We start from the raw sequence: 576,716 nt of genomic DNA, 5'->3' as shown, positions 1-576,716 counted from the left end.
TCAGTGAATCTTTCCCCGTGGAGAAAACTGACCATTTTCTTAACGAACTGTGAAACATCTATTCTACGGCAGTTAGAATAGATATAATGAAGGTAATGCATTATTAAGAAGAAGTGAGGAAGATCTATTAATTAAAATATAGTTCATTAATGAGAATATATATATTATCTTCGTCTTCATCTTTAAAATAAAACTCATCAGAAACAAAATTATTCTAGCATTCCACTGCATCTGGAAGCTTAAGAGTTTGTTGAGGCATGATGTTTCCGTCTGCTTCCTTTGGAGCATTGGAGCTTAGGCCAAGCTATTAAGACTCGATGCAAAAGGGATGGTACATTCCCAAAAATAAGTAAGGAAAGTCTGTTTTGTAAAATACAAGTCAATTATGAAACTATGTCAACAATCTTCATCTTCGTCTTTTAAATGAAGACTTTAAGAAACCTATTTATTCCAGAATTGTCAATTTCTACTACTTTGGGGGCCTTATTACTGAAACTGTATAAAGTGTTATTATTATCGACGCAGAGTTGCATAATATATTGTCGCCATATTAGATGACCGTGTTACTGCTAAAGTAGCGTTGACATACACATCGGCTGTATTTATTAAAAGCGTGTTATGTGACATTTTTTCGCAGTATTTGTGGCTCATTTTTGCGGTGTAGAAGCTTGTGTTTTACTCGGAAGGTTTGAATCTTATACTCTGATTTCAATGTCATTAACTACTAAAGTGCTGAAATATTTTCCTTACCACATAAAACTGAAACATGTCCCTTTGACTATCTAAAAGCTTTGTGCATTTATTAAGCCATACCACTAGGAAGTGTGAGGCACACAACGAGGGGACATTGACAAAGCCGCCTGATTGGTTAAATTTGCAATTTTGCACAAAGATCCCTTGACTGTAGAACTTGATGCCAATTAACGTCCAGTTTAAGATCAGTACTGATGAGCCAGTTTCACCCAGTTTTACTAGATTTCAGGCATTAGAAAGTGCGATCATGAATGCTTAGATATCATGTTCTGATAAAGAATACGCCGAAGGGTTAACTTAAAAAGAATTGCTTTGAAACTGTGCTGATTTGAAGAATTCAGGGTGATATCATCTGAAAAAGCACCGTGGTGCCCAATATGGCAAAACTAGTTCCATCCTTCTAAGAACAACACAGCTTTGAATCAAGAAATCGCTTTCACTCCTAATTCCTATTGTGATGGATGTACTGATGATCTATCTTGTGAGAGAAGAATATATACACATTATCTTTATTAGCTCCGTCTCCAGAATCATATCAGAAGTAAGGAGTATCGAGGGATCTAAGAATAAACCTGGCTGAATAGAAGCAATATCCCTTGACACCAATGTGTCTTTAACAAAGACATATTGACCATATATTAATTTTCACATAGTTCGTGGTAACAAAGTGTAGTAAGGTGTGGGTTCAATAGTAACCAGAACTCTAAAAAACGGAATTTTGATACCAGCAGTTACATCAAAAGAATTACATTTTAATTCTGATTTTAAATATTTAAGTTTCCTCAAGTTTGGTCTTACCCATCAAAAGTTATGAGCCTGTAAAATTTGCCTTATCTTAACAAATAGGGGGACACATCCCATAAGAGTCACAGAAGAGAACCCTACTGTAGAAGTTTCAAGCTCCTATCTACAAAAATGTTGAATTTTTTATTTTGTATTTTAATTTTGACAGATCACGGATGCGTGTTTATATGTTTTGTTGTTGTTTTTTCCCCAGGGGTCAATCGTATTGACCCAGTGGTCCTAGAATGTGGTGAGAGGGCTCATTCTAACGGAAATAAAAGTTCTAGTGCCATTTTAAGTGACCAAAAAATTGGAGAGCACACAGGCCCCATCCGACGCTCACTTTTTTCCCGAAGTCACCAGATAAAAATTTTGAGATAGCCATGTTGTACAACATAGTCGAAAACCCTAATAATTATGTCCTTGGGGACGACTTAATACCCCGCAGTCCCCTGGGGAGGGGCTGCAAGTTACAAACTTTGACCATTGTTTACACTTAGTAATGGTTATTAGGAAATCTATAGACGTTTTCAGGGGGACTCTTTTGCGTTGGGGTGGGTCGGAGGGAGTGGTTACATGGAAGGATATTTCCATGGAGGAATTTATCATGAGGGAAGAGAATTTCCATGAAGGGGCGCAGAATTTCCTAGCATTATTTAAAAAAAAAACAATGCGAAAATAAATAAAAAAGTTTTTCAACTGGAAGCTGGAAGCAGCATTAAAACTTAAAACGAACAGAAAATATTACATATATAAGGGGGTTCGTATCGTCCACAATAATTTGCTCTTTACGCTAAAATATTTTTGATAATTTCAACTATTAATTCTACAGCCTTTGTGATTCAGGGGTTATTCTTCAAGAATTGGGACAAAATTCAAGCTTTAGTGTAAAGAGCGAGGTATTGAACAGGGGGAGAACCCCTTCATATTATACGTAATAAAAATGTACAAATATAGAAGTTCGCTACGTAATTTAATTCGTAAGTTACGTATATTTATCACTAATGAAAACGTTCATCAAAAAAGTTCTAGTTGCATTTCTAAGTAACCAAAAATGGAAGGCCAACTAGGCCTCCTCCCCCGCCTCTTTTTTTCAAAAATGTCCTATCATAACTATGAGTAAGCCATTAAGCCCCCAAAAAATTGATATACAAATTTCGTTTTAGTTATTCATGTGCGGTGAGCCAAAGTAAAAACATGCATTAATTCAAAAACATTCAGAAATTAAATTAAAAAAACCAGTTTTTTAACTGTAAGTAAGGAGCGACATCAAAACTTAGAACGGGCAGAAATTATTCCGTATGTGAAAGGAGTTGTCCCTTCCTCAACACCTCACTCTTTACGCTAAAGCTTGACTCTGTCACAGTTCTACTTTTTAATACAATAAAAAACCTTGTTAGTATTTAAGGTTAAAAAAAAATGACTCTCTAACTATACTACCTAAGCGTGGATATCTGTTCAAACACGATTCTCAGGCATGGAAAACATAATAATTAGGAAATTAAATAACAATTTTAAAATACTGCATCCCAAAAAATGTCTTCTTACTCGCTTACTCACGCAAGAATCAATCAGGTTTGTAAAAGGCAGAATTATTTATCTCTCCAGAAATTGTCACATATTAAATGTCACAGTTAAGATTTGTCATTTAGAATTAGTTTTTAATGCACGGGCATCAAAAGCCTAGGCTATTTGGCTTCCCTTTTAGAAATAAGACTTTGGGATTATCTGACTGGCTTGTGCTTTCATCATGATAGCATAGGAAAGTCGTTACCTCTCCTTACATTTTAAACTTCATTCTGTGTTTGAAAGTACCAAGGACACGAAAAAATAAAAACCTGTTTTTTTTTAAATTCGTTCAGTGGAAACTTAAACAACCATATACGCCCTAACAAATTAGTAAAACCCAGGAATTCAAATTTTTTTTAAGATAAAAAAAATCACATTTACTTATTTATCATTTACGCTGCTATTTAAATTTAGCGGGCGCCATTTTGAAAATAAGGGAAATGTCTCAAAAATCAGCAAAAAATGAGCAAAAATATATATATAATCACACCTGGACATCGTAAATTTCTTGATACTGCCATAAAACAAACACTGCTATAAATCTAAGCTATGCATTAATATGAATGTTATCAAAATTACTCAAAATTTAAACACTCCAAATTGTTAGCTATATGACTTACCTAAAAAAGTATCTTTGTAAAAAGAACAATTAGGCTATTCTAGTGAGTTGTATGTGTACATAAAAGGGCACATTATTGTGTCCTTTTATATACCTATCAACATATTACTAGTGTCCTTATATTTTTCTGATTCAGACAATGTCACTTTTATAACATAGTGTGGCAACAACAGAAATTAACGCAATGATAAATCTTGACAGCTGTATAACAGGTAAAATGAAAATGGTAGAAAACCCAGGTTTTCAAGTATTAACAATGGAACCAGGAGATGAATCCAGGGGCAAAAATTTTCATTTTAATGCCCTTGGTTCTTTAAGGCTTATACTCCCTGTGCAACTTTAATATGTTATTTTTCTGCAGTCATACGTTATTATTTTTAACTTACTGCAAATTTTGGAAATTTTTTTAAGAGACATTGCTCCTCTGGGGATTATCCATAATATGGTTAAAAGAGCGTTGACTGATATTAGCCCGAGAGCATCAGTAAGGTATTATTACCATGAACTTCATATACTAGCTCCTGCGAGGATAAGTAAATTGTATATTGCTTTGCTTATGTTTATGTATATGTGCATATCAAAGCTGGTAAAGCCATATACAAAACTGATACAAATAAGCATAATAATTAAGCAGATAGTTCTAACTTCACCATTTTTCACTATAATCATCATCACTGATCATTGCGTACGTTCTCTTTGCTTTTAACTTGTTCATCTTTCTTGACTTGTTTGTCTTGCTTGACTTGTTCATCGTACAAAAAATGAACTGTGCATCTATTCAATATTTTGCGGATGCAGCACTACCAAAGCATTCCACGAACAAAGGATTATGGCCCAGAAGTTTCTGGCGATATGAAACAGTTCATCGACAGTCGCTTAAGTGTTACTGAATCCTGAAAGCTCAGAACCACGCGGTCAAGATAATAACAAGGAAGAAACCCCAGGTAAAACCAAGAATCATTTCCTTAGAAAAGAAGAATCCCTCCACCCCAAGGGAGAGCAGCACTGCTGCTTCAGAAATTCTGCAACTTAAAAATGCCGTACAGTGCAGACAACCAGGATCTTGTAAAAAACCAAGAGGATTGTGCACATAGTGCAACATTTTTCGTACCTTGACACGAGACAGTAATCGCTTTTAAAAATTTCACGAAGAGTGAAGCTTTATTTAACAAAATCTTTTGATATGTGATTTTTTTTTTCTAAGTTGGGATGGACAGGGACCAAGTGTCAACACCTGTGAACTTTTCTAAAGAGGAGGGAGTTAAGAGGGGAGATTTTTTAAAACCTTAGTAGTGTTGATAAGGACTTTTTTAACTCGTTTCAAAGGATAAAAAACAGGAGAACTGTTTCTATGTTCAGGTCGGTGACGAATAAAAATCCGTGACAAAAATAGACCAACGTAATGGAATTTTTAGCAAATGAAATATAATTTTTCAACAAAGATAAATAAGACAGCAATATTTATTTTAATCTTCGACCTTATTCTAGGGTTTAAACTCAGGAGCTTACTGTTTCCGCAAGATGGCTCGGAGAACTGCATCAGGGGCCTTTTTCAAGAGTATCGAAATAGCATCGTCTTTCCGTGTTTCAGCCTCACGTATTTCTTCTCTGGACGGCAAGGGAACTTCATCAGAAAAATCATCCAAGTACGAATCTTGGGTAAATTTGTAGAGCACTCCACGATCTTGAAATTGAACTGCGTCTGAAGTTACTAAAAATAAATAATTGGGTCTCAAAGTAGGACATAAATTAAAACTTAAAAGTTTGTGCAGGGAAATGAGATAAATTAAGAAACTTTTCTGCTTGATATAATTTATCAAAAACTTCAAAGAGACATGGGATAATTGAATAGCTTTTAATTTGTAGGTTTCAAAGTAAGACTTTAATAACGCGGCACAAGGATTTCCAAGGCGTGTCTTGTCTTGGGCAAAAGTCTTGTCACCACGCACAAGTCTTGTCAAGAGCTTTAAAGCAACATGGGATAATTGAAGTTTTTAATTTATAGGTTTCAAAGTAAAACCTCGGTAACGCGGCATAAGTGTCACCCTTCTTAAAGGGGCTATCGTTTTGAGAATTGGATTGAACAGGTATTCAATAAGGGCAAATTTATGCATTAAAAACTCACTCAATGCATTTCTGGTGTGCATGTAGTGGAAAATTATAGCTCAATTGTTTCTTAAAACTTTACAACTAGAAAATTTTCTTTGGGATCACTAGTGCCTTATCAGCATGTACCATAAATATTTATGAATTTACACAGACTAAAATTATTGGAGCGAATCATTTGGGTGGGGAAGGGGTGTAAATTATATTCAGAATAATTTGAATTATAACTTATATTTTTTCCGGTTTTGTCACCCAAAACTTTTAATATCATGCACACACTTGACAGTTTAGTACAAAATTTTGTTTCGGTTTTAATGAATGTAATAACCAAAAAAACCCAATTCAAACAAAATTCATTTTGACAATTGCCGTCAAATTTGAGATGGCACTGCTCATGTAAAGAGAATTTTTACCCAAAATCCTTGTAGTTATTTTTCTTTATCAAAAGTTTAATAGAAATATGTAAATTTAGCATCAAATTGCAACTTATTATAATAAAAACCCAAAATACCTCAGGCGATTGTTTAAGCCTTATTTAACCTATTTTCATTTCTATCATCACTACCCGCGACAGTAATTGGCATGTCAATAGCACTAAAAATATTTTTTTTGAATCATTTCAAATAAATTGTAATACCAGCAAGGTCGGATTTGAAGCTTTGACGCCTCTACGCCCAAGCGTTTTGATGCTCCATTTTCGGAAGATTTTTGGGGATAACGGAAGCAATGAACAGAACACAACTGATCAGCCAAAAGTAATGAAAGAGAGTAGCGATACCGAACTCTCTGCTACCATTTTAGGGAGACATCTGACAGTTTATAAGTGACAACGGAATTCCTTTTTTTTTAATCACTTTTATGTGAATAGGTAGCGCGGCGGCTGAGTACACATGGCACTTTGACGGTAAGTCACATCATTCCAGTTTTGGGTAATAAGAAAATCACTGAGTGATAATTTATTGCATCCCCCTGGAATTGTGCGCCTCTAAATCTGGTACTTGTGGGCCTATTAGTAAATCCTAACCTGAATAACAGAGCTCAAATATCTCAGTTTGTTTTGTAGAAGTTAATTTAAATCTTAAAACGAAAGGAAATTAGTTATTGAAAGATACCGAACATAAGAGAGCAAAAAAGATAATCTATGAAAAAACAGAACCTGAAATAAAAAACAATTACAATGAACAATGAGCTCCAGCTTTAAATGACATTGACTTTTAGAAATTACCATAAATAGGGTTGGTGCTGCCCCCTAAACTCTATTAAAGGCTAAAATGTCGCTTGCTCTTTACTAAAGATTTACTGAAATATATAAAATGACCAAAAGTTTTGTTCAGCCGATTTAGTTAAGGGCTGAATAATTGAAAATTAATAACTCACTTTAAGGAGCAATGAATTTAAACTTGCACTTTCCAGTTTACTAAAAAACAAAAGAAAAAAACAAACAAAAAGAAAACAGGAAAATTAATGATCGTGGATGGTCAGTTTGATATACATATACTGATATTCATTCCTTGAAGTTGTAATAATTTTTTATTTGTTAAAATCAAAAAAGTAAAAACACATAAAATATAGTTTGTTTTCAGAAAAGTGCAAATTATGTTCTAGTCTTTAGAAGGCATGGGGTTTGTCAGCTCTACTCATGATAATGTTTGCTTGTTTTGAGTTTGACTCAATTTATTGTAACTTGCATTGGTTTAGGGTTTCGTGTATTTGTTGATAGATATTTGCTGCAATTTTATGCTTTGAAGAATTTTTTACTTTATTTCTGCTCATTTTTGGGTTAATCAAGCTTTAACTTTTCTTTGAAAAATTTGTTTTGCTGAAAATTTTTTTAGATTATTTCGAATTTCTAGTAATTTCTAATCAATGTCTAATAATTTTTTTAAATTATTTCTTTTATATTTGTTATTGACATGTCTTTTTTGTGAAAAAAAAGTAACATATTATATCGTTTGTTTTTTCTATAAGAATCCGCTAGTTTGGTTTGCTATTTGTATGTCTGAGATTCTTTTTCACAGATGTTTAATCCTGACACAAATAGTATTGTTTAGTTCGATTTTATACCTACTGAAGTTGACCTGAAAAATGAAACTTAATATAATTCCCAAAAGATTCTATCTATGCTCTTTGACAACCTGGATACATTTACACTCTTTTGAATTAATTTAATTGTAAGAGCAGAAGTAGGAAAAGCAGTAGCCCCAAAAGTTTCAACTTAATACCCCCATAATTCTTGATATATTGCTGAGGTGTCTTATTGGCAACTATACACATAGTGTCTTTTGATTAAGTTTTAAAGCGTAATGGACCAAATAAATAATTCTGGGGAGTTGACATGCCTATCATCCCTAGAGTACAGTATCCCTATTGTACTCTACTAGAGTGCTGTATCCCTGGATACAGCTTAGTAGCTGTATCCACGCATCACCATTGTTTTCTTCAAAATCCCCTTCAGCACACGCTGAAAATTTAAACTTAATGCAACCAACTGCTCCTGAAGCACTTCTGATATGCCTTTTTGACAACCTGTGTGGGTATAATTGTTTCGGTTTAGTTCCGTGCAGTTTCCCAAATTTTCACCTTAAAACACTCAGTTTTGGTAGCAGGAGTAGTAGCGGTACCAGTAGACTTAATATTAGTAGCCTTAGCTTTAGTGGCAGCAGTAAGAGTAGAAGTAGTAATAATAGCAGCAGTTGTAGCAGTATGAGCAGAAGCAGTAGTATTAGGATTGAGATATTTCCTTTTGGTTATTGCAATGCACCCCCCCCCAACAATTCCTGTTAGTTTCAACTTCAAGCATCAAACTATTCCTAAGACGCTGCTGTTGCACTTTTTTGACAACCTGTACACAGACGGTTTGTTGTGAGTGAGTTCACCAAAAAAAAAAAAAAATTCTTGAAAATTTCACCTTCATATCTTTAGGTATAGTTAGAATAATAGTTACAGTAGTAGTATTGGTATTAATATCAGTAGTATTAATATTAATAGCGACAATACTAGTAGCAGCAGTAGTATTAATGTATTACTTTTACGAGTAGTTGCAACAGAAGTAGTAGTTGAAGTAGTTGCAGTAGTGGTAGTAAATGTATGAGTGATAGAAGTAGCCTATTAGTAGTTGAGTGAACATATTGGATTTTGGTCAGATAATCTTTCCCTTCTAGCATTCTCTAAAAGTTCCTACTTAATACCCAGATCAATTCTTGAGATATGTCCTTTTGACAATTTACATGCATATAGCTCCTTTTGCAGAGGCAGACTTGTCCGAGGGGGGGGGGCAAGTGGGCAATCACCCCCTGAGCCGGGCCATTTTTGGGCCAGTCATTTATTTTTCTACGTACAAGAGTGCACTTGACATAATTTTCAACAAAAGATTCTGCTTGACAATTTTTTAACTGTCTTATTATAGGCCTACGTACAGATTTAGCGTAGATACCAGCATCCTGCCCTAGGAAGAGACGAATACCGCTGTCAAACAGGTTCATTCATGGGCTGAAATTTGACACACATAACCCGAAGGTTGTCACTTGACTCAGGGGTTGTATTTTTGTGTGTCATTTTGTATCCGATTTCTCTACAAGCTAGTAGGAGAGTCAGTACTCAGTACATAATGGAGCGTCAAGGTGTTCTTTTGGAAATCGTTAAATGATAATTTTGCCTTGTTTTCCTATGTAAAAGGATTTCAGCTTAGAAAAAGTATAACATTTCGGCTATCGCGTTCATCACATTTTTTTTTACTTTTGAGAAGATTGACGAGGAAACTAATGGAAAAGTTAAGGAATGAGTGAAAAAACTTATAATGAAGCAAAGAAAAGAACTTTGCAAGGCTGGAAAAGACCTAGAACAGAGAAAGCACTCATTTATACGGAGAGCTAAGGTCAGTAAAACTTTTTGCCACTTTTTTTCAACTAGTGGGTCAGGATTAAAAGTTTTTGGATCTTGGATCAAAAAGCTTGTCAGTCTATTGAGGCTGCGTCCATTATACCATTTCTATTGGCAAGATTCAAGATTCAAGGTCAAACTAGGGGCTTCGGTAACCTTAGCTCGAACAGAGCCCCACTCATTTGAGGTCTGTCGAGTCGACCCTGTGAGTTACTGTTGCATCGGTTTAACTTTTCTTATGGCGTTTTTTTTTTTTTTTTCAGTCTCGGGAGATGAGGCCTGAACATACGACACCTAAAAAGGAAGCTTTTTTTCGTCTGTCATTTTTCACGTTTCGCTTTCATAAAGCCATAAGTCAATGACCGGATTGCGATTTTTTCACAATCCTTGGGTTGTGGACAAATCCTATCAAATCATTGAATATTGATAAAACATAAATTTTGTTTGCTCATGGTATAAAAGTGAGTTCAAATAAAGGTTTAGCTTCATGGCAGCAATTTCTGTGACATTTTACAGAAGTCCTGAGAATTCCAACCTACTTCGGCTGCTTGTGCACCTGGTGTGATACTATGCTTATACAAGCATTCTATTTTGAAGAATAATTTTCCAAAACCGCACGACATTGACTCAGGTTCAACATAGGGTAAGCCAACATCGTCAAATAGTGTGACGCCTTCCAGACCAGTAAAACCAGTAGCGAAGGAATCCACACCATATCGGAACCAAACTGGAAGTGCTAACTCAGACGCAAAGTAAGGTTTTGGTGAGCCACCTTTCCCAGTAAGTGTGTCTATTTCCTACTCTTTATCGCGGAATACGACTCATGCTCAGAAATTAAATTTCGTGAAGTTACATCTGTTCTGCCGGGACCACCTCAAATAGAAAAGCCTAGCTTTGACTTGGCTTCGATTTACTACCGGGATCTTACGACTGGTTCCGTTTAACGATTTTGGGTTACTCTTGAAACTAGAAAAATGGCAGTAAAATAATTTTTCAGCATATACATTGGGTTTCCGACAGAAAGTCGCAGTTCGCTTCTGGGTTCATTAACTTCAGGAATACCCAGGAGAAAGTCCAGGCACATGAAAAGTCGAAAATTTTTATCGCTGAGGCTCGAGCATACACTCAAGCTGAAGACTGCCGAGACTTTAGATGCCTCATTAAAAGCGCTTTGCCCAGAAAACAAAAATAAGAGATGTTGCAAAACATTCATATACGGAACGGCGTTTCCAAGGTCTTGAAAATGTTGGGGAAACACGGATTACCTTTCAAAGCATACGGCAGCCAGGAGAGACTTGAGCTTCAAACAAAGCCGAGAATAAACAAAGGAAACCTCTTTGAGGTCATACTTTTTGCTTTTGAAATATGACGTCCCACTTAAGGAACATCAGGAAAAAGCAATAGAGAATAACAGAAAAAGGAAATCGAACATGGATGTGAGCGAAAAATTAAGAGACGCATGTATAGCTTTTTTTCTGAGACGATGGTCCAGAAAGGGATAAGGAGCATTAGAAACACATGCGGAGAGCTATAGTGATCAAAATCGGTGAAAAAAGGTACATCATCCAAATTGACACGGCTCAGGACGACGGGGTTGTGGATAAGGCTTCTATTGTGTTAAGATATGTGAAAGATTAAGAAATTCAAGAACCGATATTTGCTGTCATACCTGTCCAAGATCCTAATGGCAAGGGTGAGGGGCGAATTTAACGAACTTCATTCTCATATTAAAAACCATATTCCAGATTTGGTTTGCATCTGGTGCTACAGTCGCGTTGTAAACCTTTACATTGTTAATTGCTTCATTACAACAGAAGCGAGGAATATCTTCGGCACAATGAACAGAATTTCATATTTCTTTGCTGAGTTCCGCAAACGAATGGGCCTGAGACTACAACAAGTAGAGAACACAAAAGAAGGACAGTCAAAGTTGAAAAGTTGACAGAAAATCAGGGAAACTCGTTAGAGAGCAAAAAATGTCGCCTATTTGGAGGCTTTCTGGCGACGAATGCCATTGCTTAGATGCAGTGCCCGTTTTGTCCTTTGTTGAAAACAGCAGTTCTTTCGACTCAGAAATTTCATGTGAAGCAGACTCAGTGCTGAGTTATCCTACAGGGTACAAGCAATCCTAACCACTCAGTTGTTTCTTGCTTTATTTGGAGTTATTGGTCCTATTTCAGTTTATCTCCAGACAAAAGGACTAGACTTTTTGATGCCCTGGAAAATGGTTGATAGGGCAAGAAGGGATCTAGACAGCATTTACTTAAAGAAAACACCTCTAAGTTCGTGTCAAAAATCCAGGGTCTTCTAGAGACCACTTCATTGAACCTTGAAATTAACTCAGAGCTACCAGCTTGTTGCGTTGCCAAAAAAAATTTCATACCAGGAGAACCGGCATAAGCTCCTTGACCCGAAGATTCGAAAACTCGATATCGAGTCAATCTGTTCAGTTTAGCATTTGACCAAATAAGAACCAGCCCAAAAAAGATCTTCAGAGAACAAATAGCTCATTTTCGAAGTATATTTCTTACAGTCCAGCAAGTTAAGCCTTGTGCATCGAGGTGAAATTCCATTGGCAGCCCTTCAAAACGGTTGCAGAGATGGCTAAGCTTTTTCATGACGATGGCAGCTCAGAGCTACCAGCTTGTCACAATGCCAAGAAAAAGTGCATACCAGCAGAAACGGCATAAGTTCCTCGACCTGAAGATTCTAAACCTCGATATCGATTCAATGCGTTCAAGTTAGTTTTTGACCAAATAAGAACCAGCCAAAAAAAAAGATCTTCAGAGGACAAATAGCTTATTTTCGACGTATATTTCGTGCAACCCACTAAGTTCAGCCTTGTGCGTCGAGGTAGAATTCCATAGTCTTTCCTTCAAAACGTTGCAGAGATGGCAGAGGTTTCTCACGACGATCTGAGGTCAAAACTGAAAAGCTTTACCTCAGTTTACGACAAAATAATTAGCGTGGGTCGTAAAAATAGCCGGGATAGACCTGGTGCTGAGTATGACGATGAACTTAAACTTGGAGCTGAATGTGGAGGGGCTAATTTGCCAGACACAACTTCCAGAAGTTCATGCAACAACTATATAATTCGCGCGTATCGGCTGCTATTAAGGCAAAATGTGTGCTAAGTCAGTTGTGAAAGATCCTTCAACAAACTGAAGCTGATTAAGACAAGAATTATAACTACAATATCAGATGATATCCTGGAAACATTCAGTTGATGTCATTTGAGTGGGAGCTGCTTGATTCAGTGAAGTCTGAAGATGTTTTTGAAGACGTGAAAAGAGATTCGAAAACTTAATAATCATTTTTTTCAGTGCAGTATTTTTTGCCTTTTTTAGTCCAGTTATTTTGTTTTGCATTTGATCAAAGTAGACATTTTGTGTTCTGATGGAAAGTCAAAAAGCTCTGAGCGGCATTAAACATCCTTCTAAAGACGAAAAATACCGCAAATGTTCTTCGGCCCAGATTTCCATGATGCAGGACAAAAGTTGAAAATATTATACAGCTGAAAATACAATACCGCTCTCCCTTTATGTGGAAACCGGAACAATACCGAGCACTACCGAATATCAGGGAGATCTGGCCAATAAAATTAGAGGTATCTGTCTTCTTCCTACTGTAGGCTTACTTCTTCGCTTACCGGGTAGTACCGATTTGCCTTGGGGGGTAAATTTTGGCGCCAATGACGCGGAGTGCAATTTCTACTCCTTCTTCAAGGCTTTTTCTGATTAAACACAAAACAACAATACAAATTCTTTCTATAAGGAGGGTCATAGCTAGGGCCGCATAACCCAAATGCCCCCTTATATTTTTCTCCCAGTTCGCCTCTGGTCTTCTGATTTAGATCAAATTTCCCCTCAATATATTGAAAGGAGTAGTGTCATAGTAGTAGTAACAATAATAGTGGTAGCTGTAGCAACGGTGGTAGTTGTAGTAGTAGCGGATGCATGCAAATATTACCTTTTTGATCATATCCTTATCATTTCCAGAAACTTTCAAATTAGTATACCCAGTCACTCCTGAGTTACACCCTTTTGGCTATCAGTATAGACATAACGTATTTCGAGTTATTTCAGGAGCTCTCCTCAGTATTCTCCGAAAGAGTCTCCTGAATGCCCTTCCACGTCTTGGAAATTAAAGTTTAAACATGCTTATATTCGTCAACAACATATACCATACTTTATCTAAACGATTAAAAAATTGCCTAACGTACAAACTTTGTCCTGAGGATATTAGGAGAGGTTGACATACTCATAGAAATAATTACTGGACCTTTCAACAAAGCTGAAAAACAGCTCTCTTGTTTTGGGGAATGATAGGCTTGTGAGGGGGGGGGCGTATGGTTGCCATCTATTTACTTTTGATTCTTAAAAAAGACACTAGGACTTGCAACTTTCAATCAAATTCGCCCCGTCTGATCCGAAGTTTAAATAACCACTCGTTCCATAGAAAGGTTATGCCCTGGAGCATAGCTTAAAGTCCTTTTCCTTGAGCTTTGGGTGGTTGTGTTGACTCTTAAAAGGGAACTAGAACATTACATTTCCAATAGAATGAATCTCTTTAAAGTTCACACAACCACCTCTTACAAAGTTGACTCTTAAAAGGGAACTAGAACATTACATTTCCAATAGAATGAATCTCTTTAAAGTTCACACAACCACCTCTTTAATAAAACCTTATACACCCTTCGATCACTTTGAAAAAAGCGAATTCGATCTCTTAAAAAGCGAACTAGAACTTCTGATTTTCAATCCAAAGAGCCCCCTTCGAAGTTTGTATGACCTCCTTTTCCACAAGAACCTTGGAATCCCCCAGGGCAAAACTAGCGACCCTTGCCCTGATGGTCTGGGGGGGGGGTATCATCTTCAATGACAAATTTTCTGGACCTTTTAACTACACTGAACAAATAGCTTTCTCAAAATTTTGTTGGATATGTTTGGGGAAAGGATGGGCATGGGCTGGTACTCCAATCAGTTTTGACTATTAAAAAGAACGCTAAAACTTTCAATTTCCAATCGATTGAGGCCCTTTCGAACTTTCTACAACTACCCCTCTGAAGTGCACTGGTCTAAAAGAAAATATATATTGTGCCCATGTCGCTCTTTACTTAGGAAGTGCTGCTGCGCTGCCTAGGATTAACTTCTACTACTCCTAATAACTCTCTGCAGCACCAAACCGCCTGAGGCCAAAATAGCTACAAAAGCTCCTCCTCCAACCTAATCTATTGAAGCCCTCCGTCTTTTCACCCTCCCAGGAAGTTCCCACTTCCTTTAAGTCTTTATTTATAACATCCTCCCAACCCAGACGAGGACGACCTGCTTTCCCTGTAGTCCCACACGGTTGGCCAAAAAAGACAATCTTTGAAAATCTGTCATCCTTCATCCGCAGAACGTGCCTAGTCATCTCAACCTTTCTTTCATTATAGCCCTAAAAAGCGGGATTGAACCACATTTTTCGTACAAACTACTGTTTGAAATACTGTCAGTCAGCCGGGAACCCAGAACAATCCGTAGGCAATTTCTCTGGAAAATATCCAGTAAATTGTCATCTGCTTTTCGGAGCGCCCATGCTTCAGAGCCATATTTGACCACTGTCATCACTGTAGATTCCAATATTCTAATCTTGGTTTGCAGACTTATCTTTCTATTCTTTCAAACTTTTCTTAACTGCGAAAAGACACCCTGAGCCTTAGCTATTCTACTTTTAACATCTTCATTGCTCCCACCGTCATTACTAATAATACTACCAAGGTAAGTGAAGCTTCCAACCTGATCAATCTTTTCGTTACCCAATGTAACCTTTTCATCTTCACTTATTCCTAGCCTTAGTGACTTAGTCTTTTTAACATTAATTTTCAAGCCTATTCTAGCACCATGAATTCGCAAAACCTCTAAAAATTCGTTCAATTTGCTCATACTTTCATCTATTAAATCCTAAAATAAATCATAACACCTTCAACTGGGGAGAGCAGGGGCCATAAGACAGTTACAACGAAATCGGATTGTTTGAATCGGTTATTTAGAAACTTAGACGACGAGATGTATGCAGTTTTGATTACCAGTGGGCGAAAAGCTAAAAAATAATAAACGCGGGGAAAATTTTATAAAAATAAGCTAAAACCAAACAGCTTAAGAAACTATAGCTTTCCTTTGAAGGTGAATTTGTCTTAGGGACTCGAAAGATTGTTAATGCACGAACATTTACGAATGAAAACTTTATCAGATTTAGGCTAACATTTTTGCTTATTTACCTTCATGGTTCATCATGACAACACTGACAAAAATGTAGTGCTTCCGTAAAAACTTTATAATTACATAGTAGCTGAAAGAAAGCCATTGTAAATTGAAATGTTTAGAAATAAATAGACCAAATGTGGATCAATGGGATTGGGGGAAGATACTTCTTTTTTCTTTGCCCTTAGTACTTAAAAAGAAACTGGGGTGTTTATGAGAGGGAGCATAGAGTGATGCTAAGAACAGGAGGAGCCTTCATAGTTTTGCCTTAGGCAGATTTGTCCTGTGGCAGGCAGCTTTTTCTCGCTTCTCTTTAGTACTACAGACTGTTTCTGTGCCACCCTTCTGCGCAGTGCTACATCTTTCTTGTGGTCATCGTCCTGTATAATGCTGCTTCTGTAGAGTTTCTGAGGATTTACACTCAGAGATTTAGAGAAGGAAATAGCTTCAGCATCAATATTAGCTAAATTAATATCCCACTAGGATCACAAACAATCGATACTTTTTCCCTTCTATCTTTTCTCATCTAATGCAAACAGCGCATCCATATCGTCGGTAAAGATCCCCTTGCATCTGTCTCTCATTGTTATAATTAGGGATACAGTATTTATCAGGATAAATCCCTGAGATTTACTGTTGGAGACTCTTAGCCTTCAGACTAGCGTATGGATAAGGTTGTCATGGAATCAGCTTCCTTGCAGAAACGTATTATACACTCATTTGATTCTACTGGGACAACGAACTCATCTTAATCTCATAAATGAAGCTCAAATCTCCATGGCAAGATATAAACAAAATTTTAAATTAGTCGCAGTCGGTGACTGCGCAGTCGGTAAACACTTATTGAAGAGGATTCTCTCTTATATTGGGTCTCCAGTGGCCTTAGCAATTAAAAATCCGGTGGCAGTTTGCTAATTTCAGTAGGGAAAGGCATCCAAAGAAGGAACAGTGGCTTGCTAAAGAACAAGAGCTGGGGCGAGTTCCAAGTATTGGGGCCTCTGTCAAATTTTATCTTGCTATTTTCCTCGTTTAAAACAACCATATAGCAAAAGTTTTAAATTTTCTGACGTTAGGTTTTCAGCTTTTGGGGGAAAGAAGTAGAGGCACAACATCAACAAAGAATTTTACCCTTTTCATTCTTTCATCAATACAATCTTAGCACTGCCTGGAACTGAGCAATATTTCAAAGTGGCACTGCTAAATAATAGGAGGTAGGGTAACCTGAAAGCTAATCTTCAGTAGTAAAATCTTATATTTGTGCAATATTTCGAGTAAGATCAGATACGATTATTTTTCTAAAATAACCCTCACAAGGAAATACTTCCAAACTTGGACAACAAGGGGAAGAATTATAAGCAATTCCAAAAAAATGAGAAATTTATATAGAATTTGGATCTGTCCTGATAATACAAATAAATTAAAATGTCAGTCGGTCAATAAAAAATGCAAAAAAAAGATGAAGACAAAAATAAATGTTAAGCCCACAAAAACAGAACGCGAGAGGTAATAAAAGAAAAAAATATAGTAGTACATAACAAACCTACTATATAGTCTATAATAAGTTTTTAATAATACGCCTACTAATAAGCCTATAGTAAACCTACTAACAGGTTTCAATCAAACAGTTCGTGGTAATCAAACAGTTCGTGGTAACGAACTGTAGTAAGGAGCGACCCGGCGCAATAGTAACTAAAGCTCTAAAAAAAGGAGTTTTTATGCCAATAGTTACATGAAAAGAATCGCATTTTAATGCTGATTTTAAATATATAAGTTTCATCAAGATTAGTCTTACCCGTCAAAAGTTACGAGCCTGAGAAGATTTGCCTCACTTTAAAAAATAGGGGGAAATACCCCCCTAAAAGTCATACGATCTTAACAAAAATCACACCATCAAATATCTACAAAAACGTGGAATTTAGCGCTTTTTGCCAGAAGACAAATCATGGATGCGTGTTTATTTATTTATTTTTTTTTCCAGGGGTGATTGTATCGACTGAGTGGTCCTAGAATGTCACAAAAGGGCTCATTCTAACGGAAATTAAAAGTTCTAGTGCCCTTTTTAAGTAACCAAAAAAATTGGAGGGCACCTAGGCCCCCTCCACGCTCATTTTTTCCCCAAAGTCACCGGATCAAAATTCTGAGATAGCCATTTAATTCACCATAGTCGAATAACCTAATAACTATGTCTTTGGGGACGACTTACTCCCCCGCAGTCGCCGTGGGAGGGGCCGCAAGATACAAATTTTTACCTGTGTTTACACATAGTAATGGTTACTGGAAAGTGTACAGACGTTTTCAGGGGGATTTTTTGGTTTGGGGGAGAGTTGAAGGGGGGTTACGTGGGAGGGTCTTTCAATGGAGGAATATTTTATTGGGAAAGAGACTTTCGATGGAGGGGGCGCAGGATTTTCAGTTTTCATTCAGAGTTCAAGGAGTTAACAACAAAACCAGAGTTCATTTCTTTCGGATAACATCCATGCTTACATTTAGACAAATTGTGTAACTAACTAGTTTAAACCAAGATTGAAATAACGTTTCTCTCCCGCGTGGCTTTGAGCCAATATTGTGATTTTTTTCGAATGGTGAAAAAAAGTCTTATTGCTAACCAACGCTACTGGATCAAATCAAGGAGTAATAAAGGTTTTACATTCTGCACTTTGATAAGTTTATAAGGGTGTAAATGGCAGTCCAAGCACGAGAGGCCGAGAAAATGCAAAGTGCCCAGTTCTTGCAAGAAATTAATTTTAAACTGGATTTATTACCGGTGCTTTCGCAGAAAGTTAATACGATTCCTGAACTTTCGGATAGCATTGATGCCATACAAGTACAGTTAAGTAACATTATTACGCAGTTATCTAACAATGCTAAGACAAATGATGAAATTGAAAAAGAGCTGGAATATGTGAAATCTAACCTAGCAGTCTCTTATGAACGAGCCAACAAGCTCGAAGCAGAGCAGAAAAGAACGAATTTAATCTTCTATAATTACACCCCTCAACAACTCGGCGATTATACTCTGAAGCAAGAAATAACGGGGCTATTCAATCGTACCATGCCGTCTCCCGGAATAAATCGAAGTGATATACGTGACATTTATAGATTGAAATCAGGGCCGATAGTAGTAAAGCTAAACTCGGTTGAAATCAGAGACTATATTTTAAGAAACAGCTCCGTATTAAGAAGGTTTGGCTTATCGGTGGCCCCGAATTTCACAGCTATACAAAGGGAGGCCCGTAAACATTTAAAGGAAATGTTGACTACTGCGCAAAATGATGGCCGTGATGCAAAATTACGAGCTGACAAACTATTCATCGAAGGCCGAATATTCAGGTATGATGGAAATTCAATAGTCGAGATTAAGCATAATTTGAAGCCAGTACAAAATTCTGGTCCACCCTTTAGTGCTAGGCTCCCAAATGATCCCAATAATATTCCGATGAGGCTAGTTATTGATGCCAGTGATAGTGATACTCAGACATTAGTACCATCGACCAGCACTCCTCAGGCAGTTTCGACAGCTAAAAGACCTGCTAGTGCTATTGTCAGCCCAAATGACTTGTTTCGACCAGGTACTCGTAATGTAGCACCCAAAGGAAGCCATTCGCCAAGAAAGAAGTTTAATGAAAGACATCGTGGTGGTTTTTATCGTGATTTTTATGACAATAAACACCGAAGTGAGTTAGCGGATATAAATAACCGCACTCGTGAGTATTATCATGTTGCCTTTCCCCCGACTAAGACTAGTAACGAGCAATCTCAACCAAAGGCTAGTGATGTTAACGTGCTAACAGAAGGCGTAGAAACATAGGATATAGAGGGCCATATACTGAGTCTAGTGTCATGGAACATACAAGGATTACGTGATAAGTTGACCTATTTATATGACGATTTATTTTCGTTTGATGTGATTTCGCTTATTGAAACATGGAACGATTGTTCTCCTATATCATCTCTCCCCGGGTATTTCGTTGAACAGACCGTGCGTAATGTAGCAAGAAATAATAGACATTATGGAGGCATTTTGGTTTTGGTTAAAGCATATGCTATTGACGGCTATGAGAGAATTAGTAGTAGATCTGAAAACTTGCTTTGGCTGTCTATTTATTTGAAATGTGGGAAGCAATTAATTTTGGGTGTAGTGTATATACCTCCACAGAATAGTTCGTACAATCGAGAAAATACTTGGGAAATTTTAGGAGAAGAATTTTCGTTAATACAAGAAAGTTATAAAGATCTGGATTGTGTGTTAATGGGATATTTCAATGCTTATACCGGCCTGGAGGCTGAGATCCCAGATGTGTTGATCCCAGATTTAGGTGATTTTGTCCCAATTTGTTGTAGAATACCACGAAGCAACGAGGATGAAAAAAGAAAAATAAATGTATGGGGAAGAAAGCTCCTGGCGTTTTGTGGGGAACATGGTCTCATGATTGCGAATGGTAGGTTTGGGAATGATAAGGGTAGGGGAGAGTTCACTTGCCTTTCGGGTCCAACTCCAAGTGTTGTAGATTATGTGCTAATTAATGCGCAATTTGTACCTGAATCAATAAATATGGGAGTATTAGATTTAGTTGGATCTGATCATAGAGCTATTATGCTTGAGGTGAAGATTGGGCAGTTTGTGAACCACGGTTCACGAGTAAGAAATTTCTATAATGCGGATTATAGAAAAATAGGTTTAGAAAAACGAATTAGAAATGATTTAACAGATAAAGTTATTGAGGCATTTAGAAGGGAGCTCTTGGACTCGCATGTAAAAAATAAGTTGAAAGCGTTAGAAGACAATGAAAAAGATGCACATAGTGCAATTATGCTGTTAAATGAAATAATGGGCAGTTGTGCAGAATCATGTGGCCTGACTAAAAAATTAAAAAAGAATGAGGGATATTTTGACTTGGATTGCAAGTTAATGAAAGAAAAAGCAAAATATTTATTAAATCGTTTGAATGAATTTGATAGCGCGGAAGATCAAAGTCTAAAATTGGCTAAATATAAAGATAAAAGAAGAGAATATAAAAGTTTAATAAAAAGAAAAAAAAAGAGTACGAGAATAAGAAGAAACTGGATATAGCTGATGATTTTAGAAATAAAGATTTTAAAAAGTTTTGGGGCTATATAAGGAATGATAGTGGAAGGAGAAATGTTAATACCCAGGCTGTTCCGGAAGCTGATTCATGGCCTGATTACCTAAATAATTTAGAAGGTGTTTGTGCAGATCTTCAGGAGGTAGCGTATACCCCAGAGATGGTTATTTATCCCATGAGAGAACATGATTACGATTTAGTGGGTGATGTAAATGGCCAAGAGATTAAGTCAATATTTAAGAATTTAAAAGGTGGTACTGCTGCGGGTGTTGATGGTATACCGATATTGTTATTTAAGAATTTTCTTTCCATTTTGATGCCGATAATTGTTCTTCTTTGTAATAAGGTGTTAAGGTCAGCGGAATGGCCAAGCGCTTGGAAGACATCATTGTTTATACCACTTTTTAAGAGAGGAAACCCGAAGGCTCATGAAAATTATCGTTTAATAGCACTTGTCCCTGCTTTTAGTAAGGTTTTGGAGAAAATATTAGATACCAGGCTTTCCAATTGGTTAAATAAAAATAATTTAATACATGAGGAACAAGGAGGTTTCAGGACAGGGTATGGGACGATAGATACTGTGTTTATTTTAAAGGCATTAATAGATAAATATGGAAAGGGTAAAACTTGTCTTTATGTGGGATTTCTGGATCTCCATAAGGCTTTTGATAGTGTCGACAGAGAGTTATTGAAGGATGCCATGCTAAATATTGGCCTTCCCCATTCATTTGTTAGATTGATAGTGAGCATGTATACTTGTGTGAGTGGAATCATTCAAGTTGGTAATAGGTTTTCGAAGCTTTTTGATATTAAGCGGGGAGTAAAACAGTGCAGCACCCTTTCACCTAAGTTGTTTAATATTTTTATTAATGATGTTGTTAATTTTCTAGAGAATAGATGGACTCCGAAAGTTAGCCTAGGGGCTCAAAAACTATCTCTCTTATTATTTGCAGATGATATCGCTTTGGTGGCTAATAAACCGCAAGATCTACAGACTCTTTTGAATCTCATAGAAGAATATTTGCATATAAAAAAGTTAAGGCTGAATACTGAAAAGAGCGAAGTTGTTTTTTTTAAAAAAAGGAAGGTTGGGGACGATGAAAAATATACATTTAAATTTAATAATAAGGAACTATTTATAAGTAAAAGAATAAAATATTTAGGCTTTATCTTATCGGAAAATGGAAGCCTAAGGAGTCATGTTGATGAAATAATTAAGAGAGGTAGGGTGGCCATGTCAGCTATATTTAGAAACCCGACGATAATGGGGATCAAAAACCTAAAAATGCATAAAAGAATATTTAACACAAAAATTTTACCCGTGATAGAATATGGAGCAGAGATATGGGGTGAAGAAACGGTGCAGCAACTGGAGTCCCTTCAGCTCCAGTATTATAAAAGAGTGTTTGGCCTACATCAGAGAACTCATTCACAGATTCTGAAATGTGATATGGGCCTGTTTTCTTTAAAGCTACGTAGATATATTTTAATGCTTAGATTCTGGTTGAAGTTAACTAAGAGTAATGAAGATAGACTAGTAAGAGTGGCATATGAAGAGATGTTGAAATGTGGCTTAAAAACCTCGTGGCCATCCCAAATTAAATCATTACTAGAAAAAGTAGGAATGCCTTATTTATGGAATAATGGTCTTTGCTCTCATGATGTACCAACAAATTTAGAAAGCCAGGTACGATTTATATTAGAGAGTCAGGAAATTCAGCACTGTCAGGCCTTGGTTTTAGATTCTACAACTCTACAAAATTATAATCAGGCAAAATCTAGTTTAGGAGAGGAGGTTTATTTTAAGTTTAATTTACCGGCTATGACTCTACGTCATTGTGTTCAGCTTAGGGCGAACTGTCTTCCAATCCAGAACAGGCAAAAACGTTCGACAAGAAAAAATTATGGTCCTGATAGGCGGTATGTTTGTCCCCTTTGCAAAGATGAGGATAAAGACTTGGATCATTTTCTCCGAAAATGCCCGGTGCTCTTGGATTTACGGGAAATTTATTTGCATGGAATTTATTTGATGCTTCCGGGTATTCTACAAAATAGTAACCCGACCACAATATTTCGAGTGGGAGTATATATAGATAAATCTTTAATAAGAAGAAAAAGTTTTATATGATTAATTTCTTTTGTAGTTGGATTAGGTACTTTTTGCGTTGAATTCTGTTTTTTTGTGCGTGTTCGTACTGTTGTTAATTTCCTTGGTTGTTTGTTATTTATTTATATTTTTGTGTGTATATGGCCCACGGGTTTTTGAAATACACTATCTATCTATCTATTAGGGGTTTACCTCCTCGCAATACCTCGCTCTTTACACTAAAGTATTTTTAGTAGTTTCAACTATTTATTCTATGGCCTTTGTGATTCATGGGTCATTCTTAAGCAATTGGGACAAAATTTAAGCTTTAGTGCAAAGAACGAGGTATCAACGAGGGGTGAGCCCCCTCATATAAGCAATAAAAACATACGAATATAGAAGTTCGCAACGTAAGTTAGTTCGTAAGTTACGTATATTTTTTACTTATGAATACGTTCGTAAGAAATTAAAAGTTATAGTTGCCTTTTTAAGTAATCAAAAAATTGGAGGGCAACTAGGCCTCTTCTCTCGCTCCTTTTTTTTCAAAATCTTCCGATTAACCTATGAAAAATTCATTTAGCCCAAAACAAAATTAATATGAAAATTTCGTTTTAATTATTTATGCGTGGAGAGCCAAGATAAAAAATGCATTAATTAAAAGACGTCCAGAAATTAAACAAAAAAAAGTTTTTTTTAAATGAGAGTAAGGAGCGACATCAACAATTACTCCGTATATAGGGGCTGCTTCCTCATCAACGTCTCGCTCTTTACGCTAAAGTTTTTTACTGTTTTAAAAAGTAGAGTTGAGAGAAAGAGCCAAACTTTAGCGTAAAGAGCGGGACGTTGATGAGGAAGCAGCCCCTTTCATATACGAAGTAATTTTTGTTCGTTTTAAGTTTTAATGTCACTCCTTACTTTCATTTAAAAAAAACGTTTTTTGTTTTGTTTTCACATTATTAAATCAAGAAATACAAATTGCCTTTGTTCATATCCCTCTGTGAGGCTCATTTTGTCAGACTCATCTCAAGTCACTGTCAGACTCATTTTGGATATTTTTATCGGTAATCTGGGTCTAATCAGGGATTGCGGAAAGAAAAAAATAGAAAACAAAAGATGAGTCAGGGCCGTAACCAGGATTTTTTTTGGGGGGAGAAGGGTTTACAAAAGCATTTTTAGGGGGGTTACAAAAACTTTAAAAAACACATAAAAAAATTTGCTTATATTCATTTTAATTTCGTTTTTACGAATCGGACATTTTTTGAGGGTGGGGGTGGGGGGAACCCCTCTAACCCTCTGTATGGATACGGCTTTGGAATTAGTGCATACTTGCATCTTTAAATTAATATTTAAACATGAATCTCAAACAGTTCGTGGTAACGAACTGTAGTAAGGAGCGACCCGGCTCAATAGTAACCAAAACTCAAAAAAATGGAATTTTGATACCAATAGCTACATCAAAAAGAACCGCATTTTAATGTTGATTTTAAATGTATAAGTTTCATCAAGTTTAGTCATACCCATCAAAAGTTACGAGCCTGAGAAAATTTGCTTTATTTAGAAAATAGAGGGAAACACCCCCTAAAAGTCATAGAATCTTAACGAAAATCACACCATCAGATTCAGCGTATCAGAGAACCCTATTGTAGAAGTTTCAAGCTCCTATCTACGAAAATGAGGAATTTTGTATTTTTTGCTAAAAGGCAGATCACGGATGCGTGTTTATTTGTTTGTTTGTTTCTTTTGTTTTGTTTTTTTTCCAGGGGTGATCGTATCGACCTAGTGGTTCTAGAATGTGTCGATTGGGTTCATTCTAACGGAAATGAAAAGTTCTAGTGCCCTTTCTAAGTGACCAAAAAATTGGAGGGCACCTAGGCCCCCTCCCACGCTAATTATTTTCCTAAAGTCAACGGATCAAAATTATGAGATAGCCATTTTATTCAGCGTAGTCGAAAAACCTTATAATTATGTCTTTGGGGACAAGTTACTCCCCTACAGTCCCCGTGGGAGGGGCTAAAATTTACAAACTTTGACCAGTGCTTACATATAGTAATGGTTATTGGGAAGTGTACAGACGTTTTCAGGGGGATTCTTTGGTTGGGGGAGGGGTTGCCAAGAGGGGATACATTGGGGGAACTTTCCATCGAGGAATTTGTCATGGGTGAAGAAAATTTCCATGAAGGGAGCGCAGGATTTTCTAGCATTATTAAAAAAACAATGAAAAAATAAATATGAACAGTTTTTTCAACTGGAAGTAAGGAGCAGCATTAAAACTTAAAACAAACAGAAATTATTACGCATATGAGGGGCTCACCTCCTCCTAATACCTCGCTGTTTACGCTAAAATATTTTAGTGATTTCAACTATTTATTCTACGGCTTTTGTGATTCAGGGGTCATTCTTAATGAATTGGGACAAAATTTAATCTTTAGCGTAAAGAGCGAGGTACTGACGAGGGGGTGAACCCTTCATATATGTAATAAAAACATGAGATTACAAAAGTTCGTTACGTAAGCTAATTTATAAATTACATTTATCTTTTACTAATAAAAACATTCGTAAAAAATCAAAAGTTCTAGTTACCTTTCTAAGTAACCAAAAAATTGCAGGGCAACTAGGCTTCCTCCACCGTTCCCTTTTTTCTCAAAATCATTCGATCAAAACTACGAGAAAGCCATTTAGCCAAAAAACAAGAGCTAAGAGCTCATATGGCACTTGTGATGAGGCGAGAAGAGCTAAGAGCCAAGAGATCATATGGTATGAGCTCTAACAAAATTATATGAATCAATAGATTGATTTAAAAAGGAAAATAAGAGGCTTAATGCCGGTCAGGATTTCAAATAAGAGCTCTGACTCACGATGTCCTTCTAAATATCAAAATTCATTAAGATCCGATCACCCTCGTAAGTTATAAATGCCTCATTTTTTCTAATTTTTCCTCTCCATTTAGCCCCTCAGATGGTCGAATCTGGGAAACGACTTTATCAAGTCAAATTGTGCACCTCCCTGACACGCCTACCGATTTTCATCGTCCTAGCACGTCCAGAAGCACCAAACTCGCCAAATCACTGAACCCCTCCCCCCAACTCCTCCAAAGAGAGCGAATTCACTACGATTCTGTCAATCACGTATCAAGGACATTTGTTTATTCTATCCACCAAGCTTCATCCCGATTCCTCCACTCCAAGTGTTTTTCCAAGATATTCCCCTCCAACTCCCCCCGATGTCAAAAGATCTGGTCGGGATTTGAAATAAGAGCTCTGAGACATGAATTCCTTCTAAAAATCAAATTTCATTAAGATCCGATCATCTATTCGTAAGATAAAAATACCCCAATTTTCACATTTTCCAAGAATTCTGGTTTCCCCCTCCAACTCCCCCCAATGTCACAGGATCTGGTCGGAACTTAAAATTAGAACTTTAAAGCAAACGATCCTTCTAAATATCAAATTTCATTAAGATCTGGTCACCCTTTCATAAGTTACAAATACCTCAATTTTCAAAATTACCCTTCCCCCCAGTTCCACCAAAGAGAGCAGATCCGGTCCGGTTATGTCAGTCAAGTATCTTAGACAGGTTTCCATTCTTCCCATCCAGTTTCATCCAGATCTCACCACTTTAAGTATTTTCTAACATTTCCGGTCTCCCCAACTGCCCCCCCCCAATTACGCTTGATCCGGTTGAGATTTATAATAAGCGATCTGAGTTACGAGGTCCTTTTAAATATGAAGTTTCATGAAGATCCGATCACTCCTTCGCAAGTTAAAAATACGTATTTTTTTCTTATTTTTCAGAATTACCCCCCCCCCCCAATAGAGCGGATCCGTTCCAATTATTTAAATCACGCGTGTAAGACTTCTGCTTATTTTTCCCACCAAATTTCATCCCGATCCCTCCAATCTAAGCGTTTTCCATGATTTTAGGTTCCCCCACCCCAAACTTCTCCCAATGTCACCAGATCCGGTCAGAATTAAAAATAAGAGCTATGAGACACGATATCCTTCTAAATGTCAAATTTCATTGAGATCCGATCACCCGTTCGTAAGTTACAAATACCTCATTTTTTCTGATTTTTCAGAATTAACCCCTCCCCCAACTACCCCAAAGAGAGCGGATCCGTTCCGGTTATGTCAATCATGTATCTAGGACTTGTGCTCACTTTTCCCACCAAGTTTGATCCCGATCCCTCCACTCTATGTGTTTTCCAAGTTTTAGGTTTCCCCCACCCAAATCCCCCCAAATGTCACCAGATCCGGTCGGGATAGAGCTCTAAGACACGATATCCTTCTAAAAATCAAATTTCATTGAGATCCCATCACCCGTTCGTAAGTTAAAAATACCTCATTTTTTTCTAATTTTTAAGAATTACTCCCCCCCCCCAACTACCCCATAGAGAGCGAATCAGTTCCGATTATGTCAATCATGTTTCTGGGACTTGGTTTTATTTTTCCCATTAAGTTTCATCCCGATCCTCCACTCTAAGTGTTTTCCAAGATTTTAGGTTTCCCCCTCCAACTCCCCCCAATGTCATCCGGGATTTAAAATCCCTCCGCAATCCCTCCCTCTTTACGCTAAAGTTCGATTGTTTGCCACAATTCTACTTTTTAAAACAATTAAAAACTTTAGCGTAAAGAGTGAGGGATTGCGGAGGGGACAACCCATTTCATATACGGAGTAATTTCTGTTGGTTTTAAGTTTTAATGTCGCTTCTTACTTTCAGTTAAAAACTAGTTTTCTATTTAATATTTAACAAGTACCAAATAAACTAAAACCAATGCAACTGAAGTAAATACAGATATTCGAGAACAGAGATCACTAGCTTTCAGAATCCACGTACCTGTTCACTATGTAGAGCCCACCAAGCGTGGCGACAATGTTCCAAACGTGACAGAACTATGCCACAGGTGGTGGAAGTGTGCGATATGCACAGCAGTCCAAGATGTTCTCAAGGAGACAAAAAGTAAGACAACTCTTGTCTATGAAGAATCCTTTGAGTCAACCAATCTCTTTCTTTCCATAAACCAATCTTTACCAATAAAAACAAAATTCTCTCGAGACTATCTACCTTTAACATGATATACAAAACAAAGCTATTAAAGGAAATAGACATTCATCTCCCATGTCCCATAAGGTCTATCAACAATGCATCTTTCTTAATAGGTTTTGGAACTGGAAGCAATTTCCTTAGTCAAAGCTGTTCTGTTTGTATAAGGGAGTAATCTACCGTCTTAAATAGTGTAGTAGTGGTCATACGTTTTCTAAACTTTAGGAAGCTTGGGCACAAATCGGGGAGAATAGATTTCGTCTTTTCGTACTCGCATATGCGACGATTAAAAGATTCCTAGACCGCCTCTCGATTATTATTTTCTTTTTTAGTAGACATTCTCTTTTTTAGTAGACGATCAGAAAAGACCACGCCTTATTGTCCTTTCGAACCAATAAGTGATTCAGAAATAGTAACCGGGTATTGCTTGAATACTAGCCCATAGTTCCCACTACTGCGATTCCGCGCAAAATCCTGCGACATGCGACAAATGACACAAACCGTGCGACAAACGACGCAAAACCATCGGTTTCGCTGCAATGTCGGATGCATTAAATAATTTCAACTCATACGACAAATCGCATGTGTTTTTCTGATTAAAAAAAAAGTCATAACCAAAGTCAAGGAGCTGATTGAACAGCTAGTTAGGTGTTTCTAGAGTTTGTTGCAGCGACGCAAAAGTCTGCATTTCTTTGTGAACCTCAATCCGATTCTGTCGTACGTCTGTTCCGTCAGAAAAAAAATCGTATCGGGATTGACGCAGCAGTGGGAACCAGGGGTAGGTTGAATTGAAAAAAAAAGTGACTTTCAAAATTAGCACAACTAACGCGATTCACTTTTACATGTTATTGTCCAAAAAGTTAAGACTCTTAATAAGGCTATTTGTCAATTAATACGAACCACTATACCAAGTGACAGGCTTTATAAAAGCTCAGTTTGTTGATGATAAGATAAAATGATTTTAAAAATGCATCAGGTGAAATTGAAAAAATAAACCGTATCGTTGTATCGTAAAATTGTATTGCTACGTTGATTTCCGAATTTGAATGTTTAAATGTGAGTTGCCCTTTTTTTGTGTCTAGTGTTGAGGTGTTTTATCGTCATTTTCTTCCTTTTTGTTTTTTTCTCGTATTTTTATGTTTTAACCAAGTTTTCCTTTTTCTCCTTTCTTTCATTTTGTTACCGTTGATAGAGAGCTCCAAATCTGAAGCCAAAATTTTTAGACTTTATTATTATTATTATTTCTACAAGTTAATCTCTTTTTCATAGACCTTCTCTGTCTTATTAGAAGTTTCAACTGTTTTTCAAAATTTTCATTTCTTTTTAATTAATGTATGGAATTATTCAATTGTAAATTCAAGTTCTTCTTGTTAGCCTACTTTTTCGAATTCTAAGACCCAAAGTTTAAACCGTAAAATTTATAAAAGATGTAATTTCTTAGAATCTCTTTTGTCATTTCAGACTTCTCAGTCCAACAACTCTGTTTGCCAAATGCATTGACCCAAACCATCATTCAACAATGCCACACAAACTGAGTGTTACCTGTGCAATCAGTTCGGCAGGTTGTTTGTCTTTTCTCCGTTGAACTACCTTGCCCAACAGCAGCCTCGAATTAATAATCGTTGTTATTTTGACTTTTCCACCCTTTCTTTTCATTTATTATGGATCTGTTCGTTATTAACCTAACCTGAATCCCCAGAGGCTATTGAAACAAAAAAACAATTTTAAAGTTCTTTTTCTTCGAGAATACATTTCTTTTGGTCATGTAGGCTTTCGAGGGCCTACTGGCTATTAAAATGCTCAGCTTTTTGGTGCCTTTTCTTGCAGCATAAGCTTCTTTTGGTCATGCTGGGTCTTGAGTACATAGTGGCTATTAAAATTATAAAAAAATTACATCTTTTTTTTAAGAACGATATTTCTCTTTCACGTAGGCTCTTGATGGCATAATGACTATCAGAATTCTGGGTTTTTTCTGTCCTTCTTTTTTTTAAATAAACTTCTTTCGACCAAAGAGACTCTTAAGGGTCTACTGGCTATTAAAAGAAATCATTTTTATAGTTTGTTTTCTTTCCAAATAAGTTTGTTTTAGCCGGTTAGGCTCTCGAGGATCTAACGGCTATCGATATGCAAAATCTTTGGTTCCCATTTCTTTTAATATAAATTTCTCTGGGTCATGTAGGATCTCTTTATTAACTGTCCTAGCCAAGAAGTTAGCATGCTAGACTTGAGAACACTTGTCCGTAAGGATAAGGGCTCAAATCCTGGTGTCTCTGGTTATTTGGTTTGGACGGGAGTCAGTGCACCGACTTCATAATCTCAGCCGAATTTGGCCTATATCTAAATGGGTACCTGGAAGAATCTGGGGAAGCTAAAAAGGTAAGGTGTGCGAAAACACAGGATGGCTAGCTCCCCCTCATTACACTTCCTGGCTGAAGGTCCATGAAACGGAGATCAGCACGGTTAGTAGGGGTTGTAAAAATAAAATATCTGTAATCTTTAGATATAGGCCATTGAGGGCCCAAAGAACCAAAAAAATGGATTTTATTTGGATCCCTTTACTTTTGGAAAACTAGTATATAAAAGTCTTAAATATAAAGTACATAAATGATATCGCCAGTGACACTTTTTCTTTACCAGCTAAAAACATACATTTAAACAGATTAGTTTTCTTTTTTTCACGTTTTGCCAACCGACAGCAGTCAGAGATAGAGAGGGGTATATTAAGGCCCGTTTACATATAATTTAAGAACTCTTACGATTTACTTCAACTTCTTGTATAATATGTGTCTTTTACTTAGCATTTGCCTCCCCCACTTTCCCTTTAGAAAAAAATTGTGTGTACTTGAATGGAACTCACTAAAATTACCAATTTTCAGTAAATATTTCCAGGGTACTTACTATTTTCTAGCACCCCCTCCTCCAGTAGTACTTGTAATAAGCTGCATGCATGCGACCTGTTTTGAAAAGCACTAGATATTGATAGCAGCCAATCGACCAGATCCGATCCAATCAGAGTTCGTTTCACAATTCGTCCTTGAACGTTCCTGTCTCTGACAATCGAATTCCCACTTTCAAGCAATAGCATATGCAATATAGAGCTAGCAAAAGCTTGGTCATTCGTCACCTAGAAGAATACCATCTGTAATGATTTGGTGGGAAAAACACCAAATGATTGTCAAAGTATTATATACTTGGAGTTCGTAAATTAGTAGCGGGGCAAATTCAAGAATGTAAACATGTGGCTTTCAGAGTCTAGCAAGGGAAATTATGATGAGCAAGACAAAAATTGATTGAAAAAACACACTGAAAAAATAATCACAACCTTGGCTGTTCATTTGATTTACCTAATATTAAATGAAATCTGAAATAAAGTTAAACCAGATTCAAATACAAATATAAAAATACATTTTATAAATTAACATCAGCATAAAAACAATTTTTATGCATAATTAAACTCGATTGCTAATAAAAGCTATGTAAAAAATAAATTCACTAAACACCTAAACCAAACACCCATAATTACCTATTCAGCAAATTTATTTAATAATTCTTTTAATAATGTTACAATTATAAATACAAAATGATAACATATGGGCAAATTTGCTTTTATCTGAAGTTAGACCGAATTAAGATAAAAGTGTGCAAAATCAAAAAAAGCTTCAGATTATATAAATATTTCTCAAAATATAAAAACATGTATTATATAGGCAATTATATACACAAAAAAGGTAAAATAACGAGGAATCATTTTAAAACAGTGAAGTTTAGACGAAACTAAACGAATATTTGGGCTCTATATCTAAGAGCTATCTTCTCCAAAACAAATAAATACAAATGAAATTAGAATTATAACCAAATAAATTAAAATTAAAACAAAAACCAACCATTCATTTAGTTCTTTCTAGATTTCACTGTCTTAAAATAATTCCTCATTGTTCAAACTTTTGCTATTTGCATGTTGGAAAATCACTGTGGTCTTTGTCATTATTTATACACTTTTAGGAATATGTATTTTTGTATATTATTTATATATCACTGTAAGTATTTTATTATATTTTAAATAAAATATGTGAAACACAAATTGGTACATAATATAGAAATGACAACCAGCACACCGGTACTCCAGATTCAGTTACAGTCATTCTTTTTCACTTCTTATATGATGTTTTAGGCTACAGCCTAATTGTTCAACACAAGGGAAATATGTGTTTTTACCCAAAGAGAAACAGAAAATTTACATGTAAAAAAAAGTTGTGAGCTAAAAACTTTTATTATTTCACGTGCATAAAATTTCATATAAAAAAATTAATCAGGTCAGCATTTCTTGTGCTAGTTCAAAATTAGGTATAGAAACAAACACAATAGGTAATAAATGCGGAAGTATTTGGTCTGACATACACTCGAAGTGCCAAAGACAGTGGAAATATAGTCTGATTGTTTGAATTGGGTATGTGGAAACATACCCAATAGGTAATCAACGCGGAGGTATTTGGTCTCTCCATCTGACATACACTCAAGGTGCCAAAGACAGTGGAAATAAAGTCTGATTGTTTGAACTGGGTATGTGGAAACATACCAAATAGGTAATCAATGTGGAGGTATTTGGTCTCTCCATCTGACATACACTCAAGGTGCCAAAGACAGTGGAAATAAAGTCTGATTGTTTGAATTGGGTATGTGGAAACATACCCAATAGGTAATCAATGCGGAGGTATTTTGTCTCTCCATCTGACATACCCTCAAGGCGCCAAAGATAGTGGAAATAAAGTCTGATTGTTTGAATTGGGTATGTGGAAACATACCCAATAGGTAATCAATGCGGAGGTATTTGGTCTCTCCATCTGACATACACTCAAGGTGACAAAGACAGTGGAAATAAAATCTGATTGTTTGATTAGGGTATGTAGAAATATACACAACCATATAGGCTATATCTTAGAAAATTTGGGAAAATCAGTAATTCGATTTTATATTGAAAAAAAAAACGTACTTTCGCACACTCTTCTTGTTTACCCAATATTCCTCCAGGTGCACATCTAGCGCTGGGCCGACCCTGGCTGACCTTACAGAGTCAAATCACAGACCTCCCAAAAACAAAATAGCCAGAACTCAAACCCTGCCCTCGTGGACAATGGATTTCATCCGCTAATCACTCCTCTAGGAAGGCTTAGATAATGGACCAATAAATCAATAATGGACCAATAGTAATGTGTTAAAAGTACCAAAGACTGTGAAAAATGAGTTCTGGTTGTTTGAATCGGTTAGGTAGAAACATACACAATTTAAAACAAGGATTACTTGCAAATACCTTGCTATCTATCCACATTAGAAGCTTCAGAAAGGGTAAAAAGCACATACAATAAGCTCTGAAGTTGAACATTTTTCTCAAAAATATTATGATATTTCCATTTATACTAGTTTTTAAATCTATTGTTTTATATTTATAAGACTAAAACTATATTTTTTCATTTAATTTACATGATTCTTATCATCTTTACGATATATAAATAATGGACCCTTAATAATGGGCTAAAAGTACCAAGGGCACTGGAAATGAATTTCGATTTTTTTTTTTATATATGTTAAGTGGAACCTGCGAATCTACAAAAATAAATTTATAATTAAGATTAATTGGGATATTAATTTTAATGAAAACAACTTCCATATGCATTTACGCTGCTTCTCTATGCAGTGGGTGCAAAAAAGTGGCTGAAAAAACCAGCCGAAATTAAGCTAAATCCTATGGCAGCAGGCAGCTTAAGAAAATAGAGCTTTATTTTGAAGATTTAGTTGTCTTTGGGGATCAACAGAATGTTGAATTTTCACAGATGAAAAGTATTCTCGAACTTAACTTATTTGTTTTTCTTAGCTATTTTAACCAGTTGAACATGACGACACTTACTAAAATATGATATTGCTCAAAAAACATCATAATTTTGGATCGACGAAAAAAAAATCGGTACTTCCGTACTATATAGTACACACTAAAGAAGTGAAGTTTGGTGAAGTTTGGTTATTGCCTCATCTTCAATTCTCGATGAAATTCTCGAGTGTGTACCATATAACTCGGAAGTGCGGAAAATCTTAGAAGATCCAGCTTTTCAGGCATAAGGATAAACATTTCTGGTCTAGGCAGGGATGAAAAATGTTTTTAGTTTGATGTCCTGAGTATTTCAAGAACAAGGTCTATCTCCGCGTAGTAGTAAATCTTTTGGGTCCATTAGATTCTTGCAAGATTTTTTTGGTCAAGGCATAGCTATCTCATTATTTTCCGCTAATTATATATTGGCCCCTTAATCAATCGTATGCAGAATTTTAGCGTTTAAACGCAATAAAACTAAAACTAGATCAAAATTCCAAACGAAGCAAAACCAAAAATGTGCTAGCGTAACAAGTCTCTTAAGATTAAAATAGCTTGTTTTCCGTCGATCAATATATTTTTCATTTCATCTATCAACAAGCAATTGCTCTTAGCCAGTTATCGCCGAAACAACAGTAGAATTTATATTAGCAGACAAAAAAGGTTAGTTTTTATTTTGAGCTTTGTATAGTGCATAATTTAGCCCTATAATTACTCTCCTTTAATAAAGGTCTACTCGCATATACCTATGTGACTTACAACCCCATACGCTCCAAACCTCAATAGCTCAGTGTGCTTGTTTTGATCTCATCCCTCTCTCTCCCTCAGTGGTGGTTCTAGTCTCTCTTGCGTCTGCGGTGAAATCTTGACTACCGTCCCCCTTGTCCCCCAAAAACCTTCAGGACAAATTTGAAAAAAAATTTTATTTATCAATAAAATACTTCATATCTATTCATTAATTGATAATTCATGTTTTAATTATTAATTTCCTAATTTAGTTATTATTACTATCTAATTATTTTAATTTATCTATATTTATTTATTAATCAATAATTTAACAATTATTTTCATTTATTAACTACGCTTCCTACTTTGTCTATATAAAAGTAAAATTTCAAAAATTAAAAAATGATTATAACCATTAGATTATTTATGTAAAGTATGAGGTAATTCTCTTAGGAAATGCCGTTTTATCTGCCCCCACTGGGGGCTGATTTAGGTCTCCAACGGCAGTTGATATGGAGGTTATTGGTAGACTCTTCCAGCTCATTGTACATGATAGAAAAGTGGAGGTTACTCGAACTCTCCAATGGTGTTCCTCTAACCACTCTAGTTACAGTCGGTTTCAAAGCTGAACTATCTACGAGTTGTGTCTTTTACCCCATCGTCTCTTCCAAGTTCCAAGTATAGGCATTCCAGTTCCACGACTCCCAAAGTAGGCTTTCATTGGCTGGCAGGTCTTGGTCAGGGTAAACCTCTACCTTGAAGAAAAGGGAAGGCAGCAGCAGGCACTAAATCACTACATACAAAGAGTGCAACCTTAAAGTAATAAAAGACTGCCATTTATATGAAATTATGCGTCCCTAAAATTTCTACGCCCCATCTGTCCCCCTAAAACAGCCACTGATTCTCCTCTTAGTATAGAAATCACATAGGGGTTAGGGGCCACTGAGTCTCCAACACCTGGTGCACATCTCAGAGCACGACATGCTCAACCACGCGTGGTACACTTTGCAGCATGTGTAGGCGCACTTCTGCCACTTCATTCTTATTCACGCCACACAATGCAAACTTCCACCGTGTGTGGCACGTGCAACATGGCACATACGATGTTTGAAAATGGGTATTTCTAGCATTTTCTTTTCTTGGTCTTTAGAGATAACTTTGAAAAGAGAAAATAGTTTATAGTCTGTGAAAAAGAAGGAGAATATGTATTTTTCACTTTCCAATCTACTTGATTTTTCCTTCCTTAGCGTAAGATTCAAGACATTTTTGTGTTCCTCATATGGCAATATCTCTTTGGGTTACCACCAAATTAAATTGAGGTTCGTGTCTTCGCTTGTTCCTTTTACAGGAGATAAGGTAATTCACGAAAATCCTCCAAGGTTTTTAGAAGAAAAGATAGATTTATCTGCAACACGAAACGAAGAGACTTTTTGAAGTTATATGAATCGGCAACGATAAGCCAAATGATGGCAAGTCACTAATCCTAGACTTAACAAGCTATAGCTGAAGGGCCTAGATTTGAAGAGCATCAGTTTTGAACATCCCCAAATTAAATTTCAGCTTATAGCTTCACTTGTTATTTTTGCTGGAGGAAATGGTAATCTAAGCTTGTATTTAAATGGTATTTAAATGGTAATTAAATGGTAATATTAAAGGGTAATTAAATGGTAATTTAATTAATGGTTAACGGTTTAATGGCTAATGGTAATCAAATGGTAATGGTAATATTAATGGTAATATAAATGATAATTAAATGGTAAATGGTAAAATAAAGCTTGTATTGTTGTTGTTTGGCAATTGATGCGTTCGCCCAAAGGTGATATGTGCTCGTATCACTTGATTTTTCAATGCATTATGCAATAACTAACTTGCTTGGGTGACACTTTGGTCAATATTCACGGAATTCGTATATACGTTACCGTGAACGTCTGAAATACTTTTTTTTCCTGGGATTTACTCAGCGTTGCCAGTCAACTTTTTCAGTTTAGTGCAAGGTTTGATGACGACAGGTTAAGTTAGATTGGGTTAGCTTAGGCTATTAACCCATTTCTGATATTTATAACCAAGTTTAACCTAAACTAACAATCTAACCTAACTTTAACTTTTACCGTCATAGCTTGGATAAGACTGAAAAAGCTGATTCGCAAAGCTAATTGAATCGAAGCAGAGAAAAAGGTATTTCGAACATTCGTAAGTGAATGTCGACATTAACCAGATTTCGGACATTCACGGTAACATATATACACGGTTATTCACGGTTATTAACGTTCAGCAATGGGCTGCATTGAAAAACGAGAATCAAAATAATACATTTCCGCTTTATCATACCGCAATTATGATAGATATACAATACATTTAGAATAAATAATAGTTCATAATGAATAATAATATATTCGGTACTTATCTGTTAGCCAGTACACACTCGAGACTTTGGATCTATAAAATCATTGTAGCTATATGTTAATAAATATTTAGTAGATATTTTGGTTAAGCTAGGTTACACTTTGCATGCAGCCCCGCTGTACTTAACCCCCCATCCCCCCAACCCTAATGTGCTAATATACAGTCCAAATTATACGTATCCTATCTTCCCAAGCGTCTCAGTTTTTCAGCCCCGTACCTATAGATCCAAATTCTCGAGTGTGTGCTGGCTAACAGATAATTACCATAATGTTCCATTACAATTTGTCGCATAATTGCAGATAAAAAAACGTCAACAGATAAAATACAAATAAATAAAATAATTCTAAAACGATTTTTAGAAATAAAAATAGATATGCTTGTGATGGGAAAACGAGAGAGTTGTGGAAGTTTTGTAGATTAGTTACGATAATTCAAAAGATGGCATGTCGTATAACATAATTTTCCAGAATTCTTCTACGAACTATTGATACTTTCGTCTTATAGCCACCGCACTCAAGATCTTGTATCGCGAACATGAAACAATAACCGGTTTTCATTGTCTTTACACCAGACAATATTAGCTTTGGCACGGTTGGAAATTACATAGTTAGAAATAATAGGCTGAAATACATAATTTCAATGCATTTAATAATAATTAAATGCATGCTATTGGGAGGCACTAATACCGTTGGATTGAAGCCAACAAATATTTCACTCATCTTGAACTAAACTATTGGTGCCTAAGAGATTACGTTTAGATGCTTACTTCATACCAATCCAATTCTTGATATAAAATAGGCGGTTTTGAATAAGATAAACCAAGTGTCCGAGTTGGCGCCAACCGCGCCAAATAATGGCGCGGTTGGATATAACATAATTTTGCAGCCTGTACTTGAAGGCTTGTCCAAGTTTGGAATAAAATAAAAATAAAACAAGTTTTTCAACTGAAAGTAAGGAGTAACATTAAAACTTAAAACAAACAGAAATTATTACACATACGAGTGGGTTCGTCCCCTCGCCAATACCTCGCTCTTTACACTTAAGTCCAAATTTTGTTCCAATTATTTAAGCATGACCCCCTAAATCACAAAGGCCGTTTAATTAGAATAAATCTGAAAGTACTAAAAACACTTTAGCGTTAAGAGTGAGGTTTTGACGAGAGGCGAACCCTCTCATATACCTAATAATATCTGTTCGCTTTTAAATTTTAATGTTGCTCCTTATTTTCAGTTGAAAAAAGCTTGTTTTTTTCATTTAATTTCTGATCGTTCTTTTTAAATAATGCTGGGAAATCTAGGACCCCCTTCATGGAAAAATTTTCTTTTTTAATCCTTCATAGAGAGATACTCCCATGTAACTCCCTCCCCCGATCCCCCACACTAAGAAATTTTCCTGAAAACTTCTGTATACTTCCCAAAAACCAATGCTATAGGTAAACAATGGGCAAAACTCATAACTTGCAGCCGTTCCCCCGGGGACTGTGAGGGATTAAGACATCCTTAAAGACATAGTTATTAGATTTTTCGACTATGCTGAACAAAATGGCTCTCTCAAAATTTTGATCCGGAGATTTTGGGGAAAAATAGGCGTGGGAAGGGGCCTAGTTGCCCGCCAATTTTTTTTTGTTACTTAAAAAGGGCCATAGAACTTTCAATTCCCATTTAAATGAGCCCTCTCGCGATATTCTTGAACCACTGGGTCGATACAATCAGCCCTGGAAAAAAAACACGCATCCGTGATCATTTGTTTTGGTAAAAGATACAAAATTCCACTTTTCAGATAGGAGCTTGAAACCTCTACTGTAGGGTTCTCTTATACGCTGAATCTGAAGGTGTGGTTTTCACTCAGATTGTATGACTTTTAGAGGGTGTCTTCCTCTTTTTTCGAGCATAAGGCAAATTTTCTCAGGATCTTGACTTAGGATGGGTAAGACTAAAATTGATGAAAGTTATATATTTAAAATCAGGATAAAGATCCAATTCTTTTGATGTATCTTTTGGTATCAAAACTCCTCTTTTCAGAGTTTCGGCTACTATCGAGCCGGGTCTCTCCTTAATTACAGTTCGTTACGACGAACTGTTTGATTACTACCAAAATAAATTGAGGTTCATGTCTTACTTGTCGTTTTTGCGGGAGATAAAATAATTTTAGAATATCTTTAGAGCTTATGGAAGAAATGAAAATAGATGTGCAAGCGATTGGAAATGGAGAGAATTTTCGAAATTGTATGAACCGGCTCAGATAGTCCAAAAGGTGGTATATTACATAACATAATTTTGCACACTGTATTTGAAGGGTCGTCTCAGCATGGATTAAATAAAAAAAATACATTTTTTTCAACTGAAATAAGAAGAAACATCAAAACTTAAAAAGAACAGAAATTATTAAGTATAAGAGGGGAATTACCCCCCGCTAAACACCTCGCTCTTCACGCTAAAGTTTTTCGGCACTTGTTGTTCTAAAAAAAAAGTTACCTATTGTTGTAATTAACGACCCTTGCGTTTCAAGAGCCACCTTTAAAAAATTGGGAGGAAAATCAAAAATTAGGTTAAATAGTGAGGGAATTAGGTCAAAAATTAGGTTGAGGAGGGGCCACCACCCCATATATGTAATAATTTCTGTTCATTCAAAGTTTTAATGTTGCTCCTTACTTTCAGTTGAAAAAACCTGTTTTTTATTTAATTTCTGACGCTTTTTTTTTAAATGATGTCAGGATTTCTGGCTCCGCTTCCACGGAAAAATCCCCCTACCATAAAAATAGGCTCTGGACAATTCAATCCCTGGGAAAAATTACCCCTGATAATTACCCTTAACAGATCCACGCGTAAAATTGCGTCGGTAAAGAGAAAGTAAGACTTAGAAAGAAATTTCGGTACTTGCGTCTTATAGTCACCACACTCAAGTTCTGTCGAGAAGTGAAGTTTGGTGAATTCTAAGTAAATAAAACAAAATATGATGAAAATATATACTTTATCAGCAAAATCATGAAAACTACAAGAAATAACTATGGAAGGGGGCAGCCCAGACCGCATTATATTAAATACGTAGCCTAAACTAACCTAACCTAACTAAAATACCAACTGAATATTTAAATAAAATATAGCTACAATGTAATTTCCAACCACACCGAAGCTAATATTGTCTGGTGCAAAGACAATGAAAACCGGATATTGTTTCATGTTCGCGATACAAGATCTTGAGTGGGGTGGCTATAAGACGAAAGTACCAGTAGTTCGTAGAGGAATTCTGGAAAATTCCCCTAGTATAAAATTTCCCCTGAGTAGTTCAAACCCAGGAAACTTCCGCCTCCGGTTACAATTCTCCCGTTGCATGATCCTCCCAGCCAAAAATTCTTCCTCTCCTCCCCATCCGAAAATGTATGCATACTTCCCAGTAGTAGATACTATAAGTTAACGGTGGACAAATTTTATAACTTAAACACATTTCCCCAGGGGCTGTGGGGGTCATGATATCTCCAAAGGTATAGTTATTGGGCTTTTCAACCATGCTGAACAAAATGGCTATCTTAAAATTTTGATTTGACAATTTTGGAGGAAAACTGGCTTGGTAGGCCCTCCAATTTCGCCCTCCAATTTTGGAGGCATTTTGAATTGCATTTAAAATTCCATTTTAATGGTGATTTTAAATATATAACTTCCATCAAGATTAGTCTTACCTATCAAAAGTTACGAGCCTGAGAAAATTTGCCTCAATTTAGAAATTAGGGGAAAAACCCACTAAAAGTCATACAATTTTAATGAAAATCACACCATCAGATTCAGCGTATCAGAGAACCTTATTGTAGAAGTTCAAGCTCTTATCTACAAAAATGTGGAATTTCACATTTTTTGTCAGAAGACAAATCACGGATGCGTGTTTATTTGTTTGTTTTTTCCCCAGGGGTGATCATATCGACCCAATGGTCCTAGAATGTCGCAATAGGGCTCATTCAAGCGGAAATTGAAAGTTCTAGTGCCCTTTTTAAGTGACCAAAAAATTGGAAGGCGCCTAGGCCCCCTCCCACGCTCATTTTTTCCCCAAAGTCACCGGATCAAAATTCTGAGATAGCCATTTTATTCACCATAGTCGAAAAACCTAATAACTATGTGTTTAGGGACGACTTACTCCCCCGCAGTCCCCGTGGGAGGGATTGCAAGTCACAAACTTTGACCTTTGTTTACATATAGTAATGGTTACTGGGAAGTGTACGGACGTTTTCAGGTTTTTTTTTGGTTTGGGAGGGAGAGTTGAGGTGGGGGGGGGTACGTGGGAAGATCTTTCCATGGAAAAACTTCTCAATTGGGAAGAGACTTTCAATGAAGGGGGTGCAGGATTTTTTTAGTATTATTTAAAAAAAAAACAATGAAAAAACAAATATGAAAATTTTTTTCTACTGAAAGTGAGGAGCAGCATTAAAACTTGAAACAGGCAGAAATTCATTACGCGTATGAGGGGTTTACTTCCTCGTAATACCTCGCTCATTACGCTAAAGTATTTTTGGTAATTTCAACTATTTATTCTGCAGCCTTTGTGATTCAAGGGTCATTCTTAAGGAATTGGGACAGAATTTAAGCTTTAGTGTAAAGAGCGAGGTGTCGACGAAGGGTGAACCCCCTCATTTACGCAATAAGAACATACGAATATAGAAGTTCGTTACGTAAATTAATTCGTTTAATAACGTATATTTCTTACTAATGAAAATGTAAGTATAAAATAAAAAGTTCTATTTGCCATTTTAAATAATAAAAAAAATTGGAGGGCAACTAGACTTCCTCTCTCGCTCTTTTTTTTCTCAAAATCTTCCGATTAAAACTAGGAGAAAGCTGTTTAGCCAAAAAAAATATATGCAAATTACATTTTAATTATTTATGTGCAGAGAGCCAAGATCAAAACATGCATTAACTTAAAAACGTCCAGAAATTGAATAAAAGAAACAAGTTTTTTTAAATGAAAGTAAGGAGCGACATTAAAACTTAAAACGAACAGAAATTACTCCTTATATGAAAAGGGCTTTTCCTCCTCAACGCCCCGCTCTTTACGCTAAAGTTTTTTACTGTTTTAAGAAGTAGAGTTAAGAGGATGAGTCAAACATTAGCGTAAAGAGCGAGACGTTGAGGAGGAAAACCTTTTCATATACGGAGTAATTTCTGTTCGTTTTAAGTTTTAATGTCGCTCCTTACTTTCATTAAAAAAACTTGTTTTTTTATTTAATCGGTGTAAAAATCTAATTCTTTTGATATATCTATTACTATCAAAATTCTGTTTTCTGGAGTTTCAGTTAATATTGAGTCGGGTCGCTCCTTACTTACAGTTCGTTACCACGAACTGTTTGATTACCCCAAAACTAAATTGAGGTTCATATCTTATTTGTTATCTTCGCGGAAGATAAAATAATTTTCGGTGATCTTTAGAGCTTATAGAAGAAAAGAAAATAGAAATCCCAGGGATGGGAAATGGAGAGAATTTTTGAAGTTGTATGAACAGGCTCGGATAATCCAATAGGTGAGATATTACTTAACATGATTTTGCAGGTTACATTAGAAGGATCTTATCAGTTTGGATTACCATCAAATTAAACTCAGGTTCATGTCCTTACTTGTTATTTATACGGGAGAAGAAATAGTTTTCGAAGATCCTCCTTAGAGCTTTATAAAAGAAAGTAGATTTGTTAGAGATGGAAGATGGAGAGCTCTAGGAGTTTATAAATTTATTCCGATGATTCAAAAGGGGATATATTTCACAACAAATTGTGCTGGCTGTATTTGAAAGGTCGTATCAGTTTAGATTACCACCAAAATTAAGTTGAGGCTCTTACTGTTTTGCTCTTCACTTGCTGTTTTCGCGGAAGATAAAATAACATTCGAGGATCTTGAGGGCTTCATAGAAGAAAAATAGTACCAAATAGGTACCAGGTACGGGAAAGAGATTTTTTAGATATGTATGAATTGACTAAGGTAATTGAAAAGGTTTTATGACACATTAAATAAATTTATACGAAAGTGAAAAAAATAAATAAATGTGCTTCAGGGTTTTTAACTGCTATTAATAAGCTTTTTTTTAAGGAAAAAATTTTTTCGTCACTCAAGATGTGAAGAAAACTATTATATTAGAACTTCGAATTCTTTAATAAAACCTTTCTGTAAGCTCCAAAAGAGTGACCAGTGCCTTTTCAAAAGAATCTGCCTCAAAGCAGACCCGAAAATTAGGGGGGGGAAGCTTTTAATATATAAATTTTTGAATGTTTCAGTTGGAAAAAAAAATCGAAAAAAAAATAATTTGCCCCTCTTTGGGTTTGAAAAATATTTGTTTACATCCTCATTTAAAACTTTAGTACTTATCGGTTAAACAGAAACAACTCAATAAGAGAAGTTAGCTTAAGCCTAATGAAAATTAAAAATTAAAATTAAAATTAAAAAATTAAGTCTAACCAAAATATGATGATAATATAACATTTTCGAGACAAAAAAATGTAAACAACGACAAAGGATAGTGGAAAGCAGGCCGCGAAGGACGTATTATATTAAATACCTAACCTAGCCCCTAGCCACCTCTATATATTACATATTTAATAAAAACATGCATCTATCGTAGTTTTCTCCCTCAAAATAAGCAAATCATAACCGATCCAGGAAAAGAAACGGGCTTCTGTTAGATCTTACACAACATATTTCTTGAGTGTTTCCGTTTAACAGGCAAGTAAAAGATATTTTGCCAAATCCTTCTTCTCCCCCCCCTCCTGCATTTTTTGAATTTATACTCCTGTCTAAAAGACCTAGAACTGTTTATTACAGTGACGATTTTGCTCCCAATCAACGAATTTTCACATTCTTTTTAGTTGTCATTTAAAAGCATACGAAAAGATACTTTTTCGCGTTGAAAAAAATAAACTAAAGCGTTCAAATCATTAATTTATCAAAAATAAGGAATTTCCTAAAAATCAAAGCGATTATAAACCAAGTTTAACCTTTTCATATACAATTGAAGAGGGTAGCCATGACAGCTTAATTATATTCCTCTCAATATTCCTCTCAACAACAACATCAAGCCTTAAAACCGTGATCTATAAAAAACGGTTCTCTGACCTTAAAATATTGGTTAAACTTTATATTCACACATCAAACAGTTCGTGGTAACGAACTGTAGTAAGGAGCGACCCGGCTCAATAGAAACCAAAACTCTAAAGAATAGAATTTTGATACCAATAGCTACATCAAAAGAATCGCATTTTAATACTGATTTTAAATATATAAGTTTCATCAAGTTTAGTCTTACGCACCAAAAGTTACGAGCCTGAGAAAATTTGTGTGATTTTAGAAAATAGGGGGAAACACCCCCTACAAGTCATAGAATCTTAACGAATCAGATTCAGCGTAATGTAATCAAATTACACCATCAGATTCAGCGTATCAGAGATCCCTACTGTAAAAGTTTCAAGCTCCTATCTACAAAAATGTGGAATTTTGTATTTTTTGCCAGAAGGCAGATCACGGATGCGTGTTTATTTGTTTTTTTTTTCCCCAGGGGTGATCGTATCGACCCAGTTGTCCTAGAATGTTGCGAGAGGGCTCATTCTAACGGAAATAAAAAGTTCTAGTGCCCTTTTAAAGTGACCAAAAAATTGGAGGGCACCTAGGCCCCCTCCCACGCTAATTATTTTCCCAAAGTCAACGGATCAAAATTCTGAGATAGCCATTTTATTCAAGATAGTCGAAAAACCTTATAACTATGTCTTTGGGGACGACTTACTCCTCCACAGTCCCCGAGGGAGGGGCTACAAGTTACAAACTTTGACGAGTGCTTACATATAGTAATGGTTATTGGGAAGTGTACAGGTGTTTTCAGGAGGTTTTTTGGTTGGGGGGGAGGGCTTGGAAAGAGGGGGATATACTGGGGGAACTTTCCATCGATGAATTTGTCATGGGGGAAGAAAATTTCCATGAAGGGAGCGCAGGATTTACTAGCATTATTAAAAAAAAAAAAAACAATGAAAAAATAAATATGAAAAAGGTTTTTTCAGCTGGAAGTAAGGAGCAGCATTAAAACTTAAAACGAAAAGAAATTATTGCCCATATGAGGGGCTCACCTCCTCCTAATACCTCGCTCTTTAAGCTAAAGTATTTTTAATAATGTCAACTATTTATTCTACGGCTTTTGTGATTCAGGGGTCATTCTTAATGAATTGGGCCAAAATTTAAGATTTAGTGTAAAGAGAGAGGTACTGACGAGGGGGCGAACCCTCTCATATGTGTAATAAAAACATGAGAATAAAAAATTCTTTACGTAAGCTAGTTTATAAGTTACGTATATCTTTTACTAATAAAAAGATTCGTAAAAAATTAAAAGTTCTAGTTGCCTTTTTTATTAACCAAAAAATTGGAAGGCAACTAGGCTTCCTCCCCCGCTCTTTTTTTCTCAAAATCATTCTACCAAAATTATGAGAAAGCCATTTAGCCCCCCCCCCCCAAAAAAAAAAAAAAATATGCAAATTTCGTTATAATTATTTCTCTGCGGAGAGCTAAAATCAAAACATGCATTGATTCAAAAATGTTCAGAAATTAAATAAAAAAAACATGTTTTTTCAACTGAAAGTAAGGAGCGACATTAAAACTTAAAACGAACAGAAATTACTTCGTATATGAAAGGGGCTGCTTCCTCATCAACGCCGCGCTCTTTACGCTAAAGTTTTTTACTGTTTTAAAAAGTAGAGTTGAGAGAAAGAGTCAAACTTTAGCGTAAAGAGCGGGGCGCTGATGAGGAAGCAGCCCCTTTCATATACGAAGTAATTTCTATTCGTTTTAAGTTTTAATGTTACTCCTTACTTTCAGTTGAAAAATCTTGTTTTTTTTATTTAATATGCAAAAGGGATTGGATGGTCTTAGGGCTCAATCCCCAAAATACGATTTTTTACGATTTCTATATTTTCTGCTTGAATCACCTATTTTCAAGGTTTTTAACAAACCCTCCACCGAATTCTGGCCAAAAATAATATAATGCACCATACAAAGCCAAATAAAGGGGGGTATACCAGGTAAGACACCCCTCTCCGAAATTTTTGTCCGGCTACTAAGTAAGTAACAAAACACATTGAAAGATTTTTATGTGTTTTGCAAAGACTTCTTTGTACTACACCCAGAACAAAAATAACCTTTATTGTATTTAGTGTAGAAACGAAAAACAAATAATAAACTTCGCTGCTTGCTAAAGGATTATAACGGAGTAAAAGAGAATTGGAGCAGAGAGCGGTATGAGAATCTGGTATGAGAAAAGTTAGCATTGTGGATCTAATGACCTTCCAGTGGCAGTGAAAAACGGCAGTGGTACTACAGCCATAAACACCGCTCGGGGGATTTCAGGAGTGTGGTTCTCCCATTAAAACTCACTTCCCCTCCATCTTAGAAAATTCCAGAGCTTTAATCCTAAGTATTTGCAAAAGGTAGTAAATTTACAACCCCCTGCCTGGATGGTCCCCCTTCCTTTGTGAAATTCTCTAGCAAGACGTATGGTTGCAACCAAAAAGACAACTTAGAGAAAGAGGGTAGCAGGGGGGTATCTGTCCTCTGATCCTTTATATCAGCTATAACAGCTAAACTATTCAAGTTAGAAGCGTTATAACTATATTTTTCAAGATAATCCTGGAATCATCCTAATGTTGTAAGCAAGAATTTTCCAAAAAGATACGCCAAAAACAAAATCTATAAAAATTGACTTGGATGAGGCCGTACTACGACTAAGCCTCAGTCCGGGCATAACGGAGGCCCCTTACGAAGGTCGAAGCCCAAAAACTACCTGACTGAATCAAGAGCCAACTTCCTAAGCCACAGTCAGGCTCATCGTTGCGCCAAGCAGACGACGAAACGTCTTCTTCCAGAGGTTTCGCTCGACGGTAACAGACTCCACGATCTCCAGCCACTGATGATTTCAACGACGGCCGTGTTTTCTGAGCCCTTCAATTGGCCCCAGATCAAACTTCACCGTCGTGAGCCCCATCTCCTTCTGGCTTCCTGTTCACTTCTTCCAAGCCGGCTAGGTTTAATTGTAAAGGCCAAGATCACGTAACGAGCAAAGAGAGTGGAGTGCAATCATGAAACCACACGACATAGGTTTTTTGGTTGTCGAAGAGCCAGTGAGTCTAGCTCCTTGCCCTTTAGAGCAAAATAGTAGCCGGTGAGTCGGGATCCTCGGCTGTTAGAGTAGAAGTTTTTCAGAAGTGTCTTTCGAGATTCTCAGCGTAAAACGAGACTGATTTTATTCTTGGTAAATCCCTCGAACATATCCTTGTGATTTAGTGGAGTATTATCTTGACTGCATCCGACCACTATCAGTCCATTCTGAGCGTGGAATGAAATGGTTGTTGGTCCATGGCCTTGGTCTTTGAACTTTCTGGTTACAGGTAAATTCAATGACCATACCTCAACTAATTAATTTGCCAGAATAAGCTAATTTACTATTATAAATTACCGCTTACCTCAGGTAAGACTGTTGACTGTGTACTTGACGATTCAGTTGAGTTTGATCTTGATGGCGTACGACTGCTTGAAGCACTCCCCCGTCGCTCTGAGTTTTGAAGATTCTGAAGGATCAAATGTTTACTCGATACTGAACGAGAAAAATTGTGCACTGGTGAGGATACAGGTGTCATTGAGTCAACTAGAAATAAAAATAGTCAGGGGTCGAGATTCCAGTATTGTTTGGAGTAGCCGATCCTGAGGAAGCTGCACCTTTATGAAAGGAAAAACATACAACAAATATAGTGAACCATCCTTGGTACTCTCAGCTAGTGCGTCGTGTGTAGTTGAGAGCTAAGAGTTTGTATCTAACATAAATATAATACTGATTTTATCTGTTATCCCCCCTAAACAAAAAAAAAATAATCAAAATAAATTAAAGTGCGGTGTCAATGTTTAATTAGACAAAAGGAGGCTGACAAATATTTTTTTTTATTATTCTGCTTTTCTTTTGTCATTACTGTTTATAATCAATTGTGTTGTTTTCAAGTCAGCTTATTTTCTTTTCCCTTTTTCTTTTAGTTCTTTGATTTCTGCTATCTACATTCTTTAATGTCTAACAAGTTGTAAAACGTAATAGCGTTTTTGCAAAGGACGAAAAAAGCTGACAAATTTATAACAAGGGCTGTGTTCATGGCCCCTAATGAGTAATAAATGCCCTTTCATAATGTCCCTAAAAAACATACATTGTATAAAATGATAGGAAAACAAACTCAAATGATTACTGTTCTTATAACTCTCACAGGCAAAGAGCCTAATAAGTTATACTGTATACTGTAATGGTAAATAACGGTAGAAAGGAACACCAAAAGTACTTTTGATAAAGACAAGGCTTAAACAATAGCCTGAAGCAAGGCTCCTCGGTTCAGGCTATTGTTTTTTTTAATTGATTTTCTTGAATTTTTTTTTGAATTTCCTGTGATTTTCTTTGAATTCAAAAGAATCCTTATTATTTTTTTAGTTTGAATTTTCTTTTAACATAGCAGCGAAAAAAGATCAAATTGACAATGCATTCACTTTAATTGAGGGTGGAAATTCGCCCCATACATTTTGTACCCCCCCTTAGGTCTGGAAAGTAAAGTTTTTGGGGTTTTTTGATTGACAATAAGTTCTTTTTTGTATTCTCATTAGATAAATTGAAAAACGACAAAATTAACCCTCCCCCTTGATTCTTTAAAAATACTTTTTACCCTCCCCTCCTAAATTTTCGAGAATTAGCATCACCGATTTGGCACCAATATAAGTATTATCGAGAAATATACTTTGTAAATAAGGATACATAAAAATAAAAAAGTAGACACACATGCGATAAAGATCAGACTCAAACTTCAACTATCAATTTCAACTTTTTTTTGTATATAGAGGTAAAAAAAAATATTAGACTTACTAATCCAGGATAGTAGCGTCAATTGGAAATTTTTTTCCCCTCCCTCCTTAGATTTTGAAAAATGTCATTTTGGGGGTATTTTAATTGCAAATGTTTTTTTTTTATATTCCCATTAAAAAACTAAAACCAACAAATTTGTCCCCTCAACTTAGACGTCAGAAAATGCATTCACCCCCACCCCTATTTTCGTGAACTGACACCAATGATCCGGTCAGTGTTGCGATATTGATTTTTTGAATTGTACTAGACATAGGTCTAAAAATGTACTTCCCGGGAAAAAATGTACCAGACGCAAAAAATTTTTTTTCGCGTGTTGCGCTTCGCGCTACTGTACGAATCTATACAATATCGTTCTTTTCGCTTATTTTTCTCTCTCTTCCCGATGGCTCCCATTTTCTTTTCTAACCTTATTTTTCCGCACCTTCGTGTTTTCTGGAATAGAGCTTGGGTCTAGAGCGTGCTCAGTAGCCAAAGAGCCAAAATGTGCCTATTGAGGTAAATTAGTTCTGCCAAATGAAGGTAACTCAGAGCTAGAAAGTCACGCAAAATCTGCCACAAAGGAAAAGCGGTTGAGTCGCGAAGAAATTCCACTGGATCCACGAACCACGGACCCAGAGATGTCTCTTCCAAAAATCCCTTATTCGTCTTATTTAACCAATTTGAACAACGCTTACGGAAAGCGGCAGTAGCCTAACCTAAGTGATAACCAAAAGGATAGCAATTTTAAGCAGAGTGAAGCGGAAGAAACCGCAGATAACCAAAACAAAAACTCCAAATATGCTTTGTCCATGGAGGACATATGTTATGTCTATGGGCCTGGCTCTAATCGAGAAAGGGGTTGTTGAGTTGTGGAGCTCGGAATGAGCTCAAATTAAAATTACGGCCCATTTTACGGCGTTATTTATCTTTCTTTATGTTAGATCATCGGATACAAAAGTAGGAATGAACAGAAAAACAAGATATTCACTTCTTTTAAAAACTAAAACTTCTTAGGAATTATCACGAGATCATCACGTCTTCAATATCTCTTAGCAGAGACTCAATTTCCTCCTGTTGATCATCTTCTACTTCAACAATTGCCTGTTCTTCAGACCCTTTCTTTTTTTCCTGAGGGTTCCAGGAGACACAAGTACCAAGGTCGCGAATATGCTCCCTTGTCCGAATCAAGGAGTAAATGGTGTCAACTGCAAGGCGGTTTCAAGACTTTGTTTTAACCACCGACACTGCACTGAAAATACGTTCGACACAGGCCGATGAGTGTGGAAGGGACATGACAGAAAACATGAATGTACAAAGCTCTGCATACTTTGAAGAGCCAAGACCATTTTTAAGCTCGTTCAGTTTCCCCCAGAACACCTCTGGACTTTTCAAGAATTGGGGTGGCAAATGCTTTAATTCAGCAGGGATTGATCGCCACTGAGAGCTCAATTCTTCTAGAGATTGTCGGTTGACTAAGTTAGGAAACATAACTAGTACTGGTACTAAATCCTCTCGGCCAGAGGCAGCCACAACCGGGTCGATCACTTTCATTTTCTGCAGAACCTTAAAGGTTGAGTTGCAGTAAAAGCGGACATAAAACTCCTTTGCCAACTTCACATAAAACTTCAGACACACTAGTTTGAACGCATGCACTGTTGGGGCAGGAATATTTTTCTCGATAACCTCAGCTTCCACGTTTGCTCCCACATAGATTCGTTCGAGAGGCAAGAAATACTCTCGGTTGGACGGATCATAGGTCCCTAACGGCTTGTTTTCAACTACTTCCGGACGTAGGAAGTTCCTTAGGATAGTCCCAAATACCGTAGAGACCTCGTTGCAAAGGCAGTGCAGCCTAACCCCCTCAGCTTGAAACAATATGTTCAGCTTGTTGACTTGCGGCAAAATGAAGCCCAGGAACTGCAAGTACAGTTTCGTGTACACATTTTCCATCATTTTCAGGACCTTTTCAGCAGAGGCCGACTTGATGGCCTTGAATTCCTCGTAAAAGTACACTTTCAGAGCTCTCCACTGTTCTAAAATTCGCATAACTACGGACTCGAGAGACAGCCAACGGACGTCACAGACTTTCAGCAGTCTATGGTTTTTCGTATCTGTTATCCCCTGAAACTCTGCATATGCTGCAATACGCTTTGGTGAATGCTGTATATAGTTGTATACATCACGGACAAACTCATCAAATTCTAGTGGGATCTCTTTGGAGGCGTTAGACGCGCATGGTGCAAGGCTATGGCACACACAGCCTACAACAATAACATACGGATTGTCAATTTTCACAAGAGCCTTCAGCCCCGTTACCTCCCCCATGTTCACAGAGGCATTATCCCATCCGAAACCTATGCAGTTCTCTTTTGGGATATTTCTGACGCTGAGTAGCTTATCTACTTCTCCCTTCATTATCTGAGCTGTTGCTGATGGCACCTCGACAAGTCCTAATAAGCGATCGCAAACACGTTTTAACTGAGGACACCAGAAGCGAGCAACAACAGCCATAGATTTAACAACAGATTTGTCTGTCGATTCATCCAACAAGATTGAAAACTTGTATTTCTGCAATTTCTCTGAGAGAGCCTGGTCTGCATCAGGTGCCAACTTTTTCACAATGATATTTCGTGTTTTGTCACGGCCGCACGTAATCTTACCTGCGATCACGGAATCAGGGAACACATTTTTTAGGATTCCTGGCAGATGTTCCATAACCCTAAATGGCAGGTTGTGTTCAGCAATAAAGCCGCTGAGCTTCAGCTCTGCATTCTCAACACTCTTCTGCAACATCACACTTTTCTTAAATTCAACGTTACTGGAGCACAAGTTTGCTAGATCAGTTGTATGCTGCTTTGCCTCAAAGTTCTTTACATGGAACTTATTTTTAGAATGTCGAAGAGCATGGGTTTTTCCTCCAATGTAACTTTTGTTGCAAACCAGGCACATAAATCTAGTACTGTCCTTCTCATCCTTCCGAATCCATTTCTGCAGGTCTTTGTCAGAAAGCCAGTCACTGTTAAATTTGTGCTTGTAATGTGTCTTTTTCTTTTTTGGCTTTGCCTTGACATTCATTCTCTCATCAACACATTCGTCATCAGAGTCAGACTCTTCAGATTCACTAGATTCAGTACTGCTGCCGCTTTCTTCACCTAGTGATATCATATCCTGGTTACAGTTTTTGCTGTTCTTATCACTGCCCAAGTTTGCTCGGCTATCAGGGTTTATTCCAGTCTGTACTTCTGTCACCTCGTGCAATTCTTCAGTGGGTTTGTTCGGATTTTCTTGTCTCTTATCTGTCTCATCTGGAGGTCCTGGCTTTTTGAAAAACTGTTGAAGTTTTGATTGCTTCATTTTGTCCTTAAAAACGATATATAGCATATAATTCCATGTATCTACTAGCTACTCTTTACTACGTATGGTAAATCAAAAAAGAGGATTAAAACTAGCTTTTTTCACGGTAAGAATGACAAGCATACTAGGCTAGATAGTAATTTTACTTTGGGATTTTTTTGGTAGCTTTACCCTTGATCAGGTAAACAGATGCTGACAAAAAACCAGAGATTCCCTTCTACAATCACACAACACAGAAGTACGGATTTCCTAAAGAGATTTCCCTGAAAAACTGTGTTATGTGATAGCAGTAAATAATGCATGGGTGATCGAAATATGTACTGATATTCCAATAAACACGGTGACAAAGACAGTGAAAACTCTGATCACAAAGATGTGTGCGCCTGTCATCTCTTTAAGAAGAGTAACCATCTGGTAAGCTACTACAAAATTACCCATGGCCATAATAGATATAAAGGAACGCTTATCCTCCACAGAATTTCAGGCTGTGGGATACTTGTCACTGACTTTGTCAGCCTGACAAAGTCAGGTACTACCCATGTCAGTAATTATCCTGATTTTGGTAGAGTAGCCTACAGGTTAAAAAAAAAATACAATAAAGGTTCCTGCTTTTTTTATTCCAAAACTAGCAATGGTACAGTAGAGGTATGCTTATTTAAACAGTTACCATACTTAAATATAAACAGTGCAGTTTTGGGCTAAATGGTAGAATGAAGATCCAAAATACCTATTCAGGTAGACTATTTTCAGAGGCCCCTAATTGCCTACTTTGGCTAATTGATAGTTAACTTTAGTCACAGCAAGTGCATGAAAATGGCAAAGTTCAAAGTCAATAAACATTCAAATAAGTATACCTCTACCCAAGTATGCTGCACATGAAAGGTTCATGAAGGTAGATTTCACCATGGCATATGTCTAGCCGATATGCTCTCCACTACACTCCTAGTCACTCCTACTCTAAGCCTCTTCTATCTGCTTTTCCACAAGTGATCAGCTTAAGAAACATGGGGGCTAATCGCATACAGGTATGGCTCACATAAAACCTATTGTCATTCATACTATAACTGATAGATATTTTGAACAGTCTGAACTTGTAGGTTTGAATGTGCATTTTGTTAGATCACAAAGTTAGTGATCGAGCCTGTAGCAATGTGGGTTGCAAGAAGGACTTGTTGCACAAATACCGTACATAACAATCATCTGAATAAGCCACTACACTACATACTTAGCGTTGCTGACATGGCAAATCTGAAGAAGACTTCAGCAGGCTTACCTCACAACTGGAGTTAAGATGATAGCATTTTAGTTTTTGAAAATCCGCGGCAACTTTCCGTTTTCCGTAACGACTCCAAATTTACCATAGAGTTAACCTCTAAATAAAAGCAGACAGACAAGTCGCGAGAGTATTTGCCATAGCAATGAATGGTAAAGGTTCCGTTTACAAGTAAAAATCGTTCTTTTTTTAGTTTTGGTGAAAATGTACTGAATTTGTACCAGTTCGACGTAAATGTACTGATTTTCTGACTTTAAAAAAAAGTTGTACACATGTACAGGTCAGAGAAAAAAGTACTGAATCTGGTACAATTGTACCACCCATCGCAACACTGGATCCGGTACAGACATGATAATTATCGAGGAACGCATCTTATAAATAATCGTAAATAATGATTAAAAAATAGACGCACTCGCGATAAAGCGTCAAACAAAAGCCAGAAACGTGGGTTCTTTTGTGATTATCTTTGAATTTTGGCTCTTTTTCCCTATTTTTTATTTTATTCCTATTTTTAGCAGTTTGATCTTTCACACAATGAAACAAACTAACTAAGCCGGCATAAACGCAGGGATCGCAGAGGAATATATATTATAATTTAGCCCGAAGGCCTCAATTTTATACCCACAATTATTGTTGAAATCAAGCCAAAAACGGTACCCTCCTTTAGTCATTTAGAAAGTCCCGAAAATCAAAGCAGTTCAAACAGGATCATAAGCACAACACCACTGCTTAAATAAAAAGCGACGTGGGCTACATAATGGAGCGATGTGGGCTAAATAAATGTATTATTTATTTTTGGTTTGTTTGTTTTAGACCAGGGCACTTCGTATCGAAGGAGTTGTCGTAGAAACTTCGAAAAGGGTTTATTCGATTGGAAATTGAAATTTCTAATGTCCTTAATAGTTGTGCCAACTAGTTGAAAGGGATTGGAGGGCAACTAACCTCCCTCCTGCGCCCACCATTACCCAAAACACATACAATCAAAACTTCAAGATAGCCATTTCGTTCAGCATAGTTTAAAGGTTCGGAAATTAAGTGTTTGTGGATCAAAGCCCCCTTGGGGATTGTAAATTATGCCCTTGAGACATATAAGGTTTCTATAGAAAGGGGGGTCGTATAAGCTTAATAGGGGGTCATTCAATTGGTAAGCAGAATTTATAGTGCATCTTTTAATATTCAGAGTGATTGAAGAGTGGATAGCCCGCCCTCCCACACACACACCTCGTATTTTTTCGAAATATATCCGATAGAAATTTTTATATGACAATTTTTTGTCGTAAAAAAATTTGAAAAAGGCTCGTACGACTGGAAATTGGAAGGGTTAGTGCTAATTTTAATGGTTAAAAGTCATTGCAGGGCAACAAACCTCCCCCACACCAAAAATTCCTAAAAAAATATAATCAAAATTTTGAGATAACCATGTTATTCAGCGTAGTTAAAAGTCTGGAAATTATGTCTTTGAGGATGACAACCCTCTATAGCCCTCAGTGCAAGGGTTATAAGTTATGTTGCCCTGAACAGTGCAAGGGTTCAGGAAATGATCAGGGAGATGATCAAAAAGGCAATATTTGCAAGCTGTCGATACTATTACAACTACCCACACTATTACAATCACACTACTCCATTTAGAATATTGAGGGGAAATATTAGCCAAATCAAAAGACGTTATGTGCATGCACACTGTCAAAATAGCTTATTTCAAGAATTGATTTGGGTATTAAGTTGGAACTTGGAGGAAGATCATCTTCACTTAAGGTAATATGTACACACTACTGCTAATAGGCTACTACTGTTACTGCTACATTTACAACTATTACTACTACTAGTTCTATTACAACTACTTATAAGGTGAAGCGCATTGAAATGAAATTTTCAAGAAGTGTATGAAGCTAAGATTATCAAAAGGGCATATCAGAAATGTCATAACAATGGCTAATTGCATTAAGTTGAAACTTCCAGGACTTGATGAGAGAGATGTTCTGCGGACCAATAGCCAATAGGTGAATCCTAATACTGCTAGTAGTACTACCACTATTCAATACTATTACTAGTAATATCAGTACTACTACTTTGACTACTATTAAAACTAAGGCTATGAAAATGAAATTGTCAAGTAATTTTAAGGGGGAAGGTGAACTGAGTCAAAACTTGCTATCTGTTTGCAGGCTGTCAAAAGGGTGTAACAGCAATACCTCAGGAACAGCTTGGTGTGTAAAGTTGAAACTAACAGGGCTTAAGGGATTTTCAATTAACCAAAAGAAAGTATTTGTATCCTAAAGCTACTGCCTCTACTCATACTACTACTACTGTTACTATTATTACTACTTCTATTATTACTACTGGCACCAAAGCTTAGGCTACTACAATTGGAGGATCCAAAACGATCCTCTACAGCAGCTCAGAGGTCTCCTGTATATCAGTCAATTCTATTATGGAACTCCATCCCTTCGGATGTCCCTCTTTTTCTTTCTGCAAAGGCATTATTTCGTCGGGTCTTTCCAGTTCAATAATTTTTGTCTCTCTTTTTAATTCTATCCCAATTTGTATGTCACTTCTCTTCTTTTAAAATCATTTTCAGCTGTATGTTAAATCTCCTTCTAAATCTTCTATCTGTTAAATGTCCTTGTCTTGTTCCAATGTTTTTTTTTTGTTTAAAAGTGTTTTATTCTTGTTCTCTGTGGCCCATTACAAGCAAAGCTTCTTGGACCTATTAACTGATTTACTTTTGTAATAGTTTTTCTTTTAGTATTAATAAATTGATTGATTGATTGATTAAGGCAAAAATTTTGGGATAGATAGAAACTGTATGAAACTAATTCATAACACACTATTCCCAAACAGTTTGTCGGGTGGACGCATTAGAAATACTTCAGGAACGGTTGATGGTGCCAAGTTGAAACTTTCAGCGTGGGTTGAAGGGGATGTTGAAGAAACCCAAGGTGATATGCGCATACTGCTACTAATGCTGCTACAACTACTGCTACTGCGCAAGCTAAGGGTATTAAAGTGAAGCATTTAAGAAATATTTATGCTGATGACAAATGGATGTGGGCTTTCAAAAAGTTGGAAAAGGCTTTCAAAAAGATGACAAAGCAATATTTGAAGAACAACTTATATTATTAATTTAGACCATTCAAGTTAAGATTTGGGGGATTTTGAACTAGCTAGAAGGCGCTATGTGTAAGCTATTAATACCACCGCTAGGATTATTGTAACTAATGCCGTTAAGGGTATTAAGGTGAAACTTTTAAGGAACGTTTAGGTACACGAAAAAACTGTATGTATGCAGGTTTTCAAAACGGCATATAAGCAATATCATAGGCAGAACCACTCGACAAGAGCTAGAAATATCATTGAAACTTTTAAAAGAGCTAATTCGATTCAAGTTTCAATGCTCTTGTGCCCCTTTTAAGAGTAAAAAAAGATTCCAAGGCAAGCATCCCTTCTCTCAAGCCCATTCATTTTCGGAACGAATCCAGTCAAAATCTTGAGACAGCCATTTTGTTCAGCATAATAGAAAGGTCCAGCAACTATGTCTTTAGGGATATTGGGTATGTTAACCCCCAAAATTATGCAATTGGTCCATTATGCTTTAAAACTTTATGTTGCTTTAATCTAAATCAAAAGGTATTGTGTTTATGGTTACCAATAAGACACCTCAGCAATATATCGAGAACGACTGGGGGTGTTAAGCTGAAACTTTTGGGGCTACTATTAATTTAAATAAGCAAATAGAGTCTAAGTGTGTCAAGGTTGTCAAAAAGCATAGATAGAATCTTGTGGAAATCATATTAAGTTTTATTGTTCATGTCATCTTCAGGAGTTGTAAACTTATATTAAAAAATACTGTTGGTATCAGAATTAAAAATTGTTTAGAAAGTTTTTCTAGCATACAAATAGCAACCTAAACTACGGATTCTAATAGAAAAAACCTGAAAAAATAGAAAAAAAAATCATGGAAAATACTATGTCAATAGGGTCACTACGGAAAGGGTACTTTCATTTTTTTTTCTTAAATAGTGCAAAAGCTTTTTCTGCGTTATTCTTCTTACTCTATTTGGAAGGAGGATAAATTAATATTCTCTTACTTGGCCCTCATACAACCCTTATTTTTCATGGTTGGAAGTAATAATAAAAAGATAGATTGGTCCAATATGTTTGCTTTTCAAAATTTTGTATTCTATATTTTGGCTTGTTATATGAGTGCCATAATTTAGTTTTAATATCTATGAAATCTTTTCATAAATAAAAACAGCCGAATCCAACGCAAATTAAATAATTTTGCCTCCTTTCTAAAAGTGAATTTTCTTGTTGTTAAATAAACTTCTAAATTATAACATCATTCTTAATCATTGTTCAGAAGGTACTGCATCTATCTCAATAACCATGGCTAAGAGAATTAAAAGTTGGAAATAACCCGTCTTTGCCTGGCGTAGAAGCATTTCCACTAATTCGAAGCTAAGACTGGAACATCAAGGTCTAACTAATATTCATTATAATTGTCTCTCCTCCGAAGGCATCTTCACTAAAACCCTTTCATTTTCAATCTAGCACTTATTTCGTAAAACTCTTTTACAGATTGAAGGAGAAGGAATAATTTTTAAATTGATGAGGACTAATTAATTGATGAGAAACTCCTTAATTAAAAATTAATTAATTGATGAGAAACTCCGGCATTGTATTTTACCCTTTTCATGAATTGGCATAAGATAACTAATTGCTAGGAAACATTTGATTGGAAAGGAATAACAGGCATAACAATATAATAACATCAATAGCAACAATCAAACAGTTAGTGGTAACGAACTGTGCTAAGGAGCGACCCGGCTCAATAACCGAAACTCTAAAAAATGGAATTTTTATAGCAATAGTTACATCAAAAGAATGACATTTTTATGCTGATTTTAAGTATATAAGTTTCATTAAGTTTAGACTTACCCATCAAAAGTTACGAGCCTGATAAAATTTGCCTTATTTTAGAAAATAGGGGGAAATACCCCTTAAAAGTCATAGAATCTTAACGATCATACCATCATACAATCATACAAGTCATACATCAGATTCAGCGTATCAGAGAACCCTACTGTAGAAGTTTCAAGCTCATATCTACAAAAATGTGGAATTTTACATTTTTTGCCAGAAGACGGCACGGATGCGTGTTTATTTGTTTTTTTATTGTTTTTTTTTCTATTTTGTTTTTTTCCCAGGGGGATCTTATCGACCCAGTGGTCCTAGAATGTCGTGTGAGGGCTCATTCTAACGGAAATTAAAAGTTTTAGTGCCCTTTTTAAGTGACCAAAAAACTGGAGGGCACCTAGGCTCCCTCCCACGATCATTTTTTCCCAAAGTCACCGGATCAAAATTCTGAGATAGCCATTCGATTCAGCATAGTCGAAAAACCTAATAACTTTGTCTTTGGGGACGACTTACTCCCCCCCCCCCAGTCCCCGTGAGAGGGGCTGCAAGTTACTAACTTTGACCAGTGTCTACACATAGTAATGGTTATTGGGAAGTGTACAGACGCTTTCAGGGGTATTTTTTTGGTTGGGGGGATGGGTTGAGGGGAGGGGTTATACGGGGGGAACTTTCCATTGAGAAATTTGTCATGGGGGAAGAGAATTTCCATGAAGGGGGCGCAGGTTTTTTATAGCATTTTTTTAAAGAACAATGAAAAAATAAATATGAAAAAGTTTCTTCAACTGAAAGTAAGGAGCAGCATTAAAATCTGAAACAAACAGAAATTATTACGCACATGATTATTACGCCAATGATAGGGTTCGCCTCCTCCTACTACTTTACTCTTTACGTTAAAGTAATTTTATTGATTTCAACTTTTTATTCTACAGCCTTTGTGATTCAGGGGTCATTCTTAACGAATTGGGACAAAATTTAAGCTTTAGTGTAAAGAGCGAGGTATTGAAGAAAGGGCGAACCCCCTCATATAAGTAACAAAAACATACGAATTTAGAAGTTCGTTACGTAAGTTAGTTTGTAAGTTACGTGTATTTTTACTAATAAAACGTTCGTAAAATTAAAAGCGCTAGTTGCCTTTTTAAGTAACAAAAAAATTGGAGGGTAACTAGGCATACTCCCCCGCTCCTTTTTTCTGAAAATCGTCCGATCAACACTAAGAGAAACCCATTTAGCCAAAAAAAATAAATTAATCTGAAAATTTCCTTTCAATTATTCATGTGCAGAGAGCCAAAGTCAAAACATGCATTAATTCAAAAACATTCAGAATTAAAATAAAAAAAATATTTTTTTAACTCAAAGTAAGGAGCGACATTAAAACTTAAAACGAACAGAAATTACTCCGTATATGAAAGGGGCTGTTACCTCCTCAACGCCCTGCTCTTTATGCTAAAGTTTTTCACTGTTTTAAAAAATAGAGCTGAAAGAAAGAGTCGAACTTTAGCGTAAAGAACGAGGCGTTGAAGAGGTAACAGCCCCTTTCATATATGGAGTAATTTCCGTTCGTTTTAAGTGTTAATGACCCTCCTAACTTTGAGCTAAAAAAAACTTTTTTTTTATTCAATAACAGCAAAAACAAAAGTGTGCAGCTTCGGGAGCTTTCGTAAAAACAAGTAAATGCTCAACAAAATAACGATCAGTAAAAACTAAACACTCAAAAACAATAAACTCTTAAAATTGAACGTAAATAAATAATTAATAGAATGATGTTGACTAATACACTGGCATTATCATATTTTTCATGAATTGATGTTAGACAAATAATTGATGACTATTTTTTTTTTGAAGGAGTAGCAATAACAAAGATAATAACATAACATCAACAATAGCAACAAAAGTGTGCAGTTCAAAGAGCTTTCTAAAAAAAAGAAACAAAAAAAACCATTGGAGGTGTGAAGGAATAAAAAACAAACTAATAGGACTAATTAATAAATTAAGATACTCTGGTCATTGTTTTTTATCACTTTCATGAATTGACATGAGACAAATAATAGAGACCAAGCTTTTGAAGGAGAAGCAATAGTAACAATAACAACAGCAACAACAACAAAAGTGTGCCGTTCCAGGAGCCCCCCAGGAACGCGATTTTTTTTACAATAACAACAACAAAAGGAGCATATCGAGGAAGTGTTCTTAATATGACGGATGCTACTAGAGAGGCATGAAAAATTGAGTAAAAAACCCATACCAAGATACTGGCAAGGGCTCTACCCAGCATTTTGACTTGGGAATTGAGAGGGTCGCTGCAGGAAGGGTTTTTTCACTTTCTTTAATTAAATAATAAGAACATCTGTATTCCTGCGTTATTTTATATAGTAGGGAGGTGGGAAATAAATTCCAAGCAGCCTGCCATGGCCCCGATATAATGATAATTTTGCATATTTTGAATTAATAATAAAAATAAGATTGTTTCAGCATGTATATGTTTTTAAATGTTTGTGCTTTATGTTTTTGCTTATCACCGATAGATATTGCTCTTTACTTACCTTTAATGATCATGCGCAGTTTTTTAAACAAAAAAATGCAGAAGTAGCTAAATGCTAGTTAAATTATTTATAATCTATTCAGAAATGAGATTTTCGTTATGAATTTTTTTTTATAATTAGAATTCATTTTTCAAAGGATGCTAGAGCTTGGTTTCCCGTGGTGTGGTATGGATTAGCCTTTCTCGTGGCTTGGCTTCAAGTATGTAATTGGAAATTTATTTAATGCATGGGAGACTCCTCTGTCTTTTTTGGTTTTGGGTGTTTTTTAAGGGGATTTTATTCTTCTTTTTTTTCTTTTCTCCTTTTTTGTTTGGGGAGGGGGGGTCTCTTAAGAGTCTCTTAAAGTCTGAGTCTCTTGTGTTTGTTTCTTTATTATGTTGAAAATGTTTTTTTTTTTTTTTTTTTTTTTTAATGTATTTGCTTCCTTTCTGCTCCTCTCCTGTTATTTTCCTGCTCATAGAGCCTTACGGGAAGTCCAAGTTGAGGTGTTTTGTTGAAAATTTATTGGTTTGATTGAATAAACTGACTGATCGATTGATTGATATTCTGACAACCGCCAAAGACTTAAAGCTAGGTAATAGCCTCCTTTACACCGTCTAGACCGTCACACCGTCATTTTCCGCTAATTTGAAGTTCAGGTTAGATTAGAACACATTAATATTCATTGTAAATTTCCTTCTTACAAAGAGAACGAAAACTCTTTCATTTTCAACCTAGAAATAATTTTCTACAATTCCAAATAGTGAAGGTGAATGAATAATCAATGAATTAATAAAGACTAATTAATAAATTAAGATGCTCTGACATTGTCTCTCATCATTTTCAATAAATATTTATTGACAAAACTTTTGAAGGAGTAGCAATAACAACAATAACAACCTAACAAAATTTTATAACAGCAATAATAAGAACAAAAGTGTGCAACAAAACAATACTGCAACAAAACAATAACAACAAAAAGAACAAAACAATAAAAAAAAAAATAAAGTCTGACATTGAAGGTGAAGGAATAATTAGTAAGTTAATACGGATTGTTAACAAATTAAGATAATATGGCGTTGTCTCTCATCATTTTTATGAATTGGCATGAGACAAGTAATTACAGATAAAATTTTTGAAAACTTTTTTTCTTAAAAAAAAAATAAGGAACAACAGTAATAATAATGTATCTTAATGTGATTGATCGCTAGTGGTTCTGGATATGCCCCCAAGCCAATAATTAACGTCTAATAATTAATCGTCTGTAGACAAGGACGTACCGAGGGGTAAGGGTATCTTGGGGCCTCACCTCTCACCCCAGTCTAAAATTTACTTGAGTGTATTGGCGCGTCTTGATCAAGTTATCAAATAAATTTATTTCTTATATTAGACGTCACCCCTACCCCGAAATTTTTTTTATTATCCTCCCCAGAAAAACCTCCTGGGTGTGTAACTGTCCGTGGATGCAGTGAAAATTAGCTAACTCTTGTTGACAAACACTAAAGAATTTTTCATAACAAGAATAAAAACATGAATAATGATATGCTATAGCATAACCATTACTCTTGTTATAATTTTAAAAGTTGCAATATTAGACCTTTGCCCAAATCAGATTATTCAAAGAAAAAAATATGTCAATAATTAACGGAGGAATTGCCCATTCTTTACCACATGGTATAAATCTTGGAGTGCCATTTGCTCCGCCACGCTTGACAATTGCACCATTGCACCACATGAAACCCCATCATACCAGGCATTACATACTTTACATGATATGCATCAAAGTTACACACGCATACCAGCCACCATCTGGTGAAAACGTTTTTTAAGTGTGCAGCTCCTCGTGGTTAACAACCTTGATGAATTGTTGTGCCAAACAAACCACTTTAAAAAGAAACCGATTTTCGATGATGGATTAATAACTAGTTTTCTCTTTCATTCATTTTTAACATTTTAAACAAGTTAGTATTATTAATTATTTTCACTTCTTATAATTAAAGATCAGAAACCCACAGTTTGTCCCTTAAAATAGGCTAGAATTATAGCCTAAAATCCGTTAAAAAGTAGGCTAAAGTCGATTGCTATACATGAACTCGGGCTATGGGCAAAGTTACAATTTTTTTGTCAACTAATTTTTGTCAAATTTTCAATTTTTTGACAATTCTTTTGGTCATGAAGGCGATACGATGTTATTTGTAACACCATGCTATTAAGAAAACATTTACTTAAATGGGCACATAGCAGAGACCCATTGGGACCGCAACAACCTTCCCAATAAATGTAACTTCCGCACCTCCCCCCTGTGTTTATACTCTCAGTTTATTTTAATGATTAACTAATACCCCCTTCCCACCACAAAATATCAAGCACCCCTCCACAGAATAAGTTAGTGGGTGCCTGAAAGTGTTTAGATATGGTTTACGTTCTTTTGGTGTTAAAAAGTATCTCAAGATTAGCTACTTGGTCTCATAAGGATTCATAAGAACAATCTAAAATTCAGAAACATGATATTATAGGGAAAATTAGACAATTTAAGGTGCTTAGAAACTTGGAAACCCTTCTTTAGACCCTTATTTGGAAAGTAGATCCCAATCTCAGAAGTATTATTCCCTTAGAAGATAGTCCGGTGACTAGTTTAATTAGCAAAAATCAATATCACCGTTTTTATCAAAAGCAGCAATTACTTGGAACAAAAATATCTGATGTTGTATCTTAACAAACTTGTCAAATTTGTAAATCGAACTGATTGATCATACCAGAGGGGTACTGACAGGATTAATTAAAAGAGCTTTGTCCACAAAATTAGTTTTTCAAAAAGAGGAAAAGAACTCCATTAAACCAAAAATGAACAAAAGGAGAATCAAACAATCTATCAAGCTTACAACCACAAATCAGAATCAATAAATAAATGAAACCCAAAACAAACAAAAATTACAATAAATAACCAAGTCAAACTTAAAGCGACCAAAAATTTACATGAGTGGGGTTAAGAGGTTAAAGAGGTAAAAGAGGTTAAAGGTTAAAGAGGTAAAAAACTCCATTAAACCAAAATGAACAAAAGGAGAATCAAACAATCTATCAAGCTTACAACCACAAATCAGCATCAATAAATAAATGAAACCCAAAACGAACAAAAATTACAATAAATAACCAAGTCAAACTTAAACCGACCAGAAATTTCCATGAGTAGGGTTCAAAACCCCCTATGCTTTCTAAAAACCAGAATATAATTTGCACTTTAATGAAAAATTCAAATAAATGCGCATTGTCAGTTTAATATATACGTTGATATTTATTCCTTAAAATCTTAATTACTTTATGATTTACTAAAGCTATAAAAGTGAAGACATTTAAAGAATTTTTGGGTTTCATTTATTTATTGATGCTGAGCTGCAGTAGTTGTATGATTTTTCTATTTAATTTTTGCTTTAATAGAATTCTTTACTTCTTTTTGAAAAACTTGTTTTGTGGAAACTTTTTTTTATTAATATCTTTTCGTTTAATATTGACATAGTCTTTTTCAGGGAAAAATAAAATAATAGTTTGAATCTTTCTGGCTTTTCTTTAAGAATTTTCTGATTACCAATCCAATGAGTCCTGTTGAAAGCATATGTTACCACCCTTTCTATATATGACCCCAGGGTATAATTTATAACCCTTTTCCTGAGAGATGTAGGGGGGGGGTTGTCCTATTCACAGACACAATTTTTGAAACCTTCAACTACGATGAAAAAAATTTTTATCTCCAAAATTTTCCTTGGAGGTGTTAAGGGAAATGATGAGCATGGAGGGGGGGGGGCTCTCAAATCACTTTGGCTCTTAAAAGGGGCACTAGAAACTTAAAAAGGCACATATACTACAACAACACCTTCTATAAAAAAAAAACCTTTTTTGCCTCCAGGGCATGACTTACAACCCTATCCCCAGGGCACTGGGGGTTGCGTCAACCCTAAAGGCATTGTTTTACTTCTTTGGGCTATTTTGAGCAAAATCGCTACCACACGATTTTAATTAGCTTCGTTTGGTGAAGAGGGGTTGTCGGAAGGGCTAGCTCCCCTCCATCACTTTTGACTGTTAAAAGGGAACTAGAAATTCCAAGTTTTTACCAAATGTGCCTCCTTTGAAGTTTATACAACCATTCCTTCCATAAAACTTTGACTCTTAAAAAGAGCAATATAACTTCTGATTATCAATCCAATGAGACTCCTCCGAAGTTTACATGACCACGCCTTTTATAAAAACCTTATATACCCCCACGGTTTTAACTTATAACCTTTGCCCTGAGGGCTGGGGGTATATGTTATCCTCAAAGAAATGATTTCCAGACCTTTCAAATACGTTGAACAAAATGGTTATTTCAAAACTGTGATTGGAAGTGTTTGGGGACCGTGGGCGCGGGAGGGGGATTAGTTGCTCTGAAAATCACTTTCAACTATTGAAAAAGCCACTATCGAAAAGTCTCCAACCGAATGAGTCCTTTTTGAAGTTTCTACAACAACACTTTCTATAGAAACATTATATTCCCCAAGGGCATAACTTAAAACCCTTGTCCGGAGGGCTGTGGGGGATGCCATCCTCAAAGACATAGTTTCCAGACCTTTCAACTACGTTAAACAATGTTGATAAGAAAATATCAAAATGTTGATTGGAAGTATTTGGGGAAATGATGGGCGCAGGGGGGAATTCGTCCTCTGATCACCTTCAACTACTAATAAGGGCACTAGCCCCCTTTATTTAGAATCAAATTAGCAGTTTTTGAAGTTTCTAAAACAACACTTCTATAAAAGCCCTATATGCCCCCAGGGCATAAATGACAGCCTCTGCCCTTGAGGACTGTGGGGAGGGGAGTGTCATCCTCAAAGGCATAATCTCCGGACCTTTCAACTACGTTTAACAAAATGACTATCTCAAAATTTTGATTGGATTTATTTGGGGAAAATAGTGGGCGTGGGAGGGGGGGGATAGATCCCTCGAATTACTTTCGACTATTAAAAAGGGCACTAGCCCTTTCAATTTCCAATCGAATGAGCTCTGTTTGAACGTTCTATGACAACTCCTTTGATACGAAGTGCCTGTATGACAAAAAATAAATAATACGTTCTTTACTTAGGCAGAACTATTGCGTTGCCTATGATAGAAGAAGATGGATCAAGTACTCCCCAATGAAGAGCATCAAGGATCCTTAATCCATTTGTCTCTAATAAGGGAAAATAGTTCTTACTGAGCCTAAACAACAAAATTTGTCCAACAAGATTGTATTTTCTTTCTTTTTCTATGTTCCTTGCGTTAAGAAACCGTTTCTAAGCCTCTATCGCTCCCTTAACCTCTAAGACAGGGCCCAGGGAATTTTTTCGCAGTTGAAAAAAGTTTGGAAGAATAGGAAGATAAGTCTACGCCAGGGTTAGAACACTGGAAGCATCAGTGATGAATATGGTCAAGCATTTTTCAAAAGTGTAGGCGCTCCGAAAGACGGAATAGGATTTGCTAAATGTTTTTTCAGAGAAATTGCCTACATATTATTTTGGGTACCCAGATGACTGACCGTATCTCAAACAGCAAGCTATACAAAAAATGTGGTTTAATTCCGCTTTCTACGGCTATAATGAAAGAAAGCTTGAGATGGCTAGGACAAGTTCTACAGATTCAGCGTAACAAATCGCCAAAGATCGTCTTTATCAGCCAACCATCTAGGTCGAAACAAAAAGCAGTTCGCCCCCAATTGGGTGGGAAGATCCAGTAAGATAGGATCTAAGAAAATTTAAAGCTTCTTAGGAAGGTATAAAAAGGGAGGCCTTGAATACACTGGGATGCAAAAGGGGTATGCGTAGCTGTGTTGGCCTCACACGGTTTGTTGCTGTAGTGAGTTGTTAGTAGTAGTAGTATTTCCCCGATATACCCTTTTGAGTATAATTGTGCTAATTCAAATATTTTTCGTGAAGTTTTGTAAAGCACTGATTCATAGGTTACTCATTCAAATCAAGCAGTTTGTTCGTATGGTCTTGGTCAAGTTGGAAATATATTGGTATTAATTATTACCCATGTCACTTCACTCTAGCTTTGTTTTTTGGATGGTAATTGCTAGTTGGAGCCTGTAAGTCATTATTTTTCCTTCTAATAGGCCTATTATTCATTTTTAGCTTATAGTCAATAGTATATTTACCAAATATTTAATACAGTAAGCTAACGCTAAAGTGTACATCTCGAGTCAGAGCCATTTGAAGGGGAGGGGCTGAAACCGGATCAGGTGCCCTGGGTGCCACAACTGGGAGGGCTGCGGCTGAGGGTTACCCATTTTGATCAAATTTTTCACTTTGATTTTACGTTTTTTGCTCATATTTAAGTTGGGAGACGGCATTGTAATTATTTTCCGCTTAGGTATCACCAACCCTAGGAACAGCTATATGTTACCGGTTTACAACAGATAGATCAATGGAAAGAACAAAAAACAAATATATAATCGGGGTTATATATTGTGCCAATAAGGAAGGTGAGTGGGGTATATTGTCGGGTTATTGACAACTATTTTGAAAGTGAGACAACAAGTAATCTAACCGTGGTATTTTATCTATTTAACATATTTCATTTGAAGTGGTCAACCATTAAAGTATTATCTCTCTAATGTCCGTACTAATATACCCTATTATACCGCCAACATTCCAGTTTACACTGTTTAAAATTCGAGAACAAACCGGTTTTATCTGTACATATTAAGAAACAATTAGCTTACGCTCGGTGGAAAACAATTGGCGGGAAACAGAATACATTGGAATTATATAATTCGGAGTATATGTTTAAACATTAGCGGTGGGGAAGGGTGGGGGGTTATGTTATTCCCACCCCCTAATGTGAAAATATATAGCCCAATTTGTTTCTAAAATATTGAATTTTCATCATGTTTTGGTATTTTTCGTTAGGATTAACCTAACTTCACTTCTTGAGTGTTGGCGGTATAATACATAAGTACCCAATTACCAATGTATTTATTTTCACTATTTAATGGGTCACTTCAAATCTTTTTATTAGTTCCTCAGATCTAAAAGAAAACCCCTTACTGCACTCAGCCAGGAACTTGAGTCTCATAGCTAAAGGAAAGGCCAAATGCCTCTACGTAAAATTCTCGGTCGTATCTAGATAAAAATGAGACTTACCACTTTTTGAATGTTGCTGGAAGTGTGCTACATTAGGGTGCACTTGTCCGTTGGCAGTACCAGTCAGATCATTTTTGTTTCTCTGTAACGAATAAACATCCACTGAGAAATCAAAAAGTTTGAAGCTTTTACAAAAATATCCTAAACAAATTTCGAAGTTTTTCTGCTTCGATTTTACATCACTACTGTCACACGAAGAAATACCGCTTTCACTCGACTTTCTATAATTGGGTAAATTACCATTAAGTTCCTCTCTTATCTTTGTGTAAATATCATTCACAACAGAATTAGAAAGCTCATCACAAAGCGCATCTTTTGTCAAAGCTGGGTCTACCACAGATTGTGATTCTTTTATGCAGGTTGACCATAACTGATCCCATTCGTACAAAACAGATGTAAGGCTCAATCTATTATCGGGAAATTCACTATAACCACAGTCTATATCAACCATTTTTTATTGACACTACTTACCTGACTCACGAATAAAATATAGCTACATAGCCAGGTTCTGAACCGAATAACTAGAAATTGCCACTATTCGACAAGAGTGCATAGACTACTATTATTCAAGATCTTTCTTCGGGTGGATTAGAGACCGAAATTGTAATTTGAGTATCGACCATGTGGAAATGTGGAGTCCTACAGCATGTGGGCACACTTTGTAACATCTGTAAAGATTCCGGAAAAGGCAGAAGGATAAGGGGCACTTAGAAAATCACTTAATCTTGTCCCCCTCTTTGTTTTGGGTGCTAGAGTGTTTCCAATGCACATAAAATTGTATGGTATGGAAATTAACTTCCGAATTTAAATGAAGGCTAAATTAAATGGAAACTAAGATATGGCATTGCATGGAATGTGGTATGGCACGGAAAATAGGCATTTCGGATGCATTTCTTGTGTTATTACTACTACTAACAACTCACCATAGCACCAAGCCGCCTGCCGCTTTCTGATTGCTTATTAGGGGGAACGTTCTAATTCATACAAGCAATCTTGCATTAATAATGTCACATGAGATGAACTAATCATACTGAAAGGTACTCGGAACTGCATAAAAATGTAAGTTTTCTTTTAACATAGTGTTTTGGTATTGTGTTTAATAATATCGTGAATGTCAGTCATGGCAACGAAATTAAGTTCCAAATTTAAATGGAAATTCAGTTAAATGGAAATTAAGATATGGCATTGAATATGGTTAGGGCATGGATTATGGTATGGTATGAAAATAGGCATTTCGAATGCATTTCTTGTGTTACTTCTCCTGCTAACAGCTCACCGTAGCACCAAGCCGCGTAAGGCTAACATAGCTGCGTGAGCTCCTCCGTCCTAATTCATTCAAAGTCTCCCTCTTTACCCCCTCCAAGGAAGTTCCCATTCCCTTAAATATTTTTTATGGGACCCCCCTCCCTCAAATACGGAAGATGTTTAAAAGCAACACATTTTTTAGTGAAAAAGATATCTTGTGTGATTTGAGGCCCGTGACAGAGAAGAGAGGCGAAATGTATTTAGAGGACTACAAAAACGTTCCTGAGACAAGTGAAAAAACCAGGAGTGAAGAAGCAATTGCCAATATTTGGCCTCCACGAGACAACACGTCTTTGGCTCGGATGAAAAAAGGACACGAAAATTAGAAACACAAACAAGAAGAGAAGCAAAATTTCAGAAGAAAAATAAATAAAACTCAAAATAAAGACAAAACAAACATAGTCCAGGAATAATCCAGTCCAAGTAGTGAAAAAAAACATACAATTTAGCAACAATTTGTACATACCAAAGATAATCGATATAAAAGTAACATTCTCAAAGAATATAGCCTCTTTCTGCATATTTTTTCTAATAATCAATAAAATATTGCACAGAGGGTTCAGGCAAAGCTCTAATAACATGATCTTTTTTTCCTCATGTAAAATAGATCGTCCTATTTTTATTCCTGTAGCCAATGTATTTTTTTTATAAAAATATGATGGAGGTTTTCTGTTTTTTAGTCAAGGAGGAGAGTCTTGAAAAATTATGGAAGGAGGAATAAGACATTTTTCACATTGGTGGTTTTGTGCATAGCAAATCCATTTAGGTATGGAGACACAGCTGGGGAAGCGAATTGGAACTAAGGAAAATTTGTAAAAGAAGGAGGGCTGATGATGCAACGTGCTGACCACTTGACGAACAAAGTGTAATACCCAAGAGGAAGCCACTTCTGCGGTTTTCTTATCTGGTAATGTCAAATGCAATTGTTAACACTTAGCAAAACAAGAAACAGACGGACGGATGTTCATGTCCAGGAAGATTCCAGATAAGATTTAGCTAAGGGGGGTAGTTATATATTGAAGTGATCTATTTAGGGTTGAGCTGTTTCAGAAGTCCATCAACCCCTAAGAGGTTTTATCATTTCCACAAGCAAACAAAGCTAAAAAACTTTGAAAAATCCCCCTGCCTCACTAACAAGAGCTAAGAGCTCATATGGCACTTGTGACGAGGCCAGAAGAGCTAAGAGCCAAGAGATCATATGGTATGAGCTCTAAAAAATTCTAAGAATCAATAGATTGAATTAAAAGGAAAATCAGAGGCTTAATGACGGTCAGGATTTAAAATAAGAGTTCTGTGTCACGATGTCTTTCTAAATATCAAAATTCATTAAGATCCGATCACCCAATCGTAAGTTATAATTACCTCATTTTTTCTAATTTTTCCTCTCCCTTTAGCCCCCCAGATGGTCGAATCTGGGAAAACGACTTTATCAAGTCAATTTGTGCAGCTCCCTGACACGCCTACCAATTTTCATCGTCCTAGCATGTCCAGAAGCACCAAACTCGCCAAATCACTGAACCCCTCCCCCCAACTCCCCCAAAGAGAGCGAGTCCATTACGGTTACGTCAATTACGTATCAAGGACATTTGCTTATTCTATCCACCAAGCTTCATCCCGATTCCTCCACTCTAAGCATTTTCCAATATTTCCCCTCCAACTCCCCTAATGTCAACAGATCTGGTCGGGATTTGAAATAAAAGCTCTGAGACATGAATTCCTTCTAGATATCAAATTTCATTAAAATCCAGTCACCCATTCTTAAGTTAGAAATACCTCAATTTTTCTAATTTTGCCAAATTAACACCCCCCAGCTCCTCCAAAGAGAACGGATCCATTCCAATTATGTCAATCACGTATCTAAAACTTGTGCTAATTCTTCCCATCAAGTTTCATCCCGATCTCTCCACTCTAAGGGTTTTCCCAGATTTCTGTTTCCCTCCTCAATCCCCCCATGTCCCCAGATCCAATTCGAGTCGAAAATGGAGCATCAGAGACATAAGATCCTTCTATATATATCAAGTTTCATTAAGATCCGATCACCTAATCGTAAGATAAAAATACCCCAATTTTCACGTTTTCCAAGAATTTCGATTTCCCCCTCCAGCTCTCCCCAATGTCGCATGATCTGATCGGAATTTAAAATTAGAGCGTTAAAGCACAAGATCCTTTTAAATATCAAATTTCATTAAGATCTGGTGACCCGTTCGTAAGTTACAAATACCTCATTTTTCCGAATCCCCCCCCCCCAACTCCACCAAAGAGAACAGATCCAGTCCGGTTATGTCAGTCACGTATCTTAGACAAGTTTTTATTCTTCCCATCCAGTTTCATCCTGATCTCTCTTCTTTAAGTATTTTCTAAGATTTTCGGCCCCCCAACTGCCCCCCCCCAATGACGCTGGATCCATTTGAGATTTAAAATAAGAGATCTCAGTTACGAGTTCCTTCTAAATATGAAGTTTCATGAAGATCCGATCACTCCTTCGTAAGTTAAAGATACGTAATTATTTCCAATTTTTCAGATTAAACCCCCCCCCCAATAGACCGGATCCGTTCCAATTATATCAATAACGTATCTAAGACTTCTGTTCATTTCTCCCGCCAAGTTTCATCCCGATCCCTCCAATCTAAGCGTTTTCCATGATTTTAGGTCCCCCCCAAACTTCCCCCAATGTCACCAGATCGGGTCGGGATTTAAAATAAGAGCTTTGAGACACGATATCCTTCTAAATATCACATTTCATTGAAATCCCATTACCCGTTCGTTAGTTAAAAATACCTCATTTTTTCTAATTTTCAGAATTGACCTCCCCCCCCCAACTACCCCAAAGAGAGCGGATCCGTTCTGGTTAGGTCAATCATGTATCTAGGACTTGTGCTTATTATTCCCACCAAGTTTCATCCCGATCCCTTCACTCTAAGTGTTTTCCAAGATTTTAGGTTCCCCCTCCCAACTCCCCCCAATGTCACCAGATCCGGTCGAAATTTAAAATAATAGCTCTGCGACACGATATAATTCCAAACATCAAATTTCATTAAGATCTGATCAACCGTTCGTAAGTTACAAATACTTCACTTTTTCTATCTTTTCCGAATTAACCGGCCCCCCACTCCCCCACCAGATGGTCAAATCGAGAAAACGACTATTTCTAATTTAATCTGGTCCAGTCCCTGATACGCCGGCCAAATTTCATCGTCCTAGCTTACCTGGAAGTGCCTAAAGTATCAAAACCGGGACCGACAGACAGACAGGCCGACAGAATTTGCGATTGCTATATGCCACTTGGTTAATACCAAGTGCCATAAAAAGAAACGAGAAGAAAAAAAAACAAGGTAAACAAAATTCACTTTGCTCCAAGCTTGGCATAATTACACCATGTATGACCAATAAGTGTTGTCACACATGGCACGTGCCACTGGGATTATAGAACCTTTGAGAGTGGGCTACCCTTTGGAATTAGCAGCAACTTTAAGGCTTTTTCTCCTGTCGAATTGTTAACCAATAATGTTTAATAACAATTTTATGTTAACTCATGGAGAGAGAAGTGTTAGCTAAGAAAAGTTCGGTACATGTGTATTACTCAGAACACGCTCAATAAGTGAAATTAGGTTCTTTATTTAAAATAAACTACGATGCAGGTATATTTTAATTAAATATTTGGTACTTGTTCATTCAGTTTATTCAATTCAATTCAGAACACACTCAAGAATTTTGCTGAGAAAATCCGGTTTCATAGCCACAAAGACAAAACTCAATTTGGTTTTCTACGCATAGTGATAGAAGATAGTGTCTGAACACGGATTTTGAAATGAAGAGTAGGGATTTGACAAAGACTGAAAAAGAGGCAATTACATTGTTCTAGGATAAGGGGTTGTTGCCAACAACAAAACAGTACGTCAATGGACACAACATGACTTTATAGTCTTAAGAGAAGGAACATTTTTGGAAGTGTAACAATTGGCCATGTTTGGAAAAAGTAAATTTGTGTGTAAATACGTGGTTTACTGACAGTAGAATACGATTTATTACTGTGTATTATATTTTAATCATATTTTGCTTTATTTCATTAGCTTTACACGAATGAACCTAACTTCACTTATTAAGTGTGTTCTGAAAAATGCACAAGTACCAAAAATTCCTTGGTAATAAGTCTCAGAAACGTGATAACATGGCGGGAAACAAAAAAAAAGAAATAAAAGGTCTGTAAATTGAAGCTTGGAACTGGTTATGGCAAAAAATTGAATAGGGATTTTTTTCTAAATTTGATATATTTGGACCAGCAAGTCAGCATATTTCTGGTTCAATACTAGTCACCTGACTTTGCTGTGCTATCAGTTCTTGAATATTGTGCATCAAAATCTCCCATAACAATTTAATTTGTTTGAAAATTAGTCTAACAATGTTAAAAGACTTTTAACGATTATCGCTAACAATTTGTGCCTGGACAAACAATAAATAGCTATTATAGCTGTAGTTAAATCAAAATATTTTTCATTTATTAAAAACACAAGATAACAGAAAAGCGTATTATGAATATTTTGGATAATTCATTTTACTATCTGAATGAAAAAGGGGATAAAGAATTTCCAAAGGTATTGATAACGGATAGGTGACGAATACGACCATCATAGGCGTTTCAGTCACTGGATATTTTTCAATGATACTGGTTGCAACCCTAAGGCTGGGCCTTGTGGCAGCTGGGATGGACCCTCGGCCCCGTATTTCCAAATAGAGATCAATCCACTGTTCAATCAAAGGATGTCAATCTTTGGGCTGAAGTTTCAGTAGTTTAAAACTATGCACGTCCATATATCATAGTTGGTGTCCGTCTTGAATTTTACTTTGTATTTCCATGTATTTAATTGTTTTCTAACTACCAAATTTAGTTTTCTGTTTCCAGGGAAAATTTCGACGGTTACTTTTCTCCCCTCTGAATCTGTCAGACAGGTTCTCAACAGGTGTCAACTAATGTCTTCATTAGGAGTAGCGGAGAATTATCGCGTGACTGGCACAAGCACATATAGGGTTTCCAGCGGTCCTCCCTTATTTTTTTGCATCTTGACCATAAGAAGGTCTTGACCATGTGAAAGTCCAAAATTTAATCTAACCGGAAATAATTGCAAATTCCACGAGGAAATAAGCGTGAAGTTTGTCTTTCAGTAAGGTAAGCAGGGTTGCCACCTATAGCACGAATGTGCTATTTTAGGATTATTTTATTACGTGTAACACGTGCTCAGGGTTGGTAAAATAGCACTTTCATGCTATTTTAGCACTATTACAGGCATTTTTTAGACAATAGTAGCAAAAATAGTTGTGTAACCCGCAAATTTGAGCAGTCGTAGCACTGACAACCCGGGATGTAAACCTTTGTATAAATTATAAAAGTATTCAAGCCAATACCCTCCTAAAGACCTATTTCCTATAGTTTTAAATCTTTTCTATGTTATTCAACTATTTTTCACGTTTCTTCGGGGGTACCTGCCTCAAGCTAGAGCCCGTTTCCTTGTGGAAAGGTTGTACTTACCAATTTCCTAGGAAACAAGAGCTAAGAGCTCATATGGCACTTGTGACGAGGCCGGACGAGCCAAGTGCCAAGAGTTCATATGGTATGAACTCTAGCAAAATTCTAAGAATCAATAGATTGATTTAAAAGTAAAATCGGAGGCTTAATGCCGGTCGAGATTTAAAATAAGAGCTCTGAGTCACGGGATCCTTCTAAATATCAAAATTTATTAAGATCCGATCACCCACTCGTAAGCTATAAATACCTCATTTTTTCTACTTTTTCCTTTCCCTTCAGCCCCCCAGATGGTCAAATCGGGAAAACGACTTTATCAAGTCAATTTGTGCAGCTCCCGGACACGCCTACCAATTTTCATCGTCCTAGCACGCCCAGAAGCACCAAACTCACCAAAGCACTGAACCCCATCCCCTAACTCCCCCAAAGAAAGTGGATCCAGTACGTTTACGTCGATCAAGTATCTACGACATTTGCTTATTCTACCCACCAAGTTTCCTCCCAATTTCTCTACTCTAAGCGTTTTCCAAGATTTCCGGTTCCCCTTTCAACTCCCCCAATGTCAACAGATCTGGTAGGGATTTCAAATAAGAGCTCTGAGACATGAGTTCCTTCTAAATATCAAATTTCATTAAGATACGGTCACCCGTTCTTAAGTTAAAAATTCCTCAATTTTTTAATTTTTCAAAATCGACACCCCCCAGCTCCTCCAAAGTGAACAGATCCGTTCCAATTATGTCAATCACGTATTTATAACTTGTGCTTATTCTTCCCATCTAGTTTCATCCCGATCTCTCCACTCTAAGCGTTTCCCAAGATTTCTGTTTCCCCCCTCCAGCTCCCTATGTCCCTGGATCCGATTCGAATTGAAAATGGAGCATCTGAGACATAAGATCCTTCTATATATCAAATTTCATTTAGATCCGATCACCCATTCGTAAGATAACGATGCCTCAATTTTCACGTTTTCCAAGAATTCCGGTTTCCCCCTACAACTTCCCCAAATTTCATAGGATTTGGTCATAATTTAAAATAAGGGCTTTAAAGCACAAGATCCTTCTAAATATCAAATTTCATTAAGATCTGATCTCCCGTTCGAAAGTCAAAAATACCTCATTTTTTCTGATTTTTTCGAATTAATCCCTCCCCCCCCCCCAACTCCACATAAGAGGGTGGATCCAGTCCGGTTATGTCAGTCAGGTATCTTCGAAATGTTTTTTTTTTCCTCTCACCAAGTTTCATCCTAATCTCTCCGCTTTAAGTGTTTTCCAAGATTTCCGCCCCCCCCCCTAAATGACGCTGGATCTGGTCGGGATTTAAAATGAGAGATCTGAGTTACGATGTCCATCTAAATATGAAATTTCATTAAGATACAATTAGTCCTCTGTAAGTTAAACATACCTCAATTTTTTTTTATTTTTCAGAATTAACCCTCCCCGTCCCAACTCCCCCAAATAGAGCGGATCCGTTCTGGTTATGTCAATTACGTATCTAGAACTTCTGCTTATTTTTCCCCACCAAGTTTCATCTCGATCCCTCCACTCTAAGTGTTTTCCAAGATTTTAGGTTCCACCCCCTCCCCCCAACTCCCTCATATGTCACCGGATCCAGAGCGGATCCTTTCTGGTTATGTCAGTCAGGTATCTTGGACTTGTTTTTATTCTTCCCACCAAGTTTCATCTGATCTCTCCGCTTTAAGTGTTTTCCAATATTTCCGGTTCCCCCCAACTCCCCGGTCAGGTCAGGATTTAAAGTAAGAGATCTGAGTTACGAGGTACTTTTAAATATAAAATTTCATTAAGATCCGATTACTCCTTCGTAAGTTAAAAATACCTCATTTTTTTCAGAATTAACCCTCCCCCCAACTCTCCCAAACAGAGCAGATCCACTCAGGTTATGTCAATCATGTATCTATGACCTCTGCTTATTTCTTCCACCAAGTTTCATCCCGATCCCTCCACTCTAAGCGTTTTCCTAGATTTTAGGTTCCTCCCTCCAACTCCCCCCAATGTCATCGGATCTGGTCGGGATTTTAAAAACGATTTCTGAGACACGATATCCTTCTAAACATCAAATTTCATTAAGATCCCATCACCCATTCTTAAGTTAAATACTTCATTTTTCTATTTTTCCGAATTAACTGCCCCCCACTCCTCCCCAGATGGTCAAATCGGGAAAAAAAAACTATTTCTAATTTAATTTGGTCCGGTTTCTGGTACGCCTGCCAAGTTTCATCGTACTAGCTTACCTGGAAGTGCCTAAAGTAGCAAAACCGGGACAGACCGACAGACCGACTGACCGACAGATAGACCGACAGAATTTGTGACCGCTATATGTCACTTGGTTAATACCAAGTGCCATAAAAAAAGGTGACACGGCCGCTAATCTTGACAGGTTTGACACTAATCGTCTCTGATTTCTAGCTATCTTTTTTTGCATTTTCTTATTATTATTATTATTATTATGCTTGTTATTATGTGCCATTTTGTGTCTTATTGTTATACCACCCTATTATTTGTGCTATTATGTGTGTTTTTGTTATTGTTATTGTCATATGTTATTGTTATTGTGCCGTGGCCCGAAGAGACTTTTGTCGCAACAAACATCTATCTATCTATCTGTTATCTAACTCTTTTCCAGTTCATTTTTCCGGTTTTCCATTAAAAATAATCTTCCCGCGATTCTTAGAAAGACAAACCAGTAGCTAGGCAGGGGCAAGGGATACCAGCGTCCTTGAGATAAAGTGTTTTATCTCTTTTGAAAAATTGCAAGAAACATGAAATTTCACAACATCGTAACTAGATCAGACTCATATTATTAGGAAATTAAAAAAAAAAAGTTTTTTTCAACTGAAAGTAAGGAGCGACATTAAAACTTAAGACGAACAGAAGTTATTACGCATATAAGGGGTTTTGTCCCCTTCTCAATACCTTGCTCTTCGCGCTAAAGCCTTTTAGTACTTAAAAAAAAGCTTCTTATTGTTCTAATTAAACGACTCATTAAACAAACGACTAATTAAACAAAAGAATTGGAACAAAATTCAAGCCTTAGCGTAAAGAGCAATATATTGAGGAGGGGGAAACCCCCTCATGTGTGTAATAATTTCTGTTCGTTGTAATTTTAGATGTTGCCCGTTGCCCTTTACTTTCAGTTGAAAAACTTGTTTTTTTAGCTGATTTCTGATCGTTTTTTTTAAATAATGCCAGAAAATATAGCTATACCTCCACGGAAAAATCGAAATATCCTAAAGAAAATTCGATCCCCGTGAAAATTTACCCGTGAAAATTGAGTCAGAAAAGAGAAAGCAGGACATATAGAAAAAATTTCCTATAGGAATTCAGGCAAATTCCCCGAGTGAAAATTTCACTCCTGGAAATTTACCTCCAAATGGAAAATACACCCCGTGGAAAATCTCCCTCAGAAGAAAATTGGTCCCCCCGCCTGAAAAATGCATGAATACTTCCCAATTAAAAAACACTATGCGTAAACAATGGGTAAATTTTAAAAACTAAAGGCCTTTTCCCAGGGGCTAGGGAGGGGGGTCATGTTATCTCCAAAATTATAGTTATTTGGTCCTTCAACTATGCTGAACAAAACGGTCATTTAAATACGTTCATCGGATGATCCTGGGAAATAAAGCGGCATGGGAGGGGGCCTAGTTGCCCTCCAATCTCTTTGGTAACTTAAAAGGGCAATAAAACTATTGATTTTTGTCTGAAGAAGCCCTCTGCCGACATTCCAGGACCGCTGGATCTATACAATCATCCCAAAAATGGATCTTACTTCTGGCAAAAAATTCCACATATCCACAAATAGGAGCTTGAAACCTCTACAGTAGGGTTTTCTGATACGCTGGGTCTGACGGTGAGATTTTCCTCAAGATTCTTTAACTTTTAGGCTAGGTATCTCCCTTTTTTCGAAAATCAGGCGAACTTTCTCAGGCTCGTAACCTTTGATGGGTAACCATGGAGGGGAAATGAAACATCTCGTCACCACGAACTGTTTGGTTTGCTTGGACGATCTTAGAGTGTATTAAATAAAAAAACAAGTTTTTTAACTACAAGTAGGGAGCGACATTACAACTTAAAATGAACAGAAATTATACCGTAAATGAAAGAGGTTATCCCCTCCTATTAATTATAATTATACGATTTATTTTCATTTTAAGTTTTAATGTCGCTCCTTACTTGCAGTTAAAAAACTTGTCTGTTGCACTCCAATTTTTGGTTACTTAAAAAGGCAACTAGAACTTATATACGTAATAATTTCTGTTCGTTTTAGGTTCTATTGCTGCTCCTTACTTCCACCTGAAAAAAACTTTTTTTTATTTATTTTCTCATTTTGTTGAAAACAATGCTAGAAAATCATGCAACCCCTTCATGGAAATTTTCTTCCCTCGTGATAAATTCCTCCATGGAAAGATCCTCCCACGTAATTCCCTCCCCCCTTTTAACATGAAAAAGTTCCCGTGAAAACGACTGTACACGTCCCAATAACCATTACTATATGTACAAAATGGTCAAAGTTTGTAACTTACAGCCCCTCCCCCGGGGACTGTGGGGGATTAAGTCGTCCCGAAAGACATAATTATTAGAATTTTTGACAATGCTGAACAAACTAGCTGTCTCAAAATTTTGATCTAGTGACTTTGGGAAAAAATGTGCGTGGGAGGGGGCCTAGGTGACCTCCAATTTTTTAGTAACTTATTAAGGCCACTAGAACTTTTATTTTACGTTAGAATGAGCCCTCTCGTGATATTCTAGGACCACTGGGTCGATACGATCACCCCGTGGGAAAAAACAAAAAACAAAAAACAAAAATACAAATAAACACACATCCGTGATCTGTCTTTTGGGAAAAATACAAAATTCCACATTTATGTAGATTGGAGCTTGAAACTTCTACATTAGGATTCCCTGATGCGTTAAATCTGATGGTTTGATTTCGTTAAGATTCTTTGACTTTTAGGGGGTGTTTTACTAAAATAATTTTCTAATTTTTCTAAAATAAGGCACATTTTCTCAGGCTCCCAACTTGGGTCAAACTAAACTTGAAGAAACATATATTCAGAATCAGTGTAAAAATGCGATTCTTTTGATTTAACTATTGGTGTCAAAATTCCTTTTTGTAGAGTTTTCGGTTACTATTGAGCCGGTTCGCTCCTTACTACAGTTCGTTACCACGAACTGTTTGACAGTTTATTTAGCTATTAAAGAATATTGTTACTCTTTTGATAGCATTTAAAGTGGCCGGCAAAACAGGGTATAATTTCTTCAAAATCGTTTGGGGGGAATTTGAAACCGATTTTCCTTATTTTAGTGAAAATTGCCAGGTGGAAAATGAAAAATGAGCCATCTCAAACAGTTCTTGGTAACGAACTGTAGTAAGGTGAGACCCGGCTCAATAGTAAACGAAACTCTAAAAAACGGAATTTTGATACTAATAAATACACCAAAAGAATCAGATTTTATGCTGATTTTGAATATATAAGTTTCATTAAATTTGGCCTTACTCATCAAAAGTTGCGAACCTGAGAAAATTTGCCTTCTTTTGGAAAATAAAAGAAAACATCCACTAAAAGTTATAGGATCTTAACGAAAATCACACCATCACATTCAGCGTATCAGAGAATCCTACTGTAGGAGTTTCAGGCTCCTATCTAAAAAATGTGGAACATAGTATTTTTTGCCAGAAGACCGGTCACGGGTGCGTGTTTATTTTTTGTTTTTTTTTTCCAGGGGTGATCGTATCGACCAATTGGCCCTAGAATGTTGCGGGAGGGCTCATTCTAACAGAAATTAAGAGTTCTAGTGCCCTTTTTAAGTGACTAAAAAACTGGAGGGTGCCTAGGCCCCCTCCCACGCTCATTTTTTCTTAAAGTCAGCGGATCAAAATTTTGAGATAGCCATTTTGTTCAACATAGTCGAAAAACATAACAACTATGTCTTTGGGGCTGACTTACTCCCCCACAGTCCCCGGGGGAGGAGCTGCAAGTTACAAACTTTGACCTACGTTTGCAGACACTAATGGTTATTTCGTAGTGTTCAGAACTTTTCAGGGGATTTATTTGGTTGGGGATGGGGGTTTAGGGCCGGGGGTCTACGTAGGAGGATCTTACCTTGGAGGAATTTGTCATGGGAGAAGATAAATTCCATTTCTCTTCCCAGAGGGCGCAGGATTTTCTAACACTATTTAAAAAAATACAATGAAAAAATAAATATGAAAAAGTTTTTTTCCACTGAAAGTAAGGACCAGCATTAAAACTTAAAACGAACAGAGATTATTACGCAAACGGGGGGGGGTTCATCTCTTCCTAAATACCTCGCTCTTCATGCTTAGTTAGTTTTAGTAATTTCAGCTATTTATTCTTCAGCCTGTGTGATTCAGGGGTCATTCTTAAAGAACTGGGACAAAATTCAAGCTTTAGTGTAAAGAGCGAGGTATTAGCAAAGGGGAAACCCCCCTCATATACATAAAAAATATATACAAATATAGAAGTTCGTTACGAAAGTTAATTTGTAAGTAATGTATATTTTTATGGCAACTGGTATTAACCAAGTGACATATAGCGATCGTAGCTATCTTATTATTTTCTGCTAATTATATATTGGCCCCTTAATCAATCGTATGCAGAATTTTAGCATCCAAACGCAACAAAACAAAAAATAGATCAAAATTCCAAACGAAGCTACCGCAAATTCTGTCGGTTTTTCTACTTTGGGCACTTCCAGGTAAGCTAGGAAGATGAAATTTGGCAGGCGTATATGAAACCGGACCAGATTAAATTAAAAATAGTCGTTTTCTCGATTTGACCATCTGGAGGAGGCGGAGTGGGGGCCGGTTAATTCGAAAAAATAGAAAAAATGAAGTATTTTTAAATTACGAACGGGTGATGGGATCTTAATGAAATTTGATGTTTCCAATTTTTGGTTACTTAAAAAGGCAACTAGAACTTATATACGTAACAATTTCTGTTCGTTTTAGGTTCTATTGCTGCTCCTTACTTCCATCTGAAAAAAACTTTTTTTTTATTTATTTTCTCATTTTGTTGAAAACAATGCTAGAAAATCATGCGACCCCTTCATGGAAATTTTCTTCCCTCGTGATAAATTCCTCCATGGAAAGATCCTCCCACGTAATTCCCTCCCCCCTTTTAACATGAAAAAGTTCCCGTGAAAACGACTGTACACGTACCAATAACCATTACTATATGTACACAATGGTCAAAGTTTGTAACTTACAGCCCCTCCCCCGGGGACTGTGGGGGATTAAGTCGTCCCGAAAGACATAATTATTAGAATTTTCGACAATGCTGAACAAACTAGCTGCCTCAAAATTTTGATATAGTGACTTTGGGAAAAATGTGCGTGGGAGGGGGCCTAGGTGACCTCCAATTTTTTAGTAACTTATTAAGGCCACTAGAACTTTTATTTTACGTTAGAATGAGCCCTCTCGTGATATTCTAGGACCACTGGGTCGATACGATCACCCCGTGGGAAAAAATAAAAAACAAAAAACAAAAATACAAATAAACACACATCCGTGATCTGTCTTTTGGGAAAAATAATTCCACATTTATGTAGATTGGAGCTTGAAACTTCTACATTAGGATTCCCTGATGCGTTAAATCTGATGGTTTGATTTCGTTAAGATTCTTTGACTTTTAGGGGGTGTTTTACTAAAATAATTTTCTAATTTTTCTAAAATAAGGCACATTTTCTCAGGCTCCCAACTTGGGTCAAACTAAACTTGAAGAAACATATATTCAGAATCAGTGTAAAAATGCGATTCTTTTGATTTAACTATTGGTGTCAAAATTCCTTTTTGTAGAGTTTTCGGTTACTATTGAGCCGGTTCGCTCCTTACTACAGTTCGTTACCACGAACTGTTTGACAGTTTATTTAGCTATTAAAGAATATTGTTACTCTTTTGATAGCATTTAAAGTGGCTGGCAAAACAGGGTATAATTTCTTCAAAATCGTTTGGGGGGAATTTGAAACCGATTTTCCCTATTTTAGTGAAAATTGCCAGGTGGAAAATGAAAAATGAGCCATCTCAAACAGTTCTTGGTAACGAACTGTAGTAAGGTGAGACCCGGCTCAATAGTAAACGAAACTCTAAAAAACGGAATTATGATACTAATAAATACACCAAAAGAATCAGATTTTATGCTGGTTTTGAATATTTAAGTTTCATTAAATTTGGCCTTACTCATCAAAAGTTGCGAACCTGAGAAAATTTGCCTTCTTTTGGAAAATAAAAGAAAACATCCACTAAAAGTTATAGGATCTTAACGAAAATCACACCATCACATTCAGCGTATAAGAGAATCCTACTGTAGGAGTTTCAGGCTCCTATCTAAAAAAATGTGGAACATAGTATTTTTTGCCAGAAGACCGGTCACGGGTGCGTGTTTATTTTTTGTTTTTTTTTTCCAGGGGTGATCGTATCGACCAATTGGCCCTAGAATGTTGCGGGAGGGCTCATTCTAACAGAAATTAAGAGTTCTAGTGCCCTTTTTAAGTGACTAAAAAACTGGAGGGTGCCTAGGCCCCCTCCCACGCTCATTTTTTCTTAAAGTCAGCGGATCAAAATTTTGAGATAGCCATTTTGTTCAACATAGTCGAAAAACATAACAACTATGTCTTTGGGGCTGACTTACTCCCCCGCAGTCCCCGGGGGAGGAGCTGCAAGTTACAAACTTTGACCAACGTTTGCAGACAGTAATGGTTATTTCGTAGTGTTCAGAACTTTTCAGGGGATTTATTTGGTTGGGGATGGGGGTTTAGGGCCGGGGGTCTACGTAGGAGGATCTTACCTTGGAGGAATTTGTCATGGGAGAAGATAAATTCCATTTCTCTTCTCAGAGGGCGCAGGATTTTCTAACACTATTTAAAAAAAATACAATGAAAAAATAAATATGAAAAAGTTTTTTTCCACTGAAAGTAAGGACCAGCATTAAAACTTAAAACGAACAGAGATTATTACGCAAACAGGGGGGGGGGGTTCATCTCTTCCTAAATACCTCGCTCTTCATGCTTAGTTAGTTTTAGTAATTTCAGCTATTTATTCTTCAGCCTGTGTGATTCAGGGGTCATTCTTAAAGAACTGGGACAAAATTCAAGCTTTAGTGTAAAGAGCGAGGTATTAGCAAGGGGGAAAACCCCCTCATATACATAATAAATATATACAAATATAGAAGTTCGTTACGAAAGTTAATTTGTAAGTAATGTATATTTTTATGGCAACTGGTATTAACCAAGTGACATATAGCGATCGTAGCTATCTTATTATTTTCTGCTAATTATATATTGGCCCCTTAATCAATCGTATGCAGAATTTTAGCATCCAAACGCAACAAAACAAAAAATAGATCAAAATTCCAAACGAAGCTACCGCAAATTCTGTCGGTTTTTCTACTTTGGGCACTTCCAGGAAAGCTAGGAAGATGAAATTTGGCAGGCGTATATGAAACCGGACCAGATTAAATTAAAAATAGTCGTTTTCTCGATTTGACCATCTGGAGGAGGGGGAGTGGGGGCCGGTTAATTCGAAAAAATAGAAAAAATGAAGTATTTTTAAATTACAAACGGGTGATGGGATCTTAATGAAATTTGATGTTTGGAAGGATATCGTGTCTTAGAGCTATCATTTAAAATTCTGACCAGATCCGGTGACATTGGGAGGAGTTCGAGCGGGGACCTAAAATCTTGGAAAACGTATAGAGTGGAGGGAACGGAATGAAACTTGGTGGGAAAAATAAACTCACATCCTAGATACGTAATTGACGTAACCGGAACGGATCTGTTCTCTTTGTGGTAGATGGGGGGGGGGGTTAATTTTGAAAAATTAGAAAAAATAATTTATTTTTAACTTACGAACGGGTGATCGGATCTCAATAAAATTTGATATTTAGAAGGACCTCGTAACTCAGATCTCTTATTTTAAATCCAAACCGGATCCAGTGTCAGTGCGGTGGGTGGTTGGGGGGGGACTGGAAGTCTTAGAAAATACTTAAAGCGGAGAAATCACGATGAAACAGGGTGGGAAGAATAAAAACAAGTCCAAGATACGGAACTGACATAACCAGACCGGATCCGCTCTCTTTGGTTGAGTTTGGGGGGGGGGGAATAATTTGGAAAAATTAGAAAAAATGAGGAATTTGTTACTTACGAGCGGGTGATCAGATCTTAATGAAATTTGATACTTAGAAGGATCTTGTGCTTTAGAGCTCTTATTTTAAATTCCGACCAGATCCCCTGACATAGGGGGGGGGGCTGGAGGGGGAAACCGGAATTTTTGGAAAACGTGAAAATTGGGGTATCTTTATCTTACGAATAAGTGATCAGATCTTAATGAAACTTAATATATAGAAGGATTTTATGTCTCAAATGCTCCACTTTCGGCTCGAATTGGATCCGAGGACATAGGGGGCTTGAGGGGAGAAACAGAAATCTTGGAAAACGCTTAGAGTGGAGAGATCTAGATGAAACTTGATGGGAAGAATAAGCAAAAGTTCTAGATACGTGATTGACATAATTGGAACGGATCCGTTCTCTTTGGAGGAGCTGGGTGGTGTTAATTTGGAAAAATTTGAAAAATTGAGGTATTTTAAGTTAAGAACGGGTGACCGGATCTTAATAAAATTTGATATTTAGAAGGAACTCATGTCTCAGAGCTCTTATTTCAAATAACGACCAGATCTGTCGACATTGGGGGAAGTTGGAGGGGGAAATCGGAAATCTTGGAAAACACTTAGAGTGGAGGAATCGGGATGAAGCTTGGTGGGTAGAATAAGCAAATGGCTTAGATACGTGATTGACGTAACCGTACTGGATTCACTCTCTTTGGGGGAGTTAGGGGTGGGGTTCAGTGCTTTGGCAAGTTTGGTGCTTCTGGACGTGCTAGGACGATGAAAACTGGTAGGCATGTCAGAGAGCTGCACAAATTGACTTGATTAATTCGTTTTCCCTATTTCGAGCGGCTGAAGGGAAAGGAAAAATTAGAAAAAATGATGTATTAATAAATTACGAGTGGGTGATCGGATCTTAATGAGTGTTGATATTTAGAAGGACCTCGTGACTCAGAGCTCTTGTTTTAAATCGCATCCGGATTAAAGCCTCTTATTTTTCTTTTAAATCAATCTATTGATTCTTTTAATTCTGCTAGAGCTCATACCATATGAGCTCTTGGCTCTTCCGGCCTCGTCACAAGTGCCACATTAGCTTTTAGCTCTTGTTTACTAATAAAAAACGTTCGTTAAAAATTAAAAATTCTAGTTGCCCTTTTAAGTAGCCGAAAAACTGTGGGACAACTAGGCCTCCTCTTCCACCCTTTTCCTCAAAATCGCGTGATCAAAACAAAGAGAAAGCCATTTAGCAAAAACAAAAATTAATACGCAAATTTCGTTTTAATTATTCATTTGTGGAGAGCCAAAATCAAACATGCATTAACTCAAAAACGTTCAGAAATTAAATTTAAAAAAAACAAGTTTTTTAACTGAAAGAAAGGAGCGACATTCAAACTTAAAACGAACAGAAACTAGACCTACTTTGCCTGAGCAACGTGGAGTGTTGCGGCAACCTTTGTCCGGCTTCGCCGAATAAAGTGTTGCGAGAGCAACACTTTGGTTTTGTTTCTTTGCTATCGGTTAAACACTGAAGTTATCAGCCTATCGAAGCTTTTAAAACGTTATGTTCAAAGAAGAACACGATCAGTAATCACATGATCAGAGGCTATTCCTCAGTGCTGAAAAAACAACAATAACAAAAGAATATCAAAAGAAGGGACTAAATTGACTTTGCAGCCAGTTGAACTCTATTGTTTTCAATCGTAGACATCGGGACGGATCAAGACATGGAATAATATCTTATATAATCTAGTTGGTATTATAAAGCTATCCGTAATTTTTCAGGATTAAAATAGCATAGATGGAACTATTAATTATTACGAAACTGCCATGTTGTTTTACGTTATCGTTTGTACCTGTTGCGTAAACACTTAATTCTATGTTACAGTGAGTATGGGTGGGCTACACCAACTAGCAAGAGTTACAAACCCCTCTTCACTGAAGATGATTGTAGCCCAACAGACGATTATTACTTACAAGTCCCCTGCATGTCTTACTACTGGAACCAACTCGGTCTTACCATCAAATACACTGGAAGCAAATAATAGGTACAACAAATAGCAAAATGTGCAAACCCCTCACTGCCGAAGATGTTAATGAGCTAACAGCCGACCTTTCCTTACAAGTCCCCTACATGTCTCACAATTGGTATCGGCTTATTTTTGGTTTCAGTACGTACCCTACTACTGAAGTTGTCAACCCCTTGAAACTTTCAAACTAGTATATCTCATGTAGGAATTTTTATACCAAAAAATGGATGACATATACTTTGATCAGCTCATCAAGAGCTATGGATTGCCGTCGAAAATGAAATTCTATCTGTCTTAGTTCAAAAGTTGAACTAAGACTTTTTTTTCCCTTAGGCCAACTTTCTAACGTCACCACTTAGAAAGGAGCAAAGGATAAGCTCCAATTTCTTTAGCAATTAAATAAAAGAAACAACTAATTTTTTTAGCTTAAAGTAAGGAGCGACATTAAAACTTAAAACGAACAGAAATTACTCCGTATATAAAACAGGTAGTCCCCTCCGCAATCCCTCGCTCTTTACGCTAAAGCTTTTAATTGTTTTAAAAAGTAGAATTGTGGCAGAGTCAAACTTTAGCGTAAAGAGCGAGGGATTGCGGAGGGGACAACCCGTTTTATATACGGAGTAATTTCTGTTCGTTTTAAGTTTTAATGTCGCTCCTTACTTTCAGCTAAAAAAAATTAGTTTTTTTTATTTAATTTCTGAACGTTTTTGAATTAATGCATGTTTGGTTTTGGCTCTCCTCGCATAAACTATTAAAATGAAATTTGTATATTAATTCTTTTTTTGGCTAAATGGCTTTCTCTTAGTTTTGATCAGACGATTTTGAGAAATAAGGGGTGGAGAAGGAGGCCTAGTTGCCCTCCAATTTTTCGGTTACTGAAAAAGGCCACTAGAACTTGTAATTTTTAACGAACGTTTTTATTAGTAAAAAATATATGTAACTTAAGAATTAACTTGCGTAACAAACTTTCATAATCTTATATTTTTATTATGTATACGAGTGGGTTTGTACCCTCGTTAATACCTCGCTCTTTACACTAATTCTTAAGTTTTGTCCCAATTCTTTAAGAATGACCCCTGAATCAGAAAGGCTGTAGAATAAATAGTTGAAATTACTAAAAATAATTTAGCATAAAGAGCAAGGTATTTATCTCATCCTAAATACCTCGCTCTTTATGCTAAAGTATTTTTAGAACCCCTCATATGCGTAATAATCTCTGTTCATTTTAAGTTTCAATGCTACTCCTTCCTTTCATTTGAAGAAAAACGTTTTCATGTTTATTTTTCATTGTTTTCTTATAGTAATGCTAGAAAATCCTGCGCCCTTTTCATTGAATTTTTCTTCCCCCATGACAGATTCCTCCAAGGAAAGATCCTCCAACATAGCCCCCTCCCCTCAGCCCCACCCCCAAACAAAATAAAATCCCCCTGAAAACATCTGTACACTTCCCAATAACCATTACTATATGTAAACACTGGTCAAAGTTCGTAACTTGCAGCTCCTCCCCCAGGGATTGTGGGGGAGTAATTCATCCCCAAAGACATAGTTATTATGGTTTTCGACTATGCTGAACAAAATGGCTATCTCAAAATTTTGATCCGTTGACTATGGGGAAAAATGAGCGTGGGAGGGGGCCTAGATGCCCTCCAATTTTTTCGGTCACTTAGAAAGGGCACTAGAACTTTTCATTTCCATTAGAATGAGCCCTCTTGTGAAATTCTAGGACCACTTGGTCGATACGATGACCACTGGGAAAAAGAAAAAACAGAAAAACAAACAAATAAACACGCACCCGTGATTTGTCTTCTGGCAAAAAATACAAAATTCCACATTTTTGTAGATAGGAGCTTGAAACCTCTACAGTAGGGTTCTCTGATACACTGAATCTGATGATGTCATTTTCGTTAAGATTCTACGGCTTTTAGGGGGTGTTTCCCCCTATTTTCTAAAATAAGGTAAATTTTCTCAGGCTCTTAACTTTTGATGGGTAAGACTAAACTTGATGAAACTTATATATTTAAAATCACCATTAAAATACGGTTCTTTAGATGTAGCTATTGATATCAAAATTCAATTTTTTAGAGTTTTGGTTACTATTGAGCCGGGTCGCTCCTTACTACAGTTCGTTACCACGAACTGTTTGATGACAGAACTTTTAAAGTTTAAGATATGCATCTGATAACATTTCTCTACCTCAATCCCAAGTCCGAAAAAACAAATGATAAACCCAGCCAAAATCACGGTAGCACTTTTGGACCTGTGAGAAAATGCCGCATTTTTGCTTCTGTAAATTTTTCTATTTATCACTCAAAGAAGATATATTGGCTGTGGGGCCAAGTAACTGCCGCATATATTTAACACTTATAGATTGTAGTCCATCTTCAATTTGAAAGTGGTGCCTGCCTGCTTGCCTTCTAGAACGGAGCTTTCCACTCGAAAGCAGAAACATGGTTTGATGAAAAAAAAATTGGCTGCACATCTTCAGATACTCCTCTCTGACATAGGCTATATAACTCCACTTCACTTCGCACACCATAGGCCCTGGCTCGTGGACAAGCAAAAACCATCGTTTTTTGCCCCAGACAAGAGTTCTGCGGAGCTTTCCAAAATGTAATGTCATATTCATCAATCCGGCCTGAGGTCCACACTTTCCGAAAAAACCGCACAGGTTAGATCCTTACCAGTTTCCAGGAATAAGCCGACATCGGCAGCATAGGAAAAAAAACAGGACAAAACCAAAGTGTTGTTCTCGCAACACAATTACTCCATGTATTAAAGGGGCTGTTCCCTCCTCAACGTCTCTCTCTTTACGTTAAAGTTATTTACTGTTTTATAAAGTAGAATTGAGAGAAACAGTCAAATTTTACCGTGAAGAGCGGGACGTTGAGGAGGGAACAGCCCCTTTAATACACCGAGTAATCAAACAGTTCGCGGTAACGAACTGTAGTAAGGAGCGACCCGGCTCAATAGTAGCCAAAAGTCTAAAAACCAGAATTTTGATACCAATAGCAACATCAAAAGAATAGCATTTTAATGCTGATTTTAAATGTATAGTTTTCATTAAGTTTAGTCTTACTCATCAAAAGTTACGAGCCTGAGAAAATTCGCCTTATTTTAGAAAAAGTCATGGAATCTTAACAGAAATCACACCATCAGATTCAGCGTATCAGAGAACCCTATTGTAGAAGTTTCAAGCTCCTATCTACAAAAATGTGGAATTTTATATTTTTTGCCAGAAGGCAGATCACGCATGCGTGTTTATTTGTTTTTTTTTTTTTTTATCCCAGGGGTGATCGTATCGACCCAGTGCTCCTAGAATGTTGTATGAGGGGTCATTCTAACGGAAATGAAAATTTCTAGTGCCCTTTTTAAGTGACCAAAAAACTGGAAGGCACCTAGGCCCCCTCCCACGCTAATTATTGTCCCAAAGTCATCGGATCAAAATTCTGAGATAGCCATTCTATTCAACATAGTCGAAAAACCTTATAACCATGTCTTTTGGGACGACTTACTCCCCCAGAGTCTCCATGGGAGGGGCTTCAAGTTACAAACTTTGAGTTTGTGCTTACAGTGCTTACATATAGCAATGGTTATTGAGAAGTGTACAGACATTTTCAGAGGGAAGTTTTAGTTGGAGTGGTGGGGTTGAGAAGAGGGTTTTTGTTGGGGGAACACTCTATGGAGGAATTTGCCATGGGTGAAGAAAATTTCCATGAAGGGAGCGCAGGATTTTCTAGCATTATTTAAAAAAAAAAAAAAAACAATGAAAAATAACTACGAAAAAAATGTTTCAACTGAAAGTAAGGAGCAGCATTGAAACTTATAACGAACAGAAATTATAACGCATACGCATTAAAACTTAAATACGATAACGCATTTCGCTAAGGTATTTTTAGTAATTTCAACCATTTATTCTATGGCCTTTGTGATTCAGTGGTCATTCTTAAGGAATTGGGACAAAATTTAAGCTTTAGTGTAAAGAGCGGGGTACTGATGAGGGGTTGAACCCCCTCATATACGTAATAAAAACTTGCCAATACAGAATTTGTTAAGTAAGCTAATTTGTAAGTAGCGTATATCCTTTACTAATAAACATCTTCGTAAAAAATTAAAAGTTCTAGCTACCTTTTTAAGTAACCAAAAACTTGAAGGGCAACTAGGCCCCCCCCGCTCCTTTTTTTCTCAAAATCATTGGATCAAAGCTATGAGAAAGCCATTTAGAAAAAAAAATAAATATGCAAATTTTGTTTTAATTATTCATCTGTGGAGAGCCATAAAATCAAATATGCATTAATTCAAAAACATTCAGAAATTAAATAAAAGTTTTCTAGCTGAAAGTAAGGAGCGACATTAAAACTTAAAACTAACAGAAATTATTTCGTATATGAAAGGGGCTGCTCCCTTCTCAACACCACGCTCTTTACACTAAAGTTTTTTTACTGTTTTAAAAATTAGAGTTGAGAGATAGTAAAAAAAAACTGATCTGTTTCTGTGGATGCTTCAAATATATAGGCCTATCTTAGTTTCGACAAGATTTTTGAAATTGCACCCCCCCCCTCCTGTCCCATAGCACACTACACCCCTATTGGCAAACCCGCCAAAGACATTTCAAACAAACTACTATACATGCCAATCAAATGATAAGATGTGACAGGATGTTTATTTATACTCAAAACTTTTATTGGCTATGGCAATAATATTTGGTTATTGACTATGGCTATTATAAATTGTGGATCAACGTAAAATTCAGCTTTGGTTTTGGGATTTTTTGGTTTGGGGATTTAAAACCCAGCTTTGGGATTTTTTGGTTTAGTTTGGGTTGATCCGAAGTTTGGATCAGCCCAGTCTTGAGTCCAAACCTTGTGAAGTATCCATTCGCCATGCTAATAATATGTTAAAATATACACTAAAAATATATACGTCGAATTTTCTTTGATATTAACTTGAAACATAGGTAAAATTGGTGCAAACAGTTTTACTCGCTTTCATATAAAGTAAATATCCCATTCGATGCCTTTTTTATGCTCTTTAGAAATATAATAATCGCTTCTACCGCAAATTTAGATTTAAGCACTTTTTGACCTCTTAAAACACTTTTTGACCTCTTAAAAATGACCCATATCTGGGGTCATTACAAATCTATAATAGTTTAGAAACAAATTTGGGCTATATATTTGCACATCAGGGGGTGGGGGTAAAGCATAGCATATATTAAATACGTAAACTAACCATCGCTGTTTTTTTTTAATTTTTTTCTTTATGTGTTTGTGCACATCGAATTTTAATGAGAAGAGGGATCACCAGTGCAACAGCACAAACACATAAAAAAAAATTACAGCAATGGTTAGTTTACGTATTTAATATATGCTATGCTTTACCCCCACCCCCCTCACCCCCCTGATGTGCAAAAATAGAGTCCCTACAATACGTTTGAATTTAGGGAATGTATTTTCATTCACAATCAAACAGTTCTTGGTAACGAACTGTAGTAAGGCGCGTTCCGGCTCAACAGTAACCGAAACTCTAAAAAATGGAATTTTGATACCAATACCTACATCAAAAGAATCGCATTTCAATGCTTATTTTAAATATATAAGTTTAATCAAGTTTAGTCTTACCCATCAAAAGTTACGAGCCTGAGAAATTTTGCGTTATTTTAGAAAATAGGAAGAAACACCCCATAAAGTCATAGAATCTTAACGAAAATTACACCCTCAGATTCAACGTATCAGAAAACCCTACTGTAGAAGTTTCAAGCTCCTATCTATAAAAATGTGGAATTTTGTATTTTTTGCCAGAAGGCGGAACACGGATGTGTGTTTATTTGTTTGTTTGTGTTTTTTTTCCCTTGGGGTGATCGTATCGACCCAGTTGTCCTAGAATGTTGCGAGAGGGCTCATTCTAACGAAAATGAAAAGTTCTAGTGCCCTTTTTAAGTGACCAAAAAAATTGGAGGGCACCTAGGCCCCCTCCCACGCTAATTATTTTCCTAAAGTCAACGGATCAAAATTCTGAGATAGCAATTTTATTTAGCGTAGTCGAAAAACCTTATAACTATGTATTTGGGGACGAGTTACTCCCCCACAGTCCCCGTGGGAGGGGCTACAAGTTACAAACTTTGACTAGTTCTTACATATAGTAATGGTTATTGGGAAGTGTACAAGCGTTTTCAGGAGGATTTTTTGGCTGGGGGAGGGGTTGAGAAGAGGGGAATATGCTGGGGGAACTTTCCATTGAGGAACTTTTCATGGGGGAAGAAAATTTCCATGAAGGGAGCGCAGGATTTACTAGTATTATTTAAAAAAAAAAAAAAAACAATGAAAAAATAAATATTAGAAAGTTTTTCAGCTGGAAGTAAGGAGCAGCATTAAAACTTAAAACGAACAGAAATTATTACCCATATAAGGGGCTCACCTCCTCCTAATACATCGCTCTTTACGCTAAAGTATTTTTAGTAATGTCAACTATTTATTCTACGGCTTTTGCGATTCAGAGGTCATTCTTAATGAATTGGGACAAAATTTAAGATTTAGTGTAAAGAGAGAGGTACTGACCAGGGGGCGAACACTCTCATATATGTAATAAAAACATGAGAATAAAAAGTTCTTTACGTAAGCTAATTTATAAGTTACGTATATCTTTTACTAATAAAAAGATTCGTAAAAAATTAAAAGTTCTAGTTTCCTTTTTAATAAACCAAAAAATTGGAGGGCAACTAGGCTTCCTCCCCCGCTCTTTTTTTCTCAAAATCATATGATCAAAATTATGAGAAAGCCATTTAGCCAAAAAAACAATAAATATGCAAATTTCGTTTCAATTATTCCTCTGCGGAGAGCCAAAATAGAAACATGCATTGATTCAAAAACGTTCAGAAATTAAATAAAAAAAAACAAATTTTTTCGACTGAAAGTAAGGAGCGACGTTAGAACTTAAAACAAACAGAAATTACTTCGTTTATGAAAGGGGCTGCTTCCTCATCAACGTCCCGATCTTTACGCTAAAGTTTTTTACTATTTTAAAAAGAAGAGTTGAGAGAAAGAGTCAAACTTTAGCGTCAAACTACAAGCAGTCTATATAGTGAAAAAATTAAAAAAAAAACATATTTTCCTCCAAATAAATGTATAAGTTGACCTAAAACTTGAAACGAGAAATAAGTATCTTAAATCTCAGGGAAGCTCTGATTTCCCTAAGCCATACTCTATGATAAAATCTAGATTATGATTATTTTTTACAGATATTTTTTTAGATTATAAACAGTACCTCTTATACGTTACAGTCTTGGTCAAAATATCTGGGGTTAGGGGGATGGCACCTGTAACGCTTCAAAATTCCGATAGCTCCTGAATAATATCTGATAATAGCCCCTGATAAGTGGAATATTCTCAATTCCAAACTAATTCGAAGGGATTTCATGAAAATGAAGAAAATGGCCAAGAAAATCCATTTTCGAGGTTTCACTTCCCGCCTTATAAAAACATAGATAGGAAACCACTCTCTACTATTTGGTTAGCAACCATTCAATTATACATAGCTGTTAATATTACTTGGTTCCGGTTACTCAAAAGATGATGTGCTACGCAACACAAATTTTACTTAACACTGAAAAAAAATTGTAAAGTGTCTATCGATTTTTAAGATTATGTAATTTATTTTTGTTTGTTTTTTGTAGAAGAATGGTCCCTTTTAGGAATCGAGAAATAATAGCAATGACTTTAATATCAAAAAACTCTGATTCCCACTCGTTTTATTAAGAAGATTCAACAAAAAAAAACACGTTTTATTAAATGAAAGTAAGGAGCGACAACAGAAATTACTCCGTATATGAAAGGGGCTTTCCTCCTCAACTCCCCGCTCTTTACGCTAAAGTTTGACTCTTTCTCTTAACTCTATTTTTAAAACAGTAAGAAACTTTAGCGTAAAGAGCGGAGCGCTGAGGAGGAAAAGCCCCTTTCATATACGTCGCTCCTTACTTTCATTTAAAAAAACTTATTTTTTTTATTTAATTTCTGGACGTTTTTGAATTAATGCATGTTTGGTCTCGGCTCTCCGCACATAAATAATTAAAACGAAATTTACATATTAATTTTTTGGGGCTAAATGGCTTTTTCATAGTTTTAATCGGAAGATTTTGAGAAAAAAGGAGCGAGGGAGGAGGCCTAGTTGCCCTCCGATTTTTTGATTACTAAAAAGGCAACTATAACTTGTAATTTTTACGAACGTTTTCGTAAGTAAAAAATATACGTAAATTACGAGTTAAATTACGTATCGAACTTCTATATTTGTATGTTTTTATTGCGTATATAAGGGGGCTCACCCCTCGTCGATACCTCGTTCTTTACATTAAAGCTTAAATTTTGTCCCAATTCCTTAAGAATAACCCCTGAATCAGAAAGGCCGTAGAATAAATAGTTGAAATTACTAAAAATACTTTAGCGTAAAGAGCGAGGTATTACAAGGAGGTAAACCCCTCATATACGTAATAATTTCTGTTCGTTTTAAGTTTTAATGCTACTTCTCACTTTCAGTAGAAAAAACTTTTCATATTTATTTTTTCATTGTTTTTTAAATAATGCTATAAAATCCTGCGCCCCCTCCATCTAAAGTCTCTTCCCCAATGAGAAGTTCCTCCATGAAGAGATCCTCCAAAGTAACCCCCCTCGTCAACTCCCCCCCCCCCCCAAACCAAAAATATCCACCTGAAAACGTCTGTACACTTCTCAGTAACCATTAGGCTACTATATGTAAACACAGGTCAAAGTTTGTAACTTGCAGCCCCTCCCACGGGGAATGCAGGGGAGTAAGTCGTCCCCAAAGACATAGTTATTATGTTTTTCGACTATGGTGAATAAAATGGCTATCTCAGAATTTCGATCCGGTGACATTCGGGAAAAAATGAGCATGGGAGGGGGCCTAGGTGCCCTCCAATTTTTTTTGGTCACTTACGAAGGGCAGTAGAACTTTTCATTTCCGTTAGAATGAGCCCTTTCGCGACATTCTAGGACCATAGAGTCGATATGATCACCCCGAAAAAAAAAAAAAAAAAAAAAAAAAAACAAATTAACACGCATCTGTGATTTGTCTTCTGACAAAAAATACGTAATTCCACATTTTTGTAGATAGGAGCTTGAAACTTCTACAATAAGGTTCTCTGATACGCTGAATCTGATGGTGTGATTTTCGTTATGGTCGTATGAGTTTTAGGGGGTGTTTCCCCCTATTTTCTGAAATGAGGCAAATTTTCTCAGGCTCTTAACTTTTGATGGGTAAGACTAGTCTTGATGGAAACTTATATATTTAAAATCAGCATTAAAATTCAATTCTTTTGATTTAACTATTGGCATCAGAATTCCATATTTTTGTGTTTCGGTTACAATTGAGCTGGGTCGCTCCTTACTACAGTTCGTTACCACGAACTGTTTGAACAGTTCGTTACCACGATACCACGAACTGTTTGAAAAGAGGATAAAACCCTTAAAACAGTTCGTGGTAACGAACTGTAGTAAGGAGCGATCTGGCTCAATAGTAAACGGAACTTTGAAAAATAGGATTTTGATACTAATAGATACATCAAAAGGATTGGATTTTGATTTAAAATATATAAGCTTCATCAAATTTAGTCTAACTTATCAAAAGTTACGAGCCTGAGAAAATTTGTCTTATTTTGGAAAACAGGGGGAAACATACCCTAAAAGACTTAGAATCTTCACGAAAATCAAACCATCATATTCAGCGTATCAGATAACCCTGCTGTAGAATTTCAAGCTCCTATCTACAAACATTTTGCTCAGCATAGTTGAAAAACCTAATAACTATGTCTTTGGGGACGACTTACTCTCTCACAGTCCCCGGAGGAGGGGCTTCAAGTTACAAACTTTGACCAGTGTTTACTTATAGTAATGGTTCTTGGGAAGTATACAGGGGTTTTCAGGGGAATTTTTTTCTTGGATAGGGAGGGGGCTGAGGGGAGGGGGTTACATGGGAGGATTTTTCCATGGAGGAATTTGTCATGGGAGGAGAGAATTTCCATGAACGGGGTGGAGGATTTTCTAATATTATTTAAAACAAAAACAATGAAAAGATAAATATGAAAAAGTTTTTTAAACTGAAAGTAAGGAGCAGCATTAAAACAAAACGAACGGAAATTATTACGCATATGAGGGGTTCATCTCCTGCTAAATACATGCTTTTTACTCTAAAATATTTTTGGCAATTTCAACTATTTCTTCTACGGCCTTGGTGATTCAGGGGTCATTCTGAAAGAATTGGGACAAAATTTAAGTTTTAGTGTAAAGAGCAAGGTATTAAAGAGGGGGCAAACCCCCTAAAAAATGTAATAAAAATATACGATTATAGAAGTTCGTTACGAAAGTTAATTCGGAAGTTACGTATATTTTTTATTAATAGAAACTTTCGTAAGAAATTAAAAGTTCTAGTTGCCTTTTTAAGTAACCAAAAGATTGAAGGGCAACTAAGCCTCCTTCCCCGCACCTTTTTTCTCAAAATCGTTCGACCAAAACTAAGAAAAAGCCATTTAGCCAAAAAAATATGCGAATTTCGTTCTAAGTATTAATGTGCGAAGAGCCAAAATCAAAACATGCATGAATTCAAAAACGTTCAGAAATTAAATATAAAAAAACAAGTTTTTTTAAACTGAAAATAAAGAGCGACATTAAAACTTAAAAAGAGCAGAAATTGCTTCGTATAATAAAGCGGCTGTTCCCTCCTCACCGCCCCGCTGTTTACGCTAAAGTTTGACTCTTTCTCTTTACTCTATTTTTACCAAAATGTAACCAAATATAGTGACCAAAACTCCAAAAAAAAGAATTTCGATATCATTAACTACATCAAAAGGAATCGCATTTTAAGGCTGATTTTAAATATGTAAGTTTAATCAAGTTTAGTCTTACCCATCAAAAGTTACGAGCCTGAGAAAATTTGCCTTATTTTAGAAAATAGGGGGAAACAACCCCTAAAAGTCATAGAATCTTAACGAAAATCAGACCATCAGATTCAGCGTATCAGAGAACCCTATTGTAGAAGTTTCAACCTCCTACCTACAAAAATGTGGAATTTTTTTATTTTTTGCCAAAAGGCAGATCACGGATGCGTGTTTATTTGTTTGCTTGTTTTTTTTCCCAGGGGTGATCGCATCGACACAGTGGTCCTAGAACCTTGCGAGAGGGCTCATTATAACGGAAATAAAAATTTCTAGTGCCCTTTTTAAGTGACCAAAAAATTGGAGGGCACCTAGGCCCCCTCCCACGCTAATTATTTTCCCAAAGTCACCAAATCAAAATTCAAAGAAAGCCATTTTATTAAGCGTATTATAAAATACCTTATGACTGTGTCTTTTGGGACGACTCACTCCCCAACAGTCCCGTGGGAGGGGCCACAAGTTACAATCTTTGACCAGTGCTTATATATAGTAACAGTTATTTGGAAGTGTACAGACGTTTTCAGGGAAATTTTTAGGTTGTGGGGGGGGGGGGTGTTGATAAGAGAGGATATGTTGGGGAACTTTCCTTGGAGGAATTTGTCATGGGGGAAGAAAATTTTCATGAAGGGAGCGCAGGATTTTCTAGCACTATTAAAAAAAAACAATGAAAAAATAAATATGAAAAAGTTTTTTCAACTGAAAGTAAGGAGAAGCATTAAAACTTAAAACGAACAGAAATTATTACGCATATGATGGGCTCACCTCCTCCTAATACCTCGCTCTTTACGCTAAAGTATTTTTAGTAATTTGAACTATTTATTCTACGGGATTTGTAATTCAGGGGTCATTCTTAAGAAATTGGGACAAAATTTAAGCTTTAATGTAAAGAGCGAGGTACTGACGAGGGGGTGAACCTCTTCATATACGTAATAAAAACATGAGAATACAGAAGTTTGTTACGTAACCTGATTTGTAAGTTACGTTTATCTTTTACCGATAAAAACATTCGTAAAAAATTAAAAGTTCTAGTTGCCTTTTTAAGTAGCCAAAAAATTTGAAGGCAACTAGGCCTCCTCCCCCGCTCCTTTTTTCTCAATATCATTCGATCAAAATTATGAGAAAGCCATTTAGCCAAAAAAAAATGCAAATTTTGTTTTAACTATTCATCTGCGGAGAGCCAAAATCAAAACATTCATTGATTCAAAAATGTTCAGAAATCAAACAGTTCGTGGTAACGAACTGTAGTAAGGAGCGACCCGGCTCAATAGTAACCAAAACTCTAAAAAATTGAATTTTGATATCAATAGCTACATCAAAAGAATCGCATTTTAATGCTGATTTTAAATATATAAGTTTCACCAAGTTTAGTCTTACCGATCAAAAGTTACGAGCCTGAGAAAATTTGCCTTATTTAGGAAAATAGGGGGAAACACCCCCTAAAAGTCGTAGGATCTTAACAAAAATGACACCATCAGATTCAGCGTATCAGAGAACCATACTTTAGAAGTTTCATGCTCCTATCTACAAAAATGTGGAATTTTGTATTTTTTGCCAGAAGACAAATCACGGGTGCGTGTTTATTTGTTTTTTTTTGTTTTTTTTTTTTTTTTTTTTTTTTTTCTTTTCCCCAGGGGTCATCGTATCGACCAAGTGGTCCTATAATGTCGCAAGAGGGCTCATTCTAACGGAAATGAAAAGTTCTAGTGCCCTTTTTAAGTGACCAAAAAAATTGGAGGGCATCTAGGCCCCCTCCCACGCTCATTTTTTTCCCAAAGTCAACGGATCAAAATTTTGAGATAGCCATTGTTCAGCATAGTCGAAAACCATAATAACTATGTCTTTGGGGATGACTCACTCCCCCACAATCCCTGGGGGAGGGGCTGCAAGTTAAAAACTTTGACCATTGTTTACATATAGTAATGGTTATTGGGAAGTGTACAGACGTTTCCAGGGGGATTTTATTTTGTTTGGGGGTGGGGCTGAGGAGAGGGGGCTATGTTGGAGGATCTTTCTTTGGAGGAATCTGTCATGGGGGAAGAAAAATTTAATGACAAGGGCGCAGGATTCTCTAGCATTACTATAAGAAAACAATGAAAAATAAACATGAAAACGTTTTTTCAAATGAAAGGAAGAAGTAGCATTGAAACTTAAAACGAACAGAGATTATTACGCATATGAGGGGTTCTAAAAATACTTTAGCATAAAGAGCGAGGTATTTAGGAGGAGATAAATACCTTGCTCTTTATGCTAAAGTATTTTTAGTAATTTCAACTATTTATTCTACGGCCTTTCTGATTCAGGGGTCATTCTTAAAGAATTGGGACAAAACTTACGATTTAGTGTAAAGAGCGAGGTATTAACGAGGGTACAAACCCCCTCGTATACATAATAAAAATATAAGCTTATGAAAGTTTGTTACGTAAGTTAATTCTTAAGTTACGTATATTTTTTACTAATAAAAACGTTCGTTAAAAATTAAAAGTTCTAGTTGCCTTTTTAAGTAACCGAAAAATTGGAGGGCAACTAGGCCTCCTTCTCCACCCATTATTTCTTAAAATCGTCTGATCAAAACTAAGAGAAAGCCATTTAGCCAAAAAAAGAATTAATATACAAATTTCATTTTAATAATTTATGTGCGGAGAGCCTTAACCAAACATGCATTAATTCAAAAACGTTCAGAAATTAAATAAAAAAAACCAATTTTTTTAGCTGAAAGTAAGGAGCGACATTAAAACTTAAAACGAACAGAAATTACTCCGTATATGAAATGAGTTGTCCCCTCCGCAATCCCTCGCTCTTTACGCTAAAGTTTGGCTCTGCCACAATTCTACTTTTTAAAACAATTTAAAGCTTTAGCGTAAAGAGCGAGGGATTGCGGAGGGGACAACTCATTTCATATACGGAGTAATTTCTGTTCGTTTTAAGTTTTAATGTCGCTCCTTACTTTCAGCTAAAAAAATTGTTTTTTTTTTATTTAATTAAATAAAAAAAACAAGTTTTTTTACGGAAAATAAGGAGCGACATTAAAACTTAAAACGAACAGAAATTACTTCGTATATGAAAGGGGCTGCTTCCTCTTTAACGCCCCGCTCTTTACGCTAAAGTTTTTACTGTTTTAAAAAGTAGAGTTAAGAGAAAGAGTCAAACTTTAGTGCAAAGAGCGGGGCGTAATGAGGAAGCAGCTCCTTTCATATACGAAGTAATTTCTGTTCGTTTTAAGTTTTAATTAAATAAAAAAAAACTAATTTTTTTAGCTGAAAGTAAGGAGCGACATTAAAACTTAAAACGAACAGAAATTACTCCGTATATGAAATGGGTCGTCCCCTCCGCAATCCCTCGCTCTTTACGCTAAAGCTTTTAATTGTTTTAAAAAGTAGAATTGTGGCAAAGAGTCAAACTTTAGCGTAAAGAGCGAGGGATTGCGGAAGGGACAAGCCATTTCACATACGGAGTAATTTCTGTTCGTTTTAAGTTTTAATGTCGCTCCTTACTTTCAGCTAAAAAAATTAGTCTTTTTTTATTTAATTTCTGAATGTTTTTGAATTAATGCATGTTTGGTTTTGGCTCTCCACACATAAATTATTAAAATGAAATTTGTATATTAATTCTTTTTTTGGCTTAATGGCTTTCTCTTAGTTTTGATCAGACGATTTTGAGAAATAAGGGGTGGAGAAGGAGGCCTAGTTGCCCTCCAATTTTTCGGTTACTTAAAAAGGCAACTAGAACTTTTAATTTTTAACGAACGTTTTTATTAGTAAAAAATATACGTAACTTAAGAATTGACTTACGTAACAAACTTTCATAACCTTATATTTTTATTATGTATAAGAGGGGGTTTGTACCCTCGTTAATACCTCGCTCTTTACACTGAATCGTAAGTTTTGTCCCAATTCTTTAAGAATGACCCCTGAATCAGAAAGACCGTAAAATACTTTAGCATAAAGAGCAAGGTATTTATCTCCTCCTAAATACCTCGCTCTTTATGCTAAAGTATTTTTAGAACCCCTCATATGCGTAATAATCTCTGTTCGTTTTAAGTTTCAATGCTACTTCTTCCTTTCATTTGAAAAAAACTTTTTCATGTTTATTTTTCATTGTTTTCTTATTGTAATGCTAGAGAATCCTGCGCCCTTTTCATTGAATTTTTCTTCCCCCATGACAGATTCCTCCAAGGAAAGATCCTCCAACATAGCCCCCTCTCCTCAGCCCCGCCCCCAAACAAAATAAAATCCCCCTCAAAACGTCTGTACACTTCCCAATAACCATTACTATATGTAAACACTGGTCAAAGTTTGTAACTTGCAGCCCCTCCCCCAGGGATTGTGGGGGAGTAAGTCATCCCCAAAGACATAGTTATTATGGTTTTCGACTATGCTGAACAAAATGGCTATCTCAAAATTTTGATCCGTTGACTTTGGGAAAAAAATGAGCGTGGGAGGGGGCCTAGATGCCCTCCAATTTTTTTGGTCACTTAAAAAGGGCACTAGAGCTTTTCATTTCCGTTAGAATGAGCCCTCTTGCAACATTCTAGGACCACTTGGTCGATACGATGACCCCTGGGAAAAAAAAAACAAAAACAAATAAACACGCACCCGTGATTTGTCTTCTGGCAAAAATACAAAATTCCACATTTTTGTAGATCGGAGCTTGAAACTTCTACAGTAGGGTTCTCTGATACGCTGAATCTGATGGTGTCATTTTAGTTAAGATCCTACGACTTTTAGGGGGTGTTCCTTCTATTTTTCCTAAATAAGGCAAATTTTCTCAGGCTCGTAACTTTTGATGGGTAAGACTAAACTTGATGAAACTTATATATTTAAAATCAGCATTAAAATGCGATTTTTATTATGTAGCTATTGATATCAAAATTCAAATGTTTAGAGTTTTGGTTACTATTGAGCCGGGTCGCTCCTTACTACAGTTCGCTACCACGAACTGTTTGATTAATGTTGCTCCTTACTTTCCGTTAAAAAAAACTTGTTTTTTTATTTAATTTGAGAGAAAGAGGCAAACTTTAGCGCAAAGAGCGGGGCGTTGAGGAGGGAACAGCCCTTTTCATATATTGAGTAATTTCTGTTCGTTTTAGGTTTTAATGTCGCTCCTTACTTTTAGTTAAAAAAAAATGTTTTTTTTTATTTAATCTAGAATAAAGATGACTTACTATTTTTTTTAAAGCCAAATACGAAAAGAGAAAACAGATTGAACCAATACAACTGACTTTGTTCGTGTGTGCTTATGCTCCCTTTTTATATTATCTGAATTAGTTTAACTGGCAGTGAAAGGTCTTGAAAGATACCAAAGTTCCCAAAGATCAAGTGGTAGTTTCATTTAAGCAAGGAGTAAAATGTATCTTCTGCCCTTTGATCTTAATCTTGAGACCGTAGAAAAGGCATTAATTAAGAAACAGTACCAAGAGAGAAATTGTGGCCATAGTTCCTGATAGGAAACACGAGGGGCTACCCACTAGTTAATTTCTTTTACACCTTATCGTGGTGGCAGAAACAAAGAACTTAATCGAGAACTGAATATAAACTCCAAGTCAAGGGAGATAGATCAGGAGCAAGACAGAGACAAGACAAAAAGACAAAGTATTAAAGGCAAAATTTCGTAAATGATGAGGCTAGAGCAGTTAAGAACGGGTTTCAGAGAAGTTACAGCATTTGACTAAGTATTGAGGGAGGGTATGCATGATGCTTGAATTACAGGTTTTTGTTAAAGCTTAATTCCCACCATTCCTTATATATTGACGAGTGGACAAAAAGATATACCCTTGAACATCTTTGGGTATCTGCGCCTCTCCCTAAATGTTGCAGTTTTCCTCCTTATTGTCCTATATTTTTTTGAAGATTCGTCCATTTCTTCGGAATCTCGCATTCTCTGAAATTAATACCCCTCCACAAAAAATGTAACATCTGGCCTTATGGTCATAGCCATTATGGGCTTTACACTAATCCCACCATTTGTTCTATGTTAGAAGGTAAAGGGGTGAATGGGAGGGATTGAAGAAATATTTACGTAGGTCTAGTTTTAGCGTTTCATAAATTTCCCCCCTCCCCCAAGGCTGATATAACGGTTCGCTACAGAAAATTAAAATTGGTGTCGTGGCAATAAAGTTATTGATTTTTAGACTTGTCCACAGTTTTGCCGTCGGTGTATACCCCACCCGCAAAGTTTTATGTGAATATAGAAATTAAATTCACATACCGTTAGATAAACATAACCGGAATTTTCAAGATAACGAGCAGACTAGAAAATTCTAAAACAGAAATCGGGGTTGTGATGCTTTCAAAGGGAGTATTTTCAAGTCAGAAACGGTGCGATGAAGGGGCTGTATACCCTAAACATATGTAAAATTTTGTTTTGAGGAGTGAAGGGGTATCATTCCGGGGAGAAGGGTAAAAATGTTAAAAAGATTTTAAAGAAGATGAATTATATGAACAATATAAAAATTGTAGTAAATGATAAAAATCTCAAGTTTCTGGAGGGGGCATCTGGCCCATAGTCCCCTCCTTACACACATGAAGGTCTATTATTATTACATAAGAAATAATCCACCTCTAACTATACCTGATATGCTGTTACTAGTAATGCAAATAATATCTTATATGCCTTAAGATGTATTAAATTTAAAAAAAAAACGAAAAAAACAAGTTTTTTCAGCTGAACGTTAGGAGCAACATTAAAAATTAAAGCAATTAGAAACTGTTACATATATGAAAGGGGTTTCCTCCTTGGCAAGTCTCAATTTCTACGCTAAAATGTTTGAGTACTTTTAAAAACCCTTCTTGTTTTTCCAATTAAACGACCCTTGTGTTTCAGGAGTCGTTCTTAAAAAATTGGGACAAAACTCAAACTTGAGCGTAAAGAGCGAGGAAATTTCTTCCACCCCCACCTGAAAATGTATGCATGCTTTCTAATAACAAATACTATGCCTCCACAATGGGCAAAGTTTATAACTTGAGGACGTTTCTCCTGGGGCTGTGGGGGGTTCTGTTATATTTCAACTATGACGAATAAAATTGTTATTTTAAAATTTTAAATGGACGATTCTGGGGAAAACGGGGGTGGGGGAGGAGGCCCAATTGACCTCCAATCATCTTAGTCACTTAAAAAAGCACTAGAGCTTTTAGTTTCCATTGGAATGAGCCCTCTCCCAATACTATAGGACTGCTGGGTTGGTGTGATTACCCCAGGGAAAGAAAATTAAAAAAAAAATAACACGCATCCGTGATATTTCTTCTGGCAAAAGATATAATATTCAATATTTTTGCATATAGGAGGTTGAAACCTCTACAACAAGGTTCTCTGATATACTTAATTTGATGGTGTGATTTTCATTAAGGTCTCATTAACTTTTAAGAGGTGCATCTTTATCTTTTTCCATCTTTTTCCAAATTGAGGCAAATTTTCTCAGGCTCATAGTCTTTGATGGCTAAAACTAAACTTAACAAAACTTATATATTTTGAACCAGCATAATAAGCCAATGTTTTTTTAAACATCTGTTGGTATCAAAATTCCATATTTTAGAGTTTCAGAAACTATTGAGCCACTTGACTCCTTACTTACAGTTCGTTGCCACGAACTGTTTGACATTGGCTTTTGAGCTTGTCTTCCATTATATTGGCTCATCTCATAGTTGAAAGCCAGTGTAAAGTTTAACTTTTCCATTCGTTGCTAACGAATTCTATCGCTGCATGAGCATTAGGCACATAAACCTTGTATTTCTCAAGGATTTCACAGAAAAAACCCTAGCATCCAAATTTTAATCTTGTTTTATCTTTTTCTTTACTTTTATGCATAAACCAGGATCTCAATGGCGTCAATTGGGGGAAGAAGGGAGAGGGAGAATGTATCCTCTTTATTTCCCCCAAGATCTTGAAGAGTACCTTTACCTGTACTTTAATTGATTTTTTTTTATGTTTTCACTGAACAGATGAAAAAAAGACACTATATTGCTCCCCTAGATTTAAAAAAAGATACATTTTACCCCCTTCCCTCTAATTTCTATGAATTGATACCACTGCATGATCTTAACGCTCATCACAACTTTAATTTACTTAGACTAGTGATTTACTGTTAAAGCGCTATTTGATATGCACCCCTCCTATTGTCCTTAAAACCTACTTCTGGAGGAGGTGGGTGGATATTTTTACTTGCTTTCTACTCATCTTTTTAGGTCTATACCTTTTTTCCGCTTACCATGAGCACTACTTTAGTTTACCTAAGAAAAAAAAATGTGGTGCTCGTTTGCATAAATTAGAACAGTAAGAAACAGTAAATGCAACGGTAAATTTACATAAGCTGGAAACACTCCCTAAAAACAGTAAATGCATGATTTTACAATTAGTCTTGAACCCGATTCCACAAGGTTACTTCCAGTAAAGATAAAGGTCAGGTAAAGCCATCACTTACATCGAAAATCCTTCGTAGTGAATTGATTCTCTTTTTTTCATAAAAGCTTATAACCCGTATCAATAAAAATCCTTCAGTGTCTCTAACTTATTTCCTATATATATATATATATATATATATATATATATATATATATATATATATATATATATATATATATATATATATATATATATATATATATACAATATCTTGTAATCAGTGAATATTTCACCCCATTCTGATTGTTCAATTGAGCCGAAATTTTGTAGTGACGTATTGAAATTTTATGACAATATATTCATTGACATTAATTCTCACAGATTAAGGGGAGGGGCTATATACAGTTTTAAAATTTTTGTTTTTTAAATTTTTTCAATAAAATTACCAAAAAAGCAATTTTCTCTAAAAATACCAAAAAGCTTTTTAATTCAGGTAAAAATAATGGGAGGACAAAATCCCTCCCTCATTTCCTTTTAAGTGATGCTGCTGAATGCATCAACAAGTTATAACCGATTAATATTAGTTCATCAGTTTCAATGGACACTAAAAATAATGGTAACAGCCGTAGCAGCAACCTATTGAAAGGAAAACCATAGTCCATAAAAAAAAAAAAAAAAAAAAAAAAAAAAAAAAAAATGGAATTTCTAATTAGATTCTCAAATCCAGTGTAAAAGCATTAAAATCAAAGATTTTCGCTAAAATATTAAATTAAAATATCATTTGAATCAACTTTAGAATGTGTTTTTATCTACAAACATACAAAAAAGAATCCTGGAACATAAAAAAAGAGCAAAAATAAAAATGAAAGCTTTGAGTAGCTAGGCAGTATTTAGCAACTAACCAAGGAGTTTTGTAACATTTATCCTTCAATTGGTGCATAAGTACTACATCATTTTAGTTCTCATGACATTGCTAACGAGTTATTATTTCATGAACTCGTTAATCTTTCATTTTTAGCCAAAAAAGTTCTTATTTTTGGGTAATAGATTTTTTTTTTCTATTTGGCATATTGTGAGATAAAAATCCCATTTAGAAAAAAATACTTATTACTTAGCATTGCAACAACTCACCTCCCATAATTGAATAAAGTCTTTTTTTTCCACTCTTAGTAACAGGCATGGTCCTCGAGTAACAGCTGTCATTTTCCTGGGAGCGTCGTCAAGAACAGACTCACCGAATGTAGATCCTCGGTCGAGGATTGATACACTTGTTGCATTCTAATAAAGAAAAATTGTGGAAAAAATCGATTACAATGCACTTATATCCCGGCAATGAGAAATGCGGAAAAGCAATAATGGATGGCTATGTTCACTGACGGAAAAGTGAAAAATGATGTTTGATCTAGACACTTTCTCAGCTAGTCCGAAGTGGATACCGGTAATTGTCTGTTACCAGTATAGTTATTTCTTATTACTAACATAGTTATTACCAGTAATTCAGCTTACTAAAAGATTATTCAATGTTTATGTCTCCTGAAAAAAAAATGATATCTTGTTGGATTTAAAAGAAAACTGAAAAAAAATTTAGAGTAGGCCTATACGATTTTTTTTCCGAGGTGAATGGCAATTTAACTTCCTGATCAGAACCGGTGCTGAACTAATAACACTGACCTGTAACAATTTACATTGTACATTAAGGATATAGTTTTCAAGTGATATATTTGATTAAACGATACTTGATCTAGAGACTCTGTCAGCCATTCATAAATAACTTTAAATATAGTTATTGTTTATTGCTAATATAATTTTATTTTTACCAATAATTGGACTTGATACAAAATTATCCAATGTTTATTTCTCTTTCGAACATGATTTTAAAAATATGAAAGATCTAGTTGGATTTAAAAGAAAATTGAAGAAAAGAATGGTGTATATGAATTTTAAACAATATGAACATTTAATGACCTATATGATGAAATTTGATTTGTTGATGATGAGACTCTCAGCTATCCCTAAATTACTACGAATAATTGCTTGCTACCATTATGCTTTAGTTTATTACCAAAATAGTTGTTACAAAAAAATTCAACTTGACACAAAACTATTCACTTTCTATTTCTGTTTGGAAATTAATGTAAAAAAAAAATCAAAGGTCTTCGTGACTTCAGAAGAAAATTGAAAGACAATAAAGATAATAGTGGTATTTTCATAGTTTCTTAAAATAGATAAAAATAGATTTTTTTTTTCTTTTTTCTTTTTTTTCTTTTTTGTAGCAAATACTGGTGTTTGGACCCAAGCAACGATCTATGAGATCAAATGAGACTTTGTCTAGACTTTCTCAGCTGCTACTAAATTAGTTAAAGTTCTAGACGAAAAGCTTTTATTATCTTGGAAAGTTGTTCTTTGGGAAATGAAACTGTCAGGAATAGGTCTACAGCCATGAACTATTGGTATAAAAAGTCTTTTGAAATAACTAATTCTGCCCTGTCTCTCTCCAAACCCCACTGAACTTTGATGACATTGGATAAACTTTGTGATATAAATTGAAACTTTCCAAAATAGATCTACGGCACATATTAGTCACCAAAAAAAAGTGCTTTTAGCATAATTACTCTGTTTAATCCTTATCTCAATATTAAGTGTGTCACAAATTTGGAACAAGGTCCTGATGCGACTTTAAATCTTACGTAAAATGTTTAAATTGGATTTTTGAAATTAGTTTCAAAGAAGAGGCTCAAACCAAAATTATGGAAAAAAATCTTTCCAAGGTTAAGATAGTTATAGACTTGTCTTCTCAAATTTTTTTGCCAAGACCTAAAAAAAGGGAAGTTGAAGACAAAGGGAAAGCTAGAAATCTCATTCTCCCAGCTTAAGAATTCTCCAAGATAGCTGAAAACATCTCAACTAAAACTCTACCCAAAATTACTACCTATAACTATTTATTACGAAAATAGTGAACTGGCAACTAATTCGAAAAAAGAATATTGTAAGTGAGGCTTATAAACCACCAAGTGCTCGTTTGGAGGATTTCACGGAAGGATTCGCCATATTAATGAGAGCTGCGGCATCTAGCCAGTTGGGTTTTATTTGTATGGGAGATTTTAATTTTGATTTATATGATTTACATGTTATTAATTTTGATTTTTTTTTAATTTGATGGTTGTAAATGATTTATTTCCACTTGTTTGGGTCCCGACACGTAAAATTTGTCATTCAGCAACTATAATAGGTACCATTTTTGTTAGTTCGAAGTACCTGAAATCTAGATCTGCTGATGTTCTAGTGTTCCCATGTTTGGATCACCTCCCAGTTGTAGCTTCTGTGCCACTAGTAAATGCCAAAAAGAAAAAGGTAGGAAAAAAGCAAATATGTCAATTAAAGATGAAGAATATTGAAAACCTTGCTGAGGAGCTTAGTAAGGTGTCATGGAAACCAGTCTTTGATGAGACAGACGATGCTTCCCATGCATTTGATATTTTTATGAATATTCTTCAGCCTATATATGATAAAACATGTCCACTGAAATTGTTGAGGAATACAAGGGAATCACCGAGAAAGCCTTGGGTTACACCGAAACTTATTGAGATGATTAAGAAGAGAAATCTATCGTATCAGTCGTCTTAGATTGCCAAAGTGCTGATATTTTTGAAGAGTTCAAAAAAGTAAGAAATCAAGCGAATACTTTACGAAGATTTTGCATTAATAGCTATTATGAATCGAAACTTGAAGCAACAAAAGGGAACTCAAAGGAACATGGAAGGTTTTGAGAGAATTGTCGAGTAGTGACAAATAGAAAAATACACCGACTTCACTAATTGTGGATGGAAAAGTCTACAAAGGCAAACAGAGCATTGTGAATCACTTTGGTACCTACTTCTCGACGATTGGTGAAGTGGTTCAAAAGGAAGACCAGCCACTGAGTCAAGTAACAAGTGAGGAAGCTTTCTTTGATGATAGAGGCCTGAGAATAATATAATAATGGAGACGAAGAAACGAATATGCAGGAGTTGAAAAACTTCAGGTAGTGACGGTATAAACCTTAAGACATTTAAGCTTATTATGGTTTACCTCCTACTAGGCCTTTTTTACTTGATTAATTTATCCATGAAATCAGGAGAATTCCCGCAAACACTTAAAGAGTTGTGAGTGATTCCTCTACACAAAAGTGGCTCTAAGACAGATCATGTAACTGGAGACCGATTTCTCTTCTGTTGGTTTTCTCAAAGTTGTCCGAAAAAGTTATCAGAAAAGGCTTTATGCACGTTTAACAAAACATGGTTTTTTAAGTGATAGTCAGTTCGGATTCAGGAAAGGCCACTCTACTGTTCATGCTATGCAGCATTTTCTTGATTTTCTGAATGCATCAATGGAAAATGGTGAAATGATTTTATCAGTTTTTATAGATTCTAAAAAAGCGTTTGACACAAACGCTTTTTAAAAAAAGCGATTGTTTACAAGGAATTCTTCATACAATAGTTATGAGAGTAGAAATATGGATGATTTGGTATACGAGTATCGCAGCTCTCAGAGGGCAAGTTTTAGTCCAAGGTTTGCTGGACCAGTAGTATGGAATTCTTTACCAATTAGTATAAGGTTATCTGAAAATGTTAGCCAGTTTAAGAGTAGACTGAAGAACCACCTTCTGGGAAGAGATTAGGTAAATCTTTTAAATGGGATGGCTTATTGTCTCTTTTTTTTAAGTAGGAAGATTGTTTTCTCTCTCTTTCTCTCTCTTCTTCTTCTTTATTTTCATTTTGTTTTCTTTTTCCCACTTTTTATCTCATTTTACTCAAATTCTTTTGTTAATGTAGGCGGTATTGTTGTTCATTGAATGTTTATCAGACACTACTAACAAGTCTTTGACATTCTAAAGTGGTTAATGTGGTTCTTTTGTATAGGCATGATATGTATAATAAAAGTGTCTCTCTCTCTCAAAAAAGTGTACGGGCATTACAAAAATAATTATTACCAATAGTTCAAATAAATAAAAGGTTATTAGTTTTCTATTATACAAATTTAAACAATGTCTAATAGTATTTAAATGAGAACAAATCTAAAGATTTGGAAGGTTTTAGTATTTGGTTTAGAAGGTTTGGAAGGTTTAGACCCAAAAGATTTGGTTTTTTTTGCACGTTGTAATAGAAAGCCAATGCTTACGTGACGTTAATACTTTTCGTAACATATATTCAATTCAAGCTGGAACAGTCCTTTGACATTAAAAAAGTTTGCGATTTTGGTAGTTGCAAATCATTAGTTTAGACAACGACGATACTAAATTCTGATTCCAGAATTTTACATAATTTTTCTTATTTAATTTCATTCCAAGGGTGACACTTTTATACTTGTTTTTTTTTTGCAGTACACCTTTTAATTTGTTCATTTTTTTTCACTTTTTATCCTTTTTGTCTTTTTTTCACGTCTCTCCTTTTTTGTTTTTTTGCTATAGTTCTATATATTTTTTACATTTTTTCACAAGTGAAAATTTTCGTATACTTCAGTAAGTACGCAGCAATATATTTCGCGTGTGGGCAGAGGGTAGAAACCCAGGGAAGGATGCAAATTCTAGAAGCACAAAAAAGCAGTTAAACTATATGATATCTAGTAACATAAATCAAAATATTACCACCACCAGGCACCAAAATTCAAAATAAAGGGTGGTGTACAAACGGTGTGAGGGGTTTAAGGAAGGTGAAATCAAGTGGAAGTCAATTATAGAGAGAAAGCAGCCCACTCCATCTCCCATATGGATGGTCTTACTTCCAGTGAGTGTTTCATGAAGGCTAGGATTGCTTGGGGTAATATATTTGGCCTACCACTTTTAGGGTATGCTTCAACAACATAGGGACAACATCAATGGAATTTTATGGTATTTTTCCGAAGATAACCGAAGATTTTACGAAGGTCCACGCAGCTCTGTATAAAAAAGACAACCCTGTGAAAGCTTCCTTATCCCTAAAATTGGATCTACTTGAAATAGCAAAATGATCTGATGCCTGGACGGTCGATTCTAGTGCATCCAAACCGGGAGAGCCCCTAATTACCGGATCAGAGGTCTCGCGGCGGTATCTGACTTTATCATCAAAGGTGAAACTATTAAGAGAACTTATAAACTAGGTCTCTTGGGATTCAGCCCTTTCTTCTTTGTGATCATCTTTATCAGATCCTTCTGTGCAAGAAAGCGCAGTGTAATTTTTTGGTCCAAGAGCCTGTTAATATTCAACTCGATTATCACTCTGTATGCCTACAAGCATATTGTCGAGTATAGATACGAACTTATTACAGGGCCACCTAGAACTTCACGGGCATTACTATGGAGGATTCAAAACAGGGCCTCAAAGACGGGTTGCAGCACTGATCGGGTAACTTTACAACCGCTCAGTTAAAGATCTGACATGATGTCAGTGGCTAATTCCTAAAAGTACATTTACAACCCTCCTTCTGGGAAGTCATTTTTACTTGTGCTGTTTTTTGCCAAGCAAATAAAGCAAAAACATAGAATCGGATTACGGTCAGATTAGCCTTGTTCTCTGTTACACTTTAGCCTTGTTACACTTTGATTTGCCATTGTTCCCTGAGACGTTTTTCCTGAAAACTAATCTGGCGATCCCTTTAAAAAAGAAATTCAACAGACAAAACTTCAGGGTGATATTTTAAGTATATAGTTAACTAGCAGTACTTCGTCCCTAATTCTTAAACACAATAACACATACGAACACAAAAACACACACACGCATATATTTATTATTTTGGAATATTACTCGTATAAAAAGAAAAGGATTTAGGTAGGTCAGAAATCCGAGAAAATTTGTTAAGAGATTTAATTTTGGTTTTTGCTCTTTACGCTAAATTTTTTTACTGTTTTAAAAAGTAGAGTTGAGAGAAAGAGTCAAACTTTAGCGTAAAGAGCGGGGCGTTGAGGAGAGAACAGTCCCTTTCATATACGGAGTAATTTCTGATCGTTTTAAGTTTTAATATCGCTCCTTACTTTCAGTTGAAAAAAAACTTGTTTTTTTATTTAATCAATATCCAAAAACGAATATCTAATTAATGAAGAGCAAAAATACGAGCGGTTTGAAGATATGTGAAAACAACAGTTAGAGGATATCAAAAATGAAATGAAGAGCAAAGGTACACTCGGTTGGAAGAAAAGCGGTGGCCTGTCAAAAATGAAAACGGAAAGCAAAGACACTTGCAGTTAGAAGACATGTGACATCGAACATTTGAGCGAGTCAAACTGAAAATGAAGACTAAATACACACGCGGTTAGAAGAAAAACGGTGGAGTGTCAAGGATGAAAACGAAGAGAAACAACACATGTGGTTAGAAGACATGTTTATGTGCACAAGTCAAAAATAAAAATGAAAGGCAAATACAAACGCGGTTAGAAGACATATGACATCAAATATGCGAGGGAGTCAATAAAAATCCACCTGAACAACGAGAATCAAAACGTGTCAAAATTGATAATGATAGCGATCATGGGTTTGGGATTTTGACATGCATATGCTCATTAATGGCTACCATACCTTTGTTAAGAAACAAAGGTTCAGCGATATGTATGTCATAGTGTCGAAAAACAAGCCGAGTAGAGCGAACCAAACAAATTGATAATGATAGCGATGATTATTAGGTTTTGGATTGTGACATGGATCAGGTCAGGTAAACCGAAACAAACAAATTGAAAATGATAGCGATGATTATTAGGTTTTGGATTGTGACATGGATCAGGTCAGGTAAACCGAAACAACAAATTGAAAATGATAGCGATGATTATTAGGTTTAGGATTTTTACATGGATAAGGTTATTAATGCCTACCATATGTTTGAAAAATCAAAAACCTGGACTAGATAAGTCGCTGGAAGAAAAAGAAGTTTTTTGTCCCACCACCTGAACAAATTAAGAAACAAAGGTTCGGCGACATGTCTTTCGTAATGACAAAAGACCTACTGAGGTAACAGAAGAAGTTTTTGTCCCACCACCTGAACACTTAAAAGTAAAAAAGTTTTGGCGATATGTCTTTTAATTATAGTTATACATAAGCTTTAATATTGTTCCGAAAGTATTTTTATTGTTAGTTCAACCCTTCCTACAGACATATTGAAAAAAAACACGATTTTGGATACAACAGTGTTTAATTCAATATCTAATCCAATGTAGGCAATCTACCGCTAACGATTTGTCAGATACGTCCACAGGCGTAAGAGGGGACTTTCTGTCCCATTTCTCTCACCTTGAGGTTTTATGATTTGTCAGATAGCCGTCCTTTATTTCATATATAATCTGCAACGTTTTTATGTTTTTTGGAAGTTCCATCCCCTCTCAATCCCACGGAAGAAAATTCGGTTTATGGGTATGCAGGGTATATTGTATTTTCTATAAGTAAAGGGATTAAATCAAGTTGAAGAGACAGATTAACTTAACATCATGTAGTTAATCAAACAGTTCGTGGTAACGAACTGTAGTAAGGAGTGACACGGCTCATAAGTTATCGAAACTCTAAAAGACAGAATTTTATACCAATAGTTACACCAAAAGAATTGCATAAATATATAAGTTTCATCAAGTTTAGTCTTACCCATCAAAAGTTACAAGCCTAAGAAAATTTGCCTTATTTTAGAAAATAGGGGGAAACACCCTTAAAAGTCATAGAATCTTAACAAAAATCACACCATCAGATTCAACGTATCCGAGAACACTACAGTAAAAGTTTCAAGCTCCTATCTACAAAAATGTGGAATTTTGTATTTTTTGCCAGAAGACAGATCACGGATGCGTGTTTATTTGTTTTTTTGTTTTTTCCCAGGGGTGATCGTATCGAGAATCGGAATCGTATCGAGAATCGTATCGAGAACGTATCCGAGAACACTACAGTAAAAGTTTCAAGCTCCTCTCTAGAAAAATGTGGAATTTTGTATTTTTTGACACAAGACAGATCACAGATGCGTGTTTATTTGTTTGTTTCTTTTGTTTTGTTTTTTTCCCAGGGGCGATCATATCGACTCAGTGGTCCTAGAATGTCGCAAGAGAACTCATTCTAACAGAAATTAAAAGTTCTATTGTCCTTTTTAGGCGACCAAAAAATTGCCAGCATTAGTAAAGTGCAGCAGCAAAGTAAAGTGCATTAGTAAAGTAAAGAGCATCATTAGGAAATAAAACGAACAAAAATGATTACGTATCTATGGGGGTTCGTCTCCTCCACAATACTTCACTCTTTACGCTAAAATACTTCAGAAATTATAACTTTTTATTTTACGGCTTTTGTCATTCAGGTGTCATTTTTAAAGAATTGGGGCAAAGTTCAAGCTTTAGTGCAAAGAGCAAGGTATTGAAGAGGGGAAAACCCTCCTCAACGCCTCGCTCTTTGCGCTAAAGTTTTTTATTGTTTTAAAATATAGAGTTATGAGACAGAGTCAAACTTTAGCGTAAAGAGCGGTGCGTTGAGGAGGGGACAACCCCTTTCATACATGGAATAATTTCTGTTCTTTTTAAGTTTTAATGTCGCTCCTTACTTGCAGTTAAAAAAGCTTGTTTTTATTTATTTAACACAGATGGCAATGGTTATTGGGAAGTGTACAAACGTTTCCAGGGAGATTTTATTACTCCGTATATGAAAGGGGCTGTTCCCTCCTCAAAACTCGGCTCTTTACGCTAAAGTTTTTAACTGTTTTAAAAAGTAGAGTTGAGACAAAAAGTCAAACCTTAGCGTAACGGGCGTTAAGCAGGGAACAGCCCCTTTCATATACGGAGTGATTTCTGTTCGTTTTAAGTCTTAATGTCGCTCCTTACTTTCAGTTAAAAAAAACTTGTTTTTTTATGTAATACACAAATAAAGTGAAGCTAAAGTTGAAAGTCAACTATAATTAAAATTCAAACAACAGAGCTAAAGGTTAAGTGAGTAACATGAAATTGTGGTTAGATGAGAAATCATACAAAAGGAAGCATCTTTCATTATTTGAAGGCGTGATAAACTGAATAATTGCATAATTATTAGAATAATTAGAATAATTGCATAATCTTCAGAGAAAACAAAATAAGAGAGAAAAGCTACTTTAGAAATACCATTACTTGACTATCACAGTTCAGATTTTGCCTTTCTTAGTCTATTGCAAAAGCCTTTTATATATTTAAGCAATTAAACATATCTTGCCTTACTGCTTTCTGTGGTAATTTATGATTTGCTTTCTATAATACAACACAAAGCGTTTTCAGTAAAAATGCGAATGATTTTCAAGCTGTTTAGAGGCTATGAGAGGGAGGGAACGGAAAGGTAGCACTATATAATTTCCTATGGCGTGCGCCTATGACGAATAAACACAAACTGTTTGAGATAAAAATTATTTTCAATAAGGAAAAAACGACGCTGTGGTCTTATCTTTACCCGAGTTTAAGAAATTGATGATTTTAAAATTACTAGTAAAAACTACGTACAGATTATTTTTTTTGCAAATATTTTTTAATTTTGTTGTGATCTTTGGGATATACGGAAGATAGACAATATTTGAGGGCTTATCAGTAGCCTCACATTGTGAAGTATCTTCTTCGATTTTACAAGAATGTCTTTTAATTCTACGGTTAATTATTTTATTGACAAAAGGAATGGGGTATCCATTACCAAAAAGAATATCTCTGATAAAGTTTATTTCTGCATTTATATATGAATTGGAGCATATATTCAGTAATTTTAAAATCATCAATTTCTTAACCTCGGGTAAAGATAAGACCAAAGTTACTGGCCAAAGAGGGGTCTATCAAATACCATGTGATTGCGGAAAGTACTATGTCGGCAGGACCCATCAGAATCTAGACAAACGGTTACAACAGCATAAAAATGACATAGACAAGGCCTTAATTTCAAATAGTTCCAACAACTCCTTTGATTCTGCTTTAGGTTGGCATATATTTAATAATCCGTCCCACATGATACTTTTTGAAAATTCTTCATTCATTAGTAATGATTTGGGAATAAAACAGGTGGTTCGAGAATCAATCGAAATTAATCTCAAAATAAATAATATTCTCATTTCATTCTTTTCGCCAGTCCTGGTTGAACTTCGTTGAAGTAAGGATGCTAGGGCTATTTTTAAAAAAGTATTTTTAAAAAGTGTTTTTAATTATTCAGTTTTAATCCTCACAATTTGATGTAAGTTCTTTTATATATATATATATATATATATATATATATATATATATATATATATATATATATATATATATATATATATATATATATATATATATATACATATATATATATATATATATATAGTTTCTCTCTTATTCTTGTATTGTGCTGAAGACGGCCCTTGGACATAGGGCCGAAATATCTACAGAAATAATTTCCACTGTCTTGAAATTTTCCCTATTGTCTCTACGTTGTACTTGTTTATTATGGAAAGGCAGTGTGGTCTTCGTCGCTATTTTTTATCTCTCAGAACATTTGAGCCAAAAATTCGGTGCTCTTCTCTTGTGTAAGAGTATTGATTCTTAAAGCACTGAGGAAAAAAAAGGCATTTTAGCACAAACAGCATAAGTTTGAGGGGTTAGCCGTCCCTCTATAGGCTAAATAGAACTATTATTTTTGCTATATGTTTCAATGCTACTCATCGCTTAACTTACTTAAAAAATCTTTCGAATCTTATTGTCATAAATACGCTTTTAATATCCATTTCAGTTAAATTTCAATGTAAATGGATCTTAGTGTGCACATAATGCGCATTAATTTTATTCGACTCCCCTCTCGGTATTTACTGAAAGTATCACCTTAATGCCCTGAACCTTCTCGGAAACTCTGGACTAAATGTATCCCTTTTTTCCAATAAAATCTTTATATATTATAAATGATCAAGTGGCACAGCTTACAGCCCCTTGAGGATGTCGAGGGTCTGCGTCAACCCCAAAGACATGGTTATTTAGTTTTTGGACAATTTTGAATAAAATAGCTATCTCAAAACTTTGATCAGATGTCTCTGGGGAATTTAAAGGACAACAAAGTCTGTTTCTGTTCAATGAATCTTGACTCTTAAAATACAAACTCAAACTTACCATTTTCAATAAAATGAGTCCCCTCATAAGTAAATTTGACCACCCATCGCTGACCTATACTTCAAAATTAAGTTTTGTGAAACAATGCTCCTAAGATAAAAATCGTTCCTTAAAAAGATTAAATAAAAAAAAACAAGTTTTTTTAACTGAAAGTAAGGAGCGACATTAAAACTTAAAAGGCACAGAAATTACTTCGTATATGAAAGAGGCTGCTTCCTCATCAACGCCCCGCTCTTTACGCTAAAGTTTGACTCTTTCTCTCAATTCTTCTTTTTAAAACAGTAAAAAACTTTAGCGTAAAGAGCGGGGCGTTGATGAGGAAGCAGCCTCTTTCATATACGAAGTAATTTCTGTGCGTTTTAAGTTTTAATGTCGCTCCTTACTTTCAGTTAAAAAAACTTGTTCTTTTTATTTAATTTTTGAACGTTTTTGAATCAATGCATGTTTTGATTTTGGCTCTCCGCAGAGGAATAATCAAAACGAAATTTGCATATATTTTTTTTTGGCTCAATGGCTTTCTCATAATTTTGATCGAATGATTTTGAGAAAAAAAGAGCGGGGGACGAAGCCTAGTTGCCCCCCGATTTTTTGGTTAATTAGAAAGGCAACTAGAACTATCTTTTTATTGGTAAAAGATTTACGTAGCTTATAAATTAGCTTACGAAAAGAACTTTCGTATTCTCATGTTTTTATTACATATATGAGGTGATTCGCCCCATCGTCAGTACCTCGCTCTTTACACTAAAGCTTAAATTTTATCCCAATTCATTAAGAATGACCCTCTGAATCACAAAAGCCGTAGAATAAGTAGTTGAAATTACTTAAAATACTTTAGCGTAAAGAGCGAGGTATTAGAAGGAGGTGAGCCCCTTATATGGGTAATAGTTTCTATTTGTTTTAAGTTTTATTGCTGTTCCTTACTTCCAGCTGAAAAAGCTTTTTCACTTTTATTTTTTAATTGTTTTTTTTTTAAATAATGCTAGTAAATCCTGCTCTCCCTTCATGGAAATTTTCTTCTCCCATTACAAATTCTCAAAGGATAGTTCCCCCAGTATATCCCCCTCTTCTCAACCCCTCCTCCAAACCAAAAAAATCCTCCTGAAAACGCCTGTATACTTCCCAATAACCATTACTATATGTAAGCACAGGTCAAAGTTTGTAACTTGTTGCCCCTCCCACGGGGACTGTGGGGGAGTAAGTCGTCCCCAAAGACATAGTTATAAGGTTTATCGACTACGCTGAATAAAATGGCTATCTCAGAATTTGGATCTGTTGACTTTGGGAAAATAATTAGCGTGGGAGGGGATCTAGGTGCCCTCCAATTGTTTTGGTCACTTGAAAAGGGCACTAGAACTTTTCATTGCCGTTAGAATGAGCCCTCTTGCAACATTCTAGGACAACTGGGTCGATACGATCACCCCTGGGAAAAAAAAAAAAAAACAAAAAAAAAAAACAAAAAAACAAATAAACACGCATCCGTGATCTGCCTTCTGGCAAAAAATGCAAAATTCCACATTTTTGTAGATAGGAGCTCGAAACTTCTACAGTAGGGTTCTCTGATACGCTGAATCTGATGGTGTGATTTTCGTTAAGATTCTATGACTTTTAGGGGGCATTTCCTCCTATTTTCTAAAATAGCGCAAATTTTCTCAGGCTCGTAACTTCTGATGGGTAAGACTAAACTTGATGAAACTTATATATTTAAAACCAGCATTAAAATGCGATTCTTTTGATGTAGGTATTGGTATCAAAATTCCATTTTTTAGAGTTTTGGTTACTATTGAGCCGGGTCGCTCCTTACTACAGTTCGTTACCACGAACTGTTTGGTGACCTCCTGAGATTTAATATATATTCCGTACAACAGTCCTTCATTTTTATGAAATATCCATATATTCATGGCTGCATGTTGCCCTATGCTGAAGAATGAGCTGAGAAGGAAGGATATGTATATAGTTTCTTCATAGTTCGAAGTTGATTGGCTATCCCAGAATTGCTATCCCAGAAATTTCAGTTAATCGCAATTTCTATCTTGTCATACCAGCATTTTGTTTTGTGGTGTAAAATGATAGAAGGAGACACTTTTCTGGTGCAAGGTCTGAAACTTGTAAGCTATCTGTATAGTTTTAAACAATTCAAAGTCAATTAGCTATCTTCGCTCAATTGTATTTGGCTCCTACTTGGACTAACTTTTTTCCACCACAAAATGACAAAAATTAGTACTTTCCCTCTGCAAGGCCCACACGTTTCGGAAAAGGAAAGAAAAGGCTTCTCCCCATCCTTCTGTTATATTTCAGTTTAATTTTTAAATAATAAAGTTTTAAAAATTGTTAAATTTCTGAATAAGTTCTTTTAAAAAGTCTCTGAACGGAGGGGGTTGGGCCTAAAATGGCCGAATAAACATTGTTTTAGGGCACCAAGTTGGTAAAACTGTTGCCTCACAGCACCGAATTTGTAGAGTTAGTCCAGAATATTTCACACAATTAAGGGAGGTTGGGAGATAATTTATCCACCCCCTCTTGCATTTCATATTTTAATGAAATATTTGTTAATGGAAAGTTGGATAAATTGGACCCAAATGCTCTTTTTAAGGCTTCTGTTTACTCCACCTAAGGAGCCCCCCTAAAAACTGCTGCTCAACGGTTCACCACCGTACATAAATATTCGCATCCTCAAATGAATTAGCTCAGCTAAATTAAGTAATTGTCTTTACTAACCAATTATTTTACATGCTCAGCATAAATTTTTAGGGACAAATGTGACACTATGGGCATTTGAAAGATCTAAAGCTAAACTTGCCAGTCAGGAGAAAAATAAAGAGAAAGAGAAATCGCAAAATATAAAAAAACAAACAGGACTACGGCAGAAGAAGGAAACGACAAACTAAAACTATACGGATATTTTGCTTGTATAAAAAAAAAGGCATTTTCAGCGCTTCTTCAGAACCACGGAAGCCAAATAGAGTTGCTTCAGTTATAACACTGAAGCGATTGAACACTGAAGTTGCTTCAGTGGTCTCACTGAAGCACCTCTATTTAGCTTCTGTGGATCTCAATCACAGTGGTAACAATTGTATATATAAATATTGTTTTTTTTTAGTTTTAGATCACATTTAGCCCCAATCACAGCAGCAACAATTTTATTTAATTTTAGGATATTTTAGATTGTATCTTTGTTTCTTAGCGTTGAAGACGCCTTGTTTTATAAAGGCTAAATATCCGCATAGTTTTAGTTTGTCTTTTCCTTCTACTGGCCGTAGTCCTGTTTGTTTTTCTTTATCTTGATATTTCTCTTTCACTTTATTTTATCGATGGGACATTATAATATTTGAAATGGGAAGGCTATAAATAGCTCTAAGATAGTCCAACTCAAGCGGCTCTCTCAGAATTTTTGCCCTTTAGCCTCTTGGCCATCTATGAGACCAAACTCATTATTTAAGCTAAAAATGACTCAAAATACCACCTCGCTGTGCCATGATCTCCTTTTTACAAAGAAATTAAAAAACAAAAATTGTTAATTTTCGTGCAAGTTTTCGATTATTTTTTGTTCCTGGAAATTTGAAACCTTGGAAACACTCAGAAACTTCATAGACATTCTGAATACGATGATGTAATTCCCATTAATATACCACTCCTTTTAGAGGACCCCCCCCCCATTCTGTAAAATTATTCAAGTTTTATTCGGCTAAAAATCATAATGTAAACATCATAATGATGTTTACATTTCTGGAATTAAAAATTCTTTTCATGAACATACTTTCATACAGCTTTTTTTAATTTTGGTTAGCATTCACATGAGTCGCTGTTTGGTTATAGTTTGTTAACATAAATTGTTTAAGGTGTTGAGAGAAGGGAAATTGTCATTGCCCTTGATATTTTAGCGATCACTGTTTATTTTATATTTAAAGTTTGCTCTTTATCTTCATAAGAAAAAACATTTTGTTTTTGAATATTCCTGAGAAATATCAATTACGGAAAGAAGTTGACACACAAAACATTAGATTAAAATCTTTCGGCCCCCAACTTAATAGGAAAATATGCAGGAATTTATAGGAGAGGGTCAAAGTTCCACTGGGGATCTCTTAAAACAGTTAGAAAATTATAAGAGTTATAGAAATAAATAAAACACATAGAATTTCCTAGGGACATAAACCCAACCGAAGTCCCTGCGGTCACACGCGTGGAAAATAAAAGAGCATATAGTTTTCTGGGGAAAATAACAGACATGTTAACTGCGTTTCTTTGATTTTTCAAAGTATCTACGAAGTGAGTAGTATTCTATTTTCCGAATAGGGAGCGGCATGAATTTATCCAATCTATATAAATTACCTTTATTCTGCTAGAAAAAAAGTTCCTAAACCAAAATAATTCTAATTTTACTTTAATCTTAGATTTTTGAAGCCAAACAAGAATAAAAAGTATAGAAAATATATATAATTACACATTAACTATAAATAAATGACTAAATATGCTTTAAGAAAAAATTTACATCCAAGAAAACAGTTTCAGCAGTAACATCTTTTTATAGTTGTTAAATAGGAAACAACTAAATAACAACTATTGATCATTATTTTTTTTTTTATTTAAACCGAAAAGGAGCCTATAATTAAATTATTATTGATTTATTATTTTACATAGTTGATACGATTCACAAAAAAACGTAAATAATACAGAGTCACAATTATAAATAATTCAACGGTATAACTACATTTTTTCCATTGCAGAAACGAAATATCCTATAAAAATATAATTTTAAAAATACTTTATGTCTAAATTTTGGGTATAGAAATAGAAGAATTACTTTGCGTCCAAATTTCATAATGAAGACCTAATAGCAATTAAAATATTTAAATCAATAATTTTCTAGCATAATAATTGAGAGGTATATATTAAAATAACCAAGAGGCATAATTACCTTCTTTCCATTACCAAAACAATAGTATCCTCTACCGATATAATTTAAAAACAAAACTTGCATCATTTTACGTCTAAATTCTCCAAGCTATACGACTAAAATAAGAGCCAAAAAAGCGAAATTTCAAATCAGTCAAATTCAAGTCAATTAAAAAGGCTCTTATTAATTACTAGTACAATCGTACTTTCTCCTAAATACAGCCCTCTAGATGCAAAGACTTCTAATTAGACGGCGCAAGAACAATTGTAAAAGATTTTACTTAAGGCTAGGAGAACAAAATTAAAATAAATAATAATTCATCAAGAGACAAAAGATAGATATGTTATTTCAATCTTGTTCTTGTATGAGACACTGGTAAGTATTGATTGAAGAAACTTTAACTGGAACAAGCTTGTTTCACTGAAAGCAATGAGCTAGAGGGGGGAGGGAAATGACTGCCATATCACGGTCTCCCAGGAGCAATAGGGGCCTACCATGACTCATTTTTGTCACCGTCTAGCCACGGACCGTTCTACCCCATGTCTGACCATGAGGTAGGGTGTTTTCTGGAATACGGTCCCGAGATTGGATGGATTGAAGCCATTAATGACCGCCAAATTCAATGCTGGGATGAGGCTTAATCCCCCTGGCATATTAATTGCCAACTGGGACGAATAAAAAATCCTTTGCTGATCCATCAGAGATGGGGAAAGAATTTTCATTGCTAGCACCTATTTCAGGATCAAGTGTCACTTACTGCTGATGGCTGGGGGTGACTCTCTCCTCTCTTTGAGTGACCTGTGCTGCCTACCCAGGTCGAAAGCTGGTGGATGAGGCTTGTGGGCTGAGGGAAATGACTGTGGGTTATTTTTCTTGGGTTAGGGGGAGAAGGAGTAATGATACTTATATAGGCGGATAGATAGGTGGCCGGAACTATGGCTAAGGTGTGTGTGTTGACGTTTAATAGTAATTAAGTAAATAAAACAAGTTTTTTAAATGAAGGTAAGGAGCGACATTAAAACTTAAAACGAACAGAAATTACTCCGTATATGAAAGGGGCTTTTCCTTCTCAACGCCCTGCTCTTTACGCTAAAGTTTGACTCTTTCTCTTAACTCTACATTTTAAAACAGTAAAAAATAGTTGAAATTACTAAAAATACTTTAGAGTAAAGAGCGAGGTATTAGGAGGAGGTGAGCCCCTCATATGGGTAATAATTTCTGTTCGTTTTAAATTTTAATGCTGTTTCTTACTTCCAGCTGAAAAAAACTTTTTCATATTTATTTTTTCATTGTTTTTTTTTTTTCTTAAGTAATGCTAGTAAATCCTGCGCTCCCTTCATGGAAATTCTCTTCCCCCATGACAAATTCCTCGATGGAAAGCTCCCCCAGTATATCCCCCTCTTCTCAACCCCTGCCTCCAACCGAAAAATCCTCCTGAAAACGCCTGTACACTTCCCAATAACCATTACTATATGTAAGCACTGGTCAAAGTTTTGAACTTGCAACCCCTCCCACGGGGACTTCGGGGGAGTAAGTCATCCCCAAAGACATAGTTATAAGGTTTTTCGACTACGCTGAATAAAATGGCTATCTCAGAATTTTGATCCGTTGACCTTGGAAAATTAATTAGCGTGGGAGGGGGCCTAGGTGCCCTCCAATTTTTTTGGTCACTTAAAAAGGGCACTAAAACTTTTCATTTCCGTTAGAATAAGCCCTATTGCAATATTCTAGGACAACTGGGTCGATACGATCACCCCTGGGAAAATAAAACAAACAAAAAAAAAAAACAAATTAACACGCATCCGTGATCTGCCTTCTGGCAAAAAATATAAAATTGAAACTTCTACAGTAGGGTTTTCTGATAAGCTGAATCTGAAGGTGTTATTTTCGTTAAGATTCTATGACTTTTAGGGGGTGTTTCTCCCTATTTTCTAAAATAACGCAAATTTTCTCAGGCTCCTCACTTTTGATGGGTATGACTAAACTTGATGAAACTTATATATTTAAATCAGCATTAAAATGCGATTCTTTTGATGTAGCTATTGGTACCAAAATTCCATTTTTTAGAGTTTTGGTTACTATTGAGCTGGGTCGCTCCTTACTACAGTTCGTTACCACGAACTGTTTGATATAAATGAGAACACTTATACATTATATATTTAATATAGAACAAGAACATTTATACATTTTGTTCTACATGATTGTGCATTTATGGACAACTTTTATAAATTTTTATGGCACTTGGTATTAACCAAGTGACATATAGCAATCGCAAATTCTGTCGGTCTGTCTGTCTGTCGGTCTGTCTGTCGGTCCCGGTTTTGCTACTTTAGGTACTTCCAGGTAAGCTAGGACGATGAAATTTGGCAAGCGTATCAGGGACCGGACCAGATTAAATTAGAAATAGTCTTTTTCCCGATTTGACTATCTGAAGGGGAGTGGGAGTCCGGTTAATTCGCAAAAATAGAAAAAATGAAGTATTTTTAACTTATGAGCGGGTGATTGGATTTTAATGAAATTTGATGTTTGGAATGATATTGTGTCTCAGAGTTCTTATTTTAAATCCCGACTGGATCTGATGACGTTGGGGGGAGTTGAAAATTGGTAGGCGTGTCAGGGAGCTGCACAATTTGACTTGATAAAGTCGCTTTCCCAGAGTCGACCATCTGGGGGGCAAAAGGGAGATGAAAAATTAGAAAAAATTAGGTATTTATAACTTACGAGTGAGAGATCGGATCTTAATGAATTTTGATATTTAGAAGGACTTTGTGACTCAGATCTCTTATTTTAAATCTTGACCGGAATTAAGCCTCTTATTTTCCTTTTTAAATCAATCTATTGATTCATAGAATTTTGTTAGAGCTCATACCATATGATCTCTTGGCTCTTAGCTCCTCTCGCCTCGTCACAAGTGCCATATGAGCTCTTAGCTATTGTTTTTTAAATATTTTTTGTCTAAACGACTTAAATATTTAGGAGTATACAATAGGCTACTCTATTGCCGTTGTTTGAAAGTACTCTTCCTGGGAAATCCACGCAGCTAGTAATAAATTATTTTGTCGTTAACTATAAATTATTAAATTGATGTAAACAAATGGAAGAGGAAAAGTAACTCCAAAATTAAACTTTTTAGAGATAATGTTTCGATATATTAAATTTTGAGTTTTTTACTTGATCGTTTTTGTTTTTCAAAAATCTGTTTGGATGTTTATTTCAAAGAATTTTAGAATCAGAAAGCCATAGATAAGTTAAAGTCATAGATATAGATCACAGCATGATGGTACATCGATTGGCAGGGCTGTATCCAGGATTTTGTACGGAGGGGGGGAGAAGGGTACAAAAAAAGTTTTGAAAAAGAGTTTAACTAATTACTAATTTTACAGAGCCAAAAAAAAAAACTGAAAATTAGCATAAGCAACGCTTTGTAGCTTATTATAAGTATGAAGTTATTCCAAAAAAGTATATAAAATCCCTGCTTTCTATTCATTCCAATGCTTAAATATTAAAGTGTCCTCATACCCATTAAAAGGTGTGTGCCGAACGGTTCCGTTCTTTCCTTTGTTAGTGTGGGTTAGGGCCATAAGCTCATGAAGCGCTGAGTAGGTTTAAAGTTTTATGAACCTGAGTTTCCTTTGCATCAACGTAAATATGACCTTCTTCAGAGCAGCAACGACTCTTAATATTGGTAGTGTTGTTATGCGATCTGGGAAGCTTGTGCAATAAGTTAATTGCCTGCTACATTTACGGCCTAGCGGAAGTCCTAGCATTTTACTCCCTAGTCAATTCTTTTTCAGGAGTGGCAGCTCGGTCAAAGACAATGTTATCAGTTTTCTTCGTCGCTTCAACTAGATAACATGAGAAGGTTGAACTTAAGGGGCTTCTCACTCAAAATAACATAGGTTATCCTTAGCAATTCTTCTTGTAATTATTTATGCAACATAATTTTATATATATATATATATATATATATATATATATATATATATATATATATATATATATATATATATATATATATATATATATATTTATTAACTGGCAGTTTGGTGTCTGCACGCTCCTTATTATCCAGACTTTGTTTAAACCGGTTACAACTAACTAATACTTCATTGAATCCCTCCTGAACAATCCGAGTGGTTAGTCCCTTGGTCTAATTTATGCATTCTCACGCGCTCCGATTACAGCTGCATCTAGTCTTTTGAGGGGAATTTTTGACTTCGAAACACAAATATGTAAAGTATTTGAAGGGACTGCAGCCAGCAAGTATATAGTATAGAAATAAGTTACTGATTGTTGAATGGAATATTTTTTGCTCTAATTTTTGTTACCCCACAACAACAGTGTTAAGTGTAGCGCTCGAGAATGCAAACCCAAACAGTTTTTATAGTTATTTTGGAATTATAATGATTTTTATCTGTCTTAGAGGCACCATAGTTATACTATTTCTTCCATAATTGCCAGAGGAGTTGAAACTATACAAAAACCACAACATATCCCGCCGAAACAAATCTTAGTAATGACATATTGTTTAACTATTCACCCATATATCTAATTATCATCTCATCTTTACATATTATCTTACCATACATATTATCTGCAGCAATTTCGAAAAGACTACAAAACATTCGTGATGTAAATGGAGTACAAGAGAGACGACTTAATACTTAAGACTTAATGACTTAATCTTAAACTGGGACGACTTCCCAGTTTAAACATCTAATAGTTTCTGTTAATTTTGAAATTGAGTTGAAGATGAGTTTTATTTTTGCTACATTATAAATTCATTATTGGTTTCATTTTTTATTAAGTCTAATATCAGTTTCTTGTAACTTTAATGTCTGTTTTTTAATAGCTACTTTTTATAACTATAATTGGGGTGCAAGGGGGATGGATTTCCTTGTTTGTGTATCTAATAATTTCTGTTCGTTTTGAGTTTGAGCTGAATATCAGTTTTATTCTTGGTACATTGTAAGTTCATTATTGGCTTCATTTTTTATGGAGTCTAATATCTGTTTCTTTTGACTTTTAGTTCGTTGTTTGTTATAATTTATTTTTTTATTTTTTGTTCTGCTCGAGAAATAGCTTCTCTCTTTGCTTTCTTTAAGAAATATTGTTTTTTTATCATTTAACGATTTTTAAGAGATTTTATTCGTATGTTTACCAGAACAGGGGTGGAAAAGTGAAGGTGGTACATCATAAACGCCCCCAACAAGTCTCTGGGGACGGGGGTAGAGTTGATACCCAGAGCTTTGTTGTCACCCAGTTTCAGTGAGAATATTTCTCATTTCCTATTTATATACTATGTTCTATGTCTTTGGTTTCCCACGGAGTGGCTCTTCTTTACTGACGTTTAAAGAGAATATTCCTATAAAATAGACAGATATAAAGTTTGAATGACTCGGCTTCCGACAACCAATAAGCGCTCTAAAAATTTAATTTTCTAATCGAATGAAATTCCTCCGAAGTTTCCTATATACAACTATCCCTTCACTACGAAGGGGTTGACAAAAACGATGATCCGTGGGAGCTACTTTAGTCTTTGCCTAGGATTAGTAGCGGAAAGTCAAATTTTCATAAAAAGTTGCGAAAAAAATGATAAGTGAAACCGATAAAATTTCAAAAGAAGGATTTAACTTACTGCCTCATTTTGGTCCCGGTAGGGTATTGCAGCAATTTCCCCAGACAAAATCAAGTACCAGCTTGTGCCTCGGTCACCTTTTCGGTAAACTGGAAAAAAAAATTAATAAAAATGGAATTTTTGCTAAACCGTATCCGAATATATAACAAAATCCTAAACATAATATATTCAGTTTCCGCTTTACATTTTTTTCATTTCTTGTGCAAGCAAAATTGGGGAATTTCAACACGCTCTTATAATAAGTATAACATTGCTTAGTAAAATCTTCTAATTCACCTTCTACGCTAATTTACCAGCGAAATATTGGATGCTTTTTTTCTATTTCTGAAATTTTTGGCGTTCTTTCACAAAATTGTGATCACTGAAATAATGTATTTTTACTCTCCCTGCAAGTGTGAAACTCCCTTAGAGGAGTAAAAATATGTAAGAAATTAAACAAAAATGAACGCTTTATCAAGAAAAAACTCACGAGAAAAATAACACCTCAGTCATTTAGACAACACAATTATGCTACACAAATAGGTGGAAAGTTGACAATATTTTCTCGACATTTACTGAACCTGTCCACAAGCTGGTCCAATATGGAAGGAATATACAACTGCCCTTTAATTTGAGTACGCAGTCTATACGATTTTACAAAGCTTTTCTTTCAATGCTGAGACAACAAGTGTTTTAGTAACTTTAACATATTTCAGAAAAGACAGCTTGGAAATAGTTGCTAGGCCAATATTGGTAGCTACGGCAGTTTGTTGAGGCGACCACAGACAAGAAGCTCAGTTTTAGAGGAGCCGGCTTGAAACCCAATCTCCCTGACACGAGAGCAGACTATATTAACTGCAATTTGAAGAGCTTAGAGATTGTCTGATAGTAGAAGAATGTCGTCTGTATAACAGAGATGGCTGGCATCAATAAAGGGCTTAATCAGGAATGGAGGAATAGTTTTAGCAACGGTTCGGATGGCATTATTGAAAAGTGCTGGACGTAGCACAGAGCCTTTTTCACACCTTCCCTCTCAGTGATGGAGTTGCCAAGTTGGCCTCCTAGCCGCACCAGTATGGACGCACTGCCTTGACAATTTCACAAGAGACCACAAGGAAGAATGTTTATTGCACTTCTCAATAGATAAAGAATAGCCTATGAATGAATAATGGCATCGAACACCTTTATACTGATTGTATACGCATACAGATTCTTTTTTAGCATCCGATAAGGGTCACAAAGGTCTTGTAATCTTTAAACCTTCTTTATGGCCCCTTTTCATCCTATTCGAGGACTTTTTACTTTTATTCTGGCCCCAGTTGAGTTGAGCCAGCTGGCCCCAAGAAACACCTTTGGTGATCATCTTTCATCCATGAAACTCAACTTCACGTACATTGTTTGTACAAAATACCAGTTTGGAGACTTTTGACGAAATTTCAGAGCAAATAGCTTGAAGAATTAATATGGAACATAAGTTTCTCAGTCAAAAATTCGCAAAAGGATAATAAACAACGTTTTTTGTTTTTGCTCAGAAAGTTTATAAAAAAAAATTGTAAAAGAAAAAGACTAAGACAAGAGATGATTGAGTTTCGACCTCCTCCGTTATTAAATAAAAAACAGGTTTTTTAACTGAAAGTAAGGAGCGAAATTAAAACTTAAAACGAACAGAAATTACTCCGTATATGAAAGGGGCTTTTCCTCCTCAATGCCCCGCTCTTTACGCTAAAGTTTGACTCTTTCTCTTAACACTACTTTTTTAAACAGTAAAAAATTTCAGCGTAAAGAGCGGGGTGTTGAGGAGGAAAAGCCCCTTTGATATACGGAGTAACTTCTGTTCGTTTTAAGTTTTAATGTCGCTCCTTAATTTCAGTAAAAAAAAAAAAAGTTAATTTAATTTCTGAACGTTTTGAATTAATGCATGTTTTGATTTTGGCTCTCCGCATATAAATAATTAAAACGAAATTTGTATATTAATTTTTTTTTGGCTAAATGGCTTCCTCATATTTTTAATCGGAAGATTATGAGAAAAAAGGAGTGGGAGAGGAGGCCTAGTTGCCTTCCAATTTTTTGATTATTTAAAAGGGCAACTAGAACTTTTAATTTTTAACGAACGTTTTCATTAGTAAAAAATATACGTAAGTTATGAATATACGTAACTATGTGTGTACGTTTTTATTACGTATATGAGGAGGTTCACCCCCTCGTCAATACCTCGCTCTTTACACTAAAACTTGAATTTCGTCCCCCCTGAATCACAAAGGCCGTAGAATAAATAGTTGAAATTTACTTAAAATGCTTTAGCGTAAAGAGCGAGGTATTATGAGAACGTGAGCCCCTCATATGCGTAATAATTTCTGTTCGTTTTAAATTTTAATTCTCCTCCTTACTTTCAGTTGAAAAAACTTTTCATATTCATTTTTTCATTGTTTTTTTAAATAATGTTAGAAAGTCCTGCGCCCCCTTCATTGGAATTCTCTTCCTCCATGATAAATTCCTCCTAGGAAAGATCCTCCCATGTAACCCCCCCGTCTACTTCTCCCTCCCCCAAAACCGAAAACTCCCCCTGAAAACGTCTGTGCACTTCCCAATAGCCATTAGTATGTGTAAACACAGGTCAAATTTTGTAACTCGCAGCCCCTCCCATGGGGACTGTGGGGGAGTAAGTATTCCCCAAAGACATAGTTATTAGGTTTTTCGACTATAGTGAATAAAATGGCTATCTTATAATTTTGATCCGGTGACTTAGGGGAAAAAATTGGCGTGGAAGGAGACCTAGGTGCCCTCCGATTTTTTTGGTCACTTAAAAAAGGCACTAGGACTTTTAATTTCCGTTATAACGAACCCTCTCGCAACATTCTAGGACCACTGAGTCCATACGATCACCCTTGGAAAAAAAACAAAATACAAATACACACGCATCCATAACCTGTCTTCTGGCAAAAAAAAATGTTAAATTCCACATTTTTGTAGATAGGAGCTTGAAACGTCTACAGTATGGTTCTCTAATACCCTGAATCTGATGGTGCGATTTTTGTTAAGATTGTATTACTTTTAAAGGGTGTTTCTCCCTATTTTCTAAAATAAGGCAAATATTCTCCGGCTCGTAACTTTTGATGGGTAAGACTAAACTTGATGAAACTTACATATTTAAAATCAGCATTAATATGCAATTCTTTTGATGTAATTATTGGCATCAAAATTCCGTTTTTTAGAGTTTCGGTTACTATTGAGCCGGGTCGCTCCAAACCACAGTTCGTTACCACGAACTATTTGACACCACTGCTAAAGACCCATTGTTATATAAATTTTGTTTTGCATATACCACATATTTAAGTTAGTTGCTTTGTTTTTATTCAAAAAGTTTTATCGTTGTTAATTTAATTGAAATTAATAAATTAATTTCTAATTAATTTGTTAATTTATATAACCATTGTTATATAAATTTTGTTTTGCATATACCACATATTTAAGTTAGTTGCTTTGTTTTTATTCAAAAAGATTTATCGTTGTTAATTTAATTGAAATTAACAAATTAATTTCTAATTAATTTGTTAATTTATATAACCATTGTTATATAAATTTTGTTTTGCATATACCACATATTTAAGTTAGTTGCTTTGTTTTTATTCAAAAAGATTTATCGTTGTTAATTTCTTGGACTAAGAGTAGATAAAAAGTAAAATTTTGCGGAAGAGAAGTTTTTGAACCGGCATCGACGTTTCAAACAAACTCACATCGACGGTTCTACATTCAAAATTATCTCGTGGCCACGGGTTAGTGCTTATTACAAAGGCAGAAATAGCGATAGTCTAAACCAGTGTAGACATCCACGAGTAAACGAATAAAAAATACGCTTTAATTTTTGGTGTATGCATCACGAAAAGATCCTTATATTTGTAAACTATTATTATGCAACGTGACATGTGGCTTATAGTTACATTATTATTTGAATAGTTGGAGTTGTTTCTTGATATACAATCAATTCTTTAGCTAGGTATTATAGGACGAATATGAATATCTGTTTAGTTTGATAAAACAATAAAAATAACGAGGGAGATTATATTGCATTTCTCTCTTACAAAACATATAAATTTAGTGAGGAATTTTCTGAAGACAACAATTACAATACAATCTAAGCAAATATCTCGGCTACATAACTACTAGTCGTTAAGGCTGGACGATACCGTTGCTACTATCTAGCCATGGAGAAGAGAACATACTGTAAAGAAGCATAGGAGGTTATCTTTAGGTGACTATCAACATGTTCAGGAATTGGTCCTTAAGTTGACTCTCCGCAACTTGAATAGCAGGGTTTCTAAATGTCACTAGATTCTTGTTATATTTTATTGTATTTTTTTTTCGCTGAAGACGACTATTAGGCATACGGCCTAACTTGTATTTTAATCACTGTTTTCAGATAACTTCCTATCCCTATTAGCTCTATATACGAAAAACGTAGGGAAAGAATAAAGACTTACGAGTGACACCATCTCCTAGCTCTTCAAGGTACGCAAATGCAGATAACCTCCTTAGAAATCCCACAGAAAAACGATCGAGACTTTTCCACTTTCTTAAGCTGTCAAATAAAACTTCACATTCTTTGCTTGATCTATCTCTCGGCCTGGAATAAAAAACAACTTTAGTTTCTTCAGGAACGCTTTAGCTTTAAACTGATGGAACTACATAATTGAAAATATACTTTAGCAAGGTTTCTAAATGCAAATGAACAATACTCGAATATACAGGTTCTAATAATATAAAGTAGTTATTCTGTATGTGTTGTTATTCTTGGATAAAAGGCTTGAGTCATGGGACCCATAGAGGGGGGGGAGGCACCAGCACTTGGCCGAATGACGATACCTTATGTTTTTGTCTTGAGATTTTTATTATACAGCACTGGAAGTGCTGTTGGGCCAGGTGAGCCCCCCCTCCTAAAATTCAGCTTATGGGTCCCCAGGGCTTGAGCTGATAATTGGAATGGTTAAATAGAAACTAAAAGGGCAAAATTAGCTACAGTCAAAAGTGAAAGAGGGGGACAGCGGTGATAACCTTCTCGTGGTACTTTTGTTAGTCTTGCACACAAATAGGACTGACAATTGCTAATTTCAGTCACCGTTTTACCAGTGCCTCTCCTGCTAAGTGTCTGTCTGTTTTGTTAAATAAAATGCCGAGAATGGTTGGAATAAAGTGAGCCGTGGCTGCAAAAATCATACCCGGGCTTAACCCAAATAGACAATGTAAGCATCAACCATGGCAGAAAAAAGATCTTTTGATAGGCAACTTGAGATGGGAGTAAGAGGTTTTCTCCCTAGTACTGGTTCTGAAGATAAAGTGTCGCTTGCTGTAAGTTGCTGAGGAGTCAAGGGTGAATCTCCCTTTCTTTTATGGGACAAATATTACCTGTCCAAGTCCATCTAAATCTGTTGAGGAGGGGGTTCAGGATGAGGGTGAACAATGTCAGACATCTGGATACTACCAAGACTGGCTCTTCCGTAAAAGCGAAAAAAGAATTAGGAAAACCCAGTCTAAAGTACTGCATTCTAGACGGTACCAATAGCCCAATGACCGTTGGTTTTTTTTTTGTGGTGACGGTGGAACTTTGTGGGTAGAGTCTCGACTCGGTTTTGAGAGTCAACCAATAATAATAGTAACAATGCAAGAGGGAGAAAAGAAATGGAGACTCCTTCTTTTTTATGGTTATTCAATGACTATGAGCTTCACCAGCCTGACCAATTAGAATTTCTACAAGCAACTGTTTCTTGTGAGAGGGATGGAGCTTCAAATATTACAATCACTAAGTCCACTTCTTTAACTATTAAGTAGTTTATCAACAACAAAAAATCACTGTTTTACTGGAAATTATTTAAAAGCTATAAGCCATGAGCACTCGAAGCTTTTTTTGTAGTTTCAGAAGAGACAGAGCAAGCTAAAATCTCAATTAAAATGCTCTTTTCCCTAGCTTCTGCATTCAAAATATCTTGTGAGCTGGTGATTACAGCTCATGAGACTAAGCAATATATTTTTGTAACCATTATCCACGGCAATGTTGGTAAAATTTATTTTATCTTCATAAATTGGTATTAAAAATTATATATGGACCCTCCATATTTATATTGACTGTCTTCAAAAAAGTTTTAAGAACGAGTTTGATAAAAAATGAAGATCATGCCATAATCATCTTCTTAATTTTTTTCCTTTTTTTTTATTGGAACAGTCATCTGATTATTTGATATAGCTTTCAAAATGTAAGTAGAAAATTACGATATGGAAGATTTGTAGTAGTTCTTTATTTATGAAGTTAATTCATTTAATTTATTTTATTCTTGGGTGGGCTTTTATACTCTCTATATATTCTTGGGTGGGCTTATTTATTCTTGGGTGGGCTTTTATACTCTCTATAGAGCCTTAGGCCTCAAAAGTCAGCTGCCTTTGCACCATGTGACCACCCAAAAAAAAACATGTGACCACCACCCAAAAACATCTTCTTTAGATGGGCTAAAGAAGGGCTCAAAACTTATCTATTTTCAAGAGGTTTGAAACTTATACCATTAATCTGAACTTTCTGAACTAAAAGGACCCAAATTGGAGAAAGCTAAGTTGGCTGCAGGAATCGTCCTTACTGGAAAGTTCCAAGTATTAAGTTGATCTAAAAGGACTACATATTTTTTTCTGGGAAAGACTTGTTGGAAGGACCTTAAAACCTTTTTTCTGAACTCAGATTTCGAAAATCACAGACAGGTATTTCCAAGTTGGAAATACTAGATTTCGAAAGACAATACAAATAAAAATATCCCCCCCCCTGGACCCATCGTAGGTCTGTTCAAACCTGAAAACTGTGAATTCTAAGATTTTGTTTTGGTTATTTCCAATTATGGAGTTATTTGGGAAGTACCATATTTTTGTCAGTGTTGCCACTTCTAAATGCAAAAATAAATCAGCAAAACGAATTAGTTAAATCTAACAGGAGCTTTCGTCCGCAAAAATGAAAAGGCTGTCCCCTCCTCAACGCCTCACTCTTTACGCTAAAGTTTGACTCTTTGTCACAATTTTACTTTTTAAGACTCACCCCAGGGGCTTTTTTAGGCCTAGGTTCATAGTTCTTTTATTTATTTATTTTTCTTTTCTTTTTTCTCTCTTTTCGTTTTATTATTATGAGATTGGTTATTATTATTCATGAGTTGATTTTCAGGGCCTAATGTGTGATTGATTAATATACTAAATATATGATTTTATACTAAAAGTATAACAATACTCGACTTTTTTTTCGCAAGTTTGACTCTTTTTCTTAACTCTACTTTTTAAAACAGTAAAAAAAACTTTATCATAAAGAGCGGGGCGTTGAGGGTTATTTAGAAATAAATTGAAAAAAAAGCTAGGCAAAGGTTCATAGTTATTTTATTGATTTATTTTTTTCTCTCTTTTCTTTTTATTATTGTGAAATAGGTTACTATTATTGATGAGTTGATGAGAGATTGATTGTTATTAGTTATTGTTTTTTTTTTGTCGTTTTGTTTGTAGTAAAATATTAGTTAGAAAATGAGTTTTATGTGCCCGCCCAGTCGCAACTTTTTTTTTTTTTTTTTTTTTTTTTTTTTTTTTTTTTTTTTTTGGGAGGGTACTTGCATATTAGCTAAATACATTTGATTTAAAAATAAAGTGAACTGAACTGAACTGATTTCCGTTTGAATGCACTGTCTTTCAATCTTTAAGGACCATTATTTTGACAGGGATATACGAACTTCAATAAAGAAAACACTTTTGAATACAATTTCTTTGGTGATTTGTAACGCCCAAATTACACCGGAATCTATTTTTTCTTCAACAAAATCGCATCTTACTGTGAATGCACTTAATCAAGACGAGACACAGGCTATTCAGCCCAACTCGGAATCAAAAATGCTTCCAATGGGTGTTGCCTTCTGTGAGTGGTCGAATATACTTCAGTCATAGTTTGTCTCACGTGTGACCATGCTTTCGAAATTATCCAAATGGTTCCACATCCCTTCTAACGACGGTATGAGAAGATTTTGTCTGGCCACCTAGTTTTTTCTTCCGTGAGGAAGCAGGGGTTGCTAGTAGTACCTGGCGCGTCAGAGTCTCTTCTGGGCGCCTCATTACGTGACCTAGCCACTTGAGACTTCTTTTTTGATCTTGGTGGAAACATCACGCTTTTGTCCGCATACTTTCATCAGCCACTGGTGGCTGATTCTTTGCACCGGCCGTATGTTTCTAATGGCCCTTGTACATTTTTGGCCAAGGGTGTCAATCTGACGCTCTTCCTCCGCTTTGAGGGGTCAGGTCTCACATCCATATAACAAAATTGAACGCACACATGTTGATTAGATCCTGAGCTTCGTCACGAGGTTCATTTCTCTTTTAGTCCAAAGTGGTATGTGGAGCTGGCCAAAGACAGACCAAGCTTTGCTAATCTTGCCTTGAAGCATCTATTAAATACCCTAGGTGTTTGAACTTTTCCACCCTCTCGATTTGTTCTCCACTGAGGTATATAGATCTTTGGTTGAGAGATATCTTGTTTTGGGGATACTGATCGTGAGTCCTGTCTCACTAGTCGTATTCGCTATTAGTTCTGGGTGGAGTACCATCGTCTGCATTTTCAATGGCGGCAATTATATCTTATGCTGAAAAAGTGACACCGTCATCTTCTTTCAATACGTTTTTCATAATCCAATCTATAATATAGTTGAAAAAAATTAGCGATGCCGGACATCCTTGAAGCATGCCATATGCTACTTCAAATAATTCCGTTAGCTCACCACATATTCGTACGTTACTCAGGGATTTCTCATATTATGCTTTTAGCAGGTCGACTACTTATGTCGGAACGCCGTCTTCAAGAATTATTTGCCATAGCAAGGGTCATAATATCGAGTCAAATGCATGGATGAAGCCAAGAAAGACTGCAAAGGCGTCTAATCCGTGAATGAAACATTGGTGAAAAGGAAGTCGCAGGTTAAAGATATGGTCTACACTCTGCATTCCAGGGCAGACACCTGCCTGGTTTTTCCTTGTCCGTTGCTCTCGCTCTTTTCTAACATGTTCACTAAAACTACTGCCAGAATCTTCCCAGCTATGTCTTTTAGTGAGACTCACAAGTAATTTTTAAAGTCTCCATCATCTCCTTTCTTGAATATAGGAATTGGAGTTACACCAGTTCTGGGGAACATATCCTGCGTCCCAGATTTTACTAAATAGGTTCGTTAGGGATTTAGCTTAAACTGGACTTGCTTTGTATATTTTTGCTGGTAAGGAGTCCTTAACCAGTGCTTTATATTTTTTGAAATATTTCATGGCTTTTGTGACTTCCTCTATTGAAAGTGGAGATACATCGCAAGAATACTGCTCAACGAGTGATGGAGCTGCGGGTTGCATGTCTTGGCTGAAGTAGACGGAGGAAATTTGTGGTTTAGCCTCCCCTCTTCTATTTAACAGATCCTTGAAATGTTCTTTCTATCGGTTTATTCTTTCGAGCTGCCCTCTGATGATAGTCCCATCTGGTATTTTTATACTTTATGTCGCGGTATTCCACTTTTTTCAAGTTCAGCTATCTGAGGATCCTATATTGTTTATGGGTCTCATTTCTAGCTGCAGCCTTTTTTGGGTCTGTGGCCAGATTTGAACAGTAACCATTTTCATCTCTACTTCACAATTTATGAGATTTCTTAAGGAGCTCTCTGAATACCGTCTTGTTCCATGTGTTTTTTTTTTGTTTGTTTTTTTTCAAGCAGAACAGTAAGAGTTTCTATGGTGCACCAGTTTTTAGTGTCTTTTGTTCTCTTTCCAAGGACTTGAGCAGCGACATCTTGCGTAATAAGCTTGATCTTCAACCATATCCTCACTATGGCTTCTTCTTTTGGACTCATTTTCTTTTTGTGTTTGCTCCAGTTCTAGAAAGTGGCCTTCCACTCCATATCAGACTCAACCTTGATTTTTGGGACTTTTAGACTCCCAGTATAATTTATAGGGGGTAGTCTGGCTTTCTTACGGTTTGACAGCTTTCAGCTTTAATGTAAACCAGAAGGAAATGGTCTGAGCCGTTCTTTGACCCGGTGTCTCCTCTGCTGAACACTCAACAGTTGACTATTGATTATCTCCATCTCTGGCGGCTGAATATGTAATTGATCTGAGTAAAGTTATGATCGTTTCTGAGTTTCCTTTTAAAGTGTGGGCATTTTTGTGCTGGGAGAACGTGTTCATGATGAATAAGGTATTATGTGTTGCCAGCTGAAACACCCATGTGCGATTATGATATCCAATACCACATGCGTTGGTTCCAATAGTAGCATGTTCGGAAGCGTCCAGTCAGGGTCCTAGCGTTAAAGTCTCCCCGAAGCAGTAGATGATTTCGTTTTGGGCACCTATCAATTATATTCCAAAGCTGGTCGTAAAGAAAATATTTCTTGCAGGTCAGGTGAGCTTCGAATAGGTGCGTAAGCAACTATAATTGTTATATTATTATGCCCAAACTTCCTGATCTGTGTAATGCGGTTTGATATTGGTTCCCATTGGAAAACGGCTGACTCAGCGTTTCCCTTTAGAGTATTTCAACCCCATGTAGGCCAGGTCCGTCACTGGATCCAGAATTGTATAGGTGACACTTCTTGCCTGTGGTCAGGTTGTGAATAATCCTTTTACTCTGGTCATTATCTCTTGTTTTGTTAGGCATAAAACATTCGAGCTATATTGCATAATGATGAAGTATAATGAAGAAATACTGCAGCTGTAAGAGCCTGCGTTACGTTACATTTCACGGGACACAAATGTTCAGTTTTTATTTGAGCAATTTCATTGACTAGGACAGGCTTGCTGACTTCCCACCAAGGTTGTCTGTTTCCTTAGTGCGTCACCTACCGGTAACACCGAAGCACAGTTTGATCTCATTTGGTCTACAAGCCATAGACGACCTTAGTGAGGACAACTAATTTTTGAAAAAAAACTTTGGTTTTATTGATTCTTAGCACGCACCAAAATTGATTTTTTAGTTGATCCACTAGAAAATCTCAGGATATGTAGAAAGGCCAAGGGAACCTCCATTAAGACTCAAGATTAAGAAAGCAATTCTGGTTGTAATTATTATTGGTTTCCATTATTTTTTCTTTTCAAGACAGCAAACTTCTTTTGTAAATGACCTTGTATGCATTTATTTAAACAAAAAAACAGTTGCTAAAAAATCGAAAATGAAAAGACAACTTTCAAAAATGGAAGATTAAGATAAATATTGATTATGAGGTATCCATAGGATGGTTGTAGCTCTATGGAAAACCAAAAATGTGCGGACATTTCCAGCCCATGTAAAGATGTGGAAATAGAATCTGATGGTTTGAATTGGTTTAGGTGAAAACTTACACATCCACGTATATTTTGCAAAAACAGGAAAAATTGTATATCGATTTGAATAAAGAAGACGCCACATGCAGATGTTCATTTTATGGTAGCATTGGGTGCAAAAATAAGTAAAAAAAAAAGTGAAAAGCTATGGCATCAAAAAGTTTAAGGAACGATACCTCTCCCTTGAAGGGTAAACATCTTTGGATATAGCTCAAAAGTGCAGCTGTCTGAAGGTATAGTTGGAAACTCAATAAAATAAACTAAAGGATATTGAATAACTTACAACAGTGGAAACTGGCAGTAGTATAGACAAAAAAACTATTAACGCCATCTATTTTGGAATGACCCTTGGTGTTTTTTCATGCTTTGCAAGTGTTTTTCTGTCAGGAACCGAGATCAGACACAGATCAATACCTTTAACAGTTAAGCTCATTAATTTAATTATTCTTAATATTTCATTAAAAATATGTCAAGTGCCACCCAACGCTAGATGAAGTTGAAACTTTTTTTCGACCCTAGTGCCAGTCCCAAAGTCTTTGAAAAGCTAAAAACATACATATGCCAACAGCTGGTATAGCTTTCCTTTGGAGTTGTAGCTGTCTTTAGGATCCAATAAATTGTTAATGTTCGAATTTCTTGCGAATGAAAGCGTTACCAAATTTAACCAGCAAGTTTTACTCACTGGTTTTCATGGATCAAAGTGGCAATACTAATACACTGCCCTGAAAACTTTGAAATCTTGAAACAAACATAAGAAAATTCTTAGATATTGTATCAAGTCTGGATTGACGTAAAACGGGTCTAGTGGGCAAAAAATGGTTTTTATTTTTAATGTCCTTGATATTTTAAAACTATTTCTCAGCTCATCTTAAGGGCAATTTTTAGGGCAATTAAGAGCAATTTTTGGGCTTTGGCTTCCAAAGCTGAATAGCTGAGACGCTTATTATTTGCGCTCATCAGAAATTCACAAGACTTTGGCAGTAATTACTAGATTTTGCTAGGTAGCCGAGTCACTTCACAAAATAAGCTACGCTCCTTAAAGCTTCACCCCTAACTTCATTAATGTAAGAATATCCAGCAAAGAGTACATACCGGCCTGATATTTTCCATACATTTCATATTAGGCTGGATGATACAGCGAGGGAAGGGAGACTACGGCAGCTGGAAAATTACATGAGCAGGGTGGGAGAATATGGGTGAGTGGTCCCCCAGCTAACTTTTTTTTGTGTAGATGTGGAGGCAACAGGCCTTTGACTTCTAAGGTTCTACTAAAGTGTAAGGGTCTACTCGGCCGTAAAATTAATCAATTAAATTGACTTTATAAATATAGAACTGAGACACTATGGAAGCGGTATCAAATAACCAATAACTGTTCCAATAGAAACAAATAATTTTAAGAAGATAAATCAGACATGATCTTTATTTCCATCAAACTTCTTATTTAAATTTTTCGGAAGTCAGTTATTATATACATGGAGAATAAATCTACAATTTTTTATGCCAATTTAAGAAGTTAGATTAACTGTAGCATCATACCAGTGTGTAATAGTTTTCAAATTTGTTGTTTCTATCAGTTTTAGTATATTTGTATGAACTTGTATGAGCTGGATTGGCTAGCTAACGAGATATTTTGACTAATTTAGCTTCACGGATTTTAGAGATGACTGATTTTAGCTTGAGCTATCTCTTTTGAAACTAATAATAAGAAAAAGAATGGAATCCATTGCTTATAAGTTTTAGATGATTGTCAGTAAAATAGCGATCCTATTTCAGAAATAATTTAACAATGTTTTTCCACAAAATAAGTTTTTCAAAGAAAATTAAAGAGTTCTATTAAACCAAAAATAGCCAAAAAATGAAGTCAAATAATCTTCTAAGCGTAAAAGTACAACAAATGACCATCAATGAATTGAACAGAAATCATAATAACCGAGTCAAATTCAAAACGGCACGAATATGACTCGGGCTGACACCCTTTATGCCTTCTGAAGACCAGAACGCATTTGAATTTTAAATAAGTTTAAATGTTTAAATTTATAAAACTTTAATAAATAAAAACTTGCTGAGATTAAAAAAACAAATATCATTATTTTAAAGTGTCAACCCTCATTCAATTGAATTTTCCAGCAAAGTGCAAATTATGTTCTGGTCTTCAGAACGCATTGGGTGTGTCTGCTCTGCTCACATTCATTTCTGCTTGCTTGACGGCGTTTTAATTCATTGATTGCGACTTGAGGTATTTTTACGTTTGGAAGACTATTCAACTACATATATGCTCATTTTTATTGCATATTAAGTTTCAACTTAATATACAAATCAATTTTTGGAATGCCCCTTTCTGACAATCTGCATGCACGTAGTGCGTTTTGATTTCGCTTAAACTTCCCCTCAATATTCTTTCAAATTTATACCTTCATAGTCTTAGTCTTAATAGTACTATCATAGCAGTAGTTTTAGTATCAGGAGCAGTGGTAGTAGTAATATTGTTGTATTAGTAGTAGTAGAAACAGTAGTAGCAGTAGCATTAATAGCAGTAACAGTATGTACATGTTGACTTTCCGTAAGTTGAACATCCACCTCATGATGCCCCCTAAGTTGTACCTTGAAACATTAAGCCATTCCAAAAATACTGCTGATGCTGCTTCTTGGCAATCATTATAACCACAGTGTTTTGTATAATTAAAATTCTCATGCAACATTTCCTCAGATGTTCATTCAATATCATCTGCCTTGGTAGCACTCGCTACAGGAGCAGTAATTTAAGTGGTAGTAGATGTGGTAGCAGTAGTAATAGAAGCCGTAAGAGTAGTAGTAGGGGTAGTTTTAGCAGTAATAGTAGCATGCAAATATTGCCTTGTTGGTCAATTGATCATCTACCTTACTATTTCCTGAAACTTCAAATTTTTTTTACTCAGTCAATCCTGAGTTACACCCTTTTGACAACCCCAATGTATATAACTTGTTTGGTTTCGTTCAACACTCCTCTCAACATACTCTGGAAAGACTCACCTGAATCCCCTTGGTCTATAGGTCAAACATGCCCCCTTTCTTAATAGCATATACTACATGTAAACAGTAGACGAATTGCCTAGCTTACAGCCCTTGCGCTGAGGGCCGTAGTGAGGGGATCGACATCTCCAAACACACAATTACTGAGCCTTTCTACTCTGCTGAACAAAATTTTTGCTGTCTCAAAATTTTGTTCGGATATGTTTTGGAAAATGATGGTTATGGGGGGGCCCTTCAATCACTTCTAACTGTAAAAAGTTCACTAGAGCTTTCAATTTCCCCAAAAAACCTTATATACTCCCGAGACACAACTTACAACCCTTGCTCCCGGGTTCTGGGGGGTTGTGTCAAAACTGGAAACATTATTATATGATTTTCGGATTATTTTGAACCAAATAGCTATCTCAGAATTTCGATCAGAAGCATTTGTGGGGGCTAGTTGCCCTCTGATCACTTTTGACTCTTAAAAAGAGAACTAGAACTTACAATTTTCAATCAAATAATCCTCCTCCAAAGCTTATACAACCACTCATTCTATAAAAACCTGATATACGCCTAGGTTACAATTTACAACCCTTGTCCCCATCTCGGGGGGTTTGTCTCAAAACTGAGGGGATTGTTATATGATTTCCGAGCTTTTATAACCATTTATGAGCTGAAAATGGCTATCTTTAAATTCCGATCAGATGCATTTTCGGGAAAAGAGGTAGGGGAGGGCTAGTTGCCCTCTGATCAATGTTGACTCTTATAAGGGAACTAGAGTCACAACTTAAAGCCCTTGTCCCAGGCTTGGGGGTTTGTCTCAACACTGGAGGGATTATTACGTCAATTACTGGACTATTTTGAACAAAATGGCTATATCAAAATTTCGATCGGATACATTTAGGGAAAAGTGGGCCTGAAGGGCTTAGTTGCCCTCTAACCAATTTTGACTGTTAAAAAGGGCACTAGAACTTCCAATTTGCAATAAAATGAGCCCCCTCCGATCACCCTTCCACAATAATCTTATATGCTAACAACGGGCAACTAGAATAACTTGCAGCCCTTGCCCTGAAGGCTGTGGACGGTTGTTGACATCCCTTTAAAAATAATAACTTGACTTTTGAACTATGCTGAAAAAATGGCTATTGCAGAATTTTGATTGGATGCATTCGGGGAAATGATGGGTCGATGGAACATCCAGTCACTTTTGCCTCTTAAAAAGGGCGCTAAAACTTTCAACTTCCAGTTAACTGAGCTCCTTTTGAAGTTTATACGACAACTCCATCTCTCCGAAGTGCCTGTGTGAAAAAGAATTAATAAATTATGCCCACATCGCTTTTTACTTAGGCGTGAAAAAAAAAATTCAGCATGCTATTTCTTGAAGTAGACTTAGTGAGCGTAAACTTTCGAGCTCCTCGCCTCAAACTTGAAAAGAATATTTTTTAACCTCTGAATGACAGTTTTGTTGAAATTCACTTATTAAAGAGTCAGTTATGTTAGGTCCCTCTTAGTCCAGGAACTAAGCGTTGTAGGCTTCAAATTGATAAGGGAAAACAAGTTCATCTGGTCCTTTCCCAGACCTCAAATTCCTTTATCCCTTCCAATAAAAGGATTGGCTCCCTTTTCAATTTCCCGTGACAAGAGAACTTGACGAGTTTCAAACCGATGGGAACAATCTTTGGCTCTTTTTTTGACACCCTTTATGTGGGTCCCATGTCTCTAGCCTAGAACTGCTTTGTGTATTATGGTTCCTTGCCCCAAGGACCTTCAGCTTGGGGCTCCAAGTCGTAAGAAAACTAGCATGTTTTTGGACCTCTTTTGGCAGTTTTTCGGGCCCTAGATTTTGGTGTAACTGCTTTATTTTTTTTCTGCATTAGAGCTCTCTTAGCCCAAGGACTTAAGGATATAAATTGAAATCAATCGTAAAAAAAAGTTTTGGTTCTTTTGGGACACCATTTTACGGGGTAGTGACCTGAAACAAATTTATTTGTGCATTTGGCTCCTCTTTGAGATGGTCGTGGAAAAAATAGAACAAGTTGAAGCCACATGCCTCAGTACTAAGGTAGCGCCAGAGTGCTGCCAGACAAGGATGTAGCGTTTTAGAATGTTTGTATATGGTTTCAACAGACTCTCCCACAAATTCTCAAATGCCTTTGAAATTTATGCTAATCTTTAAAAAGAATCGTAATTTATTGGGCTCCAGCCCTTTAAATAGGAGTAGGCTACCTGCAGTTCAATAATAGGGGTGTTGTTTTTTTTTTCAAAAAACGACCAAATTAACTCCAATATAAATCAGAATTCTCCAATTCATTCCTACCTCAATTACTGAACCATTTGTGATTTTTATTGTCTGAGAGATTATTGCTTGTCGATCTGGTTGCAATAATGTTGTAGAGTTTATTGTCTGAGAGGTTATTGCTTGTTGGTCTGGTTGCACTAAAGTTGTAGAGGTTATTGTCTGAGAGGCTATTGTCTGAGAGGTTACTGCTTGTCGATCTGGTTGCACTAATATTATAGAGGCTATTGTCTGAGAGGTTATTGCTTGTCGGTCTGGTTGTATTAATATTGTAGAGGTTTTTGTCTGAGAGGTTATTGTCTGAGAGGTTATTGTCTGAGAAGATACTGCTTATTGATCTGGTTGCACCAATATCGTAGATGTTATTGTCTGAGAGGTTAAGAAGCAATACTTTTCGTTCGTTTTAAGTTTCAGTTGCGCTATTTCGTTAGCGTCGAAAACTGCTTATTAAGCTGCGCTCAAAGATAGGATCAAAAGAATGACGAATGGTTAATCTTATTTCGGTACTCTACATCTGCATTGTCCAGCTGATCCTCCTTTTGAGAACGGCTTAGCAAGCAGTTTTTAGGCATTTATCGCATATGTTTGGAAATACCAGATACGATCTTTAGTCGCGAAAGAGACACCATTGTTTGTTTTTATATTTCTTTTTCTCTCTTGCATTCTACCTTCTTTTCTATCAACCGAAATGACTTTTTCGTAATCAATGAAGCCGCTTTTTGATTGTTTGTTTTTTGAACCCTCCCCCGCCCACTCTTTCATAAATTCCATTTAACTTTCACAGGTTCATTATCCAAAATAATTTGACCAAAGGTATTCCTCCATACCAACAAACATGTTTACATGGATAACAAAAAGACTCCCCCCCTTGTACCAAGCTGTTTTTCTTGTTTTAAATAACCTCTTCCAAGTGTAGATTCGAGAATTCCAAATACATTGTGTGTCACTTTTTATATTTACACATTTTCGGAAGCATTAACATCCAACCCTTTTAGATGGGATGAATTAAATCATTTTGTCTAATCAGAGTATTTATATTTAATTTATATTAGAAGATAATTTGCAATTTCTAACTCGGAGGAAAGCAACCGGAAAAATTACTCAGCCGACTTAAAACACCTATAACAGTGAAATTTGATTGTGTGAATTCAAGTTATAATGGAAAAGGCCAGCAAATTCAGCTATGCAGTTTTAGGTAGTGGCGGTCGTCCGCCTCAAACACTAATTAAGATTCATGATTAGATTGTTTTCGAATTTGACATAAGCATTTGAATAGTAATCTAAACATTTAATTTACAATTTGATTCAATATCATGTAACTTAATTTTATAATTAAAAGGTTAATTTTTGAAAATCAACAATGTGTAGCGTGTCATCTTTTGGATTACTACATTTGATCGGCCCTGGTTGCCACCACACTTTGTCGAAATAATTTAACAACATTCTATTCATTTAAGAATCGTAGCCTACCTAAAATGCTGAAGACAACGAAAATGGAATTTGATAACTTAAATAGGGTATGTGGAATTTGACAACCCAAATACATCTTGAAAATCTAGGAAATATTAGGAGTCCAAATTTTACCAAAACGACGTCCGAATGCAACTATGTACTTTTTAGTGTTAGCGGGCACCAAATATAAAAAACAACGAAACGTGAGTAAATCATCGAAAAAAGAGCTAAAACATACTGCACAAAACAGTTTAAGAATGTGAAGCTTTTTGGCACTTCCCCCAAAATTTTTGTCCGACTCGTCAAAACATAACGGAAATGCATGTAAACATTATTGATTATTGATGTGTTTTTCAAAATTTTTACTGTCATCCCCTCCCCCTCCCCCCGAGTAAAACTGTTTACGGCCCTACTTACATCTTTTGTTCATCTTTTAAATTTCTTGTTTTATCGTTTAATTACGAGTCTAGACATATCGTTAATTCTGAGGCACTCGTTAATTCTCTTAATTTAAACATCTTCTTATTCCAGTGTTTTATTGCAACTTTTGTGGCATTGAGGTTCATTTAGTGTCTCAAGAAGTAGTTTCCCATTTTACTTGTCAGAATTTTAATTGGGTTAAACGAACAAAAATCCAAAGGAACTAAAAAAAAAAAAAAAAACAATAAGAAAAGAAGACAAGCTTTCTCAAATATTAATTAAACTGTTTATCACGAAGCATCGTTTGGTGAAAGGTCAATTTTTGGTTCAAGGAGTGGGATTTGAGCGGTCAGTATCCCTGTTATGTTTAGGATAATTTTGGGAATGGTATTAGAAACGAGTAATAATAAACATTTCCTTCAAGTGAAACTAAAGAATTAATATATGTGAGGGGAGATGATCCTTCCTAGCTCCCCAATCTTTGCATTTAAATTTGAATTTATGTCCCAATACATTAAGACAGAGGCGCCATTTGGACCAAATCTTGGGGTGGGCATAAACTCCATCTTGGCCCCCCCCCCGACTCACTTCGTGTCGCGTAATCATCTAGGAAATGGGCATTTGACAGAACTCGAGAATTTTATTATGTATCTTACCTACTTTAAAAGTTTACAATAATTAATAGCAAATAGCGTAATCACCCTCAAGGGTCGTCAAGTAATTACGCTCTATGGTTAATGGGCGTGCAGTAATTTCAAATCAATTGGACAGAATGGATTATGTTGGACATAATGGTTTATTATGGCCGGCAAAGGGCCCTTTGTGGTGGAAGCTTGGGCCCCCTGGAAAATCTGGGGTGGGCATTTGCCCACCCCTGACCCCCCCCCCCCCCCCAAATGGCGCCTCGTGCATTAAGAATGACTTTACTTGGGCATTTGGCAGAAACATAAGGAGAAATGAAACACAAGGGTGGGGGTGAAGTATTTTTGCAGGCATCGAGAGGAGAAGTGCTTATTGATGAACATTGTGCACAACACAATTGATGTGCAATATTACATACAACACTAGGGCAGTTGATATACAACACCAGGGCAATTGAAATGAGAGATGAAGTATTTTTACAGTGCATTGAGAGGAGAAGAGCTTATAGATGTATATTTACTTTAAAACAATGAAGTTTTCAGTTCAAATGTCTTAAAAAACAATAAGTAAATATACCATTTGCAATTACCCATTAACTACATTTGATGCACTCAAAATGTTTTCAGTAAAGCACTCTAGAAGATTACCGTAATGAACGGTGTCCTATATCTAGAGTATAATTTTGCTCATTTTTAGTTTTAATCTCGCTATTTACGTTTATTTAAAAAAAAGTTTTTTTTATCTGATTTGAATAGTCTTTATTCATTACTGATTTTAATATTATGCTAAAACTATAGACGCGGAAACTCAAAAATGGCATGTACTTGGTTTAAAAACCGTATTTCAATACTAAACTGTTTCCATGTTGTGTGTTCTACAGATTTCTTTTCATCTTCATCAGATTCAGTATGGAGAAGACAACACAACTTTCCCATGATTTTCAAAGCTTGAAAAGCATTTTAGTTCTCTATTTTCAAAAATTTACCCTTTATTCTGATTAATCGATCGTAAAAATTGCGCTAGAAAAATTAACATACTTAACGTTGCCATATTACACGTGGAACATTTTACTAACATATATCATATTGTTATCATCGTTTTGTACATATAGCTAAACTTTGCAAAAAAAAAAAAAAAAAAAAAAAAAATGTTGTGCTCACTTATTATATGACATGGCAATGACGAAACGTCCATTCGCAATGACATGCGAATGGACGTGGGCTTGAAGGTGGGACCTCAGAAATCCTGAAAATTTTTGAACTTTTTATTCAAGTTGTCAAATGTAATTTGTTTTTTGATTATTATTTGGCAACCGAAAATTTGTCGTACCCCCTCCCCCGAAAGATTACCTGTGCACGTTCGAGGTCATACCTCTATTTTAGAAGAAACGTATTTTAATTTTGGATAGTCGGACGGACTTTTTTAATAAGATAAGATCTTTCTAATAAAGAGCCTTAGACCTAAGTTTTAGCTTAATTTTTCTACGAAGAAGTTTGATCTTTCAATTTTTCGTCAATTTTTCTTGAAAGAAGTTTGTGATATTTTCTCAGTATGTTGGAATATTTATCATTTAAGAATTATTGATTGACTAAATAGCTCATCTAATATGCCAACCGGTGACTTAGCCAATCAAACTGTCTTTGTTGAGCGTTCCTGTTTCAGAAATTTTAAATAATGTGCCAAAAATACCCTACTTTTTCTATGAAATAGCCAAAGAAGGTAGGTTTGTGCTGGTCAAACCTCAAGATGGAGTAGAAATTAAACGAACTTTCATACATAAATCTCCTACCCTATTCTTAGAGTGTTGGGAAAAAATGGCAGGGGTTGGGAAGGCAAACTTATTTTAAGCTGCCTTTTGAGGGCAGCTGTCAATAATTGGTAACAAATTAATATCCATGGAACGCTTGATTTCGTAGACATTTGTCTAATACACATCAGTTATGTCAAATATTGTGGAATCAACCGGCAATGTTTCCCCTGGAGGGCTGAATAAAAGTGAAAATAAACTATATACAGCAGGAAGGACCCATAAAAGGAAAGCGAATCTAAAGCTGCTTCCAAATGACAATCATGTTAAAAAAAACACACATCCTAACTCCTAAATATAAATAGAAAGGTTGATTTATTTGCAGCTAGGCGTTTACCGCCCCCCCCCCCCCCCCTCAGAGTATACCCCCGGATTTTACACCTGGATAATATCTTCCCCCGGCAGAAAATCCTCCCGAAAAATACTTCTCAGGAAAATACCCCCCATAAATCTTCTCCCTTCGGAAAATACTCTTCCTGGAAAATGGCTCCCACCCCCTTGGCTGATTTGACTCCTGTCAAATTTTACTTGTGAAAAAGGACAAGACCTCTCAATTTCTGATCAAATGAGCACCCTCCGAAGTTTCTACGACCCTGAGTTAAAGGTAGGGATGAAGAAGGGGAAATCCCACTCGTATACGGAATAAATGCTGCTTATTTTGGGGTTAAGTGTTACTCTTTACATGCATAAGAACAGTGTAGACCAGAAATATTCCCAGATATCAAGAGAGATTAACTATCAATTTCACATTTTAGATGCGTTTTTGAAGTTTATGTCCCTCCCCCCACCCGAAAAAAAGCAGAAACGAAATTCCTGAATGCGGCCCTTAAAATTATGCATCAATTTCTACCTCCAGCCTCTTTTCGTCTCTCCCGTAGAACTATTTCTGTGTTTACCTTGAGGGTCAACGTGAATTGGGACATTCTACCATTGAAATCCACCCTTTGATGTATCTCCTTCCCTCCCTAGCTAGCCAAAATAATTTAAGGTCTGAACAAATTGCCTAGTCTTAGGTAAATTCCCTGTTGTTTTACAATTCCAAAAATTTGCATACAAGAGCTCAAGCCTCTACAATGGGGTTCTCTGATTGTCTTGTAGTTAGTAGGGAGTGAGGGAAATGTCTGATTGGGCCTTCAGATAAATACAGAATTAGCTCTAAGGGGGAGACGAAGAGAGGGTGGAGGTATAAATTGGTATATGATCCCCAGGACGGTATTCAGAGATTTTATTCCGGGGGGAGGGTAAAAACTTTAAAAAAACACATCAAAAGTGTGAAACTGATATTTAATCTCTCTTTGTTTGTGGGAATATTTCTGGTCTACACTGTTATTATGAAAGTAAAAAGTAACATAAGCAGAATTTGTTTCTGTATAGTAGGAGGACTGGCCCTTCCTTGTCCCCACCCTCCACCTTATGGCTTCTAAGACTTTGGAGGGTGAGCATTACGTCATAAATTGAGATTTAGTCCTATTTTATAAGTCGAAAGGTATTGGAGACCAACCAGCCCCGGAAGAGGATTTTCAAGGGGGATTGTATTTTCCACGGGGGGTATTTTTCAGAGGGAGGGTAATTTTCTAGGTGGTTTTCTCAGTGGAAGGTTCTTTTTCGGAGGGTCTTTTTTCGGAATTGGGGGGAATTTCCGCCGGGGATGAATACCAGCTCCTGTTTTATTTAACAAGTTATTCTGACAAAAGTAATGCTTAAAATTGGCAAGTTTCCGAACGAAATGCTTCTGTATTTTTTGCAGAGTAATTCAGTTTATCCTTCAGAGTACTATCAGTTTATCCTTTTAGGGTAATTCAGGAAAACGTAGACAGAGTCCCTAAACAGCATAATATTTTCCTTTTTTGTGTTTTATTTTATGTATTTATTCAATGTGTGTTTGATTACTTCTTCTTTTTGTTGTATACATTTGTTTCTCTCTTTTAAATACAAATACATGAACCTCCTTGATGTTTGTGGAGAATCAAAATTAAAAATGATTTGAGAAATCCTGTTCTGAGACATAATAGTATTTTTCCCAGCATTTATCAAACAAATAGATATTGGAAAAATACCTGAAGAAACCTGATATCGAATTTCCCTAGGTTCCATCATTTGGAGACAATCAGTAAATAGTTTCTGAGCATTTCACAGAATAATGAAGTTTATATTTACACGTTTCCTCCTTGGGGGAACGAAAATATATAATATTGAATCTTCAGACTACTGAGAGAAAACTTGGAAATTAAGAAAGGACTACTAAATGTATATCACGGATGATGAACAGGGAAATAGAGATACTACTTGAACAAAAATCTTTTGACTCGAAAACTTTTCTTTAACTGGCTTTAAATTTCGCACAGGAAACCAGTTAGTTGAATTTATGCTTTCATCCTTTGAAATCATAAATTTCCAATATTGTCCTTTGCGCTTGCTTCAAATTGATTAGCTCATACAGGAGTACAGGAGAACCAATCAAAATTTTATACTCAGCTTACATCAAGTTTTAAACTTTAGTCAATATCTGTCTCTCCAAAAACCGTATATTAATGATTAACTTGCGAACGTTGCACTTGTAACCAAATGAAATTAAAAGACACTTTTTAACTTAGGATTATAAGAAAAGGCTCTCTCTTTTTATCTTTAGTTAAGGTAGCTGTAATTCAAAAGGCTACCTAACAGTGGCATAATTTCTTCAAAATCCGGGGGGGGGGCAAAGTTGGAGCCAGTTTTCTCAAATCAAGTGAAAATGATAGTGAAAACTGTAAAATGAGCCATGTGGTACCATATAGATAAAAATACACTGAAGAAAACTGACCTGTTTCTGTGGATGATTGGGTTATGCGGGCTTATCTTAGTTTTGACAAGATTTTTCAAGAAACAAAATTTCAGTTGAAGGGGGACAAAACGAGGCCTGAGAGGGGCAGTTGGCCCCTCCCAACAAACCACTAAAGAAAACAAACAAACCAATAAAGGAAACCACGTATGTCAAAAAAACACGTTGCTCTAAATGTATTTTTCTTGAAAGAAGTTTGTGATATTTTCTCAGTATGTTGGAATATTTATAATTTAAGAATTATTGATTGACTAAATAGCTCATCTAATATGCCAACCGGTGACTTAGCCAATCAAACTGTCTTTGTTGAGCGTTCCTGTTTCAGAAATTTTAAATAATGTGCCAAAAATACCCTACTTTTTCTATGAAATAGCCAAAGAAGGTAGGTTTGTGCTGGTCAAACCTCAAGATGGAGTAGAAATTAAACGAACTTTCATACATAAATCTCCTACCCTATTCTTAGAGTGTTGGGAAAAAATGGCAGGGGTTGGGAAGGCAAACTTATTTTAAGCTGCCTTTTGAGGGCAGCTGTCAATAATTGGTAACAAATTAATATCCATGGAACGCTTGATTTCGTAGACATTTGTCTAATACACATCAGTTATGTCAAATATTGTGGAATCAACCGGCAATGTCTCCCCTGGAGGGCTGAATAAAAGTGAAAATAAACTATATACAGCAGGAAGGACCCATAAAAGGAAAGCGAATCTAAAGCTGCTTCCAAATGACAATCATGTTAAAAAAAACACACATCCTAACTCCTAAATATAAATAGAAAGGTTGATTTATTTGCAGCTAGGCGTTTACCGCCCCCCCCTCAGAGTATACCCCCGGATTTTACACCTGGATAATATCTTCCCCCGGCAGAAAATCCTCCCGAAAAATACTCCTCAGGAAAATACCCCCCATAAATCTTCTCCCTTCGGAAAATACTCTTCCTGGAAAATGGCTCCCACCCCCTTGGCTGATTTGACTCCTGTCAAATTTTACTTGTGAAAAAGGACAAGACCTCTCAATTTCTGATCAAATGAGCACCCTCCGAAGTTTCTACGACCCTGAGTTAAAGGTAGGGATGAAGAAGGGGAAATCCCACTCGTATACGGAATAAATGCTGCTTATTTTGGGGTTAAGTGTTACTCTTTACATGCATAAGAACAGTGTAGACCAGAAATATTCCCAGATATCAAGAGAGATTAACTATCAATTTCACATTTTAGATGCGTTTTTGAAGTTTATGTCCCTCCCCCCACCCGAAAAAAAGCAGAAACGAAATTCCTGAATGCGGCCCTTAAAATTATGCATCAATTTCTACCTCCAGCCTCTTTTCGTCTCTCCCGTAGAACTATTTCTGTGTTTACCTTGAGGGTCAACGTGAATTGGGACATTCTACCATTGAAATCCACCCTTTGATGTATCTCCTTCCCTCCCTAGCTAGCCAAAATAATTTAAGGTCTGAACAAATTGCCTAGTCTTAGGTAAATTCCCTGTTGTTTTACAATTCCAAAAATTTGCATACAAGAGCTCAAGCCTCTACAATGGGGTTCTCTGATTGTCTTGTAGTTAGTAGGGAGTGAGGGAAATGTCTGATTGGGCCTTCAGATAAATACAGAATTAGCTCTAAGGGGGAGACGAAGAGAGGGTGGAGGTATAAATTGGTATATGATCCCCAGGACGGTATTCAGAGATTTTATTTCGGGGGGGAGGGTAAAAACTTTAAAAAACGCATCAAAAGTGTGAAACTGATATTTAATCTCTCTTTGTTTCTGGGAATATTTCTGGTCTACACTGTTATTATGAAAGTAAAAAGTAACATAAGCAGAATTTGTTTCTGTATAGTAGGAGGACTGGTCCTTCCTTGTCCCCTCCACCTTATGGTTGCTAAAACTTTGGAGGGTGAGCATTACGTCATAAATTGAGATTTAGTCCTATTTTATAAGTCGAAAGTGATTGGAGACCAACCAGCCCCGGAAGAGGATTTTCAGGGGGGATTGTATTTTCCACGGGGGGTATTTTTCAGAGGGAGGGGTATTTTCTAGGTGGTTTTCTCAGTGGAAGGTTCTTTTTCGGAGGGTCTCTTTTTGGAATTGGGGGGAATTTCCGCGGGGGATGAATACCAGCTCCTGTTTTATTTAACAAGTTATTCTGACAAAAGTAATGCTTAAAATTGGCAAGTTTCCGAACGAAATGCTTGTGTATTTTTGCAGATTTTTTGGGTAATTCAGGAAAACGTAGACAGAGTCCCTAAACAGCATAATATTTTCCTTTTTTGTGTTTTATTTTATGTATCTATTCAATGTGTGTTTGATTACTTCTTCTTTTTGTTGTATACATTTGTTTCTCTCTTTTAAATACAAATACATGAACCTCCTTGATGTTTGTGGAAAATCAAAATTAAAAATGATTTGGGAAATCCTGTTCTGAGACATAATAGCATATTTCCCTGCATTTATCAAACAAATAGATATTGGAAAAATACCTGAAGAAACCTGATATCGAATTTCCCTAGGTTCCATCATTTGGAGACAATCAGTAAATAGTTTCTGAGCATTTCACAGAATAATGAAGTTTATATTTACACGTTTCCTCCTTGGGGGAACGAAAATATATAATATTGAATCTTCAGACTACTGAGAGAAAACTTGGAAATTAAGAAAGGACTACTAAATGTATATCACGGATGATGAACAGGGGAATAGAGATACTACTTGAACAAAAATCTTTTGACTCGAAAACTTTTCTTTAACTGGCTTTAAATTTTGCACAGGAAACCAGTTAGTTGACTTTATGCTTTCATTCTTTGAAATCATAAATTTCCCAAATTGTCCTTTGCGCTTGCTTCAAATTGATTAGCTCATACAGGAGTCCAGGAGAACCAATTAAAATTTTAAACTCAGCTTACATCAAGTTTTAAACTTTAGTCAATATCTGTCTCTCCAAAAACCATATATTAATGATTGACTTGCGAACGTTGCACTTGTAACCAAATGAAATTAAAAGACACTTTTTAACTTAGGATTATAGGAAAAGGCTCTCTCTTTTTATCTTTAGTTAAGGTAGCTGTAATTCAAAAGGCTACCTAACAGTGGCATAATTTCGTCAAAATCCGGGGGGGGGGCAAAGTTGGAGCCAGTTTTCTCAAATCAAGTGAAAATGATAGTGAAAACTCTAAAATGAGCCATGTGGTACCATATAGATAAAAATACACTGAAGAAAACTGACCCGTTTCTGTGGATGATTGGTTTATGCGGGCTTATCTTAGTCTTGACAAGATTTTTGAAGAAACAAAATTTCAGTTGAAGGGGGACAAAACGAGGCCTGATAGGGGCAGTTGGTCCCTCTCAACAAACCACTAAAGAAAACAAACAAACCAATAAAGGAAACCACGTATGTCAAAAAAAACACATTGCTCTAAATGTAAGAAAAATCTTGAAAAAAATAAATTTTGAAAAAAGTGAAGGGTCATATTAAAACCTAAAACGAGCAGAAATAAAGTCATATAATAATCCAAAATAAAATAAACAATAATTGCAATGAATAAATAAATCAGACCCAAGACGAAGAGAAATAAAAAATGAATAATTTAGGATTGAATAAAACTAAACGAGCAGAAATTATCACAAATAATAGTATGGCCACCATTCGCGTAAACCCTTTGAAGGCCGCGCTATTTTTTTCTGGCAATAGGCATCCCCTGGCCCAAGAACTCGCAAATATAAATTTGAAGATGTTCAGAAACCCATTTTTTGGTTCTACCCCATTTTTTTTTTTTTTTTAAGGGAAGGTCCCTTTTTTCTCTCTTCTCTTGGACATTGACCCAACAGCATAAGGATATAAGTTATGATCGGACCTAATAATAGCTTAGGACCTTCCGTTCCCATATTGAGGGGGAGACTATTTCCAAAGTTTAGTTCTATTTAATTTTGGCACCCCCTTGACCCTATGGCCAATCTGTCCCCTAATACACATCTTCCTCAAATCTACCTATTAAAATTTAGCAGTTTGCGTAATTTACAGCCCCTTCCCATGAGATTTTGGGAGTATGGCATCCCTAGGACCCTACTCATTAGGCCTTTTGACTGTTTTGAACAACCTCAAAAGCCTGATTTAATCTTTTAGGGGATATGATGGAACGGCTAAAATAAAACAACACGGAAGGAGCTTGTTGCCCTCAAGCCACTTTTGACGCGTAAATTAGACACTAGAACTTTTTATTTTCCAGTTTAAGAAGTATCCTCCTAATCTCTACAACCTTACGACCATACTAAGTGGCTGTAGATTAAAATAAGTAAAAATAATGCGTTTGTTACTTTACTAAGGCAATGATAGAGTGTCCCCTTCGATATCCTCGTCAAGATGAAAAGAGGACCACGGAAAAAGTTGCCCATGGAGAAAACTGCAGAGCAAGAGCAGTAAACCAAAGCAATGCCACTGATTGCCCATATAAATATGCTACCACTAATTGTGAACGGGCTCTAGTAAATGGTTCTGAGAATCTCCATAGCCACCAATTCTGAAAGTGTGGCTTATAATACAGAATAGGTGTGGAAATAGCATATGCAACTCATTGAAATAGTCAGAAATTCTTAAGGTCTATATAATCTCCTAGTTTACCTAAGTAATAGGAATTGGTGGTAATAACTAGTTTTTTTTGTGGCAGCTCTGGCCTCTCTTAAGACCGGGACTAAAATTTGAGCAGCATCCCCTTGCCCGCCAAAATTTTTTCAGTCTAAATTAAAAAAACAAAAAAACATTTAAATCTGACTTTGCACACCTTACATGGGAAAAGGTATTGAAAAAATATGAAAATCTTGGACTCAATTTTCTCATACTTGCTACCAATTCTACCCTCTCCTTTATTTTAATAAGAACAAAATTTCAAAACTTACAAAGAGATTATAAATATTAGATGATTTAATTGAGATTTTGTGCCCCTACATCCTCCCGCTTGGAGCGAGTAACTTCTCTGCATCATCCCCCTAAAACTGCTTCTGAGCTGTTTTTTTTCAAAGGGGTAAATTTGAGCCTTGTTTCAAATGGGCTATTTATTCCTTATGTTTATTTGCGATTATGGATAAAAAACAAAAGTTTTAACAATAATCGTTAGTAGTTAAAATGATTCACATCACTAGATTCCTTCCTCGAGCCACAGATAACCTAAAACTGCGCCCAGAAGCTGGTGGACTTAATTCCATTCAAATATAATAAAAAGTACATAAATTAAAACTTTTTCTGATTCTGCTCTCTTTCTAAAAGTTTCATAAAATCTAAAATCTCATAAAAAAGCATGATTTTCTATTTTTCTAAATAACTCCCTGATTGTGCTGTTCTTTTTTACTCCGATTTTTCACTGGTAGTTTTGGCTCCGAATTCCAGTGAGTAACAAAAATATCAAATTTAATCCAACGTTTCAGGCTAATTCATAACACCAAACAATTGAGTTCCAAGGAAAGTATGTAAAGCTACAGCCCCCATTGTCCGCATATAGTATTTGTTGTTGGGAAATATGCAGGGTTTTTGGGGGGAGGGGTATTTTTAGAGGAAAGGGATTTTAAATAGCGTAGTTCCAGTGGGAGTTTTACACGATGGAGAGGAATGGGATTCCTTGGAATGATTCGAAAAACGGTCGGATATTAAACTTAAAAATTCCAACTGAAATTAAGAAACAACATTAAATCTTAAAATGAGCAGACACTATTCCGAAATGAGGGGGCCTACTCCCTCCTAAACCTTCACAGTTTCTGTTAAAGTTAGACTTTTTGTTACAATACTTAAGAAAGACACGACATAAAACTGAGCGGATGAGTAATTATAAAGAACTTTAATATTTTAGCCTGAGAACAGAGGAATGAAGAAGGGTTAGTCCCTTATACGGACTAATTTCTCCTCATTTTAAGTTTTGATTAAATGAAAAAACCAGGTTTTTTCATCCGAAAGCAAGGAGCAATATTAAAACTTAAAACGGATAGACATTTTCACATATATGTTCCGCTAAAGTTTGGCTAATTGTTTCAAATATTTGAGAACGACTCCTAATATAGAAGGACCGTTTAATTAGAATGATTAGCTTTTTAAAAACTTATAAAACACTTTAGCGTAAAGTGCAAGGCATAGGTCGCTCATTAACAAGGGAACAATCAATCAGAGATAGGTAATCATATCAGTCAGGATTTAGTTTCTAAATTAATGTTCAAACCAAACAAACATTGTAATTCTCTATCATAAATTCGAAAGTGATTACCAATCAGAAGACTCTGAAGAGGACACTGTTTTTTCAACCTTAATTATTTTCAAACCGATTGGACTGAAATTTTGTCTTGACACATTTCTGGACGTAATGGAATACAGATAAATTTTTGTTTCGAATAGCTTCAGACTAAAATACTTCTGTAAGAAAAAACGTGTAGCTAAACCTCAGTATTATCGCACCTTGGATGGAGCACAAAGGGAGAGGGCCCAAATCATGCTTTTATCCGTAGTCCAGTGCCCCTCCCCCTGAAAAGATTCCTGAGTACGTGCCTGCTCACAATGAATGGCATTCTGGGAACGGGTAATACCAGCAACAGTACTCTGAAGGATAAACTGAAGGATACCAGCCTCGACTTTGTCCAGCTTAACTGGAGTGGATTTTGGTTTAATAAAATTTTGAGTGTTGGATAAATTTTGAATGTGAGCGGTTCTAGGCTCATCTGATAAGACAAACAAGAACCAAGAGCTCATATGGAACTCATATGCAACTCATATCGGAACCTAAATTTAGACTCGGTGCTAGAATTATATATTTTGCTGTTCTTTGTTTATTGGCAATTATTACAAATATAAACTTGCGTATTTATGTAAATACGCAATATAAGTAAATATGTAATACGCAATACGCAATATTTTATAAATACGTTCATAAAATATAAACTTTGCGTTTTGTAATTATATTACAAATATAAACTCCACGTTTCATCCCGATCTCTTCATTCTAAGTGTTTTCCAAGAATTCTGGTTTCCCGACCAACTCCCCCCAATGTCACCAGATCCTGTTTGGATTTAAAATAAGAGCTGTGAGACGCGAGGTTCTTCTAAATATAACGTTTACTTAAGATCCGATAACCTGTTAATAAGTTAAAAATACCTCATTTTTTCTAATTTTCCCAAATTAACCGTTCTTCCACTCCACTCCCCCGAGATGAGTGAATTAAGGAAGTAACTATTTCTAATTTAACCTGGCCCGGTCCCTGATACACCTATCAACTTTCAGCAATCGCTATTTTGATCAAGTATCTAGTTTCGGATCTTCCACATGTAAAAATTATGGTGGTCCGGGATTTGAATTTGAGACCTCTCGCACCCTAAGCGTCAATCATACCCCTAGACCCGCAAGCCACACTTAAGAAGAAAATCACGTGTTTATTTGGCAAATAAAATTCTCCTCAACTATCTTGTTCGCTCACTCCCCACCCACATATGGTCAAATCAGGGAAGAGACTATTTCTAATTTAATCTGGTCTGTTCTCTGATACGCCTGCCAACTTTCTGCTAACATACGCCTGCATACGCCAACATGCGCCTGCTAGCTTATAGGAAGTGCCCGAGCTAGCAATAACGGGACCGACACACAGACAGACAGAAATTGCGATCGCTATATGTCACTTGGTAAATACCAAGTGCAATGAAAACTTGTCCAAATATGGGATTCATTTCGCAGCTGGATACATTTAGCGTTCAGATTTACTTCTAAACACTTACCCTCGTGTAAGTCAAGACAAGAGGGCCACTAGACCATGCCCCCAACTTCCCTTGAATATTTAACCCAGATCACGCTGACCGTTCCTAACATGCTGCTGATAACCTATTTGGTGGGTATTCTTATCCAAAGGGCTTTTAGATAAAAGTTTCAAGCCAATCAGAAAAGAGTTCTTGAGAAAACGCATCTTTGGGGACCCATAACTAAAACCAGGGCCATAGCTGGGTTTTTCATTCGGGGTAGGGTGGATTTATTGGCGGAGATACAAAGAAACTTTAAAAATGCAAAGATTCACATGTATTTTTTTCTGTTTTTAAGAGCCAGACAAAAAATTTTGCGGAATTTGAGGTTCAAACCCCTAACCACCCCTCTGGATAAGACCTTGCTTGCAGCTTAAGCTCCTTCTAGAGAATGGTTTCCTTGTCCTAGGAACTTATGGGTGTAAAATACATGCGTTCGCCATAAAAGATTTCCCCCCTTTTTTCTAGGCTCATTTTTAGAAAAAAAATTTGTTCCTTTTACATTATATTCCAAAACGTTTGAATCTAAGTTTCCGGCTGTTGGGAAATATTTGGTGTATTTTGCCCTTTATGGGCCTATAATTTAGGGGGAGCTTATATTTTAGTTGATTTTTTCTCCCTGCATTCGGATCTCCTTAGCCCAAAAATTTGATGATGGGAATTTAAAACAATTGGACGATCAACTCTTTTTTAGGCCCCCTTATTAATGGTTAAGGTCACAAACAATTATTTTGCATCAGGTTCCTCTTTGGTCTAGTGCATACGGCTTTGGATTCTAAAATAATCACACATTTAAAAAAGAAAAGACACCTTTGTGTCCAGCAAGATATGTGTCCTAGGGATCCTATGTATCCTAGGGATCCAAAGAAGCTTCAAGCCAACGTGATACCCACCTCCTTCAACACACCTCCTTGAAACACACCTCCTGTTCCAATACAAAATTAATTTGTAAACGATTGGCAATTAATATAGTTTACGACCCACATGACTAAGGCTGTAGGGGGTCTTGGCAACCCCAGAAGCATAGTCATTGCATCTTGCAACTATTTTAGACACGTTTGGTCTTGACTCTTAACAAGGGCACTAGAACTTTCATTTCTAAATTGAACCTACACAACAACCATTTCATTTCATTTCTATACAACAACCAGTTTGATAAGAAGTGGCCTGGGTTAAAAAAAGACATCAAGCACGGATGGCTCTATTTGAAGAGAATGCTATACTGTCACCTCTTAAATTGGAGTGCTCTGAACATCGAATATGCTTAATACAGCGGTAATCTCACTTCAATTATTATAAATCTTTTAAGTCTTCACTTGAAGGAATCAGCATATAGCTTTAATTAGATTGTTTTGAGGGGATGATTTTAAATAGAATATTCATGCCAAGCAAAGGGGCTTTTACAGTGATTGTATCTAGTTTTGTCTATTTTTTAGATCAATCCTCCAAGGAATAAATTTTAGAAAAATCCAAAATTCAATTATACTTATTGTGTTGCGAGAGCAACACTTTGGTTTTGTCGTGTTTTTTTTTTCCTTGCACACCGATTTCAGCTTATTCCTATAAGTAAGGGACTAACCTCTGCGGTTTTACAGAAAGTGTGGACCTTAGGCCGGATTGATGAATATCACTTTGCATTTTGGAAAGCTTCGTAGAACTCTTGCCTGGGGCCAAAAATTTCTATCCATTTCTCTTTGTGACTTCAGTTGAGTTTATCATTCGGCTTTTTGCACTTGGGATTGCGGTAGAGAAATGGTGTCAGATGTGCCTCTTGAGCTTTAAAAGTTTTCTCATTGCTAAAGAAATTAGTGTTTATTCTTTGCTCCTTTCTAAGTGATGACGCTAGAAACTTCGGCTTCGGCGAAAAAGTCAACTTTTTAACTAAGACAGATAGATTTTTTTCGATGGCATTCGATATCTCTTGATGAGCTGATCAAAGTATATGTCATTCATTTTTTGGTAGAAAAATTCCTTCATGAGATATATCAGTTTCAAAGTTTAAAGGGGCTGACAACTTCAGTAGTAAGGTAAACATTGAAACCAAAAAAAGGCCGATACCAATTGTGAGACAGATAAGCAATAGTCAACTTTTGCCAGTTGGTGTACCTATTATTTGTTCCCGGTGTATTTGATGGTAAGACCAATTTGGTTCCAGTGGTAAGACATGTACGGGACTTGTAAATAATAACCAGCAGTTAGGCTACAATCATCATAAGCGATGAGGGCTTTGCAACTTGTGCTAGTTGCAATGAGGGGTTTGCAACTTTTTAGAGTTTGTGTACCTAGTATTTATTTTAAGATCCTTACAGATTAACAAATCTCAGCGTTTAATTAAAGCGAGGGAACAAAACCAAAATGTTGCTCTCACATCACTTTACTCGGCGAAGCCAAACAAAGGTTGCCGAAACACCTCACGTTGCCCATGCAACGTATATTTAGTTGTATTTATCATACACAAGCAGTTATGGTTTAAAAGCAAGTCATAGAAGCCAGTTATACAAGCAGGTAGTGGTTTTTTGAACTAAAGGTAGACGTAGTCTCTGCACGAAGTTTTACCAGCGAGATTTGCAGGTAGCCAATGAATTATGCACCTCACCCCTCAGAAACAAATATGGGTAAATTTTCTCACGAGTGTGATAGCTACGAAATAGACACACATCTATAATCAGAATTTCACCTTGATTCCAAATATAATATTCAGGTTGCGTCCAAAATCTACTTCAACACCTCCCTCTACTAATTAAAGATATTATAATTAGCCATTAGGGAAAAGGAAAGTAAATTTGCAGTACAAATGAATGTTATATATGGATTCAGAATAAAATTATGATTCTGAATATATGTCTATTTCTTAGCTATCTCATTAGTGAGTTAATCAGAAAATTATCCTAAACATTCTTAAATTTATGTTTCTTTCCTATTAGATTTCATCAAAAAAAAAATATGCTTTATCCTGAAAGACTAAAAAGAGTAGACCGAAAACGTTAATACAACATTGTTTCAAATTGCTTTATTATTCAAATGCACTTAAAAGTAAAATCAATCTATGCATTATTGGCTGGAAAGATTTAGTTTAAAAAATAAAAATAAAAGCGAGAGACAGTTATAGCATATTATAACTATTCATGGACGATTTTCTATATCATGGCTGCCCCACACTCCTTCCTTTTCATTACAGGTATCAGAGCTCAATCAAAAATGATGAAATGCCGCTAGTCTTCGCAATTACCTTGCTTATACTTTTTATTTATTATGCCTTCTCTTGAACCCTCAAGAAATTATTTTCTAGGATTACCTCTGCTGGGAGGCCATTCCATTTGGTGACGGATTGTCGGGTGAAACTCGCAGGGGTTTATCAAGGTAGTCCTGCCAAGCTGTGCATTGGATAGTTGACTGGGCTTTTTTTTGTCTGGAGCGAGTTTTGATACCTCCTCCGATGGAAGGGTATTTATAAGAACCAACGTTAACGCCACGTCAAAACAATGTCGTGTCAACTGCAGGAGTTTGACACCAGAATTGCTATAAATCATTACTCGAACTGCTCGGTTTTGGACACTCTGAAGAGCCAATTTGTCTAATAGGAGCACCAGTAGCTTTACAAGACTTCGGGAATATTCACGCTACAAAATATTTTCAAGACAGACAGATGAAAGCCACAGTGGGCTTAGGGATACATCTCTTTAGGACAAAATTGGATATCGTATCAGTACCTGAAACTTTGGTGGAATACAACTGACAGAACATAAAAAAAATTTACGACTGGCTATATTTACACTTGTGATGTTATAATCTGTTCGTTGTTGAAAGGAGGAGGGGAGACACCTAAGTAATCAAGTAGAAATACCTTTTCAAAAGCTTCTGCATAAGTATCCACTTTTTCATGGCTAGAATGCAGTCAGCACTTCAAAAAGACGTAATGGTATTGAGTAAACGTTTAGATGAGGGTAGGGCTAATTTGACAATCCACCACCATTGCTTTGCAGCGGCACGTTTTAGTTTTTCTTCAAACTATCTTTTGTAGTCAGCCCTAGCTCGGCGTCCGGCTTTAACAGGTTCGTCCCAAGCTCTAATAAATGCATCATGATCCTCACCTGGTTGTGTTGAGTACCATGTCTCATGGCCCTTCTTTGTATCCCTAGTTGCCTTTCTAAAAATGATATTGCACCGTAGCTTGTCTCGAGAACAAACTTGAATAGTCTTCGCCAGGATAAGTTGCTCAATAGCTTCTGTAGTCATTTTTCTGTAGAGTGACACTGCTTTAATTGGGTCTTCTTTGTATATTTATTTCATGGTTTTGCTGATTTTACGAGGGGAGATATTTTCAATTTTTTCTGAGCTAAGACTGCCACACAGTCGTTTGCAACGGGATAGCTTTTGGCAACGAGAGAAATCTAATGATCAGTTAAGAAAAGATCTAGCTGGGATGAAAATTGAGGGCCAATGTAAGTGTCGAATTCAACAAGTTAGTCTAGGCCGTAAGTAAGGCTTACATCTAGCAGAGCTATGCCTTCCACATGTGTTGTATGGCTTTTGAGCCAGTGATAAGGATGAATGTTGAAGTATCATTGGATGATCATTGTTGATTTTGGAAACTTTTCCTTCAGAAATTCTAATGATTTTCACCTTTGGTGGGTTATACAAAACACCAATAGCAAAACATTTATTTGTATGTTTACCTTCACCCAAAGGACCACTTTGTCACGGAATTTGAAGTGGCGCAAACAATATTGTTTCTTAGGTAAACAGAAACTTCACTTCCACCGTAAAGTGAGCTTGTTTTGTTTTCTCGATCCAGTCTTAGCACAGTGTATCAAGGAATATTGATCTCACTGTAATTGACACTAGTGTTTCGATTGATCTCGGATACGTGCACGACTGAAGAAGAGACCTCATTCGTCACATGCGGAAGTTGGTCTAACTTCAATAAGAGAAAACATATATTGAAGTGGACCACAGTAAAATTATTCGAAAGAGAAGTTTTGGGGATTGGTTTTTGGGGTATTTGGTCGTCATCATGAAAGAAGTCCAATCCGAGGCAATTTTTTGGTTTGAAAACTGGAAAATTACCAGCTCATTGGGTAATTCAATTGGTTGGCTCATTGGTTAGATCATCGGCTTGGCTCATTGGTAGCCCAAACAGGGGACAGAAGAACTCTATATATAAACTTTGCGTCATAGGATAAGGAGCAGACACATACCTTATACTTAACCTCAGCAAGGGCACCTACCCCAAGGTTCTCTAGTAATCCAAAACCGGGGTAAGACCTACTTGAATACAGATAAACGTAGATGAAATCCAATAGTTATAAAGATCCTGAATAAAGGCATTTGATACGAGGGCACTCATATCGAAGAGGTCAGAGAATTTCAAATATCTCGTTTGCACAGTGATCCAGGGTAGGAAACGTGACAGAGAAGTCATGATGACCATAACACATGCTGGCACAGCATTTAAAGCTCTATGGACAGGGACGCCAACCCCTGGGAGCGGTTTTCAATTTTAACGGGCAAATTATTTTTCTTTTCAGTGCATTTTGAGATTTTATCATTTCTCTTGATATATTCAAGGCTTAATTTGGAAAGATCTCAATTTTTGGAATCAACTATCTTTGCAATTTCATCACAGAATCAATCTTTTGACATCTGTATCCCACCTACGCATTTTTTTTTTCCAGCAGTATCACGTTTCATTGTCATCAGTAGCTTTGTTTTACTAAATGTTTGTTGATAAGAGGAACTTAATCGCAAAAAAGTAATTAGTAAACAAAGAAATTTGGAGAATTAATGAACTGTAAATATATAGGCTCTATGATAGTCCCGGAACCAATATAATTAGGTGCACAATAGCGTGCTAAACCATGGAACTACGGCGGTTAACTTCAATAAATTTGACAATAATCACTTAAGTGACAGATGATTTGTTTTACTCCAATGTTTTAAGAGCATGCAAGTAGCTTTTTCACAGCGTATTTTTTGAAAATTATTTCAAGCTCTTGAAACATGAAAACTCAATGAAAAAAGTTGGCTTAGCAATGCCATCAAGGAGAAAATTAAGGGAATTAGCGACTCTACAAATTTTATGAGTTTATATTAAAACTTTCCAATGTACTGGAAAGATAAAATGAAGGTGGATAAGAAAGAAGTATTAATAGAAGAAAACACCATCTTGAATCGATGATTTAATCCTATTGAATCGGTGATCCTAGAGGGTCGGAAGAGGGCTCATTTGCTCGGAAATAAAGACCTCTAGTGCCATTTTTAGGTGAACACAAATATTGGAGGGCAACCAGCCACCTTCTCACTCCTCTTTTTTCCCTAAGTCATATACCTATGTCTTTGATGATGACTTGACCCCCACGATCCCTGGGGAAGTGCTGAAATCTATGAACTTTGTCTATTGTTTACATATGGCATTGGTTAGTGGGAAGTATACGAATATTTTTCGGGTGAGGGGTAGGGGTATTTTTGCTGTTTAGGGGATTAAGTGGGAGGATTTTCATGGGGGAAGGGATTTTTCCATAAAGAAGCAGCCAGATTTCCCGGTACTGTTTAAAAACAATCTGAAATTAAATAAAAAAGGAAGTTTTTTGAAAATAAGGAGCAACATTAAAACTTAAAGTGAATGGAAATTATTACCTGTAATAGGGGTTGCAACCTCCTCAATATCTGGCTCTTTACACAAAAATTTTTGGAACTAATTTAAGATTATTATTCTAATATTTATTCTCAAATAATTGGAACAAAAAGTCAAACTTTAGCGTAAAGAGCAAGGTATTGATGAGGGGGCAATCCCCTCATAGTCCCCTCATTTCAAGTTTTATTGTTCCTGCTTACTTTCAGATGAAAATACTTATGTTATTTTAATTTCTTATCGTTTTCAAATAATCCCTGAAAATTCAGCTCCTTGTCCATGGAAAATTCCCCCCTCTAAACGATCTGAAAAGGTCACAACTGTGAAGAAAAATTTGCTTTGTTACCGGGCACCAGTACTCGGCAGTTCGCAGGCCTGTATATATGATATCAAATTGCCGCTTGACCTCTAACCACAGACAATTTGAGGTTTTTAATGGTTATAATCACTTGTTAAAATATATACAAATATTTGGCAATTAGCAGTTGTTTACTCTTTGCGCCATTTCATATAAACTTCTTCATACATGAAAATCTTCAGTTTTTTTACATAAGTGTGACAAATGTCATGACGTCATTACGATTTTTTCCACATGATATCATTTACAAAAACCAAAATTAAAGCTTTTAGCAGAGTTTCTCAAACTTCTGACCTAGATCGTTCTAGACTGTTTTTCAGGTCAGAATATAAGGATGCCATTTTTCCGAAAAAAATCTGGAGCTGTTTTCGAGAAAAAATACATACATATACAATGGTTCCTTCCTCATAAAGATAGTATTATAAGTGAGGAATAATTGTGTATCTATTTATTTATGTATTTATTTATTTATATCTTTTCTAAAACGGCACCATATTTTTTCGGGAACATTGACATCCCGGGATATTCGGGCTTAAAAACGATCTAGATATGTCAGAAGTTTAAGATAAATCGTTAAGAGCTTTAATTTTAGAAGAAAAAATAGGTAAGTGACGTCATTTTATATAAATCAGTATTGTAATTACGTTGTCACACCTGTCAATTTTCATTTAATAGTCCTTGAAAACAAAGGAAATATATTGGCTTGAAAATCAGGAAAAGTGACTGCAGCCACGATATTCTGCATACATATTTTCTTTTTTCTTTCCCTCAGATAACGGGACACTGGAACATCGTAGAGAGCTGTTTAATGGCATATTTTAGCGAAACTCCACTTTTTAAAAGAGTAAAAAAATTTAGCGTAAAGAGCGGGGTGTTTAGGAGGGAACAGCCCCTTCCATATAGCTTACGGAGTAATTTCTGTTCGTCGTAAGTTTTAACATCGCTTCTTACTTTTGAATAAAAAAGACTTGTTTTTTATCTAATTTCTGAACATTTTGAAGTAATGCATGTCTCGATTTTGGCTCTCCGCACATGAAGAATTAAACGAAATTTGCATATATTTTTCTTTTGCCATTTGGCTTTCTCATAGTCTTGATCGGACGATTTTGAGAAAAAAGGAGTGGGGGAGGAGGGCTAGCTGCCCTTTAATTTTTTGGTTACTTAAAAAGGCATCCAGAACTTATAATTTTTCACAAACCTGTTTATTAGTAAAAAAATGTACGTAACCTACGAATTAACTTACGCAACGAACTTCTATATTTGTATGTTCTTATTACCCTTATAAGGGGGTTCGCCTCCTCGTCAATGCCCCGCTCTTTAAACTAAAGGTTAAATTGTATCCCAATCCCTTAAAAATGACCCCTCAATCACAAAGGCTGTAGAATAAATATTTGAAACAACTAAAAATTCTTAAAGTGTGTTAATTAGCGTAAAGAACGAGATATTAGGAGGAGATGAACTCCTCATATGCGTAATAGTTTCTGTTCGTTTTAAGTCTTAATGCTGCTCCTTACTTTCAGTTGAAAAAACTTTTTCATATTTATTTTTTCATTGTTTTTCTAAAAATGATAGAAAATCCTTCGCCCCTTCATGGAAATTCTCTTCCCCCATGACAAATTACTCCATGGAAAGTTCTCCTCTCCTAACCCCCTCCCCCAACCAAAAATCTACCTGAAAACGTCTGTACACTTCCCAATAACCATCACTATATGTAAACACTGGTCAAAGATTGTATCTTGCAGCCCCTCCCACGGGGACTGTGGTGGAGTAAGTCACCCCCAAACACATAGTTAATAGGTTATTCAACTATGCTGAATAAAATGGCTACCTCAGAATTTGGTCTGGTGACTTTGGGAAAGAAACGAGCGTGGGAGCGGGCCAAGATGCCCTCCAATTTTTTTTGTTACTTAAAAAAAGGCTCTCTTTCCGTTAGAATGATTCTAAAGGAAAGAGAGTTTCTCTTTTTCTCTTTCCGTTCCGTCCAATTTCCGTTAGAATGAGCACTTTCGCGATATTCTAGGACCACTGGGTCGATATGATCATCCATGGTAAAAAAAAAAAAACAACAAATAAATACGCATTCGCGATCTGTCTTCTGGCAAAAAACATAAAATTCCACATTTTTGTAGATAAGAGCTTGAAACCTCTATAGTAGGGTTCTCTGATACAGTGAATCTGATGGTGTGATTTTCGTTAAGATTCTATGACTTATGGGGGATGTTCCCCCTATTTTATAAAACAAGGCAAATTTTCTCAGGCTCGTAGCTTGGGATAGATAAGAAAAAACTTGATGAAACTTATATAACAAAAACCAGCATTAAAATGCAATTATTTTGATTAACTATTCGCATCAAAATTCCGTTTTTTTAGAGTTTCGGTTTGACCAAGGAACTGTTTGACAAGGGATTGCAACAATTCAAAAATATTAAAAAGAAAACAAAAAGCTTGAAGTTCAGCAAAAACGGTTGTTAGAAATTGGACTAGCTTCAATAATCGAATATTTTTGAACAGACATCGGTATGAAAAGACATTAAATTGCGTAAAGAGTAAAAAACTGGTAATTGCAAAAAAAAATTATATATTTAACAAGGGATTACAACAATGCAAAAAAATTTAAAAAAAATCCAAAAATTTGAGCCTTAGTAGAAATCGTTGTTAGAAATTGCACTTGCTTTAATAATCAGACATCTTTGAAAAGACTGCTATGTGAAAAAAGAGTAAATTGTCCACGTTTAGAAGACAAGCGACAATAAGAATCCATGTAATAGAAGCCTAACGCGTGCCGAGTGCCGTGGCATATGGACACACACACACATACACACACACACACACACACACACACACACACACACACACACACACACACACACACACACACACACACACACACACACACACACACATACACACACACATCATTTAATTTAATTAGATGATTTTAAACAATGAGATGACTGAAAGTAACGTTAAATACAGCTTTATAGAGATTTTTTGCAAATGTAAAAGGAAAAAATATACAGATCGCAGATATAATCCATAAGCAAATTGATAGCTCTGAGCTTTCAATTTTCCAAGAATGTTAGAAAAAAAAACTGTTCTGGATAATCCTGGGGAGCAAGTTAAAAAAAAATAATAATAAAAAAAAAAATCGTTATACAGCTACGTCAAATAAGTGAAAATAATCCTTGCCTTCCAAGCCGTCTTCAGCTTAAAATTCAGATTTTTTTTGCAATGAAATAAATTGGCGTGAAACAATTAATGCCCAATGAATTTCTCTCATGTAATCATCTAAGGGAAAACTTTTTCAAAGGATTTTACTGATAGACCCTAAGAGGCATGTGAAAGCAAATTAGTCCTATAGAAATTCCAGAAAATGTTATATTCTCTCAAAGAAGAAATAAAATATTATACTTGGGTATATTCATACTGTTCACAGTAATGAGCGGTAAGTAGGCGGTAAGTAAAGCAAGATACATATATATTTGTAATCAAACAGGTCTAATTTTTGTGCTGATTCCATTTATGAACGAATCAAAAGTTAAAAAAAAAATACAAAAAGCTAGTAGCATTGGAAAATTTGTGCAATTTTTGAAAAAAAGGAAAGAGCTCCAATAAGGTGGGCCATCTTGATTAAATAAAACCATTATATTTTATCGGTTTTAGAAACCTCGATGAAAGATCTTATCCCACCCTCGTAAATAATTACAGGATCTTTAATTCGATTAAATAAAAAAACAAGTTTTTTTAACTGAAATGAAGGAGCGACATTAAAACTTAAAACGAAAAGAAATTATTTCGTATATGAAAAGGATGGCTCCCTCCTCAACGCCCCGCTCTTTACGCTAAAGTTTGACTCTTTCTCTCAACACTACTCTTTAAAACAGTAAAAAACCTTAGCGTAAAAAGCGGGGCGTTGAGGAGGGAGCAACCCCTTTCATATACGAAGTAATTTCTGATCAGTTTAAGTTTTAATTTCGCTCCTTACTTTCAGTTAAAAAAAACATTGTTTTTTTATTTAATTTCTGAACGTTTTTGAATTAATGCATGTTTTGGATTTTGGCTCTCCGCAGATGAATAATTAAAGCAAAATCTGCATATTTATTTTGTAGGCTAAATGGCTTTCTCATAGTTTTGATCGAATGATTTTGAGAAAAAAGGAGTGGGGAAGGAGGCATATTTGCCCTCCTATTTTTGGTTACTTAAAAAGGCAACTAGAACTTTTAACTTTTTACGAACATTTTTATTAGTAAAAGATATACGTAACTTACGACTTAGCTTACGTAACGAACTTCTGTATTCGTATGTTTTTATCACGTATATGAGGGAGTTCACCCCCTCGTCAGTACCTCGCTCTTTACACTAAAGCTTGAACTTTGTCCCAATTCCTTAAGAATGACCCCTGAATCACAAAGGCCGTAGAATAAATAGTTGAAATTACTAAAAATACTTTTACTAAAATTACTTTTTTAAAATTACTAAAAATTACTAAAAAAAGAGCAAGGTATTAGGAGGATGTGAACTCCTCATATGCGTAATAATTTCTGTTCGTTTTAAGTTTTGATGCTGCTCCTAACTTTCAGTTAAGAAAGTTTTTTCATATTTATTTTTTCATTGTTTTTTTTTAATAATGCTAGAAAATCCTGCGCTCCGTTAATGGAAATTTTCTTCCCCCATGACAAATTCCTCCATGGAAAGTTCCCCCAACATATCCCCCTCTTCACAATCCCTCCTTCCCAACCAAAAAAATCCCCCGAAAACATCTGTACACTTCCCAGTACCCATTACTATTTGTAAGCACTGGTCAAAGTTTGTAACTTGTAGCCCCTACCACGGGAACTGTGGAGGAGTAAGTCGTCTTTAAAGACATAGGTATAAGGTTTTTCGACTATGCTGAATAAAAGTCATAAAATTATTTTTAAAATTCATATTGCCAATCCATCTTCGGAATGACAGTAAGAATCAAAGTAAGTGTCTTACAAAACCCAGTATTAGGTCACATAAACTTTAGGTCGCTATGAAAATTTACTTGTTCCAGAATCTTGAAGCAGAAATTAGAGCTTAGTATGTAAGAAATACACAGTTTGTTTTTTCAAGCCGTTCTGTAAAGTAATTGTTTTTTCAAACTTTAAGTAAAGAGTAAATTTAGTCAATGTCAACCAAAACTTTAAGAAGAGAAGTTTAATAACAGTATATGCATACAAATTTCGGCTTTTATGTCAATTCCTAGTTCTTTCCAATACATATGGCTGTTACCTGAACATTTAAATATTTCTTGTTCAGATAAATCTTCAAGACAACAAATTTCCTCATAAAGGACTTGCCTTTTTTCAAAAATATTAAGCCATTCGCTATCCATTCAAAAAGACTTTTAATAACATCTCACTACGAGTAACTTCCAAAGACACATTCAATCAGGTGAGTGGTAATCACGGAACTAAATCGGATTTCTCCTGTGAACAACTTGTCTTCCTAAGATCTACTTCTGCGCTTCGTTAGAATAAGGAACATGAGGGTAATGAAAAGTCTTTTTTTTGCGTATGTAGATTTAGTAAAAGAAAAAAAAAATATGATTGTAAGTGCCTGTGTCAAATTAAGTGCGTGTGGTGCATTTGAGTGTATATATATATTCTCCTCTCTCTTCCTCTTTATTTTTTCTTTCATTTGTTCGATCTTTCTGCGCCTCTCTCTGTTCCCCCTCTCTCTATTCCTGACTTTCTTTTCTCTCTCTCTCTCTCTCTCTCTCTCTCTCTCTCTCTCTCTCTCTCTCTCTCTCTCTCTCTCTCTCTCTCTCTCTCTCTCTCTCTCTTTCTTTCTTTCTTTCTACGAACAAAAACGCTAAATATTAAAAAAGATTTAATAAAGACAAACCAAATAAGGCTATTTTTCAGCCAGTGAATAAAACGACAAAACCCGTATTTTGGTTAAAGATAAGCCGAAGATGTTTAATTCGTTTTTTTTTTCGTTTGTTCACTGGCGTTTTCTTTATTCCTCTTTTCTTTTTTTGTCGTATATCATGGACAGTCTGTGTAGTTTTTTAACACGTTCACTTTCTTTCTCTCTTTTTCCTTTTATTTTTGCTCGTTTGTGGAAATTTGTCCTTCTTCCTATTACATTTCTTTCTCAAATTTCAGTTTTATTCTGGATCTCAGAGTTATCTGAGATCTTAATTCTTAATTCTTTATATTATTCCTTATCATTCTAACTTCAAAGAAATTGAAGGCTCCCCTAAGAAGATATGGCAAGTTATTAAAAGCATAGTTGGTTGCCTCCAAGACGCTAAGTCTTACGTTATTAAAGAAGGAAAAGATAGCCTTTTGGTGGATCCTGCAAAAGTTTATGAAGTGTTTTGTAAATATTTTTCAATTATATGGTCAAACCTATCATCAAATTTTCAGTTATCAGAGGATACAAATTTTGAGAGGTTTTTTTCCAGCAGGTATTGATGTTTCACTTCATTTAAGGCCAATGAATTGTACTGAGGTGGATAATATTATTCGTAGTATGAAGTCAAGTTCAGCTGGAGGTGATAATTTAATTTAAAGGTAATAAAATACATTCTACCAACAATTTCGGAAGATATGGTTTGATTGATTAACTCTTGCTTTAATGCTCGCATATTTTCTGATTTTTTTAAGATGCCAGATGCGATTCCATTATCTAAGAGAGGCGAGAAGACTAGTGTGTCAAATTATAGACCCGCTTCAGTTTTTGCCCCTATTAAGCTGTATAATCGAAAAGTTAATTAATGACAGACTTTATTCACATCTTGAAAAATCTAGCATATTATACCCTAATCAGTTTGGTTTAGGAAAGAAATGAATACGGAACAGGCAATACCATATTTAACTAGTTTCAGAGACTAGGGGGGAGTTTACGTAGGAAGCTCTTTCCATGGAGGAATATTTCATGGAGAATGGAATTTTCCATGAAGGGAATGCCAGATTTTCCAGCATTATTTAAAAAACGACCAGAAATCAAACAAAAAACGCTTTTCCAACTGAAAGTAGGGAACAACATTTAAAACCAACCAAAATTATTACGTATATGAGGGGGTCAATACTTCGCTCTTTAAGCTAAAGTTTTTTTTAGTACTTTCGTAAGAGCTGCTAATTTAAAAGTTGCGAAGGTATGGAATTAATGGAAGATTTCTCAACGTGATAGTTAGTTTCCTTTTTGGTCGTTTATAAAGAATAAAAACATCGGGCTCCATTTCTCAACTATTGCTAATTAGATGGGGTCTACACCAAGGGTCTATTCTATGCCCTTTATTATATTTAATTCTTTATTATTATTATTATTGAAGGTCACTGTGAATAAGACTTCAGAATTAACTAATAACGAGATTGATCATTCACTCCCAATGCTTGCTGATGACACAGCTCCAATTGTGTGTGCAAAAACGACTGAATTTTTGGTTACCTCATTGTCTAAAACTATTCAGAAGATATATTCGTGCATTTCTATTAATTATAATAAGTCATATTTTGTAGTTTTTGAACGGTCTGGAAATTGCTACCTATAGATATCTTCTATTTTAGCTGAGGGCCTTGCAATATGGAGGACTTCAAGTGTTATATACCTCAGTATTATTGTTGATGAATCACTCTCACTTAAAAATCATATTGTGATAGTTTTTAATATATTAGGAAAAAATATTGGCATAATTCGTAAATTTAAATTTTGTTCCCCGAAGGAAATACTCCGTAGGTTATATTTTAGTTTATTTTACCCCTATATTTGTTTTTCTATATGGTTGGGAACTGTCTCCTAAATCCTTCGTCCAGTCCCAGTTTAGCAAAATATTGATATTAGAATACTTGCTAATTTAAGCCCTTCTGAATCGTGTCGTGAGGCTTATGTTAGGTTGTAAATAATCTCAGCGGCTGAGTACATACTGATGTTTGTATTTACAATTGCGTCAGAGGTAAGTCCGCTTTTCTCAATGTGTTCACGCAAGTTAATGAAGTTCATTCCCATGGCACAAGGTCAATGAACAAAATCTGTGGGAATAATTTGGTTACGTCTAGGTCAGGGTTGTCTCTTATTTTTAGAGAGGTGATGATATGGAATTCGTTAAGTGAAAATACTAAAAACAGTAATTTTAGTGAATTTAAAATGCTATTGAGGAATGAATTGGCTCCTAAATTATTAAAGAATTAAGGAAGGTGTTGAGTGTGGAGTGTTAAGTGAGCGGTAGCAGGGTATATAATGTTGAGGGTGTGTTATTTTTCGTTTGTTTGATTATCCCTCCTGCATATTATGCTGTGGTATTTGGAGGAATGTGTTTATATTAAGTTTTTTTGTCAATAATTGTTACTAAATAAATAAATATGGAAAGCGGTGTTCAATACCTTCCTACCGCTCTTCTTAGACTCTTTAAGGGAGGGGATACCAACCAAAACTTAGTGTCAGAAAAAAAAATACATTTTCTGAAGTATCTTTAAAATTTTAACATATTCTCAGTTGATATCGATAATACAGTTGGTAAAATAGGGTTTATATTACAATTATATTTGTTTCATATTTTAAAGTTTTCACTGTATCTAAAGAAAAGAGATGATTGCCGATTATCTTGATATTGGGAGCAGGATATATGCTGCTGCTGTTAGTTTTGCTCTAAACCACCTCCACGGTGAAAAATATTTTTTGTGTTGTTTTTCAGGATTTATTTGCCCTTCCCTCCTGCACATAATGGCCATGCACTTGGGAAAGGTGTGGCAATTAATTTGTTTCTCGGTTCAATAAATGACAATGAAATGGATGAAAATAAAAAAAAAAAAATTCGTGTCAATGGAAAATTTTCTCCGATTACTCTTAGATCAATTAACAAAACCAACACATAAGTAGGGATTAAAGGAAATTAGAACTTATTGTGAGAGGGTAGAGGATGTAGCTTTAAATATATTGGATTGGAGGAGGGGCGTGTGCATCTGTCTTGGCCTTGGCTTGGGTTGGCGTTACTGTGAGTTGTTAGTATGAAAAATAGTAGTATATGAAAAAGAGGATTTTCCCTGAAGGTGTGTCTTTGATCTGGAGCTAGTCACTATCTAAATTTAGGAAAATTATATGTCCAAGTTTAAAACCTGAATGCTCAAATAACGCTACGTCTTTGGAATTTTTTTGTTCGACATCTAGCTGCATTTTGGATATATTTTATATGCTAAAAACGGGCCAAGTATGGAGGTTTAATGCCAAATTTTAAGAAAGCAGGCTTTCATAGGGTTTGATAGCTTTAAATCAGAAAGTTATTACATGGTTGAGGAAAGATAAGAGGATTTCAAATGAAAATTTAGGGAATTCTTCTATTATAAAAAATTTGGAAATTCCAAAAATACAATAAATGCTTAACAATTTTGTTCGGAGCAACAGTACTGTTTTTGCAGCTTTTTTTCGGGATCAGCGGTTTGTAGCTCGAGGTGGTAAGAGATGTTTTTTTCTGGGTATGACAATCGTGAAACAGGGCCAAAAAAGCTCCTGTGAAGTTTGTAATATTCCCAGAAGTTTCCAAGAAAAACCTTTTTTTCTCACGTTGTACATATTGTACATTGAAAGTAAACCCTTTCAGAACAATTATATTTCGTATTCCCGTAGAAAAATAAACTACCTCTCTGAGAAGCGAAGAACAAAATTCCCAATTTCTTTGAAATAATTATGTAAAGTTTGATGTTGAATGCCAAATTGCGATTTTTTGGGTTCTTCTCAGAAGATTTTGATTTGATATTCTTTTATAGGATAATATGAACAGAACTAAAATGAAGTAAATTTGGTATTATATTCTGAGTTGTATATACACGCAGAATTTCACATAAGTCACTCTTTTCTTCAAATTATTTTAACAGATTGTTACAACAATGGAAAATTCATAGTATATACATACTATTCAGGGTATATATTTGCACATTAAAAGGAGGTGAAGTCATTTTCAACGCGCATGAGTGTTTTATTTAGTTTGTGGATGAAATTTTGATTCTAAATGTATGTCTATTACTTATCTATGTCGTTCGTGAAATAATTGGGAAATTTATTACCATTATACTACTACTACTACTAGGAACTCATTGAGGCACCAAGCCGTGTGAGACCGATACAGCTTTGCACGCTACTCCTCCATCCACATCTATACAATTTTCCTTCTTTACAATCCCACCCAAGAAGCCCAATGCTGGCCTTTTTTTAATTGACAGTACCAGCGACCTTAAAATGGATTCTTTTTGCTTCTCACTTAAAGTAAAGCTAATTTTTAAAATACCAGCGACTAGGGGAAATGCTTCTCTTGATTTTATTTTGACCAATATGCATAATTTTCATAGACCTCCCTCAGCTTTGCTCCCATTAGGTGGGAGTTAAAATCTTTTGATTCTTTCATCCCCCCTCCTCAAATTTTAAGTATTCTTTCTTGATAACTTATGGCACTTATCCCCCTCTTCAAAATTCTAGTCTTCTTTCTTATGGTTTGTGGTTGAATACCAAAGATTGGTCTGATATTTATAGTTTAAAAAATCTTGACGATATAATGGCTATGTTCTACAAAAAGCTAATTGATGAATATGAAATTTGTTTCCCAGATAAAAAGATTTAAAAGGTGCTCCAGTGGAAAACCTCTTTACTGACCAAACTGTAAAAACACTAATTAGAACCAAATTGAATCTTTTCAAAATTAGTAAACTGGATGAAGCCAATAAACTAAGAAAAATTCGTAAATTGACGCGATCGTACAACAAAAATAAGGCCGAAGAATTGGTGACCAAAACCAAAACGTTTCCGTTTGGTTTTACATATAAAACCATAATAACCGAAAAACCGTTAAATCCTAGTAGTGCACTACCACAGGAGTCTCTCTGAATTCCAGAATATATATATAAAGAATGGGCTAATCCAATTGATCGGACATTTGGCTAAACTAAAAAGGTTTAACCTTTGGCCACTAGGATGAATATGAAATTTGTTTCCCAGAAAAAAGATTTAAAAGGTGCTCCAGTGAAAAAAAATCTTCACTAACCAAACTGTAAAAACAATTGTGTAACTATCCAATTGGCTAAACCAATTACCAGCCGAATTCGCCGGAGTCCAAACATGACGATGGCATCTAACATTAAAAACCTGCAACTATTCACTTACGAAATATGACACCTCCTTACTCTTAAAAGCTACAAATATGCAGGCTATGATTTAACTTTTTTGATCAGGTACAAATACTAAAAAATACCTCAAAAAAGTTGGGAGGTTCTTGGTGTGAAGGTAGAAAACAGGCATATGTAATTTAGGTTTTGAATTTTCACATCTTAGTCAAATAAACCGAAAAATTGGTATTCCAAGGTTAAAAGACTGTGTGGCAGGAGCATTGTCCGACCAATTACCAACAGGCGCCTCATCCCCTTCTTGTCTTACTGTTTTCCAGTCTGAGGTAAAAGAAGAATTGAAAAACTAAGAAAAACAAGTGTTTGTCCTTTGGATATTCCGTTTCCTGTTGTTATTGTCTTCGGTGAATTCCTTTCTAAGCTTTTGTCTTTCCTGTTTAACAAGATTTAGAGTCTGGGCCAATTCCAGCAATTTGGGAAAAGGGTTTCATAACCCTTTTGAAAAAGAAAAACGGAAAACCTGGTTTTGAAGGTGTTCGTCCTTTTACTCTTACTCCTATTTTCTCGAAACTTCATGAAGAATTCCTTGCAAATTGACAAAAGGGAAAAATTCTACCTCTTACTGACCTGAGGCAATTCGAAAACCAAAAATTCACTTCTACCTCCACCTACCTCGCTTCTCTTATTGACCACATCGAGAAAATCCTCGAAAAGCCGAATTGGTAGCTAAATTTAATTTCCAGTGACCATCAGAAAGCATTTGACCTTGTTAACCACAATGTTTATTCGAAAAACTTGTCAGCGTGTTCAATACTGATCCCTAACTGGGGAATTTGGTTGCATCCTTCTTAACTAATAGAACGCAGGTTGTCAAATACCAGAATCATTATTCAAATCCTCTCCCTGGCCACAATGCCATACCCCAAGGTACTCTCCTAGGTCCCCTTCCTTTTTCAGTCATGATTAACAGCATCGTGAATGAACTTCCTGACCGATGGAAATTTGTTGATGACCTTATGGTTGTTGAAACTTCAAAAATTTAGTACGTGACCTTATGAGTATTCTCAATGAAATGGAGATGAGGCTTTGGACTTAGACATGACAGTAAGCCCCTCTAAGTCAATGATAATGCCGATTTGTTTTCTCATTTCCTCGTTCTATTTTCTTGATCGTATCCCTTCTGAAATTTCTGTGTCCTCAATGAAACTACTTGGCGTCGCAATTTCTTCAAATTTAAAGTGGGATATCCACGTTGAAGACATAATCTATAGAGTTAATGTGTCTATCGCCCTCCTTAAGCTCCTAAATAATCCTAGCATTCCCCCTTCCCACTCATTAAAGATTTACACGTCTTTTGTCAGCACACATCTAGAATATGCTTGTCCAGTTTGGCACCCTGGTATCACTCGCAACGAATCGGAAAAGACTGAATCAATCCAAAAAGAGCCTTGCAAAAAATTGTCAAAGAAGGCAAGGTGCCATACTCTCTGCTCCTAAAAAAAAAACTAGTTTTGAAACCCCTGAGCAAAGCAGGGTTTCGCTGTGCCTCTGGTTTGCAAAAAAATGCAACAAAAAACCCTCGAACAGAAAGTGTTTTCCCAAAGGACACTGCCCAACCATATTACGGCCGTCTCTAGCTGTTTCTGAACCCATCCCTATTTTGTCCCCCATCCACTGCGTCACTTCCAGTTAAAGCAGAATCATAAGAAACAGGAGCAATACTAGAATTTAAAGCATTGGGGATATCATCTTTATGCTGATGTTGACGTTTCTCTAAATTCTTGTGAGTTCTATATACATAGTATTTGCCACAGTTGCATGGTATTTGATAGACTCCTCTTTGGTGAGTAACTGGAGTTTTATCTTTACCAGAATTTAAGATTTGTGATTCCGAATTACTGGTAAATACAATATACAGATTATTTTGTGTGCAGACTTTTTAAAGATTTGTAGTGATTTTGGGATGTATAGGAGGTAAATTTTGTTAGAGGGCTTATTGGAATTCTCACATGGTAAAATAACCATTGATTTTACGGGAGTGTCTTTTCAGTCTACAGTTAATTGTATCATCAACACATAAAATAGTAAACCCATTTCCAAAAAGTATGTCCCTGTTAAAGTATACTTCTGCTGTGATGTAGGAATCAGAATTAATGTTTAGGGCACGATCGACGAGAGAGATTACGACAGCTCTTTTAGCTTGTGGGGGGATGAGTTGATTTAAAATGTAAATATATATTGTTTTGTGTTGGTTTTATGTAAATAGTAAAATTGAGTTTATCTAAGCTAAGAATAATTAGCACATCTGCGAATGAGATTTTATTTGCAATTTCAATTTCTAGGGTAAACTGTTAATTTCTACCACACATATTAAGGTGGTGTAAAAAAAAAACCTAAAACTATTTTCCCCATAATTCAAAAGTGGAATTACGTCATCGATGTATCGTCCCCAAAAGTTATATTTCAGAAACTACGAATTTAACACCCAATTTTCAGTACATAAATATTCGCCAGTAACCTGGAGAGGGGCGCGCCCATGGGTAAGTCATAGATTTTCCATTAAAAAGAATTACGGAATCGGAAATACATTGAATACTTGTTACAGAGTTTAACCAAGGTCATTAATACTTGGCAATCTATTCCTGCTGCTAAAACTTCTATTGAGTGATAATTATCGTTTATTTTGTTTTCTAATAATTGCTCAGATACTGCTACATCAATATTTGTGTACACAATGAAGTAAGGATACTGGGACTGTTTAAAAAAGTTCATTTTAGTTATATTGGTCGTATGTTGTTGCAAGTTTTTCTTCTTCTATATATTTATGTTTTGCTGAGGACGGCCCTTGAACATAGGGCTGAAAATCATTCTAATTATATGTCCACTGTTTTGCGAAAAGAATTCTCTATTGTTTTTTTTTTTTTTTTTTTTTTTGACGTTTGTGATGGAAAGCCAGTGTGATCATCGTTGCTATTTACTGAAAGGTTCATATTAACAACCGCAGTCAATTCTGAGATATTGCAGCTACAGCTCTCTAAACAGCCTCGATACAAATAATTTCTTATTTCTAGTTTAACCCCCCCCCCCAAGAAAAAAACAACAAAACTTTGTTTCGACTCAATACACATAGCTATTCCAATAATATTGCACAAACCCTCCTTTTCTATCATAAACATATGTTTAAACAAATGCCAGTGAATATTATTTCCAGTCCCTAGATAAAGATTTTGAGGATCATGTCCTCCGCGGAGGCATTTTTATTGGATATTTTAGTTATTTTGAACAAAATAAAGGTCTTAAATATTTTATTTATTTTTATTAGGGGTATGAGAACGGCAAGAGAGGGGTTTTAGCCCATTAATTAGTTATTACTCTTTAAAAAGAGCCCTAGATGGTCTATTTCCAATCGAATTAGCCTCCTCCAAATTTCCAAGTCTACCTCTTTCATGTGAAGGCACTTTAGATGCACATGTCCTTAGATCAAGTTCCGTATAATATTAATATGATACAGAGACTCTATATATTTAAATGAGCTAGCAAAAATCCTCTATTATCTGTTCATCCATATTCTGACTAACATTAGTCAAACAATTATTCTGGGTAAACTACAATTTTGTAGTTTACCCAGAATAATTGTTTGACTAATGTTAGTCAGAATATGGATGAACAGATAATAGAGGATTTTTACTAGCTCATTTAAATATATAGAGTCTCTGTATCATATTAATATTATACGGAACTTGATCTAAGGACATGTGCATCTAAAGTGCCTTCACATGAAAGAGGTAGACTTGGAAAGTTGGATGAGGCTTATTCGATTGGAAATGGACCATCTAGGGCTCTTTTTAAAGAGTAATAACTAATTAATGGGCTAAAACCCCTCTCTTGCCGTTCTCATATCCCTAATAAAAATAAATAAAAATTTAAGACATTTATTTTGTTCAAAATAACTAAAATATCCAATAAATATGCCTCCGCGGAGGACATGATCCTCAAAATCTTTATCTAGGGACTGGAAATAATATTCACTGGCATTTGTTTAAACATATGTTTATGATAGAAAAGGAGGGTTTGTGCAATATTATTGGAATAGCTATGCATTTCATTAAATCCTCATTTATATATTCTCAGCCTTGGCAGTACTCTCTGCAGAAGCAGAAGCTGCAGTGGCAGCAGTAGAAGTAATGGTAGTAGTAGCAGTAGTAGTTGTTGCTGTAGCATTATCAGTATAAGGATATAAATTTTCCGTCTTGACAGATTAATCTTCCGCTTGAAACACTCCCTAAAACGTCCAACATAATACCCTAATCCTGCTGGAGATACGCCTTTTTGACAATCTGTATACATATAGTGTGTTTTGATTTAGTTCAAATTTCCCTGCTATATTCTCTCCAATTTTCATCTTCATATACTTGGTTTTAATAGTACTAGCATCAAAGCGGTAGTGGTAGCAGTACGAGCAGTAGTAGTGTTGCATTTGTAGTACTAGTAATAGTAATGCTGGCAGAATTAATAGCAGTACTAGGGCGGTCATGCTGCGTTTTGGAGGTTGAACATCCCTATCAAGATGTCCTGGATGTTTCAGCTTGGTATATTTGGCCGTTCCAAAGACATTGCTAATACTCCCTTTTGACAATCTACCGTATGCACATATCGTAGTAGTGGTAGCAGTAGCAGTAGTAGTTGTAGTACTAGTAGTAGCAGTAGTAATAGTAGTATCAGCAGTAGTAGCAGCAGTAGTAGTGGATAAATATTGCCTTTTTGGTCAATTAATCGTCCCTTTGATCATTTCCTTGAAGTTCCAAATTAATACAGTCAGTCATTTCGGTGTTACACCCTTTTGACAACCTTTATACCTGCGAAATGGTTTGATTTAGTTCAGTAGCTGATTTTTCGACAATTAGTACGCTTATATTTAATTTTTGGGGGGGAGGAGAACTTGAAAACAAGATCAGTTCCTAACTTTCTCCGCTAGTACATACAGTATATAGTAAAAGATAGATGCAAATGAAAGGATTTTTTAGGAAAGGATTCAACATGGAGAGGGGGGGGTGAATTCAAGACAAATAAAACAGATAACTTATGTAAAGAGTATCCTTTAGCAAAATATGAATGAAATCGTAAAAATCTTGATATTTATAGAGAGAAATAACAACAACAGGTAAAACAGATATGTAGAAGACGAATAGTTAGGTAAAAAGAACTTGCTATGATTGTCCCAAAGAAGAAATACCATAGAGAAAGTCTTTGAGCAACAGACTAAACTACACATCCATCAATGGTCGTCTCCTCGCGGTGAATTATTCAATAAAATCCAACTGCTGATTCCTTGAAATGGAGGGTCGAAATGTGCATACGAACTAGCAAAGAAAGTTGGGAATATTCTAGTACACCCATCTACACATCCTACACAGTTACTACACATCCATCTTTTGTCGTCTTTTCGTAATTTTTATTCCATCAAATCCAGCAGTTGATTCCTTGCAATAAAGGCTCAACAGTGGCATAAAAACTAATAAATAAACTGGGGAAGAGACTAGTCAAAAATAGGTTATGGAAGACCTCTCTGGTCCCACAAAATCTACTATAAACAAAATAAAAAGCGAAATAATATACTTTATTTACATATTTATGTTCAACTTCCTCTAAAAATGCGTTCAAGGTCCTTCACTGTTGCATATGGTCTGTTTGGAGTTGCTGATGGATCAGTAAAAAACTCTTTTAAAAGCATTTCTGCTGTAATAACTTGTGTCTGGATTAGCGTGATCTGCTGAACATCATCATCATCTCCTGGCAAACGATTATTAAGGTGGACCAACATAGGTGGGGAGTATGATGGGAACAGCTGGTATACGAATGGTTGATGAAGTGACTGTCCCATCTGACAAACCACCCTAAAATTGAAATACAAATGTTAAGGTGCTTCAACATCTTCTTCGTTTATCCAATGTTTCTAACCTCTTTACTTTTTATTAACTTAATACAGCCTACCATTATTATGATTAATTTTTGAAAGCTTTTTCCACCAAAGAAGTTTTTCAAGGAAAAGTAAAGAGCTGAATTAAACGAAAATAAACTCCAATAGCAATTCAACCTTAAAACGAACATAAATCACTATCAACAGATAAAAAAAAACTATAAGAACAGAAATCACGATAAGTAATCATGTCAAACTTAAAACAACCAGAAACGACCACAAATAGTAGATATTTTAAAGACCAGAGTGTCATTTGCCCTTTACTGAAATTTTTGTACTTGAGGTATGTTATTTTATTTGTCGTAACATAAAAAAAAAAGAAAATGACCATATTAAGCAAGATTACAGAAAGTACTAATGGACTTAGATTTTTTTTTTAATCTTTTTCTAAAAGATTTTTTTATGTTAATTCCTGTGAAGCCTCGGGAATCTCAAATTATTAGCAATATAGAGGTAAAAATGTTTAAATTTATTTTCTTTTAGTAAACCGCAAATGACGTTCTGGTCAGAATAGGTTACGTCAATAGCTTACATCACACCCATTAGGTATTTTGAAAGAATGCCTATGTAAAATCTTGATTTGAAGGCTTGGGAAAAGGAAAGCTAAGGAGGCATCGGAAGGGAGCTGATTGCCCTCCCTCCAGTCACTTTTGGCTCTTAAAAAGGGTAATAAAACTTTCTATTTTTGATCAAGTAAGCCCCTTCGAAGTTTTTTTTAACAGTAACTTCCATACGAAGTGGCAGGGTAAAAAAAAAATAAACTGTGGCAGAAATGGCAGGATTTCTATAACTGAAAACAACCAATCCAAATTTTTGTTTGGATTCTGGCTCATTTTCTAGAATGAAAGGGACATCATCGAAAATATTCCAGTGATTTTCCTTGAAAAAAGAAAGAGTCTTTCGAATACCCAACTAAAAAAGAATAAAACAAACAACAAACTTTACTTGACTATGCCAGAATTTTGCTAATCGAAGATACATATTTTCACCCTCTGATCTGAAAGCAAAGCGAGCTAAGCATTTAACCTATCAGCATTCAGCCCTATAAAGTAATTTTTTCAAGAGGTTGTCATAATATCCATCAACAAAAAATTATTCAAATTCTATTATAACGTTGTTTGCAGTTAAAGTCATGTGACTTACGAATGAAAATAGTAAGCGCAGATCAATTAGGCAGCGCAATTAGCAGTTAGCAGTGCAGTTCAATTAGGCAGCGCAATTAGCAGTTAGCAGTGCAGTTCAATTAGGCAGCGCAATTACCAGTTAGCAGTACAGTTCAATTAGGCAGCGCAATTAGCAGTTAGCAGTGCAGTTCAATTAGGCAGCGCAGTTGCACTGCCTAATTGAACAACGGAATGGGCTAAAGGACATTTTGTTCACCAAGGCACTTCGTATAAAACGTATAAAAATGAGTAGCCTTTGGAACTTCGGAATGAGTGCATTCAATCTTAAATTTAAAGTTCTAGTACCCTTTCAAGAGTTAAAAGTAATTGCAGGCTAACAGTCCCCACTAGAATTTCAATCATGTTGCAGTCTTTAAGGGTATCCGGTCTACTCCTCTTAGTTTCTGCTCGTTTTGAGTTTGTCACACCCCGTTTGTGTTTCATTTTTTTATTGATGGAATATTTTGATGGTAGTTTATTCGGTACTTTTGTTGATGGTACTCTTATTGATGGTAGTTTTACATTTTAAAATTATTTAACTTTATTTCGGCTCATCTTTGGTTTAATGCAGCCCTTGAATTTCCCATGAAAAATATCTTTATGAAAATTTTGTCAAAAATTAATAGAGAAAAAAAAGCCGTTCTTTGACTAGCAGGGTTATTGTTAAAATATTTCTGTAATAGCTGAGTAAAGAATATTCACAATAATTATCATTAATTTCATTAACAATAAAATGCATATATTGTTGATGTTTTACTCTAATTATTTTTGTACTTATGCAATAATTTATGTAAAATCGCATTTGTTAAATACCAAATTTGTGTGATTATCAAGTTTATTATCAAGTTTTTCAAACTCTTTAAGCTCAGGTGCATAAAATTCAGCATTCAATTAAAGTTAAGTGCTGTGCAAGACTGTTTTTTTTATTCTTTTTTTTTATTTTTTAGTTTGTGTTTAGTGTTTATTGCTCACAGTTTGCATTTAATGTTGTGAAAAACCAAGCCCTGCTTGGTTTTTCTTTGGTCTTTTAAGCTCGTGTTGTTTATTGTCTATCCACCATGACATTAAACTCGCCACTGCTAGTAATGATAAATATTTTTTATTTAGACTGCCTTTTTTTTTTTTTTTTTTTTTTTGTTTGTTTGTGTTTATTGTTTATTGCTCACAGTTTGTATTTAATGTTGTGAAAGGCTGCCCTGCTTGGTCTTTTCTTTGGTCTTTTAAGCTCGTGTTGTTTATAGTCCATCCACCAAGACATTAAAATCACCATTGCTGGTAATGATGAATATATAAACAACTGTTATGTTCGGATTATATATGAACATTTTAAAAGATTGCTTCGTTATTGCCCCCTGAATCTTGAAGGAAACTTTATTTCCATTTGTAATGTTGAAAAATGTTTAATAAAATGTTTTAATATGTTCTAAGTAATAAAATATTTTTGAATAAGTTTTATTTCGTTTCATATATAATCAATTTATACATCTATATTAAGATAGTCCAGATATTTTAACTTCAAAAATAATCAAATACCTGCAGAATAGGAGGGGAATTAGTTTTTTTTTAATTGTTCGTATATTGATGTGTGTGTAGAATGAAGATTGATTACGAACATTTTCTTCAGCTTAAGTTCTTCAATTATAATCTTTAGATAAAAGCAAGGCACGCAATTTTTTCATGTTAGAATTTTGTTTCCTTTAAAAATTTGATTTTAAGGCATGTGACTTTTATCTTTGACATTCACGACAAGGGTAGAATACTCGTGCCATTATATTCGTTAGTATCAGCTCTATCCATTAATAGAATTCAAAATTATGACATTCCGAAATAAACTTTTACAGAGTGATTTGAACTGTCTTGGGAACAAAATAATCTTTTCGAACTTTTAGACCTTTCTAATGAATTTTTAACGTACTTTTCAGGAAATTAAAAGCAAATTTCATAAATATAGTTCTGCAGATTAATGCAACTAAATCTCATCTATTGAATGATACTAAAATTATCAGTATACTTTGAACTATTTGGATCAAAGAAATATAGCATACGAAAAACTTGCATCGACTTACCATAGGGCTTACCAAAAACTTACCATAGGATTGCAGAAGAGCAACATACTAAAAGTATGCACAAGGAATATAAACACTAAAGAATAGCTGTGGGGAAAATTTGTGGTTTCGTGTTTGATAAAAGAACCAAACCCTTTCTACTGAGAGAAAGGAACAACATTAAAATTTAAAACAAACAAAGAAATAGTGTGTATATGAGGGGGACTACCCCATCTTCAATACCCCGCTCTTCACCCTAAAGTTCTTGAAGTGTTTTCAAAAAAGGTTCTGATTCTAATTATAAGGCCCTTGTGCTTCAGCTCTTGAAGAAAATTAAATTAAAAAAAATTCTTACTGAAAGTAAGGAGCGACATTAAAGCTTAAAACGAACATAAATTGTTTCGTATATGTAAGGGGCTCACCCCTCCTCGACGTCTTTCTCTTTAGGCTTTAAATTTTAAAGTTTTAAAGTTTTTTATATTTAAAAGAAATAAAGCTTTCAGAAAGAGTAAAACTTTAGCGTGAAGAGTGAGGCGTTCAGGAGGGGACAGCCCCTTTCATATATAGAATAATTTCTGTTCGTTTTAAATTTTAATTTTGCTCCTTTCTCTCAGTTAAAAAAAATTGTTTCTTAATTTAACCTCAGAACGTTTTTTAATCAATGTAGGTTTTGATTTTGGCTCACCGTACGTGAATAATTAAAACGAACTTCGCATATTAGTTTTACTTTTTTTGGCTAAATGGCTTTCTAAATGGCTTACGTAACGAACATCTATATTCGTATATTTTATTATGTTTATTAGGAGGTTTGCCTCTTCGTCCATTCCTCGCTCTTTACGCTAAAGTTGGAATTATGTTTCAATTCTTTAAGAACGACCTCTTAATCACAAAGCCCGTTTAATTAGAATAAATAGCTCTTATGAAAATACTAAAAAAAACTTCAGCGTAAAGAGCAAGGTATCGACTAGGGGATGAGCTCTTTCATATACGTAATTTTTCGTTTTAAGTTCTTATGTTGCTCCTTACTTTCAGTTAAAAAAAAATTGTTTCTTGATTTAATTTCTGAACGTTTTTAAATTAATGTAGGTTTTGATTTTGGCTCACCGTGGGTGAATAATTAAAACGAACCTCGCATATTAGTTTTACTGTTTTTTGGCTAAACAGCTTTCTCGAAATTTTAATCGGACGATTTTGACAAAAAAGGGGTGGAGGAGTGGGCCCAGTTGCCTTCCTATTTTTTTGTTACTTAAAAAGTGCACTAGAACTTTTAATTTTATTTATGAACGCTTTTATTAGCTAGTGATATGCGTTACTTACAAATTAACTCACGTAACGAATGTCTATATTTGTATATTTTTATTATTATTTTATTATTAGGGGGTTCGCCTCCTAGTCAATACCTCGCTCTTTGCGCTAAAGTTCGAATTTTGTTCCAATTCTTTAAGAATGACCCCTTAATCACAAAGCTCGTTTAATTAGAATAAACAGGTCTTATGAAAATACCAAACAAAACTTTAGCGTAAAGAGCGAAGTATTGACTAGGGGATGAACCCTGTCATATACGTAATAATTTATTTTCGTTTTAAGTTTTGATGTTGCTCCTTACTTTCAGTTGAAAAAACTTTTCTTTATTTAATTTCTGATCCTTTTTTAAATAGTACTAGGAATTCTGGCACCCCATTCATAGCAATGTTCCTTCCCCATGAAAAATTCCTCCATGGAAAGATCATCCCTCGTAGACCCCTATCCCCTATCCATTCCCGGGAAAACTCCCCTAGAAAACGTCTGTATACTTCCCAATAACCAATAAAATATGTAAACATTGGGAAAAATTCATAACTTGCAGCCCTTCCCCCGGCGAATGTGGGAGATTAAGTCGTCCTCAAAGACGTAGTTGTTATATTTTTTCGACCATGCTGAACAAAATGGCTATCTCAAATTTTGATCAGGCGACTTTAGGAAAACTGAGCGTGGACATTTTTTGGTCACATGTTTTTGGTCACTTACAAAGGATACTAGAGCTTTTAATACCCGTTAAAACAAGCCCTCTAACGATATTCTAGGATAACTGGGTCGATATAATCATCCCTAGGGAAAAACAAATAAACACGCATCCGTGATCTTTCTTCTTGCAAAAAACACGAAATTCCACATTTTTGCAGATAGAAGCTTGAACCTCTACAGCAGGGTTCTCTGACACGCTAAATCTGATGGCGTAATTTTCATCAAACAGTTCGTGGTAACGAACTGTAGTAAGGAGCGACCCGGCTCAATAGTAACCAAAACTCTAAAAAATGGAATTTTGATACCAATACCTACATCAAAAGAATTGCATTTTGATGCTGATTTTAAATATATAAGTTTCATCAAGTTTAGTCTTACCCATCAAAAGTTACGAGCCTGAGAAAATTTGCGTTATTTTAGAAAATAGGGGGAAAACGCCCCCTAGAAGTCATAGAATCTTAACAAAAATCACACCATCAGATTCAGCGTATCAGAGAACCCTACTGTAGAAGTTTCAAGCTCCTATCTACAAAAATGTGGAATTTTGTATTTTTTGCCAGAAAGCAGATCACGGATGCGTGTTTATTTGTTTTTTTTTTTGTTTTTTTTCCCAGGAGTGATCGTATCGACCCAGTTGTCCTAGAATGTTGCAAGAGGGCTCATTCTAACGGAAATGAAAAGTTCTAGTGCCCTTTTTAAGTGACCAAAAAAATTGGAGGGCACCTAGGCCCCCTCCCACGCTAATTATTTTACCAAAGTCAACGGATCAAAATTCTGAGATAGCCATTTTATTCAGCGTAGTCGAAAAACGTTATAACTATGTCTTTGGGGACGAATTACTCCCCCACAGTCCCCATGGGAGGGGCAACAAGTTACAAACTTTGACCAATGCTTACATATAGTAATGGTTATTGGGAAATGTACAGGCGTTTTCAGGAGGATTTTTTTGGTTGGGGAGGGGTTGAGAAGAGAGGGATATGCTGGGGGAACTTTCCATCGATAATTTGTCATGGGGGAAGAAAATCTCCATGAAGGGAGCGCAGGATTTACTAGCATTATTTAAAAACACAATGAAAAAATAAATATGAAAAAGTTCTTTCAGCTGGAAGTATGGAACAGCATTAAAACTTAACACAAACAGAAATTATTACCCATTTGAGGGGCTCACCTGCTCCTAATACCTCGCTCTTTACGTTAAAGTATTTTTAGTAATTTCAACTATTTATTCTACGGCTTTTGTGATTCTGGGGTCATTCTTAATGAATTGGGACAAAATTTAAGCTTTAGTGTAAAGAGCGGGGATCTGACAAGGGGGCGAACCCTCTCATATATGTAATAAAAATATGAGAATACAAAAGTTCTTTACGTAAGCTAATTTTTAAGTTAAGTAAATCTTTTACTAATAAAAATATTCGTAAAAAATTAAAAGTTCTAGTTGCCTTTTTAATTGACCAAAAAATCGGAGGGCAACTAGGCTTCCTCCCCCGCTCTTTTTTCTCAAAATCATTCGATCAAAATTATGAGAAAGCCATTTAGCCAAAAAAAGAAAAATGCAAATTTCGTTTTAATTATTCCTCTGCGGAGAGCCAAAATCAAAACATGCATTGATTCAAAAACGTTCAGAAATTAAATAAAAAGAAACAAGTTTTTTTAACTGAAAGTAAGGAGCGACATTAAAACTTAAAACGAACAGAAATTACTTCGTATATGAAAGAGGCTGCTTCCTCATCAACGCCCCGCTCTTTACGCTAAAGTTTTTACTGTTTTAAAAAGAAGAATTGAGAGACAGAGTCAACCCTCTTTAGCATAAAGAGCGAGGTATTTAGGAGGAGTAAACTTTAGCATAAAGAGCGAGGTATTTAGGTTTAAATAAAAAAAACAAGTTTTTTTAAATGAAAGTAAGGAGCGACCCGGCTCAATAGTAAACGAAACTCTAAAAAACGGAATTTCGATGCTAAAAGATATATCAAAAGAATCGGATTTTTATGCTGATTTCAAATATATAAGTTTCATCAAATTTAGTCTTTGTCATCAAAAGTTACGAGCCTGAGAAAATTTGCCTTATTTTGGAAAATTACTTTTGGAAAATTATTTTGGAAAATTTTTAATTTTAAATTAATTAAAATTAATTTTTCTTTTTTTAAAGTTTTTTATTGTTTTAAAAAGTAGAGTTGCGAGAAAGAATCAAACTTTAGCGCAAGGAGCGGGGTGTCGAGGAGGAAAAGCCCCTTTCATATACGGAGTAATATACGGATATGTTACGTGTAATATACAAAGTTTCATTAAAGTTTCAGGTAAATAAATAAATTAAATATTAAATATTGAATAAATATTAAATTAATTTTTAAATACGTTTATTAATAAATAAAACCTGATATATGGAGAAATTACTCCATATATGAAATGGGTTATCCCCTCCGCAGTCCCTCGCTCTTTACGCTAAAGTTAGACTCTTTGCCACAATTCTACTTTTTAAAACAATTAAAAACTTTAGCGTAAAGAGCGAGGGACTGCGGAGAGGACAACCTATTTCATATATGGAGTAATTTCTGTTCGTTTTAAGTTTTAATGTCGCTCCTTACTTTCAGTTAAAAAAACAATTTTTTTTTTATTTAATTAAGGTAAGGGGTGTTTCCTCCTTTCTCATAAATATGGCCAATTTTCTCAGGCACATAACTTTTAATGAGTAAGAGTAAACTTGATGGAACGTATATATTTGAAATCAGCATAAAAATTTGACTCTTTTGGAGTATGTACTGGTATCGAAATTCCCTTTTTTAGAGTTTCGGTTACTATTGAGCCGGGTTACTCCTTACTTGCCGTTCACTAAAACGAACTGTTTGATTGGAACAAAAGCTGAAACCTTAGCTTAGAGAGCAAAAAGGTGTTAAATCATGACATATTTTACAAGTAAAATCTTTTTCTGTGTTACATAATGGGTAGTATTTTTCATTATGATGGCACCATGGCACAAAGACATAGTTGTTGGACCTTACAACTATCCTGAATCAAAACTATCTCAAGATTTTGATCAATTGACTCTGCAGACAAAGGCTGTATGAGGGGAGGTAGTTCCCTCCAATTTTGATCCCTTAAAAGGGACACTAGAACTTCACAAATCCGTTCTAATGTGTCTTCTCCCAGTCTTCTAGCTCCATTGGATCATTACGATCACCCCTAGGGAGAACAAAGACAAACTATTAAACACGCATCCGTTATCTTTCTTCTGGTATAAATACAAAATTCGACTTCTTTAAAGATGGGAGCTTGAAAACTCTTGATATGTGGAAATTTGAGGGTGGAATCCTCAATAATATTCCTTTATTTTTAGGGGATTTCACACTTCCCTCTCCCTTTTTTTGAAAATCAGGCAAATAGTCATCAGGATCGTAGTTTTGATGGGTACCCTTAAACTTAAGGAATTTTATTGGGTGTTTCTTCCCTTTTACAAAAATCAGCCAAATTTTCTCAGGCTTGTAACGTTTGATAGATAGTATTAAACTTAATGATTATTATTTTATTATATAATTACCAAAAAAAGCAATTGTTTTGATGTGTCTATTATTATCAAAATTCTGTTTTCTAGAGTTTCGGTTATTATTGGGCTGAGTCACTTCTTACTTACAATTCGTCACCATGAATCGTTTTATTATATACTTTCAACGGTATTTAACGGTTTCGACGGTAATAGATTTCAATTAATTTTGTGTTTTTATATTTTATCTATTTCATACTCTACAGTAAAAAAAAAATAATTCAATAAATTGGTGGAAACAACTGTCAGTTAACATTTATGTATCTTTAATCTAATATAAAATTGTCAGTAGCCATTAAGATATGATATTTAAAAAGGGTTGTATGTTTTTTTAAATTCAATTAAATTGAAATTGTTAGCTTAATAAAGCATAAATTTATAAATGAATGAAATATGATGGTAGCAAATAAAATAAAGAAAAAAAACATAAAGGATAATTTTATGCCAGTGAAATACAAAAACAAGCAGATATTTAGAAAAGACCTCTGTTCGGTCGTTTTAACCCAAAAGTCAAAAATAAAATAAAAAATAGCCTTCTGAAGAACTCAAGGAGTCAAAACCACTTGAAAAAAAAAACGAAAGGACTAGAAAGTAGGAAAGTGACTAAATCTTATATCAATGAAACAGCCATCCAAAAGATCTGCTTAGTCACGAGTTCTGTCCATGGCTACTGATGCATCTTTTCCATGGCTCTGTTTTGGATAAACCAAACTAATTGATTCTAACTAATCTAGCTAATTGGTATAATGAGAAATAGCTTGTACTGAATGTCTTTTTATTAGATCATTACGATATGATCAATAAAAATATATCCATATCAATGATTAAACATAGGCCTTTTTTCTATTTACTTTTTTAATTTATTTATTCCAATTATTTTCCCCAAAAAGTGTCAATTACTGGAAGTGAACTGCAAATCTCGACTCGGTCATCTAAAATATAAAACATTTTGCACATATCTTGCACATTTTGCACATTTTGCATATCTGGGAAATGGTTTTACAAGTATCAATTGAAATACAAAAATCTCCACATGAATGGAAAATTTTGGGTTAAATCATGTTTAAAATAATATATTTTTTATGTTGGACCTCCCCCTCCCCTAAAAAAAAACTGCTTAGGCCTCTCTGAAAAGTATATTTTGACATGAACCATTACTTCATGCAGTGTATATCGTCCTTAGATCACGAAGCATTCAGTAGAAGAGTAGAGTTGCAAAGCTTTATTGCAGCTGCTGCAGCGCTATCTATTCTATCACTATATATAACGCTATCTATCCTAGCGCGATCTAATAACATGATTTAACCGTATTCTAGTTCAGGAGGACACGCGAGTAAATTTCTATAGTCTCCGTTTTCTCATAATCATCATCAGTTACACCAAGTTCCGTTGACCAAATACATTTATCAACAAAAACTTAGAAAATGATACTTCCTTGATTAGGAAAGGTTTTCTGTGTCATAATTTGCTCAAAGAGAATAACTTATTCCAAAATTTCGCACTTCGTCATGATAATGAAATGAAAATCCTCATGTGAAATAACTCACTTGTGTTTTTATCCTCGTCTTGGGTCAGTTTAATTTGGATTTGCTTTGGTCCAACCGACCCTGATTACATTTTTACATTCTGGGATATTAAGTGATCAGTAGAAAAGCAAAAAGTCAGAAGAGTTTACAATAGCTACCTGTGCGTCATCTATTTTATTCCTTAAATACTATTCAAGAGAATTTGCCATACTAATTCAGTGGTACCATGTGAATTACTCTCTATTTTTCCTTATTAATACTATCAACTGCTCCTCTTTATTTATTTGCAGAAACAAATTTTATAAATTTAAATATTCAGTTGAAGTAAAAATTCTAGAAAATTATCATCAATGAAAATGACTTCTATAAAGGCTACTTATCTTGGATTTACGACAAACAATTTGTTTTCTATGCTAAATTTTGTATCCCAAGCTTGTCCCAATGGAGCTTTAACCCCTTTCCGGTCCAGTTTTAAGTTGTTGAAGAAAGTCTATTGGTGTTTAGTGGAATACATGCATGTAATAAAACGGATACAAGCAAAAAACCTACCTTGAGGTGTATGTAAGACACACTTTATTCAAGACCACTCAAGTGAGTGGTTTCACTTACCCCTATAGCATAGCCTCTAGGCTAGCCTATAAGGCTGTAATGTATTAATATTTTTGTTGTTGTTTTTTTCCAGAAGCAATTCATATGGAAAGGGTGGTCATATAAACTTTGAAGGAGGCTCATTCAATTGGAAAATGAACTTTTTAGTGCTCTTTTTAAGTCTCAATAGTCATCGGAGGGTAACCAGCCCTCACGTCCTTTTAATGTGCCCCCTCGTCTCAACACTGATCAGAATGCTGAAAAGACTATTTTATTCAAAATAATCAGAAGTTCTAGTAACTATGCTTCCGAGGATGAAATGCCCCCCAGAGGGCAAGGATTATATATTATGTAATTTGCCCTTGATTCCATGCATGATTTATCACTAGGAAAAAGAGAAATGTTTGGTTCTGGATGTGCTCAAAAAGGCTAAGAGTATCAATGTGAAATTTCGGGGAATGTTGAAGGGCAAATCAAACTCAATTAAAAAACCTCAGTGCATCAAGTTTTCAAAAAAGCGTATATCCAATATCTCGAGAACAGCTGATGGTATTAAGTTCAAACATTTAGGGCATGATGATGATGATTTTATTAAGTGATTAAACCTTTACAAGTATTTCACTGCACATTTTGAAATATTTCACATTTAGGGCATGTTGAGAGAGATGTTAAAAAGTGTTCGGAGGGCAACCAGTTCCCCTCCCATTCCCTTTTTAGCTGCCCTCTCCCCAAAGATATTTGATTACAAAAATTAAACGAGAAAAAATGGGGTTTAATTTGAATAAAGCAGCAGAAGAAAACAAATGATAAAAAATAAGCAACACTGAAACTTTAAATAATAAAAAATCCGAATATTTCGACTCCAAGTCCGGGAGCCTTTACCAACGGGAAAAAAATTACAGAAAAAGAAACAATTTTTGAAAATAAACCATCTGAAGAAAATGACAGTTAACTTTTGATTACTCAAACAATTATAGTATTTGCAGTTCTGGAAGTGTTTAAAATGTCAGTTGTATTTATATATTTGGTTTTGTTGTTTGTCTTTTTTTCTCTTGTGATTTATTGTCGTTTTCTTTAGATGATTTTTTTTCTTAATATTTCTTTTTCCTTAAATTTATTTTGTCTTGATAAAAGCTCCCGGACAAGGAGTCTAAATATTCAGATTTTTTTAAGGTTTTATTTATCTTATGTTTGTTCCACTGCTTTATTTAGATTAAACCCATTTTTTCTCTCTCATTTTTTTGTCACTGGAAAAGAAAAGAGGTCTAAGAAATTATTTGACGACATCTGATAACATTTTTGGAATGACAATCTTGTCGAATATTAAATTTAAAAAACAAGTTTATTTCAACTGAAATTAAGGAGAAAACATTAAAACTTGAAACGAACAGAAACTATTCCATATCTGAAGGGGTTACCCCTTTTTCCAATTCCTTATTCTTCTCGCTAAAGTTTTACCACTTTAAAAAGCTTCTTATTCTAAGTAAAACAGACCATGCGTTTCAGGAGTCGTTCTAAAAAATTGCAACAAATTGTCAAACTTTAGCGTAAAGGGAAAGGTATTGAGACAGGGGTAGCCCCTTCATGTACGGAATAATCTTTGTTCGTTTCGAGTTTTAATGTTTCTCCTTCCTTTCAGTTGAAAAAACTTTTTATTTAGTTTCTGGTCATTTTTCAAATAATGCTGGTAATCCTGTCACACCCTTCATGAAACATTTTCCTCCCCTCATGGAGAAACTCCACCGTTGGCAGTTCTTCCCCCGTAAAATACAACCCTCCCCCCCCCCACATAACTCCATCCAAGCAAGTGATCTTTCTTCTGGCAAAAAATGCAAATTCCATTTTTGTACATACGAGCTTGAAACTTCTATAGTATGGTTCTCTAATACGCTACATCTGATGGTGTGATTTTTATTAACATTCCTTAACTTTTAAGGGGTGTTTCCTCCCTTTTTTTCAAAAATGAGGCAAATTTTCTCAGGCTCGTAGCTTTTGATGGGTAGCACTAAACTCGATTAATCTTATATATTTTAAATCAGCATTAGCAAATTCCTTTGATATATCTATTAATATCAAAATTCCGCCATTTAGAGTTTTGGCTACTATTCAGCTGCTAAATCAAGCTGTTAGCTAAATCAAGAGAAACTATCTGCATTCAAGTTATCAAAAGTTTATCTGCAATATATTAGAAACGGGTATGAGGATTAAATTGAAAGTGTCAGAGCAATTACCACTCTTGCGGCAGTAAATATGACTGGTTGTGACTCCAACTGTGACTACTTCTGACTGTTATAACTCTGACTGCTTACAACTGCTGCTACTTTTAGCAGCCTTTCATTACAAATTAAGCAGCCTTTTAGCAGCCATTACAAATGGTCACGCCTTTCATGGATGAGCGAGAATGCTGAACGCAACCAAAACACCCTAGGGTATATCCTGATGGTCAAAAGGGCTCATCAGTCAAAAATGGTCAAAAAGGGATCATCAAAAAGGGCTCAAAAGGGCTAATTTCAGGAACAGCTGAGCACAGTGGTGGATCTGGGTCTAGGCAGGAGGGGGGCCCCTTGCCCTTTATGGGCCCCCTTACCACTAGTCAAAGTTGTGAAATAGCCACTTTATTCAAATTAGTCAAAAGTTTTAATAACTATACCCCTTGGGAACGTCATGCCCCCACAGCCCCTGAAGGCAAGGTTGTAGATTGTGCATAGTGCCCATTGTCTAATTATAGCATTTACCATTGAGAAAGAGGAAAAAAATTTGATCCTGAATGTCTCAGAAAGGGCTAAGAGTATTAAGGTAAAACTTCAGGGAGCGCTGAGAGGGACGTTACATTAAATAAAAAGACTACGTGCATCCAGGTTATCTAAAGAGAATACCTACAATACCTTAGGAGCGGTTCTGGGTAATAACTTCATACTAAAAGGGCTACAATTGCTACTACTACTGTGACTGCAAATGTGCCTACTTACAATTGCAAATACCTGTGACTATGACTAATTGCAAGTGCAACTAATTATGACTACGACTGTGACTACTTATATCTCTTAATATCTGCGACTACTTGTATCTTTCACTATATTTTACTGTAGCTACTTGTGATTGCGTATGCTAGAAAATGCAATTACTCGGGACTTGTGATTGTGACTGTGAATACGACTGCACTATTTGCAGCTGTCATAGCTTGTGACCGTGGTTACTTCTGACTATGACTGCTTGTGACTGCGAGCGCTTAATCCTACGAATACTTTCGACAGAGACTATTTGCAATACCAACAACTTACTACTGGGTCTGTGGCAAATTGTGACTGCGAATGCAACTCAAATACTACTTTGGCTACTTGCAACTCTGACTACTTACAACTGCGATAATTCGCCACTACGAGCCTGACAACTAGTGACTGCAACTGCTTGCGACTGTGAATACTTCAAGTAGTGCTGCTACTGCCACTGCGATTGCAACTAAAACCGTGAATACGACTACAACTTGTACTTTTACAACTAAAACTATCGAACTAATCGAAAATTATTATCATACTGCTTGTCAAAATGGCATAGTGCCAGGTTGGGCAAAAGGTCTTATCTGTAACTTTTCACGAATTGAAAAGGCTATTAAATCGTAAATTCCCTTAAATATTGAAGAAGGTAATGCACTAAATTTAACGGCTCCAGGTGCATCCAATTTATCAAAAGAGTGTATTTGAGTGTACCCATAGTGATCTTAAGAACGGATATGGGTATCAAGTTGAAAATTTTACATAATACTAGGAAAGATGTTAAACAAAATTAAAAGACACTATTTGTAGCGAAGTTGTCAAAACGGCATATCTTTAATACTTCAAGAGCAGTTAGAGAAGGATATCAAATTGAAACATTTAGAAACTGCTGAGGGGGTATTGAACTTCAGGACAATATATGCATCCTTGTTGCTACTGGGAGCAGCTGCAATATCTCTCGAACGGCTAAGAAATTGCGAAGATTAATAAGTTGAAAGTTTCAGGAAATTCTCGAATCAAATACACCATATGCATTCTGGTTGTCAAAGCTAAGTGTCTGCAATATCTAAGGAAAAGTTAAGTGTATTAAGTTGAAAATTTCAACTTAATGGATGTTGAACTTAATCAAAGTACAACAATGTGCATCCCAGAATACTTAACGGTACTAAGTTGAAGCTTTTAGAGCTGACGGGGATGTTGAACATCAGCCAAATGCAGTAATTTGCATCCCTGTTGTCAAAAGTGCGGATTGTTGTCAAAAGTACAATATCTGAAGACTGACTGTCTAGTGGTATTTAGTTGAAACTCTCACAGGATGTGGAAATAAATTAGAAGATACTATGTACAACCAGCTTGTTGAATGAATCCTAAGAGGCCCATTCTAAGAGAAACCAAAACCCGTCATTTTCATTGCTTTTTTTGGACTCTACAAAGTGACTGTACACAGAGCGAGAAAGTGTTGATCTGGAACGTCCAATGCGTTACTATTATAGACTAAAAAATATAAAACAATAGACTTGGTTAGATTGGCCCCTGAGAGGTTCTTCTAAAGGGAAAACAAAAGCCTGTCTTCTGCATTGAGAGTTTATGTATTCGAGACCGGTCATGTAACCGTAAATAGGACAAGGAAATGATGAACTAAAATATTTATTACTAAGAGGTTGTAACATCAAGAAAGCCTAACAAATGGTCTGGATCAAATTGGCATATCAAAGATCAATGTAAAAGGGAACAGGAATTTGTCACCTTCATTTGATGCTTTTTAGTTTAGTAAATAGGATGATAAATTGTTGAACTGAAATGTCAAGTGAATTATTGTTATATTCCCTAAATATATAAAAAATGGACTTGCTCAAATTGGCTTCTGAGGGGCTCGTTTGAAGGGAAAACCAAAATGGTTTTTCTGTATTAAATGGCTTTTAATTCAAGACTTAAGCATGCGATTGTAAATAGGACAAAAAACTGTTGAAATGAAACATTACGCGTTATGAGGGGCCTCCAAAATTGAGAAAATGGCTGAGTCAAATTGACTTCTGAAATGCTCCTCTAAACGCAAAATAGAAATTTTTGGTACTTGTCTGTTAAATGAAACGCAATCAAGAAGTGAAGTAGGTTAATCCTAATGAAATATACCAAAACATGATGATAAAGTGCAGATATGAAAAACATGATAAAGAATTGTGGAAGGCAGGTCGCGCAGAAGGCATTACAAAACCAAACCCCTAGCCACCTCTATGTATTCAATCTATTTATTAAATATTTAATTAAAATACACGTACACCGTTGTTTTTCTCACTCAACATAAGCAAATTATAGCCTATCCTGGATGGGATTAAATAAAAAAAAAGTTTTTTAAACTGAAAGTAAGGAGCGACCTTAAAACTTAAAACGAACAGAAATTATTCCGCGACATGAAATGGGTTATCCCCTCCTCGATGCCTCGCTCTTTACACTAAAGTTTTTTACTGTTTACCCCAGGAGCATTCCAAACAGTGAGGGGGGTTTTCTATGTGGAGGATTTCCACCCTTCCAATTTTTAGGGTACCCATTGGAAAGACTAGGTTGGTAAAGAATAGAAAATGGCAACACCAATAAATTGGAAAAAAATTAAAGATTATGGAAATGGAGAGGCCAAGTCTTAGGAGAGTCCAGTGTATCAGATTAGTAATCCTACTCTGTATAAGGAAACATTAAAAAATTGGGGAAACTACTTTAAAACATGCTAAAACACTTGTTGATATCATTCTTAAGTGTGGACAATTAAACTTCACTACTGAACTTCTGGATATTACCTAGGACCATATTGAAGTAAATAGAGGGAAGGAGCTGAGATTATTGTAAATTGAAAATGGCTGTCAAAGTCGGATAAAATTTATGATGAAATATTATTTTTATTGTAGTGTTATTTCAGAGGAGAGGATAAACGGTCAATGTTCCTATTACCTGAACAATTGTTTTGGGGTCATGAAACTATTGTTAATAGATGCATTTTGACTTTTTGAACATCTCTTCTCTCTTGCAAAATTACCGCAAACTCACCGTTATGGAGTTATTATATATTTGCACATTAGGTGGGGGGTGTAAAGAGTAGCATATATTAAATACAGCAATGGTTAGTTTACGTATTTAATATATGCTATGCTTTACCCCCCCCCCCCCCTGATGTGCAAATATATAGCCCAAATTTGTTTCTAAACTATTACAGATTCGCGATTTCAAATATCCGATCAACGAAAATGGAAATAATTGCATTCTATATGTGTAAATACAGGATATTTGGGCCGGAATAACTCCATAACGGTGAGTTTGCGGTAGTTTTGCAAGAGAGACAAGATGTTCCAAAAGTCAAAATGCATCTGTTTCAAGACCCTGAACAATTATTCAGGTAATAGGAACATTGACCGGATAAACTAGTTTGTTGCAAAAATAATTATCTAATCAATATGCCTTCCTCTTTCCTTAAAGAACTTTGCGTAGTGAAGCCTCCGGGAGATCCTCCTAAAAACTTTACAGATGTAGAAGCATAAATAGGGTCGAAATACTATCGGATCCATTCTTTACATCAAAAGCTCAATTTTTTTTTACAATTTGTCCGATGATTTATATTTTTCAATAATATGATATTTTACGTTTTCAAATTTCGTCCCCCATCTTGCATATCAACGTATCTGCCGATGTTCAGATTCAGGATTTATTTAGCCCAGTGTTTACTTTGAATCAAACAGTTCGTGGTAACGAACTGTAGTAAGGAGCGACCCGGCTCAATAGTAACCGAAACTCTAAAAAATGGAATTTTGATACCAATAGTTACATCAAAAGAACCACATTTTAATGCTGATTTTCAATATACAAGTTTCATCAAGATCAGTTATACTCATCAAAAGTTACGAGCCTGAGAAAATTTGCCTCGTTTTAGAAAATAGGGGGAAACACCCCCTAAAAGTCATACAATCTTAACGTATCACATAAAAATCACACCATCAGATTCAGCGTATCAGAGAACCTTATTGTATAAGTTTCAAGCTCCTATCTACAAAAATGTGGAATTTCGCATTTTTTTTTGCCAGAAGACAGATCACGGATGCGTGTTTATTTGTTTTCTTGTTTTTTTTTTTTGTTTTTTTTTTGTTTTTTTCCCCAGGGGTGATCGTATCAACTGAGTGGTCCTAGAATCTTGCAAGAGGGCTCATTCTAACGGAAATTAAAAGTTCTAGTGCCCTTTTTAAGTAGCCAAAAAAATTGGAGGGCACCTAGGCCCCCTCCCACGCTCATTTTTCTCTAAAGTCACCAGATCAAAATTCTGAGATAGCCATTTTATTCACCATAGTCTAAAAACCTAATAACTATGTCTTTAGGACGACTTAATCCCCCGCAGTCCCCATGGGAGGGGCTGCAAGTCACAAACTTTGACCTGTGTTTATATATAGTAATGGTTACTGGGAAGTGTACAGACGTTTTCAGGGGGATTTTTTTGGTTTAGGGGGGAGAGTTGAGGGGGAGGGGTTACGTGGGAGGATATTTCCATGGAGAGACTTCTCATGGTAACAGAGAATTTCAATGAAGGGGGCGCAGGATTTTCTAGCATTATTTAAAAAAAAATGAAAAACTAAATATGAAAAGTTTTTTTTCTACTGAAAGTAAGGAGCAGCATTAAAAACTTAAAACGAACAAAAATTATTACGCATGTGAGGGGTTTACCTCCTCGTTATACCTCACTCTTTCCGCTAAAGTATTTTTAGTAATTTCAACTACTTATTCTACGGCCTTTGTGATTCAGAGGTCATTCTTAAGGAATTGGGACACAATCTAAGCTTTAGTGTAAAGAGCGAGGTATCTACGGGGGTTGAACCCCCTCATATACGCAATAAAAACATACGAATATAGAAGTTCGTTACGTAAGTTAATTCGTAAGTTACGTATATTTTTTACCAATGAAAACGTTTGTAAAAAATTAAAAGTTCTAGTTGCTTTTTTAAGTAATCAAAAACTTGGAGGGCAACTAGGCCTCCTCCTTCGCTTCTTTTTTCTCAAAATCTTCCGATTAATTGCAATTAATTAATATGCAAATTTCGTTTTAATTATTTATGTGCGGAGAGCCAAGATCAAAACATGCATTAATTCAAAAACGTCCAGAAATTAAATATAAAAACAAGTTTTTGTAGCGGTAAGTAAGGAGCGACATTAAAACTTAAAACGAACAGAAATTACTCCGTATATGAAAGGGTCTTTTCCTCCTCAACGCCCCGCTCTTTCCGCTAAGGTTTCTTACTGTTTTAAAAAGTAGAGTTAAGAGAAAGGGTCAAACTTCAACGTAAAGAGCGAGGCATTGAGGAGGAAAAGCCCCTTTCATATACGGAGTAATTTCTGTTCGTTTTAAGTGTTAATGTCGCTCCTTACTTACCGTTACAAAAACTCGTTTTTTTTTATTTAATAAACTAAAAATCAAGTTCAAAGTCATTTAGACATTTTCGAATTCCTTAGCATTCACTCGGAATCCTATTTGGTAATCTTGATGACTCTGAAAATCTCTAATTGACTTTAAACATGGCTTTTGGTTCATTCAAATAAAGAAATATATTTTTCAGTGGATAGGATAGTATAAAAGATGGAAAACAACCAAGGGTGAAAATAAATTTTTGCGTTCCTCTCTCCATCTATCGTTACACAAAAATGTCAATTGGTATTAAATAGTCATTTATCAACATAATGCATCGTTATTGCAATTAAATAAAGATAGTTCTTACTCAACATCCATTATTAAAAACAGACATAAGCTTAATATTAATGTCCGTGTTAGGTATTTCATTCCATTCAAACTATACATTCAGACTAAGTGAGGTTGGCCTTTGTGAGCTTATATAAGACCACTGCAGAGCTATTTCTGTGATGTCACGTGTACGCATAGACAAAATTCATATCCCCGGTCAGGTGCACCAGTGCACGAAAATGCAAGGGAAGGGGAGATTTTTTTTAAAATTTCCTTTCAAATAAAGATGCATAAACGTGTTGAATTCTATGGAAGGTAATCACCCCCCTTGCACCCCCAATTGGTGCCCAAAACTTTTACAGCTACGAAGACCTGTGTGTATAATCGTTGGTATAGCCAATACGTCCTAAGTGAGGGCTAAAATGTTGCTGAAGACCGCTAAAAATTGTGGAATTTCAAGAAATGGGTGTGAAAGACGTTTTTTTTCTGAATTGCTTGCCCTACTTAGAAGAAATATTAGATTGTTGCTTAACTCTCCATCCCCCATAAAATCATGGGTATGACCCCACAGGGATGCATGCAGGTTTTTTTTCCGGGGTTATGAGAAGATATGTGTTGGAATGTCCCCTCCAGATCTCCCAAAAGCTTGGAGATTGAGGGAGCATAGGGCCCAAAATTTTTGACTTAGTATATACGCCTGGGTACTCATATAAAATAGATAGAGTAATTTATCTAAAAACATAGTCGATATGCTGACTTTGTAAATATCCTCATTGAACTGATAGATGTTTCTTGTAGTAGGCTAATTTGATCAGGATCTTTAAAAAGAGCTAAATGACCATCTCCTATGCCCAGAGAGTTAATTTTCTTCTCCCTTCTCTTTTTCCACTCTCTCTTTCTTTTTTAGTTTGTTCAATCCACTTATTTTGATTGGCATGGTATTTGTGGTTATTTAATTTATATTTTTGTAAGTTCATTATTTTCTCTTTCCTATCTCCTGTATTAATTGGTTTTGCTAATGTATCTTAGTGAATGATTGTTTTTTTATATGATCATGCATGGCCAGGACGTAAAGCTCCTATGCCCTTGACGCTCTTTTTTGACCTTGAAGCTCCTATGCCCTTGACGCTCTTTTTGACCTTGAAGCTCCTATGCCCTTGACGCTCTTTTTTGACCTTGAAGCTCCTAGGCCCAAGAGTTTCTACCGCTCAGTTTTTGTGGGATATTTTCGGGGATAAGTTTCGGGATAGTTTCGAAAGTTTCAGAGATACTGGAAGCACGAAACAGATAGCAATTGATGAGCCAAACTAATGAAAGAACAAAAAATGAAAGAACGGAGTGAACCTGGCGCTTTGACGATAAATCACATCTAGTCTAATTTTTGTAAAAAAAAAAAATCATTCAATAATAATTTATTTTATCCCCTGGCATTTTACCCTCCTAAGCTCAGGCCCAGTGGGAATATTGATAAATCCAGGCCTGTGTTTTGCGTTGTTTTCTTACGTTTTTTCTTTTTTCTCCTCCCCATTTTTTTTTACTTTTCCTATAGTATGATTTTAGTGATATTATTTAATGTAATATTTAGTCTCCCACTCTCAAAGGCCAAAGAGCCTGTTGTGAGGATCTAAAGCTTTGTAATTTTTCTGTGGCTTCTTTAAATAAATTGATAGATTGAATAACTGACGGACTGAAAGCAAAATCGTGTGGCACAAACCTTTTCACCCCACCTCTCCCTTCTCCAGCATCCTGAATAAGGTTGTTATACTGTGTCTTGTCAAATTCAGAATTTGACAAATACGTTATATATGATTCAAAAGATGTGCGTGTAACTGTACCACCGTGAAACTAAACCACAAGCAACTGAACCCCTATAACTGAACAACCGTGTAGCTGAGTCACCGTGTAACTGAAACACCGTACGACTGAACCCCTGTATAACCGAGCCCCCGTGCTACAAACCCTCGTGTAACTGAACCACCAGGCAACTGAACCCTAATTAATTAAACCCTCGTGCAACTAAACACCCGTGCGACTCTACCCCATTTAACTGAATCCCGTGTAACTGAATCACCGTGCAACTGTGCCACCATGCAACTGTACCACTGTGCAACTGAACCACCTTGCAACTGAACCATTGTGTAACTAAACCATCTTTCAACTGTACCACTGAACTCAGTTTTTCAGTATTCTAAAAATGTGAGGCAATATCATTGGGTAAAACACAAGCTAGAATTTTGACATGTTTAGCATTGTTGAAATTGTTTGTTTCTTAAAGTCATGATATAAACGCCTGTCACGATCATTCATAAAAAAGCTTTGTTTTATTTTTGCAAAAAAAGATCTGATGTCTCAAACCATTAAAGCAAATTTATTTTCTTTTTTTTTTCAGATGAATCAGACCATCCTGGACGTAAAAAGTTAAAATTTTTGACCTTTGTGAATCTAGATAACGAACTTTGATCAGATGTATTTAAGGAGATTGTAGCTAAAAAGGATACGGAAGGGGGTTGGGTTGCACTCCAGACTTTTTTTCAACATTCCTTCAACGTGCCCAAAAAGTTTATGCTTCATACCGTCAGGTTTATACCCTCAGTTGTTCTCGGTACATAGTAGATATGTCGTTTTGTAAAACTGGATGCACAATTACCTTTTGATTTAGTTTTTGATCTTGCCTTATTTGACTTTATTTTATTACTCCTTAACGCCTCGCTCTTTACGCTAAAGTTTTCTCACAACTCTAGTTCTTCAAACAATAAAAATAAATTAGCGTAAAGAGCGAAATGTTTAGGAGGGGACAACCCTTTCATATACGGAATAATTTCTGTTCGTTTTAAGTTTCAATGTTCCTTACTTGCAGTTAAAAAACTTGTTCTTTAATTTAGTTTCTGAACGTTTTTAATTAATGCATGTTTTGATTTTGGCTCACCGCACATGAATAATTAAAACGAAATTTGCATGTTAATTTTTTTTTTGGCTAAATTGCTTTCTTATAGTTTTGATTGGATGATTTTGATAAAAAAAAGGGAGGGGGATGCCTAGTTGCACTCCAAATTTTGGTTACTTAAAAGGCAACCAGAACTCTTTTTTTACGAATGTTTTTTTTAGTAATAAATATACGTAACTTATGAATTAACTTACGTAAGAAAATTCTATACTTGTATATTTTCATTACGTATGTGAGGGGGTCCTCCCCCTCGTCAATACCTCACTCTTTACACTAAAGCTTCAATTTGGTCCCTATTCTTCAAGAATGACCCCTGAATCACAAAGGCCGTAGAATAATTAGTAGAAATTACTAAAACTACTTTAGCGTAAAGAGTGAAGTGTTGTGGAGGAGACGAACCCCCTTATATACGTAATAATTGTTGTTCGTTCTAGGTTCTAATGCTGCTCCTTACTTCCCCCTGAAAAAGTTTTTTTTAGCTATTTTTCTCATTGTTTTTTTAAATAATGCTAGAAAATCCTGCGGCCCCTTCATGGAAATTTTCTTCCCTCATGATAAGTTCCTTCATGGAAAGATCTTTCCATGTAACCCCCTCCCCCGACCCCCCTATCACGTGAAAAAGTCTCCCTGAAAACGTCTGTACACGTCCCAATAACCATTACTATATGTAAACAATGGTCAAAGTTTGTAACTTGCAGGCCCTCCTCCAGGGACTGTAGGGGATACAGTGGTCCTGAAAGACATAATTTTTAGGTTTTTCGACTATGCTGAACAAAATGGCTATCTCAAAATTTTGATCCAGTGACTTTGGGAAAAAATTAATGTGGGAGGGGGACTGGGTGCCCTCCAATTTTTTTGTAACTTAAAAAGGTCACTAGAACTTTGAATTTCCGTTAGAATGAGACCTCTCGCGACATTCTGGGACCACTGGGTCGATACGATCACCCCTGGGAAAAAAACAACAAATAAACACGCACCCATGATCTGTCTTCTGGGAAAAAAATACAAAGTTCCACATTTTCGTAGATAGGAGATTGAAGCTTTTGTTAGATTCTTTGACTTTTAGGGGGTGTTTCCCACCATTTTCTAAAATGAGGCAAATTTTCTCAGGCTTGTAACTTTTGATGGATAAAACTAAACTTGATGAAACTTATATATTTAGAATCAGTGTAAAAATGCAATTCTTTTGATGTAAATATCGGTATCAAAATTCCATTGTTTAGAGTTTCGGTTACTATTGAGCCGGGTCCCTCCTTACTACAGTTCGTTACCACGAACTGTGTGATATCCCTCTCTCCCTAGCTACAAAACAATCAGAGAACCCCATTGCAGAAGTTTAAGTGCAGTTTATGTTTTGTAGTTTGTCCATTGCTTACAGATAGTGTTTGTTATTGGGAAACATACGGAAATTTTTCGTTGGGTAGTTATCTGATAGGGGGAGAGGAGAGTTTCTGGGTGTTTATTCATGAGAAGAACATTTTTTCACGGAGAGGGGAGAGGGCAAGACTTACACATAAATTCATCTTTTCCACTTTCCGAACCCAAATAAAATATTCCAATTTGAGAAACCATATTTTCCGCGAGGGGGTATTTTTCAGGAGAGGGTTTTTCATGGAAGTGGGAGAAGTACACGCCTAGACTAGTAAAAATTGATAAGGCGAAGCGAACCCCCATTAACAGACATAAAAAGGTTAAATAAATCTGGCTTTAAGAATTTGTGACGTCCGATTTTTTCTTTTTTTGTGACAATAAAACAGAGCTTTTTTTATTAATCATCTTGACAGTCATTTAGATTGCGACCCTAAAAAGCAAAGAATCCCAACAAGATTGAACTTATAAAGATTTTAACTTGTGTTTTACCCAGTGTAAGTACGGTGATTGAGTTGCACAAGAATTCAGCTATACAAGGGATCAGTTGCACGGTGGTTCAGTTGCATAGTGTTTTAGTTGCATAGTGGTCCAGTTGCACAGATCTTCAGTTGTGCTGGGGTTTAGTTAAGCATAGTTGAGTTGCACGAGGGCTCAGTCAAATGGAGTTCAGTTGCACGAGAGTTCAATTACGCGAAGATTCAGTTACACGGGGTTTCAGTTGCACGGTGGCTCAGTTGTAGGGTGGTTCATCTGCACGTTCGTACAGTTAAAAAAAAAAGGGTAAAAGATACGGCATTAGATTCTGAAGGTTGAACCGGCGGTTCTGATCTCCGTCTCAAGGCCCTTCAGCCAGGAAGTGCAATGGGGGAACGAGGGTCATTCTGTGCTTTTGCACATCCTTCTATAGATACACGTCGTACAATGGTCGTAGCGTGGTCATACAGTTACACAGTGATTTAGTTGCACGATAGTTCAGTTACAGTGGTTAAGGGACTTGGGGTTCAGTTACACAGTGGTTCAGTTGCAATGGAACCGATTCTGACCCTAGCCTTTTCATCCTTTCTTAAACTCTACTTCCCCCAACATTATCAACATGTTGGATATTCTACACCTTGTCGAATACAGAACTGATCAAATAAGTCGGTCAGTTCGTTCTCATAATTGCAAAACTTTATAGCTCAGCCCCCCCCCCCTGGCAAGCACTACCTTTCCTAGATATAGACAGATTGCACTTCTTTCAATATTGTTCAGGAACGACCGAAGGCGGATTTTAAAGGGTCAGATAATGGTAAAAATTAAATAAGGACATTTTATGACATTGTCTTAGATCCTACGAACCCACAGATAGCGCAGAGGGCGTTGACAAAGCCTCGTCACTTGTCCTGAAGCTGTGCCGGAGTAGTGAGTCTAATGACGTCTTCTCATTCTAGTACTACGGATGTCTCAACTGTCTTTAGATCTCGGTCTGACATAGCATGATTTTTGTAAAATTTGGTGTTGGGGTTTTGGAAATCGCTGATACAAAATGCGGGGGAAAACGCAATATTAGCCAGCATTCCGCCGAAAAAGGACCTACAAAATGTGAATAGCCAATTCTAAACCAAAAAATCGTATACACACTTTAGTAGGACACTGCGGGTAATATGATCGTTGAATCAAGACTTTGGACACATTTCTTTCTGCATAATTACAGAATTTCCAATCCCAATTTCATAATTGACAAAAAAAAAGTATATGGACGGCGTACAGGCCTATTAGTCTCTAAACGACTTGTATTTCCTATCAGCGATTCAATATTTACAAGAATAATTATAATTATATGCGTATTACTTTAATCTCTTCCAGATTGAAGTAAAGATGTTCAAAAAGCTTGGCAGGTGAAAAAGTCTATTATTAGGCGCTCCTTTTAGTCCCTTCAAGTCTGCTCGTCGATGGTAAACTTACCAAGGGTGAGCTACATTCTCAAAAAGCATTCACTGAGAACATTGCAAATATAAGTAAAAGGACCACTTCTGATACCAGTTCTTCTCTGTTGCCGTCCATCTTGGGTTTTATCTTCGGCCACCATTCCAATGTTCTTCGAACCAGCATCTGACATAAAAAATACTAGAATCGTCAAAGAATATAAGGATCCCGCGTCATCTGGCCCTGATAATATTCTTGGTAAAATATGTTCATGCTTCCTTCCGTCATTTATCACTTAATACGATATTTCCACCTTTACTTTTATCATCGATAATTTTGACAGACTTTGCCCTAAGGTCGACAAAGGCTATATCAGAAAATGGGAAGGCAAAATTCTCCAAGACTTACTTACAGATGATACGAGTTTCCTAGACAAAAACGACTAGTAAATTAAAAGAATATTTGGAGGGTTTGAGTGTCCCGGGAGCAAGAACGGGTCTAAAAATCAAAGACCAAGTCGCTTAGACAAAGAGTAAATTACGGCAGAAGAGTTATTTTTTAGGTGGCGAGAAAGTCAACCAAGTGGATAGCTCCATTCACCTGAGTTAATAAAGGTGATGAATAGAGTACAGATGTAAGAGGTAGAAGTGAGAAGGTGCAGAGTGTTTTTTCACACCTAAAAAGAGTTTAGAAGAATTGGACGGTAAGTCTGCAGGCTAAGGCTAGAATATTAGAAGCCCAGTTAATGGCTGGGGCCGGCGGTCCCCTCCTTCGGATATTCCCCCTTGAAAACTTCCCCCACGCTCAAAATTAAGCAGCCACAAAAAAGTACAAAATAGATACCTTAAAATGTCGTTCAGATAACCTAAGGGATAACAAAATGACCTGATAAAAAAAGAGGTAGGCCAGGGGCTGGTTGGTCTCAAAACACTTTCGACTTAAAAAAGGACTAGAACCTCCAATTTCCGATCGAATGAGCATCCTCCTATGTCTCTCCAGCCACGAGGGGGATGTTGGGAATGAGGAGGGGGCAGTCCCCTCCTAAACGGAATAAAGACTGTTCCTTCTGGGATTTAATTCTTTATTTACGTAGCAAAGGCATAGAATAGAAATATACCAAGAAATCAAGAGGGATTATACATCAATTTCTACCTCCACCCCCTTCCCTAGAAGTAATTCTGTTTTACCTGAAGGTTCAATGAGTGTTACGATGTTCTGGCATCACAACATCTCCTTTGAGATATTATCCCCCTCCCTTACTACAAACAGTCAGAGAGCACTGTTGTTGAAGCTTCAAACTCTCATCTAGAAAAATTTATAATTTTGTATTTTTTGCCAAAATAAGATTAGGAATTTTTTTGTCTCCCCCAGGGATAATTGTATCGAGTCAAGAGTCCTAAGACTATGAAAAGGGGCTCATTCAAACAAAAAATTTAGAAGTTTTATGCCCTACTAATTCACCAAATGTATTGGAGGGCAACTATCCTCCTCAAAACGCCCCTTTTTTCCCCAAAGACATGCAGTTAAAATTTTGAGATAGGTATTCGGTTAAGCGTAACTGGAAGGGCCAATAAACATACGGGGATGACAAGAACCCATAGCCCCTATGGAAAGGGCTGTAACTTCTGCAATTTGTCAAATTTTTACGTAGTCTTTTTTATTGGGAAACATTCACCAATTTTTTTACGAGGGAGTATTTTGTGGTGGGAGGGATTTCCACGGGATGAATTTCCAGTGGGGAGGAATTTTTTTAGGAGGGATTTCTTTAAAATCATATACAGAATTATTCTTTTTTGTCTTTCTTTTTCTTTGGATGCACAGCTTAACATTTGGAGAGTGTTACGTTGGAATTGTCAGGGGTACATTTTCAGCAGGGAATGATGTACAAGTATGAGGCCTTATTTTTTAAGCCTCATTGAATCTTCAGATAAAATTTTCGAAATTATTTGAAATTAAAGTTATTGAAAATTGTTGTCTTATCCTTCTTGGTTCCAACGTATATTTTGGATCAATGCCTTAAATTTGGGTTGATTTCATTTTAATTTCTGGGTTGTCTTTTTTGTCTTTTTATTTCTATCTGGTTTGTTTCGTTCGCATTTTTGCTCAGAATATGTGACAAACTGATTGACTCCATACATTCTTTTTTTCCGAATTTTGTTGCTGAAATAGGCATGTTAAATTTCATTAAAAGGGCAGACATTTGGTCCTTTCGTTACCCACTAGGATATCTGATCATCATTTTGAGATACCTTGTCTGTAATTTCTCTGAGGCTGTTCAATTTTGCATCTGGGGGAATTATCACTTAACACCGCTAACGACAGTGCTTAAGTGTGGTTTTGAAACATGAGGGCTTCGAAGGGCGGATGAAGATATGTTAAATACTTTCCATGGAAGCTGTCTAAGAATAAGCTGGAGCTTATACTTTGTAAGAATACTTTCTAAGACTAGCATAAGCCAATCATTTGACTGATCATGCGTCAAAAAACGTTGATCCCAAAAACGTTGGACAAAAAACGTTGAGCCCACTTTCCAGAGGTATACTGATAGAAAGATTAAAATCATTAGGCGATTGTTTATGCAAAAAAATTATGCTTTTGGCTACTCATTTGGTGCCAAACGAAAAGCAGATCGTGCCCAAATGGATTGGAAAAAAGTCATGGAGAAGGGTTTACAGCGGGACTTTGTGCGAGAAGGTTAAGGGGAGAAGCTTTGAATAGGTCGTGGTGGAGGAGTGTACAAAGCTATGTTGGCTTTAGGTGGCTTGGTGCAGCGGTCAGTCTTTAGAAATGGTAGGATTAACAGCTAAAATAGTTACTGATTCAAACTAAGTAGCTTACTAATGTGCAGCAGCGATTTTAAACAACATTTTAATCTCAGAAGACTGTAGTAACTATATGCAATAGGGACTTTAAGAAATGTTTTATTTTAAGCTTTCGGATAGATGGTTACGTTCATATTGATACTATATATACTAATATATATTATATTATACTATATATTATATATACTATATACTAATTATATACTAATTATTCATTCTAAGTTTGAGTAAGATTTGTGACAACAGTTGGTTTCTTATAATATTTAAATATAAAATATTAAATATTAAATATACGCTTATGTTTCAGGCGTTTACAGAGAGCGAGTTGCCAGATGTAACTAAAAAAAAGGTTACTAATAATAATTATGCCGCCATAAAAAAGAAGGTCCTAAACCCAAGGAATAGAATTTTTCAGGATTCAAGAAAAATCAAGCTGGCACAAAGAGGTTTATATTTTCGATGCTAAATTTAAGAATACTAAATTTAACTGTGAACATTTATTTAAGCCTTTAAAAAAACATCAAATACTAATATTTATAAAAAAAAATGGATATACGGCCTTAATACCTTCGAATTCCTCGGCACTGCAGCTAAGTATCTAAAAGCCGCAATTCCCATCAAATGAGATAAGGCTCTTAATGTTTATTAAATTAAAAAAAACAAGTTTTTTAAATGAAAGTAAGGAGCAATATTAAAATTTAAAACGAACAGAAATTACTCCGTATCTGAAAGGGGCTTTTACTCCTCAACGCCTCGCTCTTTACGCTAAAGTTTGACTCTTTCTCTTAACTCTATTTTTAAAACAGTAAGAAACTTTAGCGTAAAGAGTGGGGCGTTGAGGAGGAAAAGCCCCTTTCATATACAGAGTAATTTCTGTTCGTTTTAAGTTTTAATATTGCTCCTTACTTTCATTTAAAAAAATAGGTTTTTTTCTATTTAGTTTTTGGACGTTTTTGAATTAATTCATGTTTTGATCTTGGCTCTCCGCATATAAATAATTAAAACGAAATTTGCATATTGATTAATTGCAATTAATCGGAAGAATTTGAAAAAAAGGAGCGAAGGAGGAGGCCTAGTTGCCCTCCAATTTTTGGATTACTTAAAAAACAACTAGAACTTTTATTTTTTTACAAACGTTTTCATTGGTAAAAAATAAACGTATGTACAGTCCATAATATCCATTATTATATGTAAACAGTGGTCAAAGTTTGTAACTTACAGCATTAACTTGCTCAAAATTTTGATCGGGTGACTTTGGGGAAAAAAGTGCGTGGGAGGGGGACTAAGTACCCTCCAATTTTCCAGTTCACTTAAAAAGGGCACTAGAACTTTTAATTTCAGTTAGAATGAGCCATTTCCCAACAGTCTAGGACCACTGGGTCGATACGATCAACCCCGAGGAAAAAAAAACAAATAAACATGCATCCGTGATCTGTCTTCAGGCAAAAAATAGAAAATTCCATATTTCTGTAGATAGGAGCTTGAAACTTATACAGTAGGGTTGTCTAATCCGCTGAATCTGATAGTGTGAATTTCGTTAAGATTCTGTGACTTTTAAAGGGTGTTTTCCCCTATTTTCTAAAATACGACGAATTTGTTCAGGATCGTAACTTCTGATGGGTAAGACTAAACTTGATGAAACTTATATATTTAAAATCACCAGTAAAAAGCGAATTTTTGGTGTAAGTGTTAGTATCGAAACTCTGTTTTTAGAGTTTCGGTTACTATTTGAGCCGGGTCGCTCCTTACTAGAGTTCGTTAACACGAACTCTTCGATAGAGGTAATCCAGTTCATAGTTTGTGACAACATTTTTACTAGATGACTAAATCCATACCAAAACAAATGGCGTAATTTTGTCGAAATCATATGGAAGGGGGGAGTCAAAATTGGAGCCATTTTTCTTAAATCAAGTGAAAATGACAAAGAAAACTGAAAAACGAGCCATATATTAATAAAAAAAGGTAAATATGTACTAAAGAAAACTGACCTGTTTCAGTGGATGCTTGAATTATGTAGGTCTATTTTAGTTTTGACAACATTTTGGAGAAAGACAATTTCAGCAGGTAAGGGAGGGGGAGCTGGGATCTGGGGAAAAAAAGATGGCTAGGTTAGGCAGTTTCCCCCTGTGCCCCATAGTAAATTACACCCTTGACCCCAGCCTCTTGCCATTCAGTGGTCGGAGAGGTGTAGGCATGTGGTTCCGGAACTACGCAAAGTTGTATATTAAAAGAAGGATTACTTATTATTATACTTACTTATTCAAATTATTTACTTGACAATTCCACTGTAATATTCTCTCCATACGTACGATTGTGTATCCAAAGAGGAAGAAAGACAAATGAAAACAGTTCTGTAGGAGAATTCAGGTAATTCTTCTCAAAATTTTTGAAATGAAAACAAACTTAGTTTATAATACCATTTGTCGTACCTACACAAGAAATGACCTTTTTTGAAATTTCGATTCATTCCTAAGTAATGAGTGGCTTTTCTATATAGGGAGAGTTTGAATTGCTCCCTAAGCCTAAAGGCACATTCCTGTTGAGCAAGCAAACTTTTCCGCGAGCATCTCGATATGCAAACCTGTCTGCTTAGTTAACTTTTTTGTCTCGCCTTGAGCAGCTTTCGTAAGTGCTCAATCTAAATATTTTTTGTAAATAGAAGATCTATCTCTTCTTATGTTTTTTACAAAAAGAAACAACACCAAGTTTTGATTTTTGTTTCCACTTTAAACTTATTTTTAAACTTATATTTATACTTTTATTATATTATATATATTTTTATTATTTATTATTTTTATTATTTTTTATTTTATTATATTTTATTTTATTTTTTTTATATTTATTATTTTATTATTTTTGTTATTTATTATTTTTATTATCTTATATTATATTATATTTTTAAACTTATTTTTCCTTCAATTCTTGCGCAGCTTCTTTGTTCAGCTCCTTAATAAGGGTTGAAATGTCTTATCTCTCCTAAATTGGAGGTAATTAGTAATTATAAAAAGAATGAGTTTTGAACTGAAACTAAGGAGCAACATTAAAACTTAAAACGAACAGAAATGATTCAGTATAAATAAAAAAGATCATGGCAGTGTTGTTTCTAAATTAAATTTTAATTAAATTAAATTAAATTTTAATTAAAAGCAAGCAAAGATTAATTTTATAAAACAGAATTTTTCCAAAGGAAGTAAAGAGCGAAGTTGAAACTTAAAACGAAATAAAATATTACTTCCCAGCCTATCTAACATCTATCAATAAAACTAGTGCAAACAGATCAGCTGGTGATACTTCCCAATGTTTGTAAGATTAAAGAAAACTGGCACTTTCCTGGAAAACACGAAACAATACAGGGATTTTTGATACACTAAATGTAAACTATTTAAGAGCACTTTTAACAGTATAAAAGTAAAGCATTTTTAGATTGTTGCTTTTTTTCGTTTAATCTGGCATCACTTCGGTTTTTTTATTTGGATTGACTGTCGTTTTGGATCCAAAAAGACATTTCATGATTTTTTTGCAGACAAGTTCGAAGTGAAGGAATCTTATTAGTATTAAAACTACAGATTCACTTTAGAATTTGTATTAAAACTTGATATCCTTCGTTTTATAGAGAGCGAAAACTGGATTTCTAGAATTCATATTACGGTTACTATGTTCTTCATTTCGAATAATACTAGGTGAAACCAAGATATTACGTGATAAATCAATCCAATATTTTGTATTCTGTTAAATGAATCTAAACGTACAATTTTTATGCCTAACTTTAAATCGCGCTATAGATTAGTTTGTTGTTGTGAAGCTGCGTATTTGATTTTGACTCCTAAGTCAATATTCTTGTTTTCTATGTTGGGCTTTTGCGTTTTTAGTAAACCGCTAGTTTTCTGCAGTCCTAGGAACATAAGGAAATATCACCAATTTATTTATTTGCACTAGTTTTATTGATATATGTTAGATAGGCTGGAAAGTAATAATTTATGTTCGTTTTAAGTTTCAACTTTGCTCTTCAGTTCCCTAGGAAAAACTTTGCTTTTTTTAAATTAAAATACCTTAGTGACTACTATTGACCTCGCACAAAATCTTTTAACGGAAATTTCTCAGGGGTCTTTGAGCAAGCTTGTGTTGGAAAACCCCTTTCACCACTTCTAGTTTCCAATATATAAATAAAGAATCTATACTTTTGAACCTTGACGAACATTTGGTCCTTTTCTTCTTTCTTATCCCAAAATATAGAAAAAAAATTTGAATACAATGATTTTAACACTTTTATAACAATATTGATTTTTCTTTGGTCTAGTGTCTAGAGTACAGGGGAAAAAAGGAAAAAGTGTTTTTTTTTAAACAGACACATCTTGGATTGCACATCTTAGAGCACACCCAGATTGGCGATATTTTGAAATATCGCCAATTGACAATATGGCGGTATCAAAAATATTTAGTATACTTTTAAAGTCAACTAAACAAACAATATATTGTATAGAACAGATACAAGATAAAATTACATCATTAAAAATCCAAACGGCCTGGAGTACCTGATGATTTTTTTTTTCTTTAAAACATGGCTGCCATTTTATTAAACTATTGCCATGCAAGGGCATGTCCTTTTGTCTGATACTGCTGCATTTCTCTGAAAAAAGACTTGCCAAAAGCTTATCTGTCAATTTTGAAAAATGTGGGATGATCAAGACCCTAGGAACATCGGAACAATTCTTCCGATCCATCAGATGGGACCAATTACACCTACTAAGTCCCTCGAAGTCAAATTCAAAGAATTCATTTCTGGAGGAAGAGGAGAAGCGGATTCACGAAAAACAGTGAAAAATAACCCGGAGACCACGACCCATGCCTTTTGAGTGCCTTGCCCTTGGTTCAATAAAACCCGTACTATCAAAAGCCTGTATGCCACCAGCAGACCCACAGACTACCAGCTCTTTTCGACAAAAGGAGACATATGATTTACACCTACCCCAATCTGACATTAACGACATGTGGTCGTCTGACCAATCGTCTCGTACCAGATGTCATTCAGCAGAACTGATCCAACATCATCACAACATCAGGAAAAGAACTAATTTCTTCCCATGTCTTTAAGTTGGTAGAATGGTCTAAGCGAGGAAACGGGGGTCTCATGCACTTTTAATGCCTTCAACCCCAGTGTCGACTGGCAGGTCTACCTTATCACGGCCCATTAAATCGTATACATTTGAGGACCGTCATCACTGACTAGTACTCACTGGATTCGTCTATATTTCTACGAATTGCGATTTAAGGTGATCAATTAATTTAAAAATTAGCAATAACATATTTTATTCATAATTGAAGCTTATTCACGTAACATTACAGTCAGAATAGTAGATTAATCAGTAAAATCTGGAACCTTGTACATTTCATAGGCAAACTTCTCTGTATGACTAGGATCATACTGCAAGGCTATATAATCTATTTCCAGCCTAAATGGGCCAGATACCTTATCAGCACAGACAATAGCTAAACTACTAATCCTGTCAAGGGGGACCGGCCCTTGATGGTCCTGAATTCTTCCTTTTGCTGTGAGCAGAAATTTTGAAAAGGGAATTTTGGCTATTTGCCAATAAGGACCACCCCTTGTAAACAACAAATAGTTCCACTGATCATGCCATGTTACATCAAAGTAACCAACACTGGCAAGATTAACACGGTAAGTTCTGCCGTCACCACGAACTCTCATTATTAAGTGAGTATATAGACTCCAATCATAGTAATCTTCCCGTTGAAAAGACTTTCGTGGCTCCGCGGACTGCATACTACAATACCCAGCTCTTGATGTTTTCCCATCTTTCGGGACGGTGGTATCCAAATTTCCAGTGAAAGCAGCATACCCCAAATTACTTCTTTCTAAAGATGCAGAGCTGAAACCAAGACCCCAATCTGTGTCAGTACTGACTTTCCAAGATGGTAAACAATCATCTTCTTCAAACAACCATAAAGGCTCAACATGTCCAGGGTTGATAAATTCAAACGGATCATGTGTTATTCTTTCTTTAACTTCTTCCTTCCAAGCTTTAACTTCGTGCTTTAGCTGCTTAAGACCGTCTCTGACATTTTTGATAATATTCTCATCCTTTTTTTTACGATAGCCGCTTTTTCTGTCATTTTGGTGAACAAAATACGATCTTGTGGATGCTACTGGAATGCCTTCAGGAAAATGACGCAGAAGACTAGGGAGTCTATTTTTTATCATTCCCTGTAAAAAGTAAATATACGTATATATTAAACAACAATCATAAAATAAAAAATTACAAGCGTTCATCGAAACAAATGGCAGAAAATTTGAAAATAAGAAAACATTGAGGCTCGTGTTTTTCAAATTTTTTAGGGGGATAGGAGGGTTTTCGAACATGGTCATAGAAGAATCATCCTTTGTGTAGGTAATACAATAATCCTCCCTTGCATTTTAAAGTGCCTAAGAAGACAAATATGAAACAGGTCTGGGTCAAACAAAGTCACCAAACGCAAGATGGTATTTGTGATTTTGTAGACACTAGCGCCAGGTCCAAGTTTTCAATATTTGGTTACGCTTAAAGGGTAGCGAACATCTCAGCTGAAATTTCAGGTTTTCTAACGTTAGCAGCAGTGCTATCACTTACTTGAAGTACTTTTACTTGGAGTACTATTTAAGTAAAATTTTCCATTGCTTGTACTTGTGCTTAAGTAAAAACTCTAGGGTGTACTTATTACTTGATACTTAAGTAAGATTACGAAATACTTATAACTTAAGAAACTGATAATGTACTTGTGTTTCAAATACTTTACCTTTGACACAAAATTTTTTTGTCCGTGTGTTTCGGCAATACACAAGAAAACATTGCCTTTGGATTTAGAGTAGATTCAGATATAGCTCCATGTCCTATTTTTGGATGTGAAATAAGATGTTTGTCAATGACGAAAAAAACATTACAGTATGATTATCACTTGGCTTAATTTTGTTTAAAAGTTATATAATAAAAAATTGAAATTATTTCACAGTTCACTGGTCGTTAGTGAGCTAACATTCCTTGTATTGTGCTTAATGTGCTTAAAATACTGTAGTCCATTTGGGCTTATGTTTCTGACATTAGTGTTTAAGTTTTGTCATCTTGTCAACTTAACCAGATTTCTACCATTTCATCATCTTCAGGACCATATTATTGGTAAAACGACTGAAGCTATGAATCTTTACCGATCTAAATGTTGTCTGCAATAAACAAGTCTGGGTAATTCTAGCTGGATCCAATGCAGTGGCATTTTTTCAAATTCATTCCGGCAAATTCAGGTATTCAGACGAATCTGACTTCAGATTTGTCACTCCTTTCATATGTTATAAGCCCTACTAAATTAAAGGAAAACTCGCCTTTACGGAAAAAAAAAGGAAAAAACTTTTTTTACGGAAAAAAGAAGTTTTAAAGGAAAACTTCTATTTGAGATAGGATTTGTGATACCAGAAATTGATATAAGTCCTGATCTTAGGCACCTTTGGTCTAGCTTTCATTCGGATCCGTTGCTCCATCCGCAGGTTATACTAAATTAAACAGAAAACTTATATTTTTTTCAGCAGTTAAAACCCACTCCACCTTGTTATATTTGAGCTAGGGTCTTCATACTAAAACTTGTTATGCGTCATGGTCTTAGGCCTCTTCATTTCAATTTTCATTCGGATACATTACTCCAGTCGCAAGTTACTCCGAATTAAACGAAAAACTTTTCTTTAGCAGGTAAAGCCCCCTCCCTCTTGTTCTATTTGAGCTAGGGTCTTCGAGTTTCAACTTTATGTGTCTCATGGTCCTTAGCACCTATGGTTCAATTTTCATCCAAATCCGGCCGGCGGTTCTCCCACTATACTCGATTGTACAGACGGACAGACAGACAGACAGACGGACGGACAGATTTTGCGACGTCTTAGGTAGCCACGTTGGCTCATTGGATCCCAAAAATGGAAAGAATAGCATATCATCATCACCTGTTTGGATGGTGGAAAAAATCCATCAAGATAGGTTTTTGAGATCCGTCTGTCCGTCCGCCCGTCTGTGCAATCGAGTATAGCGGGAGAATCGCCGGTCGGATTTGGATTAAAATTGAACTTTTCGGATGAAAATTGAACTTAATTAGGGCGATGGGAAGGGGGCTTTAAGTGTTAAAAAATTTTAGTTTTTCATTTTATTCAGTGTAATCGAATGGAGAGATCAATTTCCATGAAAATTGAAAAAGATGCTAAGAGTATGATACGCATTGAGTTCTGGGATGGCGACCCTAGCTTGATTAGGGGGAGGGGGCTTTAAGTACTAAAAAAGTTGAGTTTTTGTTTAACTCTGTTTGACTTGCGAATGAAGCAATGGATCTCAACGAAATTAAGCCAAAGATGCCAAAAACCATAAGACACATGATGTTAGGAGCCGAAGACCCTACCTTAATTAGGGCGAGGGAAGGGGGCTTTAAGTGCTAAAAATAGTCGAGTTTTTCATTTAATTCAGGGTAACTTGCAAGTGGAGTGATGGATTTCAATGAAAATTGAACCAAAGATGCCTAAGACCATGACAGGCATGCAGTTTTGAGATGAAAACCCTAGCTCAAATAGAACGAGGGAGAGTGGATTTAAGTGCTGAAGAAAGTCGAACCTTTGGTTAAATAAAGTATAACTTGCGAATGGAGCGACGGATCAGAATGGAAGCTCGGCCAAAGATGCCTAGGATCAGGGCTCATATCGAGCTTTTATATCACCAATCCTATCTGAAATAGGGCGAGAAGAAGGGAGTCTCAAGTTTTAAGAAATTTATGTTTTCCTTCAATTTAGTAGTTCCACCCACGGCTTGCCCAAAGCCTGTAAATTACCCTTTTCCAAAATGAGCCATACTAAAGCCAACCTTCAACCAAATATTCCATCCCCAGAGAAAAATTACTTCTTTTATTCCTTTTTTCCCGGGAGATTTCCGACTTAGTCTCATGGTTTTTGCCACTTCATGGTGTGAAAACTGCTGCTAGAAATAGATAATTTGCAACTTCTGCAAACTTCTACAGCTTGACCAACCGTATGAATTGCCTCTGAATCAGTGGGCTTGCTTCAGGCCCGTGATTTTATAATATATGTTAGTAGGGAGTTTTACCGACCATCTGAATTGACTACGCAGCATGCAGCTTGCTTGAGTGAAAACCAGCCAATGGATGTAGATGCCATACATTTTCATAGCACCTCTGAAATTTAACTTGAAAACTGGAGGCAGTTTCCTTGTAAAGGCGTCGAGGGCAAGATATGTCATCGAAGTATGAATCAAGACTTCATTTTCATACTCTTCTTTTCTTTCAGCACGCTGAGAGCCAGCGACCTTCAACTCGCTGCCGAAAGTGTGGATTTTTGCAGCTCCTCTTTACTGAGCTTTGATTTCTCTTATTAGAAAATTCTGCAACTGACTCACTTGGCTCCTTACTTTTAAAATTGAGTTTTTTTGTTGCTAAGGTTTTTACTTATTTATAGGAGTGTTTTCACTGCACTTAATTGTTTTGATAGTCTTTCCCTTTTAAGCCGTTGCGTTGAAAATTGGTTCAGTTTATTTTTTGGACTTGGTGTGTACCAGCCAAACGGGGGAAACAGATAAAATGGAAATTCCAGTTCTTGATTAAGATTTCCGGGAGAGGAATAACGGGGAGCATTTTATAGGCAAGGGAAAGGGCTAAGAAGCCTTCAGAATGGCTTTAACAAAAAGGTAGCATGGGCTTGATATCGTAGATATATATATATATATATATATATATATATATATATATATATATATATATATATATATATATATATATATATATATAAGCTGTGTAAAAATACATATAATAAGTACTTGAAGTAGTACTTGATACTTAAGCAAGAATTTGGAAAGTACTTGTTGCAACACTGCTCATGTAAAAGGCATTAAACAAACATTTCTGAGCACATGCAGAAACAGCTATTACAAAAACTATTGCTCATGAAAGATTCTGATTACATTTTAAATTAGAGAAAAATGTTGTATTAGAAATTCAATTAGACCTCAGACCTGTCTGTGCCTCCAAAACACCACAGATCATAGGCAGTGCAATAGCGCTGCCTAAGTAAATAACAATGTGGGCACAATGTATCATTTTTTTCAGACCAGGCCATTTCGTATCCAAGGAGCTGTCGTAGAAACCTCGAAAGGGGCTCATTAGATTGAAAATAAAACTTCGAGTGACCTTTTAAAAGTCAAAAGTAATTGGAGGGCAACCAGCTTCCTCCATCATTTCTCCGAACACATCATATCAAAATTATTAGGTAGCGACTGTATTCAGCATAGTTGAAAGGTCTAATAATGACGTCTTTGGGGGTGTCAACCACCCCAGGTCTTCAGGGCAAGGATTATAAGTTATGCTAGCTGTCCATTGTTAACATAAAAGATTTTATGGACGGGTGGTTGTACAAACTTCGGAGAGGTCTCGTTTGATTGCAAATCAGAAATTCTAGTGCCCTTTCTGAGATTCTAAAATGATCAGAGGGAAACTAGCCTACCTCCTAATCCTATTTTCCCCAAATGAAACCAATCGAAACTTTGAGACATCCATTTTGTTTCAAATAGTCCAAAGAGCATATAAAAATGCCTCCAGAGTTGACAAAAGCCCCTAGAGTCATGAGGCAAGGGTTGTAAATTAAGCCCGGGGGACATTTATGGTTTTATAGGAGGGGAAGGTTTTCATGGAAACTTTAAAGTTGGCTAATTTGATCTGAAATTGATGATCATGTTTTCTTATTTTAGAGTCAAATTTGATCAGACGGCAACTACCTCTCGCAACACGCCCTCTTTTCCCCAAATGCGTCCAATCACAATTTCGAGATAGCCACTTTATTCCATATGGTGGATATGATAGCCATTTTAATTTTATGGGTTGTATAAAATTTGAAGGAGTCTCATTTGCATGAAAATAAAAGTTACAATTTCCATTTTAAGAGTCAAACATGAGGGCAACAAGCACCTACCCCTCCCCCGCCATGTCCCCCTTTCCAAAAATATATCTCATTGAAATTTTGGGATAGCCATTTTGTTAAAAATAGTCCTAAGGTCATATAACACTACCTCCAGGGTTGACACAATCTTCCAGAGCCCAGTAACAAGGTTTATAAGTTATGCCCCAAGGGCATATAAGGTTTTCATCCAAATTTAAAATTCTTGTGCTCTTTTTATGAGTCAAAAATGACTGGAGGGCAACAAGACACACAATACGACCATCGTTTCGCCAAAACGATCTAATCAAAATTTTGAGGTAGCCATTTTGTTCAGCATAGTTGAAAGGCCCAGTAATTATGTCTTTAGAGATTTCTACCCCCTCCCCACACACACACACACAAACAGACACACTCCCCTTGGGAAGAGGCCTGAAAGTTAGGCAATTCATCCACTGTTTACACACAGTATGCTACTGAGAAAAGTGGATATGCTTGACTTTTACTTCACAAAAAGACGAAGAGAATTCGGGTGAGCCTTTCGGATAATGCTGAGGGGAGTGTTGAACTAAATCAAAACACGATATGTGCAAATGGCTTATCAAAAGGGGGTAACTCAAGAATGACTGAGCTTATTAGCTTGGAACTTTTAGGAGATGATAAGGGAAATGATCAATTGACCAAAACGGTACTATTTGCACGCTACTACTTCTACAACTACAATTGCTACCACCACTAGTACTAATACTACCACTAAAACTACTGCTTTTGTAGCAAGTACTGCCAAATCCGATGATATTGGAAAAACATCTGAGGAAATGTTGAGACGAACGAAACTAAATCAAATATTGAGGGGAAAGAACTAAATCATAGAATAGTATATACATACAGATTATATGAATGGCATTCCAGCAATATTTTTTGAACAGCTTACCATGCCAAGACCAAAGTCCCAGACATCATGAAGGGGATGTTCAACTGCTCCAAAGGCAATATATGCGTGCTACTACTGCTATTATTACTGCTGCAACTACTATTACTAGTACTACTAATATGAGATTAATACTGCTACTGCTTTTCCTACTGCTACCACTACTGCTATTACCTTAAATCGAACTTGCTAGCGATATGGACGAATCTAGTGTGTGCCAGTCAGTGATGAGAGGGCTACAGAACACCTGCTGCATCCCATTGTGTGAGCCATGGTTTAGTCACCAAAGCCAGGGTTTAGTCAACCAAGTTCTGAAAGTTTTGGGGCATAATAAGTGAGATGTTCACCCGACTAAAAGGCAACATTTACCTGCTACAGCTGCTATTAATACTGCTGCTACTATTGTCACTGCTACTACTAATAACACAACCCTTTTACTGCTACAACTGCTCATACTGCTAACACTACTGCTATGATACTAGAACTATTATGGCTAAGCGTATGAAAGTGAAAATCTGACAGAAAATTGAGAGAATATTTGAACTAAACCAAAACACAATATGCGCAGGCAGATTGTCAAAAGGCTGTGGCTCCAAAATATTTTTGGGTATTAAGTTGGAACTGTTAGAGAGTGCTTAAGCAGGAAGATCACAAGACCAAAAAGTAATATGTGCATGCTACTACTAATACTACTTTCACTGCTACTATTACTACTACTACTACTACTGCAACTTAACAAATCAAACTAATACTTTAATTGCAACTACTTGTAAGGCTAAGAGAACTAAGATGAAAAAGACATAAAAAAAAGGGTTAAAAGGGTGCATCGGCAATATGTTTGGAACAGCTTACCGAATCAAGGTGATACTTCAGGGGTATCATAAGTGGAATGTTCAACTGATCAAAAGGCGATATGAACATGCTACTGCTGCTACAACTGCTACTACTGCTACTAATACAACTGCTACTTTTACAGCAACTACTTGTAAGGTTTAAGGTATTAAGATGATAATTTCAAGAAGTGTATGAATATGCGGGTTATCGAAGGGTATATTGGTAATGTCATTGCATTGTATAATTGTATTAAGTTGAAACTTCAAGCATTTCATGAAGAGGATGTTCAACTGATCAAAACTTTTAACACTATGTTTTAATATAGTGTTAGAATTTTAACACTTCTGATAATATTTTAACACTACTGGTAATTTTAACACTAGGCAACATTTTAACACTACTGGTACAAGTGCTATACTGATGTTTATTCCTTAAAGTCTTAATAGTTTTTGACTTATTAAAGTTAAGAAAGTACAAACATTTAATATGTATTTTTTTTCACTAAAGTGCAAATTATGTTCTGGTCTTCAGAAGGCACGGGGATTGTCAGTCCTACTCATGTTAGTTCCAGCTTCTTTTGAATTTGCCCTGATTATTTATTAGAATTTCTATTCGTTTTGAATTTCATTTGTTTATTGATTGTGATTTGTGGTAGTTTTACGCTTGGAAGATTATTTGACTTTATTGCTGCTCATTTTTGGCTTACTGGAGCCTTTTAGTTTTCTTTGAAAAACTTATTTCGAGGAATTTTTTTTTAAAGTAACATTGAGAAGTAGCCCCCGATCTTCCCATTGGGTTCCTAGTGCCTGTATGTTCTACCGAGGAGGTTAGATTGACGTGTGCAGGTTACATACATCTGTCTGGTACTTTCATCGCAAGGCATTCCTGGGTCTGCCTCTGTGGCTTAAACCCCTTGATTGCCAATGGAGCGCACTATTCGGTAGCCCGAAATTGCACATACGTAATACACAGACAAGGTTTTTTCATTAGCGATCTTTTATGACATTAAATAAAAGAGAGAAGTTGTTTCAACTGAAATTATGGAGCAAAATTAAAACTTAAAACGAACAGGAATTATTAGGAATATGAGGGGAGTTGCCCCCTCCTCAATACCTGACTTATCACGCTAAAGTTTTTTGGCACTTTCAAAACAGTTACTTATTGTTCTAATTAAACGATCCTTGTGTTTCAGGAGTAGTTTTAAAAGATTTGGAAGAAAATTTTAACTTTAGCGTAAAGAATGAGGTGTTGAGGAGGGAGCAACCCCCCTCATATTCATAATAATTTCTGTTTGCTTTAAATTTTAATGTTGGTCTTTGCTTTCAGTTGAAAAAAACTTGTCTTTTTTATTCAATTTCTGTTTTTTAAATAGCGCCAGGATATCTGTTTTTCAATTTCTGTTTTTTAAATAGCGCCAGGATATCTGGCTCCGCCTCCATGGAAGAAATCCCCACCCCACAGAAATATCCTGTGGAAAATTCAATCCTGAAAAAAATTTACCCGGGACATTTATCCTTAACATCTCACATCTTATGAGATCTTCTAGGACCACTGGTTCGATACTATCATCCCGTTTCGATCCCATTTTAAAGTAACATTGAGAAGGAGCCCCCGATCTTCCCATTGAGTTCCTAGTGCCTGTATGTTCTACCGAGGAGGTTAGATTGACGTGTGCAGGTTACATACATCTGTCTGGTACTTTCATCGCAAGGCATTTCTGGGTCTGCCTCTGTGGCTTAAACCCCTTGATTGCCAATGGAGCGCAATATTCGGTAGCCCGAAATTGCACATACGTAATACACAGACAAGGTTTTTTCATTAGCGATCTTTTATGACATTAAATAAAAGAGACAAGTTGTTTCTGAAATTATGGAGCAAAATTAAAACTTAAAACGAACAGGAATTATTACGAATATGAGGGGAGTTGCCCCCTCCTCAATACCTGACTTATCACGCTAAAGTTTTTTGGCACTTTCAAAACAGTTACTTATTGTTCTAATTAAACGATCCTTGTGTTTCAGGAGTAGTTTTAAAAGATTTGGAAGAAAATTTTAACTTTAGCGTAAAGAATGAGGTGTTGAGGAGGGAGCAACCCCCCTCATATTCATAATAATTTCTGTTTGCTTTAAATTTTAATGTTGGTCTTTGCTTTCAGTTGAAAAAAACTTGTCTTTTTTATTCAATTTCTGTTTTTTAAATAGCGCCAGGATATCTGTTTTTCAATTTCTGTTTTTTAAATAGCGCCAGGATATCTGGCTCCGCCTCCATGGAAGAAATCCCCACCCCACAGAAATATCCTGTGGAAAATTCAATCCTGACAAAAATTTACCCGGGACATTTATGGCTCCGCCTCCATGGAAGAAATCCCCACCCCACAGAAATATCCTGTGGAAAATTCAATCCTGACAAAAATTTACCGGGGACATTTATCCTTAACATCTCCATGAGTTAAATTGGATCGGTAAAGAGAAAGCAAGACATAAAGAAATTTCGTGTAGGAATTCTGACAAATTCACTCAGTGTAAAATTTCCCCAGAAAAGATCACCCCTCCCCCTGGAAACTTCACTCTCCATGGAAAATTCTCCCCGTACAAAATTCCCCCAGCAGATAACTCGTCCTCCTCTCCCTACTCGAAAAATGTATGCATACTTCCCAATAACAAATGATACACGTAAACAATGGGCAAATTTTATAACTTAAAAGCCTTTCCCCATGGGGCTGTAGGGGGTTATGTTATTTCCAGACATAGTTATTGGGCCTTTCAACTGCGATGAACAAAACAGCTATCTCAAAATTTTGAGTGGACGATATTGGAGAAAAAATTGGCGCGGGCCTAGTTGCCCTCCATTTTTTGTGACTGAAAAAGGGCACTGGAACTTTTAATCTCCATTAGAATGAGCCCTCTCTCAGCGTTCTCGGCCCACTGGGTCGATACGATTACCCCAGGGGAAAAACAATAAGAAATAAACCCGCATACATAGTCTTTCTTCTGTCAAAAATTACAAAATTCCACATTTTTGCAGATAGGATTTTGATACCTCAACAGTAGGGTTCTTTGATATGCTGAACCTGATGGTTTGATTTTCACTAAAACTCAATTTCTTCTAGGGGGTCTTCCCCCTTTTTTCGATAATCAGAGAAATTTTCTCAGGCTTGTAGCTTTTGATCGCTAAGATGATATTGAAAGTTGCATATTTGAAATCAGTATACTAGGCCAATTCTTTTGATATATCTATTGGTATCAAAATTCTGTTTTTAGACTCTCGGTTACTATTGAGCCGGGTCGCTATTTACTTACAGTTCGTTACCACGCACTGTTTGATCTATCAAAAGAGGCTAGCACATCTTATGGCAGATGAATTGGTCAACTCCTGCCAATGGATGTTGAGGATTTTTCTGAGACGTCAGTTTTGGAAAGCGAGCTTTCTTTTCTTTTTTTTCCTGGTGCAGGTGCCAGGTCTCGACAGCGTGAAGTGGAACTGTTATAACATTTTGCTGTTGAAAAGTTGTAGTTTTGGTTGTAGAGAAGGTTTGGGACTGTCAAACCTTCCACGTTCTACTAGAGGTTCTATTAGTTTGACCAAATCTTGCGAACAATCCTTTTGTGGTCAATCCACAATTGACTATAGGTTTGGTCAATTGACAGGTTTGGGACTGTCAAACTTTCCACGTTCTACTAGGTTCTATTAGTTTGACCAAACCTTGTGAACAATCCTTTTGTGGTCAATCCACAATTAATCACAGGTTTGGTCAATGGACAGGCTAGGGACCGTCAAACTTTCCATGTTCTACTGGAGGTTCTATTAGTTTGACCAAATCTTGTGAACAATCCTTTTGTGGTCAAGCCAGTGTATTCAGTTGATAATTTTTTAAAATGAAGTAATTTAAAAAATAATAAGAATTGAACTAAAAAAAAAATCAAAGAAAGTAAAGATTGTGTTGAACCAAAGACAAGCAGAAATAAATTCATATAATAATTCAGATCCAAAACTAACAAAAATTAATATGAAGAAATACATGAGACCAAAAGCGAACAGAAATTACAATATATAATCGTATCGGAGAGGGAGGGAGCAAAACAGTTGACACAACTCTCACATATCAAGACTAATCTTGATATATGAGAGTTGTATGCTTGCTGACAATTTAGTCCTCCCTCCTCCTCCCCCCCCCTGATGCATAAACATACAGCATGCCTTAATTTATACCCGTCATATTTTAAAATAGCGCCACTCTTCTTCACCGCTTGAGCAGCCTTCCTTGATATTAAATTTTTAGCATTTGCCGTTTGCTATTGTAAATATAATATGGGCTTTTGAAAATGACCAAGCTTTCATCCAAAAATGTATGGAATTTTACATTCCATAGAAATAACACATCACAAATGACGGCCTATTTGTTTTTGTTATTTTTCCACCAGGGATGATCGTATCGAACCGGTGGTCCTAGAAGATCTCACAAGATGTGAGATGTTAAGGATAAATGTCCCGGGTAAATTTTTGTCAGGATTGAATTTTCCACAGGATATTTCTGTGGGGTGGGGATTTCTTCCATGGAGGCGGAGCCAGATATCCTGGCGCTATTTAAAAAACAGAAATTGAATAAAAAAGACAAGTTTTTTTCAACTGAAAGCAAAGACCAACATTAAAATTTAAAGCAAACAGAAATTATTATGAATATGAGGGGGGTTGCTCCCTCCTCAACACCTCATTCTTTACGCTAAAGTTAGAATTTTCTTCCAATTCTTTTAAAACTACTCCTGAAACACAAGGATCGTTTAATTAGAACTATAAGTAACTGTTTTGAAAGTGCCAAAAAACTTTAGCGTGATAAGTCAGGTATTGAGGAGGGGGCAACTCCCCTCATATTCGTAATAATTCCTGTTCGTTTTAAGTTTTAATTTTGCTCCATAATTTCAGTTGAAACAACTTCTCTCTTTTATTTAATGTCATAAAAGATCGCTAATGAAAAACCTTGTCTGTATATTACGTATTTGCAATTTCGGGCTACCGAATATTGCGCTCCATTGGCAATCAAGGGGTTTAAGCCACAGAGGCAGACCCAGGAATGCCTTGCGATGAAAGTACCAGACAGATGTATGTAACCTGCACACGTCAATCTAACCTCCTCGGTAGAACATACAGTCACTAGGAACCCAATGGGAAGATCGGGGGCTACTTCTCAATGTTACTTTAAAAAAAATTTCCCTCGAAATAAGTTTTTCAAAGAAAACTAAAAGGCTCCAGTAAACCAAAAATGAGCAGCAATAAAGTCAAATAATCTTCCAAGCGTAAAACTACCACAAGTCATAATCAATAAACAAATGAAATTCAAAACGAACAGAAATTCTAATAAATAATCAGGGCAAATTCAAAAGAAGCTGGAATTAACATGAGTAGGGCTGACAATCCCCGTGCCTTCTGAAGACCATATAATTTGCACTTTACTGAAAACAAAATACATATTAAATGTTTTTACTTTCTTAACTTTAATAAGTCAAAAACTATTAAGACTTTAAGGAATAAACATCAGTATTTGTATATTAAGATGGCAACCCATGGGCATTTGTTTTTCGTTTTTTTTCCAATTAAGTGCAAAGTAGCCTTGGTAGTTTAGTAGGTTGAGTAGGAACAGTAGTAGTACCCGTGGTAACAGGAGTAGCAGTAAGGGTATTAGGCTAGCAAAAGTAGAATTTATAGTATTAGCCCTTGCTTTAGTAGTAATAGTAATAATAGTAGCAGCAGTAGTAGTATGAGTAGAAGCAGCAGCATTAAGATGCAAATAATGTTGTTTCGTTAGTTCAACATCCCCCACAACAAGCCCTGTAAGTTTCAACTTCAAACACAATACTGTTCCTAAGCTATTGCTGATATGCCCTTTTTAGAATTTGCATACAGACGGTGGGTGTGATTCAACTCACCCCCCATAAAAATTCCGTGAAAATTTCACCTTAATACTATTAGGCATAGTTGTAGTAGTATTCACAGTAGTAGTATTAGTTGCATTATTACTAGCATTAATAGTAATAGCACTAGTACCAGTAGGGTTAAAACGTTGCCTAGTGTTAAAATTACCAGTAGTGTTGAAATATTATCAGAAGTGTTAAAATTTTTAACACTATATTAAAATATAGTGTTAAAAGTTTTGGTCAGTTGAACATCCTCCTAATGAAATGCTTGAAGTTTCAACTTAATGCAATTATACAATGCAATGACATTACCAATATACCCTTCGATAACCCGCATATTCATACACTTCTTGAAATTATCATCTTAATTCCTTCAACCTTACAAGTAGTTGCTGTAAAAGTAGCAGTTGTATTAGTAGCAGTAGTAGCAGTTGTAGCAGCAGTAGCATGTTCATATCGCCTTTTGATCAGTTGAACTTTCCACTTATGATACCCCGGAAGTATCACCTTGATTCGGTAAGCCGTTCCAAACATATTGCTGATGCACCCTTTTAACCCTTTTTTGATGTCTTTTTCATCTTAGTTCTCTTAGCCTTACAAGTAGTTGCAATTAAAGTATTAGTTTGATTAGTTAAGTTGCAGTAGTAGTAGTAGTAGTAGTAATAGTAGCAGTGAAAGTAGTATTAGTAGTAGCATGCACATATTACTTTTTGGTCGAGTGATCTTCCTGCTTAAGCACTCTCTAACAGTTCCAACTTAATACCCAAAAATATTTTGGAGACACAGCCTTTTGACAATCTGCCTGCGCATATTGTGTTTTAGTTTAGTTCAAATATTCTCTCAATTTTCTGTCAGATTTTCACTTTCATACGCTTTGCCATAATAGTTCTAGTATCATAGCACTAGTGTTAGCAGTATGAGCAGTTGTAGCAGTAAAAGGGTTGTGTTATTAGTAGTAGCAGTGACAATAGTAGCAGCAGTATTAATAGCAGCTGTAGCAGGTACATGTTGCCTTTTAGTCGGGTGAACATCTCACTTATTATGCCCCAAAACTTTCAGAAGTTGGTTGACTAAACCGTGGCTTTGGTGACTAAACCATGGCCCACACAATGGGATGCAGCAGGTGTCCTGTAGCCCTTTCATCACTGACTGGCACACACTAGATTCGTCCATATCGCTAGCAAGTTCGAAATAAGGTGATAGCAGTAGTGGTAGCAGTAGGAAAAGTAGTGGCAGTATTAATCTCATATTAGTAGTACTAGTAATAGTAGTTGCAACACCAATAATAGCAGTAGTAGCACGCATATGTTGCCTTTGGAGCAGTTGAACATCCCCTTCATGATGCCTGCGACTTTGGTCTTGGCATGGTAAGCTGTTCAAAAAATATTGCTGGAATGCCATTTGATAATCTGTATGTATATACTATTCTATGATTTAGTTCTTTCCCCTCAATATTTGATTTAGTTTCGTTCGTCTCAACATTTCCTCAGATGTTTTTCCAATATCATAGGGTTTGGCAGTACTTGCTACAAAAGCAGTAGTTTTAGTGGTATTATTAGTACTAGTGATGGTAGCAATTGTAGTTGTAGAAGTAGTAGCGTGCAAATAGTACCGTTTTGGTCAATTGATCATTTTCCTTATCATCTCCTGAAAGTTCCAAGCTAATAAGCTCAGTCATTCTTGAGTTACCCCCTTTTGATAAGCCATTTGCACATAACGTGTTTTGATTTAGTTCAACACTCCTCTCAGCATGATCCAAAAGGCTCACCCGAATTTTCTTCGTCTTTTTGCGAAGTAAAGGTCAAGCGTATCCACTTTTCTCAGTAGCATACTGTGTGTAAACAGTGGATGAATTGCCTAACTTTCAGGCCTCTTCCCAAGGGTTGATTAAATTATTATTATATAACTATACTACTGTTCGTCTTTGGTTTAATATTAAATAATAAAAAAAATAATGGAAAATAAGCAGCACCATTAACACTTAAAACGAACAGAAATTATTACATACATAAGGGGGGTTGCCCCCTCGTCAATACCTCGTTCTTTACTCTAAAGTTCGAATTGTGTCCCAATTCTTTAAGAATGACTCCTGAATCACAAAGGCTGATTCATTCGAATAAATAGCTCTTTCAAAAGTACTTAAAAAATATTTAATGTTAGGAGCGAGGCATTGACGAGGGGGTGACCTCCCTCATATATGTAGGCCTAATAATTTCTGTTCGTTTTCATTTTTAATGTTGATCCTGACTTTCAGTTTAAAAAAAGTTTTTTTTTTATTTAATTTCTGATCGTTTTTCAAGTGCTTGGAAATCTACCCCCCCCCCCCTCCATGGAAAATTCCCTTCCCCAAACCCTGCCAAGTAACCCCCAACCCCCCCCCCCCCCAACACCAGAAAAATCCTCCTGAAAACGTCTGCATACTTTCCAATAATCAATACTATATCTAAGCAAAGGGCAAAGTTCATAATTTGCAGCCCTTCTCCCGGGGACAGTGAGGGGTTAATTCACCCTCAAAAACATAATTATTAGATTTTTCGACTATGCTGAACAAAATGGCAAAATGGTAAAATCTCTAAATTTTGATCAGGCGACTTCGGATAAAAAGAGCAAGGGAGGTGGGCTAGCTGCCATACAACATTTTTCGTCACTTAAAAGGGACACTAGAACTTTTGATTTTCGATCAAATGAGCCCTCTCCTGATTTTTCATGATCGCTCGTTCGATATGATTACCCCTGGAAAAAAACTGACAAAATAAAAATAACTAAACATGCATCCATGATCTTTCAACTGGCAAAAGAAAGCAAAATTCCACTTTTTTACATATAGGAGCTTGAAACCTCTACAGTAGGGTTATCTGGTAAGTCGAATCTGATGGGATGATTTTCTTTAAGATCACTTGTTGTTTTCGGGGTGTTTCCATCTTTTTAAGAAATTTGACAAAATTTCTCAGACTTGTAACTTTTGATGAGTACCACTAAATTTGATGAATTTTATATATTTTGGATAAGCATCAAAAATCGATTCTTTTGATGTTTCTATTGTTATCAAAAATCTGCTTCTAAGTGTCAATTGCTATTGAGCTGCATTGCATCTTACTTACAGTTCGTTACCATGAACAGTTTGATAGCTCTTTCATTTTCTTATATCAATATTAACAAAATTAATATTAATAAAAGTTTAATAAAACTAAAGATATTAATAAAAGTTTTAGTGTGGACTTTTAGGGGGGTGGAGGGGGAATATTGTTCAAAAGAACTAAAAGTCTCCATAATCTTTGACCTTCCAAAGGGCTGAACCAATCCTGACGTTCATCATGTTATAATCCTTGAATACAGACAAATATTGAATGCATTTTATGGAAAAAATTGTGTTCAATCAAATTGTGATTTGACTGCTTTTTTAATGCATGATATTTCAGGTTCATTTATTAAAAAGGATTCGAATTTTTTGTTTGAAAAATAAAAATAGGTGGTCAAGAGTCAATGCAGCCAGATTTATTTCCTGATTCAGATTCTCTTGGTTCTGGAACTTAGAATTAAGCTGGCCTAAATTTTATTTAAAATTTAATCTAAATTTCGCCATGGCCTAAATTTTAAAGCAGATCAGCATAAAAAAAAGAATATTTCATACAAAGTTTCAATAGAGCCACGTTTTTTTTTAAATTGGATTTCTTTCCTTGGCTTCTCCCAGTAAAATTTCGAAATCTATCTACCACCTGCCTCTCTTTGTAAACTTAAACCTCCCTCCCCCGCATATATTCCCTTGAGGTTTCAAGTGGTTTGGTATCTCTTTTCAATATATTGCGGATATGTTTTTTCATTATCTGGATGTACAAGTGTTTTGATTTAGCTCTAACCTTTCCACTTGGCGACAATTCAGCTCCCCCCCCCCTCGAACATTCCCTGAAAGTATCAGTTTAATAACCTAGCCCATTACCAAGATATTGCATGTACACCATATTGATAACATGACAGCAGATAGTACCCATTGAAATATCTAGCTACTTAGCTCTACATAAATTATTCCAGATCTCATAGTAGCTTACAGTGAAAAACGTTATTTATGCCTGGATTGGACACAAAAGAACAAACAGCCCTTTCACCCTCCAAGCCTCAAAAAAATGTAAATAACTCTTGCCCAACCTCCCATTTTCTTTCTCAAACAGTTCCTGAAAGTTTGAACTCAATCCACCAAGCTATTCCCAAGATATTCTATACATCTTGTGTACAGCTACATGAACAATCTGTAAGAGTTAACTCAAAATATACCTCATTAGGAACAAAGAGTCTGGCCCATTTTCAGAACCCCCTCCACTCCTGACAAAATATATTATTTTCTTTGCCCAAAGAATGCCCTTTAAAAGTTGAAAGCCTATCAAGACACCCAGGATTAAACATGCCCACTTTTATTTTAATTACATATATATTAACATAGTGTATATTTTCCAAGTCTTGTCTCAGGGATTGTGGGGTATGTTATATATTGAAACACATTTGTTGAACCTTTCAGATGAGAAATGGCTATCTAAAATTTTGATCACATGTCTTTGGAGTTGAGGGGTGGGTAGAAAAAAGGGCAGAGGAGAGGGACTCGTTACTCTTCAATCACTTTTGATCCACATAAAGAGGATTAGAGCTTTTAATTTTGAATTTCAATTATCTCTTTCTCCACTACGGATATAGTAAAATATCCCCACAATTTGTTCTTTACATAGATACTGAAGTTTAAATTCAAAGCACCTAGCCGTTCATGAGATACTGCACATATTGGTTTTGACAACCTAGATATACATATTGTCTTTTGATTTAGTTCAACATCTTCCTATGCATTCTCTGAAAGTTTCAACCTAATGCTCTTATTTGTCCCTGAGATGTTGCAATTACACGATTTTGGCAAAAAATGCACATATATTTCACCACGTAACTAATTTATCAAGTTTTTTCAGCTCTGAATTGCTTTTTTCGTTTTTAGGCTTTATATCTCATTATATTATTCTATAGTATAATGGGACACTACTCTAGTATTTCCAATATAGCCTACAAAATATGCTCCTTTTGACAATTTAGACACATAGGTTATAGTATTTAATTTTTTTATTTAGTTTGATAACCAACTCAACTTCACCCAAAATTTTTCACCCAGTAACAGTTTCTGAGGTACTGCAGACAGGCTCTTTTGACAAACTGCAAGCACATAATTTCTTTTTATTAAAGTTATACACAATTCCCTTGAAGTTTTAACTCAATAGCTTTAACCATTGCCAAGATATTATAGATACACTATTTTACCAAACAGGATACCCATAGTGACATTTAATTTAGCTCAACATCTCTCTCTCAACCTACCCTAAAAGTTTAAATTTAGTATCTTTAGCTGATCCCACAATACTGTAGACATAAAATTTTGACAACCTGAGTTCATATTCTGTATTTTGACCTAGTTCAACACCCCCTCAACATTCCTTGAAGGTTTAGATATTCCTTGAATATCTGATATATTGATCCCAAACACTCTTGGCTGTTCCTAAAAATCTTCAGGACACTTTGACAACCTAGTTCAGCATCCTACTCAATGTACCCTGCCCCTAAGCTGTTCCAAAGATTTTGCAGGGATGCCTTTTTGACCACCTGGATACATCAAGTGTATTTTGGTTTATTTCAAGATCTCCCTGAATACCCACATCAGTGCAAATATGCTGATTTTGGCAACAAAGGGTTTTTTGGTTTAGCCCAATATTTCCTGGAAGTTTCAACTTAATAAACTTGGTTGTTCCTGAAAAACTGCAGATATGCCATTTTGGCAACCTAGATACAAATAGTGTCAATTGATTTACCTAATGAAAGATCTAATGCTGAAATGGATAGCCATGACAAAACAAAGAGTGAAAAAATCTCAAAATGAGCAGACCATAGAGGACTACAGCAGCATGACTATGTCCAGTAGGACTACAGCCACCCAGTTTCAGCAAAAAGTGGAGTTGTGATTTCATTAGTTGATAGGGTTTTTAGAATTTGTTCCCAGGAATATCTTGATTCAGCATCATCATATTTAAAGAGCATTTTATTTTGTAGTGGTTATCTTACTAAATTCATAAACAAAATATTATAAAATAGAAACATTAAACAAATAATATAATAAACACAATTTAACATTCTTCCAAATTGAATTTGAAAAAAAGTTATATTTCTTTACTCTAAGTATCTGGTCTAGGTGAAAAACTTTATGCAAATATAACATTGATACATACTTTGAGTCAATTGGACCATTAAGTAGATTTCCAAGTTCTGAGAAGGGTCTGACTCATTGCAATTTAGACAGTGGTGTGTATAGTATTCCTTGTTCTTGTGAAAAGTTATACATGGGCCAAACCCAACAACAATTTGTTGAATGATTTATTGAGCATTATAGGTCAATAGATAAAGCTCTAAAATGTAGTAAGTCTCCTGAAACTAGACCAATTTACTCTGAATCTAGATCCTGAATTCTAGACAAATGTAAATATGACTGAAAATCATAAGAAAATCAGACTCACACCAAAATTAAGGAAAAGAGTTATTTTTTATGAAGTTAAGATTTACATATCACCAACAAAATTCTAAGAGAGACCTTCTCTCATCTTTTACAGTAGTTAAGATAGGCAAATAAAATTTTCTGGAATGAATCTAGAGTCTAAATTATGACATGTAAGGGACTTTTGAAATGTCTGTAACTATTACAAGCCCCTCTTAAAAAATAGATCTATACCACAAATGAAGGCAAGGAAACTAGTTTGAACCTCTGAAATGCCTTAATTAGACCATCTTAAATGTTACTATACCTTAAATTTGATAACAAATCTTGATATGGTGCAAATGTTATTAAAATTGCTTTAATTTTGAAACCTAAAGTCAAACAAAAGTAGACACATAACCAAAATTAATAAAACTTCCTGACAAGAGACTGCCACTCCTAAATTTCTTGCACTTTACACTAAAGTTTGAGTTTTTGTCCTGACTCTTCAAAAAAAAAACTACAGAAACACATTTGTCATTAAAACGGAATAAGAAGGTTTAAAGCACTAAAAATTTTGGTTTATAGAGCCATAGACTAGAGAGGTGAGTAGTCCTCTTTATATACAGAATAATATCTGTTTATTTTAGGTTTTAATGTTGTTCCTCACTTTCAGTTAAAATAGATAATTAACATGGTGTATAAATTTTTGGTATTAATTACACTTTTGCTTCAAAAAACAAGATTATTTTTGCTGCAAGCCAACTGTCATAGAAGTATAATTTTGCAGTGTAGAAAACTTTCTAATAAAATTCCAAATTTTTACAGCATAGTGCAAGATCTATATTTTGACTACAGTTTTATTTTGCAATCACAATTTTCCTATGGAACCATGTGAAATATGTGTTTCATGTGTATCTTCTTTTTTCAAGTCCAAATCATATATTTACTGGCTATTGTCTGCAGTTTTACCTTATATGTAAAGTATATGTTATATTTTTCTGGAAATAATCAAAACATGGGAAAGTTCTTTATAAAATTAGAAAGTTCTTCATGAGACAGTAGAAAATCAGAGCGAATTTGGTGAGCCTGTAAAACCTGTAGAGATACTTATTAGCCCAAAAAGTAAAGAGAAATAGCCTTAACTATTGAAACTGTTAAGTATTTTATCTAATGGGGTATTTTTTGTTTACTTTTGACAAGAAAAATTTTTGAAGCCATAATCAACTTCACCCACATTGCTTATTCTATATGGTAAATCTTAAAAATGCTAGATTAATTCATTCATCCATAATGTCCTGAAAAGATTTAGCTCTAATTCAAGAAGCATAATGGGTAAAATTCTAGTTAATTGACTTCTTGCTATCTCAGAAAGGGTTTAGGTTAGGAAAATGAAACTTTCAGGGACAGGTCTACAGGCTAAAGTATGTCCTGGGAAGATATTTTAAAGTACCCACCTCCACTCCTTCTCCCCCTAGAGGGCTCTAAAATTTGCCCACATGACAGGTCTATACCTATTGAAATTTTGACAAAACAACATTTTACCTTAATTTTCAGTTACATAGTTGCTTTTTCTCTGCCTTTTGTTCTGAAAATGCAATTCCTGTTATTTGAATAGAATTTTGAGCCATATCAATGTTTTTTTTTTCAAAATTTAGGAAATGTATTTGCATATCTTTGGAACCTAATAAAATGGAATTGAGCAAAGTTATGAAGCTGAAAACAATTTTGTTTTGCTTCAATTAAGCAGAAGATCTATTTTGCAAGGTTTCACTTTTATAACACACATATTTTTAAAGGTCATCTAAGGTCAGGGCCTTTTGGAGGGAGAAGGAGTGGAGGTAGTTGCTTCAAAATACCTTCCTGGGACATACTTTAGTCTATAGATTCATCCCTGAAAGTTTCATTTTCCTAACCTAAACCCTTTCTGAGATAGCAAGAAGTCACTTAACTAGAATTTTACCACATAATGCTGTAATTAATTAATTAACTTAAATTGCAGCTTGGAGCAATATAAGGATTTTTCCTTGTAGAAACTCCAGAGTTGATAACATATGACACATAGTTGAATACATACACTTGACTAGTGGTTTGATGTTGCTGATTTGAGTGCTTCCCAGTTATACTTCCATTCTTTTTTTGACTGACTAATTACCTTAAAATTACCTCAAATCGCATTTACAGCAAGATAAGGTGAACTGCATGTATGATGGACAGCTAATGATTTAATTAATGCTGAAATTAATCAATGATAACCCAAAAAAATCTTTAGAGTTAGAACATGAACATGGTGGTAAGGTGAGATTATGTTCATTGTCACTATAACTTTAGCTTCTTCCTTTTGCCATAGAATTAGCTGCCTTTCTAGACATGCTGCTGGCCACCCTTGTTTCTCAGTTTGTATCACTTTAATAAATATTTCTCCTTGGAGGAAGGATATTTCTCCTTGATAATAACCAAGGTTCCCAATGCCAGGTTGAAAGAAGAAAATCTTTAAAAAAAATTGTGATTAGCATACCCTATACAGAACTCCATAACTGACATAGAGATGAGGTGATTATGCTAGCCTACTTCCTAAATGACACTATAATAATCAATTTCTCACAAATAGGCCTACAATTGTCCCCCCTCCCCTCTGATTGATCTATGCATAGCCTAAAGAACATTAAAACTAAAATAAAATTAAAAACAAGAAATTCCAACTTGTTCATACTCAAGATATTTCTATTAATCAGATTTTCATCTTTCTTTGTGTTATTATATGCTTTTAAAAGTAACTTCAAATGGAGTTTTGCCTCATTATGAGGTCAGTAACACATAAACATAAATTACAAAGCATCAAGATATTTAATATAGGAGCTAGAAGGTATAATATTATTGAAGTAACAAAGAAATACATTATTAGGGCTATACATGGGAGGTGAGGAGGGGATGAGGAGGTGTGAGCAACTTGATTAGTATCTTTAGAAAGATGTTACAGAAAAAAATCAAGCACACTAGCCAATGCTATGTTCATCTTGTCATTATACTAGTTAGCCTATGGAATCTCATACACTCAGACCAAATTTTTTGTAAATTTGATAGCTATACTCAGAAATCAACACAAACAAAGTAATTGCAGTGCACTATTAGGAATCTAGCATGCTAGATATTTAGGAAATGTTGAATGTCAAATCTAATGATGGCCAGTGTTTATGCAACAATTATAAAATTAATCAAACATTGCAATAGTTTATAACAATAACTTTTCAATTCATTACGAGTTTGTCAATTTTTTTCTCCATGATATCCTAGCAAAGCGAAATTCCTTTTTAAATTACCCTTAAAAGTTCCAGTTCCAAAAAACTAACCCTGCTGCAAGTTCAAAAACTTCTGCCATTCGATGGTTTGCGTCCATAAAAATGTGCTAATAACGGCCGCCACATGTGTCAAGTATTATATTAAACATAATTAAACATTAAATTTTAGTTCATTTACTATGCTGCACTATTGATGTGTTCCATTGTGTAACAGTACAGGCTCAAAAATAGATTTAAGTCACCCTTCTCAAAAGGTAGACCTGCCCTTTTTTTAAGTAGCCTAGGCTAGTTTTTCAGCTGTTGGCTTTATTATAGAAATACTGTTTTTTTTACAAAATTTACCAATGAAGTATATGTGTTCAGTAGCCATTAATGTATCAGAGTGCATATAATTGACTTACCAATATAGTGAACATAGCCCCGATGCCTTCTTTTTATGTTCTTTATGAATATAATAATGGCATCTATCGTAACTACTTTAAATTTTAAGCACTTTTTGAGCTCTTAAAAATGACCAGAATATGGGGTATTAAAAAAGCTTAAAACATTGTTTTCAAACTTTGAACATGCCACTCGATGCCTTTTTTAAGTTCTTTACGAATATAAAAATTACTTCTATCACAGTTTTAAATTTAAATATTTTTTAAGCTCTTAAAAATGACGAGTTTTAAATTAAAGTATGAGTTATCCATTGGTTCCCACAAAATAATACTATATTTTCTCAGCGCCGTTTTCTCGGTTGTTTTCGACAAATTAATACTATGTTTTATCAGCGCCAAAATTATATAGTTAGGTTAGGTCAAAAAGTGATTAAATTAGAATTTGTGATAGAAGCGATTATTATATTCGTCTAGAGCATAAAAAAAGGCAACGAGTGGTATTTTTTACTTTATTGGTAAGGTACACCAAATAGCAAAATTTGCAAAACCCTCACTGCCGAAGATGATTATGAGCTAACATCTGAAATTTCTTTACAAGTCCTCTACATGTCTCATAATTTGTATCGGCTTATTTTTGGTTTCAGTGTGTACCCTACTACTGAAGCTCTCAACCCCTTGAAACTTTCTAACTAGTATATCTCATGAAGGAATTTTCGTATCAAAAAATTTATGACATCTACTTTGATCAGCCCATCAAGAGCTATCGATTGCCCTCGAAAAAAATTTCTATCTGTCTTAGTTCAAAAGTTGATTTTTTTTTTCCGTAGGCCAACTTTCTAACGTCACCACTTAGAAAGGAGCAAAGGATAAGCTCCAATTTCTTTAGCAATGACAGAACTTTTAAAGTTTAAGAGGTACATCTGATAAAATTTCTCTACCTAAATTACAAGTCTGAAAAAACAAATGATAAACTCAGCGAAAATCACAGCAGCACTTTCGGACCCGTGGGAAAATGCCGCTTTTTTGCTTCTGTAATTTTTTCTATTTATCACTCAAAGAAGATATATTGGCTGTGGGGCCGGGTAACTGCGGCATATATTTAACACTTATAGATTTTAGTCCATCTTCAATTTGAAAGTGGTGCCTGCCTGCTTGCTTTCTAGAACGGAGCTTTCTACTCGAAAGCAAAAACATGGTTTGATGAAACGAAAGCTTGGCTGCACAACTTCAGATACTCCTCTCTGACCTAGGCTACATAACTCCACTTCACTTCGCACACCATAGGCTCTGGCTCGTGGACAAGCGAAAACCATCCTTCTTGACACCAGGCAAGAGTTCTGTGGAGCTTTCCAAAATGTAATGCTATATTTATAAATCCGGCCTGAGGTCCACACTTTCCATAAAAACCGAACAGGTTAGACCCTTACCAGTTTCCAGGAATAAGCCGACATCGGCGGCATAGGAAAAAAGAAGAAAAAAAATGGGAAAAGACCAAAGTGTTGCTCTCGCAACACAATAAAATATGGAAAATTTGTAAGACTAGGAGCTTGTTCTAGTGTCTAAGAAACACACAAATCCAATCTAGCGTTTGGCTACTTTGTTTGACCCAAACCTGCTTCATGCTTGTCTTCTTAGGTATTTTAAAACTCATGGGAGGAAAAAAATGTTTTAATTAATTATCGATGATCGAGAAACTTCAGCTTTGATCCTATCGCAGTGTGGTTTAACCATATTGAAGGCCCTGTTGTCTTTGAAATCTTCTCTTTTTTTTATCAGGTTGACCAAGTAAAAGATTAAAATTGATTTACAGTTTTCTATCTCCTCTCTCCCCTCTTCTCTCTCTGAGGGTCATACTTCCATGCACCCAGCTATTTACACAGCGGTTCCTGCTTACGAAGTAATATTTATATTAATCAATTGCATTACCTACATAAAGAATGATTCTTCTATGACCACGCTTGAAAACCCTCCTGTCCACCTAAAAAATTAAAAAACTTGTGCCTTATGTTTTCATATTTTTGCATTTTTGCCGTTTGTTTGGATGAACCTTTGCAATTTCTTATTTTATGATAGTTTTTTAATATATTTTATTTTTTTTTACAGGGAATGATAAAAAATGGACTCCCTAGTCTTCTGCGTAATTTTCCTGAAGGTATTCCAGCAGCATTCACAAGATCGTATTTTGTTCACCAAAATGACTGAAAAAGTGGTTATCTTCTATATATATAAAAATAAGTGGTCTGTGTGTGTGTGTGTGTGTGTCGAGTGACGTCATGTTTGTGTGTCGACCGACGTCATGTTTGTCGACTGACGTCATTATAAGGATAGAGCTGTATGCGTCATGAAGTTGTTTGTCGACTGACGTCATGTTTGTCAACTGATGAAATTACATACCGGGACACAAATGATGACCGGGACACAGGGAATATAAATGACGACCGGGAACCTCAAAGAGTAATTACAGACTGGGACACCCGGACAAAAATCACGACCGGGACACAGGGAATATAAATGACGACCGGGACACAGGGACACAACTACAACGGGGACGCCGGGGGCACAGGCGGTATTGTAAATAAAAAGATAAGAATATTAGCAAAAACGTCAGACACGGTCTTAAGCAGCTAAAGCACGAAATGATAGCTTGGAAGAAACAAATTAAAGAAAGAATATCACATGATCCGTTTGAATTTGTCAACCCTTGACATGTTGAGCCTTTATGGTTGTTTGAAGAGGATGATTGTTTACCATCTTGAAAATTGAGTTCTGACTCAGATTGGGATCTTGGATTTTCTGGGTCCATTGAATACCAAGCAGTCTCCGAAGACAAGCGTTCTCAAAGGATTGTATTTTTCTCTCTTTGTCTTGGTTAAGAAACCAAGTTTCCAATGCGTAAAAAAGGACAGTCAGGACGTTACCGTTCAACAGGCAGAGTTTGAGCCGGTGAGAGAAAGTACTCGAACTCCATGCTTTATTTAGCCTGTTGAAGATGCTGTTAGCCTGACGAATTCTGGCAATGAATTCTTTGGCGTTGGATCCTGTATTTTTGATGATGCTACCAAGGCATTTGAAGTTGACTGCCTGTTCTACATCGCGTCGCTGCATTTGATTTTCATAGGTGAGTCGCTTGCCGCCGTTCCTTCGGTTTTACTGGCATTGGCAGTAAGCTTGAATCCACCTGCTTTTTGTTGAATATTTGAGAGTAATGCCGGATGCACATTGGTTTTTCGTCCCGTTCACATTGGCACGAAAAACCCGTTTAATTTACTTTACACTTTCACTTAGTTCACTTAACTTAGGCTTATTTCAAAGTTGAACTTTTTTCAACTTATAAGTGATTACTTATAAGTGAGACTTTTATTTCAGAAAAGCTTTGAAAATGTCTTCAGTTGAACATTTGATAATTGATTTTATTAGCTCTAGGCCCTATTTGTATAATCCAAAAAATGACAATTATAAGGATAGGCATCTCAAAATCAATGCATGGGAGAGTTTCTCAAATCAGCTGGCAAGTCAAGGAATGGTAATCTCAGGTAGGCCTAGACCTTGGATTGAATAAATAAGTTAGATAGAAGTGTAAATCTTTTCAGGCTTAGGAAGGATAGACACTCTCGCAACAGTTTATGAAGGTTGTGTGATTTTTAATCAATGAAAATGCTAATAGGCTATTAAAAGCTTTGCTTATAGGCTATTGTTATTTGATGGGTTCACATGTTAGACAATGCAACTATCTGACTTCCTTTTCCCTAGCACTTGCTATATTGTTTATTATTATTAAAGGAATCTACAGCCTAGTAAGGTACAGTAGATTGTTCAGGGGATTTTTAATGGTCTCTGGCAGGTAGCCTACAATAGAAAAACAATAGGAGTTGTCTTTTGTTGTAGGATTTCGACAAGTCTCTGGATTAAATGAATAAGTAACTAGGAAAAATTTGATCTACCATACATCAAATCAGATGGCAAGTCAAGGACTATTAATCTCAGGTAGGCATAGACCTTGGTTTGGCTAAATAAGTTAAACAGAAATAAGTCTTTTCAGGCTTAGGAAGGATAGATCCTCTTGCATTAGTATATGAAGGTAGTGTGATTTTAATCAATAGAAATGCTAGTTGGCTATTAGATGCTTTGCTTGTAGGCCATTGTTATTTGGTGGGTTCACCTTGTAGACTATACAACTGTCTGGCTTCCTTTGCCCTTGCAATATATTTTTTTATCAATATTGTTATTATTATTAAGGGAAATCTTTAGTTAGATTCCAAAAGATATTTAATGGTTACTGGCATGTAGCCCAAATAGAAAACAATTCTATTTTTGTTGAGTTTGTGTTAAATCGATCTTCAGTCCCAATTTGAATTACTTTCTTAGCATGGTATAAGTATATGCTCTTCCCTTAAATAAAAGAACTGGCATCAAAACTATTTGTATGTTAACTATATAATCTAAAAAAAATAAAATAAAATAGAGCTCTTCTGTTCAGTAACTTCTCCCTCGTTTTTGCAGAACAGAATCATAAACTATAGTACAAACCTTTATCCACCAAACATTAATGTATTCTATTTTCCAGAATTTCGCTGTGTGTCCCAAGAAGAAGCCAATTCAGAAGAATTGCTAATCGAAACGGAATCTCCACAAGCATCCACTTCAATTGCTCCAGATGAGCACTTCCAAACTTATAAAAACGTTCAAAAAAGAAACCGAACCAAAACAGAGGGAAGTACTTCATCTGCAACTGATGAAGCAATTCTCTCATACCTGAGTGAAAAACAAAAAAGGGATAAAAATAAAGTTATAACTATGGATGAAGACCAGCATTTTCTAATGTCACTTGTATCATTCATGAAGGATATACCAGCTGAGGAGACACTGCAGTGTCGCATGAAAATCATGAAGGCTATACTAGAACATACCAAAAAACGTTGAAATATGTTTTATCTTTTTCACTTTAAGCCAATATTTGATTTTTTTTTTGTTATTATATTTTGATCTTTAGTCATTTCATATTAAATACTTTCTCTCTCTATATATATATTCAGGATATCTATATATACAAATAGTGTATGATATGTTTACATGCATATTTATTTATAAATCAAGTCACAATATGCCTCTCAATGCTTTTTCTCGCTGCCAAGGAACAGCACCCTCTACAGATAAGAAATAATCCATTAGTCTATTTCTAAGATCTTGATTTGTTCTGGAAGAATTGTTGCTCCCAACTCTGCCAAGCTGAGAAATCCCACTTCCTATTGATAGCTCTTGAATATCAGTTGGGGCTCCTCTAGTTGAAATAATGAAATTGTGTAAACATACAGAAGCAATGATTATTGCTTTTACTTTTTCAGGCTGTGCTAGTATTTCAGTTCGGAAAATTCTGAACCTCTGCACAAGTATACCAAACGTATTTTCAATTAGGCGCCGAGCTGTGGATAATCGGTAATTGAAAATTGTTTGTGCTTCTGAGAGTCTATTTCCAGGAAAAGGTCTCATTATATAACTACACAATGGAAAGGCTTCATCAGCAACAAAAAAAAATGGAAAATTTTCTGTTGTTCCAGGCAATGGAAGTGAGTCAGGAAGCTTTATTTTCCCAGTGTCTATGCCTTTCCCAAGATCTGACCTGGCAAATACACCCCCATCACTCTCACTTCCAAAAGCTCCAACATCTACATAAATAAACTTGTAATTAGCATCACATGCAGCTAAAAGTATAAGGCTAAAATAACTTTTATAATTGTAAAATTGAGACCCAGACTTGTATGGGCACTGAATTCGCACATGTTTACCATCTAAGGCACCAATGCAATTTGGCAAAAAACATTTTGCCCTAAAAGTTTCACTGACACTTTTCTATGTATCTGATTGAGGCTCTTGCAGATACATTGGACTTAAAACTTCATATATTGCCATCATTGTATCTGATAATATCTGTGAAACTGTTGAGTGACCAACACGAAATTCATAATGGAGAGCTGCCATTGACATACCAGTACCCAGATATCTTAGTGTCAAAGCAAGCTTCAGTTCTGGAGAGATTGCCTTTCTAAAATTGGTGTTTTTTTGTTGTTATAAAAGGTCTCACTAAACTAAGCAATTCAACATACTCTGCCTTTGTTAATCTTACAAAATTTAAAAATTTCTCTTCATCGTCTCTCATAAGTAAGTCATTAAGTAGTGTCAGGTGGCCTTTCACAGTCCTCTCCCTTTCTTGTAGAATTGGATGTACCCATAGTCTTTTCTTCCTAAAAAGTAAATATATAAATTATAAACAAATTAAAGTAATATTCCTTTCATATTATAGTTTAAGCAAAAGACTGTTTGACTGGTCAATTCAGCTGTAACCCAAACATAAAAATTTGAATTCAATTAGTACTTGTCAAAGAAACCAATGCTTTAAAACTATTTTGGTAATAAATGAAAATTAAAGGAAAGTAAAGAGTAATGTTAAGGCTTAGAACAATTAGAACTGCTTAAATAGAAAATGGACACTGTGATTAAAATTTTATGCCAATGCATTTTACCAATCATTTTCACAAACCATGTGTACAAAAATTGTTAAGTTCTTCAAAATATATTCCAATGTTAGAATTTACCTGGATACCTGACTGACTGACCATATTTCGAACATTAATACAAAAAGTATAATTCAATCCTACTTTCCCTCACTATTAACCTGGGCATTGAAGCATCCCAATTAAACACCCTATTTCTACCTGGGATTTTGTTCATGTTTCCATTCCCTAGGATACAGACTATATACATATATAGCCTAGGCTATATATATATATATATATATATATATATATATATATATATATATATATATATATATATATATATATATATATATATATATGGTAAAATTCTAGTTTAGTGACTTCTTGCTATCTTGGAAAGAGGTTGAGTTAGAAAAATGAAACTTTCAGGGATTGGTCTACAGACTAAAGTATGTCCTGGGAAGGTATTTTGAAGTGCCTACCTCCACTCACTCTCCCTCAAAAGGGTCCTGACCTTTGATGACCTTTAAAAATATGTGCTATAAAAGTGAAACCTTGCAAAATAGATCTTCTGCTTGAATGAAGTACAACAAAATTGTTTTCAGCTTGACAACTTTGTTCAATCCCAATTTATAAGGTTTTAAAGATATGCAAATACATTTCCAAAATTTTGAAAAAAAAACATTGATATGGCTCAGAATTTTACTCAAATAACAGTTTCATTTTCAGAACTAATGGCAGAGAAAAAGCAGCTGGTAACTGAAAATTAAGGTAAAATGTTGTTTTCTAAAAATTTTGATAGGTATAGACCTGCTATGTAGGCAAATTTCAGGGTCCTCTTGAGTGAGAGGGATTGGAAGTAGGTACTTTAAAATACCTCCCTGGGATACCTAGCCCCTTTCCGAGATACCAAGAAGTCACTAAACTAAAATTTTACCATGTTTTTGGTAATATGGTAAATTAGCCCTTGTGTTGGGTTGTTGCCTCTGAATTATTTGTCTTTATTATTTTTTCTATTGTTTGGTAAATGACAACTTATACTTATTGACGACATGACTGCCTGTCCATAGATTATTCTTTATGGTTGATTGTGTTTAGCTATGCTGTTTGACCTATGTGATTGAATGGATGAGTAGGGTTAAGGCCACATTCAAGTGCTGGTCTATATTAATCACTAATTTAGGAAAACAGTCTTCCTTTTCTCCTCCTGTCTCTTTTTTTTATGTGTTTTTGCTGTTGCATTGGTGATTTCTCTTTTCAAGATATATATATATATATATATATATATATATATATATATATATATATATATATATATATATATATATATATATATATATATATATATATATATATATATATATATATATATTGCCTTCACGAGGCCATAGGCCCTATATGAAATTCAGTTAGACCAAATCATTAGTGGGTTATTCCGTTAAAACAGCATCTATAACTTTGAAATACCCTTTAATTTTCTTCTTTTGCTGCCTTAAGTGAAGAATTAGCAGCAAATCTTCATCAGAGCTACTTTCATTATCATTGACCATATAATTGTTATCCATCCTCAATTCCATGATCCAACAATTCAAAATTTTTGCCTAGTCCTATTAGTCATTTTTCATTTTTCAATGTGAACGGCAAGATTCCAATGTGAAGAGACCTAAGTAAAATCACTTAACTTAGACTACTTAACTAAGTTAAGTGATGCCAATGTGCATCCGCTTTAATTCCTGAAGTCGTGTCATCAGCAAAACCGAGGCTGCTGAACAGGTGATCATCTAGGCGTACTCCAAATAAAGTGAACATACCATTAAGTGCTATTTTTATGCTTTTACTGAATATAATAATCACTTTTCTCGCAAATTCAACCTTAAGCCTTTTTCAGACCCTAGAAAATGATAATTTCCTTCTATTTTTTGGTATAACAAGGGTTGAAACATAAGTCTCAAACTTAATTTTTTAATCTTAATCCGTGTCATTAAAGTTATGTAATCCACAAGCATTGATTTGTCACAATCAAGTTGGATAAAAATTTTAAAACAATTTTTCATTTTTACATCCTCCATATTTCTTCTGTTGGCTTTGAGACTTTTGGATAAATAGTTGAAATGGCTGTTTTTTTTTGCAGCCTAACACAAAATAAAAATAAATTTGTGGAAATAGGGTGGATTTGTTTTGAGTGTTTTTAAATAGTCAAATTAATTTTGACAAATCCTGTACGACTTTTACAAAATGGATTAATAATGAAATAGTGAATTTAAAACAAATGCTATAACCTACTTTTATATTAAAAAAATATAAAATGAAAACATTTTTTTTCAAGGGTCCTAAAGTGGCTTAAAATTTAATTTCCAAGAAAAGCGATTGTAATATTCAGAAAGTGCATAAAAATGGCATCTGGTGGTGTTTTTACTTTATTCTTGGGTAAATAATATTAAATACTCAATATTTACCTGGAGGAGTAGTGTGCACAACTATGACGGCATCAGGAGTCTTGGTGCCGCAGTGAGTTGCTAGTAGTACTAGAAGTTGTATTTTCTGCTTCCCGTCATATTTCGGCTCTGAAGTCCTTCCTGGCAGCAGTGCATGCTACATGTAACTAATGTAAAGACATTTGAAGAAGGATTAGAATAAAATATTGCTTTTAAGCTGGTAAGTAGTAAAACTTGAGTTCGATTCAGCAGTTGAAGGGGTAAACACTGAGTTAAAAGGAGTTTCAGCATAAAAAACTGTTTCTAGACGATTTTATCAGTACTTCTGATGTTTTCTAACCTGACCACAACATAACTAGGTTTAGCCTAATTGTATTAGCCTAGTCATCAACGCACTAATCTGTAAGGTTGAAGGCAATTGTACAGACTAATTTGGGTAAAAAGTTAAGGTGAAATTCTAGTTAATTGACTTCTTGCTATCTCAGAAAGGGTTTAGGTTAGGAAAATGAAACTTTCAGGGATGAATCTACAGATTAAAGCATGTTCTGGGAAGGTATTCTAAAGCAACTACCTCTGCTCCTTCTCCCTCTGGAGCCTTGACCTCTTATGACCTTTAAAAATATGTGTGTTATAAAAGTGAAACCTTGCAAAATTGAACTTCTGCTTAACTGAAGTACAACAAAATTGTTTTCAGCTTCATAACTTTGCTCAATTCCATTTTATAAGGTTTTAAAGATATGCAAATACATCCTAAATTAAAAAAAACAACAACATTGATATGGCTCAAAATTCTACTCAAATAACAGGAAGTGCACTTTCATAACTAAAGGCAGAGAAAAAGCAACTAGTAACTGAAAATTAAGGTAAAATGTTGTTCTGTCAAAATTTCAATAGGTATATACCTGTCATGTAGGCAAATTTCAGGACCCTCTAGAGGGAGAAGGAGTAGAATTGGGTACTTTAAAATACCTTCCCAGGACATACTTTAGCCTGCAGACCCATCCCTGAAAGTTTCATTTTCCTAACCTAAACCCTTTCCAAGATAGCATGAAGTCAATTAACTAGAATTTTACCAAAGTTAATTTTCACTATCTTGGAAAATAGGTATGTTTGTAAAATATAACTTTCAGTAGGGATCTAAAGACTAAAGGGTAAATATTTTGCTGTTCATATTATTTACTTACAAATAAAGTGAACAGAGGCTACTAGGCTACTTAATGCCTTTTTCATGATCTTTCCAAATATAATAATCACTTACCACAGATGAATTTTACCCCCATCTCTATATATATCAGCTCAGGGTATGCTATATATTTTCACATTAGGGGGGTAAGGGTAAAGTTGGCAAAATTCTAATTAATTGACTTCTTGCTATCTCAGAAAGGGTTGAAGTTAGGAAAATGAAACTTTCAGAGATGGATCTACAGACTAAAGTTTGTCCCAGGAAGGTAGTTTGAAGCAGCTACCTCCACACCTTCTCCCTCTAGAGGGCCCTGGCCTTTGATGACCTTTAAAAATATGTGTGTTATAAAAGTGAAACCTTTCAGAATAGATCTTCTGCTTAATTGAAGTATAACAAATTGTTTTCAGCTTCATAACTTTGCTCAATTCCATTCTATAAGGTTTTAAAGATATGCAAATACATTTCCTAAATTAAAAAAAAAAAAACATTGATATTGCTCAAAATTCTACTCAAATAACAGGAATTGCATTCTCAGAACTAAAGGCAGAGAAAAAGCAACTAGTAACTGAAAATTAAGGTAAAATGTTGTTTTGTCAAAATATATATATATATATATATATATATATATATATATATATATATATATACACATATATATATATATATATATATATATATATATATATATATATATATATATATATATATATATATATATATTTCCTCCCTTGGAGGGTATGACCTTTGATTACCAGTAAACATTTCACAGTTCATATTATTGACTTACCAATAAAGTGAACATACCACTCAATGCCTTCTCTTATGGTCTTTACAAATATAATAATTGCTTCTATTGTGAATTCAAATTTAAATACTTTTTGAGCTCTTGGAAATGACAAATTTTCAATTAAAGTATGAGTTATTGGTCATTTTTGAGAAAATAATTCTACTTTTTCTCAAATGCTGTTTTCTTGGTTGTTTATGTCAAAATAATGCTACATTTTCTCAGTTAAAAAATAATTTATGGTTAGGTTGGGTGTAAACATATCACATTTCATATTTTTGACTTACCAATAAAGTGAACATACCACTTAACACCTTTTTATGCTCTATACAAACATAATAATTGCTTCTATTGCAAATTCAAATTTAAGCACCTTTTGACCTAACCTAACTATGAATAATTTTGGCACTGAGAATATGTAGTATTATTTTTTTGAAAACAACCAAGAAAACAGCACTGAGAAAACATAGTATTATTTTCTTAGAAATCAGAAAAGGGGTTAACATAGTTGCTTGGCAAGACCTTCCTAGAGTTTGTTTTTGGTATACAAATATGTACCCTAGGGTATATATTTGCACATTATTAGGGGTAGTGGTGGTGGTAAAGTTCATCTCCAGTTAGGTTTGCAAAAAGTTCTAAAACTATCAGTAGCTAAATTTCAAAAGCTGCCAACACTTTAGCAGCACAGCTTGTGTTTTGACAGCTTTGCTTGGAGCAAAAAAGTATTTTTATAAATGAAATTTGCAGAAAAGTAACAAGTGAAACTTATTATAGCTTGCAGTTAAAAATATCAATAGTTTTTAATCACAATTAAAAGTGTAATCTAATTCAGTGTCAAGCCATAAATATCATACTCCATAGTTTTACATATACTATTTTATCAAAAGTATTATATCACACATAGAAGCTCTGTGTGGTTACAAAACTGTACAAAGCTGTTGTATGTCCACACCTAGAATTTGGACCCTAACATCTCCCCATTACAAAATGGACATTAAAGCACTTGAGAGTGTCCAAAGGCAAGCAATGAAGCTCATACCAGCTTACAAGACAAGCCATATGAGAGATGCCTTGTATCCATCAAACTCCCCACCCTAGTCTCTAGAAGGAAGAGAGGAGATGGCAATTGCCACTTACAAACTAATAGAAAATTACCTCTTAAGTCAAGTATTCCCACCATCCCTTGCAAGTACAACAAGAGGTCACACAAAGAAGCTGCAAGTCCCCCATTGCCATTGACATGAGCACCATCAATTTTTCTCTGTATTTGCTGTCCCTTACTAGAACAGCCTCCAATGCCACCATCCAGTCTGAAACCACAACTGCATTCAAGAAAGGAGTTGATCAGGGACTGGGTTGATGCAGAGTGTAGACTAACCTGGGATGCCAGACCACAGTCATGTCACACCACCAGCAAGATGTTCCACAGGAGGCTCATCACCACTTTATCTTGCTGAATATGCAATTTAAGGTAATATTTACTCTAATACTGCTAGTGGAGTATATTACTCAAAGTCTGAAGTATACTGTATATAGCTTATTGCTGTTACTTTATGGATGGAGATGTACACTCCAATGCTGTTGGTATTATAAAAATAATGCATGCCCAACTGAATGCTTGATACTCATTGATCACTATGCTACAACTATAGAAAGCATCATTTGATTTTCTGTGATAACAATATTGATTGGCAACCTGGCAGCCATGTGCAATATGAAGCTTTGATGTTTGATGTTTTCTGTGTTTGTGAGGTGTGTCCTAAGAACTTGTTGACCAAATTGGAAGACGCACATATTCAAATCCCTGGATACTTACTCCTGAGCAACCTAGATAGTAACCTGTGTTGAAGAGGAGTGGCTATCTACACTAGGCTTGGAATTAAGGTAGATAAAATTGATTTTTCTATTTCTCAACCTACTAATGCTTGGGTGGAACATGTATTAGTTAGATTTCTAATTGGATTTGAAACTGTGAATATTGGTGTGCTTTACCATAGCCCATCAGCTCCAAACCAACTAGTATCTCACCAAGCAGTTTCTAACCTAATACAGATCTTATGTAATCTAAATTCATCACTTGTGCTTTATGGTGATTTTAATATGCCAGAAGTTTGTTGGTTTGAAGGTATTGGGTACTCACCCCCTAATAACCCCTCCTACACAACCACCCAAACCCTTGCTGACAACTTCCTAACTCAGATAATAATGCAACCCACTAGATTTAGACATTCACAACAACCATCATTACTAGACCTCCTTATTACAAATGACCCTGAGAGGATTACTTCCACTTGTTACCTTCCAGCTATTGGTGCAAGTGACCACATATGCATAATGAATGACTTTAATATGAACCAATTACGCTTTGATCTGTGAAGAACTAGCTAATATAAATTGGGATGAGGGATTATCAGATGAGACAGACATTGAATCTAGTTGGAATCGTTTTAAGTCTACTTTACTAGGTGCATGTAGGAAGCATACAAAGGCTTATTGGTCAGATAAACCAAAGACTCTTCCATACCTTCCCAGGAATATTAAGAAAATTATCAGAAAGAAAAATAGAGCATGGAATAAATACCTAAAACGCAAGTGTGACAACCATCACAACAAATACACCATGCTCCAAAACAAGCTGAGAAGCATGACCAGAAAAGTTACCCAAGACCATGAAGAATCTATTGCAAATGAGTCAAAGAAAAACCCCAAAAAATTCTGGCGTTATGTTACAGCCAACAACCCTTCCTGTCAACGCACCAACAGGCTTAAAAAATCAGATGGCTCCAGTACTACTGACTTGAAAGAAATTGCTGATTGCATGAATGCCAGCTTTTGCACAAACTTCACCTCTAAGCCACCTGACATTACACTCCCAACCATACCTCCTGTAACAGTACACAACCCAATGTCCCTTGTAATCATTACTCAAGAAGATGTATTTAAAATACTAAGAAGTTTAAACTCCAACAAAGCTGCTGGACCTGATAACTCCACCCTCGGCTTTTGATAGAATCTGCTGCTCAAATTTCCCTCCCCCTTGCCAGAATATTCAACATGTCCCTGGCCAAAAAGTCAGTACCAAATGATTGGAGAACAGCAAATATTATACCAATTTTTAAGAAAGGTGACAAGGATAACCCAGGAAATTACCAACCAATAAGCCTAACCTCAGCCATTTGCAAGATCATGGAAGGTATCATTAACCATGCTCTAATAAACTATTTTGAAGAAAATACACTTATTAGTGATAGACAACATGGATTTTGCAGGGGCAGGTCAATCAACACCAACTTTATTCATTCATATGATCATGCAACTAAAATTTTGGATATGGGTAAACTGGTTGACATTATCTTACTCAACCAAGCCAAAGCCTTTGACAAAGTTGAACACTCATACCTGTTGCTGAAGCTTAAAGCTTACCAGGTGCGTGAGGATGTGATTGATTGGATTGGAGCATTCCTAACTGGTAGATCTCAATGTGTCATGATCTACACTGATAATGGCGATCCAGTTTTCTCCTCCACTTCCCAGTTATAAGCGGCGTCCCACAGGGAACCATCCTTGGGCCAATGTTGTTCAGCATATATATTAACAATTGTACAACTTATCTATGCAACCTTTTAACATTATATGCTGACAACTGTAAGCTCATTGGGCCTGCTGAAACTGAAGAAGAAAGAGCCTGCATTCAGCTGGACCTCGACAGGCTATCCTCATCAACTTGGGCCCTACAATTCAATGCAACGAAATGCAAGGTACTGCACTTAGGGCACAATAGCCCCCACCATCCCTACCATATAGGGTGTGATCAGTTGGAAGCAGTTGCCGAGGAGAGAGACTTAGGCGTCATTGTGGACAAAGACTTAAAATTCCACAGCCACACTCAGGCTGCAAAAGCTAATCAAGCTCTCGGACTCATTAAGCACTCTTTTGTAACCAGAAAGTCATGTGAGGTTATAAAACTTTATAAATCCCTTGTCTGTCCCCACCTTGAGTTTGGCTTGACTTTGGCCTTTCCCCAAAATAAAATGGACACAAGAGCCCTTGAAAGTGTCCAACAGAGAGCAGCCAAACTGGTCTGTGGCTTAAATAATCTCCCTTACCAGGATCGCCTAGGATCTCTGAGACTTACAACCCTCACCTATCGAAGATATAGAGGAGATGTGATCATGACACGCAAAGTTTTCAAATCCAGTCACCTGAACCAGATCTTCACCCCCTCCCTGGCTAACAATTCAAGAGGTCACAGTCTTAAGCTTCACCTGCCTGGATGTCGGAGAAGGGAACGACGTGGTTTCTTTTCGATTCGGGTGGTCCCCCTCTGGAATAGCCTATCCGAGTCTACTATCCAAGCTGAGACTCCCCACTCCTTCAAGGCTGGAGTCGACAGGGACTGGGAGAGGGCTGAGTGGAGGCTGGACTGGGAAGCTAAGCCAACATAATTACATCACTCACCACCAGCAAGAACTACAGGAGGATCTACCATCTTATCTCGCTGGCAAATGCGATTTAAGGTAATTTAAGGTTAGTTTTGCCTTAATATAATATCCCAAATAAACAGAGAATTGCTGCCACACTGTAATGTGGCTATTTTAGGCTACTAATTTTCCAGATTCCAGATTTCCCTTACTTGCTTTAACTGTATGCACACCTTGATGGCTACCAGGCCTTTTAAGATTATTTCAACTGATGAATAAACAGTTCTGAAAATATTTTGTTATTTGGGCAAATATCTTCACTTTCAGTTGAAGAGGAGCAGAAAAAGTAAAAACTTTTCTACAAGGACAAATGATAACAACAACTTCAAAGTAAATTTTCACATAGCAACATTGAAAATCAACAAGCTTTTACTTTGAACAAGTATTAAAAAGCAGCAGTGTAAGAGCTCACTCACAAAGTGGGATAATGCATTACTTCTCTAAGTGTGTGCTCTGTAGTAATGGAATGCAATACCAATCTTTAAGATTACCAATATCTTTGTCTTGAAGTATTAGGATTGCATAATAGTTTTACTGAGAATATAGGACATAATAGTATTCACAAAGCAAGTAGAACATAGGGCTTTTCAGAGCCAATCTGGTCTAGCACTTCATTAATGCAATGAAATTTTTTCTTTTGCACAGTGAATTTCCAGGCCTATTTCAATGAATGGCTTACATGTTCCATTAATAGGGGGGTCTTCCACTGGATAACTAACTCACTGCAAAGAGTGGCAGAACTAGTACTATGGCCACAAGTATATCTGTCCACAATACTGCCAATGCTCTTGACAACAGATTTGCATGATATCTTGCATACACAGCACATTAAGATGTTAAGAAATTCAGGAATGCTGTCATATAGTGCTGGCTGCTCAAAAATAAGTTAAACTTTTGTAGTACGATAAGAGAGGAATGCTTAGGATCTGCATTTACACTAGAAACACAATTGAAACATGTTTTTTACTGGTTGAGAACCGCACTTTGTAGCAAATTTTGAATATATTTTCCATAATGGTAGTCCATTCGTCAGCTGGGTTTTACCTATTTGTAGCAACAAAAAAGTGTGAATTAAGATTATTTAATACTTTGTCTAAGAAGCTGCAAAGTTTTGAGGAAGTTGCAGCAACTGCCTCACTAGCTATTCCTGCAGAATCTCCCAACTCAGAAACCACATCATTATCAATCACCAAACATGTCCCTTGCAACATCTGGGGTTTCTGGCATAAAACTATGGGAACTTCATGGTATAAAAATCTGTTTATAAGGAACATACTGCTTTCAAGAAGCAAGGAAGTAGCTGAGAATCAACTGGATCATCTGCTGACAGTTGTTTTGGCAAGGTTATCAATGTGTTTATTCAGTAAATTCATAATTTTCTATGGTAAGAGATATAATTTTCTATGGTTTCACTCCACCTTTTGGAGTGAAAGGAAAAGGCTAGATATAGTTTTGTAAAAATCAGTAATCTCTTCTAAAACAAGGACAAAATTGCATGATTCAAATAATCGTCTTAATTGTTGCTGAGTAAGGAAAACATCAGGGTGTTGTTGTTGTTGTCCTTGAAAGCTTTGAAAACTTTTTGAAGGTTATCATTGCTTCAAAACTTTTTCCATAACCCATCTTTTTGTTACTGGTGGATATGAGGTTGGAAAAACCTGAGACCCTCTGTGATGTGTTCTGGGCATCTTCTTTGGCCATTCTAACATGATATGCATGATACCAGTTAAATTTATACCAAGGAGATTCACAGAGACCAATAAGTGTCAAAAGATGAGTAAGCACAAGAAGCACAAAATATTATCCATCCTTTGCACTGCCTACAAGCTGCTGCTTGATATCTTCTACTGTCCAGAGAGTGATGCTTCAAAACTTCAAGCAGAGCATGTGCAATGTCTAATCCTGTATGCCCACTAACAAGTGGTAAGTCCACAACAAAAGAATCATGACATCCAGAAAGAAAAGAATTAATACCAACAATCTGGAGCGTTTGCCCATTAGGCACCATCTTGTCAGCAATTATAGTAAATGGTGGTGGCCATTTAATAGCAGGTAGGTTTGTACTAAGACATCATTGCAGTTGGGAGTCAATAACTTTGGCAAAAATTGGGGTAAGACTTGCAACAAACATGCAACTTTGTTTCAGTTTACCTATAGGAAGGTCTTTCAAGCTATCAAAGAATTATATTGCCTTTGTATTGGAAATGGGAACCATGACCCACTATAAGCTGTCAATAAGTATTCAGACCACAGATCAACCCTATTCTCTGGTTTCTACCCATTAGTTGATCTGCTTTGGACTTTCTAGTAGCATCATATAGCAAACTTTGCTTATGAGCAGACAATTCTAGATGAAGGACTATTTTCATCTATAGATTTTGGAACTCTCGAGGTTGATTTGAGTCAGTAAAGGTAGTTCCAACTGAAAAATTGTAAGGGGTTGGATTAGTGTTGGTCCAAGTTAAACACTTGGTCCAAAGCTCAGTCCCTTTGTCAAGAACTAAAAACTTAAACTGCTTGTCTAAAAGAATCTGAAGACTTGTTCTTGTTTTGGCACGTGTGTCAATATCACTGAAGCTTTGGAATTGTTAATACTGCTATGTTTGATATCTTCTAATACAGAGCTTGATGATGATGTTTTTTTGTTCTGAGGCTTCTGCGGAAGAGCTTTTATCATACTTATAACTAACACTAATTGGTCTTACTCTATGGTCACTGCTCAATTGGTGCCATTAGTTCTGGGTAGTTTCTGGGGATAGGCTGGTGTATAGGGTGCTGGAGGGTTAGAGATAACTACTGGGCTCACATTGGTTGGTTTTTGGTTTCTTATAGACTTATTGACTGTTCTGTGAACATGATTGTCTGGCCTTTTCAATTGATTCATTTTCTGAATGAGGAAGTAAGTCAAGCTTAGACAATGAGCACTCAGCTACTGAACTGGGTGGTAGGGTTGAACTAAGTATGCTACCAGAATACAGCTATATAAAGTAAATCACAACCTGGAGAAACTGTCTTTTCAGAAGTATTTTCACCCTTTAAAAATAAATACCACAAGAGGACACCAAGAAAAAATATTAAAACCCATTGAAGTAAATAGATCAACAGCCAATTTTTGGAGTGTCCAAGCAGTGGTCGACTGGAACTCACTCCCAGAAATAGTTGTAAAATCTGAAACCTTAAATAGTTTTAAAAATGGCCTGGATCAATTTTGGAGAGAACATTTTTATGCACATGACTCATAGACTAGGGTAATGGAGACCTTTACCCTTGGTTTAAATTGCAAGAACCAGATAGCCATTGATTCAGAGGAACACAATTTTGATAGAAAAACTGATGGCTGTCTAGAGAATGCTGATACAGGGCCATGTCCATAATGGCACTGAGGATTCAGTAAAAAAAAGTGACTGGAAATTTGGTGAAAGCACTAGAATTTATTATTCCTCTTTTAATCCAAAAGACGAATTAGGGTGTTTTTTGGCAATATTGTCTTAGACTGTGTTGTTAGCAGCCAGATACCTTGGAGTACCGACAGTGAACAAGGCACTTTGAAGCTGAATGTGTGTCTTACAAAAAGCAAAAATGAAGCAGTTGGTGAAGTTGTAAATGTTTTAGATTGCAGTTCGATGGTAAACAAGTTTTTGTCAAAACAAGGTAACCAATACTTTAGATCAGCTTAGGTATTTACAGACAGACATGCTAGCATCATAAGAACCCTGAATCAATTGGATAAATTTTGGTAAATGGTTCATGACTATTTTCAGGATTTTAGCTGGGTCCTCAGTGTATCAGTCCAGAACTAAAGAACATCATATGAAATTATAACATATGAACATCATATGAACATCATAGAAAATTAGCACACTCGCAAACCCTACTGCCGGAATTTCCGCTTTTTAAGTTTCCCCCAATTTTCCCAGGTATTAAGATGCAATACCTATCTTCGAATTGGATTGGTCCCTATCCAGTTACTTTTTCAAGTTGAATCAATGGAAGTAATTTAATAGATTTTTTCTGGAGTTTTGCTGTATTTTGGAAGAGATACACGTCACCTGTTAAAAAAATAATACCGAAAACAAAAACAGCTCTTTGTGACACTTGGTATTAACCAAATGACATATAGCAATTGCAAGTTTTGTCAGTCTATCTCTCTGTCTGTCTGTCTGCTGGTCCCAGTTTTGCTAGTTTAGGCACTTCCAGATACGCTAGGACGATTAAATTTGACAGGCGTATCAGGGACCAGACCAAATTAAATTGGAAATAGTTGTTTCCCCAATTCGACCATCTGGGGGGGGAGTGGGGGGACGGTTAATTTGGGAAAATTAGAAAAATGATGTTTAACTTACAAACGGGTGATCAGATCTTAATGAAGTTTGATTTTTAGAAGGATATCGTGTCTCAGAGCTCCTATTTTAAATCCCGAACGGATCCAGTGACATTGGGGGGAGTTGGAGGGGGAAAACTAAAATCTTGGAAAATGCTTAGACTGGAGGGATCAGGATCAAACTTGGTTGAAAAACTAAGCACAAGGCCTAGATACGTGATGGACATAACCGGAACGGATCTGCCCTCTTTGGGGGAGTAGGAGGGAGGGTTAATTCTAAAAAAAATTAGAAAAAATGAGGTATTCTTAACTTATGAAGGAGTGATCATATCTTAATGACATTTCATATTTCGAAGGACCTCGTTACTCAGATCTCATATTTTAAATCCCGACCGGATCCATTGTTATTGGAGGTAGTTGGGGAGGGGACCGGAAATCTTGGAAAAGGCTTAGAGTGGAAAGATTCAGAAAAATTTCAAAAAACTGAGGCATTTGTAACTTACGAACAGGTAATCAGATCTTAATGAAATTTGATATTTAGAAGGGTCTTGTGCTTCAGAGCTCTAATTTTAAACCCCGATGAGATCGGATCGGACGAGATTGAATGGAGTTTGAAGGGAAAACCAGAAATCTTGGAAAATGTGAAAATTGAGGTATCTTTATCTTACAAATGGGTGATTGGATCTTAATTAAACTTGATATATAGGAAGATCTTATGTCTCAGATGCTCCATTTTCAATTTGAATCGGATCTGGGGACATAGGGGGTTGGAGGGGGGAAATAGAAATCTTGGAAAACACTTAGAGCAGAGAGATCAGGATGAAACTTGATGGGAAGAATAAGCACAAGTTCTAGATACGTGATTGACATAATTGGAAGGGATTCGCTCTCTTTGGGGGAGTTGGGGGGGGGGGTGTTAATTCGGACAAATTAAAAAAAATTCAGGTATTTTTAACTTAAGACTGAGTGACCAGATCTTAATGAAATTTGATATTAGAAGGAATTCATTTCTCCCAGCTCCTATTTTAAATACTGACCAGATCTGGTGACATTAGGGGATTTGGAGGGGGAAACCGGAAAGCTCGGAAAACGCTCAGATTGGAGAGATTGGGATGAAACTTGGTGGGAAAAACAAGCAAATGTCATAGATACGTGACTGATGTAACCGGACTGGATCCGCGTTCTTCGGGGGAGTCAGGGGGTGTCCAGTGCTTTGGCAAGTTTGGTGCTTCTGGATGTGCTAGGACGATGAAAATTGTTGGGCGTTTCAGGGACCTGCAGAGATTGACTTGATAAAGTTGTTTCCCCTATTCGACCATCTGGGGGGCTGAAAGGAGAGGAAAAATTAGAAGAAATGAGGTATTTTTAACTTACGAGTGGGTGATCGGATTTTAATGAATTTTGATATTTAGAAGGACCTTGTGTATCAGAGCTCGTATTTTAAATCCCGACCGGCATTAAGCCTCTGATTTTCCTTTTAAATCAATCTATTGATTCTTAGCATTTTGGTACAGCTCATGCCATATGAGCTCTTGGCTCATGGCTTTTCCAACCTCGTCACAAGTGCCATATGGGCTCTTGTTTTTGTTTTGTAGTTACTCTTTTTTAGAGTTTCGGTTCCCGTTAGGTTGAGTTAATTTCAGTTCATTTTCACAAATTGTTTGATCAATCTTCAAACACATATATCAAGTGGCAGAATAAGAAATAAAGACCAACCATTTGTAAAATTAATTCTATTGTTTTTTTTTCTTTGGATTAGCCTTATTCTAATGCACTAATTTGATTTATTTTGTAAAATTTCATTCACTTGCTTAATAACTTTTTCAGACCATAAAAAGATCCTAGAATGTATTTGAACTACTTGATTAAGCAAGGTTGCCCCCAAAAATATTGCAGGGGGGAGGTCACCAGGAAAGCAATGGTGAGGAGAGGAGGAGGAAGGGAGTATATTTGAATAAAATGCTATGTGAAAAATGATTTTCTAAAGGAAAAAAGAAAATTACTTAATTTTTACATACCAAATGAAGCAAAATTCAATACATTTTTAAATAGTGAAGATTCCTGGCAAAACATAAATCCCTTTAATTGGTAATTATGTATTATACCACCAACACTTAAGAAATAAAGTTATGTTAATTCTAATGAAAAATGCCAAACATTATGAAAATATAATATTTTAGAAACAACTTGGGCTATGTATTTGCACATTAGGAGGGGTGGGGGAGGGGGCTGACCTTACCAACCAATCCCGCATGCAAATTAATGTTCAAATATATTGCCCAAATTATATAATTCCATTGTATTCTGTCACTGTCACTTGTTTTCAACTGAATGTGAGCCAATTGTTGCTTAATACAGACTAATAAAATCGATTTGTTCTTGAGTTTTACACTGCATAAAATTGAGTGTTGGTGGTGTAATGCATAAGAACCATTTAATCTATCATGCATTCAATGCTCAAAAACTAAAGTAAAACAAAATAAGACTCAAACTAAATTGCAGAAAATAAGAGAAAAAGGTATCATCTTAAAGGGTCCATTTAATTTCTGAGTAAAACAACAGTCATATTTTGAAAGAGCATGAAAAAAGGTCTTGAATGGTATCTTCATCTAATTCATAGCTCAATAATGAAAATATCTTCAAATTTATCGCAAAATCCCCTCCCCTCTCTCTGCATACGTACCATGCTTTCCCTTTTTAATTTTAGAATAATTTTTCAATCTAACTCTCTTATGTTTTCAGACCTTTGAAAATTAAACAGAATTGCAAAAGAAAGCAAAATTTGAATTCATGGTCCAGGTGTCTAAAATAACCCTCTTTGCATCAATGCTCAGAATTACACTGAACATAAAATTGTTCAAATGAAATTCTTTACCAAGAAGAAGTGTTTCAAAGAAATTTTTCGTTCTTTGAGGAAATGGTATGGTTTGAGGAATTGTTTATACAATCCAGAGTTATTGATTCATCATGAACCAACTAATAAAAAAAAGGCAATTAAAAATCTTTTGAAAATTGTCATATTTACTTCAAGTCATTAGCATCACTTTTGTTTAAAACCCTGTACTTGTAAACTGAACCCAACCATGACGAAATCAAGAACCAGAAAAGCTCATGGGAAATGTATAATTTGGGCTCTATATTTGAGTGTTATAGAGGAGGGGAAGACAAGGTATGGAGAAAGTTCCAAATCAGCTGCCTGTCAGTAGCAGAATTTGACAGACTTCCAAAAGCTGCCAACACTGCAGCATTATGGACTAACCCGCTTGTTTATGCTTATATTGCTTGTGCTTATACATTGCTTGCTTGTGCTTATATTTATAACATTGCTTGCTTGTGCTTATATTTTGTATTTGTTCTAGGTGCTTGGGTTTATAATAAACTATAAATAGTCAAATGCTACATGGTGTCAGACGTCATGGAGATCACCTACCCGTCAATAAACTGGAATGCAGACAACCTCGACTCAGAATGGACTGCATTCGAAAACCACGCAAAGCTTATGTGCCAAGGCCCCCTTGCTGACAAGTCTGAGAAAGTAGCATGTGCCTACCTCTTAATCTGGGTTGGTGCACAAGGCAGAGAAATCTTCAGCACTTTTGAGCTTGCGGATGAAGAGAAGGACAAAATCGAGATCTACTTCAAGAAGTTTAGAGACTATGCTGCCCCCAAAAAGAATCAAGTGTTCTCCCGCTATGTTTTTCAGAAAAGAGACCAGAACAACACAGAAAGTACTGACAAATACATAACAGAGCTCAAGATTCTAGTTAAACCATGCGGATACTTAAGTGAAAGTGAGATGGTAAGAGACAAAATAGTTAGTGGAGTCAGAAATCCTAAACTACGTGAAAAACTATTAGCCGTCGGTGACAGCCTTACTCTGGCCCAAGCTGTCACAATATGTCGAGCTCACGAGTCAACCCAAGCACAACTAAAGACATTCGAACAAAAGGAAATAAAACAAGAAGTGGATGCTGTTGCAAAGAGTCGCTCCAGCTTCTCACTTGAAAAGACAGAGTGCTACTTTTGTGGCGGAAATTACTCACCCCAGCATGTGTGTCCTGCAAAAGGGAAAACATGTGCCAAGTGTAAAAAACAAAACCATTTTGCAAAAGTCTGCAAAAGTAAGGCGGTGAATATCGTTGGAAATGAGGCCACAAACACTCCAGCATTCACCAGTGACCTGTACAACCAGGAAGAAACAGACGTGTTCCTGTATTCCATCAACAAGGACTCCAGCAAGGATGAAATCTTAGCTGAGATTTCTGTTTGTGGGCAGATCCACATTGATTTCAAGATCGATACGGGTGCTCAGGTCAACATCCTGCCTTCACAGTACCTGGACAAGCTGTCGCCAAAGCCAAAGCTGCTGAAAGCCACGCAACGCCTCACCAGCTACTGTGGATCGACAATACCCTATGTAGGAGTCTGCAATATTCCTTGTCACTACAAAAATGGGCCTACACAGCAACTCACCTTTTATGTGGTTGAGTCAAACACCACACCTATAATTGGGTTTAAAGCAAGCAAAGACATGAACCTGATCAAGCTTGTTCTGAACATTGAAAAATCACCAGTCAGCGTATATAGTGATGTTTTCAAGGGTATAGGCAAACTCGAAACAGAGTGTGAAATATACTTAAAAGACAATGCAACACCCACAGTACATCCAGCTAGGAAAATACCGCTAGCCTTAAAGCAGAAGCTCAAGACCGAGTTGGAGCGCCTAGAAAGTCTCGATATCATCAAAAAGTTCAGTGAGCCAACAGACTGGGTTAATGCCATGGTCATGGTGGAGAAAAAAGATGGTGGTGTGAGACTATGCATCGATCCTGTTGACCTAAACAAGGCGATAAAACGCCCCTACTATCCGGTCCCATCTTTTGAGGATGCCGTTGCTGAACTGGATGGAGCAGCAGTATTCAGCAGGCTTGATGCCCGCTCAGGCTACTGGATACTCCCACTTTCCACGCGATCCTCCTACTATACAACCTTCAGCACTATCTACGGCCGATACAGATGGAAGAGATACCCCTTCGGCCTAGTGTCTGCGCAAGACGAGTTCCAGAGAAAAATGGAAGAGGCGTTTGAAGGATTGGAAGGTATCAGAATACTTGTAGATGATATTCTGGTATATGGAAAGAACCGCGAGGAGCACGACCAGAGACTATCCGCCGTTCTTAGAAGAGCCAGAAAAAAAAGAATCCGCTTCAACAGTGAAAAATGCGAATTTTCCAAAGATAAAGGCAAGTACTTTGGACATATCATTAGCAGAGACGGGATAAAACCAGACCCAGAAAAGATTAGGGCTATACAAGACATGCCAAGCCCACAGTCTAAAGAAGAGCTACAGACACTATTAGGAATGCTCAACTTCCTATCGAAATACATACCCGACCTATCCTCGAAAAATAAGCCACTGAGAGATCTTACTAAAGCCACCGATTTCAGATGGGAAACCGATCACGAAGCAAGTATGAAAGAGATCAAGAGCTGCATTTCAGAAAATCTAGCTTTCTTCGACCATAAATGCAAAGTAGTCGAACTCAAGGTTGACGCTTCAAAGCATGGACTTGGAGCTGAGCTCTCCTCAAATGGGAAGATCGTAGGATTTGCATCTAGGGCCCTTAGCACGACTGAACAGAACTATTCTCAACTAGAGAAGGAACTGTATGCGATCGTGTTTGGGTGCAAACACTTCCATCACTACATCTATGGAAGAAAAACCATCGTGACAACAGATCATCGCCCATTAGAGACCATCTTATCAAGACCACTCCATATGGCACCAGCACGACTACAGCGAATGATGATTCAGATCCAGCCATACGACATCGAAGTACACTATAGCCCGGGGTCAGATATCCCAGTCCCAGATGCACTCTCTCGACTACACCTGCCAGACGTTGATACCAAAATGCAGAATGACATCGAAGTTTTTGTGCATACAGTGATGAAATCCTTGCCAGTGAGCGACTCCAAACTAGACGAAATACGCCGCGAGACAGAAAAAGACACTCAACTCAAGGCAGTCAAAGAACTCATACTCAAAGGATGGCCCGGTACACGCCAGTCGTGCCGAACAGATGCCGTTCGATTCTGGAATATCAAAGACGAACTAGCAATCCACGATGGGTTAGTTTTGAAAGGTCAACGAATCATCGTACCCCATCCTCTCAGAACCAACATAATTCATCAGCTACACTCAGCACACCTTGGGATCGACAAAACCAAACAGCGCGCCCGGATGATTGTGTACTGGCCAGGGATGAACGCTGACATTGAGTCCTTCGTCCAAAAATGTGAAACATGTGCTAAATTTGCAGCAAATAATCAAAAGGAACCGTTGATTAGCAACCAGCCGCCCTCACTCCCGTGGCAACACATTGGCATTGACCTTTTCGACTGGAACAAGACCTGCTATCTCATCACTGCCGACTATTATAGCAGATACTTTGAAATAGACAAATTGTCAAGTCAGACATCAACCGCAATCATCGACAAACTGAAAGGCAACTTCGCACGTTTCGGAATCCCTCAGCTGATAACTTCAGACAACGGCTCACAACTTTTCTCACAAGAGTTCCGAGATTTTGCGCAAGAGTGGGGAATTAGTCTGAAAACCTCCAGCCCCATCTATCCGAGATCAAACGGTCTGGTGGAGAAATCAGTACAAACCTGCAAACGGATACTAACCAAAGCGAAAGAAAGTGGAAACGACCCACATATTGCACTTCTAGAATATAGAAACAGCCCAGTTGACGGCCATGCCTCACCTGCTCAACTCCTCATGAGCCGCCAGCTACGGTCAGTCCTACCATCAACATACAACCAGCTAAAACCAAGAGTCACCCCCCTTCAGACCTTCCTACAACACAGATCGAAGGAACAGGAAAGACAGAAACGCTATCACGATAAGACTGCGAAACCGCTACGTGAACCTCAACTGGAAGACCAAGTTTTTATCCAGAAGAAAACAAACGGCCCCTGGACCAAAGCGAAAATCATATCATGCCATGAGAACCCCAGATCATACGTAGTGGAGACAGAAGACGGTTCCAGGCTGCGACGAAATAGAGTCCATATCTCCCGCCATTCCTTTCCCGTAGCCAAGGAAGAGGTCAGAATCCAGCCCACATCACAGGACAAAAGCAATGATATATCCCATCCCATCTTAACCGAATCACCCCAGCCAATCCGCACAGACATCGAAACCTCGCCAAGAAATGTTCCGTTACCAAGAGAAGAAGATGAACCTTCTGACCCACCCCTTGTCGCACCAACCATCGTTCCTACGCCTGAAAATGCCGCTCCCGACTGCCCAGCCACAGGGACTAAATCCCCTACCACTACATCAAAGGTGATGCCGCACACCCGCAGCGGCAGAGTGGTTAGGCCACCTAAAAGGCCGGATTTGTAGGCAGACCGCCTTTCATGAAAAGAAGGGAGATGCAGCATTATGGACTAACCCGCTTGTTTATGCTTATATTGCTTGTGCTTATACATTGCTTGCTTGTGCTTATATTTATAACATTGCTTGCTTGTGCTTATATTTTGTATTTGTTCTAGGTGCTTGGGTTTATAATAAACTATAAATAGTCAAATGCTACAAACACTTCAGTACAATTTGTGTTTTGACAGCTTTTCTTTAAGCAAATTTTTTCTTATGTAAAAATGATATTTTCAGACAAAATCTGCCAACAAATTCGAAAACTTCCAAGTAGCATTGCTACTTTGCTACCCCAATTTTTGCATGTTAGTCTCCATTGCAAATGAATGTTAAATTTGGATTCAGGATGCAATTCTGACTATAGAGCTAAGTTCAAACTTTACCCCCCCCCCCTTTATAATGTACAAATATATACCCTGAACTGGTATAAATAGGGGTGGTGGCAGAGGAAATTCACTCCAAGAGCAACTATTATATTTGGAAAGACCTTAAAAAAGGCACTGGATGGTATGTTCACTTTGTTCATTGGTCAATAATATGAGCTGCTAAATATTTACTATCTGGAATTTTACCCTAATTTGTTCTAACTTGCAAGAATAATAATTGTAATTTTAACCTAAGGTGCATCCCATACAGTGAGATTTAATCATGGACAAAATATATACAGTTATTCTGCTTCACAAAAGAACTGAATCATTCGATTGAATGTATCCATGATAGAGTCTGTGTATGGATTATTTACTCTGTTCTTACCTTAGGATTCCATATAGGCTACAAGATGGGCAGCATTTTCCAAGTTTTGGCTTAGGTTTAAAGTATTTATCTATGATTTGGCTCCAATTTGGCTATCCAACTTTCCTTGTGTTGTATGGCCTAGAGTCAAAATATGCAAGTTAATCACATTTTAGGCTACTAAGAATATTTATAAAAATCTAATGGTGAAAAAAAGTCAACTTTCTGGGTGATATAGTCGAGGTTGGTGTAAGTCTATATTAGGGACTATTGAGAAGGAAACATGTTAAGAAAACAATTCTTTATTTGTAATATGTAGGATAATACCTAATTTTGGCCATTATATATTTGCACATTAGGGAGGTAGCAGACCTGCCATCAAAATGTGTTAATTACAAGTATTCTGCATATTATGAAGTATTAATTTCTTAACATATTTCCTTCTCAATCGTTCCTAATCTAGACCCATACTGCTACTACCACTAACAACTCACTGCAGTACCAAGCTGACTAAGCCAACGCAGCTATGCACTCTCCTTTATCTCATCTCTTTAACACCCCCTCCCTCTGTATGCCACCCCAGGATTTTTTCATTCCACTTAAATCTTTCCTTATACATCCCCCTGCTCCTAATGGGGATGACCTGTTTGTTGTTTGGCTTTAGACAGTCAGCCAAAAAGGACAATTTGTCGTCCTTCATCTAGAAAAAGAGCCTTAGCCATCCCAACCTTTCACTCATTATGGCCCTAGAAAGTAAGATTGAACCTTACTTCATAAGATTTGTGCTAGAAAAATGAAATCTTGAGAAACTCCTAAAGTGAGACAGAAGGAAAATGTGCTAAGCCTTATACCTTTTCTCAATCTCAATTTGTAAAAGGTTTAAAGATTTGAAAACAATTTTCTTAAATTTAGGAGAAAAGCCTTGATATGGCGCAAAATCTTGCTGAGATAATAGGAGTTGACCTCTAGCTTATAGAATTATCCTTTCAAGTCTTAATTTTCAAAACCAGAGCAAAAAAAAAAATTCTGAAAAATTTAAAACGCACCCCTTCAGGTATCTCTCTCCCTCCCTAACTGCAAAACAATCAGAGTGCCCCATCGTAGAGGTTTTTGTGCCTTTATAGGTTTTTTGATTTGTCCATTGCTTTCAGCTCTAAATTGGTACTTGGTGAAATCTGAGGAAGGTAAGCAGGAAGGGTATACAAAAGCCCAGGATAGCTGGCCCAACCCTCCAATACACTTCCTCACTGAAGGGCCGTGAAACAGAGATCAGCACTGCCTGTATGGCTGGTTTGAGGGTCTAGTGCTGTTATACTTACAGACTAACATTACTTACAGATAGTATTTGTTACTGGGAAACATACTGACATTTTTTGCTGGATTGTCTGGGGGAATTTTCAGTGGGGAGAAAATTTTTAGGAATACTGTAATTTTCTTTCAGTGGGCATTCATTTTCCTTGGGTGTATTTTCCAGGGGGGAGATAAATGCCTAGAAGTGTTGCAGTACAAATAAATACTATTTTATCTAAAAATCATTATAAAAACATAAATGAAGATGGTAAGAAAGATGAAAATAATAAACTAGTCAAAATGAAAATTGTACACTATGAAAATAGTGAATGTTTTGTGTCCACTGAAAATGGTAATAAACCTTTCTTCAAGATAATGTCTGGTGTCAGAAGGGATGTTTCCTATCCCCATTCCTGTTTGTTATTGTCAGGAACTATATTCTAAGGCAGTATGAACCCTTTGCTTTCTTTTTGATATCACGAGTTTACTTTAGTAAGCATCTGGTTGCTAAATAAAGAGCTCAGCTGACATTAAAATGCAAAGATGAAATATGGCTCAGTAGGAAATGCTTTATGCACTTGAAGCTCTGCCTCGTGGATAGGAATGCGTTGTGCATTCTCCACTATGTAAGTGAATGCTGGAAACTAAATGCCCAACTGGAAAACATTTTCTAACCTTTAGAACATGTGTCTTAGAAGAATACCATGCGGAACACATGGCAAGGAAAGGTCACAAACCTAGGAGTTTGCCAGAAAACCAATCCACCATTAGTTACTGACCTTTTGAAACATAGGAGATGGACTTCATGGCCATGTCCCTTGTATACCAGGGGGTCGACTCCCATGCACGCTTTATGAGTGGAACCCTGAAGGAAGGCGCAAAAAAGGTCATCCAAGACACAACTTCCAATGGCAGTATGGATAGGATCTGAGTAGAATGGAGATCTCTCTTCCATCACAGTGGGAGGACATCAGATCCTATTCATACTGCCATTGGAAGTTGTGTCTTGGATGACACAGTGTCTCTTCAACCACGGTGTGAGCACGTCAGGGCTGCAAATCAGCTCCGTGATTTCTGGCAAGGTTTTGCAAATGCCCGTGTACTCTGGAGGATCCATGGTAAAAACAACTTCTTTCATCCAGGGTATGAACCAGGGCTTAATATGGAAGCCTATCTAAAGCTGACAGTCCATTGACATTGGCATGGTTGTCAGTATATTTTACTCCTTCTGTTAGTTGACTCCTTATCATAAAACCTGTACTTTTTGTTTGTGACATAATGGTCTAGTTTAAGATTTCCTCTTGTGTGGTCTTCCATATGGACACTTTCCATCTGTTATTCCTTCAACTGTTGTTTCAGGGACCATTCAGGGACCACTCTTTTGGCACATAAAAGTTACTGCATTATTTAATTTGAGTTAGCAAAAACTACTACTCTGATTTCATTTCCATTAGCATCCTAGATTGCTTGTCAAATCTTGTCTTCTCACAAATATAGGTTTTGCAGCTTTCTAATAGTCTTGAATATCAGACAGAAATTCAAGCCAGCTTGACTAGCTAGATCTTAAACATTTTATTATAATTTCCCATCCATGCATCCAATTACCGTATATTTAACAGTTTTGTATTCTGCCAATGAATTAGTAATGCTATTATCTTAATGAAATTATGGATTTACAAATATGGAAAACTGTGAAACTCCTGGTTTTTATGGTAAATACCAAGTGGTATATAGGGATCGCAGATTCTGTTGGTCCCAGTTTTTCTAGTTTAGGCACTTCCAGATAAGCTAGGATGATGAAATTTGGAAGGCATATCAGGGACGAGACCAAATTAATTCCCCGATTCGGTGATCTGGGGGGGTGGGAGGACGGTTAATTCAGAAAAATTAGGTATTTTTAACTTACGAACGGGTGATCGGATCTTACTGAAATTTGATATTTTGAAGGATATCATGTCTCAGAGCTCTCGTTTTGAATCCTGACCGGATCTGGTGACATTGGGGAGAGTTGGAGGGGGGAAACTAAAATCTTGGAAAACGCTTAGACTGGAGGGATCAGGATCAAACTTGGTAGAAAAATTAAGCACAAGTCCTCGAAACGTAATTGACATAACTGGAACGGATTCGCTTTTTTTGGAGGAGTTGGGGGAGGGTTAATTCTGAAAATTAGGAAAATGAGGTATTCTTAAATTACGAAGGAGTGATTGGATCTTAAGACTGGGAGGAATTGGAGGGGGGAACCGAAAATATTGGAAAACGCTTGAAGTGGAGGGACCGGGATAAAACTTGGTGGGGAAAATAAGCACATTGACACAGCCGGAACGGATTCGATCTCTTTGGAGGAGTTGGGGGGAGGGTTAATTCTGAAAAATTCGAAAAGATGAGGTATTTTCAACTTACGAAGGAGAGATCGGATCTTAATGAAATTTCATATTTAGAAGGAACTCGTAACTCAGATCTCTTATTCTAAATCCCGACCGGACCCAGTGTCATTTCGGGGAGCTTTTTTTTGGGGGAGGGGGGGGCAGAAATATTTGAAAGTGCTTAAAGCGGAGAGATCAGGATGAAACTTGGGGGAAAGAATAAGCAGAAGTCCTAGATACGTGATTGACATAACCGGACTGAATCCGCTCTATTTGGGGGAGTTGGAGGGGGTGTTAATTCGATAATAGAAAAATTGAGGTATTTTTAACTTACGAACAGGTGATCGGATTTTAATGAAATTTGATATTTAGAAGAAAATCGTGTCTCAGAGCTCTTATTTTAAATTCCGACCGGATCCGGTGACATTGGGTGGAGTCGGAGGGGGAAACCTAAAATCTTGGAAGACGCTTTGAGTGGACGGATCGGGGTGAAACTTGTGGGAAAAATAAGCACAAGTCCTAGATACGTGATTGACATAACTTGAATGGATACGTTCTCTTTGGGGGAGGGTTAATTATGAAAAATTAGAAAAAAATGAGGTATTTTAACTTACGAAGGATTGATCAGAATCATATTTAGAAGGAACTCGTAACTCAGGTCTCTCATTTTAAATCCTGACCGGATCCAGTGTCATTGGGGAGTTAGGGAGGCCGGAAATCTTGTTAAACGCTTAGATTGGAGAGATCAGGATGAAACCTGGTGGGAAGAATATACAAAGGTCCTAGATACGTGATTGATATAACCGGACTGAATCCGCTCTCTTTGGGGGAGTTGGAGGGGTTTTTAACTCGGAAAAATTAGAAAAATAGAGGTATCTTTAACTTAAGAGCGGGTGACCGTTCTTGTGGTATTTTTAAATTTGATATTTAGAAGGAACTCATGTCTCAGCTCTTATTTTAAATCCCGACCGGCATTACGCCTCTGATTTTCCTTTTAAATTAATCTATTGATTCTTAGAATTTTGCTAGAGCTCATGCCATATGAGCTCTTGTTTTCAACGCCATCAAGTTAATAATTTGAACTTCATGGCCAAAACAACTAGAGTCCAGTCAATTGTTGTCTTCTTGAGAAAGTTTTCAAACTTTCTGCTAGTTAAGAATATAAAATTGAAAGCTAGGCCAGGTTGGTTCACCAGATTCTAAATAATACCTTAAAATATTCCACACATGGTTGGAATTCATAATTTCGATTGTTTAAAGCTTCATAAAGTGATGAATTAGTCATACAGCAAGGGAATTATGTTATCTCCAATCAGAATGGTGTCACAATTCCTACTGATAGGTAGATCTTAAATGATAAATTGAAACTTAGAATGAAATATGTATCTATGGTAATTTCAAAAATAAAAGTCAACAATGAAAGCATTGCTTGATTAGCGACCCTGTTTTGATTTTCCAAATTTCCGGTTTTGTCTGATTAATGATCTCATCAAAATGTACAGTTCTTATGTACATTATATATATATATATATATATATATATATATATATATATATATATATATATATATATATATATATATACATCTATATATATATATATATATATATATATATATATATATATATATATATATATATATATATATATATATATATATATATATATATGTATGTATATCCCCCTCTAATTCATCTAAATTGTCTGTTGAATGGCTTGGAACATAGAGTTTAAGCTGGCAGGAAGTGGACTACAAATTTGAACTTCGAAAAAACGAAATAAATCAAAAGACAGTATCAGGTGTAACAGGATTATCAAAATAGCACAACTGCAATACTTCTTTTTCTTTAGGAAATAAAACTTAAAACGAACATAAATTACTCCTAAATCAAAGCTAAAGTTTGACTCTTTCTCTCAACTCTACTTTTTAAAACAGTAAAACACTTTAGCGTAAAGAGCAGGGTATTGAAGAGGAAACAGTCCCTTTCATATACAGAGTAATTTCTGTTCGTTTTAAGTTATAATGCCGCTCCTTACTTTCAGTTAAAAAAACTAGTTTTTTTTTATTTAATTTCTGAACGTTTTTGAATTAATGCATGTTTTGATTTTGGCTCTCCGCACATGAATAATTAAAACGAAAATTGAACATTAATTAATTTTTTTGGCTAAATAGCTTTCTCATAGTTTTGTTCGGACGATTTTGATAAAAAGGAGTGGGGGAGTAGGCCTATTTCCCCTGCAATTTTTTGGTTACTTCAAAAGGCAACTAGAACTTTTAATTTTACGAACGTATTTTTTAATAAAAATTTACGTAACTCACGAAAATAACACGTAACGAACTTCTAAATTCGTATGTTTTTATTACATATATGAGGGGGTTCGCCCTCACGTCAATACCTCGATCTTTACACTAAAGATTAAATTTGGTCCCAATTCCTTAAGACTGACCCCTGGATCACAAAGGCCGTAGAATAAATAGTTGAAATTAATGAAATTTCTTTAGTGTAAAGAGCAAGGCATTAGGAGGAGGTGAACCCCTATATGCGTAATAATTTGTGTTCGTTTTAAGTTTTAATGCTGCTCCTTACTTTCAGTTGAAGAAACTTTTTCATATTTTTTTTAATTGCTCTTTTAAAAAATGCAAAAAAATCCTGCACCCCCTCCATGGAATTTCCCTTCCCCCTTCAAAAATTCCTCCATGGAAAGTTCCCCTCGTATAACGGGGGAACCGTAAAAAAATACCCCTGAAAACGTCTGTACACTTCCCACTTACCGTTACTATATGTAAACACTGGTCTTGCAGCCCCTCCCACGGGAACTGTGGGGGAGTAAGTCGTCCCCAAAGACATAGGGTATTAGGTTTTTTGACTATGCTGAATAAAATGGCTATCTCAGAATTTTGATCCGGTTACTTTGGGGAAAAAATGAGCGTGGGAGGGGGCCTAGGTTCCCTCCAATTTTTTGGGTCACTTAAAAAGGGCACTAGAACTTCTAATTCCGTTAGAATGAGCCCTCTCGCGACATTTTACGACCACTTGGTCGATATGATCACCCCTGGGGAAAAAAAACAACACAAAAAAAACAACAAACAAATAAACACCCACCCGTGATCTGTCTTGTGGCAAAAAAAAAATACAAAATTCGTATCTTTGTAGATAGGAGCTTGAAACTTCTACACAATGGTTCTTTGATACGCTGAACCTGATGGTACGATTGATTCTATGACTTTTAGGGGGTGTTTCTCTCTATTTTCTAAAATTAGGCAAATTTTCTCAGGCTCGTAACTTATATATTTAAAATCAGCATTAAAGTGCGATTCTTTTGATGTGACAAAAGAATCGCACTATTGAGCCGGGTCGCTCCTTACTACAGTTCGTTACCACGAATTGTTTGATGAATCACAAGTGGACTTTGAAGATTTTTTTAGGGGATGGGAAAGAGGATGAACTTTTTGTCTTTGATCCACTAAAGTGCTTTTGTACTATAAACTCTTTCGGGACTATACATGGATAGCAGGGCTATATCCAGGAATTTTTTTTCGGGTGGATTTTTACAAAGGGATTTTTTCGGGGGGAGGGGGTTTACACACACACACAAACTAAAAAACCGCTTATAAAATTTGTTTATATTCATTTTTGTTACGTTTTTACGAGTTGGAGAAACATTTCGAGGGGGAGAATAAAACCTCCTAATCCCCCCTGGATACGGCCTTGATGGTTAGGTAGCAATGAAAATAAAAAAACAAAACAAATCCGAAGCTATCAGAATAGTGCATCTACTATGTCTCGGGAGCGGCATAGGAGATCAAATCGAAACTTTCAAGGAGTTTGTATTTTGATGGGGGGAAGAAAGAAATCAGCCTCAAAATTTAACTTGGTGGAAGGCGCAAAGAAAAGCTGAACATAGTCTGTCTCAAATCTAATTAAAAGTTCTAGCACTAAGAGCCCAGCAGGCTAGAATCGCTTAATGGTGATAGAACAATGTTAATCGAATGACACAAGATAAACTTAGGATAATAAAACAGATTTCCACTGTATTACCTTAACTTAGGAAATTGAGGTAAAACTTCCGCGGGAGTCAGGGTGTAAAGTGGACATTAAATCTCGGACCAAGGAAAGGGGCTGATGTATACCATGAAGAAAATACATACCTTCAGGCTATGAAAATAACATATCTGCAACACACTAGAAAACAGCTTGGGGAAAGCAGCTGAAACTTTTAGATAGTGTGTAAGGGCCATAGGGACTTTTAAGCCTTGTATTTTGGGGCGATGCTACAATGTTATGTCTCTGATCCACCTAAACATTTCTGTACTGCAAGCTTCTACCAAAAATAATCTTTTCATAGTTGAAGTAGCAAGAAAAAAAAGTTGTACCAGGTTCTCAAATCAGTGCATCTGCATAATGGCGTCAATTCATGGAAACGAAATGAGGGAAGGGATAAACATATATTTTTATGAATCTAAGAAGGGGCAGTTCTATATTTTGGTTTAAATTCTTCCAATGAAAATCCTCAAAGAAAGCCATTTTTAAAAATGGCATGAAAAGGGTACATTTTACAATCTAGGAGAAAGGGAGACCGAAAAAAAACCTTTGGAGGGGGGGGTAAATGTCCCTCTCCTGCTAAATGGCATCACCATATTTGCAATTTCTTAGTAACTGCTTGGGGTATATTCATGAAGTGGAAACTATCAGCGAGTGTAATGGGACAAAATGGTCGCCAAACACTTATTTGAAGGAGGGGCAGAAGAGAAGAGTAAAAATAAACTGTCTACAATTCCGTCTAAACATTTTTTGCTCTATAAGCCACATTGGGATCAATAAATCATTCACGGTTAAGTGGCGTATTTTATCTTCTTGTTCGTTGGTGGTCTTACATGTGGGGAGAAGTGCCTGAGCCCCCATGTAGCCTCATATTAAAATATGTTTTAAATTAATGAAAATACAAGTTTCAATTAGACTATTCAATATCCGGAGCTAGGTGGCCTATATACCCATAAGTTATGCAACAAAAAATTGGACATTAAAATCAAAAGTCCAACTTAAAGCATTTAACATTAAAAAGTATTAAATATATAAAATGGATATAATACTTTAAATGATGATTTTGAATTCTGACATAGATGTTGATAGATAAGCGGTGTCAAGTGGCGTATTTTTCAAAATCCTGTGGGGAGGGGGAATTTTGTTTTTCTCAAGCGTATTTTTATTTTTGATTTTTAAAGAGAATGCCAAAAAAAATATTTCTAATTAAAATATCAAATAAGGTATTTTTAAAAACCTGAGGGGAGTAAAATAAATCTTGAGGGCGGATCTCTTTCAAAATTGCGTAGTTTCATTAAAGGGGTATATTACAGAAGGTTCGTGTAATATACACCCGTGGAAAAAACCTCCCTGAAGAAAACACCCTCCAGAATATACGTCCTAGCTAAAAGAAAGTTATTCCCAAAAATTTACTACCAACTAAAAATTACCCCAGACACCCCCCCCTGCAAAAAACTCTCCAGCGAAAAATATCCATATGTTTCCCAATAGTAAATAATATCTCTATGCAATGGACAAATTAAAAATCTTAAAAGGGCACTTAAACTTCTAGAATGGGGTTCTTTGGTTGTTTTGCAGTTTAGGAGGGAGAGAGATACCTCAAAGGGTGCATTTTAATGCCAAAACATCCCACCTCTCATTGAGTCATCAGATAGATACAGAATTAGCTATAAGGGAGAGACTAGGGGAGGGTGGAGCGTAATCCCCAGGGCTGTACCCAGGATTTTTGTTGGTGGACAGGGGTGTTTTTTTGAGGGGGGAGTACAAAATAAACTTAAACACCGCTTCCACACAAAGTTACCCGAAAAAAAATAAAGCAATAATGCATTGAAGGTCTATGGCGCTTTACTTAGGCAGTGCTACTGCGCTGCATCTGAATAGTGTGCCAAATTATGCTGTCTTTTTAAGTGGTTGATCTGATTCGTTTTATCTGATTTTGATTTATTATTATTAGTTATATGATTGTTGTTTATGATTATCATTTATTATCTACTATATCCCTTAATAATCAAGTAAGGTGTCATCTCCAACACTCCTGCCTTAGAAATTAAGTTTTCATGAGCCTTTAATGGCTACCAAAATTATTTTATCAAACAAACATTTGTCTTTTATCACCAGTTAGGGGGATTTCATTAGAAATCTTCTGCTCATTAATTCAAGGAGTGGTCCCTTTTTCTGTAATAATGGTTCCTAGATAAGGTCTTCCCACTTGCCATGCTCAAGTTATTCTCTAAAAGGTATTCACTTTTCGATGTTAGTTCATAGGAGTTCTTGGTGGATTTGGCTTTTATCTCCTATCTTACAGGTGGTTTGCTCGCTCATGGTAATCGTCTAGCTATGAAGTTTTTGTTACCGTGGACATATTTGATTGGAGTTTTTGTGACTGCTCGATGTGATATTATTGGTAAGTCTATTTTTAGTTTAAATATTGATATTTACATTTAAGCCAAAAAAGGTAAATAATTGCTTTATTATATTAAAGGTTTGGTATTGATGCTAAAAACTATGAAAAAAATATATTATATAGGTTATTTACTTCTTATAAGCGCTATAGACTCTCGAGTCCTGATGTACTGAGCTCGCCAACTGCTCAACGGTGTCAAGTCGATGCGAAACAATTAGAAGTTGAAGTTTTTATTTTAAGCAATTAACCAGAAACAAACTCATTGTAACAAAAAGCTGCATTTGGCCGACACTGCTTAACAAAGTTGTCGCTTTCTACAATAGCTATGACATTCATCATGCTCATAGAATTACGGGGTTTTGTTTGTTTGAAGTAGAGGTAGGAGTGGTATCGGCGTGTAACCCGGACTAGCATCTACGTACTTAAAATTGAGTCGGCAACGAGAAAGTAAGACAAATAAAAATAATTTTGAGTAGGGATTCTGGGAAATTCTAACATTGTAAAATTTCTCCTGTAGAGTTCACCCCTCTGGAAACTTCTCTCCTCATCGAAAAATCCCTCCCTCACTCGAAAAATATATGTAAATGTGCTAAACAAATTAGCTACATGAATATTTTGATAAGACGATTTTGGGGAGAAAAGGGCGTGGGAGAGGGACTAGTTGCCCTCCAATCTTTTGCCCGCAAACTAAGAAAGCGAACTTTCGGTGCAAAATAATATTCCCAAAATTCTGTTTTGCCCTAGTTTATTCTCAGTTCTTAGGTTATTTTTCTAACCCATGGACATAGTTACTAACATAAAAGTGGAATCTCTGGTATTACTGGAGACGGTGAAAGATGAGAAAGGAATATCTTGGCAAAGAGTAATTACCGTGAAAATTGTGGTGTTGCCCCAGGTTACACTGTAATCTGTAAATTAAAAATAAATATTCCCAAAATAGTTCATTTTGCTCTAATATGGAGGAATGAGCCAAAAACTGGAAGCCTTCGCCGAATGTGGCCTGGTAAATTATAAGAAAGTATATTTTGAGTTGAAAGCAATCATACTGAAATCATCTCCTGGGTTTCCATGAATTCATAGAAAGTTTTTTTTCGGCAACAGTATAAAAGTTTAGTTTTAATACAGTGTTATCTTCCTGAAAATTCTGGTGTTACCCCAGATTAGCCTAAATTCGTATAAAAAGTTAGCATTACCAAAACAGTTAACTTTACCCAGAAATGAAATAATTAGCGAAAAATTGGTTGGCCTTCAGTGGATTGGCAAAAAATATGAAAGCAAACTTTGATCAAAGAGTAATGACCTTGAAAACTTTTATTCCTTAATTAAAAATAAATATTTCCGTAGAAGTTTATCTTACTTTATGATTGGATAATGAGCATAAAAGTGAGTGTCCGGGCGTGCAATAAGAGCTGGCTGTAGAGGGGGAACCGGAGGATTTAGCAATATTTCTTTTTGAAATAGAAATAAAAAGAATGATTTTTTTTCCGTAGAAGGAAACATGGAACATGTAAATAATACAATAAATATAGAATTTCAGTAAAACCTAAGGTTTTTGGAAGTTAATATTCGCTCGCAATTCTATTTGTTTTCAAGTTTTTTTTCCTTTCCATTGGAGAAAGTGGACTATAAGGATTTTGTCGAAATCTGTAATAAATCTTCTTCTGAAAAAAAGCCCCTGGAATCCAAAATTAACTTCTTTCGGTTTCTAGCAGGTTTTCTTCTGACTATTCATCTGATGCTTCCAATACAAATACAATCTTCATTCTATTTGTACTGGAACCACGAGATTTTTTTTTTCTTTTTCAGATCTATTTGTGGGATATGGAATTGGAGAATTTTAATGACAATTAGGAAATTTTTATTAATATAGAATGTTAATAAAACCGAACATAATTTGAAAGGATAAAAATTTAGTGGTTTGCTCAGCTGTTTCTAAACTTGAGAGTCATGCAACGGATATTGGATTTCAACAAGCTTGTTTTCATAGTTTGAAATAAACTAAGTCACGTTTTACGTGATTCAAAATTGTGATTTGAAAACACGCAATCTAGCAATTATAAATCAGGTAACACTTAAACCATGGGCCTATTTAAAGGAAACCCTAAAAATTCATGTCATGAATGATTATTACTTATCTGATTCCTCATTGCTGCACTATCCCCCCCCCCCCTAATGGATGAATATACAGCCAACTTTACACGTTACTATAAAGAAAAGAGTAGCGATTTTGTAAAGTGTAATGATCTAGCCAAAAATGTTGCCAACAAAGATAGCATGCTATTAAGGACTAGACAGGTGTACGTTTTTTATGGCACTTGGTATTAACCAAGTAATATATAGCAATCGCAAATTCTGTCGGTCTGTCTGTCGGTCCCGCTTTTGCTACTTTAGGCACTTACAGGTAAGCTAGGACGATGAAATTTGGCAGGCGTATCGGGGACTGGACCAGAATAAATTAGAAATAGAAATCAATTTTTCCGATTGGCCATCTGGGAGGGGGGAGTGGGGGGCCGGTTAATTCGGAAAAAAAGAAGTATTTTTAACTTACGAACGGTTGATCAGATGTTAATGAAATTTGATATTTGGAAGGATATCGTGTCTCAGAGCTCTTATTTTAAATCCCGACCTGATCTGGTGACATTGGAGAGGAGTTGGGAGGGGGAAACCTAAAATCTTGGAAAACACTTAGAGTGGAGGGATCGGGATGAGACTTGGTGGGAAAAATAAGCACAAGTCCTAGATACATGATTGACATAACCGGAATGGATCCGCTCTCTTTGGGGTAGTTGGGGGGGTAATCCTGAAAAATAAAAAAAATGAGGTATTTTTAACTTACGAACGGGTGATCGGATCTCAATGAAATTTGATATTTAGAAGGATATCGTGTCTCAAAGCTCTTATTTTAAATCCCGATCGGATCTGGTGACATAGGGGGAGTTTGGGGGGAGACCTAAAATCATGGAAAACGCTTATAGTGGAGGGATCGGGGTGAAACTTCGTGGGACAAATAAGCAGAAGTCTTAGATACGTGATTGACATTATTGGAACCGATCCGATCTATTGGGGGGGGGGAAGGCAATTCTGAAAAATTAGAAAAAATGACGTATTTTTAACTTACGAAAGAGTGATTGGATCTTCATGAAACTTCATATTTAGAAGGACCTCGTGACTCAGATCTCTTATTTTAAATCTCAACCGGATCCAGCGTCATTTGGGGGGAAGTTGGGGGGGCCGGAAATCTTAGAAAATACTTAAAGTGGAGAGATCAGGATGAAACTGTATGGGAAGAATAAAAACAAGTCTAAGATACGTGAATGACATAACCGGACCGGATCCGCTCTCTTTTGGGGGGGGGGGGTAATTCGGAAAAATGAGGTATTTGTAGCTTACGAACGGGTGACCAGATCTTAATGAAGTTTGATATTTAGAAGGATCCTGTACTTTAAAGCTCTTATTTTAAATTCCGACCAGATCCTGTGACATTGGCGGGAGTTGGAGGGGGAAACCGGCATTCTTTAGAAAACGTGAAAATTGGGTTGTTTTTATCTTACGAATAGATGATCGGATCTTAATGAAACTTGGTATATAGAAGAATCTTATGTCTCAATTGCTCCATTTTCGACTCGAATCGGATCCGGGGACATAGGGGGCTGGAGGAGGGAGACATAAATCTCGGAAAACGCTTATAGTGGAGAGATCAAGATGAAACTTGATGAGAAGAATAAGCACAAATTCCAGATACGTGATTGACATAATTGGAACGGATTCTTTCTCTTTGGAGGAGCTGGAGGATGTTAATTTGGAAGAATTGGAAAAATTTAGGTATTTTTAACTTCAGAACGGGTGACCAGATCTTAATGAAATTTGATATTTAGAAGGAATTGATGTCTCAGAGCTCTTATTTCAAATCCTGACCAGATCTGTTGACATTGGGGGGAATTGGAGGGGGAAATCTTGGAAATCGCTTAGAGTGGACGAATCGGGACGAAGCTTGGTGGTTAGAATAAGCAAATGTCATAGATACGTGATTGCCGTATCCGTACTGGATTCGATCTTTTGGGGAAGTTGGGGGGACGGGTTCAGTGCTTTGGCGACTTTGGTGCTTCTGGACGTGCTAAGACAATGAAAATTGGTAGGCGTGTCAGGGAGCTGCACATATTGACTTGATAAAGTCATTTTCCTAGATTCGACCATCTGGGGGGCTAAAGAGAGAGGAAAAATTCTAAAAAATGAGGTATTTATAACATACGAGTGGGTAATCGGATCTTAATGAATTTTGATATTTAGAAGGACATCGTGACTCTGAGCTCTTATTTGAAATCCCGACCGGCATTAAGCCTCTGATTTTCCTTTTAAATGAATCTATTGGTTCTTAGAATTTGGTAAGAGCTCATACCATATGAGCTCTTGGCTCTTAGCTCTTCTTGCCTCGTCACAAGTACCATATGCGCTCTTAGCTCTTTTTCAAACTAGTAACGGCCGTGTTTATTCGATGCGAGTGCAGGTTGTACCATCTCTTGTATTAGAATTTCCAACTATGTTAACCGTCATTTTGAGCATTTTTTCGAAGCTTTTTCGAAGCATTCTACTCCCTAGTCAATTCTTTTTCAGCGGCGGCAACCCGATCAAAGACAAAGTCATCAGTATTCTTCGTCGCTTCAACTAGATAAATTAAATAAAAAAAAAACAAGTTTTTTTAAATGAAAGTAAGGAGCGACATTAAAACTTAAAACGAACAGAAATTACTCCGTATATGAAAGGGGCTTTTCTTCCTCGACACCCCGCTCCTTACGCTAAAGTTTTTTATTGTTTTAAAAAGTAGAGTTGCGAGAAAGAATCAAACTTTAGCGCAAGGAGCGGGGTGTCGAGGAAGAAAAGCCCCTTTCATATACGGAGTAATTTCTGTTCGTTTTAAGTTTTAATGTCGCTCCTTACTTTCATTTAAAAAAACTTGTTTTTTTATTTAATTTCTGAAAGTTTTTTAATTAATGCATGACTGATTTTGGCTCTCCGTACATAAATTATTAAAATGAAATTTGCATATTAATTCTTTTTTTGGCTAAATGGCTTTCTCTTAGTTTTGATCAGACGATTTTGAGAAATAAGGGGTGGGGAAGGAGGTCTTGTTGCCCTCCAATTTTTCGGTTACTTAAAAAGGCAACTAGATCTTTTATTTTTAACGAACGTTTTTATTAGTAAAAAAAAATACGTAACTTAAGAATTAACTTACGTAACAAACTTTTATATTCTTATATTTTTGATTATATATATGAGGGGGTTGGTCCCCTCGTTAATACCTCGCTCTTCACACTAAATCTTGTTTTATCCCAATTCTTTACGAATGACCCCTGAATCAGAAAGGCCGTAGAATAAATAGTTGAAATTATTTAAAAAAATTTTAGCATAAAGAGTGAAGTGTTTATCTCCTTCTAAATACCTCGCTCTTTATGCTAAAGTATTTTTAGAACCCCTCATATGCGTAATAATCTCTGTTCTTTTTTAAGTTTTAGTGCTTCTCCTTACTTTCAATTGAAAAAACTTTTTCATGTTTATATTTTCATTGTTTTTTTTTATAGTAATGCTAGAAAGTCGTGCGCCCTTTTGATTGAATTTCTCTTCCCCCATGAAATATTCCTCCAAGGAAAGATCCTCCCATATAGCCCCCTCCCCTGAACCCCACACCCAAACCAAAAAAATCCCCCTGATAACGTCGGTACACTTCCCAGTAACCATTACTGTATGTAAACATTGGTCAAAGTTTGTAACTTGCAGCCCCTCTCCCAGGGACTGTGGGGGGTAAGTCATCCCCAAAGACATAGTTATTATGGTTTTCGACTATGCGGAACAAAATGGCTATCTCAAAATTTTGATCCGTTGACTTTGGGAAAAAAATGAGCGTGGGAGGGGGCCTAGGTGCCCTCCCATTTTTTTGGTCACTTAAAAAGGGCACTAGAACTTTTCATTTCCGTTAGAATGAGCCCTCTTGCAACACTCTAGGACCACTTGGTCGATACGATGACCCCTGGCAAAAAAAAAACAAAAAACAAATAAACACGCACCCGTGATTTGTCTTCTGGCAAAAAATACGAAATTCCACATTTTTGTAGATTAGACCTTGAAATTTTTTCTATAGGGTTCTCTGATACGCTGAATGCGATGGTGTAATTTTCGTTAAGATCCTATCACTTTTAGGGGGTGTTACCCCCTATTTTCCAAAATAAGGCAATTTTTCTCAGGCTCGTAACTTTTGATGACAATAACTAAACTTGATGAAACTTATATATTTGAAATCAGCATAAAAATCCAATTCTTTTGATATATCCTTTAGCATCGAAATTCCGTTTTTTAGAGTTTCGTTTACTATTGAGCCGGGTCGCTCCTTACTACAGTTCGTTACCACGAACTGTTTGATATAAGAAGGTTGAACTTAAGGGGTTTCTCACTCAAAATAACGATTAGGTGCATGTTATCCTTAGCAATTCTTCTTGTAATTATTTATACAATATATTTTTATTATATATATCTATTAACTGGTAGTTTTGTGTCTGCATGCTACATATTCTCCAGACTCTGTTTAAGCCGGTTACAACTAATACTTGACTGAATCGCTCCTGAACAATCCGAGTGGTTAGTTCCTTGATGTAATTTATGTATTCTCACACGCTCCGATTACAGCTGCATCTAGTCTTTTGAGGGGAATTTTTGACTTCGGAACACAAATATGTAAAGTATTTGAAGGGACTGCAGCCAGGAAGTTTATATTATAGAAACAAGTTTCTGATTGTTGAATAGAATATTTTTTGCTCTATTTTCTGATACCCCACAACAACAGTGTCAAGTGTTGCAATTTAGAATGCAAACCCGAAACAGGTTTTATAATTATTTTGGAATTATAAAAAAAATAATTATCCGCTTTAAGATTTGATTAGATCTAAATATTCACCAGATTGTTTTATATCTGTTAAAATAAAAATCGCCGAAATCACTAATTCAGGAACGTCAGGCAAACTCCAAATGTTTAACATGGTAGATGTAGGAAGATTCCTTGAGAGCCTGTCCTGCCTTAAGTTTGTGAGAGCTTTCCACGGTTTGAATATTTTCAATATAAGATTTTTGGAGTTACCTACTTACTTACTGAATATGCTACTTCACTGCTTTGCCAAGTGAAGTGTCTGTGTTGAGATAGATTGAGTCCACATTTTTGGAAATTCGAAATAGTTCGCCTCAGATTTGCTACTTTTCTTTGGAAGAGCCATCTTATTATTCGCATATGCACGCTCTTAAATTACCGGAAGAAAATGCTTCATCTCTAGCCCTTTAGCTGACATTTTCACATATAGAGTAATTGCCATAACATTGTTGCTAAAACATAATATCTGAGTTCCTATAGTAGAGATTCGCATTCCTGGAGCAGTTCATTTTAAATTACCAAGGACAGATAAAATATAAATATCTTTATTTATATTGAGAAAATAAAGAAAATATAAATAAAAAACAGAAAATGAATATTGTTTGACTTGTTTATGGGAAAACTTTGACAGATATAAGTATCTTAAAGACCAGAAAAAAACGGGAATTCAATTTTTAATGGATAAGAGCTCAATATGCAGCTCCGCAGTTTTTTTACTGCATTGGACGCCAAATTGGAATAAAAGAAACATGGGTGGAAAATAGCCCAAAAAATGAGCTGAAAAGATATGGCACCGACCAACTTAAGAAGGTATAGCTTTTTTTGATAGTATAGTTGTCTTTGCAAAAAAGAGGGTAAAGAATACGGCGTTGGGCTTTACTGTCAGGACTGGTACATCAAGTGAGGTAAAAAAAGGTAAAGGTAAAGGATACGGCATTATACTTTACAGTCCGTACCGGCGGTGCTGATCTCCGTTTCTTGGCCCTTCAGTCAGGAAGTGCAGTGGGGGGTTGGGGGCCAGCCATCCTGTGCTTTCTCACACCCTTCCTGTTTACCTTCCCCAGATTCCTCCAGGTACCCATTTAGAGCTGGGTCAACTCTGGCTAAGCTTACAGAGTCACGCCACTGACCCCCGTCCCAAACTGAAGAATTGGGTACACTGGGATTCGAACCCGCGTCCTCTCAGACAAGGGATCCCGAATCCAGCGCACCAACTCACTCGGCCAGGACAAGTGAGGTGGACAAAGGCAATTCGTCCGAGTGAAATAAAAGTAGTTAAAAACAAAGTTTCAATGCTAATCTTGCCCTTTTGGCAGCTAGCCTCAATGGTTTTTCCGTAAGCGGTTCGGTGGCATTGTTTACTGGTTTTATAATATAATTTGTTCAATCGTTTTTAATTAAATTTGTGTATACAGCATTTAGTGAGTACTCCTCCGAATCCATTTAAAGACATATTATAACTTAGTTTCAGTCTAATTCCAGTTGCTTCTCGAACAACCTGTTATATGCCTGAATCATACAATAAGGGAAGTTTCTTTAAAAAGTATTTTATGGCTTGGGCTATCAAAAATATGGCTGCTTAAAGCAGAATCAAAAGAAATATTAGTACTAATAGAATTTAAAGCTTTAGTTATATTGCCTTTGTGCTGTTGTAGGTTTTTTCTAAATTCTGATGGGTTCTACCAATATAGTAGTTGCCACAGTCACCTGGTATTTGATAAAACCCTCTTTGGCGAGTAACGTAGGTTTTATCTTTACCAGAGTTTAGTAAGTTCATGATTTTAAAATTATTAGTAAATTCTACACACAGATTATTTTGTGTGCATTTTCTATGGCACTTGGTATTAACCAAGTAACATATAGCAATCGCAAATTCTGTCGGTCTGTCTGTCTGTCGGTCAGTCTGTCTGTCTGTCGTCGGTCCCGGTTTTGCTACTTTAGGTACTTCCATGTAAGCTAGGACGATGAAACTTAGCAGGCGTATCAGGGATCGGACCAGATTAAATTAGAAATAGTTGTTTTCCCGATTTGACCATCTGGGGGTGGGGTGGTGGTGGGCCGGTTAATTCGGAAAAAAATAGAAAAAATGAAGTACTTTTAACTTACGAACGACTGATCAGATCTTAATGAAATTTGGTGTTTGGAAGGATATCGTGTCTCGGAGCTCTTATTTTTAAATTCCAACCGGATCTGGTGAAATTGTGGGGGGAGTTGGGAGGGGGAAACCTAAAATCTTGGAAAACACTTAGAGTGGAGGGATCGGGATGAAACTCGGTGGGGAAAATAAGCACAAGTCCTAGATACATCATTGACATAACCGGAACGGATCTGCTCTCTTTGGGTAGTTGGGGGGGGGGTAATTCTGAAAATTAGAAAAAAATAGGTATTTTTAACTTACGAACGGGGGATCGATCTCAATGAAATTTGATATTTAGAAGGATATCGTGTGTCAAACTCTTATTTTAAATCCCGACCGGATCTGGTGACATTGGGGGAGTTTGAGGGGGACCTAAAATCATGGAAAACGCTTAGATTGGAGGGATCGGTATGAAACTTGGTGGGAAAAATAAGCAGAAGTCTTAGATACGTGATTGACATAATTGAAACGGGTCCGCTCTATTGGGGGGGGGGGGGTAATTCTGATAAATTAGAAAAAATGACATATTTTTAACTTACGAAGGAGTGATTATGAAACTTCATATTTTGAAGGACCCCGTAACTCAGATCTCTTATTTTAAATCTCAACTTGGTCCAGCGTCATTGGGGGGGGGGAGCAGTTGGGGGGACCGGAAATCTTAGAAAATACTTAAAGCGGAGGGATCAGGATGAAACTGGATGGGAGGAATAAAAACTAGTCTAAGATACGTGACTTACATAACCGGACCGGAACCCCTCTCTTTGGTGGAGTTTGGGGGGGGGGGGTAATTCGGAAAAATGAGGTATTTGTAACTTAAGAACGGGTGACCAGATCTTAATGCAATTTGAAATTCTTATTTTAAATTCCGACCAGATCCTGTGACATTGGAGGGGGAGTTGGAGAGGGAAACCAGAATTCTTGGGAAACGTGAAAATTGGGGTATTTTTAATTTTACCAATAGATGATTGGATCTTGGTGAAATTGTGGGGGGAGTTGGGAGGGGGAAACCTAAAATCTTGGAAAACACTTAGAGTGGAGGGATCGGGATGAAACTCGGTGGGGAAAATAAGCACAAGTCCTAGATACATCATTGACATAACCGGAACGGATCTGCTCTCTTTGGGGTAGTTGGGGGGGGGGGTAATTCTGAAAATTAGAAAAAATTAGGTATTTTTAACTTACGAACGGGGGATCGATCTCAATGAAATTTGATATTTAGAAGGATATCGTGTGTCAAACTCTTATTTTAAATCCCGACCGGATCTGGTGACATTGGGGGAATTTGAGGGGGACCTAAAATCACGGAAAACGCTTAGATTGGAGGGATCGGTATGAAACCTGGTGGGAAAAATAAGCAGAAGTCTTAGATACGTGATTGACATAATTGAAACGGGTCCGCTCTATTGGGGGGGGGGGGGTAATTCTGATAAATTAGAAAAAATGACATATTTTTAACTTACGAAGGAGTGATTATGAAACTTCATATTTTGAAGGACCCCGTAACTCAGATCTCTTATTTTAAATCTCAACTTGGTCCAGCGTCATTGGGGGGGGAGCAGTTGGGGGGACCGGAAATCTTAGAAAATACTTAAAGCGGAGGGATCAGGATGAAACTGGATGGGAGGAATAAAAACAAGTCTAAGATACGTGACTTACATAATCGGACCGGAACCCCTCTCTTTGGTGGAGTTTGGGGGGGGGGTAATTCGGAAAAATGAGGTATTTGTAACTTAAGAACGGGTGACCAGATCTTAATGCAATTTGAAATTCTTATTTTAAATTCCGACCAGATCCTGTGACATTGGAGGGGGAGTTGGAGGGGGAAACCAGAATTCTTGGGAAACGTGAAAATTGGGGTATTTTTAATTTTACCAATAGATGATTGGATCTTAATGAAACTTGATATTTAGAAGGATATTATGTCTCAGATGCTGCATTTTCGACTCGCATTGGATCCGGAGACATAGGGGGTTGGAGGAGGGAAACAGAAATCTTGGAAAACGCTTAGAGCGGAGAGATAGGGATTAAAATTGATGGGAAGAATAAGCTCAAGTTCTAGATACGAAATTGACGTAATTGGAACGGATCCCTTCTCTTTGGAGGAGCTGGGGGGTGTTAATGTGGAAAAATTAGAAAAATTGAGGTATTTTTAACTTAAGAACGGGTGACCGGATCTTAATGAAATTTGATATTTAGAAGGAATTCATGTCTCTTCAATTTTTAATGGATAAGAGCTCAATATGCAGCTCCGCAGGTTTTTTACTGTATTGGACGCCAAATTGGAATAAAAGAAACATGGGTGGAAAATGGCCCAAAAATGAGCTGAAAAGGTATGGCACCGACCAACTTAAGGAGGTGTAGCCTTTTTTGATAGTATAGTTGTCTTTGCAAAAAAGAGGGTAAAGAATATTTGCAAAAAGAACTTTGCAAAAAGTTCTCTACCAACATAGTAGTTGCCACAGTCACCTGGTATTTGATAAAACCCTCTTTGGCGAGTAATGTAGGTTTTATCTTTACCAGAGTTTAGTAAGTTCATGATTTTAAAATTATTAGTAAATTCTACACACAGATTATTTTGTGTGCATTTTCTATGGCACTTGGTATTAACCAAGTAACATATAGCAATCGCAAATTCTGTCGGTCTGTCTGTCGGTCTGTCTGTCTGTCGGTCAGTCTGTCTGTCTGTCGTCGGTCCCGGTTTTGCTACTTTAGGTACTTCCAGGTAAGCTAGGACTATGAAATTTAGCTGGCGTATCAGGGATCGGACCAGATTAAATTAGAAATAGTTTTTTCCCGATTTGACCATCTAGGGGTGGGGGGGGGGGGTGCTCCGGTTAATTCGGAAAAAAATAGAAAAAATGAAGTATTTTTAACTTACGAACGGTTGATCAGATCTTAATGAAATTTGGTGTTTGGAAGGATATCGTGTCTCAGAGCTCTTATTTTAAATTCCAACCGGATCTGGTAAAATTGTGGGGGGGAGTTGGGAGGGGGAAACCTAAAATCTTGGAAAATACTTAGAGTGGAGGGATCGGGATGAAACTTGGTGGGGAAAATAAGCACAAGTCCTAGATACATCATTGACATAACCGGAACGGATCTGCTCTCTTTGGGGTAGTTGGGGGGGGGGGTATTTTTAACTTACGAACGGGGGATCGATCTCAATGAAATTTGATTTTTAGAAGGATATCGTGTGTCTAACTCTTATTTTAAATCCCGACCGGATCTGGTGACATTGGGGGAGTTTGAGGGGGACCTAAAATCATGGAATACGCTTAGATTGGAGGGATCGGTATGAAACCTGGTGGGAAAAATAAGCAGAAGTCTTAGATACGTGATTGACATAATTGGAACGGGTCCGCTCTATTGGGGGGGGGGTAATCCTGAAAAATTAGAAAAAATGACATATTTTTAACTTACGAAGGAGTGATCGGATCTTCATGAAACTTCATATTTTGAAGGACCCCGTAACTCAGATCTCTTATTTTAAATCTCAACTTGGTCCAGCGTCATTGGGGGGGGGGGCACTTGGGGGGACCGGAAATCTCAGAAAATACTTAAAGCGGAGAGATCAGGATGAAACTGGATGGGAGGAATAAAAACAAGTCTAAGATACGTGACTTACATAACCGGACCAGAACCCCTCTCTTTGGTGGAGTTGGGGGGGGGTAATTTGGAAAAATGAGGTATTTGTAACTTAAGAACGGGTGACCAGATCTTAATGCAATTTGAAATTCTTATTTTAAATTCCGACCAGATCCTGTGACATTGGAGGGGGAGTTGGAGGGGGAAACAAGAATTCTTGGGAAACGTGAAAATTGGGGTATTTTTATCTTACCAATAGATGATTGGGATCTTAATGAAACTTGATATATAGAAGGATCTTATGTCTCAGATGCTGCATTTTCGACTCGAATTGGATCCGGAGACATAGGGGGTTGGAGGAGGGAAACAGAAATCTTGGAAAACGCTTAGAGCGGAGAGATAGGGATTAAAATTGATGGGAAGAATAAGCTCAAGTTCTAGATACGGGATTGACGTAATTGGAACGGATCCCTTCTCTTTGGAGGAGCTGGGGGGTGTTAATGTGGAAAAATTAGAAAAATTGAGGTATTTTTAACTTAAGAACGGGTGACCGGATCTTAATGAAATTTGATATTTAGAAGGAATTCATGTCTCAGAGCTCTTATTTCAAATCCCGACCAGACCTGTTGACATTGGGCGAGTTGGAGGGGGAAATCAGAAATCTTGGAAAACGCTTAGAGTGGAGGAATCGGGATGATGCTTGGTTGATAGAATAAGCAAATGTCCTAGATACGTGATTGACGTAACCGTACTGAATTCGCTCTCTTTGGGGGAGTTGGGGGGGAGGGGTTCAGTGATTTGGCGAGTTTGGTGCTTCTGGACGTGCTAGGACGATGAAAATTGGTAGGCGTGTCAGGGAGCTGCACAAATTGACTTGTTAAAGTCGTTTCCCCAGAATCGACCATCTGAGGGGCTAAAGGGAGAGGAAAAATTAGAAAAAATTAGGTATTTATAACTTACGAGTGGGTGATCGGATCTTAGTGAATTTTGATATCTAGAAGGACATCGTGACTCAGAGCTCTTATTTTAAATCCCGACCGGCATTAAGCCTCTGATTTTCCTTTTAAATCAATCTATTGGCTCTTAGAATTTTGTAAGAGCTCATACCATATGAGCTCTTGGCTCTTAGCTCTTCTTTCCTCGTTATAAGTGCCATATGAGCTCTTAGCTCTTAGAAGGACATCGTGACTCAGAGCTCGTATTTTAAACCCCGACCTGCATTAAGCCTCTGATTTTCCTTTTAAATCAATCTATTGATTCTTAGAATTTTGTTGGAGCTCATACCATATGAGCTCTCGGCTCTAAGCTCTTCTTGCCTCGTCACAAGTGTCTAATGAGCTCTTAGCTCTTGTTTTTAATTTGTTCTCATTTTTGGGATATATGGTAAAATGTGGTGCTATATATAGGTGGATAATATAAAAAGTAAGTATTGAAATGCCAAAGTAATGATAGAAGTCACTCTAATCTGAAGTTACAGACTGTGCTGATATCTTTGCTGCATTTGATTCAGTCATCCAGTCTGTCATCTCCCACACCTTGGTAGATGCTGGTCTGAACACCTATAAAGTAGCTATGCTATCATATTCGTATTCCAATCAAACAGTTCGTGGTAACGAACTATATATAAGAAGTGACCCGGTTCAATAGTAACGGAAATTCTAAAAAACGGAATTTTAATGCCAATAGATACATCAAAAGAATCAGATTTGCATGGTGATTTTAAATATATAAGTTTCATCAAGTTTAGTCCTACCCATCAAAAGTTATGAAAATATACCTTATATTTGAATATATATATATATCGAAAATATACCTTATATTGAAATATACCTTATATTTATATCTTATATACTGTTTTCAAAAAGTAGAGTTGAGAGAAAGAGTCAAACTTTAGCGTAAAGAGCAGGGCGTTGAAGAAGGAGCAGCCCCTTTGATATACGGGGTAATTTCTGTTCGTTTTAAGTTTTAATGTAGCTCCTTACTTTCAGTTAAAAAACTTGTTTTTTTTATTTAATGTGACAATAGATCAAAGATTTTGTATGTGTTCGGATTGTGGTTGTTATTAAAAAAATAAAATAACAAGTTTTTTCCAACTGCGAGTATGGAGTAACATTAAAACTTAAAACGGACATAAATCATTGGGTATATCTTTAAAGACATTTTATTTCATTCATTTCAGTCATTCGAGAATTGCTCAACTTGTGACTCTCATTTTCATAAAAATAGTTTTGACCTCTTTGAGCGTTTTGCTTTACAAAATTAGCTCTGCAAACATCGCTAATTTAAGTTACGCGGGAGAATCGTTCCAGGGAGAAATTTCTCGTGGGGGAAGGGAATTTTCCATGGTGGGGGAGCTGGATTTTCCGAAATTATTTAAAAATCGATCAGTAATTAAATAAAAACAAGTGTTTTCAGCTGAAAGTAAGAAGTAACATTAAAACTTACAACGAACAGAAAATATTATGTATCTGAGATTTGTTGCCTCTCCTCACTAACTCGCTCTTACACTAAAGTTTCTTTCTTAACCTTGAAACGAGGCTATTGTTCTAATCAAATAGCCTCACGCCCCGCTCTTTGAAAGGAGCTGTTCCCTCCTCAACGCCTCGCTCTTTACGCTAAAGTTTGACTCTTTCTCTCAACTTTACTTTTAAAAACAGTAAAAAACTTTAGCGTAAAAATCGGCGAGATGAGGAGGGAACAGCCCCTTTCATATAAAGAGTAATTTCTGTTCGTTTTAAGTTTTAATGTTGCTTCTTACTTTCAGTTAAAAAAATTTATTTTGTTTATTTAATAGTTTACAGAAATGGTGCGAATAAAGGTCAGATCCGCTTTTGGTAAGTATTTAACCAAAAGCGGTTAAATATTAAGTATCAACCAAAAGCAAAAGTGGTTAAATATTAAAGTATAAATACTTATACTTTGGTAAGTATAAGTATTTGGTAAAGTTTTTGACTCGTTTACCGCTCTTTGAGAGAAATACATTTGCCTTGAAGAAGTATCAAGTTTTAGACACCCCGTTAAGTGTTTGCAGAGATGGAAAGTAATGCTAGAAAAGGAGCACTTGAGCACATTTACGATTTCTTGCCGTTTCGACGTTATCTACGGGCTATGAGCTATTTTGAATATGGTAAAATCGTTATTTCTTGGAGCAGTGTTTTTCGTACTGTTTCTTCTTTTTCTTTCTCTACTCTGTGTTATTTTTTTTTTGTTAATCGTTGGCTAAAACAAAATATCTATAAATAATTATGTAAGAAAAATACTACTTCAAGTTGAGGTCCGTTAAACCAAAAAAAAAAAAAAAAAAAAAAAAAAAAAAAAAAAAAAAAAAAAAAAAAAAAAAAAAAAGTGTTTCCTTTGAAATTAAAGAGCTAACTTTAGATTTAAAACAAAGAGAAAATACAATGAGTGAAGAAGCGAAACGCAAAATTAGTCGGAACTAGATTGAGCAATGGACTCAACTAAAGAGAATCAATAAAAAATAAGTGCGCTGTTGACAGCTCTCACCCCCCCCCTAAAAAGGCTTGTTAAATTTACGCTATACTGAAAACTATATAGATTGCTTAAATCGAAGGTTTTATTTAGCCAACAATTCTTTTCAGAATTTTAAGTGAACAGACTTAAAAGGAAGGAAATATTGATGGAAATAAAATGATTTAGATTAGGAAAACTAATTTTAAATTGTCACAATGTTTTATTTCAAGAAATTGTTACTATAAAGAATTTTTGGCAATAACTATTTACTGTTTTTTTGCAAAACTATCCATTTTAATTGTTTTAGACTTCTCTTAAGTGCGAGTCTGCGATTTTTGTTCGGCGGTGGGGGTGGCACAACAAATTTAGAATTCTATTCAGTTTTGTTGCATTTTTACGAGTTGGACAATATATTTTTTGGAGAGGGAGGTACCCCTCCCCCAGGATATGGCCTTGACTCTTATTTGCAACATTAGCCTCATTTGTAATCAATAAGTTTAGAAAACTCTGAATACTAATTTGGGTAGAAATAGAACCCTATTTGCACACTATATCCTTAACGTGTTCGGACGTTGAGCTTCTCTTTTGCAATATTTGACTTATTTCAGTTTCATTTGAAGAGACTTCCCCGAAATGCTAAATTTGAATCATATGGGCTTTAGGCTTTCTAAATGCTTCGGAATTCTAATGCTTTTTATTTTTTAAATGCTCTTCACCCCTTCCCTTTGTGCAGAACTGCTGATATCAGTAGGCGGATGATAATTTTTCTCTGTTTTCAGCTCCCCGTTTGGACATTCCTCAGGGCTCTTCATATCATGGTTTAATATCTGAAGATTCGTTTGAAGTAAAGGTTACGCCCAAGATAAAGACAATTGATGGTGGCTCCATTTGTGGCTTCAGAATAACCAAGAAACATCACGGAGAGGCTCCATTTGAGGTAATGTTATTTTCTCATAGTAAATGCAAAAGAAGTTGATTTTTTTTAGTAAGTTTTTGCACAGGGCTTCTTTATCCTTACACTTATATGCTGTTTTTTTTTAGATTTAAATACTTACACATTTTTAGAGGAGCATCTTTTCATAAGTAAACAGTACAAAACTTCTCTTTTTCGTGTTACCTATATATTTTAGATACGACGATTTTGAGAAAAAGGGGCAGGGGAAGGAGGCTAATTGCCCTCTAATTTTTTTGATTCCTTAAAAAGGCCACTAAAACTTTAAATTTATTTACAAACGTTTTTATTTGTAATACATATACGTAACTTACAAATTAACTTACGTAAGGAACTTCTATATTTGTATTTTTTATTACGTATATTCGTTAATACCTCGCTCTTTACGTTAAAGTTCGAATTTTGTTCCAATTCTTCAAGAATGACCCCTGAGTCACAAAGGCCGTTTAATTAGAATAAATGGTTCTTTCGAAATAACTAAAAATAATTTAGCGTAAAGAGCGTGGTATTGCGGAGGGACGAAACGCCTCATATACTTAGTAATTTGTGTTCATTTTAAGTTTTAATGTTGCTCCTTACGATAAGTTGAAAAAAGTTGTTTTTTATTCAATTTTGCATTGTTTTTTTTTTAATAACGCTGAAGAATCCAGCGCCCCCTTCATGAAAATTCTCTTCCCCCATGAAAAATTCCTCTCTGGAAAGATCCACTCACGTAAACCCTCCCCCAAACCCCCATCATCAGAAAAAAAATTCCCCCTGAAAAATATCAGTATACTTCCGAATAACCAGTACTATATGTAAATAATGGGAAAAGTTCATAATTTGCAGCCCTGCCCCGGGAGCTGTGGGGGATTAAGTCGTCCTCGAAGACATAGTTTTCAAATTTTCGACTATGCTGAACAAAATGGTTATCTCAAAATTTTGATCCGGTGACTTTAGGGGAAATGAGCGTGGGAGGGTCCTAGTTGCCATCCAATATTTGGTCACTTAAAAAGGGCAATAGAACTTTTAATTTTTGTTGAAATGAGCCCTCTTGCGACTTTCTAGGACCACTAGGTCGATACGATCATCCCTGGGGAAAAAACGACAAAAAAACAAATAAAAACGCATCCGTGATCTTTCTTCTGCCAAAAATTACAAAATCTTTAGCAAAAGTAGACAGAAAGCGGGCCTCAATGTGCTTTCTTGATCACAAATTAAGCAAAATGGATGTTGAATAATCTGCTACTGTAGGCTGAAAGAAACATCTTCTTTAAATCCTTTTCAATTGTGAAAAACGACGGTGATTCACTGAATAATTTGAATAATTGTATTTATTTGCAATAAAGATAAACAATTGTCTTAAATCAGAAATATAAAAAGGTATGAAATATGTCTTTTGTCAGGTTTATGCATTCAATGTAACCTTGTTTTAATAGAATTATAACTATTATTGTTTTTTCAATTATGGATCATAATCAATATTTTGAAATATAAATATTATCTTGAAGGCATATTTTGAGTCTTTTCATTTCCCCTCTTTTTTTACAACCTTTTTAAATGTGCCTCTTTCTTTATCAGAAAATGTAAGTTGATTTAGTCGTTCGGAGGATCAGTACAGGGGTACTTTCCGTAAAGGTTTCTGGCGGGGGGAATGTTTTTTCCTTTGATGGACGTTTATGCAGTAATATTTTTTCAAACATTAACTTTGCAATATAACATGATCAGCCCTTACAACATACCGGCTTTGAATGCCCTCCCCCCCCCCCTATTCTGAAATTTTGGTCTGACTCGAAAAAAACAAAACTTATTTGAAATTTAGGACGAATTAATTTTTGTTACGATTATTTATTGACAAATATTATCCATGCCCAAGCTGAAATAAACTAAAATATATATATAAAAGCTGAAAAACAAAAACAAAATATAAAGTCAACGCAGAAACCAAAAACAAAAGAAATTCATGTACTATATACTATAGCTTTTGTTTTTAAGCACATCTAAAATGGTTGTTCAAGCATACACAAACCCATTTTAAACACAAACACATAACAGAATGAGTTCTAAGTACCATTGTCTATGTCTGAGCTGTCTTCCGATATAAGATTATAAAATTGGATTTTTTTTATTTAAAAATTGTTTGTATAATGTAGTTCAAATTAATTAAAGTCAGATATAGGTCAAATATCTTAATAGTCTTATTTTTGGAAAACCTGAATGTTTTTGTTCTTTTTGCTTTTGTTAAACCCGCTGATATTTTCATTAATTATGTCACAGTCAATATTTTTGTGTCTATATCTTCTAACTTTTACGTAATTTTTTTAGCTTGTCATAGCAAACCAAGAAACAGGGGAGGCAGATTTAAGGGCTCGTCGCCCCCTGAATTGCGAAAAAAGGAAGTCTTACAGTTTTGATTTTGTGGCTGTTGCATGTACCGGAGCTGCATCTCAAAAGTAAGTCTATTTATTTCCAGTATGGAAAAATATAAAAGTAACTTAAAAAGTACTTAAAAAGTACTAAAGTAACTTAAAAGTACTTAAAAGTACTAAGGACATCAAAATCAAACATTTTATCCACTGAAACCATCTTAGGTTTATTTATACATGAAGAGTGAATTTCTAAGATCTTTCTTTTATGTGTTCCAATGTTATAAAATTTTCAGGGCAGTATCACATTATTGTTAGTGTTGCCACGTTTAATTTTAGAACTAAATTCGCGGAACTGCTCAATTAAGTTTGGTACCGCGCTTCGTTCGCAAAAACTCACAAACAGACTGCAAAAATTCAGACATTTGTTGACTCTCAAATATAGCTATCTCTTCAAAGAAAAACCGCACTTTCCTAAACCTTTTTTTGACGATGTTTTCTATGGCTCATTTTTTGCTGACTTTTTCTCACAATATTTTTTTCGGCTTATTTTTTGCTGACTTTTTTTCACAATATATTCTTTGGCTTGTTTTTTGCTGACTTTTTCACAATATTTTCTTTAGCTTATTTTCTGCTGCCTTTTTTCACATTATTTTCTTTTGCTTATTTTGGTGGATTTTTTTCACTATATTTTCTATGGCTTATTTTTTCCTCACCTTTTCACGATATTTTCTTTGGCTTATTGTTTGCTGACTTCTTTTCACAATACTTTCTTTGGCCTATTCTTTGCTGACTTTTTCTCACAATATTTTCTTTGGCTTTTTTTTTTACTGACTTTAGTACAGAATTCACTTATGAATTTTTATCTGTATGATCTGAGAAAAAACGGTTTGTCTGTCTATAGTATAAAACATTTAATATATAGAGGTGATTAGGTTAGGTGTATAAAATTATGCGTTATGTGCGGCCTTCCATAGTTTTCTTCTGTAGTTTCCATAATTTTGTCAACAAAGTACTATATTTTTGTATATTTCATTAAGATTAACCTAACTACGCTTCTTGAGTGGGATCGACTGTACTGTGGAAGTGCTATTTCACTTTTCGAATGTTTCTAAAAGTTATGTTTTAAATTGTGTTGAATCATGTCCAAACTTGACCCCGGGTGGTTGATATTGAGCGACTGTGATATTAAACATGTTTTATGACTGCAAAATTTAACCACAAATATTTTATGACGGTAATTTTGGTTGAATAAGAAATGAAGGGCTAGTAAACAGCCTTATCTACTGATCTTTTCAAGTCGCTTGTCACGTTCCTTTTATACCAATTTTTTACTGAAAGGTGATACTAAATGACATAATACCTCCTAGATTTCTGTTCAACTTCTTACAAATCATTTTCGTTAAGTCTATTTGAGGATTTCCCTGGTTTTTGGGCTAATATCTGGCGATAGTTATTTAGCGCGTCTTGAGATTACAAATTTAACTACAAATATTTTGAGGTGCTCTTTTTGAAATGTAAATTTGTGGCACAAGGCTACTAAAAACTTTAGGCCTGATATGCCACTTGTCAAACGCTTTCCTAGGTCTCCGTCCTAGATTTGTGTTTGTCAAATATTCATTTGTAGAAATGAACAGATCCGTTTTCAGGGATAACATCACTGTTTGTGATGATTATCCGATTTGTTCGTTAAACTCCAAAACTATACATCCAGATCCATATGAGTATCGATAGTCAAATTTTTTTGGAGGGTCGGGACAGAAAAAAAGCAGCAATTAGTGTCAATCTCTGAAGTGTTTGGGGTCTAAAAAGACAAAACCAAGTACATTAAGGACAATCTATTCCAACATACCTTTAAAAAGAAAAACAACAACATAAAACAAAATAATCATCCAGTTTGAAACCTAGCTTTCCTGTCGTTTCATTGGTTGAATTAGTTTCCGATTTGTTTGTTAAACTCTAAAACTATCCATCCGGTTCTTTCCAATCTCAAGGCAACTGTGATTGAGACAAAAAAATAATTGTGATGACTATTTTTACTTTTTGTACCAATAGAACAGAACGCTTTTTAATAAATAACATTGGCATGCATCTATTTCGACGAACAAACAACCAAAACCAAAAATAATAAATATAAAGGTATCTTTATAAAATGGCTTGTTATCATACGTGTATTTCCAAGGATGTCAACAGGATGGCTTCAGACCTAAAGAAGACCCAAGTGTTTAACTACTTTTTTTCCTTCTTTTTTTTTGCAAACTGATGTATAAAGGCAAGGCAATGCAGAAAAAAGATATTTCTGACTCATTTTATTGAGAATGCTTTGCGATCTAGCTATCTATAATGAACAATACTTTAGTTTCTTTAGGCCAGGGGTTATTGATCATTCCCCCCCCCCAACTGCTTTGTAACAAGCAATAGCTTGTAAGGATAGTGCTTTAAAATCCTATTAGAGCCATAAATTACTGAAGTTCATATTCTCCTGAGTTAATCATGTTCTTTATTCATTATTGACTCAGGAGCTTGTACCTCTTGACTTTAGGGACACTCAAAGAATGCTCAGAACTTTTCAGGAAGAAGTTTTTTGCTGAATCTTCAGAATAATGACTGTCGATTTGTTATAACCATAGAACAAGAGCTCATAAAAACCTGATAAGGGTTTCATCATAATCGGGAAAGACAGAATCTTTGAATGGAATGAAAAAAATCTAAGAATAGAAGCCCATAAGAGACACGTTCGTATGACTAGATACGAGATAAGCCTCCCCGTCCCCCTGGTGAGATGATAAAAAGATTAACAAGAGACGTATTAGCTATTGAAGAAAAGTCCAATATTTAAATAGGCCTTATTTGCCCTATTTTAGACAACAGGGGAAAACACGACCTAAAAGTCATAGAATCTTAACAAAAATCATACCATCAGATTCAACATATACTCTGTCAACTACTGTAGAAGTTTCAAGCTCCTATCTACAAAAAAGTGGAATTTTATATTTTTGCCAGAAGACCGATCACGGTTGCATGTTTATTTGTTTGTTTGGTTTTTTTCCCCGGGGTGATCGTATCAACCCAGTGGTCCTAGAATGTCGCGAGCGGGCTCATTCTAACGGAAATTAAAAGTTCAAGTGTCCTTTTTCAGCGACCAAAAAATTGGAGGTCACCTAGGCCCCCTCCCACGCTCATTGTTTCCCAAGGTCACTGGATTAAAATTTTTAGATAGCCATTTTGTTCAGCATAGTCTAAAAAACCTAGTAACTATGTCTTTGGGGGCGACTTAATCCCACATAGTCCTCGGGGGCAGGGCTGCAAGTTACAAACTTTGACCATTGTTTACATATAGTAATGATTATTCGGAAGTGTACAGACGTTTTCAGGGGGAATTTTTCGCGTTGGGGTAGTGGTGGGTCGGGGGGAGGGGGTTAGGTAGGAGGAGCATTCAATGGAGGAATTTATCATTGGGGAAGAAAATTTCCACGAAAGGGGGCACAGGATTTAATTGATTTATTAAAAATTTAAATTAAAAAAAAGTTTTTTTCAACTGGAAATAAAAAGAAGCATTAAAAACTTTAAACGAACAGAAATTATTATGTATATGGGGGGTTTAGTCTTCTCCACAATACCTTGCTCTTTATGCTAAATAGTATTAGCTAGTACTAGTATAAATAATATTAACTATTTATACTATGGCCTTTGTGATTCAGGGGTCATTCTTAAAGAATTGAAACAAAATTCAAGCTTTAGTGTAAAGAGCGGGGTATTGACGAGGGGGAGAACCCCCTCATATACGTAACAAAAAAAATACAAATATAGAAGTTCCTTAAGTAAGTTAATTCATAAGTTACGTAAATTTATTACTGATAAAAACATTCGTAAAAAAATAAAAAATCCAGTTACATTTTTAAGTAACCAAAAATTGGAGGGCAACTAGGCCTCTTCCACCCCTTTTTGTTTCCATCAAAATCATCCGATCAAAACTATGAGAAAGTCATTTAGCAAAAAAAAAAAAAAAAAAAAAAAAAAAAATGCAAATTTCGTTTTAATTATTCATGTGCGGTGAGCCAAAAACAAAAACGTTCAGAAATTAAATAAAATAACAAGTTTTTTTTTAACTGCAAGTAAGGAGCGACGTTAAAGCTTAAAACACCCAGAAATTATTCCTTAGGCTATATGAAAGGGGTTGTGCGCTCCTCAACGCCTCGCTCTTTACGCTAAAGTTTATTATTGCTTTAAAAAGTGGAGCTGTGACAAAGAGTCAAACTTTAGCGTAAAGAGCGGGACGTTGAGGAGGGGACAGTCCCATTCATTTTAATTAAATTGTATTATAACTTTAAGTTATGTTCCAGGGGGGTCGGGGGTGGGGGTTAAGTTGGAGAATCTTTCCATGAAGAAATTTATTTTCCAGCACGATTTTCTAGCACGATTTTAAAAAACAATGAAAAAATAAAATAAAAAAGTTTTTTCATCTTGAAGTAAGGAGCAGCATTAAAACCTAAAACGAACGGAAACTATTATGTATATAGGGGGTTTAGTCTCCTCCACAATACCTCGCTCTTTACGCAAAAGTATTTAAAAAAAATTCAACTATCTATTCTACGGCTTTTGTAATTCAGGGGTCATTCTTAAAGAATTGGGACAAAATTCTTTTGAGCAAAGAGTGAGCAAAGCTTTAGAGCAAAGAGTGAGGCATTGACGATGGTAATACGTAATATACGTAATAAAAATGTACAAATATAGAAGTTCGTTACGTAAGCTAATTCGTAAGTTATGTATATTTATTACTAATAAACGTTTGTAAAAAAAATAAAACGTTTTAGTTCCCTTTTTAAGTAATCAAAAACTGGATGGCAACTAGGCCTCCTCCCCCACCTCTTTTTTCTTCAAAATCGTCCAAACGAAAGTAAGAGAAAGTCATTTAGCCAACAAAAATTAATATGAAAATTTCGGTTTAATTATTCATGTGCGGTGAGCTAAAATCAAAACATGTATTAATTTAAAAACGTTCAGAAATTAAGTAAAAAAATCGACTCTTAATGGTTCATATCGACTGCCATATTGTAATATCGTAAAAAGCGAGGCGTCCTTACTTGCAGTTAAAAAAACTTGTTTTTTTTATATAATTACATATAAACATGACATTTTCGAGAGAGCTATGGAAAAGGGAAATATGGCCAAACCAGAGCTTACGAATATGGCTGTCGATATGAACCATTACCCGGTGGCCGGTGTCTACCCCACCCCCTGAAGTTAAACCACTGGAAAAAGCGGAGGAAAATACCCCCGGTGGAAAATAGCCCCCCGGAAAATACTCCCCCTGAAAATGAAAGGCTTTTCAAATTTGAGAATTTCATTTGAATTTTGTTTTCATATTTTCCATAGAGGGGAGGAATCTTATTACTTATGCACTATGCACTACTCACTCAAGTTCACACTGTGTTGAACTCGAGAACAAACCGATTTCTTCGTTAGTTTCTTTCAGCTTAGTGTGAGACAGGACAAAGACAAGTAACAGATGGAAAAATATACAATTTCGGCTATATATTTGCACATAGGGGGCGGTGGTCAGTTTGATGTCAGAAAACAATTCTTACTTCATGATGTGCAGAATAAATGTATCTAACACATTTCATATGCATACCCGCTAAACTTTAACCTCCCTCCCTAATGTGCAAATATATAGTCTATTTTTTTTTAAGTAAATAAGAAACTAACGAAGAAACCGGTTTATTCTATAGTTTTACACACCGTAAAATTGAGTGACTGGGGTATAATACACAAGTACAGGTTTTTTTTTCATGGAGAGCCGGATTTCCCGGTATTATTTTAAAACGATCAGAAATGAAATTAAAGATACAAGTTTTTTCACCTGAAAGTAAGGAGCAACGAAAAAAGTTAAAACAAACAGAATTATTACGTATATGATCGGGGTTGCCACCTCCTCATGACCTCGCTCTTTAAGCTAAAGTTTTTTTTAATAGAATTTTAAAACAAAGCTTATGGCTCTAATTAAACGGCCATTGTGTTTCAGGAACCGTTCTAAAAGAATTGGGACAAAAAGTCAAAACTTTGGCGTAAAGAGCATGGCTATTATCCAGGGGATCATTACCATAAGGGGAGTATTTTCCGAAGGGGGTATATCCCGCGGGTTTTTTTTACGTGGGAGTATTTTCCGGGGGTGTTCGCCAAGGAGGTATTTTCGGGGGTAGGGGGGAGGTAAACATCTAGAACCCCATTACCCAACTGCCGAAGTACCCTACCAAGACAACAAATATGGGAACAAATTAATGCACTCAACTCAAACAAAAGGAAAGAAGACGGGGGAAACTTGACAATTGATGGACCTTTTCCATTTCATAATTTCCAATGTTCTATCGTCCGATGATTAGTCAAATGGGTAGTATCTTAAGAGACCTGATTTTCAATTTTCTAACCCTAAAATATTCCGGCGATCGATTCTGATTATACTGCTGGATACTGATCACCTTTATGGAACTTTTTTTGCCTTTCCAAACCCGAAAATATGTTGGTGATTGATCCTGATCGTGTTTATGGTATTTAATTTTGTGTTTTTAGACCCCAAAATATTTCGATGACTGATACTGATCGCCTTTATTAGACCTTTTTGTCTTTTCAGACCCCAAAATATCGGTACTGATCACCTTGGCGGGAATTGGTCTCGTCATTTCTGACCCAAAAATATTTAGGCGATCAACACTGATCGCCTTTACGGGACTTGAACTTGTCTTCTCAAAATTCAAGATATTTTGGCAGAGATTGCCTTTTATCGACTTGATTTTGTCTTTTCTGACCCTCAATTACTTTGGAGATACATACTGATCGCCCTTCTGAGACTTGATTTTGTCTTCTTAAATCTGGAACATGTCGATACCTGACTGCCTTTATTGGCATTGATCTTGTCTTTTCAACCCGAAAAACATTTGAGCGACCGACACTGATCGAGCTTATGGGACTTGATTTGTCTTTTCAGACCCTGAGCACTTCAGAGAGATACTGATAGCTGTTTTTTTTCTGTCCCGACTCTCCAAAAAAGTTTGACTGTCGATTCTCATATGGTTTTAATTCAGGTGTCAACAAGGCCTGAAGTTTCAAAGCAGATTCGGCGAACTTTTCGTGCTAAGAATCGATATGACTATACTTTTCATCGTAAATTTATTGTTGAAGTTCCTTAGGTTCTTTTTTACTTCCCCTGAAATGTTTACGTCGATTGGAGACAAACTTTTTGACCATTTGGAAATTTTAGGTTTAGTATAAACTGATTCAGCCCATTTTTTCAGATTGTTTTGTTTCTCTTAGGTTCGTTTGGCCAGCATATATGCACGGTAAGCTTATAGCCTATCGGAGACAAAACAAATTTGGGCCCATTTTGGGTGTCTTGTTTGAATAGAACAGTTTTTTTCATTGAGTACATCTCAATGATGTACTCATCCCAGATGAGTAATCTGGTGTACATCTCAGAGTACAACTTTTTCCACAATCTTTATCGAAGTTCTGCCTTTTCGCGCCTCTTTACTTCTTGCATTGTACACTACGAAGCACGCTTCTGCCATGCTTGATGCACTACTTCTATGCATGATTTTTGGAAGTTGTAAACCCTTTTCCTTTCTATGGATAGGCTTGGCATGTAACTTTGCTTTTACCAACATTAGATTCAGACAAAATAATTGCATCGATAGACAACATTTCTAAAAAAAAAACTCTCGATTTTGGCCTTCGTTTTCAAGAAGAAGTATATAAGCCTGTGAAATTGAGCTCGGAAAAACTATAGAAAGTATTAGGCCTTCCTAATTGACTGGTACACTTTTGAATTATAGAAATGTATTTTCTTAGTATTCCGTATAATTTTGTTTCAAGACACAGTAAAAAGTCATATCATGAGCTATTTTTTTAGCTTTTCACGGAGAAGGCCTATTTCAAACAGTTCGTGGTAACGAACTGTAAGTAAGGAGCGACCCGATTCAATTGTAACCGAAACTCTAAAAACCGGAATTTCGATTTCGATTCTGATATCAATAGATACATTAAAAGAATCAGCTGATTTCAAATATATAAGACTCATCAAGTTTATTGTTACCCATTAAAAGTTACTAGCCTAAGAAAATTTCCCTGATTTTTGAAATAGGGGGTAAAACCCCCTGAAAATTCAAGGAATCTTAATGAAGATCACCCCATCAGACTCAGCGTAACAGAGAACCCTACCGTTGAAGTTTCAAGCTCTTATATACAAAAATAGGGAATTTTACTATTTTCCCTGATGACAAGTCACGGATGCGTGCTTTTTATATTTTTCATTTTTTTTTTCAGGGGTGATGGTATTGAAAAAAATAGTCATAGAAGATCGGGAGAGGGTGCATTCGAACGGAAATCAAAAGTTCTAATGTCCTTTTTAACTTACCAAAAAGATGGAAGGGCAACTGGTCCTCTTCTTACGCCCATATTTCCCCCAAAGTTACCTGATAAAAATTTTCAGATAACCATTTTGTCCAATATACTTGAGAGACCAAAGATCTATATCTTTAGGGGTAAAATACGCCCCACAGTCGTTGGGGAGAGAGGCCCGTAAGTTAATAAATTTGCTTTTTATTTACGTGTAGTATTTGTTATTGGGAGGTATACAGACATTTTTCGGGGGAGGATTTTGTGCTAGGGATGGATTTCCATAGGGAGAATCTTCCTTGAGGAGGGATATTTTCGGTGGTGGTGAATATTCTCGGCAAATTTTACACTGGGGGGATTTGACGGAATTCCTCTACGAAATTCTTTTTAATTGTGTTACATTCTCTTTCCCAACTCAATTTTGCATTTGACGATGTTCTGAGGGAAATATCTGGGGGCTATTTAATTCCGTCAATTGAATTCTGGATCAGTGTTTTGATTTCTGGAAAAAAATTTCCTCGTAAGCGGGCATTTTTGTAGTGATCGAGAAACCGATCAGAGATTAAACTCTTTTACAAAGGAAAGTGGGTAAGGAGAATTTTTCAGTCTGAGTCGTTCGGAAGAAATTTTACGGGGAGGAGGATCTTCAGCGAGGAAACAACTCCTGGAGTGAATTTGACGGGAGGGTGGGGGAGGGTGCACCTTCCGGTGGATAAAATCTCCACGGAGGAGTTTCCCCTAAGGGGGGGGGGGGTATATGATGGCACTTAATCAAGTGACATATAGCGATCGCAAATTCTGCCGGTCTGTCTGTCTCTCTGTCGGTCCCGGTTTTGCTACTTTAGGCACTTCCAGGTAAGCTAGGACAATGAAATTTGGCAGGCGTATCAGGGACCGGACCAGATTAAGTTAGAAATAGTATTTTTCCTGATTTGACCATCTGAGGGGGGGAGTGGGGGCCCGGTTAATTCGGAAAAAATAGAAAAAATGAAGTATTTTTAACCTACGAATGGGTGATGGGATCTTAATGAAATTTGATGTTTCGAAGGATATCGTGTCTCAGAGCTCTTACTTAAAACCCCGGCCAGATCCGGTGATATTGGGGGGGGGGAGTTGGAGGGGGGTACCTAAATCTTGGAAAACGCTTAGAGTGGAGGGATCGGGATGAAACTTGGTGGGGAAAATAAGTAGATGTCCTAGATACGGGATTGACAGAACCGAAACGGATCTGCCCTGTTTGGGGGAGTTGGGGGGGGGGTGTAATTCTGAAAAGTTAGAAAAAGGGGTATTTTTAACTTACGAAGGAATGATCGGATCTTAATGAAATTTGGATTTTAAAAGGATATTGTGTCTCAGAACTCTTATTTTTAATCCCGACTGGATCCGGTGACATTGGGGGGAATTGAGGGCGGGAACCTAAAACTTGGAAAACGCTTAGACTGGAGGGATCGGGATGAAACTTGGAGGGGAAAAAACAATAGATCCTATATATAATTGATCCAATAGATACCCCCATCCTAAAATGTATGCATACTTCCCAATAGCAAATACTATACGTAAACAGTGGGCAAATTTTACATCTTAAAACCTTTCCCCTGGAGCTGTGGTTGGGTCATGTTATACCCAAGTGCATAGTTATTGGGCCTTTTTTTCACTATCATGAACAATGTGGCTATCTCAAATTTTGGTCGTATGTTTTTGGGAAAAAAGGGTGGGGGGGGGGACCTAGTTGCTCCCCAATCTTTTTAGTCACGTAAAAAGGGCACTAGAACTTCTAATTTCCGTTTGAATAAGCCCTCTCGCGACATTCTAGGACCATTGAGTTAATACGATCACCCTTGAACAAAAAAACGTATCCGTTATCTTTGTTCTTGCAAAAAATTCCACATTTTCGCAGATGAGAGTTTGAAACCTCCACTGCGTTTTCTGATAAGTTGAATCTATTGGTTTGATTTTCATTGAGATTCTATGACTTTTAAGAGGGTGTTTCCCCCTTTTCTAAAAAATCAGGCACATTTTCTGGGCTCGTAGCTGTTAATAGGTAAGACTAAACTTATATATTTCAAATCAGCGTAATAAGCCGATTCTTTTGATATGTCTATTGGTATCAAAATTCTGTTTTTGGAGTTTTGGTTGCTATTGAGCCTGGTTGCTATCGTTGCCATGAACTATTTGAAACTGTTGACACATCTAATATCTCTTATCAGTTCTTACCAAAATTGCTTTGGAACCTCTCTGTGGTTTTTTAAAATTTCATAATGGGTAGGCTACTTTGTCTTAATACTGTCAGCTGACGCCGATACTCGAAAAATCACACTTTTGGCATTGAACGTTCTCAGCGCGTAGTAGAAGAAAACAAAAAGGGAACACGTTGCTTCCTTTACTGATGAATAATCATCCACCTGAATAATTTCGTACTATCAATCAAATGTCCTAGATTCAAGTAAAAAGGGATAAAAAAAAATTCTAATAAAAGCTGCTTTCGTAATCAAAAAGGTGACTCAGACCGAGTTTGTTTAGAAAGAAATGGTTTTATGTGACAAACAACAGACACAAAAAGGTTGGTTTATCAAAAATATTGTTTACTACTATTAAAAGCTCATCGTGGCATCATGGTGGCTGAGGCCACCACAGTTGTACACGCTTTTCTTCCGTTCACTCTTTTCAAAAACTCATTATTTGCACCCTCCTTAGAAGTTCCTACTTGATTTACATATTTTCTTATGGCCTCTTCCCACTTCAGCTAAGTATCATTTGTGGTTTACTGAAAACTTAATAGACTGGTTAAATTGAAGGTTTTCTATTAGCTAGTTTTTTTTATAGAAAAAGGAATCGTTTACAAAAACGTTCATTCTAACTAACACAATTGAACAATCTATTCCTCTCTGGATTTATATGGATCAATAAAATAGGGTTAAATTGAAATTACCCAAGAGTCAGTATTTCTAAATCTTATAATAAGTAATCTATTTCCTATAGAATCTAAGATAATGCCTTAATAAATACATATCTACAATATATTTACTGCACTCACTAAAAGTACTATTTATCTCCATGGCTTCTAACCTTAGCTTCAACAATGTAATTGATTTTATTAAAAACTTTGGTTTTAGCCCTTTCTTTTTCTTTCTTCGAAAAACAAACATCATTTTTCTCAATACTCCTCCCGGGGTGAATCATTTTGTTTTAACGTATTTTAGTTAATCTTTTCTCATCATATTTTTAGTAAATGCGCCTATAGAAAATAATGATTGCCTTTAGTAATTCCCAAATATCAAAAGCCATCCTATATGTATTTCCAGGGTGATAGAAGAAATACAGATATCAATTTTGAAGGAATTAGGGGATATCTCCAGGGGAAATCGCAGAACTTCAACCGAAATGAGGATATTAGGAAATGATCTTCGTTAGATTTGGAAATAAAATGAACAAAAAATCGATACTGACAGGAGATTACAATCGAAAATAAATGGAAAACATACGCTATTTAATAGGCTTTCCAAAAATCAATGATGTTCCAAGTAAAAAAGCTGATCCTCATGGCAATCTGAGTTAGAATGACGTCAAAACACCATTTTACGGAGCTAAGGCAACTTTAAGCGGACACTCACGATATTATGGTAATGAAAAGTGAAGATCTCCTCTTTTGTTAACACCACTGACCTCGATGTATATCTCATTAAATACATGGAAGCATGAAATTTGCCCGAATCAATGACAGGTCCCAAAAATGGAGTGAAAGGATTAGGCTTTGAGAAAATGTGAATTAAATCCCTAATTGTAGCCTAGCAGCAATGGCACAAGATCAATCAGTTCGTGGTAAAGAACTGTAAGTAAGGAACGACTCGGCTCAATAGTGACCGAAACTACGAAAAATTGAGTTTTGATATCAGTAAATTAGTAAAAAGAAACAGCTTATTTTGCTGATACCAAATATATCAGATTCATCAAGTTTAGTGTTAACAATGAAAAGTTACGAGCCTGAGAAAATTCGCTTGATTTTTGATAAGGGGGAAAACAACCTCTATAAGTGAAGAAATCTTAATGAAAATCACACCAACAGGTTTACAGTATTAGAGAACCCTATTACAGGAGTTCAAGTTCCTATATACAAAACGTGTAATTTTGCATTTTTGCCCGAAGAAAGATCACGGATGCGTTTTTGTTTTTTTTATAGATGGTTGTATTGAAATAATCTCCTAGAGGATTGGGAGAGGGCGTGTTCAAATGAAAATGAAAGTTTTAGTGCCCTTTTTAAGTGGTTTAAAAGGTTAGAGAACAACTTGCCACCCTCCTACACCCCTTTTTCCCCAAGCTGTCCGATCAAAATTCTGAGATAGTCATTTTGTTCAGCATAGGTAAAAAATCCAATAACTATGTCTTTAGGGGCAGCATAACTCTCCACAGCCTGTGAGGAGTCGCCCGTAAGTTATTTATTTATTTATTTGAAAACCCCTCATACAAAAGCAGGAAGACGGAGGAGTAAAAGAAAACAAAATAACGAAACAATAAATACAACAATTAAACACTTCGCAAAATACAAGATAAGCAATTAAACGAAAGATACCAAAATAAAAAATAGACTTATTAGTGAACGAGTATAATTTACATAATAGATAGATAGATAGATAGGTGTATTTCAAAAACCCATGGGCCATATACACACAAAAATATAAATAAATAACAAACAAGCAAGGAAATTAACAACAGTACGAACACGCACAAAAAAACAGAATTCAACGCAAAAAGTGCCTAATCTAACTACAAAAGAAATTAGTCGTATAAAACTTTTTCTTCTTATTAAGGATTTATCTATATATACTCCCACTCGAAATATTGTGGTTGGGTTACTATTTTGTAGAATACCCGGAAGCATCAGATTAATCCCATGCAAATAAATTTCCCGTAAATCCAAGAGCACCGGGCATTTCCGGAGAAAATGATCCAAGTCTTCATCATCATCATTACAAAGGGGACAAACATACCGCCTATCAGGACCAACTATCATTTTATTTTTGTCGAAAGTTTTTTGCCTGTTCTGGATTGGAAGACAATTCGCCCTAAGCTGAATCCAACGACGTAGAATCATAGCCGGTAAATTAAATTAAAAAAAAAAACTTCCTCTCCAAAACAAGGTTTTGCCTGATTATAATGTTGTAGGGTTGTAGAATCTAAAACAGCCCTTGCCAATGCTGAATTTCCTGACTCTCTAATATAAATCGTACCTGGCTTTCTAAATTTATTGGTATATCACTAGAGCAAAGACCATTATTCCATAAATAAGGCATTCCTACTTTTTCTAGTAATGATTTAATTTGGGATTGCCACGAGGTTTTTAAGCCACATTTCAACATCTCTTCATATGCCACTCTTACTAGTCTATCTTCATTACTCTTAGTTAACTTCAACCAGAATCTAAGCATTAAAATATACCTACGTAGCTTTAAATAAAACAGGCCAATATCACCTTTCAGAATCTGTGAATGAGTTGTCTGATGTAGACCAAACACTCTTTTATAATACTGGAGCTGAAGGGACTCCAGTTGCAGCACCGTTTCTCCACCCCATATCTCTGCTCCATATTCTATCACGGGTTAAATTTTTGTGTTAAATATTCTTTTATGCATTTTTAGGTTTTTAATCCCCATTATCGTCGGATTTCTAAATATTGCTGACATGGCCACCCTACCTCTCTTAATTATTTCATTAACATGACTCCTTAGGCTTCCATTTTCCGATAAGATAAAGCCTAAATATTTTATTCTTTTACTTATAAATAGTTCCTTATTATTAAATTTAAATGTATATTTTTCATCGCCCCCAACCCTCCTTTTCTTAAAAATAATAACTTAAAAATAACAACTTTTCTTAAAAATAACAACTTTGCACACATAATATGTTTGCAAAAAAAAAAAATCTTCATAAACGGCGACATACTATATATGCTGCAAAACAATAGCGTTTAAACAATCTTGCAAGAATTAAATTATTATTATTAAAAAATGTTGTAAAAACCCGTCACAATTTGACACACAACAAAACGGAGCATAGGAAAAAAGAACAAGAGCTAAGAGCTCATATGGCCCTTGTGATGAGGCCAGAAGAGCTAAGAGCCAAGAGCTCATGTGGTATGAGCTTTAACTAAATTCTAAGAATCAATAGATTGATTTAAAAGGAAAATCAGAGGCTGAATGCCGGTCGGGATTTAAAATAAGAGCTGTGAGTCACGATGTCTTTCTAAATATCAAAATTCATTAAGATCCGATCACCCACTCGTAAGTTATAAATACCTCATTTTTTCTAATTTTTCCTCTCCCTTTAGCCCCCCAGATGGTCGAATCGGGGAAAACGACTTTATCAAGTCAATTACGAAAGTAAAACAGTTCAAAATAGGGATGATACCTTTTTAATGACAGTGAATAAATATAAAATTATTTAACTGGATATTGTTATTACATACAGTGGTCATATAGTGTTCGAACACATACAGTGTTCATGCTGATGATACACTGCTGATGATGAACACTGTATATGTGTTCGAAATATCCAGTTAAATAATTTTATATCTATTCACTGTCATTAAAAAGGTATCTTTTTAAGGTATCTGTCATTAAAAAGGTTTTTTTTTTCGTCATGGAAAGGCAGTGTGGTCTTCGAAGTTATCTACATCAAGTCAATTTGTGCAGCTCCTTGACACGCCTACCAATTTTCATCGTCCTAGCACGTCGAGAAGCACCAAACTTGCCTAAGCACTGAACCCCTCCCCGCAACTCCCCCAAAGAGAGCAAATCCAGTACGGTTACGCAATCATGTATCTACGAAATTTGCTTATTCTATCCACCATGCTTCATCCCGATTCCTCCACTCTAAGTGTTTTCCAATATTTCCGATTTCCCCCTCCAACTCCCCCCAGTGTCAATAGATCTGATTGGGATTTGAAATAAGAGCTGTGAGACATGGATTCCTTCTAAATATCAAATTTCATTAAGATCCGGTCACCCGTTTTTGAGCTAAAAAACCTCAATTTTCAAAATGTTTCTAAATTAACACCCCCCCCCAGCTCCTCCAAAGAGAATGGATGTCAATCACGTATCTAGAACTTGTGCTTATTCTTCCCATCAAGTTTCATCCCGATCTCTTCTCTCTAAGCAAATATTTCTGTTTCCCTCCTCCAACCCCCTATGTCCTTGGATCCAATTTGAGTCGAAAATGGAGCATCTGAGACATAAGATCCTTCTATATATCAAGTTCCATTAAGTTCCGATCACCTATTCGTAAGATAAAAATACCCCGATTTTCACGTTTTCCAAGAATTCCGGTTTCTCCCTCCAACCCCCCCCCCCCCAATGTCACAGGATCTGGTCAGAATTTAAAATAAGAGCCTTAAAGCACAAGATCCTTCTAAATATCAAATTTCATTAAGATCTGATCGCCCGTTCTTAAGTTACAAATACCTCATTTTTCCGAATTACCCCCCCCCCCAACTCCACCAAAGAGAGCGGATCCGGTCCGGCTATTCCAGTCACGTATCTAAGACTTGTTTTTATTCTTCCCATCCAGTTTCATCCTGATCTCTCCGCTTTAAGTATTTTCTAAGATTCCCCCCCCCCCCAGTGACACTGGATCCGGTTGAGATTTAAAATAAGAGATCTGGGTTACGAGGCCCTTCTAAATATGAAGTTTCATGAAGATTTGATCACTCCTTCGTAAGTTAAAAATACGTCATTTTTTTAATTTTAAGAATTCACCCCCCCCATTCCCCCAAATAGAGCGGATCTGTTCCAATTATGTCAACCATATATCTAAGACTTCTGCTTATTTTCCCCACCAAGTTTCATCCCGATCCCTCCACTCTAAGCGTTTCCCATGATTTTAGGTTCCCCACCCCAAACTCCCCCCAATGTCACCACATCCGGTCGGGATTTAAAATAAGAGCTTTGAGACCCGATATCCTTTTAAATATCAAATTTCATTGAGATCCGATCACCCGTTCGTAAGTTAAAAATACCTCATTTTTTGAAATTTTTCAGAATTAACCCCCCTCCCAACTACCCTAAAGAGAGTGGATCCTTTCCGGTTATGTCAATCATGTATCTAACACTTGTGCTTATTTTTCTCACCACGTTTCATCCCGATCCTTCCACTCTAAGCGTTTTCCAAGATTTTAGGTTTCCCCCTCCCAACTACTTCGCATGCCCACTTAAACACCTGTCCGACTCATCCTTGATTTCGATTCAACTGCAAAAGGTTGGAAACGCCCAAGAGAGTGACCAATCACAAGATTTGCAGACGGATATCAGGAACATCGCCCTTAAGAATCTCCGACCCTTGCCCGTGGCAGAAGTCTCTGGAGATAATTAACGGCGTTGACATTTGGTACCCATATAAGCCAATATAATTACATCACTTACCACCAGCGAGAACTAGAGGAGGATCTACCACCTTATCTCGCTGGCAAATGCGATTTAAAGTAATTTAAGGTTTAAGGTAATTACGTAGTACAAAACAATGGCACTTCATAACTCCCCTCCCAACTCCCCCCCATGTCACCAGATCCGGTCGGGATTAAGAATAAGAGCTCTGAGACACGATATCCTTCCAAACATCAAATTTCATTAAGATCTGATCAACCGTTCGTAAGTTAAAAATACTTCACTTTTTCTATTTTTTTTCTGAATTAACCGGCCCCCACTCAACCCCCCCCCCCCAGATGGTCAAATCGAGAAACGACTATTTCTAATTTAATCTGGTCCGGTCCCTGATACGCCTGCCAAATTTCATCGTCCTAGCTTACCTGGAAGTGCCTAAAGCAGCAAAACCGGGACCGACAGACAGACCGACAGAATTTGCGATTGCTATATGTTACTTGGTTAATAGCAAGTGCCATAAAAACACAACACATCATTGCTTTAGAATATGGGACCAATCACTTAAATTGCCATCTATTTTCTATTATGCTTCACTATCCGTTTGGCAACGCCAACCCCTGGGTCAGCAAGCTTGAATTTCGTAATAGCGAGTCAATTTCTGTACCACTGAGGTAGATGAAGCAGACACTTGGAAAAGCGAAAGAACACGTATTTACGTATAGCATTTGTTAATGGGAAGTATACAGACATTTTTTGTGGGGGAAGGAATGTTGTACTTGGTTAGGGTTTCCATAGGGGAAATCATCCATGGAGAGGGGAAAATTTGACACTTGGGGATTTGACAGAATTCTTAGTTGGAACATTTTTCTTTATTTGGTTTTCTTTCTCTTTGCCAACTCAGTTTTGCATGTGGAGATGTTCACGGGGAACTATTTACAGGTTATTCTCAGAGTGTTTGGGTTTCTGGGAACCCAAACTTGGGTTCCAGACTTGGAAATTTACTTGGAATTTCTGAAATGATCTGGAAAACCATTAGAAATTAGTTTTTTCAAATAAATGCATGCAAAGGAGGCATGCCACAAGACATTTTACGGCAAGGGGAATCTTCAGCGAGGATGGAACTGTCCGGAGTGAATTTTACAAGAGAATGAGCCCGTGGGGAATTTTAGAGGAGGGTGAACTTACCACAGAGGAGTTTCTCGTGAAGGGAGGAACTTTTCATGCAGGGTTAACCAGATTCACCGGCATTACATGAAAAACGATCAGGAATAAAATACAACAGAAAGTAAGGAGCTACATTAAAACTCAAAACAAGTAAAAATTATTCCGTATATGAAGGTGTTGGTCCCCTTCTCAATACCTTGCTCTTTACGTTAATGTTTGACTGTCCCAATTTTTAAGAACGGCAACTGAACACAAGGGCCGTTTAATTAGAATAGGAATTTTTTTTAAAGGTGCTAAGAACTTTAGCGTGAAGAGCAATGTATTGAGAAGGAGGGAGACCCATTTTTCACGAAAAAACTCTTTGTTTTGAGTTTTAATGTTGCTCGTTACTTTCAGTCGAGAAAACTTTTTTTTATTTAATTTCAGTCAAAAATCCATAGTAGAATTTTCTAAGATTTTTTTCTAAAATCAGTTATGGCTCTTTCCGGGAACCTAGAATGCCAAATTCACGGGTAGATGATGATAGTTCAGTTGCAAAACCAGAGGGTGGATTCTAAGGGACCACCCATCCTTTCCCTATAGGGCTGTTTTCTGAAGGGGGCTTACCCGGTAAACCCCCCTCCCCCTGGAAACTTTTATCCGACTCGTAAGAAAGTAACAAAAATGAACAGAAACTAATTTTTGATGCCTGTTGTAAAGTTTCTTGTACCCTCCCCCAGACAAAGATGTTGTATATGGCCTTGCTTCTCTATAATTTTAAAGCAAACATAAAGATTGTAAATTTGCACTGGACGTTCTTTTTTTTGAGTTTTTGTTGAATTAAAATCCCATCTACATTGTATATTGGATCAAGATCCAAGGCAATATTTGGAAATCGGATCTAACTAAATTCTGGTAGAAAATTGTAAGGTTTTTGCTATTTATATGTTAGAGCTTTTCTCCTTGCTCTGAAATCTCAAGACAAATTTTGCCCTTGGTTACGTCATCAAAGTTAATAAAAGGGATGATTTTCAAGTCTTGGCCATCGGAGGCTGTGCTGGTTTCTAGGGGCAGAGAATCTGGACAGCTCGTCTAGAATCTGGACAACCATGTAAGGATTAGCAGCACAGCGGACGACAGAAAAAAAGAAAAGGGAAAAACTGTAGCATGTATTCCTTGAGAGGATCGGAAACATCCTGACCACTGACCACAGTAGAGAGAATATAAAGTAGCGACTTTTTTTTTCCAAACATAACACACATTTCATACCGCGCGTAAAGACTGAGTCGTTTCGTCACAGCCTAGTTCAGTTCAGGGCTGCCAATTTTTTTTTTAAGGAATGTGTCATATTTTTTCCGAAATGTTCTTTTGTGTTATCTCAGATTCTATAATGTGTCACAAAATGTATCATATATTTCTGCTAAAAGTGGTATCATATTTAATTGTCAAATCATTATTTAGAGTTTTGAATATATAGTCTTTTCCAAATCAGTTCAAAAAGGAGTAAACTTGACCTTATCCTATTATCTTGGGATCATAACCTTTTTATGACGTCATGAAAGAAATAGAAACATTCGATTAAATTAATGTTACACACTATGAATTTGTTTTTGGGCGGCCAACGAGGCAAGTTTACATTTATAAAAGTTTTAGGAACAATCAATTCCGACAGTGAATTGAAAATAGGCTTTTCGTATGACGTCCTAATCGTAATCGGCTCTATACGTAATCAGCTTTATTGGCTAAGCTTTTTATTTACTCAATATGTAAGCCATTCAACCAGCTTCAATCTAGTATTTTTGTCATATTTGTTAGTGCCTTTTTAAGCCAGATGGATTATTCTGAAGGAAAGACATCTCTGGAAATTTGTAATCTTGTCTGAGGTGGGACACCCCTCCTGTACTCCTAAAAATGGGAGTTGCTGCTTATGCATACAGCTTTGGTAAACTGCATACTGATTACTTTTTACTATAAGTACGTACCAGTTGGCTACATCAAATGCTCAATCAACAAGCCAATTAAGCTCTGATATTCAGCGTGCATTTTGATTTGAAATTTGATTTGTAAAGAACAAGGTATTGACGAGAGGGCGAATCCCCTCATATACGTTATAAAAATAAACATATATAAAAGTTCGTTATGTAAGTTAATTAGTAAGTTACGTATGTAGATTACTAATAAAACGTTCGTAAAAAAATAAAAAGTTCTAGTCACCTTTTTAAGCAACCAAAAATTTGAGGGCAACTAGGCCCTCTCCCCCACCTCTTTTTTTTTTCAAAATCGTCCGACCAACCTATGAGAGAGCCATTGAGCCAAAAAGTAATGTGCAAATTTTGTGCGGTGAGCCAAAATCCAAACACATTAACTCGAAAACGTTCAGGAATTAACTAAAAAAAGAAATTTTTCTACTGAAAGTAAGAAGCGACATTAAAACTGAAAACAAACAGAAATTATTCCATTTATGAAAGGGGTTGCCCCCCCCCCATAACGCCTCGCTCTCCACACGAAAGTTTTTTATTGTTTTAAAAAGTAAAGTTGTGAGAAAGAGTCCAACTTTAGAGTGTAGTGTGAGGCGTTGAGGAGGGGACAACCTCTTTCACATGCGGACCAATTTCTTTTTGCTTTAATGTCGCTCCTTATTTTCAGTTGAAAAAAACTTGTCTTTTTTATTCAATAAATTCAAAACCAAGTGGTATCTATAATAGTTTTCAGGCAAATATTTAAGGACCTCCATTAAATCAAAATAGATTGACTATATGTCAAACGCAGTGCTCTGTGTTAAGGACGGATCAAGTACTTTCTATAAATGTTTGAGAAAGTTCCCTTTATTTCGTTATGAGAACTTGGAAGATGTTAAGGGAAGACTTTTAAAAAGTGAAGTTTGGAAGTACGTCTGTAATACCTTGCTCAAAATTAAAGGTTTTAAAAATTCTCTATTTGTCTCAAACTAGTTTCTGGAATTATGGAAGAATGCTAGTTAACTTGGGGAAATGCGAAAAGGCTGGGGAAAATTTTAGAAAACATTTGTAAGAGTTTTTGAGATCGCAGAGTTTGGTTAGATAAATTTGTGAAGGAGTAAAAATTAGCGTTGATGAAATGAGCAATTTGGAACTTTGAACCTCTTGTGTAGAAGACTAGACTACTAATTCAACAAAGGTTGGTACCAGGTTTTCTGCTTTCGTCCCTAATTGGGACCTGTAATTGATTTGCCCTTGAAACTGATTTGACTTTTTCTATGGGGGGGATTCTAGCTTACATATTGCGGAATAAAGAATAAACTTCCTACTGCAACTCACTTCTTTATTGAAGTCCCATTTCTTTCCATTTTGTGCTTGTACAAATTTAAAGCCAAATTTCCACCCATAATAAAAGTTCAGAGGCAAATATCGAAGAATTTCCCTTAAGTCAAAACAGAATGATTACATTTCAAACGCAATGCTTTTTGTATAAGGTCTGCTTTGAGTACTTTCTATGAATGTTTTTGAAAGTTATCCTCATTCTCTATCGAGAACTTGGACGGTGTTAGGGAAGGCTTGTGAAAGTGAATCTGGGAATTATATGTGTGGCACTATACCCAAAGATCTTAAGATTTGAAAAGACTTTTAAAGTTTTCTGTTTTTATGGCACTTGGTATTAACCAAGTGACATATAGCAGTCGCCAATTCTGTCGGTCTGTCGGTCTGTCTGTCTGTCGGTCCCGGTTTTGCTACTTTAGGCACTTCCAGGTAAGCTAGGACGATGAAATTTGGCAGGCGTATCAGGGACCGGACCAGATTAAATTAGAAATAGTCGTTTTCCCGATTTGACCATCTGGGGGGGGGGGGGGGGAGTAGGGGCCGGTTAATTCGGAAAAATAGAAAAAATGAAGTATTTTTAACTTATGTGCGGGTGATTGGATCTTAATGAAATTTGATGTTTGGAATGATATTGTGTCTCAGAGTTTCTTATTTTACATCCCAACTGGGTCTGATGACATTGGGGGGAGCTGGAGGGGGGAAACCTAAAATCTTGGAAAACACTTAGAGTAGAGGGATCGGGATAAAACTTGATGGGAAAAATAAGCGCAAGTCCCAGATACATGATTGACATAATCGGAACTTATTTGTTCTCTTTGGGGTAGTTGGGGGGGGGGGAGTAAGTCTTAAAAATTAGAAAAATTAGGTATTTTCAACTTACGAACGGGTGATCGGATCTCAATGAAATTTGATGTTCAGAAGGATATCGTGTCTTAGAGCTCTTATTTTAAATCCCGACCAGTTCTGGTGATGGGGGCGGGGAGTTGGGAGGGGGAACCTAAAACTTGGAAAACACTTAGAGTGGAGGGATCGGGATGAAACATGGTGGGAAAAATAAACACAAGTCCTAGATAGATGATTGACATAAACGGAACGGATCCGCTCTCTTTTGGGTAGTTGGGTGGGGGTTAATTCTGAAAAATTAGAAAAAAATGAGGTATTTTTAAGTTACGAACGGGTGATTGGATCTCCATGAAATTTGATTTTTAGAAGGATATCGTGGCTCAAAGCTCTTATTTAAATCCTGACCGGATCTGGTGACATTAGGGGAAGTTTGGGGTGGGGAGACCTAAAATGATGGGAAACGCTTAGATTAGAGGATTGGGATGAAACTTGGTTGGAAAAATAAGCAAAAGTCTTGCATACGTAATTTACATAATTGGAACGGATCCGCTCAATTGCGGGGGGGGGGGGGGTAATTCTGAAAAATAAGAAAAATAACGTATTTTTAACTTACGAAGGAGTGATCGGATCTTCATGAAACTTCATATTTAGAAGGACCTCGTAACTCTGATATCTTATTTTAAATCTCAACCGGATCAAACGTAATTGGGGGGGGCAGTTGGGGGGACCGAAATCTTAGAAAATACTTAAAGCGGTGAGATCAGGATGAAACTGGATGGGAAGAATAGAAACCTGTCTAAGATACGTGACTGACATAACTGGACCGGATCTGCTCTCTTTGGTGGAATTGGAGGGGGGAGGTAATTTTGAAATTGAGGTATTTGTAACTTATGAAAGGGTGACCAGATCTTAATGAAATTTGATATTTAGAAGGATCTTGTGCTATAAGTTTAACTTTAGGTTCTGACCTTCTAACAAGTGCCAAATGAGCTCTTGGCTCTTGGCTCTTCCGACCTCGTACCATATGAGCTCTCGGCTCTTCCGACCTCGTCCAAATGAGCTCTTGGCTCTTGGCTCTTCCGACCTCGTACCATATGAGCTCTCGGCTCTTCCGACCTCGTCACAAGTGCCATATGAGCTCTTAGCTCTTGTTCTCATTGATAGTGACTAAAACTGTTGACAACATCTGCCTGGGATAGGAGATATTTTAGAAAACAATTACAATTTTTATGATTTTAGGGTTTCATCTCAAAAAGGGGAGGTTGAGGGATTCCCGTCTTTCTTCTCCACCCCATCCTACCTTTTTTCAAGAAGCCAGAAAGTAAAGAATCCATAGATCTTCAAAATATTCTTTCAAAGTTAGTCTTTTCTTCAAGTACTATCTATATTTATAATAAAAAGTTGTCTGCCTGTCTGTCTGTCTGTCTGTCGAGTGACGTCATGTTTGTCCGCGTATGACGTCTGAATTATTTCATCATATACCAATTCAAAAACGAAAGTATTCAAGCCGATGTAGCTGAGTTAGTAACGGGTTATGTTCCAGATCCTAGGTTGGAGAGGTTCCAGGTTCGAACCTTGACTTTAGTATTAATACAAAAGAAGAAAAAACTAAAAACGGCAAAAACTACAAAAAAAACTAAAAAGAAAAAAAAACAAAAAAACTAAAAAAGCTAAAAAAGGTAAAAAACTAAAAACTAAAAAGAAAAAAAACTGAAAAAACTAAAAAAGGTAAAAACTACAAAAAAAAACTAAAAAGAAACTAAAAACTAATAAAAAAAACTAAAAAAAAAACTAAAAAACTAAAAAAACTTAAAAAAGGGTAAAAAACTAAAAAAACTAAAAACTAAAAAAGAAAAAAAAACTAAAAAAGGAAAAAAACTGAAAAATAAAGGAGAAAAAGAAAACTAAAAAAATAAAAATAAAAATAAAAAAAACTAAAAAAAGGTAAAAACTACAAAAAAACTAAAAGAAAAAAACTAAAAAAAGAAAAAAAACTAAAAAAGCTAAAAAAGGGGTAAAAACCAAAAAAAAACTACAAGGAAAAAAAGGAAAAAAACAAAAAAATTATTTCAAAACTAAAAAAGAAAAAAAAACTAAAAAAGGAAAAAAACTGTAAAATAAAGGAGAAAAAGAAAACTAAAAAAACTAAAAATAAAAAAAAATACTATAAAAAGGTAAAAACTACAAAAAAAAGCTAAAAAGAAAAAAGAAAAAAAACTATTAACAACTAAAAAAACAAAAAAAAAATTAAAAAGAAAAATGGAAAAAAACAATAAATTTATTTCATCAAATACCAATTCAAAAACGAATGTATATACAGACCGGGACACCAAGACGCAAATGACGACCGGGACACAGGGATATAAATGACGACCGGGACATTCAAAGAGAAATTACAGACTGGGACACCGGAACACAAATGACGACCGGGACACAGGGAATATAAATGACAGGGACACAACTACAACGGGGACGCCGGGGGGCACAGGGGGATATATAAATGACGACCGGGACACAGAGAATGTTTGATTAGCAATCACCATCAACAAAGCTCAAGGGCAATCATTAGAATCATGAGGTATAGATCTGAATACGGATTGTTTTTCCCACTGACAATTATATGTTGCATGTTCAAGAGTCGGTAAATCTGACAATCTGTTTATATGCCCAGACAATGGGACAGCGAAGAATGTTGTATATTCGCAAGTTTTACGTAGTTAAAACCTATATATATATCTATATTCACAGATGGGACACAGGGACACAACTACAATGGCGCGTAACGACTTAAGCGCGCGGGGGGGCTTGGGGGGCGCGAAGCGCCCCCACCAACAAGGTGGGTTAGTATAATATATTTTCTTATTAAATATTGAATCGAAGTATTCTATAAACTGTCAATTATTGAATAAATGGATCCTCAGAAATGTTCTCTTAGCAACAAGTTTCGACAAGGAACTTATGGCGTAGGTAGTAAATTGCCTTCACCTCCTAGATTTTGCCCCCTCCCCCCACAAAAAATGAAAGTGTCTTTTGAGGTTTTTTTATCGAAAAAATGCTCTGCTTTGGTATTTTTAATGATTATTCGAAAAAAGGCAAAGTCCCCCTCCTGGATTTTGCAAACACATCTTGCCCCTCCCCAAAATTTTTTGAGTAGATGCCACTGAACCTCGCTGTGTATGGTATTTTGGTAAGGTGAATACTCGGAAGGGCTGACATTATCCTTGTTTACATTTTTTACCTTGTAATCTTGGACCTTCTAGCTTTGCATACGACTAACTTACCATATGCTGAGACGCCTGAATAATTTTGACTCGAGACCTGAGAATAATTTAGTTTGAAAGGGGAGATGTAGCCAGCACACTAGGATACTAAAATACGACATTCCTGCTTAACTTCATCTTTTTTTGAATTCATACTTTTTTTTTATCCATGTTAAGCCAAATATCAGCCATGATAATAATTTTCGATACAAATATCCGAAGACCTCTATTAAGTCAAAATTGCTGGATTGCATGTCAAAGGTACTGATCTTTATAAAGCCTGGATCAAGTGCTCTCTATGAATGTTTGGGAAACTTTCCGGTCCTTCTGTAATAAGAACTTGAATGATAGTTGGGAAAACTTTTTCAAAGTAGAGATGGGAAGTAAATCCTCAGTACCGTGTCAGAAAGTCCTAAAATCTGGACGTCATTTCTAAAAGCTCCTATTTTATTTCTCATTAACAGCGGACATTTTTTTGTTTGTTTGTTAAGAAATGACAAGTGCTAGGATATGCATTAGAAATTCATTTAAAAGTTTACAGAGTTTAGAATATAATTAAATGTATTTTTGGAATAGTAGAATGAAATTTCGCTTGTGTTTTAAATTAGTAACTTAAAACTTTCATTTGCTTCCTCGTACGTACAGGAGGGGGGAGGCCAGTACTTGAAGCCCCTGCAATCTTGAGACTTTAACATATAAATATTTTAAATGTTTTATATTATATTTTAATCCACTTTTATTTCGAATATTTTGTACATGAATTGTCCCCCCCCCCAAGTAAATTTCTGCATGCATCACGCACGCACGCATGATTTTTCGGGAGTGGGGATTGAGCAACAATAAAACATTTTTATAATTTGAATACATTTTACCCAGATATTCGGGAAAACTTAGTATTTCTTGGGGCAGGGGTGGGTCCTGAGCCCCTTCCTGTGTACATCCCTAGTGTACATGCCTGGGTACAGTGAATGAGTAACTAAATACACGGTCAATGATCTTTCTGTGTCGACAATTTTTCGAGTTTGGATACTCTCCTCGGAACCCTAATATGCATGTTGGCTGAGGTACTTACGTATTATACTCAACACAATCGGAAAGTTTGCTCTGTTAGATGTGAGGGAAACCAGTTTTATCGGTCTGTATTTAGAGACAGTTAGCTTAGGCTCAGTGGGAAAACTACAATGTAGGTATATTTTAATTAAATAATAATATATATAGTTGATATTTTTTTTTAGGTTAGGTTACGTTAGGTTAGGCATTTAATAAAATTCGTGGTGGGCTGCCTACTTTCTATAATTCTAGTCATAGTTTCCATAATTTAGTTTTTGAAGTATTATATTTTGGTATATTTCATTATGATTAACCTGACTTCACTTCTCGAGCGTGTTTTATAAAATACGTAAGTACGTTGGTTGAGAATCAGATCGAAGTTAATGAAATATATTTCGAGAACTGCCGTCCTAATCTTGATGTGTTCTTTAATTTATACGTGAAAAGAGTATACACGTATAAATAAAATAGGGTCATTTTTTCGAACGAAATACTTTTGATAAAACCCTAACTACTGCAGACATTATGGAGAGTGTAACTCGTTTTCCAGCAGTATGAGATTTAATTAAATCCAGTTCAAAGTCTATTGTGATTGGGTTCCTCAGCCACACTCACTGTAGATTAATTTAAACAGTACAATCATTCCTTATCTCAACCATTAGACATAGCTGAACCGAGATACAAGTGCTCCGGAGAACATTTAAACAAGTATAAACATAAGCGGCATTAGATTTTTTCACGAGTAGACAAGTCAGATTTCTCTTGAACGCGAAACTTGGCTTCACCGTTGTAGCACTACCTTTTAAAGAATCTAATTTTAAATTCATTTATTTCAATACATATACAAAAATCGGTAATGTTATTATCAAATCTTTTTAGAAATTACAAACAGTCTCTAGTTGGTTTCAATGGAATTTTGAGAAAGTTTCTGCTATACATCTTCCTGGGTAATATGCGCTGGACTGCTGATTGTGCATTAAATGGGAGGAGCTCTTTGTACGCGCCGAGAATGTTGTAGCCAAAAATTATTGAGTACGATTATTCTGTCTAAATCTATATACAGAGGTGCTGCACTTATGTGGTCTGCGATTGAACTAGGTGGAATTTATCATTTGGAATTTAATGCGAAAGGTTTCCATCGACGGTAGTAGAACCCAGGATCTTTTTGTAAGAAAGCAAGCGGTTCTCACCACTGGACTTTGGCAGATCATCGACAAATCTTTACTACAAATTGATTTTTGTTTAGCTTCTGCACTCTCCGCTCATAGTAATTCATTGAAGTTTCGAAAACAGGGTATTTTACGTGAAAAAATGAGGGATTAATTACAGCTGTAAGGTCAGAACATTTATTGAAATCCGGGAAAAGGCTATCTACATAAAAACATCAGAAAACAAATAAACGAGTGCCTGCTATAAAATAATTGGAATAACATCTTACAAATTAATATTTTCTTTGATAAACACTTGTTCTAGATACCTTGCTACTCTAGAAATGAATAGTGGTATATTATACCCTTTAATTGGACTGAAAGAAGTAACTCAAGATTTCCCCAAATACTTCACTTTAACGTAGAAAACACCTAACACTGGCTGAAACACTGAATAATCACTCATTTTTCCAAAGTGGGCAATCAGCCTGTCATGCCCTTTTCTTGCCCTTTTCTTCCTATCAAAGCTCTTGAATCTTCCTCTCATTGGAAAACAAATACCATGAAGTTATATCCAATAGGTGAGATACCTAATTGATGTGCAGACTTGAGATAAAATTTCTGCCAATACACTGCCTTACAATCCCAATAAAATTCTAACATTTCCGAATTTTTCACATTCTTATACCCATTTTGGATCATTTGGTTTATAAAGAAAAGACCGAGTTTTATCTAAAATTAAATAAAAAAAAACTATTTTTTTTTATGCCCTTTTCTTGCCCTTTTCTTCCTATCAAAGCTCTTGAATCTTCCTCTAATTGGAAAACAAATACCATGAAGTTATATCCAATAGGTGAGATACCTAATTGATGTGCAGACTTGAGATAAAATTTCTGCCAATACACTGCTTTACAATCCCAATAAAATTCTAACATTTCCGAATTTTTCACATTCTTATACCCATTTTGGATCATTTGGTTTATAAAGAAAAGACCGAGTTTTATCTAAAATTAAATAAAAAAAAACTATTTTTTTTCAAATGAAAGCTAGGAACAACATCACAAATTAAAATAAGCAAAATTTTTAGCAGACTGTTTCATAAAGAATTCTGAAAAAAGTCAGACTTTGGGGTAAAGACCGAGGGCTCAGGAAGGGGCAGCCTCTCTCATATAAGAAACAATTCTTGTTCGTTTTCAGTTTTAATGTTGCTCCTTAATTTTAGTTGAAAAAAACCTGTTTTTTATTTGGCTTCTGACCGTTTTTCAAATCATTCCAGGAAATCACCCTCCCTTTTCACCCTTGTTCAAAATTTCTCCTGTAAAATTTTCTCCTCACGGAAAATTTTTCCCGTGGAAAATCTCCGCCGCAGATAATACCCCCTACCCGAAAAAAGAAGAAAATTCTATATTTTCAAACAGTTCGTGGTAACGAACTGTAGTAAGGAGCGACCCGGATCAATAGTAACCGAAACTCTAAAAAATGAAATTTTGATACCAATAGTTACATCAAAAGAATCGCATTTAAATGCTGATTTTAAATATATAAGTTTCATCAAGATCGGTTATACCCATCAAAAGTTACTAGCCTGAGAAAATTTGCCTCATTTTAGAAAATAGCGGGAAAAACCCCCTAAAAGTCATACAATCTTAACGAAAATCACGCCATCAAATTCAGCGTATCAGAGAACCTCATATAGAAGTTTCAAGCTTCTATCTACAAAAATGTGGAATTTCGCATTTTTTGCCAGAAGACAGATCACGGATGCGTGTTTATTTGTTTTTTTGTTTTTTTGTTTTTTGTTTTTTGTTTTTTGTTTTTTATTTTGTTTTTTTCCCAGGGGTGATCGTATCGACTGAGTGGTCCTAGAATGTCGCGAGAGGGCTCATTCTAACGGAAATTAAAGTCACCAGATCAAAATTCTGAGATAGCCATTTTATTCATCATAGTCGAAAAACCTAATAACCATGTCTTTAGGACGACTTACTCCCCCGCAGTCCCCGTGAGAGGGGCTGCAAGTTACAATTTTTGACCTGTGTTTACATATAGCAATGGTTACTGGGAAGTGTACAGACGTTCTCAGGGGGATTTTTTTGGTTTAGGGGTTAAGTGGGGGGGGGGGGTACGTGGGAGGATATCTCGATGGAGGAACTTGGAAATGGAAAGGGAAAAATGGAAATTTTTTTCTACTGAAAGTAAGGAGCAGCATTAAAACTTAAAACGAACAAAAATTATTACGCATATGAGGGGTTTTCTCCTCGTCATATCCCATTCTTTACGCTAAAGTGTTTTTAGTAATTTCAGCTATTTATTCTACGGCCTTTGTGATTCAGATGTCATTCTTAAGGAATTGGGTCAAAATTTAAGCTTTATTGTAAAGAGTGAGGTATCGACGGGGGTTGAACCCCCTCATATACGCAACAAAAACATACGAATATAGAAGTTCGTTACGTAAGTTAATTCGTAAGTTACGTATATTTCTTACCAATGAAAACGTTTGTAAAAAATTAAAAGTTCTAGTTGCTTTTATAAGTAATTAAATAAAAAAACAAGTTTTTTTGAAATGAAAGTAAGGAGCGACATTAAAACTTAAAACGAACAGAAATTACTCCGTATATGAAAGGGGCTTTTTCTCCTGGACACCCCGCTCTTTACGCTAAAGTTTTTTATTGTTTTAAAAAGTAGAGTTGCGAGAAAGAATCAAACTATCAAAAATCAAAGAATCAAAAATCAAAACAGAAAAATCTAAAAAAGAAAAAAAACTATAAAAAAGAACATTTAAAATAAAAGACTGAAAGACAAAAACTAATGAAAAAGAAAAAAAGAAAAAGAAAAAATGAAAAAATAAAAAAGAAACAAAACTAAAAAAGAAACAAAACTAAAAAAAGAAAAAACTAAAAAAGAAAAAAACTAAAAAAAGAAAAAAAACTAAAAAAGAAAAAAACTAAAAAAAAACTAAAAAAAGAAAAAAAAACTAAAAAAAAACTAAAAAAGGCAAAAAACTCAAAAATCGAAAAATTAAAAAGAAAAAACTAAAAAAGAAAAAAAACTAAAAAAAGAAAAAACTAAAAAAAAACTATACATGACGTCATATTAAATGTGACGTAAAAAAAAACTAAAAAGGAAAAAACTGAAAAAAAGATAAAAATCTATAAATGATGTCATGTTCAATATGACGTCGAAAAATACATTTTGACACGGAGTACAACAGTTCAAGATCTTAAAAAATAGTCACTATCGCTTTGAGAATAGTCTTGACTACTCGAATGGGTACCAAATCAGTCTTGAAGAAGATGATCCATTTAAAATAGAAACTATCCGAGAAAACTCTGTTTCAATTACATGTTCAAGCACAAAAGATTTGTGGCAAGAAGGACCCAAATGTCTAGTAAAATCGCTCTTAGATCTTGATTCAGATACAGAATTAGATGTCAAATGACCAATTGAAGCAAAATACGATGTAAATTCCCACTTTATTTTTCTTCTTTTTCAATATCCTTTCCGCCTAGCTTCAGCTTCGTTGGTTATGATGGAAACGAATGACCAGGCTTAACAACGGAATTTATAATCATCCATGTTTTTTTTCATATCTTTCCCGCACTCTGAAAATTTTCTACGATAATAATGTGTTTTAACCCTATGTGTTGCTGACTTAAATATATTTTGATACTCTTTGAAACGATGATGTCGCTCAGGTGTAGTATGATTCTTGTAAACTTTCCGAAGATAAGCTTTTCGCTTAGCACACTTTACTAATCCAGGAGTCATCCACGGACACAGTGGGGGGTGACTTCTTAGAATCATTCTTCTTCTGGTCACGTAGACATTCCTTAACAAAAGTGTCCTTGATCATCCCATAAAAATTTTCAAACACATTGTTTTTAGGCATATTAAATTATCCACAAATTCCCATGATACTGTTGATACATTCGACCTAAGGTTCGAGAGCTGCTCTTCCTTTGGGAGAAAATGCTGACTTTAAACATTATCTTTAATCTTAATCTTAAATTATCTATAAAATTGAGAATTTGAACAGAGAACAACCGATTATAAAAAAGATCATGAATTAAAACCAATGATCAAAACCTGCATAATTCTCGCATTGATTTTAATAAGGATATTTTGTCCTTTATTATTTATTAACTTATATCCTATTCATCACTGAATGCAAAAGACATTAAACACATAATATTTTATTACTAATTATACAAACCAGCGGTACTTGTATGATAGTTCCCCCCTACCTACTATTCTTCTAATATGTTTCTCTGACGCTCAGTATTAATCAAATATACCAAAGTAAGATAAAAATATAATATTTTAGAAACAAATTTTGGCTATATATTTGCACATTAGGGGTAGGCGTGGGGATAAAGTATTACGGGTCTGCATGCTTAATGTGTTAGGCACAATTATTCTGCATATCATGTAGTAAAAAATGCTTTCTAGCTTCACACTGTCCAAACATTTTAACCCCCTCCCTAATGTGCAAATATATATAAATATATTTTCCATCTATTCTGTCACTTCTCTTTCTTGTCTCACGCTGAAAGAAAGTAGAAGAAAGCGGAAAGAAAGTAACGAAAAAAGCCGATTCAATGGAGGAACAACTTGAGCGGTAGGGGGTTCATCACACAAGTACCAAACTAAATATTAAAGAACTTACTAAGTATGTGCATTTAATGCCAAAACATCCTAACTGTCATTGAGCCTTTGTATAAATATAAAATGAGTTCTAGGGAGAAAGGGGATGGTAGAAATTGACATCTAATCCCTCTTGATATCTGGGAATATTTGGTGTACGCCTTTATCATTGCTTGAGGGGGGGGGTAATAGTGCCCCTTCTATTGCGACAACCTTTTCCTGTCTAGAATAAATTATTAGTCTACCTTCACAGGTCCTCTGGCACAGAGATGGGAAAGCCAAGACGGGGCATCAACAGCCTCGCCAACTGGCGATATAAAATTTCCGCGTTGTTTTTTTTTTCTTCAGTTTTTTATTATCTTAGCTGTTTCGTTTACTTTTTTCTATTTTCTTTTCGTTTCATATCTTTGCATTTCTCATATAGAACTGAAAAAGGGAAGCGGTTGTTCTCCCGAAATATTATTGTCGAAAGAAAAAAAAGAAGATTCAGATATTTGATTTATTCCAAAGGAGGCCTGAACAGGAGGATTACTGGATCATTTATCGGATGATGACCCATTTGTTCTCTTGTTTAAGTTTTATTGATCACTGGATCATCTTTCAGACCAAATCAAATATGGAAATTCCTTTCTAATGCAAATTTTTGCTCAAAAACTATAACTTATTATTGCCAAATTAAACTACTGGATCATTTTAAATTCAATTAAATATGTAAAGCGATTTTTTTCCCGACTACAGTGAGTGCATGGCTAGTAAGTATTATAATAGTTAGTTTTTATAATTAGTGCAAAAAGATTAAATGTCCCGAAACTAAGATCTACCAGCTCTCCCTAACTATAGACCACTGTATTATTAAGCAAATCATTATAGTTATTATTGCCAAATTAAACTACGGGATCATCGTAAATTCAATTAAATATGTAAATCTGTTTTTTCCGACTATACTAAGTATTGTCATAGTTAGTTTTTATAAGTAGTGCAAAGAAATTAAATGTCTAACGCCTTTTCTTTACTGGATCCTTATCTGATGTTTTATTTTGAAATTAATTTGCAAATAATATCTCACAATCTTGGAGCAAGCTTGTAGATTTTATTTGCAGAATTCTAGAAACGAGAAGAATTTCCGTATCTAATTTCAACTGAAACAAGATTCAGGGATAAGTAAAATTTAAACAGGAAAAAAACTAAGTCAATATTTGGTAATTTATTTTTAATTTGGCAATATTAGCTGACAAGTTTTGGAGTAAGAATTTCGATGATTAATTTTATTTTGGATTTTATTTGCAGCAATGTAGAAAAGAAACGAATTTTCATATTTAATTTGAAGTGAAACAGGATCCTGGGATCGATAAAAGTTACACAGGCGAAACATTTTTTATTATCTGGTATCTCATTTTGAAGTTAATTTGCAAATAATAGCTCACAATCTTGGAGCAAGAATTTGGATGATTGATTTTATTGTAGATTTTGTTTGTAATATTGTTGAAAAGAAAAGAATTTCTGTATTTAATTTGAACTAAACAGTTTCCAGAGATCAATAAAACCTAAATTTGTCTAATGTCTGATATTTTAGTTTGAATTTAATTCGGCAATAATAGCTTATGATCTTGGAATGAGAATTTGAATGATTGATTTTATTTTAGACTAGCTTAACTCGTCGCGCGTTGCTGCGATCTTAAAAGAAACAAATTCAATGAAAATCTCCCCTGAAAGTTCCTCCCTATAGATAATTCACCTCGAGGAATCCCCCCACCTCGTGGAAAATTGATAAATTTTCCACCCCTCCCCCAACAATTCCGTTGGAAAATTTTTCCCATTATGTAAAGTAACGATCGTATTTTAAAAATTAAGTTAGTATTGTTAAATTGCCCGCTGGGCACTGATGGATATATAATATCCAAAAAACGTAAATAATGTGGACGGAAACAAATGTCATCGATTATTGTTCAGTGCCATAGGTATTCGAAAGATGGGGAGGGCCTTGGGGGGGGGGGCACGAAAAAATTGAATATAAGGGTTCGTAAGATCGTATTCAACAACTTCTGAAATTTCTTGGTGATCGAATGAACTTTGTATTAATACAGGACACAAACATAGATGTACCTTCGATTATTTAATTAATTAATATCAATCATTAACAAAAACACTGACATAAATACACCTTTCCAACTCCCACAGAATGATTTGAAGGGGGGATAATATATATATATATATATATATATATATATATATATATATATATATATATATATATATATATATATATATATATATATATATATATATATATATATATATGTTCTTTTTGTAGTATTGTACAAAATAAAGGGATTTGCTTATTTAAGTCGGCATGAAAGGGGCCCAGTGATCAATAAAACCTAAACAAGAGAAAACAGGGCCATTATCCTGTATTTTATGTTGAGCTTAATTGGAAATAATAGCCCCCAATTCGGATGATTGAATTTAATTTTTTTTTTTTTTATTTGTTCAGGCCATGAAAGGTAGACGGGCAAATATCGACTTGTATTGTCCCATTTTCTCTTGTCAGGCTTGTTCAAGGATATTAATGATTTTGGACCCTTTGAAGTATATTGCTTTGAAAAATTGAAACCTTGTTTACCCTTTTCTCTGGAGGCAATTTGTGTTCCCCAAAATTGGAATCTATTTTGAAGTGGTGGTTTGTATAGGAGACTATGTATATTCTTATATTTTAGTTATGGAAAGCTTTTAATGGGACTTTTTTGTAAACTTAATGAAGGAGAAAAAGAGACATTACTGTACTATATAAAAAGCTAGAAGGTGCTTTCATGCTAAAAAGTATACTTAACTCCATTGGTGTATTTTTATGATATATTTTCGAAAGCCAATTGCATTCCTTAAGCGTTTGTCAGAAATATAAACCGAATATCTCCGCATTTTTTACCCGCTGTTGCTCTGTCAAATTTTGTGCCAGTAAAAGGAACGTAAATTCTTTTCTATGAAATTTTAAAGCAGCGAAAAGCATTGACTATTTTGAACCAATATTTTTGACTAGTAAACTTTTTTTTTATTTTTGTTGTTGGTGAAGCACTATTCAGCTTTTGTACAAGAAGAAGCACAACTTTGTCCTGAGGCATAAGAGTTTTTTCGTAATGAACATAAAAAAAAAATTCCAAAAGAAGTTTTTCAAAGAAAATTCTCAGCCTAATTTAAACCCAAAACCATTCTAAAAGAACGAACAGAAATTATTGTCAATAAATAAATGAAACTCAAAATGAACAAAAATTAAAATGAATGAACAAGTCAATCTTAAAAACAACAGAAATTAACACAAGTAGTAGCAGAGCTAAAACCCCTCTAACACTACTAACTGCCATATTGTCATTTGAGTTTAGCTGAAAACAATTCGTGTTTCGTGCATCTTTTTGCCATAAAAATGATAACAACACGACAAAAAAATAATATCACTAGCTAATAAAGGTTTATCAATAAGAGTGGTGCCTCCCCCTCCCTATCAAACCGTCTAAGCGGCTTGGGTTTCCTTTTTTTTATTGAAATATAATATTCATTTCCAATATTTTTTTATTTGTGTAAAAAAATCATCATATTAATCTAGACTACTGGAAATAACTAATGTATATAGGCTGGTTTAATGTATAATGATCTTCATTCCTAGAAGTCTCAGTAATTTTTTTTTAATGTTATAATTATAAAATAGAAAATAGTTAAGATGTATTTTGTTTATATACATCTAATGTAATATGTAAATATGTATACATGTATTTTCAATATTTTTGTAAAAATATATTCTTTTTATTATTCCTAAATTAACGGGATACGCCATTTTGATAACCTGAGGACAGAACTTCAGAATGCATTGCTTTCAACGGCGATAGATTCTAGTTAATCAGGGGGTTGTAGTTCCAATAATCTCAAAGAGATTTAGAGACCAAGATCTTATTCCCTTTCCCTTCCCTAAATTCAAGATTTCTAGTCAACTTTTCCCCCTAATACTCGCTGAAAGTTTTGACTGGTTTCTCATAGCCTTTTCCAGAATATTGGAGATGTTGCATGTTCACCACATGGCAACACAGCGTTATTTTATATTATATTTTATATTATATATTATTTTATATTTATTTTATATTATATACTTTATAGTAATTACTGTAGAGTATAGGCCCACAAGGACATATAGAGAAAAAGTGTTAAGATGGATCGGATATAAACATTGTTTCCCCATTCGTTTTGCCTCCTCATCCCAATTCAGGATGTACGATCCACTTTGCCCAATTAATAATAATTGATAACCTCGTACTGTGCATTGTCTTTTGATTTACTTTGTTAAGTAGACATGAATAGATTCTAACTCCTATTGAGCATATGGTGCAAAAAGTTTTAGGTGGATAGGAGGCATAAAGTTTTAATCCACTAACCCCCCGCATCCATTAACACGACAGTCAAAGTCATATTCCGGTAATAACTAAAAGTTTTTGATAACCGTTACACGCAATGTTTTCCTTATATATACCTCCAAACCTTCCCTCGAGTCAAAATTTGAGTTCCAATTGACCCTTGCAACACCACCCATTTAGTTCCAACTTAATCTCTTAAGCCATTCTTGGGATGTTGCGAATACCCGATTTTGTTGATCCTTACATATTTAGTTTCCTTCGATTTGCTTCGCTACTTAACCGCGAATAAATTATGCACATGGAAATTAAAGGACATTGTTTATCCTGGGGAGTGTAGAACAATAATCTCCCTTACTCTGTGGCTCGCTCATATGAACCTCTGTGGTATATCTATCTTGAGGTATTTCACTTTAAATGGGGAATTTATGTTTGTTTTTTCAGTTATTGCTTCAAATGCTATTCACACCCTTATTTATCTTTTCATTTTTGTTTTAGTGCCACTGTACATATCACTGTAACTGATGTAAATGAATTCTCACCAAAATTCACTGCCCCTGCATATATAGCTGAAGTAGACGAAGGGCGTCTTTATGAAAGCGTTATACAAGTAGAAGCAGAAGATGAGGACTGCTCTGAAAAGTTCAGTGATATCTGCAAATACGCCATCTTGAATGAAGAGGAGCCATTTGCCATTGATGATGAAGGTGTTATCAGGACCACAATACCATTGAGCCATGACGATAGCCATAATTATATATTGAAGGTGGTAGCTTATGATTGTGGTATGAAGATGTCAGATCCGGTTTTAGTTACTATTAAAGTAAACCGAGTGTGTAAGCTTGGTTGGCAAGGTAAGATTTATCAAATAAATCTTTAGAGTTATATTCTTGACATCTATACACCGGAAGATAATAGAAAACCTCCTTATATATATCCCCTAAACTCCCTTACGCAAGGGAAAAAGCCCTGAGTAACACATGAATGGAAATTTTTTGGCCAAGAGATGGATCAGCCTTTTAAGCAGCTATTCCTCTCCCTCTCTAGCATGGGTTCCTTTTAAAAGGTGGGGGATAGAGAGGCTAATAACTTTTACTTTTTATTTTGCATTAAAAAATCCTCCTTCCAGATTCTTAAAATGTAATTTTTCGTATTGTCATTAAAGAATTGAACCCTTCCCCTCTTGAATTTTTTGAGTTAGGGAATTTTTTCTAGGGGAATGCTTCTAGTTTTGACATCTAATTCTTATTCCAGCAATCTTACCACCTAATCTTAAGGGGTCTAGTCAAAAAACACACACAGGCGCTTGAAGGAGAGCTTTGGGCCTAGATGCGAGACTCTTAAGCTACTGAGCCAACTGGTAGTTTTCAAATCCTACAAATTTGAAATCCTTGCACGATTTCATTCAAACAAGTCGCACTACCTTTCTGTTGAAAATTTGGTGGTAGGAGATGGGGCAGGAGGGCCGATTGGCCAGCTTCGGCCAATCCGTTTTCATAGAGATTTGGAATCCTTGTGTGATTGAGCTCCAAAAAGATAGCTTACCTTTGTGCCAAAAAGTTGGCGGTAAGTGAGAAAGAGGGGAGAGACAGAGTGACAGAGACTTTCACCCAGTCAGGACTTTTTTGGTTTTGCACGGAGCTGTGACTTCCCTTATTCTTGTACCGAGTCTGTCTGCAGCTTCATCTTAGCTCTCTTTAGCGGCGAATCAGAACTCAGCTCGTGTTTGCGCCAAGTTTAGCTTGTTTTCCATCGTTTCAGGACTTTAGCCGGTTTTCACGCGTCAACAAAATTCCGCATCTTTTACTTAGTTGCTTCTCTGAGTCAGGACGTAGCTCGTTTTGGCACTGAGCCAGGACATTGTTCGTTTCTACACCGAATCAGGACGTAGCTTGTTTTTGCTTTGAGCCGTAATCCAGATCGCTTTTGTACCGATCACAGTTTATTTCATAGCAAACAAGGACTTACCTTTTTTTACACTGAGTTTTGTGGCCTAAAATTGCGCTGTTTTGGTTTTTGTTCCAGCTCTGCTCTTCCCCTCCATGTAAAGTCATCTAGCCCCTCCCAGAGGTTTGGACCTGTACTTACTTGAGTTTCAGGATTTCATAGTCAGTAGGCTGCTTTTAATCATGGTAAATAAAACAATATGTTTTAAAACAGCGTTGAACTAATTAAGATAACTTTAATAAAGGAGCATATGAAGAAAAGATGCTTCTCTAAATTACTATTAAAATATTGGTTTTGAATTTATTCACCGTGTGGTCACTAAAACAACCTAACTCGATCATAGCTCGCTCTTGGACCAACTTGGATTCATCTCCTGTTTGCGCGCCCAGAAAAGCGTCTACGCATGTGCGTGGTATTCATACAGAAACTATTTTGTTATTCAGTGTTTAGAGTCAGATTTTTTCTTTATTGATAAGCAACACGTAATTTCTCTAGTGATAAGTGACAATTCTTCTAGTAAAAAGGTGGGAGGGGGTGAAATTGGGACATCAATTTTCATAAGGAATGTAATACGTTCTAAAACAATGTTGAACTAACTAAAATAACCTTACTAAAGCAACAGAAGAAAATAACAAGTTTTTTAATTTAAATAAAATAAATAGTTAAAATTAAAATAGTTAAAATAAAAAGTTCTTTAATCCTAATTTGTCCACCATTCCCGCTCCTATAAAAAGTGCAATTATAAACTAGTCTTTATTTGAATAGTATTTCATTGCCATGATCCAAAAAAGGACTATCAAGAGAACTTAACGAGTCAGCTTTTATGGTTTCTAGCCAAACAATATTCTATTGTTTGTTTTCAGGCTTGTGATTGCTCACTGTCTCGCATGCAATATCAAATTTCACTTCTGTAAAAAAAAAAAAAAAAAAAAAAAAAAAAAAAATAACCGGTTAGTTTCAAAATAATATACTTCTGCAAGACTGAAACCTTCTAAATTCATATTCAGAAACTGATATACATTTTCTCTTCTTTTGCCTCAAGTTTTGATAAATTGCTCGGTACTTGTATGATAGACGCCCTACCTAATGTTCTTCCTATTTGTTTCTCTGGAACTCAATCCAAATTAATTTTACCAAAGTAAGATACAAATATAATACTTTTAAACACATTTTGGCTATGTATTTGCACATTAGGGGGTGGGGATGGGGATAAAGTATAGCATATCTGCATGTCTAATGTGTTAGGTACAATTATTCTCCATATTAGGTAGTAAGAATTGTTTTCTAACTTCACACTGTCCAAATAATTTGCACCCCCCTTCCCTCCCTAATGTGCAAATATATAGCCCAAACTGTATATTTCCCTCTATTTTGTCACTTCTCTTTGTCTTGTCTCACGCTAAGCTGAAAGAAACTAAAGATGAAAAACGGTTCTATAATGTGTCAATGAATGAACAACTTAGGCGGTAGGGTGTTTATCATACAATTACCAATTGCTGAAGCGTCGCAGGTGCAGTGTACTCCTTGACTTTGGGGGCTATTTTCTAGGAGGGGGTCCGGGAATTTACCTATAGGAGTGGAAAAGAAACATGTTTTTATTCACTATGCCTTAATTTCTGGGAGGGAATCGGACATTCGGACCAATCATAGCTGAGACTTCCCGTCATTCACTCTGTGTGTTGTTACATGGTGCCAATTTCGCTCCTGTTTTTTTTTTTTTTTTATTCTTTGCAGTTTTTATAGCCACATTCAAGGTTTGATTAAAGGCAATAATTTGCCATAACTTTGTATCTGCGGTGGAAACGTCGGACCAATATACTTGGACACTCTCTCCCTTCCCCCTGTGTGTAGGTATGTCCTGTGAACAAGAATTTGTGCCCTCTGATAAAGATTGTGCTTCTGATATTTTTTTATAATTGGACTTTTTATACCAACCAAGGTTAGAATAAGAGGAGGGGTATTACTCCTCTTCAAGCTCAGTCTGAATGGTTATTCTCGGATATTTGGCCTTTAAACGTAAAATTGAGACATTAGATTTCACCCCACCCCTTCCTAATCACCAAAACCATATCTGAATTCCATTCAATACGCACTGTTACACACCTTTTCTTTTCCCAAATACTAAAATAAAGCCTCAAATATTATCTTCCATCCCAAAATATTTCCCAAATATTGCGAAAAATATTTTAGGGTAATCAAAGTTTGATTTATTGATCAAATCTTGTTTGATAAAATCTGATTATGTTGATAATTATAAATTTCTAATGTTCTAATTTCGCATTTTCAATTGTGAAAAAATATACAAAACATTGCGTAATACTGAAAATTTCCTAAATTCATTTGATCCAGAATTCGAAAGTTTCCTCGGTAGCATTATTAATTTGATTTAAGCTATTAGGCTTGTTCAGAAAATTGTCAATTTATTTGTTATAAAAAAGGTGAAAAAAATAAATGAAAACTTCACTATTTCGGGTAACAAGTAATTCAATAAAAAAAACTGAAGGTTCTTCCATCTTTAAACTAGCGTAGATTTTATCATCTGTTATGATCTAAGTCTATCAAATCCATCTAACATATGGGTCTAGGCGTTGACCCTCCTGAAAAATACTCTTTAAACCCCCCCCTTCCCCTCCCTTGAAAATGACTACCCGTAAAATCCTTCCCTCTCTCGCAGGAAATTCCCTCTGATATCCCACCCCTTATGGAAAATTCTTGCACACACAAAATTTAGCTGCCAAAGAGAAAGTACAAAATAGGTATGTCTTTTATTTCGGTATAATGCACAATATTTTTTTTTTTAGTTATACTGCATGTTCTTTAAATTGTATTAAAAAAAACAAAACGAAAAAAAACATACCCTTTAATGTAGATAGTTCTTTTTCTTCGGCATAATTCCCAAAATATTTGTTTTTAGTTAGACTGCGTGTTCTTTAAATTATATTAAACAAAAAAAAAGCACGCCCCTTAAACTGTATAGTTCTTTTATTTAGATAGTTGTATAATACTGGATCTATACTTGGTGTAGCAGCTTAAAAAAATAAATAAATAAACAAATATTGTACCCCTATGCCTGTTTACTATAGGCAACGCTATACGATTGCCTCTGACTTAAACAAGTGAGTAGAACTGTCAATTCACCTTCTAATAAAAATCCAGGATTTTCCAGGGGGAATATGGAGGAGGGGAATTTTCTGTGGGTGAAAATTTATGCTGGGATGGGGGGGTAAACGCTGGCTTCCCTCAACTCTGTTCTTAAACTTATTACAAAAAAAGAAAAGAAAAAAGGAGTGCTAATAAAGTAAAGCCCGGAATGAGTTTTCTTTGTTGTATGTCTGGAGCTTCGAATATTTTAAGATATACAAATTTTTTTTTTAGATATTTTTTTTTTTTGGTTATAAATTGACTGCCCGATTTCAAAATATATTAGGCTGGAATTCGAGTTTTGGGTGACCTGCAATTTGAAGCTAATTAATTTAAAGGATAATGCTGTCGAACATGTCTACAAACAGCGAGAGGGGGTCTTGTTAGAAGTCAATCAGGAGTTACTCCAAAAGTCATCTCTAGGAAAATTGTTGGTCCGTAAATGTTTTTTTTGTTGGTTTTGTATTTTTTTCTCGGAATGATCCGAGAAAACGGATCATTTGACGTCCGAGGACCTCGGACTTTGACGTCCGAGGACGTCAAAGTCCTGGTGCACCTCAAATTCTGTATGTAGTGTCTGTAGCAAAAAAATTCTGTCTTATTGCTACTATGTTGAATTATCGTAATATAAAACTTGCTTAAATTAAAATTTTATGCAGAGCTTGAGTCCGCTTGTAAGAGCCTATTTTACAGACAAAATTCCTCTTATTATATTACATACGTAAAATCTTAGGTCACGCTATTGTGAAGGGTTCTACCAGTGACCGTTCTAGACCTGGGCAGGGGGGAGTTTCCCACTTTCAGGTTTTCTGATCTTAAATTCCTTTTATTCCCTTAAATTACTTAAACTCCGTGTTACTCTTTTTGTCGACATTAGGGCCAGTTTCCACCCTCTTAATTTACTCATAACCTTTGTAGTAGATTACAGAAAGGCTTCAGATAAAAATAAAAAAAAACTTCTGCTGGTTATATGGAACAAAAGGGTATGGGTCTCTCGATAGTGACCCATGGTGTTTGTACTCTGTGTAGAAAAAAGTTTCATTGGTTCAATATATTTTAGCTTTCTAAGGTACCATATTTACGAGTTTTAAGTTTTTCGGAAGAATTCTTCTTCTTTTTTCTTCTCTATCCAACTGTTTGGAAATTGGAGCTTTTGATCTCTAATAAAATACTTCTTCTAAAATTTCTTAAAACAAACTGCCTTTTACAAACAACTAACTCTTGATCGACCAGAAAAGCACGGCTGGTCAAAGTTCTATTAACCGCTTTGGTCCATTTTTGCCTATCTTTTGGTTTCTAAGATACCGTATTTATAAGTTGGTGTTTTTTTTTTTTTTTTCCGAACAATTCTTTTTTTTTCTTTTCCTTTATCGAGCTGTTTTGAAATTAAAGCCTTTGATCTTCTTTGTATTCTTCTAAAAAAAACCTGCTTTTTACAAAAAAATAACTCTTGATAGACCAGACAGACAAAGCTGGTCAAAGCTCTATCAATTGCTCCAGTCCATTCTTGCCTATCTTTTGGTTTCTAAGATACCGTATTTAGAAGTTTGTTTTTTCTTCCGAACGATTAATTTCTTCTTTTTCTTCTCTATCGAACTATTTTGAAATTGGAGCTTTTGATCTCCTTTATATTCTTCTAAAATTTCTAAAACAACTGCCTTCTATTTAAAATTAACTCTTGACAGACCAGAAAAACCCTCCTGGTCAAAACTTCTTGACAGATGGGACAAAAATGTATTTTTGGTTCAAAATTCATTTTCAGAATTTTTTTTTTATCCTGTATAATTGATGATTTGTAAAATACTTTTGATTTACCATATCTACAGTTAGAATAATAGGTATATATTTTCTTGGCTTATTTTTAAATACATTTGAAACCTAGAAAATTGGCTGTCTCATATTTTCATTCACCCATTTCTTTCGTAGATGTCCCAGAAAGGATTAGTTACTCCCCAGGGAGTGGCAGGAAATCCCTTTTTCCTGATACCAAATTTGATCTGTGTAATGTTCCCTGTACTGCAAAGGATATTCAGTCAAGGATTTCGCTTGCAGCCTCACATCTGGGTAAAAAATGTGACAGGGACACTTACTCTGTCACTGACCAAAGGAAACTTTGTGGTAAGTACTGTTTTTGTTTGTATCTACTATGCAGCGTTGTCAAACGTAGAATCTTATGTCTTTTTATTTATTTTTATATATATTGAAATATTTTATATATATTTATTTTTTTTTATTTTTTTCTGTCTTTTTCAGTACAAAAAGAAGAAAATTAAAAGCATTTTTCAAAAGTGTAACTCGGTAGATGGATAAAGCTTTAAAATATTTTTTGAATTAGTCTTTCAGTTAAAATTTTATGTATAATCCTCATCTTAAGCAGAAATATCTTGTTCATGGTTCAAAACAACAATTCCCCAATGTGAACAGTGCCAAGAATACACAAAGGTTGAACCACATTCATCATATTGCTTAAATCTTTCTAAGAGAAAAAAGCTAAATTTTCCCAAAATAGTGAAAGTTTTCTATTTTCGTATGACCTTTGTGTATTTCTATTTTCATACTGTTTCTCCAACGTGTTTTTAAATTAAAAAAACGCAAAAAAAATAATGCAGAACAACTTTCAAAAATCTAACTTTGTTAATTGGTGAAGATAGAAAACGCTTTTTAAATCAATTCTTCATTTAAAAGGGTGTATATAATTCCTCGTCTCTGAGCTGAAATATCTTTCTCATGGTTCAAGACATTGTTCCCTAAAGGGAACAGTACCGTGAATGCACAACGGTCGAACCAAATTTGTCACATTGCTTAAATATTTCTAAGAGGAAAAAGTGAACTTTTCCAAAATAGCGAAAGTTTTCTATTTTCGCATATTGCTTGTGTCTTTCTACGGTATTTTTCTCCAAAAGAAAAGAAAAAATTAAAAGCAAATTTTAAAAATATAACCTGGTAAATAAGTAAAGTTAGAAAACAGTTTTTAAATTCACTCTTCAGTTGTGTATATATATTGTATGTATATCAGTGTGTATATTGTATGTATACAATTTATACTATTGTGTATAATATATATAATATAATGTATAAATGTATATAATGTATATACTATTAATCGTCGTCTCTAAAACAGAAATAACGTGTTCTTGGTTCAAGACACCATTCATTAAAGTGAAGAGTACCATGAATACACAAAGGTGAAGCTAGATTTATCATATTGCTTAAATCTCCCTTAGAGAAAAAAGCTAAACTTTCCCAACATAGTGAAACTTTTGTATTTTTGCTTCTTTTTTTGTGTCTCCAATGTGTTTTTCAATAATAATAATAATAATAAGAAAAAACAAATGGACAGAAAATGTCAAAAATTTAACTCGGCAGATGGATGAACCTGGAAATCCCTTTTTAAACTAACCCCTCAATTGTAAATATATACATTATTGTATATTGTATATATATAAGTGCGTATATTGTGTATATATAGAGTATTTAGTGTTGTGTATTTAATCCTTCATCTCTACAGCAGAAATTTCTTGTTCATGGTTAACTTATGTGGCACAACTTACAACGTCTGCCCCCGGGCCTTGGGAGGCTGTGCCAACCCCAAAGTTTTTGTTATCTAATCTTTCAAGTATTTTTAATAAAAATTACTCAAAATTTTTATCGGATATATTTGGAAAAAGGGTGTGGGGGAGGGCTAGTTGCCCTCCGATCAATTTTTAATCTTGAAAAGGGCACTAGAATTTTCGATTTCCAATCAAATGAGCTCCCTCCGAAGTTTATACGGCCTCTCTATCCATACGAAGTACCTCTGGGGAAAATAATAAATAATAGATAACAAAACATTGGAGCTTCATGGCCTTCACTACAGGCAACGCTCAGCGTTCCCTCTGATACAATATTTACTATTGTGTATTTAATCATTAATCTCTAAAGCAGAAATATTTTGTTCGTGGTTCAAGTCACCGTTTTCTAAAGGGAACAGTACCAAGAACACACAAAGGTGATAATATTTTCCGCAAGAAAACCTTTTGCATAATTACCTTTTAGGTAATATTTCCATGGAATAAGCTTTGCATTATGTCAAGGAAACAGAAATGGAGAAGTGAGGTAATATGGAGCTCTAATTTTCCCTTCTGGAAGTCGTTCATAAGACTGACTTTCTGGAGTGTATACAAAAAATGGTCATTGTTGAGAGTAATTTATGGAGTGGATTGGGTTGATATACGAATTTAGTCTTTTTATAGAAAACTAGCTTACCCGTTGTGCGTGGCTCAGATCTCAAAAGAAAGGAAATTCAAGAAAAATATCCCCTCCCTGGAAAATATGACCCTTTGGAAAAATAGTCCTCTAGTGCAAATTTCCCCGTGGAAAGTTCCCGCTACTGTTTCCCACTGGAAAATTTTCTCCATGCGTAAAATGACGACCGTGCTTTAAAATTAAAAATTATTTGAAAAAATTATTCACCGGGCACTGTTCGGATGCATTCAACTGTTAAGTCTCTGTGTTCAGGGGTCTCTAGTTTCAGTAAGTGCAAAAAGTATTAACAGGGCTTTAGGGGGGAGGATACTTTATACCTAAAACTTTCGCTAAACTATATTCAACAACATCTTAAAATTTATTTACGATCGGATGAAAATTTTTTACATTTTGATATGCCATAAAATATACGTAAGTATAGTCTGGGAAAGATTTTTTTTTTCTAAAAAAAAAATTACATAATTCTTTGAAGTTTTTTTTTTTAAACATTTTTTTCTTATATCCAAAGTTATAATTATCCAAAATGGCAACGGAATTGGAATTTGAGCTAAATGAAAGCAAGTTTTACAACCCAAAAAACGAGTATACCGAGAGGTTACTCACTTTTAAAAATCCTGTACACTAGGTGGCGTGTGCCGCCCATGACAGAAGTGTGCTACACCGGGCGAGGTTGCGCTACGTCACGAAGATGTACTGCATGATACTCGGAGACGCACACCAAGTGTTGGAGAATCCCCTCGATAAAAAACAAAACAATTCCGATTAGAGAGTCATCTATTGTCGAATACACTATGTTCTTGTTCAACTCATCTTTCTTCCTTGGGTGCATTTAACCTCAAAATGTCGAATGGCCTTCTATAAAATGTTCTTGATTCTAAAATCTATAAGGAAATAAAGTACATTTTTCTGAGCGGTTTTTAATAATGCCATTTTTTGCCATTTAAGATTGTCAATGAAAGCATATGGGTATGAACTAATTAGCGCTAATAAACCGTTTGAAACCAAGTATGTGATTTTGGAAGACTTGAGCTCCAGCTAAGATCTAAACAATGTTACTTTTCTCTTATAAAATTAGTACCATCCCTGCACCTTCCATTAAATATTGTGCATACAATAGTTTTCGACCTCTCCCTCTTCCTTCACCACCACACAGATTTTATTAGATATGGACCTCTAACAGTGGAAAAAAAACACTTACTCTTACTTTCTTCTAATTTAATTGAAAGCCAATAGCTTGGTCATGTTCTGCTGTCAAGAATTGTAAAACCCCCCTTCCTTTCTCATCCCCATTAGAGGCTGGATCTAGGCACTACTAACCGTTTTGGAACAAACAATTTCTGCATCATTTGGTGTTTTACTTTATGGAAGTATAGAAGACTTGAGCTCCAGCGAAAAATTGAACAAATTTCATTTTTAATTAAAAAAATAACGTCTCTTCTTACTTAATTAGTTGCTAACTAATTGATAATAACTAAATGACTAATTAGTAGAAAAAATAGTCTTTGATACTTGACTCTGGAAGTGGCATTAGTATACTCGATGGATTCAATGCAATGATGATGATCACTATTTTCCATCCTGATGTTGTAAAGGCACAGAATATTATATGCTAGAATGTGGAAAAGAAATGAAAAGCAGAAATGTCATTGTTGCTACTAGTTTCACAAATATGACTTATTTATGTCTCACCTATCAGTCTAAACTAATGTCTTTAAAGAGAAATTCGTAGCTTGAGAATTTTATAATCTTTTCCCTGGAAATTAACTCTAACGAGTTAGTTGTTGTCCCGTCTTCCCCAAACGGCTTGAGAGGATATAGTATAGAAATATTAAAAGGAAATGGAACTTCTTTGGAGGGTGTAAATAGGGAGAATTTAATGAGATTGGGATGGAGGAGGAGCGTGCGTAGCTGTCTTGGCCTCACGCAGCTCGGTGCTGCAGTGAGTCCATATTAGTATGTCCATATAGCTATTGATCGGTAGGTGCTGCATGTCGGTGCTGCAGTGAGTCCATATTAGTATGTCCATATAGCTATTGATCGGTAGGTGCTGCATGTCGGTGCTGCAGTGAGTCCATATTAGTATGTCCATATAGCTATTGATCGGTAGGTGCTGCATGTCGGTGCTGCAGTGAGTCCATATAGCTATTGAACTGTTTGAATCAGTATGATCATGGAATTTTTACTTTTTCTACCAGATGTGAAATATTAAATTTTAAAAATTTTGAGGAAAATTAGGATGTGATGAGTACTACATTTAGGAAAATCAGTAATGTGATCGCCATAAAGTTTTTGGCACCTGAATTTTTCAGAATAAATTACTGTTAGAGGCTGGGATTATAAGAAAACAATAACTATTTTACCCTTGGTAGCTTAGTGGATTAATGCTATGGCTGGCAATACGGCGCCCAGAGATTGATCTTTACTGCCGCAATGTTGTTACTTGTCACTTTAAAAAAAAAAACAACAAATAACTGAAACGTCTAACCGCTGTGACGCCGTAGAGAATTTTCGTCCATTATTCCTAGAATTTTTTCTATTTAGAAATGCCCCCAAGAAAAATTCCAGGATAAATCACTCCTGAAATAAGGACATTTTGAAGGAAACCATACTTCTAGATTTTGTGGTGGTTAAAAAATGTAAATAAATAATAAACTTGTGATCTTTTTTTTTTCATGAATGAGAATGTTTTTGGGTTAATTGTTACTCTACAATAAGATCTTTTTTTTATTATTCCATTTTGATTGTTACTGTTGTGGAACAAATTGTGCTTATTTAGGAAAAAGAATTAGAGGCGTGGAGCAATATAATATTCTACTAATGTCTCATGGAATCTCGTTTCCAAGAGTTATATCTTGACGTCTTTATGGTAAAACTATCTTAATTGGCGATGTTTCGTAGAATTCTTAAGTGCATTGGAGAACGCCTTCCTTACAAGAAATTTAATAAACAAGAATGTGTTTCCCGATGAAAGTGAAGAGAGACATTGAAACTAAAAAAAAAAAAAAAAAAAAAAAAAATACCGCAAGTGTTAGGGAGGCGCCTTCCCAATGAGCCCGCCTCTCTGCTAAATTATCTCTTATTATATGTATATTGATCCAACTTTCTTTAAAGCATTGTTCATTCTATGGAGGATAATCCTCCCATTCTTTAAGAAGCCTTGCACTCTATATTCAGGACTGTCACTCAGAATTGAATAATATCTAAGATCCGCTTTGACAGAAATAAGATAATAAATAATGATAACAGTAATGAATATATATATATATATATATATATATATATATATATATATATATATATATATATATATATATATATATATATATATATATATATATATATATACACGCACGCACGCCCCTCCTCCAACCTAATCTATTTAAAGCCTCCCTCCTTACACCCTCCCAGGAAGTTCCCATTTCCTTTAAGTCTTTATTTATGACATCCTCCCCCCAGACAAGGACGACCTGCTTTCCGTGTAGTCCCAGAAGGTTGGCCAAAAAGGACAATCTTCGGTAATCTGTCATCCTTCATCCGTAGAACGTGACCTAGCCATCTCAACCTATATATATATATATATATATATATATATATATATATATATATATATATATATATATATATATATATATATATATATATATATTATGCTTAGGCCAAAATTAAAAGAATTAAAATCAAATACCTAACCACAATAAAGTGAGCAATTCGCCAATATCCGCGAGTTGTTCGTCAGTATCTGGCGATGGCAGTCCATATTTGTTTTGATTTTGTGCAAATCGCGGATATTGGCGAATAACTCACTTTATGGTTGTTAGGTATTTGCTTTAATTCTTATAATTTTTGGTCTTTCATTGAATTTTATTTATCTGTAATTTTTCGGCTTTTTTTCATTGGTTTTGAAATGGTTTTGTTCTACTTTCTGCGTTTGTTTTTTTTTTGGTTTTTGCGTTCTCCCTGATTATATTATTTTGTTCGTGCTGAAGAAGAGAGGTGGTTGTTCTCTCGAAATATTATCTTTCTGTGTTTTCTTCAGTATTTTCGTTTGGCCTTTAAAAACTCCATTTTCGATCGTTCTCTTTCTTTATGTTATGGAAAGCCAATGTGGTTTAAGAAATTATCTATACTCAGCTGATATTTAACGAGCTTTTGTTTTCTTTCAACTATTCCATAGATAAGCTAACTCGTAAGCGAGTTAGACTGTCTAATTCGTTCTCTAACCAAGTTTAGTGTTCTCTACTGACGCTGGATATTGTTATACTTTCTCCAGCAATAATCTTCTGGCCATCAAACATCTTTTTTCCCTAGAAAAAGTGGACTGTGACACTCGCAAATCTTTTATCGACAAAAACTACCTTTTTTCGGCCACTAGGAACACACGGCTACTCTATGTATGGATGATGAGACATTTCGACCATAAGCACAAACTTCGAGGGCCTTTGGGGCCAGAAGCCTGAATTGCTGCTTCCGAGAACTCAGCCAGCAAAACAACTCTTGAAGATTTCCAAAAACATTTATTTTTTGTATGCTAGGACTGAATTTAGTTAAAATTATAAAATTATAAAATTAAAATTATAAAATTATAACGTTTTATCTCAAGACAATGAAAACTTTGCACCGATGCTGCCAACAATTTTTATATTCACTTCGATCGTCTAAAATTGGAAAATATTATTTACAAACGAGAGGAGGCATTATTTCCCAAAAGTTAGTCTTGCTAACCAAGCTTGTTAACTTATTAATTACTATGCTAACTTGTAATTAACGAGTTAAAAAGCTTGGTTGGCATTTCCAAGCTTATAGCAGGAGCACTTGAAATACTTTGCACCTTTTTTTCTTCATCCAGGGTGATGGGGTCGACAGTTTCAGTTCAATTAGCCAAATACTGTTAAAACTGACCGTTTCTTTTTTTTTCAACAGGGTTTCTATTTTAAACCAAAGGTTGTAATTTTTTTATACACAATATATTCAATACAGAAAATAGCAAACCAAACAGTATTGAAATGGATGATGTATGGTTTTGTGAAATTAGAACTTCCTTATGAGAATGGAAAAGGGGAGGCTTTGGATATATTAAGATGGACGAGGCATGTGTTCAGTGGTGTTGGCCACAGTAATTTGAGGCCAACAGTGAACTGTTAGAAGTGAACAGTGAACAAAGAAACTGAATAAGCAAACCAAATAAATTAACAAATTAAGAAACCGTGCACCAGACGTAATTTAAACATAAACGGACATAATAGAACCGATTTTATACAAGTTTCGATATTATTACGTTCATGGTTACGTAATATTACAATCATTACGTTCCTAATGATTGTTCATGGTTGCCACGGGAAAATTTGGAATTTATATAATACCAGGCGCGTAGCTACGGTATTTTTATTGGGGAAAAGAGGCCTTGCTATTGAAGTAGTTAGTTATTCAAGCGTTAGTGAAGAAAAGTAATCATTTAATTAACACGCTACTTGGTGAACTTAAAACATTACACAGTACATTAAAACAATAAACACACATTAAACAGTCATAAATGTAAGTGCTACTGCTTGCTTTTTACTAAAATTGTCAGCAATGATGACATTGAGATGACAATGACATTTGCAGATGACAATGAGCTGCTGCAGATGACGGTTGTATAGTATAAACAAGTTTTCGGGTGTGTAAAGGTAAATGTTGTACAAACTCGGATTTTTATGGCCAGATTCAAGAAAAATGCTGAAGTACATACATCCTTCCAGTTCCCCTAGCCCTCACGCCCACCACAGGATGCTCAATCCCTTAATTTAACCAAGCTCTATTCTAAAAACCCCGGGCATCGTGCTACTCATTTGTTCGTAATTTTGAATGGATTTTGACTGTGTAAGATTTAATTGGTTGTAACTAAACTTTTAATATGTGTGATTTACTGTATTTTTTAGGATTCTTTATTAAATTGATAGTGGGTTCGCCGATTTTATATTAATAAATAGTAAATGAGGTCAGCGGGCTTGCATAAAGCAAAACAAAAATCACAGGCAGCGCAGTAGCGCTGTCTAAATAAAGATGCATGATAAATCAAAGTATTACCACAGATTGTGTAACATTATATTGCGCAACATATTCCCAACATCTAAATAGCGACCGTATTAAAAATTTGAAAGTTTTTGAAGAAGTTAAAGTTAGAATTATTAACTTATCTGTTGGGCATTGTTTTACAAAGACTATTCAGAAAATATGATACTCTGGCATCATTTTGGCAGAAACCTTAAATGATTAATGATAAACCTTAAATGATAAAATTGCCAGGGATGACAATTGGAAGGGAAAATTGACTTCTAGAGTTTGGAAATTACCTTCCTCTTTATATCTTTGCTTTAAAAAAAGGAATTCTATAAAAGTTACGAAAAGTTTGTCTTGTATAAATTAATGTATGGGGGGTATACATTTCCGGAGGGGCTGCACTGAATATCGTTTTTATGTTTATAATTCCCTTCACAAACAAAGGTCGATCTTCTAGTGCTGCTTGATAAAACTGATAACAATAGAAAGAGAATGGGTTGGTACCGCTTATACGTGCGCACACAAATTTGTAAATTGTGAGAAAAATATGCTTATTTTGTTTAAATTGACTTTATTCTATTGTCAGTAGACATTCCGTACAACATGCATCAGTATGTTGTGAGACATTTATCTCACAGATAGAGATAGACGTCTCACAAGTAGCGTTCGCGGTGTGTAACAAAAGAAAGAAAATGGGTTTGTACCGCTTATACCTGCACACAGAAATTTATTTAGAGAAAAAAGGCACAGGGGTGGGGAAGGGGGCTTGTTACTTTTTGATCACTTTCGATTCTTAAGAACTTACATAAGTTGTAATTATTGTCCCAGATGCTATGGAGGATTTCTCAACCCTAACTTACAGTAATTTGAATTTTCAACTATTTTGAACAAAATGGCTATCTCAAAATTTTATCGGATGTATTTGGGGAAAAAGTGTGTGGGGGGTGGGGTAGATGGCCTTCGATCACTTTTGATGACACTTAAATGACACTTAACTATGACACTTAAACTAGAACTTATAATTTCTAACCAAACCAGCCATCTTTGACGTCTGTACGACCACCCCTTCCATAAAATCTCATATGCTCTCAGGGCATAGCTTAAAACACAAGCCCCCCAGGTTCTGGGTGGATTTGTCGATCCTGGAGTTTTATTTGATCTCTTAACTATTTTGAATAAAATAGCTGTCTCAAAATTTTGATTGGATGCATTTGGGGAAAAAAAGGGCCTTGGGAGGGAAGGCTTATTGCCCTCTGATCACTATTGACTCTTGAAAAGGGCACTACAAATTCTCATTTACAGTCAAATAAGCCCCCTCCAAAGTTTATACGACCATCCCTTTCATAAAAAAACCTTATATGCCCCCAGGACACATTTTACAACATTTGTCCCCAGATTCGGGGGGGGGGGCTGTTTTATCCGTGGAGTTTTTGTCATGTTATCTTTAGTCTATTTTGAAAAGAAATGGCTATATATAGAATTCGAGTGGACGCATTTGGGAAAAATAAGGTTGGGAGGTGGGGGGCTTGTCGCCCTCGGGTCACTTTTGACCCGTAAAAGGTGATTTAGAACTTTCAATTTCTAATCATTTGAATCTCCTCCAGGCCCCTTTCCACCACTACATCCCTTTCATAAGAACCATATATGTCCCATGGAAATAACTTACCGCCTGTCCTAGGAACCTTGGGGGTTGTGTCGACACCGTAGTTTTGTCATTTGACCTTTGAACTATTTAAAAAATAGCTAGCTCAAAATTTGTATTGGATGGTTCTAGAGAAAAAGGGTTGTAGGGGGACTAGCTTCCCTCTGATCCCTTTAGACTCTTAAAAAGTGAACCATATTTACCACCAGGGTATAACTTACAACGCCTGTCCTCAGGCCCTGGGGGTTGTATTGACACACGGAGTTTTTCTCATCTGACCTTTGAACAATTTTTTTTTAACAAAATAGCTATCTCAAAGTGTTTGTCGGACGGGTTTGGGGAAAAACGGGCATGGGGGCTAGTTGCCCTCGGATCTCTTTTGACTCTTAAAAAGTGAACTTGAACTTTTAATTTCTATTCAAATGAGCCCTCTCTGAAGTTTATGCGAGCATCCCTTCCGCGAGAGCCATATATGCCCCCTGGGCATAACTTTCAATGCCTGCCTCTGGGCCCTGTCTTGACACCGAAGTTTTGTTACATGACCTTTGAGCTATTTTTTTAGCAAAATGGCAATCTCAAAATTTATATCGGATGCATTTAGGGGAAAAGGGGCGTTAGAGGGGGGGGGGCTAGTTGCCATCGGATCTCCTTTGACTCTTAAAAATTGTACTAGAACTTTCAATTTCCAATCAAATGAGCCCTCTCTGAAGTTTTTACAAGCATTCCTTCCATAACAACCACATATGCCCCCAGGGCATGACTTACAAAGCCTGTCACTGGGCCCCGAGAGATTGTAACGACTTTGAAGTTTTCGTATATTTAAAAAAAATGGTTATCTCAAATTTCTTTTCGGATGAGTTTGAGGAGAATATGGCGTGGAGGGGGGCTTGTTGCCCTCCGATCTCTTTTTACTCTTAGAAAGTGAACTAGAACTTTCAGTTTCCAATAAAATGACCCCTCTTAAAAGTTTATACGAGCATCCCTTCCATAAGAGTCATATTCCCAGAGCAAAACTTACAACGCTTGCCCCTGGGCCTTGGGGGGTTCCGTCGACGCAGGAGTTTTTCTTATCTGACCTTTGAACTGTTTTTAACAAAATGGCTATCTCAAAATTCTTATCGGATGGGTTTGGGGGAAAAGCCCTCTGAAGTTTGTACGAACATCCCTTCCATAAAAACCATACATATCCTTAGGTTATTACTTACAACGCCTACTCCTGGGCACAGGGTCTTGTGTCGACACCGGAGTTTTTGTTATAAGATATTTGAACTATTTCTAGCAAAATGGCTATCTCAAAATTTCTATTGGATGTATTTGGAGAAAAAGGGCGTGAAGGGCTAGTTGCCCTCTGATCACTTTGACTCTTAAAAAGGTCACTAGAACTTCCTATTTCCATTTGAATGAGCCCCCTCCGAGGTCACTTTGACTCTTAAAATGGAAAATCTTCATGTAAGGAATGCTATTCATAGTAATTTTTACTATTTTTACCTTATTTGAAAATTCATATCTTAATATCCATATTTAGTTTTTTCTGTTTCTACAATATTATTTTATCTACAGTAAGTATATTATGATCTGTTATAAATATAATTGATTTTAGTAAAAAAAATTGTCATTAACTAATCGCTTTTCCTTTACATACATATTTGTTCAACTTTTGAAACAGAGTAAGGGTATCCTGTGGCTTGTCCTCTTACCGCCCACGGGTCAATCTTTGCCTAGAGATATATTGTCCAGTGTTTGATACCAGTTGCCGGAGGGTGGACGCAATGTCATTTATAATTAAAAGCCGTCGTTAATCGAAAGATGAAATCCTGTGGCTCAAAACGTTGACGTTATAGGCAAAAACAGGTTGTTTCTTGTTCCTGATTTCAACAGCAGATCTAAACAAGTCACAGATCTAAGACGAAAAATTTAACATTCATCTGTGATTTCTCCACAACTGTGAATTAGCACCACTAAAGATCATCTACTACCCAAAGAGTATGGTAAATTAATGGTAACTAGCGCCAATGTCGGAAATACCAACAATGCCATCTAGCATTTAGTGGTTCTGTTCCTTTTATGGAACGCCCTAAACTGCTGCATACACGTCTTTCTAAAATATAATAGATGATAAAGCAAACAGAATCCTGTAGCCGCAAGCTTGGCCGTCTAACCTTAACTAGCCTACTTAATCTACCAAGATTTCTCCAAGCTCTTATAGGCTTGATAATTTTTAATCTTACCATATTAAATCGCCATAGATTTAACTTTGATAATTTTTCAATTTGCTTTGCTACTATCTTTAAAATATAGGTTTGACATGGCACTAACGATTGTACTATACAAGCATTTCCTTTCGTCTCCTTATGAGGAGCTTACTCTCCTAATCCTGCCGTTTGTTAAGGCAACAGGACAACATGCAGGCACGCATCTCTCTCTGATTATCCAAACACAAAATAGCTGAAAAGCGGCGTTTACATTATCCAATGGCGATTTCAAAGGATCTTCCTTGGGGTTAAACCAATTTGTTGGTTCTTCCAAGTGATGGTTCAACATTGGTATCATACTTAGTGATTACAAACGGCGTATTAGCATTGCATGTCGATTATATTCGGTATATGGGTATGCCGTCTAAATTTCAAACGTCAGTCATGTTTGTTGGTTAGGACTTAACAAAATTTGATGTAAAAAAGACACGTTTTTTGCTCATCCTTCAAAACTTTGGGCATGCTTATTTTCAGAAGATGGAGATTACGAATTCCTGCTAGTAAACCAAAATTTCCTGTGCTTCTTCATTACATCGACACACAAGCCTAGAATTCAATTTGCCGCATCAGTCTATGCCTTTTAAGATGATAATCAGAACCTTTCAGACTTGATCCTTTTGGTTCCTCTTTGGCCTAAAACTGGCTATAAGAACTTGGAAATTTTTTTCGCATTCTGCCTATTGGTCTGCGTAGTAGAGGTACCTATCTTCTGATTCACTGCCTTTTGCCGGGAGTACAATACGTGGTTGGGGACAATTCATCCGACGTTTCCCTTGTTTTTTTCTCACATTTTTTCAGGTACCTGTTTGGAGCTGGTTCGACTCTGGCTGAGCTTATAGATACGCCACTGACCTCCGTTCCAAACCAAAAAACCAGCGACATCAAGACTCGAACCCCTGCTCTCAGGATATCAAGTCCAGCGTGCTAACCTCTCGTTAGAACGAAAATTAGTTATGAAATTATCTATACCCTCTTGAAATGAAAACTTATCTACGCGTCTATCCTTGCAGGGTGGCAAGTTTCAAACAGTTCGTGGTAGAACTGTAGTAAGCGGCGACCCGGCTCAATAGTAACCGAAACTCTGAAAAAAGAATTTTTTATACCAATATATACATCAGAAGAATCGCATTTTTATGCTGATTCGAAATATATAAGTTCACATTAAAGGCAGTGCCGAGAAAATTCACTTATTTTTTTATAACAGTTGTAGTTTTCAGCCAAGTTTGATCAGGGACAAGAACTCGATGCATGTTCTCATATCTGCTTCCTCGATTGTTGTTTGGTCTCAGAGTCTGGGCAAAGCAACCGACAGGTGGCTGAAAACAGCAAATCAATTAATTATGAAATTACCGCTAGATTCAATTGGAGAGGATGTTAGAAAACATATTAAAACACAAAGAAGCATTCATGCCCTCGCATATATAGTTTTTTTTTTTTTTTTTTTTTTTTTTTTTTTTTTTTTTTTTTTTTTTTTTTTTTTTTTTTTTTTTTTTTTTTACAGTAACATCCTCAAGCCTAAAATACATGAATTTAACGTGTGTAAAATATTTAAGTCTTCGTTAAAAAAAAGGAGGACATTAAGAAAAGGAATTGCTAGTAACAGAAGTTTAAAAAAGTAAGGTTCTCCAGCAAATCTGCTTAGTCCTAAAACTTGGCCATGAATAAAGCAAGTAGCTATGAATAAGTAGCGAGCAGCTTTTTCCGGCATTAATTCTCATGCTGGACTTATACAGGGGCAAGATGGATGATATGGTTTGCAGAAGGCTTTCGGAGTGAAAGTTTTCTAGATTTCTTACCCCAAGCATGCTAGTGCAGTAGGACTGAATCTGATTGAGGTGATGACTCTAAGAAATATCAGTTCAGATTTAAATCCGAGGATATTGAGTTTATTGACTATATTGATAGCATCATTTTCAAAGGCAAATTCAGAGTAACGGCACAGAGCCTTCGGTCTGGAAAAAAGCAACACTCTCGTTTCTATTGTGTGAAGCCAATTTGTCAATCTAGGGGGATAATGAACTTTAATAGGACTTTCTTACTTTGACTGCTTGGGCTGTTATATTGCTGGAAAATGATTTTAACAGGTTTGCTAGGTTGTCCAACATGCAACTGGTGCATAGAAACGAAAGTTGTTTTAGTTTATCGTATCTCAGTCAACTTAACCTGTCTCAAATGGAAAATATTTGCGTTTCCTTCACAATGACATGAAGTTGGGTCATATTTTGGTGTGTTCGTCTCCGCAAAACTCTGAAGTAAATCAGTTGTATCATGGATATTCAAAATCCTTTTTAGAGCCCCTCCCCCCTTTCTGGGCTAAAATTAATTGCACAAGCTTTAATTGAAATCTTGGCTACGCCTCTTTCCTTACAGCGTTGCAATTTTCACATTTAGGTTATGCTAAGATAAGTCACTTATTCCATCTTTAGTCTCAGTTTTTCTTCTCAGTTCCGAATGATAGTATTGTTATAATTCCATTAGCGTAAGTGATGGGATTTATTCACTTTATCACGTTTTCCAATTATCACGGTTTAATCCTATTAATGGCACAAATTTCTTCTCTCTTTCCGGAAAGATTATTTGTCGTATTTTATTTCTCTCAGTCATTTTCTATGTTTCAGATTTTTGTCAATTAGTCTATTATCATCAAACATTTTAGACGTCAATGACAGGTTCGAAAAGCAATAATGCTGCCAAAGTAAAACGCGATACGGCTTCACCGTGTTATTTTTAAATTTCTTTTTTCATGTTTCTCTTTACCAGGCCAATTGTGGTAGGTATTGTCATAGAAACTTCTGAGGGGTCAGATGAAAATTGACACGTTAGTGTCTTTTAAAGGGGTCGAAAGGAATTGGAGGGTACTTAACCCTCCTCCTATGCCCTGTTTAGCTACCTTCCCTTTTAACCCCCAAGAACATCCGATCAAAATTGTTAGGTTTTATTTTGTTCAAAACAGTTAAAGCCCAAAACAATACGCCTCCAGAAATCTCATGACCCCCACAGACCCTGAAGCAAGGGCTCTAAATTATGAAAGTTTCCCATGGCTTTCGTGTAGGTTTTTTTGGAGAAGAGAGGTATCTTCATGTTTGTGGAGGACAAGGAGGACATTAAGAAAAGGAATTACTAGTAACAGAAGTTTAAAAAAGTAAGGTTTGTTTTTTTTTTTTTTGTTTTTTTTTTTATCCTGGATATTCGAAAAAGCTAAGGGTAAAAATGCGAAGCTTCCTGGAAAAGTTCAAGAGGAGATTGAACTAAGTCAAAATGTATAATGTCCATCCAGGTTGTCAAAAGGAAATATCTGCAATGTCTCGGGAACAGCTTAGTGTATTAAATTGAAACTGTCAGGGTATGTTGAGGAGAGACGTTGAACTTAATAAAAATTGATGTATAATTGTCTCAGCTATTATAAAGAACGGGTGATGGGTAATTGTGTAGGTGGAAGGGTGGAGTGGATGTATAAATGGAACATTTTAGTGCCCAAATTTGCGAACTCTCCACGAGCCTTCAAATAAATATAGAAATGAGTTATGGAAGGGGTGTAAATTAATCAATCATATCCCTTCATTTAGACCCTAGCCTGAATAAGGGTGCTGTGGGATGATACCTACTTTCTTATTGCAGAAAGACTTTCTGGTATTTATTTAAAGCTCAATTTAAATAAATTGATGTGCTTCACATTTCGTTAAATTATTAATTATGAATGAATTACTAAAACACAAGTTATTACTTCCTATTAAGTTTGGTTGAGATCGGGTAACGATTTCAGATAATTATGCATATTAAATAAATGATATTAAATTAATTATTAAATTAATTAATTAAATTAAATAATTATGCATATTAAATAAATTAATGCATAAACAAATGCATATTAAAAACTATGAAAAATATCTTAAATTTGGATATTCAGTTTCATCTTTCCAGAATTATTGCAAAGAAGTCAAAGAAGTCTCCGAAAGCACATTAAGTTGTTCAAATTTATTATTGAATCCTTTGAATTACGGTCGGCGTTGAGATTGTCAATTTGAGATTTTGAACAGAAATTCAATTTGTCAATAAGTCCAAATATATGATTTGACATCTAAGTAAAGTTGATTATTTATCAGTTTTCACATTTTTAATTAAAGTATTTGGTCATTAAATTATTGACTATTAACTACTAGATTACTAATTATTTGGTCATCTAATTGACAGTCCGGGTCTAAAAAACAAATTCTGGTTCTGTAATTTCAGGAGAAAAAAATTGGTTAAGGTGGTTATGTTTCTGTGTGATCAGTTTCGATTCTCATTTGTTAGTTTTTACGTCGACGCAAACTTACCATTATTTACCAACTTGGAATTCAAGCAGAGTATCTCTTGTGTAATGATTAGTTCTACCGTTTGATTGTCAGTGTAAATGTCTCTAACTTTTTCCAACCCAAGAGAAATGTAAAAAAGATGGGTACTATTCTTATGGTTCTGTGTGATTTTTCTTTGAATCTCTTTAGTTTTTATTCAATTCAACTTGAATTTGCCATTGTGTGCCTAATTTACCGATAATAATTCAGGTTTAGAATTTATCATTTGGTCATCAATTTTGCAACCCGATTGTCAATGGAGCAGTTCCTAATTCTACAATTTTAGGTAAAGTATTAGGAAAATTATTGTGTCAATATCAGGAAAATCTCATGGATTTGAGTTTAGGGAGACGCAAATTTACCATTTACTGACCTGAACAATGCAATTGCAAGTCGAAAGTTTGTCATTTGGCTGTTATTGTCAATGGAAAAGTCTCAAATTATGCAATATCCGATGAGGAATCACATAAATTATTGTCGTGGTTACTTTTCTGTACAGTCAGTCCTGGAAACTCATGAATTTAAGTTCAGGTTGACACAAAGTTACCATTTATTGATATTAACAGTGCAATTACATGTCAAAAGTTTGTCATTTGGATTTTTCAATGGAAAAGTCTCTAATTATGAAATTTCTGATGAAGCATGAGGAACACGTGGTTACTTTTCTGTGCAGTCAGTCTTTGAAATCCATGAATTTAAGTTCAGGTTGACACACATTCACCATTTAATAACCTCAATAATGTAATTATAAGTAGACAGTTTATCGTTGTGAAGTTATTGTCAATGGGGTAGTGTCTAATTCTGCAATTTTCGGTGAAGAAACACGGAAATTATTGTTGTGATTACTTTTCTCTTTGAATCTTGTGAATTCGAGCTCATGTCGACACAAATTCACGATTCTCTGAATTTAACAGCGTGATTGCTATTCAAAAGATTGTCATTTTGCCGTTATTGTCAATGGAAAAGTCTCCAACTCTACAATACCAGTTGAAGCATTAGGAATATTACTGTTGTTTTTTGCTTTTGTGCAATCATCCTTTGTTAAATTGAGTTCAGAGTGGCGCAAATTTACTGTTTACTCAACTTAACAACGCAATAAGTGGAAAATTTATCATTTGGTCGTTATTGTAAAAGGATCAGTTTCTAATTTACAGTTTCAGCGGAAATAGCAAGAAACTTGTTGTTGTGGTTATGTTTCTGTGCAATCTATCGTTGGGTGATCATTAGTTTGCATTCAAGCAAAAGGTTGCCTAGTGAAAGTTTGTTTTAGTCTCTTTCGTATTGCCTGTTTTTCGTATCTCCGGTGTACTTTTGTTCTTTTTTCTTTCTAAAGAAAGGTCTAGAAATTGCCTTTAAAAAGGAATATTGTATGAACAGGTGTTGCTACAAATTGTTTTAAATGGAGAAGTAAATCTCTCTTGTCTTTTTTATTGATTTTTTAATTGTACATATTTTTTTTGTCGATATCAGTCGTATGCTTAGTATTTTGCTTTAGTATTCCAAACATCCAATTTTGGTAAATGTTGACAAGATGAACATATGACTAAATATTTATTATAATTTATTATAATATTATATGTTATATTAATATTATAATTTATATATAAATATAAAAATATAAAGTGAACGAAACATATAGAACTACATATAAAGATAACGCATCGATTTGGAAACCTGTCAAAGAATTACAGCAAGGACATTAAATTAAATTATTAAATTATTAGAAATTGCCTTTTAAAAGGAATATTGTATGAATAGGCGCTGCTACAAATTGTTTTAAATGGAGAAGTAAATCTCTCTTGTCTTTTTTATTGATTTTTTAACTGTACATTTTTTTTGTCGATGTCAGTCGTATGCTTTTGGGCAATCAGGCTTTGACTCTCATTAAATTGAGTTCAGATAGACACAAATGCACTGTTTACTCAACTTAACAACGTAGCAAGTCAAAAATTCATCAATTGGTCGTTATTGTCAACAGAAAAGTCGCTGATTTACCGTCTGAGTTGAAATAGCAAGAAAATTGTTGTTTTGGTTATGTTTCTATGCAATCTATCGTTGGGTGATCATTAGTTTGCATTTAGCCTTTGGCTCTCATTAAATTGAGTTCAGATAGACACAAATGCACTGTTTACTCAACCTAATAACGTAGCAAGTCAAAAACTCATCAATTGGTCGTTATTGTCAACAGAAAAGTCGCTGATTTACAGTCTGAGTTGAAATAGCAAGAAAATTGTTGTTTTGGTTATGTCTCTATGCAATCTATCGTTGGGCGATCATTAGTTTACATTCAGGCAAAAGGTTGCCTAGGAAAGGTTTTTTCTAGCTGCTGGTTCTCTTTCATATTACGTGTTTTCCATATTTCTGGTGTTCTTTTGTTTCCTTTTTTCTGACAAAAACTCTAGAAAGTGTCCTTTAAAAGGAAAAAAAAAACATTGTATAGATTTGTCCTGCAAAAAGTCGTCAGAAGTGGAGAAGTAAATCTGGTCTTTTCTAAAAAAAAACGTATGACTGTTTCTAACTATAGGCATAAGCAAGGCTGGCTTATTGGATATTGTCTTAGCATCTTCGTTCCATTTCGTAGTGTTTTTTTTTCTTTTTTTCGTGATTTTTCAATTTAAAAGAAATTTTGAATTAAAAAAGAAAAAACAGATAACGCCATAGAAAAAATCTCTGGAAATATCCTCCTTAAAGCACCAAGAAATGGAAAATGGTTTGTCATTGATTAGACTAGTTGAGTGGAAACTTAACCGCTTATATATTAAATTTTAGTTAAAGCCTGGAATTCAATTTTAAATTAAAAAGACCGCCATTTGCATCTGTGTAGTTTTTAGCATTAGCGTGCACAAAATAAGATAATAAGAAAGAAATAATTGAAACACAGACCAAAAGTCTGCAAAAAATGAGCTTACCAAGCTAAAACAGTTTAAGAAGCCGTAGCTTTTCTTTGGAGGCATAGTTGTCGTTGGTAATCAGCAGATTGTTTGTGTTTTAACTTTTACCAACGGTAAGCATTGCTGGAATTAATTAGTTTTGCTGAATGTTTTACGGGTCCAAGGTAAAAACACTGACTAAATCCGGTACTTTTAACTTCATAGATTTGAAACAACCAAATTATTTTTTCGCTCCTGCTTAAACATAATCAAATTTTATGTAAATCTAGTTAATTTAATCAAATATTAAAAAAGGGAACTTTTTCACTAGGCTCTTTGAACCCACAGTTTTTTTAACTCCATTATTAACATAATTCAAGTCTTTAGTTGTTCATAGAGTTTATTCCATATTCTTCTTCTGTACCACATTCAAGTCTTTAGTTGTTCATAGAGTTTATTCCATATTCTTCTTCTGTACCTTTTTTTTTATAAATTATAGATGTCTCTCAAATACAGTACAAGGGAATACTACTTTTTTCTGTGACTGAAACTTTGTATCTCATATGCATTGCAAAAGATTTTAAAATTACTATTCTCTTATTCGATATTATTTGAAATTATATGAGATTTTTTCTAAAATTATTTAATAATGTGCCAAGAGATATTTAGATACTGGCGTAACACCCACCGCTTTTAGGTTAATAAATCGTCCGCCTTTTCTGAGCACTCATTTCCTAAAAGCATAATTAATAACCACCATCATCGATGTGGCTTGTAATACCCTAACTTTGTTTTATTTATCTTCCTATTCTTCCAAAATTTTTCCATCGAAAAAAAATTGTCTTTGCCTTAACTCTTCTACTTTTTATCTTTTCGCTATAATTCTACTTTTACTTTTTACTCTACTTTACTCTGCTTCACATTGGCTCTTTTACTTTACAGCTCTACTTTTATTCTGCTTTTACACCTCCACCATTCTTACTAATCATGCAACTTAGGGAAGTGAAGTATTCTATTTTGTATCATTTTGAAGTTGTGAATATAAATTTATGTATGAATTTGTATTTTATCTTAATTAGACAATTAGACTAATTATATTTTTGCGTTCTTGGTACTACGTGGATTATTTTATTTTATTTGATCTCACTTATCTTATAATTGATTCTAGAATAACGAGTTGTTTTAAATCTGAATACTGAACAGCAAAAAAAATTATTTTCCGAGGCTGCTGGTTCTCTTTCATTAACTCTGGCAAAATTGTAAGATGAAATTCAATTAAAATAATATTAATTCATTATGTCAGGTTTTATTACTGTCAAGTAATCTTGGTTTTTTATTCAGGAAACAAGGGAAGACACAACTGTTTCGAAAGATGTGTTTACACACACACACACACACACATATATATATATATATATATATATATATATATATATATATATATATATATATATATATATATATATATATATATATATATATACATATATATCTATATATATATAAATAAGTTGTCTGTCTGTGGATCTGTGGATCAGGTGACGTCATGTTTCTGTGTCGGCTGACGTCATGAAATTAGTTGTCGTCATTTTTGTTATGACGATGCTTAGTATATTGTAAAACACATTAATTTGGTTAATAATATACCATTTAAAACACCAAAATGAACATGCTGGAGTAGTCACTCGGTGAGAGAGGGTGTCAGAACGGAGAATGAAGGTCCCAGGTTCAAATCCTGGTTAGGCTAAAAAAGGTAAAAAACTAAAAACTAAAGAAAAACTGAAAAAACTAAAAAAAGGCAAAAACTACAAAAAAAACTAAAAACTAATAAAAAAAAATAAAAAGGCTAAAAAACTAAAAAAACTAAAAAAAGGTAAAAAACTAAAAACTAAAAAAAAAAAACTAAAAAAAAGGAAAAAACTGAAAAATAGAAGAGAAAAAGAAAACTAATAAAATTAAGAATAAAAATAAAAAAAAATAAAAAAGATAAAAACTAAAAAAAAAGTAAAAAGAAAAAACGAAAAAAAATCTAAAAAAGCTAAAAAAAAAGGTAAAAACCAATAAAAAACTAAAAAGAAAAAAAGGAAAAAAACTAAAAAAAAATTCCATCTAAAAAACTAAAAAGGTAAGAACTAAAAAAGAAAAAAATAAATGACGACACTCAAAGAGAAAGCGACCGGGACAAAAGGAATGTTCGATTAGCAATCAACAAAGCACCGGGACACAGGGAGTATAAATGACGACTAGGACATAAGTAAAAAAAAAAACTAAAAAAACTAAAAAGAAGGTAAAAACTACAAAAAAACTAAAAAGAAAAAAAACTAAAAACTAATAAAAAAACTAAAAAATCTAAAAATCTAAATAAACTAAAAAAGAAAAAAAAGAAAAAAGGAAAAAAATAAAGGAGAAAAACAAAACTAAAAAACGAATGTATATACAGACCGGGACACCGGGATACAAATGACGACCGGGACACAGGGAATATAAATGACCATACATAAGCCATAATGACCAGGACATAAGTAAAAAATATAAATGACGACCGGGACACAGGGACACAACTACAACGGGGACGCCGGGGGGCACAGGGGGATATAAATGACGACCGGGACACCGGGACAGGGAATGGTCGATTAGCAATCACCATCAACAAAGCTCAAGGGCAATCATTAGAATCATGAGGTATAGATCTGAATACGGATTGTTTTCCCATGGACCATTATATGTTGCATGTTCAAGAGTCGGTAAACCTGACAATCTATTTATATGCACAGACAATGGGACAGCAAAGAATGTTGTATATTCGCAAGTTTTACGTAGTTAAAAACATATATATAATATATCTATCTATATTCACAGGTGGGACATAGGGACACAACTACAATGGCGCGTAACTAATATGGCGCGTAACGACTTACGCGCGTGGGGGGGCTTGGGGGGGCGCGAAGCGCCCCCACCAACTAGGTGTTGGGGTGGCGCGAAGCGCCACCCCAACAGCTAGTATATATATATATATATATATATATATATATATATATATATATATATATATATATATATATATGTGTCAGTGTGTGTGTGTGTGTGTTATTAATTAAATAATTATTGACTTGACTTGAATTCGACTTGCTCACATCCTCAGTATCACATGTCTTCTGACCACGTGTGTCTTGGTTCTTCATTTTTATTTTTGACACGCCGTTGTTTTTCTTCTAACCGTCTGTGTCTTTGCTCTTCGTTTTCATTTTTGACTTGCTTACTTGCTCGGTGTCGTATGTCTTCTGACCCCGCGTGTCTTTGCTTTTCATTTTCATTTTTCACACCTTTTTGGATGTTGATTACTTCAGACAATCTAGCAATGACTTGTGCTTCGACTTTCAGTATTGGTATTTCACCCTTGATGTTCCAGATTGTCCAATTTCACAACTTATTACGGTTGATAGTTTAAGTATTGGTTACAAAGAATCATCATTTATAGTAAATGCAACTGCAATTTTTTTTTTTTTGCCATCCAACAGACATTATACTGTATAAATAGTTGTTGTATTGGAAACTCAATTATCTTATTTGTGCTCTGCATGACATCATATAAGAAAATGCTTATATGATGATATAAAATAAGAAATGCTTATATGATGTACTAGCATAGTACGTGGCCTCATTAGAAAAAACCAAAATTAAAGCTTTCAGTGAATTTTGTCAGACTTTTGCCCTATCTAGATCTTTTTTATTTAAGTGAGAATATCCCAAGATACCAATTTTCATCTTTTATATTTATATAAAAAATACAAGTTTTTTTAACTGAAAGTAAGGAGCGATATTAAAACTTAAAATGAACAGGACATAACTCCGTGTATGAAAGGGGCTGTTCCCTCCTCAACGCTCCGCTCTTTACGCTAAAGTTTGACTCTTCCTCTCAACTCTACTTTTTAATACAGTAAAAAAAAAATGTAACTTTAAAGTTACCGTTTTGTCAGTAACTTTAAATTTCTAAAAACAGTACAACTTATATATTGAAAATTAGCATTAAAATGCAATTCTTTTGATGTAGCCATTGGTATCAAAATTTTTTTTTTAGAGTGTCGGTTGCTATTGAGTCGGGTCGCTCCTTACTACAGTTCGTTACCACGAACCTTCTGATATATATATATATATATATATATATATATATATATATATATATATATATATATATATATATATATATATATATATATATATATATATATATATATATATAATTAGACTAATGTATATATATATATAATGCATAACACTTTTGCAACCTGCTGATTGTATCAGCTGGATATATAAAACAAGCTGTCCGCTGCTTGATTGAGGCATAAGTGTTAAAATTAACACTTTTTAACTTTAAAATAAAATTTTTTTAGGTTCAGCCGACGAAAGCATAGATTTACTTCCATTTGCTGGCCCTGGAACAGAGTGGACTGCTTCTCTTCAAACTGATGAGGGACGACAAGCTGATCCAGTCTTTGCTTTCGATGGAGCAACAGGTGGAGCAATAATTCCGTCTCACGTTCTTCCGCATAACTTTACTCATGTCTTCTCAATTAGTGTCTGGATGAAGCATGCGTCTAGTTTAACTGCCGATAAGAGAATTAAAGAGCATATTTTCTGTTTGGCTGATGATCATCGTGAGTTTGTTTTTTCTTTATTATAATATTTTATTTTCTGACTAATTTTGGTTTCAACCTTAATCACTAAAATTGTGATTTTGAGGATGAAGTGGAGCTACTATGAAAATAAAATGCTTTATTTTATAGCATTTATTGTCTTTAGTTCTAGTGCTAAAATTTATTATATGAATGCTCAGACATAAATAAGTAAATAAAATTAATAAGATAAATAAATTCTGTTAGCTAAATTGCATAAGACGTACAAAGAAATTGGGAAAATTTAGGAGTTGAAGGAGGGAATCGGACCTGCGCCTCTCTTTCCCCCCTCCCCCTGGTGCGTCCGTGTTGATTTTTTAAATAAATAAGATTTAATAGTTTTATTTAAACACTCTTTCTAAAAGGTTTGCCTTCTGCTCAGCTTTGAAACACAGATTGTATGGATTTTGCGTATAGCTCAGGTAAAGACGGGATTCAGATACTTCTTTGATGCATTGGTTAATTTGAAACCCAAGAAAAAGCCAGCCGTGTCTGAGCTACTCCAGCCCTCGGAGATTCCATTTTCTGGTCGTTGTAGCGCAACACCATGGCATCCCGCTATTTTTGGTCTTTGGCAATTTTCTGGACATGAATTGTCACCTTCCCTGCTTTATGATTGTTTTAAAATAGTTAAATGAATTGTTAATTTACTTTTTAGATTAAATTAGACTAATTTTGATTAATTATTGATTATTCAGTTCAAACATTAACTGCATAATTGTTTAACTAGAAACGCTACTAACTTGCTTTTAGACTATTGGAGTGGTATGAGGGCATCTTGTAACATCTAGTGTATGGAGCAGGGTAAATAAAATTTCCTGCCAGATAGAGTTAGGTAGGATGAATACCAGCCGCAATTTGGAAAAAAGGAAAAAATTAAAAGCAATCTGAGGATTTAAAGGTTTGAAAATTTTATATTTTAAAGATTTCAATAAAGGTATGCTGCTAACATGGCAAAAGGCTATGGGAGCATGAAGAACCAAGAAAGCACGAATTATGCCCGAAATTTGAGATGTTTGTGCATTTCACCGTTTTCTTCCCTAAATATTTTTGAAGGAGGTGGTTGGAAGAAGGTAGACTGGGCTTTTTTAAAAAATTCCAATTTCCCTTGTCTGAAAGTATGACAGTGGAGAACCTAAATAAAAAATATCTATTCAAGTAATACTTCACGTTTTAGCCTATTCTCTTTTAAAAAACATGTGAAACTCTTCCCTCAGTCTTGTATCTCACAAGATACACTAGATCAACATAATTTACCAAAAGTTCAAATTAGTTCTTATTCAAGCCTTATTCCTATATTTTGTTCATATTTGCATGGCAATGTTCGCTTTCAAATTGGAAAGCCAGCGTGAGAATCTCAACAGATGCAGTAGAAAGGAAAATCATTTGTGTATTTTGAGGCATTAACTTATTACTGGCTTAGGCAAAGGCTTTTGAACTATGGGGCCTTTCTGCAGCAAAACTAATTCTGGTTTTATGAGCTTCGTGGGAGGCATAGTGAAAAAATAAAATTAGCTGCTTCTTGTCATCTGACGGAGGTCTTACTGCAAGTTTTTAAATAATTGAAATTGGTTTCCTTTCGAGATAGTATTTTTGTTTTCAAATATTTATTTTAAGATTTTTGTGCTACGGAAATAATTATATATATATTCTCCCTTATATCCATCTCTTAAATCCATTCCCTTATATCCATCTCTTAAAAGCTCACAAAGTAAAGATTGAAAAAGGAGAAAAACAAAAAGCAATTGAAAAAAGCGAGACTGTAATTGTTTAACTCTGGAACTTAAATAAGTTTGAGTTTGGACTATAAAATCCAATAAAGGGGAAAGACTAATTACCTGTGAAGCAGTGCTTTCCCTCTTGATAGTCACAAGTGGTGATTAAGAAAGGAAAATAAGAGCTTGGAGTTGAGAGAGAAGAAATTGCTTCTCCTCCAGGAAAGAAGTGTTTTGTTGACCTAGAAGAAATTCAAAATTATAGGAATTGTAGTGTTTACACTGTTTCTTTTTTTTACTTCTTATTTTACTTCTTTTATGAATTAAAGCTGACCTGAATGCAACAAATACATTTCCCCATCATTTTTTCTGCTTTAGGACAGATTGTCCCATGTTTACATCGTAGCTTACTTGTCTTTGAAGTAATCCAAATTTTGACAGTTTTAAATATTTCTGAAACATGAAAAAGTTCGTATGTATTTAGTAACCTACTATAATTCGCATTGGAAGACCTGAAGGCTATATAATAAAATAGGCTATATAATGAAAGCTATATAATATAATAATATATAATAAACGAAGAGAGAATAATAGAATAATATATAATAATATATAATAATATATAACATATAATAAAATAATATATATAAATGAAGGCTATATAATATATATTATTATAATATAATAAAATAATATTATATAATAATATATAATAAAATAGGGATTACATCAATCTAGCTCCAAAAGTATTAAACTCGAAACCAACCACAGTTTACTTCTAATTGCAACGAATGCACCTCAGTTCCATCGTCTTCAACACGAAATTTCCCACTATAACAATTACTATTGGGAAAGGGACCATGTTTTATCGTGAGACTCATAGAAGGTTAAGGATATTAAAATGAAACTTTCACGGAGATTTGAGGTGGATGTTGAACTAAATCGAAATACGTTATATGCATCCAAGATGTCAAAAGAGCGTATCTGTAATACCTTAGGAATCGCTACGGGTAATTAGTTGAAACTTTCGGGGCAAATTGAGGGGGATTTGATCTAAATCAAAAGACACTATCTGCATCTAGGTTGTCATAAGGTAGTATATGCAATTCCTTAATAACGTCTTAGGGTATTGGGTTGAAAATTTCAAGGGATGCTGAGAAGGATGCTAAACTAAGTCAGAAGCACTACCAGTATTCCGGCTCTCAAAAGTGTGCATACACAGTAGCTCAGGAACGGCTAAGGACAGCAAATTGACTTTTCAAGGCCTGTTGAAGAGGAATGTTCATCTAATTCAAACGACATTATGTTCATGGAGGTTAGCTAAAGGGTGAATCTGCAGTATCCCAGGAACTGCTAACTGTATTAAGTTGAAATTTTTGTGGAATCCTTAGAAGGGCGTTAAACCAAGTCAAAAGGCGCTAAGTGGATACAGGCTTCAAAAGGAAGTATCTACAATATTTCAGGAACGGCTAAAGTTATCAAGTTGAAACTCTCAGGGAATGTTGAGGGCTATGTCGAACCTAATCAAATGACACCATTGGCATCCAGTTTGTCAAAAGGACATACCTTTAATGTCATAAGAATGGTCAAGATTATTAAATTTAAAACTTTCAAGGAATGCTGAGGGAGAAGTTAAATTGAATCAAAAGATACTGTGTGAATCCAGGTTGTCAAAAAGGTACATCTGCAATATCTCACGAACAGCAAAGGGAGTTAAGTTGAAACTTTTCGGGAATAATTTTTTTTAGGAGGGGGATGTTGAACTAATAAAAAAATATACCGTTTGCATTCAGGTTTTAAAAAAACGTAACTGCAGTATCTCAGGAACGGCAAAGGGCATCAGGTTTAAGCTTTCAGAAAATGCTAAGATTTATTTTGAACCAAATCCGAAGACTCTGTTTACATCAAGGATATCACAAGGGCATGTGTGGAATATTCAAGGAGCGGCTAAGGGTGTAAATTTGCGGTTTAAGTTACCCAGCTGAAGCTCCGAAAAACTCATTGATAACTAAATTGAAGCGCCGACTCGAAATCTTGCTGTATTATGTAGGAACTTGTGCAGAACTTCCGGGAAAACTTTTTTTCAATTTTTTTAATTAACTACTATTAATGGATAAAAGAAACCCAAAACGAACAGACATTCAAATGAACAAGCATTTTCTGCTTAAAACGAGTAAATTAAATTTCGTGGAGAAATTTAAGATTCTACCTCAGCATTTCGTCTAATCCCATAAAAGATTACTGAGGACTGGGTAGAAAAAAATACATAGGAGGGGTATTTTTGTGCTTCAATCAGTTTTGACCCTTGAAAAGGACACTAGAACTCTCAATTTACAATCAAATTAACCCGTTCCAAGTTTCTACGATCACCTGGCTCTCACATACTAAATGGTCAGGGAAAGGAAGTAGTAAACCAAAAAATAATACATTTAATAATTGAACGCTAAGGCATTACATCTAAAATCCACAAGGCCCTCCAGGGGGTTACTGGATTTGAACCCCCTCCCTTAAGATGTTTTCCATCCCATTAAAAAATAACAAAAATGCATATAAATGCCTTTGCAAAATTGTACCTCCCTCCCCCCTCCCAAAGAAAAATCCTGTATACGCCCTTGAAAAACGCATTATATTGCTAACTAAATTGAGTCGTCAACTCGACACTATGCTGTATTATGTAGGAACTTGTGCAGAAGTTATTTTCGTCCTTCACTGGTTAACTTCGAAATCAGAATCACATAGTGGATTTCCCCAAGGAACTGGCAGTTTATTCTACATAAAATAAGATTCTCACTTTTTTCAATAAGGTTGTAGACATTCATTCAGATTTTATATTCTACTTCAGATTGTAAAAGTTCAGTAAAAAGTTTTATATTCTATTTCTTTGCTAAAAGAGTTATAATAGCCGAATTGTAGAATAAGAAAAATATCATGAAATTTACGCTTTTCCCCCTTTCTGAACTTAAGATCAAAGGAATAAATTTGAAAGTGGGGAAAATGTGCTTTGTTCCCCACGTGAAACGATGTGCTTTATTTAACTTACTTAATGTTACTCTCCATTAAAGAAGGATTCAAGGAAAATCTTGGGTAAAATTTCTGTACACAAGAAAGTCTCCAAGGACTATTCATTTTTTTTTTTTTTTGTTGCTTTACAGTACCTTTTCAACTAATTAAACAATTAATTTTTTTTCTAAATTATTATTTAGATGGAAGAGGGAAGTGTTTAGATAAGGTACTACTACCATACATTATGTGTTCGCATTGTCATTGTAAGCATTGGGGCTTAGATACGGATTCCTTTCGATCTTCGATCCTCCTGTTTTTTCAAGGGGCACTTAGGGTATCCCCAAGGAGTCTTATCGGTATCCGGCTACTATTGTATACCTTCCTAATTGGATTGGAGGAACGTATACCCTATGTTCACCCAGAACATGTATATAAGGCATGTATCATGTAATCCAACGAATGCGGTTAAAACGCTTGTGGATTGTGGAAGAAAAGAGCATGGATGCAGTTGAAAGGCTGATTTTCAGCTTTTAATTTTCATCAAATAATATATGACAAAACTCATCCTAAGTATAAAAGATCCTTTTTAATTCAGAAGGCTTCGGAGGAAATCTTGAGAGAGACGAATTCGCCACATAGGATGTGGTGAACAACACACTGGGCTGTTGTAACAGCAAGCTATCCAGCGCAAGCTTTTCCCTCTCCTTCCTCCTTTCCTCTTTTTTCTCCTTTCCTTCTCTCTTTACGTTCAATTTAAGTCCTCAGAACATCAAAATCAAGATTGTGAAATCAAGTATCTAGATGTTGATACCTTGATAAACCTTCACACAAGTTTTAATTAATACTGATATTTTGCCAAATATTGTGAGATCGAGAAAGCGGGATTAAAATGCATATCTCGAGACTATCAAGCATGTGAAAATGAAAAATAATCCGATTAGTTTAGATGTTGACACTTTGAGAACTAGTTTAGTACTGAACTATTCTGTGTCCCCACGATTTTTTTGACAAATGCTACTGATGGTTTGTTAATTTTGTTCTAATAGCCCAGTTCAGGCTATGTAGATCTAGACTGTGAATTGCAGCTGGACCACAGTCATAGGGAAAATGCAGTATCCTATGTCCGGAGTCTTGCAGGGCAAACTTGTTTAATAAAACGTGAATTTAGTAACTCATATGCAGAAAAAGTGACCAAATGCAAAAATTCTGGTAAATTTGGAATGTAGGACTATACTGAGATAGCTAGGAAAATAGACTCTGTGGTCTCATCTTTGCGGTGATGCCGTGCGGAAGACGTGCCGCAATGCGTTTTTTGCAACGCACCTGTCTGTGTGAACAGTGGTGAAGATTGGACTAGTGGTTAAGAGACCACAGTAGTGGTGACCACATAGTGGTGAACAGTAGGTTAAGAGTGTGAAGATTGGACTAGTATGTGAGGCTTTGCTCTTCGGGTGAACTCAACTCCTCGATTCTGCAGGTAGCCACTGGAAGGCTGTGTTGGGGGTTCTAACGTTTCCCATTTTCAAAGCATGTCCTACCTAGAGAGCCCCCTAAAAGTGACAGTATTTCTCCAGATGAAAGCTATCCAGCGAGATTATAAACAGTTATTAAAACAGAAAAAAAAGAAGCGGAAATAAGGGATATAAAACAATTATCGGAGAGTTTTAAAATGAATGACATGAAAGTATTTTGGAGGAGAATTCAAGACCCTGAGAAAAGAAAACCTACCCAACAAAAATGCCCAGAACCAGAAACATGACCACGAACATGGAGCATGGCCATGGAGTTTTTTTGCAATTAGCTTTTAATATTGAAATTTCTGTTTCATGATAGTGAACAGAAATTACGGCTTCAGTTCACTGTCTACCTAGTCTTTGTATCTCATCTTATTGATTATTTCACTGTGAATTTATTTTTCATTATATTGTCGTTGTAATTTTCTGTTTCCGTTTTGGTTTCGTAAAACATCTTATAAAACCATATCTCTTTCTGTCTTACTACTTTTTTAATGATCTTTCCCACTTTTCTTACTTTTTTTTTAATTTATTCCACTTATTTCAAATGTCTTACAGAATTCCGATGTATTTCAATATCGCACTTTTTTGTATCATGAATGTGTGTATCATGAATGTGAGGCAAAATCCAAATTTCTTATTTTTGCTTACTGTGTCAATATCTATCCAACGATCATTTCTGCTTCCCTTGATATGTGTAATTCTAAGGCAGTGTGGTTTTATCTATACAATTTATGTACTATTTATTCCAATATCGCATTTTGTTCCAATCATTCGAGCCATCTCATAGTTTAGCTGTGTATTTTGCTATCTTACCATCTATATAATGACACTTTCAATTCCATTTTACCCTTTGTGTTACTCTTGTGTTTTATCTTGTTTACTGTCACGTACTACATATACTTCTCGTGTCAGATTTTCAATGGTGGTATAGTATAGTAGTATATTCGACGCACAAAAAAAAACTTCAAGGTCATTGCCACGAAAAAAAGAGAACAACTTACAAATACAATTAAAAGAATTCAGTTTAAACTTTTGAACAAAAAGATTAAAGTAAGAAATATCACCATTTAAAAACAACAGTACGAACAAAGACATCATATAACTCCCTCAAGGAGAGTCATTTCCACATGAATAAACCGCGCCAGGTTCCTGATGCTAAAGAAATTAAATAAAAAAACTAGTTTTTTTAAATGCAAGTAAGGAGCGACATTAAAAATTAAAACGAACAGAAATTACTCTGTATATGAAAGGGGTGGTCCCCTCCGCAACACATCGCTCTTTATGCTTAAGTTTGACTCCGTCACAACTCCACTTTTTAAAACAATAAAAAAAAACTTTAGCGTAAAGATCGAGGTGTTACGTAGGGGACAACCCCTTCCATATACGGAGTAATTTCTGTTCGTTTTAAGTTTTAATGTCGCTCCTTACTTGCAGTTAAAAAAAAACTTGTTTTTTTTATTTAATTTCTGAATGTTTTTGAATTAATACATGTTTTGATTTTGGCTCACCGCACATGAATAATTAAAACGAAATTTGTATTTTTTTAATTTTTTTTTTTTGCTAAATGGCTTTCTCATAGTTTTGATCGGATGATTTTGATATAAAAAAGGGGTGGGGGCCTAGTTGCCTTCCAATTTTTGGCTAGTTAAAAATGTAACTAGATTTTTTTATTTTTTTACGAACGTTTTTGTTAGTAATAAACATACGTACCTTTCGAATTAACTTACGTAACGAACTTCTATGTTTGCGTATTTTTATTACGTATATGAGAGGTTTGCCCCCTCGTCAATACCTCGCTCTTTACACTAAAGCTTGAATTTTATCCCAAATCTTTAAGAATGACCCTTGAATCACAAAGGCCGTAGAATAAATAGTTGAAATTACTAAAAATATTTTAGCGTAAAGAGCAAGGTATTGTGGAGGAGACGAACCCCCTTATAAACGTAATATTTCATGTTCGTTTTAAGTTTTAATGCTACTCATTACTTCCAGGTGAATTTTTTTTTATTTAGTTTATCATTGTTTTTTTTTAATAATACCAGAAAATCCTGCACCACCTTCATGGAAATTCTCTTCCCTCATGACAAAATTCCTCCATGGAAATCCATGGATCCATCCCCCACAGTCCCTCTCACGGGGACTGTGGGGGATTATGTCGTTCCCAAAGACATAGTTATTCGGTTTTCGACTAAGCTGAACCTAATGGCTATCTCAAAATTTTGATCCGGTGACTTCAGGGAAAAACTGTGCGTCGGAGGGGGCCTGGGTGGCCTCCAATTTTTTGGGTCACTTAGATAGGCCGCTAGAACTTTTAATTTCCGCTAAAATGCACCCTCTTGTAACATTCTAGAACCGCTGTGTCGATACGATCACCCCTGGGAAAAAAAAAAAACAAACAAATAAACATACATATCCATGATCTGGCTTCTGGCAAAAAATACAAAATTCCACATTTTTGGCCGTAGGAGCTTGAAACTTTAGCATCAGGCTTCTCTGATACGCTGAATCTGATTGTGTGATTTTCGTTAAGATTCTATGACTTTTAGGGTTTTTTTCCCCTATTATCTAAAATAAGGCAAATTTTCTCAGGCTCGTAACTTTTGATTGGTAAGATTAATCTAGATGAACCTTATATATTTAATATCAGCATTAAAATTTGATTATTTTGATGTAACTAATAATCTGTAACAGATAATACTTATGGAATAATATGTAACTAAAAATTTTGGTTACTACTGAGCCGGGTCGTTCCTTACTACAGTTTCGTTACCACGAACTGTTTGATAAAACACCTATTTCATAACAATTTTATAAAATACCATTTAAAATATTATTTCCTGCTTCCCTTTGGATTTCAAAAATATTTTGCAAAAGCTTAAATCTCATGGTTCTTTCTTTTATCTGTTCTAGAACATTTACGTTCTTTATTTTACTCATACTTTCTTGTGTTCTTACTTACTTTTCACCTTTTCTTTATTTACTTTTTTTCGTCTTTCCACTTATACTGGCCGTTTCATAATTTAACCGTTCATTTTCTTTGCCTGATCAATCTTTATTTTCAATTTCCATTTTATGTTTCTGTCTTTTTTATCTCTGTAGATCTAATTTACTCATCATTTGTTTCTCACTTTATATTCTCTATATTATTTTCTATTTCCTTATTGATTTCATAAAATATCGCTCCGAAGCTTACGCCATATTTTTTCTAAGTCTTTATAAATTAACACTAGTTTTTCTTGGAAATGTGAGAAAAATACTTGTAATACTATGAATTTTATGACAGTTATGTGAAAAGAATTCGTTTTGCAGATGAATATTGAGTCTCAAAATTTTATAGTTGAAACTTGTAGGAATATTAAATTTAAATTTTTTTTTATATTAAAATATTAAATATTAAATTTAATATATTAAAATTTATTAAAATTTATTTAATAATTTATTATTTAATAATAAATTATTATTTATTATTTATAATTTATTATTTTTTAATATTTATTAAAATAAATATTAAAATTTATTTATAATATTAAAATTAAATTTTTTTCTCTTTCGAGAAAGAATTTAAAAGTTTTATTAAGGAACAGTTTTTCTTTTTTTTTTCTTAAGACTTCAAACGTGGTATACTAATAGAACTTTTCGTAATAAATCAAAGATATAAACAAATCTTTGAGCCATTTAAATTACTCAAAAAGATTTTTTTTTCAAATTTTTCTATCATAAAATTTGGAATTGAGACTCTGTCAGCACATGTTTGCGAACACTCTCTGCGAACACATGTTTTAAGAAAGCTTTTTGTGCAAACACGAAACGAACGTTTTTCATTGTGAATTAAAACTACTAAAAACTGCCATCTAGTGCAAATAAAATTGCCAGCGCTAATTTTTTGGCTTTTTTTATTTGATCAAAATTTTTAACGCTGAAATAAAATTCAGTTCAACTATATAGTTGAAACTTGTAGGAATATATGCGAGAAATGGATTTAAAAGTTTTATTAAGGAACAGTTTGTCTTTTTTTTTCTTAAGACTTCAAACGTGGTATACTAATAGAACTTTTCGTAATAAATCAAAGATATAAACAAATCTTTGAGCCATTTAAATTACTCAAAAAGATTTTTTTTATATCTTTCTATCATAAAATTTGGAAATTAAGACTCTGTCAGTACATCTTTGCGAACACGCTCTGCGAATATGTGTTTTAAGAAAGCTTTTTGTGCAAACACGAAACGAACATTTTTCATTGTGAATTAAAACCACTAAAAACTGCCATCAAGTGCAAACAAAAATTGCCAGCGCTAATTTTTTGGCTTTTTTTACTTGCTCAAAATTTTTTAACGCCAAAATAAAATCAGATAAAACTATTAAAAAATTAGTACAAAAATTAAAAGTTAGTATTGCCGAATTTTCTTAGTTAGAAAACATCTAGTATTCTTATAAAAAAAAAAACTAACGAAAAAAATAAACTCTAGTTATTTCATAGATCTTTCGTTGATAAAAAGAAATCTAATTAAATTACTTAAGTCTGGCAAGAGATTTAAATTTATGTTCTTTTATTTCTTCAGCCTAAAAGTGTTTTTGCCTTTTTTATTAAAGGGAAACTCAGTAATTTTGTTTATCTTCTCGTGACTTGCTAAAACCAGAAAGTTCATGAAAAAAATATATACTGTAGAGGGAATACGAAATGTTTATTGATTCGTCTTACACCTAGAAAGAATGAAGGGAAAAGAGTGAGGTGATTTTCCCTCCAAAATATGTTTGAGGATATCCTGAAGTGAATATTGTGGTCCGAAATGGACAATACTGTGGATATCTGTGCCTAACAAACAGAGTAGATGTGTATAAAGGGAGAGAATGTAGAATATAAACGGAGAAATGTGGAGTTGTAGAAAGGGGGAGTTGAAAGAAGGGGAATAATGATTAAGAAAGTTTGCTTTTTCTTCGTTTATTCCTGTTTCATGACAAATTTTATGTAATCCGGACTTTGGCTCTGGGATTAGAATTAACTAAAATTAACTAAAAAATAAAGTTAACTTATAATTATTAACTAGAATTAACTAAAATATAAAATTAGCATAAAATTATAGCTATACCCTTCGAGTGCTGATTAGGGGGTAATCGTATATCCATTATTGAATCATAATTTCAAAAAAGAGCCTATTTATCTATAACAAAAATAATAATTGTATTGCTATAATTTCAAAACGAGTCTGTAAATCAATAATAATAATTATTTCGTTGCCCTAAGGCCATGACAATACCCACACAAGACTCATCCCTCATTATATTTGCCAACCATCTTTCATCAAACCTAAAATCTCCTTACACTACCTTCGTAATTCACTCAATTCTTCACTCTCACCCGTCATATGACTCACCGTCTCATCCATATCGCTACACATGAGAGAATTTGTGATAAATGCTGTTATGGTATATGTGCTATGTTTTAAAATGTTTTTATACAATATTGAGTGATAAATTGCCCATATTAATACACTAGGTGACGTTTGCCACGTATGGTAGAAGTGTAATACGCTAGGAACGAAGTGTGCCGTTCAGAGAATGAGGTTAAGTGGCTGTAAAGTGTGTGCCAGGTTTGCCAGGTGGGATACAGTAATACACAAAAATCTATAAAAGTTATACCAATATAAAAACTGGTGTAAATTTATATGTCTATCTACGAAAAATACCGACCGACTGATTGTATACCAATCGGTACAAAATCAAAGGCTGAACTGGAAATATTTTACTCACTTTGTGGGGCTGACAATTATTTTCAGATAGCCTATATATTTTTTTAAACTATGTTTAATATATAATTTTAATACGTTAAGGCATTTTTTTGTCATTATATTCATATCGGTTGATAGAAAAAAACGAAGCCATAATTGTAGTTTGGGAGGGGAGGGGATTGCCTTCGAAACCGTCGAAATTCTGAAAATTTTAAGATTTTGCCATTTGTCGTTTTCAATTTTTTTTTCTTCACGAAACAACAAGCGTAGTAAATCACCTTAAAGGTTAATGAAACTAGTAAAAAATTGTAATATTTATAACTCTTTAAATACTTGTCAGCCAAAGAAGTTGAATAAAGTAATTTTGTTGTAGCTTTTCTGAAACTCTAATAATAGGCATAATGTTGTAATTTTTGTACCATGTACCAAAAAAAGCCCCCAATAATCACGCTATTTGCCTTTTTTCTTGGTGAGTAAAATAGTCAATCTAAATTAAGTTATTAAAATCAAAACTAGTCATTTAAAAATTGAACCATGAAGCATGTTGCTCTTTAGGGGCGAAGGGTTTAGGTGGTTAGAGGTGGGCTCACCAAACTGAGTTGAGTCTCAGGCCATAATGGATTATTGCATCCAAAAGGCAAAGGGTCATGTGAGTATGTTAATCATTCTAAATTTTAATTTAAACGTGAATTTTAACAGTGAAAGTTTTGGTATTCAGATGGTTTTTCTATTTCGTGAATTTTTTCTTCTTTCTCTTTGAAGAAAAGAGTTTCAAAGAAACTACTGTCTTCATACAAAACTTAGAAACAGACCTTAATTTAATCTTTGAAACTCAGGCCATACTGACCTATTTTTTCCAGAAGGTCATACGAGTATGTTAGTCGGCCTCCTATATATTCATTTTCACTTCATTTTATGTTTGAAAATTCTATAGCTTCGTAATTATCATTAGTGTTTATGTGGTCATCACTTGGTGATATACAAAACTTAACTGTTCTTACTATAAAATACACGTAAAATAAATGGCGTTATCTTTTGAGCAACGTAATATAGCTTTAAGTGGCTTTCACACTTCATGCGTTATTCTCAACCTTAACTAGTTAACTCATGTAATTTTAAGTTTGGTCGTTGAGATTTAAACAGGTTCTTTCACACTAGGATTATAATTTATAAATTATCAAAATCATCGCTAAGATCATTACAATCATCTTAAACAAAACTCAAAAATAAAAAATTTGGAGTGTAGATGTATATTCAAGCTCTGATCCATCTCTGATCATGAAATGTTTTCTATGAGAAGCTAATGATACTGTCAAAATCCATTAATTGCTCACTCAAAAATTCCATTTTTGCTACTATGAAATATTAAAAACATTCAATTACACCGTTTAAATAAATTCAAGCACAGGCTTTTACATATCACAATATAAACTTGTGTTTTGACTTATCCATAACGCAGCATAATCTTACGTTACGTAAAATCCTGCGTAGAGCTCGAGTCTACTTGGGACTGCCTACGTTACGGACAAAATTACATAACGTAAAGGAAGTGTCAAGTTATGCAGAGCTCTACAACGTAGTTGGAAAGAATTATTGCGTTGCACTAATTGGATTTTTTTTTAAACAACGACAAAGATTTGGTAAGGTTTTATATATTGAAACAAAGAAATACAGCATTAGCCGGTGCTTGAACTAAATTAAACGGATTTTTTTTAAACAACGACAAAGATTTGGTAAGGTTTTATATATTGAAACAAAGAAATACAGCATTAGCCGGTGCTTGAACTAAATTAAACGGTAATAATTGTCTGTTTTTTTTTTTTTTTTTTTTTTTTTTTTTTTTTTTTTTTTTTTTTTTTTTTTTTTTTTTTTTTTTTTTTTTTACTTGATCTCATTGTCTTCTTGATTGTCCATTTTGTGCGTTTTTTTGTCTTCTTTTTAGGAAAATCCTTCGAAATGGAATCAAAATATACACTGCTCTTTCTAAGTTTCTACTTCGCTGAATTTTCAAACTTTCATTTCTCTCATAGTCACTTCGGCCTTCTCTTCCTGTTAAAAACAGACTTTTAGTCAAACAGTGTATACTTGGACCTCTATATCTACACTGTGAGCCAGGAAAAATAATGCGTGTGACACATTCTGGTCCCTTTTTTAAGTCTACACTAATAGGTACAACATGATTCAGAACTTCAAATTTATTAAATTCCAAGTTTGATGGGAATTAAACACTATTTATGAGTTCTATTACCACTGGGTTGTGCTCCAACGCGATGTATTGATGTAAAAAATGTTTATATAAGGTGGAGAATCTTAGAAACTACAATTTTTGGTTGCTCAGGATTTAATCTCTCTGGGAAATATGGTTTGATTCCAGGTGACAAAGCTCCCTCCCCCCTCCAATGCTATCCCCATTGCAAGTTTGGTAGCATGGTTGTAAGCATATTTTCTATCTATTATACGTTGACTTGATCAACTCTTTTCAGGCTTGGTTTTAATGTATACATATATGTATCGATTTTCATCAACTTTTATTCCATCAATCCTTGTTTTTCTGGCCTTATTTCGCTAGACTTAGTTCGCTACACCTCGAAACTTCGAAGAGCAGGCTTTTTGCAATCAAACTAATCTATTTTCTGGTGTCAGTTAATCGATATAATCTATTTATCGAAGTTTGTTCTAGCGTAAATGAAAAAAAAAATCATTCCTCCTTTTCGTTGTCTATGAATTGATTCGAAACGATTTCATTTTTTTCACAACAGAAAGTCCATTGAAAATGTGGTTTCACGATTCAAAAAAAATTTGGACAGAATTCGTAACCTGGCCAAACCTTTATATATACCTGAAGTCGGAAACTTGAGCAAAAGGAAGGAGGTAGACCCTCGTGAATTACACATATTTATTTGACAAGATAGCATAAAAAAATTATAATTCATCAATAATATTGACTTTCCGCCCACTAGGTCTCTGTAAAAGGGCAAACCATAAGCAAAGTCAGACCTGCGTTATTTTTCCCTTTCTCAGTTCATATTGTTTAATAATCATGGTAATCATTTGATTATCCACCATCTACAAAAAGATTATAAGTAAGCGGAACAAAAAGAAAATCTGAAAAAAAAATCAACTTTCACACTAGTTTTCACAAAAACACAGGAAAACGAAAGCTATTACAAAAAGAAAGTGTATTTTAATTAATTATTACCATTAATTAGTTCAATTTAATCAAAGAAGCAGAAAGAAAGACAAAGGATGCCCTAATATTTGTTGTGCAATGACCTAAGAAAACCATCCCTGAAATCTCGCTGAAGCAGAAAATAAAAACGGAAAAAAATATCGGGGAAATTAATTATACGGAGGGGAGCAGCCACCTGCCCCTCAATCTTTATATTAGATTCTGGATTAGTTCTTTCCTTAAAGTATAAATAAAAAAAAAAAAAGTTTTTTTTAACTGAAAGTAAGGAGCGACATTAAAACTTAAAATGAACAGAAATTACTTCGTATATGAAAGGGGCTGCTTCCTCATCAGCGCCCCGCTGTTTACGCTAAAGTTTGACTCTTTCTCTCAATTCTTCTTTTTAAAACATAAAAAACTTTAGGGCTAAACAATTTTCATATCGGCGTTCTAATTTATTTCAGCCATTTTTGTTGCAAAATTCGTCGAGCCTCTCAAAGTAGCTATTTACAAAATTAGTTTTTCCTCACTAATGTATTTTTTTGAGGTTAGGAAGAAGGTAGTAGCCTACTCAATGAGTTATCAATAATGCGAATACGTTAGATGAAGAAGCAGCTTGAACCTAACTTCGGGAATTTTTCCCCGTCCGAAGGATTGAAGAATGTGCTGGAGCATTGTCAGAAGAATGTGCTGGAGCATTGTCGTTGTGAAATAAAACTTTTCTTTTCTTTTTTTGGATTTTTTTCTTTGCCATGTGAGGCGATTTCGCCTTTATTTTACGGCTGAGAGGGTGTGGTAAATTTTTGTTGAAGGGACGTTCTTGCCCTTTTTCCAGATAATCAGTGAAAATGAACAAAAAACTTGCCTTAGAATTGGTACTGCTTCGCCTGGTACAATCCGCTGTTCTGCATTTTAACCTTGGGAGTGTAAGCGTGGATTCAAGTTGCTGACTGGCCAGGTGCAATTCTTTGTTTTCGCTGTAATTTGAGTTTAGAAGTGGATTCAGGTCTCATTTGTAGCTAAGAAAGCTCTCGAAAATTCGTTGTGGTGTTTAAGTTATTGATGAATTTTCCTGAAATATTTTTTGTTTCAACATTCGGTCAGGTATCAGCAAACGCGGCTTACATTTCATCCAAACCTTGTTAAAGCCCTAAATATTAGTTATTCTTTCTGGGTCAGACCAAGAATTTTTCAGACAACCCTCATATTAAGGAAAAATCATATAAAGCCTTTTCGTATGTTAGCGTATTAGGGTGGCTATAAGTACACATATATGAACCATATATTTTTCTTTTTCTCCTTTTAAGATGGAAATAGAAAGTGTCCTCATCTAATTAGTTCAGTAGAAATTTTTCATAATTTCAACAAGCATATTAAAAATAATTAATATTTCGTTGTTTTCAGATATGAATCGTCATCATGTGTCATTGTTCATACGAAATTGTCGTCTTATTTTGTTAGTTCGCCGAGAGTTTGGAGATGGTGATTTGAACAGCTTCAAGCCAGCCGAATGGCGATGGAAATTGCCACAGGTAATTCATTTTTACCTTTATCTGCCGCTTTAAAATGCAGAAAAGCTTAGTGAAGCCATAGCTTTTAAATTTCGTCTCAATTGGTACTGGCAAGGGTCCGAAACCCTTGACGTATTTTATAGTGCTCCACCATAATTGAACCTTGTGGCAGTACTGTCTATGAGGCTTTACCTGGGAATATCCCCACTATAGTTTAAACTTGTTTGTTGCAAAGCACGTAGGGAGTAAATAGAAATTGAGACAGATAGAAATAGAAATATATAGAATTAGAGAATATAGAAATAGAAATTGAGACAGCTCTGTGCTATTGTGTTAGCCGAAGACAACTTTTTAGTGCAATGAGTCTTGACTCATTGTAGTCTTGACTCATTGACTCATCGAGTGTATTGACTCATTGTAGTCTTGACTCATTGACTTATTGTAGTCTTGACTCATTGACTCACAATGAGTCTTGACTCATTGTGTTGACTCATAGTCAACTTTATCTATCTTGAATTTATTGTGTTCGTAACTGCGCTTTCAGAAGCTGTGTGAAACAGTTTGTCAACATTTAAACAGTTCCTATTTTCATTTTTTTATGGGGGGGGGGCTAGCGATCGTTGGTGCCTGGTGGCGCATGCTTTGTATATCTCAGAGGTTGCAGGCTTAAACTTAGAAAAGCAATGACCTACCAAACTCGATGCTGCTTGCAATTGTATGATAGCAGTGTAATAAAGATTGTTATATTCATTGCAAACTGCATTAACACTAGGTCATCCTCCGATGCTTAAATGGTCCCCTGATGTATAATATAAAATTAATAGTAATTATTTTCTAATATATAATATATATAATATAATATATAATATATAATAGGAATTATTACTACTAATTATTAGTAGTAATATTAATAGTAATATTAATAGTAATTAAGTAATAATTTTCAAGAAATTATCATATCAGTTTGACCCCGGCGTCGCGTCGGTGCAATCATCGGACGCCGCCGACGAGACACCCGACCGACCGCAACCGAAGTGTCTTAAAGCCGCCGCTGAACGAGGGAGTGGCGTTCGGCTGACTTCCAATTAGCTTGCGCCAATTCTTTATTGCGTCAACGACCTTTTCCTTTCTCGTGTGGTTAAAGATTTTTCATTTTTTCCTGCTTAGAAATCATGTGCGGTTTTCAAAATAAAATGCGGTTTAAACAAAAAAAAGCAGGTTTTTTACTGAAAGTAAGTAGCGACACTAAAACTTTAAGACTTTAAAAGACGTTCAAACGAACAGAAATTATTCCGTATATGAAAAGGCCTGTCCTCTCCTCAACGCCTTGCTCTTTACGCTATACTTTCATTGTTTTAAAAAGAAGAGCTATTACAAAGAGTCAAACCTTAGCGAAAAGAGAGAGGCGTTGAGGAGGGAGAGCCTCTTTCATATACGGAATAATATCTGTTCGTTTTCAGTTTTGATGTTGCTCCTTACTTTCAGTAAAAAAAACCTTTTTTTTTTTTTTTTAATTAACTTACAGGTAGGAACTTGAGATTTAAGGACCTCTCTATTTTAAGGCACCTTGGTACAACAAAGAATCAAAATTCTAGATTCCTTGTCATAGACAAGTGTTTATAAATACTGAGGTTTTGATTCTGTGGCGTACTTGAAACAGAAGGTTCTGAAAATCCTCAAGGTCCTAACTGTTACATTCTTAATTTTATATTGCGGACAATTAATGTGTTTCCTTATTGGTCATATAAGCATTGGAGGTGTAATGGCTACGAAAAGACTAGGAGGTGTCTAGTTTCAGGATAGGGACCTATTTCAAGCATCGACGGAAATGAATGGGAAGGAAACTACCAATGGAGACCTCCATATTCACCATCTCAATAGTTATGCTTATTATACTTTGCCATCACAGTTACGCACGCTTCTCCTCCATCCCAATCTATTCAAAACTTTTCTATTTACATCCTCCCAGGAATTTCCCATTTTCCTTAAATCTTTCTTTATGACATCCTCCCACCCCACCCGTGGACGACCAACTTTCCATTTAGCCCTTGATGGTTAGCCTAAAACGACGATATTCGGCAATCTGTAATCCTTCATCTGCAGAAGGTGTCCAAGCCATCTCAATGCTTCTCTCATTATAGCTTTAGAATGCGGAACAGAACTACATTTTCTGTACAGCCTACTGTTTGAAATAAGGTGAGTCAGCAGGATACCCAGTACAATCTGTAGGCAATTTCTCTGCAAATCATCTAGCAAATCTTCATCCGCTTTTTCGGGTGCCCATGCTTCCAAGCTATATTTGACCACTGTCATCACTATAGCTTCTAATATTCTAATCATGGTTTGCAGACATATCTTCCTATTCTCACAAACTTTTTTTAACTGTCAAAAAACAAACCTGAGCCATGGCTATTCTACTTTTAACATCTTCAGTGATCCTAACGTCTTTACTAATAACACTACCAAGATAAGCGAAATTGTCTACCTTATCATTTTGTTTTTACCAATTGTAACCTTTTCATCTTCACTTATTCCTTGCCTTAGCGGCTTGGTCTTCTTAATATTAATTTTGAAATCTAATCTAGCACCTTAATCTCGCAAAACCTCTAAAAGCTTATTCATTTTGCTCATACTTTCATCTAGGATGCTTAAACCCTAACATAATCTAAATCCAGGAAAATTTTTCCTCCCCATTTGATTCCGTGTTCTTCCATTGCCTTTCCTGTGCTCCGTAAGACAAAATCTATCGAAATGGTCCATATAAAGGGGGATAGTTGCGATTTGAGCGAATGGAAATATCGTATATGTTTTCATTTTCAAATGACTGTGCATGCGTCAGTTGGTATCAATCAATATTCGCCAATCAATTTATTAATTTAAGTTACTACTATGTTTATATTGAATTTTACGGGCTACTGTGTTGACCCTGGTTACATTTATGGCTCCATGTGTGGTCGATCGGTTGGAGGGAATACATATGGCTCTTTTTTTAAGCAAAGGAAGACGTGATCTGGTAATGAAGCCTTAGAAGGGAAAATCCCCAGTAAGGTATAGTTTCGAGTGCAAAGAAAAAAAAAATCAAAAGGGAATCATGTAAAAATATAAAAAAATGAGCATAATTGGTTCGGTAAACCCCATTTGTGTCTTCGCACATGACGAAAACCTCTAGCAACTCTAGAACCAACCACATATCTATGGTGTTCCGAAAAAGAAATTGTATTGAGGTAAAACCCTAAATATTTCAGATTATCAACTCAAAATAAAAAATAAAATAAGAAAGAAACTAAAAAAAGACGGCTAAATCATAGAATAATTTACCAAACTTCCCGTTAGTCCATAATATTTGTTATGTATTGCCATAGACGACGCAAGGGTTAGCCTACTAAAAAAAGGGAAGTAGACGAATCAGACTTGCTGTATGATAGAGCTTATGACAAATAGTTAGTTTCAGAACGACTTGTCTTACTAACTTGCTTTGTCTTTATAAAAGATATTTTTCATTTCAAAAATCATCTTACTTTTGCTTTTTGTCGAGCTTGTTAAGATTTTGCAATTTCGGAGGATGAAAATCACTGCAAAAGAGTAGAGGGCCAAATTATGCCAGTCATATGGAGTATGTGATTTATGGAGTATGTGATTTATGGAGTATTGGCGGAACGTTAATTACACGGAATATCGACAAACTTACCAATTATATGGAAGGTAATATGGATTTTATTAATGCTGGATCCTTGTCCTGAATGTGGAGGGTTGAAGAGTAAAATAAAATATTAAAAGTGTTTTATCTCTAAATCAATCAAAACTAGAAAAGGATTCTGCTACCCAGAAAAAATGCGAATTTTTCAAGTCTAAAGACGAAACCGTAGGGCGTAAATAAGTTATGAAAAATGGTTAGCCTTTCTTTGCCATCAGTATGGTGAACTCCTTGTTCGAAGTGGAGGATATGTTGCTATAAAAAGAAAAAAAAATATTATAAGTGCCACACTTTCTTATTTTTAGTCTTATAAATCATGGCAAAAAATGTTTCCACTTTTATGGATGTGGAGAAAAGTTGTTTTTAAAGATAATATTTATCGCCGCCTTCAAGATAGACAGTGTAAGTAGTTTATCTGTTGACGTGGCTGGTATGAGTCTGAGGGTTTTCTTCTCACTCAATTGGACTATCTGTCTTGGCTTTTTCTACAATTAGCCATCACTTGATGCCCACAACTATTCCATTTTAATTCAAAAAATCAACTTTCTTGGCTTTTTCTACAATTAGTCGTCACTTGATGCCCACAACTATTCCATTTTAATTCCTCCAACAGACCCTCCAACGAATTGACTCGAGTTCGGCATTGTGGAGTGACATAAAAGGTGTAGCATAAGTGGGAGATGGTAACGTCGGCAATAAAGGGGGGCAATTCATGCCAAGTTTTTCTTCCCACTCAATTGGACTATCTATCTTGGCTTTTTCTACAATTAGCCATCACTTGATATCCACAACTATGCCGAACTAGAGTCAATCTGTTGGAGATTCTACCATGTTCATCACGCTGGGTTGAGCAAATATATTTGGAAATTAGCAAAGAATCTGGAAACTTAGAATTCGGAAACTGTAGAAAGTCAATGCGGTAGAAGTTAATGTTTCGAGCAAATTTATGGTTGTATCCCCTAATTAAATGTAATTTCTGTGGTTTTTACTTGCACAAGAACCAAACATTTTTCGCTCGAAAGTTTATAAGACATAAAATTGTGTACAAACCTCACGAAAATATTCAAAATCTTCTATTTGTCTTGCATTAAAACAAGTTAAAAAAAAGAAGTAGGTTTTTTACAAATTTATGTTTCCTGTGTGTACGGGTTTCATGATTGAAATCGGTTAATTGTACGCAATAGCAAAATTTGATTTTTGCAAACTGTAGATTTATAAGTCTTTAATTTTTTGGCTTTTTCTGTTCAAGAACAACAACGAAGCACTTCAAAAGAAAAAACAAAACAACAAAAAATAAAAATAAATAAATAAAGAAGCTTGTCCCCGTTCAATATTCATGTAGACTTTTAGTTGCTTGTTTGATGGTTTATCACCTTAGTTGCGTGATTATTTCATAGCGTGACAATAGCTTTAACGTTTCTGCAGCCAATAATCTTACCTTGTTCCTTATCATCTGTTTTCACGTAGTATTTCAGTTTATAGCTAAAATGGGCTTTTTTTTTTTATAGAGGTAGGTTTGAAGTACACTGATTTTACCAACTTCAAATTAATTAAAATATAAAATTTCAAATCAGCACATTTTTGCAAATGTCAAACAAATGTAACAATTTTCACTTTGGTTCCTGATGTACCTACAGAGGGACACTACCCCTCTTGGAGCAACACACAGCTCTGTCCCCTTTTCTGTTCATAAGCTCATAACCCCAACAACGCCTGAGATAAGATTTGTCATTTATTGAATTTGTTCAGTGTTTACAAACAAATCATACAATGGAAAAAGGGGCATGTGTGGTTCTTGAGTTCAAATTAGTTCAAAACTTTGGAAGATCGTTCGACTGAGCAAAGAAAAGCTTAAATTTTATTGGGAATCGGTGGGGGGGTGTCTGAAATGGTGTCTGAAAGCGTATGAAAACATTCGCCTTAGAAAGATGGTTATATAGTAATAAGAGGGAAAGTATTATTAGCCCAAAATTCATTAAAACAAGATTTAACCAGATGTATCTGCTTTAATCCTACAAAAAAACGGAGCTACCCAAGGCAGGTCTTCCGCTTGCCAATGTCAAGATTACCCAAAATAATTCTAGAGTGGCAACCAGATCTAATCAGGTCCCCAAGCGCAGGACAAACATGTCCACAAACATCAACAATTCAGTCGTGGGGGACCTTCACTCCATAGATCACCTATGAAACGATTGGAGACTCTTTTCTGGCTCTCTGTATTCCTCCAAGAGGGGTATTGTCCCTCTGGAGGTACATCAGGAACTAAGGTGAGAATTTTTACATTTGTTTCTCATTTGCAAAAATGTGCTGATTTAAAGTTTTATGTTTAAATTAATTTAAAGTTGATACAATCAAACCTACTCTATAAAAAAAAAAAAAATTGCCCATTTTAGCCATAAACTGAAATACTACGTGAAAACAGATGATAAGAAACAAGGTAAGAATATTGGCTGCAGAAACGTTAAAGCTATTGTCACGCTATGAAATAATCACGCAACTAGGGTGATAAACCTTTGAACAAGAAACTAAAAGTCTACATGAATATTGCACGGTGATAAGCTTCTTTATTTTCTTTTTTCTTTGAAGCGCCTCGCTGATTATCTTGAATAGAAAAAGGACTCTTAGTTGCATAGAAAAAAATGGCTATGTCAAAATTTTACCGGATGTCTTTGGGGCAATGGAGGCCGGGTAGGAAAAAGGACCGAAGAGGAGCTGGTTGTCCCCCGGTCACTTTTGATTCTTACAAGGGCACTAAACTTTTAATACACTATTTTAATAACCTATTTCCGTTCTAAGGACGTTGCATATATCTCATATAATGTGTTTTATATAGACACAAAAGTTACCAACTTAATACCGTCTATTGCAGATGCGCCCTTTTGACAACTTGAATGCATATAATGTCTTGATTGTGCACCTAAACATTCCCTGAAAGATTCAATTTGATACATATAGCCGTCCCTGAAATATTGCCGACACATACCTTTGCCAACCTGGTTGCACATAGTGTCTTTTAATTTAGTTCAACATCCCCCTTAACATCCCTTGAAAGTTTGAACTTAATACCCTTATTTATTGCTGAGACATTGCGGATACGCAATCTGAAATAACACTCTTTTTTTCTATTCACAAACTGTTGTAAACCAATTATCTGAGTACTGGGTAAGGGCGGTAGCCCCTCTATTCCCCCGGAAAGCAAATTTAAGCGTTTGTTCCTCTTATTTTAATGCCCATTTTTTGTAGCATTAACCACAAAAAAAATTATTGGGAAAAGAGGAGCTAAAAGTGTCAACTTGGTCCCCAATGTCTTTTAAGAGATGGCGCTATGTCAATGATTAAGAACAATTTTGGAAACAAAATTTAACAATTTCTTATGCCTTGCATAAATTTACCCCTTCCGTTCAAGATATCGTTTATCAACTTTAATAACAATCTCTACACACACGGTGGAGTAGGGAGTAGTTTCATAATAATATCGGTTAGAATGGCCCCCTTCTTGGGAAAATCATGTAAAAGAAGTGGAAGGTGATGCTACATGTCTGGAAACTTTGTAAGCTTGTCCTATAGCTCAATGCTTCCCTTCTCGAAAAGTAATAATGAGCGTTCCAAACCAAAACTTTTTTTTCTTCTGTTTTATTTATAGATTTCTTTTTGCGGTGCATCGCAGGGATCCTTATGAACTATTGGCTGGTTTTAAAACATTTTTATTTGGGATCTTTTGATAAGTTAGTTTGAAGCACTTTGATAGCTAAGAATTTCCACTAGGTTCTTTGCATTCTTAAAGCATATCAGAAGTGTTCCTCGTAATATTTGCTTTTTTCTTTCAAGATTATCATTGAATAAATGCAGAAGCAGAGAACTGTTAAAGCCCAAATGGGAACGAAATATATCTGAATTTCAAATTTTATTTTATTCTCTAGAATACAAATCGTTGAATGTACCAGGCGAGGGATTTTGATACAATCTCTTATTCATTCTCTCGACAGTGCTTGACTGAATAATCTCGTTTATTTCCCTAAGCAATCGTAATCTTTTTACGTTGTTAATTTTTTTGTGTTTCCTTATAATTAAATTATTTTCTTTTAAGGGGCTGTTCACTGAGCCGCTTGAGTTAAGCCCCATCTTAGCTGATATAATCAGGTTCATAAGGATTCATTAATTTGCAAAAATATGGAAGGATTTTTTTTTGTATTGGAGGTACAAAAATGCATTTTTCAATTTTGTATTGAAAATTACGAGAAATTCTATTTTCCAATCTAGGGAGGAATAAAATCTAGGGAATGAGTTTGCCCCCCCCCCTCCATTGGTGCCCCTGAATAAAAGTCTTGCTTGGGTCTCTCATGTTTGCTTCTAAGTCATGCATAGTGAAGGCTTAATGTTTTTTTTTCTTAAAAATAGGGAGAACACCTCAATCAAAGTTTGATTGAAGGTATTTGATTGAAGTCCAAATCACGAGTATGATAACTAGATCTTGTTTCAAGATAAGTAAGACTAACTCTTTATAAACATTTGCCAAGTGTGGAGTAAAGCAATCAAAGTATAGTCTTAAAAGTTATTCTTTAAGTATAGTATAGTCTATAAGTTTAGTCTAAAGTTATTATTAAATACTTCTAGTTAGCATCTTCTGTTGAGATCGAACTTAATATCCTCTTATTAGTATTTCACCCACTTCTGGTGAACCGAATGAGCTAGGTTTTCTGTGTCAATTGATTTCTGATGACATGAATAAGTTTTAGCCTACTAACTTATTTAAATTATTCATAATTTTTAATAAGTTTAATTCATACTGTATTTCTGTAGGTTTATGCACACTAGTACATTGGATCATCTGCTTACAGCTAATGATATGGTTTCTGGTCAATAGTAACCAAAACTGTAAAAAAATGAATTTTGATACCAATAGATACATCAAAAGGATCGCATTTTAATGCTGATTTTAAATATATAAGTTTCATCAAGTTTAGTCTTACCTAGCAAAAGTTACGAGCCTGAGAAAATTTGTCTTATTTTAGAAAATAGGGGGAAACAACCCCTAAAGGTCATAGAATCTTAACGAACACCACACCATCAGATTCAGCGTAACAGAGTACTCTATTGTAGAAGTTTTAAGCTCCTATCTACAAAAATGTGGAATTTTGCATTTTTTGCCAGAAGGCAGATCACGGATACGTGTTTATTTGTTTGTTTTTGGTTGTGTTTCTCCCAGGGGTCATCGTATCGACCCAGTGGTCCTAGAATCTTACGAGAAGGCTCATTCTAACGGAAATGAAAAGTTCTAGTGCCCTTTTTAAGTGACCAAAAAAAAGTCACCGGATCAAAATTCTGAGATAGCCATTTTATTCAGCTTAGTCGGAAAACCTTATAACTATGTCTTTGAGGGCGACTTACTCCCCCACAGTCCCCGTGGGAGAGGCTACAAGCTACAAACTTCGACCAGTGCTTACATATAGTAATGGTTATTTGGAAGTGTACAGACTTTTTCAGGGGGATTTTTTGGTTGGGGGGTTGAGAAGAGGGGAAATGCTGGGGGAACTTTCCGTGGAGGAATTTATGGGGGAAGAAAATTTCCATGAAGGGAGCGCAGGATTTTCTAGCATTATTAAAAAAAAAAAAAAAAAAAAAATGAAAAAATAAATGTGAAAAAGTAACTGAAAGTAAGGAGCAGAATTAAAACTGAAAACGAACAGAAATTATTACGCATATGATGGGCTCACCTCCTCCTAATACCTCGCTCTTTACGTTAAAGCATTTTTAGTAATTTCAACTATTTATTCTACGGCTTTTGTGATTCAGGGGTCATTCTTAAGAAATTGGGACAACATTTAAGCTTTAGTGTAAAGAACGAGGCACTGACGAACCCCCTCATATACGTAATAAAAACATGAGAATACAGAAGTTCGTTACGTAAGCTAATTTGTAAGTTATGTATATCTTTTACTAATAAAAACATTTGTAGAAAATTAAAAGCTCTTGTTACCTTTCTAAGGAACCAAAAAATCGGAGGGCAACTAGGCCTCCTCCCCCGCTCCTTTTTTTCTCAAAATCATTCGATCAAAACTATGAGAAAGCTATTTAGCCAAAACAAATAAATGTGCAAATTTCGTTTTAATTATTCATCTGCGGAGAGCCAAAATCAAACATGCATTGATTCAAAAACGTTCAGAAATTAAATAATAAAAAAAACAAGTTTTTTTAACGGAAAGTAAGGAGCGACATTAAAACTTAAAACGAACAGAAATTACTTCGTATGTCAAAGGGGCTCTTCCTCATCAACGCCTCGCACTTTACGCTAAAGCTTTTTACTATTTTAAAAGTAAAGTTAAGAGAAAGGGTCAAACTTTAGCGTAAGGAGCGGGGCGTTGATGAGGAAGCAGCCCCTTTCAAATACGAAGTAAATTCTGTTCGTTTTAAGTTTTAATGTCGCTCCTTACTCTCCGTTAAAAAACCTTGTTTTTTTTATTCAATAATAGTTTAGAAACAAATTTGGGCTATATATTTGCACATTAGGGGTGAGGATAAAGCATAGCATACATTAAATGCGTAAACTGACCATTGTTGTATTCTTTCTATCGTTAGTCAAAGCAAACTAACCGGTTATTATCCCATCTGATCTTTGCCATCCAAATGATCGACAGTATAAAGAAGTTACTTGACCAGTTTTTTGTGTCGAAATTTTATACTGTCTAATATATAACTGATAAGTACCAAAAAAAGATCCGTGCAACCTGAAAAAATAAAGGCTGTAAATGAAAGTGAGGGACGGTCATGACATAACCATTCGTTAGTGTTGTATTTATTTATGTTGTATTTACGTTTGTAGTTCAGATTATGGTATCGTATAAGTCCTTAAATATTTATATGACATTACCTATGCTTTCCTTTATCGTGGTGGCAAAAAAAGAATATTTTTTACTTTTTCGTGAATTTGGATATAAAAGTTGTATTTTTACTTTCATTTGGATATCTTTTAAGCTTAAAACACTCATCTTTGGTTAATCCTGGCTGCCACAAGGGCCTTTCGCAAGAAAAGTAACTGATTTCAGATTTTAAACTTAAGTCACAAATCTTCTTATATACATTCGATGTTGTTATTCGTTATTCGGATTTGTTATGGTTATACCAGCAACTAAAAAGTCGACTAGACGCCCTGTGCGCCATCAATGACCATGGAGGATCTTCATTCTTTTATCCTGACTGGTCAACCATAGAAAATACGTTATTGGTTTTGTAGTTCTATGCAGTTTTATTTTTAACCAAAAGTCAACTACTTCTCCTATCCAGAAGGCAACCAATCCCTTATGAGTTCAACCATGAGTTCACCAATCCCTTATGAGGCTCACTCTTTATTCCCTCCTTTAAACTGCTATTTTAAGTTGTGATTCTTGCCATTGGTATCAATATTGGTGTCTTGCTATTGGTGTCAGTTTTTATCCCTAAAACGGGGCCTAGTCGTCTTAACTTAGCACCATATTTGTGCACAACTTATTGTTTGATAGATTGTCATTCAAATGGGTACCCAAGATTATTCTTAGACATTTCCCCTGAAAAACATTTGACAAATCTTTCTCTGTCTTTGGAAGTAACCACGCTTCGGCACCGTACTGTCGTTACGTTAGCTTCCTATATTCTGATCTTGGTTCGCAGACATATCTTCCTGTTTTTCCAAATGGTCAAAATCCTTAATTGGTTTTTGCTCTTTGGTACAATTAAGAAAAAATGTGCACCATTTTGTTTTTAGTAAGACGATATGGTCTGAGAAAAGCGCTAATTTGGCCCTGTCCATTGAGGTAGATTTATTTGGTTCTTCATCATAATGTCACTTTGATCAGTCTTTTGAATTTGTCTTGGTCGAATATGTCATAGCTTAAAATGTGAGATTGTGTACTTAGGACCCCTTTCTTTGTCACGAAGAATTAATATCCTAGAATATTTCGCAACAATTTTTCTCTCCAAAGAAGATATTGGTTGATTATCGATTTTGACTTTTTACAATAAAGTTCTGTCATTTTTATTCATTATCAAGAAGTTGTTCCTAGTGGATTTTTTTTTCTTTTTTGAGATCACCAAAACTGAAATAAAAGGACTTATTTCAAGCTGTTTTAAACAGCTTAGAACTTTAGGTTCTTTACGAGCTAGAAACACTTCATTTTGTGAAGTAGTTTCTAGTAGAGAATATTTGCTTTTAGATTTCTTTGTGTCCGAAATGAAAGGGTGCATTCTACACTTACTTTGAAAACGAGTTGGAAATTAAGAATGTGTTTCTTTAACGCATCTCATGCCACTGTTATCATCTCGACAACGCTAAATCAAAATGTACTTTGCAAAATCTATCTGGGCAATTTAGGTTTTTTTTTCGACTTTTCCAATTCATTTTGCTATTTAATGATGTTAGGACAAATCAAAAACATGTTGCTCAAAATATAAATCAAGGCTTTAGGCGATAAAAAGCTTAAGGAGGCTTAAGGAGGTATAAAAGGGCGCAGTGGTGTCAATCCATTTTTTTTGGGGGGGAGGCAAATTTATTGTTTTTTCAGTTCTCAATGAAAATACCAAAATAAGGCATTTTCAATAAAAATTGTCTCCCATAAAAGGGTATTTTTCAAAGTTTAATGGGATCATTCGCCCCCTGTCTTTTATGCCACTGAAGACTTGTCGTGTGAAGAACCCAACAACCTCACTCTTGTTCTCTGATCAAAAAAAAAAATCTTTGATACGTCCTTTTGCTTCTGCCCTTTGCTTTCAGCGCGACAACAAAGAAGAACGTTTAGCTGGTCATCAAAAAGAAGTATTGACAGAAAAATCGTAAAAGTCGTTTGGTGACCCTCCCTGCAGTTAGGCTGATTTGAAAAGGTTTTGAAACCGTATCGTTTCTATCCGTTAAGAAAATATTGGAGGATAGTATTTTTCCAACTTCATTTAATTTTTCATTTTCATTAAGGTATTAAAACGCTTCGAAGTTTTGGTACAGGTGTCGGGGACTTGAGGCCAAGAAGGATTAAATGTCCTTGAATTAAATGATTGTCAGGTATTATCATTTCTAAAAGTAGTGATGTCAAGTAGCTTTTGTGTCTTAGATGCCGTGAGATCTCAAACACTTTTTGTCTAATTTCAACTTTGTTTTTCTTACGTTGGCTACTCCTTTTTAAGAAAACTTGGATAAAAGTGGAAAAAGGAAAAGGGAAAGAAAACCAGCAGTGTTAGAGGACTAAATACGCCAAATTCAACCAAAATACCTGGCAGAATCAAAATATACAGTACAGTAAACATTTATAAAATGTAACAAAAAAAAATTGCAATGCTAATCAGGATTTACAAATAAGAGATACGGCAAATTAGAGTAAAAGTTCCACTTAAGGACAACTCTGGCTGGCTTTCGAAAATACGTCATAGCCTAAAACCAATGTATCTCCAGAAATTTCATTGGTTAACCAGCTCATCGATCACCCTTTACTAATCGTTCTGCGGAAATTAAGTCCATCGAAGTGATTCAACCTTTTAATATGCAGAAGAAGTTCCAACTCTTTAAGAGCCTTGGCCTTAACTCCAGCCCTGCCTCCTTTTTACTCTGTATTCGACTATCAGGTTGTAGTGATTATACTTGAATACTCGTCTGCAAAATTTGTTTCACAGTTGAACAACCGTCCTATAAATCAGCAAGATCACATAATTAGTCGGATATGACAGGATTGTGGGGGGGGAAGCTGTTTTAATTTCATTTTTCATTCAAATTTATCTGTGCTTGTCTCTTTCTGGGGATAGCCCTCCTGAAATATCTTACTGAAACAACCCCAACTTGCCCAATGAGGTCGCCACTCCTGAAACTTGGCTATTCTATTGATACTGTGTTCGTCTTTAGCTAAAATCTCTTGATATTGGATAACTATGTAAGGATATGTCCTCATTTAGGTACATGTTTGATTGTAGATCTTTCCATTTTTGGATTTTCTTCTTTGTTAGAATTTTATGTTCTTTTTATAATATCCTGATGTTTCCTCCTGCTATTTGTTTTCTGACTTATGTTTGTTGCATCCAGTTCATTACTTTCAGATTCTAATAAGTATTAAATGAAAAGCAAGTTATTTCCAACAGAAAGAAAGGAGCACCATTAAAACTTACAAGGAACAGAAATTATTACGCATATGAAGGGGTTTGCCGCCTTTTCAATGCCTCGCTCTTTATGCTAAAGTTCGAATTTTGTTCCAATTCTTTAAGAATGACCACTGAATCACAGAGGACGTTTAGTTAGAATAAATAGCTCTTTTGAAAGAAACAAAAAAAAATTGCGTTAAGAGCGAGGTAATGACGAGGGGGTGCCCCCCTCATATGCAAATATGACTTTTAACTTTCGTTTTAACTTTTAATGTTGCTCCTTACTTTCAGTTGAAAAAATTAGTTTTTTTCGTTTATTTCTCATCTTTTTTTAAATAATACTGAGAAAGCCCCCCCTTCAAAGAAAATCCCCTTCCCCATGAAAAAATCCCCCAAGGAAAGATTATCAAACGTAACCCCTCTCCCCCCCTCACCAGAAAAAAAATATCCCGTGAAAACATCTGTATACTTCGCAGTAACCAATACTATGTTGTATCTATTGGTATCAAAATTCCGTTTTTTAGAGTTACGGTTACTATTGAGCCGGATCGCTCCTTACTTACATTTTGTTACCGCGAACTGTTTGATAGTCCTGTAAAAATACGGTTTTGACCCGGCATTTGAGCAACAAAAAATTTTTTGGCACCAAAATGTTCCAAAAAATTCGCTTAATAACATATACAAAATCGGTGGCAGAAATGCCCCTTTTTACAGGGAAAGGGGCGAAAATCTTGAATTTACATTTCTGCTTTATTTTCTGGATTGAAAGGTCGTTTCCTATTAGGCTAATTTGTGTCCGGGGAGATCGAAAATAATATCAGAATTGGAAAACTCCATCGCTTAGTTCACCCTTTCCACCCAAGCAAGGTCAGGGGGGGATGAAAAATCAATATCTTAATTTTTGCAATGTTTGGTGGATTGAAAGGTCGAACAAAAATGACATCAGAATCGAAAAATTGGCATTATCAAATTTACGAATTGAAGACCGAAAAGGACATCAGTATTGGAAAATTCCATTTTTAGTACCTCGTTTTCACGCAAGCTAGGTCAGAGGGGGATGAAAACTCAGGATTTTAATTTGCACAATATTTGGTGGATTGAAAGGTCGCTTCCTGTTATTTCAAGTCTGGAGAGAACAAAATACATCGGAATGGAAAAATTCCATCACTTAGTGTCGCATTTCCGCCCTAGGCGAGGTCAGAAGGGGTAAAAATACCATTTGTGGTAATGTAATAATATAATACATAATTTAAAAAGGTTGGGATGTGGGGTTCTAGGGGATGGAATTTCTTATATCATTGTGTATTTTTTGTTTTATGAATTTTTGTTTGTTTCATCCTGTTTATCAAACAATTCGTGGTAACGAACTGTAGGTAAGGAGCGGTGCTGCTCAATAGTAACCAAAACTAAAGACAATGTTTTGATAACAATAGATACATCCAAAGCATCAAATTTCAATGCTTATTCAAAATATGTAAAATTGTAAAATATGTAAATATGTAAAAAAAATATGTATTCATTAAAAGTTACGAGCCTGAGAAAATTTGCCATATTTCTGAAAAAGGAGGGAATCGCCCCTAAAACATCTAGTGATATTAATGAAAATCGCTCCATTAGATTCAGAATACAAGAGAACCCAACTGGAGAGGTTTCAAGCGCCTATATACAAAAATTTGGAATTTTGCAGTTTTGCCAGAAGAAAGATCATGGATGCGTGTTTATTTAATTTTTCCCCCCAGGGGTGGTCATATCGAACCACTGATCCTAAAAGATCGGGAGAGGGCCTATTTGAAAGTTCTAGTTCCCTTTTTAAGTGAACAAAAATATTGGAGGACAGCTAGCCCCGTTCCCACGCTCATTTTTACCCAAAGAAAAAATGAGTGGTTAATTTAAAATTTTAGGATAGCCATCTTGTTCAGCATAGTCGAAAAATTCAATAGCTATGTCTTTGAGCATGGCTTAACCCCCACCATCTCTGGGGGAAGGGCTGCAAGTTAAGAACTTTCCCCATTGTTTACATATTAATTAATAAATAAAAACTTTCCAAAAAAGAAGTTTTTTTAAAGATAAGTAAAGGCTGTATTAAACATCAGATCAGAAGAAATAGAAATCTACAATAACTCTTCACTGAAAACAACTTATATTACAATTTTTTACTTATTATAACATCGAAAATAAACATAAAATTACAGTAAAATTAAATTTTGAACTGATTAGCTCTCAGCAATTAATATCTTTATATATCAAATATTCAGTTTAATTTAATTAGTTCTGTTCAAGATAAATTTAACTTTACTACAAACAGAAGTTAGGATACTGCCTCCTTCTCTAACTGTAAAAGTCTAAAGCCTACTGCGTCGTTGGTGCTTCACTGAAAACGAATTATGTTACAAATATTTTCTTTTCCAGTTATTAGAGCATTGGAAATGAAAATAAAATTCCAATGAAATAAAATATTAAACTGATGATCTTTCAACAACTAATAGCATGATATATCAATCGTTCGGTTTGATTTTATTTGTACTTTCTAAGACTGTTGAAGACACATACAGTTTTCAGTAAAGCGCTAATGACGTAGTAGGTTTTAGACTTTAACCGTGAGAGAAGGAGGCGAAACCCAAACTCTTGTTTGTAGTGATTTTTGTTCGGTTCAAGTTTGATTTGCTTATTCAACTTAAGTTTCAGTCGTTTTAAGATTTATTTATTCATTTATATTAGTGTCGATTGTATTTTGTTTGCTATGATTGTTTATTTAATTTCTGTTCGTTCTGGGTTTCGTTTATGCTTCAGTAGCAAAATATTTTTGTTTGTTTTAAGCTTGATTGGCATATTCAATTTAAGTTTTACTCGTTTTAAAGTTTATTTATCCATTTATATTAGTAACCTACCTGTTATATTTTTTTTCTATGATTGTTTATTTAATTTCTTTTCGTGTTGGGTTTCCTTTATTCTTGAATAGTAATTTTTGGTCGTTCTGAGTTTGAATCATTATATATTTCTATTTTTTTTTTTTTATCTTAAGTTAAATACGGACTTTACTTCTCTTTAAAAAACTTTTATTGGAAAGTTGACAGTTTTTCAAAATTCCCTATTTCAAAATAATTTTTTATTCCAAATTAAATTAACAGTCTTGACAAGAACTAATAAATTAAATTGATATTTGACAGATAATGATATTAATTGCGGAAAGCTCAAGATTTTGTTTCACTCAGTGACGGATTTAAAGCTTAGAAACTTCCAGGCCTAAGTTTTTTGCAGCTCCTTTTTGGCAAGATTCTTGGGGAAATCCCCAAAAATTCGGGAATGGTGAAAACTACTGGGCTGGTCTGGTTTCACTGCAATTTCCATTTTATTTTCAATGTTGTAATAATTACAAAAGAAAATGTTTGTAATACAATTCGTTTTAGTAAAGTGCCAAACATGTTGTAAGCCTTAAATTTTTACCGTTAGGGAAACGGGGAGTTGCCAGACTCTTGTTTGTAGCAACGAATATAGGTTTCTTTTGTAGTTTTGGAAAGAGCTAATGAAATTAAACTGACTTCACATGATTTTTGGATTAAAACATTGTTAATAATTTTTTTTCGGTTGGGGAGGGGTCGTTCCATGGTCAGGAGTCAGCTCCAATGTTTTTTGGAATACAATATCGTTAAAAGTTCTTTGGGGGTGGTAGGGTTGGGCCATGGAGGGGAGTGGGCAGGGGTCAGCTTCTTTGGTTTATCTTTTTTTTTCGGGGGTTGGAGGGGTATCGCGCCATGGAGGACCAGGGGTCAGCTTTCATAACTTTTGGAATAAAATATTGTTAACTAGTTGTTTTTTCCGGAGGGGGGTCGAGCCATTGAGGGGCAGGGGTGAGTTGTCATAATTTTGGGATAAAGTATCGTTAACAAGTTATTTATGGGGGGGCGCGGGCCATGCAGAGAAGGCCAGGGATCAGCTCCCTTAAGTTTCGGAAAAGATATCGGTCATGAGTTTTTTGAGCTTGGTGCGGTTTGGGCTTATCTGATCTTTGAACTGTTTTCACATCTCTCGCATAAGAACCTTAAATGTCCCCAGGGAATAACATAGAACGCTTGCTCCCGGGCTCTGGGGGTGTGTGTTAACCCTTGAGTTTTTGTTATCTGATCATTGTTATTATTTTAACAAAGTGGTTATCTCAAAAATTCGATTGGATGGACTTGTGGTAAAGAGGGTAGGGGGGCTAGTTGCCCTCCGGTTCCTAGAACTAGAACTTTCAATTTCCAATATAATGTTCCACCTCCGAAGTTTATAGGATCACTCCTTCAATAAAAACCTTACATGTCCCCAGAGCATAGTTTCCTTGCCCCCGGGTTCTGGGGGGTTGTGTAAATCTGGGAATTTTTTTTTTATTATATCATGTTGGTCTATTTTAGACAAGAAAAATTTGGCAGGTCACATTTTGGGAAAGATTGTTGGTGGGGTGGGGGGGGTGTTAGTTGCCATCAGATTACTTGACTCTCAAAAAGGGAACTAGAACGTTCAATTTCAAGTTATTTGAAATCCTTGGCTCTGGGGTTCTCCCAGCCTCTGGGGGTCTGTATATGTTGACCCCGACATGACCCCCCTCTAAGTTTATAGCAGCATAAGAACCATACATGCCCCAGGGCATAACTTACAACGCCTGCCCCTGGGCCCTGGAGGGTTGTATCGACCCCGAAGCTTTTGTTATCTGATCTTTGAAATTTTTAAAATTTTGTTTCGGATGTATTTGGGGAAAATTGGCCTTGTGTGGGGGGTTGGGGTTGGTTCTTAGCCCTCTTAGGACGTTTGACTCTTAAAAAGGCACTATAACTTCGGATTTCCAGTCGCATGAGCCCCCTCCGATATTTATCCGATCACCCCTTCCATATGAAGTGCCTTTGGGAAAAAATATTGGGGCCGTATGACCTCTACTATAGGTAACGCTATAGCGTTGCCTCTGATAGTATTGGCTATTGGGAAGTATGCAGACGTTTTAGGAGGGATTTTTCTGTTTGGGGGCTACATTGGAGGATCATTAAGTGGAGGAACCAAATTTTCACAGAGGGGGAGCCGGATTTCCCAGCATTATTTAAAAATAGACCAGAAGTTAAATAAAAAAAAACAGGATTTTTCAACTGAAAGTAAGGAGCAACTTTTAGACTTAAAACGGACAGAAATAATTACGTATATAAGGGGGGGGGTTGCCCCCTTGTCAATACCTCACTCTTTACGGTCAAGTTTTTTTTGTACTTTTAAAAGAGATATTTATTCTAATTATACGGGCCTTTTGATTCAGGTGTCATTCTTAAAGAATTGGGACAAAATTTGAACTTAGCGTAAAGAGCGAGCTATTGACGAGGGAGCAACCCTCTCATATACATAATAATTTCTGTTTGTTTTAAGTTTTAATGGTGCTTCTTCCTTTAAATTGAAAAAATGTCATTTTTTTATGTAATGACCTTCTGAATCTGTTGTATTTTTTTTTAGGCAAAGGCAAAAATGCATCATAATGTGTTGCTCAAAATTAAAGTATTCAATTTTCCTTTGTTTTTACACCAAAAATTTAGCTCCAATCGCGAATGAGTTTTTATTTACAAAGTAATCTCCCTGCAATAAAAATTTTCTACATTTTTAAGATGTCTCAAAAACAAAAGACGTCCAAACACAGAACACAACAAGAGCCAAGAGCTCATATGGTACTTGTGGCGAGGCCGGAAGAGCCAAGAGCTCATATGTTATGAGCTCTAGCAAAATTCTAAGAATCAATAGATTGCTTTAAAAGGAGAATCAGAGGCTTAATGCTGGTCGGGATTTAAAATAAGAGCTCTTGAGTCACGAGGTTCTTCTAAATGTCAAAATTCATTAAGATCCGATCAATTTATCGGATCAATACCTCAATTTTTAAAAAACACCAAAAACGAAAAGAACAATAGCGAATTTTTTAAGACAGTGGGAAACGAATTAGAATGAATACTTCGGCCCTATGTCCAAGGGCCGTCCTCAGCAATACAAATAAGAAAAAACAACTTACGAGAGGTGAAAATCTATAAAACTGAAATGAACAATTTTTCTTCTCCCTTCAGCCCCCAGATGGTCGAATCGGGAAAACGACTTTATCAAGTCTATTTGTGCATCTCCCTGACACACCTACCAATTTTCATCGTCCTAGCATGTCCAGAAGCACCAAACTGGCCAAAGCACTGAACCCCACCACCTAACTCCACCAAAGAGAGCGGATCCAGTCCGGTTATGTCAATCACATATCTACGACATTTATGAGCGTTTCCCAAGATTTCCGGTGTCCCCCTCCAACTCCCCCCCCAGTGTCCAAAGATCTGGTCGGGATTTGAAATAAGAGCTCTGAGACATGAGTTCCTTTTAAATATAAAATTTCATCTAGATTCGGCCACCCGTTCTTAAGTTAAAAATACCTCAATTTTTCTGATTTTTCCAAATTAACAACCCCCAGCTCCCTCAAAGAGAACGGATCCGCACCAATTATGTCAATCTCGTATTTATAACTTGTGCTTATCCTTCCCATCAAGCTTCATCCCGATCTCTCTTAAGGGTTTTCCAAGATTTCCGGTTTCCACGATTTCTGTTTCCCCCTCCAACCCTCTATGTCCCCGGATCCGATTCGAATTGAAAATGCAGCATCTGAGACACAAGATTCTTCTATATATGAGATTCTTCTATATTCATTAAGATCTGATCACCCATTCGTAAGATACCTCGATTTTCACGTTTTCCAAGAATTCCGGTTTCCCCCTCCAACTTCCTTCAATGTCACCGGATCTGGTCGAGATTTAAAATGAGAGTTCTAAAGCACAAGATCCTTGTAGATATCGAATTTCATTAAAATCTGATCACCGTTCGTAAGTTACAAATACCTCATTTTTTCTAATTTTTCCGAATTACCCCCCCTCCCCCACTCCACCAAAGAGAGCGGATCCGGTCCGGCTATGTCAGTCACCTATCTTGGACTTGTGCTTATTCTTTCCGCCAAGTTTCATCCTGATCCCTCTGCTTTAAGCGTTTCCCAAGATTTCCGGTCCCCCCCCCCCTAATGACACTGGATCTGGTAGGGATATAAAATGGGAGATCTGGGTTTCGAGGTCCTTCTAAATATGAAATTTCATTAAGGTACGATCGCTCTTTCATAACTTAAAACACCGAATTTTGTCTATTTTTTTAGAATTAACCCTCCCCCCCAACTCCCCCAAAGAGAGCAGATCCGTTCCGGCTATGTCAATCCCGTTTCTAGGACTTGTACTTATTTTTACCATCAAGTTTCATCACGACCCCTATACTCTAAGCATTTTCCAAGATTTTAGGTGTCCCCCAAATTCCTCTTCACCGGATCCGGTAGTGATTTAAAATAAGAGCTCTGAGTCATGATATCCTTCGAAATATCAAATTTCAATAAGGTCCAATCTCTCCTTCGTAAGTTGAAAATACATTATTTTTTTAATTTTTCAGAATTAACCCTCTTCCTCCCAACTCTCCCGAAGAGAGCAGATCCGTTCCAGTTACGTCAATCTCATATCTAGGACTTACGATTGTTTTTACCACCAAGTTTCATTCCGATCCCCCCACCCTAAGTGTTTTCCATGATTTTTGGTTCCCCCTTCCATCTTCCCCCCAATATCACCAGATCCGGTCGGAATTTAAAATAAGAGCTATGAGACACGATATCCTTCCAAACATCAAATTTCATTGATATCTGATGACTCTTTCCTAAGTTAAAAATACCTAATTTTTTCTAATTTTTCAGAATTAACCCTCCCCCAACTCCCCCAAAGAGAGCGGATCCGTCCAGTTACGTCAATCACGTATCTACGATATTTGCTTATTCTACCCACCAAGTTTAATCCCGATCTCTTCACTCTAATCATTTTCCAAGATTTTCGGTTTCCCCCTCCACCTCTGGCTACTGTCACCGGATCTGGTCAGGGTTTGTAACAAGAGTGCTGAAGCACAAGATCTTTCTAAATATAAAGTTTCATTAAGATCTGATCACCCGTCCATAAATTACAAATATCTCATTTTTCTATTTTTTCCGAATTACCCCCCCCCCCCCACAACTCCCCCCAATGAAACTGGATTCAGCCAGATCTAAAATAAAAGATCTGAGTTGCAAAATCCTTCTAATTATGAGATTTCATTAAGATTCGATCACTCCTTCGTAACTTAAAAATACCTCATTTTTTTAATTAACCGTCCCTCCACTCCCCCCCCCCCACAGACGTTCGAGTCGGATAAATGACTATTTCTAATTTAATCTTGTCAGGTACTGATTTTTCTCATTTTTCACAATTAACTCTCCTCCCTACTTCTCCAAAGAGAGCGGACCCGTTCCGAATATGTCAATCACGTATCTAGGATTTGTGCTCATTTTTTCCACCAAGTTTCATCCCGGTCTTTTTTTTAATTAACCGCCTCCCCACTCCCCCCAGATGATCGAATTGGGAAAACGACTATTTCTAATTTAATCTAGTCTGGTTCCTGATACGCCTGCCAAATTTCATCGTCCTAGCTTATCTGGAAGTGCCTAAACTAGCAAAACAGGGAAAGACAGACAGACAGACCGACAGAATTTACGATCACTATATGTCACTTCGTAAATACAAAGTGCCACAAAAACTTGCTAATACCACAGAAATTTACGAAACTTTTTCTAAGACCTTTTAAGCCCTGAAAGCAAGAGATAAATTAGGGTCTAACTCGGTGTCTTCAAGTATCGCCCTGATTTACGAACAATTAGCTACAACTGAAGCCCAGCTGTAGAAAATAAAAAGTCATCTGCTGGAAAATATAACCAATCAAACAGTTCGTGGTAACGAATTTGTAGTAAGGAGCGACCCGGCTCAATAGTAACCGAAACTCTTAAAAACGGAATTTTGGTACCAATTGTTACATCGAAAGAATCGCATTTTAATGCTGATTTTAAATATATAAGTTTCATCAGGACCAGTTATACCCATCGAAAGTTACGAGCCTGAGAAAATTTGCCTCGTTTTAGAAAATAGGGGTAACAGCCCCTAAAAGTCATACAATCTTAACACCATCAGATTCAGCGTATCAGAGAACCACTGTGTAGAAGTTTCAAGCTCCTATCTACAAAAATGTGAAATTTCTCATTTTTTGCCAGAAGACAGATCACGGATGCGTGTTTATTTGTTTATTTTTTTTTTTTTGTGTGTTATTCCTTTTTTTTCCCAGGGGTGATCGTATCGACTGAGTGGTCCTAGAATGCCGCAAGAAGGCTCATTCTAATGGAAATTGAAAGTTATAGTGCCCTTTTTAAGTGACCAAAAAAATTGGAGGGCACCAACCTAGTCCCCCTCCTACGCTCATTTTTTCCCAAAAGTCACCGGATCAAAATTCTGAGATAGCCATTTTATTCACCATCGTCGAAAAACCTAATAACTATGTCTTTAGGGACGTCTCACTCCCCCGCAGTCCCCGTGGGAGGGGCTGCAAGTCACATACTTTGACCTGTGTTTACATATAGTAATGGTTACTGGGAAGTGTACAGACGTTTTCAGGGGGATTTTTTTGGTTTAGGGGGGAGAGTTGAGAGGGGGTTACGTGGGAGGATATTTCCATGGAGAAACCTCTCATGGGGGAAGAGAATTTCAATTAAGGGGGCGCAGGATTTTCTAGCATTATTTGAAAAAACAATGAAAAAATAAATATGAAAAGTTTTTTCTACTGAAAGTAAGGAGCAGCATTAAAACTTAAAACGAACAAAAATTATTACGCATATGAGGGGTTTACCTTCTCATTATACCTCACTCTTTACGCTAAAGTATTTTTAGTAATTTCAACTATTTATTCTACGGCCTTTGTGATTCATAGGTCATTCTTAAGGAATTGGGACAAAATCTAAGCTTTAATGTAAAGAGCGAGGTATCGACGAGGGTTGAATCCCCTCATTTACGCAATAAAAATATACGGATATAGAAGTTCGTTACGTAAGTTAATTCGTAAGCTACGTATATTTTTTACCAATGAAAACGTTTGTAAAAAATTAAAAGTTCTAGTTGCTTTTTTAAGTAATCAAAAACTTGGAGGGCAACTAGGCCTCCTCCCTCGCTCCTTTTTTCTCAAAATACTCCGATTAATTGCAATTAATTCATATGCAAATTTCGCTTTAATTATTTATATGCGGAGAGCCAAGATCAAAACATGCATTAATTCAAAAACCTCCAGAAATTAAAAAAAAAACAAGTTTTTTTAAATGAAAGTAAGGAGCAACATTAAAACTTAAAACGAACAGAAATTACTCCGTATATGAAAGGGGCTTTTTCTCCTCAACACCCCACTCTTTACGCTAAAGTTTCTTACTCTTTTAAAAATAGAGTTAATAGAAAGAGTCAAACTTTAGCGTAAAGAGCGGGGCATTGAGGAGGAAAAGCCTCTTTCATATACGGAGTAATTTCTGTTCGTTTTAAGTTTTAATGTTGCTCCTTACTTTCATTTACTTTCAGTTACTGAAAAGTTCAATGACCCAAATTCACTGAACAAAGAAGGTACTGAACTGATAATCGGCCAGGTTTATGATTCAATAACGCTCGAGTTTAATCCAAAGTTTGCAAAAATTGAGCAGGCTCTACTAGGTAGTCTGAGAATTCAAATTGAAAATTTGGAGGAGAGAATTGGACGAATAGAAAAAAAGCTTGATAATTATGATCAAGAGTCCATGCTTGATATCCTTGTATTTCATGGGTTAAAGTAGTTACCTGGTGTAGACACTCATACGACAATATCTAACATTATAAATAGCAAAATGTCTGTGCTGAGCCCTTTACTTTATTTAGTTTACGTGAACCTGATGCGCGTTTATCTAAAGGATACATATATTACTAACATTATTGCTAACAAAATTTGCAAAATCTGCAGATAATTTAATAGCAAAAGCTCATATTACTCTCAAAAGATTAGAGATGTTTACAAGTTTAAGTTTAATGTGTGTGAATGTAAAGAAAAATTTTTACTGACATTCTGTGGAGTGGATGATTCTGCTGATGTAAGTAGTAAAGTTCTATTTGGTGAAAATACTATTTTACAAGATATATCAATGCGGTACCTCGGCTTCCATATTGATTCTATTCTATCGTTAAAGCATCATAGCGACATTATCTCCACCAAAGTTGCACTTGGAGGTGGCATCCTCAAAAGATTGAAGCATATTCTGCCAGAACGTACTATTCGCACGATATATTTTGCAATAATCTACCCATATATCATACGGATGTTTAGTCTGGAGAAGCAATTTTTATGTTAATTACAAGCTACATGGTTTTCTCATAGTTTTGATCGGACGATTTCGCTAAAAAAAAAGGGGATGGGAGTGGAGGCCTAGTTACCTCCCAATTTTTGGTTACTTAAAAATACAACTAGATTTGTTTTATTTTTTTACAAACGTTTTTGTTAGTAATAAACATAAGTATCTTACGAATTAGCTTATGTAACGAACTTATATAATTGTATATTTTTATTACGTATGTGAGGGGGTTTGCCCCCTCGTCAATACCTCGTTCTTTACACTAAAGCTTGAATTTTGTCCCAAATCTTTCAGAATGACCCTTGAATCACAAAGGCCGTAGAATAAGCAGAGGTATTGAGCAAGATATTGTGGAAGAGAATAACCCCCTTATATAAGTAATATTTTATGTTCGTTTTAAGTTTTAATGTTGATCATTACATCCAGTTGAAAAAAAAAATAATCTTCTCATTGTATTTTTGTAAATGATGCTTGAAAATCCTGCGACCCCTTCATGGAAATTCTCTTCCCTCATGAAAAATTCCTCCATGGAAAGATCCTCCCACTTAACCTGCCCCCCCCCCCGACCCACCCTAACCCCAACACAAAAAAGGCCCCCCGAAAACGTCTGTACATTTCACAATTAACAACTATTATGTGTAAACAATGGTCAAAGTTTATAAATTGCCGCCCCTCCCCCGGGAACTGTGGTGGATTTAGTCATCCCCAAAGACATAGTTATTAAGTTTTTGACTAAGTTAAACAGAATGGCTATCTTAAAATTTTGATCCGGTGACCTTGGAGAAAAATGTGTGTTGGAGGGAGCCTCGGTGCCCTCCATTTTTTTGGTCACTTAAAAAGGGCACTAGAACTTTTAATTTACGTTAGAATTAACCCTCTTGCGACATTCTAGGACAACTAGGTCGATACGATCACCCCTGAGGAAAAAAACAAAAAAAAATACGCACCCGTTATCTGTCTTCTGGCAAAAATAAAAAATTCCACCATTTTTATGATAGGGGCTTGAAACTTCTACAGTTTCTTGGATATGCTGACTCTGATGGTGTGATTTTGTTAAGATTCTGTGACTTTTAGAGGGTATTTCCGCCTATTTTCTAAAATAAGGCACATTTTCTCAGGCTCGTAGCTTTTGACCGGTAAGACTAAACTTGATGAAACTTATATATTTAAAATTAGCATTAAAATGCAATTCTTTTGATGTAACTATTTGTATCAAAACTTTGTTTTTTAGAGTTTTGGTCACTATTGAGCCTGGTCGCTTCTTACTACAGTTTGTTACCACGAACTGTTTGAAAATGTAACTTATAAATGAATAAAGTAATACATTCTACTATAACGTTGAGATAGAACTTACCAATGTCTCAGGTTTTCCCGTCCCTTGTTTGTTTTTGTATTTTTTTCTGCCCATTGTGAAAATTCAAATGCTAAACTGTTATCTGACTTGTAATCAACCAAATTCCAATGGTCAGCTGTTATCAATTAGACCTTTGAAAAATCTAAATTCCCTTTAAATCCGGTCGTAATATTCAAGGAAGTCAACAGACTTTAAATATTCTGGTACAACCCTCAAGGAGCAATTAAGCCAATGAGAAAGGAGGAAATCTCGTAACGTATTTCAATGTTATTGGGAATAGAATTTGCTTTCAACCTAGGAGATTGACCTTAAGGGCTAAACAGGTGTACGTTTTTATGGCACTGAAGTATTAGTCAAGTGATATATAGCAATCGCAAATTCTGTCGGTCCCGGTTTTTCTACTTTAGGCACTTCCAGGCAAGCTAGGACGATGAAATTTGGCAGGCTTATCAAGGACTGGACCAAAATAAATTAGAAATTTTCATTTTCCCTTTTTGGCCATCTGAGGGGGGGGGCGGTTAATTCGGAAAAATAGAAAAAATTAAGTATTTTTAACTTACTAACGGTTGATCAGATGTTAATGAAATTTGATATTTGGAATGATATCGTGTCTCAGAGCTCTTGTTTTAAATATCAACCTGATCTGGTGACATTTGAGGGAAGTTGGGAGGGGAAAACCTAAAATCTTGGAAAACACTTAGAGTGGAGGGATCGGGATGAAACTTGGTGAGAAAAATAAGCACAAGTCCTAGATACATGATTGACATAACCAGAACGGATCCGCTCTCTTTGGGGTAGTTGGGGTGGTTAATTCTGAAAAATAAAAAAAAATGAGGTATTTTTAATTTACGAACGGGTGATCGGATCTCAATGAGATTTTATATTTAGATGGATATCGTGTCTCAAAGCTCTTATTTTAAATCCCGACCGGATTTGGTGACATAGGGGGGAGTTTGGGGGGACCTAAAATCATGGAAAGCGCCTAGAGTGGAGGGATCGGGATGAAACTTGGGGGGAAAATAAGCAGAAGTCTTAGATACGTGATTGACATAATTGGAACGGATCCGACCTATTGGGGGGGGGGTAATTCTGAAATATTAGAAAAAATGACGTATTTTTAACTTACGAAGGAGTGATCGGATCTTCATGAAACTTCATATTTAGAAGGACCTTGTAACTCAGATCTCTTATTTTAAATCTCAACCGGATCCAGCGTCATTGGGGGGGGGGTTCAGTTGGGGGGACCGGAAATCTTAGAAAATACTTAAAGCGGAGAGATCAGGATGAAGCTGGATGGAAAGAATAAAAACCTGTCTAAGATACGTGACTGACATAACCGGACCGGATCTGCTCTCTTTGGTGGATTTGGGGGGGGTATGATTCGGAAAAATGATGCATTTGTGCAATGATGCATCGGATCTTCATGACTGTTTCATACTCTTATTTTACTCTTAGGAACTTTCTATGTTTCTGTGTAGCTAAAAAAAATACATTTAATATAAAAAATATAAGACATTTAATATAAAAAGGAAAATAAAATAAAACCTTTTATAGAATTATTTTTATTCTACTATGTTTATTCTTCGTAAATTTCAGAAGACTGAAAAGTAAATCTGTTTATATTGTCTCTTAATGATTCAGATTTATGTTCTATGCTGACATATTTTACTTATAAAACTTCATACAGAGACCAAGTCTACTTCTCTTTCAAATGAACAATGCCCAGGGCTACTTGCAAATTATGCCATCAATGCCCAGGGCTACTTTTATATTATGCCATGTCTATAAATAGTTCTGTTGTCTGAGGATTTGAACCTTTAAACATACAAAGTTGGATAAATGCGTACAAAATTTAACAGAATTTTTTGCAAATACAGAAGAATGTTTTGATTTGGATGACGGACCTGGATTGTTTCTATACTGTTTTTTTGGATTCCAAGCGATTGGATTACTTAATTTATACCGTGTCAACACTTGCTATGAGATTAGTTTGTTCTTAGCAAACATTCCTATCGTCCCCTACTTAATAAGATTGCCTAAGTAGGTTTAGAGATGTGTTTGCTACTCGATAGAGGTTTTGAGGGGAGACTTGAATTCTAAATTAAATTTTTCCTCGTGGATACTAATAGCAGATCGAGATGAAATTGCCTGAATTATTGAATTTTGCTTTCTTGATTCGATGGTTAAATCCTAGATGGTTTTTGATGATTTTGAATCCCCTGAGGTCAGCTAGTCCCTAAGGTCTCTTTGAGTTATAAATCTTTGGTAAATTTGACTAGTTTATTGAGTTTGAACATTTGTAAAGTCATTGGACTTTTAAAAAAAGTAAGAAATGAAGACAACAAGGTGAAATAAAAAAATATGGAATGGCACTGCCTATTTAAGTGTAAACAGAAAAGAAGAATCTCTGGCCGTTTGCACTCTCTCTAATGACAGGCATAAGAAAAGGGTATTTTTCTTTGGGGGGGGGGCAGGAGTTAAGTTTTGAAAAAGCAAATTATATGGAGCGAATAATATATTATTAGAAAACTGTAAAATCTTGAGATTCTGGGACGTGGGGGTCTAGGAGCTTATGATAAGGGGGAGGCCGAAGACTCTCTGTGTACGCATCTTTTAGATGAAAACGTTATGTTTCCAGATTTCAGTTTAGAATTTAGTCATATGCTAGGTAAGTTTTCTACCTTTTTTCATAATGTTTGTGGGTTTCTTTTTTAAATAAATCCCACCTCTTTTCCTCTCATTGGCACTAACCTAAAATAAAAAAAAATTCTAACTACAATTTATATTTTACATTAATAAGCAGCCAAAAAAGTGGTCTTTGTATAGTTGTACTTTTACCTTTTCCGAACCAATTTTTAAAATAAACTTAAACAGGTTTATTTAAATTCAAAGACAATTTTCAAAATCAGAGGTGAAAACTATTTGCTTTTGACCTGATTTGCTTTTGATTTTGTGGCCACTTTAAAAGGGGCAATATGGTAGCATAAGATTTAAAAATTACACATGGGCTGGTTTCGAAGACGTTTAAATTGAACTTGTTAGGAGTTTCAGAAACCCATTTCCCAAGGGTAGGAAACATGAAATTAAAGTCATGTAGAATTTATTCACTCAGGCAGGAGAGATGCAGTAAATAGGCTGGGAGTACGACTTATGATGAACAAGGAAGCTGCTCATTTTATGACCAAAAACAACAAAGTATTAGTCATAGCAGTATAAGCATTTCAAATAAATAGACAAAAAAAAAATTACATTTTATTTGAAAACTTTAATTCGTTCCTTGTGTTCACGGGTTTGTCCGTGTGTCTATCAGTGTTATAGCTCCAGAAGTTGATATGTGTTGATGTTTGAATGCCATGTTCTATTTTATTCTTCATGTGTTGACAAGTTCTGTTGATTGCATACCTCCTTTTCTGTCATGGAAGCTAAGGATCCACATCTAACATTCTGAGGACACTAAAAAAAAAAAAAAAGAAGTCATCCTTTCTCTGCTAAGTTAAAAACATAGAAAAAGCTATTATAGCATAGGTACTCGTATTAAAATTACAATTGGCTATTTCGTATATAACGAAACATGATAGAACAAGAACTGAAACCATTTCTCCAATCAAATGGAAGCGCACAACTTCATATAGAGCTTCAAACCCGTTGGCCTACAGCTTGTTCTGATTACCTGAATGAGAAATTATTTAGAAAATGAAAAAAAAAGTTGCGTTTGAAACTTCACATCCATCTGGAGACGATGGAGGGAGGATTGCTAATTGAAGCGAAGATGGCTTAGAAAACGAGAAGAAACCATCTTTTTTTTTTTAACTTCAAAGACATCTGGAACCGTCTCCCTGCTTGGCATTATGTCATCGAAGCTAAATATTAAACCTACACTCCAAGTTCACATCAAGAGACAAGTCAAATAAGTGGGAAAATAGTTCGTTCTAATTACTATTATCGGAACAAATAGATCTGGAAACAGTTCTACCTCTTTATTTATTAGATGATCAAGTTATTTAAAATTCGCTATCTATTGTTAAACTAGAACGAACTTTTACCACCACTTATGAACGCAATATTATAAAAACTATTTTACTTCATTACATTAAAAAAAAGTTTTTAGCATCTTAAGAGTGGTGTCCAGTTTAACTGATCTCATTACTAGCCTATTGGTACTGTTGATTTTGGTTTGGTTGAGTTGAGATTCCCAGACACTGTTTCGAAGCGGGTTTTACCTAAGTCTCTTATTTGGTATCTTCGCGGTGCCTTTACGGGTGGTTCCAAATGGACTATATATTCCTTCTTCTTTTCAGTCTTGGAAGCTGATCCACATCTAACGCTATGAGTACACTGTAAAGTCTCCTATTGTTATTTCTTCGCGGTGTTTTCTCCTAGTTCTAAAAACGAAAATAGTAACGAAGTAACAAAACAAATAAAATAGTAACAAACAAACAAAACAAAGTAGAAACAATAGGGAAAATCTTATATAATCTTAAAAATCATATATATATATATATATAAACTTACTTCAACGATGTTCAACATTAAAACTAATAAATGATTTTAAAAAAAACACTATCAGTTTTAATCCTCACATTTTAATGTAAGTTATATATATATATATATATATATATATATATATATATATATATATATATATATATATATATATATAAACTTACATGAAAACGTGAGAATTAAAACTAATTGTGTTTTTTAAAAATCATTGATTAGTTTTAATTTTGAACTTCGTTGAAGTAAGGATGCTAGGGCTGTTTATGAAAAGTTTTCTAAAAAATCATTATTAGGTTTAATTCTCATATTTTAGTGTAAGTTTATATATATATATATATATATATATATATATATATATATATATATATATATATATATATATATATATATATAAACTTACATGAAAACGTGAGAATTAAAACTAATTGTGTTTTTTAAAAATCATTGATTAGTTTTAATGTTGAACTTCGTTGAAGTAAGGATGCTAGGGCTGTTTATGAAAAGTTTTCTAAAAAATCATTATTAGGTTTAATTCTCATATTTTAGTGTAAGTTTATATATATATATATATATATATATATATATATATATATATATATATATATATATATATATATATATATATATATAATATATATATATATATATATATATATATATATATATATATATATATATATATATATATATATATATATATATATATATATATATATATATATATATATTTTCATTCTCTTACTGTGCCGAAGACGGCCTTTGGAAATAGGACTGAAATATCCACTGAATTGATTTCCACTGTCTTGAAAAGATTTTCCCTATTGTTTCTACTTTGTGTGTGTTAGTTACAAAAACAGATTTTCATGTCAGCATTAGGTTTTGGAAATCGTCGTTACAAGTAGCATTACAAAGGGAGTCAAGAAGACAGCTACCAGGGAAGGGTCAAGCATTAAAACGACCTGATTGGTTGGCTTTAATACAGCCTCGGCAAGTCGCTAATTAGAAAAACCCATATGAATCCATTATCAATTATAAAATCTTATAAACCTCTATTGTGAATTATAAAAACTACTCTATTATATATATATATATATATATATATATATTTATATATATATATATATATATATATATATATATATATATATATATATATATATATATATATATATATATATATATATATATATATATATATATATATAATAATAATAATTATTTCGTATAGTGTATGAAACGGAGCTTTGATTAAGACCAACTTTCATAAATTCGATCTGAAAGATTTTTTTTATCTTTTAACAAAATAATGACTAGAAAGTTGAAAGCTATAGTCTACTCACGTAAAGACATTTCTTTGGTTATACGTGACAGAACACAAGATGGTCCTTGATGTATGCTAGGTGGTGGACCTACTTTCAGTGGTGATAAATAAATTGGAATACGTGATTCAAAATATTTTACAATATTCTTAAGGGAAATAAACCATGTATCACTTTACGTTACAAATTAAGTTTCAATAAAAGCAAGTTTTACTATGAGAAATAATTTACGTGATGGGATTACTATTATTTAGTTCGGTCACTACTCAAAACAACGGGACTCTATTTCTTCTCTCCATCCTTATTTAGACCTCCTATCCCCTCCTCAATACATAGGGAAAGTGCATCTCTATATGCATCTATGGAGAAACTTTTATCATGAAAAAATGGGGTAATCAATTCTTCTCCACCCAAAAACTTTTTGAATAGTGTTAGTATATTCAGAATTAAAACATATTCCCTGCAAAGGGCGGTCTAAGTCAGACGTTACAGATATAGCTATCAGCTTTAGTCTATTCTTTGGCAAGGTCTGAAAAAAAAACACTAGATTTCTCATAATTTTTTTTTTGTTTTTGTTCGCACGAAATCCAAAGTGTGCTATCATATCCAATGAAATTTTGTAACTTCAAACTTCAACTGGTCAGAATATTTTTTTTGCAGGAAATGTACTCTGGATTTGAACGACAGAATCTTCTCTGTGCTACTACTACTACTAACAACTCACATCAGCACCAATCCGTCTGAGGCCAATGCAGCAACGCACGCTCCTTTTCCGTCCCTATCTACTCGAAGCCTCACTCTTTATACCCTATCCAGAAGTCCATATTCTCTTAAATCTTTCTGTACGGCGTCCTCTCATCCCATTCGGTGACGACCTGCTTTTCGTTAGGCTGGTCGGAAAGGACAATCTTTAGCAATCTGTCATCCTCTATCCGCAGAACGTGCTCTGACAATATCAACCCTTCTCTCAGTATAGCCCTAGGAAGTGGGATTGAACCACACTTTTCGTACAGCTTATAGTTTGAGATGCGTTCAGTCGGTCGGGTACCCAAAAGAATCCGTTGGCAGTTTCGTTCGAAAACATCTAGCAAGTCTTCCTCTGTTTTTCGGAGTGTCCACGCTTCAGAGCCATATTTGATCACTGTCATCACTGTAGCTTCTAATATTCTAATTTTGGTCCATAGAATTACCTTACTATTCTTTCAAACCTTTTCTAACTGTGAAAAAATATCATGGGCCTTGGCTACTCTACTTATAAAATATAGTATTATCTTAATAAGTTTGATGGCATAGTCCCTAGCATATTCTATACTTTATATGCATAGACATAATCAATCTTCCCACCCCAGGATTTCTGAAATTTTAGCCTTCACACTCCATCCTTGCCTGTACATGCTCTATAGATTTTTTCAGTGCAATTTTGCTGGTTGTTTTTATTTGTGAAAGCACTAGATATCTTTCCTTTTCTTTTTTTATTGTTTAATTTGAGAGGGGACGTTATTGATCCTCGGGTAGTTCGTAATCGGGTAATTTTTAACTACAGTGGGTAAAAAACTTGTTTTTGTAGGGTATATATTCTATATTTTAAAATAAACCTTCAAACCCCTGACACTTATTTTTCCTATTTTTGACTGGTAAACTGCGTAATGACTTTGCCCCTTTGTGCCCCCACCCCTACTGCCTGATTTTTTTTAACCTTATTAGTGAAACTCTTGCTAATTATTACGAATTCTGTTTTCAGGTATGTGACGATGAGTGGCATCACTACACAGTTAACGTTGAAGACCAAGACATTCAGTTGTACGTGGATGGTGTTTTATTTAAATCAGATGCTAGAAATCCCGAAATTATTGATGATTGGCCCTTACACCCTGCTCCTGGTCTTAATACAACTGCAGCAGTTGGGGCTTGTTGGCAAGGTAATTTAATAACTATGAAACGTTTCTTAAAAGAAATTTTTTTCCTCTTGGCCGCCCTAAAGCGGTTCAACCCTACGATGAGTACGTATTCGTTGTAATAATGGACAATCATTTGATGTAGAACTTATGCAAAAAGACCAAAAAATAAGCTTATTTGTTTTTTCTTCAAATCGAGGAGCACTCTCATAGATGTAGAATTTCGCCTCGGCAACCGTATTTCCCACCACCTGGCGGAAAATCGTTTATCGTGAGCGAATATTTGGGCCGCTTCTGTTTTAAATCAGGTTTAAAAAATATATATATATATATATATATATATATATATATATATATATATATGTATATATGTATATATATATATATACTAGCTGTTGGGGTGGCGCTTCGCGCCACCCCAACATCTAGTTGGTGGGGCGCTTCGCGCCCCCCCAAGCCCCCCCCCGCGCGCGTAAGTCTTTACGCGCCATATTAGTTACGCGCCATTGTAGTTGTGTCCCTTTGTCCCACCTGTGAATAGAGATAGATATAAATATATGTTTTTAACTACGTAAAACATGCGAATATACAACATTCTTCGCTGTCCCATTGTCAGTGCATATAAATAGATTGTCAGGTTTACTGACTCTTGAACATGCAACATATAATTGTCCATGGGAAAAACAATCCGTATTCAGATCTATACCTCATTATTCCAATGATGTGTCCCTGTGTCCCGGTCGTCATTTATATTCCCTGTGTCCCGGTCGTCATTTGTGTCCCGGTGTCCCAGTTTGTAATTTCTCTTTGAGTGTCCCGGTCGTCATTTATATTCCCTGTGTCCCGGTCGTCATTTGTGTCCCGGTGTCCCGGTCTGTAATTTCTATTCGAACAATCCCTGTGTCCCGGTCGTCATTTATATATCCCGTCTGTGCCCCCGGCGTCCCCGTTGTAGTTGTGTCCCTGTGTCCCGGTCGTCATTTATATTCCCTGTGTCCCGGTCGTGATTTGTGTCCGGGTGTCCCAGTCTGTAATTTCTCTTTAAGGTTCCCGGTCGTCTAATGAGAGAGATTTTGATTGTCTAGATCAATTATGCTTTTAGATAGTTTTCCTTATACTACATAGAAATGTTGAACACTATTGATACTCCCAAATATTCTTTTAGTCACAGAATTTATTTATTTATTTGTTTGTAAACCCGTCATACAAAAGCAAGAAGACGGAGCAGTAAAAGAAAACAAAATAATAAAACGGTAATGACCACATTTAAACACTTCGCAAAATACAAGACAAGCAAATATACGGAAGAAACCAGAATAAAAAAAGACAAGAATATAAAAAGACTTTAATGCGAACAAATATAATTTACAAAATAAATTTATGAAAAAAAAAATCTTCATAATCAGCCACATACTATATATGCTGCAGAATAATAATATTTTAACAATCTTACAAGAATTATATTATTATTATTATTATTATTATTAAAAAATGTTGTAAAAACCCGTCACAATTACACATAGAACAAAACGGAGCATAGGAAAAAAGAAAACACAACAGATCACTGCTTAAGAGTGTGGGACCAATCATTTGAATTCTCATCTATTTTTCTGTTAAGTTTCGCTATACATGTGACAACGGCAGCCTCTGGGTCAGCAACCTTGAGTTTCGCAATAGTGAGTGAATTTCTATACCACGGAGGCAGATGAAGCAGATACTTGGCAAAGTGAAAGAACATGGATCGGATTTTACTCTTATCAGGTTTAGTTAGGAGTGTCCAGATGGGTGCGGTGTAGAGGATATGGGAAGGGCAACATCATTATATGGACTTGCTAGAAGAGGTCGGTTGAATCGAAGTTTACAAGATGCAATGGGAAGCGTATGCTGCTGAGAGTCTACGTTTGATTTGTTCAGGAAGAAGTTTTCGGGTGTGTCGCATAGAAGAAGCAATCGGCAGATCTAGATACATCAGTGATACAGCTAGATTTAGCAATGGGCAAAAATAGCTCCATCATTTAAAGTAATACCATTTTGTAATCTGGAATCCAACAATCAGGACAATGTGGCATATATAGCTCCTTCTGGGAGGTCTTCCTCGTTTTACCACTGTTTGTCAAGGTGATTAGGTAAATATGTAAGCATATAGTTTTTCCCAGTTGCATGTCTAAATAAAAAACGTCTACGTAGGAGTACAAACACAAAACTTTGTCCTGAGATTCAAGTCCGTTGGCCTACAGCTAGATCTGACCGCATGAATCATTTAGAAAATGAAAAAACAGCTTTGCTTGGACCTTCACATTCATCTGAAACCGTCTCCCAGAGGAGATTGTCCCATCGAAGCTATTTGTGGAAACCTCACTAGAACTTCACTTCAGGTGACAAGACCAACTCTTGAGACATAGTTTGTTCCAATTACCTGAAGGAGAGAACGCTTAGGAAATAGTACATAACTTTTTCTAAAAGATGAGCTTGGTTCTCACAGATGTCGAAACTTCCCCTTTATTGGTTACTTGAAGTGTGCATGCCCATAGCTTTTCTGATTATCTGATGAAGGAATTGTTTGAGAAAAAACAGTATGCTTGGAATTTACATCCATCTGGAACCGTCTCTCTAAGGAGGCTATTCTATCAAAGCTTCATGTTCAACTTTCTCTCCAGATGGCAAAACAAATAGCCAATTTTAAAAATATAGCTAGTTGTAATTACTAGAACAAAAGAACGCCTGTCCACTGCTTGCTCTGATTATCTGAAAGAGGAATTCCTTAAAGACGAGAAAAACGTTCGAACTTTGAATATATCTGGTACCGTCTCCCTTAAAGGGGCTGTTCCATCAAAGCAATATTTGATTCTACTATAAATTAAAGTTAGATAGATGCATTAACTCTATTATAAAAGTGGATAAAAGCCTAGCGGTATTTCAGTCTCTTTGGTCATACCAGGAACAGAAAATATATAACGAAACATTTGATGTCAACAGAAATAGCTTGTAAAAGTTCGGTGGAAGTGTGTCATGCTTGGCGTGAAGAGATGTGGCACGGCAGAAGTGTGTCATACTCGACGGAACACAAGATGGTCCGAGATGTATCCTAGGTGGTAGACCTACTTTTAGTTGTGATAAATAAATTGGATTACGTGATTCAAGAATATTTTGGAATATTCTTATGGGAAATAAATCATGGATCATTTTACGTTACAAATTAAAGTTTTAATAAAAGTAAGTTTTACTATGAGAAATAATTTACGTGATGGGATTACTATTATTTACTTTTTTTAATAAGATATTATCAGTGGCACTAGAACAAATCGATCAATGGCTTCAATTCACGAAAATACGTTGGTGGGGGAGCTAAATGCATTTTTCGAAACCTAGGAGAGCATAAAATTTCAGGGAGGCACATGAACTCCTACCTCTTTGCTCCTTTCCCTCGGCTTCCCCTTCAATTACTTTAGACCTTAGTTCCTCCAGGGCTTGCTGTGGCACAAAATGCATCAACGAAGCCTCGCAAGACGTCTCGGAGCAGAGCAGCAGCCGTGACGTCCTAAGACTGAATATTACAATGACAGCTCAGCACTTCGCTGGTCTCGGTCGTACTGTTGTCGAAGGGTGTGTTTCGGTCGCCCTCTTTTTCGTCCACCCTCGGGTTGCCACTCGTAAACAGCATTCGGAAGACGGTCTCCTGACATTCTGAGGACATGACCAAAATAGGTCTATCTTCACTGCTTCAGAATATTAGTGACTGGCGGTTGACCTGTTCGTCTGCGGACCACTACGTTCGTGAACCTGTCCTGCCACGAAATGTTAAGGGTTCTTCTGAGGCAGACATTTTCAAATGTTAGGATACGTTTTTCCAGCTAAACAGTCAGCTTCCAGCATTCATTTGCATAAACGAGAATAGACAGTTGCTATTCAACAGACAGAGCTTTAGACGTAAAGAGTATTTTTTGCTTTATCATACTGGTTTCAGTTTGTTGAATGCCTATATTGCTTATCCAATTCTCTTTTCTATCTTGTTGACTATTCCACCATCATATTCGATCCCACTTCCAAGATATATGAACTTCTGGATTTGTTCCATGCTTCTTCCGTTGTATTTAAGGATCAATGGTGAGTTGGATGTGGCCATGCTCTTCGATTTATCAACGCTCACTATTAGTCCCACTTTCTCAGGCTTTTCCGCTATAATTTCAAGTTGTAGCTGCAAACGTTGCATCGCCTCTTCTTGAAGTACTACATCGCGTGCGAAGTCAAAGTCTTTATAGGAACGGAATTAACACACATCCTTGTTTCACCCTAGAGAGAAAAATTGAAGAATCGTGCCTTCCTATGTTCCGTTCTGAAACAGCTTTCGCTTTCTTCCTAGAGGCCCAATAATATTCTGACTACTTTATTAAGTACTCCATAAAATTTTAAAATGTTCCATAGAACATAAAGATCGATGAGATCGAACCCTTTCTTGAAATCAGTGAAGAGCAGATAAAGTTTCTTATTCCATTCTCTTGACTCTTATACCAGAAGTCTGAGGATACAAATAAGGTCAGAACATGATCTATCAGGCCCGAACCAATGTTATTCTTCCCTTGGATATGAGTCAAGAGCTGCTCTCAGACGCTGCAATATAATTGTGGCCAGTTGTCACGGTAAGAGCATCTCCCATCTTAAACAGCTTGACTAGAATACCTCTAGTCCAATCACGTGCAACCTTCTCAATGCTCGAAACCACTAGGAAAGCAGTCTATACGTTTAAGCAGGCTCGAAGGGATGTCTTCAGTATCTCTGTCGCTATCTCATCGACTTCCGATGCACAGCTATTTTTAAGCATTTGACAACTGCTTCAACCTCTACAGTGCTGGGAGCATCAGCACTTACATCAATTTGTAAAAATGAGATGTCGCACAGTTTCTTGGTCATGGGGTGGGAGACGATTAAGTATATTTTCAAGATGTGATGCCCATCTTTCGTTTACTTTCTTGGGATCTGAAATTACGTTCCCCTTTTTTTCTTTAACAAGTGATGAGCGATTCTCTTTTCTTCTAACTATCTCATTGGTTAGTCTGTAAACCATCCTGGAGCCACCTTTCCTTGCTGCCCCTTTTGTAACTGCTGCTTTAAAAATATGCTTTCTGCTGCATCAAAATATTAGTGACTGGCGGTTGACCTGTTCGTTTGCGGACCACTACGATCGTGACCCTGTCCTGCCACGAAATGTTAAGGGTTCTTCTGAGGCAGACATTTTCAAATGTTAGGATACGTTTTTCCAGCTAAACAGTCAGCTTCCAGTGTTCATTTGCATAAACGAGAATGGACTATTGCTATTCAACAGACGGAGCTTTAGACGTAAAGAGTATTTTTGCTTTACCATACTGGTTTCAGTTTGTTGAATGCCGATATTGCTTATCCAATTCTCTTTTCTATCCTGTTGACTGTTCCACCATCATATTCGATCCAACTTCCTAGATATTTGAAATCATGGATTTGTTCTATCCTTTTTCCGTTGTATTTAGGGATCAGTGGTGAGTTGGATGTGGCCATGCTCTTCGATTTATCAACGCTCACTATTAGTCCCACTTTCTCAGCCTTTCCGCTATGATTTCAAGTTGTAGCTGCAAACGTTGCATCGCCTCTTCTTGAAGTACTACGTCGCGTGCGAAGTCAAAGTGTATGAACTGCTGACCACAGACTTATAGGAATGACACACATCCTTGTTTCACCCTAGAGAGAAAAATTGAAGAATCGTGTCTTCCTATGTTCCGTTCTGAAACAGCTTTCGCTTTCTTCCTAGAGGTCCATTAATATTCTGACTACTATATTAAGTACTCCATAAAATTTTTAAATGTTCCATAGAACATAAAGATCGATGAGATCGAACCCTTTTTTTAAATCAGTGAAGAGCAGATAAAGTTCTTTATTCCATTCTCTTGACTCTTATACCAGAAGTCTGAGGATAAAAATAAGATCAGAACGTGATCCACTAGGAAAGCAGTCTATACGTTTAAGCAGGCTCGAAGGGATGTCTTCAGTATCTCTGTCGCTATCTCATCGACTCCCGATGCACGGCTATTTTTAAGCATTTGACAACGGCTTCTACCTCTACAGTGATCGGAGGATCAGCACTTACATCAATTTGTAAAAATGGGATGTCGCACAGTTTCTTGGTCATGCGGTGGGGGACGATTAAGTATATTTTCAAGATGTGATGCCCATCTTTCGTTTACTTTCTTGGGATCTGAAATTACGTTCCCGTTTTTTTCTTTAACAAGTGATGAGCGATGCTCTTTTTTTTCTAACTATCTCATTGGTTAGTCTGTAAACCATCCTGGAGCGACCTTTCTTTGCTGCCTCTTCAGTAAGTGCTGCTTTCTGTTCTATCTGGTTTCGCTTAACTCTTCTTGGACTCTTTTTGAAAGTATTATAAAGCAAGAAAACGATCAAAATTGGGCTTTTTTTTAAGGCCAAACGAGAAGTTTTCACTTGTGCAAATGTCTAACTGTATGAAGTGAATCAATCGCCTTGCTTGTCATTCCATGCAAATTAACGTTCCTGTGTCAGTTCTAAATTCTTGGGCCTAACACCATAGGTAGGCCTGCCTTGCTTACCTCTCATTAAATAAAAAAAACTAATTTTTTTAGCTGAAAGTAAGGAGCGACATTAAAACTTAAAACGAACAGAAATTACTCCGTATATGAAATGGGTTGTCCCCTCCGCAATCCCTCGCTCTTTACGCTAAAGCTTTTAATTGTTTTAAAAAGTAGAATTGTGGCAAAAAGTCAAACTTTAGCGTAAAGAGCGAGGGATTGCGGAGGGGACAACCCATTTCATATACGGAGTAATTTCTGTTCGTTTTAAGTTTTAATGTCGCTCCTTACTTTCAGCTAAAAAAATTAGTTTTTTTTTATTTAATTTCTGAACGTTTTTGAATTAATGCATGTTTGGTTTTGGCTCTCCGCACATAAATTATTAAAATGAAATTTGTATATTAATTCTTTTTTTGGCTAAATGGCTTTCTCTTAGTTTTGATCAGACGATTTTGAGAAATAAGGGATGGAGAAGGAGGCCTAGTTGCCCTCCAATTTTTCGGTTACTTAAAAAGGCAACTAGAACTTTTAATTTTTAACGAACGTTTTTAATTAGTAAAAAATATACGTAACTTAAGAATTAACTTACTTAACAAACTTTCATAACCTTATATTTTTATTATGTATACGAGGGTGTTTGTACCCTCGTTAATACCTCGCTCTTTACACTAAATCGTAAGTTTTGTGCCAATTCTTTAAGAATGACCCCTGAATCAGAAAGGCCGTAGAATAAATAGTTGAAATTACTAAAAATACTTTAGCATAAAGAGCAAGGTATTTATCTCCTCCTAAATACCTCGCTCTTTATACTTAAGTATTTTTAGAACCCCTCATATGCGTAATAATCTCTGTTCGTTTTAAGTTTCAATGCTACTTCTTCCTTTCATTTGAAAAAACATTTTCATGTTTGTTTTTCATTGTTTTCTTATAGTAATGTTAGAGAATCCTGCGCCCTTTTCATTGAATTTTTCTTCCCCCATGACAGATTCCTCCAAGAAAAGATCCTCAAACACAGCCCCCTCTCCTCAGCCCCACCCCCAAACAAAATAAATTTCCCCTGAAAACGTCTGTACACTTCCCAATAACCATTACTATATGTAAACACTGGTCAAAGTTTGTAACTTGCAGCCCCTCCCCCAGGGATTGTGGGGGAGTAAGTCATCCCCAAAGACATAGTTATTATGGTTTTCGACTATACTGAACAAAATGGCTATCTTAAAATTTTGATCCGTTGACTTTGGGAAAAAATGAGCGTGGGAGGGGGCCTAGATGCCCTCCAATGTATTTGGTCACTTAAAAAGGGCACTAGAACTTTTCATTTCCATTAGAACGAGCCCTCGTGCGACATTCTAGGACCACTTGGTCGATACGATGACCCCTGGGAAAAAAAAAAAAATAAAAAAAAAAAATAAACACGCACCCGTGATTTGTCTTCTGGCAAAAAATACAAAATTCCACATTTTTGTAGATAGGAGCTTGAAACTTCTACAGTAGGGTTTTCTGATACGCTGAATCTAATGGTGTCATTTTCGTTAAGATCCTACGACTTTTAGGGGGTGTTTCCCCCTATTTTCCTAAATAAGGCAAATTTTCTCAGGCTCGTAACTTTTGATGGGTAAGACTAAACTTGATGAAACTTATATATTTAAAATCAGCATTAAAATGCGATTCTTTTGATGTAGCTATTGATATCAAAATTCAATTTTTTTGAGTTTTGGTTACTATTGAGCCGGGTCGCTCCTTACTACAGTTCGTTACCACGAACTGTTTGATTCAGGGCAAACTAACGACCCTATGTCGATTTTAAATTCTCGGTCAACCTGCCTGAGACCCTAGGCGGGCGTGCCTTTCTAAAAGTTAACAAACAAGAATTAGTCCAATAATAGAATCATTCTTACTCCCGCTCTTTATTCGTGCCGTTTAACCAAATACTTGGAAAACTATAGAGTTTATGACTATATTAGTTCTATGACTATCTACCTTAGTTCTTCTGCCCTAGGAATGACGCATGGATTGATGATAGATAGACTTATCTATCAATAAATGACCTGACATCATTATAATATAGTCCTAACTAAGTCCTAATATAAGTCCTAACTATAGTCCTAATAAGGGCTTATACCAGATTTGCCTCTCACTGAATCGGACTATCTGTCTTGGCTTTTTCTACAATTAGCCATTGCTTGAGGCCCACAACTACTCGATTTTAATTCACTTTGATATATTTGGGAACTGATAGTTTTAATGGGTCTATAATACGTATAAATGTTATTTTTTTAGATCTTTGGAAGACCAAGATTTTCCCTTTTGGTTTGTGTTTACTGTGTCGCTATCTGATAACTTTTTAATACGTTTTTCAATTACAGAATTTATTAAACTAATTGGATAACTATTCCCAAATATATCACCCTTGGGCGAATGAGCTCTGAATCGAGGAAACGTGGTCAACAAACCTGCAATGTTCTATCAACTATAGAAGTGACCACTCCTCTTTCAACAGCAGGAGAATGATTAGAGGAATAATTTAAGTAACGGTTACTGTATGTATGTTTTTAAGACCCCAGAGATTTTTCACCATACTCCCATGATAAAAAATATCATCCTTGAAACGAACCCAAAATTCAGATTTGCAAAGACTGCGAAATAGCCGTTTCTTCAAGGTCTTCCATGAAGATATCAGCCTCTATTGGTGAAAATGGGGCGCCCATTGGAAGCCCTTATTTCTGTCTATAAGAAATTCCTCTATAGTGGAAATAAAAAGAGATTCTGTTGCAAAGGGATGTAAGTGACAGAAGAGTCTGATTCGAAAGTGTAGATTTTTCTGATAAAGATGGGTTAGAACTGAGTTTGTGCTCCAAAATGTGTTCGGCCTTTTGGGGATCACAATTGTTATACATTGAATCCGCATCAAAGCTGTCAATTTTTGTATTTGGTATAACCAAAACCTGCTTTACCTTGGAAACAAAATCAGCAGAATTTTTTTATTTAGGATTTTTGTGCTGAATTAGTTGGTGAATACAACTGATAAGAATTTCCCTATTTTTGCTGTAGGAGAATTAAATGAGGAAACAATGGTTTGAAGTGGATTCCCAGGGTTATGAATTTTAGGAAGACCATAAACACGAGGAGATGTGCAGCCACCTGTAGAAACTTTAGTACAATTGATCTGTAATCTCACCTTTTCCTTTTAGATAAGAAAGCTCTTTTCGGACTTCCTGGACACATTTTTCTGTGGGATCGGTAGCTAATTGATCTTATGTGTAGAATCATTTTAAATTTCTCTGATATTTTGTCGTAATGATCTGAATCAACAACATCATACAACATCAACATCTGAATCATACAACAACAGCATTGCCTTTATCTGCTTTAGTAATAATCCTAGATTGATCTTTATGTAGCGAGCGCAAGATTAAGTATTCATTGTTAATAAAATTTTCAAATTTTGGATCATGAACAGAAGGCGAATCCAACAAGGTTTCAACAAAATTTGATCTGACCTCAGCAATCTCTCCAACCTCCGCACGAGATTCATGAAATGCCTCTCTTGTATTCGATTATTTGAAATTACTCGGGTTATTGAAAATTTCAATCCTTTGAAAAGAACCTGATTTTGCTTTGTTGTAAAGGAATTTGGACTTGAGATTTATCACAGCAGGACCAGGATATAATTGTGGGACAAAAAGAGGATTATTAGTAAATTTTTCCACTTTCAACGGTGGAGTTTTTCAGAAAGTCTTTGTCTAGAAATACTAAAATCCTGCTGAAAAGAATTTTCTGAATTTCAGGAGCCTGAATTTGATGAAAATCAGTATAAGGTGCAGAATATTCTCGCTCTAGCTAGAAAATACCCTGATTTAACCGGTATCGCTTGATTTTGCAATCGCTAATAACATGATTTAAAATACTAAAACCTACGCGTTCTAAAAATTGCCGTTCGTTACATGTGTTTCAGTGAAGAGAAAGGTCGCATTGACTTGATTAAAATGCGTTTTATTTACTATTATGAAGAAAGCACTGTTGATCAATCAAATTAGCTTTCTTTTTTCCTTTTAAGGAATATAAATGTAGTAACCACATTGGTGGAATGCGTAGAATTTCTACCAATGTGGTAGAATTTTTCTGGGGAGAAATTATCTTCTTTTTGACATTTTTATCCTCACCTTTATAGCGTAGCTGCAGACAGTATTTATCTCCAGGCCTTGACGCATTCAGGATATCTCTCTTTGTTTCCTTGCGCCGTTCAATGAATTTCCATGTTTCGTCCGATATCTATTCCTCCTTCTTTATTTTCTTATATCCAAGACTTGCCTTGGCAGCATCATGGTAGGTATTCTTGAAAATCAACCATATATCTTCGACGCCATGATTGTCAGTTTCATCTGTTAGATTCAAGGTTTCAAATCTGTTTTTGAGAGGAATGCAGAAATCCTTCCGTCAGTCCCTGTTTATCAGTTTGTCGGTTTCAAACTGCTTATAGGTACTATCACTTTCTTCTTTCGAGCTTTCAACTTATTTTGTATTTCATCCATCATCAATATAAAGCCACGTACGACAAATAAGCTGCTACTTCAACTTCTTGAAATTAGAAAGTGGTCAATTTGGTTTTGTCTGACCATCTGGGGACACCCAGGAGTATTTATGGACTGACTTATGTTCAAACAATGCGCCACCTATCTTCAAGTCGCTGCTCAGCGCGTAGTCTACAGGAAGCGTTACGTTTTCGTTTATATCTCGTATACCATGAGGCCCCAAGGCTTCTGGGTAATATTGACGGTCTGCTCTGACTTTCGCATTGAGGTCGCCCACAACCCAGAGATGTGTCTGTGCACATCTTGGGTAACAGCTTGTAACATTTCAAAGAATTTGTCTTTTTCATCTTTGTCGGCTTCATTTGTGGCAGCATTGCAGGCAATGATGGTCAGTTGGTGTGGTTTGAGATATATTGGATCACCAATAAATGTTCATTTGTAGGATTCCAGCTCGATACGCATCGCCTTCGATGCGCTAGGTTACATCGAATCTCCTACTCCAGTACGGTTTGCTGCAGGATCTCCACTAAAAGTCAGTATATATCCGTCGTCGAGTTTCTCTAGTCCGTTTCTCGTCCATCTAACTTCACTTAGAACAAGTATTTTCAGACAATACTAATTCATTTCTTTGAGAACTAGTTGGGTTCTTGAAATCTGGTTCATTGTTCTTACATTCCAAAATTCTATTTGGTGATTTCTTTCGTAATCAGAAATCGAGTCCGGGGGTGCAGGGGTCATCATCAAGGAGGTTGAAGCATCCGAGGCTATTATTGATGTTTGAGTTTCAGTTAGTTTTCCTCTGGGGTGGCCCCACTGGGTCCAAGTTTGGGTTGCATACCCTCAGCCCATCCCTCCTCCTTTTTCCAGGCTTGGGACTGGCTACTATGTACACAATCTTATAAATAATAGGTGAAGTGTTATTATGGACGCCACTACTATGTACACATTCTTATAAATAATAGGTGGACTGTTATTATGGACGCCACTGAATTGAATTGGAAGCGATAATAGAAAGTATATGTTGTTTCATTAGCTTTTCTTATTTGGAAAATTCTACTCGTGTTTGAAAAATTCTGAAAATTTGTACTTTTTTTCGTACTCGCTTCATAATGTCGTAAAACTCGATGCATTTTTTAGTAAGGCCAGGCTCAGTTAAATTGTTTTCCCACTTTAATTTATGAGGTGGGTAAATTGCTACATTCATCATCCTTGACAGTTTATTTTGCAAGTGATTTGTCGGATGAATCACAGCCTCAAATCACCTCTGGGAGCTGTTGTCTTTTGTTTCTGCTGATAAACTTTCATTAATTTATTTTTCGAACACAAGAGTACTGGTCTCTTAGTGATAGGAGAACGGCAATTTTCCTTTTTTTCAAAAAGCTATTCTCTTTCATTGGAATCAAAAAGTAAGCACAGTTAGGTTTCATAATGCACAGTGAATTAATAAAAAGAAAACTTAAATTTATATCTCAACGATGTTACTGATTTATGAATGGATCTTTACCTCCCATCATGTTAAATGCTCTGGAGAATTTGGTTTAAGTACATCCTGAGGGATTCTGATTTCCCGCTCCCTAGTGCATATCTGAGAACTCCTAGTTTGCCGCACAGTTCCATTTAGTCTTCAAAATGCTTGCCACTTTCCTCAAAGTGCTTCTCACGTTCCGCCACGCTTGGCATGCCCCACCTGGTGTGCATGCTTTCTGAGAGAGAGCGACCCCTCGATAATGTTTTATTAGATAGGTGTGCTTCAAATGACTAGTATAATAGTTAAACAAGGCATAGTACTTAGATTAACGAATAATTAGAATTAACCAATAATTAAATATTGCGTTTTCTAGGGATGCATAGTGGCACCAATCGGGGACAGGTGGTCATTTCCCCCCTAGATTTTATTTGCCTCTTCCTATATTTTGAAAAATAGATTTTGTGGATTTTCGGTGAAAAATACCCTTTTGTACATCTTCATTGTAAAAATGGAAAAACAACGAAATTATCTCTCCCTTGATATTTTACAACACAATTTGCCTCCCCCTCCCTCATGTCGCCAAAAAATTTTGCTGATCTGCACCGCTGGTGATAGGAAAGCTTCACTTTTTTATCTTTAAATATATTTGTGTTTTTTTCTGTTGATGTTAAAAAGTGAGTGGAATTAAGTGAGGTTATTGTAGTTAACAATGCTAAAAAGGCTAAATTAAAGGCTAAGTGACGTTATTCAATTGTGAATGAGTGCTATGCCCTCTCACCTCATAAGGCTCTAGAGAATTTTGGTCAGTTTGGTGTAAATAAATATTATGTTTCCTATATAATTAAATATTATAAATGACGTTTGCAATAAATATCTACTGAATGTACTGGTCAAACGGGGTGAGGCACAAGTGTTGTCATGCCGTTTTGGAGACCCTATATCGCAGACCAGTCAGCAACTAGATAATACCTGGCAGTCAAAATCCTTTTCTAGTTTTTTTTTATGCTGGCACAAAAGACGAAGATAAACAAGAAACTGTTAAAAGCGGAAAGAATAAGCTTTAATATCTCCTGTACAGAGCCAATCCAAAAAATAACATGTTATTTAAACAAGGCTTGCTGTTTATATTGAACTGAATTTTGTTATAACCCGTTATAAACACAATAACAAACGGAGTATAAGAAAAGAAGAAAAAAGAAAAGAGAAAGATGTAAAATGACAAATAAAAACAAAATTCATGAGATAAGCCCTCAAGCACGATAATTACCCAAATAGTCACCCATTTCGTTTGTAAAAACTCGAACATTATCAATTGGTCTATTTCCAAATAGGTTACAGCTACACCTTCAAAAGACAGTTGTGTCGTTTTAAGCTGTTTGTGTCGAATTTTTTAAGCTGATTTTTACCCAAATTTCTCCTTTTTTTAATTTGGCTCCCGTTATTACCAAAAACTGCATATAGAGGTGTTTTTAACTAAACAGTAAATTCTCCATTTTTCCTGTATATATAATTTTTCTAATATATATGTAGTTCTCTAAGTTCCACTTAAATAGATCCAATACTCAGATTTCCTTTTCGTTCTCTATCCTTTGCACTTTAAGGCTTTCCTAAACATTCTAGGATATCTTGAAAAAAACTAGTGAAAATGTTTTCACTCTTTAAAGCAATCCTTATATGAGCTTTACACGTCTGAAGTAAGCATAAAAACTTTAATTTTAAACTAAACGTATTCCGGCTTTGTATAGTTGACGCTAAGTCGTCCTAAATGTAAATTTATGCGATTTTCCACATCATACTCCTTGTAGAAACAGTGATATTTTTGAAATAACCAAGGGAATTGGAAACTTGTGTAGAAATTCATTCTCGCTTGGTTCTATTTTCCAGCAAGACATCTTTATTTTGTTTTGTGTTTCCATACCAAAGGAATTATGACGAAATTTTTACTAGAAGTTTATTGGTTGGGAAATAGTGTCTATTTTATTCAAGCTATTCTATAAGAATGTGTTTCTGTTTGCTGGTTACCTAATATTCACTACACATCTAATACTGAGGGTTCATACTAATTACCCTTATTGGGTGTAAGTTAGGTGAAACCAGGCAAATGTTAAACCTGACGAGAAATTTCCCTGCTAATCTCAAGTTCGGAAACTTCAAAATCATCCCCACTATAGAATGTCTGATATCAGAGATTTATATCTCCTAAGATTACCAAGTATCACAAAGACAGACAATATTTTTTTGGTGGGAAAAAGAGGTCATATAAGAGGTAGGCTCATTCTTAGTGGGGTGAGTGGAACAAGTCAACTTAACTTACTGAAAACTACAAGGTAAAAGGAAGGTTTCGCGTATTTCAATTAGAGTGCTTTCGGACCTGGGACTTTAGTTGACTATAGATGATCTACTCTCAACTGCAAGCATTTATGCGTAATTACGGCCGCTCTGATTGGTTTACCTTTGTATTCTATTTGACATTTCGTGGATTCTTTCACTGAGTAGATTCAGCGTGTTGTCACTTAAGAATGTTGGGAAGTGGATCCCAACATTCTTGTTAGGTGTCACTTTCTAGAAAAAATTAGAAAGGAAAAATCGATTAAACAAATTAACATTTATTAGGAAATAACGTGAGAAAAACACACAACGTCTAAAAAAAAATGAAAGGAAAATATGATAAACCCTAGTTACTTTTTTTCGACAGATCTGATATCACATTCTTTCATTGGCCTATCTATTGAATCTCATACTGCATATGCCAGATCTACGCTCAAACTAGTTCCTTCTTGGTCCCTAATCACTTCATTTTCTCTCTTCTATGAATATGTAGGCCAAGAATCTACTGCTGGTATGCCATCATAAACCTCTATTTCTTCTATAAATCTCTTAACTATACGCCAAAAGGCCCTAATATCCTCTTTTCTGTAATTTTTCTTTAGTTGCTCTCCTATCCTAATTTCTTGTTCTTTTTTCTCAGTCTTCAACATTTCCTTATACTTTTTCCGAATCAACTTATAATCCACCTATGCTGTCCATCGCTTTCCGTAGTGCTTCTAAAACTTCCTGGTGTTTCTTTTCACAATCATCATCAAAATATCCATTCTTAATATCACTCTTTATAATTTAACTTTGAACTTATCTCATATACATCATCATAAACTGATGTTTACGACTCCTCTATTTTTTCATCACCTAATAAAAGTAAACGTTTGCAATTCCTGCTGAACTTCTTCACTCATCGTCATACCCTGAAACTCTTTTTCTTTCTCTCCTGCTACTTTCAGTGCCTTTCTAATCTCTAAATCCTCATTTTCCCTGCGTGTTTTCTTCCTATCACTATTAGCCGCTAGTTTCTTAGAACTAACCCACTCAAAAAGTAGCCCGAACAGGCAAGTGATCTGAACCTGCCGCTGCCATCACCTCAAAATCCACACAGAGACGCCTAAGAGGAACATCCACCAAGATATAATCAATCACACAGAGACGCCTAAGAGGAACATCCACCAAGATATAATCAATCACACTTAGAGAAGTCTCTGAAAAACATATAAAATTTTTCACACCTCCACCCTTTCCAACTCTTCCATTCGAAATAACAAAATTTTCCTCACCACAAGAATCCAAAATTTTATGATCCCAATTATTTTTCCGTCTAGTATGGACCTTACTTGCCCTCGGAGGGAGTTTCAGCCGTCGGACTTTATGCTTAGATAAAAAATTCTCTGATACAAAAATTGCTACTCCACCGTAAGTTCGTCCATTTCTATGCATACAGGAGAGACAGACAAACATACATTCGATTTTTTCAGTGGCAGCTTAATAGCGCTACTTAAGTAAAGAACGATGTTGGCACAATGTATAATATTTTTTTTAGACCAGCGCACTTCGTGCAGAAGGAGTTGTCGAAAAAACTTCAAAAAGGGCTCATTTGATAGGAAATTGAAAGGGCTATGGCTCTCTTTAACAGTTGAAAGTGATTGGAGGGCAACCAGTCTCCCCCTCCCCCAACTCCTATCATTTCCCCAAACAAATCTAATCAAAATTTTGAGACAGCTCAGTGTAGACGGGAACATAATTTATACTTTACTCAAAAAAATAAAGATGCATTTACATTAAGTCTAATATACATATGCTGATATTTTATTTACTTAATACTTTTTTTATTTATCAAAGTTAAAAAAAAGTGTATTGTTTTTTCAGTGAAGTACAAATTGTGTTCTAGTCTTGAGGGTTGCCAGCCCTCGTCATGTTAGTTTCTGCTTGTTTTGAGTTTGACTCGTTTATTTATTGTAATTTCTGTTCGTTTTGGGTGGTGACTTGTTATAGTTTTATTCTTGATGTTTTATTCGAATTTATTTCTGCTCATTTTGGTTTAATGGGGTTCTTCACTTATCTTTAAAAAACTCATTATGTATAAATAACTTTTTTAAATTAATATCTATGTAAATGTGCAGCTCATTAAACTTGACCAGGTCTCAGGCCTCAAGGGTCCATTACTTCAACATTAGAAATGTAATCAAATATTCTGCGACCGAGGATGAATTTCTTCGTCCTTATTATTTACACTGCCTGCTGTATCGGTCAATTGCTTACAATTTTAAACCTTTTTCTTTGTAAATTCAACACATTTTTCTTTACAATTTGTTTGTCGCACTTCGTCTAGCCAGACTTTCTTGGTGAACTTGGATTTGAATTTTTATTAACTCATCTATTATTGATATTGCTCTGCTATAAAAAAAATCATTTTAGGAAGCGAGCAGCGATTGAAGCACCATATGAAAGGCTACCTCTCTGGGCTTTCTATTCTTATTGGAAAACTTGAGAGCTCCGAAGTAATATCCTGTCTTAGAAGATGTCAAGAGGGGCTTGAGTTGCCATCGTTTCAGCTTCTTCAACCTGGAATGCAGATTCTCAATAATAATGGTACTTTTTTTTTAGTTTTCCCCTCCTCGTAAGATTTCCGTAAAGCATTAAGGATATCGAAATGAAAGTCTCTACTGGACCCTTCATAGTTCTATGCATGGCTAAAAACCGTGATTCTCTAAGATTTGTCTTTTGGCTGTTAAAAATTGTGATGTTTGTAGGGCAGTACCACATTTATGTTCGTGTTGCCGCTTCAAGCTGTGAAAATAAATCAGCGAAGCTAATTACTTAAATTTGATAACACTTTACGACCGTAAAAATTCAAATATTCATTTTCTGTTAATGCACAGAAGACAACTGCACTTTCAAAGGAAAGCTATATTTTCTCAACCTGCTTTAATGCCTATGTTTTTAGCTGATTTTCTGGGAATTTTTATCAACGTTTCTTTTTTTATTTATTTGGTGCCCGCTACTATACAAATACCCCCGCAAATCCATACGGAGATTTTCTTATTACAAGTTTAATTTTGATTTTGTCCCAATTTGCTAAGATATAAATAGTTGTTTTGGTTTCCACCTAGCCATTTCAAAAAAATCAGACTCCATTTTCACTGTCCTTGGTACTTTAAAAGTCTAGGATAAGGGGATCTCGGCCAGGAAGAAGCATTTATTTTCCCATATAATTGTGAGCCGTTTTAGCCGAGTGGAGGGGTTCGAGTCCAGGTTTCGCTAGTTATTAGATTCGGAACGGGAGTCAGCCGTCTGACTCTTTGGACTCAGCCAGAGTTGACCCAACTCTAAATGGGTCCCAGGAGAAATCTGGGGGGAAACACAGGAAGTGTTGGATGATTTGCCCCCAAACAGGTATTCCACTCCTTGCCGAAGGCAGAGAATCAGGAGATTGGCCCGTACTCTACGCATACCATTTTAAATAATGTTGATTCAGTTGGATTAGTTTCATATTAATTAAAAAAAACAAGTTTTTTTTTCTGATGAAAGTAAAGAGCAAAGTTGAAACTAAATATGACAAAATTACTGCTTCGCAATTTATGTGACATATTTTTGAAAAACTATTTCAAATAAATTGGCTCTCGATATTTTGCCACTAGCGCTTTACCAAAAACACAAAACAGAATTAGGAGCATAAAAACACTTCAAGTAGCTTACAAAGAAAAGTATTAGTTTGTAAGTCTCTCAGTTGTCTTTACCGGCCATAAAATCAATAAGTGTTACCACACAAGTTTACTTCTCTGAAAAAACACAAACAATCATAGTCTCTAAATGATAGTTCTACTGCTCTTGTAAATAGCGAAAATATGAAGTAAATATTAAGTAATTGTCGGAAGCAAGGCTGTATACGGGGGAGATTAGGAGGTTTGAACCCCCCCCCCCCCAACACCTCCCTGCGAAATGTTTTCTGGACTCGTGAAACGGAACAAAAATGAATATAAACAGGTTTTCGACAAGTTTTAAAAGTTTTTTTACCTCTCCCCCCTCCTCTCCACACTTCGGACAAAAATAATGACCATCTTTAACCCTTACCCTCCCCAAACATTTTTTCCTATCGCCAAGCGATAAAAAAGTCTCTCTTAATGAAAATATCCGCTTAATATCCAATGCTCCACACATCGGAAAAAACTAATGACCATAGTTAACCTTTACCCTACCCAAACATTTTCTTCTATCACCAAGCGATAAAAAATTTTCTCTTAATGAAAATATCCCCCTAATATCTAATGTCCCCAAACCTACCTTTAAGTATAATTCCTCCCCCCTATCCCAAACTTCTTTAACATTTTTGTACCATTTTACTGACGGCGAACCATTTTTCTAATTTTGCCACTTCCGCATTTCTTGACTATCAAATCTATCTTTTACAAACGTAGCTACTATTCCTACCTTTTCTTTCATTCCACCATTTACTCAATCCGAAACCATTCAAAATTGATTTAAATTTGCTAGTCCGTGTACTTTTCCTTCTGTACCAAGCAGATCCGTAAATGACAACATAACTGGCCCCGTATTCGCCAATTTTTCAATTCTTTCGCAATATTTTACCATTGTAACCAATCTACGATTCCAATCTTACCTTATACTGAATTATTAAATTTTGAACTAAACACTAATTATCTTTTTAAATCAATTATATCCTATCTAACTTAATAGCCTTTTTCACTCCCCAAACTTCAGCGCCATAATGAAGAACTGCGACAACCCTAGAATCCTGTCCCGTCCTCTACGCCCCGCTCTTTACGCTAAAGTTTGACTCTTTGTCACAGTTCTACTTTTTAAAACATATAAAAACTTTAGCGTAAAGAGCGGGGCGTTGAGGAGACATCCTCTTTCATATACGGGGTAATTTCGGCTCGTTTTAAGTTTTTATGTCGCTCCTTACTTTCAGTCGAAAAACTTTTTTTTATTAAATTTAATCATTATCATAACACAAGAACAATACATCAGAATAGATATTTGTCGTTGTAAGTGTTTTAAAATGAATTAAAAACAGATAAACTTTGGAACCTGCTTAGACTGACTGCACAAAGTAAAATTGTAAATATTTTTAAATGAATGAATTTTCAAAATGAATGAGAAAGTGAACTTTGAAACCTGTTTTAACTGACTACACAAGTCAAATTTCATAGCGAAGGTGGATGATCCGCATAGACTCCCCAAATGATGCCGTATTTAAGGATTTTCATAATTATAAGTGAAAAGTTTGTTCTTAGTTATTTAATCTGCAGATATGTCATAGAAATTCCGGAAGTCAGCAAAAAAAAAAATCCACAGCCATACGGGTCAATTAATAGCCTCATACGGGAAATTAGCTCTGAAGTATCATAAATTTATATGTTTTTGAAATTAAGGTGGTAATTTTGTACTCTAAACGTTTTGTAAAATTCTTTATTAATATAACAATATAACGTAACGTATATTTATAATATATACAACAATATTATAATATAACAATATTTGTGCAACAAAGCATGAAAATAGAGATCCTACCCAGTGGGCTTCCTTGACAGAAAAAGAAAGGGAAAGAGGAAAGAAAAATAAAATATAACAATAAAAAAAAAGATCAACCTGATGCAATTTATCTCCAGACCTTGTAAAAGAAAAAACGAAAATAAAAGAAAGAAAGATGACACCAGCTTAGTACAAAAAACTAGAAAATAAAGTGTGTAACGCCGCCACGTTTGAAGTTTAAAAACGACTGAATATTTATAAAAACAGGGAAACGCCCCTAATTGTCATGTTTCGTTGTCTCTTTATGAGAATGCTTGCTTTCCATGAATAAAAACAAGCAAGAAAAATTCTCCATAAACAGAAAAATTGGAAGATAATAGACTCATTGGTAACGGACCATTTGGTCATTCCGCCTTTTTGGCCATATCAGACCTTTAGCAATTTCAGTGGTCAGTATTTTATCAGTGTCTTACCTAGCAATGGCAAGCTAGGGACTCTTTTTCATATTTTTTCTAGATTTGCTTTTTAGAGTTATATTTAGTTCAGAATTTAATCAATTGCTTCTCATAAGCTACGGGTGACACTTCCAATCAGCATGTATTATAAGAAAAATCCTTAGAAGAGTAGGTGGTGATATTCGAATTAACGGTTAGGTGATGATATTTCAATTGATTTTTGGATTTATCGATGAGTAATTCTGAATTCATTTAAATTTATCGTTTTTTTTTTTTTTCTTTTTTTTTCTATGTTTAGTACACTGATGAGCTCTAATTTGAAGCTCTTAAAAATGAAGTGACAGGCAATTTTGTTTATTTTAACTTAACTTTTTCAAACTCCCAAGTGTGCACACTTCGCGATGGTGTATATTTCTGGAGTTTTAGTCGGCCTGAGATCAAACTGTTTAGTGTCAAACATTGTTTTTACCGGCCGATATCCAGTATCTTATTTCCACTGTTAAACCTTTTATTTTGCAACAGTTGGAGGTTTTTTGGATACTTATAAGTTGACTAAGAGCTTCTTTTAAAAATGTATCCTAGGGTTATATTTTTTTTTGGGGAGGGGGTAACAAGTTTCTTAAAAATGACATGGGAAATTTGTTTATTTTAGGTGAACTCTTTCAAACTCCCAATTGCGTTCGCTTTGCGACGATATATATTTCTGAAGTTTTTGTCGGCTTGAGAACAAACTGTTTAGTGTCAATCAGTGTTTTACCGGCCGATATACAGTATCTTATTTTAATTGTTAAACCTATTATTTGCAATAGTTGGAGGGTTTTTGGATATATATATATATATATATATATATATATATATATATATATATATATATATATATATATATATATATATATATATTTATAAGTTTAGTAAGCGCTTCTTCTAAAAACATATCCCAGAGATAGATCTTTCTCTTTTCTTCGGCTAACAAGTTTCTTTAATAGCTTCCTCTTTCTATCCGTTCTACAATTTTCTCTCATTAACCAGTTCCTCAACTCCTTGTCACGTTGACCATAAACGACCCATCTTTCTTTTCAGATATGACAGAGATTAGCGTTAATGGCGAAAATAAGAGCGAGATAGAGTCAATTGTCCGTCAAATTGCCTACAAAAATTCTCGAGAGTTTCCCGTTCCGGGGAGGAGAGGCGTTCGTCTTTACACTTCAATTGTTTGTGAATCTGGAAAGGTTATTAAGCTGCCACCGGTGGAAAGTGAAGTCATTGTCCAACCAGCTCTGGAGCCAGTGATTAGCCTTTCAGGTAATTAGAAAAAAATTCTAGCTTGAAGTCTCATAAATTACCAAGGCAGTGGAAATGGAATCTGTTTCGATTGGTTTTGTGAAAGGCCGTATCCAAGGGGAGGTGAGGGTTGTAGTTTGTTTTAACTGACACTCTCTCCTGAAATGTTTGTCAGACGCATAAAAACGTAGCAAAAATGTATATAAATAATTTTGATGCACTCCAAAGTTTTTTTAACCCCTCCCCCCTCGAATAAAAATACTGGATACGGCCCTGCTTAAGTGTAAACTTGCACAGCAATATGTAACAAACACTATGGGTAGCTTGCGTAACTTACGTAATGCGTCGTCGCTACTCCTAGAGCACATTACTGTGCTCCTCCAGATGTTTGTTGATTCTGGAGCTGTCCCAAAATTATTTTGTAGCCATATTGTTACGAACATTTAGAAAAAAAGGGAAAACCCCTAATTTGTGCGCTAGTTATTGCCCCATTACAGTGTCAGGAACTTTAAGTAAGGTTTTAGAACGTATATTACTTTCGGAGTTGGTGCGGAAATGTAAAGTTTGAGAACGCCAGTTCGGTTTTCGTAAAAGAATGGTTTGTGCGTTTGTGCACAGGCTAATGAATAAAATTATGGCAAAAGCTTATGCTCGAAATCTGCCGTTATTTTTATGTAGCGTCGATATCTCGGCCGCCTTTGATTCTGTTGTGCATTCTAAACTTTTCCTAATACTTTTAGACCAAGGAGTTAACCCTTATATAGTAGCTCTTTTGTCGTATTGGTATTCATATAGTTCAATTTGTATTAAACTATCGGATGCAAGTTTATCGTCACCTATACGCCTTTTAAAAGGTGTATGGCAGGGTCTGGTTATGAATCCCTTGCTTTTTGATGCCCTGATTCACACTATTACAAAGAGAATAGCCGGAAGATTTGTATTTGAATTTTTTGTCCTGGGCCTAATATGTTATGCTGACGACTTACTTATGATTAAATAAAAAAAAAAACTAATTTTTTTAACTGAAAGTAAGGAGCGACATTAAAACTTAAAACGAACAGAAATTACTCCGTATATGAAATGGGTTGTCCCCTCCGCAATCCCTCGCTCCTTACGCTAAAGCTTTTAATTGTTTTAAAAAGTAGAATTGTGGCAAAGAGTCAAACTTTAGCGTAAAGAGCGAGGGATTGCGGAGGGGACAACCCATTTCATATACGGAGTAATTTTTGTTCGTTTTAAGTTTTAATGTCGTTCCTTACTTTCAGCTAAAAAAATTTGTTTTTTTTTTATTTAATTTCTGAACGTTTTTGAATTAATGCATGTTTGGTTTTGGCTCTCCGCACATAAATTATTGAAATTTGAATATTAATCCTTTTTTTGGCTAAATGGCTTTCTCTTAGTTTTGATCAGACGATTTTGAGAAATAAGGGGTGGAGAAGGAGGCCTAGTTGCCCTCCAATTTTTCGGTTACTAAAAAGGCAACTAGAACTTTTAATTTTTAAGGAACGTTTTTATTAGTAAAAAATATACGTAACTTAAGAATTAACTTACGTAACAAACTTTCATAACCTTATATTTTTATTATGTATACGAGGGGGTTTGTACCCTCGTTAATACCTCGCTCTTTACACTAAATCGTAAGTTTTGTCCCAATTCTTGAAGAATGACCCCTGAATCAGAAAGGCCGTAGAATAAATAGTTGAAATTACTAAAAATACTTTAGCATAAAGAGCAAGGTATTTATCTCCTCCTAAATACCTCGCTCTTTATGCTAAAGTATTTTTAGAACCCCTCATATGCGGAATAATCTCTGTTCGTTTTAAGTTTCAATGCTACTTCTTCCTTTCATTTGAAAAAACGTTTTCATGTTTATATTTCATTGTTTTCTTATAGTAATGCTAGAGAATCCTGCGCCCTTTTCATTGAATTTTTCTTCCCCCATGACAGATTCCTCCAAGGAAAGATCCTCCAACATAGCTTCCTCTCCTCAGCCCCACCCCCAAACAAAATAAAATCCCCCTGAAAACGTCTGTACACTTCCCAATAACCATTGCTATATGTAAAAACCTGCTCAAAGTTTGTAACTTGCAGCCCCTCCCCCAGGGATTGTGGGGGAGTAAGGCATCCCCAAAGACATAGTTATTTTGGTTTTTGACTATGCTGAACAAAATGGCTATCTCAAAATTTTGATCCATTGACTTTGGGAAAGAAAATGGGCGTGGGAGGGGGCCTAGATGCCCTCCAATTTTTTTGGTCACTTAAAAAGGGCACTAGAACTTTTCATTTCCGTTAGAATGAGCCCTCTTGCGACATTCTAGGACCACTTGGTCGATACGATGACCCCTGGGAAAAAAAAATAAATAAAAAATAAAAATAAACACGCACCCGTGATTTGTCTTCTGGCAAAAAATACAAAATTCTACATTTTTGTAGATAGGAGCTTGAAACTTCTACAGTAGGGTTCTCTGATACGCTGAATCTGATGGTGTCATTTTCGTTAAGATCCTACGAGGGGGTGTTTCCCCCTATTTTCCTAAATAAGGCAAATTTTCTCAGGCTCGTAACTTTTGATGGGTAAGACTAAACTTGATGAAACTTATATATTTAAAATCAGCATTAAAATGCGATTCTTTTGATGTAGCTATTGATATCAAAATTCAATTTTTTAGAGTTTTGGTTACTATTGAGCCGGGTCGCTCCTTACTACAGTTCGTTACCACGAACTGTTTGATAAGCAGTGATGTTCACACGCTTCAAATGAACCTTGAGTTACTTGTAGAAGGGTATAGATCTGTTGGGGTGTCGGGTTGCTGTTGGGGATAGAACAGGGGAGAAAAAATACCAACACAAAAAAATATAAACAAAGTCCAAAAACGAATTTGAGTCGCCCACCTTAATAAACTCAGAACTCATTGTTCGGTTTAATTGTTGCTTAATTATTGTCGCTCTTCAAAGTGGCAACGCTATGAAAACGTACTGCCCAGAAAACTTATTTTGAAACAATCCAAAGAAGACTTGAATATTAGTGGTTTGGTTTTGAGGTATGAATAGACCTAATGTGGTTCTGCGAGGCAAAAAATGTTTTGATTTTAATGTCATTGGCACTTGTAAAATGAAAAGTATCGACTCGTTTTATGTGTAAGAGCACTTCAGCTGCTACCAGCACATCTTCCCACTAACGCTGTTTGACCATGTTAAGATAGTAGAGGTTTGACTAGTATTTGTGACTTAGGGTCTTCTTGTATCGACCTTTCCTCCTCGATCCTGCTGGTTATCAGTGGGAACCTCCCTTGGGAGGATAAGATCCCAACTTTCAAGGCAGTTGTTGGCTTAACACTTTGGCCAATAAAGTAATTATATTTTCTAAGTCCGCTTTGATATTCTCCTAACCGGTTTAAGTTTGAGAAGAGGATTAGGCGATTTCTTAATATATGTTGAGGGGTGACACCTCCTCTTTACCCTCAATAATACCCTTGTTAGTTCAAAGCAAAAGCAGAAAAGACATCGATTCTTCTATGAGACCGATTTAGCTGCAACTAGCACATCTTCCCACTTTGTCTGCTTCAAGCAGAGGTCTGACTAGTTTTTGCTGCCTATGGATTTCTTGGGTCAACATCTCCTCGATTCTCCTGGTTTTATTGAGAATTTCTCTTGGGAGTTCTAAGATCCCTAGTAGCAGTGTTTCCTATTTTAGTCTATGATCTGTTGAAAATCTATAGAAGAAATAGATTAAAATCCAGATAATAAAATCTCTCATACCTGCTAGTGACCAAAAGGTAATTTGCAAGGCATATTAGGAAGGCTTCCAAAGGTGTTAGAACCAAATTGTATCATTTCAGTTTAAGGAAAGTAATGGGGATAATTTGGAGTGAATAGTGTCTGTATTTTGCCCTTTTGTCCTATTGAAAAACCATAGTCCCGCCCTGTCTTTCGATTTTCTGTCATGTAGCTCTTCTTAACAATACAAAACTTTCAAAGGTGAAAATGTGGATTCAAATTAATAAAAGTTCATTTGCAAATCTCATTATCTTACAAAGAAATGGATTACAGAAATGCCTAAAGGAAGAATGATCAGACAGTAAGGCGGTTAGATTTACTAAAAAGGGAATATAGTCTTAAGACTTATTTGAATCCCAACGATAATTTTTTTTTCATTTTCAAGCTGGATTTTTCCAATTTACGAATGGATTTTAATCTCAAGTCGAGACTTTTCCGTTTTATTTTCCTCGTAGGAAATGCGAATTCTCTTCGAAAACAAATGGAAGAAGCAGCAGCGAAAATTGGCCCTTTCCTTTTTTTATTCCCTCTGGAATTTGGAGTCTCACATTATGTTCAGAGACATATCTAGGAATTTATTTTGGAGGGGTGCACAGTAACAAAAGCCGCAAAAAAACAGATAAGCTATATGAGAACGGCAAAATGCGCATGACTTTGATGGGGCTGGGTCCAAAGCCCATGCCACACCCCTTATATATTTTTCTGTTTTTATTGTTAATTATGGGGGTTGTTTGAGCTACCTCGAGGCTGAGCTGGAGAATGTACGAGAACTGAAATTGTAAATGGGAAAGCAACAAAATTCTAAAATCGTGAATGTGAAAAAATTATCATTATAACCTTGCTCTTTGAGAGGAGAAAATATTTTGTGACTACTGAACAAAGGATTGCAACTCCAGTGCACTAACAACTCTGCTAGTACGGCTCCTTGTGTGTGGGAGCCGTTTGACCAGTTTTCTGAGCAGAAGCAGTGTTTTATTTGAACAGTGAAAATAAAAAAAAAATTGAGACCGTTCCAAAAAAAGTTATTCCAAAGAATCGGTTCGTGCTGGAGGAATGATGCCTATTGCGGCAGTTGTAGATTGCGGAAGCTTCAGACTGTCTAACACTCAAATCTCTTAAGCTAATTTTTTACCAACTATTGCATGAATAATGTTGAAAATGGAAATGTTTTTTTAAGCCTCAAAAATAAAAGTTTAAAAATTGGAACTAACATTTCCCCTAAAATGCTGGATGAATCGACAAAAAAAAAATCTAATTTAGTTTCCTCTTTGCTATTTCATTCAATATGCTCATAACTTGACTTTTTTCAAAAAAATGAATATATAAAAAAAAAATTGCAAAACTTAAAACCAACGTTTTCTCCATCTTTATACCGAAATTATCCAAAAAAATCCAGCTCCAGATCTCTTAAATTACGACAGTTAGTCACGATTTCTTGACATAAAAAATTATAGTATTCGATAAAAATACAATGATTAGCTCCAAGGCCATATCCACGAGGTAAGTGGGGGCGGGGGCTAAAGGTTTGAATCTCTCCTCCCTCCAGAAAATTTTTTTCACTCGTAAAAAAGTTACAAAAATGCATATGAACAAATTTTTATGAGTTTTAAAAAGTTTATTTTTTATAGCCCCCGAAAAAATTACCCCCTCCCCCATTCCGAACAAAAATCCTGGATACATCCGTCTAAGCAAAAGTTTAATGGCAAAAATATGGTTCTAAAGAATTATGAAAAGATTGATGATGTGAAACAAAAAAACGATAATTATTCAGCAAATAAGGAAGAAGATATAAAACGTTATCTATCAGGCTTGTTAGAAACGAAATAGCAATGTTTGTCAATTAGAGCAGAATGGTTTTAGCTCTTTGCGAACGATTTTTCTGTCTCCGTTTGGTAGGATTTTTCTTTATTTTCTCATTAGCAACGTAGATTTTCCTTGAAAACTAATGGACTAAGAAGGGCATAAAAAACCACTTGGTTTTCTTTATATCTTTTAGTCGGAAATTAAGGGTTCCATGGGATCCACCTGTTTTCCATTATTAGCCAAGTTTCTAGTGTTAAGATTTGACAGTGTATGTTTGATGAAATTGAGGGTTGTCACTTTCGAAAATCGTGCACAACCAGGTTGCGCTTGCCACGCGTGATGGAAGCGTACCATGCGTAGCAAAACGAGTGGCCCTCCGAGTTTTCATACAGGTCGTAAAGAGTGGCAACCCTTCACTTTGAAAAAAAAGATAAAATAAAGTATATAAAAAAACAGCAACTATGGAACAGATATAATACACTGACCCCGACTCTATGGTATAAAGAAAGAAAACGATCAAAATGGGGTTTTTAGCCGAACAAACGATAGACCGAACAAAAATACTGCAGAAAACACAGAAAACGAATATTTCGAGAGAACAACCGCCTCTCATCTTCAGCACGAACAAAATAATGTAAACAAGGAAAATGCCGAAAAAAAAATAATAAGTGCCACGCGTGATGGAAGCGTACCATGCGTAGCAAAACGAGTGGCGCTCCGAGTTTGCATGCAGGTCGTAAAGGGTGGCAACCCTTCACTTTGAAAAAGAAAAAATTGTCTGAAGATTTTAGATGTATAAATATTAATTGAAAGAATGTAAAATATTTAAGACTGAATTCACCAAAGGTGATATAATAAAAAAAAAATAAGACATGAAAAATAAATAATTACGAAACGGAAACCTTAGACAACTTAAATTTAAAGAAGAAAAATACATGGTATATATTTGCTTTGTATAATCAGCAAGGTTTCATCAGCAGAAGTACAAAATTGACAGAAACCTAACAATGAGATTCTAAAAGCAATCCAGATGTGAAAAATGCAAATTAAGAAGTTAAACAACCGAAAAAAATGGAATAAAAACAAGAAGTTATAAAATAAAAGCAGATTCGATATGAAAAACAAACTAATATCTTGCATCTTTCATGTTTTTTCTTCTTTTTTGTTTTGAACATCGATTATTTTTTTTTTTTTTTATTCTGCGTTGACGACTCACTACTTACAGGTGAAAATCCCGAGAGGTTCCTCTTCATAAATTTCGTTGTTGTTTTTTTCTTTCTTCTCCTTTTTTGAGTTTAAAAATGAAAAATTAATTCAATCAGAACAAACTATTACAAAGGATTTGACCAGTGCCTTATTTTATGGATCATATCTGTCATTAATACCTTGGATCTACCCTCGTCTGTAGAGTCTCAAATGCTCTTTGGCTATTATACCTAAAGCCGAAGCTAATTAAGGAGTGAAAGCCCCCTCCTTATCTTCTTTAGATGTGTCTATATACAGCCTAAGGTCATTCTCATTTCCCCGCAGATCTTATCGTAATTAATCAACATGGAACAAGGATAGTCAAACTTAAGCTGGGAAATGTATTCCATCCAACATGTCAAGAACATGTGTCAAAAATGAGTGATTGAATAAGGAAATAAAGTTGGTTTTTGATAGTCTTTTACTTAACCAAACGCTTCAATTTTGAAAAGAATAGGTCTACTTCCATTAGGAAGAACAGAAGGAGGACAAGCGAATATCTTGTCCAAGGGCATATCCAGGATTTTGTTTGGGGAATTAGTTTATTCAGGGGGCGGGGTATAAAGTTCTTTACAGTTCATCAAAACTCATCAAAATTTGTTTGTGTGTATTTTTTTTACTTTTTTTAATAGTTGGACAAAAATTTGGAGGAAGGCTAACCCAGTAGCACCCTCCTCCTCCCCCCCCTGTATACGGTCTTGGTTTCGCGTGTATCGCAACAACACGTTCTAAGAGTTGAAAAGGGGAATAATTTAACCGGAAATTCATAAAGGGATAAATATTCTAAAATAATTTAAATCTGCTAAAATGTATTTTATTTATTCCTATGGCTTCCTTTACCCCTTTGCCTTTACTGCTAGATATAATTGACGCTTTCTCAAAGTCAACAAAATGATGAGGACGAACAAAAATATGCTCTGCCAACACAGAAACAAAATTTTCAGGAGGTTTTCTGTATCAGAGAGGCTTTCAGGAGGTTTTCTGTACCTGTGAAATTAAGGGGCTGGGTAAATCGTTCCAAAATTGCTGGTGATGTCGGTCAATATAAAACTTACCACAAGATTAAGAAACTGCACTCCACTCCGAAGATCACCGCGAGTTTTATCCTTCCCAGAATTTGGAAAACTTTTTACAAGTTTGACTGATTGGAATCAATATCATATTTTAAAAAAGAGTTACACTTTTTCTTTTTTTTTTTACTAAGAATGGAGGGTAAATTGAAAATTTTAGAATTCCAAAACTGAGATTCTTATAATTTTTTTTTCTCGGTTGCTTTGTCTATTTTGTTATCATTTCATCTACCATTTGGGTAGCATTGTAGAACAAGGGGTAAGAACCCTACAATGAAATAACTGCTCTTTTTGCTGATATTAGGTGGCAAGAGTGGAGGTGCAGATACCTTTCATTAAATTTTTGAAATTTTAATTTTTTAAAGATTTTAAATTTTAAATATTTTGATTTTTTGAAAAGTTTCAATTTTTTAATTAAAAAAAAACTGCTTTGAATGTTAAGTAGTTACAGCGGTTGACTTATCGGTAAAACTAAGTTTATGCCGAGGGTGAGAAATTTCTTAGGACGAATTCACAAGAAAACGTAGCTTTTGCTCCTCATCCAACCTGATGTCAGTTTTTGTTATTCCTGTTTAAATGATTGAGAAATAGGCTTATGACTCCAATGCTTGCCTCCAACACATTATGTAATAGTAAAGTTTTTGTATTTGCTATCATTGGAAAAATGGGAGTGGTAAGGATGATGACAATATATCTAGGGGGGGTTACAAAAAAGTTATACTAAGCGGCCCGTTTTCAGGCCACTCCATACCCAAAACGGATTGGGACACGGGTTGTGCGGATTATCGTTTTAACACACGTGCTTAGGTCTTTCAGAACCCGTGTTCTTGCTATCTTGGCGTTTGAAAATCCTGCGTCGAACACACTTGGAATCCGTAAAATGGAAATGCCTTAAAGTTTTGTTGAATTGAACACGAAGAATCTGGAAACAATTTTTGTCAGGTCTGCTTAACACACGCTTGAAACCCGGAGCCTGAGGTACCTAAACATATTTTTAGAAAAAATCACTTTCTTCAACTTTCTGGAGTGCCCAAATTTCAAGACAATTCCACCTTATGTATCTTCATAGCATTTACCACGCTTGCTAATATTGCTAATGGGTGAATCCACCCCCTCACCGAGGTAATATTGCAAACTAAGAAGATGTATGCAGTGACGATGTAAAAAGCAGAATAGCAACGGTGGTGGATATTTTCTTTTTGTTTTCTTTTTTTGCAGTTGTGCAAGTTTTGTGTCTATTTTAATATGCAAATATACCCTTTATACCTCATACTGTTGATATATAATTTCGTTCCTAAAATATTTTTCTCCGATATTATTTTATATATATTTTTTACAAATTGATTTTCCAGAGTACCCGAATTCAGAACTATTCTTATTTTTGTATCTTCTTCGCATTTACCCTCCTTACTAATAATGCTACCTAAAGGGGCGAATCTGCCCTTTCACCTAGGTAGTATTACTTACTAAGAAAGTGTATGCGATGAAGATTTATAAAACAGGAACAACATAGACGGTTGTTTTTTTGTTTTTTTTTTGCTTTTTTTTAAATTAAGCAAGTTTTGTGCCTATTTTAATATGTAAATACAGCTTCTATATACCTCATCATGTTGACGTATATTTTTGGCCTAAAATGTTCTTCTCTCGTGGGAATATTAATAGAGACAAGGGGGATTTACGCCATATGATGAAGTCTAAAATGTTTCTTTGGCAATATCCCTTAAGCCAAAGCTAATTAAGAATAGAGTGCTATTATGTTCGTCTTATTAGCCGTTGAGCCTTTGTACTTTAATTTCTAAAGGAATAATATTCCTGGAACAAATCTGTTCCTTTATTTTACAGCATTAATTAGACCTGTTATATGGGTTTGTCCCGATCCCTCCGCCAGAGAAAATTAAGGAAATGATAAAAGTATGCTAGTTGAACCTCGAAAAAATTATCCGTTGGAAAAAGAACTGTCTGGAGTATATATATATATATATATATATATATATATATATATATATATATATATATATATATATATATATATATATATCTATATATATAAAAATAAGTTGTCTGTGTGTGGATCTGTGGATGGATCAGGTGACGTCATGTTTGTTCGCATATGACGTCTGAATTATTTCACACTAATACAAAAGAAGAAAAAAACTAAAAAAGGTAAAAACTACAAAAAAAACTAAAAAGAAAAAAAAACTAAAAAAGCTAAAAAACTAAAAAAAACTAAAAAAAGGTAAAAATCTAATAACTAAAAAAAACTGAAAAAAATAAAAAAAGGCAAAAACTACAAAAAAAATAAAAACTAATAAAAAAACTAAAAAAGCTAAAAAACTAAAAAAACTAAAAAAAAACTAAAAAAAGGTAAAAAACTAAAAAAAACTAAAAACTAAAAAAGAAAAAAACTAAAAAAAAGGAAAAAACTGAAAAATAAAAGAGAAAAAGAAAACTAAAAAAATATGAATAAATATATATAAAAATAAGTTGTTTGTGGGTTATGTCTGTCTGTCTGTCTGTCGAGTGACGTCGTGTTTGTCCGCATATGACGTCTGAATTATTAAACATATATATAAAAATAAGTTGTCTGTGTGTGGATCTGTGGATGGATCAGGTGACGTCATGTTTGTTCGCATATGACGTCTGAATTATTTCACACTAATACAAAAGAAGAAAAAAACTAAAAAAGGTAAAAACTACAAAAAAAACTAAAAAGAAAAAAAAACTAAAAAAGCTAAAAAACTAAAAAAAACTAAAAAAAGGTAAAAATCTAATAACTAAAAAAAACTGAAAAAAATAAAAAAAGGCAAAAACTACAAAAAAAATAAAAACTAATAAAAAAACTAAAAAAGCTAAAAAACTAAAAAAACTAAAAAAAACTAAAAAAAGGTAAAAAACTAAAAAAAACTAAAAACTAAAAAAGAAAAAAACTAAAAAAAAGGAAAAAACTGAAAAATAAAAGAGAAAAAGAAAACTAAAAAAATATGAATAAATATATATAAAAATAAGTTGTTTGTGGGTTATGTCTGTCTGTCTGTCTGTCGAGTGACGTCGTGTTTGTCCGCATATGACGTCTGAATTATTAAAAACTAAAAAAAACTGAAAAAACTAAAAAAAGGCAAAAACTAAAAAAAAACTAAAAACTAATAAAAAAACTAAAAAAAGGTAAAAAACAAAAAAAACTAAAAACTAAAAAAGAAAAAACTAAAAAAAAGGAAAAAACTGAAAAATAAGAGAAAAAGAAAACTAAAAAAATATTAATAAATATAAAAAATATAAATATAAATATAATATAAATTAGCAATCAACAAAGCACCGAGACACAAATGACGACCGGGACACAGGGAGTATAAATGACGACCAGGACATAAGTAAAAAAAAAACTAAAAAAACTAAAAAAATGGTTAAAACTACAAAAAAACTAAAAACTAAAAAAAAAACTAAAAAATCTAAAAATCTAAATAAACTAAAAAAGAAAAAAAAAGAAAAAAGGAAAAAAATAAAGGAGAAAAACAAAACTAAAAAACGAATGTATATACAGACCGGGACACCGGGATACAAATGACGACCGGGACACAGGGAATATAAATGACGACCGGGACACAGGGACACAACTACAATGGGGACGCCGGGGGGCACAGGGGGATATAAATGACGACCGGGACACAAGGAATATAAATGACGCCCGGGACACTCAAAGAGAAATCACAGACTGGAACACCGGGACACAAATGACGACCGGGACACAGGGAATATAAATGACGACCGGGACACAGGGACATAACTACAAAGGGGACGCCGGGGTGCACAGGGGGATATATAAATGACGATGGCGACTCAGGGAATGGTCGATTAGCAATCACCATCAACAAAGCTCAAGGGCAATCATTAGAATCATGAGGTATAGATCTGAATACGGATTGTTTTCCCATGGACCATTATATGTTGCATGTTCAAGAGTCGGTAAACCTGACAATCTATTTATATGCACAGACAATGGGACAGCAAAGAATGTTGTATATTCGCAAGTTTTACGTAGTTAAAAACATATATATATATATATATATATATATATATATATATATATATATATATATATATATATATATATATATATATATATATATATATATATATATATATATATATATATATATATATATATATATATATATATATATATATTCACAGGTGGGACATAGGGACACAACTACAATGGCGCGTAACTAATATGGCGCGTAACGACTTACGCGCGCGGGGGGGGCTTGGGGGGGGGAGCGAAGTGCCCCCACCAACTAGGTGTTGGGTCGGTAAACCTGAGTCGGTTTAAAACATGTTCAAGAGTCGGTAAACCTGACAATCTATTTATATGCACAGACAATGGGACAGCAAAGAATGTTGTATATTCGCAAGTTTTACGTAGTTAAAAACATATATATATATATATATATATATATATATATATATATATATATATATATATATATATATATATATATATATATATATATATTCACAGGTGGGACATAGGGACACAACTACAATGGCGCGTAACTAATATGGCGCGTAACGACTTACGCGCACGGGGGGGGCTTGGGGGGGGGAGCGAAGTGCCCCCACCAACTAGGTGTTGGGGTGGCGCGAAGCGCCACCCCAACAGCTAGTATATATATATATATATATATATATATATATATATATATATATATATATATATATATATATATATATATATATATATATATATAATACTGAGCCCAGCACGATTACGCGGCAGGCTTGTGTATATTGACTCTCATCATTGCTTGTCTTCTAACCGCAGCCTCTTCTTGGTGTCATGGCGTCACCATAGTTTCGATACAACCACCTTGGCAAAAATACAAATTTTTCTTTAGAGTTATGACCTATTTAGATCATTTTTAGGCAATATAAGTCAATATATCAGTTTTAACAGAGAGAAAAAAACTATATAGCCAATTTTGAGGCCGGGCCCCAGCACAACTACGTAGCAGGCTTGTGTATATTGATTCTCATTGTCGCTTGTCTTCTAACCGCAGCCACTTCTTGATGTTATGGCGTCACCATAGTTTCGATACAACCACCTTGGGAAAAAATAAACATTTTTCTTTAGAGTTATGACCTATTTAGATCGTTTTGTGGCAGTGAAGTCACTATATCAGTTATAACAGAGAGAGAAAAAATAAAAACCGATTTTGAGGCCGGGCCCCAGCACGAGTACGTCACAGGCTTGTGTATATTGATTCTTATTGTTGCTTGTCTTCTTACCGCAGCCACTTCTTGATGTTATGGCGTCACCATAGGTTCGATACAACCACCTTGGGAAAAATACAAATTCTTCTTTAGAGTTATGACCTATTTAGATCGTTTTTCGGCAATAAAAGTCAAAATATCAGTTTTAACATAGAGAGAAAAAATAAATAACCGATTTTGAGGCCGGGCCCCAGCACGACTATGCGGTAGGTTTTGTGTATATTGATTCTCATTGTTGCTTGTCTTCTAACCGCAGCCACTTCTTGATGTCATGGCGTCACCATAGTTTCGATACAGCCACCTTGGGAAAAATAAAAAATAAATTCTTTAGAGTTATGACCTATTTAGACCGCAGCCACTTCTTAATGATATGGCGTCACCATAGGTTCGATACAACCACCTTGGGAAAAATACAAATTCTTCTTTAGAGTTATGACCTAGTTTTAACATTGAGAGAAAAATATATATAACCGATTTTGAGGCCGGGTCCCAGCACGACCACGCGGCAGGTTTGTGTATATTGATTCTCATTGTTGCTTGTCTTCTAACTGCAGCCACTTCTTGATGTCATGGCGTCACCATAGGTTCGATACAACCACCTTGGGAAAAATACAAATTCTTCTTTAGAATTGTGACCTATTTAGATCGTTTTGCGGCAGTAAAGTCACTATAACAGTTATAACAGAGAGAGAGAAAATAAAAACCGATTTTGAGGCCAGGTACGAGCACGACTACGTGGTAGGCTTGTTTATATGGATTCTCATTCTTGCTTGTCTTCTAACCGCAGCCACTTCTTGATGTCATGGCATCACCATAGGTTCGATACAACCACCTTGGGAAAAATACAAATTCTTCTTTAGAGTTGTGACCTATTTAGACCGTTTTTGGCAATAAAAGTCAATATATCAGTTTTAATATAGAGAGAAAAATATTAATAACCGATTTTGAGGCCGAGCCCCAGCACGACTACGCGGCAGGCTTGTGTATATTGATTCTTATTGTTGCTTGTCTTCTAACTGCAGCCACTTCTTGATGTCATGGCGTCACCATAGGTTCGATACAACCACCTGGGAAAAAATACAAATTCTTCTTTAGAGTTATGACCTATTTTGATCGTTTTGCGGCAATAAAGTCACTGTAACAGTTATAACAGAGAGAGAGAAAATTAAAACCGATTTTGAGGCCAGGCACCAGCACGACTACGTGACAGGCTTGTGTATATTGATTCTTATTGTTGCTTGTCTTCTTACCGCAGCCACTTTTAAATGTCATGGCGTCACCATAGGTTCGATACAACCACCTTGGGAAAAATACAAATTCTTCTTTAGAGTTATGACCTATTTTGATCGTTTTGCGGCAATAAAGTCACTGTAACAGTTATAACAGAGAGAGAGAGAAAATTAAAACCGATTTTGAGGCCAGGCACCAGCACGACTACGTGACAGGCTTGTGTATATTGATTCTTATTGTTGCTTGTCTTCTTACCGCAGCCACTTTTAGATGTCATGGCGTCACCATAGGTTCGATACAACCACCTTGGGAAAAATACAAATTCTTCTTTAGAGTTATGACCTATTTAGATCGTTTTGCGGCAGTAAAGTCACTATAACAGTTATAACAGAGAGAGAGAAAATAAAAACCGATTTTGAGGCCGGGCCCCAGCACGAGTACGTCACAGGCTTGTGTATATTGATTCTTATTGTTGCTTGTCTTCTTACCGCAGCCACTTTTTGATGTCATGGCGTCACCATAGGTTCGATATAGCGACCTTGGGAACAATACAAATTCTTCTTTAGGGTTATGACCTATTTAGATCGTTTTGCGGCAATAAAGTCACCATACCAGTTATATCAGAGAGAGAAAAATAAAACCGATTTTGATGTCGTCTTACCGCAGCCACTTCTTGATGTCATGGCGTCGCCATAGGTTCGATACAGCGACCTTGGAAAAAAATACAAATTCTTCTTTAGATTTATGACCTATTTAGATCGTTTTGCGGCAATGAAGTCACCATATCAGTTATATCAGAGAGAGAAAAATAAAAACCGATTTTGAGGTCGTCTTACCGCAGCCACTTCTTGATGTCATGGCGTCACCATAGGTTCGATAAAACCACCTTGGGAAAAATACAAATTCTTCTTTAGAATTGTGACCTATTTAGATCGTTTTGCGGCAATAAAAGTCAATATATCAGTTTTAACAGAGAGAATAATACTATATAACTGATTTTGAGGCCGGGCCCCGTTACTCGTCTCGCTTTTATACATTGATTCTCTTTATCGTTTGACGTGTAACTGCGAAACATAGGTTGGATACAACCACCTTGGAAAAAATACAAGTTCTTCTTTAGAGTTATGACGTATTTATGTCGTTTTGCGGCAAAAAAAAGTCAATATATAAGTTATAACAGAGAGAAAAAAAACTATATAACCGATTTTGAGGCCGGGCCCCAGCACGACTACGCGGCAGGCTTATGTAGATTGATTCTCATTCTAGCTTGTCTTCTAACCACAGCCACTTCTTGATGTTATGGCGTCACCATAGGTTCAATACAACCACCTTGGGAAAAATACAAATTCTTCTTTAGAGTTATGACCTATTTAGATCGTTTTGCGGCTACAAAAGTCAATATATCAATTTTAACAGAGAGATAAAAACTATATAACCATTTTCATGCCGGGCCTGGTTACTCGTCTCCCTTGTATATATTGATTCTCTTTATTGCTTGACCTGTAACTGCAGATAGTGTGAACATCTCCTTTTTGGTGTGAATTCAATTCCTACTTCCTGATAATGCAACAAAGATTCATCCATTTATAGGAGTTTTTTCTTCTGGAACACGTTGTGATTCTCACTGTTGCTTCTCTTCTTACTGCAGATTTTATTTGTGATTCGATGGATTAGTTGTGATAGTGGTTGTCGAATGTCTTCTAGCCACAAATTCCCCTTGCACTTTATTTTCGTGCATCATTACCTCATACTTTTTTCCATGCATTTTACTTCAGCTGTTTGGATTCAGTCGAAATCATGTGTTCTAATGCCTATGCCCTCTGAATATACCCTTAATATATAAAATTGGCATAATCATTGTTTTATTCTTTAGTTTCTAGTAATAGGGTGGGAAATCAACAATTTTAATGTTTTGTTTTTGTGTTTCCCTCTCTCTTTTTCTTTTTGTAGAATCTCCGCATTGTTCTCTCTGTTTTTTCCTGAGTACCTCTAATTTTCATCCTTTAGACACATCAGATCTTAAATTTAAATGCTAAATCTCGATTCAAGGAGAGTTTTTGAAGAAAATCAAAGCCTTAAGATGGAGACGGCGGAAAAATACAGTTTTTTTAGACCGGAAAAGACAAGGGTAGATAGTTAAAACAAAGTTATAATTCCAACCCGGAAATTGCATCTTTAAGGTACTTTTATTCCTTAAGGAATAGCTACTTCGATATTATTATGCTCCCTTTCTTAGTCACTCAGCTCAAATATATATTTTCTTAAATAGGAGGAGCATTGAGTTTTGGTCCAATTTGCTGTGAAGTATTATCTAATTTTGAGGACCACCTTTTGACACAGCTGATTTTAAGTTCCGACTAATGATAAAATATAGCCCTAAAAAATGAGTAACATGCAAAAAATTTGGTCTTCTGCTGTTTTTTTTTCTTTTTTTTTTAATAGGGGTCGCTACCTTGATTTCGGATGTCTAATCGACGTTTTTTTTTTTCCTTTAGACCCTAGCTAATGGTACGTTGCTCCTTTTCTTATTTATTCAGCTTAAGTACGTACGCACTTTTTGTAAGTGGGAGCATTTGGCTTAGGTACTCACTTAAGCTCGGTCTTGTGGAACCCCCGACCCTATTGTCATACCTAATGGATAGACTCTGACAAATTAGAAAGAATTATATTAGGGTTTACGCAGCCCCTAGTTCTTAGAGACATTTTTGGGGATTTGTCCTTTACTTGATATTTTAATGATAACTCTTCAGGACTTATTTGATTTTGGACTTGCTTTGATTTTGGATTTATTAATAATGGCTATTGTGTTTATTTGCTTATTTTTGATATGCCTAAGCTAGCATGAGCTATTTTGGTTAATAAAGTATCGTTTGTTTATTCAGTGTGAGTTCTTTATTCCCTAAGGAGCTGTGGAATATTGAAGTATTCACTAAGGATTTCAGTTTGAATAAAACATAGTCTAATGAGGGCTGAACTGTTGCCCTATCCGATGTTGTCATTCGTATGGGCCAAACAAAATTCAGGTTGTTCCTGAACGAGGTGGGAGGAGATCACAAGAAAGGATTAAAGAAAGTTGGAACTTCATGGGAGTGGTAAGGAGTGAAGCTTTAAATATATTGGGGTGGAGGAGGAGTGCGCGTAGATGGGCTTGCATCTGGCGGAATGCTACTGCAGTGAGCTGCTATAGTCTAATGAGGGCTGAACTGTTGCCCTATCCGATGTTGTCATTCTTATGGGCCAAACAAAATTTAGGTTGTTCCTGAACGAGGTGGGAAGAGATTACAAGAAAGAATTAAAGAAAATTGGAACCTCATGGGAGTGGTAAAGAGTGAAGCTTTAAATAGATTGGGGTGGAGGAGGAGTGCGCGTAGATGGGCTTGCATCTGGCGGAATGTTACTGCAGTGAGCTGCTAGTATTTGCAAATTTCAAAGTATCATGTTTATTTTAGGTGTAACGAATTTATCGTTAGAGTACAGTTACTTTGAGCATGGAGTACGTCTCTTTCCTGATGTTCAAATCATAGTTACAACAGAAGATGATGATTATGACGATGATTCTTTTGATGATGATAGTGAGGGTAAGTGTTGTCAATAGTTATAGCAATTAAATTTGGCATTTAATCGCTATAATCGGAATTTGATGGAGAAAAGTAAAGAATAAATCTTAATAAATTTGGGTGGAGGAGTAGTGAGCGCAGCTGCTTTGGCCTCAGATGGCTCTGTGCCGCAGTGTATTGTTAGTAGGAGGCTTAGTTCTCTCGGAAAGTTTTCACTTCAATTAAAGAAAATGTGTCTGTGAGATTCAGCCTTTACAGGGGGCATAGCCCCATATAATATTGTGCAATACCTATACTAATAAGTGTTATCTGGGAACTGTCTGTTGACTTTCGTATTTTACACAATTATTTTTCTTGAAAATAATTTTAAAATGTAGGCTACTGGGTAGATTATTTGACATCAAATTGGTGATGATTTTTTCACATTTTCTTTTGGAAAGAGTTTATCTTTGCTTTTTTTTACTTTAATTTCTTTTCTAAAAGTGCATCAAAAGGGCCTTATTTACTGATTCAGTTTCGTATTTTGTAGTGAATTCAAGGTTATATAAATTGAGCATGTATATACATTTATATGCTTTGAATGGAAAAAGCTTTGCTAAATGTTTTGGACTGTGAATCTATCTGAAATAGTCTTACCAAGTGGGTTAATCCATCAAAGCCATCTATTATATCCTCCAAAAGAGGACTTAAAAGATGCATAACACGTCACAATTCAGCTGGGTAAAATCATAGAGGAATAAGGACCCTCATGCTGTGCTAAGGGCGATAAAATGTGTTGCTAAAACTTTGAAAAAACCACCTTTTCAGAAAAAGGATTGTTCGGTCAGCTCATATCCAATTAGGATCCGGGAACAGTCTTATGGATAACATTCTTTCTGAATTTCTAATTTTTGATGGAAAAATATCCTTTAGCTAAGTGGATTATTGAAGATGTCACGCTCAGTGTCGTCTCTTTAATTTTTAACTATTTTTTGTTTTTCGTTTTTTTGGTAAACACAATTACTTAACTTCGTCTTTTTAGGTTAGAAAAGATCAAATTCTCTAAAGCGGATCGTGTGGCCCGTTTATTGGTATTTTTGTAGTATGCATCATATACAGACAATGCTACAACTGTTAGTTGTTTTGTAGTGGTTGGCATGACCTTGACGTGAAGTATTACAAATGATATTTGTTGGTATGAAATACAAATTGTTAAAATAAAGCACAAAAAGTTAACTTCTCTGTAATACTTCTCTACTTTAATTCTCTAGATGACCAATAAGAAGTTTAAAAGAGTAAAATAAAAAATTTTAAATAATGCTTTTCAAACAATTTTGTTTACAAGAAAGAAAAAAGGTGCTTTTTTGGTACTCATTTTGTTTAAAGACTAAATTGAAAGCGTGGGATAGCCACGACATTGTTTGTAAATATTAATTTGCTGATTTCTGTGTCGTGATATTTTATTTTTATTTTGCAGGGTAGCACTAAAAAAGAATATGTTTTGCTTTTTACTGCACTGTGAGCGTAATCTTGGACAAACGAATATAGTGAGTTCAAGTCAATGAAATTAGGGGGAGGAATAAAATGTTTTGCTTTTTAACTCATTGTGAGCGTAATCTTAGACGGGCGAATTCAGTGGGTTCACGTCAAGGAAATTAGGGGGAGCAATAAAAATGTTGTTTTTAGTTGTGTCAATGGAGGTGCTCAAAAAAGCCATTTTTCCTTGAAAGTACTCAAAAGATATTTTTCAAAATTTGGGGGGAGGGGAAGAAAATTCTTGAAGGTTCAGTTCCATGTCATTTCTCCTTTCTCCAAAAATATCTTAGGGGTTAATAATTCCCCTCTCCAGTTGACATTACTTGACGAATTAGATTACATTTTTGTAGATGTCTTGGTAACTCTCATTTTTAGCATCTTTATGTTTTTTCCTCATTTTAACTCTTCATTATGATCTTTTATCCTCTTTTCTCTTTATATTATATCATCTCCTCTTTATGCTATATCTTCTTTACATAGTATCCTCTTTCGTCTTCTATTCTTTAGCTTTACTTTGCAGAAGACGATGAAACTGATGATGAGATCCTTTCCTCATCAGCAAGAATTGACTCCTGTCTGGTAACCCTGAGCCCGCCTCTGAACCCTGATCATGAAATTGTTGCTCTACCTGAAGGTCTACTCCAACAATTAGGACTAAAAGCAAAAATGTCAACGGAAGGATTTCTCCTTAAAGGAACTGATAAAGCTTTCCGTTATGAGCAGGCAAGTTAAAAGCTAATGTTTAAATTATAAAGCAGAGTTACATCTTACTTCTCTTTATAGAATTTGATAAAGCTTTCCGTCATGAGCAGGCAATTTTAGAATAATGTTTAAATCGGACACGACAGTAGACTACAGGATTAACTTCTTATCTCTCCTTAAAGGAACTGATAGGCTTCCCGTTGTGAGTAAGCAAGTTAAAAATTAATGTTTAAATTAGAAAGCAGGATTAGCTCCTTATTTCTCCTTAAAATGATTATAAATACTTCTGCTATGAGCAGGAAAGTTAAGAATTAATTTTTAAATTAGAAAGAATTGCCATCTTATTTCTCCTTAAAAGAACTGACAAAGCTTTCCGTTATGAGCTGGCAAATTAAAAATTAGCGTTAAATGAAAAGGTAGAAATAAGTTTGCCATCTTATTTCTCTTTAAAGGAATCGAAAAAGATCTCCGTTATTAACAGTCAAGCTCGAAAATGCTGTTTAAATTAGAAAGTAGAAAACAGAATTGCCATCTTGTTTCTCCTTTAAAGAACTGATAAAGCCTTCTGTTACAAGTTGGCAAGTTAAAAATTAGCCTTTAAGCTAAAATATAGAAAGCAGGGTTGCTGTCTTATTTGTCCTTAAAGCAATTGATAAAGCTTCCCGTTATGAGCAGGCAAGATAGTAAATTAATGCTCAAATTAGAAAGCAGTATTGCGTCCTTATTTATCCTTAAAGAAATTGATAAAGCTTTCCATTATGAATTGGCAAGTTAAAATTAATTTTTAAATTAGAATGCAGGGTTAGCTCCTTATTTGTCCTTTTAAGAATTTATAGAGATTTGTGTTACGAGTAGTCAAGTTAAAAATTAATATTTTGACTAGAAAGCAGTATTGCCACCTTGTTTCTCCTTAAAAGAACTGATAAAGGTTTCTGTTATGAGTTTGCAAATTAAAAATTAGCATTTAAATTAAAAAGTAGAAAGCAAGGTTGCCATATTATTTCTCCTTAAATAAATTTATAAAGCTTTCCATTATGAACAGGCAAGTTAAAAATTAATGTTAAAATTAGAAAGCAGGATTAGCTCTTTATATGTCCTTAAAAGAATCTGTAGATTTTCGTTATGGCAGGCAGTAATTAAAAATTAATATTTAGAATAGAAAGCAGTATTGCCATATTGTTTCTCCTTAAAAAGAAAACTGATAAAGGTTTCTGTTATGAGTTTGTAAATGAAAAATTAGTATTTAACTTAAAAAGTAGAAAGCAAGGTTGTCATCTTATTTCTCCTTAAATAAATTTATAAAGTTTTCCATTATGAATAGGCAAGTTAAAATTTAATGTTTAAATTATAAAGCAGGATTAGCTCCTTATTTGTCCTTAAAAGAATTTATAGATTTCCGTTATGTGCAGGCAAGTTAAACATTAATATTTGGACTAGAAAGCAGTATTGCCATCTTGTTTCTTCTTAGAAGAACTGAAAAAGCTTTCCGTTATGAGCAGGCAATCTAAAATTTACTATCAAAATTAAAATGTAGAAAGTTGACGTTGATCAGATCTTATGTCTCCTTAAAGTAATTGCTAAAACTCTTCGTTATGAGCAAGTTAAAAACTAATGTGTAAATTAGAAAGCAGTATTGCCATATTATTTCTCCTTAAAGGAATTGATAAACCTTTCCATTATGAACAGGCAAGATACAAATTAATGTTTTTATTAGAAAACAGTATTAACTCCTTATTTATCTAAAAGATTTTATAAAGCTTTCCTTTGTGAAAAAGCAAGTTAAAAATAATGTTTAAATACTTCCAAAGAAAGAAGCTGATAGATGTAGATTCTACTACGCGTAAATATAGAGGAGTAGATTTAATAAAGGATATAGATGTAGATGTACATTCGTGAAGGCAGGACACCGGCCAAAATTTAATCTGCAGAAAGAAGCAAGATAAATGTAGATGCTACTACATGTAAATGTAGATACAGACAAATTTAGGTGTAAGGACGTCGAAACGTAGATGTAACAAAGGTATACCTAATTGTACTTTGCTCTGGATTCGAAGTCTAATTTATATATTCAAGAAAAAATAGAAAGGTGTCGACTAAATTATACGGCTTTGTGGTATCTATCATTGTGATATTTTAGGTTGTCTTTTCAATTTAGTTGTCCTTCCGCATGTTCTCTATCTTACTCTTCTTTTTCGAGATTTTTAAATCTGTTATTTGTCTTCCATAACAACTAAATATGTTATTGTCAGACTTTTTTTTATTTTTGTATTTATATTTATGTTATTTTTTTACTATCTATTTTCCCACCATTTATATTCTTCTATTTTTCAAGACTATATTTCTGTTTTTCTATATTTTATTCTAATTCTAATTATATTTTTTTTCTCATTTTATTCTAATTATTCTGAATCTTCATTCAATTCCAATATTTATTAGTATATACTTTTCTGATGACATAATGCAATACCTAAAATCCTTCTTCTTCTATTGTTTATTCTATTATTCTATTTTTCATCTATTGTATATTTTTAAATACTGTTAATTTTTACTTGGTTTTCCGATTTGTTTTAGTAACACTAAATTAGTTTTGAGAGTTAAAATTAAAGAGCCGTAGCAATTAGCTAGGATTAAGAAGGATAATTTTTATCCTAAGTCTGAAAACTTTATCTATATGTACAACCTTTTTCCTTTTTTCAGAATTTAAATAACGTATGATATTTTGTTGTCGTTTTTTCTTGCATATTTTATTTAGTTATGTTATTAAGCCTTTTTTCTATCATTGCTTTATTTCGTTTGTTAAAGAATTTCTTTGTTTTTGCAATTTCATTATGTATTTTATATACTCCTCAATTTTCAGGGAATAAGGAAATGTGGGGATTTAAAAGCCAGTGGTAAAATACTGAACAAAAAAAGGAAAAAGGAAACAAAAAAAGGAAAAATTTAACAAAACAAACGCTAACTTTTTAAAAAAAATTCTAATGAAATTTTTTTACATTAAATTTTACATTTAATTCACACATTAATTTTTTTTATTATTAAATTTTTCAAAATTTTACATTAAATTAATTACACATTAAAATTTAAAATTACACATTAAAATCATAAATATTACACATAAATATTACACATTTAAATTTTATCTTCCTTACCTGCACACCTTCCTCTGTGAAACTTCCTAGAGCAATAAGCATCCCTAGAAGTCTACAAAATACCTAGGAGCTCTGGTAGCTCTGGGAGGAGCTAACCTAACCTAGGAGCTCTAGGAGCTCTGGTTCCCTTTAAAAAAAAGTATTCCTTAGTGCCATTTGCTCAGAAAATGCTCCACTCCATCCCCATGCTCTCTACAAAGGGGGCACGCGCACCTACCTCCCGAGCCATCTTCGTCATATGAATCCCAGTAAGATAAGAAAATACTGTATAGCATGATAAGAAATACATACATCCTTGCAAAAATTTTATCTTTATTTATGTCTGCTTCTTATAATAATTTAATTCTTCTAATAATTTAATAATTTAATTCTTCTTCTAATAATTTAAAATTATTTATGCCTGCTTCTTCAAAATGAAAGAGAAGAGCAGAAAGTGGCAGGTATATGGAAAGTTGGCGGTATATCTTTTTGGATATGCTTCAGGGTCAGCCTAAAATTTCAAGTTGGACATCAAAAGCTTTACATTCTAATACCTTGGCTGTGGCCGGGATTCTTTTTTTTGGGAGGGGGGCAGAGAAAAGTTCTAAAACGCAATAAAAATGTGTTTGTGTGCATTTTTCTTACGTTATTATGAGTCGGAAACACCCCAGACACAGCCTTTTCTGAAACTCATTATTTTTCATTTTCTTATCTTGAAATTCGTAACCACCGTATTTCATAACCAACATACAATGTAAGTCTTCTTTCGTCTTTAATTCTGTTTTCAACTCCTTATTTACTGTCTATTTTTTATTAATATATAATTACAGGAAAACCCGTCTGCCTCCTTAAAATATAATAATTGCAGAAAGCGGGGGAATCCGTAAAGATGCCCCTTAGCCCCACATATGGGTTAACTCAGGATAGGAATTGGGTAATAAAACCGTTTTATTCTTATTTTAGGTACTCCGTCAAGTGACGTACTCCAATCGAAGGCCAGCCTACTATCTAACTCGTGTCTTCAAATTGATTTGTAGTGAATTAAACGGAAGATTTATCTCAAATGAACTCAGTTTGACGGTAAGTACAGCCCTTCTTGTGGGAAGTTAGATTACAGTTAAAAGTATATTGAATTAACTGAAGTTAGGTATACAAATCTAATTTAACTAATAATTGTAATTGATTGATTATTTAGGCTAATTAACCTAATTTATTCTAAGTGAACTAATTACCGTCCTGGGATTAGTACTTATGCCCTGGAGTGAAGCGGCGTAAATCGTACTTCCGCTTCTAAGATATTTTTAGTTAAACTAAAACTATTTAATATTATAACATAATTATAACTAAGATTAATTAGTTAAACTAACAGATTGAACCAATAGAATGATTAATTAAGTTTCGTTAAATTAGCATAAAATAAGTCATTTAATGAATTATACAAATAATTAACTAAATTTTATTAATCAAAATTTTTCAGTTTATTTAATTGATTTAGCCTGCCTAATTTTTAATGAAAGTCATTTTTCATAGCATGTGTACTACTGCTTAAGCAGTTCCGATTTGTTGAGCTGCTGGGTTGTTTTCCAAGCTCTGGGTGACCTGAATTTGAATACTAGACCTGATCCTTGATTATTGTAAATTGACTTTGCACAATATGGATTTAGTTCTTGATCTTTCAGAAAAAGATCGCTTATGAAACGCAATAAATGTATCTTTGGCGGGGGGGGGGCGATATTTACATTGAACGGAACATTTGTCTCAAATGAACTTAGTTTAACAGGAAATATAGTCATTTTTATTAGTCGTTAGATTCGAATTTGAAAAGCTTAGAAATAACTAATGTTAATTCTAATAAGCGAACATAACTTATGTATGGATTGTAATTAACTCATCTAGCGATCTGGGCCAATTAATATAATTTAATTAAAAGTGAAATAATTAAGTAATCTAAGTCATTTTAAGTAAGTAATCCTAAGTAATTATTTATAGTCGTTAGAATCTAATTACAAGTAATTGTAACTAGAATTTTCCTTGGACCTAATCGAGGGACAAGGCTGGGCTTAGAAGCGTAGTCTTACCTCTAGAAACCTAGATCAAAGATTGGCTTTTGACATGGGCGACCATGTCAAAAAAAAAATGCCATTTGTTCTCGTGCATTAAAAACAAAAACGTGCTCGGACTTGCGCTTTCGTCATGGATTCAAGCGGCGTAAAGTATGCTTTCGTTTCTCAGATTTAGTCACTTTGTGAAATTTCGCATAGTATTTTCGATAAGTTGACAACCCGATTGTTATAGAAAAGAGCATGTAGTAACAGATTTGCGCTCTGCAATTAACTATTCTAATTGAATTATTTAATCTTGATTCGTTAAGTTGAAGTTAAACAAATTAAATTATTTTTCCAGTTTATTAACTGACTGAACGATCCATTAGTCAAACTAAATTATTAAGTTAATTGACTGGTTAATCTTTTGGAATTGACTGAAGTTCAGTTAAATTGACATGAAAATGCAAGCAGCAACACGAAGCTCTGTTTCTTGGCTATATTTGCCTTGAGGGGTGCCATTCTTTAATTGCCTTGAGACAGGCGAGTTTCAACCATATAACCAAGTTTTCACGAGCGGCTTCTTCCGTTACACTGTCATTAAGTAATAATAGGCTACAGTTTAGACATTTTTTATATGTCTAACTTTCTTCTTTTTATTCAGTTGAATGTCTTACACCCAACACAAACAAGCCCTGCATCGTCTCGAACTACAAAAGAAATACCATCCGCAAAAATTATATCGCACAGACTCACCCCAATACAGCAGGCCAAATTGGAAATGGCAAAACACCATGTCGATATCCCACAGCCATTCTCTGATTTATATTATTCATCTCAAAGTGGGAACCTATCGCGTGGTATGGCCCAAGGAGCAGGTCAGTTTTTTTTTTGATTTTTTTTTTGTTTACTTTTTTATCGTTGTTTATTTATTTTTGTATACTTTTACTTTTGTATACTTTTTTTTGTATTGGTTTTTATTTGTATCAGTTTTTTTTTTCTTTGTATTGTTTTTTTTTTTTTTTTTTTGCATACTGCTAGTATGCTCACCGCAGCACAAGACCACTTCAGGCCTACAATTGAAGGAAGGAAGGCCTGCAATAGACAGGATTGGACCACTGTCCTCAGAGTTTTCAAGTAAAGGGAGGAGAGAGACTTGGATAGACGGGTGCCAAAATCTTGTCAAGTTTTGCTAAAATGTTTATTTAAGTTTCATTTTCGTTTTTACTTGTAACATTAAAGTCAGGAGCGTCCCGACCCTCTTTTCATTGAAGTGGGGGGTCGGGGTGAGCTTTGTAGATTTATTAGAATCATTGCCTTATTTTCATCGAGCCTTGCCTCGGTCCCCCAACCCTACAAAACTAAATATCTAATAAGATTAAATACATCATAAAGTACGTGAAAATAATTATTAAAGGGAAACTCTTCCCGTTCATATTTCTTTGCATTTTTTAAATGTTTGAGACATGTCAAGTCACCCTGGTCCAAAACATCACTTTTTTTTTTGCTAGTGTCAGTAGTTGAACAAGTCCCTCGTCATCAATCGTAGACCCATCAGCAGTTTGAGACTAGTCTTTTTTTCAAATTGGTGTTATCAACCAACTGCTGATGAGAAACAGTACAAAAATATAAAATATTGCTTTTGAGAGTTTACTAACGTGATCCCCCAGTATTTCGGCCATTAGCTATTAACCATGATACACGCCATCTGAAGTAATGTGTAAGATACCTATTTTATAAATTTTAATTTAAACATATTGAGAGTTTTTTTACCTTCTGGTAATTGTAATAACAGTTTCTTTTGTTTGTTTGTGGTTTTTTTTTTGTACCACAAGTAAAAGTGGAAGTAGAGAAGGCATTAAAGTTACAATTAAGAACATTTGAAGAGGATATTAACGTCAAAATTCCTTTGAATCTGAAAGATGCAGCTAGACGACACGGTGGCGTGATGGCCCGATAGCACGACATGATTGCATTAAAACTTAAAGAAATTCAGGGGAAGTAGTTGGTCCAGTCTATCCCTGGCTAACAAAATAAGGATGGGGCCTCAATTACGGATGAATTTAATGTAAAGGAGAATGGTTGGACATTTAGAAAGTGTGTTAAACTTTGAGAGAGTGTTAGGAAATGTCATAGAAAATGGTGAGAAAATTATGATTCACAAGGGAAAAAATATTTATTTACTCAGAAAGAGTATTTTGTCATATTGATAGGACTGAAAAAGAATATATCGAAGTAAAAAATAAGGCTGCTGGTGTGCAGGTATATTGGGAGGAGCTTCTCAAATATGGATGTTTACCAAGCTAGAGATAAGGTATATTTATATAGAAATTGCAAATACGATTTTGATCGTGCCGTCTGATTGGTGAATGATGCGCATGTGTCCTTGTAGACTCCCCCGCCCATTAACTGTTGAAAAGTGCCTCTTTTGGAATTTTTATTGAAAAATACCTTTTTTTTGACATCTTAATTGGAAAAAAAATAAAAATGACAAATTTGCCCCCCTAGGTTTTTAAAAATACATTTTGCCCCCCCTCCAGTAAACGTGTGAATAAATTATACATTGAAGGCTTATCGCCTTTTACTCCAGATATTTGTAAAGCGTCTTTTAACAGGGCCGTTTCTAATTTATCCTGATAGAAAAATATTTTACCTAATTTCTATCTATTGTTTTCACTATCTAATAAAAGGATTTATTCCTATTCAACTGTTATTAGTACGATTAATTTGAAAAAAACTTTCCAAAAAACGAGTCTTTCAAAGGAAAAGTAAAGAGCTCCATTAAGCCAAGAAAGAGCAAAACAAAGTAAAAAAATCTTCCAAGCGTAAAACTGCCATAAATCACTATTAATAAATGAATTAAAATCAAAACGAACCGAAATTTCAGTAAATAGCCAAGTCAAACTCAAGACGAGCAAAAATTAGAACACAATTTGCACTTTACTAAAAAAAAAAAAAAAAAAAAAAAAAAAAAAAAAAAAAAAAAAAAAAAAAAGACTGTGGATTGTTGGTTTAATCGAAATAGACTGACATTTATTCCTTAAAGTTTTGATACTTTTTTTATTTTTGAAAGTAAGAAAAGTGAAAAATATCAAACGTATTTTGTTTACAGTCCGGTCCTTTTTGAACTGTGCTAATTCTTCCTTCACATCCAAGGTATCACGAACTTTTTCATTATCCTCTATGTTTTTCTTGCGACTCTATCTCGGCTTAGCACATTCTCAAAATGTTCTGTTCATCTCTCTTTAACCCTTTCCTTGTCATTAATTGTGGGCCCGTTCTTATCTTTAATTGGGATAAGTCCAGATTGACTACTCCCTCTCAACATGTCAGTACAATATTTTACTTTTATTCCGCCTAGCTGTATCTTCCCGATCCTTGGCAATTTTATCCATGGCCTCCACTTCATATATTCGTAATTCATGTTTAAAGCTTTCTCCACTTTCTTTGCATTCATTTTGTTTTCATATGATTCACTTCACAAATTGTTTTCCTAAAGTTATTCCATGCATCTTCCACAATGTTAAATTTTAAACTCTCCAGTATAGTACTCAACAGTTCCGGGAAAGTTTCTCTCACATTTTCATTCTGGAGTCTACCAACATCATAGCTTCTCGGGAAGTAGTTATCCTTCCGAAATTTCCGCTTTAAATTTACCCCAGGCACTACCAGATGGTGGTCTTTACTCCTAACATCAATAACATAATGAATAAGGTGTGTTGTCTTACCATCACGTGAATGCCATGTTAACTTATGGGCCATTTTATGACCAACCATCGTGTTGGTTATAAATAGATTATTATACCTACAAAATTTCAACATCTGTTGCCATTGCTGTTTTTGAACTGTGTCTAATTTAACTAGGTTAAGATATTATCTATCCCTATTTCTATCGACCTGGGCGTTAAAATCTTCTAATGAAAACACCATATTTCTACCTGGGACCTTGTCTATTTGCTCCTGTAACTGTAAGTGAAATTCATCTGAGTCACTAGTATATCTCCATCAGGTGATTCTACAAGGGCATATACTACTATAACTGATAACCTGGACTTTTTAGTCATAAAATGAGCGATTAGTATTTTATTATTAATGCCCTCCCAGCCTAAACAAGACTTAGCAGCTTTCTTATTCATCATGAGCCCTACTCCCTGTCTATGTACCCCATCCTTCCTGCCTAAATATACAAATTCTATATCACCAAATTTCGTGCTACCTACCTACCTACCACGAACTGTTTGATATATTTATCTACAGTGGCCCAGGCCTTATATTTTGTATTTGTCAAATTTAATAAATTCCTATTATTCTTTTTTATTTGTTCTATTCTATATAATTTGCCTTAATTTATTAATAATTTGCTTAATTTTATAATTAGTTCTGAAACAACCATAATCCCTGTTGTGGCTAAATAATTCTTGAACTTGCTGTAAAAAAAAAAAAAAAAAAAAAAAAAAAAAAAAAAAAAAAAAAAAAACTCTAGCAGAAGGGCTGAAAAACGGGTATCTCTTCAGCAGGCATTTACGTAAGAGGGGGGAGGGGGGCTAGTAATTTGTTCATGCGTTGCATGAAACTCATATCCCGGCTTTCCCATTCAAAAAAATATTTAATTCCCCTTCCTCCAAATAAGGTTCTTCTGGAAAAAAATTGGGCGTGAGAAGTCTGAGCCAGCCACTTATACAAGATACTGTCTTTACCTGCTTTAGATGTTAATACTTATTCCCCGGATTTTGATCGAGGCACAGACGGAAATGTCTTTTAGTCCAGTAAAACTAGGGAGAAAAGGCTGAGCTTATGCATTTGAGCAACTGGCACCAGTATGTTCAGAAAAGTTTGCTCAGAAAAATATCCAAAATCGGCCTTGCACCAATACCCCTTTTTCAGGGAAAAGGGGGATCTCGAATTTATATTCATGTAATATTTTCTGAATTGAAATGTCGTTTCCTATCGATTCAAGCCTGGGGAGACCGAAAATTATATCAAAATCGGAAAATTGCATTACTTTGCAGCCCATTTTGACCCAAGCAAGGTCAGAGAGAGGTTAAGAAACAGAATTTTAATTTGTTTAGTATTTGATGGATTGAAACTTTGTTTCCTATTTACTCAAATCTAGGGAGACCACAAATGACGTCAGAACTGAATAATTCCACCACTTACTACCCCATTTCTACCCTATGCGAGGTCAGAAGGAAACAATTCCGTTTTTCATTCGAGAGATAGAAAATGGCATTAGAACTAGAGAATCTTATCACCAAGCACACCACTTCCACCCCAAGTGAGATCAGATGTGGTTAAAAAGCAAACTCAGATTCTTAATCTGCATGCCCCACTGGCATCACTTACGGTGGAAATGGGGTAACAAGTGATGCAACCTTCCAATTCTGACGTCACCTTCGGTCTACCCAGCCCCGAACTAATAGGAAACGACCCCTCAATTATACATCTTCTTAATAAAATGTTTTATTACACTATATTTTTTTTGTTAAAAGGGATATTTTTTCGTAGAAAAATATAAACAAAGCGCATTGATAGGGTTTCCATTGAATGTATAACTGTATAACTGCATAACTGAATGTATAATATTATTTGTAATTCATATAATATTCACAAACTTGCAGGTTCGTACATAGAATCAAGAAACAAGATAGGTTTGTAACCTGTGGTTTCACTGTAAGTGAAACTAAATTTACTTAGAAACCAATAATTATTAATTATTATTATATTATTAAGATTATTTTATTTATATGTTTCATTATTTATAAATATTATATAATATAAAATAATATATATATATATATATATATATATATATATATATATATATTTCATGTTTTTAACCTTAATATACCTTTTTGTGCCTTTACCTACAATTATTTCTTCTAATAGTTTACTATGCTTTTACCCTTAACTTCCGTTTACCTTTTCTATTTGCCTTTTCGTCTATAACCTTCTTATACCTCTAAGCTCTTCAGCTAATACTCTATGCTTAGAACAGCTTTGGCATCAGGAATCGCATTTTCTGTGTAAATAGAATTCCTTATAAATTACTTCCTGTCTAAATAGAAAAATTGTCACTCCTCTTTTTCCCCTTTGCTCTGGGTCTGTTCCAGAATCCAAGTAATATTAACGTTCATTAATTACAGTTGATGGGAGCGGAAAACATATAGGCAGGGAGACCAAACATAGGGTATTCAATTGTGTTGGCAGTCGCGGTTTGCCCCCTTAAAATTTGAATAATGCCTTTCTTGTATTTTTATTGAAAGAAATTGTGCAAAAATTATTCCCCTCCCCCTAAATTTTAAGAAATACTATCTTTTGTCAGTTAAAAAAATTAAGAAGATCTCTCTCCCCCCAAGGTTTTTCGTTAGTTAGTGCCTCTAACCGAGCAGAAATTGAACCTAGAAAAGTATGTTTTCTGATGTCACCAATATAGACCCAAAAACCTCCTCAAAATTGACAACACCTGCAGCATACTGAGAGGTTAGATTTTCCTTAAATGTTAGCATATATATATATCTATATATATAAAAATAAGTTGTCTGTCTGTGGATGGATGGATGGATGTGTCAGGTGACGTCACCTGAAAAAACTGGATTAGGTGACGTCAAAACTGAAAAAACTAAAAAAAGGCAAAAACTACAAAAAAAACTAAAAACTAATAAAAAAAATAAAAAAGCTAAAAAACTAAAAAAACTATAAAGGTAAAAACCAATAAAAAACTAAAAAAAAAACTGAAAAAACTAAAAAAAGGCAAAAACTACAAAAAAAAACTAAAAACTAATAAAAAAAGTAAAAAAGCTAAAAAACTAAAAAAACTAAAAAAACTAAAAAAAGGTAAAAAACTAAAAAAAATAAAAAATAAAAAAAAACTAAAAAAAAGGAAAAAACTGAAAAATAAGCTAAAATAAAGGTAAAAACCAATAAAAAACTAAAAAAAAAGGAAAAAACTAATAAATGACGACACTCAAAGAGAAAGCGACCAGGACAAAAGGAATGTTCGATTAGCAATCAACAAAGCACCGGGACACAGGGAGTATAAATGACGACCAGGACATAAGTAAAAAAAAAAAACTATCTATATATATAAAAATAAGTTGTCTGTGGATCTGTGGATCGTGGATCAGGTGACGTCACCTGAAAAAACTGGATCAGGTGACGTCAAAACTGAAAAAACTAAAAAAAGGCAAAAACTACAAAAAAAACTAAAAACTAATAAAAAAAATAAAAAAGCTAAAAAACTAAAAAAACTAAAAAAAGGCAAAAACTACAAAAAAAACTAAAAACTAATAAAAAAGCTAAAAAACTAAAAAAACTAAAAAAAAGGCAAAAACTACAAAAAAACTAAAAACTAATAAAAAAAATAAAAAAGCTAAAAAACTAAAAAAACTAAAAAAACTAAAAAAAGGTAAAAAACTAAAAAAACTAAAAACTAAAAAAAAACTAAAAAAGGTAAAAACTAAAAGAACTAAAAAAGAAAAAAATAAATGACGACACTCAAAGAGAAAGCGACCAGGACAAAAGGAATGTTCGATTAGCAATCAACAAAGCACCGGGACACAGGGAGTATAAATGACGACCAGGACACAAGTAAAAAAAAAAATTAACAAAACTAAAAAGAAGGTAAAAACTACAAAAAAACTAAAAAGAAAAAAAAACTAAAAACTAATAAAAAAACTAAAAAATCTAAAAATCTAAATAAACTAAAAAAGAAAAAAAAAGGAAAAAAATAAAGGAGAAAAACAAAACTAAAAAACGAATGTATATACAGACCGGTACACCGGGATACAAATGACGACCGGGACACAGGGAATATAAATAACGACCGGGACACAGGGACACAACTACAACGGGGACACCGGGGGAAACAGGGGGATATAAATGACGACCGGGACAAAAAAACTAAAAAGAAATAAAAACTAAAAACTAATAAAAAAAACTAAAAAATCTAAAAATCTAAATAAGCTAAAAAAGAAAAAAAAAGGAAAAAAATAAAGGAGAAAAACAAAACTAAAAAACGAATGTATATACAGACCGGGACACCGGGATACAAATGATGACCGGGACCCGGGACACAGGGAATATAAATGACGACCGGGACACAGGGACACAACTACAACGGGGACACCGGGGGAAACAGGGGGATGTAAATGACGACCGGGACACCGGGACAGGGAATGGTCGATTAGCAATCACCATCAACAAAGCTCAAGGGCAATCATTAGAATCATGAGGTATAGATCTGAATACAGATTGTTTTCCCATGGACCATTATATGTTGCATGTTCAAGAGTCGGTAAACCTGACAATCTATTTATATGCAAAGACAATGGGACAGCAAAGAATGTTGTATATTCGCAAGTTTTACGTAGTTAAAACCATATATATATATATATATCTATATTCACAGGTGGGACATAGGGACACAACTACAATGGCGCGTAACTATTATGGCGCGTAACGACTTACGCGCGCGGGGGGGCTTGGGGGGGGCGCGAAGCGCCCCCACCAACTAGGTGTTGGGGTGGCGCGAAGCGCCACCCCAACAGCTAGTGTATATATATATATATATATATATATATATATATATATATATATATATATATATATATATATATATATATGTATATATACTTCTTCACGTGGACGTATCCATTTCCGTGTTCAAATAGGAAAATAAGTTGCACAATTCAGTGCGTCCTCATATGAAGTTGACAGAGGATTGATTCACTATGTGGATCCATCCCTACTTGAGCTTGAAAACGAAGTTAAAACCAATTTTCGCAATGAAATTCCATTTTTTTTTCTCTGAAACTTGAAGACATTGTCCCCGAAAACTCCCCGAGTTTTTAAGATCCCGAATTTTAAGATTCGTAAGTGGAAGCCCTGACTTCTACACTTGTAATAATATAAATTTATCACTAATTGCAGTTTGAGGATGTCTTGCCTCAAAAAAGAACAAGAAGGCCTACAATAAAAAAGGAATACAAAATTATAAATAAAGAAGAATTAGTTAAGGAAGGAAGATTGTAGAGATTGATTAAGACATTTCTTTTGAATCATATTCCGAGATTAAACAGTTTTTATAGCACTTGGTATTAACCAAGTGACATATTGCAATCGCAAATTCTGTCGGTCTGTCTGTCTGTCGATCCCGGTTTTGCTACTTTAGGCACTTCCAGGTAAGCTAGGACGATGAAATTTGGCAGGCATATCAGGGACCGTACCAGATTCAATTAGAAACAGAAATCATTCCCCTATTTGACCATCTGGGGGGGGAGTGGGGGGCCTGTTAAAAAAATAGAAAAAATGAAGTAATTTTAACTTACGAACGGTTGACCAGATCTTAATGAAATTTGATGGTTGGAAGGATGTCGTGTCTCAGAGCTGTTATTTTAAATCCCGACCGGATCTGGTGACACTGGGGGCGGGAGTTGGAAGGGGGAAACCTAAAATCTTGGAAAACACTTAGAGTGGAGGAATCGGGATGAAACTTGGTCGGAAAAATTAGCACAAGTCCTAGATGCATGATTGAAATAACCGGAACAGATCCGCTCTCTTTGGGGTAGTTAGGGGGGGGGGGTTGGGGTAATTCTGAAAATTAGAAAAAACGAGGTATTTTTAACTTACGAACGGGTGATCGGATCTCAGTGAAATTTGATATTTAGGAGGATATCGTGTCTCTGAGCTCTTATTTTAAATCCCGACCGGATCTGGTGACATTAGGGGGGGGGAGTTTGGGGAAAACCTAAAATCATGGAAAACGCTTAGATTGGAGGGATCGGGATGAAACTTGATGGGAGAAATAAGCAGAAGTCTTAGATACGTGATTTAAATAATTGGAACGGATCCGCTCTATTGGGGGGGGGGGGTTAATTCTGAAAAATTAGAAAAAATGACGTATTTTTAACTTACGAAGGAGTGATCGGATCTTCATGAAACTTCATATTTAGAAGGACCTCGTAACTCAGATCTCTTATTTTAAATATCAACCGAATCCAACGTCATTGGGGGGGGGGGGACTGGAAATCTTGGAAAATACTTAAAGCGGAGAGATCAGGATGAAACTGGATGGGAAGAATGAAAACCTGTCTAAGATACGCGACTGACATAACCGGACTGGATCTGCGCTCTTTGGTGGAGTTGGGGGGGGGAGTTTGGAAAAATGAGGTATTTATAACTTACGAAAGGGTGACCAGATCTTAATGAAATTTGATATTTAAAAGAATCTTGTGCTTTAAAGCTCTAATTTTAAATGCCGACCAGATCCTTTGATATTGGGGAGAGTTGGAGGGGGAAACAGAATTCTTGGAAAACGTGAAAATTGGTCGTTTTTTTTTATCTTACGAATAGGTGATAGGATCTTAATGAAATTTGATATTTAGAAGGACATCCTGACTCAGAGCTCTTATTTTAAATCCTGACCGGCATTAAGCCTCTGATTTTCCTTTTAAATCAATCTATTGATTCTTAGAATTTTGTTAGAGCTCATACCATATGAGCTCTTGGCTCTTAGCTCTTCTTGCCTCGTCACAAGTGCCATATGAGCTCTTAGCTCTTATTTTCATAGGCAGCGCAATTGTGCTACAACTACCACTACTACTACTACCGATACTACTGCTACTACCACCACACTACTCCATTTAGATTATTAAGGGCAAATTTGATATAAATCAAAAGATGTCATGTGCATGCAAACTGTCCATAGAGGTATCTCAGAAATTGATTTGTTTATTTAGTTGGAACTTTGAGAGAATGCTAACAGGGGGAAATCATCTGACCAAAAGGCCATATGTGCATGCTACCATAATATTTTTATCACTACTAAATGTATTACTACTGCTGCTGCTGCTGCTAGTACAATCGCTATTACTGTTGATGCTACTAATAGTAATACAAATACTATTACTATTACTGCTATTACAACTATGCCTACGGATATGAACGTGAGGATTTTTTTTTTAGGGAAGGAAATGAACGTAATCACAACATACTATATGTATGCAGGTTGTCAAAAGGGCGTAACAGCAATGTCTTAGGAACAGTTCGGAATGTGAGGTTGAAACTAACATGGCTTCAAAAATAAACATTTAAATCTTATTGCGATTGTTTCTACCCATACTATTGCTACTGCTACAATAGATTACTACTACCACTATTGCTGATATCAAAACTAAGGATATTAATTAGAAAAATTGAAAAATATTGAAACTGTATGGAACTAAGTCGAAACATACTATACCCGCAAAGGTTGTTAAGAGAATGTATCAGAAATGCTTCAAGAACGGTTGATGGTATTAAGTTAAAACCTTTAGCGTGTGTTGACGGGGATGATGAAGAAATCAAAGGTGCTATGCGCATACTGTTATAAATCCTTATACAACCATTGCTACTACGCAAGCTTTGGGTAATAACGTGATGCTGTTAAGAAAAATTTAGGCAGATGCTGAACTAAATCAAAAAGCGTAGCGCCATTTTTAAGAGTTTAAACCGGTTTTAGGGCAAGCAGCCCTCCTTCCAAGCCCATTTGTTTTCCAAACACAGCCAGTCAAATTTTTTTGACAGTTATTTTGCTCAGCATAGTAGAATTGGATTTTTATGCTGATTTTACCCTATTATACCCTACTTTGATTATACCCTTACTTTAGAGTACTTTACTTTAGATTATACCCTACTTTAGAGGCTTCAAGCTCCTGTAACCTGAAATTAGATGAAAAAAAATTTTCAACTGAAAGTAAGGAGCAATATTAAAACTTAAAACAAACAGAGACTATTATGTATATTTGGGGGTTTGCCTCGTCAATACCTTGCTCTTTACGCTAAAGTATTTTTAGTACTTTCAAAAGAGTTTTTTATTCTAATTAAACGGCCTTTAAGATTCAAAGGTCATTCTTAAAAAAAACTGGAATTATATTCAAACTTAAGCATAAAGAGCGAGGTATTAACGAGGGGAGAACTTCCTCGTATACATAATAAGTTCTGTTTGTTTTAAGTTTTACTGTTGCTCCTTACTTTCAGTAGAAAAACTTTTATTTAATTTTTGTTTTTTATTTGATATCAAAAGAGTGTGGGCTGTTTTCCTCGAGGGGGATATTTTCCGCGGGGTTGGGGGATATTACGGGAGGGGGTAAACGGCGGTTATAGGCAAGTAAAAAAGCTAATGAGATTAAAGGCAAAAGCACAATGTAATTATTCAGGTGTATAGAGATTAAAACGCAAAAGTATAGAGTAATAGCAGAAGAACATAGAGATATAAGCATAAGAAGGCCAAATGTAAAAGGCAAGTAGAAAAGTTAAATATAGGTTGCAAGACTAAAACAAACAGATAGGAGCAATAGAGGAGCAAAGCGGTTGAAAGTAAAATTATAGAGCAATTATAGAAGAGCAAAGAGGAAAATGGAAAAAAGGTCGATTGTAAAAAGTCAGTTAATACCAATCAACGGCAAAAGCATATATAGGAGCAACTGAGGAGCAAAGAGGTCAAAGGAAGTAATAATACACCAGCACTGAGGAAAATGCAAAAAAAAAGTTAAATGTGAAAGGCAAGTAGAAAAGTTAATAAGAAGTTAAAAGCAAAAGCAAAATGCAATAATGCAGGAGTAAAGAGGTTAGAGATAAAACCATAAACTAACGTTAGTAGAGCACAGATGAAAAAGTGTAAAGAGGTAAAAGAAAAAAAGCATACATCCATATACAAAGAGTAGAGACTAAAATAATTTTCATTAAAAATTAGAAGAAAAAAACTCCTATTTAATATCGCAATAGGATCTAAAAGATTTGTAAAACTATTCTAATTAAATTACTATAATTATAACTGAATACCGATGAGGTAAAAGTACAACAAGGTCAAATGTAAAAGGTAAGTAGAAACGTTAAATGTAGGTTAATAACATTTAAAGCTATAAAACATAGACTAACAGTAGAAGAGCACAGAAGTTAAAGGTGTGATAAGGTTAATGGAAAAGAACCTATAGCAGTATACTATGAGTAGAAGTCGGAAAATTTTTATTATTAATTAATTAAAAAAACTTTTTCCCCAAAAAAGGGCTTTTCAAAGGAAAGTAAAGTCAAATAATCTTCCAAGTGCAGAACACCACATAAACACCATCATAAATGAACACCATCCCACAGAACAATTCCACAGAACACCATCATAAATGAAACGCGAAACTAACATAAATTATTATAAATAACCGAATCAAACTCAAAACGAGCAAAAAGACAAGAACACAATTTGCACTTTACTGAAAAAAATATATTTTAAATGTTTTCACTTTTTGACTGTAAAAAAAAAACTCTTGAAACTTTAAGGAATAAATATATGTATATTACATTAAATAGACATTCCACAATCCATTGTTTGTTTTTTCAATAAAGCGCAAATTATATTCTTATGTTGAAGGTTATTTTAATTTATTTCTGCTCATTTCTGGTTTAATAGAGTTCTTTACTTTTCTTTGACAAACTTGTTTCATGGAAAAAGTTTTCATAAATTAATTCCTGATCGTTTTCTGTTGACAGAAACCAATTCGTGCATTTTTTTTATACTTATACGGTCTTTTCTATGAGAATCCACAATTTGGCTTGCTATTTGTACGTCAGCGAATTTTTTTTCATCAAATTTCAATCCTGACACAAATAATATTCTTGAATTTAGTCCATACCTGCTCAAGTTGACCTGAAAAATAAAATATTCTTTCTATGATATTTGATGGTGGCTGGTGTTTACCCCCTAACCCCCGTAATATACTCCCCATGGACAAACCTCCCCTCGTAGAAAATAGCCAACACTCTTTTGATTTGTTATAAGAAACAAAAAATAGAGAAACAAAAAAAATTATAAAAAACAAAAACAAATTAAAGTTTTTTCAACTGAAAGTTAGGAGCAGTATTAAAACTTAAAACGAACAGAAATTATTATGTATATGAGGGGGTTCGTCCCTCGTCAATACCTCGCTTTTTATGCTAAAGTTCGAATTTTATTCCAGATTTTAAGAATGACATTCTAGGACCATACGCTCAACCCTGGTCAATACGACCACCCCTGGGAAAAACCCAAAAAGAAAACAAAAAAAAATAAACACGCATCCGTGAGCTTTCTTCTGGCAAAAATATAAAATTCTTCATTTTTTTTTAGATAGGAACTTGAAACCTCTACAGTAGGGTACATATTTAAAATATGTTAGAATCAGCATAAAAATCAGATCCTTTTGATGTATCTATTGGTATCAAAATTCAATTTTTTAGAGTTTTGATTACTATTAAGGCGGGTCGCTCCTTACTTACAGTTCGTTGCCACCAACTCTTGCTTTTGCCTTTAATCATATTTTAACTTATGCACGTACCTTTTACACTCAGGCCTTATATTCTTTTACCTCTATGCTCTTCTACTATTGATCTATGCTTTTATTTTTAACCATTTTGCTCCTCTATCTATGTACTTTTGCTTTAACTAATTTGACTTTTCTACTTGCCTTTTATATTTGGCCTTTTTATGCTTATGTCTCTATGCTTTTTAATTTTTCTACTTGCCTTTTACGTTTAACCTCTTAGCTCCTCAATTATTGCACTGTGCTTTTGCGTTTTAACTCTTTTTAACTTGCTTTTCACATTCGTATTTTTTATGTTTTTCTTCTACTATCACTTTTTGCTTTGAAATGGCTGTGAAGATATTGAGCAGTAAATGTCAAGGATCGCATTTTTCGTGTAAATAGGATCTCTCTGAGATTACTTGCTGTCTAAAAAGAAAAATATTGTTCCATTTTCTATTTGCCATTTTCATTCTGGGTGCACTCCAGAATCCTAGTATCATCGATAGTATCATTAATTGATTGCTATTAGTTTCATTCTAAACGATGCTTTACAAGAAAGCCAGTCCCTTCTGTGCTTAGATTTAAAAGGAGGTAGCACTATAGGCCCTTGTGCTCTTAAAATCATAAAATGGCTTCAGTAATTTTATGGCCGCATGCTTTTGTGTTAAACAGGACGTAACACCTTGGGAAAAAAAATGAATAAAAATAACAATGAAGGGAATATGTTAAGGAGAGTAAATATTCCGACGCTTAAAAAGAAGGAAGTAAAAATATGATAAAATGAGAGTAAATGATAATAAATTAATTGGAATATGTTCACACATCTCTTGAACCCTGTTTAGTTATTAGATCGAAGCTATTCTATTACCTAGAATAAGAAAAGATCCATATTCTCTCTTCTTCTATTGTTTTGTGTTTCCACTCGTAAAGTCATTGCCTTTTATTATCTTTACCACTTTATTATTATTATAACTGAATAATCCTCTGCTTTTGAATTATGCTCTTAAATTTGAAGTACCAAGGACAGTGAAAATGAAATATAGTTAAATTTAATAAAACGAAAAAATCGAAAAGATGAATAATAAAAGAAATCAGTAATAATAATAAAAGACGTAAATAGTGGTAACCACGTAAAAAGGGTTAAAAAAGGAACTTCATATTTCAATAATGAAAGAATTTTCGTTTTAATAAAAAATTTAATCAAATAAAAACTAAAAAGATTAATAATGTAAGTAAATGATAATGATAATAAAAGAATAAAAAATTATTTGAGATAAATCATATAGCTATTGACAAACCACACTGGCTAATCATGAAAAAATGAAAAAATCGCAAAAATGAGAGAAACGAGGACAATAACAGTCTGTTAAAAAAAAGCAGAAAAAGTATTCAAACGTTTCGGTCGAGACCTTGGCTCAACTGTCCTCAGTGCAGAATAACGGAAAATAGAGATAAAAGTCCAAAGGACAATATAAAAACCAACCTCAAAACAAACACTGAAACTGTAGTAAGATTATGAGCGAAAAGGGTTACAGATGTCTATATTGTATAGTCTACTGTCTTGGCTGTTATCAGACCTATCCACCACCAGCCAAGGTAACCTTAGGATAGATATGTTACAATTTAAGATATTATTTTACAATTATATTTATTTTCGAAGACATGTTTATGAAGATAGTTTTGAAGCATTAAAGAAAATTGAAAAATGAATACAGTTTTCACAGCAGTCAATGAAACAATTGAGTTAAGCTGGAGCTTTTATTTTCATGTTATAGATACGGATCCGGTATCATTTAAATAAATGCCTGGATTAGAATAAATCCTTAACTAACGTGGTTTAGTATCGCTAACTCTCTCTCTCTCTCTCTCTCTCTCTCTCTCTCTCTCTCTCTCTCTCTCTCTCTTTCTCTCTTTCTCTCTTTCTCTCTCTCTCGCGCTTGCTTTCCCATCTTTTACCTAAAAATTAAAGATATTTGATCTTGTAGGTCATGCGGTTACCATTGTAGTAATTGTTTGTGCCAGTTTCCTCATATTGATGATAACACTCGGGGTTGTCCGTGTTCGGGCCGCCCAGAAGAGGGCTAAAGATGAAGCCAATGCAGAGTCTGAAATGGCATGGGATGACATGGCACTAAATATCACTGTGAATCCCTTAGAGGTTGGTTCTTTCTAAACTTACGTGAAGAAAGTTTATTTAAATTGACCCAATATTAAAGTGTCCAAGCCCAAAAAAAATGCTAGTTCTGGAGTTGGTGTTGCTCCTAAACGTTATTAAGGGAGTGCTTAGAAATTAGAGTAGGAGCTGGTAAAATAAACAAGCTCCATCTCTAGTAAGCCACATTTTCAAAACTTTATTGTTAAAATAACTCTATTTTATTGGAATTATTTTCATAAAACATTCAAAAAAACATTTTTCAAAGTTTTATATTTGAATATTGTAACATCCCTTTATGATTCATTCCTGTCAAGATGACAAATTGGATGATTTTACCTTCAATAGAAGAAGCAAGTATTCAAAGCAGAAGGTAGTTTGACTGTAATAAATTCAGACGGTTTGTTCAAACGGAATCTCTTGGAAAAACCTTAAGCGACGAGACGTTCAATTATTGTACTTCTTTTTTTATTCTTCTTTCAATAAAATATAGTGATAGTTTTTTTTTAAAACGAGAAAAACCTGGTTGCTTTTCGACGGTTCGTTAGAAGAGTGAAGCGCCTCCCATGCATTTGTCGGGGCTACTTTCTACTAAAGAAGTCATAGAAACTTGGGAGGGGGCTCATCTCATTCAAAATTGAAATTTCTGGTGTTCTTTTCATGGTTTAACAGTGTTTTTAGAGCAACCAGCGCCCCCTCGTCTCTCTCGGACCATTTTTGCCCCTTGGTACCTGTTGGAACTCTCCATGACATTGGATCATAATTTCCAGATGTGGATACGTATACAAGGATAAAATGGTCCATCCCACCATAGCAGTCGTTTTGCAAATTGTCCATTGTTTACATTTTCGGGGGACTAAAATGCCAAGGCAACTATATATTTTTGGAGATGGGAAGAGTGTTAGGGAGCCCAGAAATCGACTAAAAACAGGACAGTTAGGAACTTATGGCCAAAAATCTCTAGATGAAGATGATTTTATCCCTTTTTACTCTCAGTATTTATGCCAAATATTTTTTTTTAGCATCAGCCAACCACGGTTGTTATTGCTCTAGTACCAGAAATTAATCTTCTATATCTTCGTATTTGCTCTCATTCTCACATGTGTTGACTCCCTTTGCTCTCAAAATTTGTTGTTCTATCCTTATTTCCTGTTATTTCTCTATCATTCTCTATTTGCTTACAATTCCTTTATTTCTAGGCTTAATAATCTAATAAAAAAAGCGACCATGACAGTTGTAGCTCTAGTAGCTGAAGTTATTTTACACTTATTTAATCTACCATCAAGGCCGTATGAGGTTTACTGGGATTAACCTACCCCCCCCCCCCCGTCCAAAAACATTTTATCCGACTTGTAAAAATGCATTTAAACAAATTTTTTATGTGTTTTAATGATTTTTTTTATAAAAACTTCCCAAACAATATCCTGGATTCAAACTTGTCTACCATCATTTTCCCGTTTTTCTTCGTTTCTTGTCTCGCTATTTATTCTTCTATCATTATTTCTCTTCCTTCTTCTATTTTTCTCTGCTTTTATTAGATCTGTTGATTGCTAGTTTTTAGAACCTTATGACAAAGTGACTTTGACAGTTGTAGCTTTAGTACCAGAAACTACTCTTGTATATATGTTTAGTTTTGTGTAGTTGTCTCGTTTTTGTCCCTTCTCCTCACACTATTTATTTTCTATCCTTGATTCTATCCCTTCCTTTATTGTTGTCTGCTTGTTTAGGATGCCTTGATTTTTAGGCTTTAGAATCTTACCATGATAGGTATAGTCCTAGTACCCAGAAATGTTTCTTCTTATGTTTTTGATCTGTTGTAATTCTCTTGTTTTTACTCCTTTGTATTTCGCTGTTCATTTTTCTATCTTTATCTATATATATTCCTCCATCATTTTCTGTTTGTTTATGACTATTTTATTTTTGGGCTTTAGAGTTAGCAACCATGGACAAAGCTTAGCAACCATAGACTTAGCAACCATGACAGTCGTAGTTCTAGTACGAGAAGCTATTCTATATCTATTCCATTTATCAGATTGCCGTTTTTAATTCTTTTTTCTCTCGCAGATTATTCTTCCATCTTTTTTTCTATTTTTGTTTATCGTTTTTTTTTTGTGTATGACTCATCGATTTTTCGGCTGTAGAATCTAATAACGCGGTATTCGTGAAAGTGATAGCTCTAGTATCGGAAGCTATCCTTCTTTTTCTCTTCTATTTTTATTTCTATTCATTATTCCTTTATTTTGTGTTTCCAAACGCAAGGACAAAGTAAAATTGACAGCCGTAGCTTTAGTACTAGCTAATATTCTATCTCCTTGTAAATTAATATTATTCTCCATGTTGATTTCTTTTTGCTTGCTCTATTTGTTATTCGTTGTTTGTTTATATTTTTTATTCTATCATTTTTTTTTTCTTTCGGCGTAGTAGGTGCAGCACTATCATTAGGAGGGTAAGCTCCTGGTAGTGGTGAAACAGGGTACTGTTTCACTAAATAGGTGAAACAAAGCTCTTGAAATGCAGTTTTTGACTGCTAAAACCACTGCTTGCTTCATTGTTGGATAAATATACAAACTTACCAATGGACTTACACACTATCCAAACGAGAATAGCTATAGGCTATAATTGTAGGCTAGTATCTAAAGCCTGAAACTATCGGGAAAATCTTGGGATTGAGATTGTTCCCGATAGTTACTACCGCCTCTTGGCATGTCTTAAAAACTATCTTCGACTACTTCGCTCTGTAGTCAGGCTAGAGTAGAGGTGTACGTACATGGTTATAACTGAGCGGAAATTATGCCTGGAGGTGACCTCCCCCCTTTGATCCCTGATATGGTAGCTCCTTGGTATCATCCCTGCCAAAGGATAATAAAACTTGGGGTTCAGTAATCCGAAATTAAACCAAATTGTAATCTTACGGTATCTACGACCCTGGCCAGGAAACAGGGTTAAAAATATGCAGTAATGCGAAAAATAACGCACTCCAATTGCCATAACATGGTGCTAGCGACCAATCGGGAATTTCCACGACCTGTTTGCATAATCTACCAAAATAGTGATTGGTGGAAGAGAACGCAGGGTCTAATTTTAGTCTGTTAATAATTTGTTCTGAGCAACTGAGGAAAGTTGACTTATTCTTTGCAGTCAAAATGCCTAATTTTAATCACACAGTCAAGTCAGGTTAAAGGTGAATTACTTTTGCAATTTATAATTGTCTGCCATGTGATCATAAGAAATTTAGGGAAAGGGGACATTAATCTGACAAATACTCGGGTCAACCAGCACGCCTTCACTAAAATAAATCGCCATATTTACGTCGTTCTTTTCCTAAAAATGAAAGAAAAGCACAAAACCTGAAATCTTAAATTGTACAACTTCCGAATCTTCTGATATCATTCTCATGTATTTATTTCTTCTTATTTCCACTTTGTATTGCCCCATCTTTGTCTCTATTTATTCTTTCGTCCTTCTTTATCTATTTATGATTCGTTTGTTTTTTACGCATTAGATTATACCGATAAAGCAATCGAGATAGTGTTAGCTATAGTACCAGAAATTATTTTTCTTTTTAATATGCTTTCTTTCTCCTCTATTTATTCCTTCTCACTTTGCCTATTTATTATTCTCTCTTTTTCTGTCTATGCATTCATCTTTGTCTGTTTGTTTATGATTCCCTTATTTTTAGGCATTAGATTCTAATGAGAAAGCAACCATGACGGTAGTTGCTCAAGTACCAGAAGTTGCTGATGATTCGGCATCAGACAGTAATGATAGCAGTGATGATTATGACTTTGATGATGACGACGATGACGATTTTCGCGTTGACCATATCACACAATCTAAGGATTTAGAGTGGGATCAATCCCTCTAATTTTTATAACAATCATATTTTGACAAATCAGTATTTTCATTTTATTGTGTTCTTTGATCATTTGGTGGCAGTGTTAAGCTTGAATTTTAATTATAATTATTTATTAATTATAATTATTAATTATAATTAATAATTATTAATTATAATTAATATTAATTAATTAATTAATTAATTATTAATAATTATAATTAATATTAAAATATTAATTAATTATAATTATTATAATTAATTATAATTATAGAATTTTAATTATAATTATTTTAATTATAACTTAGAGACGGTTTAAGGGCGAATTTTTGTCATCATTTTGCCAGTATGTCTTTAGTGTTGGGTTTTTCTTCTTCTTTTTTCTTAGAACATTATCCATCCAAATTTTGAGTTCTTTATTGTTTTGATTGTTAGAATTTCTTTTATATTGTTAAATTTCTAATCACTGAAAATGTGATATTTCATTTTATTTCGTCCTTTGAGAATCGGTGTAAAGTTTTAGTTCAACTTGGTTTAACAATTTGATTTCCCTTTGTAAAAAAAGAAAGAGTTTATGTTTTTCCCACACATTATTTGGATTATTGTATCGTACATGATTTTGATTTAACTTTGAATGAATTTTAGTATAGTTTGATATAACGAGAAAACCTTCACCTAAATAATGAGAAAACCTTCAGCCACTTAAACCTGTCCATAGAAAACTTTAAATTACACTTTCAATAGGAAAAGAGCTAAAAAAAAAAAAAATTACTATCTCTTGCCTTCCAGGTAGTGGGAGAAGGGTGTGTGTAGCTATTTCCACGGGCATCATCTGAAGAACTCTTGCTACAGTGTATTTGGTTGATCTAAAGGGTGTAAATGATTTTTTTTTTTTTTTTTGCAGTTCATACCATAGGCCAATAAAACGTACCAAGGACATTTGGTACTTTTAATAGATAGATTAAATTTGGTATAGATTTTTTGGTAAAGATTAATAAGATTAATTTTTGGTATAGATTTATTTAAATTCCAAATGAGCCCAAATTTCCGAATTAAATTAAATTTCCGAATGAACCCAAGAGGGCTCATTCTAATGGAAATGAAAAGTTCTAGTGCCCTTTTTAATTGACCAAAAAAATTGGAGGGCACCTAGGCCCCGTCCCACGCTCAGTTTTCCCCAAATCAAAATTCTGTAACCAAATTTAATCTATACCAAAATCTATAAATAAAATCTATACTAAAGATTAATTTTAATAGATAGATTGACATTTGGTACTTTTAATAGAAGTACTTTGAATTGATCAAGTGGAAACTTCTGCATCCATATATCTTACAAAAAATAGCAAAAATGAATTCAGTTTGTAAGGATAACGACTTCCATATGCAGTGGCTCCCAGTGCCCCCCAAAACTTGAATATTAAGATGGCAGTTGAATAGTTAATTTATTTAATTGAACTCAATCATTTCTGGTGACCATCGTCTGAAATTAATAATTTTTCGGGAGTTTGAAATAACTAACTACTGTTTGAGTAGAATGCGTCGAACAAGGGTCAAAAAGGATTAATGTTTGGGAGGGGCACCAACTTTACTTGGGATACTCCCAAGGCTGTATCAAGGATTTTTCTTGGGGGTATTTTTTCACTCAAGGGTTTTTTCGGGGGGAGGAGACACAGAAAAACTAAAAAACGCATAAAAAATTGTTTATATCCTTTTTTGTTACGTTTTTTACGTGTTAGACAAAACTGTCGGGGGGGGGGGGGGTTCAAACCCCCTAAACCTCCCCCCTCTAAATATGACCTTGGCTGCTCCACTGGTATTTTTCGCTACTCCGCCCTATAATTAGTGCAACTTTCGACTGAGGGAAGGGGGCATATCCTCTAAAACTACCCCCTGGATTCGTCCCTGACGTCGAGTTTTTTTTGGCAAATGAAAGTAGCATTTGTTAGCATTACCATAGCACCTGCCGTAAAAAATACTACAGAAAATACGGGAGAAAAATTGTTGATCTTAGATATGAGGCTAGGTCACAGAAGTTTCTTAATGGTGCACCACTTAATCGAAAAAACGATTTAAATAAATGATTTTTTTCTCAGCATTTTTCAGTTTAAAAATGTGCTTTATTCCATTTCTCTGATATCTTATTAAATTATTACCTTCTTTACTCTTGGATCAAAACTTTGTTAGATTCAGGCTTCAAGAATTTAATGTTCAATTAATCTCTAAAATATTAACTTCTTTCACTTAATTAACCAAATTTAACCCCTTTAAGGCATTCATTAGTAGAAGCTCATTATAACTTGAGGGAAAAAAAGAGTTATAGAATGTTATTATAAACAAAGCGCTCAAAGAGCGGAAACTGCTTTTGTTAAATGACTTAATGACGCTCGATACTGTAAGGGTTAGTTTACGGATGTCAGTGTCGGCTGACCGTCTCAAAGAGAAAGCAAACCTTAGTAAATTTTCCCAGCACCATAGGATGCTTCCAAAGCAATTTTGGTAAAAATTGATAGGGGCTCTTAAATATGTCAACTATTTGAAAAGCTAATGAGAAGGTAGTTTAAACTAAAGGAACCTATAATCTTTTACTAATTGTTAAGCTAAAAGCTGTCTATCCAATGTGCATACAGCATAAATCTCGTATACTCAGAAAATAGTTAATTCAGAAGATAGCTAGAGACAGGAAAATATACAGAAATCCTTTAAATAGGGGACTGATATTTAGGGAGAGGGTATAATATCGAAAAAACACTGAAATATGTGAAGCATATTTCAGAGGCAATGCCTATAGTAAAGGCAATATGGCTCCAATTTTTTATTATTTATTTATCTTTTTTTCGCAGGGTTGTTCATATGGAAGAGGTCGCTTTATAAACTTCAGAGGGATCATTTGATTGGAAATCGGAAGTTCTAGTGCTTTTTAAGAATCAAAAGTGATCGGAGGGCAACTACTCCCCCCTCCACGCCTTTGCACATCACCCATTGTGAAGGAGGGCCAGTAGATCTTTACGTAGGTGGAAGGACAGTGCATACATAAATTTCCTAATTCTCTGTGAGCCTTCAAACAAATATTAATGGAAGTTTGGGGGAGGCAAAAATTGTATCATTCAATTACTCCAGAGAGTATTTTGGACTACGCCTTTAATATAGGTGCTATGGTGACAACGCCCTCTTACAGTAGACAACCTTTTTTACGTAAAAAATGCTAAACGCCGTTTTTCCAATATACATACAGCATAAATGGTGTGCATCCTGTGTACGCAAATTACAATCAATATGTTTAGCACAACTAGAAACTTCGAAACCAGTCAATTTATTCGATAATACTTCTTTTGATCTAATTTTTAGTGTTTTCCAGGAAGGTATACTAGAATATTTTAGGGTCTGTCCTTTCTTGAATTTCAAAAAGAAAATTCCGCTCTGTTCAATCAAAAAACAAATTCACACTTTCTTATGATTCAAGTTTTATTAAAACCGAATATATCTTTCTCCGGTTGAAAATGGGTAGTTTAAAGTTTTTTTTAATATTTTTGGGAAAGTAGGGGCTGGCTTTCAGTTTTCAGTTATTTATTCGGATCTGTTATTAAAGCTGTATAAGCTATGGTAAGACTGCCTTATCAAATCTGAGCAGTTTGACCAAAAAAAATGGACAACCTAGGGTTATCCTTTATCATATCGAACGACTTTAAATACTTTTTATTTGTCAAAGTAATATTTAATAAGTCTTACTTATCAAAAATGCGAATAATTTAATGGAACTCAATTCAGTGCATACTTAAATTTATATATTAATTTGAATAGCCTACTAGTTAATTACTAATTTTTTTATATTTTTCTTTTTTTATGTTTTTTGTAGTCTAACAGTATTTTTTAATGGGAAAAATGTAAATAAATCTGCGATCAGAGCTTGGATTTTTTTTTTAATATCTGAAACGCTGGGCAGTGTTTTTTAATAACTTTACATGCTCTTAATTGTTTCTAAAAAAAAGCCATTTTCTAGTATTAATTAAATGTAATTAGTTATTAAATCTGTATAATTCTGGTTCTTATTAAATAGTAGAATTCTAATTAAGTATGTGGTAAACATAGCTCAATAATTCAAAAGGTGTTATGTTTCGCGACATAAATCTTTATGAAATTACAAAAAAAAACTAAATATTGACAACAGTTTTACAGGCAATATACCAAAAATTTATTTATGGGCATTTGTTTATGCAAACGTTTTTTTTTTTTTGTTTTTTTTTTACATCAAATTTACGGCAAACATAGCTCAGTATCTCAAAAGGTGTTATGTTTCAAGGCATAATAACTAAAAAATGTGTTGTGGGCTTTTCGACGGTTAATTGCGACCTTTTTATTAAGATTTTTTGTTTCATAAAATAGGTAGCAAAAAATGAATATTAGAATCTGAAATTTATAACTATATTTGAGAGTAAGAAAGGATATAACGCTTATATTTATTAATTAGTACAAGATTCCACAGAAGTAAATATTTAGAAAAGAAAGTAATTAAATGTAATTATGTGATTGAAAAAAGGTTGATTAATCCTCTACGAATGGTTAATTAGTTTTATTTCATTTATCATGTGATATATGTTATTAAAAAATGGGTTTATTTTCTTCTTTGGATTAAAATTAAATTATTATTATTGCAGGAATATTACCTGTGTTTTTATTCACGTAGTAATATAATTACTTAACATTTTCCTTAGAAACATACAACTATCTTGGGAATCCAGTAAAATAAAGGCAAAGTGATTCAGCCAATTGATAGATGGCGCTGAGAATAAAAATTCTCAGTTTCACGAAAAATGTCTTATAACATTTTTGAAACTCAGCGGCCAAACTTAGGATTAACTAGTAAAGTTTTAATTACTTAGTAAATTAGTTTACTATTTCACAAATTATAGTTCAAAAATTTAAATGAATCTAAATTGAAATAATCATTTAATAAGTTAATTAATCCAACCTGAAGAGATTTCTTACTTTTATCAATCTTACTTTTTATCCCTTAAAAACTATAAGTGTTCGTTTGATTGTCCTTAAAATGAGTGCATGCTTACTTTTTCGGAGTTTTATTTCTTATGTTATATAAATTCAATGTTAATATAAACAACCCTTTGTAATCAAAACCCTTTATGTGCTTTTTTGATGGTTTTACAACTTTTGGTTGACCCAAGGAAGTGGTCATGAACCATGAGTAGTAAATTTGCCTCTAGATTTTCCTGGTACAAACTAAAGAACATTTTTGCCGGTTTCTAATGAATTTTGTCTCTCTTTTACTTCAATTACAAGTATTTTTTACTTCTTGGTGAGAAATGTCTCCCCTCCTACCAAATGACCTTACAGTCTTATATTGGTAAAACCTCAGTAATTGCTGAATCAGTTTCGATTATTTCAACATTATTCAGTTAATTTACCCCCCTAGAAGTGTAGGGTGCGACGGTATAAAATTTATATGGCCCATCTGAGTGCATTCCAAGTTGTTTAAGTCAAATAACTGGGTTTTACTAAATTACTAATCCGAAAATTACTATCTTTTCTTGATAGTGCAGGAATTTGACAAGAATCTGTGATTACAAATTATTTCAAGCTGTAATTTCCCGGAGTCAAGCCGTATACAAGGGGTTACCAAGTTTGAACACCCCCCCTCTGCCAAAAAAACAATGATATGATTCTCCAAAAAGTAACAAAATCCATTCAAAGGACTTTTTGAACAAATCATAGAAACAAAGTCCCCCTCCCCTGGCCCAGAACAAAAATCCTGGATATGCCCTTGCCTGGAATAGTAGTTTTTCGCTTTATGTTTTGATTTTGAAGGGTTTTACTGCAGAGGTGCCATTTGGGATGCAAACTGAAGAGTAAATGCCCTTTTTATTTTTAAAAGGCTTCATTGTGAAATAACAGAGGGGGAGTGAATTAAGGCTCCTCGGTACTGGGTGGTTCTGTTAGTGAAGTAGTTACACTTCATGTATTCTAATGAAGACACTAAATAAATACTGTAAATGGCTCAGTTAGATGAAATTCTACCAAATGTAATGCCCAGTAATTAGTGCTGGAGAGGGTTTCAATGTTTTCATTCTGTCTGAATTGTACGTAGGAAATCATTATAGAATGGGTGGGGGTCTAAATTATTTGTATTGGAGAGAGTACTGGTTTATTTCTTATTCTAAAAGCAGGTGAATTAAGCGGAAATATTGGGATAACACTTGGGAATCTCTTAAATATGGGTATGCTTTATATGCTCATTACTAAAATATGAGTATTGCTCTGACCCAACTTTCTCTCCAGCGCATGCATTAACATCCAAGTACCCAAAACTTTTTTTTCTGTGTTAAAGAGTGTTGGATGTATGTTTTTTTTTTACTAGCCTCAAGCCTCCCCCCCCCCCCCTTCCGGTGAAATAGCCTTAAATTAACAAAATTATTCCTTTTGTAAGGATTAAGATAGCTTTTTACGGAAAAAAAATTCGTCTTCACAACTACTAAATAGCATCTTTGTCGTCCTGCCATCTATTTTACTGTTTTAAACTTTGTGTCTTAAGCTTTTTTTCATCTAACCAGAAAACAAATCATTCCTGTTGCAGCAGCTATTTTTGAGCGTGTGTTTTGAATTGGTAATTAATTTGAATTGTAATAATGATTGTATTGTAACATTTTGGTGACAAATAAATATATTACAAAATAGGTGTAGAATGAAAACAAATGTATTCATGCCTGAAGATGAACTTTCTCTTCTTATTGTATTTTCTGCATGGGTGTTTGATCATATGAATTGATAGAAGAATCAGGCCATTCTTTGGGGAATATAAATTATTATCTGCCTAATTAAAGACACTAAAGCAGGACTAGGGTATAAATTCCTTCCCAGGTCTCTGCCTAACATTAGATGCGTGCATGTTGCATCTCTTTCGATTAGTGGTCGTTCAGGGTTATTTTAGGAGTACAGTTGAAAGGCTGTTGGGCTTAAGACCCTCCATCTAATCCTCTTTTACGTAAAGAATGGGTCGAAAAGAATTGAAACTGATGAACTGATAATGATGTTTTTGACAAAAAGAGCCAATGCTGTTTTGGGTCACTCGGCAAAATTATTACTTTATATATAAAAAGTACCAGGGACCTAGATTCGCTCGTTGAAAACAAATACAGCTTGTTATCTCTGTCGTAAAACAACTTCAATTCCATTCTATTTTGTTTGCTGTAGAAAGTAAAACCATTAGGGAATTAGATGTCAATGTTTTATTAACGTCATTCACACACACAAAAATATTTCCAAATTAACTAAAGCCCCTTAACAATTTTTTTTAAAGTTATGACCTATTTCGGTCTTTTTTCACAACGGAAAATAGCTGTATGTAAATTTTCAGGAAAAATTATAGTAATGTTTTCGAGAATATATATGTATGTATGTATATATATATATATATATATATATATATATATATATATATATATATATATATATATATATATATATATATATATATATATATATATATATATTTATGTATATAATCAATCAGATAGGTCTCGCTGAAAATTTGCAAATTGACGAAAAGAAAAATGAAGTTTTAATCCATGGCAAGAGTTACAATTTAATGCTCCTATTTTCTCCTTCGTAAAAGGGAGAAAGGATAGGTGTCCTCTTGAAGAAAGGACAGGGGAGACAATGAAGGTTTAAAGAAAATAAATTATTAGGATAAACTTCTGGAAAGAATACACCAAGAAATGCTCCTATTTTCTCCGTCATATTTTTTTAACATCAATTTATTATGTCTCTTACTTGGGTATTTTTTTATTTTGTAGCAACCTTACTACAGCCAAGGGGGCTATTTTCTCTCACTCAAATGAGTAATGGTGCTAGATTGATTTTATAAAACTTCGATTTCATTTAGTCTTCTCTCTTTGGTCCAGTAAATTTGTCTTGGGGATAGAAACTAACATGGTTAACGTCGGTCTGAACTCAGATCACGTTGGGATGCTGATCAAATCAGATCAAATGATCATGATCATGATTTGATCAGATCATGATCAAATGATCAAACAGACTGCTTTGCTACTGCATCAAATAGGATCCTTGAACCAACATCGAGGTGACTAACTCTTTTGTCGATTTGAACTCTCAAAAAGTGAAACAAGGATTAAAGGAATACTCAAGACAAAAAAAAAACACATATTTCAAATCTTGGGGGGAGTATTTTCATCTTTTTTTAGCACAAAAGGTCTTTTTCCGTAATCCAAAATTAAGATGGATTTTTTTTAATTTCCTTTGATAATGCCTCTATTATAGCTCCTCAAGAGAAAGTTTCACGGTTGCTGATCGTAGTATATAACAATTTTTCAAACATAATTAAACTGAGAAGCATAGACTACCTTATTAAGCATAGAAAACGATATTATTTAATCACTTTTTGGCAGACTTAGCCTTTTAACGAATCAAAATATTTATGCAAGCATACTGAACGAGGCTGACCTAAAGTTTACAAGTTATTCTTTAAATTCTCGAAATTCTTTAAAACATTTCCTATGCCAGTCTATCCTACTCTTATCCCTTCGTGAGTATATGCCCTTCCCATAATTTCTTGTGTACAGGCCCCTCCCCTAATGAGAAGCTCCCCTTTAAAAAATCCTTCCTCATAAAATACACTCCCGTCAAAACATTATTTTGGGCAATTCCATTCTCACTGAATTTTAGGACATAAAAATGAAAATTACAACATAAAAATGTGTACAGTAGAACAATTGTAAGTTACAGTTATTTTTAAACAGTATATTCTTTATTTTGTTTTGATGTTTCAAAGCATGAATCGAATATTTATCAATGTAGACCCACTGCTGATATGGAAACTAAACTTTTATTAGATCAAGCACCTGCGAATCCATACAACATCCACTGAGTTACATTTTCAGAAGGAAAAGCAATCATGGAAGTCGTTGATATTAAAATATATGCTAATATATAATTGTATCATAATATAAAAATAAGAAATTAAAACATGTTTCAATACAATTCAAAAATGTAAAGTTTTAGTACGTTGACTGTAATCTTCATTGCTATAATTAAGCTTAGAAGTCAGGGTGGCTGATTTCCATATTCAGTACAGTACATTCTAAAGTAACGCACGGGTGCTGAAAGCACATTTTTACTAAATTTATATTTAGCGCTGCAGGCTTATCTGATTTTGCTCTATTGCCCCTTGCTTCTTAAAGTATTAGGATTTAAGTCTTTAAGTCTGATTGAAATAATTGAAAATATCTAGGAATAGCAGAAAGAAAGGCAACGTATAAAACTGCTTATTCATTCTATTCAGAAATTCTTGCTATGTATAAATTGGATGAATTGACTAAAGAAAAAATGATTGAACGAAAAATGAGTTAAACAAGACATTACAGTTTTTCCTTGTGAAAAATTTATGAAACAAATGAAATTAAATGGTTAAAAATATTACATAATGTCTGTAAAAGTCAAGACATAAATAAAACCCCTCTTACCTTCCATCCTTTAATTTTGATTGTTTAATAATTGCTCTATTTGTGCTCATTTTCTGTTCGCTTCATCCTTTTATTAAAAAGGTCATATAGTTTCTTTTCACAATTCGAACAAAGATGACGCATACAGCCTGCATCTCTGCAGAAAATGACACACCAATTTTTCGTGAGTTTCTCGAAGATTCAGTCTGTATTCAACCCGGAGAAACTTAGTACAGCAAAAGAATGATTTTTTTTTTTTTGCTTATCATTTAATTATTAATTTTATAGATAAGACCCCAAAAATTATTTAATAAGAATAGTATAAATAATTTATGCGTGTTTGTTTTCTTTTCTTAATAAATGTATATCTCATATCCAATAGAATAACAATTTATATACAATAGAATAAAGAATTAAAAAGCAATTGAATTATTAGATAGGGTTAGAAAAATATTTCTTTACTGAGTTATCCAAATATTTATTCAAAGAATACTTTAAAATTACTGGATTCAATAAATTTTTAATGTTCAATAGATAAGATTAATATAATATATACATAAACTAAAAATTAAATGAAAATATTTTTTTTTTTTTATTTCAAAACCCCTCCCTCAGACTGTTATCCATACTTATTTTCTTATGTTTTTTTGTTGGTGATCTCACATCAGCCTGGGTTCTGAGGAAACCCCGCAGGGTATTATGTTTAGACGGAAGCTGGTTACTTCTTACTCCTTGATCTGGGGCCAAGATCGTATTGACATCATCGACTGCTAAACGAGGTAACAGTCAGAGTCGGACTGCTGGGTTGCAACCAATGATCAATCAAACGCTTTACTAATTCGGCCATGCTGGCCAGTAAGTACATTTTATCCAATCTTTTTATGTTTCATTTGACATGTAGAACCACTAAAATGTTGCAGGCTTCCAAAATTGAACCTCAAACCTTTCTCTTCCGAGTAAAGGGCTCTAACCATTTGCACTACCGGAGACTTGTTAAAAGTTAGACAGAGACTATTTTTTTAGATAAGTTATTTCCGATTTATAATTTTGTGAAGTAAAATAATCAGCTAATGGGGAAATTTTTAAGCGAAATGAAAATGGAAAATAAATATAATCAAAATATTAGGAAAGAAGATTTAGACGTTGGAGTGACATATAAAATTATGCACCTGATTGTGAAAAGAAATGTAAAAAAATTAGATAAAGGTAAGATTTTAAAGGCTATTGAAAGAAAAGAGAAAGATAATAGTGATTATCTATATATTGATGTGAAACTCTCCATTAAATATTGAAACATATCAAATTATTACATATCATCAATAGGATATATAAAATATTGAATATACGCATCAATTTTATATTTCAAAAGACCTGTTTAGATCCAAAACCTCAAGACGGAAAAATGAAAAAAGCGTTAGAAAATTTGCATTTAAAATGGTGTTAATTCAACTGAAATGGCAAATATATATATCACCTAAGCCGTGAATGGTTAGACTGTTGCATCAGCGGTAACTCATGCGCTACACACAAACCAAATCCCATCTCCCTTATGCCCACCACTTAAAGTAAGGATGCTGAAATCCGTTGAAGGATTAGACTATTTCTGTAGCGGTAATCAATCGCTAAACATATACCAACAATAGAGTCCTTTTCCATGCCCATGTTCACTACTTAAAGCATGGATGCCTTCAAACTGTGGCTAGTTAGGCCGTTGCTCTAGCCGTAACCCAGTGCTACCTATTTTAATCCATTTTTCAGTAAATGTACAACTTTCCAATATATTTGCCACTCTCCCAACGCACTATCCAATATATTTTTCAACTATCAAATATAATGGAAAGCTTTCCATTTTAATGCAAGAACTGAGCGTGATGAACAGTGAATCCCCTGACAGAACCTTAACAGCTTGACTCTAGATCGGCATTGTGGAGTGACATGAGAGGTGTAGCATAAATGGGAGATGGTAACGACGACAATGAGGGGGAATTAACGCCTGGTTTTTCTTCTCATTCAATTGGACTATCTGTCTTGGCTTTGTCTACAATTAGCCATGACTTGATGCCCACAACTATTCTATATTTTAATTCAGAATAATTTAGAATCAGAATTTAGAATTGATTAGAATTTTCTGCTGTATGAGCGTGCCTTTGTGTAACTGTTACGACCTAAGAGTTTAAATCCTGCAAATTGCTTTCAAATCACGGCGAAGCCTTTTCATAAATTAAATAAAAAAAAACAAGTTTTTTTTAACTAAAAGTAAGGAGCAACATCAAAACTTGAAACGAACAGAAGTTATTCCGAATATGTAAGGGGTTCTCCCCTTCGCAGCACCTTGCTCTTTACGTTAAAGTTTGACTCTTTGTCACAACTTGACTTTCTCAAAGAATAAAGAATTTTATACCAAATCTTTAAGAATGACCCATGAATCACAAAGGCTGTAGAAAAAACAGTTGAAATTACTAAAAATACTTTGGCGTAAAGAGCATGGTATTGTGGAGGAGACAAACCCCTCTTATATAGGTAATATTTCATATTCGTTTTAAATTTTAATGCTACTCATTACTTCTGGTTTCTCATTGTTTTTTGTTTTTTCAAATAGTGCTAGAAAATCCTGCGCCCCCTTCATGGAATTTATCTTCCCTCTTGATAAATCCCTCCATGTAAAGATACTCCCACGTATCCCCTCCCCCCGACCCAACCCCAATCCAACGCGAAAAAGTCTCCCTGAAAACGTCTGTACACTTCGTAATAACCATTACTATATGTAAACAATGGTCAAATTTGTAACTTGAGGCCCCTCCGCCGTGGACTATGCGGAATATTTCGTCCCCAAAGACATAAATATGTCTTTGACTTATTTGAACAGAATGGTTATCTCAAAAATTTTGTCTGGTGACTTTGGGGGAAAATATACGCGGGAGGGGGCTTTGATGCTCTCCAGTTTTATGGTCACTTAAAAAGGGCAGTAGAACTTATTTCGGTTAGAATGAGCCCTCTTGCGACAATATAGGGCTACTGGGTCAATGAGATTACCCATGGAAAAAAAACACAAACACACACAAAACAATAAAACGCATCCGTGATCTGTCTTCCGGAAAAAAAAATACAGGATGCCACATTTTTGTAGATAGGAGCTTGAAACTTCCACAGCAGGGTTCTCTGATACACTGAATCTGATGGTGTGATTTTCGTTAAGATTTTATGACTTTTAGGGGGTGTTTCCCCTAATTTTCTAAAATAAGGCAATTTTTCCCAGGCTCTTCACTTTTGATGGGTAAGACTAAACTTGATAAAACTTATGTATTTAAAATTAGCATAAAAATGCAATTGTTTTGACGTAACTATTGGTATCAAATTTCGTTTTTTAGAGTTTGGTTACTATTGAGCTGGGTCGCTTCTTACTACAGTTCATTATCACGAACTGTTTGATTATTTATGCTACCATGTAAGTTTATGCCTTAGCTCTTTCTCTTCGTGATTAAATTAGTTACTTGGGACTAGAGTTCGTTCTTTACCATAAATTGTCAATTTAAAGTCTAAGCGAAACATTTTATTAAGGACTACTGACAGAAATATTTTAAGGCTTAAGAGGCAAAATATGTATTTTTACTTCAATTGATATTAGAATATATATTGAAGAAACGAGTTTATTCCAATGAAATTTAATTCAGCCAACAATCAAATCGCCACTATTTAGTTATACCTTTTGAAATTGATAACGAAATCATTTTCTAAAATTTAGATCACGCCGTTGAACTTATTTAAGAAGAGATAGAATAAATTTCTGTCACGGGATTTTCGGACAGGAATTCTTAAAGGGCAACCTACTAAATTGTAAACGGTTGTTCTATTCATTTCTTAAAGAATGGGATATGCGGCCACTTCTAGCTATTCTCTCGGTGGAGTTGCACTCACAGGGCTAACTGTAATTGGTGAGCCAATCTAGAACCTTTTATTTCCTGTTTCTAAACAGATTAATTATAGTTAAGCTATGCTCAAATTGTTGAGGAAACTCAACATGAAAATGACAACATTTCATTGTATTCTATTCTTTTCAAATATAGTTCTGCTATGATACACATTACTTCCCCCACAAGGTAGTTGAAGGCATCACTAGCCAACATGCTGGTGGGTCAGTGAATTCTATTGGCTAGCTGATTATTATTACCAGCAGATTTGGGTGATATAGTTGTAATTTGGAGATTTTATGGTAAAATTCTAGTTTAGTGACTTTTGGCTAGGCCTATCTTGGAAAGGGGGTAGGTTAGGAAAATGAAACTTTCAGGGATGAAATATAGCCTATTTGCATATCTTTAGAACCTTATAAATTTGGATTGAGCAAAGTTGTGAAGGTGAAAACAATTTTGTTGTACTTCATTCAAGCAGAAGATCTATTTTGCAAGGTTTCACTTTTATAACACACATATTTTTAAAGGTCAGGACCCTTGAGAGGGAGAGGGAGTAGAGGTAAGTAGGCTACTTCAAAATACCTTCCCAGACATACTTTAATCTGTAGATTCGTCCCTGAAAGTTTCATTTTCCTAACCTAAACCCTTTCTGAGACAGCAAGAAGTAAATTAACTAGAATTTTACTGCTTAATAGGCTATTTCCAAATACATTACTAATTATATAGACTATTTACATTGAAATACTAAAATACATACTTAGATCTACCCAAATTGGCCACTAAAACTTGAAAGTATGATATAAAAAGTAGGCTTTTTTTTGTTTATGTTTTGTTTTGAGTTTTTGGTAAAATTCTAGTTAATTGACTTCTTGCTATCTTGGAAATGATTTAGGTTAGGAAAATGAAACTTTCAGGGATGAATACAGACTAAAGTGTGTCCCAGGAAGATATTTTAAAGCACCCACCTCCACTCCTTCACCCTCAAAAGGGCCCTGAAATTTGCCTACATGACAGGTCTAAACCTATTGAAATTTTGACAAAACAAAAATTTTACCTTAATTTTCAGTTACTATTTGCTTTTTTTTCTGCCTTTAGTTCTGAAAATGCAATTCCTGTTATTTGAGTAGAATTTTGAGCCATATCAATGTTTTTCTTTTAAATTAGGAAATGTACTTGCATATCTTTAAAACCTTATAAAATGGAATTGAGCAAAGTTATGAAGCTGAAAACAATTTTGTTATACTTCAATTAAGCAGAAGATATATTTTGCAAGGTTTCACTTTTATAACACACATATTTTTAAAGGTCATCAAAGGTCAGGACCCTCTAGAGGGAGAAGGAGTAGAGGATGTTGCTTCAAAATATCTTCCTGGGACATACTTTAGTCTGTAGATTCATCCCTGAAAGTTTCATTTGCCTAACCTAAACCCTATCTGAGATAGCAAGAAGTCAATTAACTAGAATTTTACTGCCTAATAGGCTATTTCCAAATACATTACTAATTATATAGGCTATTTACATTGAAATACTAAAATACATACTTAGACCTACCCAAATTGGCCACTAAAACTTGAAAGTATGATATAAAAAGTAGGCTTTTTGTTTATGTTTATGTTTTGAGCATTCTATTAGGCAGCTTAAAAACTGCTGTTTCACCTATATTTCCAAAATATCTGCATCCAGCAGATGAAACATGGTGGATAGAGAAAAAGAAAAATTGTTTTTAATTTTTTCTAACTTAATTGTGACAAGTCAATGCTTATAAACTATATAACTTTAATAAAATGAATTTTATAATGAAATCTTAAATTTGAAACCAATATCTTGTACCTTATTATATATATAAAAAAACAATAGAAAAAATTGTACTTTTCAAGAGTCCAAAAAACACTTAAAACTGAATTTCAACAAAAAAAAAATTATTATTTTCAGAAAGAGCATAAAACTGGTATATAGGGGTATATTCAGTTTGTTTTTAGGTCAATTATATGAACTGCTCAATATTTACTGCTTTCTCCTTTGAAGAGGGATAATCTCTAAGGAAGGCTTTTAAAGGCAGGCATGTGTCTCTAGACATAACAGAGAACCCTCTTTAAAGAGAGAATGAGATACCTTTTTGTACAGAATGATAAAAACTTAACATACATGAAGGAGCTTTTGCCAAATGCATCACTTTGTATTGCTGACAGTGGCATCTTTTATAACTACACTTGCATCCCCTTTTTGCAAAAAAAGACAAGCTCATCCTAGAAGCAGTCCAAAGGTGAGCAACAAAATTGATTAGCAAATTTCAAACAGTCCCCTATTGCAAACATCTTCATCACCTCAAACTACCAAGCCTAACATATAGGTGCAAACATGGGGATGTCATAACTGTCTTTAAACTTATTTTGACAAACAGTGTCCCTAATTTATTCTTGTTTGCTGCCACCTCTTCTACCACATGCCACTCAAAGAAACTGTCTAAGATGTCATGCAGACTCCTCCAAAGAAATCAGTTCTTTTCTAACAGAGTCACCAGCCATTGGAATATACTGTCAGAATAGGCTGTCTCTGCAACTTGGCTTGACACTTTCAAATCAAGAGTGGATACTGAATAGGGTGATGTTGAGTGGAAATATGATTAGGCTGCCCATGAGTCTTCAACTTGTCTTTAATTCTTTACAGAGCCTACAAGAAGGAAATCCTTAGGTTACTCCAAGCTCTAATTTAAGGTAAATTTAAGGTCAATAACCCTGTTAAACTTTCAATAAGTGAGACCATTTGGTAGTTTCCTTAATTCTGGGAAGAATTTAACCTGGGGATATTTAGTTAGCATGGTGTGTAAAATTCCTTGTTCTTGTGGAAAGTTTTATGTTGGTAGAACTCTAAATGAATTTTATAATGAAATCTTAAATTTGAAACCAATATCTTGTACCTTATTATATATATAAAAAAACAATAGAAAAAATTGCCAAATGCATCACTTTGTATTGCTGACAGTGGCATCTTTTATAACTACACTTGCATCCCCTTTTTGCAAAAAAGACAAGCTCATCCTAGAAGCAGTCCAAAGGTGAGCAACAAAATTGATTAGCAAATTCCAAACAGTCCCCTATTGCAAACATCTTCATCACCTCAAACTACCAAGCCTAACAACTTGTCTAAGCTATGCACAAATTGTTGAGGAAACTATAATGACAACATTTCATTGTATTCTGTTCTTTTCAAATATAGTTCTGCTATGATACACATTACTTCCCCCACAAGGTTAGGTTTAGGTTAGGTTTTTCAGCTATGAACAACCTAACCAACTATTTATTGAAAGATTTATTGAGAATCACAACTCATTTGAAAAAACCCTACAATTAAGAAAGCCTCTGAAACTTTTGTTTCAGCTCTGGCTGAACATACATTCTTTCATCCTGAACATTTTTTACAATTTGATGAGACCAAAGCTATTCCTAATGATTGGTTTTTTTTCCAGTGGGCAAGGTAGGTTACAGAAAATAAAAATCATGTCTTTGCTAATCTTTCAATAAATAGAGACACAGGATATTTAAACATTGACCCAATTTGAAATAATCACCAGGAGGCAAGATTACTTGCTGGACCAAAAAGAGTTGCTTCAATATTAGCTAAAAGAGGATTATTTCACAGCAGAATATTTAACTCAGTTTAAAATCTTATATTTTTTCCTCAGTTGCTTGGATGTTCTCATTTTAGTAACTAATAGCTTCTTTTCCCTATATGGATCAGTAACGACAATTATATTTGTTATTATTGGTTGTGGTTTTATTTGTTTTTAGTTTAGTGTTTTTTTCTTTTTATCTTACGCTGAGGACGCCTAGTTTAGATACAGCCAAATATATGCATTATTTTAGTCTTTTCTCTCTACTGGCTGGGGTCTCGTTTGATGTTGCTTTTTGTTGAGTTTAATCTCTCTTTGTTGTTTGTTGTCATGGCTGGCCAGTTCAGCTTAAGAACTTTTATTGTGTACATATATGGCTACTCTTCTTTTGTTGTCATCTGTGGAAAGGTTGATCATCAATCTGTATCCTGAAACCTCTTGTATAGCTTTACTCTTTTCTTATGGTTGGTCTTGGAGACATTGTTACAGAACTGAATTGTCCCTGACCCTTTTCTTTTGTAATACTTTTGTAGGATCTGTTTCTTAGTTTTGAAATTTGGGACTGAGAGCAATATTGGAACAGGTTTGTTTTTGGTGCTGATGGTTCCAACTTGGCCTTGGGTGTGCTGACCATAATCCATAATCACCTGTAAGATATCTTTGATGTATTATCACTTGACTTAGAAGGAACACCGAAAACGATGATTTTTAGCTTTCAATATGTATGGTATTCATTTTGTGTAGTCATCTGTCTGACTTTGGTTTCAGGCTGCATCTAAAGATAATTTTTCAACATCTCAATCTCTGACTCAACCAAGTTCTGGACTGCAGCCTGGTCAAACGAGGGATGCTGTTCAAGAGTCACCAATTGACTTTCATCACTTCCAAAACGTGGTTAGCTGGTCTTGCAGCTTGGCAAACATTTCCTTCTCTGCATTTTTAACTTTGGTAGCCAGTTCTTTTACTATACTGAGAGTTGACTGGAATGATTTGAGAGTCTTGTCCATAATCTGTTAAGTATTGTCCAAAGATTCCCATCTGTCACTTGTAGGTTACCTTTCCAAACTGGGTGTTTCCACTCATAGCTGACTCGCCATGTCATTTTAGTTTGTAGAGAGTATTCTGCCTCTTGATATTCCCAGGCCATCAATGCATATCCAGAGGCTTCAGTTCATTGCACATAAATCTACATCTAAGTTCTTGCCACAGGTTGTGCATTTATGTGTCTGTTTTTTGAGGCTCCCTCTTGAAATGGGATGGAATGACATCTACTGGTCGCATGCAATTTGTTATGTTATGGCAGGATAATGTGTGTGGCATTGTGGTGTGCATTTATTGGTATTGTATGGCACTGTGTTTAAAGTATTTTGTATTTCAAATACATGGAAAATAGTACTTAAATATATGTATTTTAAATACTACTGGTGTATTTAGAGTACATAGAAAGCATTTAGATATGTATTTAAATGCCCAGTCAGTGTCAATTGAGCTGAGTATACAAAATATGTCCTGAAAATAATGTATTTGTTTAAAGAAAAAAAATCATTTGAACCAGTTCATAGAATTCATCAGTATTCTTCAAAATACATCCCCCCTTCTTCAGGATAGCAATTTCCTGCTTAATTTGCATCCTAAAAGTATATCAAAAGGATAACTGGACCAACTTATCTTTATCTACAAATTATCTTTATATCATAGCACTGTTTTGGTTGAAGCTCAATTTTAGATTAGAGGGTGGTGATTGAGGGGGCTCTATCCCCCTTCGTATTTGTAATAATACGAGGTATATCAGTGAAAACAAACATAAATTATATAAGTAAAATACTTGTTTCTGGCACTGCAAACACCAAGTGCTTAAAATTCACTTGGGCACTGGTGATGAGAAAGTAATTAAATGATATATATTTTTTTTTAGTTTTGATATGAAATATATTTTTACAAATCCTTTTTTGTAGACACTTCTTAGTACATCTTATCAATTTATACTAATCATGCTTAAATTTGGCTGAATCTTTTTTCTGTATTCATTTTGCATAACTATTGGCAAGCTATAATCATATAAAGATAGCTTAGACACATAGACGCATATGCCGGAACCTTATAGGCTACCAACCATACAAGTTCATATGATGTATTTTCACTTACGGTGTTTAAATACCATATAGGTTTCCTGCTCTCTATCCTAATAATATAATGTTATTTTCCAGCTTTATATTACACATTAACTGGTCAAGGAGAAAGGATTGATGTAGGATGGTTTCTGTCAGAAGTGTCCCCATATATGTGGTCTGCAGTAGGTGTGGCATTGTCAGTTTTCTTGTCTGTAATTGGAGCTGCATTGTAAGACTTTTCTCTCTCTCACACACACACACACATTCACTCTCTATCTTTCTTGCTCTATCTCTCCTCCCATGTGCCTCTCTCTGGCTCTTTCACCCTAGTATTGCATTGTCTGATAGTTTTTCAGCTTAAAAATATTACTTGTCCAGTTTATTTTTTTTTTTTTTTTGGTAATTTCCATTTCAAGAAATATGACAATTGTCACTTTGTTTTCAACACATATTTTATTCTTTGTTTTTGGAAGGAAGGGGAGGGAAGATTTTAAACATTATGCTGGTATAAAAAAGAATGTAACTTAATCTGATTTTTTTATTGTCTCAATCTTTTTTTAGTATTTAAATTTTATTTCTAAGAAATCTTAATAGTTTTCTTTTTGTGTTTTGCTGAAATGTTTTAGAAAGGATAATTTTCAATTTATGTCTAGGGCACATCATAAAATCATATACAGTCAAATTCATTCCTCATATCTCAAATACAAATCACCTTAAAATGTATATATAGTGTTTGTGTGGAAATCTGTATCACTGACAGTACTGCAAATCTTGAGGGATGAAATAATTAAGAACTACCTAAGCAACTATAATTAAATAGTTTAAACAAGAAGATTGTTTGTTTAATTCCATAGAAGAATGGCTAGCTCTTTCATTTCTACAGTTGCTATGAATTAATATTAAGTTTTGGATTCTTGTTCTAAGATCTTACCATTGCATTCTAGAGTTCTTTTGAACAATCCTTTTTTCAGGAAACAGGGGCTTCATTTGTCTCCATTCCTTTCTAAATCTCCAAGATTTTTGAAATTGTAAAAACGAATAACAAGTGAAATAATAGGGAGTTTCCAAGAAATTAGAATTTTTTTCAAAAAATGAACATTTCAGCTCCATATATAATATTCCATAAAATCCAATCTTTAAAACTGAAATTATAACAGTCCAGGATCTTTACTTCAACAAAATTCAACCACGACTGATAAATAAAACAATACAAAACAAGGCAATTCAATCAGGTAGATGCAAATCAATAATGTTTTTTAATTTTATTCTTAATTTTTTAGCAGCTAACCTAAAAAGTTCTTTTTGTAACAGGCTCATTGTTATTGGCTATTGGTTTTGTCATACGATTTGTCAATTTTTTGTTTTAATTAAACTTGTGTTTAAAGTATTAGGTAAGTACTCCCCCAGTTCCTATATAAAGAGATATTGTTTTTACCTTGAGTTTTTTGTTTCTACTCCTTCATGAACGACTTGTTAATACCCAAGTAATTGCTAATTAGGGAGGAGTTTTCAAAAAGTATTGTATGGCTGGGGTTATCAAAAGCATGGCTTCTTAGAACAGAATCCAATGAATTATAAACACTAAGAATTTAACGCCTTGGTGATTTTATTTCTGCTTCTTTTGGCTTGATGGAGCTCTTTACCTATCTTCGAGAAACTTGTTTTCTAGAAAAGAGCTTTTTTCTTAAATTAATTTATGTTTGCTTTTTGTTGACATAGTCCTTTTCATGGAAGAAATGGTATATATTTTAAAGTTTTTTTCTATAGGATTCCATAGTTTCGGTTTTGCAGCACTTGGTATTTACCAAGTGACATACTGCGATTGTAATTTCGGTTGGTCTGTCTGTCCTAGTTTTGCTAGTTTGACCACTTCCAGATAAGCTAGGATGATTAAATTTGGCAGGCCTATCAGGAACCAGACCAGATAAAATTAGAAATAGTTGGTTCCCCGATTCGATCATCTGGGAGGGAGTGGGGGGACGATTAATTCGGAAAAATTAGAAAAAATGTGGTATTTTTAACTTACAAACAGATGACGGGATCTTAATGAAATTTGATATTTAGAAGGATATCGTGTCTCAGAGCTCTTATTTTAAATCCGACTGGATCCGGTGACATTGGGAGGAGTTGGAGGGGGAAACCAGAAATCTTGGAAAGCCCTGAGAGTGGAGGTATCAGGATGAAACTTGGTGGGACAATTCGAAAAAATGAGAAAAAATGAGGTATTTTTAACTTACGACCGAGTGATCAGATCCTAATGAAATTTAAAAGGAACCTATATCTCAAAGCTCTTATTTTAAATCCCGACCAGATCTGGTGAAATTGGGGGGAATTGGAGGAGGAAACCGGAAGTCTTGGAAAACGTGAAAATTGAGGTAGCTTTATCTTACGAATGGGTATTTGGATCTTAATGGAACTTGATATATAGAAAGATCTTATGTCTCAGATGCTCTGTTTTCAATTTGAATTGGATCCGGGGACAGGGGAGGGGGGAATGGGGAAAACAGAGTTTGGGTGAAGAGTGGAAATCTTAGAAAACGCTTAGAGTGGAGAGATCGGGATGAAACTTGATGGGAAGAATATGCACAAGTACTAGATATGTGACTGACATAAGCGGACTGAATCTGCTCTCTTTGGGGAGTTGGGGGAGGGGTATTAATTTGGAAAAATTAGAAAAATTTATGGTATTTTTAACTTACGAACGAGTAAGTTAAAAGGGGGTACCGAAAATCTTGGAAAACGTTTAGAGTGGAAAGATCGGGATGAAACTTGGTGGGTAGAATAATCAAATTTCGTAGATACGTGATTGACGTAACCGGACTGGATCCGCTCTCTTTGGGAGAGTTAGGGGGGTCCAGTGCTTTGGCGAATTCGGTGCTTCTGGACGTGCTAGGACGATGAAAATTGGTAGGCGTGTCAGGGACCTGCACAAATTGATTTGATTAGTCGTTTACCCAGATTCGACCTTCTGGGACGGTGAAGGGAGAGGACAAATTAGAAAAACCGAGGTATTTTTAACTTACGAATGGTTTTATTGAAATTTGGTATTTAGAAGGACCTCGTGTCTCAGAGCTCTTACTTTACACCCCAACCGGTATTAAGCCTCTGATTTTCCTTTTAAACCAATCTGTTGATTCTTAAAATTTTCCTAGAGCTCATGCCATATGAGCTCTTGTCTCTTCCGACCTCGTCACATGTGCCATATGAACTCATAGCTCTTGCTTTTAATCCTGACACAAAAACTATTTCTATGGCACTTGGTATTCACGAAGTGACATATCGCAATTCCTGTACGTCGGTCGCTGTGTCTGTCGGTCCCGATTTCGCTAGTTCAGGCATCAATTCCAGATAAGCTAGGATGATGAAAGTTGGCTGGCGCATCAGGGTCCAGACCAGATTAGAAATAGTCTCTTCCCTGATTCGACCCTCTGGGGGGGGGGAGTGAATGAGATAGTTAAGAAGAATTTTATTTGCCGATAAAACAAAAGATTATTTTTCTTAAATTTGGCTTGCTAGTCTAGGGGTATGATTCTCGCTCAGGGTTTGTGATGTCTCGGGTTCGAATCTCGGACTACCCTAATTTTTGCCAAAACTAAATACGTGATCAATATAGCGATTAATGAAAGTTGGCAGGCGTATCAGGGACCGGACCAGGTTAAATTAGAAATAGTCGCTTCCTCGACTCGACCATCTGGGGGGGGGGGGAGTGGAAGGATGGTTAATTCGAAAAAATTAGAAAAAATGAGGTATTTTTAACTCACGAACGGGTAATCGGATCTTGATGAAATTTACTGTTTAGAAGGACCTCGTGTCTCAGAGCTCTTATTATTTTAAATCCCGACCGGATCCGGTGACATTTGGGGGTGTTGGAGAAGGAATCCGGAAATGTTGGAAAACGCTTAGATTGGAGAGATCGGGATGAAACTTGATGGGACAAACGTTACAATTACGAACAAGAAGAGACTACAGGAACACTGTATTTTCAAGTTTATCTTTGTAATAATTGCCAATAAACGAACAATAGCAAAATCGATAACTCTAGTACCGAGTCTAATTTTAAGTTTCGACCTCGTCACAGGCGCCATATGAGCTCTTGGCTCTTAGCTCTTCCAACCTTGTCACAAGTGCCATATGAGCTCTTGGCTCTTGTTTTAATTTAATTTTACAACTTTTGAAGTTAAGATGAAAAATAAAACTTAATACCATTCCAGAAAGATTAAGTATTAAAAGTATACACATAGTGCCTTCTGGCTAGTTCAAAATCCTCCTGAAAGGTCTTACTCTTAAAGGCTTAACTTAGTAATATAAGTTGTTCTTTATATAAATAATTTCTGAGACCACACTGGCTAATCATGACAAATACAAAATCGCAAAGAAAAGAAGAACGAGGACGATTAAGAGTCAGTGAAAAAATTGAAAATCATCTGACCATCTTAACCGGTGACTCATCTGACCGCTTGACCACCCTTAATGCAGAATAAACTGATAAAAAAAAAAAAAAAATATCCAAACCTTAAACAAAACACAGAACTAAAATATGATGACCCTTTCTCAGTAACGGTGAAAGGGTAACTGAATAAAAACCACAAGTCTAAATGACATTTCACTATTTCATCTTGCTTACAGCACTCTTAAAGGCTAGTCGCTTTCTAGGTAGATTATTATCAGATATTTTATTTGATTGTGCAACAAAAATTTGTGGATTTATGTGAAAATGATCAGAATTAATGATTTTGTCATAAATGGGACTTAGAGAAGTTTCTCCCGTGTCTCTATTGCGAGCAACCTTTTGGTATATGTGCTTTTTTGTCTCAACTGCTTCCCTGAAAACTTGCAAGAGACTTTAACGGGGCAATAATGGAGGTGCTGTCGAAAGAGGAAATGGTGCAGACTATCCTACAAATATTGACTCAAGACGGAATCAAAATCTCAGGCCTTTGGTGTAGCCTCATGGCCTTGTCTACTGAATTGCTATGTTCTAATAACCTCCCCCTAGTTGCTGTTGGGTTCTTCCAGTATAAAAAGGTCACAAGAACGGGGAGTTCTATAAACACCACTTCCCAGAATGGAGGTGGTTTTTATCTTTCCTACTGTTGAAAAAGCTCTGTATTTTATTTGAATGTTTTAAGGTGACATTAATTTTATGTTTTTTGGGGATTCTTTTCAGTTTGTCTCTCAGTTTTGGAATGTAGGGTAGAACAGTGAAAAGTTTCTTCTCATCCATCAATGGGATGATATCTGTTAGGATTTGTTGAAATTATGACTTCTATTCTGCCTTTTTTCGTCTTTTCTTTGAAATGGTTTCAAATAAATTGATGGGGTATCCATAAAATTACGGATACCCCAATTGTCAGCGTCGTCCGATTGACAACCTGTTTATGCATTGTGTGTTTTGAATTGGTTCCATACAGTTTCTATATATCCCAAATTTTTTGCCTTAATATCCTTAGTTTTAATAGCAGTAGTAGTAGAAGCAGTATAATTAATATGAGTAGAAGCATTAGCATGAGGATGCAAATATTTTCTTTTGATTAGTTCAGCATCCCTCACAACAAACCCTGTTAGTTTCAACTTCACACACAAAACTGTTCCTAAGATACTGCTGTTACACGCTTTTGACAACCTGCATTCAGACGGCGTTTTGTGATTTAGTTCACCATCCCCCCTCAAAATTCTTTGAATGTTTCACCTTCATACCCTTAGGCATAGTTTTAATAGTAGTCACAGTAGGAGTATTGACATTACTAGTAGTAGTATTGAATGGCGGTAATACAACCAGCAGCAGTAGTATTAACATATTGCCTTTTGGCCAGTAGAATATCCCTCTCATCATGTCCAGGAAGTTTCAACTTAATACAATTAGCCATTGCTGATATGTCCTTTTGATAATCTTGATGTTCTTTTTCTTCTTGAAACTTTCATCTCAATGGTCTTAGCCTTACAATACAGTGTAGGACAACAACGTTGCAATACAAGTAGAAGCAATATTAAAATGTAGCTGTAATAGTAGTGTTAGCAGTTGTGTGCGCATATTGCCTTTTGGTGAGATGATCTTCCCCTATAAGCATTCTCTAAAAGCTCCAACTTAATATCCAAATCAATTCTTAAGATATTCTTTTTTGACAGTGCGTATGCAGATAGCGTATTTTGATTTAGTTCAAATTTCCACTTAATGTCGTAAATGGAGTAGTGTGGTAGTAGTAGTGGAGGTAGTTGTAGTAGTATTGGTAGTATGCAAATTTTGCCTCTTTGATCATCTCCCTTGTCATTTCCTAAATTTTTCAAATTAATATACTTAGCTATTCCTGTGTTACACTCTTTTGACAATCCGTACACACATAACGTGTTCTGATTTAGTTCAACATTCCCCTCAACATTCTCTGAAAGCCTCACCTCAATGTCCTTTGCCTTCTTGGAAAATAAAGTTCAAACACTTGTACCTTTCTCAATAATATGTACTATATGTAAACAATGAACGAATTGCTTAACTTTCAGCCCTTGTCCTGAGGACTGTGGGAAAGTTGACATCCCAAAAGATGTAATTACTGAACTTTATTACAATACTGAACAAATGAGTTCTCTTAAAATTTCAGTCTGATATGTTTTGGGGAATTATAGGCTTGGGGGGGGGCTGATTGCCCCCCCATTCATTTTTGATTCTTAAAAAGGGTGCTAAAACTTCCAACTTCGAATCAAATGAGCTCCATCCGATCCTAAGTTTATGCGACCACCTGTTCCATAAAAATCTTATATACCCTGGGGCATAACTTACAACTCTTGCCCATAGGATCTTGAGGATTATGTCCACTCCAAAGACATGGTCATATGATTTTGGACTATTGGTAACAAAATGGCTATCAGAATATTTCAATTGAATGTGTTTCGAGAAAAGAGAATGTCAGGGAGGAAGGAGGGCTAGTTGCTCTCCATCATGTTTGACTCTTAAAAGGGAACTAGACCTATGCATTATTCTAATCAAATCAGCCTTCTCTAAAGTTCACACAACCACTCCTTCCGCAAAAACCCCATATGCCCCTAGGGTATAACTTGCAACCTTACCCCCAGAATCTGGGTGATTCTGTCAACCCCAAAGCCCTTATTATATGATCTTTTGACTATTTTTGAACGAATGGCCATCTAAAAATTTCTATCAGATACATTCAGGTAAAATACGACGTGGGAGATTGCCCCTCCTCCCCAATCAATCTGACGTAAAAAGGGCATTAGAACATCTGCTTTTCAATCCAATGAGCCCCCTTGGAGTTTAAACGACCACCCTTTCCATAAAAACCTTATATGTCCTTGGGGTATAACTTATAACCCTTGCGCTGAGGGGCTGTGGGGGGGGGGTAGTCATCCTCAAAAACATGATCTCCAGACCGTTCAATTGCGCTGAACCAAATGGCTATCTCAAATTTTTTATTAAACGTGTTTTGGAAATTGATGGGTGTGGAGGGGGCTGGGTGCCCTCCAATCGCTTTTGACTATTAAAAAGGGTATCTGCCTTTTCAATTTCCAATCGAATGAGCCGTTTTCGAAGTTTCTATTAAAACATATTTCCATCTCAAAATTTCGATCAGATACATGTTGGAAAATACGAAGTGTGGGGGGATATCTGCCGTCCGATAACTTTGAACCTTAAAAACGACATTAGAACTCCTGATATCAATCCAATGAGCCATCTCCGAGATTTATACCACCAACCTTTCTATAAGAAACTTTACATGTCCCTAGGGCATAATTTACAGCCCCTGCCCTGAGGGCTTTGGGGGTGGGGTTGTTATCCTTAAAACATAATTTCCAGACCTTTCAAATACGCTGAACAAAATAGCTATCTTAAAATTATGATTATATGTGGTTTGGGAATTAATGGGTGCGGGAAGGGGGGCTTGTTGCTCTCCAATCACATTTGGCTATTAAAAAGGACACCACACCTTTCTATTTCCAATAGAATGAGCCTTTTTCAAAGTTTCTATGACTACATATGTCCATCTCCTAATGTCAATCAGGTATATTTTGGGAAAATACGAGGTGTGCATGTGTGGGGGGAGGCTATCTGCTGGTGATAACTCTGAACCTTAAAAAGGCCACTAGAACTTCTGATACCAATCCAATGAGGCATTTGAAGTTTATACCACCACCTTTTTATTAAAACCTTATATGCCCCCAGGACATAATTTACAACCCCTGTCCTGAGGGCTGAGGAGGGGGGTTATCCCCAAAAACACAATTTTCGGACCTTTCAACTCAGCTGAACAAAATGGCTATCTCAAAATTTTGATTGGATGTGTTTTGGGAAATTGTGGGCCTCGGAGGGGTGTTATTTGCCAACCTATCACTTTCGACGGTTCAAAAGGACACTAGCTCTTGCAATTGAATGAGTCTTGTTCGAAGTTTCTATGACAACCTTTCGATGCGTTGTGCCCTGGTCTAAAAAAAGGAAAAAAAATAATACCATAGGCAGTGCTACAGCGCTGCCTAAGTAAAGAGCAATGTTTTTTTGCACAACGTGTTATTATTATTTTTTTTTAGTCCAGGGCACTTCGTATCGAGGAGCTATCGTAGAAACTTTGAAAAGGGCTCATTTGATTGGAAATTGAAAAGGCTAGTGATTGTGGGGCAACTAACCCCCCTCGCATGCCCACCATTTCCCCAAAAATATTCGATCAAAACTTTGAGATATCCATTTTGTTTAACATAGTTGAAAGATCGAGAAACTATGTCTTTGAAAGTGCCCCCTCGCAGCCTTCAGAGCAAGGGCTGAAAGTTGTGCCCTGGGGTATTTAAGGTTTATGTAGAAAGGGTGATTGAAGAAACTTCGGAGGAAGATCATTGGATTGTTTATCAAAAGTTCTAGTGCCCTCTTGAAGATTCAAAATGATCGGAGGGTGCATGACTAAGTATATTCATTTGGAACTTTCAGGATATGATAAGGGACATGATCAAATAGGGAATATTTTTATGCTAACACTGCTGCTACAATTGCCTCTAGTCCCCAGCGTCGCATCTATAAGGGAAGGCTGACGCTCATTAACATAATGATATAAATTTTGTATGTCCATTTTGTTTAACGTAATTAAAAGGTCCTGTAATTATGTCTTTGAGGATGACAACCGCCCTTACCCCCTCCCACAGCCCTCAGGGCAAGGGTTCTAATTTATGCCCTGGGGGCATATAAGGTATATATAGAAAGGATGATCGTAACAACTCTGGAATGGGTCATTGGATTGGACATCAGATGCTCTAGTGCCCTTTTAAAGATTCAGAGGAATCAAAGAGTGATACCCCCCCCCACACACACACCAAGTTGTTTCCTGACATGGATCGGGTAGAAATTTTGAGATTGTCATTTGTTATCATAGAAACTTCGAAAAGAGCTCATTCAATTGGAAGTTAAAAGGGCTAGTACTCTTTTTAATAGTCGAAAGTGATTGGTTGCCCTAACCGCCCTCCCAAGCCTCCTCATCTCCCCAAACACAACCAATAAAAATTGAGATAGCCATTTTGTTCAACGTAATTGATAGGTCCAAAAATTATGTCTTTGAGTATGACAACCTCCCCAGAGCCCTCGGTTTAAGGGTTGTAAGTTATGCCTGGGGGGAATATAAGATACATATTGAAAGGGTGATCGTATAAACTTTGGACTGGGCTCATTAGAATGGTAATCAGAAGATCTAGTGCCATTGTTAAGATTCAGTGTGATCAAAGGTTAGATAACCCCCACCCCAGACCTCGTATTTTCCCGTGATGCATCTGAAGAACTTTTGAGATTGCCATTTGTTGTCGTAGAAACTTCAAAAAGGGCCCATTTGATTGGAAATTGAAAGGGCTGGTGCCCTTCAAAAGTCAAAAGTGATCGAAGGGCAACAAGCCCCCTCCCCCCGTGCCGATTCCCAAAACATGTCTAATCAAAATTTGCAGGTACCCATTTTGTTCAGTGTAGTTGAAAGGTCTGGAAACTATGTCCTTGACAGCCACCATACCTTCTTTACTTATGCTGTTCATTGATCTGACTATGGTAATTAACCAAGTATGTGTAATTTTGCATGCCTTGTATCTGTCAACTCTGGTGAGATGTTGTTAAGGGATTTTATAAGTGTAATTTTCCTTAACCTGCGTTGAATGGAGTCGCTCAAACACATTTCCAAAGAACATATTAAAGCTAATGCAACATACCAAAAAATGACAGCATTAGTTTAAATGCCACCCCAAGGATAAAAAAAAACTTTTCTGAAAAGCATATAAAACTCTTACTTAACAAAATAATATATCAGTTCCAGATTGTCGCCCCTCAACCTCCACCCAACGATATAATATCTTTAGGGTTCGTCCCTATTTACTAATGCTTATAAAGAAAAGAACAAAACCTACGTATTTAAAAAAAAACACTTGTTTAGTGTAGAAATAGCCTATTGCCTTTTTCATATTTTGATTTAGATGATTCCAAACTGGTTCTCCATTTAAGCACAGATGAAATCGACCACCATTAATCCATGCAGAAAGCTAAATATTGTGTACATGAATCAAAGACCTGAGGTCTACCAAACTATTACAATATGTAAGATGTATACTCTGTTGTAGCCTACCAATAAACTAACGTGTATAAGACTCTTGTAGTCCAGAAGCTGGCATTATTCCATATTGAACCCTGGAGTTGTAGGACAACCAATAACCTAACAGTGTTGTTTTGCGCCACACTTGATCGTACTGAGCAGGCACACGTGCCGAACAATAACTTGAAACTTAAGCAGTAGCAGTGTAACGAAGGAGTTTTGAGGATTTTTTTTTAACAAGCTGGCTTTGACTAGTTTAAAAAGTTAGTGGTTTGAGTTGATTCAAGGAAAAAAAGGGGGGGTCAAGAAAAAGTTTAAATACTGACTTTAGTTTTAAATAACTGATTTAGTTTTATTAATTTACAGCTTGATTCTTATTTATTTTAGGGGTATTTTCACTACTGGAGCTAGCATTGTTGGTGGTGGTGTAAAGGCCCCTAGAATCAAGACAAAAAACCTAATATCTGTCATTTTTTGCGAAGCGGTTGCCATCTATGGTCTGATTATCGCTATTGTCCTTTCTGGTGTTGTTGAGGTAAGCTTAATTTATGGAGAAGCAGATTATTAATGATTAAACTAATGTAGGTTCCAAGTGAAGATGATAATTTTTGTGAAGCAAAGGCGACCAAGCAATATATGAGTTTCTCTTCCATTTTTGCACATAGACCTAAACTAGCCTTATGTACGAAAATTTTAACTTTAGGGATAGGACCCAATTCCTCGACACGAGTGTCTGAAGAGTACCATTAATTCAGTAAAATTGGAGGGGGGGGGGGGATTTATTTAAGTTCCTACAGGATGTGAAAATTCCATAACGCCTCTTGGAACTTCCATTGTGCATAAAAAATTAATATTCGCGTATATGCTATCCTTGATAGTATGTAGGATTAAAATCAAAACTTACTGAATGCTTCCTAGAAAATTTCTAAAGAGAAAGACTTTTGAATATGTGCAAAAAGAAAATAACACGTGTAGTATATTTTTACCACTACGTAAACAGGAAGGTCTTATTCATGCATTAATAAAAAAAAAAAAAATCTGCAAGAGATGTTTTTCAAAATAAAATAAAGAGCTACATTAAACCTAAGACAAGTGGAAATATAATTGATAAAGATTTTTTTTTTTTTAACAACAACAGTCTAAAAACGGAAATGAATATGATTCACCGAAAACCAAAAGTTAACGTGGGGTGAATCAGGTAAAAACACATACATATAGCATCATTTGAATTCACTATAATAAAAAAAGCAAGAAAATAAAAAACAAAATAGTAATTCACGAATGATTATCAATAAATAAGTAGAACCTAAAACGAACAGAAATTACAATGATTATTAAATTCATACTTACAACGAACTGAAGCTACAGCAAACAGGAGTAGTGCCTTGTAAATACCAGAATGTCAATTGTGTCTTACTGAAAACAATTCTTTTTTTTTGTCAAACATAAAAAAATAAATATTAACCAAGATTAATGAAAAGATCCAATGGAATGCAAAGTGAGAGTTTAATATATATTGATAGTTATTCAAGGAAGTCTCAGCAATTTTGTTTGAAGTAATGTTATAAAAGAGAAAACGTTTAAGATTTTTTTAGTACAAACTTTACAAAGCATAGTATGCATTAACCCTACTCCTGTTCGCTGAAGTTTTTGTTAGTTTTAAGTTTAACTTGATTACTTAGATTCTTTTGGGTGAATAATTTTTGCCTGAATTAGTTTCTAGCGATTTTCCCAGTGATTTCATTCAGAGATAAAACTTGGCTTATTTTAGACGTCACAACTCAGTTCAACATTTCTTTCCATAACTTAGTTTCAAGTTTCTTCACTGTATTGGGATTTACCTGGCCAATAAGCTTATACATCTCACTTTGGAGCCTATTGGAGTGACGAAATGCTTCGATTTTGCATGTTCCCAATCTTTTGTTATTGTAGTCTTCTTCTTCTTTGTAGCAAAGTGTGCAGACATCCATGAAGGTTCCTTTATCTCTGAAATGATTAAAACATTCCAAGTTCAGTAACTTGGCTAAAAACAACTGTGGTCCAGCTGATCAGAAAAAACAGCTGATCAGAAAAAAAACAGTTTTGGGCGAAACAATTTTTTTTTCTGGACACAAAATTCCCCTTCACCCAATAGCTTACTCATATTAAACTTCAAGCTCTCATTAAAAAATGGCTTTCCCTTTTCGGCCAAACCGATATTTAGGAGACAGAAATGTGTTTGCCCTCCCCAAACACACCCTAAAAGTTCTTAGTCGATGCCCTAGTAATTCTTGATATATTGCAGATGCGCTATTTTGAAACTTTAGACGAATTTTTTGTCTTTTCATTTAGTGTACTAATTCATCGTGAATAGACTCACAGTTCTATTGGGTTGCCATCTGTACTATGGCAGTTTCTGTACTAATTCATCGTGAATAGACTCACAGTTCTATTGGGTTGCCATCTGTACTATGGGAGTTTCTGTACTAATTCATCGTGAATAGACTCACAGTTCTATTGGGTTGCCATCTGTACTATGGGAGTTTCTGTACTAATTCATCGTGAATAGACTCACAGTTCTATTGGGTTGCCATCTGTACTATGGGAGTTTCTGTACTAATTCATCGTGAATAGACTCACAGTTCTATTGGGTCTATAGTATCAAAGCTTTTAGGTGAATTGAAACCACACTTTTTGGTGCCTGCATCCCCTCCCTCTAAATACAGAGTATGAAGACCCTTTTCCTCTGCCCGCCAATGCTCTAGAAGCTTCTGCTTGATCGCCACAAGTCCTGAGATGCTATAGCTACGCTATTTTGATAACCTGGATGCATGGTCTCTTCAAGTCAGAATTCAATATCCACCTGGTCTCCCAGCATTCCGTGAAAGTTTCAACTCGATACCCTAAGCTGTCCCTGAAATAACACAGATGCACTGTTTTGGTGACCTGGATACACAGGATTTCGTTTAGTCTGCGTGACTATTTGGCTGGGAATAGATTCTAGTCCAAGATGAGCTTATTATGCTATAAATCGTAGATAAATTAGAGACCGAAATCTTTTAACCCTGCTCCTCTGCCCCACCCTCCAAGTCGAGATTAGAGTTCCAGTTTCCCCTTCTTCTCTCAACTGTAATGCTTCAATTAAGAGTTTCAACTTGATCCTGAAGCCGCTCTCAGGATATTGCAGATATGCTGTTTTGATTTACGAGACCACTCATGGTCTTTTCATTTGCCTTGCTACTGAACAGAGAACCATTCCCAAGATATCGCAGTCTTGGGAACCATTCCCAAGATATCGCAGATATGCTGTTTCGATAACCTGGATCCCTCTTCGTTGGCTTGCAAGCTTGTTGACTTGAGTCTTATTTGTCATTTACCTTTTTTTTTTATTGTAATTTTAGACTTACACGGTTGGCGATGAAAACATATTAGAAAGAAACATCTTTGCTGGCTATGCCATGTTTGGTGCGGGCCTCACCGTCGGCCTTGTGAATTTATTCTGTGGAATTGCTGTTGGTATAGTTGGGTCTGGTGCGGCACTTGCAGATGCAGCTGATGCTTCACTTTTTGTTAAAATCCTGATTATTGAAATTTTTGGTAGTGCCATTGGACTGTTTGGACTTATTGTTGGAATTCTAATGGTAAGTGGCCGTTATAGTTTTCTTTGTTGTTTTTGTTTACATTAGCATCTCTTTGATCAGACAAGTAGTCTTTGAACATGGCTACTGGCCTTGAAAGGTCTTTAAATAATTAAAAAGTGATTAAATTTTGTAAACTTAACTGGTGGAAAGTAATTACAAGATTATGATGAAAATGACAAAAAGGTAAAACAAAAAACAAAAACCACATTTCTACCTTCAAAAACAAGTATATTTTTTTTCTGTTTACAGAAAAATTAGAATTAAAGCCTGAAAATGAAACTGTAAGATTATCATGACATAAAAACCTGTCCTTGAACAGCTTTCAATTAAAAATAAAAGTAAGTAAAGAGTGATGCCAAAACTTAAAACGAGCAGAAGTTATCGTATATACGAGGAGGCTATTACTCCCTCATCCCACCACTCCTAACGCGTATTTATCCTTAGGTAGCATTGCCGGCAATGGGTAACAGCCAGTTATTTTATTTTTCCATACTTGATACAGAAAAAGCCTAAATTGGAACTAGAGCTCTTTATTTCATACATATATATATATATATAGGTGAGGGGGTACTTACGCTTCCCTTGTTCCTGGGTGATTTCAGTAGGCGTTCATTCAGCGCTCGACGCGTGAAGGTGTATTGTGTGCGAAAGAAAATAAAACGTTCAAGATTCTGGACTACTTTCAGCTCTCGAGCAGTGAAGTTCGTTGGTATGACACAAGAGACTATTTACGAATATATATACGCGCCTGTCCTGAATTTCGCTCAGACAAGTTTGCGATATGCCGATATTTCCCGTGACGCGGTGGTTGCTACGGGAAGTAAATTTTACGGAAAAGACATTCTGTACGCTGCGCATTGCAAACTGAACGATATTTTGCGGCAACTTGGAGATGAATATGTAATGAAGGACCGCCGAGCTGGTTTGCAGAGTGATGTTTTCATGGGTGATTTATACGATGCTATCAAGAATGCAGAAAACTCAGCCAATTTCACCTATAGATTTACTATCTGGAAAATTGGCGAAGTGCCTAGAATACCGCAAGATGTGCTGACTTCTCTTTCAATTAGAGTTAACGAGTGCACAGAGAAAATAGAGGGACTAATCGATCAGTGTAAGATCTACCTTCCGTCAGGCCCTACTGTCTGGCCCCCGCTACCGAAACCAGAAAGACTTGAGAATCCTGTAGTGATAGCGAATGTGCCGGCGGAAAGCCTTGAATCATGTGCCAAACAGAAGGAATTTATCGAAAAGAACGGTGGAAAAGGACATATTCGCCGGATCACTCAACGAAAAGGTGGGTTAGTTGCCTTTCTCGATACGGCGGATTCAGCTCAAATCCTCGCAGACATGTTGAAAGAAAAGGTCCGTGATGTCAAGGTTTCTTACCGGAAACCAAAGTTTTTAGCGGTGGCAAGATTCGTTCCTCGGCAACCACAGAGGAAGAAATTATTGCTGCGAACTCCGAAGTTACGGAAGTCCACCGGTTCGGCACCTCTGGCACAGTGAAACTTGTATTTAAAGACTCGTTCGCGCGAGATCAGACAATTAAACGCGGAATATTTGTAGACTACACCCACTTCCGGGTTGAGGCCTATAAAGAGCTCCCCAAGAGATGTTTTAACTGTCAATCTTTCGAGCACCTCTCTAGTGCCTGCAGCAACGCTCCGAAGTGCTCTAAGTGCGCCGGTGCCCACGTCGCATCACGGACGTCCCCATGCACGTCCACCACAGTTAAATGTGCTCTATGCCCAGAAGGCCACAACACCCACCCCTCATACAGCATGAGATGCCCACTAGTTAGAAATGCTATGAAAAAGCCTACTACAACGAAATGACTTCTCTCTCCATCATTTGCCGAAATATCTATGGGCACAATTCAGTCAAACTAGACTACGTTAAAGAACTATGCCGTCAATTTAATGTTGTGTGCTTACAAGAACATTTACTCACCTCCGAAAATTTTGGTCTTTTCGAACAGTTGAATCAAAAAACTGTGTTCATGCATGAAGCAAAAAGGTCCTCAGTCCGCGGTCGACCTAGTGGGGGCACTGCTATCATAACGGACAGTTCGCTTGAATGTCAAAAGCTGGAATCGTGTGAGTTCTTCCTCGCTGTAGATTTTCCTGGCCCCGGGGGTTTTGTTCTGATCACGGTTTATCTACCAACAAACCTAAACACCCTCTCTTCCGAAAAACGGTTCTCGGAAGCTTGTGGCCGCCTCTCGCGCTTACTTATTAGGCTGGGCAATCGAAGAGTGCTAGTCTGCGGTGACTTTCAGTGCGACTTAACGAACCCATCAAATAAGCTCTCCGAAATCTTCTTCTCAGTAATCCCAGCTGGGTATGATCTCTGTGAAAAGACTGACGCATATACGTACATCCATAATTCCGGTTCAACGACAAACATTGACCACGTGCTATGTAACTTCTCTCTAGGTGCTCCAGTCACCGTGGACTCTGAGCACACAGTAAGTGATCACCTTGGCTTGTGCTTTAAGGCTAACTTCTTCCCGTGTAGGCCGAATAAGCCCCAAATTTATGCTACCAAGACTGAGTGGAATAAAATAAACGCCGACCAGTATAAACAGACATGTGATGAGATTCTCGGAAAGATAAAAGTTCCCTTTCAGCTCTTGATGCATGGCTCGAGTGATTTGGTAGCACTAGACATTTATTGTACTGAGATTATACATGCAATGAAAACGGCTGAGCAGGCTTCTGTACCCACTCGCCGTTTTAAACCTGGAATCAGCAAGCCTGGCTGGAGTCGCTCTCCTAAAGTAAGGCAAGCCAAAGCTCGTGCTAAGTTTTGGCTGAGATTATGGCGCGATTGCGAGAGGCCTAGGTCAGGTGTAGTGTTTGAGCAGTTCCGCAACACGAAAAAAACTTATAATAAGTCTGTAAGTGATCTTAAAGCTGCCGAAGCCGAACTTGCTTCCCAAGAAGCAGCAAATAATCCTGTATCTATGTGGAAGTCTTTTAGACAGTCTAAACCAGTGACAAACCCTGCTAGTAACATACCTGAGGAGCAGTGGGTAAAACATTATAGTGAAGTTTTTGGGATCAAACATGCCCAACTAACAACCGAAAGTGATAGCGAGCTCTCACGAGCTTTTGCGTCCCTCTTGAGCCAACGGAACTATTTTACCGTCTCAATAGGCGAAGTGCTCCAGGTTATTAAGCAGCTGAGAAAGGGCAAGGCTCCCGGGCACGACGGAATTGTGACTGAACACCTCCGCTGTAGCTCACCTCTGCTCATTGAGCACTTGACGCTGCTATATCAAATGTGCCTTGATTCTGGTGCAGTCCCTAAGTCGTTTGCCCTAGGTATTGTGTCTAACGTCTTGAAGAAGGGAAAAAATCGTAACCTCTGCTCTAGCTATAGGCCTATAACAGTTTCTAGTACATTAAGCAAAGTGTTAGAGAGACTTCTGTTACCTGAGCTGTTACGCAAGTGTAAAATTGACAATCGACAATTCGGGTTCCGTCGCCACCTCGGTTGTGCATTTGCACATCGCCTCCTTACGCGTATAGTATCGAAAGCTCAGAATCAATCACGGACTCTTTTAATTTGTGCAGTAGATGTGTCCGCGGCGTTCGATTCGGTAATTCATTCAAAGTTAATTTTGAACCTGCTGCACCAAGGTGTGAACCCACATGTAGCGGCCGTCCTATGGCACTGGTATTCGAGTAGCCTTATCCGTGTTAAGTTGAGTAGTGAATTCCTGTCGAAACCGATTAAGCTTCACCGGGGACTGCGTCAAGGGTCGGTTTTAAGCCCTGTACTCTTCAATTCACTAACCTCGTCGGTAACAAAAAAGATTAACGGTGGTTTTAACACTGAATGTATGGATGTGAGCCTACTGTGCTACGCCGACGACATATTACTGGTGAGCACATCGCTTTGTAACCTTCAAGCTAATATCGATCTCCTAAGTCGAGGTTATACTAATATTGGTCTGGTTATTAACCCTGCTAAAACAGATTTTCTTGTATTTGAACCCCCGCGTGCGCCGTCTGAAGTTGCCCGTCGCGAGGCTACCCGTGTTACCGTTGCAGGGCAAGTAGTACTTCCAAGCCGCAAGTTGAAGTACCTAGGTATCACATATGGAAGCGACCTCAGAAGCTCGCGTGCTCTTTTTGTTGACCAGGTTCTGTCGGGTTTTCGGTCTGGGTATGCTAAACTTGCAGCTCTGAAGTTTAAATTTAATAAGCATATTCTTGCTAGGTTGTATCGTGCCGTCGCTCTTCCCTTTGCTCACTACATCTCACCCGTTTGGCATTGGCTATCGAATTCGGATATGTTGCGAATCCGTTCAGGCTTTTGCAAATATTTAAAGTTTCTGCTTGGTCTGCCACTTTACCTCCGTAACACTGGTCTGCTAGAAAAGTATCATATACCTGATCCTGTTGAGTTCATGCCGAATTTTGAAAAACAAGCTCTCGTGAAACACAGGGCACTATTATTTGATTTCCCAGCGACTTTTTTGCTTGATAGTTGAAGTGTGATTTGTTTGTATTTAGTGATTATTATGTTCGGTTGATTTGTTTTCGTCTTTAATTTCTCTTTTCTTTTGTTTTGCTCCGCTTCTTCATGCTTCTTTTTTATAAGCGGGTTTGTAATAAATTATTATTATTATTATATATATATATATATATATATATATATATATATATATATATATATATATATATATATATATATATATATATATATATATATATATATATATATATTACATATCGAAAATATATCTCATTCAAGTTCAGTTCCGCATGTTTGAGCAGTCTTTCTTAATGATTTCTGACAAAACGTCGAAAAAGCAAGAACAAATGGAGGGACAATCCCCTCCTGTACGGAATAGTTTCTTTGTTTTCTTTAAGTTTTAATCTTGCTCTTTACTTTCATTTGATGGATTTGTTATTCTATGTAATTTCTGACCGTTTTTCAGTGTCAGAAAATCTCATCCAGCCCCATCCCTGTGTAAAATCTCCCCTGCAAAATTCCAACGGAAACGTTTTTCCATGACAAATACTATATTGGAAAAATGAGCAAATTGCTTAACTTACATACCTTTCCCCAGAGACTATGACGGGTCATGTCATCCTCAAAGGTATAGTTATTGGACCTTTCAGCTATGCCGAATCAAATGACTATCTCAAAATTTTTATCCAATGACCTCGGGGAAAAACAGGGGGCTCTGAGGGGGCTAGTTGACCTTCAATAAGGTTTGGTCACTTTAAGAGCGGACTAGAACTTTTGATTCCCGGTCAAATAAGTCCTCTCTCAATCTCCTAGGATCATTCGTTCAATACGATCGCCCCTGGGGAAACCAAAAAACAAATATATAGAAGCTTGAAACCTCTACATTAGTGTTCTCTAATATGCTGAATCTAATAGTATATTTTTCATTAATTCATTATCAATTAATTTTTTCATTAAGATGGCTTAGGTTTTGGGGTTGTTTCCTCCCTTTTTCGAAAAACATGCATATTTTCTCAGGCTCGTAACTTTTAATAGGTAACAATAAACAGAATGAACTTCACATATTTCTAATTAACATAAAAAGCTAATTCCTTTGATGGATCTGTTCTTACTAAATTTGCTAGTTTTAGAGTTTTATTTACTTTTGAGCCAGGTCGCTCCTTACAGTCACCACAGTTATCAAAGAGGATTGAAGTTAACATAAGTCTCATAGAAATAGAAGAAGGCTCTGAAAGAACTCTTTGAAAATTAATGTGTAAACTTCAGCCTGATAGGCTGAATAATTCTGAATATCAGCTAGATAGGCTTATAAACTCCAAGTTTCGATAAGAGATCTTTTAGAGAAATTATACTCAAGAGGACCACACCAGGTACTCGGTAATTTTTTTTTTATTCAAAACAAATGTGGAGACGCTTGGAAGGGGTAAAGGGTCAACCATTGAAAAGATTGAAGTGATCGAGGTGTTTGCGTAGCTATGTTGGCTTCAGGTGGCTTAGTGCTATAGTTAGCTGTTTATAGTAGCAACAAGAGCGTATACAGAATTTTGTTGGGACTGGGTAAAAAAAATTCACAAAACGCATCAATTTTTTTATGTATTTTTGTTACTTTTTATTAGTCTGCCAAAAATGTTGGGAAGGGGGTTAAAACATGTTAACCCCCCTCCCCCTCCTGGACTCAGCCTTGAGTAGTAATAGTAGTTTTCGAGTTCTTCAGAATTCCTTCTTTCTCTTGTAGAACCATCAGGATAAAATTTATCAGGGCTTGGTTTATGAGTCAGGATCTTCACATTAATCATTGTGGCTTACCACTGTCTATCTATAGGTGTTCTGAGCAGGGCTTCCCCTATCTCCCAGCTTTCAGAGATTCCCGTGAATTTCTCAAAAAGTAAATTGGGCTTTCCGAAATTTCCCCGAAATTAATTATTTGTATTTTGTGTTGCACTCATGTCCGTTAATTTTCGGGGACATCTAGAAGAAACTAGGTTTTACTCGGGAAAATTTGGGTGAAAAATAAGTGGTAGTCCAAAGTAGTCGTCTTTGGGGTGTTGTTTCCTGATTTAAAAGATTATTTAATCATTTTTTATTATTTCTGTGACTGTAAGAGATGCGAAGATTTCGACTAAAGCGATCGATTCTAAAGACCAGGTTTGGTTATGTTTTATATAAAGCACGTCTCTAAAATGTTATTATGCGTTTCTTTTTATGATAGTAGCCAAATTCCTTGGTATAAATGCGTAGAAACGTGATTTTTTTCGCAGAGGGATCTATATCCCTAATTTAATTTGGTGCAGACATGCAAAAATGCTATAAATCGTATTCTTTAAAATTTTGTTTTTATCTTATTTACTATCTTGTATTATTAATTATCAATTATGATCTATGATATTAATTATGTAATTATAATTGATTATTATTTTTAGGCTGCTTCTAAAGGTCTCAAAGCCACTCACGACCGTAGAACGCATCTTAGAGACTCCTATTCTCAAATGTCTTTTTTTTTCTTTGCAGACCTCGAAAGCAAAGATGGGTGACAAGGTGTAGGCTCTAGCCTGACAACATGGTTGTTTATCTCATTCCATGCGTTTGTAATTTTTTTCGAATATTAGTTGGATGTTTCGCAATTACATGCCAATGTTGATTAATTGTGGTTTTAAATGTTTATAACTCAGTGAAATTGATATTTTTGGGCAAAAAATTTATTGTTCCAGTCAAAAGTGTTTCGATCACATGGTCGAGAGCTGTCAAACTTTTTTTTTTAATTTTGTGATGTCGCGCAATAAATTAAAAAAAAAATCTACTTTTCTTCCTGTTTTAGGTGTCTTGACAAGACTGGCTACAGGATAGGGTGGGGAGGTGTATATTCCATACGGCAAAGGGGAGAACAAAGTAAAACTGCAAAAGTTATAATATTTGGAAGGTTACGGTTTAATGTAAAAATTCAAATGAACTTCATCTAGGCAAAAACTTCAAATTTCCAGTGGTGGATTGTAGGCTTAACTCTAAATAGCTTTTGCAAGGTCGTATCCAGGGGGTAGGGGTTGCTGGTTTAATACCTCTTCCCCACCCCCCTAAAAAAAAATGTCCTGCTTGTAAGAAAGTAACAAAAATGCATGTAAACAAATTTTCGCTTAGAGGAACCTTGATAATCACTAATCCACTGTTGTCAATGGGCCATACGTTGCGCCGCTTGTAATTCTGAATCCGTAAATTGTCACACCAAAGTGGTTGTAAGACATTTTGTTCAGTCAGTTTAGTTTCTGAGTGTCAAAAATATAACTTTGTATTTTGCACCTAAACATTCAAGAATAGATTTTTCTGATGGTGACATCGCTGGGCGTCTGTGGATTGTTCAACTACCCCTGTGGGCCTAAGTAACACAGAAGTGTTTTCTGATGTTTCTAAACTTGATTCATGTTCCAGTCAACTCGATTAATTCACTTCACAGCACACTATTACACAGTCTTCTTCGGTTCCAAACGCATTGAACGATTTATCTCTAAATTATCGTTGTTTGAAGGAGTGTCCAAACTTCGTCTGCTAAAGAAGGACTCAAGATATTTCATACACTTTTCCAAGCACCTGGGAAAAAGAAGTCTAGGTTTTTGTTGGATGGGCTGATTCCTTTCAGCTAAATGTCATTTTCTTCTTCTGAGAACAACGCTTGTTGTTGATTCTGTCTTCTCTTTTCGTCCGGAACAGCTGGCAAAGGCAGTCAACAACGCTTAGGCTACTTTATCAGCGAAGAAACTGAAATGATCCAATTGGAGGCTACGCAAGTTACCAGCAAACATTGTTTCACAAAACTGAAAAGAAAACTGAGATAACTTTATCTCTGTTGGGTATAAACGGTTCTGGTCTTATTTGAATCACGGATCCAGAACCGTCTCAAAATGATGGTCATTTCGACCTCTTTTGTGACAAAGGGCATGGCATGATTTCGAAAGTCTGGCAAATCATGTTCTTTCTGCAGCTGCAAATGAAACGTGTATTTCTCCAATTCCCCAAATAGTATTATTGGCGCTTGCATAGAAATTCCCTAACAGTCCTTCATCGAGAAAGTAAACGCAATTCTTTGCTTTTCTGTACTTGCTGATGAAACGGCAAATGTTTCCAATATATAGCAGCAAATTATTTCCCCTACATCTCTGCTTGAAAACTTCGGCAGTATTTTCTTGGTTTTGTTCCAGTTACGAATCTAACGAGAGGAGGTTTCGCTTCGTCAATTCTGCATTTTCTTGAGAGTCTTGGGATATGACCTAAACAAGATGGTTATCCATGGGATATGGTGGTGTGATAGCGATGAGCAGCCATCTAAAGGGTGTTCGGGCCACTATCCGGAGGCAGTTTATGTCCACTGTAGCGCACGTAGTCTCAACCTTGTCATTTTGTCTATCTCTTCTGTTCCAGCTTTATGAGCATTTCTTCGTAACTCTATCGCAAGTCTATGATTTCTAGGGTACTTAGCGACTTGGAACCCGAAACCTGAAAGAAAAAATAAATCAACGAACTTGTCGAATCCGTGAAAATAGAACCTGATTGGATTCTGCGAAACAAGATAGGGCGAGTGCCATGATTCAGTTATGCGTCTGTTTGAGCTCTATCAACCACTTTTGCGTTCTCTAGAATTTTAGAGGGAAGCAGTAACGCAAAAATGTCTGCAAAATTGCTGCAAATGCTGGATGTCGTGAACCAGTATTAGTCTATTATGTGTCTCTATGTTGTAAAGGAACTTTTCAGCCTGGCGTTGCCTTGTGCAAGACTTCAGTCAGTTGACTGTGACTTGATTAGCGCTTGTAGACACGCAAATACTGTTCTTTTCAGAACAATGACAATGTGACTAGATGCTGCCCCTGCTTTCACTCTTATTTTTGACAACGCTCAGTCTTTTGCATCTACTTTAGGGCTTAAAATGACTCGTTGAAGAACAAGAGGTGGGAGACGGTAAAAGAAAGATCGAGCGGTTTAGAGCAGTTCGACGTCCACGGAGACTGCACAAAAATGTCATTGAGGTTTTTGCAGGGAAGAAAATTCGTCTTTTAATATCGTTTTGTGGGCACGTAATTTACTCGACAATAACTCTTGGTTAGCTCTGTAAGTATATTAAATAAAAAAACAAGTTTTTTGAAATGAAAGTAAGGACGCTAAACGCTAAAGTTTTTTATTGTTTTAAAAAGTACAGTTGCCAGAAAGAATCAAACTTTAGCGCAAGGAGCGGGATGTTGAGGAGGAAAAGCCCCTTCTAATACGGAGTAATTTCTGTTCGTTTTAAGTTTTAATGTCGCTCCTTACTTTCATTTCAAAAACCTTGTTTTTTTATTTAATTTCTGAAAGTTTTTGAATTAATGCATGTCTGATTTTGGCTCTCCGTACATAAATTATTAAAATGAAATTTGCATATTAATTCTTTTTTTGGCTAAATGGCTTTCTCTTAGTTTTGATCAGACGATTTTGAGAAATGAGGGATGGGGAAGGAGGCCTAGTTGCCCTCCAATTTTTCGGTTACTTAAAAAGGCAACTAGAACTTTCAATTTTTAATGAACGTTTTATTAGTAAAAAATATACGTAACTTAAGAATTAACTTACGTAATAAACTTTTATATTCTTATATTTTTGATTATATATATGAGGGGGTTTGTCACCTCGTTAATACCTCGCTCTTCACACTAAATCTTCAAGTTTTGTCCCTGTTCTTTAAGAATGACCCCTGAATCAGAAAGGCCGTAGAACAAATAGTTGAAATTACTAAAAATTATTTAGCATAAAGAGCGAAGTATTTATCTCCTCCTAAATACGTCGCTCTTTATGCTAAAGTATTTTTAGAACCCCTCATATACGCAATAATCTCTCTTCGTTTTAAGTTTTAATGCTTCTCCTTACTTGCAATTGAAAAAAATCTTTTTCATGTTTATATTTTATTGTTTTTTTTTTTTTTTTAACAGTAATGCTAGAAAATCCTGCGCCCTGTTCATTGAATTTCTCTTCCCCCATGAAACATTCCTCCAAGGAAATATCCTCCCATATAGCCCCCTCCCCTGAATCCCACACCCAAACCAAAAATTCCCCCTGAAAACGACGGTACACTTCCCAATAACCATTACTGTATGTAAATATTGGTCAAAGTTTGTAACTTGCAGCCCCTCCCCCAGGGGCTGTGGCGGGGGGGGGTGGTATGTCATCTCTCAGGACATAGTTATTATGGTTTTCGACTATGTGGAACAAAATGGCTATCTCAAAATTTTAATTCGTTGACTTTGGGAAAAAATGAGCGTGGGAGAGGGCCTAGGTGCCCTCCTTGTAACACTCTAGGACCACTTTTTCGATACGATGACTCCTGGGAAAAAAAACAAACAAATAAACACGCACCCGTGATTTGTCTTCTGGCAAAAAATACGAAATCCCACATTTTTGTAGATTGGACCTTGAAATTTTTTCCAGAGGGTTCTCTGATACGTTGAATGCGATGGTGTGATTTTCGTTAAGATCTTATGACTTTTAGGGGGTGTTTTCTCCTATTTTCCAAAATAAGGCAAATTTTCTCAGGCTCGTAACTTTTGATGACAAAGACTAAATCTGATGAAACTTAAATATTTAAAATCAGCATAAACATCCGGTTCTTTTGATATATCTTTTAGCATCGAAATTCCGTTTTTTAGAGTTTCGTTTGCTATTGAGCCGGGTCGCTCCTTACTACATTTCGTTACCACGAACTGTTTGATTAAATATATAAATACTTGGTTTCCTAATGCATTACTGAAAAAAAAAATGTCCCTCAAAGATCCATCACTCTAAAGGATGCACCCTCATTCGCAAGAGGTGGAGGTCTCAATAGTCGACCGTAGTTGAAAAAAGTTGAACAATTAGCGAGGGAATTAACTTAGGCCAACCCTTCTATTTTCAGGATAGGTGACATATTGAAATAAATTATTTCAAGCAAGCACCAATTATTGAAGGTCGCATCAAACAATAAAGAAAAGCAAATTTTTTTAATAGAATGCTTACAAGAAAGTTGAAAATACAAATAACGAATATATTAAATTAAGCATAGATAATTTTTTTTTCTGTATTTATGGTCTTGCCGCCATGTTTCTTATTTCTGTCTTCAGAGCTTTCAGTTATTCTTATGGTATCTTCAGTAGTTTTAACCTTATTTTAATAATAGGTTCTAATAGGAGTCTAGTTTTGCTTCTTCAGCCGTACCTCAGTCGGCTTTATTGATTTGATTCCCATTTGGCTCCAGGGGGTTTTGGTTCAAATTCTGAACCAGTCTGTTTTATTTTATAATTAATTATCGAGATATTTATCTATTATAATATTTCTTATCAATTGTAGAATTGAAGGCCCGATTGTTGTCTACCAATACTTTCAAGTCCATTCTAGTGCTAGGTTTGGATAGAAGTCGAATTTCTCTTCGCTAGCCATTTTTCACGTCGTCGGCTTTGTTGGTGTGAATCCTATTTTGGGTCGAGGGGATTCTGGAAATCCTAGACCTGTCTTTTTTTTGTTTTAAAATATCGGTGTATCTATTGTAACATTTCAAAACAGCTGTAGAATAAAAGGCCAAATTTTATGCCACCAATATTTTTAACTCTTTTTCAATCCTAGGTTCTGATTGGAGTTACTTTAGCTTCGTTGGCCGGGTTTCATGTCGTTGGCTGTATTGATGTGATATCCTATTTTGGGCTTAGGGGTTCTGGAATCAAATTGTTAGCCAGCATGTTTGTGGTTTTAAAATTATTCATTTGTTCAAATATTGTGATATTTCATATCAATAGTAGAATGTTCTGGGTACCTGGCTGACGAACCGTATTTCAAGCAGTAGGCTGTACGAAAAGTGTAGCTCAATTCTGCCTTCTAGTTCTATAATTAGAGAAAGGTTGAGATGTCTAGGGCACATTGTGTGGATGAAGAATGATAGATTACCGAAGGCTGTCCTTTTCAACCAACCGTCTAGGGCTAAACGGAAAGCAGGTCGTCCACGATCGGGGTGGGAGGATGTCGTAAAGGAAGATTTAAGGGAAATGGAAACTTCCTGGGAGTATGTAAAGACGAAGGCTTCGAATAGATTTAGATGGAGGAGGAGCGTGCCTAGCTGCGTTGACCTCAGATGGGTTGGTGCTGTGGTGAGTTGTTAGTAGTTGCAGTAGTAGATTGAAAGGCTCAATTAAACTCGTGTTCCCTGTAAAAACCTAACATTTGTATTTTTAAAGAGAATCCTAAACTGATTATCTACTTTGTTTTTTAGCAGGTAAAATAGACGAAGATGCGAATTTTGTTAATATGTTTTTTGAATTCCGTTTTCTTTCGTCTTTTCTAGTCCGTTTTATGCTGGACTTAGATGCTAGTTTTTGTAATTCTTTTCCGTTCATGCTAGGTTTTGTCTGTGGAAAATCGGTGAAATACTGTTCTCACCATTTCAGATGGTGAGAACAGGTGCCTGAAATGATTTCACCATTTCAGGTTGTATCTAAAAAAAAGTATAGTAGATAAAAAGTTTTAACTCATGCCTTTGGTTTCACTGGATTGGAATTGGGAGAGGTCCGTCCTATGCTTAAAATTGATCTTTTTTCTTTTTTTTATATTAGGCTTTAGCAAAGGATAGTTGACGTCCGCTTGACTAAAAAAAAACAACCGTATATGCCTCACATCATATATCTCTTATAGATATTTACCATTCTGTATTGGTTTTAAAAGCACTTGCTTGAAAAGTTGTATCTATGCATGCCTAAATTATTACTTGCCACTCTGGTATTTTAGTTGGTTTTTCTGGTAATAAAATTATGCAAGCTTGTCAGATTTTATTCCAGCCAGCTGTAAAATTCGCCTCCCCCTGCCACAGAAAGATATTTTCCTGGAGGATTTTCAGATATCCATGGAACAAATAATCATAAGCTTAATTTCTCTCTTTTTTCTTCCAAAATTCAATAAAAAAATAAATTATTGAATCCCTTCAGATAAGAATTTCTCGTTACGCGAAAAATTTATCGATCCCCTAATCAATATCGCTTACAACCTCCTCCCCATATTGCAGGTTTTGCACTTTTAAAAATAAAAGGATAGCCCAATTGAATGTAATGTCCTGAAACTACCCAAGAAAGATATTCAAAATAAACTCTCAAATTGCCTCAAATATCACAGCCTCTCAATTTCAGCAAAAAGCCTGGCTGAGCAGAGATTATTCAAAATAATTCAAGTTTTCTCAAAATATTCAAGTTTTGTAATCCAGTGACTTGAATCCTAAGGGCTAATGCAAGACTTGCAAATTGGTGGAAGTATTTTCAGCATAAAGAGATTCGAGAAGAAACAAAAGTAAAGAAAGTAGGGACGTTTTATCGGACGATTTAAAACACTTTTCTCAATTTGTACTTGGCAATAATTGTAATTTGACTTGCTGGTAGGATATTATTTCAAAATTCTATTATCTGAGTTTCTTGAAACATTGGCAATAGTGTTGCGCTTAAGTAGAAAAATTGGAAATTTGTTCAAACGGCTAAAATAAGTAAGTTATCACCCTTAAGGCCAATTCATATAATTTATTCATGTGTGAATTAATTTCTTGGATAAAGTTCAGATCAGGGACTTGAAGCTACTGAAATTTTTGGGAATGGATTTAGGTTAGCCTAGAGACAGATGCCAAATCCAGAATCACAATTAATAAATGAGAAAAAAAGCTTCAGATGAAACTAAGACAATAAGAATTCTAATGAACACGGATGTCTTGACATGATTAATATTGTTATCAGTTGTTGCAAGGGATAGTAGCCTATATACAAGATTATATAGGCTAGCTGAAATAGGGACAAGGTGAAAATATTATTTGACCCTTTTGGTTCAGGAATGAATTCAAGGTCAAAAATAGGTAAAATTCTAGTTTAGTGACTTTGTGCTATCTTAGAAAGGGGTTTGGTTAGGAAAATGAAACTTTCAGGAATGGGTCTACAGGTCAAAGTAGGCTATGTCCCAGGAAGGTATTTTGAAGTACCTATCTTCACTCCCTCTGCCTCTAGAGGACCCTGACCTTTAAAAATATATGTGTCATAAAAGTGAAACCTGCTAGATCTTCTGCTTGAATGAAGTACAATAAAATTGTTTTTTTTTATATATATATATCTGGTAATTACCTAGATATTACCTAGTAAACCTGTTGAATGATGGCTCTCCTGATGACAACATGCTAAAACAAAAAGAGAGATATTTTAAGATTATCAATTTTATGCTTTTTTTCACAATTTTGAAAATTTATCCCTCCTCCTAATAATATCACATACAATCCTTTTTTATCTATCTTTTTAAATCATTTTTTGAAAATTTAATTCCAGTCAATTTAACTGACACACAGCTATTAAATTCAAAAAAATGACCCTATTCACTCAACAGAAGTGCTATATTTAAGAAATATAAACCTATGATATTTGTGACTGACCTGGAAAAGACACATTACTAAAGCATTTTGAAATACAAATTACAATTATGTTAGTCAAATAGTATTATTAGCCAAATCTAATAGCTGTGTTTCAGGGTAACTAAATGTAGCTATATTGTTAAAAAATGACTTGGAAGCATGGATGAAAATAAGAAGAAGTTGTTTATGTGAACTTTCAGCAAGAATTATTCTTAGAAGTTGGCAATGGCATGCCTTGGGGATAATCTTGGGTTCAACATTTTTTTTTCAATATTTTTGTTAGTGATCCTCCAGAAGCTGTAAGAAAAGAGATATGGTTTCATGCTAATGATTCAAAGCTCTTTGGATCTGCAGTCATCAGTTGCAGGAGCTTCCTTACAGGAACACCTATATTTGCTCTCACTTTGGGTACACAAGTAGAAACTTAAATTTGACATTCAAAATGCAAGTCAGTGCACTTTGGGAGATAGTTGGTAGATAAGGATAGGAGTTTGGAGATAGAGTGGTAGATAAGGATTGGGAGATAAGGTGGTAGCACCATATGATTAGAGTAGATGGCTAAATACAATTGATTGACTCTACAAGCTGGGAGAGGTTTAGGAATTGTTTATAAGGAGTTCTACTCCAAAATAGAGCACCTTAGCTATGCTTTAAAGTTAAACTGAGATAGAAATCCATGATTACTTGAATTGACCATGAATAATATCAGTTGATTTTTGCTTTTTCTTGGATTAAGACTAAACTAACTAATGAGTGATTGTGATGCACAGTATAAGTGTATACATTGCTTCTAATATGTTATGATAGGATAGGGATTGATTTATTGGACAATTTCATGGATGATGATTATGATCATGAGAAACATAGAAGGCAGTATTGTGCTCATGCAGATAGGGTCATGCATGACCCTCAAAAGTTGTTGAAGAGTTTATACAGGATTACAAATAGCTGGTATGTACTTTTTAGCATACCCTTCCCTGAGTTTTTTGGATTTTGTTGTAAATTTCACTAGCCAGTTTCAACATTTAGAATAACTTTAAAATAGAAAAAAATTAGTAAGTTTATCTCAAATAGGCAGCCAATTACCAGTGATTTGAACATCTTGAATACTGTAGATTCAGGTTATAAGATCAAATTTGAGGAAACACCATTGAAAGATTTGAAAACAAAGAATAAGTTTTACCCTACTTTTGAAGAATTACACATAAGAAAAGAAGTTGATACTTTATTGCATAAAAATGTTATTGTTGTAGTTCCAAGTTCAGAAAAAAGAAAATGCTTTGTAGTTCTCCTATTTTTATGATCCTGATGAAAAAAGATTTGTCTTAATTTGTTCTCTTTTAACTCTTAATGAGTTAAATAAAAATGTTAAACACAGCCATTTTAAAATAGAAGTTTTCAGTCTGTGGTTCTCTTAATGAAAAAAAATATTTTTATGTGACCTCTATTGACATTGTTGATTTTACTATTCATGTCTTGCTGATCTTGATGATCAAATATGGTTTTGTTTGAGGAAGATTGTTGCTAGGTTTTAATGCCATTGTCAGAATTCCCAAGGGTTCTTACAAGACATATGAAACCAGTTTTCTCCCTGACAAAGGGTATTTGTCTGTTGTTTATTAGGATGATTCAATCTTTCTTGGAAGGTTATTTTCAGAATGTCATAACATTATTCATGAAACAGTGAAATCATTGTCAGGATTGAGGGTTTGTCATCCAACTGGAAAATTCAAGTCAACTTGTGTTTGGGATTTAAAGTTTCTTAGTCCAGAATTGACTTCAGTTCCAGAATTGGCCAAAACTCTAGGCGTTCTTGTTTCAACCTTCCCAATAGTGGATAGTGATCAAAGAGTAAATCATTGCTCTCAGAGCCTTAAGTTTCAAATCTGTGCTTGATATGGCTCTCAGAGCCCTGGAATTGGTTCTAGGAACACAAGATCTAGTTCTCAGAGGCTGAAAATAGGTTCTAGAACCTCCCAAACTGACTCTGTGTGCCCCATAAGAAATCCATGACCAAAGAAATGACAGAAAATAGAAGGTTTCTCCCAAAAGCACAAAGGCAAAAGATGAAAACAAAGTATGTCAAATGATGCTCTATTTGAAAAGGTTTCTGCAGATTGTTCTGTGGTACTAAGGAAGGTCCCATGATCCATAAAAAACTTGCCAAATTCACAAACAGAGCTATTTCTGAACCTCCGGAAATAAGGAAGATGAAGGATTTATTTGAGTGCCTCACTGAGCCTGCTAATACTAATAAAAGTTTTGTTTCCAAGGTTAACAGTAAAATTTGGGCTACTCTCTCAACACTGGATAAACAGAGGCATGCTAAGCCGCTTCAAGTGCAATGGACTATTGCTCACTCAACTGTTTATGTTTTAGAATCAACAAATGTGATTCTTAAGCTGGAAAACCATGATATCAAAGAAAAGGTTGTCAAAAACCTAACAGATGTGGTTCACATCATGACCTCTTATGCACTCATCAATTATAATCTCAGTCTAAAAAGACCTCATTTGATTATGTTCAAAATGAGTCCAGATCCCTTGGTAGCATTAGCTTTATGTGCCCCTGAAGTCAAAGTGATGGAGTCTCTTTTTGGCAAGGACATTGCCAAAACACCATCCAATGCCATATCTTTGGTGTGTTTGGTAGGACTATTTGGAAGACCAAAAACATGCAAGGGTAGGGGGTCCATTGTTATCATTGCTGGCAGAACAAGGCCCCCAGTCCAAACTTTGCTGAAATTAGGGCCTTTGACTGGAGAGCAGAGTTGTTGAGTGCTCAAGCACTAAAACATACACAGGGCAATTTTGTACCCAAGCTAATTTTAACATCTGATGTAAGTTTAGAACTACAATAGCGCTTGAATATTCCCAATCATTCTTCTAAAGCAATTGAGCCTAGATTAGTTGACAAAATTTATGTGTGATGATGCATCCAAACTGGGTGGTGCATCAGAACTAGGTTAGGCTTTTGTGTATGAATATTCCATGAAAATGGCCACATGTGAATGGTCCTCAGAAAAAAAAAAAAAGGATTTGACATCAATGTTTAAAACAATCAAACCATGCAACCACATTGGTGGTTAAATTTTGGCCTTCCTTGTGTCTAGTGATGCATCTAGCTACTTATATTAGAATGACAAAATATCAAAATAGAGACAACACAATGTTTCTTACATATCATAAGCCTCATATTGCTGCTTCCAAGTCATCTATTTCTAGATGGATCTAAGAAGTGTTATTTCTTGCAGTTGTAAATCTTGGTGTTTTTGGTGCTCATAGCACCAGTACCTCAAGTACTGGACATAGTCTACCTCAATGTCCTACCTTAAAGTAAGGCACTACAACAACCCATTAGAAAGTGGATAACAGTTATCTGTCTTTGGAATTTATTCATTTATTATTTTGTTTGAAATATCTTACTATAAATGGCTTTGTACAACAGCCTTCTCTTACAAATAGGGCTATTATTGATTGTTAGTGATAGTTTAGCACATGGTGAACTTCAGAATCTCAGTTTAACTTGAAAGCATAGCTAAGGTGCTCTGCTTTGGAGTAGAATTGATAAATTAAACAAAAACTTACCAAGTTTGAAGTTTAATTATAGTTCTACTCCTAAAAAAGAGCACCAATGTAGCTGAGAGTTCAACTGCCCTCCTGATTTCCCTTCCCGTTCAACTCCCAGTGCTTCACCATGAGTTTAACCATCACATACTACAAGGACTTTAAAATACTGATATTATTCATGGTCAATCCAAGTGATTGCAGATGTTTATCTAAGTTGAACTCTCAGCAATGCTGGTGCTCCTTTTTTGTTGTAGAATTACAATCAAACTTGGTTAGTTTTCATTTTATTTATCAATTAAAATTGAACAGGCATGCACAAACAGTAGTTTCGAAAGCATCTCAGACCCTTGGCAGGATCGAGCATACAGTATGGAACAGATCATCTATGGTTATGACCAAACTGTACAAGGGCCTTGTGCATTCATTTCTAGGATTTTGGATATGTGTTGCAATGGCCCTGAACAAGAATCTGTTCAAAGACAGGCAAAAAAAGCTCTTGATGGATACAAGAATCTTGACTGTAAATCTGTATTGAATAAGCTACATCTCCTAGTGCTTGTGTAAAGATATTAAAGAGGGGATGTTTTATAATGACTTATAAGCTCTTGAATACCTATTCCTCCTGTCAAAGCCCTTTCAATTTGATGAATTTACTTTCCCAATTCATTGTTGCTTACTTTCTCTTCCAATTCTGCAGGTTCTGTTCTTTCAGAATAAAACCATTGACCATTGCCTAATTTAATGTAATGTCCTGATACAACCTCTGACAGATCTTCAAAATAAACCCGCGAATTGGCTCAAATACCACAACCTCTCACCTTCCCTAAAAAGCACTACTGAGTGAAATGAACTTATTGCTTGCTTTTGCTTATATATTAATGCTAATGCTTGTGTGCTTGCTTGCAGTTGCCTTATTATGCTTTTGTTACAGGTGCTTGGGTCAAATATACGTATCAACTGAATAGTACATCAAAGAAATCATTGCATGGTGTCAGAAGTTCAACATGGATAGTACACCAGCTCCATCAATCAACTGGTCAAGCCCCAACCTAAAATCAGAATGGAGAAAATTTAAGAGACATTATGAGCTCATGTTTTCTGGTCTACTAAGTGGAAAATCAGATGCAGTGAAATGCTCATACTTACTGATCTGGACTGGAGAAAAAAGACAGGATGTGTTCTCCACTTGGACCTTAACTGACGCGGAGGCAAACAAGCCAAAAGTATATCTAGACAAGTTCAAGAATTATATTCAGCCAAGTGCAAATCCCATCTTTGCCAAATACATCTTTCATCAGAGAAATCAAGCGGATGGAGAGATCATTGAGTCATATGTCACTCAGTTGAAAGTACTTGCCAAGGATTGTGAATTTGATACCCTAGAAGACCAGCTAGTTCGAGGTTGGTTGGTCTTTGGAGTCAAGAATGCAAGAATCCGTGAGCGGCTTCTCAGTGAGGGAGCCACACTTACATTGGCTAGAGCAATTGAGTGCATTCGAGCTATAGAAACTGTGCAAGAGATCCAAGCACTCATGCTTAACGAACAGGCGCAGATTCCAATTAAGCAGGAGGTGGAAGTGGTTCAAAGACAGAAAAATTCCCCTGCCTGCTATTTCTGCGGTGGCCCATACTCAAGAAGTCATAAGTGCCCAGCAAAAGGGAAGCAATGCAGCAAATGCAGGAAGATGAACCATTTTGCCAAAATGTGCAAGAGCAAAGTAGTACATGAACTTGAAACAAGAAGCGAAGTGGAAGATGGGAGAGAATTCATGATTGAGTCCATTTCCACAGAAGAAAAGGTGGAAATACCTTATGCTCTCATAAAACTGACAGAAAACAATAGTGAACTGGCGTTCAAGATAGACACTGATGCCAAGGCCAATATTTTGCCACTCAAAGACTTCAACAAATTGGCAAGAAAGCCAGCACTGCTGCCGACTGCTGATATGCTGACCAGCTACACCGGAGAACAGCTAAAGGTACTGGGGACAGCCAACCTAAAAGTTCAGTACAAGAACCAAACCCCCCAGATCCATACCTTCCATGTAGTCTGCACAGATAGAGCACCCATCCTCAGCCGCCAGTCCAGTGAACGACTTCAGCTGATCAAGTTTGTCCTCAGTGTCAGCAAGCCAGCCCCAATCAGACCAGTCATCCAAAAACTCTTAAACGAATTCAGTGATGTCTTCAAGGGCATCGGGACACTGCCTGGAACCTGCAAAATATATCTGAAAGAGGGTGCAATCCCTACTATGCAACCGCCAAAACGGGTTCCTTTTGCACTACAAGCTAAGTTCAAAGAGGAGTTAGACAGACTGGGGTCACTTGGAGTCATAGAAAAAGTGACCAAGCCAACACAGTGGGTGAATTCCTTGTTTCTTTTGAGAAAGGCAGATGGGTCACTCAGGATCTGTTTGGACCCTGTTGATTTAAACAGAGCAATTGAGAGACCGCATTACCCTGTTCCCTTATTTGATGAAGTAGCAGCAAAGTGCAAAGGTGCAAAGAAGTTCTTTAAGATGGATGCCCGAAATGGATACTGGTCGTTGGTGTTGGACCCACCATCCTCTGAGATGACAACATTCAACACCATTACGGCCGGTATAAATGGAACCGATACCCATTCGGATTGATTTTGGCGCAGGACGAATACCAGCAAAAGATGGAGGAAGTCTTTACAGAACTGGATATCGGGCTGATTGTTGATGATATTGCAGGCATTGGTTGTAGTGATGCTGAACATGACGCCAAGCTGAGGGCAGTACTCCAAGCCGCAAGAGACAAGGGAGTGCGGTTCAACAAAGAAAAATGTGTTTTTGACACTACTTCCATCACCTACTTTGGACACAGACTGACAACAAGCGGCATCGCCCTAGACCCAGAGAAAACCCAGGCATTAAAAAACATGCCCGCACCCCAAAACCAGGAGGAACTACAGACATTATTAGGAATGTACAATTACTTGTCTAGATACATCCCCAACCTGGCTACTCTGAACAAACCCCTCAGAGACCTGTCCAAACAGCAGAAGTTCGAATGGAATACAAGCCACAAGGAGGCCAAGAGAGGGATTCAGAATGCAATCTCCGAAAACCTCTCCTACTTTGATCCAGAGGCCAAGGAGATAGAGGTGATCACAGATGCTTCCCAGCATGGTCTGGGTGCCCAGCTATCAATGGACGGAGCAACCGTTGCTTTTGCATCTTGCTCTCTAAGTGAGACAGAGCAGCGTTACTCCCAAATGGAAAAAGATATGCTCGCAATAACCTTTGCTTGCAAAAGATTTCACCAGTATCTGTTTGGAAGAACGATATGCATGACCACAGACCACAAGCCTCTTGCACCTCCAAGGCTGCAGTGAATGATGTTGGCTATTCAGCCATATGATATCAAGCTTAGATACAAACCTGGAAAGACTATCCCTGTAGCGGACACCCTGTCCCGCTTGCACCTTGCGGATACAGACATTGAGTCGCAGGTAGACGTGGAAATTCTGGTTCACTCAGTCCTTCAAACTGTACCCATAGAAAGCCAAAGGCTAGCACAAATACGTAGAGAAACGACTAAAGACGAAACACTGAACTCCCTATTGGAAACAATACAAGTGGGTTGGCCAAACAATAAAAAGAGCCTAGACAGAAAACTTGGGCCCTTCTGGAATTATCGTCATGAGTTGGCAGAACTTGATGGCCTTGTTGTTAAAGGGGAGCGCATAGTCATCCAGATGCATGAGAGCAGGCATATTAGGCCAATTACACTCTTCCCATCTTGGAATGGCGAAGACCAAAGAGAGGGCAAGAACGTCTGTATTCTGGCCAGGCATCACTCGAGATATAGAGAGGCTGGTCAACCAGTGCGAGGTATGCGCCAAGTTTGCCATGAACCAACAGAAGGAGCCGATGATCCTGCACAAAATACCCGACTACCCATTCCAGCATGTAGCTGCTGAACCTGTTCCAGCTCATCGGACAGGATTACATGGTCACTGTCAATTACATGAGTCGGTTCTTTGAGGTTGATCGCCTGACAAACACCACGTCACGGCAGGTCATCAACAAACTGAAATCTCACTTCGTCCGATATGGGATTCCCGAGCGACTTACAACTGACAATGGCCCCCAGTTCAGCGCAAAGGAATTTCAGCAATTCATGACTGACTGGGGAATAATACACTCAAGCCCAAACTACCCTCAGTCCAACGGCTTAAGTGAAAAGGCTGTTCAAATAGCTAAAAGACTCCTGGTGGAGGCCGCTTAGAGCAAGAGTGATCCGTATATGGCACTATTGGAGTATCGGAACACACCCATTGATGGATTTGCCCCGGCTCAAATAATGGTGGGACGCCAACTGAGATTACTCCTGCCCAGCATCACACAAACTATGCAACCAGGAGCCTTCCAATTTGACTGATTCAGACAACAGAGGGAGAAGGCCCAAGAGGCACAAGGCAAACACTATAATCAGCATGCAAGGAATATGGAACCACTGAAAATGGGTCAGAAAGTATGGGTCCAGTTGGCTGACCAGGGAACCTGGAAGAAGGCAACAGTTTGCAAGACTGGCGACAGCCCTTGTTCATACTATGTGCGTCTCGAAGAAGGAGGGACGTTCCGCCGCAACAGAATACACATCAAATCATGACAAAACCCGATGGTGACTGACCTGCACGATGGTGCTAGTTGCCAAGTCGAAACTTCGAGCGTCTTGCCATTGAAGAATGTTCCCGATCCCTTAGTTGATTTTCAAGAGACTACGGACCCCCCTACAGTGGAGTCTCCAACACCAAAGCAAGGTGTCACAAACAAAGAGGCGGAGACCACGGATCCGGCTCAGGCAGAGCAGATTAACCATGGAAGAAGGATGATGGCAACTCGTTCTGGTCGTCAGGTGAAACCCCCAACAAAGTTGAATTTGTAGAAAAGAAGGGAGATGGAATGAATTGATTGTACTGTATTTAAAAAAAAAATTAAAAAAAAAAAAAGGATGAAATGAACTTATTGTACTAAAAAAAAAAAAAAAGCAAATCGTTCTGGTCGTCAGGTGAAACCCCCAACGAAGTTGAAGTTGAGCATATACAAAAAAACATCGTTGAATCACATGAAGAATAGAAGGAAGATGAAATGAACTTATTGCTTGCTTATGCTCATATATTAGTACTAATGCTTGTGTGCTTGCTTGCAGTTGCCTTATTATGCTTTTGTTACTGGTGCTTGGGTCAAATATACGTATTAACTGAATAGTACATCAAAGAAATCATTGCACTGAGCATATCCTCATAGAGCAGTGAGTTCAAAATATTCAAGTTTATAATCCAGTGCCTTAAATTCAATGGGCTACTACAAGATTGGCAAATTGGTTGAAGCAGTGTCAGTATAATACTTCTTATTAAGATGAAGGAGTATGATGAGGAATAGATAATTATGACATGATAGCCCATAATCACCTAACAGCAAAGAGACTTCTTCAGAGTAAAGAAGAAATAAAAAGTAAAGAAAGTAGGGAAATTTTAATCAGACAATTTAATATGCTTTTCTGATTTTGTACTTGACAGTACTTATAATTTGACTTGCTGGTAGGATTTTAGTTCAAAATTTGGTTAACTGGATTTGTTTAAACACCTGCAACATTGTCCCAACTAAGCTACATTGAATAATTGGTAAATAATTATTCTTAAGGGCAAGTCAAATAACTTATTTATGTGTGAATAAATTTGTTGGATAATGTTCAGATCATTGACTGTTGAAGCTAATGAAGTTTTTGGGAATGGATTTAGGTTAGCATAAAGACAGGTACTAAATCTAGAATCACGACCAGTAAATGAGAAAAAAAGCTTGATAAGAAAATCAGATGAAAACAAGTCAATAAAAATACTGACCTAATAAACACTGATATCTTGACATGACAAAAATATTGTTATCAGTTGGTTAAAGGGATAGTAGCCTATGCAATATTCCATAGCTGAAATAAGGACAAGGTGAAAATAGTATTTCTTTCCTTTTTGTTCAGGAATGGGTTCAAGGTGAAAAATTATACTGGGGAGATATTGCTGGGTAAACCTGTTGAATGATGACTCTCCTGAAGGTAACATGCTAAAACTGAAAGAGAGACATTCTAAGATTGTCAATTTTATGCTCATTTTATGGTTTTATTTGCAATTTTGACAAATTCTACATTTGTAGCCAACAATGTTGTAGTCTACAAATGTAGCCAATATCTACATTTGAATTCGGCTGAAGGAAGATTTTTAGTCGGTCTGGTATTCCATTAAATCAGACAAGAATTTTGGACACTCGGAACTTAATTTCATCAATATAACATTAGCTGCCATTTTTAACTTAGTTTTATCAAGAACAGCCAATGTGGCTACATTTTAGAGAAGATCAGATGCATCTTGATGCATTGGTGCTGATCCCAACCGTTTTTTTGCAAAAAAATAACCAAGTAATGACAGTTTGAACATTACATAGGTAAAAAATTGTTGGGAGCTCATTTTTGTCAAAAATAGGAAACTGATTGAATTGAATATTTTCTCTTATCCAGGTGTATTGGCTATAGTGTACACGTTTTGCATTGCCAAAATATAACAAGGGTTTGAAAAGGTGTTGGTCCAAGTCACGACTGAGCAGAGTCTAGAGTTCTACCCTAGCCTACCCTCCTAAACAAATTCAACTAGACATGCTATAAATTCTAAAAATAAAAATGATTATTAGTCTTGACTTTATTTAAATTTCAAAAGATGACAGACAAAACTAAGCATATATTGATGAAATTTTACTGTTTTAGCTTGAGAATAAGATATGTATGTTAAGTCCTTTTGTTGATTTTCAGAAAATGTGTATCTTGATCATGAAACTGTTGATTAAATTTCAAATTTGCTTCGAAAACTATATGGATGCAAAGTTTTGTCTATTGTTGAATCTTTTTTGCGTGGTGAATAACTTCTAGTCACGTTTGTGTACACAGGTCCAAAACAGATTTGTTGTCAAAGTCAATAATTGCTTATTCATTATTGGAAATTATCTATCTACACTGTACTTGCTAACCATTTGAACCCTTTTGACAGAATCCAGAGACGTTTGTGGTGTTTGGATCCTTGTTTTGGAAAATTCTTCTGTCTCATTCTTTATCTTTATTACTGTAAATCTTTGCATTAAAAGAAATTATTTGGTCTGTGGGGGGGATGAAGGTAAAGTTTTGGCAATCTAGTATCAATGATAGCTTCCTAGCAGAATGGATTCTATTTTTTATGGCACTTGGTATTAACCAAGTGACATATAGCAATCACAAATTCTGTTGGTCTGTTGGTCCTGGATTTGCTACTTTAGGCACTTCCAGGTAAGCTAGGACGATGAAATTTGACAGGCGTATCAGGGACCAAACCAGATTAAATTCGAAATAGTTGTTTTTCCGTTTTGACCATCTTGGGGGAGTGGGGGCCCGTTAATTCGGAAAAATAGAAAAAATTAAGTATTTTTAACTTACGAATGGTTGATAAGGTCTTAATGAAATTTTATGTTTGGAAGGATATCGTCTCTCAGAGCTTTTATTTTAAATATCGACAGGATCTGGTGATATTGGGGGGAGTTGGGCGGGAGAAACCTAAAATCTTGGAAAGCACTTAGAGTGGAGGGATTGGGATGAAACTCGGTTGGAAAAATAAGCACAAGTTCAAGATACATGATTGGCATAAACCAGAACGGATCCGCTCTCTTTGGGGTAATTGGGGTGGGGGGTGGGGGTTAATATTGAAAAATTAGAAAAAATGAGGTATTTTTAACTTACGAACGGGTGATCGGATCTCAACTGAAATTTGATATTTAGAAGGATATCGTGTCTCAAAGCTCTTATTTTAAATCCCGACCGAATCTGGTGACATTTGGGGGAGTTGGGGGGGAGCCTAAAATCATGGAAAACGCTTAGATTGGAGGGATTAGGATGAAAATTGGTGGCAAAATTAGTAGAAGTCTTAGATGCATGTTTTACATAATTGGAACGGATCTGCTCTATTGGAGGGGGGGGGGGGGGTAATTCAGAAAAATTAAAAAAATGACGTATTTTTATCAAACAGTTTGTGGTAACGAACTGTAGTAAGGAGCGACCCGGCTCAATAGTAACCAAAACTCTAGAAAATGGAATTTTGATATCAATAGCTACATCAAAAGAATCGCATTTTAATGATGATTGTAAATATATAAGTTTCATCAAGTTTAGTCTTACCCATCAAAAGTTACGAGCCTGAGAAAACTTGCGTTATATAAGAAAATAGGGGGAAACACCCCCCAAAAGTTGTAGAATCATAACGAAAATGACAACATCAGATTCAGCGTATCAGAGAACCCTACTGTAGAAGTTTCAAGCTCCTATCTGCAAAAATGTGGAATTTCGTATTTTTTGCCAGAAGACAAATCACGGGTGCGTGTTTATTTGTTTGTTTGTTTTTTTCCCCAGGGGTCATCGTATCGACCAAGTGGTCCTAGAATGTCGCAGGAGGGCTCGTTCTAACGGAAATGAAAAGTTCTAGTGCCCTTTTTAAGTGACCAAAAAAATTGGAGGGCATCCAGGCCCCCTTCGACGCTCATTTTTTTCCCAAAGTCAACGGATCAAAATTTTGAAATAGCCATTTTGTTCAGCATAGTCGAAAACCATAATAACTATGTCTTTGGGGATGACTTACTCCCCCACAATCCCTGGGGGAGGGGCTGCAAGTTACAAACTTTGACCAGTGTTTACATATAGTAAGAGTTATTGGGAAGTGTACAGACGTTCTCAGGGGGATTTTATTTTGTTTGGGGTTGGGGCTGAGGGGAGGGGGCTATGTTGGAGGATCTTTCCTTGGAGGAATCTGTCATGGGGGAAGAAAAATTCAATGAAAAGGGCGCAGGATTTTCTAATATTACTATAAGAAAACAATGAAAAATAAACATGAAAACGTTTTTTCAAATGAAAGGAAGGAGAAGCATTGAAACTTAAAACGAACAGAGATTATTACGCATATGAGGGGTTCTAAAAATACTTTAGCATAAAGAGCGAGGTATTTAGGAGGAGATAAATACCTCGCTCTTTATGCTAAAGTATTTTTAGTAATTTCAACTATTTATTCTACGGCCTTTCTGATTCAGGGGTCATTCTTAAAGAATTGGGACTTACCATTTAGTGAACTTACGATTTAGTGTAAAGAGCGAGGTATTAACGAGGGTACAAACCCCCTCGTATACATAATAAAAATATAAGATTATGAAAGTTTGTTACGTAAGTTAATTCTTAAGTTACGTATATTTTTTACTAATAAATCGTTGAAAATTAAAAGTTCTAGTTGCCTTTTTAAGTAACCGAAAAATTGGAGGGCAACTAGACCTCCTTCTCCACCCCTTATTTCTCAAAATCGTCGGATCAAAACTAAGAGAAAGCCATTTAGCCAAGAAAAGAATTAATATACAAATTTCATTTTAATAATTTATGTGCGGAGAGCCAAAACAAAACATGCATTAATTCAAAAACGTTCAGAAATTAAATAAAAAAAACTAATTTTTTTAGCTGAAAGTAAGGAGCGACATTAAAACTTAAAACGAACAGAAATTACTCCGTATAAGAAATGGGTTCTCCCCTCCGCAATCCCTCGCTCTTTACGCTAAAGTTTGACTCTTTGCCACAATTCTACTTTTTAAAACAATTAAAAACTTTAGCGCAAAGAGCGAGGGATTGCGGAGGGGAGAACCCATTTCTTATACGGAGTAATTTCTGTTCATTTTAAGTTTTAATGTCGCTCCTTACTTTCAGCTAAAAAAAAATTAGTTTTTTTTTTATTTAATCTTACGAAGAAGTGATCGGATCTTCATGAAACTTCCTATTTAGAAGGACCTCGTAACTCAGATCTTTTATTTTAAATCTCAACCGGATCCAGCGTCATTGGGGGGCAGTTGGGGGGGGGGACTGGAAATCTTAGAAAATACTTGAAGCGGAGAGATCAGGATGGAACTGGATGGGAAGAATAAAGACCTGTCTAAGATACATGACTGACATAACCGGACCGGATCTGCTCTCTTTGGTGGAGTTGGGGGAGGGGTAATTTGGAAAAATGAGGTATTTGTAACTTACGAAATGGTGACCAGATCTTAATGAAATTTGTTATTTAGAAGGATCTTGTGCTTTAAAGCTCTAATTTTAAATTCAGACCAGATCCTGTGACATTGGGGGGAGTTGGAGGGGGAAACCGGAATTCTTGGAAAACCTGAAAATTGGGGTATTTTTATCTTACGAATAGGTGATCGGATCTTAATGAAATTTGGTATCTAGAAGGAATTCATGTCTCAGAGCTCTTATTTCAAATCTCAACCAGATCTTTTGACATTGGGGGAAGTTGGAGGGGGAAATCTTGAAAAACACTTGGAGTGGAGGAATCAAGATGAAGCTTGGTGGATAGAATAAGCAAATGTCCTTGATACGTGATTGACGTAACCGTACTGATTCACTCTCTTTGGGGGGTCGGGGGAGGGGTTCAGTGATTTGGCGAGTTTGGTGCTTCTGGACGTGCTAGGACGATGAAAATTGGTAGGCGTGTCAGGGAGCTTCACAAGATGACTTGTTAAGGTCGTTTTCCCAGATTCGACCATCTGGGGGGGGGGGCTAAAGGGGGAGAAAAAAAATAGAAAAAATGAGGTATTTATGACTTACGATTGGGTGATCGGATCTTAGTGAATTTTGTTATTTCTAATGATATCGTGACTCAGAGCTCGTATTTTAAATCCTGACTGGCATTAAGCCTCTGATTTTCCTTTTAAATCAATATATTGATTCTTAGAATTTTGTTAGAGCTCATACCATATGATCTTTTGGCTCTTATCTCTTCTTGTCTCGTCACAAGTGCCATATGAGCTCTTAGCTCTTGTTTGTACTGATAGACATAATAAACCAACTGTTTGTTCTGATTTATTTTTGTTTGTTTAGCAAAGTATCTAAATTTTTTGGCTTTGCCTCAAGTGGCATCAGTTCACGAAAATTTATGGGGGGTTGGGGCAAAATTATTTTTCAGATGTATATGGTATGAAATAGATAAGATTCATTTCTAAAACAAACATAACATAAATCATTAACAATAGCTTATAACTCAAAAAATAGTAAGCAAATTTGTTGTTTGATCAATTATTCAATGAAAATACCAGAAAAGGACATTTTTTAATGAAAATGCTCTCAAAAAGTATTTTTCAAAATCTAAGGTAACAAATGTACCCCTACTACTAGCCCTCCTAATTGATACTCCTTATGCTTCCTTACCTTATCCTTCCTCCACTTCAAATGATTGGTTTTATTGCTTATTATGAGGGTGAATGTTTCCCTTGTCTTATTTTTGACATTGCTAAAGTAAGTGCAATGTGTCGTGTGTGTTGATAAATAGAAAAGGCCTTAACTGGACAATATCGTTTGTCAGGGTTTAGAACACATTCTTAAACAGTAGTTAGATCCTTTTCCTGCGGAAGGAGTTGCATGCTTTGCATTTGATGAATGGGAAAGCAAACAATCCAACTAGCAATAGTCATGCCTTGAATGAACCTCGTATTGGAATAAATCTTTCTGTTACAATACTGCAATTGTGCAAAGCTCTCCAGCATGACATACCATCGATTTCCTACTTGATAAGGACATTTTTCTTTCAACTGAGTGTTTTACAGTTGAAAAGGTTTGGGGGAAAAACGAAAATAAGCCTCTAGACCAAGGTTGGAATATTGGAAGTATCTTAGACAGTGGTCAAGTATGGTTCTGAAACATAGGTGCTCAAAAAGGCAGAGCAAGATTTGTTATACTGCTCTCCCCAGGAATTGCCTCTGACAGTTTTGTGTAACTTTTTGATTGATACTCAGACAAGAAGCTGCTACAAAAAATGAAGCTCTGTCCCAATTTCTTTGGCTGTAATGAAAGGAAGGTTGAGATGGCTTGGACATTTTTTATGGACGTAGGATGATAGATTGCCAAAAGGAACTTCAGAGTTAAAGAGTAAAACTTTGAACATATTAAGGTAAAAGATACAGCGCTTTTGGACCCTTGAAGTCCAAACCAGCAAGTGCTGATCTCCGTTTCAAGGCCCTTCAGCCAAGAAGTGCAATGGGGAGCTGGGGGCCAGCCATCCTGTGATTTTGCACACCCTTCCAGCTTAACTTTGCTACGTACCCATTTAGAGTTGGGTCGACTCTGGCTAAGCTTACAGAGTCATGCCGCTGGTCCCTGTCCCAAACTAAATAACCGGCCACATGAGGAATTGAACCCCCGCGCCTCGGATAAAGGATTCCAAACCTAGCGTGCCAAGCACTCGTCTAAGACTGCCCATTATGAACAGCTTGGGGCAGAGGAGAAGTGTGCATAGCTGTGCATGGCTCAGGTGGCTCGGTGTTGCTCTAAGTTGCTAGTAGTAGTTGTAGTAGCATTTTTCCTTCAGCAATTAAAGGTGATTTTTGTAATTGAAGTAGTTGAAATTTCTTGCTAATTGTATTTTTTTTTGTTCCATGACAAGGATGCATGGTAGAATTGGGAAGGGCTAAAAAACGGCAAATTATGTTAGCAATATTGTAAATGAAAAGGAAATCTGTAAATATGTTGATATTTAGACTTAGGCTGGAAACCCCTCCTGTCTTTGTGCGTGCCTGATCCAAGGCCCTGATCCATTTGATTTATTTTGTAGCTTTGATTTTTCCTTTCATTTGCTTCCTTTTCAGAATTTCCTTGGTCCAGCAGAATATTTGGATTTTACATTTCTCGTTTTCATTTCTCTTCGTTTTCAGAATGGATTTGTCATCATCACCACTTACAAAAAAGCCGAGAGCAAAGAAGAGAAAGCACAAAATTGATAAATATGTTGAAAGTATCACTGATACCTTTCAAGATGAAACAATAAAGGAAGTTAATCATGTCAAAACCCTAAGTATAGCATTGCCAGGGTCAATTTTGGATAATGCACAGAGTCGAACATTAAAGGCCTTTCTGGCAGGACAAATTGCAAGGGCTGCTGTTTTATTTGAAGTAAATGAAATAGTTATTTACAATGATAGTGACATACCGTTCCAAGATAGTGATGCACACAGTTTTGGTAGTCACCAATGTCACAGTGTTGCCAGTATGGGTATATTTTTGCAATATTTAGAATGTCCTCAGTTTATAAGAGAGATTTTGTTCCCAAAACATCCAGATTTGAGGGCAGCACAAGAATTGAACTGTGTTAAATTAGAACATATGAAAGAAGTTATTGCAGAGAGTAGATTCTGGTGAGTACAGGTTGAACAAAAGTAGCATATATATAGCATATATAGTAGCACATATAGTAGCACACATAGCACATATCTTTAGCTATAGTAGCGCAGGATGTTTTCTGATCCTCAGGTTAATCCAAAATATCACTGTTCTTTAAAGCCAAAAGATAGTGACTTGATATGCAATGTTTCCTGCCCCTATCCCTAGTAAAGGCCCTTTTAACAACCCTTTGCTTCAAGGATCAAACCTCCAATCATAGTTTTTAGCCAAAATTTAGACAAATTTTATAAGAATAATTAACAAATTCTACAACTTTGCAGTTTCTTTAATAATATGCCTTATAAATGAGATAGACTACCACCCCCTCACCTTCCCTCTCTTTCCTGTTAAGTTTGCCTAGTACTTTCTTTAACGAGTTCTTTGAATGGATAAATGGACACTTGATAATTTCAAGGGTCAACATTTGACTTTCAAAACATTTAAAAAAAGGATTTTTTTTAGAAAATATAAACCGATTAATTCTTCATTCACTTTGAAAAGATATTAATTAGAGTTATCCATCTTGAATCATCAAGAAAAAAAAAATTAGTATTGACGATCGGGGGCTAAAGGGGCGGTGCTACTCTTCATTTATTGGAGAAATTACGTTTTAACCTTGAATATTGCTCTCTTTTTTTGTTTCTTTTAAAACCTTCTTAGGTTTTACTTACTTAATTTAAATTTGTTTAAATATCATAGTAAGAGTAATCATAAATATGAAAAGTTTGTCACCCTCAACTCTCCACTTTTCTCAATAAGTTTAACTTTTGTACAGCCATCCATGAAAAAACACATCTTTTGCCATCCTTTTTGGTAAAAAAAAATCAGGAGGTCTTGTACTTGTTGACTTCAGTTGGGTTTCGTAAATAGTGATGAAGACCACACTGCCTTTCCATCATGAACATCAAAAACAAGAAGAACAATAGGGAATTCTTTTCGCAAGACTGTGGAATTCTAATTTAAATGAATATTTCGGCTCTATATCCAAGGGCTGTCTTCAGCAAAACATGAATATTTAACAGAAAAAGAGACTCACAATAACATACGACTATTAAAACTAAAGTGAAAATTTTAAAACTGTCCCAGCATCCTTACTTCAGCGAAGTCAACCAGGACTGATAAATAAAGTGAGGTGAAACGTGGCAATTCATTAAAATGAAAGAAAAATAATGAAAAGCAGGTTTTCAATGCTAATATTGCCTTTTTGGCAGCTAAACTCAAAGAGGTTTCTGTAACTGGTTCTGTGTCAATGTCTACTGGTTTTTTAATATATTTTGTAAGATTGTTTCAATTAAATTTGTGCATAGAGTATTTATTGAACATTCCTCCAAGTCCTTCTTTAAGGAAATATTATTATTGATCTTAAGTCTGATTTCAATCGCTTCTCGAACAACCTGCTTTATGCCTACGTTATTGCTTATAAGGGAGGATTCTTCAAAAAGTATTTTGTGGCTGGGGTTTTCAAATACGTGACTGCTTAATGCAGAATCAAAAGAAACATTAGCAATATTTGAATTTAGAGCTTAGGTGATATCGTCTTTATGTTGTTGTAGTCGTTTCTCTAAATTCTGGCGAGTTATACCTATATAGTATTTGCCACAACATGGTATTCAAGAGACCCATCTTTGGTCAGTAACTGGGGTTTTATCTTTACCAGTGTTTAGGAGATTCATAATTTTGAAATTATTAGTAAATGCTACATGCAGATTATTTCGTGTGCAAACTTTTTTAAAATTAGTAGTGATTTTTCTGATGTATGAGAGGCAGATAATATTTGAAGACATATCAGGATTCTCAAATGGTAAACTATCATTGATTTTACGGTAGTATCTTTCCAGTCTACGGTTAATTGTATCATTAACAAGTAACATTGGGTACCCCTTTCCAAACAGTATGTTCCTGATAAAGTTTAGTTCTGCTGTGATGTGGGAATCAGAAGAAATGATTACGACACGATTGACGAGAGAGATTACGATAGCTCTTTTAACATGTGGGTGGTGGGGGGCTTTGAGTTTATTTATGCTGCGAATAATTAACAGATCTTGGAATTATATTTTATTTGCGATTTAAATTTCTAAGGCAAACTCTAGATTTCTATCATTTGTATTAAGGTGATCTAAAAATAAAAAAAAAATAAAAAAAAATCATTTCCCCTATAATTCCAAAGGGAAAATACGTCATCCATGTAACGTCCCCAATAGATATGCTTCAAGACGTATGCATTAAATACCCAATTTTCAAGATATTCCACATAAATATTTGCCAATAGCCCAGAGAGACTTAGTCCCATCGGCGGACCGTTTATTTATTGATAAAAAGAATCACAGAACTGGAAATTCATTGAACGCTTGTTACAGAGTTTAACCAATGTCATTAAGACCTCGCAATGTATTATAGGTGTTGAACTTCTATTAAATGATAATTTTCTTCTCTTTTTTTAAATGTAATTGTTCAGATACTGCCTCATCAATATTTTTATACATAGAAACAATATCAAAACTACTTACTATTGTGAACTCTGAGATACTTACGTTTTTGAGTTATTCGACTAAATCTACCGAATTGCTTATGTATGATTTTTGAGAAAAAAGCAAAGGTTTGAAGGGTGTACATAGCCATTTTCCAATATTGGAAGCTGGGGCTTTTCTACAAGCTACAATGGGTCTTAAGGAATGCCTTGGTTATGTTGTTTCGGTAAACTGTAAAATTTTGGACAAAAGCTGCCATGGCGGAAATATATATTGCATAATTGTGGGGTCATTTTACCATTCTGCTTTAGATTCTTTAATTCATTTGTAATTTTATTAGCAAACTGATCAGAATGGTCATGGTTTATAGTTGGATATGTAGTTTTGTCATTTAGATGTGAATAAATTTTATTGTCATAGTCTGTCGTATCCATGACAACTTGAGAATTGCTTTTATCTGCTTTAGTGCTTTAGCTATTATAATGGACCGGTCTTTGCCGAGATTAAATACAAATTTTAGGTCATGTAAATATTCTAGTATTATATTGGCAGGAGACTTAACCTTTTTTTTAGCTGTTGTTAAGGTTATCAATATGACAAGCCCTATCTTCGTCTGGGTTTGAAACAGAAATATAACATTTGTGTAAAGAGGACTCTAGAGAGGAAACTAGATTCCTAGATATACGTATGTTATTGTGTCTCTTTTCTTTTATATATTTTTTTTTCTGAGGACAGACCTTGGGTCTAGAGCCAAAATATCCATTCAAATTAGAATTCCTCTAATTTGCGAAATTTTCGCAAATTAAGCAAATTGCTAATTGTCTTGCGAAAAGAATTCCCTATTGTTCTTCATGTTTTTGATGTTTGTGTCGTATTGCGTTTTTATATGAGAGTTGTTTTCTTCTTATTGTCCAAAAATTTCGTAGGTCAACAGCTTTTGAAGCGTGTATTGAAATCAATAAGTTTTGTATATCTGGAATGAACATGTAAAGTAGTTTCTTTTAATGCGTACATTGTTGTCTATTTTTGTTTTATGAAGCTTAGGTCTCTAATAATAGGGTTTGCTCTTCATTTAACCTTCACTGCCATGAGTAGTTGGATATGATGTTTCTTTTTAACAAAATATGTATTTTTTGTTGTACTTCTTTGTTTAAAAAACATAAGTCTGTATAGCCCACATTAAAAACATGATAATAACTACACCTGACAGGTATTTTCTTATGCTAGGTTACCGTTCTTGTCTCAACTCAGATCCAAGGATAAAAATCCTTGCAAAGTTCTTTCCAAAGGATCTCTCTTCATAGAAATACTGGTCTAAGACGAATTTCGTATTTCTGGCCTGTCTCTAGAATATCTTCTGTTGCCAAATTACGAAATTCTTCTGTGTCTATTGTTGTGTTTAAACAATTTTCTTATAAATATTGAGACAATTTTTATAAAAATAAATTTTACTATTAGAAAGAAAAAAACAGTAAATAGCACAGAAATATAAGGATTTTTTAAGTCTTTTGGTTACGATATTCTGGTTCCCTTTATATATATATATATATATATATATATATATATATATATATATATATATATATATATATATATATATATATATATATATATAAAATAGTGACGAAGAACACCCTGCCTTTCAACAACAAACGAATGCAAAGTTGAAACAATAGGGAAAATCTTTTCAAGACACTGGAAATCAATTCACTGGATATTGATTTCCACTTGATTGATTGAAACTTGATTGAATGAATTGAAACAGGTGGTTCGGGAATCAATCGAAATTAGTCTAAAAAAAGTTTTAGTCTAAAAAAAAAAATTATAATATTTCTTTGAACAGAGACTTGAGAGAGTACTCGCTAAATTCTTTATACTCAAATTTAACTAAAAATGATCTAACAAAATATTCTACTGAACCAATTTATAACAGTATTGAATCAGTTACGAAAAGACCTTTCAGGCAGGCTGCCAAAAACGCAAGGTTGGCTTTGAGAACTTGCATTTAATCATTTTGTTCTGTTTTGTTTGAGTGAATTTATCATCTCACTTCATTCTATCTGTCAGTCCTGGTTGAACTTCGTTGAAGTAAGGATGCCAGGGCTGTTTGAAAGATTTTTTTTCTTTTAAACATTGTTAGTTTTAACTCCCACATTTTAATGTAAGTTAGTTTATATACATATATTTTTTTTTCTTTCTCGTGTTGTGCTGAAGACGGCCCTTGGACATAGGGCCGAAATATCCGCTGAATTGATTTCCAGTGTCTTGAAAAGATGTCTCCCATTGTTTCTACTCTGTGTTTGCTTTTATATATATATATATATATATATATATATATATATATATATATATATATATATATATATATATATATATATATATATATATATATATATATATTGAATAATTCCTTGTGCAATTTCTGTGTTGCAGTCCAAGTCGTCCGATTCTGGGGGCTCTGAAAATTGACGTATGTGCTATTTTTATATTCTAAAAGCTACTGTTGGATTTTATAAATAGCAAATCTTGTAATTTGACAATGGTTGTTTACAGACCAAATAAATGCAGAGGGGCTAACATGGAGGGGCTAACAGTTAAACAAAGTCCCTCATAACATCTGGCTGTCGGATGCCAGTGGAGGCGGAGAGCACCTGGTACTGATGCAAGTAGAAAATAGTAGTAACTACTCATAGGAGGGTTGGTCATGCTGGGCATCCTACCCCTGTCCCCCTTGTGGGTTATTTAGTATAAATGTATAAATGGAAAATTGTTTCGTAATATTCTTAACAAATATGACACCTATCTTCCAACAAAAGGCGCTTCCTAAAACCAATGCGACCCTCTCTTTCTTTTTTTAGAATTATTTTTGGATGCTGTACAAAAATTTAAATTAGAATCTATTATTACCTATGGCTATGTTTATCCTATATTGTTTAAAATTCATACTCTTAAACGTACTTTAGCAGCAACAACTTGAGAAAACCATGTAGTTTAGTCTAAAGTTCTCTTTAGAAGCTTAAGGAAAGTAGATTAGAAGTAGCAAGAGGGTCAGTATGCCTGTGGAAATATAGATAACCTCCAACCTCAAGTCTGTTGCAGTCAATGGTGGACCAAAGGGGATTATCCTCCCTCCTTGGTTGCATGCAACCTAGTTTTTTACAGTTTCTATTTTCATTAACATAATTCTGCGGAGCCTTCCCCTCCCCAAAAAAACGAAAAACTCCTCCTTATCACAAAATCCTTGATAAGCAGATACCCTAATGGGTCGCGTTGGGCACCTACACGTTCATGAATCACATGTCCTCTACACGTTCATGAATCACATGTCCTCTACACGTGCATGAATCACCTTCCTATATTTTGCTTTGTTGTCTGCTTGTTCCGGAAGACATGAAAGGTCACATCCAAATTAATATAAAAATTATCATCTTGAAAAATATTAAGTATAAAACCATGTATTTTCTCAAATTTTAAAGCATTGTGTTTTTATTTCAAACATGTTTTTGCAGTATAATTGCTTGTCTAATCTATTTGTTATTATCATTGCTGCTATCCATTGCTCTTACCTCGCTATCAATTATTTCAGTGAGGGGATAATCAGTAAACGTCTGGGACCTCCAGGAAAATCTTATGCTAAGATCAGTAAGCATTCAAGTGATGTATTAGTGAACAAAAAACTTGAGCCTGGTACAAGAGTTACTATAAAACTTGAACCAATAAAACCCCAAGAAAAATTTCGAAAAGGACAAGTAGTATCCCCATTGACACCCCTAGAAACAACTGGAGAATATTGGGGGTACCAAGTCCGTCTTGCCGACAGTCTAACAACTGCAATGAGCCAGTCATCTTTCAAGGAAGGCTATGACCTCATAATTGGTACTTCAGAACGTGGTAAGGATGTTGACGACGTCAGATTTCCAGATTTCAAGCATGCTTTAATTGTTTTTGGGGGAGTGAGAGGCCTGGAAGAGGCTGTAGAAAATGATGACGCAGTAACCACCTCAGATCCAAGTGATTTGTTTGGATTTTATATTAATATTTGTCCGAATCAGGGATCTAGGACGATAAGGACTGAAGAAGCAGTTTTCATAGCTTTATCTGTTCTACGGGATACATTTTTTTGAATAAATTGAATAAATTCCTTGCCTTAAGAAATTTGCATTTTCTTTTACGTTTAGGTTTATGCCAGTATTTCAGAGGTTATTATCAGAGATTTTGCTGAAGTGTCAAGTTTTGTTTTTCATTAATCATATGGGCAAGGGGGCAGGGGGCAAGATATGAGGAAGTAGTTTCTATAGATCTGTCCAATTAGAATGAGAATTTATAAGATATGTATCTCTGGCTGTTTAACGTGGAAAGGTAGGGATTAAAAAGTACTTGCTCCAAATATATTGCAGCGTCCCGCAACTTCAATAAAAAGTAGAAAATTTTAAACAAAAATGGGATAGGCCTAACTCGATTAATTACTTATAATTATAATTAATGTAATTATATTTAACATACTAAAATCGTTTTTTTTTCTTTATTTACTTGTGATTGTTAAGAACAATGGTACTTATGTATTATAGCCACCACACTTAAGAAGTAAAGTTTTGTTAATCCTAATTCTTACTTCATAATGTGCTGAATAATTGTAGCTAACACATTTGCAAGCAGACCCGTTATACTTTACCTTCAATCCCCCTAATGTGCAAATATACAGCCCACATTATATATTTTTAAGTTATTCTCCCAATGCGTCTCTTGTTTCAAGTTTCAACCCGTGTTACCTGCACATTGAACCAACTGTGACGAAACAAATACTGGAAAAACAAGTTAGGGGTGGCATCCCTGTATCCATGAATTTATTTATTTATTGCAAAGCCCGTTACAATGCGGCATTAAAGTACAAAAGGCTGTACACAATGGAGAAGAAAGTATAAAAGAAGAAAAAGAAAAACAAAGAAGAGGGCCTTGAAAAGAACCAAAGAAGAGAACTACACAAAAAAGAAAAGGAAAAAATCCAAAAGCAAAGAACAATAAGAATCAAACGACCGAACCAATGATATACAAATGCTACTCTATACCAGACGCCGGTAGTAGAAATGATTCACAATTTATGAGGTCCTTCTATGATAACACACAAGCATATATATATATATATATATATATATATATATATATATATATATATATATATATATATATATATATCACAAATTGTGAACATTTTTCTGTTCTATGGTCTGACATGGAATCAGCGGTAAATATTATTGGTTTAATTGTTCTATTTTATCCTTCTTTAGTTAGAGGCTCCGCCTTTTATTTTTGAGTTGTTATCTTTTAGATAATTTTTTTTCTTAACGCTGTAGACACCTAAAATGAGAAGTTTTATTTTTTCCTTGGGGGGGGGGCTGCCAGTGTGATTTTTCAAAGATTCCGTCTTCTCTGGAATAACCAAGGATCGAGGGTCGGTATTTTCTGAATGGGTACCCAAAGAATCTAGGGAAAGTAAACAGGAAGAGTATGCAAAAGCACATGGCTGGCTGCCCCCTTTCACTTCCTAGTTGAAGAAGTATGAAATACAGATCAGGACCACTGGTGCCATATTTCGTCAGTGTTGCCACGTTGAACCGTCGGTATAGATAAACCTAATCAATTAGTTAAATTTGACAGCGTTTCTCGTTCACAAAAAAATTAAAAATTACAATCTGTTGACTCCTCAAGACTAATACGCTTTTAAAAGAATTGCTGCCTCTTCTTAGGATCTTTGTCATATGCTCTAGCTTATTTGTTTGGCTAATTTTACTCACCTTTGTTTTATATTTTTTCCCCTATTTTTTAACGTGATGACCGGTACTATAGAAAACGGCATTACTGCATATAGATTTCTCTTTTATGAATATTTAATTACCAATTATTCTTCTTCTTTTTTAAGATATACTTGGCTGTGTCAGTTTCTAATTAACCAGTTGGAACAATTTTATTGGCATTTTTCAGTGTCCTTTAGACTTTAAACTAATTCAAATGATTGACATTTGTTGATTCAATTTTTTATTATTCTCCATTTTTGTTGCAATTGTTCTCGCAGCCTGCCCTCGCAAGTTTAGCTTCTGGTCTGTTGTTGGCTAATTTCGTATTTTGGTTCATAATTAATGATTGTGCTAATACTGCTATTTGGGTACCTTTTAACCCTCAAATAACACTGGGTACAAAAATGATTCTCATTATTTTAGATATTTTTCACTTAGGAAAACTTAGCGTGTGAAACTTCGAGTTAGTAAAATAGAACCTAAATTTTGAGTCACGATCTTTTTACTGAATAATTCCGCAAACTTTACTGATTTCGACTGAAAATAAAGAACCCTACTAAAGAAGTTTCAAGCTCCTTTATGCGAAAAGGTAGAATTTAGAATTTATTTATTATTTATTATTAGAACAATGATTGTCATGGCCATGTAAAATATCACAAAAATTGTGAGAAAAAGAAGGAGCACTCAAGCAGCTCATATCACAGTTAGGTTAGGTTAGCGAAAATGTAGAAATTAGAATTTATTTATTATTTATTATTAGAACAATGATTGTCATGGCCATGTAAAATATCACAAAAATTGTGAGAAAAAGAAGGAGCACTCAAGCAGCTCATATCACAGTTAGGTTAGGTTAGCGAAAAGGTAGAAATTAGAATTTATTTATTATTTATTATTAGAACAATGATTGTCATGGCCATGTAAAATATCACAAAAATTGTGAGAAAAAGAAGGAGCGCTCAAGCAGCTCATATCACAGTTAGGTTAGGTTATGTTAGCGAAAATGTAGAAATTAGAATTTATTTATTATTTATTATTAGAACAATGATTGTCATGGCCATGTAAAATATCACAAAAATTGTGAGAAAAAGAAGGAGCACTCAAGCAGCTCATATCACAGTTAGGTTAGGTTAGGTTAGGTATGCGAAAATGTAGAAATTAGAATTTATTTATTATTTATTACTAGCTGTTGGGGTGGCGCTTCGCGCCACCCCAACACCTAGTTGGTGGGGGCGCTTCGCGCCCCCCCCCAAGCCCCCCCGCGCGCGTAAGTCGTTACGCGCCATAATAGTTACGCGCCATTGTAGTTGTGTCCCTATGTCCCACCTGTGAATATAGATATATATATATATATATGGTTTTAACTACGTAAAACTTGCGAATATACAACATTCTTTGCTGTCCCATTGTCTTTGCATATAAATAGATTGTCAGGTTATCCCCCTGTTTCCCCCGGTGTCCCCGTTGTAGTTGTGTCCCTGTGTCCCGGTCGTCATTTATATTCCCTGTGTCCCGGGTCCCGGTCATCATTTGTATCCCGGTGTCCCGGTCTGTATATACATTCGTTTTTTAGTTTTGTTTTTCTCCTTTATTTTTTTCCTTTTTTTTTCTTTTTTAGCTTATTTAGATTTTTAGATTTTTTAGTTTTTTTTATTAGTTTTTAGTTTTTATTTCTTTTTAGTTTTTTTGTCCCGGTCGTCATTTATATCCCCCTGTTTCCCCCGGTGTCCCCGTTGTAGTTGTGTCCCTGTGTCCCGGTCGTTATTTATATTCCCTGTGTCCCGGTCGTCATTTGTATCCCGGTGTACCGGTCTGTATATACATTCGTTTTTTAGTTTTGTTTTTCTCCTTTATTTTTTTCCTTTTTTTTTCTTTTTTAGTTTATTTAGATTTTTAGATTTTTTAGTTTTTTTATTAGTTTTTAGTTTTTTTTTCTTTTTAGTTTTTTTGTAGTTTTTACCTTCTTTTTAGTTTTGTTAATTTTTTTTTTTACTTGTGTCCTGGTCGTCATTTATACTCCCTGTGTCCCGGTGCTTTGTTGATTGCTAATCGAACATTCCTTTTGTCCTGGTCGCTTTCTCTTTGAGTGTCGTCATTTATTTTTTTCTTTTTTAGTTCTTTTAGTTTTTACCTTTTTTAGTTTTTTTTTAGTTTTTAGTTTTTTTAGTTTTTTACCTTTTTTTAGTTTTTTTAGTTTTTTAGCTTTTTTATTTTTTTTATTAGTTTTTAGTTTTTTTGTAGTTTTTGCCTTTTTTTTTAGTTTTTTGTCCTGGTCGCTTTCTCTTTGAGTGTCGTCATTTATTAGTTTTTTCCTTTTTTTTTTAGTTTTTTATTGGTTTTTACCTTTATTTTAGCTTATTTTTCAGTTTTTTCCTTTTTTTTAGTTTTTTTTTATTTTTTATTTTTTTTAGTTTTTTACCTTTTTTTAGTTTTTTTAGTTTTTTTAGTTTTTTAGCTTTTTTACTTTTTTTATTAGTTTTTAGTTTTTTTTTGTAGTTTTTGCCTTTTTTTAGTTTTTTCAGTTTTTTTTTAGTTTTTTATTGGTTTTTACCTTTATAGTTTTTTTAGTTTTTTAGCTTTTTTATTTTTTTTATTAGTTTTTAGTTTTTTTTGTAGTTTTTGCCTTTTTTTAGTTTTTTCAGTTTTGACGTCACCTAATCCAGTTTTTTCAGGTGACGTCACCTGACACATCCATCCACACATCCATCCACACATCCACAGACAGACAACTTATTTTTATATATATAGATTAGAACAATGATTGTCATGGCCATGTAAAATATCACAAAAATTGTGAGAAAAAGAAGGAGCACTCAAGCAGCTCATATCACAGTTAGGTTAGGTTAGCGAAAATGTAGAAATTAAAATTTATTTATTATTTATTATTAGAACAATGACTGTCATGGCCATGTAAAATATCACAAAAATTGTGAGAAAAAGAAGGAGCACTCAAGCAGCTCATATCACAGTTATCACAGTTAGGTTAGGTTAGGTTAGAAGCAAGAGCACGGATGCGTGTTTATTTGTTGTTTCTTTTTGCTTTCCCCTGGAGTGAACGTATCAAACAAGTGATCCTAGAAGATCTGTAGAGGGTCCATTTTATCAAAAAAAAGTTATAGTGCCATTTTTAAGTGACTAAAAATGTCGGAAGGTAACTAGCCCCCCTTCCATCCTCTTTTTTATCCAAAATTGCCTGATCAAATTTTTGAGACAGTCATTTCCTTCAGTGTGGTCGAAAGATCTAATAACTATGTTTTTGAGGATAACTTGATCCCCTACAGCCCCCGGGGGAGGGGCTGCAAGTTATTAACATTGTTCCGTTACTTACATATAGCATTGGCTATTGGCAAGTATAAAGATATCTTTTTTCGGGGGGGGGGGGGGTATTTTTCTTGTGGGGCTGCTTACGCTGGAGATTTTTTCCATGGATAAGTTCGTGGGGAAGGGAATTTTCCATGGGAGCGGGAGCCGGATTTCCCAGCATTAATTAGAAACTGTCAGAAATTAAATAAAAAAAATAAGGTTTTTCAACAGAAAAGAGTAGTATCAAAACTTAAAACAAACAGAAATTATTACGTACAGGAGGGGGTTGTCCCCTCCTCGGTACTTCGCTCTTTACGCTAAAGTGTTTTGGAATTGTAAAAAATTACAGTTTAATTATTTTTATTATAGACCGTTTAATTATTATATTAATTTATAGACCGGTTAATTATAGTATATTAATTATATTATATTAATTATTTAATAGACCGGTTAATTATTATATAATAGACCGTTTAATTATTCTAATTAAACGGTCCTTGTGCATCAAGAGTTATCTGTATATAATTAGAACAAAAAGTCGAACTTTAGCGTAAAGAGTGAGGTAAAGAGAGGGGCCAACCCCCTCAGATACGTAACAATTTCTGTTCGTTTTAAGTTTTAATGTTATTCCTTACTTTCAGTTAAAAAAGTTTGTTTTTTATTTAACACTCTTGAAGGACAGAAATACTAAATGGCAGAATAGTATTTTAATTTTGAATATTAAGTTAATGAGGCAGTAATTTTCTTATAAGAATGTATCCAAAGTTTGCTATGCTATTAGTTAAAATTGGCTGCAACCATGGTTACTTTACTCGCATGAAAGCAGTGCTTAGGAAAATATTTTAAGCTTTCAACTTAAAGGCAACTGTTAGCTTTCTCATGAAATATAAATTTCGTCTAAATTCAAAACCTCCCCCGAAAACCAAATACCCAGCGCTATCTATAATTTGTACTGATTGATTATTGTGGTGCTAGGTATGCAAGTTAAAGACTACTACCAGGAGATCAAGCTTTGCTCCTTGAAAAGAAAGACAGTCTTTTTTTTTTTTTACAGAATAATTTCATTTTCACATATTCTGTAAACCTTGTTGCATATTTATGCCTACAAATTATTCTACACTGTCGACAATCAAATTATATCGCAGTATACTCTTAAAATATTTTAAAAAGGCTTTTATTAGGTAGCATGCCAATTTTCAGAAAGAAAATATAGTACTGTTTTCGAGAAAAAAAATACGGATAAATAAAAAAAATATACGTGTTGGCTATAAGAACTAACCGCTTTTGCGGGGGGGTATGGTACACCATTAAGTGTATATTAGGGTCTTAAATCTATTTTTGTGTGCGTTTTAAGAACATATTTGAGAGGAGGTTCCTTTATTTAATATGAAGCATCCCCCTTCTTATGTTCAGGTATAATGTTATAAATATTTCAGAAAAATTGGAATGACTCCTTGGGTGAAGTGGAGCGAGTCTTCAGATTTGTGCTTTAAATTTTCCTCTGCTGAAAGCTCCTATTCCATAAGCTTTACTAATTTAAGCTGTGTCTGGAAGGAAGAGATGACCGACGATGAGATTAGTCAAAAATCTGAGGTATGCAAGACTGTTAACCATTTCCATGATGTTTTGATTTCTCTAAAGAAAAAGTAATTTCTGAATCACCCCTATAGAGATTTGCCATATAATGTAGTATTTTTTTTTATCATTGATTATCGTACTTTACACTCTTTTGTGGTCAAATTTGGTTTAAATTTGTGGCCCGTTCCACTCCCAAAATCTTAAGTTCTACAGAATTTCTGGGCATTTCTTTTTCAGATTATCAAATAAAATTTATATTTAATATTGACCCCATCCGAAAAAAATAATTCTGGGTAATGTCTAATTACCATATATAAAATAGTTCTGGGCTGTCTACGCAAAATAATTCAAGACATCCGTGTCTATAATTTTGAAATTTGAAGTTTAAAAATTGTATTAGAGAAGTATCATAAACAGAAAGACAATGATCCTCAATACCCCTACCAAATTTGTAGTGTCAAGACGAGGTCTATGATTATGACCAATAAAATTGAAAATAAGAGGCACTCCACTCCCCTCACTCCACTCCAGCAAACCACTCTTTCTGTTCATTTTGTATATCACTACTGCCCTCCATTATGCCATTATACTGCCCTCTGTACAACTGCCCTCCATTTGGGTCTTTGATTATCTTTAAGATTTTCTCATGGTTTCTGTAAATCCAAAGAAGTTCCTATGTCCCGCGACAGAGTGAACCAAAAACTTTCAAAAAATCTATGAAAACGAAGTTGATTTCATTTACATTCATTTGGTTCACAAAGCTGTCTCTACAGGCTAAAGGTTTTGTCACAACATAATCGACTTGGTTAAAAACTGGTTTTTCTTCTCTTAGCACAGGATATACATGTCTTTGAATTCTATTTATCGTTATTTGAAAAAGGAATCATAATTCTAATCGTCTGAAGTATCAACATACGCCTTCTGCAAAAAATCCACTAGTATCAATATTTTATAATTTTTCACTTTTTTTGTATATTTTTTTCTAACTTCACAGATACACTTGGTTTCCTACATATACGATTTTCAAACAGTTCATGGTAACGAACTGGAAATAAAGAGCGACGCAGTTCAATAGTATTAGAAACTCCAAAAAAATGTAATTTTGATACCAACAGACATCAAAAGAACCGACTTATTATGTTGATTCCAAATATATAAGGTTCATAAAGTTCAGTGTTACCCATCAAAGGCTACAAGCCTAAGAAAATTTGTGTGATTTTTGAAAAAGGGAGGAAACATCCCCTAAAAGTCAAAGAATCTTAATGAAAACCACAAAATCAGATTCAGCGTATCAGAAAACTACTTTAGAGATTTCAAGCTCCAATCTGCAAAAATGTAGAATATTGTATTTTTTTTTTCCAGAAGAAAGATCACAGGTGAGTTTATTTGTTTTGTTCCAAGGGATTGTATCGACCCACTGGTCCTAGAATATCGGGAGAGAATTCATTTGAACAGATATTAAAAGTTCTAATGCCCTTTTTAAGTGACCAAATAGATTGCAGGGCAACTAGGCCCCCTCCCTCGCCCTATTTTTCTCAAAATTGTCGGATACAAATTTTGAGATAGTTGAAAGGCACAATAACTATGCTTTTGGAGATGACATGACCTCTCGCGGCCCCTGGGGATAGGTCTTTAAGTTATGAAATTTGCCCATTGTTTACGTATAGGCTAGTATTTGTTATTGGGAAGTATGCATACATTTTTCGGTGGGGGGGGATTTTCTGCTTTTGAAGAGTTCTCATGGCAAGAACTTCTTATGGAGAGGGAAGTTTCCAGGGGGTGAACTTTTCAGAGAAAATTTTAAACTGGGAGGATTCGCGTAAATTTTTATACAAAATTCTTTTTATATGTCTTGTTTTTTCTTTGCCGACTCAATTTTACGCGTGGAGATATTTTGGATAATTTTTCCTGGGTAAATTTTCATCGCGAATGAATTGTTTAGATGATATTTTCATGGGTAGGGGGGATTTTTCTGTGGAGCCAAATATCCGGACAGTATTTAAAGACGATCAGAAACTAAATTAAAAAAAAACAAGTTCTTTTCAATTTAAAGTAAGGAGCAACATTAAAACTTAGGCTAAAACGAACAGAAGTTATTACGTTTATGAGGGGGTTTGTCCCCTCCTCAACATCTCGTTCTTTACGCTAAAGTTTTAATTTTGTTGCAGTTGCTTAAAAACGACCCCTGAAACACAAGGGTCTTTTAATAACGATAATAAGAAGCTTTTTCAAAACTACTAAAAAACTTTGTCTTTAAGAGCGAGGTGTTGAGGAGTCGGTATCCCACCTCATATACGTAATAATTTCTGTTCGTTTTAAGTTTTAATGTTGCTCCTTATTTACTGTTGATAAAACTTTGTTTATATTTAATTCGCAATCGAACACGATTATTCGGCCAATATCGGACGCAAATAGATTATCTATTGTGACCCCTATAATAACTATCGCGTCGATAACCGATTATTTTTGACCCAGTGAAATTTTTATTAAATTAATATTTTTATTAAATTTAAAATATTTAAACTAATTTTTATTGAATAAATTTTCTTAGTGCACATATGTTGTGAAGATTCATCGAATTTCAGAAGTAATTGGACACACAGCTATTTATATTAGGACCAGGTTTAATTGCTAGCTTGTATACTATTCCTAGAACAAAAGTATTTCAAAATTTTCAGGTGCTTGGCGCATTCCAGGCATTGAAACGGGCATTTTGTAATGTATACTAAATATATATGTTTCATTAAGTTTGGTCTTACTCATCAAAGGTTACAAGCCTGAGAAAATTTTCCGGATTCTCGAAAAAGGGGAAAATATCCCGTAAGAGTCAAATAATTCTGATGAAAATCACAGCAGCATATTCAGCGTACCATAGACGTCTACTTTAGAGGTTCCAAGCTCCTATCTGCAAAAATGTGTAACTTTTTATTTTTGCCAGAAGAAAGATTACGGATGCACATTTTTTTCCAGGGGTGATCGTATCAATTCAGTGGTCCTACAATATCTGGAAGGGGTTCGTTCGAACGGAAAGTAAAAGTTCTAGCACCCTTTTTAAAAGTGATAAAAAAAACTGGAGGACAACTAAGCCCCCTCCCACGCCTTTTTTCTCAAAATCATCCGATCAAAATTTTAAGATAGTCATTGGTTTAAACATAGTTGAAAGTCTGAACGACTATGCTTTTGGAGATATCCTGACCCCCAACAGCCCCTGAAGAAAGGTCTTTAAGTTATGAAATTTGCCCAATGTTTACAAATAGTATTTTTTATTGGGAAGTATGCATACATTTTTTGGGTGGGAAAAGGGAAATTTTCTGATCGTGGTATTTTTCAAGGGGATAGTTTTCCATGGGGAGGGAAGTTTCCAGGGGATGTATTTTCAGGGGAAACTTTACGCTGTGGGAATTTACCAGAATTCTTATTCGAAATTCTCTTGCTTTCTTGCTTTCTCTGTGCCAACTCAATATTACGCTTGGAAGTGTTAAAGGTAATTGTCCGGGGTAAATTTTCACCAAGATTGAATTGTCTAGAGAATAGTTTCATTGGTTGGGGGATTTCTTGATGGATGTGGGGCCATATTCCCTAGCATTATTTAAAAAATGATCAGAAATTAAATAAAAAGACAAGTTTTTTCACCTGAAAGTAAGGAGCAACAATAAAACTTAAAACAAACAAAACTGTTATGTTTATGGGGAGGGTTGCTCCTCCTCAACATCTCACTCTTTATACTAAAGTCTGAATTCTTTCCTAATTCTTTAAGAACGGTTCCTGAAACATTATATTTGTTTAATTGGAGCAATAAGAAACTTTTTTTTTTAAAGTCCTAGAAAATTTTAGCGTAAAGAGTGAGGTGTTGAAGTGAAGCGATCCCCCTCATTTACGCAATAATTTCTCTTCGCTGAAAGTTTTAATGTTGCTCCTTACTTTCAGTTGAAAAACATTTCTTTATTTAATCAAGATTAAGCACGGTATCTGTACTATAAAATCTCGATTACAAGCATACGATGGTGGCTGGCGTTCACCCCCTCCCCCCGCGGAAAATTTGTTTCTTAGGCATGGGTGTTCTGAAAAACAGATGAAGATCTGCTTGATGTTTTCCAGAGAAACTGCCCGCGGATTATTCTGGGTAACCGCCTGATGGACCGTATTTCAAATAGTAGGCTGCAAAAAAAGTGCGGTTCAATCCCGCTTTCTAGGGCTATACTGAGAGAAAGATTGAGATGGCTTCAGCAAGTTCTGTGGCTGAAGGATGACGGATTGCCGAAGGTTGTCCTTTTCAGCCAACCGTCTAGGGTTAAACAGAAAGCAGGTCGTCCGTGGTTAGGGTTGGGAGGATGTCATAAAGAAAGATTTAAGGGAAATGAACACTTCCTGGGAGGGTATAAAGAGGGAGGGAAATGAAAACTTCCTGGGAGGGTATAAAGAGGGCGGCTATGAATAGATTGGGATGGCGGAGGAGCGTGCGTAGCTGTCTTGACCTCAGTCGGCTTGATGCTTGTGGTTGTGAGTTGTTAGTAGAAGTAGTAGTAATAGTAGTAGTAGTAGTAGTAGTAGTAGTAGTAGTAGTAGTAGTAGTAGTAGTAGTAGTAGTAGTATTTGATCATTTTTACTTGACTTGGGAATGTCGGCTCCAATCCCCCTCCCCCTAAGATCTTGACGAGATTGCAGTCTTGGTTAAGTAGACAAGTTGACCTTAATTTGGTTTGACTGCTGGGGTGGAATTTTGCTTTCATTTTATCCATCCCTACATTTTGAAGTACCTCAAAAGACAAGTGTGCTGCGGTTTTGGGTCAAACATTGTTGCCAAACGCTAGGTAATGCTGGTGATTTTTATTTCCGACTCTAGATTTGGTTTTTACTCATGCTTCTTGGGTTTTAGCACCTAAATTAGTGACCAGGAGGTTCAGTTTCAAACGCAGACTAGTAAGAATGACGTAATTGGTAATTGGCTAAATCGCCTAATGGGAGTCGTCGGGATTTAAGTGTCTCTTGTGCAAAAATAAGATAGTCGTTGTACTGTTTCAGTTCAGGCTTGGTGTATTAGTTTTAGTTTCGAAATGTCTTTGAATGAAAACAACATCATTTTCCAAAATATAATCATTTTCCAAATTTTAATCGTTTTCCAAACTTTAATGGAAACTTATTCATTTGCGATTATTGTACAGAGGCTTGGATACTATGGAATCTTATGAAATTTGATCATCTAAACAATTTGCGTATTTTGGAAGCAGACAAATTATCTTTAGATTCGCAGAGCGAATTAGAATTAACTGACTGAATTAAATTTTAATTAACTGACTTGAATTAATTAGATTAACTTATTGAATTAACTGACTGAATTAAAATTTTAACTGAGTTAAAATTAACTCAGTTGAAAATTAACTGAGTAAATCCGCATAACGAGAAAATTTACTTACTATTCTGGAAAGTAGGCGAGTGGCTTTCGAATATTTTTTGATTATCATCATTGAATAATAATAATAATTTTCATCGTTATTGTTGCTATTATAATTATTGTCTATTGCTAATATAGTTTATGTTTTCATTATAGTGTTTTCTTTCCAGTCCCATCTGCACTTTTCCCTTTTCCTAGTTTTATGCTCTAACTTCTTGTTTGTATACAACCTACCTGAAAATAGGGTGGATCTCCCAAGAGTAGTTCAAATTCCCTTCCCCGTCTGAGAGCTATTACAAAAGTTGCTCGGAAATCTATTTTCTTGCATTTTTACTCCAATCCTAGAACCCCCCCCCTGTTTAATGGCCAGACTTATGTGTAACTGTTGTTTTGCAGCTATTGGACAATTTTGTTGTTGTTTTTCAATTTTATAGAAACTACATTCACTGGCTCAAGGCCTATTCTTAATTTTGTCCTTTTTCTGGAATGTCAACTGCATCAGTATAAGACTCTTTTTTTTCAGAACTTAAATCCATCAATCGAAGCTTCTAACAAACGTATTACCTCCATTGTGGGATCCGTAGTGAATGATGAGAAAGCCAGACAGAGTTCCTATGTTTATTTGTCTGAAGATGGTAACCGAAAACTGGTTATAAAAATGGAGCAGCGCCTTGAAAATCTTCCTTTTGTTTGGGAATTTGAGCCTGAGCTCCAAACGAAAGAACAGGTTGGTATATTTACTTTATCTTGCTACTGCTACTGTTGACTGCATTACCAGCATGATGCCAACACAGCTGTGCACGTTCCTCCTCTTTCCCAATCTGTTCAAAGCTTCCCTCTTTACATCCCCCCCAATACGTTCCAATTTTCTTTAAATTCATTCTTACGACCTCCTCCTGTTCGGAGACAACTTGTTTTTCGTTTGGTATTTAAACTCTCAAGTTTAGTATTTAATTGTTCCAGGAAAGTTTCTCTCAAATTCTCATCCTGGAGTCTGCCAACATCATAAATTCCCGGGAGGTAGTTATACGGGTAGCCACTAGTATCTCCGTCAGTCGGTTCAACTGTAACTGATACCCTGAACTTCTTTGTCCGGAAATGAGCAATTAATATTGTATTATTAATACCTTCCCAGTCTTATAAAGACTTAGCAGCTTCCTGCTATTTTTGATAAATAACAATATTCATTCCGAATTTTCCTAGAAAAAATATTTAGGTATTTATAATAATTTTTTGTTTATTTTGTAGTCAAATTAACTCTACATATTCTAATATTTTAAATATTATAAATATATTATAAATATTTAAAATATTTTAATTTTTCTGGATTGATCTTTATTGTTCTATATGTTGTTATGTTCTGTTATTTTTCTGTTTGTTTTGTTTCCTAGTAACAAATTGAAATAGATCTCTTCTGCTTCCTCTGCAACCCACTAAAAATCGCTTATGAAAACTGTTATTGGTTTTCAGACAACTCTTCACCCGCCTATTAAGTGATATTGTACTCTTTCTTTACTCTTTACTCATTTGTGTTTTTCATCTCATCGTTTTCATGTCCTTTCTAGTTCAACTAATAGGGCTTTAAAATCTCCCAAATTATGTGCTATTTCACTCTGCTATTCTATCCCTCTCCATGTTAATTTGCAGTTTCTCAAAATACTTCTTTTAATGTTGGTGTATTGGCTTTTTATTTTCTCCAATTTCAACTTTCTCTACTTTATTGTTGTTGCACGACCCTCTTTTTCTCCTTCTTTTTAGATATGTCCCTACCATTCTCTTCCAGAATTTTTTTATATTTTAACCCAGATTTGTTTGTTTATTTTTTGTCGTTCAAGTATCCTTACGAGGTAGTAATTTACCTTGTGTTTTTATTTGTTCTGTGTACGTTAAGTACAATGGATCAATTTATTGATTGATTAACAGGATACAAATTAGACTAAAATTCATGTTTATAGTAAACATTTTGAATGTAATTAAGCATGGTTAGGGAAAATTTTTGACGGTGATCTAATGAAAACGTAAGCCTGGTGAATTACTGAGGTATAAACTATGAACGCTCATAAAAGAATTGAATACGGTTCCTGAAAAGATATCACCTGAACAGTTTATCGTTTGTATTATTTCTGATCCTCTATGCTCGAGTAGCCAAAATTTCACAGTGAAAATTACCAGTTTTACCAAAATTACCAACAGAATGCTGGTAATTTGTTTGCATAAAGTTTTACCTTTTGTCAGCTTTGATGGTCATTTACTCCACCGGTTGGAATGAGAATTTGTCCGTCAGTTAAAATAAAAAGGTTGATGTGGAACCTTTTCTTGTTATCAGACTTCACTATTTAGGCCAATTTCTATTTCCTATAGGGAATATTTTTCTGTGGGGGGGGGGGGGGGCAGGTAGGTAATCTTAAGGTAAAACACATTATAGAGTATATGCCTCTCCCTTTTTTCCTGAGTATAGTTTTGTTAATAAAATTATTACTAACTTATGTTTATCAAGAGTTAATTACCAAACAGTTCATAATAACCAACTGTAAGGAAGGAGCGACCCGGCTCAATAGTAACCTAAACTCTAAAAAATGGAATTTTGATAATAATAGATACATCAAAGGAATTCAAGTTCTATGCTGATTTTAAAATATGTAAGTTTAATTAATTTTATTCTTGCCCATCAAAAGTTACAAGTATGAGAAAATTTGCCTTACTTTCGAAAAAAAGGGGAAACATCCCTTAAAAGTCATAGAATATGAATGAAAATCACACCTTCAGATTCAGCGTATCAGAGAACTCCACTCCTCAACGCCTTGCTCTTTACGCTAAAGTTTGACTCTTTCTCACAACTATACTTTTTAAAAAATAAAAAACTTTAGCGTAAAGAGCGAGGCATTGAGGAGAGAGCAGCCCCTTTCATACACGGCATAATTTCTGTTCGTTTTAATTTTTTATGTCACATCGTACTTTTAGTAAAAAAAAAAAATTTTTTATTTAATTATATAGGCTACTGAATGAGTGTTATAGAGTGAAATAAATATTTTTATATTTGATTTTCAATAAATTCGTTAAACATTAAAATGAGTAAATCGTTGAACATACATAGACAATAAGGAAGGACAGCAGCATCAGAATAAAAAAATCGTCAACGGTATTACCGTTGATGATTTTTCAATTTATTACCGCTAAAATTTTTCAATTTATTTATTTCAGTTGAAGGAAGATATTGTATTACCGCTATTATACAGTTTGGTTGAAATGGAATATAGAGAAAGGGAATTGATCCACATAATCAAGAGGAAAGACGCAGAAATAGAAGATTATAAAGCGACCGGAGCTAAGGTTTCCAGAAGTAATGTTTTTATTCATTATGAAAAAAAAAATTACCAATGCAACAGCACAAACACATAAAAAAAAAGAAAAAAAAGAAGGGGAAAAGGAAGACTGTTTTCTTACATTAGTAATTAATATAGATCAGTACTTGAATGAGGCATTAACCCTACTCATCCATACAATCCCCCTAGGTCAAACAGCATAGCCATACACAATCAACCATAAAGAATAATCCATAGACAGGCAGTCGTGTCGTAAGTAAGTAAAAGTCGTCATTTACCAAATTTAAAAAACAGTAAAAAAGACGCAACAAAATTCAGAGGCAACAACCCAACACAAGGGCTATATATATCACTATATTCACCGGCTGCATAGAAGAACAAGAGCTAAGAGTTCATATGGCACTTGTGACGAGGCAAGAAGAGTTCAGAGCCAAGAGCTCATATGGTATGAGCTCTAATAAAATTCTAAGAGCCAATAGATTGATTTAAAAGGAAAATCAGAGGCTAAATGCCGGTCGGGATTCAAAATAAGAGCTCTGAGTCACGATGTTCTTCTAAATATCAAAATTCATTAAGATCCGATCACCCACCCGTAAGTTATAAACACCTAATTTTTTCTAATTTTTCCTCTCCGTTTAGCCCCCCAGATGGTCGAATCTGGGAAAACGACTTTATCAAGTCAATTTGTGCAGCTCCCTGACACGCCTACCAATTTTCATCGTCATAGCACGTCCAGAAGCACCAAACTCGCCAAAGCACTGAACCTCTCCCCCAACTCCCCCAAAAAGAGCAAATCCAGTACGGTTACGGCAATCACGTATCTACGACATTTGCCTATTCTATCCACCAACCTTCATCCTGATTAAATATTTCCGATTTCCCCTCCAACTCCCCCCAATGTCAACAGATCTGGTCGGGATTTGAAATAAGAGCTATGAGACATGAATTCTGTCTAAATATCAAATTTAATTAAGATCCGGTCACCCGTTCTTCAGTTAAAAATACCTCAATTTTTCTAATTCTTCCAAATTAACACTACCCAGCTCCTCCAAAGAGAACGGATCCGTTCCGATTATTTCAATCACGTAACTAGAATTTGTGCTTTTTCTTCCCATCAAGTTTCATCCCGATCTCTCCACTATAAGCGTTTTCCAACATTCCTGTTTCCCTCCTCCAACCCCCTATGTCCCCGGATCCGATTCGAGTCGAAAACGGAGCATCTGAGACATAAGATCCTTCTATATATCAAGTTTCATTAAGATCCCATCACCTTTTCGTAAGATACAAATACATAAGCTAGACGAAAATAGCGACGAAGACCACACTGCCTTTCCATAACAAACAAATACAACGTAGAGACAATAGGGAAAATTTCAAGACAGTGGAAATTATTTCTGTAGATATTTCGGCCCTATGTCCAAGGGCCGTCTTCAGCACAATACAAGAATAAGAGAGAAACTATATATATATATATATATACATACATACATATATATATATATATATATATATATATATATATATATATATATATATATATATATATACATACATACATATATATATATATATATATATATATATATATATATATATATATATATATATATATATATATATATAAAAGAACTTACATCAAATTGTGAGGATTAAAACTGAATAATTAAAAACACTTTTTAAAACTTTTTTTAAAAATAGCCCTAGCATCTTTACTTCAACGAAGTTCAACCAGGACTGGCGAAAATAATGAAATGAGAATATAAGCTCATTCAAACTGAAGAGAATAAAATGATTAGATGCATTTTCTTAAAGCTAATCTTGCTTGTTTAGCAGCCTGTCTCAAAGGCCTTTTCGTAGTTGGTTCAGTACTATTATAAATCGGTTTAGTAAAATATTTTGTTAGATCATTTTTAATTAAATTTGAGTATAAAGAATTTAGTGAGTATTCCCCCAAGTCCCTGTTCAAAGAAATATTATTATTTATTTTGAAATTAATTTCGATTGATTCTCGAACTACCTGTTTTATTCCCAAATCATTACTAATGAGTGAAGAGTTTTCAAAAAGCATCATGTGGGACGGATTATTAAATATATGCCAACCTAAAGCAGAATCAATGGATTTGTTGGAACTATTTGAAATTAAGGCCTTGTCTATGTCATTTTTATGCTGTTGTAACCGTTTGTCTAGATTCTGATGAGTCCTGCCGACATAGTATTTTCCGCAATCACATGGTATTTGATAGACCCCTCTTTGGCGAGTAACTGGGGTCTTATCTTTACCCGAATTTAAGAAATTGATGATTTTAAAATTATTAGTAAAAACTACGTACAGATTATTTTTTGTGCAAACATTTTTTAATTTTGTTGTGATCTTTGGGATATACGGAAGATAGACAATATTTGAGGGCTTATCAGTAGCCTCACATTGTGAAGTATCTTCTTCGATTTTACAAGAATGTCTTTTAATTCTACGGTTAACTATTTTATTGACAAAAGGAATGGGGTATCCATTACCAAAAAGCATATCTCTGATAAAGTTTATTTCTGCATTTATATATTAATTGGAGCAAATATTCAGGGCACGATCAATGAGGGAAGTTACAACTGCTCTTTTAACTTGTGGGGGGGGTGATTTGAATTAAAGTGAAGATATCTATTGATTTGTGTTGGCTTTCGATATATAGTAAAATCCAGTTCATCAGAATTGCGAAAAATTAATACATCTAAAAACGGAAGTTTATTTTCAATTTCAACTTCTAGGGTGAACTGCAAAGTTCGGTCATAAGTGTTAAGATGATCTAAGAAGCCCCGAAGCTCAGCTTCCCCATAATTCCAAAGTGAAATTACGTCATCCATGTAACGACCCCAATAGACGTGTTTTAAAAAATAAGAACTCAATGCCCAATTCTCAAAATTCTCGACGTAAATATTTGCTAGTAGCCCGGATAAAGGTGCTCCTATGGGTAACCCATTTTTTTGCTGATAAAAAGAATCGCGAACTTGAAAATACATAGAAAACTTATTACAAATTTTAACAAGAGTCATTAAAACTTCACAATCAATTCCTGTCGCTGAAGTCTCGATCAAGTGGTAATTTTCTTCTATTTTGTTTTTTAATAATTCCTCTGAAATAGTTACATCTATATTTGTATAGATTGAAACACTGTCGAAACTACTGACTATTGTGTTTTCTGAAATACTTGTGTTGCTAAGTTTTTTAACCAAATCTGCCGAGTTACGAATATAGGGATTTTGAGAATACAGTAAAGGTTTGCAAGCTGTACAAAGCCATTTTCCAATATTGGCAACGGGGGCTTTAGTACAAGCTACGATAGGTCTTAAGGGAATACCCTGTTTATGTATTTTTGGTAAACTGTAGAGTTTAGGACAGAAACTACCACGGGGAAAAAATTTATTGTATAGTTGTGGGGTGATTTTACCATTTTGTTTTAGCTTCTTTAATTCATTTATAATATTATTAGTGAACTGATCAGTAGGATCATGAGTTATTGTTTGATATGTAATTGTGTCATTTAAATGCGAAAGAATTTTGTTGTCATAGTCTGTCGTATTCATGACAACAAGTGAATTGCTTTTGTCTGCTTTAGTTATTATAATAGAAGGATCTTTTCGGAGATTAGATAGTATTTTTATGTCATGCAAATTTTCCGGTGTGGAAATAGTAGGAGGCTTAAACTTTTTTTGGCTTTTATAGAGGATATTTATAAGACCAGATCTAACTTCATCCGGGTTAGAGACAGAAGGATAGTGTTTATGCAAAGCGGACTCTAGAGAGGAAACTATATCTGCCACAGGAACCTGTTTCGGTAGAAAAGAAAATTTTGGACCTTTTTCTAGTGTTTCGATTTCCTGGGGTTCCAATGTTTTAGAAGAGAGGTTAACGATAGCAGGTCCAGGAGTGAATCTTGGAGAATAAATACGGTTTCTCATCGAAGATTCATTTCGTAAGCCTTCCAATTTTTTATAGAGGCGTTCCTTGGACAAGCGAAAATCGTGGCTAAACAAATTCTTTTCTAATCTAACAACTTGAGCAAAATCAACGGTGGACAGGTTTTCCAGCAAAAAAGTTTCCAACGATTTTCTCTCTGAAGAAATTATATGTCGTTTCTGTTTTTTGTCCTTAATAATATGGACTAGGGTTTTTAACTGTAGTGTATGGGCAAATTGCGCTTGTTTCCGGGTATTTAAATGTAATTTATATCTTAAAGACTTGGGAATAAGGTTTTCATTTCTACAGGATTCTAAAAAATTTTGTTGATTGATAATATT

General features: G+C 35.4%; 6 protein-coding genes and 1 long non-coding RNA gene across 15 annotated transcripts in view; 4 read left to right on the top strand and 3 right to left on the bottom strand.

Annotated features, from left to right (window-relative positions):
* Positions 1-172,984, bottom strand: part of LOC136026532 (rap guanine nucleotide exchange factor 4-like) — a 788,659-nt gene extending 615,675 nt beyond the window's left edge. The window contains exons 1-8 of one of the 3 annotated variants that reach the window (XM_065703199.1): positions 172,871-172,984; positions 133,515-133,657; positions 129,058-129,146; positions 107,617-107,763; positions 68,234-68,315; positions 47,617-47,798; positions 31,061-31,286; positions 5,234-5,435 (exon numbers count right to left, since the gene is read on the bottom strand). In XM_065703199.1, coding sequence (XP_065559271.1) covers positions 5,234-5,435; positions 31,061-31,286; positions 47,617-47,798; positions 68,234-68,315; positions 107,617-107,763; positions 129,058-129,146; positions 133,515-133,657; positions 172,871-172,905 — 1,106 coding nt within the window. In that variant the 5' untranslated portion in view covers positions 172,906-172,984. Of the gene's footprint in view, positions 1-5,233; positions 5,436-31,060; positions 31,287-47,616; positions 47,799-68,233; positions 68,316-107,616; positions 107,764-123,440; positions 123,522-129,057; positions 129,147-133,514; positions 133,658-172,802; positions 172,826-172,870 lie in introns of those variants that run through there. The other 2 variants (XM_065703201.1, XM_065703204.1) reach the window with 2 other exon arrangements.
* Positions 172,985-184,227: 11,243 nt separating this feature from the next.
* LOC136026535 (complex I intermediate-associated protein 30, mitochondrial-like) lies at positions 184,228-241,717 on the bottom strand. 5 transcript variants are annotated; one of them, XM_065703211.1, is made up of 3 exons: positions 241,646-241,706; positions 235,974-236,079; positions 218,498-219,430 (listed from the first exon to the last, which is right to left on the bottom strand). In XM_065703211.1, the coding sequence occupies exons 2-3, from the start codon at positions 235,983-235,985 to the stop codon at positions 218,564-218,566; spliced, it is 879 nt and encodes a 292-aa protein (XP_065559283.1). In that variant the 5' UTR covers positions 235,986-236,079; positions 241,646-241,706; the 3' UTR covers positions 218,498-218,563. The 5 variants fall into 5 exon arrangements, 3 of the variants coding, with proteins under 3 accessions (XP_065559283.1, XP_065559284.1, XP_065559285.1); XR_010617331.1 differs by lacking the exons at positions 218,498-219,430; positions 235,974-236,079 and adding an exon at positions 184,228-184,521 and having other exon boundaries at positions 241,646-241,707; XR_010617330.1 differs by lacking the exons at positions 218,498-219,430; positions 235,974-236,079; positions 241,646-241,706 and adding exons at positions 184,228-184,521; positions 204,203-204,300.
* A 5,348-nt stretch (positions 241,718-247,065) lies between these two features.
* Positions 247,066-250,203, bottom strand: LOC136025672 (uncharacterized). The gene is made up of 2 exons (XR_010617144.1): positions 249,966-250,203; positions 247,066-248,243 (listed from the first exon to the last, which is right to left on the bottom strand). It is a non-coding gene; the product is annotated as an uncharacterized LOC136025672 (long non-coding RNA).
* Positions 250,204-251,066: 863 nt separating this feature from the next.
* Positions 251,067-492,256, top strand: LOC136026533 (calsyntenin-1-like). 2 transcript variants are annotated; one of them, XM_065703206.1, is made up of 17 exons: positions 251,067-251,153; positions 279,883-279,981; positions 296,864-297,021; positions 299,341-299,468; positions 336,412-336,767; positions 342,928-343,119; positions 366,775-367,038; positions 383,591-383,718; positions 417,664-417,841; positions 435,130-435,303; positions 439,743-439,964; positions 457,786-457,914; positions 459,929-460,131; positions 464,202-464,318; positions 465,945-466,158; positions 481,575-481,747; positions 485,421-492,256. In XM_065703206.1, exons 2-17 carry the CDS (start codon positions 279,915-279,917, stop codon positions 485,604-485,606), a joined length of 2,889 nt encoding a protein of 962 aa, XP_065559278.1. In that variant the 5' UTR covers positions 251,067-251,153; positions 279,883-279,914; the 3' UTR covers positions 485,607-492,256. The 2 variants fall into 2 exon arrangements, with proteins under 2 accessions (XP_065559278.1, XP_065559279.1); XM_065703207.1 differs by lacking the exon at positions 251,067-251,153 and adding an exon at positions 252,060-252,084.
* A 6,543-nt stretch (positions 492,257-498,799) lies between these two features.
* Positions 498,800-526,125, top strand: LOC136026528 (V-type proton ATPase 21 kDa proteolipid subunit c''-like). The gene is made up of 5 exons (XM_065703193.1): positions 498,800-498,972; positions 504,766-504,898; positions 515,610-515,757; positions 518,603-518,842; positions 525,839-526,125. Exons 1-5 carry the CDS (start codon positions 498,906-498,908, stop codon positions 525,869-525,871), a joined length of 621 nt encoding a protein of 206 aa, XP_065559265.1. The 5' UTR covers positions 498,800-498,905; the 3' UTR covers positions 525,872-526,125.
* Positions 526,126-532,699: 6,574 nt separating this feature from the next.
* LOC136026527 (non-homologous end-joining factor 1-like) lies at positions 532,700-572,888 on the top strand. Its single transcript, XM_065703192.1, has 4 exons — positions 532,700-532,721; positions 563,570-563,726; positions 569,627-569,830; positions 572,305-572,888. The coding sequence occupies exons 2-4, from the start codon at positions 563,580-563,582 to the stop codon at positions 572,500-572,502; spliced, it is 549 nt and encodes a 182-aa protein (XP_065559264.1). The 5' UTR covers positions 532,700-532,721; positions 563,570-563,579; the 3' UTR covers positions 572,503-572,888.
* Positions 532,763-557,196, top strand: LOC136026526 (putative methyltransferase C9orf114 homolog). Of its 2 annotated transcripts, XM_065703191.1 has the most exons (3): positions 532,763-532,826; positions 550,069-550,548; positions 556,628-557,196. In XM_065703191.1, exons 2-3 carry the CDS (start codon positions 550,070-550,072, stop codon positions 557,163-557,165), a joined length of 1,017 nt encoding a protein of 338 aa, XP_065559263.1. In that variant the 5' UTR covers positions 532,763-532,826; position 550,069; the 3' UTR covers positions 557,166-557,196. The 2 variants fall into 2 exon arrangements, with proteins under 2 accessions (XP_065559263.1, XP_065559262.1); XM_065703190.1 differs by lacking the exon at positions 532,763-532,826 and having other exon boundaries at positions 550,025-550,548.
* Positions 572,889-576,716: the final 3,828 nt, after the last annotated feature.

Source organism: Artemia franciscana, chromosome 4 (assembly GCF_032884065.1).
Source record: "Artemia franciscana chromosome 4, ASM3288406v1, whole genome shotgun sequence".
Taxonomy (NCBI): Eukaryota; Metazoa; Arthropoda; class Branchiopoda; order Anostraca; family Artemiidae; genus Artemia; species Artemia franciscana.
Note: the sequence above shows the minus strand (reverse complement) of the source record. Positions and strands in the feature narration are given on the sequence as shown.

Bases quoted from the DNA above. Each gene is read 5' to 3' on its own strand.
- LOC136026533 (XM_065703206.1), top strand. From the start codon at position 279,915: ATGAAGTTTTTGTTACCGTGGACATATTTGATTGGAGTTTTTGTGACT. The intron at 297,022-299,340 runs GTAATGTTATTT...TAATTTTTTTAG, and splicing joins ACGGAGAGGCTCCATTTGAG to CTTGTCATAGCAAACCAAGA. The intron at 464,319-465,944 runs GTAAGTACAGCC...CTTTTTATTCAG, and splicing joins CAAATGAACTCAGTTTGACG to TTGAATGTCTTACACCCAAC.
- LOC136026528 (XM_065703193.1), top strand. From the start codon at position 498,906: ATGGGATATGCGGCCACTTCTAGCTATTCTCTCGGTGGAGTTGCACTC. The intron at 515,758-518,602 runs GTAAGCTTAATT...TTGTAATTTTAG, and splicing joins TCCTTTCTGGTGTTGTTGAG to ACTTACACGGTTGGCGATGA. The intron at 518,843-525,838 runs GTAAGTGGCCGT...TTTTCTTTGCAG, and splicing joins TTATTGTTGGAATTCTAATG to ACCTCGAAAGCAAAGATGGG.
- LOC136026526 (XM_065703191.1), top strand. From the start codon at position 550,070: ATGGATTTGTCATCATCACCACTTACAAAAAAGCCGAGAGCAAAGAAG. The intron at 550,549-556,627 runs GTGAGTACAGGT...CAATTATTTCAG, and splicing joins ATTGCAGAGAGTAGATTCTG to TGAGGGGATAATCAGTAAAC.
- LOC136026527 (XM_065703192.1), top strand. From the start codon at position 563,580: ATGACTCCTTGGGTGAAGTGGAGCGAGTCTTCAGATTTGTGCTTTAAA. The intron at 563,727-569,626 runs GTATGCAAGACT...CTTTTTTTTCAG, and splicing joins AGATTAGTCAAAAATCTGAG to AACTTAAATCCATCAATCGA. The intron at 569,831-572,304 runs GTTGGTATATTT...TATTTATTTCAG, and splicing joins AGCTCCAAACGAAAGAACAG to TTGAAGGAAGATATTGTATT.